The sequence below is a fragment of the Mustela putorius genome, unplaced genomic scaffold (assembly GCF_011764305.1).
Source record: "Mustela putorius furo isolate JIRA1106 unplaced genomic scaffold, ASM1176430v1.1 tig00000873_pilon_pilon_pilon, whole genome shotgun sequence".
NCBI classification, from domain to species: Eukaryota; Metazoa; Chordata; class Mammalia; order Carnivora; family Mustelidae; genus Mustela; species Mustela putorius.
In genome coordinates, this window is record NW_025421504.1 from 6,922,601 (window position 1) to 7,454,055 (window position 531,455).

The 531,455-nt window shown below is 54.3% G+C and overlaps 2 protein-coding genes across 5 annotated transcripts; both read left to right on the plus strand.

Moving 5' to 3' along the window:
- Positions 1–235,875: 235,875 nt before the first annotated feature.
- Positions 235,876–486,425, plus strand: SDK2 (sidekick cell adhesion molecule 2). Of its 2 annotated transcripts, XM_004749035.3 has the most exons (45): positions 235,876–236,817; positions 353,930–354,089; positions 382,124–382,230; positions 393,789–393,936; positions 399,318–399,451; positions 405,713–405,824; positions 407,541–407,731; positions 407,882–407,965; positions 409,698–409,892; positions 411,088–411,204; positions 412,936–413,103; positions 413,942–414,044; positions 420,429–420,605; positions 420,966–421,102; positions 421,695–421,842; positions 425,632–425,772; positions 427,305–427,486; positions 428,014–428,129; positions 435,464–435,659; positions 435,868–435,966; positions 436,354–436,545; positions 437,852–437,973; positions 438,667–438,776; positions 438,875–439,025; positions 441,459–441,696; positions 442,445–442,560; positions 443,198–443,387; positions 444,635–444,733; positions 445,186–445,380; positions 446,339–446,540; positions 447,436–447,539; positions 448,145–448,215; positions 449,777–449,912; positions 451,341–451,397; positions 452,679–452,780; positions 452,927–453,042; positions 457,537–457,723; positions 459,953–460,090; positions 462,145–462,306; positions 464,777–464,902; positions 468,487–468,651; positions 469,935–470,075; positions 470,341–470,479; positions 472,936–473,062; positions 482,330–486,425. In XM_004749035.3, the coding sequence occupies exons 1-45, from the start codon at positions 236,754–236,756 to the stop codon at positions 482,681–482,683; spliced, it is 6,519 nt and encodes a 2,172-aa protein (XP_004749092.1). In that variant the 5' UTR covers positions 235,876–236,753; the 3' UTR covers positions 482,684–486,425. The 2 variants fall into 2 exon arrangements, with proteins under 2 accessions (XP_004749092.1, XP_044941909.1); XM_045085974.1 differs by lacking the exons at positions 235,876–236,817; positions 353,930–354,089; positions 451,341–451,397 and having other exon boundaries at positions 382,127–382,230.
- Positions 486,426–502,685: 16,260 nt separating this feature from the next.
- Positions 502,686–522,771, plus strand: CDC42EP4 (CDC42 effector protein 4). Of its 3 annotated transcripts, none has more exons than XM_004749037.3 (2): positions 502,686–502,862; positions 520,576–522,771. In XM_004749037.3, exon 2 carries the CDS (start codon positions 520,682–520,684, stop codon positions 521,744–521,746), a length of 1,065 nt encoding a protein of 354 aa, XP_004749094.1. In that variant the 5' UTR covers positions 502,686–502,862; positions 520,576–520,681; the 3' UTR covers positions 521,747–522,771. The 3 variants fall into 3 exon arrangements, with proteins under 3 accessions (XP_004749094.1, XP_004749095.1, XP_004749098.1); XM_004749038.3 differs by lacking the exon at positions 502,686–502,862 and adding an exon at positions 503,640–503,876; XM_004749041.3 differs by lacking the exon at positions 502,686–502,862 and adding an exon at positions 518,584–519,313.
- Positions 522,772–531,455: the final 8,684 nt, after the last annotated feature.

The window sequence follows — 531,455 nt, forward strand, 5'->3', positions numbered from 1 at the left end:
GTGGGCTGAGAATCGCGTCCATTTCGTGGGCTTTGCTGGGGTGACAGGGGAGCCATGTAGGCCAAACATTTCAGGCAGCTCTTGTCGCACAGTGAGCTCAACCAGTTGTTAGCTCTTACCCCACCAGCCATCCCGTCTTACAGGAAATGGGGCGTCTGGTATCTGGCCTCCCCAGGACCTGTGCTCCGGGAAAATGTTCAGACTCGGAGGGAGGGGTCCAAGGCCGGCTGCCTGAGGCCAGGCCCAGCCCCCCCAGACAGGGCACTCTGACAGTCCCTTCTAGAAGGCATAGCAGGGAGAGCAGAATTGAGATTTGTCGCCCTCTCTGAGTCCCGAACCACTGTCCTGACTCGAGGCAGGCCAGTTGGGGCCCTTCCCCTCCAGGCTGGGTCCCTTTCTTACTCTCAGGGACAGGAACTGGCTGGGGGGTGGGGGGGGCACTGCATGGTTCTGGAGCCCTAATGGGGCCAGGGAAGGTTTAATGGTTGCTGTCCAGGCAGCGCCCTTGCCAGCTCTCCCCTCTCTGCCTCCTTCCCGCTTTCTCGGTGTGTGTTCCCACAGAGGAGGCCGAGCTGGGAGGTCTCATACTGCCTGGTTAATGGCTTATAGATCGTTGGCACATCGGGCCCGATGGAAGTGCCTGTTAAGCTTGGCATTGAGGGCCTGAGTCAAATGGCCCGAGACAGATTTATGGCCATTTTCCAGGCCACGCCGGGAAAGCGCTCCAGGACGGGACTGCAGACTCCCAGGCACTGGGAAAACCTGGAACAATGGAGGGAGCCTTCCAGGGCGGCCGCGGAGCCCCGTGGCCTCACCAGTGGTGTAGGAAGCCCTCAGAACTCAGCATGGAATCACCTGAGTGGGAACCAGGGTCTCTGCAGAGGACAGATGTCCGCATTTGCCTAGAAACAAGTCCGGGAAGACTGACTAATTAGCACTCATTTGGAAAGAAGCCAGACTGACCTAGTAACGAATAATACATTCTGAATTATGGTTTAAAACATAGTTTTACCACTCTGAAGTAGATAGGCTGCAACAGATCCCTGTGGAAAACACCCTGTGTGTGCGCGTGCGTGTGTGTGTGTGTGCACTCGCGTGCACATATGTACATAACAGAGAGAGACGAGCTAAGACATTATTCTTATCCTGAAGGAATTCACAATATGCCCTCAAATGGGTGATATACAATTGTATTACTTGGCATTTAGTAAAATTAAATTAACAAAATGGCGAGAGGAAGGTTCTTGGGGACCTACTAGAACGAACAGATGAATGATGGATAATTGCCCATTTTGTGTGTGTGTGTGTGCGCAGACTGGCACTTTTGCCGGGCCTGTGTGCCGCTCGCTCCTTTCTGTGGGTTAAGCACCACCCGTGTGCTCCGCTTCCTGCCTTCCTCTGCTGCTTTGCCATCCCGTCTCGTGACCTGAGCAGGTGAATTTCCAGCCCAGGAAGGCGGCTCGGCTTAGCTGCAGATCTGCTTGCTTATCAGGGAACAAAGTGCAGATGGACTCTTGACCAAATGTGTTTTTGGGGCCCTGGAGAGTAAACCTGCTCCTTGTCCTCCGAGGCCGGAGGAGAAACTTGCACAGGGCAGGGACAGGCTCACGGTCTTGTACGTTTTTAGAACTGGGGTCCTCCCTTCTCTTGGGTCCTTTAAAAACCTCCCAGCATTCACCTCCAAGGAAGAGCTTTGGCATTTCCATCTCCTTGGCTGGCAAATTGTAAATTTGGATATGAGCAGAAAATATAGTGACATCAAGGTTATGTGGTCCCGAGCTGACAAGATGGATAGCCCTTAGCAATCCAAAGTTTCCCGGTCTCCTCTCGGTTTCTCTTCTCCCCACCTCTCTTTCTTTTAACCTTTTTTTTTTTTTTTTAAAGAAAACATTTTTAGAGACTTTAATAACTGTGGAAGGATGCTGTAAGGCGGGCAGGGAAATCGATCATTTTTATTCGGTTGTGCGCGATAAAGTGTAAGTTTGGGCAATAAATCTTCTTACCTTGAGGGGAAAGAGCAGCACGCCGGGCCATAACCAAGACTCCCATTTTGGAGATTTTAATGAATGAATGAATGAATGAATGAAGCCACGGCCTGAGTAATTGATAACGATGGTCCCACCTCCCTGGTGGGGACTCTGGGTTCTGGCTGGGGACAGGACTTCCCTCTTTCCTCCAATTCAGCCAACTGCTGGTTCCCAGGTCTCTCTCTCTCCCTCTGCTGGCATTGACTATCCAAGGATTTCTGGTCAAAGACTATAAAATACATATAAAGCACCCACTGCGTGCAAAGACACCATGCTTAGCACTAAGTAAGGTGCAAATAAATATGTCAGAGTCCTGGGCAAGTTGTCCCTAAGAAGGGCTCCTCACCAAGATCTGGGTGGTGCCTGGGTGGGGGGAGGGGTGGTGAGGGGTGGCAGATGCTGGGGGAGGGGCATTTGGCCCTGTGACTCCGAGAAGATTGCTGGGAAGGAAGGGAATTAGAATTCTTGTGTTTTCTCAGGGGTTTGGGGTTGTTTCTTGGGGTATTATGGTTTGGAGCTAAAACCTGGCCCTTAGTAATAGGAACTTGTTGGGGGCAGGTAGACTTTCTCAGAGCCCAAGTCATCCTCTGCTCCCAGCCTTTCCATGGGAAAGCATTCCTGGCGGGCTCTCTCCCCCACCAATGCCTCCCCACCGTGCTGGCCACAGTGCCTTGGGAGCTTGGTAGTACATGAGGCAAGGGTCTTGGTATTGGCTATGGGATGCGATTTGGGGGGCCAGATTTGTTAAGAGCACATCCTTGGTCTTTGCTCCCAGTACCCTAAAAGGAAAGGGAGGGATGCTGCCTCAGTTAGCTCCAGCTGCCTTAACCAGGTACCAGGGGCGTAACCACAGACATTTATGTCTCACATTCTGGAGGCTGGAAGTCCAAGATCAAGACGGCAACCAGTAGAGCTGGTTCCTGGTGAAGGGCTCTTCCTCCTGGCTTTCAGACACCTGCATTCTTGCTGTGTCCTTGCATGGTGGAGAGAGAAAGGGTTCTGATCTCTCCTCCTCTTCTCATAAAGACATCTGTCATGAAGATCCCACCCTCAGGACTATTTAAACCTAATTACCGCCCCAAGGCTCAGCTCCAAACATCATCACAGTGGGGATTCAGGGCTTCAACATCTGAATTTGGTGGTGGTGGTGGGTACACACACATTCAGCCACACAGATGTGTGGCGTCAGGCTCTAGTTTCTGCTTTGTTGTGGGTAGGTCAGTGGGTGGAGGTCTAGAAAGTGTGAGGTGTGGTTTGCGAATAGGACAGGGAGATACCCCTGCTGCAGGGCAGGGAATGTCTGCCCCCTGCTACTACCACACCAAACCCATGGCCAGAGCTCAGGGCGGTTTAGGCATTGCTAATCCCGCACCCATAACCTAAGGTGCCTTCCTCAATTCCTCGGCTCTGTATCAGCTACCCGTCTCTCCAGACCCCTCCTAGCAAGGGGACCTCCAGCCCTGTCTCTCTCCCTGTGGCTCACCAGTACTCTGGACCTGGCCAGCAACAAGTGCCTTCAACATCCTTGGTGCACACATGGATCTGTAAGCAAAGAGAGGGCATTACTCTGGAAACAACTTGTTTCTGTCTGTAGATCAGACTTGTGTTATTTGCCCAGGGCATCACTACTGATGGATGTGAACTTTCCCCTCTAGGCCCCTACATGATTCATGATGTGTGAGTGGGGAAGGCTTCCTTCACCCAGAACCTGCGTGCCTAATCCTTAACCCTCTAAGTGGTTGAAACCATGATTCCTGTTCTAAAGGTCAGTTAACTGGGGCTGGGAGAGGTGAGTATTTACCATGTCTCCCAACACAATTGGTGGACCCAGAATAGAACCAGGTCTTCTGTCCTGAGAGCCTGAGTCCTTCCTGATATATTAGGGTGACCCTTGTGTGGGGACCCAACTCCAGCTAGACCCCCCTAACCCAGAATTGCACTCCTACAGCAAATGTGAGAGAATAGAAAAGGCTGATCATGATCACATTTGGATGGAAGAGAAGGCAGCGTCCACTAATGCCTGAAGTTGGATGGGTGGGTCCATCCAACATCTTGAAAGAGATGGCAGCGGATGAAACTCTTCAAATTAACACACGCTTTTTTTTTTTTTTTTAAGATTTTATCTATTTATTTGACAGAGAGAGACACGATGAGAGAGGGAGAAGCAGGCTTCCCGTTGAGCAAGGAGCCCGCTGTGGGACTCGATCCCAGGACTCTGGGATCATGAGCTGAGCTGAAGGCAGCTGCTTAAGGACTGAGCCACCCAGATGTCCCCTAACACGTGCTTTTAAAGGTTGTGCCTCATACATGAGTCAGGGGCATCAGGGCTGAAGTGTAACACGTGAATATTTGGGTGACCAGGAAATTGCCCTGTGGAAACTAGGTGAATATCCCTTGCTAGAGATTCGGGGAATAAATTATAGTACACGTTCACACTATTGCAAACAATTAATCGGAGCTACACCTGAGGATTTAGAAATTCCCCGAGGCACGACTGAGTAAGAAAAGTGAGACACAGGAAACCGAATATCATCTAATTCAATAAAACAGACCCCTACAAAAGGCTTCCTGTACCTGTATGATAAGTATATTCATGTGAGTGTGCATAAAAAATTATGTACATATATGCATGTATGTGTAGGTTAGTGTACATGATTATAAAGAAAGATATGGAACAACCCCCCCACCTCTCCCAGGGATATTAGCATGGATCGCCAGTGGTTATGTAGATAAAGCAGAGAGAGAGAGACCGAAAGGAAACTCAGACTAACAAGGCAAAGAAAAGAGGACACACACACACTCACACACACACACACACACACACTTGCATATGACAATATTTGTATATATTTTACATAACGGAATAGGCACTCATGTAAATAAGTGTAGGGAAACTTTGCAACATTTTTTTCCTAGTGCAACTGGGCTGTTACCCTACAGATCTGGGCCAAGAAACAAGAGAGGAGGGGCCCAGGGGGACTTAGGATGCTGTGCAATGGCTGTGGGACAGAGAGGGCCATGTCACAGGCTCTCCCCGACCTCCTGCAATGTAACAGGAAGGGCTTGATTGTCTCTGCTTGGCTTTAAAGCAAGCAGAAGGAACTGTGTGATTTGGGGTCTCCCCAAGCTGTTGCATTGGAGGCCCCACCTGGCTCAGGGCTGAGCTGAACAGTAGGAGGGGGAAATAAATGCTTTTTTATTTCTGCTACCACTAGGAAAACCATAACACTCATCATTTAAACAGGCACCCTTTTGAGAGGGAAAGGAGTTATTAATAATTATATCAACAGGTGCAAATCAGGCCTATCCCTGGCAAACCTTGAGGCAGGGCCACTCTAACCACAGCCCCTAAGTGGAGAAGTTCGGGGGGCAGAGAAGGGAGGGCGGTCTAAATACTAAATTCTATTAGCATCTCCATGCAAGACGTTCGCATATCTAGAACTCGTATATGTTACTGGAATCTAGCAAGACTGAAACTATTCTTAATTACGGTACTACTCTGCGGAATGGGGGCTTTTTGCCCCAAGGTCAGAGACACATAGGGAAGCCAAGGGGGACTTATGGCTGTCACAAGCCCTGCTTGACCCCAAAGGGCAAAGCCTTGGGCTGAGCAGGTCTCGGGTATCTGTCTGAAGCCTCTGTGTGGTTGGGCCTGGTCTTCAGGAGGTGGGACTCTGACCAAGTTATGCTGCTAGGGCACTTTGTAGCTGATGTGGCCAGTGTCATCAGCTTAGAATATAAAATAAGTCTAATATCTGTGTTAAGTTCCTAACCCTCAATCCAGCTGTCTCAACAAGGCCTCTTCTTTTCCCAGGGTCCTTCTTTACAGCATCCTGGGTACATTATTTAATTCAGGGTACCTACAAAGAAACTGGTGACTTGACCAGAGGAGGGAGAAAGGGAAGTGAGAAATTATATTTTTCCTAACCATCTACTAATCTGAAATGCTATGATTGAGGGCTACATGCTGTACTTTCCCTGGCAACAGGAGGAAGGCTATTTGGAAAGGCACAGAGAATCAGACTAACACAGAAGGGAGCAGAGCACAGAGGGAGAGCTGAGGGAAAGATTGGGATGATTCTGTTCAAGCCCCTAGATCGAGCCATGTCTGAAATCCACTCCTTGATATTGCAGAGGGAATAGTCACTCCCCAAATCGCTATGTCCTCATCCTTAGAAACTGGGACTATGTTTATCTTACATGGCAAAAGAGACATGAAAGATATGATTAGGTTGAAAATCTTGATACGGGAATATCATCCTGGCTTCCCTGGGTGGGCTCAGTCAAATCACAAGGGGTCTTTACAAAAGGGAGGCAGGAAGATCGGAGTCAGAGAAGGAGATGTGATGAGAGATGCAGAGGTTGAATTTATAACGTTGCAGGAAAGGGGCCATGAGCCGAGGAATGTGGACATTCTCTAGAAGCTAAAAAAGGCAAGGAATGAATTCTTTCCCAAAGCTTCCAGAAGGAGGAAAGTCTTGCTGACATCTTGATTTTAGGCATGTAAAGTCATTTTTCAGATTTCTGAGCTACCTCCAGAATGGTAATGCAATGGTTTTGTATTGTTTTAAGCCAGTAAATTTGGGATCACTTGTTCCAGCATGAGTAGAAAACGAATATACTCAGCTTCCCAGTTGCTTGGGCCAAATTCACTTGTGTTAGAGTTGGTTTTCTAACATTTGGAACTGAACGATCCTGCCTAGTGTACCAGCTGCCAGAGGACTGGCACCTCTTTTTAGTGTGGCCCCATCATAAACTTGCTTTTGTGTCCAGCCCCTAAAACCCAAGGCGTGGAATGAACATCGGGCAATCTGCCCCACTTTCTCCTTCTGCTGGTGAAGAATCCCAGAGAGGCCTGGACGGACGGAAAGGCTCCCTTGGGGCCATAGATGAGTTTTCTACCCCTCACGGGCTCTGGATGTAGAGTCTGTGGACAGGCCACAGTGGGCTGGGAAGCCCGTGAAAATTCCAGACGAGAACATGGGAGCGCCTGGCACATGCGTGCGTGCCTTTCTCCCTCTGACTTTCTCCCCGGGTGGTCCAGAGCCTTGTCTCCCTGGAGCCGCCTTGGCCGAGGAAGCCAGAGGGCCGGCGAGTCCTGGGTCTGGGTCCCCGGGCTCCATGCCCGGCATCCCACACCCTTCCAGCGCGCCCCTTCCCTGCCTCACGCGTATCCGAGTGACGGTGCCTGGGGCTGCTGGTGAGAGCCATCTCTCGGGATGGCGCCGCACAGACACCATCCAGCCTCCCAGATCTGATTGTTTTGACAGCTTTGCCAAATTACAAAGCAAAGTCCCCATTTGGTGATGAGAAAAGCAATATTGTGGCAGGGACGTCTCATTTCTTTGAAAATCAGCGATAAGTGAATTTGCATCCACTTAGTAGTAAATATGTCTGGCTGGCCCCCTCTCCAGCTCTTGCAAGGGATTTAGAGGCAGGCGGGCCTGCCTTATTATTTTATGATGGAGAGAAGGGGGAGTGGGAGGGGGCCAGGAGAGCAAGGGGGAGAGGAGAAGATGAAGAGCAGTTTCTTGGGAAGGAAAAATTGAGGCCGGGAAGTTTCCCCATGTTTTGCAAGATTTCTTAGCTCGTGGCTGGGGCGCCAGGAATCAAGGTGGGCAAATCATTTCGGGAAAAGAAATAGGCCTCTTTGGTCCTGTGTGTTATGATTTAGAAGACTCCGAAGAACCCTTGTCATGACATGCCCTCTAAAACCCTGTTTAACATTCAGCTGGGAAGGACCAGGGAAAAGATATACAGGCCTTTGTAGAGAGCAAGGAGGGGTCTGAGTCCTTTGCCAGGACGCTGCGCAGAAGAGGGCTCCATGCAAATCTGTTTAAATCCCAGGTTGGTAGCTGCTGGGAAGAAGAACGCTTTATCCTTTTTAAGAATAAAGTGGACACTATCTCTTTCTGATTGGAGAGAAGCCAGTAACTGAATGTTTTATGATCTCTGCATAGGAACGCCCTGGGTGACTCTTCTCTTTTTACTTCTGCTGCCAGGATAGAGCCTGCGGGAGAAGAAAGTTGAGCAAGATCACCTCCACAGCAGGGCACAGAAGAGGGCTACCCACGCATGATTGCCTATACCGGAACCAGTGACCCTATCAGAAACGGAGCGGCCAGGGAGAATCAAGACCAAACTTTTCAGCTCGGCCTTCAAGGCCTCTTTGATTTGCCTCCCAGCTTCCCGCTCACGAGAAAGCTCAGAAAATGTCTTAAAACAGGACGACGCAGAGGCACCCCCCAAAACTCTTTCTTCCCTTCATCTCTCTTTCTTCATCAGTGGACGTTCTTAACTGCTTCTCCCCGCTCGGTTTGCTGTCTGACTCAAGCGGATTCTGTACAACGCCGGAACAGTCTGCTCCACGGACAACTGTTCCAGGGACGTTTTCAAGGATAAAAGTCACTAACATTCGCGTATCACGCTGTGACACAGAGAAGAAAGTGGCGTGCTTGTCAGAGACAGGACTGGGAGAGGCAAGGGACGTGCCTTTCTAAATTTTATACCTGAGTTACCTGATGTGGCCTTCATCCCAGTCCTGTCACCCAAGGTCACCCAAGGTCATACAAGCAGGAAAGGACTGTCACGGGAATCAAAATCTGGTGGGGTTTTCAGGAGGTCTGGCTCTTCCCCACTGTGATATGCTGCCTCTCTAATAATCATAGATAATAAACGACTTATTAAATAATAACCACAGTATGCCTACAAGGCTCCGGAATGTGTCAATTTATTTGGCACCTGCCAACTCCGGCTGCCCTCGCTGCGGCTGGGTAAGGCAGGTGTTCTGCAGAAACGAGGCACAGAAAGGCTGAGTGACTTACCCATAGTCACACAGGCAACAAGTAGAAGAAAAAGCCTTTCACTCTATGCTCACTCAACTCTAGACTTGCCTGGGAAGGGGATTAGGACATGCTACCCTAAATATGCCACTTTGACATATTGACATATTGATTATTATCATTATTTTTAAAAGTTTGTCCAAGGTTTATTTATTTATTTTAGAGAGAGAGAGAGCGTGAGAGCGTGTGGGACGGGTGGGAGGTGGGCGAGGAGGGGGACGGAGGGAGAGGAACAGAGAGAGGGAGAATTGCAAGCAGACTCCCAACTGAGCGCCAGGCCCAACATGCGGTTCAATCCCACAACCCTGAGATTATAACCTGAGCCGAAATCAAGAGTCTGACGCCCAAGCGACTGAACCACCCAGGTTCTGGCATTTTGATTATTTTGAGCCGAAGGCACTTAAGAAATGGTAGATTGAGAAACTCTCCAATGTCCCTCCTACCACCTGAAAGCAGGTCCTAATATTTCCTATGAGAAAGGAGCCCTCCCTGCGCCAGGAAAAGGACACTCTTACCAAGACACCAAAGTCAATGTTGATTATAGACCTGGACACACGAACCTACCAAAAGAACCCGATCTTCCTCTCTTTTCCCCCATGTAGTTCTTAGGTACAATTTACTACCTGTAGCCCAGACCCCTTTGTCTTTGTTTGAAAAGATATAAGCTTTTGGTCTAGTGGCTTCTTCAGGCCATCATTTTCCTTCTGGAGACTCCCATGTTCACTCAAAAATATTAAATGCATTTCTAAGCTTGTCTCCTGCTAATCTCTCTCTTATGTTGATGTAATTCTTAGGCCAGCTGCAAAACCGAAGCATGTAGAAGGGAGTTTTCCTCCCTTGCACATTCTTTCTATACAACACTGGAGCAGTCTGCTACACAGACAACTGTCCCAGGGACATTTTCAGTGAAGAAAGGCACATACTTAGCTGCTAGACAGCTAGACCAAAACATTCCAGTTTCCTCGGCTTCGAGTTCACTGAGTTCGACTCTGCATTAAACACGGTCCTGGGCACTCAGGATCCCGGTCCCTGTCGTCAGATAATTCAGAGTCCAGCGGGACGGTAGACATGGAAACAGACAGTTACAAATGAATTCTCTCAGCTCTGAGTGCACTGGTGTCCCTGTCTTGTCGGGACGCAGCACAGTTGTTGCTCTGAAAGGAGATGGCTGCCCAGCTCAGTTACTTTGAAGGCATCAGGGCTGGGGGAGGCGGCAGCCACGGGCAGGAGGCAGGAGGCAAAGGCACAACTGTCTCAGCAGCCAGCCAGCTGCACGGAGGGGCCCCCACGGCGCTCACCTGGTGGCTGCTCCTGGCTTGTTTACTGTCGCGTTTATTGAATCCGACTAGTCTGGAAATAATTGCACTAATATTATTGACATTAATAGTACACCAGGATGTATTTATATCTTGCTTCTCTCCCTGAGCTAAAATTCAGCTCCTCATCACTCTTGAGCAAGTGGTCAGAGGCAGCCAGGGCTGCTGTGCAGATGGGGAGATCCAGGCGTGGGCCTGGGAGGAGGTGTGCAGAGACCACACGTGTCTAGGACCCACATAGCTGGCCGGTGGGGCGCTTCATTGAAAGGGAGAGGGAAGGGCTGATGAGATCTTCAAAAATGGAAGGTGGGCTTCCCCAAAGACCTTCCCAAAGTGACCTCCCTACCCCCCACAGCCCCGTACATGGGGCTCCGGCCCTATCAATTCATTGATGGCTCTGCAGCACCGGGCCGTTTCCTCTCTGGGCTTATCTCTCAGGTTCTGTCCCCGTATCCAATTGTCTATAGCTGAGAATCTAAGCCCGAAAGCGGGAGAACGTGCCCGAGGTTCTCCTGTTGGTGTCTAATATCCTATGACTTGCAAATCGAGGTGTGTGTGTGTGTGTGTGTGTGTGTGTGTGTGTGTGTGTTTTGTTTCAGAAGTACAAGTAAACCTTGATTCTCAAAATCTAGACTTTTTATAATTCACTAGGTTTATTTTACTAGCCACTTGGGATTTTCACACAAAAAGGCTTCCCGATATTTTTTTTTTAATTCAAAAGAGTACATAAAATGTATATATGCAGTTTAAGGAATAATAATAAAATAAAAACACCCATATATTCAGCACTCTGCTTGAGAAAGGAGCATTGCCAGACACCAAGAAGGCCCCTGCGGATCGATGCCCGCACCCCTACCACCCCCCCCCCGAACCCCAGCCCCATGTGACTCTCCCTCTCTGCCAGAGGGAACTGCTATCCTCAGCTTCATGCTAATCATTTCTTTACTGGCTATTTTTTTTTTAACAAAGTTTTACCAGGCATGTATGCACTCCTGAACAATATATTATTTAGCTCTGCCTGAGTTTTGAACTTTATACAATGGGATCACGCTGCATATTTTCTTCTGTGCCTCGCTGCTTCTGCTCATCGATCCTAGGCGCTGGATACTCCCACGTTGAATGCGAGCAGTGATTTATTTATTTTCACTTCTAAATAGTATTCTGGTGTATGAAATACACGGCAATATGCAACAATTCGTTGGCTGGGTCTACAGCCGCTGGAAGTTTGGGATTTGGGCCATCGGGAATGTTGCTGTAAATATCCATTTACGTGAAACCCATGTGCAGCTCCGAGGGCCGTCCTCAGCCCACAGCAACGACGTCTTTCCAGAAACTTGTCGCAAAAGCAGGATTTCAGGGTCCTCTCCCAGACCCGCGGAATCAGTCTGTATTGGAACAAAATCGCTGTCTGGGAAGCCCTGCTCTGGATATGTAGGTTGATGCCTAGAAGCAGTGTTGGTGAGTGCTGGGGAAGGACATCCTCCACTTCATGACGAACTGGCAAGCCATTCTCCAAAATGATTGCGCTGTTCGCTTCCTGTCTTCTGCTGTGAAGCAGGACAGGCATTCTGTTTTCTTTTTTTTTTTTTTTTTCTTAAGATTTTATTTTTTTATTTGATAGAGAGAGAGAGAGAGATCACAAGCAGACAGAGGCAGGCAGAGAGCGAGGGGGAAAGAGGCTTCCCGCTGACCAGTGAGCCTGATATGAGGCTAGATCCCAGAACCCTAAGATCATGACCTGGGCCAAGACAGAGATGCTTAACCATCTGAGCCACCCAGGCACCCCAGGCGTTCTGTTTTCTGCAGTCACCGCTCTTCACATGACTTCTCATCTTTGCCGATCAGGTAGGTGTGAGATGGTGTCTCCGTGTGTTTCTCCTTTTCCTTTTCCTGATGCCCAACATCTCCTGGATGATGCCGGGTCCTCAACCCAAAGACCACACTTCGAGGAGCAGCCAGGACTCTTGTCTTTTTGCATGTTTCTGGGCCACTGGGCTTTGTCTTCTAGCAAATGCCTGATGTCTTTGGCCCATTTTTCTGTTGGGTTGGTTGTCTCTCTCTAATCGACTCACAGGAGATATTCTGTTTAGGACTTTTACACCATGAGTCACATGTCCCAGCCATGCCATGTGTTTAGCACACTGCTTTCCCTTCCGGGCAGAAGGGAGGGCGAATTTCCCAGCCTCCTCTGTGGTTAGACTAGGACAGTGGGATTGAGTGGGAAGGATAGTCATAGTAGTTTGCCAGGTCTGCTCTAACAAAGCACCATAGAATGGAGCTTCTAAACAACAGAAATCAATTTCTCACACTTCCGGAGGCTCAAAGTCCAAACTCATGTTGCAGACAGGCTTAATTTCTTCTGAGGCCTCTGTCCTTGGCTTGTGATGCCTTCTTTCTAGCTGTGTCTTCACAGGGTCCTTCCTTGGTCTGTACGTGTCTGTGTCCTAATCTCCTCTTCTGAGAAGGATGGCAAGGATATTGGATAAAGACCCACCATAAGACCTCATTTCACCATAATTACCTCTCTAAAAGCTATGTCTCCAAAAATGGTCACCATATGAGGGACTGGGGTTAGGAGTTTAACATACGAATTTGGTGGGGTTGAGGAGGGGCACAACCCCAGAAGATGGCTACCTGTAACAGTAGTCTAAGCCTTAAAATCACCCCATAGCTCTTTCTCCCCTTTTTGTGGCAACTTTGGAAGCCACGTGTTCCCAGGACAGAAGAAACAGCCTAGATCCCTGTATGACTGCTTGGAGCAGATCTGGCAATCCCTAAGACATGATCGTGAGCCCAACCTTCACTGTGTAAGATCACTGCAATTGGGGGATTCTGTCACTGTAAACCCGAGCATTCTCTCCTGACAAACACAGGTTTTAGGAAGAGTAGACTGTGAGTTTCCTTTGCCAACACGGTCCTCGTCTAGTTTTGGAATTGAGACAATGCTAGCCTTTTAAAACAATCTGGGCATGTTTCCTCTTTCTCTATTATCTGGAAGAGTGGTTCCTAAAACATTTGGTAGAAATCGCTGATAAATCATTTGGATCTGCTTTTTTTTTTCTTTCTTTCTGGGAAGAATTTTAATTAATGATTCAATTTCTTTAAAGGTCATTAGACTCTCCATGTTTCCCGGGGCTTCTTTGGTAAGGTGTATTTCCTTTTAAAGTGTGTTTCCCTTTTGTCTCAGTTTTAAAATGTAAAGTTTTCCATAATAAATTCTTCTTGTTTGTGAAATCATTATAGCCCTTGCAATTATGATCCCTTTTACATTCTTAATATTGTTTATTTCTTTTCATTCTCCCTCCCCACCACCTTCTTATTTTCTGCTGATCAATATGAAAGGGAATCAGCTTTTTAGAAAGCTCCCCACCATCCAAGGAACCAACTTTTGGCTTTGATTATTCTTTTCCTTTTCACTTTGTGGTATTTATTCCTTTCATTTTGCTCTTTAGTATTGTATCCCTCTGCTTTCAGTGGATGTATTCTGCTCTTCTTCTGAATTTTTAGAGTGGATGCTTAAGGCATTAATTTTAAGTCATGTTAATTCTCATATAAACAATATAAGGTAGGGGTGCCTGGCTGGCTCAGTCGGTATAGTGTGTAACTCTTGATCTCAGAATTGTGAGTTTGAGCCCCATGTTGAGTGTGGAGCCTATTTAAAATTTTTAAACAAAAGAAGGTATAATTTTCTTCTAAATATTATTTTAGTTGTACCATTACAATTTTTATAGAAAAAAATTTTTATCACATATTTATTCAGATTTCTGTTTTTTTATTTCCATTGAAATTCCTTTTTTGACTCATCACTGTTTAGATTTTTAAAAATTCCAGATCTCTGGATTTTTTAAAAAAGATTATTTATTTATTTATTTGACCGCAAGAGATCACAAGTAGGCAGAAAGGCAGGCAAAGAGAGAGGAAGGGAAGTAGGCTCCCTGCTGAGGAGAGAGCCCGACATGATGCTCGATCCCAGGACCCTGAGATCATGACCCAAGGTGAAGGCAGCAGCTTAACCCACTGAGCCACCCAGGTGCCCCGATCTCTGGATTTTTAATGGGTGTGTTTTATTGTTAAATTTCTTACTTGAGTGCTTTAGATTCAGAGAATATGGAATTCTTAGAATTTGTGGAGGATAGCTTTATGGTCTAGAACCTATTTTTGTAACCATTCCACAGATGCTGTGAAAGGAACATGTATCCTCCTATGTTGGTGGCAACATTCTGTGTACAGAGAAAGAGATTACAAGTAAGCAGAAAGGCAAGCAGAGAGAGAGGCAGAAGCAGGCTCCCTGCTGAGCAGAGAGCCTGATGTGGGGCTCCATCCCAGGACCCTGAGACCATGACTGGAGCCAAAGGCAGACGCTTAACCCACTGAGCCACCCAGGTGCCCCATATTTAGGTAGATTTTTAAAATTTAGTCTCATAATCTTGATCTTTTAACTAGAGAATCTAATTCATTCTCATTTATTATGAATGGCATGCTTGGATTGATTTCTACTATTTCTTGCATGCTTTTTATTTCACTGGATTTCTGTTTCTCTTTTTTCCCCTGCTTTCTTTTAGAATGACTTCATTATTTCTATTATTATTGTTATTATTATTATTAATTATTCAATTTTCCCCATCTACTTACTTGAGAATTATGTGCCCTATGCCTATTTTATTTTTTGGTTGTTCTACCTATTTCACATGCATACTTGGCTTAATAAGGTTTAAAGTTAATCGATACCTTTCTATTCCCCTTGACTATCACAGCTCCTTTGTTTTTCCATATGAATTTTAAGATAAGCTTCCCAGTTTTTATAAAGAAGTCTCCTGGGCCGGGGGTGGGGGGGGGATACCTGGGTGGCTCAGTCATTAAGCATCTGCCTTTGACTCAGGGCTTGATCCCAGGGTCCTGGAATCAAGCTCTGCATCGGGCTCCCTGCTCGGCAGGAGGCCTTCTTCTCCCTCTCTCACTCCCCCTGCTTGTGTTCCCTCCCTGTCTCTCTCTGTCAAATAAATAAATAAAGTCTTAAAAAAAAAAAAAAAAAAGAAGATGTCTGCTGGGATTTTGGTTATGGTTGTGGTAAATCTGTAGATCACTTTGGGGAAAACTGACATCTTGATAATATGACCACAACAAACCTCTCCATTTATTTAAGTCTTCTTTCATTTCTCTCATCTGTGCTTTGTAGTTTTCAGTATATAAGCCTTGCACATCTATTTTATTGTTTCCAGCAATATTATAAATGGTACTTAAAAAAAATTCAATTCCCATTTGTTCATCACTAGTACATAAACATATGATTGGCTTTTATCTAATGGCTTGTATCCTGTTTCCTTTCTGAACTAACTTATTAGAGTTGGTTGTAATTTTTATAGATTCCTGGGGATTTTATATGTAGTCAACCACGTCATCTGTGAATACAGACAATTTTATTTATTTTCCCATTGGTATGTCTTTTATTTATTTTCTTGTTTTATTTTACCTGTAAGGACTTCTGACAGAGGAGCAGAGAAAGTGATCTCACCTGATGTTAAGTGGAAATTATTCAGCCTTTTATTTATTTTTTTAAAAGATTTTATTTACTTGACAGAGAGAGAGAGAGAGAGATCATAAGTAGGCAGGGAGGCAGGCAGAGAGAGGGGGAAACAGGCTCCCCGCTGATCAGGGCTCGATCCCAGGACTCTGAGATCATGACCTGAGTCAAAGGCAGAGGCTTAACCACTGAGCCACCCAGGTGCCCCTATTCAGCCTTTTAAACTTAAGTATCATGTTAGCTGCAGGTTTTTCACAAAGAAATTGTTTCACGTTGAAGAAGGTCCTTTTTCCTCCTTGTCTGTTTAGAGCTTGTTTTTTTTCCTTTTTTCTTATTAGGACCATATATTAAATTTAGCCATATTATTTTTCTGCATCTTTTGAGATGATCATATGATTTTTCTACTTTAATCTTTAGGTATAGTGAAGTACACTGATTCATGAATGTTGAACTAACCTGGAATTCCTGGGATACACCCCAACATCATTATATTATCATTTAAAATTTTCCCTATATTTATTTTGCTAATATTTTTTAAAGATTTCTTTTTTGCATCTTTGTTCATAAGGGCCACTAGCCTATATCTTTAGTTTAGATTTTTTTCCCTTTCCCTTGTAATGTGTTTGATTTTAATATAGCCTAATATTGGTCTCATCTAATGAGTTGGAGGTGTCCACTTCTATTCTATTTTCAGGAAATGTTTGTGTAGAATTAGTATTATTCCTTCATTAAATATTTGAAGTGTTTGCCTTGGGGTGCATGCAGTCATCCAGGCATGCAGTTTTCCTTTGGGAAGGTTTTTAACTGTAGTTTTAACTATGAATTTAATTTCTTTAATGGACAATTGAGATTATCTATTAACTTTTGAATGACCTTTGATAATTTGTGTCTTTCAATAAATGTATCCATTTAACATAGGTTACTGAATATATTGTCATAAAGTTGTTCATCATATTTCTTTAGTATCTTTTCAGTGTCTGTAGGATCTGTAGTGATGTCTCTTATTTAGCTTTTTTTGTTGGTGATTTGTGCCTCCTTTTTTCTTTTATCAGTCTGACTAGAGGTTTATCAATTTTATTGACTTTCACAGAGAACCAACTTTTTATTTCACTAATTTTTAATCTTGTGGTTTTCTTTTTCCATCTTATTGATTTCTGCTCTTTATTGTTTCTTCCCTTTTGATTTCTTTGGATTTAATTTTTAATAGCTTCTTTAAGTCAAAATTTAGATAATTGATTTGAGACATTTCTTTTTTCTGGTACTGGTATATAGTGTTATAAATTTCCCATGAAGCACTGTTCTAGCTGTATTCCACAAACTGTAGTATGTTGTGTTTTTATTTTTATTTAGCTAAAAAGTATTTTCTAACTTCTTTCACAACTTTTTCTTTGATCCATTGAAAGTGTGTTGTTTGTTTTAATATTTGTTGATCATCCAAATATCTTTATACTAATTTCTACTTTAAATCAGTTATAGTTCGAGAATATACTTCGTATAATTTCAATTCTTTCTAACATGTTTTGTGTCCCAAAATATAATTTAGTCTATGGAATGTTCCACATGTGCTTGAAAAAAATGTTGTTGGTTGGAGTTGTTGCTCTAAATATCAATTAGAACAAGGTGGCTGATAATGTTGTTCAGGTCTTTTATAACCTTATTGACTTTCTGTTTACTAGTTCTATCAATTATTAAGAGAAGAGTGTTAAAGTTTCAGTTATATTTGGGGATGTATTTACTTCTTTTCAGCTATAACAGTTACTGCATATATTTTTATCTTGGCTGTTAGGTATTTACACTTTTAAGATTATTTTGTCTTCTTGATGAATTGATCCTTAATCATGGTGTAACATCTCTCTTTTTTTTAAAGGGTATAAATGACACCACATTTTATTTTTTGTTTTTGTTTTCATTTTAATGCAACATCTTTTTATCTTTGATTATATTCCCTGCTCTGAACTCTACTTTTACTACTTTTAATAGAGCCACTCTTATTTTCTTTGATTAATGTTTGCATGGTTCCATGAATATATATTTCTCTATCATTTTACTTTATTTTTTAAAGATTTTACTTATTAATTTGAGAGAGAGAGAGAGATCAGAGCAAGAGAGAGAGCATGAGTGGGGTTGGGGCAGAGGGAGAGAGAGTAGTAGACTCCCACACTGAGAAGGGAGCCTAATGTGGGGCTCTATTCCAGGACCCTGAGATCATGACCTGAGCTGCAAGCAGATGCTCAACTGATTGAGCCACTCAGGTACCCCTCCATCATTTTACTTTAAATCAAATCATAGCAACAATTAAATATAAATAATTGAAATGTAAATAAATGAAATACATTTTTTTAAAAGAGATAGATTAAATTTTGAAAAAGCAAGACTCAAGTCTTGCTAATGTTGTCTACAAAGCATACTTTAAATATAAAGACATAAATAGGATAATTTATGGAACATCTATGTACCAGATGCTTGCCTGGACCTTGGGGATACAGTGAGGATTCAACACAAATAAGATCTACACTGGACCTAATGGGAGCTTACCTTCCTGTGACCTCTGCAATAGGTAATCATCTTTGTAAATATACTAAAATTTATCCTGTGCTTGATATGTGCTATATTACCCTATGGGGACTAGACTAGTTCGTGCTTGTTTGATAGATGGGGTTAATGAAGCCTAACAGAGTTTAGAGAATTTCCTAGGGTCATACAATAATTGGAGAAGCCAAGATGCAGGAAGTGTGTTTTCAGTCATTCTCAGACATGTTGGTGGGAAGCATTCTATGGAGTAATCTAATTTTGTCTTACAAGCAGTATATCATTGGCCTAGTCTAGTTTCTTATGGGGCGGATGGATTTGCTGCCAGCCTTCTCAGAGGTTCTGGTTATCATTTGACAATCTGGTGACTCCAACATTGATGAGTAAAGATTGTATGTGGAACCCAAAATAAATAGCCACTTGGTTTGATTTCAGAAAAGTGTGAATATAGTAGAAAATTCTGATCATTTGCCAAGACCTAAACATTTTTTCCCATAAGTATCCTATTTCATAAATTTTAGTTTTACAGAATTATTGCAATGACAGAACAGAGAGTTGTCTTGAAGGCCATTCTCAATTTCCCCATGACTATCATGACTATGGGTGTTTGTCATAATTAATAAGTGAATATTAATACATTATTGCTAATTATAGTCCATATGTTACTCAGATTTCTGGATTTTTCCCCCTAATGTCTTTTCTTTTTCTTTCTTTCTTTTTTCCTTTTTTTCCATGTTCTGTTCCAGGATACCACATTACATTTGACAGTCATGTCTCCTTTAGCTCCTTTTGGTTGTAACTCCAACTTGGTTTTGGTGCCTTTGATAGTCTTGAGGATAGTTTGGTCACTTATTTTGTAGAATGTCCTTCATGGGACTTTGATGTTTTTCTCATGATTAGATGTTTTGGGGAGGAAGACCACAGATGTAAAGTGCCTTTCTTATCATATACGAAGAGTATATACAGGTAATATTGACCTTATCTACTATAAAGTTACTTTTTTCTTTCTCCTTTCCCATTCTGTCCTGTCCTCTTTGGAAGAAAATCACTGTGTGCATCCCATTTCAGGAGTGGGGAGTTATTCTCTTCTCCTTTGGGGTGGAGTAACTACACAAATTACTTGGAATTATTTAGTGTGGGAAATCTGTCCTTTCTCTCTACTTAGTTAGACTTTGCAGGCAGATCAGCAGCAGAACAAATTATCCCCTCTTTCCATGCCCTCGCCCACCTCCTGGTGACTCTTGGTTCCACCATTCCTTGTTTCTCGAGGATGCAGCTGGACCCAGAAAAGCATTGGCTGAGGAAGCCTCCCTGTTGCTGTCATTCCCACAGGGTTCCTCTGTGATAGCAATGGTGATGTACTCTTCATGAGTTTGGGAAGTCAGGTTCCTGGTCATCAAATCACTGATGCACAATGAGGGTGCTGATGAGCTGAGGAGATGGGCTGGGGAACAAGCTGACACCTCATGTTGAAGTGGCATAACAGTTAAAATGGTGGGCAAGTTATGATTATTGTTCCACCTACCTTCCCAGCATGGGGAGTCTGATGGACTGGAGGAAATTTTGTTTGGCTGAGCACCAAAAAAATGGGTGGAGGTAAGCAAATAGGGGAGTGGAAGTTGGAGCAGAGATGAATCACTCTATCTGTAAGAAGTGAGAAAATGGAAATTTTGGGAGGGGGGAAGCTGGGATGCCTTGAGAGTAGAGACAGTGGGGCTAGGTGCTGGACATGGAGAAGGGCCTAAGAGAAATGTCCAACATGAATTTTTTTAGTTGTTGTGGGGTTGTCAGTATAACCCTTCATGTTCCCTCCCCAGGGAAGTCTGGATTAATCATTGAAATTGGGTGCATGTTGTGGGGGTGGATTTTGAAGACTTGCCAAGTTCTGTGTTGGTGGAGATGCAGAAACAAGTGGGCAGGGAAGTTGGTACAGATATGGAAACTGGGTGTGGTGAACCTGCTGCCTGTCCAAGGTCACTGTTGGCCAAGCCACAGGGTGACCCTGACATCCTGATGCCACCCCCTCCACTCAATGTCCCTTTCTTCTCTACACCACATCTTCCCACCTTTCTTAGCCCCTCGGAAAGAGCCCGTTGTTTATTGCACAAGAAACAGCAACATCAAAGTTGGAAAATTCCTTTCGAGTCCAGGGCTCTAAAAAACATGCCCCACAAACCAATCCACTTAAAATGCAAATTCCACTGACACTAATAAGCAATATATATACACATGCATTTACACATGCAAATGAGCAGAATGGGGCACAAGACTTTCCTCCACAGCATCCGCACATGATTATGTTCAAGACACTCCATCAAAGTGAAGCTGAGAGGCCATCTCCCATGTGTCCCCCCAGGCTCCAAACTTCCGAGATGCCTGGGAGCTGCAGGTGGCACGTGTAGTCCTCCACAAGCCAGAACATTGTCCAAGTTCGAGGTCTCTATTAAGCTGTGTGACAAGGCTTAAGTCACAACACGTCTCTGAACCTCAGTCACTGCTGGGCTGAGCTCAATCCTGGGGGTCTTCCTCAAACTTCAGGTCTATGGGGTCTTCTGGAAAGCCCTTGGGCATCACTGCTACCCGCACCAACCTCACCAGGATCTGAACTCAGGGCTCATGTCCCCATTCAGTCATCCTGAACTCATTTTTAGCACCAGACCCATAGTTGCCAGAATGGACCCTCCCAGAAATATCTCTATGTTCCTGTTGCATTCTGCCTTACCCTTCAAAGTGTTGGGATTCCCACCAGGTGCATGATATTTGGGGGTTTTCCCAAAGGTGTTTTCAGTCAAGGAGGGAATTAAAAAAAAAATAGTTTCTCATACAAGGTGAGAGACCCTGAAGAGACCCAGGTACATGGGCATTTATCCAGCAGGCACAGGAGATGAGCTTTTCCGCATACTTAAGCTTTCAATGGCAATGTCCCCATTCTCTAAATGTCAAAACATTTTTTGGCCATTTTGAGTGGAAATAATTCTTTTCTGAATTATTTTACACATTCGGCTGCCTCTCTAAATGATGCTGGGATCTAAGGGTCCAGGCGATAAGCATCATTTATTAGAGGTCTGTGGGACAATGTAGATCCTTGAAGGTCTTCAAGGTGGCCCCTTGAAGGCAGGGGCCACCGGCCACAGGGGATCACAGTTCCCTCAACCCTTACTCTCAATGACCTTACTGAGTGCTTTTGTCACCCAAACTTCCCTGGAGCTTTTGGGGACTGGGGATGAGGCCAAGCAACAAAATTGCATATTATTATTTCATTCTGGGGCGGGGGAAAGTATGCGTATAAACATGGCTAGAACTACATACACCAACATATTGGAAATGATCTCTTGATGATAATTCATGGGCTTTAGGTTATATCAATAAATACGGTTCTACCACCTGCATTTTAATGTTTGCATAGTATTTTGTTACATGGATGGTCCAAAGGGTGTTGCACTATTCTCCTGCTAGCTGCTTTCTAGTCATTTCTCTGCTATAAATAATGCTCTGATAAATCTCTTTGCACACACATCTCTGTGCACACTTACTCACATGGGGGAATTTTTGGAAATCGAACTCCTGGATGGAGGGCATGCTCGGGTAAGTTTTTGATACCTGGCTTCCAATGGCCCTCTAGCACCACTGCCCCCAGCCTCCCTTCCCTCAGGGGCGTGTGAGGCTCCTGCTTCTACCAGCGGAAGCAGCCCCTCTCTTGCCCTTGCTTCCAGGCTAGTGGGAGTGGCGGTGTCCCCCAGCCTCTACGGCACTGTTTCTCCACACTCCTTCGGTTACCTGCTGTTGTACACACGCAGCCAACTCTCAATAAATACTTGTGGCTTATTGAATGAGAGCTGCATCTCCCCAGCCCCAGCCCACCCCCTGGCAGTGCTGGTGCGCGCGCCTGTCCTCCTCCTCCAGCAGAGCCAGGTAATAGATGGCCAGGAGCCCGCCCCAGTCTCGGTCTCGGGAGGGTGATGAGGGGCAGGACAAATGCGAAGTGAGTGGCAATATTTCCTGAGAGCAGAAACGGGGGAATCTATCACCCCGCACCGGAGTCCTCGAAGACTGGGAAAGGAGTGTCTGTGGGAGAGTGTGGATCAGGGATCAGGGTGGGGAGCCAGGGACCAGGGCACGGGGCAGGGGAGGGGGTGGGACACCAGACAAATTCCTGGTCCTTCTCTCTGAGCAGGAAGTAGTCTTGCAGGCCCTGGAGTGAAATAAAAAAAGGGAAGTTTCTGCACAGTTAATTCCTGGCGGCTCAAGACCCTCACTAGGCAGGGGTGGGGGGATGTGGGAGACAGAAAGAGGAGAGGCAGGGGGACGCCAGACAGAGGCTTTGATGAATGCCTAGGACACTCCAGATTCACCGCCAGACACTCAAGCCTTTCGGGGCTATTCCAGGTATTTTAATGCCTCCCTCCTTTCTAGTGTCTCCCCAAACCTTTCATCCCCAGGCTCTGTCCTAGGGCCCTGGGTGACGTAGGAAGGCTGGCCCATCACCAATGGCTAATCTCCAACTAATCACAGCTGGAGAGGCATCAGCTGCTGCCGCTCTATTTTGTGGTTGCTGCTCCTGCAACAGAGACTGGACTTCTTTATCCCCAGGCTGAGCTTCTTGCAGACAAGGCTGCCATCTCCAGCAACCTACTCAGAGCTTGGACCCCCCCCCCTGTAGCCAGGTTCCAAGGTCAAGCAGAGCAGGTGCCTCCAATCATCTCTGACTGCTGAAGGTCCTGAGCTGGTCTCTATGGAAGATTGATTGTGTTAATGGCTCTCGGAGTCGCCTCCATGAATCCAGGCCCCTTTGGTACCGACCTCCCACACCCGTCAAGAGTCTCAACCCAGACATGTGACTCGCTTGGGCAACGAGATAAAAGCAACCTTGACTCAAGCAGAACTTGTAGAAGAGCTTGTGTGTTGCCACCTAGCGCCTGTGCCTCTACCACGAGAACACACCTGGGCTAGTCTTCCAGAAGGATGTGAGAGGTACACCAAGGAGAGCCCCTCTGTCATGCCCAGGTCATTCTGGACCAACCAGCCCCCGACCAGCCCAGGTCACAGCTGCCTGAAAAAGCCTAGCCAAGATCAGCTGAGCCCAGCCCTGTTGCCCCACATACTCATGACAAATAACAAATGGTTGTTGTCTAAGTCGCCAAGATTCAGGATGCTTGGTCTGCCGCAGTCGCTGACTGACGCACCTCCTTCACCTCTACATAAAAGCCATTCCAGAGATCAGCCTGAAAGAAGCCAGGCTGGGCCCCGGAAGATGGGAAATCTTGGGAGGCTCATGCTTTATATCCGATGCCCGAGTTCACAGGGGAGGCTGGAGTTGCTTTGCAATGAGCCAATCAAACTCGGGCCATGAGAGGAGCTAGGATCCTCTCAAACTCTATTTATTTCAATTTGGTTTTTATCAAATCACAAAAATAACACATGCTCATTAGAAAGATCACAAAATAAGAATACATAGACTTAAATATCCCACTTTATTATACCCCCTGCCTCTACCTCTTCCCCTGCTTGTCCCTACTCTGATTTCATCCCCAAAGGGAGTCAGTATTAACAATTTGTGTGTATCCTTCCAGATATTTTTCAGGACACATGTGTGCACGTGCACGCGTGCACGCACACACATGCACGCATGCATAGATAGAGTTTTTTTACAAAAATGGAATAACAGCAAAACCTTGTTCTGAGACCTACTTCTTTTACGTTACGTAAGGGACCATTGGCAAGTCTCCTTCATTCTTTTTAACAGCTGCGTAGTATTTCAGGGCCCAGGCATACTGTAATTGACCACGTCCTTCTAGACATTTAGATTGGTTTAAATTCCCTTATGGTAACTGAAACATATATAATATCTTCATGTACTTACGGTGCTATTTTTTAAGACACCCCAAAGTGGAGCTGCTGGGTCAATTTTTAATTTATACGGCCAAACTGACTTTCAAAAACAGTGGGTGGTCTAAGGATTTCTGTCCTTCCACAACCTCATGCATGTTAGATAGTATCGCCCTCGTAAGCTTTTTGCCAATCTGATGGGGAAAAAAATAACACCTCGTTTAAAAAATTATTTTTATTATGGGTGACATGGAAATAGTTTTAAATATTTATTCGCACTTTGCATGTCATTTTTGGTGAACTCCTGTTTGTATAATTTGACTACATTCTCCATCAGCTCATGATTGTTTTCTTATTGGTTATGGCAGGCCTTTATATATGATGGCTCTCAACTTCTTATTGTATACATCCCCAATTTTTCTAAATGCATCATGTCGCTGCCTCTCAGAAAATTCCATTAAATAATCCAGAATTATGAGACTTAGTTCATTCCCCAAGCATTTGTTTTCTGATAAATATTGTGGTAGAAATATCTAGAGAAGCAACGTGTGAGAACCTGCTCTTGCAACTTATCTGCACCTCTGACAGCAGCACTAGTAGACTTGAATCCCTCTCTGGGATTGGCATTCGTGATGGTAGGGATTACTTACAGCAAATGTTTTTCCTATCTCATCCCATAACTTCTCAGTCCACCTTGAAGTTTGCCTGCAGATGCTGTGGACAGTTTCTATTTATGCTGTTGGCCTCCTACCTCAAATGCCACGGCAGCTCTCCACATTTCTGTCCAAGATCTTTCCCCAGTTGGCCTCAGGATCTTGTGGAATCTATACTGCTTAGGCAGAGCTCAGCCTGGAAGTGTCTGGGGGCGGGGGGGATCGGATGTCCCAGGGATAAACTTCTGTGAATGGGGGACAAGAGTCAGGACAAATCTTCAGCTTCCCCATCACTTGGAGGGGAGGGGGGTCCCAATCATGGGTCTCCAGTAGGACTGAGAGTAGCTCGTTGTACTAGAGTTCTCCAGAGAAACAGAACCAATGGAACGAGAGAGAGATTTATTATAAGGAATTGGCTCACATGATAATGGAAACAGGCAGGTTCCAAGATCCGCAGTTGGCAAGCTGGAGACCCAAGGGAGCCAATGGTGTGGTTCCAGTCCGAGAGCCAGCAGCTTGAGACTCAGCAAGAGCCAATGTTTCCGACGGAGGCAGGAAAAGACCAATGTCCTGGCTCAAGGCTGTCAGGCAGGAGGGGGTCCTCTGACTCAGCTTTCTTGTTCCATTCAGACCCCCAGTGGATTGGATGAGGCCCACCTACATCAGGGAGGACCATCTGCTTGGCCCAGGTTACATTTCAGTTGCTAATCTCATCCAAGGAACCCTCACAGACATGCCCAGAATGGGGCCCGACCCCACGTCTGGGGCCCCCTGTCGTGAAATTAACCGCCACACTTGTCTCTTGTGGTGTCTCTTGATTGATTTGTCTCTCCTCCTTGTTTGTCTTCTCCAACCGCCGACTTACACGCTTCTCGGTACACCCTCCGAAGAAGCTACCTGCTCCCAAGTCCTTGTCTTGGGGTCTTCTTTCCAGGAGACCCGCCCTAAGACAGAAGAGGAAAGCAAAGCCATGAGTGGCTTTCAGGTGACTTGGTTGCACTTTTGCAAACCTCCACCAAAGGGATGACTTTTCTCAAGGCTGGAGCAAGCCTTTTCCTCCTAGAGGAGTCGAACCTTAGCTGGGGGCACAAGCCCATGGATCGGAGACCAAAGTCAAGCATGCTGTGACCTCACTTTCTGTTCTCTTGCAGCCCAGGGTGAAGGAGAACAGAGGTCCCTCACCACGGCTCAGGGCTGTGATTTCTCAAACTTCCGACAAGCCTCAGGCCTGCTGCCATCAGGGCTGGGGGGTAGGGAGGGCGCCCCAGGTAGTGGAAGAAAACTCCCGTGGCCCTCTCAGCCTCCGCGGTTGTGTTCAAGAATGAAACTGTCATAAGACAGATCAATAGAAGAAAAGCATGAAGGTTTTATTTGGTATTTCTACATGCACACAGGAGTCTTTGTGAGGAAAATCAGACTCAAAGAAGCAATCAGGCCCCAAAGCTTCTGTCTTTTTAAACAAAGATTGATAAAGTATGGGGCTGGGACAATACCGAGGGGCCTGGGCCAGGTGCAAAACATTGAGGGACAGCGTCTAAGAACTACATGAGGGAAACAGAGGGAAGATTGGGGTTCTTTTGGTAGGTCTGTGCATGTGGGTCCGTAATCAGCCTTGACTCCAATCTCTGGTAATGCCTATTCTTCTCCTCCTGGCGCAGGGGGGCTCCTTTCTCATGGGAAATAATAGGACCTGCTTTCAGGGAGAAGGAGGGAGGTCGGAGAAAATCTGCTGATACTCAAGCACCTTTGGCTGAAAATAATCAATGTGCCCAAGTGGGCCTATTTTGGGGTTGGCATGTCCCGATCCCTTTCCCAGCCAGAGGGCTGACAGAAGAGGCCCCAGAAAGCTAGATCCTTTCTTGGCTGGCCAGAGGAGAAGCAATACTTAGGTCAGCAGGCCCCTGACAGGTGCCCTAGAGAGAGAGGGGCCCTTCCTGAAAGGACTGGCTGGATGAGCCCCGGCCCTCCGTGAGGAGTCAGAATAGCAGAAGCTAGCATGTCCACTACATCCCCCGGCCTGGGGTTCTCGAGGCAGAAATTACTCACCAGTCCATCCAAGGAGACGCTACAGGCTTCCCCGCGTGAGTGTGCAAGCAGAGCGCTGGTGAGTGAGGTCAGACGGCTGCATTGAGCGTCATGACACATCAGGCCCCAGGTCGCCAGCCCTATAGGCCTGATACCACCTCCTGTTTGATCTGGGGACAAGAATGTTTCCTTCCCAATTGGCATCTGCTCTGGAAGCCCTGGACCCAGCGAAGACTTCCTGCCTGAACTTTGCTCTAAGACCTGAGCCGAGGCTGGGTTACAGTTCTACAGGCTGTCTAAGCCCTGGCCAGCATCTCCCAGGACTCCCAGGAGTGGTGGGACATCTGTGGTGTAAGGTGCTTCCTCCTGGGCTGTGGTGTCCCGGGCTTCCAGGTCCCCAGGCCGTAACCAGTCCTGCCCTTCCCCCTCCTTTCCCCTCCCCCCAGCGGATGGTTCCCTCTCCAGGCCCACAACCTCCTTCCCAGGCTAGTAGGGAACCCCAACTTCCTTTGACTTTTAGATGCAGAACAAGTCCGAGTTTCTTTGTTGATAGGTCTGGATGGACCCAGGGGTCAGCAGGCCCATTAAGCTGTTCGCCCAGAACAATAGAGCGAGTAACATCTTCCATCACCTTGAGTAAAAGATTCCGAATGTACTCAGCTTCTAGTCAGTTGACTAGCTACACCTGCCAGGCATTAGCTGCCTGGCCAGCCGGGGACTCATAGGAGTCATCAGTGAGGTGAGCAGGATGGGCAGGGGCGGGGTGGTGCATTAATGGCCAAATGGAGGCGTGGGGTGGCGGCAGGCAAGACTTGGACACCACCCTGGAGTGGGCACAGCCCAAGTATGTGCAGGCATGGGGAGCACGGAGTCCGACAGACACAGGGCCCCAGTGAGGTCGGCAGCCGTGGTAGGTGGATTCCGGGAGTCCGGCTCCTTTTTTGTTTTTCTTGGGGGAATCCAACCAGCTTGAGAGAATTCCCCTCTCAGCCTAGCCAGGGAAGGGACTTCTCCAAAGTCAAAGGCAGACCTTGGGGATAGATGCTCACCCAACGGAACAAAGCAGGCAGCCGCTTTGGCCTAAGGAGTAAGAGGAAGGGCCCCGGTGAGTCATCTCCCCGCTGCTGTCCTCCCAGCTGGACTGGAGCTCCTCCCACTCCCGCAGGGGAACCAGACTCTGGGCAGTTAGAAGAGGATGCAGGGCCTGAAACACCTGGAGAGAAGCTTCTCCCCGCCCCTGCTGGATGGCGGAGTGGGGCAGAGGTGCAGCGCGCTCATGGGAAGCATCTGCGCCTAACTACAGGCAGAAGGGAAGGGCAGGCAGGGAAGGGGGCACACACAGGGGCCCAGGAATTGGCCTCCTCTTTAATGAGGAAGTTATCCAGTGAGCCCGGATTTCCCTGTCAACAGCGTTTATTAAATGCAGGAGCCGCAGCGCTGTTAGGGGTGTGGAGCGAAGCTCAGGAGCCAGCAGGGAGGGCAGGGCCGACGAGCAAGGAGCTCAGCAAGGTGTTAAGCAGATGAAGGGGGGCGGGGGCGGGGGTCCGGGAGCAGGAGAGCATGAGAAAAATAAAGAAAGGAGAAAAAGGCAGAGAAGGAAATCAAGCACAAAGAGGTCCAGTTGTGGCGGAGGCAGGGGCCCCCCCGCATTCCTCCCGGCGTCTCTATTGTGTCCCCCACGGCCTAATCAGGAGCTAATACAATCTGGCCCCTTGTGAAAGGCCGTCAGTCAGGTCTAGTCAGGTCTTCCCCAGCCCTACAGCTCGAGGCTGCCGAATGGAGAAGCACAATAGCGTCCCCGAAATAAATACTAACACAACAGGGGCACCACGGAACTGCAGGCTCCCAGGCGAGAGGCGGGAGGGATGTGCTGGGCTGAGGTGCCCACTGAGGCTGCCAGGGAGGGGCCCAGGGGCAGCTGATCTGGGCTGAGGTGCAGGGTGCTGTATCAAAACAAAACAAAACAACATTACTGTGCAGTTTTAAGTACTTTTGCCTATATCAACTCTCAGTGACCCTATTAAGGTATTATTGTCCCTATTTTGTATGTGAGGAAACTGAGTCTCAGAAAGGTTAATTAAGGGGTTGATAAGACATGGCTTATGGGCCAAATCTGGCCCATTCCTGTTTGTGTAAATAAAGTTTTATTAGAACACAGACACACATTCATTTGCCTGTTGTCCGTGGCTGCCTTCAAGCTGCATGGGCAAGCAGAGTAGCCGTGACAGAGACTGTGGGGCCCGCAAGGGATAAATGTTTACTCTCCAGCCCCTTCCAGAAAATGTTAATGACCCCGAGGTTAAATGGCCTGTTCAAAGTTACAGAACCGGAAAGAGACAGAGCTGGCATTTCAGCCTAGCTTTCCTCCTGACGTTCTACAGGAAGGGGTGGGGAGGTCTTAAAGGCCCCAGATGGGAATGGGTGGTGTGGCCTGGGGAGCCAGTGTGGTGGGGGAGGGAGGAAGGTAAAGTCAACCTGTCTGTTCCAGCTTCATGCGGAGTGGTGGAGCGGACAGGGACAGAGGACCCTGACAACTGGAGGTCTTCGGGGAAGCGTGGTTCCCTAAAACCCCTTCAGCAATGTCCCTGCCTGCCAGGATCAGCCTTTCTTGGCCAGAGAAAGACCAATCACCCCTGGAGGCTGGAGTGGGTCCAGCGGGCCTTGGTCCTGCCCGGCAAGATGGGGCTGACCCAGGCCTGCAGGTTTCCCTTTGTCCTTGTCTACCTCACTTTGTGACCAGTCGGCATCTTCTGGACCGGAGTTTGCCTGATTTTGTAAGTAACACTCAGCTGGATAGACCACCTCAGCTGTGGGTGTGACCAAGGACAGACAGACGAAGGCCCAGCTCCCAGCCTTGGACGACAGGCAGGGCTCTCGGTCTTAGTCAGTGCCCCTGCTAATGCTGATCATGTCACAGGAGCTCGAAACCCAAGAAAGGCAAGGAGTCCGTCTGGAAAACTGCCGGCTGAGACACCCCGCAGGTGGAGAATGCCATCCCTCCTAAAACATTCAGTCTACCTGAAGGGACGAGCATGGTAAGTCCCCCAATTATGGGTCCGTGATTAAAGGAGCGAGACTGATACAAAGCGAAGGTCAAGCAAAGCTTTATTTCGCACCAAGCATCAAGAATCAGACCGAATGTTCGGGGCCGCACCTCTTACAAGAGAGGGTGACCTTTCTCTGTTTCACAGACTAGTTTTTAAGGGTAAAGGCCATGTGGTTGGGCCTGGCCATGCACAGGTGGCCAATGAGATTGTAACACAGAGGAAACTCCACGGTCATGTTAGGTCACACGTAAGTGACCAATTGAATTACAATTTACCCCATAGTAGCCCTTTGACCTAGCCTATCACCTTGATTAGAATTGGCACCCAAAAGGCTCCCAAAGGGTGGGGCCCATACTCCTGGGTAGCTAGGGAGACAGTATGCGTCCCCAAACTGATCGGATGTCTCCATCTGGCCTGACCCACCCTTGTATCTGGGCTTTGTTACCTGGGGCTGGTTTCTGGGACTTGTTTTTAAGTAAGTCCCCTGGGGGAAGGGGAGCAGGGACAGTTTAAGGGTTAAACAACAAAGTTATTGTTTAACCTTGATGGAAGCCTCTGGCTAAATAGGTCCTTACAGGGGATATGGGTGATGAACCCAGAAAACATCTCTAATGTGTTGGGATAGCCTGCTTGGTCCGTTCTACACATGACAGTGGGGTATAGTATGAATAATTGTAAACTATAAAGGTAGACACCATGTCCCTCATTCAGGAAGCACTTATTGAGCACCGGCCGTATGCCAGACTCTGTTCTAGGCTCATAGGAATCACTCGTGAGCAAACAAGTCCTCTGAAACTTACCTTTCAGAGAAGGAGACCAAAAATAATCCTCAGTCCTATTAATAAATGCATGATATAATTTCAAGATGCAGAAATATTATGAAGAACCAGGCAACGAAGGGGCTTAGAGCTGAGACCTGAGTGAGGCAAGGCCACGAGTTTGCAGAAACATAGGGAAAAGTGTCCCAGGCAAAGGGGATAGTCACTGTGAAGGCCTGAGGCAGGGAAGAACCTGGTGTGACTGGGGAATGGCGGGAGGTCTCTATGCTGGGAACAGTGGGGGACAGATACAGAGGTCAGCAGGGACAGGCACAGGGGCACAGAGGCTGTGGGGAGGACTTTGGCTGTCACTAAGTAGGGAGAGAGCCCTGGAGGAGGAACAAAACGGGAGCTGTAGAGAGGAGGCTGGTCTGGGAGAGTTTTTCTCTAAGAGGGAACAGAGAGATACAGTACTAGCCAGAGTGAGCAGAGGCCTGGGAATGCTTCTCTTTGTAGAGATTAGCTTACTGTGTGTGTGTGTGTGTGTGTGTGCACACGCGTGCGCATGCTGCTGGATGTGACCCAGGAGAGATGATGGTCGTTGGGGTCTTAGAATATAAGTTAAGCTCAGTGGGTTGGAGTCTGGAGCTGAACATCAAGAAAGAACTCTCGAGACGTCTTTGGTGCAAAATGGGGGTTTATTAAAGCATGGGAACAGGACCGGTGGGCAGAAAGAGCTGCCGAGTTCTTCTGGTAGTGAGAGGTGGCTGATTATATACTAGGGGTGTGGAGGAGGTAAGGAAAAGGGAGGTTTCAAAAGGATTTTCATATGTAAAAGAAGACTCACAGGATCCTGAGGCCTTGCCATTGTCAATGTTAAGGTTGTTTTTCCTTCTAGCAAGGCATTAACATGAAGATAGTTGGGAGCTTCTTCTCTTCAACTGTTATCTACATTTCCTTCTGGAAGCTAGGCCATTGATAGAAAGGCTTTGTTCTTGTAAGTTGCTAAGACATTTGTAAACTGAGGGAGACTCCAGTCTTGCAGGATTGTCATCTCTATAAGTTAACTCTTTGTTTTTCCTTTCCTTAGCTTTAGGGCAGCCAGGAGTGCATGAGGAATGAGGAATGTCCCATATATCCCATGGGGGTAAGGTGTTGTGGGGTGTCAGCTTCTGCTTTGTCCTCAGGGCGTGCCTTCTGTTTCCTCATCAGTAGTGATGTGTGTGTGTGTGGGGGGGGGGGGTTATGAGACCAGTCCTGCATGGCAAAAAGAGCAGGGAACACAAGGGGTGGGGGGCGGAGTTCATGCTCCTATAGCTCTACCACATTTCCTGTCTGCATCCCCACTGGGAAGGAGACCACACACTGGGTTTCCTGGGAATGATTCCTAGTTAAGACCATTTCCTAGTATAATTAAAAAGACTCTCCTAACTGTCCCACTTGGAACAATCACTTAAGTGGTTATTCTACCTATGAAGGAGGTACTATTTGTATCCTCGTTTTACAGATGAGGACACTGAGGCAGAGGGAGGTGAAGTAACAAGCCAAAGGCTGAACTGCCAGTGCATAAAACAAGAACTGTGACTCTAAGCCTTTGAGCCCTGAACCCCTGCCGGTGAATGTTTGGTCCTGGCCACAAGAGCTGCTACATGTTTGGAGCTCTTCTAGGGTTGCTGAGTTTCCAGCTTGAAGCTCCTTGTCTGATGCCTCCAGCTAGTTCATCTTACATTACTGTGACCATGAGTCTGACCATGTTTCAAAATTGTGTGTGAACCAGGAGTGGTTCAAGGTTATAAACCCATAAGTGCTGCTAGGACCCTCCTCCTGCACCTGGAGGATACATAACTCATTTATCACGGCCTTCTTCACAGTTTCGCTGGGAATGTGCTTCAGAACCCTTCTTAACACAAAGCTCCTGTCACTCGTCCTTTATCAGTCAAATTTGATCTCCAGAAGAAACCTGTTGGCCATATCTTAGGCAAAGCTCTCCTTCTAGGTAGATGGAGATCATCTTTCAATGATGTCTAAAGATGCTGTCCTTTGGGAATTTTTTTGTGCTTATCCATATGCATTCATACCTTCCATTCTGGAGCCGCCCCCCCCCCCATGCTCTGCAGGGAGAGCAGGGGAAAAAGCAGAGGGAACAAGGCTCTGGTTAAACAGGTTTTTCTCTCCCCTTAGGAAGATGCATATTTGCTGTGAGCTCCAGCTGTCATGGCAACTTTCGTTTTGACTCTAGACCAGCCAGTTTTCTTCTTCCTGACCTGCTCTAAGTAGACTGCTACCTCTTTTCTCTCTCCCATCCCCTCTCTATTTCTAGAAGGATAGACCACAGATCAACAAAACAGATGGATTCCAGCAAGCAGGTGATGGAACTTCTGTGATGATATCAACAGTTGACCTCAATTATATTTACTTGTAAAAATCCGTGGAAATGGGGATTCTTTTTCACTGGATATTTTAATAGTTGTGGGTGCTATTTATTGACCACCTAATTAATGTCAGGTGCATGGTCTTCAACATCTGCAACTCTTATTTCTTGATCCCTACTGTGGGTGCTCCTGGAGGCAGGTCATCAGCTCTCCTGGACTGTAGCATTGCCTTCATCCTCACTCCTGAGATATGTCCAGGTACCAGGATCTCTCTGCATCTGTGCCTTCATGCAATCTGCACAAGACTTCTTACCAAGCAGGGATGGTCGTCTTCATTGTACAGATACTTTATGTCCAAGTCACACGCCTAAGGAGGTAAGGGTTATGTTCCAATTCTCTCTTCTCCCCCACTCTCTGGAACTCCTGAGCTATAAGGGAGTCCTGCAGACCCCAGGAGGTAGGGATTAATACTTAGCTGACCAGCCATGGGTGGGGAGTGGGGATGAAGGCAATGCTTCAGTCCAGGAGAGCTGATGTCCTCGCCTCTGGGAGCACCCAGAGTAGGGGCCCAGGAATAAGAGTTGCAGATGTTGAACACCATGAAGTGTCAGAGCTGTGGATCAAAGGGTGGTCTGGGCCACTGGGAGATGGTGGTGGTCCCACCAGTGCAAGGTGAAATAGGAACCCAGACTCCATCTGGAGTGGTGACCTGGAAGCTAACCCACAAGCCCTGGATGATGGGTCACGTTGTCTGAAGGACTAGCACTTTCATTGACTGTTTCTAGGTCCTTCCCCAAACTCTGATTAGTCTGAGAGCAAAGCCTCTGTATTCTCATTTTACTGAGGATGACCCTGAAGCCAGGAGAGGGGACTTGGTCAAGGTCTTACAGTTGGTAAGTGACAGAATTGGACCCAGGTGAACGTTACTACTTGTGCTCGGGGAGGGGAGGGTCATGTCTGTGGACTGTCCATGGAAGGCTTTATGCTTTCATCTCTAACCACCTTCCAGCTTGGCTCTATTTCCTCATAACTACCTCTGGCCTCTGAACACCAATGGCAGAGTGACCTAGTGGGCTATGATTTTTATTACGAGATGATTCATACATTCCAAAAGAATGGTCAATGTGTACATAATTTATAAAAATAAAATGAGGGGTGTCTGGGTGACTCAGTTGGTTAAGAGTCTGCCTTTGGCTCAGTTCATGATCCAGGGGACCTGGAATCAAGCCCCATGTCAGGCTCCCTGCTCAGCAGAATCTGCTTCTACCTCTCCCTTTGCCCCTACCCTGCTCACGCTCTCTCTCTCTCACACAAATAAATAAATAAAACCTTTTTAAAAATTAATAAAATGTTGGGCTGCCAGGGTGGCTCAGTTGGTTAAGTAACTGCTCTCTGCTCAGGTCATGATCCTGGAGTCCCGGGATCAAGTCCCTCACTGGGCTCCCTGCTCAGCAGGGAGTCTTCTCCCTCTGACCTTCCCCCTCTCATGTTCTCTCATTCTCATTCTCTCTCTCTGTGTCTCTCTCAAATAAATTGATTAATTAAATATTTTTAAAAAATAAAAAAATGATAAAACAATAAAATTATTAAAATGAATTTCCATGAACCCAGCTTTCGAGACAGAATGACAATAGCTTGGAGGTCTCTGGTATCTGTCCTCTTTGGGGTTTTCCCTCGGGGGACAAGCCCCATACTGAATTCTGAGTACCCCGTACCTCTTACTTCTGCAAAGCTCTACTGCACACATTTGCATTCCTTACAATGCATTGCTTCATTTCCATATTTCTGAACTTAACATAAATACCATCATAGCTAGCCCTTATGCAGGCTTACTATGTGTTCATTTAAGCCACCCATGTCCCCTGTGAGGTGAGCATTCTAATTATGCCCATTTTTCAGATGAAGGCATTGAGACACAGGAAATATAATGAAGATGACCAAGGTTCCAGGGAGAGTATGTGGCAGATCCAGGATTTGAATCTGAGCACTCAGGCTCCACGTGTGCCCTTGTTACCATGATAAGGTGTGCTGTCACGCTGGAGATGGTGCTATTTCTGTCCGTGCCTGTGACTGCCCTCCATTCACCTCCATACTACACAGCGCAAGACTGGGGGTTGGGACATGGGGTGAAGTGCACACCGATGGCTTTCTGAGGCAGGGGCTGTTGGATGCTGGTCTGGCGACTGTTGACTCTCTCTCCCCCACACCTCCTGCTCACCCCATTCTTTCTAGCAGAGACTTCTTTTGTACAAGTAGGTTCAGGGACAGTGACCCCCTGCCCACTCGCCCAAAGCCCTCCCCACCATCCTGGGTATGAATTGTGGTGGATTAAGGTCTATTTGATTCCCTTTGCTAGTGCATAGAGTGTGCACAGGGGAACGGGGGAAATGGGCTAGGAGGGTCTGGAGAAGGCTTTCCTCAGAATGGTTTCCACAGAGAAATGTGGCAAACACCACCTTGTCTAGTGATCTCGGTTCACATAAGTCATGAGAAATTGGGTGCCCCTGATATGATGTGATGAGAAGCCTGCTTCCCCTCTGTGGTCTTTTCCCCCACCCTGAAACCCGTAACTCTAGTCAAATCATAAGAAAAACACCAGACGTGAAACTGTGGTACGTTCCCCAAAATAACTGACCAGCGCTTCTCACAACCATCAAGGTGTCAAAATCAAGGAGACACAGGGAAGCTGTCACACTCCTGAGAAGACGGAAGACACTTGATGACGTGACAGTACAGTCTCCCACCTAGGACCCCCATCAGAAAAATTAGAGAGACCTGAATAAAATCCACAGTTTGCCTAAAACAAAGCAAAACTGAGCAGGGATCATAGGAACACTATGTGCTATCTCGCCACTTTTTAGCAAATCTAAATTTATGCTAAATTGAAAATTTTATTTAAAAAAATGATAATGGGGTGCCTGGGTGGCTCAGTTGGTTAAGCCTCTGCCTTTGGCTCAGGTCATAATCTCAGGGTCCTGGGATTAATTCCCTCATCAGGCTCTCTGCTCAGCGGGGAGCCTGCTTCCCTCTCTCTCTCTCTCTGCCTGCCTCTCTGCCTACTTGTGATCTCTCTCTGTCAAATAAATAAATAAAATCTTTTTTAAAAATTTAAAAAAAGATAATGGTGAAAAATAAATCATGTCTAGAAGGAAGGATCCTCCTCTTTGCAAGACCTTATCTTGTGTGATAGGACCACAGGACACCTTGACATCATGAAGTATGACATCAGCACCCACTAAGGGCAGCGTGGCTGGGAGAGAAGAAATAGTCCGAGTGTCTGACAGTGTCATCAAGCCTCTGAATGATCCAGTTTTGCAAGCCCACCTCCCCCTTCCCCATCTTTTCTTCCTATGCAGTAATAAACTCTTGCTATTAAAGCACTTCAGAGATAGAGTTGATGGTTTCTGTTTTTTTCCCTGTTACTTGCAGCCAAAAGCATCCTACCTGGTCCATTTCAAAGCCCAGACTTATCCCCCTGGACCAACCTGTTACCTGTCACCTGCCTATGCTGCCCTCCCTTGGTCACAGGTGCCCTTGTGCCCATTAGTCCTGCATGGGGCTCCAGATTAATTAATCTTGTGTCAAGCACGGGTGCCTGTGGGATCCCGGCGGGGCCTAGGAAATGATTGTGTTGAAGGGAAACAAAAGGGAGCCACTCGCCTGTGACAGCTGATATTAAAATGACGACAGCTCACATCATATCCAGAGTCAGTGCATTATATTCCTAATAAATAATGGGTTACTGCAGGTTAAGTGTCTGTTGCCGCATTCCAATTGTTGATATTTAATTAGCTCTAAAATTAAAGTGTTCTTTTATTGCCATACTGCTAGGACTACTTTATCCCTAATTGATTGAGATTAAAGTGTCTCCCAAAGATCCCGCGTCCCTTTGTCAGCCCAAGTGTGAGAGGATTTTAATGAAAACGTTTGACATTTCAAAGTGTGACATAAATATCTTTAAATTAAGCAAAACGTGGTGGTGTTGTTATATTTTGCAATCAGGGTGCTGATGGGCGAGGAAACATTTAACAAGGATGGAGTTTTATGACTGGGATGATAGTTAAGGGTGATTAAGGTTAGCTGTGACAAGGTGCTGGAAGGGGTCAGACTTCTTTTATTGGGGACACATTGGCTTGGGGTTGTTTTCCAGGTTTGGGACCTACAGAAGGGAAGCAGCAGGAGTAGAGCTTCCTCAATGCCCTGCTGTTTGCCTGGAGGATGGGGTTGGGGAAGGATGACGTAGAAAGAGCACCACCTTCCGGATCCAATGTGGTTTCAAACCCAGCCTGTCATTTACAAGTTGAATGACCTCAATGAGTTATTTGGCCCTCTGAATTTTAATTTCCTAATGCTTAAATAAAGATAATGTCACCTACATCTCAGTGCCATCACAAGAATATGTCGATATCATGTTGACAAGCCCAGGCTATAGCAGCAGCATCCCCAAATGGCAGCTATTAGCAGACCCTTACATAAATTTCACATTTGAAGATGACTTAACTGACTATCTATGAGAACGGCAGAGTGAGGCTCTTACTAGTTCAGCTTATTACTCACCCAACTCCAGACCTCTCCATCTTGGTAACATCTTTGGAAGGCATAAGGGACCTTCAGCCTGGCTCAGCAGATGGCCTAAGCCTCTTTGCTGCTTTCTATGTAAGCATCTTTGAGCCAGTTGCTCCCAGCTCTCCTCTCTGACTTTGATCCAGTCCAAGTTTCAAACATAAATGTATGTGCGACCTCTCCTCCAGTTGATTGCCTTGGATTAATTACCTATTGCTGGGTAACAAATTACCACAAAATTCAGTGGTCTAAACAACACACACTGATTAGCTCCCAGTCTCTATTTGAAAGGAATTTGGGCTGGCTTAGCTGTGTCCTCCTTTTCAAGGTCTCTGTAAGTGGAAATTAAGGTGTTGGCCAGGGCTGGGGTCTCATCTGAAGGCTCGACTGGGGAAAGATCCACATCCAAGCTTATGCAACCACAAACTGGGAACACAAACTTAACATCAAACTCAGTTGCACCGTGGTATAAACAAGAGCTAACTAAGGAACAACTAAGTCCATAACATATTACACTCTGCCTACCTTCAGCCTCTGACCTCAATGCTGTCTCCTGATTTCAGCTCTTCCTTCAGACTATGTAGTCCTGCAAGAATCAGAATGACCATCCACCTGATGAACATTATTTAAAACCAGGTGAGCGGTGAAGACTGATCTCATTCATTGGGAAGGGCTCTTAAAGACTGAATTCCACTCCCAACTATGACTGAAGTCACTTCCACAAGAGGTCCCACCTTCCCTGGTAGTCCATTCCCCCAAAAGAAGTCCCTGGAAGTTTGAAAGTTTCTTCCTTAGTTGACCGAACCCATCTCCCTGTTGTTCTACTCACCCACTGAGTCTCTTTGGGCCACTTTAACTACCTTCATGATAGGCTAAGTGCCATTTGTCCAACATTCTGCCCCTGGCCAACTCCACACACAGTAGAGTTGGACTAACTGGTCCTCTGTAATCAATGGAGCCCTGTGACCCCTTCTGACCCATGAGTTGAGTCACTTCCGAGTTGAGCATTTAATTGCTAATGTGAGACTCACCATAGCTCTCTTTTCCCTCTGCCATGTTGCTCAGCAAATGGTGGGGGCTGCTCCATCAGCCTGGATTCCAGAGCAAGCATAATGACAATGCAAGCACAAATCCCCTGGGGAAATATAACAGGAATTAGAAATAGACTTCTAATATTTGCATGACTACGATTTTGGAGTTGTTTGCCAAGGGAGACTCACCTCGTCTATCCTCAGTAGCGCATCCCCGCTTCTCAACACCACCCTTCAGTTTTCTATCCCAGCCATTGAGGGAAGGGCAAGTGGGATAAACTCTGGGGACATTGGGCTGTTTCCTTGCAAGTCTACAGATGTTTGTTTCATTGGCAGCTCCTCAGCTGAAGATGCACAGCGTGAAGGCTGTAGGAAGCCAGAGGTAACAAGCTGCAAACCTGTATAATCCCATACCCCACTGAATGTGGCACGAAACCAACCGAGATCCTCACCACAAAGAACATAACCTCCTGGAGACTGTGTGCACACTACAGATCTGATCTGGGCCCCACACAGGTGTCAAGTCTGCCTCGCTGCTGCACATAGGCTCTCCTTCAGCATACCTGGATTTTAGGGAAAGAAATCCTGTACCTGGGTGCATCATGCTGTTCTCAGCTCGCACTGGGCTCAGCACATTTGTTGAGTGGAAAACAATCCATGGCTCTGAAACAAGGGGGCCGGCTGATACGTTCGTGCATCACACTGGGTAGTCTTCCTTTCCATAACTTTGCCATTTCATTGAGAGAGGATGCTGGGCCAGATAGAATACAAAAGGAATTATTTTCTGGGGTTTTGACTATCTGCTACAATAAATCACTTGGCTCATGGAGTTCAAACACACTTACGAAAAATAGGAGATGCCTATTAAATTTGACAATTAGTTTTGGGAATAGAAAGCTAATCAGAAGCATAGCTCTGACAGCAATGATCTGATCCTCTCTTCCTGAGGATATCGACTCATGCACATATATACTCATGCACACACTTGTGCATGCACACTCATGGACACACACATACCAGGTCTCACATAGCAATGGCTACTCACAGTCATTCATTTCTTTACAGCTCTGTACCACTGCCTTAGGGGATAAGAGAAAAAAGACACAGAGGTTCATATCCCAGAAGAGGCCTAGGCAGGGAACATTGGAGATACCAATCCTCAGAGGCGTCTGCAGGCCCACAGGCAATTTAAAAAAGTAAATGGGAGTCAAACTCTATCAGGGGAAGCCAGTGACATAATCTCCACAGCCCAGGATATGAATTATGCTTGGACTCTTGCTTCTGGAATGCTTTCTTCCCTCTTATCCTACCATGCAGGGTTTCCATCATCTCTTTCAACCCAAACTCCAGCATCCACGCCTGGTATGTAGACAACTTTGTCAGTTGCATTCACTTTGCAGGTGGCTTGGTTCCAGGGTAGAACAAACTTCCCAGTGCAAACTGGGAAAATCCCCAAGATACAGAAGCTAACGTAGAAATCCTCAGGCCCTCGCAGAAGAGGGACAGAACGTTGTCTGGTTATGCCTACCCCAGCCTCCCCTCCCCTCCCCGAACAATTCATCACTATCCACAAAGGCATCTGTGCTCTAAGAACTATTTACTTCTGAGATTCGCCAAGCTTCACCTAGGACTGTGGTGATCACAACAGGGCGGACCATTCTCACTCCAGAGCAAACTTGTGCAACTGAGACTGCCCTAAACCAGCACAGAGATCAGCCATAAAAGATTCTCTTCCTGGCCTTGGGTGGTTGTGCTTTGGAGAGCACATGGGGAGCCTTCCAGATCGGAGGGACTACTCAGTCATGAGCTCGGATGGCAGCCAGAGGGAAGGCCTTCAATGCATTGGTGTATTCCCGCAAAGGCCTGTTTTATGTTCTGACTGTCCATAATGGGATTTAACTGTAATGATTCGGTATTGAATTCCCCTTAACAATCAGGGGGAATGGATCCTTACTGTTCGTAAATGTGTTCACAAATAGTGGAATGATTCAACCATGTGCACTGTTCTGCTCCCGGTATGCTGAAAGCGGAAATGGTTGGGATGTTGGGGCAAGGGGAAGAGGTGGGCTTTGAGGGGGTGGGACCAGACCTTGGCCTTCTGGGCTGTGATGGGTGGCTTTGGAAGGCTGCTTTCTGCTCTGAGGCCTTCCCTCTATGGACTTGTGGTAAGACTGGGCTGCATGGGTGGCATGTGATCCATCATATGGGCTCATGTAGGTTCCAACTTAGGCCATGATGGCTTAGAATAACAAGTATCATCAGTATTTATGTGATCTATTGAATAGTGACAAATGTCATAAATATTACCATTGCTCTAAGCATTTTGTATATATGATCTAATCTTCATAATCATCCTGTGAGGTAGGGAAAACTGTTATGCCCCAGTGAGAGAGCTAATGTGAAGTCGCTTTGCGGAGGTTACACAGGCACAAAGTAGAAAGGCTGGGATTTGACTTTAGGCCCTCTGGCTCCAGATTTCATGGCTTAACTACTGTGTTGTACTGCTAAGTATAAAGTTTGGTCTGACCTGGTCTTGATCAGAGGTCAGTGATCTCTTACTGTGTTACAAATCACCCCAAAATACAGCAGCTTAAGAAAATACATACTTAATGATCTCAGAGTTTCTGGGGTCAGGAATCTGTGTGTGGCGTAGCTGGATTCTCCCCTTTAGGGGTCTCTCGTTCAAGGTCGCAGCTATAGATGAGGTCCCACCATGGATAAGGTCCCATGGATGGGATGAGTCCTGACTAGGGAAGGACTCACTTCCAACTTTGCTTCTGTGATTGTTGGCAGGATTCCAATCCTTGGTGGTTGTTGGACTGAGAGCTCCAGTTCTTAGCTGGTTATTGGCTGGAAGTTGCCCTCAAGTTCTTGTCATGCAAAGAAATCCAGCAAGGGAGAAGGCCCATTAGCGAGGCAGAAGTCATCTCATTTAAAACTAATCTACATCACATGGGCTCATGTAGGGAAGTGGCATCCCATCATCTTTGCCATATTCCGTTAGTCAGAATAAGTTGCCAGGCCAGCTCACACTCAGGCAGAGTAGACATCGGGAAAGTAGGAGTCATCTTACAACACTTTACGGTCAGCCTGCCATACAGGTGTGGAGGGCCATCAGCTCCACTGGCCACAACTCAGGTCTAGGATTAGGTAAACATTCTGCAAAGATTAGGTCTATGGCTTTCCTGTGAAGGTGTAGAGCAGATCACTTCTATTCCCAAAGCATTTCCTGAAGAGCATAACCTCCTGGTGGGTTTTGGTTTTTTTTTCCTCTGCCCTTTTCTGTAGGAGTAAACATGAGTAGACAGAATCCTATTTCTGGAAAGGGTGCTGAGCACTGCGATGCAGCCATCCATCAGTTTAAAACAATTTCCTACTATCTTGTCCCTAACTTTCCATCCACCTGTCATTGTTGAGAGGTCGATCCATTTGTGAATGCAGACATTCACTGAGCATTTACTATGTGATCGGCCCCGTGCATAGTAGGAAAGACCTAGAGATGAAACACAGTTCCTAGCTGCAAAAGAGCTCAAGGGCTAACATCCGGGCAGAAGATCTTCTTCGGATGCAATGGAGCTCAAGGAAGAGAAGGCTAAACAGAAGCCTTTTCAATTACAACCAGATGACACGAGTTACAAAGAGGTTAGTGTAGGATGCCATGGGAATCCAGAGGAGAGTGAGCTCATCCAGGCTTGGAGGGGGCTGGGCTTATGGAATTTTTTCCAGGGGAGGTGCTGCTTGAGCTGGATATGGAAGGGTGATGAGAAATGGAGGAGGTGATGGAGGAAAAGGAAGAAATCCCCAGACACAAAAACACAGCCTGTACAAAGGTCTGGAGGCTTGAGAGAACTGGCGTTTTCTGAGAATTAGGAGTCGGCTGGTAGGGTGTGAGTCAGAGTTTCAGGCTGAGGGAATAGCAGGTGGCTGAGAACAGGTCCCAATGGCTGCTGTAAACAATACTGCAGAGATTGGGGGCCTCAAGACTTCCCTCGGTTTCAGTGATTTGCTAGAAGGACTTGCAGAACTCAACAAAACAGTTTTACCCATGGTAGGGTGTATTACAGCAAAAGGACACAGATTAAAATCAGCAACAGGCAGAGGTTCATGCGGCAGGCCCCCGGAGAGGCCAGGTGTGGGGCTTCCAGTGTCCTCTCCCAGTGGAGCTGTACAAACAGCATTCACTTCTCCCAGTCCTGATATGCGCTAACACTCATGGAGTATTCCCAACCAAGGACATTCACCAGTGCTTCAGTGTCCACAGAGTTTGCTGGGGTTCAGTCAGTCATCAGATCTGGTTGACTGACTGCATGGTTTGCCTGACTTTCCAGTCTCTCAGAAGTCAAGCTGAGCCCATGTGGCTCAAGACCTCCCCAACCACCCACCCCCATAAATCACACTGAAGTGTAAACTATCTGGCTGTTCCAAGGTCAGCACGTAAACAGACACTCTTATCAGTCAGGACATTTCAAGAGCTTAGAAGTGACATCACAGGAGATGAGGGCAAAGCCCAGTCAGAGGGCAAGGTGAATCTTCGTGTGTGTGTGTTCAGTTAGCCAGCATATAGCAAGGATATCATTAGTTTTTGATGTAGTAATCAACGGTTGATCAGTTGCATACAAGGTGAATCTTATACTACACAAATACAGACTAGGTTCCTGACCTCAAGGAGTACTCATCTAAGTGGGGAAGACAGATCAACACACACATATACTCACACACACAACCACTACCACCAAGAGTAATCCGCCAACAATATAACCACAGGTGGTCATAAGTGCTTGGAGGGAAAGGGTCTGAGATGTCTCAGAGAGTTGAGATGATGAGCAGAGATTTCATGGATAGGATGGAGAAGGAAGATGTCTCTGAAGAGGTGATTTTTGAGTTAGGACCCAAAGAATGAGAACGAACAATCATGTATGGTAGAAGCTAGAGCCAAGGCATCCAAGGAGATAGAAGAAGGTATAGAGGGCTTGGTGTCATCGAAGGACAGACAGGAAACTGATATGGCTAGAAGTATTCAGCCAGAGGGAGAGGGGCATACGACAGAGCTAGAAGGGATCATTATGCATGAGCTTTGCAGGTCACAGTAAAGGGCTGGAAATTTATTCTAAGAGCAATGAACACGAAGCACATGAATCCAGCCAGTTGATTGCATTTGATTTCCAACTCCAAGGGAAGGGTGATGAGCATGAAGCACACGGAGCATCTAAAAACAAACCCATACAAGCCCAGTTATCATGCAGGAGTGCACCCTGGGGAAAGGGTCTCTTAGAGAACCAGCTCCAAAGACGCTCTGGGGAGAAAGAAAAGTGATAGATGAGAAGCAGAGAGACTCCTGTAGGCAAGAGGAAGAGTCTAAGACCCTCATCTCTTTGCAGAGCTGGAAAGCTCTCTAGGTGTCTGGTGGTGCTCTGTAGCCTGTGATGGCAGACGGAGGGGCAGAATCTGGGTGACATCCCAGGGACCTTTTCTGGTCTTCAAGACAAGAACCCTGGTATGGAAGTCAGTGTGTGTGTGCGTGTGTGTGTGTGTGTGCATGTATAGATGCGGGGGGATCTAATTTCTTAACCTATTTCCGAGATCAAGTGAAATTTAGTGACCTTGTGACTCAGCGTTTATAGACAAGTCTGTGCAAATGTCATGGCCAGATCTTCGGATGTGACCTCCCCGGGGGGCAGAGAAGCGGGTGGAGAACTGCTTCCGGGAGGAGCTGTACTACCTGCAACTCTGCACGAACGCACCTAAGGAAGAAGGGTCGGCCGTGGCCTGAGCTCTGGTCATTCCTTTCAGGGGATCCCCATCCTTTCCAGGGAAGTAGCAAGGGCTGTTTAGGGCGTGGTGATGACCTCATGCCTCCCAGAAGCTCCTGCTGGCTTAGGGCATGTCTGTGTCTTACTGCCAAGGTGCCCTGCAAAGCCTAAACCCTCCTATCTGTCCCATCTTCACTGTAAGCTGGTCTTAGGGGAAGGTCATTCTGGTTCCTTCTTCCTTCAGGGGCACAGGATGGATCTGTGGCTGGTCATGATGGGGGAGAAAACTAAAGCAGAGTGAGCAAGGTAAGACCCAGGGAAGGTCATTGGGAGGTGGGGACCGAACATTATAGCCGTCTGCCTCAATGATGAGAAGACTTCATCAGTCTTCTCCAAATCCCCCTCTACAATATGGCAGCAGCCCCAGGTGCCCCTTCCCCATTCAGGCCTCCAGGTCCATGCTCTAGACCTTCCACCCTGCTCTGGGTCGCGGGAGGCTGACCAAGGACACCTCATCAACCAGGCCCTCCTGCCCCCGTCTTCCTGTTGGGCTTGGCCAATGAGAGTGTCTGGCAGGCAGCAGGTCTCTCTTTAGTGCATGGCAGGTCCCGTTGCCGTTACAGCTCGGACTCGCTCCAGGTTTTGGAACCTGCTCTTTCCTTGTTCCTTCAGGTCTGGGAGCTGGGCCAGCCGGCTTCCCACTCCAGCTGGTCCGGGGTGACCGACCCTCCCTGATTGCTTCCTCTTGACCCTGCCTACGTCTTCTTCCCTGTATGAAATCTTCCCAGTTATGCCTGTTGAGGACCCATCTGCTTCCTGCCTTGTCCCTGACTCATGCCCCCTCCTCCCCGGGATCTAACCCCCACCCTGCTTTATTCTGCTCTGAAGCACGAATCCTTGCCTGACACTGCGTTATATATATTTATTGGTCTGTTTCTACTGTCTTTCTCCCTCACTCCGATGCAGGCTATGGGAGGCAGGAGCTCTGCTGTGATCCTTGGACATGCCCGGGACAGAGCATGTGCGCCCTAAATGTCTGTCCCGTGACTCTCACCTCGGCTTGTCACCCCTCTGTCCCACAGGGCTTTGGGGCGCTTCCCAGGAGAGCTGGGGTTGGCAGATGGGTGAGGCTCTCGGCAAGCCAGGCCCCGGGGGGATCTGGGAAGACTCTGGAGACAGGAAGCCTGGGAGTTTCTGGGGTGCTCTCTCGAGGGGCACACTCACACTGGGAAATAGAACGCTTTCACCTTTATTAGCACTGATAAAAGTAATAGTCCATTCTCCAGGCTTTTAAATCTTACTCCATCATCATTTTTCCAAGCGAAGCTGCTGAGCGTAGCGGGAAAGACAGGCTTGATGAGGTTAAATCATCCTCGCTGTCTGGAACTTCTGCCAATGCCAGACCCTAGGGGGAGTGGAAGTCTTCCCTGTTCACCTTGGAGACGCCCTGGAGGAAGGGGAAGATTCTTGAGGGCAAGGGCTGGGCCAGTGCTCTGCGGACATTGCATCTCTGTTCCGGGCCTGACCCAGACTCCCCACCCCTCAAATCATAATAATGATTCTAGGGCTGAAGCCTGGAACTTTGAACTGCGTGGGTTCAAATCCTGCCTCTGCCCTCATTAGCTGTGCAGCTTGGGGCAAGTTATTCGACCTCTCTGGCCCTCTCTTTCCTCATTTCTAAGATGGAGAAGGTAATAATGTTCAGTAATCATGAGACTATTGTGGGGATTAAATGAGTTAATATAGATAAAGTACTTAGCCCTGCGTCAGGCGCGTGTAAGTGCCCGCTCATTTGTTGGCTGTTATTATTATGAATTAGAAGCTTCCTCTGTGTCAAGTGTAGCCCAGGCAGGGTCTCATCATCCCTGATGAGCAGATGAAGACACTGAAGCTTGGTGGGTTTAATCACCCGTATCCAAGGTCGTAGACACCTTGTTGAGGGTAGAACCATGATTTAAGGCAGGGTTTTCCTGCTGGCTGTCCCTGTTGACTTTCCCATGCTGCTCCCCAAGATGGGTCAGAGGCTATGAACTCGGGCTGGGGCTCAGTCTAACTGTCAGAATTCAGCGGAAGCCCTGGGGAGCCACAGGGCAGGGGACCCTGCTTCAGGGAACCATGCATCCCTATGTCCCCTACACCCCTAGGGACCACAACCACCTCCCTCAGATTCAGGTCCCCTTGGGAATGTCTTGTCTCTTCTAGAATGACAAATGGGGTGAGTCGGGGAATGACAGCAGATGCCAATAAGATGGGGAGGTTCTGGGGGTGGGGTGTGGCGTGAGGGAGGCAGCAGGGGGCACGCTTCCCCGTGTGCAGATGGCCAGGGACACACACGCTCTACCGCAGACAGCACTATTCATATCGATCTCCCTTATTTTCAGAAGCAAATTGATCTTGGCTTTTAACAACTTATGTAGGACAGAGAAGTCTCCGGAAATCTCTTCACGTGGCAGACAGCCTGGGGCACCCATGTGTGTGTGTGTCTGTGTGTGAATGTAACTGTGAGGCCTCCATCGTCCCCCAAGTGCCAAGGTCAGTGGCAAAGCCTCCCAGCCTCAGCGGGACACAGCAGCAGCAGGACACAGCAGGACGACAGGCTCTGCTCTTGCTTTTGGCAAACGGGTTTTCCCCAGACCACATGGCTGGGGAGGGAATGGAAGTCACCCAGGACAGGCAAGACTTGAAGATTTGGAGGCGGGCTAGGAAAGCAAAGACCCCTCCCGGCGAGGAGGAGACGGAGAGCACTGGGAAGGACAAGTGCCCAAGGGGTAGGTTTCGACCAGACAGTTCTACAAAACAGCCTGGCCTCCTCTCTCTCAGAAGAACGGCCCCGGAGGAACCCTCTGCCCCTTTGAGAAGAGTCAGTTGCTAAAAATGTCAAGACTATTTACTCACAGAGCAGGTGACAAGAGCGCCTCTCTCCAGTAATTAAACAGGAGGGCACCCGATGTAAAGCGAGGGTCCCCGTGTCCCCGGGCAGCATGACCTGAGTGCTGGGGGCAGGGCTTCCCCGTGGGGTCCTTCCTGCCGTGTCGGGTGGGCTTGAGGCCCCCAGAGAGGAGGAGCTGTGTGAGCTCTGGGACCCCGAGCGGGGCTTGTGTGCGCTACGCAGGGAGGCGAGTGCGGTGCCTCGTAATAAAGGAAGGGAGGTGAGACTTATTACCCGTCACATGAACCCAAGATGGAATTTAGCAGCCCGAGGTGTGCATTCACCACTGATAAAAAATCTGTCTCCCTGCCAGCTTCAAGTGCTGCTTAAAAAGCTAGTGTATAATTTAAACGTGCAGTTCGGGAATGGGCTTCCAGGGGTGGCCGCCGAGACTCCGCAGTGGGTAAGAATCCCCGGAGGACCGGTCTGAAGTGGGGAGGGAAGGCACGGGCGCCTTTGAGAGAAGGGGATCGAGGTGTTGGAGGGGCTCAGCTGCTTTCAGCCCGACGGAGCTGGAGGGTTGAGGGCAGAGCTTCCCCGGGAAACCCCAAGTCTTTGAGGAGCAGTGGGGTGAAGTGATTTCCCTCTCTTCAAGCAGATCTTGCCAGGGGACAGCACACCAAGGGTGACCCCTGGAGGGAGTGCTTTCCTGGGGGGGGGGGGAAGCTGTGGGTTCGCAGGAGGGGAGACTTGTGGGAAGAACTTCGAACAGAGTCAGCCTCTCATTGCTACTATTATGGGCTGAACAGTGCGCTCCCCCCAAATTCATGTCCTCCTTGAGGCTCAGAAAGGGTCCTTAATTCGGAAATAGGGTCTCTGCAGATTAATTAGGTCATACTGGATTGGGGGGGGATCCCTAAATCCAATGGCTGTTTCCTTTTTTAAAAAAAAAGATATTTATTTAAGAGTGCACAAGCAAGGGTTGGGGGTGGGGCAGAGGGAGAAGCAGGCTCCCTGCTGAGCAGAGAGCTGGATGCCGGGCTCAATCCCAGGACCCCAGGATCATGTCTTGAGCTGAAGGCAGACGCTTAGCCGACTGAGCCACCCAGGTGCCCCTGACTAGTGTCCTTATAAGAAGAGGAGAGGACACAGAGTGACACAGGAGGTCACGTGAAAACTGAGGCAAAGGTTGGGTTGAGAGTCTCCAAGCCAAAGAAAGCCCAGGACCACCAGCAGCTCCCAGACACTATAGAAGCATGGAACAGTTCCTCCCTCAGGGCCTCCAGTAGGAACCAACCATGCTGCTACGTTGAGTTCAGGCTTCCGGCTTCCAGAAGCATGAAGGAATCCATCTCTATTGTTTTACGCCCCCAAGTCTGTGATAATCAGTTGCAACGGCCCTGCGAAACTGATATAGAGCGCCCCTTCCACCCAACCCTCCCACCACCCCCGCCCTATGAGTTCAAGTCCTGAAGGGCTGACCTGCTGACCATCAGCTTTTATCCAAACTGTCCTAGAGGTGTTCTGGGCACAAGGGCCCAGCCCTGGACATCCGTATGGCTTTTTGCCACTTGTAGTCTGCTTCTCCGTCCTCCCATAGCTGTATGGAACGGGCAGGACCAGTATCCCAAATTGCACTTGGCAGGTGAGGAAATAAAGTCCCAGCTCCGGCATTCTGTGCCACACTTGGTGACAAGCAGAACGTGGAGCAGGCTGGGGGCACAGTGATTCCGAGTCCCTTGGGCTCAGCATGTTCCTTGCTCTACCTGGATCACGCTGGCCAGCTCCAGGAGAGGCAGAGGGCATTCATGTCCCAGGGCTCTCCCTTTGTCCTCATCAGCACCAGGCTGATGTCCCCGTCTCTCCTGTACAATGGGGACTGAGCTCCCCTTCCTCCTCCATTAGCGTCACCCTCAGCTGCCCAGATGGGAAGACTTACTCGCCTTGGTCTCACGGATGGACGGCAGCTCACGGACCCAGCCCCAGCGCAGGGATGAGAAGCTGCTGGCAGCCTGTGGGCGGGCTCCCTGGGGGCCACTAAGGGGCCCCTGGCTTGTCCTGGTGGTGCAGGCAGCAGGGGCACCCCGTAAGCACATCAATAATCATAAAAGGAGGTAAAGTTTATTGTCTGGGCCGTTCCGGGTACTGGAGGCAAAAAACAATGTATGAATTGCACCGATGAGAGATTTACAGCATCCATCAGCTCAGATGGAGGGGCTGGCTGGAATTATTGCAGCCGGGAAGAATTGTGTTTGAAGATCTGCCCCAGGTATTAATTTGTGGCGGGCTTATCCTGTCAGGAACATACAATGCTCATGGTGTCGAGAAGTAATACTTTACAGGGCCCGAGTGCCAGTTGGTAGGGAGTGGGGAGTTGGAGCCCCGGGGGCAGCTGATCCCCTTAGCAAGGTTTTCCAATAAGTTCCAGATGAAAAGCGTGAGGCTGCTGAGTAATATCATCTTTGGAGACTCTCAAACCAGATTTGTCCCCATCTATTGGGCCCGCTCGTGCGTCACACTCCTCCCCGATGCCCAGAGCGATGCCTTCTCTGCTGCTCGCTGGGGCTGCAGGCCCCACGGCTCTCCGCAGAGGGCCCTGATGCCCGAGTCCCCTGTCCGCAGGGTCCCTCGAGACTCCCAGCCCGGCAGCCCCCTTCCACGGAGTTCGAAGACCTTCTCTGAACCCCCATCCTGGGCACTTCTTTCCTCGCAGCCTGGAGATAAAGCCAGTCCTGCTGAAGAGCCAGTTCCCCTTTCAGCCTTCTCCTGGATCTTGGGGTGTCCTGTCCCATCTGAATTTGGCCGACTGCCACATCCCCCCAGGGCCATATCCCCAAATGCCGTATTTCCGGTTTTACATACCCAAACCGGAAATAGTACCTAAGAGCATAAAGCCAGCCCCCTCTCCATTCAAGTCTGCATCTTCCTGTATTCTGAAGGCCTTCACACCTTGTGAAATGCTTCCTGTCACTCACCCCCTTCCCTTGGTCCAGGCCCTCCTGGAGCCGGGGTATTTGAGGAGATTGGGGTTGAGTGGGAAGGAGGGAGAGGTCAGGGGGGCTCCTGGGCCTCTGCAGGGGCCGCCAGCTCCCACCTCTCTCCTATGAGCCACAGCAGCAAGTGCGAGCCAGCTAAAGTGGGCACGAGCAGACCCAGGAAGGACCTCTCTAAGGAGGGAAGGGGTTCACACCACACTGGCTCCCAAGGGCCTTTCTGGCTTTGTAAAGCGTGGTGGAGGGGCTGGCTCAGCTGACATCCGAGGTCTCAGAAACCATCAGAAGATCCAGGCGATACCAGGCTATCGGCACTCCAGGCTGATGAGGAAGATGCCCTCAGAGAAGCTCCATGGTATGTTGCAGACTCAGAACTGAGATCTCCCGGGCTGGGGGGCAGCTCCAATTAGGGACAGCGGATTTGCTCCTGTGGATCAGGTGTATCTCTGGAGGTCAGGCTCTCCCTCTTCCCTTTGCCTCCAGGGAGCTTCTCTCCTCCATCAGGGCAGAAGGCCAGGCGAGCCCCGCTAAGCACATGGCATTCAAAGGAATGGAGAAGTAAGTCTTCCCCCTGAAGCACTAGCCTGGGGCACACTAGCTCCCGGCCTGGGCCTAGCACTGTGGGGGCTTCCTCCCTACAGTATTGCCTAAATTGGGAGCCACTGAGCCATGGAAAAGGGTAATGACCACCCACCCCTTCCCATCAGTTTTGGGTAAGACCCTGGTGGGGAAGCCTCCACACCCTACAACTCTAGGTAACTTGCCAGAGAAGAGTCAGTTCTGCTCCAGGGCTTGGGGTGGGAGAGAGTGGGTCTGAGAGGCTCAGGTGACAGAGGGAAGGGAGGAGACGAAGGAGGTGGCCCTCAAGTGCAAGGCCAGGGGCACTGAGGACTTTGGAAGCGAGTTAGGTGTTAGCACAGGTGCAGAGAGGACCCGAGAGCCATCGCGCAGGACTTAGGAAAGGTGTGACTTGTTTAAGCCGCCAGTGACACAGAAGGGCTTCTACTCTCTGCAGGGACCCCGTTTCCTCCTTGGAAGCACCCCAAAACCCCAAAAAGAGATCCTGTCCCAGTGGCATTCTCCAGGCTCCCTTACTGCTGAGTCCAAGCTGCTGAGAATGACCTTTGGCTCTTGTCAACCTCTTGGCTCCGCCCTGGAGGTAAGGCCCTGGTGCAGGCCCTCCTTGAATCCCCTGGAGCTGAAGGTCTGGGGGAGTCATTCAGCGCTTTCCACAGAGTAGGACCTGCAGTGATCTTTGAATGAATGGATGAATGTATGAGCGGATGACGTCCAGCTGTCTGCCTACCTGACTCCCACTCTCCAGTCTGACTGGAGTCAGAAGCCTCTGACTTCTCTCCATTTACACCTCAAGTTCCCGCAGAAGCAGGTGTTCTACTGCCTCGACCCCGGGTCTCTCCGGTTTGGTTTCTGCTGGAAACAGTTGTCTCAATAGCCAGCCTCCCATTAACCACCCTCCTGGCCTCTGTCCACCCTAGGAATGCTGATGGCTTCATATTTACTTTCTCTTGCCCTTCCTCCTAGCCTTTCCCCTCGTCAGATCTGCTCTGGAACAAATTATCCAGCTTCCCCCTGACCTCCTTTTCCTGTCTGAAATCACCATTTCCTAAACAGCTCCTCCTGGACCTTGACAACCCTCCCTCCCGCCTCCTGCCTAGCCCATCAGTGGCCGCCTCGCCCCCTCTGCTGCACGGGCCCTTCCCTTTCAGGGCTCACAGCACATATTTGTTTCATTAAAACCATCCCTACCTCTCTGGGAAGTCCCCAGCATCCTCCGTCCCCAGAATTAACTTTTCCAAAGGCTCCCTATTTACACATAAACTCGAGTGCTGGCCCTGCCTGGGGAGATCCCTGAATCTATAATTATTTTGGTGGGGTGGGGGGAGGCACGTTTGTCACAGTAGGATCTAGAGAGGAGTTCAGGGTGAGGAACAAGACAGCAGAACTTCCTAAGGGGTAACAGCTCTCTGTATATGACATGACTGGGAGTGAGCTGCCCGTGGCTGGCTGTATTCAAGGAGTGACTGGTCTCTGAGAGACCCTTGAGAGTTAACAGGGGTGTATAAACCTAAAGAGCAATTTCAGAGCAGAAGTCTTTGGGGAGGAGGGGAGGAGCCAGTCCAGGTGCCCCTGTGAGGCTTCAGCCCACCACAGAAGGGGTTGGAGGGCTGGCGGCCAGGAGGAGCCTTGGTAAAGCTTCTGACGGAAGAGCAGGGATGCCTGGCTCTGCTGGGATGTGGAAGGCAGGGGTGAGTGCTGGTGTTTCGGTTGTACTCAGCAAGAGGGGCAGCGGGCCCTGGGACCCCGCTCCGTGGGAGGCTGCGGATGCAGAATTCTTTTCCTCCTATGGGGGAAGATGGACGGGACTGTCTACAGAGAGGGGCACCTGCTTCTTAGTGGAGGGAGAAGACCAGAGGCCAGGGACCACACCCCATCCAGCTTCTGTCCGATCCCCCTGCAGCCCCACTGTAGCTTCCGGGCACTTTTCTTCAAACTCCCCACAAGAAGACATAGGAGAGCCTCTTGCACAGTGTCTGGCACACAACAGGGTCTCAGTGAGTCTGGTTTTTTTAATAAATGATTTTTTTTCTTTCGGATTTATTTATTTGCCGGGGGGGAGAGGGAGAGAGCACAAGCAGGGGGAGAGGCAGGCAGAGGGAGCAGCGGGCTTCCTGCTGAGCAGGGAGGCTGATTTAGATGGGTCTTGATCCCAGACCCTGAGATCATGACCTGAGCCAAAAGCAGATGCTTAACTGACTGAGCCACCCAGGCATCCCTAATACATGAATCTGATTAGATTGCTTAAGTACTGTTTATGCACCCGATAGCCTTTTGCAAAGATGGCCCCGGAAATAGGATCTCTTCCCTCAATCTGACCTTGAGACTCCCCGCCCAGAACCTAGGAGGACCTCTATGGCTGCCTTGACCCGGAGAGTATATGGAAGTGACATTAAGAGACGGGATGATAAAAATGCCAAGCACTTCCCCTTTGATCTCCCACAGACACTTGCCATCGGAACAGCTGCTATGCTGTTCGGAAGCCCAAACTGGCCCCACAGAGAGACCCCGAGGAGGTGTGTTGGCTGTTGGCCCCGCTGAAGTCCCAGCCGCCCGCCGGCAAAAAGCCCCAGACTTGAGTGAAGACGCCTCCAGACGATTCCGGCCTCACACTCTTGATTTGCCCTCCACCGGCTCATCTTCCCAGCTAGAACCCCAGGCATCAGAGAACAGAGACAAGTTCCCACTGTGGCCCGTCCTGATGCTCAGGAATCGTGAGAGATAATGAAGTGGTGGTTTTACTAATTCACGAAGTCTGGGGGTGACTTGTTACCCAGTAACAGATCATTGAAACCATCCCCATCCAATATAGAGCCCTCTGCTGGCCTCCCTTCGGTCTGGCTTACCCATCACTGCCTTCGGAGAGAGTACAGCCTGCCCCCACAGTGAGTGGTTGCCCTGGTAACCGGGTCCCCAGCACGGGAGGTGTGGGAGTAGACTTTTCAAGGAAGTGCCTGTAGCTGCTTTTCTTAGAAGAGAACACTTGTGTTTTCAAGTCTTGACCAGTGGGGGGTGTGTGGGGGGGAGAATCTAAAGCTCTTCCTTCTGGTTCTTATTCTAGCACCAATTCTTACTATTTTAGACACATCTGCTATATAGACCGAACGCTTGTATCTCCCCACCCCCCAACACCCAAAATTCCTATGCTGAAACTCAACCCCCAAAGGGATGGTTTTTGGAGGTGGGACCTTTGAGGGGGTGACCAGAGCATGAGGGTGGAACCTCCATGAATGAAGCCAGCGTCCTTGTAAAAGGGAACCCAGAGAACCCCTCCTGCTTCTGCCAAGTGAGGACACAGCGAGACTGAGTCTGCCAGGGCCTTGATCTCGGACTTCCAGCCTCCAGAACTGTGCGAAATAACGATGATTGTTTGGTCTTGTATTTTGTTACAGCAGCCGGAGCCCACCAAGGCGGCATCCTTCCCTGTCACCAGCTCTCGGTGTGCCCAGTCTGCATACGAAACAGGTTAGAACAAGGTGAACCCTTAGGTCTCTTTCAGGCTCTTCTCTGAGTCGATTTTTTGACTCTGGTTTTCGAGGAGGCTCTGAAGCGGACTGCGAGGGTTTCCGTGTTCGGTACAGGGACAGGGAGCGGCCGGTGATGCCGTGGAGGAAGGAAATCTCTCCTTCCTTCATTCAATTATTGAACATTAACGGGCCAGGTCCTGGACGCAAGTAATTAATAACACTCTGAGCACATCGGCCTTCTTTATTATTTCCTTGTCTCTGCTGAGGGTCATTTGCAGATGATTAATCTAAATCATTATTTAGATTCTGTCTAATCATGTTTTCAGACCAGCATTGATAACCCAGCTGTCTAATCTGTCTGAGAGCGCCACAGAAGGGGCTGCCCCGTTGATGTTCACCCTAAGAGGAAGGGTCCTTCCCAGAGTTAGGAGGCTTGAGATGACTGTGGCCTCAGTTTCCCCACCTATACGTTTTCCCACCAGGGTCCCCCAAAGTTGAAGAAGGTCCCCAGGTTGTTTGAAGAAATTATCCTCATATTTGCGTCCTAGTCATGTGACTTGGGAAACTTCTGCTCTCTCTGAGCTTCCGGTGCCTTGGAAAATACTGTCCCTTCCACCAGGAGGGATGCAGTCCCAGCCTGGCCGGCTGCTATTCACCACCCCCAGGCCTCAGCTTCCAAAGCACTGCCTCCAGGAAGCCTGCCCTGAATCCCTCCCCATCTGCTGCTGCCCAATCTGGTGAAGCAGCCCATTTGTGGTCTCGAGTGCAGAAGGTACTAGGCCTGTCAGAGCTGTAAAACACCTGTCTCCCCCCCCACACCCCCGTTCCTGCCAGGGCGTAGAGACGCTCCCGAGCGCAGAGACCAAGCAAGGAAGTTGTGCTTCTTGGTCTGTTCCCCGCCCCCAGCACAGCTCCCGGCCCAGAGTGCTCAATAAATATTTGTTGAACAAATGAGCAGAGATAATGCCAAGGCCACTGTCTGCGGCTCGTGACCCGGCAGGATGACAGCTGAGGAGACTCTCCCCGCAGCACGGGATACCAAGTGAGGGGTTATGATTGCCATTGGTGACGGTGGGCTGCCAGATGCTCGGAGGAGAAGCCAGCATCTAAAGGCAGTTCCGATGTCACCCAGGTCTGCAAACTCGGAGCAACTTGGATGGAAACGTCATTCCCAGCAGGTGCAGCTGGGGTTCCAGGCTCCTAAATACAGTGGAAAATCTTCGCTGGTAAGACCAAAGACAGAGTTCTCTGTTCCTGCCTCTCCAGCTCTACCTTTCTGCTTCCTCAAGGACAAAGGGGCCCAGGACTCCCTGGGGGCTGGGGCTGGGGGGAGGGAGGGAGCTGCCTTCTACAGGGGACACCACACTGGGTCTGGGGACAGGTAGGGGGTTATGTCTCCCACCTGGGGCTGCGGGCCAGACGATGGTAGTAAGTCGCTTTTTAGACATAAAGGAGGAAGAAGTGGTCTGTTGGTGGGGAGGTAGGGCTATGGAGAGAGGTGAACTGCCCCGAGCACTGTCAACCTTCGGCTGATTTCCGTGGCTTCGAGGGCACCAGGGGAGGCTGGGTAAAGCCCTGGGTGTCATCTTATGGAGACCCTGGCCGTCTTTTTGTGCAAGAAGCAAGCTTCCCTGCCCCCACCCTGTAGCAGGCTGCAAGTCCATAAACTCTCTCCGAGTAAAACCCCAGGGCATAATCGGGTGTGGAAGACAGAATCAAGTGTGGGTATGATGCTGTGAAAACCCCTAACTGCCTGGCCCAGCAAATGAATTAGCTTGTTAAACAAAATACATACATCTGCATATATTTGAATACATGAATAAGATCAGCTCAGACCCTGCCCAGGCCCAACTTCTCCTAGACAGAGGAGGAGGAGGAGGATCCGGGAAAGAGAGGCTTGGCCAGCTCCCAAGGCTGCCCCTTAAAGAGCCCATGCCTTTGCATGCTTTATTTATAGATTAAATACAAAAAGCGTCTCCCTGCTGCCTTAAAAACTACCCATCAAGGCTGCGGACTCGAAGGAGCAGTAAAATCAATCTCGCTGCATAAAGACAACAGCAAGCAATTGGCATGACATTTTAAGTAAATGCTACAGCCATTTGTAAATGTTCATTTTCCGGGAGCCCCCATCTATTATATGACAGCTCTTTTCTTAACGTCCCGGTGTGAATTCCGTCGGTTTACAGATAAGCCCGTTGAGGAGAATGGATATCAAGATGTAAAGTGCTATAATACGGACAATTTGTTACTGCTGCTCCAAGTCGCTCCGTCATTATGTATCTGCCTCGCACAGGGTTGGCAAGCGCCTGGCTATTTTGGGGGGTTCGACAGAGAGGGGGTCTGAATTTGGGAAAGAAGAAGCCGGTGAAAACAGAGGAGGCAGAACAGCCCTGAGGTGAGGAGATTTGATACAGTCCTCGAGGTCCAGACTTACCCTTTCCAGATGTTTCTCCCCCAGAGAGGCCCGGGTGGGAGATGCTGTTCCCATCCTAAGCCTGGTTATCTGTAAGGTCCCAGTTCTTAGAGGAGAGGGTCCGCCAAAGGCCAGAAACATGAACCATGGGGCTGCACGGAGCCAAGATGGGGCCCTTGGACTGGGCCCCAGAAAAGGCCCCCTTTCCTTGGGGTTTCAGCAGTGGCTCCCTGTCCCTCCTGGCAGAGGTGGCCCATCGGGGCTGGGGAAAAGCCTAGCAGCTTGTGTGACGTCCTGCTCTGGGACTGCCCAGGTTGAAATATGGCCTGAGAGAAACTGAGGTTCCCCCGGCCTCATAACTCACTGCTTCCTCCGACAACCCAGACACTTCTAGGGAGGAAATAAATGACCCCCTCGGTGAGCCTGGAGTTGCGCTGACGGTGAGCTGAGCGGGGCAGATGACAGATCACGCTGGGTGCCCCAGTGGGGTTGGTGGGAGCCCCCCCACCTCCAGCCCTCAGGTAGTCAGGAAACCAAATAAATGCCTGGGAAGCCAACTCCAGTTTCAGAAAGGCCGAGGGCAGGGGGTAGGGGAGACAAGTGCAGAGAGATGGACCACAGGCTGGTCATTCAGGGCACAAAGCTCCGGGGACCTAGTTTCCAGGCAAGTCTCCTCCTTATCTGTCCGTTCATTCAACAAACACTTGGGGGCCTATGGCCCCTCCTGGGCCTCCTCGGGCTTTACTTTCAGCAGGGGGCAGGCCATCCAACCTGTTAACCCTTCTAGGGTACAAAGCAAACACCCATGCTTATTGGTGTCTGGCACATAGTAGGACACATAGTGGGGCACATAGCGGGGCACATAGTGGGGCACATAGCAGGGCATATAGTGGGGCACATAGCGGGGCACATAGTAGGGCACATAGTGGGGCACATAGTAGGCTGTTGAACGAATGAATGAACAGGTAAGTGAGCGCATGCAGGCACCCATCGGCTCCTAGGGACTGCTTCGAGGGGGTGGATGGTGGGGGCTGGTGCCTCAGCAGAGCTGGGGTGGGGGTACGTGGGATGAGGGGGCAGGGCAGGAGGATCCTGCTTCTCCCTGTGGTTGGTTCTGAGGGGCTCTTCAACAGACTGGTCTCAAGTTTTAATTGGGGGTTAGCAGGAGCCCCAGCCAGCCACTTCTCGCCTTTGTTTTGGAAATGAGGCCACGTGATCTCTAAAAGCCCTTCTAGCAATTAGCTCCTCCCTTACTTCTGCAGAGAAGAGGCCAAGCAGAAACTGGAGGAAGGTTTGCCTCTTTCAGGTTAAGTGGGAGGCTCCACCTGAAGGGTGCTCCATGGCTGGCCCGAGCTCCGTCCTCAGTGACAGTGACTCGTGGTTTCATCCCTCAGGGTCCGGACGAGGAAACAGCTCCCGCTGACACGGAGTTTGTGACTCTCTCCTGAAATGCTCTTCAGGACTCTGGTCCACCTTCTGGATGCGGCTGGCTCAGAGCTGCCCTTTCCCAGCCCTCTTGTACACCAGTTCCCAGCGACCTCGAAGGTCAACCCCAACTTGTCCCAGGAAACTCCTCGAGGGGTCTCACGTCTTGAAGGTGGGGGACCCCCGTCCTCTGAGCTACCTTGGCGGTGACGCTCTGAGCCCAGCCCCGTGGCTTCTGGGGCGCTCACGCTGCATGGAGAGCTTCTGTCGAAAAGGGAGAGAAAAGAGCATCAGACGCAGGTAACAGGGAACTGTCCTGGTCCCCGGCGGAGGGAGTGAGCCGTGCCAAGTTAGGCGGCGGTTCCCAGTTAGGCGGCGGTTCCCAAGGTAATGAAAGTTTGTGTCCAGGCTGGTCTGAGTTTGGAGTTTATGAACAAGGGTCTAAGTGCAAAACTCGGTTCTTCTTCTAAGATAAATAAATGAACAATTGCCGGCTGAGGTGGCAGGAAGAGTACTTAGCTTAATCAAGCAGCGTCATCCCCGAGGTAATCTCCAGGCTCCATTCATCACGGCTCTTTCATCCTCTCTGTGTCACCGCTGCTAATAGTTGGTGCTCAGGCAGAGAGATGACAAACTTTGAGTCACATCCTCACATCTACCCAACGAGCACTTGTATTTGAGGGTAGAGACAGGGGTGACTTTCCTAGGAGTATGACAACCAGGGACACCCAGGGACTGATGACTCAGAAAGGCCACTGGCCACTGCCACACCAGTTGGCCCCAGCCAAACATCGGACGGAGCAGAGGAGGGGTAGGAAGGAGGCTCTTTCTTCCCTCTAGCTGGAAGTCCTTAAAAACTCTGAATTCTTGGGCGCCTGGGTGGCTCAGTGGGTTAAGCCTTTGCCTTTGGCTCAGGTTATGATTCCAGGGTCCTGGGATCAAGCCCCATGTCAGGCTCTTTGCTCAGCAGGGAACCTGCTTCCCCTCTCTCTCTGCCTGCCTCTCTGCCTACTTGTGATCTCTGTCTGTCAAATAAATAAATAAAATCTTTAAAAAAAAAAAAAAAGAACAACTCTGAATTCTTTTTTTTTTTTTAAAGATTTTATTTATTTCTTTGACAGAGAGAGATCACAAGTAGGCAGAGAGGCAGGCAGAGAGAGAGGAGGAAGCAGGCTCCCTGCTGAGCAGAGAGCCTGATGCGGGACTCGATCCCAGGACCCTGAGATCATGACCTGAGCCAAAGGCAGCAGCTTAACCCACTGAGCCACCCAGGCGCCCTGAATTCTTGTTCTTACAACAAACCTGGGTGAGGGGGTAACTAAAGGGGCATCCTTCTCACCATTTCAGACCTGGGCAAACTGAGAAGGGAAGGAATAATGGTCATCCAACCTATGTTATGGACAACGACAGGTTGAAAAAACTCTAGCACGTAGGACCTGCCAATCCTTCCGTCCCTCTGTGCTCACTTCCATAAAGCGGGGCTGATGGGGAAGAGCAAGGTAGGGGAAGAGCAAGGTAGAATCCGTGCGGCGGGGACAGAGCAGACACTTAAAGGTGGGAGCCAGTGATGTCAGCAAGATGGCAGCGTAGGAAGCCCCAACCCCTTCTTCCCATGCACCCAGCAACAGTTCACGAGTTCCCACTGTATAGAAGCGGGAGTCAGCCACAGAGAAGTGGGGCGACTGGCTTCAAGCACCGGGTAGGTCGGAGTTGGGAATGAGGTCCGAAACCCCAGTCTCGGCGCTCGTGGTTTCCATAGCAACGGATCCCAACCTGGCGACGAGCAGGCTTGATTTTGTGACATCCCAGAGTATGTAAAATTATCTGAAGGCCATCACAAAATAATCAAATCGTACGCTCTCCTGTGCTCTCTCTCGGTGGGGATGTCATAAAGATTTGACAATGATGACAAGATGTCAGTTTGGTTCCTAAGGAGTCAGACATCCTGGTTGAGCCTGTTGTGATGATTCTTGCCTTAACTCTGACATGCAAAAAGTTCGAGTCAGATTCAATTGTTCGTGCCTTTCTCATTAACCCCCAGATGCCTAACTCCCGGCTGCCCCAGACCCATTCTCTAAAAGCCACTGGTGTCCCCAGGCCACCCCCAGTGCCAGTCCATGGCTTTCATTCTCAAGAGCTCTCCTGCCCCTCCCTGTCCACCAGACCCGGCAGAGTGACAAAAGTACTAGGGCAGAGCTTCTTAAACTTTGATGGCTGGAAGAATTGGTCTGGATTCATCAGGTCTGGTGGAAGCTTGCGATTCTACTTTTTTTTTTTTTTAAAGATTTTATTTATTTATTTGACAGAGAAAGAGACAGCAAGAGAGGGAACACAAGCAGAGGGGATGGGAGAGGGAGAAGCAGGCTTCCTGCTGAGCAGGGAGCCCAGTGCAGGGCTCAATCCCAGGACCCTGGGATCATGACCTGAGCCAAAGGCAGACGCTAGGTGCACAGACTGAGGCACCCAGGCGGCCTGCGATTCTGCATTTCTGACGGGCTCCCAGATGTTGCTGCTGGGTGGCTCTTTGAGTCCCATGTATGGAATAGTGATCCTGGGAATCACCCGGACCCCACCCCCAGAGTTTGTGGTTCAGCTGGCCTGGGGTGGAGTCTGAGAATTTGCAGACCTAAATGGATTCCCAGGTGACATTGTTGAGGCCGGTGCAGGGTCGCACCCCGGAGAAGAGCTATTGGTGCACAAAGCCTCCCCATCCCAGCTCCCTGACTGACCTGTGACCTGTGCACTGACAGGTGTCTCCACTGGGCTTCCCATGGCCTTCCCACTTCTCTCCCCAGAGGAGCCTTTCTCTGGGACACCACCTTCCGCTGCAGGGTGGGGCCATCCCTTGGTCCCTTTCTTGAGTACACACACACAGCCAGAAGGAGAGAGACTAATTCTGCAAAATCTGCACAAAAATTGGCTGAATTTATGTTTCCCCTGCAAGAGAAATGCTGCCGAGTGGAAATAAAATGCAGGATTCCTGGGCACTTCTATTACCTCTTCATGTCACCGGCAGTGACTGATGGCGAAAAGTAAGATTGCAAACGGAATCGCTTTCGCTTTGCCCAGAACAAACTCCACCCGGCGACGGAGCCCTCCTGCAAATCTGTGGTTCTCCCAAGTGTCACCGACAGCCGACAGCCGCTGTGAAAGGCGCCGGGAGAGCAGCCAACTTGGAGGAAAGAAGCTTCACCCAGCTCAGGCCCCAGGGGCCCGTCCTTCACCTAAAAGCAGGGGCCCCTGCAGGCGAAAGGGAATCTGGTTTGATTTAATGCGGTTCATTTTTCTTCCTTGTTTTAATCACAGAGTAATAATAATAATAAACTCACCTTTATATAGTGTCTTTCTTTTGCCAGTGTATCACGAGTACTTTACAGATTTAATAATAGAGTTTCAGAAATAAATAATGGGGAATAATAATAGGAAGGATAAATAACATATTTATGGAATTGTATTGCGGTTTATGGCGGTAAACAATTCCTCAGACAGCCAGCAGCCGGAAATTAAGAGGTTTGGAAAGGAGAAGGGGGAAGAAAGGAGAGATGCTTTCAGGTAAGATAGGGGCCAGGCTCAGGGGGTTGGGGGCGGGGGGTGCAGAGAGAAGAGAGGGGAGGGGGCTCTCCTGCCACGGGGCAGGGCTGAGAGAGCGGTGCCGTGAAGTGTGTGTGTGTGTAGGAGGTTGGAATCTCCAGACGTCAACTTGGAAGGAAGGGTGAGGTGTCTGATGTTGACTGGGGCTTCCCCGGGAGGGGGAGGCAAGAGGATGAGACAGAGGGAGATGCTGGTCAAAGTTGGGGGGGGGCATGTGACCCCACCCAGCGCCCGTCACTGATGCAGGGCTGCCCCGAAGGCTGTGGCCTCAGGCTAGGCAGCACCTCACTGCCTGTGCCCAGCCTTCCTGGGAGGACACACCTGCTCCATTTTCGGGCCACCACACCTGCAGCCTGGAAGAGAGCCCATGAAAAGAAGAGAACATTGCGTGGAAATGTCCCTTACTGCCTTGGCTGTTCCTCCCCGGGCATCTGGCCGGTGCCCGGCTGGTGGGATCAGCCGGTCGGCGGTACAAGGGGCGGGGACAGGAAGAAGGGACAGGCACCCAGCCCAGCTGTGAGGACCAGGAGAAATGATCAGGATCTCCCTCTTGCGTTGCCCCCTTCCCCCTCCTTGCTGATGGTTTTGTGATTAGAGACTTAATCTGTGAAAATATCAGCACCCAGTTTTCCTGCCCGATTGTGTTTGGCATTGGCAACATTCCAGGAGCTTTACACTCATTGTCTTTTCTGGGGAGGAGCAAATTGCCCCATCGTAGTCCCACTGAAATCCTTCTGGACCCCCAAGTTTCCAGCAGAAGCAAGAATGAAGCCTAGGGGAAGTGCTCAGGGTCTGTAAGGGGGGCTTTGACCTCCCTAGACCTCTTTCCTAAGGCTGCAGACCTCCGTGAGAGGCCAGCCCCAATCCGGGGATGAAGTGACAGGCTTAGCAGCCGATCCCTTGGGGCACCGGGACCTGGAGGCAGAAGCTGCTGGGGGCAGTTGGTCCCTGGGGCCTGGCATGGCTCTCGGGTGCTGCGATCCAGCCAGAGGACCCCGTACAGGGAGGCTGCTCCAGCCACGTGCCCTGCTTTGGCACCAAACCCTGCCCACCAGGTGGCCGCCTGGAGTTGTCCTGGCCCCTTGGAAGCTCCCACTTGGATGGCTTATGTTTCGCTCAGAAAATTCTGGTCTCACACAGGCTTGTAAACAAGTAGTGCTCACCTGTCTGGCGCCTTACATGGGCTTTAGATATATTAGTCCTTTTTATTGTCCTGTAGGAGGCCGATCGCCTACTCACAGAGTGCCTGCCTGCCTGTCTCCCCAGAGTGTCTCCAGGGTCAGCGTGCTGAGCAGGTATAGCTCTGGACCGGTATCAGGGGCAGGAGGACAGGAGCTGGGCGCTGGTGCTCGCCCTTCCCTGGCCCCGGCCCCCTCCCATTCATTCCATGCATATTTCCCGAGTGCCCACTGTTGGGCCAGACGTTGGACAGCTCCTTCTGGATGTAGCCACCAATGAGCCGGGCAGCACCGCCCTCTTGGGTCATCCGAGGACTGACTATGTATTTACAATCCTGCCAAGAGGGTTAGGACTCTGGGTAGACATCTGCATGGTGGACGTTTCTGGAAGCTCAGTGTGCACATCTGTAAAATGGCAGGGATCCCCGCATTGGGTGGTTCGGCATCTTTCCACCCTGCCCAGGAACACAGCACACTGTGCAGTCCTGTCCCCACTCTTGCGTTCTAACACTGTGCTCTGACAGTTGTCATGGAGGTATTTGTCACCGTGTCCTCCTGTCAGCGCTGACAGGTTGTGCCCGGATCTCCTGCTGGGAGTACTGGAGTCAGACACTGATTTGCATGTTACTCTTTCCAGCAGGAGGCCTCCCTCATCACCTCCATCCCTGCGTGAGGGGCTCCCTGCCCAGCACCAAGGCCAATGACCTCGGGACTCTGGGATTGTCTACTCCCAGTGTGTGGGGAGCTGGAAGCAGACAGCACCTCCATATTGGTTTCCCTCATGGGTCAGCCAGGCCCCCTGCAGGGCAGGGCACGGGTATAAAGGAGTTTTTTTTTGTTTTTGTTGTTTTTAAAGATTTTTTTTATTTATTTGTCAGAGAGAGAGAGAGTGTGTGTGTGTGCACAAGCAGGGGGAGCAGAGGGAGAGGGAGAAGCAGCCTCCCAATGAACATGGAGCCCAGTGTGGGGCTTCATCTCAGGACCCTGGGATCATGACCTGAGCTGAAGACAGAACCTCACCGACCGAGCCCCCCAGGCATCCCAAACCCAGGAGTCTGTCACATGCAAGAGCCTAAGTGCAAATAGAAGGGAAGGAGGGGTGCACAGAGCAGCAGATAGTAAGTTTGTGCCCAGTCGCTTCCCCACGCAGAGCCCAGCGTCACAGAGCCTGAGGGAGCCTTTGAAGGAAAGAGGTCCCCCGGCACACAGCCCAGGCTGTGACCAGCACGGTAGCGGAGGGGATGCCCACCCTGAGCTGCAGCCCCCTCCGGGTCGGCTGGGTCTCCTTGTTGAGCTCACCTTCAGTTCAAGCCCAGATGGTTATATTAACGTGCGCTCCAAAGTCCCAGCAATGTGGCTCCAACACAATCACCACTAGTGTGAATTTAGGGCGAGGTCCTCATCCATAAAATGAGGACCATCAAAGCAATGGTGATTTTGGAAGATTTACACTGTTAAGGAGTAACCGTCAAGGCTCACGTCAAACACTGGGAGCCCTGATCTTTTACCCGTCCTCCGCTCTGAGTTCCTAGACCCATACGGGGGCCAGAGTGACAGGCTCACTGGTGGAGGCCAATGACTAGAGCAGATCAGCAAATCCCAGCCCATGGGCTAAATCCAGACTGGCTGCTGCCCATTTTTGTAAATAAAACTTTATTGAAACACAACCATGCTCATTCATTTACATATCATCTCTGGTTACTTTGCTCAGAGTTAGGTTGTTGCAACAGAGATTCTTGGCGGGCACAGAGTCCCAAGTATTTACTCTCTGGATCTCAGCAGGAAATGTTTGCAGACTTCTGCTCTAAAGCCCAGGGCTCCCGAAAGGCCTGGGTTGAAGTAGGTTCCAAGGATCAAAGTTAGGGCTTCCTACCCAAAGCCCGGAACTTCAACTGTCCAGGGGAGACCTTGGCTGGCCAAACACCCCCGACCGGGCAGACTCCACTGTGGGTGGAACCCCTGGGTGGCTCCAGGAGGTAGAGAGTGGTGACCTCCAGGGGGGCCTAGGGAAGCCAGTCCCCGGCCCTATCCCACGAGTACTGACTGGGCTCTGACGTGAAGCCAAGTGAGGGTCTGCCTTGCCCATCAGGCTCTTGGTGGGCAGTGCCAGGGAGGAGAAGGACCCTGTGCTCTGATGGGGACACAGCCCAGCCGATGTCAGGTTCCTTCCAATCAGATCTAGCTTCTGAAGACTGTTTCTTCAACAGGTCCCACTCAGGAGGCCCTAGAAGAGTCTCATCTTTAGAACAAGGTAGAAACTACACAGCTGGAGTAGCAGGGCCCATATGCCATACGCCTGAGACACTGTAAATGCTCAGACTGCCAGCTCTTACTGACTATAATCATTACGAATCCAAAAGTCTCCCTGCTGCTTCTCCTTAGGGGTCCAAATACAACCTTCTGACGATTCAGAATAAATCTAATCCCTTTTCAATAGGACAACTGTTAAAAACCTTTGAAGACCCTTTCCTCGAGTCCCCAAGAGATAGAGTGGCAACTCAGTCCGGCTAAGTTCTAGCAGTTTCCATCGTAGGAAGTTACCTCCCCATAAATATGTTTCATTGTCTCTGAGTTGAGCAAAAACGCTGTTGAAATCGATACATGAATCTAAAAGTATGCATAGTCACCCTGTGAGCCACAATTTTTCATTAGAGGCACCTGGTCACAGAACTTTCTGGATATACTGAAACTTCCCACCCCCAACAGAGAGTGAGTTCTCAGCAGCTCCTCCCCCAAAAGGCGAGGTAAGAGGCAAGCCAAAGTAGGCATCTGAGGTTTAATTTGGTTGCTGCCTCTTGCCGGCCGCGATAATACACTTACTCACGGAACTTAAAGGAGCCACTTACCTCCGTGTGAAATAGAAAAATGATACCGCTGATCTGTGGGATTGCAGGCCAACCTCGTGGCCGGGCCCCCTGGGCACGTGTGGTGCACACAGGCAGAGCACAGGCTAGAGGAGCCCCAGTCTGGCCGCCCAGACCCACACCTCCCTGCAGTGCAGTGCTTGTATTTGCTCCGCACACCTTTGATAAATGGCTCTACTTTTATATTCTAATTGGTAACAGAAAAAACACCTCAGATGCCCAGGAGAAGCCCCAAGTCCCAGCTCAAGCGGGAGATGAAAGGGTTTCCAATGAGAGGCAAAGACTGCTACAGGGAAAGAAAATGCGGGATGCAAGTTCTGGGGGAGGTCCTGTTGTCCAGCCAGGGGAAAGCTTGTTCTTGAAGGTGTGGGAGTGAACGTCCCAGACCTAGAAAGCAGACACAATCAGCCGTGTCCGTGGGCAGGGACAATTCTCATATGGGAAGTTAGCACTCTTGACTATCCAATGAGAGGGATGGGAGGTGGCCAGACAGGGTGACAGCCACCCAGCAGGTAGGCAAGTAAGACATCCCATGGGCCAGACCAAACTGGCCCGGACATGCTCTGCACCTGCCAATTCTACGGGTTCCTCAGCACCTCTGTTCCTTAGTACATCCTCATCTCCTGTCTCCGCCCCCCAGCCTCCACCCCTCCCGGGAAAGCAGAGCTTGTGACTATTCATCGCTGTCCTGCAGATCAGCACTGGATCGAGCAGTCCCCCGGTCTCTAACTGAGTGCACTTATCCAAGTCCGAATTCGGGGCTGGGCGAGGCGGGGTGGGGCTGGGACTACCTGTCTATGAGCTTCTAGGGAATGCCCTCTGTGGTTATGAGGGCCGCTTCGAGAGCAAGGGACCCCGGGGAGCAGAACTATTAGGAGAATGGTCTTTAGAGTCAGTCAAGGGTTCAAGTCCCAGGCGTGCTTACTTCCTGGCTCCAGGACCTTGAGAAAGTTACTTGACCTCTCTGAGATATAGTTTCTTCATCTGTCAAATGGGGATAATACTGCATCAGAAGCTGGCTGGGATGATCTGGTGACGTACGTTAAGCATGTTTGGAAAATACTGAACACCCAATAAATACGGGGAATTAAGTTATTACTAAGAATATATCGATATCAAAGTCTTATTAGGAAGATCGGGGGAAGAGGGGAAGAGCATGGTCTAGAGGCTACTGCCACAGGAGGCCACCCCAAGCTCTGGGAGGTGGCCCCAAAGACAAGGTGCCTGCTTCCCTGTAGCCGAGATCTCAGGGAGAGATGGAGACCGTCAGCAGGCCAGAGAGAGATGCTAGCCACAGGCCGGTCACAGAAGATGTCTGGTCCAGAGCAAAGCCAGAGGGTGAGGTGGGGAGGGGATCAGAGGGAACCCCCCCCCCCGCACTTATAAAGTAGATTTCCTGGAACTAAATAAGAGATGAGGCCCACAAGGAGGAGAGGACATTTTCTCCTGTGTTATCTCCCGGCCACCCCCCTACTATTTCAACCACAGAGCCACACGTGCAGCTCCAGAGGTGAATCCCGAGACCCCCAGAGCTCAGCATCCCAGAGTCGATCCCCAGCTCTGTGGTGACCCACTTCGTGCCCCGTCATTTAGAGTGCACAAGCATGCGTGGACCAGGGTAGACACCGAATGTGCTAATCTGAGGACCGACTGGAGATGGGGAAGAAGCTGGAGGAACCCCCCGGAAGCAGGTCAGCCTGGTTTGAGGAAAGCCCCTGCTGGCGTCTGGCTCTCTAGAGCGGGATTTCTGCCTGGGGTGGGGGGGAACCCTCCTGTGTCCTGGGGGCCACCCTGTGCCTTTAGGATGCTTAGCAGCCTCCCCGAGCCTCTACCCACTAGACACCCAGAGCCTCCTCCCTAAGTCGTAACCATCAAACACTGCTATATGTCACCCCAGCTGTCACCCCGTTTGAGAACCGCTGCTTGAGACAACCTCTCCTTGGACCGAGTTACCTCGAGGAAACACAGGAGGGCTGGGCGCGAGGGGCTGGGAACTCGGCAGTGGGCCAGCCTCTAGTAGGCAGATAAGCTCCATTTCCTCCCTGTAAACCAGCAGGCGCTGGCCGTGGACGGCATCTCTGAAGCCTTCTGCGCTGAGAACTTGGGGCTTGGCCTGGCAGCTCTCGGGCTTCCCGGCCTCCTCTGTCTCTGCTGGGAGAGGCTCCGTGTTGGGGAGGCTAAGGAACGGCAGAGCCTGGGAGCTTGGGCCCAGCAGACAGCGGCCTCCACCCAGCTCCCGCCGTGCGTGGCTCCAGGGGCCCCGGGGATCCTGGGGAAAGCAGCTTTTGCAAGGGCAAGGCTGGAGTGGGCGCTGGGAGCTCTGCCGGCGAAGCCAGGGGACGCGGAGGCTGAGTGGAAGAGAATGTTATCACAGAAACCTGATTTTTCTACACACTCTATCAGCTCCCCATCTGTTCCTTGATTAAATGTATTACTGTGCTCCCTCCCCACATGCCCGCTGCCAGGATGTCTCCAGAGCCCTGATTACATCTGTGGAGAGAGCCTCAAACCTCACAGATGAGCGGGCCTATCGATCAGCCTGGCAGCTGACGTTTGTTTTAAAATCTCGGGGAGGGCGAGGAGCAGGAGCAGAGCTGGCCGCCCGGTGGGGGAGGGGGTGGGAGCGGGGCAGCCTCTCACCCTCCATCGCCCTCCATGCCCTTCCCCACCTCCACAAGCGGGCCGTGGCCATCAGAGGTTGATTCCTAGCTCTGGGACCTTGGGCGAGCCTCTGTCCCTTCGCAGACTGTTTCCTTCTCTTTATCCTGGGGTACGCTGGAGCAGGTGGTTTTAGGGTCGCTTCTGGAAACAACTTCCAAGCCTGGCGTGTGGGCCAGCAGCCCCGCATCCTTGGGATGCTTATAAGGAATGCAGGCTCTCAGGCGCAGCCCAGGCCCACTGACTCAGAATCTGCCTTTTAACGAGACCTCCTGGGGCCTCCTGAGCACATTGAAGTGTGGGAAGCAAGCGTCCACGTTGCATTCATTTGACTGCTTCCGAGAGGAGCACGTAGGAGAAATCCCTCCAAGGGAGCTATTCGATATCTCCTCTGGCCTCAGAAAAATTTTACAGGGATTTTCTTCCTGCAACAAAACCTTAACCCCGACCAGGAACCAGCTCTGAAATCCTAGCCACGGGCTGAGCCCCTGGACGACAACAGTCAATGGGCTGAGCCCCTGGACGACAACAGTCAATGGACCAAGCCCTGAACAAAAGCGTGGGGATGAAAAGAGAAGCAGGTCTCACTTCCTGCCCTTGGGGGACCCCCTGGCTGGGACGGAAAGATGCCAGAGAGAAAGGCCCATCCTGTGGGCTCCTTACCAAGCACCTGTTCCCTCACCGGGGAGTCAGCAAATCCCCAAGAGCCGTGCCAGCCCACGACCGGGCGTTCATTCTCTGGAGCTGCTGTGCAGACTCACCCTGGTTCTCTTGAGTTCTCGAAGCTGGGGTCTGAAATCTAGGGTTGCGCTTCTTTGGGAAGTTCCCGCCTCACCTCGTCCAGCCCCTGCCGACCCTTGGCCGGTAGCTGCATGTCCCCAGGTGCTGCCTGGTCTTCACACCACCTTCTCTCATGGAGATTAAAGCTCCCCTGCCTGTCTCTAAGGATGGTTGCAGTGGCACTTCGTTCTGGCCCAGAGCTTCTAGTCTCGAGCTCCTTAATTTGTTTTCATCTGCAAGGATGCTTTTTCCAAATAAGCTCACGTTCTCAGGTCTGAGTGGGACATGGTGTCTTTCGGGGGGGTTGCGAGGCAGGCTACCACGTGCCCCAGTCAAGACGTGGGCTCACTGTGGGGGATCCTGGATGAGTCCCTCCACACAGCTGGGCCTGTGTCCTCCCCACAAGTTGGGAGCATGATCCCCGCTCCGGGGTGGTTGCCTGCTCGAGTGGCACTGGGGTTCCCTGTTTGTGGGGGGTGTCCATTCAACATAGCCAGGCCACCCTGTCCCTCTAGAGTCTGCCAGCAGGTCTGGGGAGAGACTTAAGAATTTGCATTGGCGACAAGTTCCCAGGTGGGACGGAAAACCTCGGGGTTCAATGAAGTGATGTGCCTGAGGGACCTAACAAAGTCGCACCCAAAACACGTGCAGAAGAGATGAGCATCGCTTTTTGGTGAACAAGCAGCCACGACACCCCCCGGGGCCGCTTGGAAGACAGTGCGGCGGCGGAAGAGCCCGTCTCCTGGAGCAGCTGAGCCCCATGGGGGCTGGGCTGTGTCTCTCCCTCTTGCCCACGGCTCGCAGCCTGTGATTTAGCACAGCCCTGCCTTCCCAGGCCGTGAGCCAGGCTCTGTGCGGGGTGGCCTGGCCTCGGTCAGCCCTCGCTGCTCAGCTGCCTGGCTCCCCGTGTGGTACGTACGTGCACATGAACAGTGAGCAAGCGTGCATGGACCAGATGCATAGGAAGGTAAGGAAGCCTACGGAGAAGCGAGTGACGAGCCCTTCTGAAGGATCTCCCGAGGAAGGGGCGGTGTCCTGCGGGGCTGGGGGCAGGAAGCAAATTCAGCAGCAGCTCCGGAGTGATGGGCATTGTGGGCAGAGGGCATGGGTGCCGTACGAAACATCAGCGTGGCTAAGTCACCGTGTCTGGGAGCTGGGGGCTATGGGGGAGAGGGGCTGAGCACTGACTGTGGCGGGGCCAGGAGAAGAGCTGTTCCTGCCTCACTCGGGAGCGAGGACCTATACCCTACAGGCAACATGGGGACATTCCAGGTCTTTCTTTGAGAGGGTGACTTGGTTATCTTCATGTGGAGGAAGATTGCCCTGTGGCAGTGTCAGGGGTAGAGGGACGTGGGGGAGACTGGACACAGGAAGATCATTTAGGCAGCTGGCAAAACAATTCAGGCCAGGATGAGAAAAAGCCAGACTGGGGCACGCGCCAGGGGTTGTCTGGCTGCTGGCTGGAGGCGCGAGCGAGCAGAGAGCAAATTCCCAATGAGGCCGCTTTCACCCCGGCTGGGAAGTGGGGGGACTCAGAGGCCACTGCCAGCGATGCCCTGATGCCCTTGGGCAGGTCACGCCGGGAGCCTTGGCTCTGCCTTCTCTGGGGAGCGTGTCCAAACTTTCCAGCTGCCCCCACCCCCGCCCCATCTCCTCCTGGAGGGAAGGTGCCTCCTCTGTAATTAGAACAGCAATCTCTGCCGAGTCTCCCCCAAATGTTAAACTAGTTAATTTCTGTGGGGATTTTTCTTTAAGCCGGCATGACACAGGCTTTAAATCAATTTGAAATCCGTTGTCTACAGACCCACACAGAGAGGGTCCATGGAGGATGGGCTCCAGTTATTCTCATCGGTCAGGGGGGACAGGACAGCTGTGCTGGGTTTGGGGTGGGGTGGGGAGAGACAGGCTTCCAAGGTGGGGATGGAGGTCTGTGCACGGGGCCACACCAGGAAGGCGCAGAGCAGAGCGCATGTGGATGCCACCGCCAAGCTGGGTGGAGTGAAAGACGGAAAGCCGACTGAAAGGGTTGGGTAAGGTTTGGGGATGCTGAGGTCCCCACCACGTTCCGTGGTAGCAAGTTCTCGGGTCCCTTTCCCTAGGATTCCCTCCATTAAATACATAACACTGGTCACATAGGAAAGAAGGGACAGGACCCGGACTGGGCAGTGGTCGTGGTGATGGTGGTGGTGGTGATGGTGGACAGAGGGAAGGTCAAAGGGACTCCTTCCCAGCCACTTGCCGCCTGCTTGGGAGCTCAAGATCGCGGAGAGCATTTATGAATACAATCCATCTTGCCCCGCTACAAGGAGACAAGCCAGATTCACTGGCTCCATCTTCCTGCCCAAATGGCTCTCTCCTCCCTCAGAATGTTGCCCATCCTCTCGCTGCCCTCCCCCACCCCAGGGAGGCCTCCATGTGTCCGCCCTAAAGCGAAGGACTTGGGGAAGGTGCTTTACGACACTGACCGTGACCGGATCACAGGGGAATTGGGGAGGAGCATCAAGACCGGGCAGCAGACTCGGCTGCTCTGCGGTAGCCGCACGTTGTGGACAGCGTTGCAAGCTACAGCCCGGCCCCTCCCGCTCCTCTGCCCGAGGGAGGGACCTTCCTCTCCTTCCCCCCTGATCCCCAGGGCCAATCAGGGGATCAGGCTTGGTCAGTCCTGCCAGCCAGGGCCAGCCAAGTGACCCAGCTCGGCCAGGCACACACCCCAGCTTCAACTTTGCAGTGCCTGGTGAAAACAGGCAAGCACGGTTAGAAGCTGTTCGCAGGGGTCTCTTGGAGCAGCGGCTGTGTCCAGAGACTATGGTGGCAGACATGACAGAGGCGGACAGATCCCGCTGCCCAGCCTCCAGGACCCCCTTGCTCCCTACTTCCCAAGTCTTTTTGCATTCTCCCATTGACTCTGTGCACCTCAACATCCTTCTAGAACATTCTCCCTCAGCACGGTGTTCCGTTTCCCACAATGAGAACCCTGATGGAGTCAGAAGGATGTTCTTCCAAGTCTGTGACAGAGGAAAAAAAAAAAAGTTTCTGTGGAGGGTGGAAAGCAGTGTCCCTTGCCTGCCCAGAGGTTGGCATGGGAGGCTGAGCACCCCCGCCTGCCCTAGCAGAGGGTGAATGGTAGCAACCTGACTTTGATCCTCCTTTTTCTCCTTAAAGAACACGAAGTTCTTTTATGCCCTGCTCTTGCTTGTGTCATGACGCCAGCAAGCTCCAGGAAGGGCAAGCTCAGGGCCCAGCCTGGGCCCCACAGCCAGACGGAGGTGGCAGTGGCAGATCAGGGGCAAAACAGCCCCTCCCAGGGCCAAGAGCAGCAGCCTGGCCTTGCGGGGGGAGGGGGTCGGTCTCAAAGAGGTGGGCGGGGAGGAATCGTACACCTGCCGCCTGCCTGCGAGCCCTCTGTATGCGAGTGTTATTCCAAGCGCTTGACATAAATGAATCCATTGAATCCTCTCCACAGGGCCACGCAGCAGGTTGGTGTCACTGTCCCCACTTTAGAGTTGAGGAAAGAAAGGCATAATTCTGCACAACGTAACCTGGGTGTGCGTGCTGGGATTTGGACCTGCGCACGTCTGCTCCGGGCTCCCGGAGCCTGCTGAGCCGGAAGGAGAGGAAGGAGGCCTCCAGAACCACCGGGGAGTAGCAGGTCCCGGAGCGGGGCGTCAGGGTGAGGAGCATCTTCCCGGCCTTTCTATCTCTCCTTCTCAGACTGGCATGGGTGACACCAGGTCCCCAGGGCAGCTCCCCCACAACTGCCTCACTGACCAGGGTCCCGCTCTCCCCAAGTGATCCAACAAGTGTAACTAAGGGCTTATCCTTTCCAAATTTGGCCGTGGCTATGGGGTGGGTACTGCAATCCCCTGTCAGCAGGGGCAGGAATGGCCCTTTCCCGGGAGGCCCTGTGTTGTCCGCTCTGCAAATTGCACACGGCTCAGGGTATGGGGAGCAGGGAGGGGGCCCCGGGGTAGGAGCCATAGGCAACTGGTCTTCCCCACCTAGGGGTGCTGGCTTAGCCCCGCTGCCCTCCTTGGCCTGCTTTAGGGTCACACACACTTTCTCCCCAGAAGAGCATTTAGGTCTGTGCCTGGGACTGTTTGCACTGAATTTCTGGGAGGAAGAGGAAAATGAGCAAACATCTGGGAGCCTGCTGGGGGCGGTCAGACCAGGCAATCAGAGCAGGCAAACAAGCAGGTGTCCAGTGGAGGCTCCCTGTCCCCAGAAATCTGGAGAAAGTAGCCCATGCTCCTTGCACACCCAAGGGGGCGGGGGTAACAGCCACATTCCTGTGGTCCTGCCCCCCAGCCCTGGAATCCCAGTTCCGCGGATTTGACTTCTGGACTGAGTGCCCACCCACCGTCCCATATATGCTGCGTCTGTCCCAGGTGAAACTTCTGATCCCCACCACAGCAAACAAAACCACCCCACAGCCCCGTCCTTCAACTTTCTGAAGCCCTCGGGTTTCAGAGAGGGGAGGGGCTCTGCAAACAGTCTGCACCTTTCTAGTCTGGCCAACGCAACAGCATCCATCGGGCACTTTGTCCTTGTCTCCTTGAACCTTGTTACAGCTCCACGAGGCGGCCACCGCTCACCACACCCGCCACGAAGTCCATGCCCGGAGAGTCTAAGTGACCCACCTAGGGCTTGCCCCTGCAAAGTCGCAGGTGCCAGGTGTGCATTGAGTCTGGGGTCCATAGATCTTTCTGCAGGAGACAGAGGAGGGGGCCAGGCAGCCTTGAGTCCTGCTCAGGAGGCACTGCGTGGCCCCTGAGTCCTGGGAGCAGACCTCTGGGGGGAGGAGGCACCTGCTGGAACGACCATCGAACTACTGGCCAGTGGCCATGAGGACAGTTGGAGGTCAAAAGAGAGGGGCCGAGTGCAGCAGAGGAGTGAGCACTGAGCACAGAGGCATGGTGGCGGAGGAGCAGGCAGGAAGGAGAGCTGCTGTGGGGAGGCAGAGCCAGCCCCCACCCCCTCCCCAGGGCTGGGCTGCAGGAGGCCGGTGCCTGGAATAGCGAAGTGCTTCTGGATGTACCAATCTCGATACTTTCGGTTTGGCTCCGGCCATGTGGGGCGGGCACAGCCGTCAGCCTCCCCACTCCTGCGCCTCCCTGGGGCTCCAGTGACCTGTAAAACTCACCAACCAGTGAGTTGCCTCCTTCATGCCCACGCTGCCTCCCTCCACCGCAGCTCTCCCCGCATCCGCATCGCCTGCACTTCCGCCGACTCACTCCCCGGCCCCTCCTGGGCCTTCCAGATCCATCTTGCACACTCCTGGCTCTGGCCGCTCCCTGCAAAGTGCCTGGCAAATGAAAAACCCACGGATCAATGCCAGAAAAATGACGGTCTCCTCTAACCCTCGCCAGGGAAGGGGCTTTCAGCTCAGCCACCTGGGGTGCCAGAAGGGGGGTGCAGTGCTTTAATCTCTTTTTTGTTTTGTTTTGCTTTTGTTATTTGTTTTTTGGGTTTTTTTTTTTTTTTCTTGCTTTAATCTCTTAAACTCTGTTTTCTCTCGGGGTGCACATCCTAGGGCTGGGGCCGGCTCATGAATCTATCTATCTGTCACCAGCCATGGAGGCGACCACGGAATATGGATGTAGTTCTTGGGATGGGAGGGCGTCGAGTGAAACGTGGCCATGGGTTTGGGGCGCGCTCCCAGCGCCGTGGCCCTTACGCCCCTCTGCACTGAAGTCGGAGCATCAGATGCCGCGTGGCACGCCTGCGTTAGGATTAATGGCTGAGCGTCGTGCGGCTTTTCAGCCCCAGCTCGTGAATATATATGACGGGAGCGTTGTCGCCGCGGCCGGAGTTAAGGAGCTGCCGACACCTCATTGAAGGCTTGGAGGAAAGCATCCAGCTCGGAAAATGTTTGGCTCCTGGGCCCCGCTCTGCACAGGGGCTTTCCCTCCCCCTCTCCCTTGCTGTTGGCAGGATTAAGGCAGCGGAGAAAGAATCCAGGGAAAGAAGGGCCTGGAGATCACGGCAGCTAGGAATGTGGGTTTCTAGCCACTGAGCCTTGGGTTGGCATACTAGCTCCCCCGAAAAGCTCTGTGACCTCAGCAGAATTACTCAGCCTCTCGGAGCCTCAGTTTTGGAACTGTGAAGCTCCCAGCCTCTGAGAGCTACAGAAGGTCCCCGGGGTAGCATGTTGGGGGCCGGGCCCACGTGGATTCACTCAGGCTGTGGTCTAGGCTCCAGCCAGAGAGGCTGGTGTTGCCTGGTTTCAGCAGCAAAGAAATCTGGGGAAAGGCTGCTGGGGAGGCTAAGCAGGCAGGACCACAGCCCAAGTCACAGCCCAGGACTGGTCTGCGGAAGCCCTGCCGCACCTTCCCAGGGCACCAGGGGCCTGGGAATCGGGGTGCCACAGAAGCCGCCGCACAGTGGGGATGGTGACTACTGCCTGCCCCTGTCCCCCTTCACCAGCGCACACTCTGCCCTCATTCTGTTTGTCTGCGTGGCCAGCTCCAGCGTGAGGTCCCAAAGGGGTGCCTCTGATATCCAAGTCTGGTTGTGGGCACATGGAGGCCAGGAAGAGCCTGTGTTTTGGTTGAGTCTCAAGGCAGGAGTGGCTTAAGTCCCAGCTCAGACGGGCAGGCGGGAGCAGCCCCCTCTGATTTAGCCTTTTTGTTCTATTCAGATTTTCAACTGGCATGGATGAGTCCCCGGGGACCAGCTGCTTGGGTCTTCTCATTCACATGTGAATGTCACCCAGAAAAGCTTCAGAGACACATACCCAGAATGTTTGTTCGAATGTCTCTGGGCACCCCTGGCCCAGTCAAGTCTACCCAGAACGAACCATCACCCCGACCCAGGGAAAAATAACCCAGATCTAAGCAGAGAGGAGCAAGGGGAGGGGAAGAAGACGCCAGTTTCCAAGACGGGGTTCCTGAGTTCAGCGATCAGTTTCACGGATGTGCAGACGAGTGGTGACAAGCACACCCCTAGATCCCCCAAACCGGAGTTCCGACCCTGTCTCTGCCATGAAGTGAGTGGGTTTCGGGTGTCTCCACCTCCTCCTCTCTGAAGCAGGAATAAGAAACAGCACCTTCCTCCTGGGGGTGTGTGGAGGACTGAGTGATTCATGGGGGTAAGCGGGTCAGAACGCTGCAGGGCAAACAGTAGGCACTCAGTAAATGTCCGTTTTTGGTATTCTGCCCAGGACGGGGGATGTTGGCATGTAGTGTCAAGGGAGCTTGGTGAGGTAGGAACAATGTAGTGAGGAGATCACACAGAAATGTCCCAGGAGGGGCGCCTGGGTGGCTCTTTCGTTTGAGTTTCCAACTCTTGATCTCGGCTCAAGTCTTGATCTCAGGGTTATGAGTTCAAGCCCTGTGCTGGGCTCTGTGCTGGTGGAGCTTATTTAAAAAAAAAAAAAATGTCTCGGGAGCTGAGACTGGGCAGCCCACTTCTGATTGCCACCCCCAGGCCCCGCTGCAATCCTGTTAGAGGCACCAGGCTGGGAAGGTCTAAGGGTGCAGAGAATTCTGCCCTGAGGCTCAGGCACAGCCCTGAGGCTCAGGCACAACCCTGGCTGCTTCAGGAAACAAATTTCTGCTCAGGTCCTGCCCATCTTCCCCAGGGTGTCTCCATGAGCCCCTGAGTCTGGAACTAATTCTAGGGCCAACCCTGGCACTTGGGATTTGCCGACGACGCTTCCTAGAGCTGGCTTGGATCTGCTGGCCCCAGCACGCTTTCTTGTCCCCCTGAACTAACTGGTCCTTGGCTGTGAACTCCCAGTCTCCTGCAGTCCCTCAACAGCAGGAGAGATCCGGTTCCTTGCCAGTGTCTGCCCAGATCCGGTCCTCTGCCTCCACTTCTTAGAGTACGGTCCTGACAGCCACTGAAAGATAAAACCCACCTTCTGATTCCCGAGCCCCTTGGACTGGGGGACAGCAAGACTGTGCTAGTCAGGGGCCCTGATCCCAGGCCCACTCGTGCTGACAGCCTAGGGGAAGTGAAGGCCGTCACACGGCATCTCCCCTCCTAGTCAGTATCACAGACGACCCTCGCACATGGACCCACAGGCAGGAGAGAGGGAGACGGACTCCCAGGGCTTCCTGAATTCAGGTCCCAGAACCCCTTTCCTTACTTTGGGGAGAAGGGCCACTGCCTCTCTAGAACATTGCAGCTAATGGAACAGGAGCCCCAGGGATCACCCGAACCATCTCTTTTCAGTTCAGTGATCACCCACTTCCAAACAGAAGTCAGGGCCCACGCAACCCTCTGGCCAGCCTATGGGGAGCAGGGGCCTTCCGTGTGGGTTTCCCCAAAACAGACTCTGAAATGAGGAGTTGGGGGGCAGGTGGTTTATTGGGGGGCTGACCCAAGAAGTAGGTGAGGGGCAAGGGTTGTGAAAGGGGAGAAAGCAGAGCCCATGAGGGGTGAGTTTGCGCGTGGGTTAGCGCCCGGGCTCAGTTCCACCTGGAGGATGAGGAGTGAGGTCCTGGGGCTTGCAGCCGGCTCCACACCAGACACCCCTTTGGGCTGAGGGAGGACCTGCCCACTGATGGCCTCCGCAGCAGACCCAAGGACTATGGGTGGGCCCACGCCGCAGGGGAAGGGAAGGGCCCTCTCCCAAGCCCAGGGATCCCCTTTTACAGGCAAATAGGTGGCCGGAGTCATTCCGGACTTAGAACCTTCCTGCCCCAGGAGGGCCCAACCAGTCAGTCCTGAATCTAGGCCCCTTCCTCCTGGTGTCTCTGCTGTCCCCTCCCCGGGGTGGCCTTCGGCACAGCCAGCCGGGGACATTCCGCCTCCGAGGAGAGGCGGGAAGCCGACCAGTGCCAGGAATCCGGCTTCCACGGACAGAGAGGAAGGAGAGAATGGGAAAGAAAGAGCCCTTAAAATACCCCTCAGCTGTTTAAGGATTGGAGATCTGCACTAAATCTCGAGAAAAAGGAGTAATTACGCTGTCAGCAAAGGTGATAGAGTTTTTAAGACTCAGTTCCACAGCCGTAATTTTTCCTCATCCTCCCAGTGTCTCCCGGGGGATTTAGGGGCCAATTACCTGTCAGTTTGCTGAGAGGTGCTGTTCCCAGACAGGAAGGCATCACCTGCCGAGGCTTCCGTAAACCCTGCTTGACAGCGTGGGTGGCTGGGTGGGGGAGCTGACAGCCGTGCAGGGCGCGCTGTGTTCAGCAGGAAGGGAATGTCCTGGGATCTGCAGGGAGGGGCCCAGGAGCCCAGAGCACGGCTCCCCTCTGACCTGCCCTGAGTCAGGGCATGGCCTCTGGATTCTCCTGGGGAGGCCACCCTGGGAGAGGGAGCCGGGAGAGGGAGCAGCAAGGAGCCCCGGTGTCCCTGGGCGGTAAGGGGTCTTCTAACGGAACCCAAGCATCTCAGTACCCCCGAGACCCTTTGAGCCCAGTATGGGGTTGCCATACAGTGGGAGGGGTGAGGACGGCTCTGCAGACAGGGTCAGCCCGCAGGGAGCTGGGGCCCTGTGTGTTCTAGAACAGTTACCTAACCTCTCTGTGCCTTCAGGAAAATGGGCTAAGGATGGGACCCGCCTCTCAGGTTGTCAGTTATCATGATATCTTCCCACAACTCTCTTCTGCTTGATTCCTGCCGGTGGGGTGGTGGGGGCGGGGCGGGAAGGGGTGTGTCACCAGACACTCTTGAATACCTCGGTGGACGTGGAGCTCAGTAATGGGAAAGGCAGCCCTTTCCATGTTGGCTTTCTTGGCTGATCCTGACTGGGTCAGGGTCTTCTGTGGTTTTTGCTCCTAGTGCTGCCTTAACCCTCAAAGGTCACTTGTGTGCCCCTTCCCAAGTTCTACAGCTTAATGCCCCCATCAAGGCACCCATGCTGTCTATGGGCAGCTGTCAAAGCCAGCACCCCCTGCCGCACCCCAGCCAGGGCGGGTCACACTTGACCTCTCCTTCGGTCCTCATGCTTGAGAACTGTTTCTGCTTTTCCAGGAACATCCTGCACCCCTGGCCTCGGTGACCTGACTCCAGGATGCCCTCCTTGACTGTCAGTCCTGAACTTAAGAAATGTCTTTGAGGACCCGTGGAGTGAGCTCATCTTTATCCCTTTTCACATGTTCTCCTTGTTCTCGAAGCCATGAGTTCCTTGGAGCTTCTCTCTAAAAGAACGTTGTTCTGGAGGGCCAATGAACGGGAGCTTCCTTTTGGCGTGGGCTTCTTTCCGGGGCATGTTCCCATTCCAGCCAGCAGAGGACGCTCTGCTCCACGTCTTCATGGGGACCCCCAGGAGGGGCAGGGGATTCAGGGATGGTCCCACCAGCAGGAGCTCACGTCTCCTGCTGGGTCCCCTTGTTGTCCTAAAGAACATCCCATGGGAGGGGAGGAGGCTCCTGTGGTAGGTGGGGACACTGGCTGACCTTCAGCACCGGGTGAAACCAGTATTTTGCCACTAAAGCCCCTTCCGCTGTCCTTCCCCCAGGTGGGGTTCAGCTTCAGCACCAAGACACAAGATAACCTAGTGGTTAAGATCAGGGGAACCCGGAGCCAGACCAGTTTGTTCAAATCCTGCTTTCCCTGCTCCCAGACTACAGGACCACTGCCCCATGCCTCAGTTTCCCCTCCTGCGCAACAGGGGATGATACTTGGGTTGGTGTGAAAGTTACACCAGCTAGTACTTGGCAGGGGGTGGGGCATGCCTCTCAGGGACCAGCCCCAGTCAAGACTGTTTTCATGATTTGTCTCTGACCCCAGACTTACGAGTTCCTCAGGGATGTGATAGTCCTACAAGTAAACACACCACCCTCCTGAGAGCGTGGTCTCTTATTGTTACTCAATGGTGTCCCCCACCACGGCCGCCCCAACCCAAGCTGCTCATCGAGGCTTCCTACCCCCCACCCTCCCTGCGACTTCTCCGCTGCTGACATTCCAGTGACTTCGAGTGAGCCTCGCAGATTGGCATTTGGAAACTCACCCTGTTTGGCTGACCTGCTCCTTCACCTGGCCCTGACTTGGAGACTTCACCGCCTTCGGGAAGACTTCCCGGGTTGGGATGAGAGATACAGGCTTCCTCCACAAAATCCGTGAGCCCCCGTGCCGCATCCTGGTGGCACTGCCTCAGACGTGGTAAGCTCTCCGGTTTTGGGTCCTTACAACTTACTTACCTGGGACTTGAACATGACAAAGATTTGTGTGAACAGCCAGCACCCCCGTTCCTCGGTCCCGCAAACCCCTGCCCCTCGCGCCCTTCCTACCTCCACATCACGCACGGGTTCGTGTCAGTCATGAACCTCCGACCGCTGGTGGAGTATGAGTCGCGGTCTGGGATAACCAGAAGGTTCTTTCCAGGAACAGTGTGGGGGCAGAGCTGGAAGACTCGTCTTCTTTTCTACGAGGGAGGGATGGATCGGCTGGTGGGGGGGGGGGCACTGACCAGGTAGCTACAGGACGATGGAGAATGTCAGCACCCGGCATGGGAAGGGGTTTTCCATCCCCCAAGGCAGCCTGTGCTGGTCAGACGTCCCCGGAGCTGGTGGGTGAGATTTCCCTCGGCGGGTGGGTCTTGGGGAGTTTAGATGTCGAGGATCCTGGCACTCCCCAACCTGAGACCCTTCCTTCCCCGGTGCCAGCCTGTCCACCAACCACAGAGCTGTGGCTGGGCAGGCAGCAGAAGTGAAAGGTATACGCTTGGAGTCCGCCCAGCCCGGACAGTCACCCAGCCTGGCCACTTGCGACTTCTCTGACCCGTAGGACAAGCATGGTACCCTCGGGTTCTATGGCGGTGAACAATATCCACTCCACGTGGTTTAGGACAGATTCCACGCGACAAGTCGCACCAAACACCTGGCCCTCAGAGATGCTCTGTAAATGTGTTGTTTCTATTTTGACTGGAAAGCGGAAGGAAGGGAGAGCTCTGTCATTTCCCCACGGGGACATTTGACCTTCGCTCTGCTGGGACACCCAGGTTTCTGGGTGGGGGGCAAAGCAGGGACAGGTCCTCAGGACCCGCGAGCCCACAGTGTTCCCGAGAATGATGGGAACTGGGTGTGTTAACGCCATGCACGATCCAGGCAGTTGGGAAAATAATTAAGTGCTAACTTGTCATTTTTTTAATGAAGTTCTGGAGTTAGAGATTTATAATTGCTAATGAACCAGGCTAATAATTAGTTGCTTTATAATAAGGGCGATGATCACTCAGACAGAGGCAGAGAGAGCCAGGCTCTGGCCTAATTTTTCTCCTATAATTATGTGACATGCCCAACTGCCTGGAAGTCCTCTCACCCTTCCGTCCTCCTGCTCCAGCGCCGTGCCAAGCTTCCCTGGCGCTGTCCCCACTTCCACCCTCCAGCTCCTGGACCCCGAGTGGCCAGCGCTTCCTGCCAGGCAACCATCCTCCACTGCTGGTCTCCCGCGCTTGTCCTCGACGCCCATGTCCGCCCACCCTTCTTTAGGAGCATGGGGTGGGGTGGGGGTGCCGGGGGGAGGGCGGTGGAGGGGCTGGTTCAACAAGGCTGGGCGGGGCTGGCAGCCAAGCAAAGAGGGTGTGGCTTGAGAAGGCTCTCGTCTGGGGGCTCCTCCCACCCCTGCACCCTCCGCCTTGGGGAGAGGGTGGACGTTCCTGTCCTCCCCTAGGGTGGCTTAGAGCCAGGGGAAGGCTGGCAGTACGGGGGAGCCTGCCTGTAGCAGGCTGCAGGGGGTCTTGAAAATGCTGTGCATCTTACTACTCCAAGCGACAGAGCAGAGCAGCGAGCAGCGAGCCGGGAGAGGAAGTCGGCTCGGACAAGGCGGAGTGGAAAGGGCCCTGGGTGGGATGCTGAGAAGCAGGGTGCAGAGCCTGAGCCCACGGGGACCTGTATGAGCTGAGCAAGCCTCCCAACATCCCAGGGTTCAGGTTGCCTGGGTGCAGAGTGACAGAGCTGGCCTGAGAAGGCTGAGATCTCCTCCAGTGGAACTTCTAGAGTCTGAGGGCTCTGTGTCCTGGGCATGGGTTTTAAGAAGATCACAGAGGACACAAGCCTACGGCCCCTCTGGCAGCCTGTGGGGCGGGGTGGGGCTCGCAGGAAGAGAGGGTCCTAGGGGAGCCAATGCCAGTGTGCGAGCCAGTGTGGATAGAGACAGACCCAGAGGGAGGCCCCTCTCCCGCTGTTTGCTTGGGCCCCTGGATTTATGAGAAGAGACATTTACACTGCTGGGGAGAGACCAGAGCTCTGAGCAGGTGGTGCCTTTCTCCTCGGGTGCTTGGCAGCTATTTTGAATGGAGCAGGAGATTTCATTCATTCTTTCCGGAAGGGAATGGTTATCACTCCAGCCCTACCCACACGTCCTAGGGTCTCCCACGACTAAGAGGGCTCTCCCTCTGATGAACCTGGGAGTTGGCACAACAGACGCTATGCGCTGATCCCAAAAGGTCCACTCACCTGAGATGGGCTTGTCTCCTGGGGCCCTCGATAGAATTCAGGGGGTCCGCGAAGGTGAGTGGGGAAAAAAACACACCCTTATTTCCAACAGCCTTACGTAAAATGTGTCGTTTCCTTTCAGTATGAATAGAGGTGACAAACCACAGAACATGAGGAACACTTGAAGACTTCTGCGCCAGCGGAACACACAGATATTTTCATCTCGTGTTACAGTTTGGCAGATATCTCAAAATATTGTTTATGCTCATCACTACTTGGAAATTATGGTAGTCATTAGCCCTGTAGCTAGATCTTGTTTTTTAATGTGTTAATAAAAGAGCACAGGAATTACCATGTATTCAGCTTTTAAACTACAAATTGCTACAGATTTTTTTAATACTTTGATAGCCGCGTTTCAGTATAATTGCTTTCCTCTAGGAATCTCTGTATTTTGTTGTCCCTATGCCCTCTCCCCATCCCGCATTCAAGATTGACCCTTTCTTTTCCCCCATCCATTCCCAACACCAGGCAGGCTGGAGATCTGCTACAGAGAGAGACCCAGAGGAGGTTAGAACTTCGGGAGGGAGCAAAGGGGTTAGTGTGAGCCAGGGATTAGGAAGGAGAAGTAGCTGGGGAGAAGGCTCTGGCTAAGACTTCCGTCCCTGAGGGCTCCTGCTGGCGGAGGTCTGAGCAGGGCACTTTGGGTGGGTGATATGCCAAACCAGAGCCCACATATCCTGGTTCTCACTACCTTCTGGATTCTGTAACACATGGCATTCCATGGCTGGAACCAGAAGGAGACAGATGGAGTTCTGAGGATGCCTGTGGCCCCACACCCCAATCCACAGCTCTGGGATGCCTACAGAACGGCGGTCAGAGTGGTAGAGAGGGCTACTCCTGGGTTCAGCTGGACAGTGAGATTTCTCGGCGCTGACTGTCCCGACCTCTTCCTTCCAAGAGAAAGAGCATGTTCCAAGGATACACTTGGGTTCATTCATTTGGCAAATATATTGAGAATCTACTAAGTGTGAGACACTTCATAGCCTTTACCACTGTGAGCTCAGCCTAGAGCTGGGGAGACACCCATTAGGCAAATAGTGTGTGCATAATTAATGACAGCTAATTAATAAATAATAATAGCCAATAATTGATGTTCGGGGCAGTGAGTGACTCGAATAGCGAACAGCATGTCTTATGGCAAGCCCAGCTCTCAGTGGGCACCTGGACGCTGTCCCTGCTCTGTGTTACTTTTGATTTTTCTGTTTTTCAGCAAATGCAAAATTCAGGATTAGATTCCCTGGACCTATAATGGTTTGCCATAAACCATGGAAGTTTTAGCGCGGCTCTGAGTTTGAGAATTCTTTTCCTTTGTGCCTATCTACGCCTGAAATGCCAGTAATCCAGCCATGGGGTCACACATCCCAGATTGCTGTCTTTGACATACTTGCACAAACAACCCCCCAGGCTTCGGGTCCTGGCGTGGGGTTTGGAAAGTGTGCGGCTGGGGCCGTTAGACGGTGCCCCTGCCCTTGCTTCCTGCTCCACCTCCCGGTTCAGCCCTCCCGTCCACCTCAGACCGTGCCATGACAGGAAAGGAAAAGCCATTTCGGAATTAGAACAAAAGCAAGACAGAATGCAGAGGTAAAACTGCAGTAGAAAGGGGTCACAGGAAAGAGAGTTTCTTCCCTGCTATTTGTACAGATAATTGAGCATTTTCTGTCCCCTTACCCAGTACAGTCCGTCTTCAAAGAGTCTTTGTGTGCATTGGAGGGACTAAGTTGTGAGCAGATGGAGTAATTGGGCAAATTACATGTGGATGTGAAACTCTTTCCACTTGGAAGCTGTGGGCTCGGCAGGGGAGGCAGCCAGCGACTTCACTGGGGTGGGCTTGGGAAGGGCCATCACTGCTCTTGTGCTTCAAGTCAGAGCAAAGCCCTCTGCACCAGCGCAGGTGTAGAATAGACTTGCAGTCCTCCAGGAAAACACCTCCCGCACGGGCATCGTTCCTAACGCCGATGGGCAACAGCTTCATTGACTGAACTGAACGCATGTGCCCGGCCCCTAGGAACGTGTTCCCGGGTGGATGCCTCACCTCCCCCTTACAGCCTCGTGAAGCCCATGCTGTGTGTTTTATGCAAATCCGAGCAAATTAAGGGGGCTCAGTATCTCATCAACATCACACAGCAGGTGAGTCAGAGAGTGAGGACCCAAATCCAGAAGCCTGATCCTGGCCTCACTCTGCACCGCCGGAGGATGCTGTTAAGGGCAGAGGCACCTCCAAACTCAGTAACATCTAGGCAGAGGGAAGGGACAAAATCGCAGGCAGACTTTTAGAAGGAAGACAACGGAGCCTGGCAAAGGCTGATAGGGAAGAGAAGGGAAACTGACCCCTGCTGGCGTCTCACATGTGGCTGGTATCGTGCTGGAGTTTACCTACACTTTCATTCGATTCTGAAAACAATCATATGCGGTGGGTAAAATGATCCCTTTTCTTATGGATGAGAAAAACCAAGGCTCCGCTATCACCCGAGACTCGAGTTCGTCTAGGAGGAGCCGGCCTCCTGACACTAATGCTTGTCTTCTATTCATTCCTTCATTTGGCAAGCCAGAAGGGTGGGGGGCTGGTAGGAAATAAGCATCAAAAGATCAGTCTAAGAACTGGCTCTAGAAGGCCTCCTCCAGGAAGCCCACAAAGATTGGTATCCGTCCCCTTTGGTTTAATATCATCTGCCAGCCTTGAGCCCAGCTGATCCTTTAAAAAAAAAAAAAAAAAAAAAAAAAAAAACACTTGTTGAAACTAGTGAAAGAGGGATCGAAAGAATGCAACCGATTTTACCATCACCTTAAAAAGAGCAGGCGCTCTCCCTTGATGGAGGTCACTCTGCCCATCTCTTTGGCTCTGGTTTTTTCCTGTCTCTCTCGCTTTCCTGCCTGCTCTCATAGAAAGAGCTGGAAGGGAAATACGTTCATTCGATTCTCCAGCTGCCTCGGCGCCGCTGTCGAGCGTCAGAGCACAGCATTTAAATCCTGTTAAATAACCTGTTTTCATGGGCAACCGCAGCCAGGTTAGTAAATTCCCCACACGCGCACTCTTTAGACAAAACCGACGTCCCAGGTCCGCAGAAAATTGGCCATTGTCCTTTAATGGTGGAACTGAACGCTGCAAATGGCTGCACTTTAAAAGAAAGTTGTTCCCATTCAGACAAAAAGTTCAGCCTACTGCTCTGGAAATTTCCAGTTCATGGCCCATTTCTCTCCAGGTATAAAGGAGAAAATAAGTACCCTTGCAGACAAATGATTAATTTCTGTCAGCATGTTTGAGGCACCTGCGGATGGCTGGCTCTTGGGCTCTTAATCAGTGACTCTGGCCAGGTGCGGGGGGGTGGTCCTGGCTCTGGGATTTCACACGGGTGACTTCTTGGCTTCCATGCAACTTTGAATTATGGAAGGGGAATTCCTCTTCTCACACTCCTGAAGATGGGGTGGCAGTCAGTGAATCAGGGAGGCTAGGGGACTGTTGCTCATTTTTTTCCTGAATCTTGGCGGATTTGATCCTGGCTTTGACCCTGGCTTCCATCAGGACCACCACCACCACGACCACCTCCTTGGCTTTATGAAGTACCACCGCGTGTGTGTCCCCACAAGAACGGTGCTAGGAGCGACAGGCGTTTGCATGTGCTGGGGAATGAGGTAGAATCAGTTGTTGTTTCTGAGGTGGCTCAGCAGATGTCCAGACTGCCCAATCGCTAGAGGAGGGCTCGGGTGTCAGATCCGTACTTTTGGTACACCCCAGTATCCCTGAGAATTGACACCACCTCCCCCCATCTGCCACAAGTCAATCACTGTGTAACACAATCACAAGTCATCCATCACTGTGTAACAATCCCAGACTTGGTGGCTTCTAACAACAACCATTTATTTATTCAGTCTTGATCTACAGGTTTCTAATTTGGGTTGAAATCAGGTGATCTGGGTCTTCTATCCTGTGGACCAGACTTCTCTGGGCTCAGTGGCCAGTGGGGCCGTCAGCTGACTGGTCTGGGATGGCTTGGCTGGAATGACTGGGTCCCCTCTCTGGGTCGGGTCTCATCTTTGTGGGCTAGTCATGACTGCCCACAGCTGGTCTCAGGTTCAGAGAGCAAGAGCAGAAGTGTCATGGCCTTCGAACTGAATGCGGTCGCTTCTACCACATTGCCTTTCTTGGCGAAAGCAGGACACAAGACTCTCTCTCCAGAGTCAAAGCGTGGTGTAATAGGTTAAACAGTGTCCTTCCCAAATTCATGTCCGCGTGGAACTTCAGAACATGACCTCATGAAGAACTGGGGTCTTTGCAGGGGTAATGAAGTTAATTAAGTTTCTCCAAATAAGATCACCCAGGATCTAGCATGAGTCTTAAATTCAGTGGCTGGTTTCCTATCATAGGAGGAGGTGACCCAGAGACAAAAAGCCAAGGGAGGTCAGGGGGCAGAGACCGGAGAGCCCAGGACGGGTGGCGGCCATGGGAAGCCAGGAGAGAGGCAGGGAATGGTTTCTTGCCCTGCCGACACCTTGACTTTGGACTTCAGGCCTCCCGAAATGTGAGAGAACACACTCTGTCTGTCGAAGCCATCCAGGTTGGGATCATTTGTCACAGCAGCCCTGGGAGAGCGATACGGGTGGGATGTGGCTCCCATCTCTTGCTGTGAAGTCACACCACAGCGGCAGAGGGGAGAGGGAGCGGGAGAAACGGAGCCACGTCGGCAGTCTTGCACCTTGTTCCTGGCAGGTCCTCTTAAACCCAAGAGCCGCCGCAGGACGCCAGGCGCCAGACAGCACTTAGCCAAGCGGGTGCTACTCAGCCCCAGCCTCCCTGAGGCTGCCGATTCCCGCCTCATGTGGCATCGCCTACGTCTCCGAAGGGGCAGAGGAAGACAGAAAGCCAGGAGACGGAGGCCGTCACTGAGCTGGCTGCAGCACCATGCCTCGGGGCACCGGCATCAACGCCGCGAGTCCTAGTGGCCTGGGATGACTGGACTGGACCCCGCCCCAGACCCCCGGTCTGTGCCCCACGTGCAGGAAGGATGCCCTTGGATGGCCTCAGACCTCCTGCTGGCAAGGGCGTTGGGCGGAGGCTCGTTCTCTTTCCACCAGCACCGCAGAGAGAAGCCGGCTCTCTTGGGGGTTTGGGCTGTAGCTGCCGTGTAGTTATCCACATGTGTTCCCAACACCCATCTGGCGTCTGTGTGCAGCGTGGGGCAGCGGGCCCTGGACGCCCGCAGCCTGCCCTTGAGAGCTGGCATTGGCGCCAAGACAGTGAGGATGGACCAGGATAGAGCCACCATCCAGCACGCCAGGGGCCACCCATGCATCTGCAGGCAGGCTGCTCGTGGCCCCTGTGTGGACCTGTCCGAGCTCCCTACTCCTTCCCCCTTCCTGAAAAGCTGCACTGAGTCAGGCAGTGGATTTCAGGGTTAGAGTGACAAAAGGGGTAGACAAGGAGTCTGCTACCCGGGGCTTTCCCACCAGGAGGGGACATGAGTAAGTAACCAAAAACTAACCCTCATTGTAGCAGGTGGAGGGGCCAGAAAGAGTCAGAAAGGTATGGTGGGGAAGGACTCCTGGGCAGGGGGGAGTGGGGAGGGGGTTGTATTTGAGCTGAGACATGAGGAACAGGGCTGTCCTAGGTTAAAAATGGCCCCCCCCCCGATTTCCATTTCCCAGAACCTCAGCATATGAACTTCTCTGAAGATAGGGTCATTGCAGATGTGATCAGTTAAGAGGAGGTCACCAGGGAGTAGCATGGACCCTTCATCCAATGCGACCTGTGTCCTTGTCAGAAGAGACGAACCACGCACAGAAGGACGATGGCGACCAGCCAGGGCAGTGGTGCGGCCGCAAGCCAAGGGCTGCCACGAGTTTCCAGCAAGTCCCAGAAGCCAGGAGGGGCACAGAAGGAGCCTTCAGAGAGAGGGTGACCCTGTCCATACTTTGGTTTCCACCTTCTGACCACAGGGAACTCATAGGAGTCAGGGGCCCTCAAGACAGAGTCGAGATGGCAGGGCACCTTCCGAAGGAAGATGCCAGGTTTCTCGAGCTGCAGGAAGGAAGCCCGGAGTGGGAGCCAGTGAGCGTCACGGCCCCCGGGGGTGCGGGCCATGGTAAATCATTTGTATTTAATCTTAAGCACAGTGGGGAGTCATCAGAGGATTTTCAAAGAAGGAGGAAACATGATTTGAAGTTTATTTTTAAAGATCACACCAGCTGCTCTGAGAAGAGTGGATTTGAAAGAGACAAGAGTGGAGGCAGGCCAGCCACTTTGGACAACAATCTGGAGCTCCCCGAGCCGTCGGGCACAGAGCTCCCATGTGGCCCGCCGCGCCTCCCCCAGCCACGCGCCCCAGGACCGCGGAAACGCGTGTCCACGCAAACACGTGGACACGAATGATCACGGAAGTGTCATTCACAATCGCCAAAAGGTGGGAACAATGCCAATGGCCATCAACGGATGAACGGATGGAAAAAACATGATCTGTTCATGTGACAGATGATCATTGGCCACAGAAAGGGGCAAAACAATGGCACCCCACGTGAACCCGAAGAAGGGAGGAAGCCGGTCACGGAAGATCCCACGCTGCGTGATTCCATTTATAGGAAACATCCAGAACAGGCAAATCCCTAGAGACCGACGCTGCATGGGGGGGGGGGGTTGTTTAGGACTGGGAGCTGGCCTTGGCGGAGGGGAGTGACCGTTAAAGAGATGGACGTGGTGGGGGTGGGGACAGGAAGATCACAGCTTGAATTCGGACATACTAAAATTTAAGCGACCCACGTGGAAAGGTCAAAGAGTAGAACATATAGGAACACACAACCCGTGGACTGAAGAAATGAGATTGCGTGCAGAAGTATTTAGGGCCACGAGATCACACAAAACCTGGGAAATAATTCAGTAAGGTGGTAAGAGGATCAGGGGGCGGGGGGACGACTCAGGAGTCCAACCTTGGGAAGCTGGGGTGGGGGGAGGTAGGTGAGGAGAGAGCAGAGATTTCGAGCATGTATCCACAGAAGCAAGAGAAATGAGCATTTCAAGGGGAAAGAAATATCAGGGGTTCACACTGCGTCCCCTGATGGGGTAACAGGCACCCTGTCAGCGGCCATGAGTAGAGTCCCTTGTGGTGGGAATGAAGACGGACTAACGTGGGTTAAACAGAGAGAAAGGGACCCGGGTGCCTCACACCTGTTCACAGCAGCCTCCATCACCGTGACCTCCATCACCATGGCCTCCATCACCGTGGTCGTCCACGGATGATGGGCTCTAGCCACGTGACAGAATACTAGGAACTGGGGCGCCTGGGTGGCTCAGTGGGTTAAGCCTCTGCCTTCAGCTCAGGTCATGATCCCAGGGTCCTGGGGTCTAGCCCCGCATCAGGCTCTCTGCTCAGCAGGGAGCCTGCTTCCTCCTCTCTCTCAACCTGCCTCTCTGCCTACTTGTGATCTCTGTCTGTCAAATAAATTAATAAATTAAAAAAAAAAAAAGAATACTAGGAACGACTAGCCAGAAAAAGGAGAGACGTTCGAATCCACCAGAAAAAGAAGTTCAAATACGCCCAACAACGAGACCCGATCTTGAGAACATGATGTTCAGTGGGAGAGGCCAGACCCAGAGGCCACACGCGGCACGCGTCCACTAACGTGAAGTTTCTCGAATAGGCAAATTCACAGACACAGCGAGTAAAGCAGAGACGACCAGGGGCTGGAGGAGGGGGGCTGAGGCCTTTCGACCCTCAGCATTGCAGAATTTGGGGGACGAAGACGTCCCTGGAATGATGGTGCGTATTCAAATATACTCAACGCCACTGAGTTGTGCACCTAAAAACGCTTAAATGGTCACAGTGACGGAACCCATATTTTACCACAATAGAAATCATTGTTTAGGAAGTGGATGAGGAGGGCCGAGGTGGAGACGGGAGGGCGGCCAGCCTTTGAGACGTTACACTAGGAGAGGAAGCAGAGATGCCGAGCAGAGACTTTGAGGGGGTTGGAACTTACTTGGAAATAGCATGTGCACAGCCGCGGGGAGATGAGTCATTCCAGGAGGAGGGGAGAAAGGGAAGGAGCCAGGACCTTAGAGTCCGTGCTCCGGCACCTGGGAGCCCCGCTTGCCCTGGGCCCAGCCTCCCCTCCTGCTGGGAGCCTCCCCGGGCTTCTCCCTGCCCCAGGTCACCGGGGCCTCTCTCCAGCCAGCTGGGACCAACCATTTGGGGTCTTGTTTTTGCGGATGGGTCCCTCATTCCTTTTCCAACCTGGAAACTCCCCAGCACAAGGATTTGGTTTTTCTGTCCTCTAGGCGGGCGGGTGGAGACGTGGGACTTCTTGGGCCTCTGGGCCACAGATCATTAGGAAGGGACTTGCAGCCCCTTAACTTGCAGGCTAACAGCTTTCCTTTAATGTTTTCTCCACCCCCGCCCCGGGGCCACATCACCCGTCCCCTGTTTCCACCCCCCCCAGCAGCCCCCTCCTGTGCTTTGGATTCTTTGGACTTTCCCAAAGGGCTCCTTCTGTTGTGTGAGGCTCAGAATCTTCCTTCAGGAGCCCTGCCCACCCCCAACCACATGCCTGGGCTACCCTCCCCCGCCCCCCAGCACACCCCTCTCCCCGCCTCCCGCTATAGCCCGCTCTGCTCTCAACCAGAGATCTCAGCCTGGGCCCTACAGACATTTGGGGCCAGGTCATTTTTGATTTTGGAGGGACCTTTGCAGGCCAGTGGCATCCCACCCCCGTCGTGCCCACCAAACACGTCTCCAGGCCACTGGCCTCTGGCCTCCAGGAACTACTGTCCAGACTGAAGGCCTTGACCGCCACCTTCTGCCTGCCCCCGCCTCAGCCGGAGGTGATCCCTCTGTGCTGAGCTCCACAGCCCGGCCTCGGCCTCAGTTCCCCTGGCTCCCTGACTCTTTCAGACTCTTCTCTAATTGCCTCATTTGCATAAACCTGCTCTCCTCCTGGGCTGCCGAGTAATTCCCCAGCCAGGCCTGATGCGGCATTTCATTCCGACATGCCCCGATGCCGCCGCGGAGGTACGCTGTGTAGACAAACCCCCCCCCCCCACCGCCTCCCTCCTCCTGGCCTTTAACGCAAGGGGCTGACTGGATCCTGAGGCCTCTGCACCCCGATGGGCCCCCGCTGACACCGGTTCTTTCCTCCTCTTTTCCTGGACAAGGTCCAGCCAGTGGTTCTCAAACTCTGAGGCACGGCTCGCCACCCCGAAGCACATTCTCGTCACGTTTAAGAGAATGTTGTTGCCTGATGCCCCACCTGGGTGTGCGGGTGAGGCCCAGGCACGGGTGTTGTCTACACTCCACACAGCCCTATAGTGGGCAAAAAATACCCTGGACTCTTCTACAATCAGGTTCCTTCCCCCCAGAGATTCTGCTCCTGGAAGTGGACGGTAGGGCCCAGGAGTCCGTGACGGACAGCTCGTGAGCAGGTCCTGAGGTCCTGTGTTCGGGGCATGAAACCCTTCAGTTCATGAGGGTCCCCAGAGCCTCTCTCCGCGCTTCCCAGGCCGCAGTCTGACTCAGGGACTCTGCGTGCCTCTTGGGGTTGGGGGTGGGGGGAGTCCCGCGAACACCTCATGAGGAAGGAAGAGGCGCCAGCCGCTGGGGGCCCCACCAGGGGCTGCTCCAGGCTACGCCCTTCCCTCTCTTGCCCCAAGGACCAGCCATCAGGGGCCCCTCAGTGCCACGGCCCTGAATTTGCTCTGAGGAGGAGGAGGACAGGCTGAGCTGAGCCAGAAGGCCAGGGAGGTGGGGACTGTCTCCCCACCCCTTGCCCTCATGACCACCCTGCCCCAGGGCCCACAGAGAGGGTGTAGAAGATCTGGGGAGGACTGGGGGCTTGGGCCCCCTGTCACCTTGAGGTGTCCAGACTGTGGAGTCAGAGAGAAGCAGATAGAACCCACCACTGGACAAGAACTGGTGGGCACCACAGCAAGGACTGTGTCCCCTTGAGATCCTGGTACCCAGGCCCTGGCTGTGTGATTCAGTCCTGGGCGGATGGCACACACAGGGAGCTGGTTCTAGAAGCTGCCGTCCGTCCACCTGCTCTGGGACAGCTGTTCTCCTTCACTGGCTCTTTCCTTGACCCAGAGGCAAGAACTGGGACAAGGACAAAGATCAGAAACTGGGTCCCTCTGGCCTCTTAGAGCCGGCGAAACAGGAAGAGCCGTCCATACAATCCGTGGAAACACCTTGCTTCCAGGTCAGGAAACAGTCCGGTTAGCTGGAGGGCAAGCCTGAGCCCAGAACCCAGACTCTGACTCCAACACGGGTGTGCTGCCTGCGTGCTTAAACTCGGGACCCCATCCTCACCCCGCCTGGGCTTTGGGCCAGCCTGCTTGGATTTGAATCCATGCTCAGCTGTAGACCGGCTGTGTGACTCTGGGCACGTGTCTCAGCCCGTCTGTGCTTCAAGTGTCCTCATGGAGAAATGTGGACAATAATAGTATCTACCTCTTAGGGTTGCTATGGGGATTAAATCTGGCCATTAAATTGTCATATGCTCCTATTAGGGGCTTGCCACATGCCAGACATTATTCTCAGCACTTTATAGAAGTTAAGGTATTTATAGTGACCCCAATGAGGTAGGTCCCACATTTTATACCTAATAAGGAAACTGAGTCATAGACAGTCATACAGCTAACACGTAGTAGAGGTAAAAACCAAGAGTCCACATTCCTTACTTACTTGCCACATGGACTCCTGATAACGGATCTCAGGAAACACTAGACACCTGTTTGCGATATCCGTGTTCCTCATCAGTGGGCCTGACCTGCAGGCGCTGGAGCTGGTGGTGGCTCGGAGCCGTGGTCATGAGCTGCGGGCCTTCCTCCAGCTCTTTCTTCCCCGCTCGTGAGAAAGAAGATATGGCTCAGGGCTCCGGGGCTGCTGGCGAGGGTGGCAGGGGCTCCCGTCCCTTTCCAGAAGTGATACGATGTCTCTTGTTCATTTCACCTGGCCCCGTGCCGAGATGCAGGCCAGGCGCTGCTCTTGTCCCCCCGGGCCTCTCGCTTCCCTGCAGCAGGCCCTCACCTCCTTCCCCAAAAGGCAGGGGAGGCACTTTGCAAAGACACCCTCAGCCCAGCAGAACAGATAGCAAAATTGTAAAATTCTAAAGAAGAAGGAAGCAAAACAACGGCAGCATCCTTAAAATAAATGGCAGGAGGCTGCTTTTTGCGTGGCGCGGGGGGAGAGCTGGCCCAGGCAGACCCCTCCGCCCTACCCCTTCACTGCTGGGCAGGCAGGAGTCACGTCCTTCTCCTGGAAGGGAAAGGGGACCCTGCCACTTTGGATTCTCAGCCGGTACCGCCCTCTCTGCGTTCAGGGCCTGAGCTGCCTCAGACGGGCCAGCACATCAGAGCGAAAGTCAGACTGAGTTCTCGGAACGCGACTCAGGTGGAGACTCCGAGCTCTCTCCTGGCTTCCTGAGTGGGTCACCTTCGTGCTAGCCCCCATCCCCTCTCTTCCCCACACCTAGACAGGCCCCTGCTGGGTCTGCATCACCTCCCCTCCTCACACACAAGTGACATCGCCAGGCCTGCAGGCCTACGGCACTAAAATTAAGGGGTTCGTCCTCTTTCCCCATAGATTGGCCTCCTTTATGCTAGGGTTTCTCGACTCCGGCACCGTGGGCATTTGGGGCACCCCTGGCCTCCACCCGCTCCATGCTAGTCGCCCCTCCTCGGGTGAAGGGCGTCCCTGGGCATCCCCAGACATCCCCAGACATCCCCAGACATTTGCAGATGTCCCCTGGAGGGAGGCAGACTCGCCCCAGTTTTGCAGGTGCTAGGATTCAGACCCCTGTCCTGGGAGAGCAGCAGAGAGCTGAGTGCTTCTTCCAGAGGAACACAGAAAACCCCTTCGTGGGCCTTGCTGTCTGCTCACTCTGACATCACTATAATAAGGCAATAAGTGAGGAATGACCCTACCTTCCAGACTAAGAGAAGACCCTACCAAATTTCTGGAGACCCCAAGGAATGTTCTAGAAGGTTGGAGAAGAAGTGGGCATGCAGTTCCCAGAGACCTGGAGTCCTTGTTGGAGGTGAGTCCAGCTCCAGCCCTCCTCCTCCTAGGCTTCTGAGCATGCCTGCCTCCTCAGGCTCCCACCCGCCAGCTGTGTGACCTTGAGCTAGTTTCAAGGCCTCTCTGGGTCTGTTTTCTCATCTACAAAATAAAGCTAACAGGACCTGGGGAGTTCCAAGATCAAAGAAAACGTGTGTGAAGCCCTTGGTGCAGTGCTCCACGTCAGGCAGCTAATGTTTCTTTCCTATCCGACTATGAGCAAAGCCCTCCTTCACCTTCTGGAATCTTCCTTTACCCCCCACCGGGCAACAGGAAAAATGGCTGACCCCCAAGGAGGCAGAGAGCCCCGAGAGAAGACTGTGAGCAAAGAACCAGGAGCTTCAGCAGGCACCGTCCTGAGAGGAAGACCGAGAAGAAGACTTTTTCATGCTCTTGTGAGTAATTAAAACCGGTGTTTGGTCTCTGCGGTACCGCAGTGAAGGAGCTGTCACAAAATTAGCTTCAAAGGTGGCGGCATTCCCCAGATGTTTGCTCCCGACTCTCGCTTTGTAGCATCTGACTCCCCATGAAGGAGCTCCTGTGGCTGCGGGCAAGGCCGGGCCCACGCTCTCCTTGAAAAGGATCAAATCCCTCTCTCGGAAATTTGATTTTAATTGTGATTGTTCTTGTTCATCTTGAAATTCATTTGAGGCTGTAAATCCACTCATCGTGCCTCACTCTCTTAATTCCACGAGGACTAAAGCGGTAGAAGAATCATACTTCCTAATGCAGGTAAAGGAGCTGGGGTTTTGAGTATGGACAGATGTCAGCTCTTGCAGAGGACAGTCCTGGAAATGGTCTGCTAAGGGCTCCAGTGCCGCTTTGAAGGGGCCCCACGGAGATGGGCTCAGCACTTCCAGATGCTGCTAGGAACCTAAAAGGAGCACAGTTCTGTCCTCGAGGAGCATATAATCTAAAGCTTTTAGGGAATGGATGCAGAGCCGTTTTCCCAACTCCCAACAAAGATGGAGAGAATTTTCCAGAGAGACAAGTTGGTGGAAGAAGCTTTGTTCCTACAAACTTTGAAGCCAACAGAGCCCTGCTTGAAGTGTGCTTCCCCACACCCACCCACTCCTTTATTTGCAAGAACAGCTCTACTTTATTCTTCAAAACCCCAGGAAGTGCCACCTCCCCCTGGGAAGCCTTCCAGGAATATCCCCAAAGCATGAGTTAACCTCCCCCTCTGTACCGCACTTACTCATCGGGGCTATGTGTGTCTGTCTCCTGTTTCATTTAGGAGTTCCTTCAAGACAGAGATCCTTTTTCTCTTGCTTGTATCTTTGACGTTTATCTGGCAACTGAATTTGGCTAGAGAGCTGCTCAGAGATGGGGACCTGGCCCAGTGGCTTCCAGAGGTCCCTGTGTCCTCTCGGAGTTCCAAAACTGCTCTTTCTCCACAAGTGAATCCTTTGGCCATTTAGTGAGGAAAGTGAACAGATCATTTCCTGACCTTAATATGCAAACTGAGATTTTTCTCAGTGGTTAATGATCAAAGGGCTGCCCGGCCTCCCTAGGCACAGGACTGGGAGGGCTCCGTCGCTCCCAGGCTGCATAAATGGCTTTAAACGTTGAGATAGCCCAGGCCTTCATAATTAAATTTTACACATTAATCTGAGCGGGATCTCTCTGAAGCACTTCCTCTGAGCCCTGCAGGGCTAATTCTGTGAAGCCTTGGTCAGGACACAGGCTCTTGGCAAAATGGAAATTAAATGGCCGCCCACCCGCCACTTACAGGTGGGGCTTCGAAAATGGCCGTATGCTAATGAGGTTGCACCATTAGCCTGGAGGGGCATTGTGGGAACACCCTGTGTCCTGTCAGTGGGGTTGCCACCCTTCATGGGCTTTGCTGGACCAGTCCCCACATTGCCAGGACCCTGTGCAGCTTTGCCGGTAGACCGTCTGAACTGACCGCCATGATGGTTCCGGCTGACTTGACGACTCACCACTCCCTGGTATGAGGAGTGGGAGAAACTCCTGTGTGAGTTCTGTCACTCTTCCCGGGTCAGCGAGTTTTGTCTACATTGAATCTACTGAGTGGGGGCAGTCCAGGTTACTCACCATGATTAAATCAACTCTACCTCTTGTTGCTGAAACTCATAATTCTAGGACTTTCCTTTTGGCTCTACCTTCATCTGACAACTCCTTTTTGGAAACTTAGACGAGTGAAAGCTTCAGCCCTAGGATGGGGGATGTTGAAATTGCTTTTGGATCGGTCTTTAAGGAGGCTTAGTTGGATTATGCCTTCCCTAAGAAGCTCCTATTTGGTGAGCCCTGTCAGGGAAAGGGTAAAACAGAACTATCATCCATTGTGCACCAAGCGAGGCTCTCTCTGACTTTCACAGGTGGCCAAAAATGAGCCACATGGTAACCTGTTGGATGCAGACCCTGAATCAGTAGGTCTGGGGCAGGGCAAGGTCCTCCATTTCTGGTGAGTTCCCTGGTCCTGTACCATATTTAAGAAGCAAAGGTTTCTGAACACCATCTCATCCCACCCTGGCTTCAGCCTTACATAGAGGACATGGCTTTCTAAGCTCCTGCTATGTGCCAAGCAGGGAGATCACCTGTGCTAGGGGGACCATTTAGAATTTTCAGTGGGCAAGCTGGGACCAACTGGTCATTCCCAGAACAAAATTGGGTGTTTTTGCCTTTTAGCAAATGGACAAACAAGGCTACAGAGTTTGAAGGGACAGAAGCCCAAGGGAGGGGAGGCTTGTGGCTTCAGAAAGGGACAACAGACTCTGAGTAGTTCTGGATTAGGAGGATGGGTCCTTTTGTGTTATTTTTCCCACTTTTTGGAAATGAAGTCTTCTGGTGACCTCTGCTCCTAGACACAATGTGATGGAGTCTACAGGCTTTGAGGCTTGTGATGGTGGGGTACACTCTTGTCCTGGTGGGGAACTTGGGGCCTCATCCTTCAACCTGAACTTGAGTGCACATAAGAATAGCTTCAGGGAGCTGGTTCACATCCAGAGGCCCAGAGTCTGGATGCCAAGCAAATCAGCTCTATTGTGATACTCCGGTGACCCCGATGGAGACAACACACTCAAATCTCTTTTGGGGAAAGCTTGCCCTACACGTTCAGATGAAGAGAGATGGATAGCTCATATAGTCATGTGGACCAGAAGTGACCTTAGAAGCCCTGATCATCTGAAAGGAGAGGCCTTACTGCATCTTTAATTATAAATGACATCACGCGACTGAGATATGCTCTCTGTCCTCCAAAACACTTGGACATCAACTCACGTTCTGGGACACAATAGCACGAAACAATTACAACCATTTGGGTAAAGAGGAAGTAAGTTTTCTTAAGCATCATACCATGGGGCAGACAAGATGCCTGTCTGTGAAATCTCATTTATTTTTCCATCAACCCAAATAGCTAGACATTATTATTATGTCCATTTAGAGCTGAGAAAATGCACTCAGCAAGGTTAATGAATCTGTTCAAAGTTGCATGTGTATATTGTAGCAAGGACTGAAATCCTTGCAGCCCACGTTCTTTGCCTATAAAATACCACTCACTGTAAACACTCTGACCCGTTTGTCTGGACTGGTTAAACATAGCCCCAGCAGGAGTGCCCAGGGTAGGCAGTGAGAGGCCACAGCGTTCTTGTGCCTACTCATTGGCTCATCCACTTCCCCAAAGATGGCTACCATGTAGGGCACTGGCGCAAAGACGACATGCCCAAGCACTCCCCGGGGACTCCTTCAGGTCTCCTGCTGCCTGTACCTGGTGTGAATGCCACATGACACCAAGAATTTCCCCATACTTCAGAGGCTTGACCGAACTTGAGCCTGCCTTCCACCGGGGATAGGCTATGTTCCTGAAGAGGACCCCATCCCGTGTTGACTTTCTAGTCAAGAAAATGCAATGCAGCTGAACTTTGTTCCTCCTTTCTCACGTCCCTGTACCGCCTTTGTTCCCTCTCTGTTCTCCCTGTCAAGCTCTTAGGCATCTTTGTCCTGGTTGGAAGAGGGCACGTTTACACCAACCAAGTCATCGGAATGAAATCTGTCCTGTCTCCTTCCACGAGAGGCTGTTGCTATTTTCAGGTTGGCTTCCTTTAGAACACAGGGATGAGGTCAGAGAAGGCTCTGGAAAGCGGATGTGGGTCTTGGACTCCAGGCTAAGTAGTTTGGACCTCATCCTGTGGGCAGTTAGGGAATAATTTTGCTTGTGAAGCCAGGTGGAACAAGTTAACATTCTCTTACTTGAGAGTTCTGAATATTAACAAGAGCCGGCAGGTCCCCTGAGTCTCCTCCGAGAGCATTTCACACCCCAGTTTCCAACGATTCTTTAGACGACACCGTTCTGAGCCCGTCCCCCTCCTGGCTGTTCTCTCTAGATGCCCTCAGATTGGCGAAAACCTCGTCTTCTTAAAATATTCTTCTTGTGTGGTGATGAATGTTAAAGCTCTGATAAGCTTGACCTTTAGAAGGAAGGCGGTCTGCATCAGAAAACACACATATTGATTCAAGTGTGAAAAGCAAGTCAACTCAAGTGGTTGAAGGGTTAACCAATCTGTAGGGGCTCTGGGGCATGTCTGCCCAGCATCCTTTCCCTGCACACTGGTCACAAACCCAGCTCCCCTGGCTGCGGGACTTAAGCCATCTAGTGTCGGATCCTTATCCAGGAGGCCAGGCTAAGCCATGAGAAGCCATTCCCAGGATTTTCTGTACTGAGGTTGACGAGAGACGCCCTCTTTCCTCTTGGGTCCCTGTGAAAATGAGGTAATCTTAAAGCTGCCTGTGGCCATATTCACCAGCAAGTAAGTAAACTCATTTGTAATAGAAGAGAAAGAAGACCAATAGGCAACCAGGATCCAAAATTGAGAGACAGGGAAGATTTTAGACTTCCAACAAGAGCTGCTTTTAACCCAAGCTACATCTGGCAGTTCTGATTCCCGGTGATTTGGGGCTGAGGGGGGTGGCGAAAGCATGTTAAGAGAGTGGATTATGTAACCCTCTCCTTTGGGTAAGGTAAAGACGGGCACTTGGAATTCTGTGCTGGTCAGGAGGCCAATGGAGGCTCTGTGTTACTGGTTAAGAGCCTCTGTTGTCCCGGGTTGGGTTGGACTTGCCTCCCTTGAGATGATGGATCAGTTTAGCAGAAAGTGCTTGTCAAAGGCAAGGGAAGTAACTAAAAAAATCTCGAGGTGGTAGAGATAAGAACCTGCCCTCCCAAGGGAGCTAAGAGGTTTGCATGAATTAAGACACATTCTACATAACCATGAGTTACATCTGCGTCCCTCAACCCCGACTGTACATTAGTCATCTAGGAAGCTTGAAAAGAAAAGGAAAGAAAAGGGGGGGGAGCCCCCCTTTCCTCACCAGACAGGTTTAATTGGTTTGGGGGTGGGACTCGAGCGCTGAGTATTTTAAAAGCTCCCCAGGTGATTCTCAAATAGAGTTGAGGTCAAGATTAGGCCAACCATTCTCAGACTTCGGCAAATATCAAATTCACCTGGAGGGCTTGTTAAAACAAACTTTGGGGCTCCACCCCTGCGTGTCAGATTCACCAGTCAAGGAAGGGCCCAAGAATTTGCCTCCCTTTCAAAAAATCTTCCTCCTCTTCTTCTTCTTCTTTTATAAGTATGTTCCATACCCACCGTGGAGCCCAGTGTGGGACCTGAAATCACGAGACGTGAGCTGAGATCAAGAGTCAGGCTGCTTGGGGTGCCTGGGTGGCTCAGTGGGTTAAAGCCTCTGCCTTCGACTCAAGTCATGATCCCAGGATCCTGGGATCGAGCCCCGCATCGGGAGTCTGTTTCTCTCTCTCTCTATGCCTGCCTCTCTGCCTGCTTGTGATCTCTGTCTGTCAAATAAATAATTAAAATCTTTAAAAAAAAAAAATGTCGGGCTGCTCAACTGAGCCACCCAGGTGCCCCAAGAATTTGTCTTTCTAGTAAGTTCCAGGGTGATGCTGCTCTTCTGAGACCTACTGGTTTTAATTCTGATTGATAAATTAAGCCTTAGCTAAGAAAATACACAAGGGTCTTTATTTCTTTAAATATTTAGTTAACTATCACAGATCACGTTGACATATCATCATTCACAATTCTAGATGAACTCTTTTCGTGATTATTTTAACAAAATGCTGTAGTTATTACTTTTGAAGGAAGGCTAACTAGGAGGTACAGAGGACTGATTTGCATGTTAGCCCTTCTTATGGGGAGCCCGACTCCATGGCCCACTGAGCCTAAACGATTTGGGATGGAGGGGGAAATCTGCTTTTCAGGGGGTAGCTCAGCTGTACCAGACAAAATACCAAACAGAAAACACTTCTGAGCATTGGGCTTCCTAATCAATCCCTAGAGTTTAAAACATTAAAAACGAGCATTCCTAAAAACAAATGTTGTGAACATTGGCCATTTTCCAGCTGTGCAGAGCATCCGTACTCCCTTCTAAGTGACAAGAATTCCCCATGTGTGTCCTGGTGGATGGCATTCTCCACCCTGCAAGTAGGATGAGCACACACAGCTGGGGTCAAGGACACCCAGGTTCCCAGCCCAAACTTGGGTATTGAAGGAGAGAAGTGGGGGTCCTGGGGAGAGGTGAGCAGTCCTTGCAGCACAAAGGCTGGGAGAGAGTCGTGGGGCTGGGGCAGTAAGTGGTGGTTGTGGTGGCAGTGCCATTTTGTCCTGACTGCTCTCCTTTCATTTCTACTTGTTTTGTCAGCCCAGGTCTCTCTCCACCCTTCCCCTCACCTCTATGAGCCTCCTGCTTTCTTTACAGAGCAATCTCTTCCTGCAGAAGTGGGGGTTGTCTGTCTTCTGCGGCTTGTTGCTGAGAACCCATCCAGTGGACAAAAAGTTTCCTAGGGGGTGAAAGCCATGATCTTGGCATCAGAATTGTTAGATAGCCCTTGGTGGGGTGAACAGAGGCGCTGGTAGAGGACAGTTGTGCTCTGCTGGTGCAGAGGGAAGTCTGCATGTGGGGAAGCTTTAGTGGCTGATGGAGGTGATTTGGACAAGAGCAAGGGACCAGTGTTGGCCATACAGGGAGCAGGTGGCACACTGGAAAGTAGACCAAAAGTGGTACCCAAGGAGCTTCTGGGTGGCTGTGCCTTCCCCAAAGTGACAGTTGCACCAAACAGAACTTTCTATTGTTGGACTAGTGGCAGCGATGGTTTAATTAAATCATTCCTGCCTTTTCTCTTTCTCCCTAGGCTGGTAAGAGGATTAGCTTTTCTCCCTGTTTTTAATGTTGGTTAAATATCGACAGGGCCTCGCAGGAAAGCTATGAGCAAAACGCTATCACCATATTTCATACAATCTCAGACACCACCGATTATAAGGTACATCATTAATTTATGCACTGAGAAAGGAAAAAAAAACCCACTGGCAAATAAATTGTTGTGTCAGTTGTAAAATGTGTCCAATTCTGGGAATATTAAAATATGAAAAGACTGTGTCTTAGCATCAATAAAATATGGTAATAATAATAAAATACTCATCCTGGCACTTATTTATCAAGCCCAATGCCAAGCTCTTGGCTCTCTTTCCTGCACTGACCCCTCAGGAGTGCTACTTAGCAGGTGCTGTCATGATCCAGAAAACGCGAAGCTTAGACATTTGAGTGAATTTGTCCCCCAGCTAGTGAGTAACGGGTGTGGAATCTTGGACTCTATGGCTACTTTGAGGTGACCTGAAGGAAGAATCAGAGCCCAGAAAGGAAGAATTGTGTCTCATTTTATGTAGCTAGAAATAGGTGCTCAATAAATAATTGAAGGGACTCTCTGGTCTGAACAGGTAGAAGACATTCAGTTGATATTTGATGGTGAAACAAACCTTGCTCACCTCTAGCGTTCACCCTTTCTGGAAATCTAAGCACACGGTAATATGTGAGCACTCTTCTCTTCTGAAAAGTGAAAGCACTGAGGTGAAGGCTAACGTCCCTTTACCTTACCTTAATTACAATCCTATCCCCTATTTCTGCGCAGAGGTCAACAATATATCCATTTTGGTTGTATCCTTCTGGATGTTTCTATGCCCTTATATACTTATGTAGAAACGTGTATATTTGTACATATAGGGAAAGCACATGGTATCATCACAAAGTGGTTGCCGCCTTCACTTTTTAAAAATTAACTTTATTGAGATACAAGTTACATAGGTAAAATGTACTCAGTTTAATCAGGATTTTTAAAGATTTATTTATTTATTTATTTGAGAGAGAGAGAGAGAAAGAGAGGAGAAGGACAGAGGGAGAGGGAAAGAGAATTTCAAGCAGACTCTGCACAGAGCATGGAGCCTGATCTGGGGCTCAATCTCATGACCTTGAGATCATGACCTGAGCCAAAAAGTAGAGTTGGACGCTTAACTGACCGCATCATCCAGGTTCCCCTAGACTTTTTTTTTTTTTTTTTTTTTTTTTTGAGAGAGAGAGAGCAGGAGTGCAAGCTAAGGTGGGAAGAGCAGCAGAGAGAAGTGGGAGCCTGACTGGGGCCCCAGCATGGAGCCCGATGCAGGACTTGGTCCCATGACCTTAAAATCATGATCTGAGTCAAAACCAAGAGTAAGACACTTAACCGACTGAGCCACCCAGGCGTGCCCCTCAGTTAGATCAGTTTTGACAAATATGTGTAGCAATAAAGACACAGAAGCACCAAAGTGTCTTCACAACTATTTACAGCCAGTCCCCACGCTTCCCACTTGTCCCAGGCAACCTATGCCCTGCTTTCTCTCACCATGGGTAGTTCTGCCTTTTCTATGATTTCATACAAATGCAGTCATATGGTGCACACTGTGTGGTGTGCTGAGTCTCGCTCAGCATAATGTTTTGAGGGATTTGTTGCACATACAAGCTATCCTCTTTTGTTGCTGAGTGGAGTTCGGTTGCATAAATTTGCCACAGTTGATTTACTCATCCTGCTGGTGGACATTGGATTGCTTCTGGCTTAGGGTTTTTGTAAATAAAGCTCTTATGACCATCAGCATACAAGTCTTTGTATGGACACATATTTGTCTCTTCTCTCGGGTAAATAGGCGTGTAGAAGTGGAATTGCTGGGTCATATGTGAAATGTATGTTTAGCTCTCTAAGAAACTGCTACATTGTTTCCCAAAGTGGTTGGACCATTTTACACTCCTGCCAGCAATGCAGGAGACTTCCAGGTGCTCCACACCCTCACCAACAGTTGGCAAGGTCAGTCTTCTTCATTTTAGCTGTTCTGATAGATGTATACAGTACTATCTCATTGTGGCTTTAATGTGCTCTTCTCTGATTACTAATAGTGTTCACATCTTTTCATGTGATTCTCTTGGGAGAGGGATGTCTATTTAAATCTTTCCTCTTTTTTTCTACTGAGCTGTCTTATTATTAGTTGTAAAAATTCTTTGTGTGTTCTGATTACAAGTCTTTCATCAGATCTATGTGTTGTAAATATTTTCTTGCAGTCTGTTGCTTACCTTTTCATTGCCTTGATGTTGTTTTTAAAGAACAGAATTTTTAAACCTTTGTGAAGCCACAACTTATCAAAAAATGTTATGCCTTTTGTGTCCTAAGAAATCTTGCCCTACCCTACAACTGCCAAAGTTTCTTCTATGTTTTATTCTAGAAGTTTTACAGTTTTTGATTTTGCATGTAGGTCTGCAATACATTTTGAGTTACACTGGAGATAAAAAGATGACAAGATTCTGTCTCTGTATTCAAGGATTTCATGCCTTAATGTAGGAGACCCATGAGCCAACCAGCAGTGATACTATGGTGTGGAGAATGCTAGAGAGAGGTGTACATGCACACACCACCTCCTTTAATCACATTCATAGACATGATTGCACATAAAAAGCTAATACTACAAGGCGTGATCTCAGCTTGGTGCCAATTAAGTGCTGTTTGGTGTGAGGTAAGGGTCCAGGTTCATTTATTTGTTATGGGGCTACCACCATTTACTTTACAACGACTCCTACATGATTTCTAAGCTTGCCATCAGGCAGGGATCCCAGCACCTGCCATCTTGGCAAATTGATTGACTAGTTTTTAGTCCTCCCCAGTTAGTCTCTCTGCTGTATCCCACCCTATGTACCACCCTCCTGGACACCTCTTTCTTTACTTCCAGGGCACCACATTCCTCTGCCTTTCATCCCACCTCCCTCATTGGCGAGCACCTATGCCCCACCAGAGTGCAACTCTGAGCCTACCTCTTCTCTCTCCTTCTCTCTCTCCCCTCCATTCCCTCCCACCCTCCCTCCTTCCTTAGGTATCTCATCCAGTTTCATGGGGAGAACACTTGCATTATTCCTCTGCCAACCCATGCATTGTTCCTGAACTCCCAACACTGTCTACCCAAATCTACCCATCTCCATGCGGTTGGTTACCTAGCAAGCACCTCAAATTTAACATGTCCAAAGAAGAATCCCTGATTCCACCCCTTCTCATACTTGCTGCTCCCTGACTTCCTGTACCTGAGTTAAATGGGACGTATCTCCTGGTTAATCAGGCTTCTTTGGGCGGACCACCCTGGATGGGGAACCCACAAGTTAACTCTGGGCATGGGAAAATCCAAGGAAAGAGGTGGGCTCTCCATGACTTTGCGTCCTCCCATTCTTCACCCAGGTGCAACAATTATGATACCCTGTGTGGGAAGAAGAAAGAGGCTTCCAGACCTCAGTCCTCGTTGTTGTTCAGAAATATCTTGAATCCCCCTGGATATGGGTCAGCGCATTCTTCATGCTGGTCTGCCTTCCCCATGACACAGCCAGCCTGGATGCTCTCGGATGGGGATAAGAGGAGTCAGTGTTCCAAGTATAGGCTCTTCTAATTCAATGCAGAAAGGAAACCCACCTGTTCTCTCCCCTTTTTTTGCCCCTAGCCCCTTCACTGCCTTTTGAATTCCTACCCACCCCTCAGAGCCTGCCTTTGTAGTGAACCCACCATTGGCCACTGTGTGTAAGGCTGAGCTTGCCTGCCTCAAAACACTTCTAGCCTTTGCCATCTGTGCTGCTCAGTTGGCACTGGGCAGATCGTACCTTGTAGAATTAGCTTTTTATGTGCAATCACTTAAATTTATGTGATTAAATTAGAGAGGTGATGTATGTGTGCACACCTCTACCTAGCACTTTCCACACAGTATCTTAATTGTTAGCCAGCCTGTGTGTCTTCCTGTGCTAAGTGGTGAGCTCCTTGCATACAGATGTCCTCTACCAACCTCGCATTTCCAGTTCCCAGCACCCAGTATGTGCTTGACCACATCTGAATGCATGGATGTCTAAAAGCATTTTGTAGACTGGAAGTCCCCAAACACCTTTAGAGCGTGGCGATGATGAGTCAGGGGTGCTGTGAACAGGTTCTCTCCCCTGCGAGGACTGCGTTTTTGCCCTCCATGAGCTCATCACTAGACACAGCCTGGCCCCCATGTGCCTGGTGGGCAATGCCTCCTGTTCCTGCCTGTGAGTTTTAAGGAGGCTCTTGTAGCTGGTGAATCTCTCTGAGTGTGCAGCCAGAGCTCTAAGCTGGATTCGGAACAGAGGTGTCTTGCCCAGCTCCGCCACTTACCAGCCGGGTGACCTGGGCAGGTCCCCAGCACGCCGGAAGCCTGCTTTCTCATTTGCAACCCGAAAGGCTGGACAGCTTGATCCCAAGGTGCCCTGGACCACTTCTCTTGTCCACGCGGGGGCTATGTCACCAGTGGGGGCCCGGGGAGCCCTCGGGTGTCAGATAGATATTCACAAATGCCACGGCTCCATCCGCAAGAAGCCTGGGAAGAGGGAGGGCAGGGCTGGGGGATCGGCAATCAGCAGGAACATGGCTGTGACAAGGGAGGAAGCTCGGAGCAGAACCAATCTGCCTTTAAAATTCCAGGCCAGCGGTGTGTGCCTTGGATAAAGTTCAGGTAATTGTGCCTTCAGCTTGCCTCCTCCCCCTCGCCCGCCTCCCCCCTGCTCGCTCTGACAGAGTTATAATAATTGGGTGCCGCTGCTTAAACTCATCAGCTCCAGCTTCCTGAAAGGAACGTTGCAATTAGCAGTCCTCACCCTGTAATAAAGCCTTTAATATCCACTTTCATGGTTCATATTACAGTCATTCAGGCCTGTCCCCTTGCACACAGCCTGTCAGGCGGCAGGGCTGGGTGCCCACGAGGGAGCTGCCCCGCTGGATGGCTCGGCAAACAATCGCTCCAAAAGCCCAGCAATCCGGGCCAGGCAGCTGGGGAATGGCGCCGGGAGATGAGAAGGGATATTTCTGCCCTCCAGGGTTCTGGAAGGCCGGAGAGGGGGGTGGGGAGTGGGCAGGATGGAGAGGGAAAAGCAGCCTTCCACCCGCTCTCTGAGCTTCTCGGGGAGGAACTTCTCCCACAGCCATGTTGCTTATCACTGCTGGAAATGTTAAAAGAGAAGCAAAAGGGTGAAGGTGGTAGGGGGCTGGATGGAAGGTTCTGGATCCCGGGTCTGAACCTGTGTGCACCTGCCGGGGCAAGTCATGGAAGCAGGTGGGGGAGGCTGTGCCGTGGTAGCATGTATGGGGACAGGAAAGAGCCTCAGCTGCTCTCCGCTAGCGGTGGCCCCCCCAGCAGGCACCCAGTCCTGCTCTGGGAAGGGCATCCCTTCTATAGGGTGGCAGGCTCGCGATCAGTCTCTCACTGACCCAAGGGCTAATTTACAAATATTTAATGAACGCGATGTGCCGGCCACAAAGATAATAAAAGATAGACCATATTTTTAAGAAACCAGCCCCCCAAAACAGAATAAAACAAACAAACAAACCCCTAACTCTTGTGCTATGTATGGCACAGGGGTAGCCTGGGGGACCCAAGGACTTCCTGGAGGAAGACTGTGTTTTCCCAAAGGGGCCAGGACAGCATTGCCATCCCACAGGCTCTCTCAGAACTTAGCCACTGCCTCATTAAGAGGAGGAGTCTGGGGGCACTTGAGTGGCTCAGTCGGTTAAGTGCCCGACTCTTGATTTCGGCTCAGGTCATGATCTCAGGGTCCTGGGATGGAGCCCTGTGTTGAGCTCTGTGCCCAGTGGGGTGTCTGCTTGAGATTCTCTCTCTTGCTCTCCCTCTGCTCCCTTCCTCCTCTCTCTAAAATAAATTAAAAAAAAAAAAAAAAAGACCCAGAGGAGTCTGTGCCCCCCCCCCTCCCTGGAAACCGGACTAGCCCTTGTGATGACCTCAGCAAGTAGAACCTCATGAAATGGATGCCGCATGTCTTCCAATGCCAGCTTATGAAAGGCTAGTGAGGTTTCTGCCGACTTCTCTCTTGGGAGGCTTTCTCATCGGCACGGCCGCCACACTGGGAAGAAGCCCAGGCCACGTGGAAAGGCTGACAGCCCTCCAGCTAAGGTCCCAGCTGACAGCCAGCACCCACCCTCAGAGAGCCCGCAAGGTGACCCCAGCCCCAACCATCATCCGCTGGCAGCCCCAAGAGGGCCCGTGAATGAGGACCAGTCATCTAAGTCTGGAAAATCCAGAGCCATGAGATGTAGGAGGAAGATGATGGCTGTTGTTTTAGGTTACTGCGTTCAGGGTTATTCATGACATAACCAAAATAACAGGAATACCACTTCTTAAGGTTCAACAGACGCAGACCAGATGGTGGATGAATGGTGGTTTGGGCAAAAGGAGGAGACATGCTTACGATCGGAGACCCACAGGAGCTGGTGCCTGCTGGGGAGGGGGTCGGAGGGAGGGAGATGCCCGCAAGATGGGACCGCATGGGGTTAGGACGTTACCCCATATATCATAGGGAGTTATGAGGGCTGTGAGCAGGAGAAAGATATCATCATCTCTGGTTTGGGGGAAGGGAACCGGTAGCATTGTGCACAGTGGCATGGAGACCAACGAGGCTTATTCATCCAGCAAATAGCTCTTTCCATCCACCCACGTGCCACCTCCGGGACAGCCCCACGGGGAGGATGAGCAGGTAAGAGGTTACGCCACAAATCTGTTCAAGAAAGGGAGACAGCAGCACTGAAAGTAGAAAAGAGAGCCCTGGGGATATTTAAAAGAGACGATCCGCTTTATGGCCAAACATGAGGGATGGAGGGGAAGAGGGATTCTGGAAAGCCCCTTGGGTTTCTGAATTGTGGGAGCAGGGAGGTGCCAGTTCCCGACACACAATGTAGGCGTAGGAGGTTTAGGGAGGAAGGTAAAGGCTTGCATTTGAGACACCGTGGTTTTTAAGTAGATAAAGATATGCCCCAGGCATCTGGATTTACAAAATCTGGAATTCGGGGGGGTGGGGGAGGCCTGGGCTTCCAATACAGAGATGAGATCTGTCTGTACCATCAAGCCACGGGAGGGCCACACCATGGGAAGAGAGGAGGACCACGGGCAGAATCCTGGGGAGAGCCTCCCAAATGTGTGCGGGCGGGGAGAGGAAGAGGAGGAGCAGTGGGAGACGGGGGGAGTGGGGAGGAGCAGTGGGGGGAAGCAGTGGGGGGGGCGGGGGGAACAGCTGGGAGGGCGGCCAGAAGCCAAGGACGGAGAGCATGCCGGAGGGAGGGTCAGGGAAGCCACACCATGCGTACGGCGACAAGGCGGCTTCCGGACTCTGGACTCCGCTCTGTGTGTGTGAGTGTATGATGACGAGAAGGGAAGGGAGCCCGGGGGAGGGGAGGAGACAGGCATCCCCCTCCCGGGAAGGAGCCGTTGGGCTCTCCATCTGCTGGGGCAGGCATTCTTGACCAGTGGGTGCGATGTGAGGCAGCCGGGAGGTCCGCTAACCCAGACGCCCAGCACCGGCCCCATTTTACAGATGAGGATGTTGAGATCCACAGACGCAAAGGGACCTCTGGTCTTTGGTCCAAAAGAGCCTTGGGTCCCAGACTCCCCAGCCGATGTTCTCATCCTGCTTCCCTACAAAAAAAATCCCAAGAGCACCAGCAAGGTTGAAATTTCTCCCCACCTGGCTACTCTTGGTCCTGGGGTGATGGCTCTAGCTTGCGTACCTCTCCCCCCATTCATCCATCCTTCTTCTGCAGCACAGGATGGCTTCCCCTGCTCCAGCCTCTGCGCTAGCCGCCTCCTCCCTCCCTTGTTACACCACCGGGAGCTCCGTGTCTACAGTCCTCGTCCCTCCGGCTCACAGAGGAACCAGAAGGGGCGGTGGTGGGCTCAGGAAGGCAGGCAAGGTAACAGACGAAGGAGCCTGGAGGCGGTGGGCTTGGTTTGGGGGGCAGGCGAGAAAGAGGATCAGGTAGGTAAAGCGACAGCCATCTCCCAGGACACCCCCTGCACCCGCCCACCACCACCCTGCCGGTCTGCCTCCCACCTTCCTTCCCCAGCACCATGGAACCAAACTGCATTAAGGAAAGGCAGGCAGGTGCTTAGCGTCTCTAATGTGTTCCATTACAAATGCTCCACAATAAGGTAATTATGTTAGAAAATAATAAACGTGTCAGTCTTTCTGGAAATATTTTTACTTCTAGCGAGGGGGAAATAGCACTATTGTTTTTCAAGTGCATCTCTGCTTCTGTACATATTAATTAACTGTGTTCGGCTCCCCCACCTCATGGCATTTGTATTATTCATAAACGTCTCGGGGCTGCAGTAACTTATGTACTCCCCTCCTCGGCTTGGAATCATTTTTTAATTTCAAGCTCTTTTTTGACTAATTGCGCTTGCGGTGTGTGCCTCCTGTACCCAGAGCACCGTTCCCTGCCTCTTTCCCTGTACTCTCTTCTTTTTCTTCTCCCTCTGCGTCTTCGAGGGTCCCGGGCTTACGAGACCTTTGCCGGGTCCCCAGAAGAGGCCCATTTGGGCTTTGGGCAGGGGGGAGTGTCTGGGGGAACTCTGGGAAACCGCATTTGCTCCCCCCACCCCACCGGCAATGGTCTCAAGCCTTCCTCCTCCTTTCCATGCTTCCTTCCCCTGTCCTTATACCTCACCTCACCCCTTTCAAGGAAACTTCCCAGAATTATTCCGCACCTCTCATTAATTCTCTACCTTGCACCCCAAGGAAAAAAAATGAATAGACTCTATTAGTTCAGCTGTTTTAGATTTACAGAAAAATTGTGGGGAAAGCAGAGATTTCCCCTGCATAGCCTCACCCCACCCCTCTTTCCCCTACTACAAACACCTTGCATTAGGACGCCATGTTTATAGCAATTGAGGAGCAAAATGCGTAATTATGTTTTCAAGTCCCTGGTTTTCATTGAGGCTCAGTCGTTTTTTTTTTTTTTTTTTAAAGATTTATTTATTTATTCTTTTAAGAGCTGTAGAGCAGGCAGAGGGAGAGAGAGAATCCCAAGAAGACTCCCCACTGAGCTCAGAGCCCGACACTGGGCTCCATCTCACGAAGCCAAGAACATGACCTGAGCCAAAAATCAACAGTCGGGTGCTCAACCAACTGAGCCACCCAGGAGCCCCCAGGCTCACTCTTTGTTCCACACATCCTATGGTTTTTGACACATGCATAATGTCATGCACCTGCCACCGCAGTATCATACAGAAGAGTCGTGCAGCCGGAAGAGTCCCCTGGGCTCCGCCTCTTCACCCCCCCCACCCCCACCCCTGCCATGCCCCACCCCGCTCCTGAACTCCTGGCAGCCACTGATCCTTTTTTGCTGTCTCTATAGTTCTGCCTTTTCCAGAATGTCATATGGTGAGGATCCAACTGTCTGTAGGATTTCCAGATTCCCCTCCTCACCCTTTTTGATTCGGGTCTTCCTGAGTTGGTGATGTAAAGAGTCTGCCCCCTTCCCAGGCTGTGGATTCCTAAGGAGAAGAACCACGTCGGCTTCATGGAATCTTCCTGGCTCTCCCCAGAAATCTGTCCCACACACTGGGTTGTTGCAGACAGATGTGCCTCCACCCTGCATTGGACGGTCAGGCCAGATGTCTTTCGAGCTCAGAGGTTCTAACGATAAGCCAGGTGTCTGGAAATGGTTGTGCTCTAGACCCATCAAGTCTACCTTGGAACAGGAAGGACAGGGTCCAAGACAATGGTCCCAGCTCAGATGACTCCTGAATGTTCTTCTGATTTTAATTAGTCCGAGGGGGAAACAGTGATGTTAAATCTTCAGAGAGGAATCGGTTGTGACGTAGTTCATTTGCAGGGGTTGGTGATGGTAGCAGAGTTTTCTTGATCCAATAAGGGCACGAGGTTCTCTGGCTCTACGTGAATACACCCGTACTGCCCCTTCTCCCCACTCCTTTCCCCTGAATGTCATTCATTGACAATATCTCTGGAAGGGGCAGTATTTCTGATCAAGCCAGATATATCTCCTCCCTGACCTCAGCAGGCAAGGAGATAACTGTTCTAGAAGCAGCCATTCCTCCACATTTTGTTTATTTTAGCTAAGATTCTAGAGAACCTACAGGCCAAGGAGGAAGCATGGATATCTAGCTGGTTCCAGTCTTTCCCCGGGAGGGTGACAAATCCTTCTGAGTTTGAACATCTCTGGAGACCAGGCGCGATCCTATCCTTACTCGTCCTGTTCAGGACCTCCCGGTTGAGAAAGTCTTCCTGATTGAAATCTGCATCCATCAGACAAAAACAAAAAAGTATACCATTTGTGGCTCTGCTCTCTTTGGAGTCGGAACAACGGCTGAGTGGTGGTTGACGAGGCCCTGAGAGGGCTGTCATGTAGGAATCCAAATACTTGGGTGGATCTGAGATGCTCAGATTGAGCAAATGCAGGGAAATCAGCTGAGACTAGTCTCTTTGCAGCAGATCCTGAGAGTCCTACGTCCAGGTTGGAACAGTTCTGGAGAGCCGTGCTGGCGAACCCTGGCCCCAGACACACATGGCTCTCTCTCCCTCTCCCTGATCAACCCTCAGTCCCTCCTGAGTCAACAGTGTTGGTGCAAAGGTGTGGATTTGAAGCCTGGAAGGGGATGTTGCCCCAGTTGACTGGAGACAGTGACTCAGAATAGAGTTTTCTGGGCTTTGAAAGCCTTTGCATTCTGGGCAACTTCTCCAAGCCTTCCGCGGCTCTCCCACTGAGCTTTTGTTTTCACACAAGGAATTAAGTTCTGGACGATGGCTGAGACTGGGGATCAAATGTATCTTGGCCAGTGGCCTCAGAGTCTCCGTATGAGGGTAAATAAGATCCTTCTGCCTGTGGCCGCACCCTGGCCCTCCCCTTCTCTTTGGGTCACAGTGTCTGGATGAGGCTCCCTCCCGCCCATGGAGACTGGATTACAAGTGGCCAGAATCCATCAGGAACAACTTCTGGCCCAGCAGCCCCTGCAGCTGGGAGGGAAGAGGGCCTCCCCCAGTCCTGATGTGGAGAGCTCCAGCTGCCTTCCTGCATCGGGGCCCCAGCTGGTGCCCGCCCCTCCGGGCCCCCGGCCAGTCCCAGCCTGACACCCTCCAGCTCTGCCTGGCTGGCTGCGTGGCAGGGAGGAGGTGTGGGTGAAGGGGGAGGAGGAGGGCTGGGAGCCTCAGTAGCCATCCCAGGAGCCCCCACAGCACTCCACTCACTCACCGGGTGAGGGGCAAGGTGCCCTTGCCCCATGGGTTCCCACTTACGACCTGGGTCCTCTGTCCTCACTCGGTCTGGCTCCCAAGCTTAGAGCACCATTTGCAACTGCTTCTCTTTCACCCCTGCACAGCTGCCTACCGAACCGGCCACGTGGGATGCGACCCTCTGTGAGCAGAAACCCCTGCCGGGGCACGTGGACAGGGACCCGAGTGGAGTGAGGAGACGCCCTGTGGGAGGCAGGGCCACCTGTGGATCCGAGAGTTTGCCACAGTGCTGCAGAGGAGAGCCCCTCAGCCGCCGAGCCACCGATCCCAGGACTCAGGTCGGGCTCAACTACTTACGGGTCTTGTTGATTTCAGGCGATGTAGATTTCCCGAGCCTCTTAGCATCTCATCCCAAAAGCCTTATATGAATGTTGGAAAGATAAAATGAGACACTGTTGGTAGAGGGTCTAGCTGGATCTAGTAGCTGCTCAAATAGTGTCTATTCCTTTCCACGGCCCTCTCTGGAGGCTGAAAGAACGCCTTTGGTCTTCTTATTAATTTGTTCTGTCCTTCCCTTCTTCCCGCCTTTCCCTTTCCTTCTCTCTCCTCGCTCCGAGTCACCGTCTGATCATAAAGACTTTGTATTTCTCATGCATTTCCCTGAGCAGCAGCTGCTTTGCAGCTCTGTTTGTTTTCTTACCCAGGAAATGTTTATCAGATGGTCACTCAACAGCAGGCCCCATACTGGGCACTGGGGTGTCACCCATGAGAAAGCCAAGCATGCTTCCTGCCCACATAAAAATTGACAGTCTGCTAAGGAAGGCTGATATTAACACGAGCCATTTTAATAAAGAACAAGAAGTAGCATCCCTCAGCATGAAGCCCTAAGTCTGGTCCAAGCAATCAGAACAGGCTTCCCTGAGGAGGCGGCACAGAGGTCTGAAGTCTCGGGTACTCCCTCTAACCTGTGCGCGTTGTCCTCCAGCGGCAAGCCCTGGTTTCATTATCGTCATCAGACTCACCACCTCTGCTTGTTTATGTATTCACACTCGCTTTACCTTCCAAAGGATTCCTGGCACTTGCACGTAACTCCATGAGGTAAAAAAATACAATAAGACATTGAAACCAAGGAAAAAGTAAAACGCAGCTTCCAGGACCACGAGGAACTATATGTAATGTAAATTTAATTCCGCACATCTGAGCAGCCGATGCAACAGGACCAATCAGTTACAAAGTTCCCATTGTCCTTCACACTTCATTTTTCCAGAAAATAAAGCTCTTATGGGCTGGATCCTCATACGGTGGAGCCAGAGACACCACCATCTCTATCACTTCTAGAGCGAACTCAGTAACAGAAGTTGCATGAATGGTTCTCGAATAGTCTCTAAATGGAGACTCAGGGGCCGCTCAGAGGCCAGACAATTCTAAGACCTGGAAATAATCTGATTTAATGGAGACCCAAAGGGTTCTCTATCCGCTGACTCGAGAATCAGCTGTTGGGCAAATGCTGGGACCTCTTCCTTGGGGACTCTGGATGGCAGGTGCACGCGGGATTTCAGTATCTGTAGGCTTCAGAAGCTCTCCAGCAATTTCTGATTCACAGCCAATATTGAGAAACACGGATCGCTACCAAGGACTCTCAAACTGTTCCTTGAAGCTCCAGGACCCTACAAGAAGCTCTGGGGCCTATTCAGTGACCTCTGGATTCCCTATCCTGCCTATTAGAAGAGCTGGCACTTGGGGCCAGGACAAACCTCAGCGGCCTGGACCCTCCCTTTAACCGTGGCCCAATTGAGAACTCCCCAGGGAAGGAGATGCACCGGGAAGGTGAGGTGGACACAAAGTGATGATGGCTTTCATTAATGTCCTTTCGTCCCAGGGCAGAAGGAATAGACCAGCTGAGCCAGGCAGAACCTCTCATTTTCATAAGCTGACTCCTTATACCACGGGTCTGTCCAGGCTGAGCCGACTCTGTCTTTTTCTTTCTCCAGGGCTGGAATGTCAGATCTCCCCACTGTGGAGGGAGGAGATGTGCATTCTCCACACACACTCAGCAGCTTCAGGGACCAGAGGGCAGGCAGCAAGAGGGAGGGTGTGAACCTGGCACCCATGCTGTGGGGTGTTCTGGGGGAGGAGGAGGCAAAGAGGTAGGGAAGCCCTAGCACTCCTGGTTGGATGCCAGGAGAAGGGATGCCCAAGCCGGGTGAGTGCCTCCTCCAGGAGGCACATTCTTCAAACACAGTGACTTGACCAAGAGAGGAATAGGAACAGAGAGAGACACTAAATTCCTTAGCATGGGGACAACAGCACTGTCCAGCTGGGCAGCTCTGCCTTCACTGGTCTTATCCTATCTGGGGTTGCTCCAGAGTTCCTGAAGATCTCATTTGTAAAAGGGGGTTTCCTCAGCTAACGTGAGAACTAAAACACAAAACAAGAGCAAAACCCCGCAAATGCTGGAGCCAGTGATTGAGACAATGCACCACACACAGTTCGAATGAGGCTTTTTCCCAGCCCAACTTTTCATCAAAGTTGATCAGCAGACGGTTTGAGCATCTGTACTCTAACAGGGCAGGGCTCTGGGGTACAGATATTGTCTGTCGCTAAATAAGCGTGATTCAGATGTTTTGTATAGTCAACCAGGAAACAAAACAGAACAAAACCATGTACTGTTTTAAGAAAATCAATCAACTAGATGTGAGCCTTGGTATTTATGATGGGTTGAAGTGTGTCTCCAAAATGGATATAATATGTTCAAGACCTAAGCCTAGTACCTTGGGAACAGGACCTTATTGGAAATAGGGTCTTTGCTGATGTAATTGAAAATCAGGTCACCCTGGCATATAATCCAATGGCCATCAGAGGCCAGTGCTCCATAGGCCAGGTCTGAATTTCTCCTAAGAGACCCTCATTGCTATAGTCATTGGGGCTAAATATCAATATTTTGCCTCTTTCTCCTTCTAGGAACTCGGTACATTGTTTGTCCCACCTATGCGGTCTCGTCACTTGACTTGCTTTGAACAGCAAATTGTGAGCAGAAGTGATGTCTGTCATTTTAGAGTATCTGCCTGGTCATGTTCTCTTTCCCTGCTGCTCAGAGGGTGTTCTGGAAGCCTGGCTTCTTGATTGGGACAGTGACCACGTGGGGGCTGAGGCTCAGCTTGGCTACCGGTGTCCTTAAACTGAGGGAGACACAAACCCTCATGTTTTTTAAGTGACTGAGGTTTCTAGGGTTGTTTGTCACAGCAGCATGACTTATCCCATCCTGGCTAAATAATCCGGATTGACCCTGGCAGGTGAACGTCCAAGGTCCCCAGACTTTATATGGTGGTTTGAGCATGGAGTTATCAGACACTCACTATAGTCCTAGATTAATCTTCAGTGAAAATTATGGTACCTCTGATTTGTTGTTGTTGTTGTTGTTGGTATGAAAGGATGTTTAATAAGAAATTTTGAACATGGTTATTATAATGGATTATTAAAATCTATAGATTATACATAATTTATTTTTAATTTTTAATTTTTTTAATTTCTTTTCAGTGTACCTCAATTCATTGTTTATGCACCACACCCAGTGCTCCATGCAATCCGTGCCCTCCATGATACCCACCACCAGGCTCACCCAACTTCCCACCTCCCACCCCTTCAGAGCCCTCAGATTGTTTTTCAGAGTCCACAGTCTCTCATGGTTCATCTCCGCCTCCAATTTCCCTCAACTCCCTTCTCCTCTCCATCTCCCCATGTCCTCCATGTTATTTCTTATGCTCCACAAATAAGTGAAACCATGTGTTAATTGACTCTCTGCCTGACTTATTTCACTTAGCATAATCTCTGATTTTAAGGGTAGAGCTACTGGTAAATTCTATAGGCAGTTGTAGCACACATGCTATATAACAAAAGAAATTAACCTGTAATATAGAATATTATAAACTATAAACCCATTATGTTGGGCAGATGGTAGGCACATCAACCCAAAAGAAGCTGCTATGTTTTAGAGTAGTTATTCCTAAGCCAGCCGGGCTGACAAGAATTAAATAAGAAGCTACAGTTGGTTGGCTCCACTCCTGCCCTGTGACAATGAAGGGATACCATAACAAAAAAGAAGCTCCTGATCTTTTTTCTATTTTCTGTAACAAAAGGACATGCCTCCAGCTAACCCAAAAGGAGTTTCAAAGCATTAAGATATATATTCAAAAGGAGGAGGTCAGAGCCCAATCTTGTTTCATGTTGCTTAGAATTATCACCAGATCTGCTGGGTGTCTGAGTGTTACTAAGTCACCTCCATTAAAAAGCTCATAACCGTTGGCTGATAACCAACTCCTTCCATGAAGTCAGAAGTCATGGCAGGTCAATCAAGCTGCAAACAATCTGAGGTTTTTCTCATCAGATTTCTCCTCAAGATGAAAAAGGGTGTCAAAATGATGCAGAGTAGAATAACCTGTTGATTTTCCTCTTGCCTCCGTGGGACAATTATTGGTTGGAGAAACCTAGATTTATAGTGTATCTAGCAACCTATTAAATCTGCAGTTTTAGGGAGAGCAGTAAATAGACACTCGTTTAATGGTGGAGACAGAATTCCTATATTCACTCATACGCTAGCAATAATGAAGATAAACAGGTTGGCCCAAAGTCCCTTACCAAATTCGATCTAAGATAAGGAAGTTCCCTAATCTGCCCTGGTATTTCTTAATTACAGTTCCAACTAAAAACGCTTTTAAATTAGATTAATTTGGGGGTTTACTTACAAAGGGACTGTTTTCCAAGGTGAAGGCCAAGTGAATGGGATCCAGTAACTAGCCAGGGCTAGAAGTGGTAGAGGTATCACCCCCCAAAGCTGAGAGGACAAGGGGAAGGAATGGTCCATAACTCAGAAGAGAAATCCTGTGAAAGAGGCTATTGCAAGAAGAGCAATGTCCTTTTGTGGTGGGACCCAGCCACGCTTGAGGTGACCCTATAGGGTTACAGTCAGAGGAATGAAGACCTGACCTCACTCTCCTCCCTCCCTTTGATCTGTGGGCCAGGGCTCCCTTGGCTGAACCCAGCTGGAAGCCTCATATCATGGGAGCCCATAAGTGTGGTCCATTCAGGTCAACCCCCCAGGGCCAGAACAGGGTGCAGAAGGTGGGGAGGGGGGTGGATTTGGAGCACAAATAGATGATCTCATATGCCCTCCCCATTACTTGCCCATTACAGTGTTTTCTTTCTCATGGCCCCTTTCCATTGTTCAGGGTGCTGTGTGTGTGCACACATATGCACGTGCATGTGGCTTTGTTTTGGTAAAAATTGATTCTGAAATGTCAAGATCCACACAGGCCCAAATGTGGAATTAATAGCAATGTACTTACTTAGTCACTGACCCACTGATAGCAAGTGAGAGCAGAGGCCATGCTTAGAGGCACCCAAAACAGTATTTTGAATAATCCCTGAGCATCAGAATTTCACTCTGAAAGTCAAAAAGCCCTTACTTTTTTCAGGGCTTCTCAAGGTCCTAATCAATCAGGTCTATTGATTGGTATTGCTCTCTAGAGATATTTTCTGTTCAGACTTGGCTGTACAGTACAGGATGGAGAGGGGCCATGGACTAGCTCAGCTAGGAAAAATTTGGAGGGCTATTCCTCTATTCCTCTATTCCAGGTTGGTCCCAGAAGATGTAATAACCTCCCCCAAATCAGAACTAAGCCTCCGGAAACCTAGGCCATGTTGGTATTTAGCTGCTGCTTCTCTTGGAAGTCCTCTGCTACAGCCTAAAGAACCACCCCGCCCCAAGGGCAGATCCTTCTCTGGAGCTGCCAAGGTTTGGGCAAGGGGAACTGGAGTCTCTAAGCCCCTCCCTGGCTGGACTCATCATTCAGGATTTGTCCCAGGGCTACAGCCATGGTTTACAAGTGCTCCTCGCTGACGGCCAACCTGGAAGTCAATAGTGTGGCTCAGTCAGGGGTTTTTCACCAACATATATCTGGGAAAAAAAGAGGAAATAAGGTGGAGGGGGCAGGCTGATGGCTGGGAGGGAGAGAGGGAGACAGAATGCAAGCACGTGTGGGTGAGAAAGAGGGAGAAATCTCACAGATTTTAAATATAGGAGTATAAATATTTGAAAATCTGGGGTGCTGTACATGTGCGGAAAATGCAGATTGGGTTTCCGAAGTCAGATACCAGGAAGCAAAAATGTTCATTCTTTTGAAAAGTTGTGAAGGGAAGACTGTCTGTTAAAGACTCACATACATGCACGCACACACACACACCTGGTTATAAAAGCATCAAAACAGTGACACACAGACACAGAAACATGCATGTCAATACCCAGGCATGTACACAGAGAAATGCATGAAAATAGGTACAAGTATTGGCCTTTTACTCAGAGTCACACATCCATTCATTCATTCACAAATATTTATCGAATGCCTCCTGTGTGTCAGGGACATTGATGGGTGAAGACATGGTGGTGAACACGGTTGACAGGACCATGTGTCCTCTCCTAATGGAGCCCATAGCTGACGGACACAGCCGAGGCAGACCCCCCCCACCCCCACCCCCCGTGCATGGAGCTGGGGGAAGGGGTCTGCCATGGAGCCCTGCCAGGGCTTCCAGGCTGCACAACACCCATATGTACCCTCTAAGAAGGGGAAGGCCTTGACGATTTGTCACTGTGTCTCAACACCGTGCTACCCTCATATCCATGAAGATAATGAATGAATGCGCTAAAGAAGGAGCAAATGAATAATTAGGTGGATGAATGGAGAGCCTACCAACTCGCAGCAAGATAGACACGGCCGCGGGTTGCCCAGAACTCCAATTCCATTACGTTTCTGGAGAACGGGCTCCCCCAAGGCGCCCAGCTTTGAAAGATCAACTGAGGAAGGTAATGAGTGTTTCTGTTCAGCCAAGGTCCCTGTTCGCTCCTGGACCTCCAAGGGCTGCGATAGAGGTGGAGAAGGGGGCCAGTTGGGCTGCAGCTTGAAAACCAGACTCTCTGCTGAGCTTTGCAAACCTCAGGCCCCTCCATCTATGCCCAAAGGGATGGAGCTTCTTTCTTTTTCTGGCCTGGAGGGGACCCCCCATCCCCCAATTGATCTTGTCTGGGGTTCCAAACTCTTTGCAAGGCCTCTTGGGAGTTTTCTAGCTTCAGAGGTAAAGATAGAGGTCTTTACCAGTTGGTTCCTGGTAAAATTCATGGAATAAATTCCTTGCTTTATCCTCGTGTAATAAATTCCATTAGTATGGAAAGGGGAGCCCTGATAATTGTCAGCAGGAGTGGAACCCAGGGATGGAGGAATGTGATCTAGGAGACCATGTTCCCATCGTGCTCACTCTGTGTGTGTGTGTGTGTATCTGTGCGCGCGCACGCACGCGCGGACTTGCTCACGCAGGGGTTAAAATGGGGGAAAGCTGTAGCAGATCCCATACAAGTCCACCCATATTCTCAGACCCAACCACTTCAAGTGCTCTGCACAACCTCCAATTGCCATTATCTGCATTTCCTTGCCTGAGGGCTTTTTCCAAAACAGTGGAAGGCTGTTCTGCCTCCAGGAGCATAGTGTACCCAAAAAACTGAGGATTTAAGATCTTCTGGGACCAGCCCTTCACCAAGGACTTTAGGGAGCTGGTATTTAAACACCCTGTGACCTTGCTCCCCTAGGTGGGATGACTCTGGGGTGTGTATTTTTCAGTGGTTCCTAATGTTTACCTGTGAGAGTAAGAGCCAGACTTCCGTGGGGTAGACCAGATTGCTCTAGTGGTCACCTTCCCTTCCTTATGCTCCTTCCCCACACCCTCCCCTCCCTATTCCCACCCCCCTACCAACCCCCTCACTGCCTGGTGCCCGTACTTCCCAACTAAACTCCAAGCACTTGAATTCTTCAGAGGGAACCCAGATTAATACATATGCACATGAAACTCCTTGCAAAGTCTGACTGACTCGAGGTCAATGCTGGCAAACCTTCCTTGGTCAGATTCAACTTTCATAAGGAGCTAGACCTCCCTGGAAAGACTAACCAGGGACTTCTCAAAGGAGATAAAGTGTATCTAAAAGGAGATAAGGAGGGCTGTGCTCTGCTCAGAAGATATTAAGTCCAGACTGCAAGTAGTTTTCTGGGGCCCCCATCCCTTTCACTGTCAACCCAGACCCAACACCTACCACCTGGGATCAGGTACTAAATGGAGTAATCAAGCCTCCTGGGGCTCCTTGTGGTTCCCCAGGATTCTTCTTAGTGGTGTCTGGGCAGAGGGAGGAAAGAATTTCCAACCCCAGGGAATACCTGAGACAAGGCATGGGTTTTGATGGGGGGCAGGAGGGAATCGAGGAGGTAACTCTTAGCCTCGGTAACTAAGGAGGTACTCTTGGTATCAAAGAGGTAACTCTTAACCTCGTGTGTCAACATTCACAAATTATGAATATAAACATACTCCAATATTTAATACAGAAGGAAGAAAGGGCGTGGCTTCTTTAGGGACAAACTTTGCCAGAAGGCAGTTGGGTAGGGTTGGGGGGAGGGGCGGGGGGATACCAAAAGTACATGGGGTGGGTGTCTTTTGGAGGTGGTGAAAGTGTTCCAAAATTGACTGTGGTGATGGCAGCACATACCTGAGGATATGCTAGAACCATACATTGTCCACTTCACACCGTGAACTGTGTGCTCTGTGAATTTTATCTCAATGAAACTGTTTAAAAAAAAAAAAAAACCCAAAACAGAAGTTGGGTCCAGAAGGAAGAGTTTTGCTTAGGGTTGGACAGACATGGCTCTGGAATTTTTTAGCTCTGCGATCTACTAGCTCCACGTACAGGATATTTAAACTCCTTGAAACATCAGCTTCTCCGTGTGAAAATGCTTCACTTTAGGGCTTTTTGAGCAGATTTAAGACACTTTATAAAGCACTTAAAATGTTCCTGGCACATAAATAATAGTTAGTTTTTTATGATTTTAATAATAATAATTAACAGTTGAAAATTATACAGAACCTGCCACTAGAAATCATCATTGCATATTAAATTCTCATTCTTTAGAAGAGAAAGTAATTAGTAATAAGAGGAAGCCATCCTTTCCAAATTAAGCTTGGCTAAGACCTCAGCTGCTTTAAGTAAAGACTCAGGTAAGAAAAAGGCCAAGAAAGAGATACAGTGTGATTATAATCTGTCTTTTAAAAATTCGGACCCCTAAAGAGAAAGGAAGGGGTATGCTGATCCTTAGTGTTAACACCAGAAGAATCACTTCTCCCCAGTTTGGAAAATAAGCAGATAAGGGTCTTCTGGTAACAGTAGGATGAGTGGGTTTGGGGTGCTAGCACAACCCACATTTGCTTATCCAAGCCTGGAGGCTGCTTTGGTAGAATTGAGTGATATGTTCTCGAGAGGAAAGAGGATATAGCTTAGTAGAGCTTGAAATCAAGTAGAATTTGGAACCAACAGGATATAGCATTGTGTCCAAGTTTTGTATTTAACTCGATGCAGATTGAATTGGTTTATTCATCTTACAGAAAAGGGAACGGAACTGATTTGTGTTATTATTTCATATCTACAGGAAAAGCAATCATACATCTGGAATATGTGTGTTGTTTTGCTTTAATATCACCTCTTGCATTTCTAACCCCTAAGTGCATCTAAGCCCATCAGAGGGACAGGCTTAGAGGAGGGTGCCAAGTCCACCACAAGTTACCAAGCTAGCCTTGCCTGTCTTGATGCTAGCAGAAGAAATGAGGGTCAGGGGTCGGAGACAAAAAAGACAGTTTATCACAGTGATAGTGGTAGTCAGAGGACTGCGGTTTTCCGACAGCTCCCTCAGCCACGGCCCCATAACGCGATGCGAAGAGGGCCAGGTCATACCTGTGCACCCAGGGAGGGTGTGTTACAAGACAGGAACCCTGAGCTTAGGGACCTGAACCTTTTATAATAGGCAGTATGCATGCTGACCCTTTGTGCCCGAGCTTGACATTGTATCTTCCAAAGCTGTTCACCGTGCAAACATTTTTATAAAGATCAGAACAAAGGCAATCAGCACCTTTGCTTACAAGAGATACAGAAATGTGAGAGACCTGTGGAAAATCCTCTCCCGACATGCAACCACACAACAGCCGTGTCATCTTGTGCCTCAATTTCTTCATCTGCCAAATGGGGATGATATCCACCTGGCACATGGTGGGAGAGGAAAAATTGAAATATTCCTCCTGCAGAACAGACACTCAGGAAACGTTAATTACTTCCTCTCACACTGCCTTCCCCTTCAGCAGAAGGACAGTTTAATGAAGACTTTATTCCACCATATTGTACCAATCCTCATTAGAATCCATTAGGACAATATCCATGCCATCATTATTTTGCTTTAAGGTGGCAGCCTACCAAGCAAATAGACACTGTGTCTTGATGCCATTAGCAAAGTAGCCAACATAATCAATTTCAACCCAAAGAGTCACCATTAAACAATTCAAAACTCCTAAATCCTCAGTGGTTCTCTCATGCTTTGTCGCATGTGTAAGTCACCTGGGGAGCTTTAAACAATGCCACTGCCTCTATTACCAATGAAATCAGACTCTCTAGGGATAGGTAGGACTCCAGCACCAGGAGTTTCCAAAATTCTCCAGGTGTATCCAATACACAAGCTGCGATAGATCGATAGATTGGGGGGGGGTGGTGCTGTGACTCAAAGTCAGACAAGCAGAAGAGTTTGCACGTGCTACTTTGCAATTCTTAATCTGTTTCACCGAGTGTAATTGGTCTAACTCTGAAAAGGTCACCGGCATTTGCAGGTACTTCACCGAGCACAGCAGGGAGAAGTGACCTGGACGGGGGGAGTGGGCACCCAAAAGAAACAGCAAGGGGGAGGAATTCCATTCTCTAATAGAAGATAGGAGACACCCCCTCTAGCCCCCTGCCGCGAACTTTGGAATTTTCCTGTGTGCTGAGAACAGAGCTCTATACACAGCGGGTACTCAGTAAATGCTTGCAAATGGGCTCGGTCTTCTTGGCTCGACCCAGCGAGCATCAAACATTCTGCATGCACACTTCAGCTTGAAAATAGCTCTGGTCCTTGCCTTGCTCCCTGGCAAACTCGATTATAGGATTAACTCTTCACCTCCCAGCTGGGCTATGGGGAGTTCTATCTCCTCTCTTTCTTTAGGTATAAACAATCAATCATAAAGATTTTCTCACTCTCTTTTCCCACCATTTTTGGAGTTGTGTTTAGGTGGTTACTTTTGAATTTTTTGGTAGATCCTAAAGGGGAAACTAAGGCAAGGCCCAGCATCCGGGATGAGCCAGGGCTCCTCGCTGACCTGCTCTGTGGTTACGGAGGCTCCACTCTGTCGGGTGATAAGCAAAGGTGCAGGTGGGGTCTTCCGAGCCCCCCAAGTCAGAATTTTGAATTTGCCCCAAGTTAGCATTCAATCCCCCTAACTCATAAACATGCAAATTACTCAGGTAATTGAGACACCCAAAGTCCAAGCGAGCCTAACTTGTCAATGTAATTCAGGCTGTGTGGTGAGTTACATGAAACTCAGGTGACCCGTGGGCTTTTTGGACCCAGCCCCAGGGGAGCTTGCTGGTTCGAGCCTTTGTTTCCAGACTGGGGCTGCGTTCTCCTCTTGGTGTCTGGCAGAATCAAAGGGCCCCAAGCATTAGGGAAGCTGGGGATGCTGCTTTCCCCAGGTACTGAGACAGGAGCCATGGTCCCCGCTGAGGCAGGCTTTGAAAGCCACTTGGCTCTGGAACTTCCCAGCAGGGAACCCTGGGACCTGAGTAGGAGTTTGGAGAAGGGGATCGGCGGAGGCTTGTCTTTCTCTTGTTGAGCTCAACGGATGTCAAAACAGGCCGGGTGAGGAATGGCTGCAGCGTTCCGTCTGCCCCCATCCGTGTCCATTCTTCCCTTCCTGATTTGTTATGTAGAGACGAAGGCACAGAAATGAGAGCTTTGTTCTTTCCCTCGTCCTGGCCACTTGCTGCTCCCACCTTCCCACCTGAAGGCTCACAGACCTCCACGGGGGACATCACAGGCCGGTCACCTCGGAAATGGGCAGTGAGCTCAGACAGCAGGAGTCTGATGGCTTCGTGCAGGGACAGAAGCTAGTGGAGACCAACAGGGTCAGGGGTTTCTGGAGTGAAGCTCCGGAGGGATTCGAACGGATGTAGGGAGGCAGGGAGGTTGGGAATGCAGCCACAAGCCTCCCCAAACAGGGCCAGCTTTGGTAAGGCATGGATGCCCCCGAAAACCTTGATTGTCCCTCCCTGCAGGAGCTCTCCCCTACCTATCGCCACACTCCAGAGCCTGATTGCTTATTGGGGAGCTGTTTCTACTTGTAATTTGTTGGCTCAAAGGTCAGAATGGACTTCTTAGGGAAGACAGATTTCCTCATCACTGTTCCTTGGGGACTGAACTCTCAAAACCAATTGGCCCAAATTTCAGCCCAATTTGAGCCTTATGTTCCCACTGCGGTGGGCGTGGCTCAAAGGGAACAGCCAGAGGCAAGTGAGGGGCTGCTGGGCTGTGTGTCCAGAGGGTCAGAGACCCACCTGTGTGGGAGAAAGGAGGGACAGGGAGGCTGATGGAGTCCCAGGAGGCAAGGAGAGAGGATACTGTATAAATCACCAGCTCCCTTTTGAAAATGGAGTTTAACCTCCCTCAGCTTTGCTTTTGAATTTATTAGCAGCTTCATTTCCCTGGATAATAATTCATTATCTCATTCCCAGCCCCAGAAGCAGTACTGGCCCAGAACTGACACTACCTTCCATACCTTTAAGTAATACTCTGTTAGCTGTGTCATCTTCAGATCCCTCTGAGCCTTGATCCCACAGCCCCTGCAACCACCCCCCCCACCTGCCCCAGGAGGTGGCGGCACCCAGGGGCAGGTGCCGGAGGGCCCCAGCGTGCCTGTTTTACTGATGCTCTTTGCACCATGGCTCTCTCAGGACCCGAGCCTCTCTGCACTGGGAAACGAGACAGCTGCAGGCGGGTGGTGAGACAGAGCCGTGCTGTTGGAGTCAGAACCGAGATAACTGCTCGGGGGTGTGGGGGGGGGTGGCGAGGGGAGGCTTGGAGGGGGCCACACGTGTCAGCTTCACTGGAGGATCTGAAAAAGCTATTTCAATCCCGTCTCCAAGTGGGAAACTGGCAGATGCCCTTCTGTGGAATGAAAGTTTTCTCTTCCTCCCCATCTCCTCTGCCAAGGAAGAAAGCTTGATTAACAAGGGACGTGATGATGCTTTTTCACTAGGAAAAAGCCCTTTTCCCAAATCCCCTCTCTCCACACATCACAGAATAGACCCCCTCCTCACACCCCAGCTGTCAGGCTGGCAACGGGGAGGGGGCTGCCTGTCAGAACCACCAGCTGCCCAAGGCCAGACCACGTAAATCAGGAACTGTGGGAGCGGGGCCAGACCTCAGGACTGTCAAAGTGCTCAGGTGATTCCCACCTGGGCCACATCTGAGCATGGCTGCCCTACAGCCTTGCTGGATAAGTGCAGTCTGGGACTTCAGCATCCCCTGGGGACTTGTCAAAATGCTGGACCCAAGCCCCACACCTGGCCGGATGAAGCAGACTCTGCCTTTTAACCAAATCCCCGGGTAACAGATGAGAATCTTGCCCCGTGGGTATTGAATTCCCCTGCAGGAGCCTCTCTTAGACTCGTAGCGGCACAGACCACCTCCCCCTCCTCTAACAACCCAGCTGAGCTGGGGGCGAGGGTGGGAGGGGGGGTGGAGGGTCACAAGTCCCCAGGGTAGGAAAGAAGGCAACTCTTTTCCCCCAAATCAGCTATCACGCTGCTCCCGCTCAACTGGCAGAGAAAGGGGCTGGAGAAAAGGACGGCAGGGGTGAGGGGAGGGGGGAACGCAAGACCCTACCTGCAGAACACACACAAATCAGCATCCTGGACCCCTTGTGGGATGAGCGCTGGGGAGGGTCTTGAGGACACCCCCACCCCAGGGAGGGTTGAGAAATGGTGGTAAGGTTGGGGTCTGCCAGTGTTCCAAGGTTCCCCTCCAGGCCAACAGCTCCCGCTGGCCCAGGCTGGGCTCCCAAAGCATCTGAGGGCTAAGAGGCTGGCAGAGTGACACCTGGTGGGGCCCCAGGTGCAGGGATTTGCATTCCACCTGTCAAAATTGCAGCACAACGTCAAGGCCCTAATGGCCGAACGTTTCCTTCACATTAGTGCACTCTCCTGTTAACGGGCAATGCCTGTTTTCTGGACTGCTGGGAGCAAGGGCAGGCAGGGAGGAGAGGCTGCCAGCCTCATTCGGCCCCACTGGGGGCTCAGGCCAGGGGGGCCGCTCCTGAGCTCCAGGGAGCTGCCAAGGCCTGAGATCTGGGTCCCTCCTGGGGCCCTAGCCAGCTGCCAGGGAAGATCTGTGGCTGAAGGTCCATCCTGACTCTGCTGTCCACTGGTGGAGCCCCCCAGGACCTCCTTTGGGGGAGTTTCTGCCACCTCCACAATAAACATCACATATCCAAGACCTCTTATCTGCCTGTGAGATGCCTCTTCCCTGATGACTTCTTCCTCTTCGGGTTATCCCGGCCCTGTTTCTACCCCGAAATGGAGAAAGCACAGCACTGAAACTGATACCCAGAGGCCAGAGTTCAAGAACCCGTTCTGTCACTTACAAGACACCTGACCTTGGGCAGGGGGCGTACCTTGTCTGAGCGTTGGTGACTTTATCCTCAAAAAATGGGAGGAATGAGGCTTGCCTCACTTATCCATGTGCACAAAGCCCAAATCATTAGTGCAGACCGGTGGTCCTCAGAGTGCGTCCCCTGGCCATTGGTCTGGCCAGGACCTGCCCGGGACCCACAGACCCAGAAATGCCAGGTGGAACACATGATCAGCGTTCGACAAGTGTCATAGGTGATTCTGCCACATGCTCAAGCATCAGGGCCCCTCATGTGACCAGCAAATGCTGCATCTAAGAAGCCACAAGTCACCGTTGAATTGGAGGGGAAGAATATGCATTAGAATTCTCCAGAGAAACAGAAGCAGTAGGGGAGAGAGGTGGGTAAGGAGAGAGATGATAGAAACGAATAGATTTATTGTAAGGAACTGGCCCACATGATTGCGGAGGCTGATGCTGGCACTCCCTGTGATCTGCCATCCACAAGCTGGGGTCTGGGAAGGCCGGGGGTGTGGTTGCAAGGTTGAGAGCCAGGGAGTGGATGGTGTAGAGTCCAGTGCAAGAGGAAGCCCCGCAGACCAGGAACACTGTGGGGCGGGAGAAGACAGATGTCCCAGCTCCACAGTCAGGTAGAGGGGAGCGAATTCAACCCACCTCTCCCTTTCTGGTCAGTCGGGCCCTCAACAGATTAGGGGAGGCCCACCCAACCAGGGAAGGCCACCTGCCTCACTCGGTCCACTAGCTCAAACATGAATCTCCTCCCAAACACCCTCGCAGACACACCCAGAACTAAGGTTTAGCCAGGTGTCTGGTCTGGACATCCCTGGGCCCATTCAAGCCGACACAGAAAGTTAACCATCCCACAAAACCAACACTGAGAAGAGTAGCTTGCGCGCCACGGCTCATGCCTTGCGTGGGGCTTGTTGGGCATTGACACTATGCTCACTGGATAGAGCAGAACTGAGCCTCAGGGGACGAGCACATGGGATCTGAACCCAGGGGCTCTGGCTGCAGAGACTGTGACCCAGGCTTCCTGGTGGGGAAGCCGAGGGATGGGTGGCCAGATGTGGGGGCAGAGCTGGAGTGAGAACTAGGGTCTTCCGGTGCCCAGCCGAGAGCTCCTCTCCCTGCACTGACCGCAGTCTTACTGTGACGCACCCAGAGGTGGAAGCCACGTGTGGGCAGATGTAGAAGCCACGTGTGGGCAGATGTGCATGCAGGGATGGCTTCACAGTGCCAGGGGCTTCCAGCCATCAGGGCAGGCAGGGCCCTTGGGATCAGAGGGGTCAAAAGTCAGAGTGGAGGAGGAGGGTGTGCGCACACAGACCAAGGAAAGGACAGACAAGGCGCCCTAGGGAAACCTGTTTTGGGGAATTACTTAAGTGTGCAAATTCTGTATTATGTTCTCATGGCTTGGGGTAGTTTCTTCACGGCGTTTCTCACAAGTACAAATGCCAGCTGTATCGTGTTCTTACTCGCTCGTACTCTGTAATACCTGTAGACCATAAGGTCCACAAGGGCAAGGGCCAGATCTGTCCTGACCCGTGGAATCCTTAACACAGCACTGGGCCCGGGGCCCAGAGGACCGCAGGGGCCGGGTGAGTGAGCGGACGGACCTCAGCATGCTTGCCCCTTCCGCGGGAATTATTGATCTCCACGTCTGTCGTCCTTCTAGTCCGACACCCCTCTGGCCACACGGTATTTTCCAGCTCTGTGCATACAGCTCCCAGAACAATGTGCCCGGTGCCCAGGTCAATGGCTGGCTTCCTGTGTACTTCTGGAGTGGAACTCAATCAGATTCTAGAGTCCGGTGGGCCCTACTACTAATAGTATCACCATCCCTGCACGGGGAAGGAGGGAATGCTGAATCCGGAGTCTCTAAAACACTGGACTGGATTTTTCTCAAGGTTCCTTTGTCATGATACACTCACAGATGATCACTCCCCGAGGGTAGGAGTCAGGCCTCCCGGGTCCCAAGACTGAGCTGGCGCAGGGTCAGGCCCCCTCAGCAGCTTAACCCAAGGAGTGGAGGGGCCGAGGCTTCCAGGTAAGTAACTGCTGTAAAAGGCCTCCACTTAACCCTCTTTTTTGCAAATCTGAGATTGTGAGTCGACCTTCAATTAACCTCTTTTCCCAGATTCCACTCTCTGCAAAAGGTTTTATTCCAAAGGTGGAAAAGCTATTTTAAGATTATGTTTATTATTGTATTGCTAGCAAGCTAGAATAGGTCAGCTCTCTTCCTGCTCCCCCTGCCCCGCCGCCCCCTGCCCCGAGAAATACATAGTCCCAGTGGCCAATTGGATGTAAAGCAGGGGAAGGCCGTTCCGGGGCGTGTTCCTGCCCCACCCCCCGCAGCCCCCTCCCTCCCTTGTCCACCAGAGCCCTTGCAGGAAAGGATCAGTATTTTGCTTGGAAATTCTATTACAATGAGGAGCAACCCCCTTCTCTTCCACTGCTGATCCAAGCCACAAACTGTCTTTAGTAGGCAAAACGGTGCTTTTGCATACAAAGGGATAGTCAGCGAGGCCTAGGGAAGTCTATTTCTGGAAAATTATTAAGCTCATATACCAACCTTATTTTTATCCCAAACTTATTTTTTTTCCAGAGCTAATAGGTCATTTGGCTGTGTTCGGGGCACCTGCCAGGAAAAGGAAGTGGGGGGGGGGCAGTGCATAGAGACCCAAGTGAGATGAGGGGGATGGCTCAGGGCAGGTCACAGTGATAAGGGCCTCTGTGCTCCTCCAAGGAGGACACGTCATGGAGATATTGATTTGCTTGGTCTGTGCCCTCTTTATATTAATGAAGTAGCAACTCTGATATTCTCCGAAATGTTCCAGAGACGAATTCATTGACTGGGGACTGAGAGAGACGCCATTTCTCATCCACGTAGTGAAGGTATTAATGGACAATGAGGAGGCCAAGGAGGGGACTTGATGGAGGGGGTGTCGGATAAATGAATGATGACATGTCCGTGGAGGAATATTAGGCAGCCATTAAAAATACATACGTGCCGAGAATAGTCAATGACTGGCAGTCAATGACTGGCAATAGTCAATGCTGGCAACACGATAATAAGCAAGAAAACTAGGATGTAGACTCGCCCATCTAGTCTAAGCCACATAATACGTGTGCGCATCTCTCATGATCTATATCATAGTATAAGATATGTTGTAATATGACATATAATATCTGTTGACACATCTTTAGAAAGAAATATACCTAATGTTTCCTCCTACACACGTCTGGATTTTTCACATTCCTGGCAGTGGGCCTCTACCCCATCTCGTTTTAAATGTTTCTTTATTTCAAAACCTTTCCAAAGCACGAAAGAAGACATTCCCCATGCAGAAATAAATTCTAATTATACAAAAAAAGAAATTCAAATTATAGAGAAGTGGAAGTTGTTCTCTGTGGTAACCACACTTAACCTCTTAATAGGCTCCAGAGCTTTCTATGTGAGGTACCCGTATGTTGTCTACACGCCTGTGCGGACACGCACACATGTATGTGTACAAACACACATATATGTACGGATATGCACATATCATATTTAAAGCCCATAGAGATAGGTGTGTGCGTGCATAGAAACTTTAGTGCTGAAAGGAAAGTCACGAGATAAAATTAAAAATATACATGTTATTATTCAGATTTTTTAGGAGACACATCAGGCTGCTTTTCATATGGAAAATGATTTTTTTATTTTTTCCTGAGCACTCAAGCAAGTCACGTTCAGGGTAGAGCATCGAACCTGGCCTTGTTTCCTTGGCTCTCAGCTCTGTGTGTGCGGGGCTCATGGGCACGCCTGAACCACACAGCCCAGGACTTTCCTCTGGTTGAGGGAGCAAGGTAGATAGAGGTCAGAAGTGTCAGGGAGTGAGGGACCCTCGAAGCCTCCAACCAAACCCACCCTCTGAGGGGACAGCTGGGGCGTGTTCCACCCCATTGTTTCTCCAGCTTTGGGCTGAGGCAGAACCTAGAGACCCAGGCTTACACAAGGAACCCAAAGCCTGGGTCTTTGTATTTTTACCCAGTTCCCCAGGTGAGTCCCTGTTACGGAGAGAACTGTGTCTTCCTCCCTCCCCCAATGCATATATTGAAGCCCAAATCCCCACTGTGATTGCATTTGGAGCTAGGGCCTCCGAGCAGATAATTAAGGGTTAAATGAGATCCTATTTTCTGCACTCACCTACCCAATAAATGACTTCTACTCGAATCTGTGTGTGATAGGCAGAAAGATGGCTCTCCAAAGACCTCTGTGTCCTAAGCCCTGAGACCTGTGAATATTTTATCTGCATGGTAACAGGGACTCTGCAGATGTGATTAAATTTAGGACCTGGAGTTGGGGAGTGTACCCTGGGTTCTGCAGGGGGGTGCGATGTAATCCCAAGCATCCTTAACAAGAGAGAGGCAGGAGGGGCGGAGGCAGAGAAGACTCCGGATAAAGGAAGTAGAGGGCAGAGCCTGGAAGGAGCCACGAGCAAAGACTGCCAGCAGCCCCTAGAAGTGGAGGAAGCAAGGAGTTGATTCTTCTCTGGAGCTTCCAGAAACGCCCACCGCTCTCTCGACACCTTGATGGAGCCCCCAAAGCCCATTCTGGATGTCTGATCTCCGGAGCCATGAAAGGTCTTCATTGCATGAAACCACTAAGTTCGTGGTAACGGTTATGACAACCCAAGGAGATTCATACACCTTATCACCTTATCTCAGGGCCAGCGTTCAGAGGAACCCGCCCCCAAGACCCAGAATTTCACTCATTATGGTGTCTCCACCATGCCTGGCTTCCCACGGGGGGAGCTGTTCTACACATTTTACTCATGTCATCAGAAAAATGTTCTTTTTCCTAGAAAAGTGAGCAACATGGTTGGACTGTGGGGTGAAGGACACCAGCTGAATGGTACTGGGGGCCTGGCGTCCATCACTGAGCAAAGCAAAGATTTCTACCCTCTCAGAGCTCCTGTTCTAGCCTTTCTGGTTAAGGAAGCAGTAAGGAAAACACCGAAGAAATCAGTAGGTCACGTAGCACATCGGAGGCGAGATGCGCAAAGGGATTAAAGTAAAAGTACAACAGAGGAGGGAGATGGGGAGGGCCGGGTTCGGGCTAAGACACTGCTCGCGTGTGTAAGTACCGTGTTCAGTGTCCGTTTCATCTAATTTAATCATCGTTTCTTTCTCACTTACTCCGTGTCAGGGTCTAAGGACTTTACACATATTAAGTCATTTCATCCTCCTTGTAACCCTGTGAGCAAATGCCAATAGTAACCCCATTTTACAGATGACAGAACTGAGGTTCTGCAGCTAGCAAGCAGCAGAAAAGGGACTTGAGCCCAGGCCGTGTGGCTCCCATCTGTGCTCTCAGCCCTGCACAGTGCTGCTGTTCGAGGACAGACTTTAAGGCAGTAAAGGAGTCTCTGTAAGAAAAGCATCCCAGGCAACAGAAGCAGCCCTGTACAAAGGCCCTGAGGCAGGACGGGGCCTGGGACTTTGGGCCATGCTGGCAAGGCAGCCAGTGTGGCCAGAAGGGATGAACAGGCGGTGATGGTCCCTCGGGCCACATACACGGGGCCTTGGAGCAGGGAGACCAGCCAGGGACAATGCTGGCTCGGCCAGGGGTGGACCACAGAAGCCACGGAGAGGAATGGTGGTGGGACTCTGGCAAAGGTGAAGTAGAGCCAAGAGAATTTTCTGACACAGGAGATGTGGGACGTAGGAGAGAGAGGAGGGTCCGTGACGCCCCAGAAGAAAGGCCCCCCTCTCTGCCACAAAGCAGGGAGTGTTGGCTTCTTTTCCAACAAGTATGCAGATAAAATTCCACGGAACAAGTTGGAATCACAGTAAGTCTGCTACCAAGGTGTTATGTCCAAGGGGGAAGGGTTCTTAGAAGAGCCTTTCTGGACCCCCTCATCAGCGGGCCTCTGTGCCAGGGGTGGGGAGTGTCAGAGCCCCGGGAGGGCTCAGGGTCAACACCCAAACTGGCGCCCTCCAAGTCAGCCTCAGAAATGGGAAGCAATCGCTTCCTAACTGCTCCCCACCCCCACCCCCGGTTGGGAGGTGAGCACGTGGTACCATAGGACCCCAACCTCAACCCAGCCGCCACTGCTGGGCCCCATCTGGCTTCTGCCCGTGAACCGTCCACATGACGGAATGTGAATGGCTCTAGCTGTCAAGCCTCTCGTTGCCATTGCCAGGAAACGGGACGGGAGTTGTCAGTGCGCTCTAATGGGTTACCCAGGAACCGTCAGGCGTCCTAGTTCTTCGCAAGGGGGCGGGAATGGAGAGCCATCTTCTGAACAGAGCTCCAACAGAAGAGACTCCTCGTGCCAGAGACGCTTAAAACTCTCCTATCACCACCGAGCTCCAAGGATTCTGACTGTGGCAGAGAAAACATAGCCAGGCAAGCCGGTCCAGAATACGACAAAAATAGAAGGCTCAGGGTAGAGAGACAGAGAGCTGTAGGGTCTCACTGTCACGGCCAACGTTCGCAGAACATACGGCGGGAAGCCAAGCCTGTCAAGGAAATGAATCCCTGAAGGAAAGCGAGACGCGCTGATCAGACACTCCCTGGGCGCACCAAGGGGACAGGCACTTGGGAACAACGGCCTCCGGGCAGCAGCTGGCACTGGAACCCAGCTCAGACTGTGCAGTCCAATAACCCGTGGACTTAGGGGACACCCACCCCCGGCCAGCCCAGCACAGCGCCCCCGCCCCTGGCTGTGGCTGTAGCTCTGAGTGTACAGGGGAAACGGGTCACAGACTATCAAGTGTATGATTGCTATAGTCTCAATGTGTCCCCCCCAATTCCTATGTGAAACCTAACCACCGAGGTATTAGGAGGTGGGGCCTCGGGGAGGAGATTACGTCATCTGGGAGGAGCCTCAGGAATGCCCTTAGAGCCCTTATAAAAGCCTCCAGAAAGCTTCCAGCCCCCTTCTGCCATGTGGCGCACACTAGAAGCAGTCTGGAATCAGAAGAGGGGGCTCCCTAGACCATGCTGGCCCCCCTGGGCTCACACTTCCGGCCCCCAGAACCGTGAGCACAACACGTCTGTCATCTATGAGGCCCCCAGTCTGTGATCCTTTGTTCCAGCCACCTGGAGGAAATAAGACAGTGTCCCCCAGCCATTGCTTTTGTCAATCCTTGAAACCCCGGCTCAAAGGGTCCCCCCTAACCATTGAGAGCCCATCCTTCGGGTGGTCATTTCATGAATATTGGTTAAATACTTTCCCAAATATTTCAACCAAATACGTCCCAGGCACAGCGCTCGAAGGTCACGGAGCTGAGATGTTGGGCGCGGCACGGACTCTGATGGTGCTCACCCGTCAAGCCGCCCCAGGGGACCATTTTCGGCAAAACGTGAGCCCAGGTGCCCACCCGGGTGGGCAAGCCCGGGGTAAGCAACCGGCTCCGGCAGACGTATCCCAGTGGGGCATGGGGCGCGCGGTCCTGGGCCGTCCCCGCCCACCTTCTCCCAGCCGGAGTCCTTCCATTCCTTCCCCACAGTCAGGGCTGGAGGAGCCCTTTTGTCACCTTGATCTCTTCCCTGTGTCCGCTGCTGAGGATCGTGTGTGTTTGAGCGAGGGAGGGCATCCTGAAAGCTTTTTGTTTACCGGTCCATCCGCGAACAAATACCTATATATGGTTTCCTTTGTGCCAGGCCTGTGCTAAGCGCTGGCCTATAATAGGCTCTCAATAAATATTTGTGGGCCTTCGGGGATCTCAACCTTATGAGCCTACCTGGGCAGAAAGCCAGCTCCCATCTCAGCATTCCCAGACATCTTCCCCTGGAGCGGGCACGCTGGGAGAGAACACAGTGGCCAGGACAGAGGGGGATGGGACCCAGGAGATGGCACCCGGAGGTGGGACCCATCTCTGCCTGGTGCCCCCACACACCGGCCGTCTGCCAGGCCCGCTGTGACAAAGCTGTCCTATCCCGTCAGCTTCCCATTCCTCCAGGAAAAGCACTCTAGACCAAGGGCTTTGGTAAATACAACCCCCTATCGCCGGGCTTCACCCCTGGACCTGATTCCTGCTCTCCAACGCTCGGACCTGTCTGCTGAGGTGAACTTGATCTGCATTTGTGACGGGCCTGTCACATGGGCTCCAAGCCTCCTATGTCAGAGCTGATGCATCGCGTCTTCCCAGACAGGTGCCCACATCTGGGCAGACCTGTGTACATGCAGTCACGCTCGGTTATAAATATCTATAGAGTCCAATACCAAATAATTGTGGCCCATATTTCACCCTGCCTGTTGAACACATTGCAAGGAAGGAATTGATCCCTGCTGTTTCATTTATTAGATGGTGTAATACCACAAAAATCGTTTCCACAATATCCCAAACTAAATCATTTATTCTTGACAAAAATCCAATAAAGAGCTCAATCCTTCTCCATAGGCAGATAAAGCACAGATTAATGGGGCTGCATGGATCAAAAAATGCTGGGAAAATGAAAGTAAGATAGAGAGAGAAGGCCCCTTCCTCCTCCTCACTTCCCCAAGGCTGCCTGGGCTCAGGGTTTTATTACAAAAAGCCGCCTAAGTATTACAGGCTAATCCGTAAATCCCAGCCTAGTAAAATATGTGACGGATTTGTAAATTGTGCCCTTTACAAATCTGATTGAACTTTTTTTTTCTTTTTTCTTTCTTTTCTTTTTTTTTTTTCTTTTGCTGGGAGTTAGGCCTTTTTCCTCCTTCTCTTCTCCTCACCTTTCTCTTCTCCGGGTCTCCGTGCACTCAGTTCCCTCCACCACCCCTGTCTGACCCGACTTAGGGAAGGTGGAGGTTGTTGGGGTCCAAGAGTCCGAGAAAACCATCAGCGTCTTTTGGGCCACTGTCTACAGGGAAATCAGATTCAGGTGGGGTCAAGGTCAGCGCCAGGCATGGAGGTTATCACGGGCTTGGGGAGCAGCAGGGGTAGGGATAGGCATCATTTCCAGGGAAGAAAGAGGGGGATCAAGCTGGTGATCCTTGGAGCCACAGACGAGCTGGCTGGAGGGACTCCTGCCAGGGGATCTTCCTGTGTCCGTGAACTTGGAAAACCCCATGGCAGATGGGTCTCCAAGGCCCATCGAGGGGACCCGTCCCACGCACTCCTCTCTATGCACCACATCTAGGGGGCGCCACCTATCAGCTAACTAAGGGGACTCTCAGACACAGGTCTTTCAGTGCAAAATCCAAACCAGCCCCTGGCCAACTGGGTAGAGCTACTTGTCCAGCTTCCTCTGCCCATAAGTTCTGATCCATCTGCACCGTGAGAAGCGCTAAACAGCTCAGGCCAGCTCCTCACTCCTTTTACAGGATCCCTGTGTGAAATCACAGAGACAACGCAAGAGACGCTCACACGTCTGGCACGGAGGAAGCCCTCAGCTCTGTCACCGTCAGTGTGGCCGTCAGTGTGAGCACGTCTCCGTGAGAAGAGTAAGAGAGTGAAGAAAGACAGTCCAGGAAGCCGGAGAAGCGACACCCTTCCCTCCCCCACTCACAGCAAACGCAGCCCCTGGGCCTGTGCAGTCTGAGCCCCGGCTGAGCCCAGATGTGTCTTGAAAGGAGCCGCTAACGCAAGCAGCTGGGAAGCAGATAATGGGCTGGGGACCAGGTCTCTGCCTGGCACGGTGCCTTGCCTAGTTTTGATCCTGTGAGACCACACCCCAGCACCCCAGGAAAATGACTGTTTCCTCTCCCTAAAGATTTCCAAAGGTAGAGGAAAGAGGGGGTTGGGATGGTTGTCCTGGCGCCTCCCGCCAACACTCCCCCCACTCAGGTCTGCTCTGCCTGGAAACAGGGCTGGACAGGAACCTGGAGAGGGGGAGGTTGGGGGAGGGGCGCGGCAGGCTGGGATGGCTTTGTGCAGGTTCGGGAAGGACAGGAGGAGACAGAAACGAAACCAAAGCCCTGCTGCCGCCCCCCACCCCCCCCACCCCCGCCCTTCCATCTCTGCACATTTCCATCACTGTCCCTGGATGCAGTTGTCCCTACAGGGGCAGACGGATGACCAAGAGGAAGTTCTTTCTGCTGCTCCAAGGCCATCCTTTCAAAGAAGGATGCCCTTGGAGCCAGGGGTGGAAGGCAGCTCCCAGCTCCTGGCCTCTGCTCTTCGGTGCCTTTACTAGGTGGCAGGAGCGTAAAGACATCAATGCCACCGTATCTTGTTTGGGTCCCAGGATGGACCTCCTGCCGTTCTCAGGGTGCGTGTGAGAACACAGAGCCTGGGGCGGGGGGTGGGGGGATGAGGTTCGGCTCAGAGGAGGTGACGGCCTCTTGGTGGGTCCCATGAGAAGCAAGGAAAATCCAAGCTCTTTGAGGAACCGAAAAGAAGAACCGGGCCTTCAAGGAGGCGGGCCATTCCGGCAGCTGGAGGACAACTTTTGGATAAGACCCCCGCTTTCCAAGAACATTTTAGAAAAAACAGGGGTCCCCTCTGCTGGGCTTCCAAAAGCAGGAGGGTGGACCACGTGACCTCGGCCGTTTCCCACAGAGCCCAGAGGCCACCCTTTGTCCCTGGGAACAGCCAGCCTCTGCCTCCCCACTTCCCTCATTAACCTTTATTCCTCCTGCTCCTGCTGAGGTCTAATCCTATCTCCTGCATTCCAGGCATTCAGCCTGGCAACCCCGGAGAGCCACTCAGCTGTCCCCTTCCCAGGCCCCAGCTCAGCAGGCATCGCTCAGAGAATGGTGACCCGCCAGCAGCCGCTTGGGGAAGGGGGGGGTCCCAGGGAGCGGGGGAGCAGTGCTCCTGACCTTTTGGTTCTTGGCATCAGGATGCAAAGATTCAGGTTATCCTGTTGATGTGTGGTAGCACGGTGGGGAGGAATGGGAATGATGGGGCAGGAGGGGCAGGGTGGCTCCCTAGAGTGTGTGAGTGCGGGTGTAGCGGGGGCAGGGCCCGCTGTCCTTGGAAAGCTGGAGGCGGACCCGTCAGTGGAGACATTCTCTATTGTGGGCTCCAGTTTGGGCGTATTTGAACACGACTATGTGGAGATGCTTTCTTTTCTGCACTGAGGAGGGGGAATTGCCTGAAAAAAGAGGTACAGAGGTACCCTGGAAAATGGGGCCCCCCTTCAGTTGGATATGACATGACGTCTACCCTTCCATCCAGCCCTCAAAAGGCCCAAATTGTCCAGGATAGAACTGGGTGGGAAGATCTCAGTACACAGCCCAGCCCAGGGTCTGGGTGTGGGAACCCCGTCTATCTCTCCCTGGTTCCCACTTTCAACCCCCTGCTGCCCCGTCATGGCCCACAGAATGACCACCAGATTTCCACCAGGGTGACATGGGTCTGGTTACCTTGTAGAAGGTCTCAAAGGGAAGGAGGACTGTTAGCAGGCCCAAGAGGCACGGGAAGCCCGGCCCCCATGCCGCCAGCACAGCGTGCGGTGTGGCCACTCTGGGCTCCAGAAGCCCCTGTCGGCCTCCCACGAGGCCTAAAGTCAAAAGCGCAGAGAGGCAGGCCCTTGGGCCTGGGGCAGCACCCGGCGTGGTGGGTGGAGGGACCCGCAGGAGCAAACCCAGCGGCGTGAGGGTGAGCATCACAGTAACCCTTTATTTATTGGGCTTCTCCGGCCCCGCCATCGCCGGCTCTGTTCAATATTTTATTCCTGTTGCACCTGCTCGGCGGCGGAGCTTCGGGCATATTTGATAAATGGATTGAAAGGTTTGTCTAGTCCTGCTGAAGCTTCTCTAAGTGCCTCTGTATCTTCCACTGAAATTCTATTTCCCACTTCCTACCGTGATTTCTCTCCCCTCGTGACTCCCCTCTCCCTGTAGGCTCGCTGCGAGCCCGCCTGCTTTCGCCCGTGGGCCCCCGTTCTGGGGCACGTGCGCACGGATGCACACGGACACAAAGCTGCACACACAGCCCGGCCCTCGCGCATTTATCTGCTCCCAGGAGCGCTCAGCACCGCACCCAAGGCTCTGGGAGGGGAATCCATCCTGGGGTCCGGCGGCCCGACGGCAGCCAGGCCCTCGGGCCCACACTCCCGTGTGCACAGAGGCAGATAGAGCGAAACCCCCGGGGGGTGCTTTCTGGGCCCCTCTGCTCCCTGAGTTCTGGACGCATGCGAGGGCTGAGAGAGGGCTGCAGAGACCCCGGCTCTCCTCCAGAGCCAGGGTGGAGACGCAGGGGCAGAGCCCGCGGAGGAGGAGCGTGGTGCCCCACGATCTCTGCCTCAGCCTTTCCACCTCCTTCCTTTCTCCTCGGCCCGCCCGGCACTGGCGGCTCCACCAGGGCAGCTGGAGACTTCGTCCCAACCACATCTGAAACAGCTCAGGAGCTGCCCCGGCTGGCCGCCAGCCTGTTCCATAAATAACTCTCTGGGCCTGGCTCCTCGCCCTCCTGGTGATGTCATTGGCCCTTGGCCCAACCGGTGAGGTCACAGGCTTCCCTTCCCTTGGCGCGCGCTCTCGGGTGGAGCACGAGACCCTCATCGCCGAGCCTGTCTGCGCCCCATCCTGCTGCCGCCCAAGCCAGGCAGCTGATGCCGGTTCTCCGCCATCTGGGGACGGCTCCGCGTTGGTGCCAGACGGCAGCCTCCCTCCCTTGTCGCCCGTTACCAAACAGGATCTCAGTTCTCTGTCTCCCCACCGTTTTCTCCCCTGGTGGTGATGTAGTTTCCGGGTGACAACAAACTCCTTATTTAGGAGGGCCGAGGGCTGTGGGGAGCCCCTCCCAAAGCAGAGGGCCCTACCCACTAGCTGTGTGACTTTAGGCAAGCTGCTTAACCTCTCTGGGCCTCTGATGTCTCATCTTTACAATGGAGCTAACAGGAGGACCTGTCCCAAGGGTTGTTCGTAGGCACACAGGGCTCATGTGTATAAAACACAGTGCGAGAAGAACCAGTCGACTCTATGACCCCATTCCCATGTGTGGGGAAGAGAGGGCATGCCTGTGTGTGTTGGGGGAGAGTGGGCTGCAGCTTTGTGTAATCTTCCAAACTTGATGGGCAGAAGCACAAGTGTTGTCCTCCCCAGGCTGGCACTGCCTGCACTCACAGGAGCTGCCACTGGCCTAGCCCTCCCTGTCTCCTAACTCTGGGACAGTGGCACCCTCGGCTCGTCCCAGAACCACCACCTTGCTACTGGGGGCGAGAAGACCACAGATGCTGGAGGCACTTCCAATAGCTTCCGGAGGGAGTGCTCCGGGGCCGACCCCTCCCCTGCCTACAGTCACTTCCAACAGCAGCAAGCTGCCTCCCCCCATCCCCAGCACTAAAGCAATCCATGCAAACCAACCCCTAAAGACACAGCTTGACCCACCAAGAAGCCCTTGGCCACTGTTTCCAAGTGTTGCCCCTCTTCTCCACTCATGTGGGTCTTCTTCATCCTTTAAAAATCTAGGTCAAAAGTCGCCTCCTCCAAGAAGCCTTCCCAGACCACTTCAATAAATGAATCACTCTGGACCAACCTAGTGCTTTTCCCAAAACTCGATTAAACTATTTCTCAGAACATACCCTCATAGAAATCACTAGGTGCCAGGCTGTGTCTATTAATATAAAGCCTCAGGACAATCTTAGGAAATATTACTCTGATTACCTGTATTTTCTATATGAAGAAACTGAGGCATGGAGAGATTAGCATGCTGCCCAGGGTGACAGAGTTTGTAGCAGAGGGAGTGGGGTCCAGTTCCCTGACCATCCATGCCCCTTCTGCCAGGCCGACAGCCTCAGTTACAGCTGACGTAGCTCCAAGGACCACCACCCCCCCAAAGAAAAAGAGAGTCTTGAGGCCAGGACCCCAGTTTCTCCATCGCTGTCATCGCCGTGACATCCGGCAGGGTTCTGACACACAGTAGGTGCCCAATAAATGTGACCTAAACAAGATCAGTCTTGAGTGATTTGCCTTTAAAGCCCTCTTCCGCATGAGCTTTGAAATGGGTCTCTAACGCCCACACCTTCACTGCTCTGGGGCCTTCCTTCCCTCCCTCCCCCTGCCCCCCCCCCGCCCCCCGGGGCCTTCACACCCAGTGGCTCTCCCCTGCCTCCCCAGGCTTCTCGCTGTGCCTGCTTAAAACTCTGCTCCTGTCGTGCGACCTCTGTCAGCCAGGAATTAATTCCCCAGGTTCCCACTGCATAAAAACTAAACTCTCTTTTTATGGTCTCTACATGCTTTGGCCTTTCCTTTTATTCAGGTCCCTCTGCACTTCTGGAGAATAAATAAATACCGTGTAACTTTTAGCAGCCTTGATCGGCCATAGCCCTCAGGGCTGGCTGGAAACAATCTCCCCTGCGGCCTCCTCCCCTGCCGGCCTCTGCTGGGTGCCTTCGGGAGGCAGAGGCATCTGGAGGCTGGGTCTCTTCGTCCGAGGCTCCCTGGGCCTTCACCAACCAGGCAGGGTTCCCTCCATGGTCCTCAGCTGCCCCTCCTGCTACAGGCTCCCTTGAGAAGCAGCTGCGGTCCTGTCCTACAGCCCCCTCCTCAAACTTGCTGGCCACCGCTGGAAGGGACCCGAGGATATTTCAGGTGTGGGTTAGGCCTCAGTCATCAGAGGCCAGGCCAGTGGGCACAGGGTGTGAGGCCACCCTAGGGAAATGTGTCCACCGCCCCCCAGAGCTCCTGGGGGACCTGGCCATGATGCTTATGCCTGCTGGCCTGGAGGCAGGGCCTGGAGGTCCAAGGGACATCTCCATCTGGGAAACAGAGGCGGCTCTGTTTTCCCAGTTCTCAGGGAAAGACGTGTGAAGGTCCAGTCAAAGACTCCACCGGAAGGAGGGGCATCAACAGTGCCCTCAACCCCAGATGACAAAAAAAAAAAGTCACGGCTTAATTAGGGGAAAATTACCTAAATTTCAGCCACACCAGCCCCAGCCCCCCGGGGCCGTCCCACAAAAGCCTCAGAAACCCAGGTCCTCAGAGAGGAGGCGGAGAGCCCCTCGACACCCACTCCTGCTCCTGCAAGGACACCACCCACGCGATCTGGAGCCTGTTGCACGCACACTGGCACACACACACACGCACACCGAGGCACACATCCCTCCTGACACCTTCTCGGCGGGGCTGTGCTGGCTGCTGGCAGGCTCGTGGTTTAACCGGGGGCCAGGATCCAGCAGGCTCTTCTGTCCAGGGCCAGAGAGCAAATACAGCAGGCGCAGCTGAGTTCCCGTATGACGCCATAAAAGCAGGTGGCAGGGCGGGCTGGGCCGGTGGGCTGGTTTGCTGACCCCCGTGGAAGGCTCATGCCCGGGCCCCGGCTGGTGCAGCTGGCTTCGGTGGTTCTTGCTGCCCTGGGGTAAGGAACGCCAAGAGCAGCCCACAGCCACCCAGGCGCGGGGAGCTCCGAGTATGACTATGTGCAGCTGCTAGATTGGTGTCATTGCCAAGGTGGGCTTTGGGGGGGTGGGGGGGTAGTGGTAGATGGTCCCGGTCTCAAGTCCCTGCTCTGTGATCTTGGGTCAGGCACTGAACTCCCCGAGCTCCATTTGCTCATCTCCAAATTGATAATATTAATCATTCCTTCCTCCCAAGGTCGTGGTGACAGTGAGTGGGGTGGTGCGTGTAAAGCCCTGTTCGGCCTGCGGTCAGTGCTTAGCAAGTGTCAGCCCCTAGGAGGGGTAGTAGAGTAGGTTTTGGTCTTAGTGTTTTGGCCTTTGGGGGAGTCCCTGCAGGAAGGTTTTAGGGTTTCTGTCTCCTCTTCCCCTAGACTTGTCATTATCTACCCTTCTGAGCCTGCTTCTGGGGGGTCCGTGGAGCTCTTCTGTTGGTCGAAGAGAAGCAAGCAGAGAGCCACAGGATGGGCTCCACAGGTCAGCTGCATCTCTGGCCTCCCAGCCACCCTGGAGAGAGGCCCTCCTGCCACCTCCTAAAAGCTTCGCTGGCATCACTGTCCCTTACCTGCAGTGGGTGCTGTCCTGACAAGGGAACAGCCGCCCCCCAGGCTGTCCCCAGGGGGAGCCGGAGAGCAAGCACCTGGGCCCCGGCTTCTCACCACACCCACATCCTCCTGCCCTCCCGTTTCTTCTCTCCCCTCTTCCTAAGCTGCTTCCTGCCCTCCAAGTCTCCTCTAGACAGGGACACCCAGCCAGAGCCATTCCCCGTTGCCTCTGGGACCCCAACAGCCTTCTATGTAGTCATCGTGTGCTGGAGAGAAAGCTCAGTCCGAAAGGAGCCGTCAGTGAAATGTCAATGGGCTTTAGAGCCCTGATGTCCCCGCTAATGCGGGTACCGGGAGAGACAGCGCGTGCCCGTGCGAGGGCTGCCTGGCGCAGAGGGGACAATCTAGGGCACAGGGAGAGGAGGCAAACCCTAATGGTGACAACGAGCAAGAGGGTCCTGGGGTCAGTTTGAAAGCAAGAGCAATTCGGGACCTGGGATCCTGGGGGATAGAGAGGGGGTGGGGACAAGCGCTCAGGAATAAGGGGTTCAGGGGACAGAGATCTTGCAGGTGACCCCGGAGAAGCCACAGCGCAGCACCAGGGATGTTTCTGGGAGAATGGTGTCAGCTAGGAATACCAGGGTGGGGGTCAAGACAGGTGGGGGGGTCTCTGGCACAGAGTGGCGCTCCTGCATCTTACTGGCTGGAGGACAGATACACGGACACCTGTCTGCTAGTGAGCACCCCCCACTCCCGCTGTGAGCTGAAGGACGTGTCTTTAAACTGTACGTGGGTGTAGAACCCAGATCCCAGCTTCCCTTCAATCGCAATAAAATATCTTGTGCACCTTGAATAAACCGCTGAGTGGGTCAGCCTGGCAAGAGTATAGGAGGGAGCAGGACTCAGCTCCAGGGATGTGGCCTTGGCCATAGCGGGAGCAAGTACCATTGAACTGGTGAAGATGTCTTTCAGGTTCCCTTAGCTGATAACTCCTGGTCACATCTGCCTGGGGTCTGTTCGCTCACCGACCGCCCCCAGCAGTCCCTTTGCCTGCTCCTGGGCTCCTCCAAAGCAAATGAAAGCCTGCGGCTCTGCCCTGACCAGATTCTCCACCCTTCCCAGAAAACTCCTCCCTCCTGCCCGCGGACAGGTCGGTGCTGTGCCTTTGGGGGTCTGGGGACTGGGTCTGAGTAGGGCCATGTTACCATGGCTCCGGTCATGGATCAAGGCTGTCCATATTGATGCTCGGAGGCCCAGGCTTCCAATCAGAGGCCAGCGACAGGGCACTGTATGAGGGCTGGCGGGCTCCTCCCCGCCCATGGTGACTCTGATTTCCTCCACCTGTGCTATTTCGAGGCCCAAGCTGCTGGACTCACTGCCCTTGCGGACTCCTGACCTTCAAATCCAGGCCCATCTGCGGCTGCAGCTGCCTCCCATACCTGAAGCCTCACTAAAGGCAGGGAAACCCCAATATCTGGCTTCTGGCCTCGTTCCTGGAAACCTAAGCCTTGCTTCCTCCGCCATCCCCGGTCTCTGGCCCTGAACTTCCTTTTGCCTCTGTCCGTCACCTGTTGCTTCGGCAAATCCAAAATCCTCTCCCAGTTCTGCCGTCCGCTCCCCACAGCTGCGCCCTGCACGTCCTCCCCACCACGTGGTCTGCCTGCCCACCCGAGGGGTCTCTCAAGCCCATCCCCTCATCACCTTTGGTTTTATTGCCCTTGCCTCCCAGCTGGTCTCCTTTCTCTAACGAAGCAGTTCTCAAAGCGTGGTCCCCAGACCAACATCCTCAGCAGCACCCGGAGGGATGAGGGTCATTAGGCCTGCAAATTCTCCAAACCTGCTGAATGACAGACTCCAGGAGTTGCAACAACCCCCCAGGGGATTCTGAGGCACTCAGGATTGGGAACCGCTGTGCCCAGCATATCCTCCCTGTAGCTTCCAGAACAGTCTTTCTAAAACCCAGGCCAAGACCTCACATTCTCCTGCTCAGAAACAGCAGATGACTCTCTCGTGCCTTCAGAATTAATTTTCAATTATCTTCTTAAGCACGGTGTTTGAGGCCCTTCGCCATCTGGCTCAAACCCCCCTTCCCAGCCTCCCCGTGCCCCGCCCCCGCCCCCGCCACCCATCGGAGCCCAGTCCTTATAGCATCAGGCACCCGTTTGACAACTGACGGTCCAGTTCCAATGCTACCCCAGGAAGCACTGCTCCCCGCCAATCCTCCTGGGACCTTCGGCCCCGCCCTCAATCCCCACCTAGTACATGGCTCTCTCCTGACCACTGCCCTAACGTACCATACATCCCCGGGGGGAGCATTAATCTTCCCCAACCACAGCAAGCTTCTGGAAGCAGGGATAATGGTCTTTCTCTGCCAAGCACTTGTCTCTGTGCTTCCTCTGCCATGCACAACGGTCACCAACACATACCTTTGGATGACAGGAACGAATCTAACTTTGCTAGTGTCTTCCAGACCCCCTCACCACCAGTCCTCCTCCGATCCCACCAACCTGACCACCTTGATCCAGTGCCCACCTGCCTGGACAGTTAGGGCCTCCTGGGGTCTCTCTGATCCCTCCTGTACTCCTGTGGGTCCATCTGTGCCAGGCCACTTCTGGCCCCGTCACCCGGCAGCCTAACTGGATGTAGGGAACGAAGGAGAGACCCTTCCCAGGTCAGCAGTGGGCTGGTGCAAGTCTTTCCCTGTGGCAGGGGTGGGGTGTGGCAGTGATCAGTCAGTCCCAACCGCAGGAAAGTCATGACTACCCCAACCAGCAGCCCAGCCTTCTGAGGATGGGAGGGTAGGGTCTGGGGTGGTGCTTATTTTCTTAATTTTGCCTGTGTGTGGGGGGGGGTAGGGGGGGTGGGGGGTGGGGGGGTTCCCCACTAGATTTAACTTTCTAAATACGTCTGCTTACAGAAATATTAAAGTATATTGGTATTCCCTATGTGCAAGGCAACTGACACAATGACCAGGCAGGCCAGCGGTGGGGCGGGCCAGAGGCTGGCTGGGGGGCTGAAACACCCCAAAATTAAGCCTCTGCCTCAACCGGCGAAATGAGCAATCCCCAGGTAGGTAATCAGGAGGTGTGGTCATTTTTCAGTGGGGCCTGAGCGATCTAATTACCTGCTGGGGGATATTGTCGACCTGCCAACAAACTCCCTTCAGGTGTGTTTAGCGAACAGATGCAGCCAAGTCGCACGGTGGGGCTTGTGGGGGTGGTTCAGGCCGCATTGAGGAGCCCCCATACTTCCCATGGCTGGGAAATCACAGGGGTACCTCGTTCTCCTGGCTGCTCTTCAGGACCTGGCCCAGACACCCCCTCCGAACCTCCAGCCCTGAAGCCCTTCCCGAGAGAGCCACGGTCTGGCCCTCCCACCCACCAGGGCCTCCTGGTCCTTCACATTCCAACTTCGCAGGCCCCCCGGGGAAGGAAATGTGCTGTCCTCTGTCCGGGACCTCCCGCAGTCCCTTCTGCCCGTTAGACTCCAGTCCTGATGACTCTTCTGCGATGAGGTGGAAGAGGCCAGCCCAGTCCTCCCTCCCTGAACCTGGCACTCAGGTCGCCTAGCAACCTTGACAGGTGGCCAGCCCAGCCAATCACCTGTGGCTGCGGACACCCACCTGCTTCCCGGGGCTGGAGGCAGCTTGGAAACCAGCTCCCCGCCTCCCCTGCCCCACCCCTGCCCCCATGACAGGACACGCCCCCCCCACCCCCTCCCACCAAGGCTCCCAAGGAAGCAGGCACTGTGACCGGTGTTCCTCACCTCACCCTCTGCTCCCTACCCAAGGCCCATTCTGCGGTTTAATCTGTGACATTTAACATAAATAGTTTTCTATTCCCAGCTGACCTTTAATGGCTTTTCTCATCAGCTGCGGTTCCTGGCAGCCGAGCCCGAGCAGCTGTCCGCTGCCTCAGTCTACTGCTGAGCGATGCCCAACGAGGCCCAGCGGTTCTCACCCTGTGAAGCCAGGGCGGCCCCTGGGGATGTCTGCCCAGACCTGAGCCTGCCACTCTCCGCCCGGAAATACCATTACGTGTTTCAATTAGAATTAGTGGGGAAGTCAGTTATTAAGTGGTCTGCTGTCATGGAAATGGAGACGTTCCACGTTTGCTGGGGCCAGACCGTTCTGGCCTCCCTCGGAGGTCCCCATCCCTCCCTGATATTCAGTCGCACGTGGAGCAGGACAAAAATGAGAGGCAGGAGCCCAGACGCTGTTCCTGGGAGGTGCCCTTAGCCAACCCTCCAGCCGAAACCACAGGTCTTCTCCCCGTGCCATTGCTAAGTTGCCAAGGCCGGTCACCAAGCCCCTCCTGACACCTTTCCTCCCACTCGCAAAGTGCTACCATCACAGAAAGGACTTTACAGGTGACCTCCTATAGAGGTCCGTGTGCGGGCAAAGGTCCCGCAGCTTCTGAGGGTGTGGAGAGATGCCAAAAGACCCCCAGGCTGAAATACGGTGGAGCCCAGCTCTGGTCCCATCCTCACAGTGAACTTGGGCGTGCTGCTGGACCTCTGAGTGACCCCGCCCTCCCCAAGGGAGGGAAGTTAGGGTCGGGAGTTTCTGACATGGCCCTGCTGAAGTGTGTCTGCAGGGCAAGGCATGCCCTGATTGGGGTGATGGTCTGCTGTGAAATGAATTATGTCCCTCCAGATTCATGCTGAAGCCCTACTGTCCCCGCCCCCCAATGTGAAGGTATTTGGAGATGGGGTCTTAGAAGGTAACTTGGTTAGATGAGGTCATGAGGGTTCCCCATGATGGGATCAGGGCCTTTCTGAGAAAAGCTACCAGAACTCTCTCTGCATCCCTCCCCTATGGCTGCACAAAGAGGTCACGTGAGCACGCGGCAAGACGGTGGCAGCCTACAGACCCAAAAGAGGCCTCAGAATAAAACCCACCTGCCAGCACCTAGTTCTGGGACTGCCAGTTTCCAGACCAGGCGAAGTCGATGTGTGTCGGCTGAGGCCCTGGTGCGGTATCTTTGCCTGAGCTAAGGCGGGGCCCCTCGGCAGAAATTCTCCACATCAGGCAGGCATGTGTATGGGTCTGCAGGGGGCCCTGGTCAGTCTTCTCTTTGCTGGGGGAGCGGGGAGCACTCTCAGAGATGTCTCATGTCCCTGCCTCCCAGCCAGCTCCTCCTGCCCCTTCCCCCAGGCCATTACAGCCTCCTGGCAGCCCACGGTCTGAGCTCAGAGTCCTGGTGGCAGCCTGTACCGGCCTGTGGCGCAAGATAAGCCCTGGGGGCACGGAACCTCAGCATCCTTGTCTGGTAGCATCTGCCCAGGGTTAATGAGCTAATGCAGGAGAAGTACTCCACTCCGGGCGTGCAAGGCGTGCGTGCTCACCGACCGGCCGTCCTCTCCCTGTGCTTGAAGATCACGGGGGAGGCGGAGAGAGAAAAAGCCTTCAGTGGCTCTCTTTTTCTTGGGATCTGCTGGGTAATTAGGAGGAAGGAAAACAGGAGACCTGAGGTGACAGAACGAAGTGAACAAGGTAGGACGAAAAACTGGAACGGAAGCAAATGATTGGAGGAGCGGGGAGACAGAGAGACAGAGAGACAGGAAGACAGGGAGACAGAGAGACACAGACCGAGAGACAGAGGAAGAGTCAGGGAGACAGAGACAGAGAGAGAGACAGAGAGACAGAGACGGGGCAGGGAGACAGAGAGACAGAGAGATAGAGACAGACAGGGACACAGGGAGACAGGAAGACAGAAAGACACAGACAGGCAGACAGGGAGACGAGAGGCGGGAGGGCAGAGAGACAGGGGCAGGGAGACAGAGACAGGCGGCAGAGAACGTCTCCTGACCAGGGGGGACTGTGCATGGAGGGGTGGGAGGTGGGTGGGAAGCATGTGCAGGGAGAGGGGCTGGGTTTTCGTCGGCTCAGCTGCGCCAGCAGAAAGCACATGAGCGGGGAGTGGGGGTGGCGGGGCCCCGGGACTGGGCCGGAGACGCAGGCTGACTGGCCGCCGGGCACAGGCAGCGGCAGGCGCGTGGCCCGCACAATATGGGCTTCCTAACCACTAGCTTGTACCACAATCGTCCTCACGCAGGGGCTCTGGTTCTTGGGGGAGGGGCCACCTGGTTTGATTCCTTTAATCTCTGGACGCGGCCTGTCGCCTAGGAGTGTGTAATTAGGACGTACTGTTCCTTCCCAGCAGCCAAGCTGCTCGCGCCGAGCAAGACGAGAGCTGGGGCTGCCCGGGCACAGGCAGGGCTGGGCTCTTCATTGGTTTAGTTGCTTCTCTTAGTCTGTCCTCATTTCTAGGGGTGGAAGTATTGCCCGGTCCTATGGGGACTGCCTCTCTCAGCAGGCAATAGGACCTGTCCTTGGGAGCCTGCAGGGGACTGGGAACCCTGGTAGGGTGGCAGGTGACAGCTTCAGCGGCCTGAGTTACAGCTGGAGAACCATCCACCTGCCCATGGCTTCCGGGCAGGCTGTTCCTCCTCAGAGACCTTTTGAACAGGTCATCCCTGGGCACAACGACCCGGCCACTCCCAAGTCTGAACCCCCCTCCCAAGCCCCTGACCGCCGGCTGCGAAGGGGCAGCTCCAGGGACCTACCCCCGCCCCAGAGCAGTAGCTGTGATGCTCTACTTCTGGGTAGGAGAGGCATAGGTCAGCCTCCCGTGTTCCATGCTGGGCCAGACAAAGGGACAAGAGATTTGTCTGGAAAGGGACAAGACATCTGAGAACAGGCTTGGAGGTGAATGTCTCCAGAGAGGAACCGGTTGTTCTTTTTAACCATAAATTACGTGGAAATCAGTGATCATCACTTGCTGCGTGGCCCGCACGCCGGGTGCACATATTACAGCAGCCCAGGTACCCAGAATCAGCTGCTCCCCTTTTTCTCCCTGGGGCCCCAACTGCCCTTCCCTGGGCGGGAATCTTCCCCCCAGCCCAGCGGCAACTGGAAGGTCCTTGGATGACGGTGGTGCGTTTGCCCCTCCTCCCCGGCCAGCGCCACACAGCCCCCGCTGAGATAAAGGCTGGAGAGGGGTCTAACCACCCCACCCCTGGAGTAGTAGGGCTCCCCGTGGTGAAAGTGCGGAGTCCGTCAGAGCAGGGAGAGGGGACAGTTGAGGGAGAAGGCCCCATCCAGGGAGCCCTTGAGCATACCTGGATTCCCACATTCCTCTGTAGGCTCAGGCAGCGAGGGCATGGCCAGGAGGACATGACACCATGTCCCGGGTCTGCAGGATCCAGAGGGGCTGCCTGGTCTCGTGATAATCAGTGTGAGCTCCAGAGTCTGCAACCTGGTTCGAGCCCCAGCCACGCGAGCTGGGACACACCTCTTACTCTTCCGTACCTGACTTTCTCCTCTGAGTGACGGGCAATAAGAGAACACTGGAATCATCCAGAGGGTCTCAAGGAAAACGGGAAAAGAGCGTTAATGCACGAGCTTGGCACATGGGGTGATCTCCGCAGCGTGAACTGTAGGGCTCCTTCAGCATCTTCCCATCAAATCCTTGAGCCCCAGGCAGGACGAGAGCCCAGGCAGGTTTAAGATCCTAAGTCATTTGATTAAAAAGTGCCTTCCAGGTCTTAAGGCCCGACCTGTTCCAGAACCTCCACGTCAGTCTCCCCCCCCACTCTCCCACCCCCCCATCCCATTTTGCATTGTTCAACAGCATCCCTGGAAAGACTTGGCCACCTAAGTCTGAGCAAGACCAGGAAACCCCCGTCTTCTCCCACCTCCAGGTAGCAGCTCTGGGCATTCTGGAAACTGGCCATGATCCTTTCTGGATCCCCTTACTCAAGGTGTGGTCTGCGGACCTGCGACATCCGTTTCACCTAGGAGCTTGTTAGGGACATGAGGTGTCGAGCCCCACCAGACCTGCTGAGTCACAACCTGTGTTCGGGTCAGAGGCCGGGTATCCGTGAACATGGAATTTGAGAAGCATTGCCCTACTTCATCTGGGAGACCCCATGGCTCTCGCCACTGTGTCAGGTATCAGCGACATGTCACGAGGAAAGGGGGAGCTACCTGCAGGGGAAATGATTAAAAATAATGGTCACCATATCAACATCTGAAAAAAAAAATCCATTTAAAAAAAAAAGAAATTAAAGCTGATTCAGGGTTATCTTTATTCTGATGTCACCGCTAGGTACTTGCACTCTGGTTTGCTTTCCTGGGTGAGAGAGTTAGAGTGGTGACCTGCACATCCCCCTGAGATGCCCACAGAAATGTGTCCTGTGCGGGAACCCGTTCATGAGGTGTCCTTCAGGGAGAAGGGAAGGCAAAACCATGGATTTAAGCCAGCCTCCCTGTGCAAAGCAGGATTCCTACTCCCCCAGATTCCCAACTGGTGGTGGGTCAGATGGTGAGCCCAAGGCAGGCTTGTCATCACCGGACGGCCCTCATTCTTGGAAAGTTCTTGTTCACTTTCCTCTGAAACACGGCCCCCCATAAATCCTACACATGGACCCTCATTCGGCCCCCGACACCACACAAAATTAGCCAAAGTCCTCACTTATACGATGTCTGTATTTGCTTCTTGTGGCTGCCCTCCAACGAACTGCCACCTGCAGAAATGTGTCCTCTCATCCTTGTGGAGGTCACAAGTCCACAAGTCAAGGTGTCAGCTGGGCTGCACTCTCTTGCTCTCTCGGGGAGAGCCATCTGGGGTTACTATGGTAGAACACCGCACCCTGGAGGGAAATACGACACCGCTGATTTCCCCACCGTCCTGGAGGCTGGGGGTCTAAGATCTGGGTGTGGAGAGACCTGGCATCTGGTGAGGGCCCGCTCCGGGATTTCAGAAGACTGTCCTGGGGCTGTGGCCTCGAACATCTGAGAGAGGGTAGCCAAGAAGCAAGTGCTGGTGCCTCTTATTAGAGCGTGAATCCCATTCATGGAGAGTCCACTCTTATGACCCAGTCACATCCCCCAGGGCCACCTCCTCCTACCATCACACTGGGGGTTAGGATCTCAACATATGAATGGGGGAGGGGCACAAACTTTCAGTCTCTGACTCCTTCCTGCCTCTTCCAGCTTCTGGACCTTCCAGTCCTTGCTCCGTCTTCACGGGGCCTCCTCTGTGGGTCTGAGTCTCAGATCTCTCTCTTCATCTCTCTCTCTATAAGATTTATTTTAGAGAGAGACAGAGCTGGTGCGAGGAGGGGGAGGGGCAGAGGGAAAGAGAGAAAGAGAGAGAGAGAGAGAAGCAGGCTCCCCACTGAGCGTGGAGCCCAACACGGGGCTTAAACCCACAACCCTGAGACGACGACCTGAGCCAAAATCGTCGGATGCTCAGCCAACTACACCACCCAGGTGTCCCTCTGCCTTTCTCTTAGGACACCTGTCATTGGATTTAAATCCAGGACAGTCTCGTTTTGAAATGCTTAGTCACATTTTGAAAGACCTTTGTCCAAATCAGGTCACATTCACAGATTCTGGCTGCGAGGAACAGACGCACCTTCTGCGGGCCACTGTTCCACCCGGTAAACGTCCATTCAGATGTATAAAGGGGAGTCCTCTTTGTGTCTCTTCTCCCCCAGGCGAGACCGAACCACACCATCCATTCACAGGCCTTCAACGTGGCCTCCCCGAAGCCTGGCTGAGCCCACGGGACGTGAGCGGAGACCCGTCTTCTCTTCTGCTGGTGGAAGAGTTGAACGGTGGTACCTGTTAGGGTAAGGGGACACGCAGCAGGCTGTGGGTGTCGTGGGGGCAGAGTACTTGCAAAAGGAATTTCCCAGAGCAGGGCCTGAACGAGGGGGAGGCAAGGTTCCAAGGTTGTGGGAGGTATTCCCCGGCAGAACCCACGAGACCCTGGATCCTCTCCAGGCACCTCCAGTCACAAGCCAAGGAGGCCGAGGGGGAGTCTCACGCTTCACTCAAGGGGAGGCTTCGCACAAGAAGTCTCCTGCTGCCACGCCTGGTGGCGGGTCCCTGGCAGTTTCCTACCCTCCTCCCGCCCGATCACCCTGCTGGCCTCTACGGTCAGTTTTCACGGGGACAGCTTTTTGCAGCTTGCAAAGCACTTTTCCTTCACCTTAATTGGACCTTCACAATGACTTTGACATTTATTCCTTAGCCCCATTTACCAAGGATGAACCTGCAGCTTGGGGGATGAGGAAGTGGCCCCGGGCTCCCCGGCCCAGACCTGGGGGTGGGGGGCTGGTGTCAGGCCTGGAATCCCAGTCTGTACCTCCAGACCTCTGCTGCCCTCCCCCCCTTTGCTGGGCACTTCAGACTAAACGTCCAGCAGGAGCGCCACCCCACCCTCCCGGCCCAGGGGCAGCGGCCCAGGCATTTTGTCCAGCCCCTGTAGAGTCACTCCTTCTGACCAAGAGGATGAACAGGTGAAAAACGGGTCCCCCGCTTTCCAGGAAGGGGATTTGTCCAGTTCACAGAAATTGCCAAGAAGCCCAAGGGGATGAACAGCAGGTGTCTGGGTCAGGACGAGCCCAGCCAAAGCCCATCTGCTAGGATCCTTCACCTTCTCTGGCTGCAGAGCAGCATTTTCCTGGTTTACCCCACAGTCACCCCCTTCCCGGAGGATGTCTCTCAGAGGGCTGCCTCTGTTTCTCAACCACCTCTGAGATGGCACTGGGGGAGGTGAGGGCGGCATGGCTCGTGTCCCTGGTCTGGTCCACAAGCTGGCTGAAAATTCTCCAGCTTGTTCTCTCTGCTTGGCTTCCGGCTCTAAGGGGCAGGTGCCCGGAGCACCCAGCAGGACCAGCTCATCGGAAACCACTCAGGAAGCTCCAGGAAGTGACTCTCCATCCGAGCGGGCAGAGTGCCCGCAGGCCCCAGGGCACACGAGTGCAGACCCGGCCACAGCAGGACCATCGCCACCCCTGCATGCTCGGGTTTTAGCCCCACGGGGCCCTCTGAATGGTCCTGAGCTGGCTCTTTGCACCGTATTTATGTGAAGGGACAGGGGGTCTATCGACACTGGTCCCTGGGTCTGGTGCTTTCAGCCAAAGTCAGTGCTTTGACGCCACTGTTTCCCAGTTGACCCCCCCCCCCCCAGAAAAAGTGACTCAACCTCTCCGCGTGTAGGTGTCCTCTTCTGGAAAGTAGGCATAATAATAGAGCCTCCTGCCTCACCGTTGTCATGAGGACCACATTAATTAACTGACGGACAGAGAAGTACTTTGCACCTGTCAATTTCCTGATGAGTGTGGTTAATGTTGATGCCATGACTGCATCAGGGGCCGGAGGCGGGCAGTGGCAGCAGGACTCACACCAGTGACCAAGCCTCCAATCCCAATGCCAAGTTTCACTGCTATCTTTGGGCACCAAACCGTGTCTCCCCAAATTCTTATGTGGAATTTCTCACCCCCAGGACCTCAGAATGCAACTATATTTGGAGCTAGGATCTTTAAAGAGGTGATTAAGCTAAAACGAGGCTGTTAGATGGGCCCTAACCCAACACGACGGCGTCCTTTGAAGAAGAGGGCATTGGGACACAGACGCGGAGAGACAGGAGAAGGTGGCCATCGCACGCCAAGGAGGTAGGTCCGAGAGGAAACCGACCCTGCTGCTGCCTCCTGGACCTCTGATACTGGAACTTCCTGAACTCAGAGCGAATAAATTCCTGTCTCTTAAGCTGCCCGGCCCGTAGTGCCTTGTTAGCGAGCGCCTGTGGGCAAGTACAGCAATCACCATCCTGGGTTCTGGAAAACACTGACTCACAGTATGTCAATGGGGTTATATAAAAGTAGGGTTCTGGGGGCGCCTGGGTGGCTCAGTGGGCTAAGCCTCTGCCTTTGGCTCAGGTCATGATCTCAGGGTCCTGGGATAGAGCCCCGCATCGGGATCTCTGCTCAGCGGGGAGCTTGCTTCCCCCTTTCTCTCTGCCTGCCTCTCTGCCTACTTGTGATCTCTCTCTCTCTCTCTGTCAAATAAATTTTTAAAAAAGGGGGGGTTCTGTAGTCAAACGAGTTTGGGAACCACTGGATAGAACAACTCTATGTGGATTTTTTTTTTTTTTTTAATTGCAAGCCTCCTTCCAACTATGACTGTGCTAGCAGGTGCTATGACTATCTAGGAGGTGGGTAGACTGTGTGGTATTTCCTAGACTTACTTGAATTTGGAACCTGGAAACCTTTTATTGCAAAGCAGCCAGGAGGTTTGTGTTCTGGAGGGCACACATCCCCAAAACGTCTGGCTCCAAGGATCATTCTGCATTCTCCCCCTGCCTCTCCCCACCCACTGAGCTCTGGGGCCAGTGGTGGGGGTTTTGGGTCGGGTGGGTGACTCTGGCCTTGAGCTCTCTGTCTGCTGCTGGAGAGTCGGCAGGTCTCCCTTATCAGACAAGCAACCGGCCAGCCAGAGCTCTGTATTTTATGGCCCTATCATGTGTGAGATCTTGCCCATTAGGGAGAAGCTGTCAACGCAAAACATAGATTTCAAGACACACTTTCTCCTCCAGGATTATGAATAACCCCTCCAATCATTAGAACTGGAGTATTTTTTAAAAATCCAATTTGTTTCCCACCTCGAAACCCATTTACTTTGCTTCCTGCCCTCCATTCAGAAGAGGCGGTGGGGGGGGGGGTTGCGGAGGCTGCCGCCTTCCAGGATCATGGCTCCAGGAACCCTGCCCCACCCCCCAAAATAGGGCAGCCCCTTTTCTGAAACCTGAATTTTCCTTGGAATTATCTGTCATCCACTTCCCGCAGCACAGCTGTGTCTTTCTACGGGAAGGTGTCCCCTTTCTGGTCAGACAGAGCTGGAGAGAGCCCTGTGGGGCGGGTCACTGACCCCAAGGACAGACAGACCTGACCCAGAGGGGCCTGAGGGATTTGGAAGCTGCTGATTTTGATCTGCCAAGACCTAAAGCAAGGCGTAAGTCTAAGATGAAAAGAAAACAAAAACACTAAATAGGCAAAAGGGCATGAAAAATCTCTTTTTCTGTCTGTCTCCTCGCCAGCGACGGAGGCTGGCGGTCCCCAGCCCCCACTCTGCAGCCTCGTCACTGCAGTAAAAACTGACACCAGAGATTCATCGGGACCTGTGCCCTCCCTCCAGTCCCGGCGGCCCTCCGCAGGAACTGGAGCTTTTCATCTACTTTCGGGTTGTTTGCAGCTTCCAAAATACTGTGGGGGGCGGGGGGCACCTGGCCTTGGCTCCATGATTTGATGAGGTCAGGGCCCGTTCCCAAAGGCCAAGGCCAGAGTGGACGGTGACCTCCCAGCCAGCCGGACAAGTGTCCTGGAGGCTGGGGCTGCAGAGGCTCGGGCTGGACTGCTCATCACTCACCAAGCCCTCATTCCCGCCCCGCTGGCCCTGCCGCGCCCTGAGCCTGACACCCTCCCTGTCCCCAAGAAGGTCAGTGCCCTGTAAGGAGAGGGAAGGACGCAGAAGTTGAGTACAGTGCCGCCCCCCAACCACCACCACGGGCGCTGTAGTGGGGGAGTCCAGGAATGACCAGGAGCCCGGAGGAGCGGGTGGCTGACCGCTGGATGCATTGGCAAGTGTCTGAAGACAGGGCCGCTGAGCTGGACCCACAAAGACGGTGAGGAATCCCTCGGGCAGGTGGGGTGGTTCACTTTCCCTGTCCACTTGCCGCTTTCCAAAATGGCTTTATTTGTGTATGGTGATGCATTATTTTCTCTCGATCCTCCTAAGACGCCTAGAATCTCCATCCTCTGCCTAAAACAAACCCCGGGAAACACAGGCCTTTTCGCTCCTCTGTGTGTCTCGGTGCTTCACACTGTCTGGCACACAGTAGGACCTCAAGACTGTGTGTCAAATGGCTGGGAACTAAAGCAGAGGGAAATTCAGACCCATGGCAGGGCCAGGGTGGAAATGACCTTTACGGAGAGTGGCAAGTCCCAGCCCTGCCCCGGGGTCTTACAGGAAACCTCCAGACCTCCCCACTGGATAGGCACGGACCCACTGGCCTTACCGAGGGGTCAGCAGCCCTGAAGCAGCCTCCTTCACAGCTCCCAGATGCTCCTGCCGTGGGGACGTCCCCAGGCGGGGTCCCAGCCAGCAGGAACGGGATGACAGGTGGCCGCCCCCTGCCTCGCGCCCTCCCTCCTCAGGCACCTCCGTGGCCTGGCCCAGCATCTCCAGAGTCTCGCTGCTCTCACTTCTGCCTCTACTGAGCCTCTGTCCCTTTTAGCTCTCATTTGTACGTGGGCCTTAGCCCAAGCAAAAGATTCAGCGGGAATCCGGCCGGGCTCCCAGACGCTTAATTGGAGCTGGGCTCTTCATTACCTACACACCTGTTCCCCAACACCATATGGTCAGAGGTAAATAGACTGTAATTGTTTATCCAGACTCCAGCCTGCCGTGCATGCAAGAGGGAGCGAGTGCGGGGCCGTGGCCCTGGCTCCCCCACCGTCCGTCCGGCCCGGTCCCTCTCCCAGCCGCCGAAGGACAGAGCCCTGCATGAGGTGACCGAGTACGCGACTGCACAGCCCCCCTCCCCGCCCCGCCCATGTCCACATCCAGAGCTCACCCCGGAGCTGCTTCTAAGCCGGCTCCAAGGAAAGGTTCCTGCCGGGCAATGCTGACTGTCAGGGACTTGGCAGCCACGCCCCGTGCTCCTGCCAACGTGGCTGAGCGGGCGGGCACCTCTCAAGGCCTGGGCTCGTTTATCTCTTTCCTGGGGAGGCTGAAGGATGTCTGAGCAAGGCTGGGCTTCCAGGCTGGCAGGCCCGGGCCCGCATCTCAGCCTGCTGCCCACTAACTCCGTGGCCTTGGGCAAGTTTCTTAATGGCTCAGGAGCTTGGCGGCTTCTATCTCCTGGAAAAAGAGACACCGTCTCCTGCACTGCGGGGCCGTGGATAACAGAAGGGCCTGATGTCCACGGAGTGCATGCTGATGGGTCTGACACGCTGCCAGGAGCTTTAAATCTAGGGTCTCGTTCAGTCCTTGTGGCAGCGTTCGGAGGTGGGGACTCAGATGATTCACACTTTGCAGATGAACACACTGAGGCTCAGGGGGCTTATGCCACTTGCCTGGTGACATCCAGCTGGAAACCAGGGGTGCTGGACTCCCAGCCCAGCTCTGCACTCGGGAGCCCGCGCTCAGGGCCAGCGCAGAGTGTTTACGTTATGAGATGGCGCGTGAAAGGGGTCTGGCTGGGGGCCAGGAGCACAGAAGGAAACCAGTAAATGCCCATCCCCTTCTCTCTGCCCTTCCTTTAGGAGCTGACCCCTCCCCTAGCCCTCTCGGGCTACTGTGCAGCATCTAGACCTTTGCCCCCCAAAGGAAAGTATAAATAGGGCCATACCCCCTTCTCCCCGGGTGATCCGTCTTTGCCTCCTGGCCAGCCAGCTAGGGAGAGAGGGGGTCCTTCCCCAAGGTCCCATCTCCTTGATTGCCTCCGAGGGCGGCAAAGCAGGAAGGGCAGACAAAAGAGGAAGTTGCTAGCAGTGCCCTTGACAGGGGCAGGCTCGTGGCCTCGGAAGAAGTCAGATGAGTTGATCCCAAGAAAGGACGAGGGCTCCTGAGCATTTTCTTTTTTTTAATGACCCCACGCAGGAGGTGGAGTGCTCAGCCCCTGGGAGGGCACCAGAGGCCCCGAAGAGCCCGACCCTATAATCAGTTGGGGCCTCATTTCCCGGCACAGGGAAAGGACTCCTCACCATGTTGCTACCTGGGTCCTTTCCCTTCTCTGGCCACACCTGCTCCACTTGTCCACAGAGGCTCTAGGAGGATGGATGGTTTGCCCAAGCCCGAGAGAAGGGATGACATGTCTTCTTAATCCACCCAGAACTGGTGTTTAATATGATAAAGGGCTTCCAGACCTTTCATCCCTGATGCTTCTCTGTTGTTACAGAGACTGACTCCTGTCTCGAGCCTGCTGGGTCAGGCAGGGCAGCCTCGTGGTGGACTCCGACTCAGCTTAGGTCCTGGCCGATCAGCAGCAGCTGCCCCCAGGCCCAGGCCTTGGAGCCAGATGCAGAGGAGGCTCAGAGAAAGGATGGGGCTCGATTCCCATCCTCTGAGATGCTGTCATCCTTCCGGAGAGATGGATGTCAGGTTCCCCATGACACACGTGCTTATCAGACCTTAAAGATGAGCTCCCCAAGTCAAGAGTATGGCCGCCAGAAAGCCCACAAGCCCAAGGAGCAGAAGAGTAGGCAGCGAAAGGATGCTGGAGGCAATGGGAGTAATTAGGGAAGTCTTCCTGTAAGAGGCACCCCCGGGGGATGGAGATCTCTGTTTCCCATAGGCTCCCTGATTGCTTTGTGGAAGTGAGGGGCCGAGGCAGGAGCAAGAATTCTGCGAAAAAGAAAAAAAAATATGTAAGAAAAAGAGAAAAGAGCTTTTCCTAGCAAGTTTTTCATCTACCCAGGGGGGATGCCCTTTGAAGAAAAGCCTGGAGCCCCGAGCAGCAGCCGCTGACTCCCACATCTCCGGGAAGGGGAAGGAGTTTTAAAAGATATTTAAGCTTCTGTATAAATTGGCTCCTCGGGGGATGCTGCACAGCTCTGCCTTGGCCGGGTGAGCTCAGGGCTATTTTCAACCCCAAGCATGGGGCAGGAGGTTGCTGGAGCAGCCGGAGGTGGGGGTTGGGGTGTGGGGGTGGGGGGTTTGGGGGGGACATCTTCTGACCTCTGCATGGAAAGTGTGCAGAGTGTCCCAGAAGCAGAGACTCCCTTGGCCCTGGAAACCTCAGAGGAAATCCTATTAACTCAAAAGATTCCAAATAAGAAGAGGGGCATGGCGGGTGGGGGTGTGGGGGTCTGGAGGAAATGAAGGGTTGGAGAGATCAAGTCTCTTGCCCAAGGTTACACGAACAGAGAGAGGTGCCAGAGCTGACACTTGAACCTGAATCACATTCTGCACTTTTCCCAAATGTTCCACTTGGGCCGGGTCAGGGGAGGGGGAGTGGCTGGACAGAGTCCTTGGTCCTCCGCACACTGGCTGGCAGGGTACTGGCCCCATACATCTGAGAAGACGCCTGGACAGTCAGGGCTGGCATGGGAAGAGGGGAGGAGAAGGACTCCACTGATCACAGCATGAGTTTCCAGACCCCATGGCCCACCCATCAGCCACGGCCAGTGCCCTGCCCCGTCCCGGGCACACATTGGACCAGCATCTGTGACTCTCAGGCTGGGGCTTCTCTCAGCCCCCACAGCACTCAAGCTCAAAGGGTTAGGGAGCTGATGCCCTTGGGAGATGCCCAGCGCATATCAGCTGGCGTCGGAGGAATAAAGCTCTAGTAGCTTCCTTGACCCTTAGATGGAATAAGTCTGGGGTGCTCACTACCTCCCAAGTTCCCCGGAGGAATGGAACGCAGGTTGTCCATGGCAGTAACCCGCTCCTAGTGCAGCATCCCTTATGGACCCTCTGCTTCCCCTGCTCTCCCATCCCCCCCACCAGCACTGGGGCTTCCCGGCATCACTTCCCAAATACTCCCCGTGCTGTGTCTCCGGTTGGCTCCTGGGGGAAGCCTGGCTCAGACCTCGCCATGCACGTTCTCTTCCAGCCGGTGCCTTCTCAGAGCCTCCTGTCCACCCCGCTCCCACTCATCAGGAGAAAGGCGTCGGAGGCTTTCTCCTTGTGGAGACTTAACTAATAACCAGATCACCAGGGACTGAAGACACAGGCATCAAATATTACACAGCCGGAGCGAGATCCGTATCTCTCCATCTGTAGCACCACGGTTCGTCCTCACGGCCGCGGCCGCCTGGCCTTCTCATTGATGAAGTGCGTTGTAAGTGCTAAGTAGTAATAATACCGTAAAATGCCTCGGTGCTCAAGCACGGGCTTTGGGCTCCAGATAAAATGCCAGACAGATAGATTAGCAGGCGGAGGAAATGCTCTGGGAGCCGTCTCCCCACAGCTCCCTGGGCCTAATAGATAGGTCCAATCAGACCACTTCAATTACTACTCCGGGACTAATAGCGAGAACCTGATTAAATCCCCCGCTCCCGCGCTGGTGTGACAATGTGTGCGCCCTGCAGGGCTGGTGGCTGCCGGGTCTAGGGGGGGCACTGACAATGGGGAGAAACGGAGATGTGCTCCTTGGCGGGGCGAGTAACGAAGGACGTGACACCAGCGTTCTGGTCTCATCTGGGGAAAATCTCCCTGCAGCTCCCCATCCGGTCGTTGCTAGGGTATGCCCAAAGCCAGAGCGGGGCCGGGTCCTTGGCAGCCCTCTTTGGATCCCCCCACTTTCCTTGAGGCTCAGGGAAGAAAGGCAGGAAAACTTTCAGGTTAGGTAGAAACTTTGTACCAGGGGAAAGTTTTCTGTCTGATTTTCTGTCCCCTCTAATGACCAAAAAATAAAGGGACCCAAATGGAGTCAGAGAAAAGCGGAAAGAGGGAATCTGCTTGCCCAGGAGGGACAGTGTGGATGAAGAAGGTGGCTTTGCCTCGGGGGAGAACCATTAGAGCCAACCCAAGGGAGAGGGGCGTTCCAGATAGACAGGTCCTAGCTCTCCTAGCTCGGAGCTGTGACGGTTGACAGGCAAGGTCAGAGCAAGGCCTGCGTGGGGGGTGGGCTCCAGAGGCCAGGCCAAGGGCAGGGTCCCTAAGAAATGGACATGGGGGAGAGGTTCTGACTCTCAGGGAAGCTGCCATCCACGGGGGGAGGGAGGGACCCCGGGGAGCACCCCAGGGACCTCGGTGGAGCAGGCGCACGCACACCTCAGTCCCACGTCCTCCAACCATGGGTTTCCTCCGTCCCGTCTGGTCTCCAGCAGGAAATGGCAGCATTGCGGCTGCCGCGCATGCTTGAAAAGTAAGTGGGAACGTACCCCTGTCCCCAGTGCAAAAGTGTCCCATGACTTCGGTCGAACTGGAGAATCTTTTCCCGTATAGGCCCATTGACTCCCTGAAAAATATTTGACCCAAGGTTCATACCAAACAAGGAAATGAGAAGGAGAAGAAGGGGGGAGGGGGGAGGGGGGCGAGGAGGAGGTCAGAAGGGGTTAGAAGGGGAGGGGTGAGGAGGAAAGAAGGAGGGACTGGAGGAGGGGGACCAGAAGCGGAAGCGGAGGAGGCAGCCCAAACAGCTTACACCAGAGCTTACATCTGATGGAGAAAGTAAGACAACGTTGGATTCTTTCGTAGTCCTTGAGAGAACAGAACCCTGTGAATGTGGCCGAACATGTGTTTTTTGTTTCTGTTTTGATGAAAAGCAGAAAAAGTAAAATCGCAGCTGCTTCCGCACAGCCACTAGGGCTTAACCGCTCGCCACAGGGTTTGTGGCTCCTGCGGGGCGGCCCTGTGGGCAGGAGGCAGGAAGGTGCGCCCCCGAGACACTGCCCGGGAGCCGCTGGGCCCAGAGGCGGTGGAGCCCCAGGAAGGGACCCGGGCACAGAAGCATCCCCACGTGTGGAAACGGAGCCCCTGTGGTCGAGGCACTTGTGGGCCAGGGATGAACGTGGGACGGGGAGGGGAGGGGCCCCAAGTTCAGAACGGGTGGGCGACGGCCATGGGCGTGGGAGAGCAGGGGCCGGGACTGCCGTCAAGACAGGAGATCACCAGTGACGGACAGACAGACAACTGGGGACCCGTAAGAACATGAGTGTCCTCCTTATTCTGGGGGGTAGGAGGGCAGAGGGTGGGGCGCCCGTGGGTGGGCAGGGGGCACCGCTGGCGCCAGGTCAGGGCGAGGCACCACACGACGGTTTCCCAGCCCACGGCATCCCGCGGAAGTCCACCTTCCTCACTGACCCTGCTCCTTCGTAATGGGAGCTGTGGGACCTCCGGCCTCTCCTCACGGCTCTGCTCGCTGTTTCCCGCTCCATCCAATCGGCGGCCGGCGGATCGGGGATGCTGGCGTGGACACAGGGATCTGTCTGCTCCAGCTGCCGCAACCAAGCTCCCCAGGCCGGGCAGCTTCAACAACTGAAATTAATTTTCCGATGGTTCTGGGGTCCAGACCCCCAAGGTCCAGGGGTGGGAGGGGCTGGTTTCTCCTGGGTCCTCTCTCCTTGGCTCGAAGACCACGGCTGCCTGCCTGCTTTCTCCCTGTGTCCTCCTGCCGTCATCCCTCTGTGTCTATGTCTGTGTCCCGATCTCCTGTTCTGATAAGGACACTGGTCATATTGGATTCATGCCCACCCTGATGAAATCATTTACATAATCACCTCTTTAACGACCCTTTTCCAAACACAGTCACACTTTGAGTCCTGGGGTTCGGACTTCAAGCCACCATTCCCCACCACCCCTCCCCCTTCATTTACAGAGATGAGGAGGACATGGGGATAGTCCTGGGTTCTCTCTCCTCAAGGGATTAGCCAGGGCCAAAGCAGGGAGCCAAGAGCAAGGTCACGACACAAATTCAGGTGCCTCAGCCCTGACCCCTGCTCTGCCATTGCCCTTGGGAGACATGCACAGTTGGGGTAACCAGGAGCAAAGTTCTTAAAAGGAAGTGGGGCGGGACAGGGGCCGGTGAGGGTCACTCCCCTCCTCTGGGAGGATCCCGGGGCACTAATGGCTAAGTGAGGGCTCTCAAGGACCCAGCTTCATCCAGGGTAACCACCATCACGAGAAGAAGACAGGAGGCAGGTGGTCTGGGTTTACTGTGTGATCTTGGCCAGGGGACTTAGCCGTGACTTAGTTTTCTCATCTGTAAAATGGGACAAGCACAGCATCCACCTCCCTGAGGGGAATGAATGGATCAGGAGAGGGAAAACCCTTCTGAAAGTGTCTGGCCCGCAGCAGCAGCACGTGTGAGTTATTCGCGCATGCAGCGGGACGGGGACGTTGTTACTCCCTCAGCAGCGAGGATACAATTCCTCTTACAAAGAGATTTCCCTTGCTTTTGAAGATTCCTTGGTAAGGCCACTTGAGATAGAGGCTGGAACCTGGGAGCCTGGCGGGGCAAGAACCACCTTGCAGAAGACAGAGAGATGTTGATCGATTGCATGGAAAGGGGAGAAAGGGCAGAGCCAGGACCAGGGCGATGGGGAGCACGGAGCCTGGAAGGTCCCCACGCCCCATGCATCCTTCAAGTCCTGCTAAACTCACAAATTTCCTGAAGCCAGTGAACTTCGTTCTACATCCACATCTGCTCGGATAATGTTGCCTGGGGTGGCCTCAGGCAAAATACTGAGGGTTTGAGCCAAGTTTTCCTAAATTTCTAAGGGCAGGGAGCTCTGTGCTCCTCACTGGGCGTCTGCGAGCACCAATGCATCAGCTAGAGGTCAACAAGTGAGACAGGCAACTGAGCTGGCTTCCCATAGACACGTCCCCCGGAGGGGAACCTAACATCTCAATAAAACCAGATAGACTCCAGCACCGAGGTCCCGGCCTTCTTGGGCGGCAGCACGACCCACGTAATTTCCTCCAGATCGCAAATGGAAAAGACAATTGGATGTCAGAGATGGTTTGAGTCTCCGCTCGGACCGGAGAATTTTATGGAAAGCTGGTGTCAGAGCCTCCGGGGTCGGGGAAAATTTCCCCAGCGGCAGTGCTCGGCTCTCCCCGTGCCTCTCGCCTCCCCGGCCAGCGGAGCTATTGAAGCCAACGTGATTGTCTTCTGGGCCCATAATGGAATTTTATCAGGGATCCCTGTAACTGGAGAGCTTATTTGCAGCCTTTCGCCAGCGGCTCCAGATAGAGAATGCAGAGTACGTGCTGTGGTGTCAGAAACCCGGCCCGGTCACCATCCATCATTCTGTCAAGACATCACTCCCGACAGCCCCGTTTCCTGCAGAATCAGGTTGGGGATTTTCCTCCCAAGAATAACAAACAGTAGCAAAGGCAGGTTGGGGAGCCTCTGCCCCTCCCACCCCCGTTCCTTCATTACAGGTGAATAGATTTGGGGTTTCTCCATGCTGTCCCGCCAGCCCCCCTTCCATTTCCTTAAGCCTAAAATGGCAAGAGTCACCAACCTTCCTCTGGTTCTAGAAGCTTCTAAATATCACCACGGGTTTATTATATCTTAGCCGGTAGCATATAAAGACCTAGATAATAGAAATTCTCTGCATGTAGAGAACGTTCATAAAATTCATCCATATACCTTATCCCATTGATCTTTATGGCCACCCTATTAGGGAGGGATTGTTAAGTCGGATTGACAGATGAGCCCAACGGGGCTCAGAGGAGTTTTGGGACTTCTCCAAGGTCACATAGACAGTCAGAGATACTGGGGCTTGAAGTGCCTGGGACTTCCATGTCATTGGGCGCACTTTCTATTCTGCCCTTCTGTTGTCATCTGTCCTGCCAAGCCTCATCCCCAGGCATGGGATGGGGGGTTGGCCATCTCAGCGTGGCCCTTGTTATCTGTAGGAGGACAACGGTCTGCACCTGTCCGCCCTAGTCCTCTCTACATTGTACCCTCCTGGGGGAAAAGGCAGGAACCGGGGGTACAGGGATCCAGTTACTCTCTTCTGTATGATAGACCCAGGAGCTGAGGTGGGCATAGTCCCCTCCTTTGCAAATGTGCAGGGAGACAAAGGGGCTGCATGCTGGCCCCCTTCTCCCTCCCCAGCGTGGGGCAGCATCATCTCCAACCAAGAGACTTAGCCCCCAAGGGAACTGCAAGGGGTCCCGTTGAAAACCACACCAGCTCCCCCGATGGGAGTCCTTCTGATGGAGTGATGGGGTGCGCGGAGCTTTCACTCTTGCTTACTCAGTACTCAGCACTCCTGGAGCCCCGTTTCCAAGCCCAAGTGGTCTTACAGACCCCAGAAGGAGGGAGAAGAGGAGGGAAAGAGGAGCAGATCTGTACACATCGTCGCTGAGCATAGCAGGGTATAGGAGAGAGACGGTACCAGCCACATGCCTCTGCCCACGGGCCTTTCATTGAGAAGCACCAGGCAGGGAATGGGGCAGTGACAGCTGGAGGAAGCAAGGAACAGGCTTTTCCATGGAACCTTCAGAGGGCATAGGGTCCTGTCCACACCTTGACTTTGGCTCGTTGAAATTGATTTTGGACTTCTGTCCTCCAAAACCGTGAGAAAGTATATTTCTATTGTTGCAAGCCACTCAGTGTGTTGTGGTTTGTTACGGTGGCCAAAGGAAACCAACAGCAGAGACCGGAACAGAGTTGCTGGTAACCACTGGTGCGAGCAGATCTGTCCACGGGCAGTAGACCCGGGTCTGCAGAAGCAAGGGCCCCCGAAGGACAAAGGTCTGTACGTCTGGAAGGGGAGGTAGCAGCCGAGAGATGACGGGTGGTCCATTTCCACCTACACTGAGTATGAGTCTCCCTACGTCTCCTACTCACCCCCTCCACCGCCCCCCCCCGTTTCTCTGACATTCATCTGTGAGGCTCCCAACTATCACCCTGTCCCCAGTGGGTCAATATCATCGGTGTCTACGGTCTGTCACAGGGGACCTCATCCAGGAATGGGGGTCCCAACTGTGCATCTCCCGGGATGACCTGGGTGACAGGTGTCCACCTCACAGCCATACCCATCCCCGCTTCGTGGGGAGGAGACCACGACCCCCCATCTGCTCTGCACAGGAGTTCCCACTCGGACTCGGGACCCGCCCCAGGGGTCCCCTCCCTCTCCCTCACACACTCAGAAGTTAAGAGGCGCTTCTCCACGGCCTTGAGCCCACCAGCAGGGGCGGTGCACAGAGGGGGCTGGAGCGGGGGTGGGGGGAGGAGGCGGTGGCCGAGCTGTGCATCTGAGCAGGTGCGCAGGTGGGGTGGGGGAGGGGAGAACAAGCGGGTGATGACAGGAAAGCATCATGGGGAGGTTTCCTGGGATTCAGCTGGAACATGGGAAGCTAGGGGAAAAAGGGGGGTGTGGGTGCCAGAGGCCACTGGGGGAGAGCTCAAACAGACAGAGAGGCCAACCAGGACTCAAGATAGGGAGCCTGCGCCGTGACACCTCCCGGAAAGAGAAAGGGGGCTCTGTGGAGAGGAGCAGGTGGATAGGTAGGAGCTAGACAGGCTTTGGAGGTGCCTGGCATCAGGTGACTGTGCTGGAGTCCAAGGGAGGGGGCTGGGCTACAGAACCGCAGCGCAGAGAAGCCTTCATTCAACGCTCATTCATTCATCCACCCAGCGAAATACTCAGCGAGTTCTGACTCTGTGAGAGGCATCATTCAGGCTGCGCTGTGAAAACAGAGACGGGGAAGAAATAGTCCTCGGCCAAGACCGTCGAGCCTGGCAGCGGCCAGCATGGCAAACTAGTAAATATATGGCCGTAAGGTGCCATGCGGGGAGGCTGACCAATTCCAGCAGGTGTGAGGGCAGGCGTCCAGTCTCCTGGCTGGGGGGGTCAAGGAGAAGGGATCGTCATCGTGGGGACCCTCAACCTGAGTCTCCAAATATAAGTAGATGTTACTATGCAAGCAAGGGGAGGGGGCGCTGTCTGAGCAGAGATTCAAGACACAGATTTGACATCATCCCAACCAGGCCAAAATTAGTTCTTGGATGAGGGGTGGGGCAAAAAAAAACATATTCTTATGTCTATAGCCACATAGATTTATATAGTACATAAGTAGATGTGGAGGATACTGATGGTATGAGCATTTCACGGGGGGTGGGGAGGTGAGGAGGAAAAGAAGATTGAGAAAGGCTGGCCCGCACTGCCAGGGTCTGGGCAAGGACAGCAAGTTAGCAGGAGGCCATACATGGCACGGAGTGGAGGCAGCAGGAGGTGGTCAGCAGCTGGTGTAGACAAGGAAAACCCATGAGAAGAGAATTTGCACGACCTCTAGGCTTCTTGAGTCTGCGTCTCTGGAAGGGTCGGGATGTAATTTACCAAAATGGGCATTATTGAGACGAGAGTTAATGGGTGTACTAGGTTGAGTAGTGTCCCCCCAGACTCATGTCCTCCAGGAAGCTCAGCGTGTGTCTGTATTTGGAAATAAGATCTTCGCAGCGCAGTTAGTTAGGATCCGATGACCGGTGTCCCTCTAAGGAGAAGAGTGGACACTCGGACACAAGGAGGGGAGGAGGCCCTTTGGAGATGGAGGCAGACACTGGGGGTTGAGAAAGGTATACGCCTGGGAACATGCAGGATTCCCGAAGCCACGGGGATTGAGAAGAAGCAAGGAAGGATTCTTCCCTGGAGCCCTCCGAGGGGGCGTGGCCCTGTGATCTTGGTGTTGAACTTCTCGTCTCCGTAGCTCTATGAGAATAAGTCTCTGGTGTTTTTAGCTACTCAAGATGTGGTGCCTTGTGATGGCAGCCCCAGCCAATGAATGCAGTGGGCTCAGTTTGGGCCACGTGAGGTGGGAGGTGCCTGTGGGAAGGGCAGCTTACAAGGTTGGATAGGGAGCTGGCTGGAGGGACCCAAAGTTTAGGGAAGCAGTGAGGGGTGAACATCGTGATGCCACCAGCCACCGGGTGGGATTATCCCAGTGAGAGAGGACAACGGGAAAAACAGAGGGCTCCGGATAGAACCCCCAGGATTAATGCCATTTAGGGACGAGCATAAAAAGATTCCTTCCCAAAGGAGATGCCAATGAATAAAGGAAGGGTTGAAGAAGGGCACCTCCCAGAACCTATGGAAGGAGAGACTAAGACCCGCCCAAACCACCCCGCTCCCCCAGAGGGGCTGCGCTCAGCACTGGACTCTGTGGGGAAGGCCAGTGAGCGGCATCGCTGGGGCACCTGCTCCAAGGAGATCACAAGAGGACACAAAGCCAAGATAAAAGAAGCAAAATTTAATCAACCTCCAAAGAGTTAACTACCAGTGCAAGGCTACCAGAGAAGGGAAAAAAAAAAAAAAAAAAAAACCAATGTCTCAAGGCAGCACAGTGCATGATTAATTAACAAATGAATTGCAGAGGCTAAAATTGTATAAAAGTTCAGAGGACATGGAAAGTGCTTAGGGCTTCAATTGTCAGAGATGGATTTGTTGAGAGGTAAGATATGACCTGGGTTTTGAAGAAGGAGGGGTCGAGTCTGCCCGGGAAGAGATGTAGGGAATGCTGGACAAGACGTGCCAGGCGAGCAGAGGGATGGAGAGGACTCCAGGCGTACCTGGGGGTGGCAAGCGGGGCAGGCCAGCCGGAGTGGGTCCTCGGGGCGGCCCCTGGAAGCCACGTCAGGAAGGAGGAGCATGAGAGCTGTGGGTCAAGCCGGCACTTCTGAACTTAGGCTGCCAATGGATTGGAATGAATAGAAGGTTCTTCGACAGGAAGGCGTTATATCCCAAACAGTGCTCCCGAAGTCGGTCTACTGGCAGGAAGGCGGAGAGGGGGATAGAGGGAAGGAGGGGGCAGGGCTTATCAGAAACCCCGTGGCCGTAATCACGGGGTGGGGAGGTGATGAGCCGCACACAAGTGAGGTGCTGGCCGCAGGAAAGCAGAAGAAGGGAAGGAAGTTTCCGGGGAAGAAAGGAAGGAGCGCAAGACCAGAGTGCGAGCACTGGAGGGGGAGCTGCGGTTGCAGTGTCAGCGGGGCTTCTGCTCCCGTGGACCCAAGACCCAGGGCTGAGAGCCCCAGACACCCACACCCCCGCCACCCAGGGCCACTTGCTTTGCTTTCCTTTTACTTTATTTTGTTTTCCCTTCTTCAACATTTCTGCCCCGGGATGGAGAGTGGCGCGGCGATCTCAGGGCTCTGTTCAGCAGCAGGCATCGAGGATGATGGGGGGTGGACAAGGGATCTGAGCCTCAGCCCCTCCCCCCCACCCCAGGGAAGAACACCGGGCTCTAGGACAGGGTGGCCCTGGGCTCCACCCTCTCCGGGTGACCCCCTCCCCCACAGCCCACCAGGTACTCCCCTCCCGCTGCTTATCGCCCGCAGCACCTTCTGCCATGAACTTACCAACGCAGGAGCAGGAAGAAGAAATTCATTCCGGTTTCTTCTCCCCGGCTGCGAGCTCTATCTTGCCCACAGCCCTGTTTCTCAGGCTCTCCTCGGGCATGTTTTCATATTTCCGGCTGCGTGCACAGAAAGTGGAGCGAGAGAGCTGGTTGGCCTCGGGAGCAGAGACTGAGGGTCATCGGCCACCGGAGGACCCACGTATTTACAGGGCCACCTCACCTGAGAGCGTCCCCAGGGCTCCCCTGGCCATCCCTCGTCTGCACCCCACGCCTCGCCTCTGCACCGCTGTTCTCACTGGCTTCCCGCACCTCTGCCATCTCAGCCCCAATCACCCGACCGGCGGCTTGGCTGCGGGACCTGTTTCTCCTCCTGCTTTAACACCTTCTTTCTGGTGGACATGTTAGCTATCTACTGTTGCGTTTAAAAATACCCCAAACCTAATGACCTTACTGTACCCAAACCCTAAGTTCCTGTGGGTCAGGAATCTGAGCGCAGCTTCTCCAGATCCTGTGCCGCAGGGTCTCACCAGGGGGCCATCAAGGTCCCGGCTGGCACTGGGTTCCATCTGGAGGGTCCCCTTCCAACTCACTCTGTGGTTGCCAGCAGGATTCCGTCCCCAGTGGGTTGTTGGGCCGTGGGCTTTCTCGGTTGGGCTGTGGGGCACAGAGACCTTCCTGTGTCGTCTGCATCTGCTTTGGCTGCTGGGGAGGAAGGAGAGCCTGTTGGGGTCCAAGCCTGGAAGTGGGAGTCTCCCTCTGCCCAGATTCCATAGACCAGAACCCAGTCACGTGGGCTCACCTGTCTGGGGGTGGGTTTGTGGGGATGCCCAGGAGCCTGGGCCCTGGAGAAAGAGGACAGGAACGTTGGTTCAATTCTCCAGCCTTTGCTCCAGGCAATGGTTAATCTTATGTGTCAGATTGATAGGGCCCGGGGATGTCCAGACCAGAAAGCTGGCTAAGCCTTATTTCTGGGTGTATCTGTGAGGGTGTTTGGAGGAGATGCATGTTTGAGCTGGTGGACCGAGTGAGGTGGGGGGCCTGGTTGGGTGGGCCTCCCCTAATCCGTTGAGGGCCCGACCCACCAGAAAGGCAGAGGAGGGTTGAATTCGCTCCCCTCTACCTGACTGTGGAGCTGGAACATCCATCTTCTCCCACCCCACAGTGTTCCTGGTCTGCAGGGCTTCCTCTCACACTGGACTCTACACCATCCGCTCCCTGGCTCTCAGCCTTCCAACCACACCCGTGACCTCCCCGGACCCCAGCTTGTGGACGGCAGATCGCGGGGAGTCCGAGCATCAGCCTCCGCAATCATGCGAGCCAGTTCCTTATAATAAATCTCAGTAGGTACAATGAGATTCCTACCCTATACAATATAGATTGAATAGCTTATGTAATACACGTCATAGAGTCCAGATCGTGTGTGTACATATAAAGGGGGGCCCCTGTCCCATGTCACACTTCTGAGTCCCCACACATCTGCCATTTGCCCATTTGCCGCAGACAAGGACACCATCCTTCGGCGAGAGCCGGCTCTGTCTGTCACACACATGACTGCACAATTAACCATGAGACTCACACTGCCCACTAGAACATTCTGTGGGGATGGACTTGTTCTCTAATCTGTACTGCCCCATCCGGGAGCCACTAGCCACAGGTGGCTCCTGGGCGCTGAAATGCACCAGGTGTGACTGAGGAACAAAAGGGTTCCCCTTCTTCTTCCCCATTGGTTTACATCTAACTTTAACAGCCACCTTCGGCTGGGGGTCGCTGCTGGACAGCACAGCTGGAGGAGGCAGGGCTGGAGCTCAGGCCTCCCACCTGCAACTGAGGTTCTTTCTCTTAGTGTCTGGAACCTCAGTAGAGGCTCAACATGGCTGGGTGGGGGGTGCTGAATTCTCCCCAGGCTGACGACAAGGAAAGCATCCCTCCTCAAACATCAGCCGGGAGGCCCCGCAGGGTCTCTGACTTGCCCACACTCTTGGCTGCAGGAAGGAGGTGCTCCCAGAAGCTCTCCAAGGAGCACCTGAAGAGCTCAGTCAGTGACGCTGACTCATGATTTCAGCTCAGGTCATGAAGGGTTGTGAGATCCAGCCAGGCATCAGGCTCCACACTTGGCGCAGAGTCTGCTCGTGATTCTTTCTCTCCTTCGCCTTTTGCCCCTCCCTGTGCCCATGCACACTCCCTCTCTAAAATATATAAATAAATACAATCCTTTAAAAAATGATGAGCTCCAGAGACTTTCATAGGAAGCTTTACTCCAGAGACGCGCCCCGTGTAGCTATGGGATCAGGAAACCGTTGGCCCTGCTGCGTGTGGGATTGAGTCTAGAGGTCTAAGATGCAAGTCTCAGATCTCCCTCCCCGCCACGCACCAAGCAGCATCCCGGGTACAGTACATGCACCAACCTCCCTCACTTCACTCCGTGTGGCAGATGCTGTTCTCAGCACCTCTTACCAGTGTGGAAGCCCAGGCACAGAGAAGTTGAGCGTCTGGTGTGACAGCACCCAGCAGAGCCCATATTTCAACCCAAGCAGGCTGGCCCTAGAGGATCGTCAGTCATCTACCTACTACGCACTGCCTCACCTATTAAGTGAAGATCTTGAGAGTAACAGACTTACCCCCTGCCCAGGACATTGGGGAAAATCCAAGGAGACATGGTAGGCGAGCCTTGTGGTTTCCAAACACTGAGGAAACATCAGCTATTGCTGGTGGGGCTTGCTAGGTGCAAACCTTCAGTGAACCCCGTCCCCCCACACACACCCATTAACCCCCACCTGGCACCCTTCATAGGGCAGGGCCGGTCAGGCTTATTTCCGGCAACACCCCACCCTCTCTCTGGTGTGTACCTTCCCACACGCATGCACATCTCCACCCTCCACCCCTCCCGGGGCACAGGCTTTCCCCAGACACACTTCCAGCCAAGACCTGCCAGCTCTCAGACCCAACCGGGTTAACACAGGCCCTCTCAGTGGGCTGTGATGTCTCCTTGGGCCACCAGCCTCCATTCCCATGCCCAGACCTTGGGCACGTCACACTTCTCCCATCCTGTTCAGCATGGCGCTGGCAATCAGTGAGCACAGAACTGGTTCAAGAAATCATCATGAGATCCACATCAGGCCAACTCGGCCAACTTGGCTTCCATCAGTTACGGGAAGAAAGCTCTCTCTCTTCCCCAAGGCAGGGAGCCGGGGGCCACCATCTTGCCTCTGTTGGCTGACTGTGGAGCCAACACAAAAGGAGGCAGAACTGAGAAATCAAGACATTAAACCTTGATCAAGACGTTAAACCTGCTCCTGAATGCAGACAGACGTGGGTATTTCAGTAGGAGGAATCATCCCTTCCCTACGGCTTTTCTTAAGGCATTTTGAGGTGGGCTTCTGTCATTCCCTAGCCTCTTTCTCTCTCCCTGCTCTTCAGCCGGCCTCCCTCCCATCCACACACAGGGTCCCCATCCCCTTGCCTGATAACTTGGGCTCTGTGGAGGGAGGCCAGGCCTGCTCTGCTCTGCCCCAACTGCCCAGGTTTGCCACAGTTCAGTGGGCACTGGAAAGGGCAGGGCCCAGGAAGGGGCCTGCTGCCCTCCCCCTGTGCACTTGGCAGTGGCCAGTCTCGGCCACCCACTGCCAGAGAGTGGATCTGGCACTTCTCCACAGAGAAAAAGCAAGGCCCATGTCCCTCTGCGTGGGTGCACACCACCCCCATGTCCAGCTCTGTCCACACTCAGTGCCCTGGCCCTGGGAAGAGAGCAGTGACCGCAGGGGCCTGTGGCACCCAGCAGGTTGGTTCACACCTCTGGCTGGGACCTTGATGAAGACAGAGCTGCCATATTGATCCGGCACTGGGACATCTACCAAAAACCTTTGGCCTGCAACTCAGCAGCCTGCTGCTTCCTCTGCCCATGTTGTCACGAGCCCAGATAAATGTGTAGAACTGTCCGCAGCCCAAGGCTAACCTGTCCTCCGGGGCGAGGAAAAGGAATACGGACCCTGGGGGATGACAGGCACATGGGCCCCACCCTCATAACAATTTTCTTTGTGACTTCGGGGCTGAAAACCTGTTACTCTGGAAGCCTGTCCAACTTAGCCTTACGTTGTCTCGAGGTGACAGATTCAGGGGCCCCCAAAGGCGGGCAACGGCCCTTCTAGTCCTAGTCCTTCCAGCTTGTGGACCTGATTAATTAACCTCTCCAGTCCTCAGTGTTCTCATCTGTGGGATGGGGCCATAAGAGCACCTACCCATTAGGGTTGAGCACAAGACAGGCCAAGGTGATGGGCGAGAGGGTCAGACCACTGTAGCACGAAGAAGATGAAGGTGTTTTCGTGCAATTGTTGGCAATCACTGTGCTCATCGTCCGTGATACCCACCCCCCCCCATCTCGCAGCATGCACGGGCCTTTGCCACACACACACACACACACACACACACACACACACACAGTGCACACACACATAAACGTCAAGTTCATATTTTCACCCACTCCCAGTTCTCCCAAAGCAGAGTCACCTGAAACCTGAGACTCCTAGCTGGCCAGCACAGGGGCCTCTGCTCTCTCTCTATCATCAGCAAACCAGCAGGCAGAACACAGCACCCACGTCGGCGAAGCCAAGCAGTTTTAGGAAGGGAAATCTTGTTGAAAATTGGAATCCCAATGCATTTCAGATAGGAGTGAATTTTGCGTTATTGGCTGTTGGCGTGGAACTGCGTGGTCGCCTCCTCCGCGGCGCGGCGGAGGGTGAGCGGGATAATGGGCACAATCAGCGCTCAAGGTCACTGAGCTCAAGGTCGGGTGCTGCTTTTGAGTCGGTCGCTCGGTCGGGTCCAGACGGCAGGTCACTGTGTTTCCGGCAGCTCCTGCAGGGGCTGCCTGGGGACTGCCCGATTCTTCTGGCACCCGAGCCCCCTTGTAAGGTTTTCTGTGCAATTGGTTTCATATTGTTGACTTCTAGGTTCTGGGTTCTCTTGGTTCTGAGAGCCTCCTGCCTGGTTCTTCCAACAGGGCTGGTCAGAACAGGGCCCCGAGGTCAGCCGGTCCTGGCTGCGTCTGGCCCTTCATCCCAGGCCTCGTGTGGCCTGGGTCGCATCTGGGTCTGCTCCAACCATGACATCTGGCAGGCCCGCAATTGGCCCCACCTGCCCCCTCACAGGGGAGCCAAGCTCCCAGGAAGCCCGAGGCCCCAGGAAACCCCTTCCCCTCTAGACACTTCAGCTGGGCTCGAAGATCTCAGAATTCCCTCCCACGGGTGACCGTTGGAGTCTGACCCACACCCCTGCAGCTGCACAGGATCCCAAGCAGACATGTCGGGGAGAAGCAGCGGGGGGTGAGCCTTCCCTGGGCCGGCCCAGCACTGGGGAGCTTTGCCTGTGGACAGCCGGCCCCAACAGCTCTCCACATTCCCTCTCTCAGGACTTCTGAGCCGCATCTGGGTTTGAGAGAAGGAAGGGAGCGTCTCATTCAAGTGGCAATTAAACGGCTCTTACAGAGGTGCTGGGCTTGTGCCGAGAGCCAGGCAGAGGCTTAATGAATGGCTCCAGCCCCTGGGAGCCATCGATCTGCACTCTCACACCTGTGAGAGAAGTGGCAGGGGAAGCCAGAGGGACCCAAGGTTGTGCAAGGGACTGACCTCAGGCTGGAGGAGGACGAGCTCCCTTTGACTATCCCCTAGCATGCCCGCCCGCCCATCACACATCCGCAATCCTGCACCCACAAATACACATCCCCAGACAAAAAATGTAGGGCCTGGGGGCATGGGACTCACATCCTCATTTGCATGGGACGCGTCCCATTTATACCCAGTGTTCTGGTGTCATTATGAATCGTGGTCCCTCCTAGATTACATGATAACTTAAATGATCACTGCCTAAGGGACGCTTGGGTGACAGAGAGGCAGGAGCAGAACGGGGAGATACTACAGAGGACAGAGACCTCGGTCCTACCTGCTTTGTTCTCCATCCAGAGCGTGCATCCTGGACAGCGATCCCTGGGGCTCTTAGGGAGAGGCTAGCAAAGATCACCATATCCTCCCAGCTCAAACTAGGATGGCCCAGTGTCAAGTCCAGGGACACAAATCAGGCAATACTCTGATTGAAAGCCTCACAGTATGGCAAAAGCCCTTCACTTGTAAGGAAGGGGAATGATCACCTCTGCTGTAACAGTCATGAAACATTTTTTATCCAAGTATCTGCATACGCATTATACGTTTATCTGTGTCCGTGAATCGGTTTTAAACTGTAAGATCCCAGGACAAAGGTAGAAAATAAGTTTCATCTTGAGCGTCGGGTCTGGATCTTGGTGTGAATCTCGCGCTGGGTGACGGTGTTAAGAAGGATTCTGAGGCTCTCTCCCTGTTGAACATCAGAATGTCCTGAGCTGTGTCTGCTTGGGGCAGAGGAGTTGGAGAGGGTTCATCCTGCCTGCTCTTTGCCACTTTTGTCCCAGAAGGTATCACGAATCTCAGCCTCCCTTTCTGCACAGATCCTTGGCCCAGTGCTCTGCTCCAGTGGGCCCCCGTGAATGACCCTGGGGAGCCTCTGTGATGCCCTCAGAGCGGTATCCCCTCCTTGCTCTCCCTCCCATAGCAGTAGAGTGTACTGGAAAGAGGGCTCAGGGTCAACTGTCTCTCCTTGGGAAGAAAACCATTCAAGTCTGGGTTCCAGAGATGGCTTGGTTGGTCAAGACGCCTTCTCAGATCTACATCAGCTCATGGAGCAATGTTCTGCCGGAGCCCAGGGCCCAGTATGGCTGTGACACACCCAGCGTTGATGTGTTGACATGCTGCCCATCCCAAGCCCACCTTCTGCCCCCATACCTCAGCCTGTGTCCTCTTGGGCAAAACAGCAGGGAAGCCGGCATGGGGCTCTCCCTCTTGCTCTCCAACCTGCTTATTGAAAGAACTGCAAGGGCACTTGGGGGACTTAGTCACTGAGGGTCCATCTCCTGATTTCAGCTCATGTCCTGATCTCATGGGTCACAGGATCAAGCCCCGCGTCGTCATCCGGCTCCGTGCTCAGCAGGGAGCCTGCTTGTCCTCTCCCTCTCCTTCTGTTCCTCCCTCTGGGCATGCTCACTCTCTCTTTCAAAAACCTAAATAAAATCTTAAAAAAAAAAAAAAAGAATTGCATGCTTCAACGAAGGGGTAGTGGCAGAGATGGGGTCTTAGCTCTACAAAGCCAGGACAAAGGCCACTACTTCTGTGGTAGGTGTTCCTTTGATGTCTGCTCAGTCTCTTGGGTCACAACCACACACCGAGGACAGGATGCTGTGTGTTAGTGGGTATGTAAGGAAGTATTTGTAAGCAGGCTCATCTGATCTGAAGAGAACCAGGCTCCCCTCTGTGCCTGGCGAGGTTGCAAAGCCGAAGGTATTGGGAGCTCGGCCTGAATGGTTTATTGTTTGTCCTTCCGACCCACTGCAAATGGGAGCTCAGCGCGTTTGCTCTACTGTCCACCCCCTTTCGAATCATGCTGCCCTTTCAGGAGATCGCAAATGAGAGTTTCCTCCATGTCTTCTCTTCCCAATGCACTCCATAAATCGTGCGTGAAATGGGCCACCGTGATGGAAAGAAATTAGGAACATTTGCAAAGCTTGTTTGTAAAGGAACATGAAAACAGGGTGAACTTTGGGGTTGTGGGTGAGGGTCCCGCAGCAGTGAAGTCACTGGGGCTTGGGTTCCCCTCTTTGTAAAATGAGAAGGCTGACCCACATGGCTGGACCGGGGAGCTTACCAGGAAACAATCACAAGGGCTGTTCTTCGAGGCGGGGAACTCGGGGCCCCAGCCATTCTGCTCCCCACCGGGTCCGTGCATCTGGCTACTGTAAAGCCTACACTTCTTTCTCTGTGATACTCCGTGTCGAAATGTGCTACCCTCACCCAACCCAAGTCTCTGACTCGGAGGCGAAATGGCTTCGAATTCCAACAAGGAAGCACAGTCTGCTTTTGGGGAGATGGAGAAGCCAGGCGAGCTCCTGGCCTCTGAGGCTGTGAGGTTCCACCTTGGGCTGGTTGAGGAAGCTTTCCAGGTCTTCTGTCACATTCCGAACTGGTCCTTGAACAAGAGGATTCTTGTTGCCTTCAATGGGTCATCTCTGTCCCACGGTGTCTCTCCTCTGTTCTGAGGCCCCAGAACATCCACAGGCTCTTGGTTTCTGTTTGAACTGCCGTGAAAACGACCCACGCGCTCCCCGCCGCTGACAGCCGCTGACGTCCGCCATCACCGGGCTCCGTGCGGGTTCTTCCCAAAGCAGGTGCTGACCCCGGGGCACCTCGGGGGATGCCGGACTTGCAGCGGGGAAGGAGGAGGGGAGGCAGCGGAGGGAGGGCAGTGGGGGGAGCAGGTTCCTGGGCAGCCGGAGCTGCACCCTGTGGGCATGCCAGGACCCTGGGGGTGGGGGACACTGCCGCAGCCGAGGAACAATGTCATCGGGGCATTTACACACCCAGTCCTCTCATTCATGGCTGAAGGCTGAGCCAGAAGACCAGGTTAAGTCCCCCTTCCGGCAAAGCGAACGTTTAGGGCTTCAGAAAGAGCCCTGGGGCCAAGAGATGTTGCTGAGGGCAGGTAGGAAGTGACGGGAGACCCTCATCGCCTTGAGGCCAAGGGGTCCAGTGGGTCCCTGCCGCCTCACCCCGCCTTCCTTCCTTGTGTGCCTGTCCCATTCTTTTTTTTTTTTTTTTAAGATTTTTATTTATTTATTTGGCAGACAGAGATCACGAGTAGGCAGAGAGAGAGAGGAGAAAGCAGGCTCCCTGCTGAGCAGTGAGCCCAATGCGGGGCTCGATCCCAGGACCCTGAGATCATGACCTGAGCCGAAGGCAGAGGCTTAACCCACTGAGGCCCCCAGGTGCCCCTGCCTGTCCCATTCTAAGCGTTACTGGGAACAGAAGATTTGCATCAGCCTCTGGGCTCAGCGCCTGTGGTCTCTCTGCCCTGTGCTCTGCCCTTCTTCCTGCTGCCTCCCAGGCCATGGGAGACAATAATACGCTTTTAGAAACATATTGGAAGCCCTCAAATCTACGACCCAAGCGCAAGTGCCTCCAGGGCTGGAGACAATTAGAAGCCATTACAAAAGGGCCGCTGTGTCCTTTTCTTTCTGGCGGCAGATGTTCCTGTCATGTGGTCTGAAGACGTCCAGATGTGTTTGCGAAGGATACAGAGCCAGGGCCTCCCAGGAACCGGGATGAAAGAGCAGACACCCGGCAGCTGGTCTGCACAGGAGGCTGGTGCAAGCCGCACCTGGGCCAGAGGCCTTCCACACGCTGGGAGGGCCGGGCTGTTTGTATGGAGAAGGAGCCTGAACTGCAGAGCCCATCATCTGGGCCCTGCGGTGGTGCTGGACCACCTGGCATCTGAGCCCGGGTCCAGGGAGGGCGTCCCTGGCTCTGAGCCAAGGCACATTGCACTGGGGTTCGCGCTGGGCCGGGTTAGGGGGGCGGTGGTCAGGCATTTTCTTGTTCAAGTCTGCATGTACAACCCAGAGCACGGTGCAAATGTACATCAGAGAAGGCAGACAGGTGCACGTGTTGACAAGACAGGGTGACACATCCTAGCACTGAGGAAGGGACCGTGATGTAGGGCTGGTACGTGGGGAGCCCGGTGACAGAGGTGTGGGTTCGAAGTGACATTTCCCTCAGTGTCCGCCTCCCGCTATCTCCACTCTGCAACCTGCGAGTCCCCACCCATGCCTCCCTCCTGCACCCCCTTTTTGGGGAACATTCCACTTTCAGAAAGCATCAGAGTCCGGTCCCTTCCTCTGTTGCCACCCAGCTGTCATTCCCTCTGCCTGTATATAAAACACATGCCGCACCCCATCCCCGATCACCTCCTTCTCAGCTTGAAGTTACCCCTGGAGCTTCTCTGCACAGGACACGTACATAGGCCCGTGCTTCTCTGGCTACGGTCTCTGTCTCTCTTCCCAGCAGACTACGAGCTCGCTGCGTCCTCAGACTGGATCTCATTGGGCCCCTTAGGCTTCCCAGTGACTTGAACAGGGCCCAGACCTACAACCTGAATTAGTCCCAGCCAAAGACTCAAGACCGCATGAGTGTCACTGCTATGGGGACATCTCATCCCCTTGCTTGAGGGTCCCGAAGCAAATCCTAATCTTCTCTCCGTCGCTGGAGGGAGAAGAAGCAATCTTAGCTTATAAAGCTGGAATATGGTAGGAAACATGCAGATAGAGACGCCACCGTTCCACTTTTGTAATCTACCCCCATGAGATCTAGGGTGGTGAAAGTGCTGGGGACTCATCAGTGGGGCCGAGTGGCCAGCCTCGCTCCCTCACAGCCCAGGCTGGCTTCTCGATCCTCTGAGTTCGCTCAGCACTGGAACTCCTCTCAGTGAATGCCCATGATGTGGTCTCAGAGTGGGGCTGCTAGGGCAGTCGTGGGACTTCAGTCTCTGTATCCCTACATCTGCCTGTTCTCTCTGGGTCCACACGTCTGACACATGGCCACTGCTCAGTATTGCCCATAACAGATGAATGAATGAATGGATGGATGGATGGATGGGTGAATGAAGGAATGAATGGATGAGTGCAGGAGAGAAAAAGTAGGACGTAGACACCAGACCAAAGTTGGCCAAAGTCTCCTAGAACCATCTGGACCCACTTTACCACCCAAAGGCGGGAAGGACTGAGCGCTCCAGGGTTGGGGGAGGGGCACGGGCAGATGGATCCCCCCAGGCGACCGGAGAGACAGGGGCACCTGGGTTCTGGCAACAGCCTCACCAGAGCGCAAACGTAACCACGGGCAGCTGCTCAGAGCCACAGGCAGCGGGGGGCTCCAGGGGCGGGGCCGGCACGCAGGAGCCACCACGAAGGCTTCCCGAGCCCTGGCAGGCCCGACTCCGGCAGAGCCCTCACTCCACTCAATTGCAATCTGTGTTTATGGGCCCATAATCAAATGGAAACTGAAAGTTTCTCATGAGAATCATCTGTCAGAATTGTGCGGTGTCCGGGCCCAGCCTGGGAGACCGGGTTATAAATACCAAGCTCTGCTCCAGCTCCGGTCTCTCTCTGGGGACTCATGGGTCATTTGTCAACCCAGCACTAATCCGAGGAACGCGATCTTTCATCAAACACTGTGTCTAACAGGCTGGGTATTTGAGACCTGGATCGTCCCCAGTGGATCAAGGAGGCAGGAGTGATCACAGGACATGAATCCAGGAGCCGGGCGCCCCTCTCCTGCGGCCCACAGCCCCCACCGCCACCTGAGCCCTGACCGGAGCAGACAGGTGTCGTGCGCCCTTGCCTACCTCCTGGCACCCCCCGAAGGATCTGTCTGACAACCCTCTCTTTTGAAAAATGCTTTTGCTTATTACAAAGGGTGCTCGATGCAGTAAACACGGAGAACCAGAAAGCACGAGGGAAAGAAAACTGCCCTTAAATCCATCACCTAGAGAAAAACTCATAACATTTTGGGTACATAGATTTTCTAGACTTCTCTCCTCCCCCATATTTTTTCCTTATTCGAGTATCTAACATCGTGCGTAGTGTTTTCCAGCTTGCTTCCCTGCCAGCCCGCTAATGGTAATATTGCCACCGTCGGGCCCCGTCTCTGTCTATTCCGCAGCAGGATTTTTAACAGCCACATTAATTTTCCTGGTCCGTTTCCTTTATTGGACATTGGTTTGCTTCCAGTTCTCTAGGAGTATAAAGATGCCGTGAGGAATATACTGTAGGTAGACCTCCATGCAAATCGGATTATTTTCTTAAGATAAATGTGTAGAAGTGAAATTATGCTGGATCAAAGAGTATGGACATTGTAAAAAGTCTTCTGGCACTTCCTTCATGGCGTTCCACGTCTTCAGGAATAGCCAGGTGTTTTTGGAATAACTTTAACCAATGATCGCTCTCGAGGAATAATAGCAGAGCAAGGAAAGTGACTTATGGTCCGTCCCAGGCAGGATGAGCGATGCGTCTCTCTGCTTATGCGGAGACTCATGGTTTAACCAGACTCATGGTTTATCTCCTTTGGCTACGTACGGCAGATCTGAAGATGCAGTTCTGGTTGGGAGGAGTGATTCCTCTTAGAAAATGTACTCTGAGCCTCCAAACTCCTTCTAACCTCGTTGGATCTTTAGAATTTACTTAAAAGGTAATGTCAGACCCGCTCTTTGCTAAGACTCGGGCTATGCTTAATTGTGCAGTCTGGGGAGGGAGCTGATCTGATGGAGTGTGGCAGGGAGAGGAATTGGCTTTGCTGGGGAAGACCCAGAGAGGGTTAAGAAGAGCAATTAGATGGGAAAGGATCTGGAATTCTCTGGGACCAAAGAGAACACAGAAGTCTCTTTCCTGTTGCTGAAAACTATGCAAGCTTGTATGCACAGGCTGGTGATTGAAAGCTTTGGGTCTGTGTGGGTTTAAATGCACCTACCGAGTCAGGGCTGGAAGGAAACAAAGCAACTTCCCCCCTGCCCTTTGCAATTTACTATCTGTCCATCCATTCCTTGTTGGAGAAGTTTCCCTTGAGAGTTACATGTCAGGGCGCCCAGGGGCAGGAACAACCTTCTGGAAATTTGTAAACAGGGACAAAAGAGGGGCGAAATTATCTCTGAGGTCCTCCAACCTTCCTGACGGTGCCTTCCCCACCCCCTTCCCCACGTCCCTCTAGCCTCCGACCAAACCACCTGCTGCTACCTTTACAGGCAAGAACACAGACTTTCAGGCTGGAGACCTTCCAGCTGTTGCTTCACTGTGCAACCTCAGAGAAGTTACTAAACCCCTCTGATCTCCAGTTTCCTCCTCTGTACGACAAGAAAACAACACTTGCCTGCTCCCTGTTGCTGTCGTGGGGTTAAATAAGATGCCTGACCAATGCGGAAGGGTCCAGCACACTGCCTGGCATGGCACAGAAGTTCAGTGAACGTTAGGTACCATCTTTTCCCCCCAATCTCCTAATCCAGAGCTGCCACTCCCAGGAGGGCTCTGAGCCCTGCCCAGTATGGCCTTGGCTCAAGCCCGCCTACTCGAGTCGCTTTGGAAAACGATTCGATCAGCTACAGGAGGCTAAATGTTGATGATCCCCCCAGGAATTCATCTTAAGTCAATGATCCCAGGTTTGCTACAAGATTGTTCTTGACAACATTATTTATAATGCCTGAGAACCAGATGCGATCGAACGATCAAAACATCCACAAAACGCATGCAGCATGAACCTCAGTTTTCAAAGTAAAAAGATGGTGACCCCATTTTCACTGTCCTCCGCATCCGACATCCATGTGCATTTCCCTAATTAGTCAGTGGATCGCTGACCATCTTCTTCTTCATTGGTTTATTGTGTTTCTTTCCGTGCCCTATCTTCTTATCCATGTCCTTTTAGGTCTTCAGTTTTGGTTATTCATTTTTTTTTGTTTGTTTATGGCTGTCTGAGCTCTGTGTACATGAATAAATGGGCTTCTGGTCTTTGGATTGGTCTTTGGCTTCTGTCTTGACCTCGGTTTGTCCCTGGTCTTTATTTTCCCCACATTAAAGTTACGAGTTTTTCTGTACTAGCTCAATCAATCTTCTCCTTGATGGTTCTTGGATGTTGGGTCCCACTTTGAAATGGGTTTCTGCCGCCAAGGTTACAAATGTATTTACTCAAATTTTATCCATTAACTTTCATTACACCATATTTTCTCTTTAACACGGAAATCCTTGGTCCAGCTGGGATGTATTTTGGTAGAAGCAGTTAGGTAGAGATCGAGCTTTATTTATTTATTTTTTCTCCAAAAGGTAGCCAATTATCCCAGTAGCATTTATTGGATAATCCCCCTTTTAGATAAATTCTTTAAATAAATCCTTTTTCAAGGGGGTCACAGAATCCTTTGAGAATCCCATGAAAGCTACAGACCCTCTCCCCAGGGAAAGAAAATGTACCTATAATACAACACTAAATTGCACAACCCATGTCAGCAGAGCCCAGGAACCTTCCAGAGCACATTCACGGACTCCTGGGGAGTCTGTAATCTTGGGCTAAAACCCCTTACTTGAGGTGGAAGGAACAGTGGCTCCGGGGTGGGAATCCAGGCCCCAAAGCAGGTCAGTGAGACAGCATTCTGCAGTGGAGAACGTCTGGGGAGGAGTCTCGGGACCTCCTCCGAGCAGAAGTCTCCTTGGCCTGTGGGTCCACAGGTCCGTGGGGTAATGCCAAGATACCACCATCCCTTGCCCTCAGACCTCAAACATTTCGCTGTCTAGTCTTCTGGCTCAGAGTGTCCAACAGATTCCACCAACTTCGACCGCTGGGCAGCCTTGTTTTCCTGGAAGGCAAGGGGCTCTGGTCAAACAGCTTTCTCCTGAACCCACGGGCAGGTACAGGTGTGTTGCTTCACGTGACTCAGTTTCCCTTGCTTTGACTTTAAACTCAGCCCATCTGAGACTCCTTTTGACCCCAATCTGCCTCCTCGTCCCAAGGCCTTGTCTTCGTGGTCACATGCTCGCCCTCAATTCTCCCCTGTGCCGAAGGCCAGCACTTTTCCTTGGCTATCTGGTCTCCGGAGGAAGAAAGATTGGGGCTGAGCTGCCCTTGGTATGCCCCCTCAAGCTCTGACTGCGCGGCCCCTCTGACCAGGCCACAGAGCTTGTCTGAATGGCCTTTCCCCTCTGTGATCCCTCCCAGGCTGCTGCTCTATCCCCAGCCAGAGGAGTCTCCCAAATCACCTGTGGGAGCCTGTCAGGAATGCAGGTTCTCCGGCCCCACCCAGAGCCTCTGAGGCAGAAGTTCGGGGCCAGGGGCTCAGCAATGTGGATTTTGACAAGCCCCTAAGGAAGGACCAGCCCCACCACTTGCAGGGCCCGGCCCAGAATGAGAACACAGGGGTCCCGTGTTCCAAAATCATGGAGAATCTCATAATGGCCCCAGTAGGCATGAACCTCTTCTGAGAGAGGGGTCTTTCGGGGTTCCTCATTTGACTGCTCCAGTCACGGGCCCACAGAGCCAGCTCTGTCCTCATGTGACACTAATGCACACGCCAGGTTGGGGACCACAGTCCTGGCCAACACTGAAGCTCGCTGCTATGTGCATTTCTCATCTGGCTCCAGGGACAGTGCCAGCCCTAAACGGGGTCTGTCCTCTCATCGGAACCCCATTGTGGGGATCGCAGCTCGCTTTGGAAGCCTATCTCCAGTCTTCCCTCCTATGGCCGGCCTGTCTCACTCATGTCAACATTGTAATTAACATCACTATTATAAGCTATGAGGTTCTTATTCCCACCTCCGCTGGACTAAAGAAAATTCCAGATCCAACTTACCTACTGGGAAAGAGATAGGGCTTCCTTCCACACACACACGTATACACACACATTCAAGGTGGATCCAGCCTGATCAGTATGACAGCCAAGTCGTCCGCCGTCTGGCGTGTCAGCTCCTCGGCTAGTCCTGACAGCAACCGGCAGGCTGAGGGGCCCAGGCACCTATGCTGTGGTCTGAACTCGCCCTGACCGTCCACTCTCTGGAAGCTTTCTGCTGTAGGTGCCCAAACATGCCACCTGTTCCCAGCCCAGAGGCCACTGCTGCCCCTGACAGCCCCCGTCCAGGCCTGAGCCCAGGCCCCTGCCTGTCCCCACTTCTGTCCCTTCATCCTCTTCCTGTCTGGTGAACCTCAGGACGGTGACCCAAGCCTCTTGATAGCATCCGATGGAGGGGAGAAGGAGAGAGGCAGTGTCCCGGGGAGGGAGCTCTGACCAGGTGACTTTCTAACTCAGAGATCCATCTCTTTTCAACAAACCTTAATTTAGCATCTACTTAGCTCCAGTGCAGGACCCTTAGTCTCGGGGTAGGGCGCAGCGGAGGACAGTGTTAGTGAAAGCCAGCCCTGACTCTCTAGCAGCCTGCTGCCTGGTTCTAGCAGATGGAGACTGAGCTCGGGGTCCCACCACCAGAACAGCCTCATACCGACTTCCACCAGCTCCTACCAGCTCACACTGCCCCAAACCAGCTTGCCAGAAGTAACCACCTAATTTCCAGGAATAATGCGAGACCACTGTTCAAGTGTTGATACTGTGATATTGCCATTATTGGAATATTTATTATTACTAGAATGTTTACACCATGAAACGTGATAAATGCCACTAATCAGCCTTTCTTTTTTCTTTTCTTCTTCTTCTATTTTTTTTTTTTTTCTTTTTGGAGAGCCAGTGCAGCCGTAGGATGGGGATGGAGGGAAGTTCATCGATCCTTTCTGAGCCCCATCATCACCAGGCTGTTGTGAGGATACCGTGAGATCAACCACAGGGCATGCTGACAATTTACAGCCGACACCGACGCCGGGCGCTCAGCCACATAACGTGGTGTTGTGGGCACACAGACAAGGAGGGGTACCACTGCTTGGGGAAGCCCTGCAGGACAACGTGGCCAGGAAGAACAGGTAGACTGGGAAAGGAGAGGCTTCCCACGGAAGGGAAGGCACGCACAGAAGCGAGGAGGCGTGGAAGGGCTTGCAGGGGCGTGGCAGGTGACAGGATGCCTCAGGCCCCATTCCGTCAGCCTCCAGGATGACTCACTCCCTCCAGAGGCAGCAGGGACGGTCCCCAGGGGATCACTGGCAGATGGAGCATCAGAAACATCCCCGCTGAGCTGCTGCACCGAGTCTTAAAAGTAGAAGGAGCCTCAACCACTCTCCAAGGTTCTCAAAGGCATCTCCTACTATTCTGAGGCTTCCGATGCCGGCCACCACCCCCTCCGCCCTCAGGCCCTTCTGAGATGGTCACTGTCTCGCTCATACCTGCCCAACACACCACGCCCATCAAATCTACGTCCTTCCCTCTAAGAGCTGGGACATGTTGATCCAGCCACTGCGGGAGTGACTCAGGAGATGAGTCATGACAGAGACACTCTCACCTGTCTACCCTCCCCCCACAATGACCCTCTGCCTCCAGCTGGACATCCTCCAAGAGCAAGCCCATGCCATTCCAATGGGCCAAAAGGGGCCCCCTACTTCCAGGTTCCCCTAAACCAACTGGGTAACGGGGCTTCTCTCCTGTCCAACTCCTTCCTTCATCTTCCAGCAGAGCAGTGGAGAGCCCATCCTGCTGGGGTGTCACCTTCAGAGAGACCTCTCCTCTGAATTTCAGCAAGCAAAGATGGCTGAGGGGGGCTCCGTGCCAACTATGTTCTCATCCTATAAGCCAAATAATTGCCCTTTGCTAAGTGGTGGTCAAGGTCTGCAGACGGAGTTCGGCCATTGTCAGGGCTATTAAAAAACACATTTAAATAATATTATGTGATCATCTTTAATGCCATCATGATTACCACTTAACACAGGAAGGGAACATGGGGCCAATTTCGTCCATCTCCTACACCTTCAACATCCTAAGGAGTGCCCAAACCCAGATGGGTTGAAACCGGCTTCTGTTCTTCCGCCAACAGGAAAGATCTGGAGGAGGATGTGTAAGCAGGTATAAATAAATGCCGAGCACGTCAACAATCTCCACTCCTGTGCCTGTGGCAGGCATAACTAATGGATCTCTGATATGGTTCCCTGAGTCCAGACACAGCCTCATGTCCTTTTCAACACAGCAGCTCCTTGAGCAACAACTGGCTTCTTCATGCCAGAATCTGAAATGAGTTCATTATCCTAGGTCAAGGTTAACCTTTTAAAAAAATTTTTTTTAATATTTTATTTATTTATTTGACAGACGGAGATCACAAGTAGGCAGAGAGGCAGGCAAGAGAGAGAGAGAGGAAGGAAAGCAGGCTCCCTGCCTAATGGAGAGCCCAAATACGGGGCTCGATCCCAGGGCCCCGGGATCATGACCCGAGCTGAAGGCAGAGGCTTTAACCCACTGAGCTACCCAGGCGCCCCAAGGTTAACCTTTTAGACTCTGAACACAATTGTGGAAAAATGGTTTTCAGTCTGGGCATAAAGCCCAAGGAAGTATATGATAACCCATGAGGAACCCTGTGAACGAGTGGATTTAACTGTGACATCATGCTGAATCCAGCCCATCTTAGATGAGATTCAGTATTGATAGGGTGTCAGGAGACTTGGAAAATTCAGAGAAAAACCAAACAATTGAAGAAATTATAGATACTAACATATTCTAATGCAAACTGAGAAAGGATCCTCTTTGTCCTACTTCACCAGGAGGACAACATTCCAGAGTTTAGAACCTGACTACCCAGAGCAGAGACCAGGGATGGCAACACTGAGGGAAAAGTACAGGATTTGAAGTCAGGGGTAGGATTCTGGCCCAAGCTGTGCTACAAACGCTGTGTGACCTTGGCCAAGACACTTGACATCTCTGGGCCTCAGTTCCCTCATCTGTAAAAGGGAGACCATAATGTCTGCTTTGCTTGGCTACTGTGGATTTTGAGAGCAACAATGTACATGGAAAGTGCTGTCTGAGCCCTGATTTGCCATTTGTGGGACCTGGCTGGGGTGGGGGAGTGACCCGAGCTGAAGCAGAGAAGACAGGTCGCCTCCTAGTGCAGGATAAATCCCAGTGGGCACCAGCAGGCTGATTGGAGCCCCTGCCTTCGGTGAAGTGGTGGAGCAAAGCTCTGCATGCTTCCCCAGGGACAGGCTGGGTCTGCTCAGAAAGGGTCCCATCCATTTGCTTAACAACACCGTCTTTGCAAACCCTCTTCTTCTCCTTCCTGTGCCTCTTTAGTTTCCTCTTCCCACTTCTAAGGGCAGCAGAATCTCAGGCAGGATCAGATCAGTGTATCTGCGTCAAAGGTACCTAGGAAAGTGGTGGAAGGCCTGGTCTATGGATCTCCATCAGCCAGGGCTGGCAGAGACAGACGCGTGCTCAGAGAGGGCTCTCAGGAAGCGTTTGAGAAAGGGCACACCTATGGAAGACCCAAAAGGATGGTGTGGTACCCCAGCACGCCATGTCTGGTCGGCGAGGGGAGGAAGCAGGTACCGGCATCTTGGCGGGAGCAGCTGCAGCAGAGGGCAGCCCAGAAGGAGCTGTGGCCTTCGTTGAGGGCCATGGACAACCCCAGCAGCTGCATGGAGGGAGCTGGGGAAACAGACACCCCTCTTGGTTCTCCACTTACCTCTGATCTCCAGTGTGCCACCCACCGGCAGTCCCACCTGGAGACAGCAAGGTTGCACTTTAACGTTCTCTGGTACAGCCAGCCCCCGGAGCACAGAACAAGGTGGAAAAGGTGTGAGGAAATCTAGAACAGTCAGCAGAGAATATCCAGGATAGCCAGGAACTACAGAAATGCCAAAGCAGAACAAGCAGACCTGGGGGCTTTCTCCTGGAAAATGGAGAGATAACACTATTTCAGGGGAGCAAAGGGAGGCTGGGAACTACCATTCATGCTGCATGAGGCTCACATTCCAGCTTCCCTTACCTCTAGCTTGAGTGCATATACCACCTGTGGCCAGTGGGACCTGAGGGGAAATCTTTCCAGGCTTCTGGAAAAGCTCCCCCTCCCAATACAATGAGATGTGGGAATACAAACTAAAGCCCAAGATGTTCGGAGCTATGGCAGCCTTTTTGCAACCATGAGGGGCCAAGTGTCACACTGAGAGGTGAAGCATGAATATAGAAAGAACCTGGGTCTGTGATAACATCAGCTGAATCATTACACAACTCTGGAACCACTCTGCCTCTAGGCTTTCTGTTAGGTGAAGAAAGAAATACCCCCTGGCTTTTCGAAGATCGGCAGCTGGGTCTTTTTCGATGCAGTTACAGGTATCTGAGCTGACACGTTAAAGAGGTGGGACTATCTTGGGCAAACGGACTGTGTTTGCGGTTGTTCACTGCTGTGTCCTGAGGACCCAGCAGAATGCCCGACATGTAGTATGTGTTGGTTGAATGTTTGTTGAGTGAATTGGCACCGATGGGACAGATCCCTGACATGGGAGCGTCACCAGGTGTCACCTCCCCCTTTTCTCTCTGCCTCTCCCAACAGCTCAGACAAATTGCCGCTCTCCGTCGGAGGAGAAGGTCGGGACCGCCTGAGCGTCTTCAGGGGCGGGTGCAGGAAGGCCATGCTGCTAGACACATACAGATGACTCATAAAGATGTATTTTTACCCCCTTCAAACGGCGATGTTCCTGTAATAAAGAATTTAATAACCCGCTGTGCCTGTGCGCAGAGAAAACTCATTTGTTTAATAGGCAGCAGTTTGGCTTTGTCATGTTCATTTAGTTTTTAATGACACACAGTTGTGCCAATATTGATTTTAGCTTATAGGGACTCCAAAAATTTACTGTCTAGATGGATCCAAGACGTAACCATTTCATCTCGCCTGCTCTGAAGACACCTCGCCCCTCCCCCGCCCCCGCAGTCCCCAGGCCTGGGAGGGTCTGCGTGGACGCGGGGCAGGCAGAGACCTTTGAGGATTGATCGCTTCTTCATGGCCAACGCCCTCCCTCTCTGCGCTCTGCCGGCCTCACCTCTTGCCCTCATCAGACGGGAGTGAGGCTGCGGCCGTGGGAGGTGATGTGTTTTTCATCTTGGAAAGCAGAGCAGCACTGTGTCAAGGAAACGGGAGTTAATTTTCCAGGCACACGCTCGGCGGCGAGTTACGGGTGCGGGCGCGCGCGTGCACCCACGCCCGCGGCAGCCCGAAGCGCGCATCCCAAGCAGGGACCGAGCCCTGCTGGTTATTCAGACTGCAAATGTCGTCGGGACCCACCGGGCCCGGTCACCTCGCCTGAACATTACTTACAGTGTTGTTTCTGTTTTTATTTTTAACTGGGGAGGGTATAAAAATAGCAAAAGGGATTAGGGAGAGAGCTGAACCTACTTTGTGTTTTTTCTGAACAGTCAATTGAAGCATAAATGCATACAGTAGACCCTTGGTAGTTGTGGGTTTGACATTTGTGATTTCAGCGGCGGGTAGGCTCAGCTGTCCGAGAGCAGCACTGAAGAACGGGGTAGAATCACCACACTCAGCCTGTCCCCCAGGCCAGGCATATAACATATTGCAATTTACAGGAATTATCTCATTTAATCCAGGTTGCCCATCCAGGGCAAGTGGGTTGGTAGGGTTGTTTTGTTTTTTTGTGTTTTGTTTTTACTCCATTTTAGAGGAGATTGCTGCCTGCCGAAGTAAGGCGACAGGGAAGAAGTCACAGAGAATAAAGGACATGAAATCTGGGTACGCTGCTGTTCTGTGCACTTTTTTTTTTTTTTTAAGATTTATGTATTTATTTGAGGCAGGGGGAAGGGAAGAGGGAGAGGAGAGAGAATCTCGAGGAGACGCCGCTGAGCAGACGCCTGATGCAGGGTTCGCTCCCACGACCCTGAGATCATGACCAGAGTCGCAGTCAAGCATCAGATGCTTAACTGGCTGAGCCACCAGGTGCCCCCTTGCTCTTCAATGGCACCGAGTTCAAGTCTTCACTGAGGGCTGTAAACTGATGTCCATAGCGTGTCCCTTGCCCGGCGAGTGAACCTAGCTGACCGGAGACTATCTGCACCTGGGGACAAGGGAGTGGGTGGTCCTGGCCACCGCGCCGCATCCAGGCCACGGCCACACACGTAACATTTGTTTTTCTGCTGCAGCTTGAAGTGGCTGGACTTACCCTGGGGAACCCCAGGATATTTGCTCAGTGGCTGCTTTTCCTAACCCTTGTGTTGCCATAAAATTAAGGCAGGCATTAAGGAGAAAAGAGATAGCTCTGTATATAGCACATTATGATAATGAATCATATTAAATATAATTTCATGTCGTTGGCCTATTTAATCTATTTATGTAAGTTTTAGCGAGTGCTTTATTCATGATGGGAGAGTTGTTGAGAATGGATTCTTAGATTCAGAGAATCTGAAAGGACCTATAAATCATCTATACAAGTTCTGTCCCCAGAGAGGTAAAGTGACCTCCCCAAGGTCATGCAATTAAATTCGAAGTTGTGGCCTTTCCCAGAAAGGTGGGCATCAGACCCTCTCAGCAGGAACCCAACCCCACAAGCACCTCGGTCCTATCCAGTAACTGGTTTTTGTGTGCGTCATTTCAACTCAGAGCACCATTTCTGGGAGCGTGCTCACCATGTTCATTAACCACCCACCCGCCACCCACAGCTGCTGCTTCCATGCCTTGCCACGGCTGGCTTCCATCACTCTCCTTCTAAATGTCTAGGTCCTTAGCACCGCATGCAAGGTGGCCCTTCTAGGGTCTGGACCCTGTGCTCCTCTCTGGCCTCCCCTTGCTCCCCACCCTACAGCTTTCCTGGCCTTCTTTCAGGGCCTCCTTCCTGCCACAGGACCTTTGCTCATGCCAGGACACACCTCCTCTCACTCCCTATGAAATTCCTCACTGCCTGCAGATCTCAGTCAATCACCCCTCCTCGGGGCAGCTTCCCTGACCCCTCTGGGCCAATGCACTCACACAGTTTTTCAATGTAGCCCTGACCTCAAGCATCATTTTATGTTAATTTGGAAGAGACTTTAATATCCATCTCTCCTACCAGCCGGTAAATTCCATGAAACATGTTCTAGTTATCTACTGCTATATAATAAATGACCCTCAAATTGGTTTAAAACCTCCATTGCATTTTGCTCATGCTTTTGTGGGTAAGGAATTTGGAGAAGCCTCGGCCAAGCAGCTCTCACTTAGATCAGATGTCAGCCGGCGCCGTGGTCCTCTGAAGGCTCACCTGGGCTGGTCAACTGAGATGGGGCACTCACGTGCCCTGCAGGTGACTGCTGCCATCTGGAAGCTCAACCCAGCTGTCAACAGCAGCCTCCACGGCCCAGCACAGTAATCCTGGGGTATGTGAACTCCGGTAGCCGCCAGCGTGGGCTGCATGGCTTTTCCTGATCCAGCCTCAGAAGTCACTCGTGCCCCTTGTCCTCACCTGCATGCTACGACTTACAAGCGAAGCACCACAGCCACTCCGAGCCAAACCGAGGGCTGTGGGACCCCACCTCATTGTGGGGCAGGGGTCAGACCCCACAGCAGCAGAGCACGTGGGACAGAAGGGGCTTCTTGCCGTCATCCTTGATAAACACAACGTGCCACCAAGCACGAGGCCATTCTCCCTCCTGCCTTTGAATCCCTGGTGCCCGGCACAAATCTTCACAAATTATTTAATAAATAAGTAGATATAGATGCAAAGATGAACATGTATATATGGTACCACGGTCTGAATGTCCGTGTCTCTCCAAAATTAACATTTTGGAACCTAATGTATAAGGTGATGGTGCGGGGGAAGAGGGGAGACATTGGGAGGTGGTCAGGCCACGAGGACAGAACCCTCATGAATGGGGCTTCGGGGAGCTCCTTCTCCTCTTCCACCGCGTGTAATGAGAAGTCTGCAACCCGGACCAGGGTCCTGGGCTGACCCTGACGGTCCCTGATGAGGAACTTCCAGCCTCCAGAACTGTGAGAAGTTGAAGATCCCATTGTCTGTAACCCCTCCGTCTTCGGCATTTTGTGCTAGCAACCCCGGACAGACTAATGCACACAGAAGATAAGGCAGGCAGGCAGCAAGCTCGGGAAGCGTGGCTGGGGAGGAAGGTGTAACCCAGCACGAGAGCAGTGGAAACAGCCGTGGCCTGCAGGAAAGCCTCGGCCTCTACAGCAAGCGACTTCCCGTGTTCCTGCTCAGGACATGACTCTCCTCCAGCCCCCATCCGACACACTCGGGACAACGGCTTCTCGATATTTGGGTGTAAACACAGGAAGGTGAACTCATTTCACTATCATCCAGAGAAAGATAAAATCAGAGAAACAATCTGCTGTAAAAAAAAAAAAAAAAAAAAAAGCAAAAACCCACACACAACAAGAAACCGAAGAGCCTCCTGACGCATTTCGAGGCCCAGCAGAAATATAATTTAATTATCTAAGCATCCTGATTTGGCACCTGTCGCAGCTGAGGGGTGACCGTGTCCGACGCCACGTCACACAGCCAGGGGCACTTGGAGCAGAGACAACAACTACCTTCCTAAGGCCGAGAGTTCAACCACGGGGACTTCTTGGATGTACTCCCTGTGGCGGGTCGCATGTTTATAAAACCTCGGTCAACTCCGTAAATGGCCCACCCCGGTGCTCGCCGCAGAGCGGAGCGCGTGCAGAAATCTCACACTGCAGTCTGGTGCAGTTTAGCTCGGCCTCTCCTGGACAGAGTCTCCCGGCGCCTGCATCATCGTCCCCGGGGCCCGCAGGCTCCTGGGGGCTGCTGGTCATGTGGGCAGCTGGGGACAGGCTCTGCAGCCTGCTCAGGCTGCGCCCGGGACGACAGGAGCCCGCGGAGCCCGCCCGCTCGCAGGTCAGGAGCCCCATCGCTTGCCCCCAGGCTGGTCACACACACACGCGCGCGCGCGCGCGCGGCTCACACGGCCGCTGTCAGCAGCCCCCACAGGCCCTGGGTCAATTATCTCAGCCCTGGTACAAAGTGCCAGTTGACAGAAAATAATATTGACAGACCCTTATGGGATATAATTACCGACCAGGAGCCGTCCGGAGCCCACCAGCCAGAGCGGGACTCAGCGCTGATTCCACGGGACTCACAAACGTGCTGGGTCAGGAATCATGTAGTCCTGCTTGCAAAGGCTCCCAGCCTGGAAAACCTAAGAGCACGTTCTTAGTACTGCTGGTGTATGTCTCATGTACTTTAATAAATAGGAATCAACAAATAGCTCTTCTCTGCTTATGATTAGTACATCCTTAAACTTGTATTTCATTTCAAGCACCTCGTGGTGCCTGGTACCATCTTTGGCCTCCTAACAAGGCAGTCAGGTTCAGAGATGCAACGCTATGGCCCTGCTGGTGAGGCCCTGCTGGGAAGGAGACCGAGGCCCCCTTCCTACCCCCCCCCACCCCCCGGGCCTGGGGTTTGGTAGCTGAACCTCCTCCCTGTTTGCAAGCCGCTTCCTGCTGAGGGAGCGCTCACCCTCTTCCTGGGGACTGGGGGGCCCTCCTGGGTCCCACGGTGCAGATGCTCACCGAGCACTTCCCCAGTGTGGACGGACCCAGGCCACAATCCATTGGGGATTTTCTCTCTTTCAGAAGAGGTCCTTGACCTTCGCAGAGGCTCACTCTGGGATGGGAAGGGCTTCCAGCCTGAGCGTTCAGAAACTGCTGGTATCAGCTAACAACGGGGGAACTGGGGCTGCCCGGTGCTTGGACAGTTGTCCCAGGCCCTTTCTGAGTGTCCCCGCAGCTGGGAGGTAGGTGTTGTCTGTGTTGCATTTTACAGATGAGCAAACCAAGGCACAAGGAAGGCAGGAAACTTGCCCGGGGACCACATGGTGTCCGCTGCAAGGATTAGCACTGATATCTGCAGTGATGTGTTCGCGCCCACAGCGAGGCTCGCACCAGCGAGGCACAGCAAAGACAAAGCCCCGCCCCTCGGGGCTGACGGTCCAGCCCGACAAGCAGCTGAGACACAGGTGGATTCTCCTCCATGTGAAGACCGACTCCATGTGGGAAGAGAGGGGAACCCGGCCCGCTCCTCGGGCTCAGGCTCGGAAATGCCACCCCTCACTTGGTCCTCCGCCTTGCTTCCCCGACTCCCCAGCCCTCTCTCCGCAGCATCTCCGCGTGGGGGGGTCCTCACCTCGAGGACAGGGCTGAACAGGAGGCTCCTCTACCAAGAACAGAACGAGAGCGAATTCAGCTACAGGGCGAGGGGAGTCGGGCAGGGCCAAAGGGGGACATCCAGTGGGCTTGGAACCACACAGAAAAGACGGCAAATCCCACCAACCGTGGCTCACCAGCCCGGCAAGGAAGGCATCTAAATCTTCCTACACCTCCCCCGACCACATGGAATGGGGGTAAATATGAAGCAGTCAGTAGGCCTGGAAATAGGGGAATATTCAATATTCAGATGGATTATTGACAATCATTGCAATGATTGCTGAATCCAGGTTTCCAGACACGAAGGCCACCCTGTGCCACCCATGTCCCAGGCTCGTCGGAAAGGTGACACCAGGAAGCAGCTCATGGCAAATGCTCCCTGAGCATCAGACCCCGTGCGGTGGGCTTTACTCTCCGTAGCTCACTCAGTTCTCAAAAGAAGACTAGGGGCCCGGGAATATTTTGTCCCAAAGGATAGATGAGGCCATCAAAGCAGAGAGATGCTGAGTAGTTCAACCAAGGGGACACAGCTGGGAAGTGACGGGACGAGAGAGTGAGCGGCAGCCAGGAGTCCCAGGGCCCACCCTCTTCTTGACCATCATGCTGGGGATCAGTTCGGCCATCTCTGAAAAGGACCTAACGGACACCCCACACGTTGTGACCGGCTGGGTGGGGGTGGTCGTCATGGACCCCAGAACAAATGGGTTTGCGATTTGGAGTTCAAGGGACCTCTCCCGGCACTCGGGTGCCCCACCTTAGATCACCGGGTACACGACCTTGTACAGCTGCTGTACGAGCGTGTACTTTGCTAGCACAGCGGTGCCTCTGAGCCCACGCTCAGTCCCGTGTGCATGTACGTGTGAGCATGCACGCGCATGTGCACGAAGAGTTTGGGACCTAGTGTTTTTCCCACGATGGAGAGTCAGATAACACTTGAAGCAACCGGAGTGTGCACGATCGTTCCCCCGCTGATGCTTCCCAACTGTTTCTGCGATGCCACGGGGCCCCAGCCAAGGCAAGGAGACAGACACGTTGTCACAGGACCGAGAGCCGCGCTGTACTCACGGCCCCCCGTATCCCCTGGTTTCACAAAGTACAAAAATAGGAGGCAAGCTCCAGACAGCTCAGATGCTGGGCTCAGACAATCGCAGCCAAGACAGAGAAGGGGCGGGAGGAGAGGAGGAACACAAGGAGAGGGAGAAAGGAAGGAAAATCGGCCACTTAAGGTCAAAGCAGTGAGAATAACATGAAAACGCTGCCAACGGAGCGGAAGCAAGACGCCTTCGAGGTTGGAAATGTGACAACAGATCTGTTGTTGCCTCTGGGCCGGTGTCACCGCCGCAGTCTCTCCGAGGATGTGAGGCTGGACAGAGGGGGCTGGGTGGGGGAGGCCGGCCGGGCTGGGGCGCTCAGACAGGGGTGCCGGGGGCCTCCCAAGGAAGGGTAGGATGATGCCACGTGGGCCTCCTCCATTCTGGAAGGCTGATGGCGTAGAGCTTTGACGGATGGCATTGATGGGATGCATGCAAATATATGTAAACGAGGCCTCGGAGAACCGGGGGTGCTTTTCTTTATTTGTTTATTTAGTTGAGACAGAAGAAATATATGCTCATTGTAAACGAATCGGAAGAAACAGATCCGCGCAAAGAAAGAAATTAAAATCCCTCGTGAGCCCACCACCCAGAAAAAACAAAGAGCATTGCTAACATTTGGGTGTTTGTTCTTCCAGATAATTTCCTGCCCATACATATATAGTTGAGGGTTTTTTTTCCCCCCTAACCAAAATAGGTTCTTACTTTACATACTGTTTTTCAACCTGCTTTTTTTGCATTGAAAATACATCATAAATGCGCTCCTGGCACTATAATTTATTTAACAAACTCCCTATTGTTAGAAATACAGATCGTGTTCAGCTTTCTTAGCCAAGGTTAAAAGACCCCGTGATTCAGTGGCAGGAGGCGGCCTGAGCATTACAAGACTTGGGGAACCCTGGCCTTCAGAAAATTGTGTGTGTGGTACGGACCGGGGTGCCCAGAAGCAGCTCAGGCCACATGATTACAGAAATTGAATTATTTTTAGTCTCAGGGGCACAGGGAAGAAAAGTGCTGCCCCGAACTCAGGCCTGAAGACCAGAAGGAAGTCACCCAGAGCCCTTCCTGTGAAGAGGTCTCTCGGAGGCTTACCCCGCTGGAGGCGTGGTTAGGCAGGTTCCCAGGGACAAGGGGAAAGGAGACACATCCCGTAATTCACCCACCTCCTCTAAACATCAAGAATTTGGCAGACCCGGTGCCAGAGCCCTATCGCAGCTCTCGTAAGGAAGGACAAGTAGAAGGACAAACACGCCCAGTCTGATGGGAAGACACACGAGGAAGAAGGAACATACCACCGAAATGTGAGAATATAACGTTCTACGCAGACTGTGCGTCCCAGTGGAAAAGGAGCAGGTTAAGAGGTTGGCTGACTTAGCTTTGGTTGAACACCTACTACACGTCTGACTCTGTTCTAGAACCCTCGGCTCTAGGCCCCTCAGCATGCAGTCTCTCATTTAATCCTAGGAACGTGGCTATGGGGAAGCCGACTTTCTGCGGACGGGGATACGGAGGACCAGAGAGAGGGGCACACGGGTCCCTCGAGGGCAGACTTCGAGTGTGGAACCACCTCCTCCGAGAACCCAGAGCGGCCCCACGTGTGGTCTGCAAAAGGAGGGATGCGGGACGACAGGTGGGTGGGGAGGAAGTGACTCTGGAGAGCTGCTCTGCCCGAAGGAAGTGGGGAGAGAGAAAGGGACAGACAGGTGTTGGGGGGGGGGGTAGCAAGCTGCAAAGGGGACAGGCGAACCCGGTGGGAGGGAAGCCAGCCTAGAGGGCTCTGCGGATGGGGTGAGGACAGCAGTCCTGAGCTTGGCATAAGCAGGGGTGAGGCTATCCTGGAAGCCCCGGAGGGCAAGTCAGAGCAGGATCGGAGTGGTAAGAAAGGGGTAGCTGCGGCGCCTGCCCTCCGCTGGGGGCCTCGGGAATCAGCACTCAGAGCCAAGGCAAAGAGTGTGTGGGCTTCCAGAGCCTGGCTCCTGGCTGCTGCCCCCTCCCCCTAATTACAGCTCAGGGCCCCAAGTGAAAGCCGCTTTGGGCAAGATTTATTAGGCTTCTCTTTTGCACTTGAGCTCCATTTGTTTTGCTCCATATTTGCTGGTGGCTCTGACCCAGCATTAATGGCCTATTTGGAGTCCATGATCCTCTCGTGTCCTCTCTGAGGCTGGAGGGGGCGTCCGGGCTTTTTCTTAGCTGGCTTTTTAATGACGCCGAGTGGGCAGAGAAGGGGCTCTGGGCAGAGCAGAGGGCTGCGGCAAATATTTATCATTATTGTTAGTATTTTCACTAATAATTCTGGCAAATGAGAAACCATAATCCAGGATCGGGGTTGTTAATTGAAAAATAACGCTGAGTCCAAAATACGATATGGATAGAGCTGCGGGAGGAAACAGAGACACAAGCTCACCCCTTCCCCAGGGCGGGGAGGGGGCGTGCCACTGCTCTTCCTGCCCGGCACAGAGGCTGATCCATGCCTGGGGAATCCAAGAGCCCATCACGGACTTTGTCTTCCTAAATTCTGGAAAATGGGCAATGGGTTTGGGGGTACTTAGGAGCAGCGGTGACCCCTTACGGAGGGGGAAGGGTGGGGAGGCAGAGTTGGGCAGAGCTCGGAGGAGGCATATAGAGACTGCCTTTGCCATCACTTCCGTGATGACCCACCTGCAATCTCCAGACCGGAGAAGGCCAGAGAAAAGATGACACACAACGTCAGTGAGGATAAGGGGCAATGACTCTCCATCCCATTCACAGCAGCGGGAGAAAAAAAACTGGTTGATCTTTTCGGGAAGCCACTGGAGAACCAGAATCAAAATCTCTTGTAAGGGTGCATTCTTTTGACGGAGCAATCCTCAACGGGCCTCCTAGTGAGACAAGAGATAAGGGCAGAGGTAGATTTATCAACCAGACTTGGGGACAAAAGCCTCTCAGCCCTCCCCATGTAAGGAGAAGGATCCGGAGCTGCGCTGTCCGGTAGGTTAGCCACTAGCCACAGGCGGCTATTTAAATTTAAATTCATTAGCCACACTCAGTCCCTCAGTGTGCTGGCCACATTTTAGGCACTCCACAGTCCCATGGGATGGATGGCCGCCATATTGGACAACGTAGGCAGAGATGGTGCCAACACCCCAGAAAGTTTATTGGACAGCACTAGTCAGGAAGTCTACCTCCAGTCCTGGTCTCCACTCAACAATGCAGAAGGCTATTTGTTACAATGTAAATATTGAGAATTCCCCCAGTGCTTCCACATTGCCCTGAGAATGGGAACCGAAATCTTCTGATGGGGTCCTCTCTGACCTCACATGGGAACCAATCTCTTCCTCGTCAGGGTTCAGCCCCACTGACCTCCCACAGGCCCAGAACATGCTTTTACAACCCCAGGGTCTTGGCACCAGCCATTCCCTAAACCCACACCCCTCTCTCACTTCTCAGTGCTGGTAGGGAGAGGTGGTAGGGAGAGGTGGGTGCAAATCTGGAAAACACGCCCAGAAGCAAATCTAGTTAACCTGATCCTGGCAAGCAGGAATCTGGTAAGTCTACCCACCACTCCTTCTATAGGTCCCTGCAAGAAATTGGGGCCCTCTGGGGTATCATCTTGGCCTTTATGCACCAAGGAAAAGATTCAGGCTCAGAAGCAATTTTTGCTGGTTTGAGGACAGTGAGTGTGATAAGATAGAAGAGTCCAGAACTGTGCCTCCCCCTCCCCACCCCCCTGCCCCAGTACATGTTTCTCCACCTTCTCTGCTTGGGGGCGAATACACAAGTTGATAAGCTTGGATTTCAGTCATTATATCCAGGTTTTCACAGTCATCATCCTGGGCAGCACCAATGAGTATAGCTATGGTTTTTATCTGCCTATCTGGGCTCCAGGTCCCCTGGTGCTAGAACAAACTGTCCTACCCTCCTCAGAGTCCCCAGCTCTTGGCCCTTACCCTGAACCATCACTAACCACCCCCAGGACCGTCTCCCTGATCAAAGGCAAGCCCCTCGAGGACAGGGCCCTGTCATATTCCTCTGCACGACCCCAGGCCAGGCTGAGGGTATGGCATCCAGCAGGCGCTCAATAAATATTAGTTTTTTTGTTTTTTAATTAGAGAATAAATCATATGCAAGGCTCCACACCCAGCGTGTGAACCCCAGGTGGGATTGGATCTCACAACCCTGAGGTCATGACCTGAGCCGAAATCAAGAGTCAGACGCTCAACCGACAGAGCCCCCCAGGCATCGCAAGAAATGCTTACTTTAAACTGCAGGCCTTCAAATTCAACTTTATAAATCAGGCTGTTAAATCCAGCCCTACCAGTCTGAATAAGAAGGTCCTGTGAAAAGCTAGAAGTTTACAGCTGGGATACTAAATCGAGTGGAGGTGTTTCTAATGATCTTAATGGGTATTGTTATTTTAAATTAACTAATTAATCTGATTTTAATGTGCTCCAACAACGTAGGCCGATCATCACCATTATCATGATTTTACAGCTCTGACGAATCGAGCCTTCCGTGATAAAAGCATCCGCTCTCTGTTCACCTGGCGTCCTACCCTCTAGGCTGTCTGTATACTAACTTCCAAGCTGCATTACAGACACTAATGTATGTTAATAGCCATTGAACTACCCCGTAACAAATGCTATCACTCAAATCCCCATGTCTGGAAGATCATTAAAAAGTCACTTCCGGAAGGATAAGAGGAAGACCAGCCTGGGGGATGGTGGGATGTTGGTAGACAGGGGAGCAAGCAGCCTGGGAGGTCCCTCTCCTGCCTGATTTCTTCTTCACTCTCCCTGCACCGGATTAGGGCCAGTCCCCTGCCCGCCAGCTCTAGGGCTGATGGCATCCTGGCTAGTTGACCTCCGTGCCCCCAGATAACACTGTCCCCGGTCCCAGCTCCAATCTAGCCCAGTCCTCTCTTCAGACTACCTCCCCTTCCAGCCAGACTCCTCGGTGGTAGCCCTGGGCTGGGCACTGACATAATGCTCGCCATGCCCGGAGGGCACGCACAGTGTCTCAGAGCAGACAGGCGTATTAATAGAGATAGAACACAGTGCGACAAGTGCCAGCTGTTGTGGACACAAGGAGCCGTGGCATCCAGAGGAAGGGGACTTGCAAGTCTTGGCGGAGGGAGGGAAGTCAGGGAGGGCTTCTCAGAGGAGGTGATGTTTGTGCTAAGTCTTGAGGGTGAGCTGTCGTCATCCAAGTCAAGTGTCTACACCCACCTCTGAGTCTTCAGATGTCACCATTCTCTGTGTGCAGTCACCCCTCCTCCTCTCCACATACATGTCTGTCAGCTACTACACACAGGTAGCTCAGTCCCACCACCCCACAGGTGACTCTGCAGGGGACAGTGGACTCCCAGTCATGGTCATCTCCCCCCCACCCCCCATGTCTCAGTCACAAGCCACCTGTGACACTTACAGTTTATCCTGTTTAGCGATTTGATCTTTCCAGAAAGCTGCAAAGCCCCTTGCTAAGTTCCCCGTGTCTGGGCTGTTCTTCCCCAGACGCTTCACCCCTTCACCTCCTTCTGGTCTCCACTGCGGGCTCCCCTACACCGGGGCCTTTCCTGACTACCTTATTAAATGACCCACGCCATGCACTCTCTATCTCCCTTCCTTACTCAAATGTATAAATAAATCTTCCCTGACCCACTTTGCTCCCTAGCTCTTATTGTCCTATAGAGTACTATGCATTTCACCTTCTTATTGTTGGTCTCCCTTGACCAGTTCCAAAGCCTGTGCACTCGGCAACTGGTTGATTGACTGACTATGTAAGTGACCCTAGTGTCTGTATTAAATCAGTCTTCAGAAATGTTAATGTGCTTAAGAACCACCTGGAGATCTTGTTAAAATACAGATTCTGGTCAGTAGGTCTGGAGCGAGCCTGAGGTCCTGCATTTCTAACAAGCTCCCAGGAGATGCTCCTGATGCGGGTCCAGGGACAAACCCCCCCAGCCCCCCATCCCCCATTGAACAGCCGGAGATAGTGCAGGGTGCCGATCTCCAAACAGAGGTCCCTGGGGATCCCCAGAATTGCACCAGGAGTGGGAAGCAAGGCAGCAGACTATGAATCCATGAAGGGTGCCAAATATTGCCTGAAATCAGAATCAATTACATGCCTTTCAGTATCAGTATTCCTCGTGCTGTGGAGGATGAATAAAATACACTCATTTAAAAGCATTGCTGAATCCATCGTAACTTTTCATTGTTGTGCATTTTCTCAACTGATAGATGCTACACAGATGGAAGGGAGATCTAAGGGATCTTCTAACATTAACAAAAAGGGGGGAGCTTTAAGCCTCTCTGGAAGATTCGGTAGCCTGGTGTCCTGCTCTCTTTAGAGCCTTGTTGGCAGAAAGGTATATAAAGGCAATCCCCCTGAAGGTCCTGGTGGGAGACACACACACACACACACACACACGCACAGGCACAGGCACAGAGGCAGGGCATGGAGAAACTGAAGGAGCAGCTTCTCCTGGAGCAGGGCAAAGGATGCTGTCACCTCCGAATGCTCTCTGGTTGGCATGGCAACAGTTGTCATTCACATAAGTAGCTGACCCATATTTAATCAACAACAAGAAAACAAGGAGAGTGGACGGAGAGGGAGAGGACAGGCCGGTTGGCTCCGTGCCTAGCCTGGAGAGCTGGAGCCCGCTCTCCCGCAGTGGTTCAGGGCTTCCTTCAGATGAGTGTGGGCGGCAAGGCTCTGGGGTGGGGGAGTGCCCCGGGCAGGGGAGGGGCTCGGGCAACAATTCTCTGCAGCAACAAAAGCAGCCACAGTGGCAATGGCATTGGAGGTGATTAATGTGACCAGCGCCAGGCACTCTCACACTCTTCCCACCTATCATTTTAATTGAGCCCAGACAGGGATGCTGAGGTCAGCGCGAGTGGGATCCCCGTTTTAAGGATGAGAAAATGGAGCATGGAACATGTAATGACTTGCCCAAAGTCACAGGGCTAGTGAGTGGCTGTGGTCATCTGGCATCAGTGAGCTTTGTGCAATGACTTGAATCCAGGTTGGCCTTGGGACATATTTTAACCAATGCAGTAGAGTCAAACAGCATCGATACAACATGGCAGCACCCAGCCTACGCTTAAGGAAGCCTACAGCACCTGCTCTGTGCTCTCGGGAGATCTGAGTGGACATGGAAAGGGTCCAACTATCCTGCTGGACAAACCACCCAGGGAAGGGGAGGCTTTGGTGGCATGTGAAGAGGAGAAGAGTCCATCCAATTGGTGTCCCAGCTGAGCCTGGAGACCAGATGACCTACCACTAGAGACCATTGACAAAGCCAGAAGAAGACTCGCCCAGCAGAGCCCAATCCAGGTGGCAAAACCATGAGCTGACAGAATGGCTAATCATTTAAGTCACTGAATTCGGGAGTTAACTGCTTCATAGCAGTAGATAACTAACCCAAGTAGGTTTCTCTGCGCGATCCCTAGGACCCACCCTATCCCTCTGGCCAGGCTCACCGCCAACCACATTCCTTATCCCTCTTTCTAGCAAGGGTGCACAGATGGACGACCACCTCCAACCACCAATGGTCTCTCATTCCTCCATCTTATTGCAATACACATTTCACTAAACATAATTCTACCTCCTCAAGGTGAATCAGATACTCTTGACCCTCCACAGCTCATCCCAGCCCAGCCCCCACCATTTCTCACCTGGATGACTGCAGAACCCTCCAGCATGTCTCACCACATCCCCTCTTGCCCTCTCCAGTCCGTTCTCCATGTCCTTCTGATTCTGTCACCTTTTTTGTTTCTTCTTACCTGACCTATGAGACCCAGTCCCACTCTGCCCCATCTGCTGCCCCCTCTCCTTGCCCCCCAGACACACTGGGCTCCTCTCTCTTTCCCATCTCAATCCTGTACTTAGCAAGTTTCCTTCTGCCTGGAATGCTGCTCTCCTCCTCCTCTCCAAGGCTAATTTCTGCTCATTCTTCAGAACTTAGGTTCTTTTTCTGGCAGGGGGAGGGGGGGCAGGCAAGGTGTATTTTACACACAGTAAAATACACAGAACTTAAGTGTATAGCTTGATGAATTTTGACAAAAGATGCACCCATGTAAGCACCACCCAAATTGAGATGTGTAGAGCATTTCCATCAACCATCAGGCAAATTAAGCTATACAGAACATTTCCCCAACAGCAGAAATTTCCCTCATGCCCCTTCCTGGTTGTTTCTCCTTTCTGGTCACTAATACAAGAGCATTTGTGTACCAAGTCTTTTTGTGGACACATAAATTCTTCCAAATGGAATTAATAAGTTGATGAGTAGGTACATACTTAACTCTGTTAGAAACCAACAGTTTTCTAAAGTGATTGGACCATGTCACATCCCCATAGGTGCTATGAGTTCTGTTCCCCACCTCCCCCCGCCCCAATCTGTGCTAGCACTGGGTAGTGTCAGTCCTTTTAGTTTCTATCCAGTGGTGTTGCAATTCCTTCACCCAGCCCCTGCCCCCCACCACACACACACACTCAGAGTTAGGTCCCTCGGTTTATAGGCTCCTATGGACCTCATGCTGACCTTGAGGCCTTGGTTATGCTTTGCATAAGTGCCATATCCTATTACATGGTTCTATCTTAGGCTCCTTGCAGACCTAGCTTCACAAGGGTCTGGACCACACCTGCCCCAGTTACTGCTGAATCTCCAGTTCTGATCATAGTTCTAGGTACAAAGGAAGACCTCAATAATTGTTTTTCACCCAACCAGGTTTTACTGAGTGTCTACTCTGTGCCAAGCAACACTGCTTTGGAGTAGCATAGTGAACGAGACAGGTGAACTCACAGGGCTGCCATTCTGGGATGGGGACAGGGGCCAGAGAAGGCCAGTAAACAACTACACCTATAGATTTAGGGGTGCCAAGTGATAGTAAGTGTTTTGTACTAAATAATAAACATTAGGAGACTAGAGAGTGACATTGCATATGCCGGTTGAGGGAAATCTCCCTGATAAGGTATAATTTGAGCAGATACTTGATGAGGATGGGAGATGAGGAAGGGAGCCATGGGGGTGCCTGGGGCATAAGGGATGCACAGCAAGGAGGGGAGTGCGGGGTGGGGAGTAAGGCAGAGAGATATAAGGTGGAGGGGATGTCACCTAGGGCTCTGTGTTTTAAATGTTTTTCATCACAATCTGCTGGAAAAAATAAAATGTGCACATGCACATACACGCACATAAGCACGCACTCAAATAGAAGGTTCCAGAAATCAATTCTTATCTTTACTAGACATAGCATGCTCTCTGGTATTTTTTCTTCTTTTCTCTTCTGTTCCATTTTGTGCTATTTCATATCATCAAAATGCTGATCATGACCCACTACATCGATTTCATGACCTATTAATAGATTTCTATGTACATGGAGAAGATTCTCGATGAAAAGCTGCTGGAAGATTTTTAACAGAAACGTGAGGTGACCTAACTTGCAGTTAATTTTTTTTCATTTAAGTTTTGTATTTTAACGTTTTTACAGACAAGTGTAAACAGACACAAGGGTATAGCGCATCTGGAATAACGTGTCCCGCATGTACTCTCACTCAGCTTCTGCGATTACCAACATTTTCCTGTCTCACCTTCCATAATCTCTAACCACTCTTTTGCTGCAGCAAAAATCTCATAGTATAATTTGCTCTTAGATACACCCATATGTATTTCTACCAAAGAACAATCCAATTTTCATACCCAGCAATAATTTAATACTTTACCCAGCTCATGATCAATTTTTCTTGATGGTCTCAAAAACGGGTTTTTACACTTGGTTGGCTTGAATCAGGTTCCAAACAAGGTCTATATATTGCATTTCGTTGGGATTTTTCCTAAGTTCCTCTTCTCCTTCCTTTCCGCCCACTCTCTGATATTGAGGCTTATGCTACATTAAGTGAGATGAACAATTTGGTAGGGTTTGACAATTGCACACACTCATACAACCACTACCCGAATCAAAATATGAGAAATTTTGTCACCTCAGAAATTTCCTTGTTGTTCCTTCCCAGTTAACCCACGCATAACCTCACCCAAAGGCAAAAGCAAAAAAGATTTGCTTTGCCTGCTCTTGAAGGTCGTATGAATGGAATCACACAGTGTGCTGCCTGGTCTCATTTACTCACATGCCTGTAAGATTGATCCCTGTTGTGGTATGTATTGGTATGGAGCTCATTTCTTCCTTTTACGGAGTGGTATCCTATTGCAAGGATATACTATACCCATTGCATGGATGTCCTATGATTTGATTATCTACTTTCCTATTGATAGACATTTGGATTGATTTTAGTTGTTGGCTACTAAAAATAAGCTGCTCTGAACACTCTTGTTTACATTTTTATGTTTCTGGAGTAAAATTTTGTTGTTTTTAAGACTGTCTTGGCTCTTCTGAATCCTATTTTCATGTAAACTTTAGAAACAGCTAGTCAATTTCTATTAAGAAGCCTGTTGGGAGTTTGATGGGAATTGTATTGAACATCGAACATATAGATCAGTGTGGGGAAAATGGCTGTCTTGAAAATGTTGATTCTAGTGGGGCCTGGGTGGCTTCAGTTGGTTAAGCATTCAACTCTTGATTTCAGCTCAGTGTTGTGGGATGGAGCCCTGCATAGAGTTCCACTTCAGCCTCTGCACTCTGCTTGTCCTTCTCCCGCTGCTCTTTCTCCCATTCATGTTCTCTCTCTCTCTCCCAAATAAATAAATAGAATCTTTTTTTTTTTAAACGTTGATTCTTCTAATCCAAAAGCAGAGCATAGCTCTCCACTTAGTTCTTTTTAAATTTTTCTAAGAAGTGGTTTGAGTTTTCAATATGGAGTTCTTATATATCCTTTGTTAAATTTATTCCTAGGTATTTGAATTTTTCCCCCTATGCTATTTTAAATCTTGTGGGTTTACTTTTTTTATTTTATTTTATTCTCTGACTGTTCATTGATGGTATATAGAATACAACTGAATTTTGTATATCAATCTCATATTCTGCAGTCTTGCTAAATTCATCTGCTAACTCTAAGAATTTTCTATGTTTGCGATATCATCTGTAAATAGCAACAATTTTCTGTTTTCTTTCCAATTTTTATAGCTTGCATTTATTTTCTTACCTTATTACACTGGCCAGGTTTCTAGTACACAGCTTAATAGAAATGGCAAGAACAGACATTTTTGCTTTCTTTCTAATCTTAGGGGGAAAGGATTAACTATGATTTCAGGGTATAGATAGATATCACTATATAACCTATATAGATAGGCTGTAAATCATAGATGCCCATCATTAAGTTGGAAAAGTGTGTTGTATTTTATTTTTTAGTATAGTGAGATTTTTTTTTAAAGATTTTACATATTTATGAGGCACCTGGGTGGCTCATTGGGTTAAAGCCTCTGCCTTCAGCTCAGGTCATGGTCTCGGAGTCCTGGGATCGAACCCCACATCAGGCTCTCTGCTCTGTGGGGAGCCTGCTTCCCCCTCTCTCTCTGTCTGCTTCTCTGCCTACTTGTGATTTCTGTCAAATAAATAAATAAAATCTTTTTTTAAAAATATTTTACTTATTTATTTGAAAAAGAGAGAGCATCGGGGGGTGGTCAGAGGGAGAAGCAGACCCCCTGCTGAGAGGACTCCAGGATCATGACCTGAACTGAAGGTAGTTGCTCAAGCAATTGAGCCACCCAGGTGCCCCTAGTATAGTAAGATATTTTTTCTGTGTACCTGGGTGGCTCAGTGGGTTAAAGTCTCTGCCTTCGGCTCAGGTCATGATCCCAGGGTCCTGGGATCAAGGCCCATATCGGGCTCTGTGCTCAGCAGGGAGCCTGCTTCCCCCTCTCGCTCTGCCTGCCTACTTGTGATCTCTGTCTGTCAAATAAATAAAATCTTTTTTTTAAAAAGATACTTTTCTCATGTATAAGGGTTATATTTTGTCAGATGCTTTTCCTGCATCTACTAATATGACCAAATAAGTTTTTTTCTTCTTTTTCATTTGCTATATGATCAATTACATTAACTGATGTTTAAATGAGAAATCAGTCTTGCATTCTTAGAATAAACCTATTTGGTCACAATGCATTATTCTTTTTAAGTATTGTTGAACTGAGTTTGATAATGCTTTCTAGGGATTTCTGCTCCTAAATTCATGAAGGGTATTGATCTTTAATTTTTTTTTCTTGAAAAAGCCTTTCCAGAATTCAGTATTTGGGGTACACTAAGCTTATGAAGTAAGTAAGGAAGTATTCTCTTCTCCTTAAGTAAAAGTGGTATTAGTTCTGCCTTAAAAGTTTAAGAGAATTCACCCCTAAAACTCTCTGCAACTTTTCTTTGTGAGAAGAGTATATTTTTCAGATTCAATTTCTACAGTTGATATAAAGCTATGCAGATTTTCTATGTCTTCTTGTAACAGATTGTGTTTTTCAAGGCATTTTCCCATTTCACTGGAGTTGTCAAATATATTGGCATACAATTTTTATATCATTATCTTTTTAATGTCCACAGGATCTGTAGTGATGATGCCTTTTTAATTCCCCATACTGGCAATTTGTCTCATTTATCTTTTCTTTCTTTTCATTTTTTTTTTAACAGTCTCACGGATGTTTCTCAGTTTTATTAATCCTTTAAAGAACCAACTTCTTATTTGTTGGCCATCCTTATAGGTTGTACCTACTGCTGTTCCATTTTTTTTTCTTTTTTTTTAATATAATTTTTTATTTTTTATAAACATATATTTTTATCCCCAGGGGTACAGGTCTGTGAATCACCAGGTTTTCTGCTTTTTAATATTTGCATCTTTGTGGTTTGGGGTTTAATTTGCTTTTGTTCCCTAGCTTCTTGAAGTGGATTTTATTTTATTTATTTTATTTATTTTATTTTGTATTTTAAATAGGTTCCAGACCCAGCATGGAGCCCAGTTCAGGGCTTGACCTCACAACCCTGAAATCAAGACCCGAGCTGAGATCAAGAATCAGACACTTAACCCACTGAACCAGCCAAGTGCCTTTTAAAGTGCGTTTTAAATCTTTCTTCTTTTCTACTATAAGCATTCAAAGCTATATATTTCCCTTGAAATACTGCATTAGCTTCACTCACAACTTTTGAACTACTGTGTTTTACATTTGATTTTAAATATTTCCTAATTTTTGTGTGATTCTTCTCCTTGGCCAGTCGATTATTTAGAAGTACATTGTTAAAATTCCAAGTATTTGCAGATTTCTAGAATCCTGCTGTTACTGATTTGTACTCCAGTTATGTATGCTTACAGAACATACATGGTGCGGTTTCTTTCTTTTTTTTTTTTTCAGTCTTTGAGACTTTTTTTAAAAAAAATCCAGCACATGGCCAGTCTTAGTGAATATTCATATACATTTGAAAAGTATGTGTACTCTACAACTGTTAAGTGTACCTGGGATGTATGAACACCAACCAAACATTGTTGATTGTAAGTCCTGTTCAGCTCTAAGCTGTTTGGTAGTATTGCTCAAACCCCATATGGCTATTATTCATGGTTTGCCTATTTGTTGCGTCAATTAATCAAGGACTATTAACATCCTCAGCTATGACTATGTATTTGCCTATTTCCTTCTTAGTTCTGTTTATTTTTTGCTCCATATGTTTTTAATTTCTGTTACTGGGTATATACAAGTGTAAAGCTATTGGTCTTCTTGACAAATTCATCCTTTTATCAATATGAAAAGTAATGGGATAAAATACGAGTAATACTCCTCATTTTGAAGTCTAATTCATCTGATAATCTCAGTGGTCTCATGCTTGGTGTTTGCATTTGGGATGGCTTCTACTCTTCTCAACTTGCCCAGGACTTTAAATTGTTTTCTTACAAACATCGTATCATCATACCTTGCTTTTACCCATCTTGACAATCTGTCTTTAAATTTGAGAGTTAGGTCCTTTAGTAGTTTTGAAAAAATTACTTATATGGTTGAGTTGAAGTCTACTTTCAATATTTGCTACTTGACCTGTTTCTTCTAGACTTCTATTCTTCTTGTTATTTTCTGTTCTTCGATTCTACATTCCTTGCTTTCTTTTTAGAGTATTTTTTAACATTCCACTTTATGTCTTCTACTGATTTTTTAAGGTAATCCCTCTTTGTGTTAGTTTTCAGTGGTTATTCTGGGTTATGGACAATATGCACCTTCAATGTACCGTAATCTCCTTTGAACTCATTTTGTACTGCTTTACAAACAATGTAAAAATCTTGCTACCTGCATAATGCATTCTTGCTGTTGCATCTTTTACTTCCATGTAAAGTATAAAACCATAATACATTGTTATATGTTTTACTTTAGTCAGTAGTCTTTTACAGAAATCTTAAAAATATTTTTTCATAAAATATGAAAATAATTTGTAATTTTCCTTGGATTTACACATTTTGGTGCTCTTTGTTCCTTCTCAGATAGAGGCTTTCATGTAGAATTATTTCCCTCAGTCTGAAAACTTCTTTTAGCATTTCTTGTGGTACAGTTCTGCTGGAGAAAATCTGCTCAGCTTTGTCATCTGAAAATGTTTCTGTTTAATTTTCATTTTTGAAGAGTACTTTCACTGGGCATAAAATTCTAGATTGACAGTTTGATGTTTTTAACACTTTAAACGTATCATTCCATTATTTGCTGTCTTCCATTTCTTTTTTTTTTTTTAAGATTTCATTTATTTATTTGAGAGAGATCACAAGTAGGCAGAGAAGCAGGCAGAGGGAGAGGTGGAAGCAGGCCCCCTGCTGAGCAGAGACTCCCCATGCAGGGCTCAATCCTAGGACCCTGAGATCATGACCTGAGCTGAAGGCAGAGGCTTAACCCACTAAACCACACAAGTACCCCTTTTCCACTTCTTTTATAAGCAGTCATTCATTATTCTAATTCTTATTATCTTTAGTGTGTTTTGTAATTTTTAGGTAGTGGCTTTAAAAAGTTGCCCTATATCTTTGGTTTTTAATTGTTTGACTGTTATATGACTAGGCATGGGTGTTTTTTGTTTTGTTTTGGTTTCTTATATTTATACTGATCAGCGAGCACCTGGCTGGCTCAGTCAGTTGAGCATCCAGCTCTCAATTTTGGCTCAGGTCATGATCTCAAGAGTTGTGAGGCCAAGCACTGTGTTGGGCTCCACACTCAGCAGGGAGTCTGCTTGAGATTCTCTCTTTATCCCTCTCCCTCTGCCCCTCCCCTACTTGTACACTCTTTCTAAATGAATAAATAAAATCTTTTAAGAAAACATTTATGTTGATTGGAAATTGTTAAAACTTCCTGGACATGTAGCTATCCTTGATCAATTTTGGAATACTCTTGACTATGCCTATCCAAATATTTCTTCTGCTGCATTTTACTCTTTTTCTGGAATTCTAATTACACATACATTAGATCATATTGATACTGTCCCACAGGCTCAGATGATCTGTTAAATTTGTTGTTTTCTCTTTCTGCTTAATCAGATGGTTTCTACTGACCTGTCTTCAAGTTCACTGATTATTTCTTTCATAACGTCCAGTCTGATACTAAGTTCATTTAGTAAATTCTTTATTTCTGACTCAGTAATTTTCAGTTTTAGAAAACCATTTGTTTCTTTTTTATAGTTTGATGCTGAAATTCACCATCTGTTCACATATGTCATTTGCCTCTTGCACTGGATCCATTAAAATATTTTAAATTATTATTTTAAAGTTCTTGTTTGTTCATTGCAACATCTGGAATATTGTTAGTTCTGCTTCAATGACTTTTTCCCCCTTTTGATTATAGATCACAGTTTTCTGCTTCATCAAGTGTTTTGTAATTTTTAATTATATTTCACACATTGTTTATAAAAGAATGGTAGAGACTAAAATATATAATATTTACTCACTAAAATGGGAGGCTGAGTCAACTTAATTTGTGGTTGAGTTGAGTTGAGTCTGGGTTTCATTGCACCTTGCATTACCTACTGGTCCACCGCTGACTTTAAATGTTCAGAGGGTTGGACAGGTCTTTTCTCTGCAGCTTGGGATCTGAACACCAGCAAGCCTTCTGAACCACAGGCAATTTCTGTGCTTCAGAGCCCTAATGTTTTAGGTCTACTTTGGAGTCCTCTGCTGTCCAGCTCCACTCCTGGATTTCTTCCTTGAATGATTTCTCTCCACCTTGCTTCCCTGCTCATATATTTTGGCTGGATGTTTTCTTGGCAAAGGCCTGATACACACTGGTGGGATCTCTCAGCTCTCCTGACCTGCCTTCAGCCACCTCTATACTCTTGGGAAAGAATTAGAAGGTATGATGGGGCTCAATGGGATACAGATCTGTCATGTCCCTCTCCACACCCATTAAAAGTTATTAAAGTTAGGTCTGATTCTTTTTCCTGCTGTGTGTGGTGGGTTTAGTCTTTCTTCCTGACATGCCCACAGTCATGGGTCTCTTCTATCCTAGGAACAACTTGTAAATTTCTAGAATTTGTGTCCTCAGCTCTCTGATGGATTTTCTAAACTGTGATTATGTATTTTATCCAGATTGTTCTCATTTTTAGGATAAAAAAGTAGTGAGGGGGTCTCTTAAAACTATCTACATTCTGATAGAATAACACCTTTCTAACCAGAAGCAGATGTCTTAATAAATAATTATTAAATGAATGAATGTCCCTTAAGCCTGGGCAGCTCTAATAATTTAATAATTATTAAATGAATGAATGTCCCTTAAGCCTGGGCAGCTCTATACCCCCTTGTCAGGAACATGTTCCTCTGGCCTTTGCCTCTTCCTCCTTGAAGTTCTTGCCAAGATCACCAGTAGCCTTGGGCACTTCTTATTCTAGTCTCCTCTGTTCTTTGATCCTGCCTATATTAATGCTATTTTTCTTACTATGTCATAATTGTTTGCATGTCTGTCTTCTCTACTGAACTTTGAGTTCCTTCAGGGCCAGAACCCTGTGGTTAATAAATTACACACATACACACGTGTGCGCATGCGCACACACACACACACACACAGAGATACAGTAATTACTAAACCAATATATGCTTATTGTAACAACTAACACATGGATTTTTATCTTTCATGTCCAGGTCCAGGTCCTAGTGTCCTGCCTTACACACAGTAAGCATAAAATATGTATTTGTGGATTAACAAATAAACAAATAAATGAAAAAAATCCCTGATTTCTGTTCCGAAGCTGCATCAGTGTGAGATATGGCTACCCCCTGCTCACATGTGATCTTTTACTTTCTGCTTGGCTGGGGAAAGGAGTGTGTGTGTGTGGGCAAGTATTGATGGGCATGTGCAAATCTGAAATTCAGCCTGAGTATTCTGGGTTTGTGGTGCTTGCTTTAAAGATTAAATTTTTGGCAGGATGAACCAGTGTCATGAGATGGCAATAGACGAAGGATTTTGGAAATGTTCCCAAAGCAGCCCGTGGACAGTGAAATCTACTCTGGAAGGGAAACAGGGCTTTGAAGGTGAGATGCTGTGCCAGAATGGTCTTCAGCAAAGCAGGTGTTCCCTATCTATTCTTAGAATTTCAGATCTAGGGAAGGATAAGAGCACCAAGGACATCTATTCTAACCCTTTAACCAAATCCTCCTACCTCTCCTCTGCCCCCAGAATTCTTCCTTCTGACACAGCAGCTCAGTTTTGCATGGGATTTGGAGTCTAACAGACCTGAATTCCAATCTCAACTCCTGAACTCTCTGAGCTTCTGTTTCTTCATCTGTAAATTGGGAATGTCGATGCCTACCACTTTGGAGTACCCAGGGAATGCCTGTTTGTAAATGCCTGCATTGAGTTTCTTCTCTCTCCCAGCATCTTCTGCCCACCTCAGTCTAAGCAAGTCTCTGTTGTCACGAGAACAAGTCCTGCCAGGGTTAAGTTACCATGCTGTCTCAAAGGTCACCTTCACACCTTCCCTTCTCCATCATGACCAGTGCTACCTCATAGTCCAAGGCCATTCTGGGCAGGGCATGACCTGGGGAGAAAGATGTTGGGAAACTCCCATCATCAGGCTGGTGGGAACTTTCAAGTGCCCAGGAGAAAGAAAATAAGAGAAAGAAAGTAGATAGGGATGATGAGCTCCAACATGTACACTAGAAGGAGTCGAGTCAGGGCTGCCCCATGGAGGGCACAGACAATGCTTGCCCCTGCCTGGGGTCCAGAGACCCCTGCCCAGGTTCAGCCCTGCTCCCCATGGAGCCTCCAAGCTAGATGAAGCACACTAAGGTGGACAAAGAAGTGGGTCAATAGCTAAATGCCTGGCCAATAAGAACAGATAGACACACGATTTGATGGTAAGACAGTCGTTACCCTCCAGCCACACGTTCATTTTCTTTGGTCTTTCTGGGATTGAGAATAGAGTGGAGAGGGCCTGGAAAGGAAAGCTAGGCATTCAGGTGGGGAGTCCTGACCTCTCCTGAGCCAGCCTCACAAGAATGAGCACAACAAAACAAGAGGAGATGGGATTTATGGAACTCTTGTTAAATAGGAGCCAGGCAGGCATGGACAGCATCTCTGATCTTTACAAAAAGGCAGGAAGTATCCCCATTGTACAGATGAAAAAACTGTGACCTGTCAGTAATTAAACCTAGATTTACTTCGAGGAGTGTCAGATGCCAAAGCCTGAGCTGTTTCCCCTATACCAGCCTGCAGTGGATGAATTGGGTTTGTACATGAGAGAAGGGATGAGCTCCCAACAGCTACCTTAGTCACCAAGCATCACTTTCCAAAGTGGTTTAGATCTTACAGCACGCAGTGTGACACTGTGTGTGTGTGTGTGTGTGTGTGTCTGTGTGTGTGTGAGAGAGAGAGAAAGAGAGAGAGAGAGGATAGAACACACATGGGTGTTTCTCTTCTTTCATAATAATGGATAGTAATTCTGAGAAAGTCCCCTTCGTAGGATTCAGGCGATGTTGGGGAGTTTGTTTTCCCAACCCCCTGCAGAAAAGTTCATCAATTTTAGAGCCAGCCCCTTCTGTGCCAAAATGACAACTGGGAGAAAAGGGATTGGTTTTTTAGCTGCTGGGTTTGCTGGGTAGCCCCCCCACTACTTCCATGGGGCCACTTATTGACATTGAAATATCTCAACAATAAGCAGCTATTGATGGCCCCCAAGGTCAATACCAAGATTCATTGACCCAGGCTGCAAATATGGAAGGCGGCAAGTCCAAGGTCACTATTTACCTGAAGGGATGAAAAATAAATCTTGATAAGAACCAAAAATAGAAATCAATATGCGTACTGTGGTGTGCATTGCATTACTTCTTTCCAGCACGAGGCTATTTTCAGAGGTTTCAGGGGCCCCTCTGCCATCAGAAACTGAATTCAAGACTGAAGAGGAAGTAGGAAGAGAAAATGATCCATTCTTCGGTTGCCCTGGTCAAGGAGAATGGGCAACTTACACCACTGGGGACCAGCCCAGTCTCCACAGAATCCCAGCTTCTGTAACTCCAATGACTCTAGCCATGTCCTCAAGAACAGAGTAGAATTTCCAAACCACGTGAGCTGTGATGGGTATTGCAAGGTGGTCATCTCCCCAAAGCATGCTTCATTGGTCAGTGCCAAGAGAAGCACCTATCAGAGAGATTAGCATGACCTTCACCTTTCAGGAAAACCTCTGCTTCTACCCTGGTGGGGAAGGAGAGACCAAGGTCTAATTAGTTGCTAGATGCAGAGTAAAGTGGGATGGATGTGGTCAGTTGCAGAAAATGCATCTCCCTTTTTAAGCATGCTGAAGCTTTAAGTTGTTATGCTCTGGCATTTCCTCTCCTTTCAAGGCTATTTTTATTATAATTATTTGTTTAGGCTTAATTAACTTTTTTTCCCCAATTACAAAAGAAATTCACGTTCTTGGTAGAAAATGTCAAGCCTATTTATGATGATCCTTTAATCTCACCCAGAATGCACAGGCTCTCCAATGCAATGAGGAAAGTATGGGTTTTGAATTCAGATAGATCTGAGTTCGAGCATCAGTTCTACAACTTAATAGGTGTGTGTGCCGGGGGGAGTCTAGGGCACGGAAAGCAATGATTTTCTGCTGCCCTCTCCTGATACAGAAACCTCTTCTGTGACGTTGATATGAAGATTAAATCAGGATATATGTAACACACCCAGCAAAATACTAAAAATATGGTAGACACACATCTGACAAGCTTGATCACAAAATAAACACACATGCAAGAAACAACTTAGAAACATAAATGGGAACATAACTACTGCAGTGGAATGATCTTTAAAAATTGCAAGAGAAGAGTACACCTGTACACCTTTATTGCAACAAATTTGAAAACTGACACGAAGTCGATGACTCCTTTAAAAAAGGTAGATGACCAAAACTGATTAAAGAAGCGCTATCAAATCAGCATCCATATGAGTCAGGTTAGAACACAGAAATCATGTCAGGTCTTTCACACTAAGGGAATTTAATACAAGGAATTGGTTGCAGAGCTGATGGAAGAGCTGAGAAACCTCACGGAGTTGCTAGCAACAGTAGGAAGCTGGCAGGACAAAGAGACAAGGTATCTCCAGCAGGAGCCAGTCTGGTGGGAGCTGGACCCCGTAAGGGAGACCCTGAGAACAGGCTTGATGCCACTGAGGGGAAAGAGTGCTGCTGCTGTCAGAGATGCTACCTAATACCTAATACCCAGATGCTGTCAGAGATGCAAGGTTGGGGAGGTAACACCCTTGCTCCCCCCCAACTTTCCAGTGCCTCCTATTGGCCCACCTGCTTGGAAGCCAGAGAGCAACTGAGCCTGGAAATGTAGCTCCTTGAGGTATAGAGCATAGCAGGGAAAGGGTGGGCAATGGAGCTGATGGCAAAAGACATGACTGGCTCAAGGTCATGGTTCCAAGGAGCTGATGGGAGAGAGATTTATCAGACCTTCAGGGGAAAAACAACAAAAACAAAAACAAAAAACCTCCGGGAACAGTTGACTCTTATGATACATAAATTATTTGGGAACATTAAAATCCAAATGTTGCTCAATAATTCTATGAAATAGCAGAACCCAGAAACCAAACCCAGAGTGGCACAAAAAGCAAGCAAATGCTTAAAAGCTAATTTTGTTATTAAAAATTAGAAGCAAAAAAAAAAAAGAATAGATCTGATTTGCCCGTGTATTAATATATTATACTCAAGTTTAATTTGCTTTAGGAATGAAAGGATGGTTTGATATTAAGAAATACATTAACATCACTTTTTACATTAAAAAATGTTTAAAATGTACTGATTATTTCAGTGGATGTTAGAGAGAGATTTGATAAAATCCAACAACTTTTCTAGCTAAAAATGAAAAGTATTGGCAGTAATGACAAGGTTTAATTTTGCAGAATTCAAAGGTGTGGTGGCGAGACATTCCCCCAACCCATTCTCAAGAGGAGAAGTCACTCAACCTTGTATCTAGCCTCGTCTGATGCTCACATGGCCCCTGGGAGGGAAGGTTTGGGTTTATCTGCAGATTTACCAGGCAAACCTCTCCTATTACCATCGAGTCTTTTACCGACATTAAACTACCTCGATAATAAAAGATATATGGAAGAGGAGGAACTTTTCTCAACCTGGTAAAGTTTCCTCCACAGTAGAGCAAAGCAACCACAAGTATCAGACTTAATACTTACACAGGAAAACCATTCCCACTAAAAATGGTTTCATTAAACATTTAAACACTATTACTCCTACCACTTCACCCTGTAGTGGATGTAGGAAATAAAACAAAATCATGTTTGCATCTTGGTCCAGGAGAGACCCAACTGTCACCATTTGCACACAATGTGATTTCAGCCTTAGAGAATGCTGGAGAATCCCCTGAAAAGCTCTTTGAACAAATAAAATTAAGTTGAATTTAAAGTCAACATACAAAATCCAATAGCAAAAACTAACGGACATAACACAGAAGTCATGGTCAATCACAACGGAAACTGTAAAACACCCAGATGAACCTAATAAGGAAATTATGAAGAAAATGGCAAAATTTCACGGAAGGACACAAAAGAAGATGTAAACAATGTTCTTTGGAAGACCCAAACTTGAAAACACACTACTTCTCTGGATCTTAATAATAATAAATGTAATGCTATCTCAATGAAATCTAGACAAGAGATCTTTTAACTTGACCAACTGATACTAAAATACATACAGAGAAAGCACTGCCCAAAAAGGGCTGAGAAATTTTTAGAAGAGAAGCACATGAATAGCGTCCTGCCCTATTAGGTAGAAAAACAGACCATATAGACATTTGTTAAGATAACTTAGTAATATTGCAAGAATAGACAAGCAGACCAAATGAGCAAAATAGAGACCATACACTCATACAAAAACAGATATATTATGCAAGCTTATTTCCTTTGAGAGTTTGGTGACATTGGAGCTGGAAAAGGTCAGTATAGGCAGTCAACAGCCATTACCTTTCACAGTCACCTGGGTGGCTCAGTTGGTGAAGCATCTGCCTTCGGCTCAGGTCATAATCCCCAGGTTCTGGGACAGAGCCCCACATCGGGCTCCCTGCTCAGTGGGGAGCCTGCTTCTCCCTCTGCCCCCTCCCCCTACTCATACTCTCTCCCTCTTAATTAAAAATTAAGAAACCAGACCATTCTCTTGGTAGAAAAAAAAAAAAAAGAACCTAGTAGTCATAAAGAAAAAAAATGTAATACAACAAATGTTTTTTAAAAAAAAAAAAAAACAAGCAAACAAACCCAGAACTAAAGTGCCAGTCTGGGAGAAAATATTTACAACAGAGTTAAGCAAAAAAGGAAGAATTCATACAACAGATAAAAAGCCCCTACAAGTCAACACAAGGAGCCAAAACACTCAATTTAAAAAATGGGAGAAAAGATGCAAGTAATTCACAATCTTAAAGAACAAGAAAATAGCTAATAAGTATTTTTCAAACTGCTTGCTATTAACCGGGAATCGGAAAAATGCAAATGAGGATGGGAAGCTTTTTTTTTTTTTTTTTTAATTTGCCAGCTTCATTAAACGGAAACTGTAGAGTGCTGAGTACGCCCACTCACCTTCTGCACGTCCTAGGTTAGGGCAACTCTGCGTCCTTCTTCCCTTTGGTTTCCGGGCTGAGGCGGGTCTGCGGTTTCCCACAGTGGTCACAGATAGGGTGGTCTCCGCCCTGGCACAGATTTAATACCTATGTTCTCTCACTGTCCCTTCTGCTCTTTCTAACCCCTCAAACCCTCTATAATTAATTCCCTCCGTTAAATTCCTTCAACTTGAAATCTTTAATGTCGCTCTGTTTTCCCACAGAGGAGTAATTCAATAACCGATGGTATATTCGTGTTAGCAAGGCTGTGATGGCCATTAAAAAGGGGGGGGGCAGACGTAGAGGTCTCATCATGGAGATTCCTAAGACATACCATCAAGCACACGTCACAGAAAAAAAATGTATAGAACAATCCAATTTACTTTAAAGCGTATACACACACATGCACACACACACGGGGAGTGACAAAATTGATAACACCATTGTCCCGCTGTCAGCGATAGCCCCTAGAAAGGGCAGACGGACTGCAAATAAGTGATCAGAGAGATTCATTTTTTTTCTGTCTACTCTCCTGCTAGTTGAAAGTTGAGAAATGTTTTCTAAGAGACAAAGACGAGGGTTGTCTGTTGTGTTTCCCAGAAGCAGAGCCCCGGTCTCGGAGTCTGGGGCACATGGTTTTCTGATTGCGCGCTCCTGGAGGGAGACACCATGGGGGATTTGGGGACACGGAATAAGGAAGGGGAAGGACTTCCAGCAAGAACGTGGGTTTGGCTGAGCCCCAACCTCAGACCAATGCCACCAGGTCCTCCGGAGCATGAATGATGCCATTGGCCCTTTCTAAGGCGAGGGTGCCCCCATATTAGAGTCGTTGGCGGCAGGCTTCCTCTGAGTGCCGAGTATATATGACTCACTCCAGCCCTACCCCACCCAGTATCTCCAAACAATGTATTTCCTGCTGGCCAAAGTCTCAAGGTCCATCCCAAGGTCAGTTTTCTGGACTAGGACATAGCCATGACCTGTAGCCATCAATAATCAACCGGGAATCGGCTTGCCTTCCTGGTAAAAGGATTCAGGGCAGGACACCGGCAGCCTCTTGCTTCTCACATTAAAGTTCACTCTATCTAGGTCAGCTTCTCCAGAATTCTGTTTGGTCACAATTTCTGGGGAAACTTAAAAGAGGAAGGTTAGTAGGACACAAACTTTCCTTGCTGCTTCAATTAGTCCTGAAGCCGTAACTCGTGCCCACCATCTAGGCTGGCACCCACCCACCATCTAGGTTGGCATCTGGCACCTAGTCTAGGTTACTCACTGCTGCCTACCCATTTGCGTGGCTTGCCTGGGGACTCGGCGCCCTTGGATGCCACGCTTATTAGGCCAAGCTTGTATCTGCCCACTTTCAATGAAAAATATTCACGAGAGGGCCAAGAGTTGCCTGGGTTGGTCACCTAAGTGTCAATACAGTCCTCCCTGCTCCCGTTCTAGAACAGCTCTCCTCATGATGATCAGAAGGAGAACTCCTTACTTTCCTTGCTGAACTAGTGGGAGAAAGAGCCAAGGGAAGGAGCAGCCTCCATAGCTTTAAATCTGGAGACTTTCCCATGTCCTCCGCTGGAATCATCCTCCCTCTGGGAGCTGTAGTCTCGATTTACAGACTGAGAGAGGCACAGGATGGGAAACGTATCACCCAGGTGAGTACCTGGGAGTGACAGTGACTACAACAGCTCCTACTTCCACCCCACTGTTTCTGAGCCCATGTATTCCGTCTGCCGGAGTGGCGGCTCTACCCCGCGATCGATGGATAGTTGTGTGTTCCCGGTCCTGCAAGATGGTACCCCATCCTCCCTGGCTGTCAAATCTGCACCCAGACCTCAGCTGCCCTCTTCAGATGCCATCCCACTGCTCTGTCAGATTTCAGCTCTGGGGTCCTGCTGTGTGCGGAAAGAGGTCCCTAGAGCAGCATTATTTTCTCTTTAATTTGGAGGAAATTTCCCAGTGTGTTCCAGATCTCTAGACTCCCCAAAACGTCCCTGATGTCACAGACTGCTAAATTTTTACTGGGTTATTTCCCACCCTCTGGAGGACATATGTTCTACCCAGGTGTCCAGAAGACTTGCCTTTCCTGCTTATGCGGTCCAATGAGCATGTTCCCTTCCACCCACATAGTGACCGGTGTACTGTCTGAACACCCTACATCCTATATCCTACATCCTACATCCTGTAAGTCTCTCAGGCACTGCTCTCTGCCTTCTCAGCCTGCAATATAGTTTTTGATTTGTGGCTTTGGTCGGGTGGGGCTGGGAGGACCAGTTTCAAGGACTTCCACTTGGCCTTTTCCACCAGACTAGCTGTTTCCTACCACAACACCATGCATTCCCCAGGCCAAGGACTAAGGGGAGGACCGTGCCAGCTTCTAAGTATGTTCATTTCTGATTATGTGTCCATGAACCAGGACAAGGACCGTCGGTAGGGTCCATGAACCTGGTGGAGTCACTGTGAGATGCTCGTGGGCCAGAATTCCATTTACTGCTTTTTCTCCCATATGCCACTAACGGGAGCTATGGCAATACTTTGGGTGTCTGGATGTCACTCTCAACTTGTTTCCAACCCCTGGAAGACCTGGATACTCTTTTCCTGGTGTATAGTTGCCTGAGCTAATGGACTATCTTCTAACAAGTGGGACTGGGCCACTTCTGCAAGTGCCTGAGGGTTTGGGGGGACTTCTCCTGGATTCCTAATTACAGCTACATGGGTGTCGCATTCCTAGATCTTCAGACCTTACCCTATTCTGTTCAGGGCCCTGACTCCGGCATAGGAGACTAGCTGAGGCTGAGAATTCAAATTGTTCTGAAGTTCTGCACCTCTTAATAGTAGACACGGAGGCTAGATTTCAGCAGGGCTGGTCCTTCAGCTGCAGGAGATAAGGACCTCACTGACAAAGAAGTCCTACGACTTTCATACATTGCTCTGAATTGGTGAATAATTGACTGGATTAATTATTTTCTTTCTTTGATGCAACGATGGCTCTCAGAAGCAGCCTCTCATTGCACGATCCTTATAATTACTCTCTCTGCGGTACTGCTCAAATATCAGAAATATTGCAAAAGCTGGTGCATCCCCTTCCAACTGTAAGCTGTCACAGACATTGTACCACATGCTAGCAGCTATTAATCCCCAGCCCCCACCAAGATGCCTGGCTGACTCAGTTGGTTAAGCCTCTGCCTCTGGCTCAGGTCACAAACACAGCATCCTGGGATCCGGTCCCACATGGGGCTCCTTGTTCAGCGGGGAGCCTGCTTCTCCCTCTGCCTGCCACTCCCCTTTCTTGCAGCCTCTCTCTCTGGCAAATAAAAGAATAAAGTCTTAAAAAGAATAATAATCCCGCCTGCCCTCACCGCCAGTGTTAGGGTCCTCATTACCCATAGGTCATCCAACTCCAGATCCCATCCTTAGAGTCCGCTGCTGGCACCGACTGTTTTAGGTCGCTTAGATGGCTGGTTCTCAAAGTGCGATCCCTGGACCAGCTGCATCAGCATCACCTGGAAACCATCAGAAATGCAAATTCCTGGGCACCTGGGTGGCTCAATTGGTTAAGCAACTGCCTTCAGCTCAGGGTCAGGATCCCGCAGTGCTGGGATGGAGTCCCGCATCCTGCTCCCAGCTCCATGGGGAGTCTGCCTCTCCCTCTGACCTTCTCCTCGCTCATGCTCCCTCTCTCACTTTCTCTCTCTCTCTCAAATAAATAAATAAAATTTTAAAAAGAAAAAAAAGGGAATGCAAATTCTTGGGGCCCCAGCCCAGATCCGCTGAAACAGACACTCTGGGGGTGGGGCCCAGCAGCCTGCGCTTTAAGGCTGAGAAACGGTGGCCCTGGAAGCAGAGCCTGAGATAGGATTCTTGTGCAAATGATTTCTCGAAAGAAGGCTTTTAGGAGGAAGGAAGTGAGAAAAGCAAAATGAGGCGCAGAAGCCAGGCCCAGATAGGAATTCTGGGGAAGTTCTATCTCAACCCCATCCCACAAGAAGCTCTGAGCCTAAGAAGTACCCGGAGTTGCCCCCCACCCCGCCAAAGCTCCCCACCCCGGGCAATGAGGCCCAGCTTGGTACACCTGTATTGCTAGCCATTGGCCAAGGAACCCCCAACCCCCACCCGGGAGAGATGGAGAAAATTTCCAGGCATCTCCAAGTTAAGGCTGCTCCAGATGGCTGTGGGCAATTCTCTGAAGAAGGGACAGCTGTGAACCGTTAGCAGCCAACGCTGACAGCTCCTGAGGCCTGAACACAAGGCTTGGCGAAGGGCATCTGGGTGCGGCCCCAACAGCATCCACTACCCAGAGCTTGTTAATTTTCTTCGTAGCACAAAAACAGGGAGACAGAGTGGGGCCACAGACACCCCCCTAGGCAAAACTGGGCAAGCAAGTGACACAGGTGGGATTTGATCCTTGCCCCAAACTACAGCGGCGTGTCCTCGCGCTTGACCTCGGTGCTCTCCTCGATAACACGGGGATGAATACTGATTTCCCACGGTGGCGAATGTCCTGTCAGTTAAAATACGCAAAAATGCGTCGCAAACGTTAAGCTGTAAAGGAATATGGTATATGTTATGCATTCTGCTGAGTAGAAAAGATATCCACAGTTTACCTTCGGTGGTAAGGATATACTGGTGAGGCGGAACAGTAGGGCCACGGGGTTGAGCGTTCCCATCCTAAGAGGATACTACCAAACTGCTCTGACACCACAATATTAGTTCCCACTCCCCCCAGCAGCAGCACATGAGAATTCCCATTTCCTTCCAACCTGCCCGGTTCTCTCTCATTTATTTTAGCCAGTCTAATGGGGATGTGCATAGGGAGACACGAGTTCAAGTACATCCTTTCCGGCATTTTGGTCAGAGATAAAACTGGAGATAGGCCAGATGGGCCTCATTAAGGGAGTGAATAAATCAATTGTGATGTATTCATACGGTGCGTTGCTATAGAACAGTTAAAATGGATGAACTGATGTATAATATGTAGGCAGACGCACATGTGTATGACAATGGTGAATGGAAAACATAAGTTGTACGACATTATGTAGCGTATTATGCCATTTACATACATTTTTAAAAACACATAAAACAATACTATGTGTTGTTTACGGATGCACGCATTTGTAATAAAAATATTAAAAATATGCCTTGGATACAAACCAAACTCACGGTGGTAGTTACTCAAGGGGAAGGAGAAGGATGGGCCTGGGGAGGGAAACACCGGAGACTTTTTCTCTTTCCTCTACATTTGCATCCCTTGGTAAAGGAGGTGGGATCCTTACAAATAATATGAAAAAAACCCTCACGTGTGTGGATCTGGTGTCGCAGATACGTGGTTCTTGTATCCTCGGCACTTCATTTTTCATTATTGTTTGCATTGCCGTGGGCACATTTCTCCAGAAAGGGACCAAGGGTGTGGTGGCCACCTCCCTTCGTTTTGCAACAGTGTGCTGGGCGTTGGTGTCCACGCTAGTGGACAAAGCAGCCATGAACTTGGCCCTCATGGAACGTATGGCCTCAAGGGGAAGACAGACCCAAATTGTGGTGAGGGCAAAGATGCGAAATTGCAGGGTGCAGTGGTAGAGTAAATGAGGGAGGTTAAATTTAAACTGGAGCCCTGGAAAGGGCATTTCTGGAACACTGGTTTTCAACGGAGGCCTGAGGGTTAGCAGGGAGTGGCCACGGGCACTAGGGGGAGCGCCCTGACTTCCGGCTTCAGAACAACTCGGGAGAAGCCCTCCGGCAAGTCAGAGCAATGGGTGGGGTTGGGGGGTTGCATGGGGGAGCCTCCAGGTGAGGGAGCCTCAAGGTGAGGGAAGTGGATGGCAGGACACGAGGCCAGAAGCAAGCATTGGCAAGGCAGGTTCAGGCTGGAACTTGCAAGCGGAGGGGAGGATGTTTTGTTTTATTTTTATTTTATGAGTAATGGAGTATCTCTACAATTTTATTTTGTAATCTGTTGAGTAATAACGTATCCCTGCGACTTGTTGGTTTTTTTTTTCTTTTTCATCATAAAATGTTTTAAAGGCATCATACAGAGGCAGAGTCGTACACAAAACCCCCGCGTACCCAGCTTTGCCGTGACCGAGTTCACTCTCCTGGCCCCCCTGGTACTGTTCGGGCAGGAATCCAACACATCCCATCACTTCACATAGAAAGAATGCAGGATGTACCTCTGAAAAAGAAGCACTCTGGTTTGGGGGGGGGAGGGATAACCAAAATACAATATCACACCTAAAATGAGAATAGTAATTTCTGAGTAGCATCAAGTACTTGAAGCATTTTAAGCAGGAGAATCACTACGCGGTTTACTTTTAATGAAGCATCCTGGCTTCCCCGTGCAGGGTGTCCCGGGCACTGGCAGTGGGGGTGGGGGAATGAGGGGGCTGGCTGTGTTAGAAGTCCGGGGAGGACTTGGAGGCTGGACCAGGACAGTGGCAGAGGAAGGAAGGGAGAAAAATGCAGATGGCAGGTCTATTGGGGAGATGGATGCACAGCCTTGGTGATGGATGGAATGTGGAGAATGAGACAGGGACGTGCCAAAGATTGCCCTTAGGCTCCGTCTGGAGCCTGAGAGAGAGGAGAAGTGCCAGTGGCTGAGATAAGGACCCTGGGTAACTAGTGGGTGGAGCCTGCCACCCCCACCCCCGCCCCCCCTTCTCCTTTACAAACATGCAGGCCCACAGCACATCCTGGGGAGAGGCGGCCTGATATAAATGCTGTGCGGGCTGAGGCTTTAGAACAGGGGAGCAAACAAACCATACAGCTTTCCAGAAGGGCTATGAACTGTCTGTGGGCAGCCAGGGGCTTCCTTCTCGTTGGATGAGCGAGTTTTGTCCTCTCGGGCCCGCTGGATGTCTTCACACCCTGGCCCTGAGCAGTCATCTCTGAAATATTTTCATGTCCTGAGTATGAAAGGAGAATGGTGAGTTTTTCAGACAGTAAGGCAATTGCACTAAGATGCCCTGAAACTGGCTTGAATACTACAGAGAACATAGGAGAGGGATAAGACTGTGCCAGGCTCCTGCAAGCCCATATGCAATGCCTTTGAGTGAATTAGAAGAAAGCATCTCCTCTGGCAGAAGAAGCCCCCAGGCACATGACATTGAGGGTGGACAGTATCCTTGTGAAAATGAAGAAAGGGTGTTCCTTTCTGGGGTGCTACAGCCCCTTGTCCAGCTGCCCTTGGGCAGTGGAGACAACCAACACAATCATTCATGGCACACTAGACTTTGTCTTTGCCTATAGTAGCTTTTAATCTGGCTGGTGAGATGAGGAACACATTGTAAAAGTTCTATTGTCATAAACTTTGTCTTGAATTTCTGTATGTGCACCGAAGGGTGGGTCTTGGTCAGGAACTGGATGGATTCAGTAGATCAGCACAGCACAGAACAGGCAGGAAGGACTCACAGAAATGACCGAATTTTGAACTGAAAATTTAGGGGCAATTGAGAGAAGGAGATACCCCAGGTGAGGGTATCCCAACCCCTTCTTCCGTGGGAAAAGGCAACACCACGGTGTCATGAAAGTCAAGGGTATAGCACAATCCAGAAAGGCCACAGTGACCAGCCATAGCCAGTGCCACTGAAAGGCCCAGAGAAGACATTTCATAAAGGTTTTTAAGAGCAGCAAGTCAAAAGCCAGATTTCAAGGGGTTAAGGAAAGGGGGTATATAAAGAAACAGAAGTAGAACCTGTTTTTCATGAATTCGAGAATTTTGGCAGGAAAAGCCAGTGGAGAAATGAGATGGTAGCTGGAAGAGGCAAAAGGGTCAAGTGAAGCTTTTTCAAGTTGGGAATACCTGCTTCTATTTAAAGGTGTTATGAAAAATGTTAGTGCAAAGCAAAAGACTGAAACACACCTGAGAGGCACGAGTGCACAAAGGAGGAGAATCCCTTAGGACTTAGAAAGTTTCTCATCTCAGACTGGAGGGACACTTGACTTCTAAGCCTGGAAAGATGAGAGGATGATCCTGGGGACTAATGTGATAAGTGACGGTTCTTCAGAAGTCTGTCCCTAATCATTTAAATCAAATATGAAGCAAGAGTGTATTAAAGCAACATATCTCCAAATGTAATGTGCATCCATGTTGCCCAGGGATCTCGTCAAAATACAAATTCTGATTCAGCAGGTCTTGGGGGGAAGTCTGGGAATCTACATTTCTGGCAATTTCCAAGCTGATGTCCATGCTGCCCATCTTCAGGTACAATATCCAACCACTAAACATCTTAGGAAGTGGGAACAGAGAATGTGGAGAAAAATAAATGATCAAAAACCCTAATCAAAGGGAAGTTCCTTGAGCAGAATGAACATCTCCACAAAGAATGGGCTCACCAAGCACGAGGAATGAAAAAAGACCAACACAGTGATACATCCCGGTAAAATTTCAAAACCAGGACAGAAAGAAGTTCTTGCTGGAGATAACTAATAAGTTTTCTGCAGAGCCTTGAGAATAAAACTGGTATCCTACCTTTTGTTAGACGTGCAGAGGCTCAAATATCTCCAGTGTTCTCGGGAAAGGCTACTTTGAACCTAGATTTTTATATACCCAGCCAAACTATCACTTCAGTGAGCAGCTACTCTGATGGGTAGCACAACTTACCCAGCAAGAACATTATGGATTCTGTTTCTCATTCCATCTTTCCAACAGTCTACTGGCAGACTGGCAGTCTGAAATTCAGTAAAAGTAATGAAGTCCAGGGATACAGATCTGATTTTCTGACTTTATGTAGAGGAAGTCAAGAGTTGAACGAAAAAGGGAAAAATGAGGGAAGAAGCAGCCGATGGCAGAGACTGGGAATGTTGAACCAGAAGTCAAGGCAGGATGGTGGGTGCTCGGTATTGATGAGGCCTGCCTCCTCCGGCCCAGAGAAGCAGGAAGGAGAAGGAGAGATGAGCCTGGTTTTTGGAATCATCTTTGTGGGAAATTCAGAGTTCCACAGGGAGTCAAACCCAAGTGGCCAAGAAAGTGCATGCCCATAAGGGAATGGAGTTCCACAGAACCAGTAAAAAGCCAGGTTGTAGAGAGATCAATTTGCAGGTGATGAGGTAGGAACAGGACAGCAAGAACAGCATAGCCTTGGAGAAGGCAGTTAAGGTCAATCAGGGTAAGGGAAACAGGGGGTTCCAGGGAACCCTTAAACTTTTTAAGTTTATCAGAATCATGGAGATTTAGCCCTGAATAGCACACACGACAAAAGCAAAAGGAAAGGGAAAGGGATCCAACCTCAGTGTTCCCAACAGAATTTCCTGGTTGTGTTGATGGGACCAGTCCCCAAGAGGGCTTCACTGGCCACAGGAAGACCCAATCAGGGATGACTTCTGCCAAGACCTTTTATACATTGGGGTCTAGCAGGGGAGGGAAGATACCTGGTGAGGCCATGAACCCAAGCCAGCAAAGAAAGGCATGGGGGCGGGTGTGTGAATGAAAGCAGAGGAAAGAGCAAAGCCAGAGAGGTCTGTTAGGGCAGACAACGTGGACCTGGAGTCTGCAGGGCCCTAGGGCAAAGAAAGAGGTATTTTTGTTCCGTGGCCCACTTCTCACATTGAATGTATTCCTGCTGAGCATGATCGCTAGCCAGATAAAAGTCAGGTGTTGGGAAGCTAGGATCATCTCTCAGCCTTGAACTGCTGCCCACAGATGGCACCAGGCAAGTAGGGACAGGCAGGCTGGTACTTGTACCTGTAAGATAATGGTATGAGCAGATTCTAATGGGGTGTACCCTATCAGAATCCAAAAGTGTAAGACATGAACGGAACCCCTTGCCTTCATTTTCTTCGAGAGAAAGAGTTGGCACATTTTCCTGGAAAGAGCCAGATAGCTAATATTTAAAATCTCTCTGATGCTACACCTCAGCACTCATCCAAGCTCACATTTTCCCTTCTTTAAAAAAAAAAAAAATGCATCCTCCATCTTATCCCAAGCATGCGTAGACTTTGGTCTTAGAGTGTAAATTGAATCATATTTTATTTTATTTTTTAAAGATGTATTTATTTATTTTAGGGAGAGTGTGAGTGGGGGGAGGGCAGAGGGAGAGGGACAAGAGCATGGAGCCCGATGTGGGGCTCGATCCCACAACCCTGAGATGATGATCTGAGCTGAAATCAAGAGTTGGAGCTTAACCAACCAAGCCATCCAGGAGTCCCTTGACTCACGTTTTATCTACGGTGGCTTTTAGGAGGTCTGTAGTGTGAACTTTTTGTGATAAAGCAAAGAATCCCTTTCAGAAACCAAGGAAGCAGGCTTAACTCTATCACAACACACCTTGGAACATGAATTGCATGGTTCGTGAGAAGTACCTGCGTGCCTAAAACTCACGCTACCTTTCATCTTAGTTCTGTCAAACCTTACTTCTTAAAAGTTAAATGAATGCATGCACTTGTATATGTTACAGGCATTAGTTGGGGACCGGGTTAATCTTCAGGAAGTAGTGAATGTTGGCTGTAAATATAAGTATCAGAAAATACACATTTGAGGTGTAAATAGCTTCATTTACAAGGTCTTGGGAAGTAAAGACACAATGAGGGTATCAAAAGGCTTCATAGACATTTTCTTCACTTCCTAGACATTTTCCCGTTGTTTTGATTTCATGAACAATAGATCATCGTTTGATCTGATTTTGATTATTTTATACACACAGAGGAAAAGAGGCAAACATCCTGGCCTTCAGCGTGCTTACATTCGAGGGGGGCAAGATGGGTAATAAATCAACTAGCCAGTAAAATCAGTAGTCTATCCGATGGGGTTGAGAATGCTCAAGAGAAAGGAAGGGAGAGGGAGAGAGAGCACGTGTGCGTGCGTGCACGGGTATACATGTGGCCGGTGAATCCGAGAGTGACATGTGGCAGGACATACCGGTGGAGTGACCTGGGCAGCAGCCGCTCTGATGGGCCAGACCTGCTGAGGCTTTACCTGCATTGACCGTTTAGAACGTCACCCTCTGAGTGGGAATGTTTCTCCAAAACAATGCACAGAGAGGATGATTGGCCAGCTAGTATTTAAACAGAGCCTCTGTGCAGGTGGACAAGTGAGCCACATGGATGTTTGCCTGAAGGGCATTTCAGGCCCAGGGATCAGCAAGTGTCCAATCCTGAGGTAGGCCTGTCCTGTGTGGGGCATGGCTTCGGAAGAACCAGGAGAGTGTGGCTGACTCAGACGGTGCCCAATCAAAGCCACATGCCCCTTCTGTTGTGAGATCCTGCCTTTGATGGCTCTGAAAGACTGGTCCAATTTCCGCCTGTACTAAGCAGATGAAGTAAACCGTACTCAAGCTGGAGTTCATTGCTCTGTGATTTTGAATGGCCCTAAATGACTCTAAATCTTTGTCCAGCTTAAAGATCAATGTCCCAGCCACCCAGACGCAGGCTTCTCCGGGGTGCTTTTATTGTAGACACATTAAAGACACGCATGAGTAAAATGCATGCTGGTTTCATTTCTGAAACTACCACAAAGGACACTTTCTGCCCTGACCAGCTTCCTCCTTCCTGGTCCTTCCAGGCCATGTGAGTTTACAGCGCCCCCTCCTGGCAGGCATTAGCACTCGCGCTGCTGGACGAGATGGGGCTGCACCCCTCCCAGGCCCACTCAGGGGCACAGGGTGGCTGAAACTGGCCCAGATATAGAAGACGTCTATGTTTCCTCTTGCGTTTGCTTTCTTCCCCAGCCTAGCCTACATTTAGCAGCTTTATTGTTTAAAAATTCTGTCTCCTGTGGTCTGTTAACCTCTATTCTCTCCAGCTTGCATCTGGCTGCCGACCAGCAAGCCGCTGCACATTTCTGCCACCGTATTGGTGGCTTTCTGCTCCATCTCTTCATGTCTCCTTTCCTCGTTCCCTGGAGGATTGGTGGGCACAAGCAGAAAGGAACATGGCCGTTGGAGCCCCAGATCCCAGGGCTTGGAGGTCAGGGGCTGGGGGGATGGCGGCTTTGACTTTAGTACAGAGGAGGTGAAGATGCCGGCTGCCCCCCAGGACGTTCCCTGTCCTCTTGGGCTCTTCCTCCCACGGGAGCAAAAATAAATTAGAACAGGGACTTGAGGATGGAGGTAGAGCTTGGGTTAGGGCTGCTGTGGGCTAGATGGTGTCCACAATCACATGTTGAAGCCCTCCCCAATGTGATAATATTTGCAGATCAGGTCACTGGGAGGTAATTAGGTTTAGGTGAGGTCATGAGGGTGGGGCCTTTAGGATGGGACTAGGGTCCTCCTAAGAAGAGAGAGAGGGGCCCCTGGGGGGCTCAGTCTGTTGAGTGTCTTTCAGCGCAAGTCATGGTTCCAGGGTCCTGGGATCAAACCCCTCGTTGGGCTCCCTGCTCAGTGGGGAGCCTGCTTCTCCCTCCTCCCCCCATTCATGCTCTCTCAAATAAATAAAACCTTTCAAAAACAAAAAAAGAAGAAAAGAAAAAAGGGGAGAGAGAGTTCTGGTCTCTCTCTCTCTGCCACGTGCGGACACAGCAAGAAGGCGGCCATCTACCAGCCAGAAAGAGAGCCTTTCGTAAGAACTAAATCGGCCAGCACCTTGATCTTGGACTTCCCAGCCTCCAAAACTGTGAGAAATAAATTTCTCTTGTGTGGGCCCCCAGTGTGTGGTGTTCTGTTAGGGCCGCCCGAGGTGACTCAGACGGGGACCCGGGGCCTCTCTTTTTTCTGATGGAGATTAATAAACTGCTTCTAACTATTCGACGCCTTCCCTTTCTCCATCTTCAAAATAGAACAAAACGTAAAAAAGAATGCCATTAATTATTTACTGCGAGACGTGTTTCAAGGCAATTAGTTGTCTGAGTTCCCTTCAGGTTGAGCAGGGATAGCTCACTTGAGGCCCTGCTGGGGGTGGGGGGGTGGATCTTACCTAGCCCTTGTCCTTGGCAGTCCTAAGAATGGCTTGGAACGGGATTCTGGAGAGGGCGGGGTTAGGAGGGAAGCCTGGGTGTGGGACACACTTGTGCCCTGAAACCCATCATTTAAAGACCACGTCTACCCTGACTTTCTCTGGCCACTCAGTCATTTTCCTTTTAGGCTGAGTTGGGTCCAATGCTCCCCCGCTCTTCTTGGTGCTCATTCTTCCTGCAAAATAACCACGAGGTGCTAGGCAGTGGGGTGGGGGGTGCTTCTCGGCTGAAGGTGGCACCCCATGCAACTTGGGAAGTAGGGACCAGGGGGTGAGGGAGTAGGGAGGAGGTATGTGTGGGGAGCAGACACAGCATCTCTCCCTGTCCCTGTCCCGTGTCACTGCAGCCTGCCTGCTCCCTGCCAGCAAAGGAGGCGGCTGACCCTGAAATTGAACACTTTGTTCTCCTTTCTGTTACATTTGAGATGGAAAATAGAAAAAAAAATAGACAATAATCACACCAAGAAGTTGACTCTGCCCCGCCTACCCTTTGGGTTGGTGTGTGAGAGATGGGGCAGAGGACGGATTCGACGCCGACGGATGCTGGGATGAGGTGGATCTTGACCTTCTGTGCTGTCGAACAGCTGCTCTGACCGTCCTGGGCTCTGTTTCTGCCCTTGGCTGGTGTCTGGTGGGCTGCGCCTCCCCCAGAGCCCCCTGGCAAAGTTCTGCAGGAATGCTCTCTCCTTGACTACATGCAAAACGAGAGGCTAAGAAAATGGTCCCACTTGGGGTCTAGTGAAGGTTATCTTAAGAGGAAGGTAACATTTTAAACACCTGTCATCCACACCTAAAGGGAACATGAAAAGTGGGAAGCAGAGCAATGCAGGTCTTTTCCTCTGTTTTGAAGCAAATTGGGTTACTCTCTGCCACTGGGCACCCCCCTCCAATTTACAGAGTGAAATGTAGTGGGGGAGAGAGCCTTCTGGAGATAAAGCGCCTTCCAGTGCCGGCTCCAGGGATAGAGAGAGATGGGATATAATTGAGGGAGAAGCCCCAGGTCCTGTCCCGAGTTCTCCAGGAAAGCTGAACACACAGAATCCAATTGGAGGCGGCAGGACTGCAAGGGGGAAGCAGAGTGGAGCCTGGGAAAGCCACGCAGCCCCTGCGGATGGGGCACCCACCATAACTGCACAGTCTGCAACCTCTCATTACGCTGTGGGTGGTGAGAATGAGGTCATGGTGTCTGCAAGTGACTCTCCCAGTAGCGAACCCCTCTCAAAGGGCCATGCTCCCTGCTCAGACTCCTCTGGGCCAGTGAAACTTGGGCAAGAAGCAAAATCAAATGCTTCCCTTCCTGGGGTATGTGTACAGGCTGAGGCCAGACAGGACCCTCTTCTCCATCCCAGATGGCTGGAGACAGAGCTTGCTAGAAGAGCTGCCCATAGGGTACCATGCTCTCTGTGGGGCAGACAAGCCTGGAGACTTCCAACCCCAGAAGAAAGCTCCCTGACCTCTACTCCCCGGTTGATGCCCTGCCCCTGGCCTTTGGGGATTCAACTTCCTGAAGAAGTTACACAGGGCTGGTTGTGCAGCCCTGTGCCTCTTCTCACAGAGAGAGCAAACGCTATCCAGAGCCCCCGGAGCTCCCGAAGAAGTCTGGGTCTGGGGACCAAGAGGGTGGAAACCACCAAGGTTTCAGATCATTGTGGCGATGTGAGCTCCCACCTCTGAGAACCGAGATACAGCTTTCCTGCGGTCTCCCGGCTGGTTGAGGAGGAGTTCTCAGCAAATCCAGCTCTCAGGCCCCCTCTGTGAGTGAGGAGTGTAACAGCACCCGGCTCACCAGTCCTGCTCACCAGCTGTGCTCCATGGTTTACAAGGGCCTGAGCTCCAGGTTGGGAGCTAAGGACACGCAGGTGCTGTGTGACGCCACACAGCTGGGCATCCCCAGGAAGCCGGTAGTGGCCTGGCCACCAAGGGAAAGCAGGGCTAGCCATCCTCAGGCCACCCATCCCGGGAGCCCTCCCATTTACCAGCCAGGCAGCCAGAAGGGCTTGGGCCTGGGATGCAGCACAAGTCGCCAGGAGAATAAGTGCAAAATGTTTGAATCAGGCGCTTGGAAGGGCTGTAAGGAAGCCAGGCTAGCTTCTCAGCCCTTTTCAGAGAACGCCCACAGTTCTTTTTCCAAGGCAGGTGAAAGGAGAATATAAAAACGATGAAATGTTGGCAGGGGCTGTGTCCACACCTCAGCAGTCCACACCAGCCTAGCCTCTGGAGTGGTGCAGGCCCTAAGGAAGGGGAGGCATCGTGAGGCACCTGGATAGGTGAGACACTAGGGAGAGAGGAGAAAAGGGGCCTGGGAGAAGATGGACGGTCTCAAGGGCTCTTTGCTCCCCAGCAGAAACCCCAAGCAGGCAGGACAAGGTTGTCCCTGTGGCTCAGCAGGGTCCAGGCCAAGGTACATTATCTTTTCTTTCGGTACCCATGAAAATGTCATTTCTTTTAAAATCAGAATACATAAATGACATTTTAGGTTAAAAAAATGTTTTAATATGTAACATTAATATGTTTGTCTTTGTGCCAACAGTCTTAAAGTATTATTTTTACATATATATATATAATTTTTTTTTTTTTTTAAATGGAGAAAGGAGTCCACCCAGGCAAAGCTGTGTACTGCCCAGGAAACCTTAACTGGGTCCTACAAACACTCACCGGCTTCTTCCATGGTGGGTGCTGGTCCCTGTCCCTGCTCACACTTCTGGGCCACAAGGGTGGAAACCTCCCACCCCTCCTCTCTGGGGATCCCGCACCAATTTTCCATTCTTCTACCCTTCGCAAACAGAGCTCAAAAGAAGAAAAAAAAAGAAGAAGAAGAAGAAGACGGAACAAAGAATACAAACGCCTTGGCACCAACTTCACTTTCTCAGCCATCTGTAAGTCCCAGGCCTCTCTTTTGTCTTGCTCTCGGCCCTGAGCGTTTCCAGACTCTCGAAAGCCTGACCTGGGAGGGGAAACTGGAATCAAGCAGTTGACCGACCCCCTCTCCCCAACACACCCGCCACCCGTATCCCGGGAAGGGGAGTGGGGGGTCCGGGCTGTGGGAGACACTGGGACTCAGATGAGGCCTGCGGGAGAGGAGGGGTGCGGGGCTCGGGCTGGAAGGCAAGGCTGGCCCAGAGCGCGGAGGGGCCCGGTGCGCATCTCTCCCCCCGCGCGGCCCGGGGTTGGCACTGCCGCCCTCCCGCGGGTCGGGTGGCCGCGCTGACCGACCCTGCCTCTGCGGGGCTCGCTCCCGGGCCTGGCTCGGGGCCGCCGCCGCTGCTGCCGCCGCCGCCCCCCGCCCCCCGCCCCCCCGCGCGCAGGCTGTCTCCAGTCGCGGCCACGGGGTAGCGCTCGGCCCCCCTCTCCGCGTCTCCGCCTCCGCCTCCGCCGCGCTCGTCCCCGGCTCACGCGGCCCCCGCAGCTCCGGCTCGGCGCAGGCAGGAGCGGCTCTCCGGACGCCGAGCCCGGGAAGCGGAGGGCGGCGGGCTCGGCGAGCGGCGGCAGCGGCGGCTGCGGAGGCGGGCGGCGGCGGCGGCGCGGCCCAGGCGGCGGGGCTCGTGCGGCGGCCGCTGCTCCTCGGGTCCGGGCGGCCGGCGAGCGCCGGGCGTCCGAGGAGGCGCCGCGCACCCGGAGCCGGGGCTGCCCGCCGGGCTCTCCGCGCATCTCGCCGAAGAGCTCCGGCCGGGGCGCGGCGGAGGGCAGCGCCGCCGGGCTCCATCGTCGGCCGGCAGGAGGCTCCGTGCCCGGGCGCCGGCGACAGCCCGGGCCGCCCAGCCCAGCAGCCGTCCCCGCCGCCCCGCAACCGGCACGGACATGGGCGCGCGGGGGTGCGCGCCGGGCCGCGGGACCCGCAAAGTTTGCTAGCCCGCTGGGCGCGGAGCCGAGGGCGCGCCCGGGCCCGGCGCCGCCGGGAGGGACCTAGCGTTCCCGGATCGGGCGCCGGGGCGGTGGAGCCGAGAGGGGCGGCTCGGCCCCGCCAGATGCCGCCTGCAAAGTTAGAGAGAAGAAAACTTCAGCTCCGAGGAGATTCGGACCGCTATGCTAGCCGCGCCCCCCGAAGCCCGCGCCCCTGAAAGAAGCCCCGCGTCCGCGTCGGCCGCCGCGCTCGCTTCCCACCCGGCCCCGGGCCCCCGACGCCGGGATCGGCGGTGACTGCGTCCGCGCGGAACCCAACCAGGGGGCGGGGAGGGGGCGGGGGGCGGGCAACGTGGCCACGGGAGGAAGTTTCCTGAAGTTGCCGGTTTATTCCGGAGCGCGGCCCGCGACCCGGCCGGTTCGTGGAGGCCGCCCCGCCTCGGAGAAGTCGGAGTTGGGGTGCTCCGGGAGGGAAGAGCCCCGAATCCGAGAGCGGGCTTTTCCTCTTTCTCTTCGCTCGCCCCTCGCCTTCCGGGATCGGACTTGGACCGCTGACGAGAAGGAAGGGTTGGGGTCGCTGGCGTCGCCCCTCCCGGGCATATACGGGCTCCGGCCCGAGCCGCGTGGACAGTCTCCCGGGACGAAGCCGCGGGGTTCCAGGACCACCCCCCGGATTATAAAACAGTGCGAAGCACCACCCCCCAAAGCTGGTTACCATGTGGGGGCTGCTGATATGGACGCTGCTGGCCCTGCACCAGATCCGTGCGACCGGAGCCCAAGGTACGGACGGCCACCCCCATGGGGGGCTGGGGAGGGGGCTGCGGCGGGGGCACTCTGGCCACACGGTGCCCTCCTGGACACGGGGCTTAGCCTGGGCAGAGCTCTCTCCAGGGAGTTTTAAGACACCCCCTTTCAGTTTGGGGGCTCTCTTTCGGGGGGTGGGGCCGTCTTTCTGAGACTTGTGGCTTCCTGAAGAGGGAAGGCGGGGGTCCGTGGAGGGCGGCGTGGTCCGGGGTGAGGTGAGGGGTGGCGACCCCCTCCCGCCGTGGGTGCCCTCGGGCCGGCGTGGGAGGGCGCGCCGTTCGGTGCCGGGCTCAGCGCCCGCCTCCCCGAGCTCCTCAGCCCGGGCTCCCAGTCCCCGCCTGGGGTCCGCGGGAAGAGCCAGGCCCTGCCGGGCAGGCGCGGGCCGCCCGGGGCCGAGGGAGTGGGGCGGGAGGACGGCGGCAGGAGCCCCAGTCGGGCGCCGGGAGCCGGGCTGGTCGCCCCGGGAGGGCAGTTGCAGGGCCTGGCCGCCTGGCCGCCGCCGGGGCTGGGGGTGCTCGGGGGAGAGGGGCCTCGATCCCGTGTCGCGCGTGCAACCGCGGACCCAGCGCAGGGTGGTGCGCGGGGAGGGTTTGAGGCGTCTCCCCTCCCGCCCCCAGATACGCGCAGCATCCTGCCTTTGCCTCCCCTCCACCGGCCGCTCCTGTCTCTGACCTGTAGCTGCCTGGAGCAGCCTCGCGGTGGAGAAGGGCTGCTTTGGGGGGGGGGGGGGGGGGGTGGAGGGAGCATTAGGAGGGAAGGGGAGGCGTGAGCTGCGCTGCGCCCCTCCAGAGGGCGGATGCCCAGACATCCCCCCCACCCCAGTCCTCCGGCAGGTCCCAGCGGGGGAGGGCGGCTGCACCGGCGCTTCCTTGCCTTTGGGGTTCGCAGATCCAGACAGTGGTGCCAGCGGTGTCCGAGCGGCGCCTGCTGGGGGCGGAGGGAGACGAAACCTGGACCAGGCTTCAGGACTGGAGGGGCTTGGCCTCCCCCTTCCAGGCTCAGGAGCATGCCTGGACCCACCGGGGGCGCGGGAATGTGGAGGCTCTGTCTCGAACCCGCCCCACCCCAGCTCAGGGGTCTCCGATCCGCGGCGGGGGTGAAGGGACCCCACTGCGTCCAGCGTCAGGCAGTCCAGAGAGCCAAGATCAAAGAGATGAGAATATCAGCACTCACTCACGGGGTTGAGGGGAGGATTTTACAACGTAATTTACCGTTAAAGCACTTAGAAATTTTGAAAGGGACCCTGTAAATGTAAGGTAATAAAAGTTATTAGTTTTATGATCATCATAAAATCTTCCAGCAGACGTGGACCTTAGAGGTTGGCCTACTCTAGAAACCATTTAACAGATAGGTAAACTGAGGTCCAGAGGCATTAAATGACTTACCCAAGGCTGCTGGCTGATCTGGGGACAGAGTCAGGGACCAGGTGAGTTCTGGGCCCTTGTCTCTCTTGGAACCGGGACTATCGACAGCTGCAGTGGGTTTGCTAGGGGCCTGGCCCTTCTTCTAAGGGTCCTGAGAGGACCTCGAGGCCACAGAATAGGATGGGGGTGTAGCCTTCCCTGCGGCATCTCACAGATTTGCTCAGAGATGCCCCGGGGGCTACTAGCTGGAAGCCTGGGCACAGGGAAGGCTCTGGGGATGTCGGCCTGTCTGGAAGCATCTGGCTTAATTACTCTACGGACTCTGGCAGGGGCATTGTTTCCCCGGGGCAGGTGGCTCACTAGTTCTTGCCTGTGCAGGCCCAGGCCCATAAAGAGTCCCGGGGGTACGGGAAGGTCCTTCCTGGGTCATCAAGCCTCTATCATGTCCCAGCCAATACTGTCCCATCCACTTGAGGCCAAGACTGAGCAGTCCAGTGGAATTTAAGGTCCGGCCACCTCCTGTCTCTGCTTCCTGCTGGAGGGGCTCACCCTGTCATCATCGATGAAGGTCTCTGATTGAGTTCGTCCCTCTCTGCTTCTCTTGTTTGCTGCCTTTCTGAATGAGGCTGCCCCCATCCCCTGCTGCTCCGTTTGTGTTCTCTGGCTCCGAGAGAGTGTTTTCCAGCGGCCGTGGGTACCCTGGGTTTGTCTCCTGGTGGAAGACCGTGCAGGGGATTGTGGGAACTTGGTCTCACCCGGACTCGAGGGCAGTGCTGATTGCACGGGGGTGGGAGGTGTGGGGGGAGGGGGCAGGGACAGGCCACAGAGGTTCGGGGGTCCTTTCCTGTCTGCTTTGGGGTTAGAGGATGGGGTTTCTCCTTGGCGTCTGAGTTGGCAGCCTTACCCTTGGTCCTCTGGGATAGTTGAAGCCACTGGCACTCTTTGTCTCTTCTGAGCCTGTGAGCCACATTCTCCAGTCATGACATAGGGTGAGGGACGAGGTGGCCTTCCTGCCCACAACAGACCTCACCTTGGCTGCTGCTGGATTTGGGCTAGACTTTGGCCAGTGTTTTCAGCTGCTGGACCCAGGCAACGCCACCTGCTATAAGGCAAGCCACCGTTTAACCACATCCCTGGAAATTCACACGCACTTCCGGAGCTAAGCGCAGCAATGCTGTAGGAAAGGGGATTGCCGGGTCTTTGGCGGAGACATAGCAAGTGCCTGGCACTTAGAAGGTGCTTCATAAAGTGTAATTGTTTTTACCATGATGATGATGATTGTTCTTACACTATAAGCCGAAGGACCATGAGGACCAGCTCTGGCCACCCACCAGAAAGGACTTGCATGCCTTTTCCTCACCCAGGATGCTTCTTTTACCTCCTCCTTCTTCCGAGGCTGTGTCACTCTGTCTTCCGTGGCCCTCTCGTGGTGTCGGGGTTCCCTCCCAGGTGCTCCGCCTGGAAACGTCTGGGTGAGCCTGGATGGCTGCATTTTGGCCTACTTCTCAAAAGACTCTTCGGGTGCCACAAAAATTAATTGCTGGTGGACATCCCGAGGAGGCCCAGGGGCTGGAAGGAGGGCAGTAGCAGCCCAGCCATCTGGTCCAGAAGGTTCTTTCGAGAGAACGGTGCCTGCGGGTGGGGAGGGACAGAAGGGAGTGTGAGTGGAGTGGAACAGGCAGTGTGGAAAAGCCCAGCCTCGGAGGCTCCTGAAGGCTCCAAAGGGAGAAAGTTTAGTGCTGGGAGCTAATCACAATAAAAGCCAAACAGCACGCGAGGGAGCGGGATGAAAGTTTAATTACATGGTGTGGCTAAGCTGTAATTATTAATTACTGACAGCAAAAAATAACTTATTGATCAGGGCCTCTTGCTAATTACCACAAGGCCCAGTGTCGTTCTTGCCTGGGGCACAGCTGGTACGCGTCAAAGCCCCACGCCAGAGGGGGCTGGGGGCGTCGCTGCTCCCTTCTGGGGCTCTCTGCCCTGCACCCCTCTCTTCCTCACCCCGTGCGCCCCTTAGCTTCAGCTGGGGGGCCTGGAACGTTCCGGCTGTGGCCAGATGGGTGACATAGTTTGGTGTTTCTCCTGGCTGCAGGATACGGCCCCTGCGTGGGAAGAGAAAGCTCAGGACCCCTCCCCAGAGGCCGAATCACGCTGGCAGCCGGACACCTGCCTCAGAAACCCTCCCTCTCATGCATTTGTTCGGCAAATGGTTATCGACCGCTCTCCCTTATGTCCTCTACTGGAAGGCCAAAGTAGGGGCCAGGAACCTTGTTTCATCAGGGAAGGGCGGCTGGGAAAGAGGCCAAATCCTTTACAGCAGTTCTCTGTTTAAACAGTGCCTGAACGGCCGACTTTAAAATGATGTGTTAAACTGCATATTGGTATGCATTTGACTTTGTACCACAGGACGCAGTTGGGCTGTAAGTTAAACAGTAAGGGGAGGAACTTGTTCTTTGTCCTGAGGACTTGAATGAATCCATGCATCGGACTTGAAATAAACACAAGAAGCCAGCTGGTGTTGTCCTCTGCCCATGAACCTGGGACAAGTGGCCGTCTAGTGTCTGCTTGTATACCCCTGGTGATGGAGGACTCACTACCTTACAAAAGAACGTGGTTTTTCGTGTCCCTGTGGCCGATTATCCTGGGATTTGGCTGTGGTTGAGGAAGTCCTCTGACTGGCTGGGACACCTCCTCCCCAGTCCCTCTGGACTCCCTGCCCCTCGGGGAGTTGGGAGCCTGAGCTGGAGTTGATGTTGGGTGTTACGGGGCTGCCTGGGGGATTTCCGCCCCGGCTCCCCTTGGAGCACACTGTCACAGAGGGCCCTCATGCTGCCTAAAACGGTGGGAATTAGTCATCATAATTCGGGGCCTAGGGATGCCAATAGCAACAAATGGGCCAGGAGCGACTGTCGGCAGCAGCCCCACTGCCTGTAATGGAAAAGAAAACAAGCCGGTTGCTGAGGCATCCAGGTTCCTCCTCGTGGCCGCCCCCCTCTGCTGTCCATACACTGGGCAGAAGGCAGGGCCAGTGTCCAGCAAGGGGCCATCTGGGGCTGTTCAGGGTCCTGGGGTGGGGGGAGAGGACGAGGAGGGCCTGCACAGCTGGTCTCGTCAGACTCCCCAGCCAGGTGTCTGGTCCAGAAAGCCCCGCTCTGAGCCCTACGGGGAGGCCCCCTTTCCGGCAGGCCAGCAGGTATGCACAGGGACCTGGTGGGGAGTTCCCAGGCCCTGCTTCCACCACTGAGTGACCTGGCGCCGAGACTCTTCTCGTCTGTGGAATGTGGAGGTGGTTAAAAATCACTCTCTCTACTGTGTAGGGTGGTTTAGTTTTTGGATGTTAAATGAGATCATCCTAATCGCTTTCGACTGTTCTCGGTAACTGCTAAGTGCTGACGATGCGCCGGCCACAAGGCTGCGAGGATGTCCTGACCCCCGCCTCCCAGCGCCCTGCTCTCCAACATCTCACCCGCTCTGCCCACTGCGCTGACCACTTCCCTGTTCCCAGAACTGCCCGGTCGCTCTCTGGCCTCCCGCCTGGCTCCGGAAGGTCCTGCCATCCCTGCGGCCACGCCGGGTCCTCCCCAGTATCTGCAAGGCCCTGTCCTTGCTTCCTGGAGGACTTTCCCCTCCTGTCCCTAATCTGTCCCTAAGCCCGTGAAAACATGGTGTCTCCGAGCGTGAACTCCTCCCCGCTTTACCTTCTCCGCGGCACTCAGCCTCACCGGACGCACGTATTGACTTGTTTATCTGTCTACCGTTGCTCCCTCTCATGGGGGCACGGCCTTTATTTTATTCACTGCTGTACCCCCCGTTGCTAGGGCAGCGCCTAATATGGAGAAGGAGCTCAAGGAATGGGAAAGAGGGAATGAAGAATTCGTGAATGAACACGTAGTGAAGGGATCAAGCCCTTTGTCTTTCGGCCTCTCCCTGCCCCTCCAGCTTCTTCTCGGACCAGTTACCCACTCCATTGGGCTCCCCTGTATGTCCCATAAGCCCCGTGTCATGGAGCCCACCTTGTGCTGAGTCAAGCACCCCGAGGACGGGAGCCCTGTCCCACAGCAACTACAGCCCAGACTTGCTTAGGGTGGGTCGCCTTGTCCTTGAGCCCGGAGCTCACCTGCCCAGGCTCACCTTCACTCCCCTGCCTCGGGCCCCTACAGGCGAAGCTGCTTCTGGCACCTGCTTTGGGCTAACGTGACCCTTGGGTCGTGACTGATTCCCTAGTAGCTGCACTGAACCTTTCTGAGATCAGGAGGACAGGTAGGGGTTTGGGGAGCAAGGCCACCCGCGTGTGGAGGCCTCACTTGAGACACACAAGAGAGGGAGGAAGACTTCCACCGGTATCAGAAGCCGTGGCCTCCGTCACTTCCCCTTGCAGCCCACTGGCCAGAACTGGTCACACGGCCCCGCCCCATGGCAAGGGGCCTGGCAAGTGCAGGCTTCTGTGTGCTGGAAAAAGGGACCGGTGTCTGGTGGGGGGGCATTGGTGATGTCCAGCATGTCTTCCTAACCACGGAGATGATCCGCGGTCACTCCAGAAGTGCGTTTCACACACAGTTACTTTCCTCCAGACAGGGCCGTGCCTAAAGCATCCCCAAGTGAGCCGCGGCTCTAGGCTCGCTCTTCCCTGCTTTCCAGGTTTTTTCCTTGAGCTGCTGAGTGGCATCCAGTGTCTCGATCAGTGCCTTGAAATTGGGGTGGCCCAGGGGCAAGCTCTGTCACTTTGTGCTGCCCTGGGCCACTTTGGGTTCAGTCACTAACATTCCCAGGAATTCCCCAATTCCTCATCCGTCCTGCCGGGGGGAGGAGCCAGGCAGGCGATGCAGGGGATAAGCCCAGAGCCTGGCTTGTCCCAGGCACTCAGCAAGCCAGTGTGACTAACTGTGCCTCTGTGTTGACCCCTCCAAAGGGTCTCAAGATAGGATCTCCGGTTGCATGGAGTTTCCAGATGCCCCACCCCAGCCGCCAAGCCCTGGGGATCTTTGTCATCCACCCGCATCTTCTTTTTCCACTTCTTGTTTCTTCCTCAGTTTTGAACGATCTGGTCTTCTCTCCACATCCTAGGGTCACCAGAGAGGAGGCATCCTCGCATTTGGTGTGCAATTCTGTGTGTCAGACGGTGTCAGGTGCAGTGTAACTGTTCCCTGCTTCTGCCCTCCGTCCACTCCAACATGCGGGTAAACTGAGGCTCACAGAGCTAGGAAGTCAGGATTAGAACATACAGCTCTGTGACCCCCAGTGCCTGTCATCTTCCACTCGCTCCGCCCTCGCCTCCGTGGCTCCCTTCCCTGATACCTTCCTTGAAAGAAGTGACCATTTGCTGATGAGACGCCCATTCTGTTGGGCTGTCCAAAGACCAGGCCGGCCCAGGGGCATGGTAGAGCTTGAAAATAACCCTCAGAACTCCTCCTCCTCTTCCTCCTCCTGATCCCCGCGGCCGTGTCCTCACTGAGCCTCAAGTTGACAGAATACGAGCAGTCAGGATGGGAACCCGGTCTTTCTCTGGGCTTCTCTTCCTTCCCCTGCCGCCCCCCCCCGGCCCCTCTCCGGGGGAACCTTGAGATGTTTGGTGAGTCTCCTTAAGGTCACTTGGGGCATTCAAGAAGAGATGCCAGTGATGAAGCCACAGAAGAGTCTTTTAAACTTGAATGGGGTGGGGAAGAGGCAATTAAAGTTTGATGCCATGCAGGAAGCTATTAGTGACCCAGAGCAGTGATGAAATTTTGATGATATGATAATCCTAAGGGGAGGAAATATTACTTGCCATCGTGTGGCCCATTGAGGGAATTCAGCTTCTGGGGCAGGCACGAGTGATATTCAAGGGCCTGTTGGAGCTGGGACCCAGGACCCTGGAACCAGCCCCCCGACCCAGCCCAGCTCTCAGGACACCTGGTCCTGTAAAGATGCCGGTGGGGGAGGTACTTGTGTGGCCCAGAATCTGAGCAATGGTCAGAGATCTGGCCGGACCCCTGGACGTTGGAGTTGCCACCCCGAGCATGGAAGTCAGTCCTGGATCTGCTACAGTTGTTCCACTACAGACTGCCCACTTTGGGCCACGAGAGCCAATCCAGAATGGGTCATCAGAGGGCCCTAGCCGGACAGCCCCGAGGAGCCTGAAACGTGGGTGACTCCCTGGGTGTAAATCCTGCTGGTCATTTACAGTCCGGTGACGTTGGATGAGTTAGTTCCATAGCCTGTCTGTGCCTTGTTTGCTTCATCTGCAGAGTGGAGAGACCAGGAGGCCTTACCTCATGGGGTCGTGATGGGGTTTCATAAGATCTGCTGAGCGCTCAGCATTCAGTGTATAGTGAATGCTGAGGAAATGCTTGTCATTGTCATTATTCTCACCGTCTTGGCTTTGGGGATGCAGAATCTGCTTTGGGTCTGCGATTTGTCACGTGCCCTGACCCCAGAGGCCTCTGCCATCTTTAACTCTCACAGACCTGCTGGTGGCATCTGAACGGATGCTCTTGGGGTTTTGGTTTATTCGGTTAAGACGTTTCCTGGCTCCAACTTAAAATGCAAGTACACCACGGAGAGCCCACATATGAAGCTCTTCTTAGCTGTTCAGACCTTAGGGTGAATGTTCTTATTGGATCTTTTCATAAAACCTCAAATTTCTGTGTGTAGCTTTACCGGACAACCGAGTTGCGTCTTCATCTCCATCTTCGGAGGGGTTTGGTCAGAAAGCATTCACGTTATTAATGTTGTTCGGACTCAAGTTCGGAAACATTCACTTTTCCAGGGTCACTCGATAATGTCAGAAAATGGCAGTGAGTACGGGTCAGGTCAGCTTCTTCCTGGGCTGCTGCCTTGGATCTGGTCAGGACTGGCTCACTGTATTACTTGATGGGACCACAAGCCGGGCCCCAGCTTTAGGGGACACAAGGGGTAGAAGGCACAGGGCGCAGCCTGCAGCAGCCTCTCCTCTCTGTGAGAGAAGCAGACCCCTCCTGGCTACCCCGTTTTCTCCCCAACAGGGTCTTAGTGGTAGGGTCTAAATGCTGAGACTGGTCAGGCCAGCCCTTCCAGATAGGCCCTTGCCCCCGTGGCTTTGTCACTGCTGTGGTGTCAGTGCCGAGCCCCCACCCCCCCGCCGCCATAGTCTGGCCCCATACGCGGTCCCAATCTCCCGTCCCCAACACCCTCCCTCATTGTGTTCAGCTGCCCTCACCACCCCGAACCCCTCAGCACCCTGCCCCTCTCTCCCCTGCTGTGCACCTCTCGCTCTTCCCCGAAGTCTTGACGCCAAAACACGTCCTCCCAGATGCCTCTGGGCTCCCAGGATGCCGCCGGTCCCGAGGTCTCATTTGCTACTTTGGCCTTGTTGGTTCTGAATTCTCTTTTCATGTGTGTGTGACTGATTTCTTTAATTATAAACTCCTTGAATTTAGATAATAACCTTCATCAGCAAGGGTAGAGGCATTAGACATAAATTATGGTTCCCAATTAATGAACTTAACCCTTCGAAGAAGGGCACGGGAGGTGATCCTAGCGTCAGGGGGAAGGTGATGGGGGTGAGGCTGTGCGGGACTCGGAAGCCGAGACGGATTCCCACTGGGTCCCTTTGAGCCTCCGTGTCCTCACTCAGGAAACTCGGGCCCATAAACACAGGGTTTCCCAGCTGTGGAGTGAGGGACTTTGCTAGTGGAGGAGCATGGACACGGGCCCCGGGGGAGCTGGCCGTGAGCCTGACGCTGCTTGTGCCCTTTTCCCCCTTTATATTCTGTTTTAAATATATGAAAATTTGCATCCCACTGCATAGTCTGTCTGAATTCTATTTTAACACACAAAGGGTATTTTAAAGCCCATTGATGCTGCTGGGAGAGATGGTATATCTGCCCCATGGCTTCCTGGACCCCCGGGGATCTAGGTCAAAACTTGGTTTTGAAAAATCGGAAGGAGATGTTCTCGTGGGTCACATCATCTGTTAGATCCCGAGGTACTTTCCATATTTCAACCATTTGTGTTTAAACTTTTCTAGAACATTTTAGACATATGTACTTCCTAAATCAGTTATGCCCAAAACATAATTGAACCTGGGCCCCCATAACCACTGGCCGGGAGAGCTCCGTGGCCATGCCTTCCAGGGTGTGGGCGGGAATATAAAGCGGTCGGCCCCTCCCTCGGCGACCCTGTTGCCTGAGTGGTTGGAGTTTTCTGGAGGCCTGTCCCCTGGCCTCTCCCTGGACTGTCCCCCTTCTCATCGCCAACCACCCAGCCCATCGGCAGCATTGTAGGGGCTGGGCACCGGCTAAATGTTCCCCATCCGTTTTGGTCACTCCCTTGAAATCTCTCTCGAGGCTCCTGGGCTTCTGGAAGCTGAAGGCATCCGTGCCGTCCCAGGCCCCATTGGGCAGCCCTGCCGGCCCCATCACCGTTCACATGCCCCGCGGCCCTGGCTCAGGCACTCGACACAGAGTACCGGGGAAACGCTGCCGCTCAGAGACCGCGCCCGACACTCAGGCCTTCTTGCTCCACCTCGAAGTCTCTTCCCCACGGGCCGTACGCTTTTGGCTTCACACGGCTCGGGCTGGCTCAGCCCAGTGGCCCTTGACCTTCCCACTCGGAGCCCCTTCTCCCTGGCCCCCGCGGAGCAAATGGAGGCAGGGGGCGGGTTGGGGGGCAGGTCGTCGTGAGGCCTGGAGCTGCCAAGGAGGGCCGAGGGGAGTTCCTCATTAGCTCTGCCCCAACCTCATTACAGAGCTGTGCATCACTGGGTGAGAAATGGTTGTCGTCGGGGCCGTAATAAATACGCTGCTGTCAGTGTTGACGTGATTGCACTAATGAACAGAAACCAGCCAGGGCGAGACGAGGGGAGAGGCTTCGGGCTGCGGCTCCGGGTGGCTGGAGAGCTCTGTCTGCCGCTTGCTGTCCCTCGCCCCAGGAAAACAGAAGCCTGGGCATGAGTGGGAAGAAGAGAAGTGTTGGCATTTAACCCCTTTCTCCGCAGGCTTTGGCAGATGAGGAACCTAGAAGGTGCTGGAAACTTCCAGGCCAAAGGACCATTGCTCGGCCCCAGGGAGTGAGGTGGGTGTGATAGGGACCCCAGGCCTCAGCCTGGGCCTGGGGCAGAGGCAAGCAGGGCCAGCCGGGGGGACCTCTGTGCTTTTGATGGCTCAGCCTCCCGTGGAGCCCGGGTGGAGGGCGCCCGCAGGAAGGCGTGGGGAGAAACACAGGGTCCATTGTCAGCACGCCTCGCCTGGAATGTCAGGACTTCTTGTCTGTCCAGGAACTTGGAATGTCCAGCCTCAGGGGGCAGGGAGCAGGCCCCCAACTCCAGCTACTCCGCTGGGGAAGAGCTCGGGGAGCCCCAGCTCCTGTGAAGCCGGGCTCAGGCTCAGTGTCAGAGCTGAAGCAAAGACTGCCTCTGAGATGCGGACAGATAGGGGAAGGCGGTGGCCCAGCTTAGGACCGGGCCTTGGGGCACCTGAGGGTTGAGGGAAGGCCAAATGCATGAGGGGTGCCCTTGCAACTGGGGCCCGAGGAGCACCTTCTTGGGACTCGGAGTAGTCTGCCTTGCGATGGAGGTGAAAGTGTGGTCCAGAGCTGTGGGGCTCACCCTGGAGCCTGCGTTCAGTCCTCTGGGAGAGCTTGCCAGAATGCAGATTCCGGGGCTACACCCACACGCCCCCGGAGCTTCTGATGGGGTGGGTCTGGGGTAGCGCCGGGAGCCCAGGGGCCATGCTTTGAGGAGGTCTAGCCTAGAGGCTGGAGGAGAAGTCGGGGTGCTGTGATGGTGGGCTTCTGCTCTGCACTGTGGTCAGCGGTCAGCCTCCTGCATTGCGCTCCTTCCTTTCTCCTGAAGACAGCAACAGAAGGCCAGCCCAGGGGCTTCCTTCCTGGGAGAGGAAGGGCGGGCCGTGAAGTTACCAGTGGCTGAAGCAGCTTTCGCTGGACGCTCCAACGTAGCTGTGTGTCTATGGGTAACAGAAGCCTTGACCCTCAGATTGTTCGTCAAGCATTTTCTAAGGACCTACTGTGTGCCGCGCACAGTGCCTGGGATCCATCAAAGGCCAGGGCAGGTCCCTGCTCTCATACTGTTCACGGTCAAGGCAGGCATCAAGCCTGTGGCCGCTAACATCGGGCAGTGTGGAAAGTGCTAAGAGCAGGTGCATCTAGGTCAGGGGCCCAGTGGGGCGACCTGAGACTGTTGCCCCAGAGGAGGTGACCTTGAAGCCTAGGTCTTGCAGGGTGGGAGGAGCCCCCATCTTCCTTGGGGGACCCCGTGAGCTTTGTGTTTTGACATCAGAAACCGCACATGCATAAAAAATACATAACTGGATCTTTTTGACACATGTATGATTTGTAAAATCACCACCAAAATCAAGGTAATGGACAGATGTGTCATTACCCAAAGTTTCCTTGTGCTGTTGGCAATCTTTCTGAGGCCGGTGGAGATCTTTCCCCCAACTAAATGTGTATCTAATTGTTCGAGTGTCATTTTTTGAGAACTTCCCATTCAGCACCGAGTTATCTCTGCACCTTTGTTGAAAATCAGTGGCCTGTCGACCTGCAGATCTATCTCTGGGCACCATATTGTGGTTTGTTTCTCTGTTTATCTCTATACCGCTAGCACACTATCGTGTTTCCTGTTGCTTTAGGAGAAGTCTCAAAACCTGGTAGTGTCCGTTCAGAACCGTTTTGGTTATTCTAGATCCCTGTGAATTTTTGAACCAGCTTATCTGTCTTTAGAATCCGTTTATGCATTTTTTAAAAGATTTTATTTATTTTGACAGAAATCACAGGGAGGCAGAGAGGCAGAGAGAGAGGAAAGGAAGCAGGCTCCCTGCTGAGCAGAGAGCCCGATGCGGGGCTCGATCCCCGAACCCCGGGATCATGACCTGAGCCGAAGGCAGAGGCTTTAACCCACTGAGCCACCCAGGTGCCCCAGTTTATGCATTTTAGAATCAGATTTTTTTCCCTCAAAAAGCCTGCTGGGATTTCTGATCGAGATCGCATTGATGAAACAGACAACGTGAAGAGCGTTGGCTCCCTTGACCTTGTCGGGTCCTCTGGCCTGTGAGCATGGGATTTTTCACTCTGTTCTGTAGCTCTTTGCTGTCTCTCAGCAGTGTTTTGTGGATTTCAGAGTACAGGTTCTGTACATTGTTTGTCAGATTTATCCTTAAGTATTTCCTGTTTTCGATGCAATTATAAATGCTCTTTTTTATTTCAGCTCGCCGTTGTTTGTTTGCAGGCTGGGGAAAGGCAGTTGATTCGGCCGTGTTGATCTTACACTCTGTGACTTGGTCCGACTAAAGGATTAGTTCTAGCGACATTTTTTGTAGACGCCATTGGATTTTCTGCATAGATGACTGGGTTTTCTCTGAATGCAGACAGTGTAATTCTTTTTCCAACCTGGATCTCTTTCTTTTTTGGGGGGGGCGGGGTTCTTCTTGACCTGGTGCACTGACTGGAACCTCCATTTTCATCCTTTTCTGTTGCTAAGCCAGCTCCCAGGCAGCAGGTGCACACCTTAGTGGTGGCTGACCCCCGAGGTCAGACTGTGCTCAGCCACATTCTCTAGTGACCTCCTCACATGTGGCTCTAGTCCCGAGGGTGCTTCTACTTAGGGGTACACGCACTCTTTGGCATCATCCATCTCTTAGAAGCTGTGCAAGGTCCAGCAGGGGAATAGCGGACAGAAGCACGGTGATTCTCCTGTCCGTCCACATCGGGAATGAGTTCATGCACTTGGCGTGTGTGGTCTTCCCTCCATACACCCCTCAGCTCTGGGTTGGTGAGCTCCAACCATAAGGGAACTCTGTGAACCACTATGGTCAGATTATAAAGGGCTCCTCATTTTCTGTGGAAGGGGATATGGGGCTAAGAGAGCCAAGTGAGGTGTCCCAAACCATAGAACTTGGGAGCTCGGGATTTCAGTCCCCTTCACAGGCTCCATCCTGCTGGAATTGGTGGTTTTCACTTGAGCAGAGTGGTGGGCCAAAAGTCGGCCCCTGGGCTATGGATTTGGAAGAGGGGCCACATGCTCCCCTTGCCTCCCCAGTGTGGATGTTTGAATAGCCCTTTGCAGGGCCGGGCCTCAGGGAGGCAACACAGAGGGCCGCTACTGTACCCCTCCCTCTCCTTTCCTTGTAGGGCCCTCCTGTCACTGGCTCACCAAGCTCCTAGGCCCAGCCCCAAGACGCTCAACCTGGGCTGCTCCCTGCTCCCCCAGCTTCTAGCCCCAGACACTGGGGGTCATCAGTGCAGTGGGGACTGGGGGTGGGGGGGGGCAGCTAACTCTGGACAATTAGCTTTTGTGTAATAAGAGCTCCCAGAGACCAACCCTTTTTCTGGAGCCAGATGTCCTTCTAAATGCTTTACGTGGATTATCTGGTCCTCTCAACAGCCCTGTGAGGAGGTAGACATACCCCTTCGTGTGGATTAGGAAACACGCCCAGAGAGTTCCAGCAGCTTGCCTGGAGTTGCATAGCTTATAAGCAGTGGACTCGGGAACAGGCCTAGACTCAGAGCCTTCGTTCTCAACCGCCGCACCATGCTAGGAGGCTGAGGTCCTGCCCGAGAGCCTTCTCTCTTTCTCCTACTTTTCCTCTAACTGCGGGTGAACAGAACAGCCTGGCCTCTTTTCCACGGCGGGCCCCTAGTTTGGCCTAGCTCAGGCCCCCTCATTTCTAGGCTAAATAAATTTGGCTAAATTATGTAACTTTCCTGAGCCTAGTTTCCCTCTTCTGTTAAGTGTGGCCTTAATACAAACAAAACTCCCTCACACTCACGGGGCTGTTGGGAGGCTCTCCTGAGATAGTACGTGGGAGCAGACCTCACACAGAGCCGGGCGGCTGCGGGATTACTGTGGGAGTCACGGGGGGCCCCACACGATCCCTGTCTCCTCCACCCGGGCCACCACTGCGCTCCTGGCCCAGGCGCCAAAGACTGTGCCCGCCTGTCACAGCTCTGCCCATGACTGTGTTCACCACCCACCCCCCACCCACAGCAGCCTCCCTGGGCACCCCAGGGGTTTGCCCCATGGAACAAGGCACTCAAGAGCACCCCAGATCACCACTCGCGGGGAGGGAGGTGTGGCTGGAAGAGATGCTGTCCGTCCCGTGGGTGCACTCCTCGTCACCGTTGTCCCGTGTTTGATTGACCCGCAGACATCAATTACGAGACACATCATTATTTTATGTGCTATTACGATGGAAAAAAATACTGCCATTTAATCTGTAATAAGATGCGTCCTGACCCCAGAGATGTAAAAATGCACTCGGAGCCCAGAGAATGGCCCATCGCGCCGTTTTCAGAGCGCTCAGCCCTCGCCAGGCTCTGTGCCGAGGGAACTGTGTTCGTGAACACATTAGTTTAACCCCCACGAGTTTGACTTCGACCATCCCGTTGGCCACAGAACAGGCTGGGGGAGGGGATACAGACTGTGTCCGGTGCCACGGACGTTCCCTGGAAGTCCCCGGCCTCTGGCCAGCGCTGACTCTCTTCAGTTGGGCTCAGGGAGGGCAAGACAGAGAAAGGCTAAGGGGTTCAGGGGCCACCCTGAATGCTGCCCTTCTGTCCCCAGTCCCGGGACCATCACAGAGCAGCCCCTGGGGCCCAGGCTCAGACCCCTGGGTGTTCCCCTGGCGTCCCCCAACCCTTTGCCGGCCCCCATCCCTGTCTTCCTGGAATGTGCTGGGCCCAAGGAAACCTCCCTGCCTGTCTTGTTCCAGCCTCCGCATTCCTTCCTCGGTGCTGCCTGAAGCCAGCACCTGTCTCCTGGGGGACAGTGGCCCTGGAGGCGTGAATGTCTGGCCTTGGTTCCTCACTAGGCCTCCCCCTCTGAGCCGGGACTTCCGGGCCAGGCCAGAGCTTCTGAATCAACCCTGCTTGGCTCTTCTCTTCGTTGGCTGACCCTGAAAGCTGAGCTGAGGGTTTGCGTCTAATTACACGGAGACCCCGGGACAGGCTGGCACAGACGAGCTCCCCGCATCCGCCCAGCCCTCAGGCTTTGGGCACTGTTGGCGGTGGTTTCCTTGGAGAGGCCAAGGCCCTAAGGACAGCTGGCCTGTCTCCTCCCGTCCCCAGCCGCGGCCAACCCGTTCGTCTGTCACCGCAGACAGAGGCGACACGGAAGCTATGCTCGGCCCCCCTCAGGCACCATTCTGGGCTGTTACTCTCTTGGCCCTCACAAGTCCTGCCTCTCCGGAAACTTCTGTGCGTGCCCTAGGCCCTTGGGCTCTGGCCTGCCCTGCCACACTCAGCTCTGTCACGCTGCCCCATTACCACACCAGAGAGCAGCTCGGAAACAGAGCGCAGCCCGGGCACAGTCTCTAGCCCACTGGTGGGACGGGTGACGTAATTTGTGGGGCCCGGTGCAAAATGAAAATGGGGGTCACTTGTTAACACGCTAAAAATTCCAAGATGGTGACAGCAGAGCGTCTCATCAGGGGCTAGGGGCAGGGTGGTGGTGGAGGTATGACCCTCTAAGCATGGGTCACTCACCCAGGAGGCTGGCCCTGCCCATTGGCCAGACCCTTGAAGGATTCCCCTCCTTCACCGGGCCTCAGTTTCCTGGTCCGTAACAGCACAGTCCGGCCACCTGGGATCCTGTTTCCCTCCTGCTGTCTTCCCTGGGCCCTCACTCCCTCTCCTTAGGCCAAAGAAGCCAGGGTTCCCTTGTCTCGGGCCCCGGGGGTAAGACAGGGCGAGGCGGAATGGTGAGCAGGCACAGAAGCTCCTCTGTGAAGTCGGCCGGCTCTCTCTGGGAGATTGTCTCCATCATCGCGGGCAGGCAGGGCAGGCAGGAGAACCGAGGGCAGGGCTCTGGAACTCAGCCCCTCCGCGGTGTCGGAGGCCTGCTTGTCTGGTCCTGCCTGGTACGCACTGTTCTTGCTTCTTCTGCCTCCTGATCCCAGAGAAGCCGTGTACAAAAGGCCACAGTTTTCAAAGCCGGAGCACACGTTGGCCAGAATCCTGGCCTCGCTGCCCTTCAAAAGCCCTCCCAGCCTCAGTTCCCCATCTGTAAAATGGGGACAGCCATAGGCATCGCCCAGAAGATGTCAGTCCCCCGGGTCCACATTTCTCCTTTGCTGTCAACTGTTTGAGGGAGATCAGGAAGGTCCCTCTGCGACACTGGATGTCTGCTCCATTCTCGGTTGGCGGGAGCCCGGGTCACCCGGCACGCAGTAGGTGCTCAGTAAACACCGGTGACTGTTAACCATTAACATTAGTGCCACTACCGCTGTTGGGATCGTGCCTTCCCCCCAAGGTAAAGCCACGTTCATTCTGGGCTTTGGGATGCACCCCGGCTTCGAGGGGACCTTCTACCACTTGGAGTTGGTTAGGAATGCAGAATCTCAGGCCCTGCCCCAGAGCTGATGAATCAGGATCCCCTGGGAACGTGTCCGCGCATTGACGATTGGGACGCACTGGCGCACGTTTGCTGCCAGTGGTCGACTTCAGAGGACACAGGCCCTCCCCAAACACAGGCTGTGGGTCGCATCGCTTGCGTGACACCTGTGCGGAGGCATCGCATTGCCTGTAGCCAGTCTCCGTTGTCCACACTCAGGGCTCATGCCCTCCCAGCCCCCCAGTGGCAGACGGGCCGGGGAAGGATCTGGGGCCTGGGCTCCCCACCCAGCCCTCCTTCTGGAGGAGCAGCCCAGAGGCCCTACTTTGTTAATGGTCCGTCTGTATGGGAAGGAGAACATGGACTCACCCCCTTAAATAAAGGAAACTGAGAGCTCTCCAGAACAAGCTCCCCTTGGGGAGCTCATCACTTACTTGAGGGCTCTCCCCACGTCTCATGGATTCGTGGAACTTCATGGAAGAGCACAGAGCGCCTGGCCCACGGGCGAGTGGGAGCTGAGAACGTCAGAGTCTGGGAGGAGGTGGGGTGCCGTGGAGTTGACCTTGCAAAGCCAGAGCAGGGAGGGAACTGAACTGGGGGAGGCTGTGCTCTTACTTCCTCCATCCCTCCTCCCACTGCAGCTCGCTGGCTCTCCAGGGGGGCGGCGGGGCCTCCTCCCTCCTTCCTGCCTGGTCCTGGACAAGCACAGTGGGCTGGGGTTCCCTGTTCCTGCACTCAGTGAATTAGTGGGGCCTCCGGCGGTTTAGCCGAGAGACAACCGTGGAGAACTCAGGTTGCAGACAAGAGGTAGGCCTCCTTGGCTATAAGCGAGCCACCTAGCCTCTCTGAGCCTCAGTTTCCCTCTCTGTTGATAGGGGCTGCCAGTACTTGCTTCTCGACGTTATTGGGAAGATTACACAGATGATTTTTTGTCAGGCTCTTGGAAGAGCTGCTGGTATATAGTTGCCAGCACGTGTTAAGTAAATCAAAATGAAATAGGAAGCAATAATCAAGTGGGGAAGAGAGGCCTTCCCCCTGAGGGAGGCAGGAAGGATTTAGCGGAAGATGGAGCGTTTGAACTGGGAGCGTAAAGATGCCTGCTAATTGGGAAGTGGAGCGGCAGGCTGGGAAGGAGAGTTCTAGGCCCAGGGCACTGCCAGGGCAAAGGCCTAGAGGTGGGAACATTGGGCGAGCACAGCAGGGTAGGGGAGGTGGAGGGTCGGGTCCCTGCTCCCTCTCCCGGGAATGACAGGGGAGAAGCACATCCGTGATCAAGGCCCTTGAATTTCAAGTTTAGGACTTCAGAGTTCAGGGTCGCAAACACTGAAGGCCAGAGCCAGCACCCTCCCTGCCAGAGGGGTGCCTGTGCTCTTGGGCCATTCTAGATCTAAGAGACCCCATGAAGAAGCTGGTCCTTCTGGGACCCTTGTCCCATGGGAAGAGAGAGTGAGGCACAGGAAGAAAGGATCACCTCTCCCTGCTTTGTCCAGGGGTCCTTTACAAGTCACCTCCCCCACCAGCAGGTGTAATGGCAGGATTTCAGCCTCGGCACCTGTCACAGGGCTGTCTGCCTCCCTCCACTCCAGGGAAGGAGAGGAGAAAGAGCGAGAACTATTACTTTCCTCCCTGAGCTAAGAGGACCTGTCCTAGCCATAGACACAGCCCCAGTTTCTATAATCCAAAGGGTCGAGCTGCACGTCAAGAGGGAACCACGGAAGGAGCAGAGACCCCTGCATCTGGCTGGGGGAGTCAGCCTCAATATGCACATGGAGACAGTGGGGGCATGAGGGAGGGTCCTGGGGCCCCTTCCCAGGGCATTGCTGACTTCTAGGTATCCCCGTGATGAAAGGCTTTTTTTCCCCTCCTCTACTTGACCTCTCTGTTCAGCAGAGAGAAAAGCGTTCACTGGCCGTGGCTGAGCAGAAATGAAACTGGGAAAAGCTTTCTGAAGTTCGGAAATTTGGAGCACAGCATCGCCGGCACACTATAGGATGAGGGCAGCGGGAGGCTGACTGCAGAGGCCAGGTGGCTCGATCCTGCAGGGCTGTGCTGAGCCCCTCTCCTTGTTCTGTTTCTGGGACACGCAAACAGGCATCGCTGAGAAGGGGACATGAAATCCTATGTCCCCTTTATCTTTAGCTCTGATTTTTAGAAGTTTGACGATGCTGTGTCTAAGCATGGTTTCATTTGCTTTGTATTCATCCCGCTTGGGGTTCGCTGACCCCCCAGTACATTTATGTCTTTCACCAAAACTGGGGAAACGTCCGCCACTCTTTCTTCAACTATTTTCATTCAGCCCCATTTTCCCTTTTCTCTCCTTCGGGGACGTGAGTAACACCTATGCGAGATGTGTTGACTTTGCCCCACCTTGAGGCTCTGTTCACTTTTTTCCATTATTTTCTCTTTCTGTTCTTCAGATTGAATAATTTTTCTAGGTCTGTTTTCAAGCCCTTTGTCTTCTGTTGTCTCCATTCCACTTGCAAGCCCATCCATTTAAAATTTTCACATATATGTACGTACGTACGTGTGTGTGTGTATATATATATATATATAAAGATTTTATTTATTTGAGAGGCACCTGGGTGGCTCAGTGGGTTAATAAGCCTCTGTCTTCGGCTCAGGTCATGATCCCAGGGTCCTGGGATCAAACCCCACATCGGGCTCTCTGCTCAGCAGGGAGCCTGCTTCCCCCTCTCCCTCTGCCTGCCTCTCTGCTTGATCTCTTTCTCTCTGTGTCAAATAAATAAAATCTTTTTTTTTTTTAAGATTTTATTTATTTGAGAGAGAAAGCACTAGCAGGGAGGAAGGGCAGATGGAGAGGGAGAGGCAGACTCCCTACTGAGCAGGGAGCCCATTGTGGGGCTTGACCCCAAGACCCTGGGATCATGACCTGAGCCAGAGGGAATCACGTAACCAGCTGAACCACCCAGGCGCCCATCATATGTTTTATTTTTTGGTTTCAAGATTTTCTGTATGAATTTATATATTCTAAAAAATACTGTATTATTTTCTAGCTCTCTAAAGATTTACAGTCTTCTTACCCGCTAAGAGCGTATTGTTGTGGGTCTCAGTGAGATTTGTTCTAGTAGCTACTTTACAACCAATGCTGGCTAATTGCAACATCCAGTCATTTCAGGGTCCAGTCTCTATTGATTATCTTGAGCATAGGTCATATTTTCCTGGCTCTTTGTACGGTAATTTTGGAATGTATCCTGGGCATTGTGATTTTTAAGTTATGGAGTACCTGGATTCTGTTATATTTCTTCAAAGAGTATTGATTTTATTTTTGCTTTGTTGGGAATGAAACAGCAAACTGACTCCGTCTTCTCCTCAACACCCCAACCAGGGCAGTAGCTCAAATAACCATTCAGTTCTTCTGTCCTCAGCTGGTTTACTTGCATTCTGCCCTGGGCGTGCATGGTTAATGGGTCAGAGATTCGAGCAGAGCCTCTATATGGAATTTGGGGTTCTTCCTTCGGCTCTCTCCTTTCCAGGATTCACCCCTCACTTTCCACTGGCTGTGGCTGCCCTTAGTGTCTATTCTTCAGACCAGAAAGACTCTGAGTTTTCTGTTAGAGTTCACGTGATATAAAATTAACCATTTTAAAGAGAATAATTTAGGGGCATTTCTGGTACCTTCATTGTGTAGTGCGACTCCCACCTCTGAGTTTCAAAAGATTGTCATCATCACAAAAAGAAAGCCCGTACCCACTGAGTAGTTCTTCCCAGATGCTCTTCCCTCCAGCCCCTGGCAACCATCAGCAATCTGTATCTAGAGGTCTCCCTATTCTGGGCTTTTCATATAAATGGAGTCATAATGCTATGGATCTTTTGTGTGTGGCTTCTTTCACTGGGCATAATGTTTTTCTAGGTTCATTCATATTGTAGTATGTACTTGTATTCCGTTCCTTTCTATGTCAGAATAATGTTCTACTGTATGTATACACATCTGTTTATCCACTCGTTAATGGACATGTGGGCTGTTTTCACCTTTTAGCGCTTGTGAACAGTGCTGCTATGCGCCTGTGTGTACATGTGTTTGTTTGCATATCTGTTCTCAGTTCTTTCAGTGGAGTAGAATTGCCAGGTCCTACCGTAATTCTACGTTTCACTTTTTTTTTTAAGATTTTATATATTTGACAGACAGAGATCACAAGTAGGCAAAGAGGCAGGCAGAGAGAAAGGGGGAAGCAGGCTCCCCGTGGAGCAGAGAGCCTGATGCAGGGCTCCATCCCACGACCCTGGGATCATGACCTGAGCCAAGGGAAAGGCTTTAACTCACTGAACCACCCAGGCACCCCTCTACGTTTAGCTTTTTAAGAAACTGATAAACTGTTTTCCATTTTCCATTCTCACCACAAGGTACAGGGGGTCCAATTTCTTCACATCCTTACTGACAATTATATTCTGTTTGATTATTTGTTTCGTTTGTTTAGTTAATTTAATTACAGCTCTCTTAACGAAGTGGTACCTCACTGTAGTTTTAACTTGCATTTCGCGGACGAGTAGCAATGTTGACCATCCTTTTTCATGCTTGTTGGTCATTTGTGTATCTTTTCCAGAGAAATTTCTGTTCAAGTTCTGTGTGCATTTTTTTTAAATATTTTATTGATTTTTAGGGAGAGAGAACATACATGAGTGGTGGGAGGGGCAGAGGGAGAGAAAGAGAATCTTAAGCAGGCTTCTCACTGAGTACCCCCTGCATGGGGCTCGATCTCACAACCCTGAGACCATGACCTGAGCCAAAAACGAGAGTCAGACGCATAATTGACTGAGCTCCCGAGGCAACCTTCCTGTACATTTTTAAATCCTATTGTGGAGTTATAAGTGTTCTTTAAATATTCTGCATACTGGACCCTTGTCAGATAAATGATTTGCAGATATTTTCTCCCATTCTATTAGATTGCCTTTTGATGCACAAACAGTTTTGATTTTGATGAAGTTCAACCTATTTTTCCTTCCGGTATCACATCTAAGAATCTACTGCGAAATCCGAGATTATGAAGATTTAACTCTGTGCTTTTTCTAAGAGTTTATGGTTTGGCTCTTATATTTAGGTCTTATATTTTAGGCTCTTATATTTAAATTTTATGTCAGTTTTGGTATACGGTGTGGTGTAGGAGTTCAACTTCATTCTTTTGCTTGTGAATATCTAGTTGCCTTGACACCATTTGTCGAAGAGACGTTTTTCCCCATTGAGTGTTCTTGGCAGTCTTGTCACTGGGCCGTAGACGTACAGATTTAATTCTTACCACTCGAGTTCCGTCGGTCTCCGCATCTGTCCTTACTGTTTTGATGACTATAGCTTTATTCTGTGGGGGGCTTGAGCTCTCTGTGAGGTGCCGACTTCAGCCTGCCCTCAAGTTAAAAGCCATAAAAAACCCAGGAAACTCAGTGAGCCGTGCGCTGCTTCCGTGCCTCACGTCCTCTCCAGAATCTGCCCACTCTGATTCACTCTCCAAGGCCTTCAGGTAGCTGGGTTTTATGGACGCATTCCAGACATTGTCATTGTCAGCTGTGGAATGGATGCTCTGGCCACAGTCTGCTTGGCTGATGCCAGAAGCAGGATCTACTCTCACCTGTCCCTTTTCCTTACCATTGCTTTCCTCGGCTTTTAGTGACAATGGCAGAAGTGATGAAGAATGCAGGGTACCTGCCCAGGAGATTTTTTGCTTGGCCCGTGTCCCCTGGAACATGAGTGTAGAGGCAAGAGGGGAAGGCTGCTTTCCTAACACACTCACACACCTGCTGCCCCGTTCCTGGGCATGAAGTGGGTTGTAGGTTTTAGGGCGAAGTGCCGTGTGTGTTCAGAGGACAGCGGTGAAGCCTCCTCCTGTTCCTTTCCTTCCTCAGCTCTGTGCTGTGCACAGTGGATTTCAGGAGCCCCTCGCTGTCCCATTAAGTGTCTGTGACTCTAGCAAGGGCAAAGGAGCGATGCTTCCATGATTCCTGCTAGCTCTGCCGCGCCCCCGGGTTGGCCTACTGCTGCCCCCCAGGAGGATCTTATTTTGGCAACCGTAATTGAACCAACAGACACATCGACCTCTGTCTTTTCCACAGGGAGAGGGAAGCTGGCATGAATATCCATTTCTGGCCCCAGCCAGAAACAAACCTTTAAATGTGGCCAGGCAGAGGTAGGGGGCTAATTAAGAGGGGGCATACCTAGGTATCTGAACTGCGTCATTTGCAGACTAATGAATAGGTCTCCCTTGCAAATTACCATTTTCGCTACTGCAGGTGAGGAAACCTGCTTATTGGACCAAGGACTCCCCGGTTTGCCTTGGATTAAACTAACCACCGCTCTGTCCCTTAGGAAGCTTTGTTCCCTGACCCACCGCATTCCACGGGGCTCTGTGGCTTCTTGGCGTGCCGGGCTCCGTCTAGCGGATAGACTCACCAGAGAGCAGCCTGCCCCGGTTAGGACTTGTTCTGTTTTGTCCCGGCCATTTTGGTCTTGGTGGTTTCTCCAAACAGGGTTGTTCGTTAGCTTTTCTTTCTTTCTTTCCTACCGTCCTGCGCAGACGCAGGGGGATGGAGGAGATGACTTCCAGAGGTCTTTTCAGTCTCCCTCTCCTTTTCTCCTGGAGACGCATCAAGAATTCTTTAGTTAATGGGCACAAAGTGCTTTGAAAACACAAACTGTTAAGTGGCATAGAGGATGGGCTCACTAATTATTTATGATTTCAGAAGAGCTGGTTAATCCACCAGGAGGAGGAGTTCCGTTGCCAGGGACGGTAAATTGTTCGGAAGGACAGCGCAAATAGCAGAGACAGCCCCCCCGCCCCAAGCTCCAGGGTCCCCTGGAGACCAGCCTAGCTGGATGGGGGGGGGCCTCTGCAGCTGGGTGGACAAGGTCTCCAGGTGGCATTACCTGGGACCTTCCTCCCCGTTTGGCCTGGACTTTGAAACCAGAGCCAGGAGCCCGAAGGGACCCCAGGGTTTCAACCACTTGCCTTAGAGCAAGACTGAGTTCAAATGATCCTGGGCCCCTGGAAACTCCCCAGAGAAAAGCCCCTCCAGCAGCTCCCAGGGCGAGTATCAGTAAGGCAACCAGGTCGCTCGTGGTCCTTGAGCTTCCCTCCTGAGCCCTCTCCGTGCCCTCTGCAGCCCTCCGGGGCCGCCGCCTCTGGGCGCAAGGCCAGCTGTCTTGCCCACCCCCGCCCGCGAGGCTGCTCAGGCTCCAGGCATCCGTGCCGCCTTCCGTCACTGTGCAAACCCCCTTTCTCTCCACTCTGCCTGCCCTGCCCGCCCCCTCCTTTCTCAGCTGTCCCCACTTGAAAAGCTCCCCCCCCCCCCCCGCCGCTGTCCTGAGCGTTGGAATCTGAGCCCTTCCCGGGGCATCCCATCCTGTCCCCTCGGAGACCTGGAAGGACACTGCCTTGCCCGTGGCCCTGGCTGAGCACCTTTTTAAAGAACTGGGTTGAGGAAGAAAAGGGGCTGCGTATCCTTGTGACTCCTGTTTTTCTGCCCAAGGGAGCTGTCCTTCTAGGCTAGTTAGTGTCTTCTCTTCCTTCTTTTATACCGTCTTGGAAGGTTAATTTTTCCCAGCACCAGACACCCACGACTGAGACTCCTTTACTCTCAGAAAAAGGATCTCCTGCCACGTGGTAACTCAGCCTGGGGAACCAAACCAGGCTGAGTGCGTGCTCAGGGCTGAAAATTACAGGCCAAGGCCCCAGGAGGCGGCTGGTCAGTGAAATGAAGTCATGCTGGCCAGCATCTTTCCGGCTGATTCTCCTTCCAGAGCTGGTGTGGGCGCGCACCCCGCTGAGCCGGCCTGAGGGAGCTGGGTGCCAGGGTCCCGGGAGGCTGCCCGGCCCAGGAGGGAAGGGGCCGCATGAGGCAGGGAAGCAGGCGCCGGGAAGCCTCGGGCGGCAGAGCACAGGCTTTATGGTGTCCTGGGTGTGCTTTGCAAGGGCACATCCGAGTGGCTTGCCTTTCTGGTCCCTTTGTAGCATTCCGGGAGAGAGGCAAGGCCATTTCCACGGACTGGATGGCGTGCCCGCTCCATGCGGTCCGGCCGGCTGGGACGCAGAGGGAAGAAGTGTGTGTGTCTGTGTGTGTCCGTGTGTAGGTGCTTGGGGGCCGTGGGTGTGCACGACTGTGTGCGTGTTTGTAGTGTGCACGTGTGTGTGCGTGTTGCTGATTTCACATGACGGTGGCTTAGAAACGGGGCTTCTGAAGGGCAGCCTGGCCACCTTGCCCACTACCCTGTCTTCTCCCGTCCTGGTGTCACTGAGCTGCTGTGCTGGGAGCTTTATCCCAGACCCACCCCCACAGCCAGTGATGAGGCCCTGGGGTCACGAGTGGTAGACAGAGGGGCGTGGAGAAGGAAACAGAGGCTGGGGAGGGCGTGTGTTTTCCCTCTTCTCTCAGTGAGGGCACAGACGCAGGGGATCTGCCTCGTCCCCTAACATGCTCTGAGTGTTCTGTGGAGGGCTGAGTTCTGCAAAGACACCTGGAAAGATTTTGCCCCGCAGGAGCATCTGGTCTGCATGGACTCTGGCTTATGGTGAGGAGGGCATCCAGGCAGCGGGCACTGGTGGGACGTGAGGCTTTGGGCCTTAGCTCTGCTCTGCCAGAGACCAACTCGGGCCTTGGCCAAGTGACTTTCCTTCTGCAGCCCCACATCAACAGACTGTGTGACATCAGTGATTTTTAAGGCTTTCTTCTTGCTTTATCTTCCTAAGATTTTGAATAGAATCCCACGCCACTAGGTCAATAGTTTAGTGTGTATCAAGTATGTTCTCAGCGTGTGCCCGGCACGGTTCCAGGAACTGGAGAAATCATTATGAGACCAAGAATCGTAGTGATGAGAGAGGTAGCCAGTACCTAATCAAGCGCTCATCCCGTGTCAGGCAAGATCTGAACATCCGACATCCAGTTTCTGTGAACCCTGTTTCCAAGATGCTACAGTAGGTCTTGTGGGCCCTGAGCTCGTCTGACCTCAATTCGTAGTCTAGTCTGGGGGGACCAGGTACGCCCAGTTAAATCCCATAGGATGTTTAATTCAGAGAGATGCATCAGAGCGGCCTTCAGGACTCTGTGGCCCATCGTCGGCTCGGAAAGCTCTCCAGAGGCATGACACCTGTGCTGGGTTATGAGGTAGGGTGGGAACCAGACCAGAGGGGGAAGGCGGCCGGGTCTGCTGGACTGAGCAAAGGCCTAGAGGCTGGGGTGGCCATGGCTCCTGGGCCTGGGAAACCACAAGCAGTTGAATTTCTCAAGCGCAGGGTGGAGGAGAGGGAGGGAATAGTGGGGAAGGGCAGAGGCCGGCCTGGAGGCCTTTCTGGGAACTCTGGCCTTTCTCTTCTGCCTCTTCTGTGCCAAGGGGCTGGGGTCAGTGGTTTATCTTCGGTTTGGTTTTAATAGCTGGGTCTCCGGGCTGCACTCGGGTGCGTGAATGACCTTAAGTACACATCTCTTTGCTTTTAAGAGATCCCTCCACTCTGCCCTCACTTTCAGAAGGAGCCTGCAACTTAGGTAATTCCTTCCCTGGGGATTCGGAGATTTCCCCCACCCCCACCTCCAGGGCCCCCCTCTTCCTTCTCCTCCTCCGCCTCCTCTCAGCGGGGCTTGGTTGATGTATCCCATCCCTGTCCTGCTGTGGTCCCCAAAATAGAAGGAAAGGTGGGGCAGCTGGCAGGGCGCCGAGGCCCCGAGATGCCATTGGATGGGGGTTGGCTGGCCAACAAAAGGGTCCAGGACAGCGTGATGGATGGAGGAGCACATGCCAGTGGGGGAGGGGCCGACGGGTGGGGGTGGGGCCCCCACAATGGCTCCGATTTCACAAACCTGCCTCCCAAATGCTTGCAAACAGCTGACAGCCGTGGAAAGCGGATGAAATAGGATTAGAACATCCTTTCCAAAGAGAGCACAGACTGCAGAGCGTGACAATACGGTCCCTGTCCTGCTGGCTTCGCGGCTAATTCCTCCAGCCTCGAACCTTCTCTCTCCAGAGCCGTGGGGCCAGGGGCAGGGGGAGGTGAGCAGGAGACTCACTGGCGTCTCCAGGGAGACAGGCTGGGAGGGTGGGTTCCTCCAAAAGTCAGCCTGTGCCTCTCCCTGCCTCCTGCCCAGCCACGGGATTATGGAGATCTTCTGGGGGGGGGGAAACTAGTCTTGGAAAGGCCCCTCTGTGCCTCAGTGTTTTCGTCTATAAAATGGTTTTTGCCTAGAAAAATATTTCCTACCCCCTAGGGTTAGTGGGAGATCAGAGAACACCGAGTGGAGGCTGATCCGTAGTAAGCGTCCCATGTGCACTGCTTCTGTTAGTTCGTGACATCTCTGCACCCCCGGCTCTGGAGTCAGGCTGGAGAGCGGGCCTTGACCCCCCCGTACTGGGGGTGTGGGGGCGGGGGTCCCGCCGGGCCAGCTCCCCGCCGCGTGCCGCTGCTGGTGGATACTTGGTTTATCCTCCCTGCTTGGAGAGCCTGCAGCCGGGGTGAAAGACATGGATGTTTATTTTGATAACGACTCTTCAATGCGTTTGCAAACTAATAAAATCAACTCATTAGGCTACATGTTTAATTCACAGCTGTACTGTGGGGAGACGTCCGTGGTGGCTGCTGGGTAACACTGGATCCCTCCTGAGAAGGGGAAAGTTGTGCGGTATTTAAACTCTCCATGACCGGCCGCCTGTGTCAGGGGTCCTGCTCCCCGCTTCCCCTGAGAGGGGCGGCGGAAGACCGGGTCCTGCGGACCCCAGTCCTGCCTGGGGATGTCTTCATCACCTTCACCCAGGGCTCTGGGGCTGCTCCTTCTGCGTGGCCATAGCTGGTGGGAGCAGGGGAGAGGCTGGCGGGACTGCCCCAGAGCAAGCAGGGACTTGGTCCCAGGGAAAGGGGTATAGAGTGCTGGGTCCCATGGAGCTGGAGTAGGGACAGGAGACCGCTTCCTGAGCTCTGACTATGTGTTGAAGGTTGCTGGAGTGTTTCCTATCCTGTACCTCAGGGGAAGCAGCAAACAGCCCAGTGAGGGGTCGTATGGGGACTGTCACTTTATAGGTGGGGAAACTGAGGCTTGGAGAGCTTTGACAGTTCACACGAGCTCTCACAACTGCTTAGCACACAGCAGGGCCAGATCTCAGGCTCAGGCCTCAGTAACCCCATGCTTGTTCCACTGACCACGTGAGCAGTGACCGTGGAGGGACTGGCGTTGGGCCCCTTGAGGGCACCTGTCCCAGGGAGTCTGGTGCTCAGCAGGGCGGAGTACAGGGGCTGGCCCCAGCTCTTTCTGTCCTGGCTGTGCAGAGCTTTGTCTGGACGGCTCTGGGGAGTGCCCGTGGTGGTCAGAGCAGGCCCTGACCAGGCCAGAGAGAGAACGCTGCCTTCATCGTGGTCTGTCTTGAGAGTATCAGGTGCCAACGTGGGCTAGACCTTCTGAAGGTGGTGGTTCTGCCCAGAGGGAGGTTTGGGGGCAGCTGAGGTCATAGCCTTGGTGCCAGGAAAGGGAGGGACAGAGCCCAGAAGCCTGAACCCGGGTGATGGGGTCTTTGCCCTTCCGTGGTGTCAGGGGGCAGAGAGAAAGAGAGACGATCTGTATCCGCCTTCTCGGGCACTGAGCCCGGACGGAAGGGGCTGGGAGTGAGCCTGAATTTTAACCCCATTCCTGCTCTCCTGCCTCCAACCCATGACCTTGGGCCACAGGACCTTGGGCGAGCTTCTCAAAGCCAGCAGGACCCCCATGTGCATAAATGTAAGTTCTCTCTGTGCAGAAAACACAGAATTGCGACCCATCGATTCTGACAGATCCTCCGCTCCTCGGAGAAGTGGGGGGCCTGCACCTCCTTCCATGCCCTGTCCATCTCCCCGCTCCAGCCCTGCGCAACCCCCACCCCCCCAACCTCAAACACACACACACCCTCCTAGTCCTTCCTGGACACGCATCACACACACAGACACATGCTGTTGACACAGATGGCATCACACACAGAAACACATCACACACACTTGTCAACACACACCAGTTGCACGCGTGCACACACACATTTGTGCAAAAACACGTACATACATATGCACGCTGCTTTCCTCCCAGCTGCTCTGGGGAAAATTAGCAATGCCATTCGCTCTCCTGGCTGTCGGCATCCTAATTGCACCAAAGCAGCCCCGAGAGTCGTAGAGACCCGGAGAGTGACCCAGATACTGAGAATCACACTGTCCCTGGGATTTGCAGCCGCTTAGGATGGGTGATAGGACAAAATTCGGGCTGGCAGTGGAAGACCCGGTGATGACTTTTCCCCATTCTACAGTGGCTAGAATGGAGCAAGCAGCTTCTGGGCCTGGAGCGGGGGGATGGGGTGCATTTTGGGGTGCCCCGGGTTCCCTGGCTGGGCCTCGCTTTCTCCCCAGAGGACATGGACAACTTTGAAGAGCTGCTGAAGCCTGTGATTTGGGGGCAGGGGCGGTTCAAGCCCCTGTCTGGAGATCTCTGGGTGCCAGTGGGTCCAAAGCATGCCAGGCTTGCTGTTACCCACCGGAGACCCCATGCCCTTGCCAGGACTTGGATGAGGGAGATGGGGTATCTTACTGCATCTCAGGGCAGGGGCGGGGGGGGTCTGGGGATATATAGGCACCTCCTTCTGCTTGTGCCCGTGACAGTTGTTTCTAGTGCAGCTGCCTCGCTGAGCTGTGTCCCTCTTGTCACACTGGCCCCAACCCTGTCCCCAGCCTTCGAAGCTGCTTGGAGCTCCTGACAGCTGCCTATTGATGGCTGGAATGGGGGCCATTATTACACAGCCAGCAGGGGCTGTGTCTGCTGTGTGTGCCCTCCGAGGCTCTTGGATTTCCAGAGGGATGTCCATGGCTTTGGCCCCATTGGGATCTGGAGAGCCTCTAGCACATAAAGATGTGAGGGCCCCTCACCTCTAAGGTCATCCCCATTAGCAGAGAAACAGAATTTTTCCCACCTTAAAAAACAAACCCCTTACACCCATATCTAATCCAATAGAATAATCTAATTATTAGACTATATCTTATTCATGGATGTAGAACCCAGCTGCTTCTCACCACACTCTCTGCTACTGCACTGGTCCGGGCCCCTGTCCTCTGTGCCCTGGGCTCAGCACCATTCCCAAACAATAGCCACAGTGATCCTTGTAAAATGAAAATGATCCCTCTTAGAAGTTTTAAAAGTAACTTTACAGTGGAGAAAGCTGGTACCTGCACCCCCCCCGCACTGCCCCGCCTCAGTGAGGTGATCAAGGTCAAAGTCATCAGGGATAAGTCATATTGATAACGCGTCTTCTTGATGTGATGTGTTGATAATGGCACTTTACCTCTGTGGTCTTCCTCCCCCAACCCCATAACCACAGCCTAACAGTGAGAAAAACATCAGACCAACCCATGTTTGGCAAACACTCCACAAAGTCACCTGACCAGTGCTCCTCGACTCTGTCAAAGTCATCGGGAAGAAGGAATGTCTGACACTGTCAGGGCTAGATTGGCCTGAGGAGACATGGCAGCTGAATCCTGGATGGGATCCTGGAACAGGAAAGGGATGTGGGGTGAAATGAGTGAAATCTGTACACACAGGAGTGATGTTAACGGTAACGTACCAGGCTGGTTTCTTAGCTGTCACAAACGTGCCATAGCGTGTAAGATGCCAGGAATAGGAGACGCTGGGTGATTGGGCACATGGGGACACTCTGTTCTAACAATGTGACCGCTCCGTAGTCTAAAACTGTCCCAAAGTCAGATGGCACTAAAAAAAAGAACCCAAGAACAAAACACGACAGAACCCAGAGCCTCTGTCTTCTGCTCCAAAGCCAGCAGGGTAAGTGAAAGGCCAGAGGAGGGGCTCCTGGGTGTCTCCGTGGGTTAAGCCTCTGCCTTTGGCTGAAGTCGTCGTCTCATGGTCCTGGGATCGAGCCCCACGTCAGGCTCCCTGCTCAGCGGGAAGCCTGCTTCTCCCTCTCCCTCTTCCTGCTGCTCCCCCTGCTCGTGCTCTCTCTCGCTGAGATCTGGGGTGCTGTTGTTTCTCGAGCCGCCCAGTGTGCACCAGTGGCCTCCCTCCTGTTGTGTGTGCCCCACGCACTGTGCAGCCTTCTCGGGAGCACCTTTGGGCCAGCTGGTCTGGCTTCCCTGAACACTCCCCCCACCCCCAAAGCTGTTTGGTTCTAGCCTACATGCTCACTCAAATGTCACCTTCCCGGCAGGCTCTGGCCTCGCTCTCATCTGTCCCCAGACCCTCCCGTCACACCCCCAGACCCCTCACTGGCTGCTTGATTCCTGTCTCGTTTCACATCAGTATCCCCTTGCAACATGTTCGATCACTCGCAAGTGTAGTGGGTGCGTATTGTTTACTCTGGTCCCTTCTTCAGGATGCCAGCCCCTGGAGGGCAGGAGTCTTTTCTCAGGGTCTCTGAGTGAATCCCAAACCTCCAGAACAGCGCCTGGTCACCTGGTCCATGGTAGACGCGGGACAAATGTGTACCTGTTGAACAAATAAAGGAATGAGTGTGACCCTTTCCTGCTTTCAGGCCAGGGAGTGGTTAAGATAGTTAACAGTTGGTTAGTAAGGTAGTTAACCGCCACTCAGTGGGCGCCTGTGACACTGGAATTGATTGATTTATTTATAAAAGATTTTATTTATTAATTTCACAGAGAGAGAGAAAGAGCACAAGCCAGGGGAGCAGCCGGCAGAGGGAGAGGGAGAAGCAGTCTCCCCGTCAAGCAGGCAGCCCGATGCGGGGCTCGATCCCAGGACCCCAGGATCACGACCTGAGCCCAAGGCAGTTGCTTAAGTGACTGAGCCACCCAGGCTTCCCAGACACGGGGATTTATAATAAGAAATATATATTTGGTCTTCATCTCTGTTTCTGGCACAGGGCTCCTAGAAGCTTCGGAATTTCTGAGGTGATGAGAGTATCACAGGTGTCTTCTGCTCTGTTGATGAAGGACACAGCGTTGGGAACCACACCTAAGGAAGGGTCTGGTGCCAGGGGAGTGGGCCTTGTGATTGGAAAGTTGGAATTTTCGGTCCCGCCCTTGACCTCCAGGGAAGAGGAGAGGGGTCAGAGGCTGAATCTGCCCCCAAGAGCCCCATGATTTAGTCAGCCATCCTATGTCATGAGCCCCTCCATAAAAGCCCAGAAGGACAAAGGACGAGGTTCTGAGACCTTCCGGGTTGGTGAACACGTGGATATTTGGGGAGAGTGGCCGCTTGCAGAGGACCCTGCCTCCTAGTCATCTCATAACTAAAATGTTTCTCTGGGTTCTGTAAGGTGCTCCGGCAAAGGAATGTAACCCGAGCCGGGGGTTGTTAGAACCGCCAGTCACACCACAGGGGACAGCCTGGACTCGGGATTGACATCTGAGAGAGGGGACAGGGGTCATTCTCATAGGACTGAGCCCTTACCCTGTGGGCTCTGGTGCCGTCTCCAGGGAGATAGTGTCGGGATTGAGCTGAACCGCGGGATATCCGGCTGGTGTCCGAGAAAAACCCTGCAGTGACACGGGGCAGAGGAGTCCTCACCGCCTCCGCTGGGCTCGCCCGCAGCCCTGCCCTTCCCACTTGGGTCTGTTCATGCCAGGACTGTCCTGGTGGGGAGGGCAGCTCTGTCCTCCCTTCCTGGAGATCTGGAGGATTTTCTGAAGCTCTCTTCACCACTCCTTGTCCTCATCCCTTATTTGGCACTTGGATTAGTCGTGGCTCTTTGAGCTGTATCTTCTCTCCCATAGAAAGTGGGACGAGAGGCTACTCAAGGTAGAGCGTTGAATGAGGAAGGGAGTCAGGGACCGTCCTTCGGCTCCAGCTCGGAGCCCTGAACACTAGAGACTCTCAAAAACATTGGCACTTGAGCCTGCCCAGTGCTTCCCATCACAGCGTCCTTAGCGCCGTCTTTGTCCTGGTGCTGCTCCGTTGAACTTGACCTTGAGAACCTTCCCCTTAACTTGGTCGTCACCGGCTCCTTGGACCCTCAGCCTGGATGCTTTCATAACGCGCGACGAGTACTCGTGTTCTTTACTGACAGACTCTGTGGTTTATTTCTTTGCTATCCCCTCTCTCTCCCTGTTCTCTGGACCTAAAATCTGGATTCTCCATGGGGAGTAGCTAGTGGCTTTCCAAAAGGAAATGGGCTCTGGAGTGAGCCAAGCCAGGGCTAGAAACCTAATTTGACCGTTTGCTAGCCACATCACGTGAGTCAATGGACGGTACCGCATGGAGCCTCGTTTGCAAAACGGAAACAGCCACCCCCGCCTCCGCAGTCAGTGTAAGAGCTGGACGGGGCCTTGCAGCAGGTGGAAACCTTGACATTCACCTTCAGGCCCCCTCCCCCCACCCAGAGCCTCTTTCCGCTCCCTGCTCAGAAGAGGGGCTCAGCGGGCCACCCCTTGTCCCCTGCCATGTCCCCTGCCACGTCTCACTTGCCCAGGGGGCTGCCTACGCTGGCTTCCTGGGCTCCCGCTGCTGCCTCTGAGAGCCACAGTCTTTCATCACGAGTGCGTCTGTGGTAGTCGAGGCGTGAAGCAAAGTAATAATAAGAAACAAGCATGACGTGCCCCCCCCTTCCAGCGCCCCACAAATAAATAGGATGTTTGCAAAGGAAAACCAACACAGCCCCGTCTCTGCTAATTAGACCTCATCAGTGTTTCGCCAGGGCCGCCTTGTTTTGTTTGTTTGGTGTGAGTGGGGTTTTTTTTTCCTCCCCTTGTTTTCCTTAAAACACAGGAACTAAAAAAAGCAGACTCCACAATTTTCTATGGTCTTGCTGGGTTGGCAAGGAAAGGGGGTGTCAGCTCTCTCAGACTTGGTGAATCCTGGGAGTCTTGAATCTCTAGGAGGGGAGAAGAGGCCGTGGTCTGCAGGTCACTCAACAAGCATTCTGAGCACCAATCACGGGCCACGACAGGCTGGTGACATGACCGTGACCTGTTAGCATGTGCCGTGTGTTAGCGAGGCGCCCAGACACCCAAACAGAACTGGGTTCTGAGGCCTGTGGGTGGGGCATTTCTGGAACTTAGGGGAGTCACAGGAAACCCACCCAGACTGGATAGCCGGGAAGCCTTCCTGGGGGAGGTGATGTAGGGCTGATGCAGGAAGGGAGAGACGGGGAATCTGGAACAGGGTCAGGAGTCAGTCTTACTTCCTCTGCACCTCCTCCGCCTCTTAGCTCAGCCCCATCTGCCTTTTCCAAGAAAAGAGAATCTGTTTGACTCTCAGCAGACCTCTTCCCCACTCCCCTTTCCTGGGGTCCCACCCAGGCCCTGCCCCGGAGGCTGGACCCCAGCCCCTTTCCCTGTGCAGGCGCCCCCTGTCTTTAGCTTCATCTTTCCCTCTCTCAGCTGGGTCCCTCCCAGCAGGGCACACCTGCTAATGAGTCTCTCTCATCTTAGCAATTTCTCCTGCATGCTTTGGCCCGTCTGTCTTCCCCTCACGCCAAGCCCTCTCCACCTGCCAGCCTCCCTCACTGCCCGCCCACCTTCACCCCTGCCCCACCCCCTAGGAACTTCTAGGCAAGGTTGCCTGGGCTTCCCATGTCGTTCAGTCCAGTGGACCCTTTGACAGACTTGCCGTCTTGCCTGTAGTTGACCAAAGGGGACCTCTCCCTTCTTGGTTTCTAGAACATCATGGACCTCTGGGGTTGGGGGGGGGTTGCTCCTTCTGCCGCTCGAACTTCCCTTCCCAGGCCCATTGGTGGGCCTCCTCCTGTGGTGGGCCCCTAAATGTGGGTGTTTCCCAGCGTTCTACCCCTCACCCTCACACCTGTGGCTTCGGTGGCCATTGCTGGACCCACAGCTCCTGGCAAAGTGTCTGTGATGAGCCCCAGACCACCGGAACATCTCTTTGTGAATGTCTCGTTGGCCTTTTGCTTAAACTTTTTCTGTAGAGAGCTCGGCTCTCTACACCCGTGTGCCTGCTGTCTCACCTGTCACCCACTGGCCTGGGCCAGTCCCCTGGGCTTTCTCTTGGCACCGTTCATCTCGTCCTGCCTGTTCTGCCGGACGTCCGCACCAGGCAGCTAGCCGCCCTGGCCTCCAGGCTCCGACTCAGCAGAGCTAGAAGAACGAGATGTCAGGAGGAATCCCAAAGCCTCCCCTCGCTCCTGCAAGCCCAGTGCCCGCTGGGCCCTTGGGATGCTGTGTTATCGTGACAGCATGTGACTCCCCCCCCCCCCCCGGAGCCAGCCAGGTCCCTTTCTGGCGCTCTGGGTTTGCCTTGTCCTCCTGGGGAGGCGGGGAGGGATGTGGGAAAGGTGGAGGGGCTGGCTCCGACAGGAGCAGGCGTGCGTCTCGGAACTGACTTTTCCACCCTTCCCGGCATGCGGGCCGTCAGCCGCGCAGGCGGGTTCACTGGACACGCTGAATGGGGCTCTGTTCCTGAGGAACAGCCGAGGGCAGCTTGAGAAGGAGTGTGTGTGAGCACACTCTTTCCACGGACCCCCACCTGGAAACCGCTCCCTGCCTCGCCCTGGAAATAAACACTGCCACGGCCAAGGAGGCTGACGTGTCGGTGCCCGTGGCCAGGAGCCGGCCAGGGCGGGCACTCCCTACGTGTGGCAGTCTCCGGGGGGACCCGCTGCCCATTTGGCCCTGGACTCTGAGACAGCCATTCTGAGCCTCCCTCCTGGTCCCCATCCTCCTCTCTTTGACGTCTCTTTCCCAGGGCACCTGTTGAAACGAGGCGTGTTGTGACCATGCCAGGAGGTGGCCCAGGTGGGGGACGTCGTCCGAGGGTCTTGGGTGTGCTGGGGCCTGTGTGACAGAAGCCAGACAGAGCCTGGGAATCCTGGCTCTGCCACTGACAGGCTGTGGAGCCTCTGGCAATGTTCTTTCCTTCTCTGAGTCTGGATTTCCTCTTCTTCAAAGCGTGCTAATAATAACTTCTCTAATAGGGCCATTCGAGGGAGTGAAGATAATGAGATAGTGTTTGGAAAGTAGGTAGCACAGGGCCATGCAGCCAAATGGTTCTTATGTTCAGAGCCTGCGGGGCGGGAAGGATACCAGGGGTCCCAGCTCCTGGATACTCTGGGAAGGCCGTTCTGCCTGGTGTGACATCACAGATGGCCCTACACGCTGACCTGGCCATCTTGGGGCCCAGCAGGGGCCGCATTTCAGAGGAAAAAGGAGTCCTTCCACAGTCTCATCAGCAGGGTAGCTGCTTAGAACATTTTAGCATCTTCAGGGGGAAGAGTGAACCCCCGCCTCTTCCAGAGCAGGAATTCTCTCTCCAGCAGGAGGTGGCCCAGCCTCCGCCTGGACAGGCCCTTGGACAGGAAGTTTCTCCTTTACAAGGCAAGTCCCTAGATCACTGGGCAGCAAGGGTCTCCCCTCTTTCAGGATGCGCGTCCGCTGTTCCGCCAACCCCTCCCTCTGCACAGATGGGAAGGCCTCCGAGTCTGCACCCACTGGGACCAACACAAAGTGGTCTCATCAGAGGGTGCTTCCCCACCCTCCCACCCACAGGGACACAGGACAATGTCCCCCAACATTTTTGGTCATCCTAGGTTGGCATTTAGGGTAGAGGTCAGGACGCTGCTAACTGCTCTACAGGGCACAGGGCAGCCCCCCACTGTAAAGAGTGATCTGGTGCCAGCTGGCGGGGAGATGTCACATCAACATCCCTGGTCAAGGGCTCTGCCCAGACCCAAACACAAAACAACTTGTGTGGGTCCCTGGGATTTTGGAGACGAGAATGGGAGGAAAATCATCCAGCTTCATTTCCAGTTGGTATCCAAAAGGAGAAGTCTGCAAAGGAATGCCATTAAGAAGGTCTTAGCCCTTCAAGCATCCTGTGCCGTGCTACGGAATCCACGAGCCTCACTCAGAGTCTGGAAACTTTGGTGGAGGCCCTCTTCCAGAAGCTGGACTCGAGGCTGGGGATACAGTGGGGGGAAATGGCCTCCACTCTTCCGCGCTCGGCCTGCCAGCCCTGGCAGCCTTCCTAACAGCGTGGCTGGAATGTGGGGCCTGTGTTCCTTGTTCCTTCTCCATCTCCAGGACACGTAGAAGGATTCTTGGAGGAGTGGGGGCGGGGGGGGTGCTTTAAGCTCCAGGCTTTGTGCTGTTGCCGCCTTGTTCTGGTGACCTCAGGATGGACACTCCCAACTTCGGGGCCTCAGTTTTTCAAACCCACCTGTATTAGTCAGGATTCTCCAGGGAGACAGAACCAGTGCACTATACAGAGACATCTGTTTATGGAGAGGAATTGGCTCACGTGATGATGGAGGCTGAGGAGTCCCACAGTCTGTTGTCTGCAAACTCCAGATGCGGGAAAGCCAGCGATGTGCTTCTCGTCCAAACCTGAAGGCCTGAGAACCAGGGGAGCCAACTAGGACTTCCTAGTCCAAGTCCGAAGGCCTGAGAACCAAGAGCGCTGATGTCCAAGAATGCGAGAAGATGGATCTCCCAGTTCAACAGAGCAAATTCACCCTTCCCCCGCCCTTTTGTGCCACTGGGGCCCTCCCTAGCTGGGTTGGTACCTACCCAATCAGTAAGGGCCATCTGCTTTGCTCAGTTCACCAACTCAAATCCTGAGATCTTCCAGGAAGGCCCTCATGGACACACCCAAAGATCATACCTCACCAGTTGTCTGGGCATCCCTTAGTGCGGTCAAATTGACACAAAACTAACCACCAGCCACTGCCGGACCCCACGACCTACCTACACGGGTTTCCTCTAGCAGCCACAACAGAGCACCGCAGACTGGGTGGCCGGAAGTCCACAGTGACCGTGTAGACAGGCGTGGTTCCTTCTGGAGGCCCTGAGGGAGAATCCGTCCCCTGCCAGCTCTCCGCATTCTTGGCTTGGAGATGCCTGCCTTCCCGTCTCTGCCTCCATGGCCACATGGCTTCCTTCCCTGCATCTCTGTGTCTCCGTGCCCAGATTTCCATCTTCTTTGAAGGACACCTTCCAAAGCCCCATCTCATCCAGTAGGATTTCATGTCAACTTGATTATAAATGCCACAACCCCATTTCCAAATAAGGTCCCGTTCAGAGCTTCTGGGCGAACATGAATTCTGGGGACCCTTGTCTAGTACACCACCTCCAGGGGTCGATGTGGTTAAACTCAGGTCGTTACTAAAGGGACAGGGTCTGAAGGCCTGGAGGCCTCTCTCTGGAGGGTCACCACGCGCAAGACCCTGCCTCTTATCTTGTCCCCTGGTGGCGCCGGCCTGGCTTGGACAGAGATTGGAATGCATAGGCGTGAGTGGTCCTGGATGCGTGACTCTGAGCTGCTCCAAGGACAGGTGAAGGATACCCTGGGGAGGCGGGGGGAGAGGAGGCCCAGGTGCCAGGGGGAGGGGGCCTGTTTGTTTTCACGACAATAAATACCTCTTGGTGGACTGTGGTTTGCGCAGGGACTCTGTGCCAGATCAAGTTGTCCGCATTGATTGGGCGGTCACAAAGCCCTGTCACAGAGCAAGAGAGGAGCTGGCAGGGGCCACCTTATGGCCTGTCCCCACATTGTCCCCAGGCATCCTTGGAGTCACTTGGGGAGTCAGGGGCCGAGTGGTCGGAGCAGGTGGGGCTCTCTGCCCTGGAGAGGCCCTTAGTGGGACCCCAGGACAGAGGCCACTCTGCCTCTTCTCCTCCCTCCCCGAGGGCAGGCAGCAGCCTGTTGGGAAGGCAGCCCGGTTTTAATGAACAAATTACTGTCCTTGTTAACAGCGTGAACAGGGCTTTGGGGGATCAAGGGAGCCAGAGCTTGGGAAACAGCCACTAATTTAATGAAGAGGATGGATTCCAGATGTGGCCTCTGGCCCAGCCCACAGCTGCCATCCTTGGATTCCTGGATGGGACGGACGATGAGGTGGGGGCACGGACGGCAAAGGGGGGGTCAAGCCATGTGCGACCCGTGGCTCTCCTTTGCCGGCACGGAGACCCCCTTCCAGAGAAAGGCCCAGAACACTGCTTGCCAGTGGCTGTTCGTTTAGCAGCCACTCTTTGAGGAAACACACGACAGGGCTGCTAGGAATTCCGTATCACTTGTAAATGGGTTTTTACCTAATTAATCACAACAGCAGCCACGTACTTTTGACGAATGGCTGGAGGTGTGTGAGGTGCATCGATTGTGCCAGCAGACAGGGTCTGGGGTGCACGTGCGCTGGAAACCTCCCCCCTAGGGGCTTGGGGGCCCAGGGCCCCCCTACTGGGGACCCCTGGCTTAGCTTGCCGCATCCTGGAGCTGGCTGGGATCCTCGGGGAAGTGGAGGGGCTGCCCGTTTTATCCGGGGTCCCATGAGGTGGAAGAGGGCTCAGGGAGAGGGAAGGGTTTTGAGCTGTGTTTGAAACTCGAGGAAAAGAAAGATTCATGTGTGTTCCCTTCCCCGTCCTCCGGCCCTCTCTCCCCACCTCCACACACACACACACACACACACACACTCACTCACACACACACACACACACACACACACACTCACACACATTAAGCCCAGCTAGGGACACACCACTGAGCCAAGCTCATTGCGCAGGACACCACAAAGCCAAAGGCCCACTTGTACCCTTCCAGAAGCTCCTAGGCTTCAGTCAGAAAGTCAGGAAAAGGGTAATTGATCCAAAAGGAAGAGTCTGCCATTCCTACTCGCTCCGTATCCAGAAAAGTCTGTTCTTAACTGTCTCGTCTATGGGGGATCTTGGAAAATGTCATCTAAAGCAGGAGGCCACCCCTTCAAAAAATCAAAGGCACAGAAGCCACGGGTGCTGGGTCCCCTTCCTTAACTCTGTAGAATGGAGCTGGACGGCCACCTGGGTCGTACAGTTCCGAGTCCGAGGCAGGTCCCGGCCAGGACCCGGCTCCGCTCACCACCTCACGTGGGTCCCTCCCGGCCTTCTGGCGGGGGGGACACCCCAGTAGGCTGTGGGGCTGTCCTTGGAGGGGTCGGCTGCTCGCCGGAGGGCCGTTTGAGTCCCTGATCAAAGCAGAGGTCAGGGATATGTGTGACGTACCCAGAGCTTCACCCCTTACTTGTGGCTTCTTCTCCAGGAGGGTCATTTACTGACAGTGACGGCTTCAAAGCCGGTCCGGTTTAGCGGTGGTTTCTATAAAGAGCAGAGCCGTGTCCCCAGGGAGTGTGAGCCGGGAGGGGGGCTGCGGGCAGGGAGAGCAGGCACGATCTGTGTTATGGATTTTATTGAGTCGTAAACAAGGCCGGGAACAAACAATTAAAACTGGCTGATGCATGGGGCTGCCTCGCCAGCTGGCGGTCAGGGAGGGCCCCCCCAGCCCCGGCCCCGCGCAGCTGCCCCTGAGCCGCTGCCCCGGGAGGGCCAGGGGTTCAATTCTGAGGCTCCCCACCTCCTCGCACCCAGCTGAAACCAGACCCTTGCCCTCTGCTGGGGTTTGGGTGGCTCCCCAACAGTGACAGGACTGGGGCAAGGGCCCCGCTGGTGCCCTCCCCTCGGGGAATGTGCTGCTCTCGGCAGCCACCTGGCTACATGATCTCAGAGGAGTGAGGGGCTTCTGTGTTCTTGTAGGTGAGGCCCGGTGGAGAATACTGAGCTTTGTAGGGATATGAGAAAAACTAAGTGAGATAATAAGCACAAAGCGCAGGTGAACAGTTCTAGGAAAACAGATCTCTGAGGATTGTGTCCTAGGGAGGCCGCAAGGGTGTGGACGCTGGAGGGGAGGCATGGCCGGGGGGTCCGAGGCTCCAGGAATCTGTGCCTTCTGTGTGCTGTGTGTCGGCCAGCTCCCTCCGTGGTCCCAGAAAGTCCTGTAAGCCAAGCCTCATGGTCCCCTGTTGGACAAAACCAAGATGACGGAAGTTAAATACTCTGCCCACAGCTCAACAGTTGCGGATGGCAGGGCTGAGACTCGAACACGGGTGTCCTGTGTCCCGGGTCCAGAAGTCTTACTGCATCAGGCTTTCACCCTCCATGGTCCCTGGGACCCCCACTGCCCACCAGGGGCCCAGGAAGAAAGTGATCAGGGCCCTGCCCATGCTCTCCTGGGCAAGGAGTGGAGAGAGGCAAGCGGCCAGCCTCGGATGATGAAGTCAGCCCGTGTCTCTGCCTCCTTTGATCAGGGGCCACGAGGTGTGATTCAACTTTGTCTTCATAGCCTCTGGAGGGAGGCTTAGGGTTGAAGAGGTCCCAGATCTGAGGGGCGACAGGATGGTCTGCGGAGGCTGTCCCCAGCCTGGCCCTGTTCCTAATCTCCCTGTGGGGGTGGGGACCACAGGGGCAGCTGTGGCCTCACTGACTGCTGGGGGATGCCAGGAAGGGAGTTGACCCCGGGCTCCCAGACATGGCACTGAGAGAACAGGTTCATCGTTGGTCGGAGCCCTCCCCTTGGCGGCCAGGATGCAGGACAGGGAGGGGCGCTCGTACAGAACTGCGTACACATGTAAACAGAGGTAGTGCCTCAGGGTAGGAGCCTGCCTACACGTGACCTCGCTCTGTGTTGCTACCCACCCATTTCACAGATAAGGAAACTGAGGCTCAAGGGTTCAATGAAGTGACCTGCCCAAGGTCTCCAGATCAGGTGTGGATGTCCCCTGGGCTTTCATGCCATGCCAGTTCTCCAGGTCACCCAGCTTGCTGGAGTCAGAGGGGATAAAACCAGATGTGCTAAACCCATGCGAGGATACCTTCCCGCGTGGAGACCCCCTCTTGGCCTGTACACCCACACCGTGGGCCCTGGCTCTGTCCCTCCTGGTGCTCCATGTTGTCCGTGGTTCCACAGACAACAGACCTGTCTGGCAAACCTCTTACTGCCTCTGACCAGGCCACCTGGCGTGGGCTTCTGTGCCCAGAACAGGCCAGGTGCATTGGGACAGGCAGGGGCTGGTGGGGGGCCTGCCTGGAACATGAAGCTGGGAGGGCCTCTAACTCGGTGGACTCCCTCTATCCCCCTCAAGGCCGGGGCCTGTGTATTTCTTCAATACCATGTGCCCAGGGCTTCCTGCACCTGGGCTGTGCCGTGTCCCTCACGTTCCCGGGCTGCTTGGTGGCTGTCCTGAGCTACACGGAGCCGGACGGAATGGAACCTGTCCGCAGCTCCCCCAACTCCTCGCTCACAGCTGCATCTGTGCATTGTGGGGCAGAAGAGCCCTCGCAGGGCCTTTGGGGGAGCCGGGGGGGTGTCAGACCCTCACTGATGCTGCACCCCAGCTTCCTGCCAGGCCCCCAGGGCTGTGGTGAACAGCTGGAGCCATCTAGGGCCTTGTCCCTTGACTCCACACCTCACTAAGAAATGGCTTGTGACTCTGACCATTTCGCTGACATCCCTCATAGGCTACCTTGGCAATGTCCTTATAGCCAGCAGCAGCCAGAGACCCAGTCACACGCAGAGCTGAGAGCTACATGTGCGGCTGCTGACGCGACTGCTGGTACCCATGGGCTGTTTGGCAACAGCAGGGGCCACGTCAGTGCCGGGAGGGTCCCTCCTCCTAGCCTGTCCTACAGCCTATGCTCCTGGGAGCTCATGATGACCCCAAGACTGTCCCGATGTCCAGAGGGCCCACCCTCAGTCAGGAGCCGAGGGCAAGAGAATCATGCAGCCGACAGCGCTAAGCCACTGCCCCAGGCCCTTGACACCTACTACTCTCACCAGCATGGCTGCATTCTCATTCATTCCACAAATGCTAATTGAACATCTGCTAGATTCCAGGCACTGTTCTAGGAGTTGAGGATGCGGTTGTAGGAAAAAGTGAAATGGGCAAATCGCCGTGTTCTCGTGGCCGCTAATGCTGGCCGGGGACATTACTGACAGAAGAGCTAGGCGCGGTTTATCTGTGTAATATGCTGGAGAGTGCTGTGGGGCAGGAATAAAGTGGGAAGGAGGAGTGGGCCTGTTGGGTGTATGCCGGCGTGTGTGTGTGTGTGCACGTGTGTGCATGTATATGTCTGCATGGGTGTGCGTGGGTGTGTGTGCGGGGGTGGGTGCATGGTTGCCGTGAGGTAGCTGGCCTAGGACAGGCAAAGGGCACATGACCCAGGCCTCAGGTGCCCCACAGGGAAGGCAGCACCCCAGCCTGCTGTGTATGGGGATCAGCTGGGTTTAAGGAAGGGGGTGTCCCCAAGTGTCTTTACTAAAGCCCACAGATCTGCACCAACACTGCCTCTCCCACCCAACATTTAGCCTCAGAGGCTGGCAATTGGGGACAGTCCACAGCAGGACCCGGAAGTTGGGGGAATTGGCCAAGACCAGGTTTTGGGGGGACAGTTTCTGAGATGGAAATAATATCAGACAGACCTGGATTGGAATCCCAAACTTACTTCTTAACCATGAGTCACAGGGCAATTCTCTTAACTTCTATGTCTCCATTTTTCCTTCTGATCAGTGGAGATGCTGAAATTGGCCTTGTCAGTTTTCTATGAGGTTAACGGTTAAAATGCAAGGTGTCTAACACAGAGCTGGCCACGTGGTCTGTGCTCCAAGAAAGAAAGACACTGAGGTAGGGATGGGGACAAGTTAAGAAGAGGCTGAGGACCCAGGGCCTACAAGCCCCCCACCCCCCACCTGAGCACCCCGTCACCCTGTTCCGCTCGAGGAGGGCAGAGCTGGGAAGCTACCCTCATGGCAAGCCCAGGCCCCCGTGCTGGCTTATTGACTAGCCACTCATAGCCAGCGTCCATCTCTTGGAAGCCGTCTGCTTAATCCAGTTAACGCCTCCCATGATCCGATTATTTCATGTAAAAAACCCCAAATCTGGTCAGAAGGTGCCATGTGAGTGGCAGGAGTGTGTGTTGGGGTGGGGGATGACACTGCAGAGAAGGGTTCAAGTTTGGGTGCCATCGGCTCCTCCCCTGAGGCTTCCAACCCCTCCACACTGGGTGTCCACCTCTGGCAGGCTGGGTAGGTCCCCCGGAAAGCACCTGCTGCCCCGGTTACCCCCACTCCCCCAACACATGCCCGCGGCCTCGAGGGGCAGCTTCCCCTTGACCCATCTGGCGGAAGGAGTAGGATGGGTCCTGAGGCTCCTTCTCCCTGCCTTCCCTAGAGTTCTGGGCATAAGACTTGCCCAGAAATGTGAAGAACAGAGGTGTTTAGGCCCTTGCCCTGCATGGACCCTTGGAAACAGCTCTGAATCCAGGGCTGGTGGAAGGATCCACAGAGCCCCGCCTTTGCCTGGGGAGCCAGGGGTGTGGGCCCAGCAGGAGGACAAGGATGGAGGCCGCTGGCACATTTAGGGATGATCTGGGGGAGAGATGTGGCTAGGGCTGATGGCTCTGGTGCGTGCGGTTCCAGGGTCCCAGCTGCCAGAGGTCGAATGAGCAGATCCGAGCCACTGAGCCGTGAGCCCTCTTCACGCCGCCCCGTGTGGCCCCATGAATCCACAGTTCTGTGGCTGGCCCCGTGTGCAGCAAGTGTGGCGCTCCTGGGCGAGCTAAGGACCTCAAGGCCCCCCTCCCCCCCCAGCATGCCTGGGGAGAAGGCATGGGGACGAGGCATGAATCCGTGCCCCTTTGGTTCCGTGCCTCCCCCAGAGCTCGTGGCGTCAGGCAGCACTTGAAGGAAACCCTCCGTGCACACCCTTCCCACCCGTGCGTCCTCGGCCAGCTCCTGGGCGCGGGGCCCCCCTGCCCTTCCACCCAGAGCAGGGCTCCTCCTGAAGGCTCCCAGTGTGCCTGGTTAGACTCTAGACAGCCACATTTCTGGAATCAAGCTAACCAGGCAGGGAGCTGGCAGGGACAGATGGCTAGAGGCACTGGCAGTGGGGGTGGGGGGGACGCCTAGGGAGGAGGTCGGCCCATCCTCCACGCCAGGCGGCTTCAAAAATCAAAAAGCCTCAAACCCTTTCCCTCCAGTGCTCCCTCTCTGGCTGGGTTCCAACTCCATTTTGATCATTTTTATTTTTATTATCCCGATAAAATCTGCTCTTACACATTCTAATCATACAGGTTATAATCCTGACGTTAAGGGCCGGGTATCAGCATGTCACCAGCCTCTAATTCCCGTGTGATGGGAGCAGAGGGGCCTTGGTCGTTCCAAGGGGAAGATGGTGCCAAGCTCGTTGAGGCTTGGCCGCGGGCTGCCAGACATGGTCCTTTTCTCTGGCTGTGGAGTTACCCTTCTCTTTCTGCAGTGAGGGGACTGTTGGTAAGACAAGTCACGACTCTGCAAGCACGTTCTCTGTGATGGGTGAAGGCAGGTGCCCAGAACCATTGTCGGGATTTTAAGTTGAAACGGGTGAACACCCTCCTCTCCCTGTAAGGAACCATGTCGGTAGTGCCCACCCTGTGTCCTTAGGACGGCGGGGATGCTGTTGGCGGTCTTCGGTACCCAATTGAATGTCAGCTGTGTTGCTTCTGCCCTCTTGTCCCCAGATATTATCCCCATTTCGCAGATGAGCTGTCGCAGCCCTGCAGAGAGCCCGAGGAGGCCTCAGGTGTCAGGACACTTCATCCCGGGCTGGGCTTTTGTTCTTGTGCACCTGGTGTGTCCAGGTGGATAGGGCCCCAGGTTGGATACAGGATGCCCAGGTAGATCGACGTCTCGGATAAACATGGACTTGTTCTCGGGTGTCGCGTGCCTGTGCTGCATTTCCTGCAGGTGTGGCTTCCGGGCCCCAGCTCTGCCAGTCTAGGGGCCAAAAGGAAGTTCACGTTCAGTGGGGCATCTGGCATTTTGCCAAATCTGGCAACCCCAGCACGAGGCACAGGAAGAGTGGTGAGCAGGGAAGCCGAAACAGCGCTGCGGGACCACAGCCCCAGCTGTGCCTCTCCAGGCAGCGGCACCAAGCATCCCCAGTCACCTGTGGACTCCCCCTAACCTCAGTGGACCCCTTTTCTGCTCTCCGGATATGACCCCACATCAGGAGCCATTAGAACCCGTTGCCACCGGGCAGGGACTCAGGGAGCGTGGTGGTCGTGCCCAGGAAGGGCAGAGCTGGTCATGCCCTCCAGCCCCTGAGATTTGGAACATTTGGTCCGTATTTTCCCCCACGTTTGGACTGGCGAAAACCTCAAGTCGTAGACTGAGATCAGAGGGGGCAGAGCGCTCATGCTCTCCCGTGGGTGGTCTGGGTTTCGGCCCACGTTCTCTGTGATGGGCGGTGCTGGTTTGGATTCCTTGACGGGGGAGCGAATGCCTGGGAGGGAGGACTCGGCTGCCAGGCCCGTTGGTTCTCCCGAGATCCTGGTGCCCAGCCCCAGGAGCTCACGCGTGGAGGACAGTCATAGCGCCCTGACTTAGCACTCAGATCCAGCCTCTCGTCACCCCCGTCCCGCGGACAGCTGTCTCATCCGTCTTGCTAAATGTCCTCTTGCATCAAACACCTTCCCCTTCTCAGTGGGTCCCACTGGCTCCCTGCTTTCTCTTGAGCCGAGTCGACTGTTGCCTCCGCTTCTGAGCTGCCCCTTCCTGTCCACTCAGCTTCCCCCGGCCCTCAGGCCATTTGAGAGAGGCCGCCTTCTGGAGAAAGGTGAACTCCTCCCCTGATGTTCCTGCCAGTGGCTGCAGGCTTTCTCTTTAAGGCCGTAGTCCCCTTGGCAGTCCCTTTCCAGAGCACCTGATTAAGGCAAGGACAAGGGCGTAATTAGGTGCTGATGGCACTTAGCACCTTGTGACACGTGCTCACCTAGAAGGAATAGTGGCTCTGCCCTGCAGGCCGGGGCTGGGGCCCTGTTATTGCCCAGACACATGTTCTCTTGTTCACCTGGCCTGGGTCTCACAGGCTGAGCAGCAGGGTGAGCAGGGGGGAGCGTCGGGTACTTTCCTGTGACTTCCTGTGTCATTCCCTGCCAGGGCTGTGTGGCAGGTGGCCGAGTCCTTGTGTTGCCGATTAGGAAACCGAGGCTTGGGGCGAGTAAGTGACTTGCCCAAGATTCGCACAGCTGGAGTGTGAGTTCTTCGTGTGGAGCTGCACCACTATACCGTGGAGTGGCTGGCTTAGAAGCATACAGTAGGCACTTAATAATAGCTCCTAGGTGGACTCAGTGAGCAAGAGGTTGCAATGCCTGCATTTTCCCTTTTTGCTTAGCTAGATGGTGTAGGAGCCTCCCAGCATCTCTAGTCAAAGGGCTTGTGCACAGCATCGTGGTGAAGACGCAGCTCCGGGTCCCTGCCTTGCCACTCACAACTGAGACCTGTGCTGTAGGCTTCCCGTCTGGAAAATGGGTCCCCGGGGTGGGGGGGGGGGAGACCAGCCCCACTCCAAGGGCTGCTCACTGCACACATTCTCCCTGTGATCCTCCAGAGCTCTTGGGTTTGGGAGTCTGGCCTCTACCGCTCGATACCCCCATGTGACAACCAAAAACGTCTCTGGAAATGGCCCTGTGTCTCCTGGCAGGCACTCCTGGTTGGGAACCGCTCACCTAGCACCTCGGCTTTTGCCCCTTGAGTGTGGGTCCAAATCCCCTGGAGGGCTCACAACACACACACCGCTCAGCCCCATCTGCAGAGTTACTGGCACCTTGGGTGGGTCTGAGGCAGGGCCTGGAACCTGCGTTCCTGCCAAGTTCCCGGGGGGCTGCAGCGTCAGCTATTCCGGGGCACCCCACTTTGAGAACCACTGAGTGAATGAACATCCTCTACCCGGGCAGGCTTTGGAGACGGTGTGGTCAGCAGCTGATGGTACTGAGAAGAGATAGGACGGGAGAGGCGTTTCTCAGATGCCTCCCTGCAGGCGTGGAGGATTATGAGCAAACCTGAAGATGCATAGAAAAAAAAATAAAAATAAAAACAGTCTCAAGAGCAGTGAGAAGGCCTTGAAGGGAGCGCGGCTGCACGCTTCACAAAGGAGAAGCTCACGGCGCAGGAGTTCTGTGAGCGAGATCCAGAGAGGTCCGACGGAGGGTTCCATGGGTGGGAGGAGGGCTGTTGGTCTGGGAGCCCGGGCCGGGGAAGCCAGGACCCAGACAGAAAGGCTCATTCCCCCAAAGGGCCAGCGGAGCCTGGGGGGACGGTGATGCTCAGCCCTGAGTGAGAAAAGCAGCTCTAGGAGCAGCGCCGGAGTCCTGTCTCATCTACAAACGAGCCCACGTCAGGATGGCACGCGCTGTCGCAAGGCTCCTTGCTGGAGACTCTTAGCTACTTAAGCAGAGTGGTGAGGAGTGCCAGCAGGGTGCCCTGGGACGGTGCCGCTCAGAGTAGGCTGGCCCGCCCTCTGGGCATGGGCACTGGCTCCACCTCTGTCCTGGGACTTGTGGACACACACTGGGGCGGGCCAGGAGCAGGGAGCAGGTCGAACGGAGCCTGTTCAAAGGACCCTGTCTGGTGATCCCAGACACTGGAGACTCAGGATGGAATTCTGTGTCCAAGCTCCCCTGTTTGTACTTGGAAGAATGGTCTTGGGTGGCATCCTTGAGTAGAAGAGCTCTGCCCCGTGTGGTAGCTACATCCAGGCGCTGGCCTGGGCCCTTTGCAGGTGACCCTGTATCCCATCTCACATGAAAGCTGCAGGAGGCATTATCTTCCCTCTTTGGACAGATGAAGATACTGAAGGTCAGAGTGGCAGCTGGAAAGTGGCAGGGCAAGAATCCCATGCAGATCTGGCTGTTGGACGTAGTTTTTCCATCTTTGGACGCAGTTTTTCCACCGACAAGGTCCATCCCCTCATAGAGCTGTCAAGAATCAGGTGGCGTAGAACATATCAAAGGCGTTCTAGTGACAGAGATAATAATCATGACGATTAAACTTCTGAACCTTCCGGTTTCAAGAGTAAGGCGTCCTCTGCCTCCAAACATGGGGGGAGGGAGCTCAGTAAACCCAGTTCGTTGACCAGGGGTCTGAGGCTGGGACTCAAGGTGGGCAGCCCCCCAGAAAGGTACCTACCAAGTCTGCTAAAGCATCAGAAATTAAATTTCACGGCTGGGTGTGCAGACATACAGAGTCGAGCTCCATGTGTTTATGGCTTGAGGAGGAGATAAGATTTGATTAAGAAGACCGCTATTAATTTATGGCAAGTACACTCGAGCTAAGGGAGAGGCTGCTTTTAATTAATAGCCAGAAGGAATTTACGCTCTTGGTCTCAGCGAGGGGGAGAAGGGGTGGGAAGAGGGAGGGCCGTTGAGCAAAGTGAGTGATATAGATGAATTGGCCCAGCCACGCACACACCTTCCCTTTGAAGACATATAAATAAATAAAGGGCAATGGGAAGACAAGTGGCATTCTGGTTCGGAGACTGGCAGGTGGGCTGAGAGAGCAAGCCAGCTGGAGAGGGAGAAGAGAGAGAAGCACCACCGACAATTTTTCGAGTGCTTACTGTATGCCAGGCATTATGCGAAAACCCTTTGTGTGGATCACCTTACAACAGCCCTAGAAGCAGGTAGAAAATCTCTTTTAGAAGAAGAACAATGAGCGTGTGATAAGAAATACAAACATTCCCAAAGAGTAGCCAGTGACTGATAAATCCTGTGCCCCACCCCGACTCTCACCACCCCCACCCGCGCCACCACTGAGCTTAACTTGCCTCTAAAAATCCAAATGCCCATTTCTTCTACATGCCCAGTGACGTTTTGCGTATGACGGAGCCTAAATGGATGCATGGGGGTGTATGTTTTGTGAATGTGGGTGGTAGTTTTACTCTGCCTTTTATTTTAGAGACAAGGAGCTAGGGATTCAGAGGGGTCTAATAAGTTTCCCAGGGTCACACATCTCCTAAGGGGAGGAGTCCCATTTCCAAGCCACATTGTCTGGCTCGGAAATCCTTTCTTGTTACCATTGCCCTGCTTGCCTTTGACAAGCTCCTGATTCCCAGTCCCATGCCCTTTTCCTGGAAGCACCCTAGACCCTCGCTGCAGACCCTGGTACCCAGGGCAGGAAGAGCGTGGCATGGAGGGAAAGAGTATGTGTTCTACATCAGACAGATCTATGTTCAGATCCTGGCTCTGCCACTAGCTGTGTGGCTTTGGACACGTTGCTTAACCTCTCTGGGCTTCACTTCTTCACCTCTCCCGTGGGAATAGCACCACCTTCCTTGCTGGGTGGCTGGGCAGACTCAGTGGACTGGTGCCAGTCAGCGTGCTGGACAGCGAAAACCCCTGTGGAGTCCCTGCTCCCTGACTTTTCTGTGCCTAAGAGCTGGACCAGACCCCAGAGCAGAGGGTGGGGGTGCTGGCCATGCTGCTGGCTCTTGGGTCATGCTGTCTCTTTCTCTACCCCTTCCACCGCCACCCCTTTGTCTTCCCTTGGAGACTGGTTTCTAATCAGCGGTGAGCGCAGACGAGAAGCCGCCAGCATCCATCACCTGTAACAAACCAACAGGCTCTGCGCCCTTTGAACCCTCCTTTTACAAATCACCCTGTCCTCCTCTCTGAAGACCCAAAGGCCAGACAGGGTGGCAGGAGAGGCTGCAAAGTCCCTCAGGCAGGAGGGGGCCAGAGAGGTCAAAACACCCCTAGGAGGTCAGACCTGGGGGGTCCCGTTGGCATATGGAGTGTGAGCCTCAGACTTTACGTTGAGGACACTAAGACTCAGGGAGGAACACGTTGTGTCCCCAGGCACTCTGCAAGCCGATGGCTGAGCAAGGGTAAAGCCCCGGGCCCCAGAGTCTGGGTCTGGAGCTCGGGGTCCTCAGCACCTGGAAGGCACACAGAGGGTGCCCCGGGAGCACCTGCTGGTACTTTCTAAAGCCATGCACGCCGGAGAGCAGGACAACACGGGGTGGCACGCTGCTCCTGAGCATTGGCTGTTGCCATCCTTTGGAGAGAATCAGGTCTTAAAGCTGGGCATTCGGGTCTATAAAGTGGTGCCCTTTTTCTCCTGTAGACACCAACTTGTTTGGGAAAGCTGACCCTGAGTATGGCTACCGAGGAGGTGTCCTCCCTCCTAGGCCCGGTCAGCCCTGCCTGACTCCTCCGCCCACCCACACCCAGGCACCCCCACGGCCCTGTCCTGGAGCTGGGGGAAGTCTGACGCTGGGTCCCCACGCCCAGCTGCCGGCTCTCCAGGTTGGCCCATGTGCGGGACACAGCTGGGGAATAAGGTCTTGCATGCTGGGGGGTCAGCCAGGGGTCCCCCCCTCCTGTACCAGCCCAGAGTTGGGGGTTCCACTGCACTGAACGGGCAGCTCTCTCTGAGTGGCATCCGCACAAGCCCGGGAGCTCACTTGTTTGTGGGCAGGTTCCAGGGTTGGGGACTATTCCCACAGCCAGGACACCACCGCAGAGAGTGGCCCATCTACCTTTTTCTCCCAGCCCTTGAGGTCTGGGGTGGGGGGCAGCAACGTGCTGGGTGGGGCTGGTTGTTCAGATCCCTCTCTCCTGCTCTTTGGGGGGGATGAGGATGTCTTACAGTGGGGATGGGGTGTCTTACCGAGATGCAGGGACTACTCCAGAAGAAGGGGTCACTCCATCCCCTCGTCAGAGCCCCCGTGCACCAGCAGCCCAAGTGCCCGCTTGAGTAGGAGGAGATGGGTCACAGGTGCTGCACTTGGTGAAGTCTGCATGCGTTCGTGCTGCTCCTGGGCCACCCGCTCGTTCCTCCCAGGAATATTTATTAAGTGACTATTGTCACTGATCCCTAAAAGATGTGTAGGTGTTAGTAGACAGAGAGGTGCGGGGGGAGTGTCGTGGAAAAGGAGATGGCATGTGTCAAAGTCCTGGGGCAGGTGGGAGGGAGCTTGCTATGTTTGAGGGAAAGAAAAGAAGCTAATGTAGAAGAGAAAGTCTCAGGCCCAAGGAGCTCAGAAAGCGAGTAGGCTCATGGTGTACAAGCTTCACCCGAACCCCCCCCCCCACTTCTATACATAAAGATGAGAATGCAGTGCTGTGGAGGGAATGGAACCTTCTAGAAGCTTCCTGGGTGGATGTCTCTAAAGCCTGTATCTGAAGGATAGAAGCACCGAGGAGGAGAAGGAACTCTGGCCTGGAGGGGCCACCCGAGTTAGAGGAGCAGGGAAGGCCAGTCCAGGGGTTGTGCAGGTGAGTGGACAGGTGGGCAGGGCCCAGGCCCAGGCAGGGCCAGGGAAGATCTTCTCCGGCCCCTCAGTTGTCATGCTCTCTGCTTCCAAATAGGAGGCTGGCGGGGTTTCTGCATTATTAATAGTGACACATAGTAAACATTTTGATAATTGTCACAGCCACAGGCTCTGAGATACAGCACCAGCTGTTGCCAGCATGAGAAAAGAAGGCGAAACACCCGCGCCGGCATGGCGTGCACCTCCAGACGTGCCAGCGTGCCCCGCTCCCCACCTTGTGTGTTCTCCCCCCTGCCCCCACCCCAGAGATCAGACACTGCTGGGCTTTGGTCTGATGTGGGGTGCTGAAGAGGGGCTCGACCCAATGGAGCCCCGAGTTAGGGTTCCTGCATGGAGTCGTCCCCCCAGTGTGGGCCATACGTCCCCCCGATTAACCCGACCTGCTCAGCCCAGGCCCCCCCCCGCAGTCCCACTGCCCTCAAGGGGGGACTGGCCTGCCTGTAAGATCCTGAGTCAGACCAGGGCCGGGCTGGAAAGGTGGTTTCCCTGTGGGAGATAATGAGGGACACATTCCTTGAGGCCCCCAGCCAGGCTGGCATTCTGAAGGTGGGGCAGGTGGCTGCTTCTCCGGGGTGGGGGAGCCGTTGATGACCAGAGGTGCGTCTGGAGGGAGCGAGGTCCACCGTGGTGGCAGGGACCACCGTCCTTGGCTCTGCCATTTCCGTGAGCCATTGGAGGAGCATGTGGGAGGCGTCTTGTCCAAGCTGGGATTTGGGGGCGAGGGGGCTTTGGATCAGAAAAATAGGTTTGTCCACAGCCCAGGCTTGTGGTATGGGGGTGCAGGAATGGAGGTGAAGTGCCCCCCACCCCCAGGAGGCTCCAGAAACCAGTAAGGAAGACACCTACCATACCAGCAGTGCTGGGGGGAAATGACTTGGTGCCTGGCTATGTAATTTACAAGTCCCAGTGCAAAATGAAAACAGGGGCCCTTGTTTGGCAAGCAGGCAAAAAGGTGCCATTCAGGTTACTAAAATACCAAGCTTTTCCTTCTGCATACCTCTTGTGCTCCGTGCATGGGGCCATTGTTCCAACGCTCTTCCCTTACAAGGTACAAGTTTGAACATGACGTTACCGAGCATTGCAGGACAGTGACAGCAGAGGCTTAAACTGCCTGTGGCCCTTCAGTGCGGGGGCCCTGTGTGACTCCGGGTCTCAGTCCTGTGGAGCTGGCCCTGGTTCCGCATGAGCTGCTGTGTTGCGGGGAAGTGAGTACAGCTGTGATCAAGAAGACGGTGGTCGCTGCGAGGGAGGGGACGGCCTGCGACACCCTGCTTGGGACTGGGTGTGACAGATTTCGGCACCAAGGACAAACCCTGTCCTGGGAGGGGCAGTGGAAGAAAATGGGGCTTTGCAGTGTGGCCAGGAGGTCCACGTGAGGACGGAAGAGGGAGAAGGACGGGGTGAGGCTGGAGGGGGATAGGAAGAGCCCAGCCGCGGCCAGTGGTCAGGGAGGGGAGGGCTGCTGTCCCCATGCCATGGGCGGAGTGGCCTAGCCACACATGTGGATTGTCCCACTGTTTGCAAGGCGGGAAGTCTGAGGCCAAGGGGTCAGCAGAGTCAGCTTCTTCCGAGACCCCCGTCCTTGGCCTGTAGGTGCCATCTGCCTTCTCTGTGTGTCGTCAAGTGGTCTCCCGTGTGCGTCTCTGTCCTAATCTCTTCTTACGAGGACGCCAGTCATGTTGGGTTAGAGCCCACCCAGATGATCTCATTTTACCTTAATTATCTCTGCCAAGACCCTCTCTCCAAATGCAGCCACGTTCTGAGGTCCTAGGGGGTTAGGACTTCAACATCCGAATTCTGGGGGACGGCGGGGGGCAGGGGGACACACAATTCGACCCAGCATGGTTTCCCAGAGGCAGTGCTATTTGAGCTCACATCCAAATGATGGCTAAAAGGGATTCAGTCTCCAGAGGGAAGTGGGAGACTTTCTAGACTGGGGGCGTCATCTGGGAAGCCCCGGTGAGAGCATGCTGGGCACTGCCCCAGGCGGTGGAGAAGATTCCAGCAGTGATGCCTGGTGAGGTTGCACAGAGTGGCAGGGGCCCGACCCTACAGGCCCCGTAAGAACCAGTGGGATTTGATCTTGGAAAGCCCATTGCAATGTTTGCCTATGTTGAGAACAATGGTCCCTGTTTTAGTGGATTCTCCAGGAGGTCAGAGCCAGCAGATCCCTATCTGTGTGTACACATGCAAAAGGACAAAGTCCAAGGTCCCTGCTCCAACAGGCAGGTGGGAAGAATTGGGGGGCGGAGTGGGGCACATTCCTTGGTGCTCTGCCTTTTGTTCCACTCAGGCCCCCGGCAGGTGGGAGAACACCTGCCTGCACGGGGATTCAAACGCGAATCTGATCTGGAAACACCCTCCCAGACACACAAAGCGATGGTCTTTCATCTGTGCGGCTGTGGTGCAGTCAGGGGACGCACAGAATTAACCTTTACCCACTGCAAAGGTTGCAGGAAAATGTGGGGCCAAGAAAGAGATCCTGGAGGGGACCAGGCAAGAGGTGGTGGTGGTGGTGTGGGTCGTGCCGTGGCAGCTGGAGTGCCAGACGGGAGCTCAGAGGTGTCTGGGGGGGCTCTTGAGATGGCCCATCTGGGGGGCCGCCCCCGAGGGAGCCCAACTGAAGAGGAAGCCTGAGTGGGGGGACATGGCCCGGAGGGACGGGGACAAAAGGAGGAGCTTTGTTTGGGACATGGTAAGGCGGGGGCGGCTTACAGACCTCGAGAGGAGATAATTAATGAAGATACAGCCCAGGCAGGCAGTGATCACCCCAGGGTACAGCTCAGTATGGAACGGCGGGAGGAGGGAGCTGGCTTGCCTGTGCCTTGAGACAGGCCTGCATTAATGGCTGGTGACGGAGGCTGAGCCCACCCTTACCTGTCCCCCTCGCTTTAGCTCCACTCACTGCTGGCCCACCCCCAACCCTTTGACCCTCCGGTCTGGTGTCCTGCTGTCCCCAGGGCTCCTGGACCTTGTGCCATCTCTAGTGTGAACCCCCACCCGGTGGGACCCTGCCTCCCGGTTCCCCAGGGAATAGTGCCCAAGCCCGGATCCACAACCACCCTGGAAGATGGGCCCTGCGGCCGCGCACCTTGCTGTGGTTGTTGCGGCAAATTCCCACAAGTGTGGTGGCTTCACACAGCACGGGGAAGTCAGAAGTCCAAAACCATCTCACTGGGCTAAATTCAGGAAGGCGGTGGGGCTCGGTGCTGAGGGGAAAATGCATTCCCTCGCCTTTTCCGGAGGCCGCCTGCATCCCCCTTCTAGGGGTCTTGCACGGTTACGGACCCCCGTAATTACACTGGGCCCACCTGACAAGGCAGGGTCATCGCCCTCTTTCAGAGTCAGCTGATGAGCAAACTTCATTCCGTCTGTGCGGTGAACAGGATGTACTCACGGGCTCTGGGGATTAGGACGTGACGTCTTCAGGTGTGTTCATCAGCAGATCACCTGTGAGCCCCGTCCCTCCTTTACAAGTGAGGCAGTCAGGGGAGGCAGAAGATGATCAAGGAGCTACTTGATGTCACCCGATGAGTAGGAGAGGGGCCAAGATTTGAAGCCCAGGCTGGTTGGCTGCCCAGTGGTGCGCGGGCCACCACCCCTCCCCAGTCCCTGCCTCTCCCAGGGAGGCCCGGATGCAGAGCGAGGGGTCACTGGCCTCTTGAGAAGCAGCACTGCAGAGTGGGGACCACCTCCCTCAGCCTGCCCACCCGCTGCAGGGCCCTCTCCCTGCCCGCCCCCGCCTGACTAAATGCCGGCATCTTAGGGGCAGGGGCTGTGTTCCTTTGTGCCTGTGTATCCCCAGCAGACTGCCCAGCGCCTGGGATGTGGCAGGTTTTGGTATAGGTTTGTCAGGTAAGTGAACACTTGAAAAACCAGGCCGAGCTCCGGGACTTTGGTGCCGACAGATGGCATTTAAGAGTCTTTTGGATAAACTCAGCTGAAGACTTTATAGGTCTCTGGAAAGCCCTAAACCACATGTGGACGTAATTCCTTTGTGCCTCTCCATGCATCTCCAGACCTGGATTCCAGCCCCCAGGAGCCGCTCTTGGGCGGGTCAATCCAAGGCTCCGCAGCCAGGCTGTCCTGTCCCCTAAGCTGGCTACTGCCGGAGGACGCGCACTCCCCAGAGCGAGGGCACAGAGGGACGGCGTTCTCGCCTCCTCGGCGCGTCCTCCCCCGCGTGCTCTGCCGTGGGAAAGGCGGTGGGAGCGCAGACGGGACTCGAGGGAAATGGGGCCAGGCCCCCGCTGCTCTCGGAAGCCCAGAATTGCATAGAAGGCCAGGACGCCAGTGGGGTGGTGTTAGTGGTCCTCCCGGGGCGCCCAGTGAGGTAGTTAGGGCTGCAAGAACTGTCGGAGAGGGTGGGGGTGGGGAGGACCCGCAGGTGCTGGTGGCCCTGTGAGGCGGAAAGGAGAGGGGAGGAGGGGTACCTGTCCCAGGGAGCTCATAGCCCCGTGCCGGCTGGTACCTCTGTGCCCTGCGAGAGCCAGGGCGGGGTGGGGGGTGGAGGCTTTGGGGATAACGTCCATTCTCTTCCTTTAACCCAGAGGAATTGAGACCCCGAATGGGGTAGCCAGTGGCTCAGAGTCCCATACAAGGCAGCCAGGAGCGTCGACTGGGACCTAGGTCTCTTCTGACTCCTGCTAGCAGGGAAGGAGCTCAAACATCAGGGAATGTCATCTTGCCTCACATCTACCCAGAGAACAGGAGAGGCCAGCAGCCTTGTGCGCTCTGATGTCACGTTTTTCACAACCTTTTTCCCACCCATCCCAGGAGGCCCCTTCGCTGGGCGATTTGGCTGCTGTTGGATTCCAAGAGCCTAGCCCTGCTCTGGTCCTTGGTGCAAACTTTCTCATGGCTCCAGGCCCCCGGTTCAGTGCCTGGCACACAATGGGCACACACTGTGGGGACTGACCAGTTCTTCACCGTGTGTCCCCTCTCTGGGCATCCGAGAGGCCCCCTAGAGCAGAGCCCACCTCCTCGTGAGCCCCATGGCACCAGGCTGGCCCGCATGTGTCTCCCGTCCCGGCGTCGCAGCAACTGGCAGAGCGTGCGCTCTGAGCCCCCCGTTGGGCTGAGCTCCTTGAGCCCTGAGATTGTCTATCCATCCTTAATTCCTTAATTACAAAGGCAACACTCATCTAGTGCTCACCGAGTGCCAGACACAATCCGAAATGCTTTACACACATTAACTCGTCTAATCCTTAGCACAACCCTGCAAGATGGATGCGGCGGCGGCCTGGCTCTGCAGACACAGTCGCGTGGCACAGATGCCTTATGTGCTCCCCCGGGGCTGCGAGACTAGCGGGAGGCAGAGCTTCCCCCCACATGGGTGCGCGCCGGCATCCAGGCTCACGCCCGTGTCACCACACCTCCTTCTGTGCTCTTGCGTGGGACCTGGCCCTCAGCAGGGATCTAGGAGACGATGGATGGATGGACGGATGGATGGATAGATGGACAGATGGATAGATGGATGATGGATGGATGGATGGACAGATGGACAGGATGGATGGATGGATGGACAGATGGATGGGCAGACAGATGGACGGATGATAGATGGATGGATGGACAGATGGACAGGATGGTTGGATGGACGGACGGATGGGGTGCTTGGTTTGGAGCGGCTTCTTTTGAGCACCTGGGGAGGGCAAGGGTCATGCAAAGGAGAGGAGCCCCATCGATGGCCGCAGTCACCCGTTTGGCCCAGGACAGGTCAAGAACTCAGCCGCTGCTCTGGTCTTTGCAGCCAGCATGAGGAAGAGGGACCACGAACCCCTTCTGCTTGGCAGAGCCTGCAGCCCAGAGGGCATCAGTGGTCTGCCCGGGCCATCTGGGGAAAGTGGCCTAGCCACCAGCTTCCCAGCCCGGCGCAGTCCAGCCCCCCAATCCAGGAGCTCCAGAAAGGCTGAGTATCAGAGACCATGGGAGCGGTTGATCAGCTAACCCCCCACGGAAACCTTGAGCAGAGAGGACCGGCTGCTTCTCAAGCCATGTCTTGGCCTGCGCCTCTCCTCGGGTAATGCTTCCGCCCATCCAGATGCTTCTCAGGGTATGGTATTGGGTTCACGCTGGGGAGCTGTACTCCTCCAGAGTCGGGACTTGCCCTCCTGCTTAAGTGTTCCTCGGGTTGTTACTGGAAGCGTCTGATCTTCTGGCACATGCTCATGGAGTGTCCGGACACGGGTGGAGAGTCTGGGGGAGGCGTACGCAGCACACAAGTTCACGGCCAGGGCAAGGCACTTAGCACATCTCTTGGGTCTGAAGGGGAGGTAGGAACACTGTTTTTCCTGGGGACATTGACATCCTGGCTGAGAGCTGGGCCTAGCCGGGAGGGGCTGGCCTGGAGGAACAGCTGCCCACCACCCGCCCCCAATACACAGGTGATTGCCCAGAGCTGGTGCTTCTGGGTAAAGAGTGAGAAAGGAAAACCGAGGTTCGTAACCGTGATGGCTCAGGTTATCCCTTCCTCAGGGGTCAGAGGAAGAAATGGAAGAGGAGAACGAAAGGCAGGGGAATGACCGGCAGGGAGACGTATGTGATCTCAGGTGTGATATGGCCAGGACCGGATGTGGCCCTCCAGACAAATTTGGCCAAGGGGGACTGATTGATTAATCAGTTAATTGACCCCCAAAATAATTCATGCATGTAATAAATACTTATTGAGCAACTTCTGTGTACGGGGCAAGATTGCTGTAGTCCCTCCGGATATAGAAGTGAAGCAGTACAGACCAAATCCCTTGTCTCAGTGGAGGTTATTACAGCCCGGGGAAGGGCAGGACTACAAAGTACAGAGATGGGGAGCTGGTGTCCTGAAGGGAGGCGACTCAGCCCGTGGGGTGGGGGCGGTGTTAGGAGGCCATGCGGTTGGGGCAGGCCTGGGACGGCCTCTGGCCTCTGGACAGTGACCCCAATGAAGGGAGGAAGAATGTGGAGGGGTTGAGAAGGCCTGGGCGTGGCATGTGCTGGGACACTGTGTGAGTGGGACGCGGGAGGTGCTGTCCAGTCGCTGTGGAGGCTGGGGGTCACGGTATGGACTTTGGATTTTATTCTGCATGGGAGCAGGAGCCCCGGGAGTCTTTAAGCAGGACGGAAGGGTGATCTGGTTTATGCTTTAAGTTGATCCCTATGGGAGCCACGTGGGCCGGACTGCAGGGATCAGGCACACCAGTGAGGAGGCTGTGGTCCAGGTCAGGGGTCGTGGTGCTCTGGGCCAGGGTGGCGAGTTATGGTCAGATCCTAGGTTCACGTTGGAGGCAGAGCTGGAGGGATGCTGAGCTGATGGCTTGGCTATGAGGGAAAGATCGGAGTCGAAGACAGCTCTGTGGTTTAGGATCCTAGCATCTGGGGGAGGAGACGACCAAAGCGACCTCTGGGGCACTGGGGAAGGCTGGGAACTTGCTGTCCGCTGGCCCTGGGGTTGCTGCCACCCAGTACCAGTGCCCCCTCCTGGTGAAGGAGGGATGTGAGGTTGTGGTGGTTGGGTCTCCAGCCCACAATGCCTCAGGGGCCTCTCTGTCTTCTTCCTTAGCTGCATCTCTGTCTTGACATGAAGAGAGACCCTGGCCACCTGCCGTACCCACTTCCCATCATCCAGCGCATCCCTCCTGGCCCAGAGCATGTTCTCTGGAGAGTTCTGCTTAGGCTCTGGGAAGGTGTCTAGTGGGTGGCTGATTGGGAGGAAGCGGGAGGGTGGAGAGGAACCATCTCCTGGCCAGGTCATCAGCCCGGAGCAGGTGGTGCTGCCTCCTAGCGGCAGGGCCGGAGATAGAGTCCACTCATTCATCCAGCACACCTGTACTGGACACCTGGGCACGTGCGGTTGCTAAAGAGACCACCCCTCTCCCAAAGGGTTTGTGAGCCTGGGAGAAGGACACTAGGGGGCCGTCACATGGGAGCCTGTTGGACATTTGAGGGGGCTGGGCAGCTTCCTGGGGGAAAATGTCTCCACTGAAAGGTGAGGGACAGACAGGAGCTAATCAGTTGGGGCGGGGCAGGTGGAAGGAACGTTGGCCATGAGGACTGGAGAATGGGGGAGGTCATTGACAGTAAGATGTAGATACCCCTTCACAAGGCTTTAAAGCAAGCTGGACATCATCTGCTGGGACCATTCGTTCATCAGATCTCTACAGCACCTGCTGTGGGCACGCGTCACGCTGAAGATAAGGTGACAGAATGGACATGGTGCCTCTCCCTGGGCAGCTCAGAGAAAAGCCGGGCAGCAGATAGTAGGCAAACAGAACTCTGATTGGAGAACGTGGTGTGCAAAGAAGCAGAAGAGCCGGGCGATGAGAGAGAGGAAGTGGTGGGGGGTGCTCCTGCGGGGGTGCCCCCGGGGTCCGGAGGTGGGTGGGAGTTGGCCACAAAGAGTGGGCTTGGGTGCCCCTGGCAGAGAAAACAGCATGTGGGGTAAGTCAGTGGTTATTAAACAGGATTCTGAGGAACCCCCGGAACAGAGGTGGCTCCACCCTCCTGGCAGGTGGGGGGGTGCAGGGGAGGGAAGGAGGGGGTGGCAAAACAGGTAGGCCTCTGACCCCCACCCTCCTGCCTGCTGGGATGAAGTATGTGCCCTCTGCTCTGTTTTAGCTACAGGGACCCTATAGAGGGTTTTATTAGGATCAAGTCGAAGGCCGTCTGAAAGCTCTGATTTGGAAGAGGCACCACCCAGGCTCTCACCTCCTCAAGTTTAGGCCCCAGAAACGTACCTCTTCCCCAACGGTGGTCAGAATGTCCTTCCCCCACCCCAAAGAAGGAAGGGAGGCTCTCCAGGGACAGCCAGTATTTCCAGGGTGTCAGGTGCCCCCCGGGGAGTCTGTTCAGCTGGCTAGCCTCCCCGTGGGATGTCCGGCTGGCCCGGAGTGAGGAAGTCCTGGCTCAGATTGTCACAGGGGCAGCTGGGGCCTGCCCCAGGGTGGAGAGAACCACTTGCAGTGGGGGACCCTGGTCGGAGGAGCAGGGCAGCTGGCCAGGTCCCAGCCAGCTCCCCTTTCCTGGAAGGCAGGCCAGCAGGAAGCCGCGCTTCCAGTAAGAAGGCACAGTCCGCACTCGCTCAGCGCACACACCCCTTCACTCCAAGAGGAGTGTGCTCTGAGCTCCTCGGCGGCCCTAATGAGTGCTGCGGAGGGCTGTTTACAGCTAAGTGAGCCGTAATGGCTTTCTGCGGTCATTAGACACAGGCTGTTGGGAGCGCTGGAGGGACCCCGCGGGCTGCGCTCCTGCACGCTCCCCCCGGACCCGGATCGATAAGCATGGAATGGGCCTGGGTAGGCCACCCGAGCATGCGCAGCCAGTGTGGATGACGCCGGGGCTCACAGCACCCGCCCTTGATGCCCTAGGCCATGAGCTGGCATAGAGTGGGGAGCTGCTGGGAGGGGGAATCCCAGAAGGGGCACCGAGCACATGGGCTCCCCTGCACTGGTACGGGGGTGGGGGGCACTTAGGATTGAATTTGATTCAGTCCAGTGGGGGTTTTGAGAAACATGAGAATTAGGGCTACTCCTGAGAGCTCTGCCATTAGAGACAGACCTGGCTTTGGTCTGAGTCGCGCCATGAGAAAACGGTATTACCTCTATGATAGGTAACAGAGCAAGGAGCTCACAGTTGATAGTTTGCATGGATTCAGGGCTGAATGCTGAATGCACGGGGCAGTAGGAGCAGTGCCCTGAGCTGGGTGGGTTTCGGAGGCAAGTTGTGAGCGGTATCTGGGAAGACAGGTGGATGGGGCAAGGCTGCACCTAGGGGGCACTTGCCCCACATCTGCATTGCCCAGTGCAGATGGGACCATTGGACTGTCCTGAGGAGCTTGGAGAGAGTAATGTGGGCTGTCTGACTCTCTGTCTTCCCTCAGCAAAGCCTGGAGGAATTAGGGTTCTGAGGTCTTATGGCTCATTCTTCACCCAGAGTGTCCTGGGTCTGCTGCTGCAGCTTTCTGTAACTCAGGCCATGCTGTAGAGAGTCTCCCTGGACATTTCCCCTGCCCCCCAACCCTGTATCTTCTGGAGCTGAGAGCTGGAGACAGCTGTGCACCTCCTAGAAATCTGGGGGAAAGGCCAGGAGTGGAGGGTTACAGACTTACAGGTCTGGGTTAGAGCTTTGTCCCAAGGGTCTTTCCCAAGACTTGTAACTGCCCACCCAGCAGCGCGAGCAGGTCTGACCCAATTCTCTTTCTCTGTCTGCTTATCTTCCTGGTTGCACCCTAGTGTACATGAGGGTTCCCAACCCATGCTGTACCCCCAGTCATCTGGAGGGGCTTTAAAATTTTCAGTACCCGGACCCAACCCCCATTTGATTCTGATTGAATTCTCGAGTGGGAATGATTTTCAAACCCCCCTCCCCTGCTCCCATGAATCCAGTGTACAGGCAGTAATATAAAGGAGAGAAAATGGGCTTTGGAGTTAGGCTTCCAGCCCTGGTTCTACCACTTGCTGTGTGACCTTAGGTGACTTGCTCAACATCTCTGAACCTTATTGCTCAACTCTGTTTCTTTAAGTAATTAAGAAATGAATAAGCAAAACAACATGGGGACGAGAGGTAGCTGTGAATGTCAAGTACCTACTTGGTGCCTTTGTAGCCTCAGCCCCCTCTCTGTGCACTTTTTAGACGGGATATTGTCATATCCTCTATCGCAGAGTGTGCATGTGGTCTGCAGAGAGGAAGGCCCTGCCGTGCCTGCTGGTTTTTGAGGTGAAGCGGGAGCAAAGTCACGCCTGTGGTTGGGGTCATGGCTGTAAGGCTTTGTATTTGCTGTACTAGGCATTCATTCGGCATTTTCAACTTGTAGCTTGTCTTCACCCAAATTTGGAGGATTTTCAGCCCTTATTTCATCAGATACTTTTTCTGTCCCTATTGTGTCTCCTCTCTTTCTCGGACTCCATTTATATGTATGTTAGACCTTTGGTCCCTAAAGCTCTAGGTGTTTTTTTGTTTTGTTTTGTCCTGTTCATCATTTTTCCGTCTGTTCTTCGGGTTGGATATTTTCCATTGGTCTGTCTTCACATTCGCTGACTCTTCTGTTCTCTTCAAGGCCTGTCCGGTAAATTTTTAGTATCAGATACTATGTTTTTCAATTCGAGAATTCTTACTTGGTTCTTTTTCCATAGTTTTTATTTCTCTATGAGATTTCTGGTTTGTTTATTCATTGCAAGTATATTTTCCTTTATGTCTTTCAGGACCGCTGTGATAGTTGTTTTAAAATGGTCTGTATTGATTTCTTTTCTCTTGTGCAGAGGTCACATTTCCCTCTTTCTTCAGGTGCCTAGAAGATTGGGGCTTTGTCCTAGACATTGTGGGTGATCTGTCTAGAGACTCTGGATTTTGTTAGGGTACCCTAATGTGCATTGATACCAAATAAACAAACGAAACAGTGAACGTGGCCAGACTCAAACCAACCTTTGTCTCCCAGGGCGTGGCCAGTAGCAGACCTCTCTTTGTAGCTCCTTCAGCCTGTGTTGGGGGGCTTAAAGCAGCCCTAGCATGCATAGTTCAAAGGTCAGCCCAAGCTTTGGGAAAAGTTTATATGCAGATCTTGAACCTTTACCCTCTGGTTCTTGGTTTGCTGATAATCCCACCCTGACTCTCCAATTGCCTTGGTCACTCCAAATGCTGGACTGTGGTTCTGGAAGCCAGTGAGAGTGTGGGTTTTCTTTCCAGAGTTTAGCGGCCCCACTTAGCAGAGGCTGGAGCCTGCCCTCAAACAAAACCCCATAAACCTGGGAAACTCACCTGAGTGCTATTTCTGTCTCTGAGTGTCCAGTGTTGGCTGCTTCTGGTTTTTCTCCGATGCCTCAGACAGTTGTTTATGGTTGTTATCTGTGGCAGTGGGAGTTGGGCTGAAAGCAGCTGCTCCATCCTTACTGGAAGCCCAAGCCCAGATGTTCGGCTTCTGGAGGCCATGGGCAGGGAGGACACTTGACATCCGTCTGGGCCACACCTGCATCCAGTGTGATAAGGTAAAGCATTTGTTCCCAATGACGATATAGCCCAGAGGCTCAGGCCGGGAGAGAACACATGTGCCTCACTTTAAGTGGAAACTGAGGTTTCCATTCAGGTGGATCTCGCAGTTGAAGCCTGCATGGTCCAGTAGAACTTCTTGGGCCACAGATGTCCTCTCTCTTCTGTGGGGCCCAGCACAGGTAGCCACTAACCACGTGTGACGGGTACAGCGGAGAAACTGAATTTTTAATTTTATTTCATTTTTATTATGTTAAGTTCCAATTTAAACAGCTACTTGGGGCTAGAGGCTGCTGTTTTGCACAATGCAGATCAAAGCAAATCTAAGAATTCAAAGTCTGGATTTACGGGAAAGTAGGAAACAGGGTAGCTGCAAAAAGTTTAGAAAAAGATCTACTGTGAGAATGTAGGAGGAAAAAGAAAATTTACCAAGGGCATTTAGGAAATAGGATTTTATTTATTCTCCTCCTCCTCCTCCTCCCCCACATCCCCCCAAAATGAATACCTACAATAGACCCTTTCAGGACTGGGTTGTAATGCAAAGCGCCTCATGGTATTTGAAACTGAGAGGTATATATTATGGAGTAATTACAAAGGAACACAAAAGAAATATTTTAAGTTGCAAATTCCCCTAAGATATTTGAGATATGGTGTGATTTATAAAAATTAGATTTGTCTCTTACTTCCGGGGAACACTGGCTTTTTCTCAGCCCAGCCTGACTGAAAGCCTCCAGGCTCCTGGGTGGAGGGCTCCTGCCCAAGCCCCCCGGGGAGCTCAGCACCAGGGTAGGGGCGTGACCTCCCTTCCCACCGTCCACACCCCCTCCGCTCCCCTCTCCCCTCTCCCCTCCCTTCTGGGGTGGTAAGAGCTAAAAGCAGTCAGGTCCAGGTCAGACCGCCTGGGCTGGTATTCTGCTTCCACAGGGCTTCTTAGAAGGCCTTTGGTCCTTCTGTGTGCCTCGATTTTCACATCCGTAAAATGGGGAATGTAAGTGGACCCACCTCCTTGGGCTGTTTGAGGATGAAATGGGTGAGCATGTGTTAATGTGTACAGAACGTGGTCACACCGTTTACAACCTTGGTACGGGGTAACCTGCTCAGTAGGTCTTCTTGGTGGTGTATTTCCTTCCTTCTCACTCTGTCCTCTGTGCTCAGGTTCTGTCCCCCTCTCCCTACTCTCTCTGACGACCCCAGTCCCCAAGGCTCACTCCTTGTCTCCCCAGCCCTTGTCCAGGACCCTGGACAGACCCTGGGATCTGCCCCCCGCCCTCCCCCGTGCCTGCTACTTCGCCTCCTCTGGTTCTGTTTCTCCTTTTTGGACACTTCTGGCTTCCGATTCCTCATATCTGTTGTTCTCCCATGTTTTCGCCCGCCCTGATTTTTGGAGGGGTGTGGGCGGACCAAGTGAGCTAATTGGGTGTGAAAACAGAGCAGGGCAAGAGCAGAGGGAGGGGCAGGAATAGGACGGGGCAAGTAAGGCACTAGTCTCAAGTGCAAAATGGAACGGGTGCCCGGATGTTTGGTAATCAATATAAATAAAGTTTCAGGGCAATATTTTTAAAAACCCAAGCTAAAGCCACAATTTCACAACGAACAAGACATCAAAATGTTCAATTGAAGAGGAGATCTGACCTTGCACTTGTACGGTTGACTGTCCTCGCCTCCCCCAGTCCTGGCCCTGCCGGAGCCCAACTTTATGTAACATTTTGAGTATTTTGTTCATTGTGGAATTTCTCATGTTCATTTGTGGTTTGTGAAATGTCACATTAAAATATTATTTATCTCAACTACGATTTTCGGCAGCCCTCCTTAAACGTCACACCCTTTCCTTGCTTTCCTCACCCTGATCCTGGCCCTAGAAGAAAGAGTCCTAATGAGCAGAGGCTCAGTCCGGAAGCAGCCAGCCCAGGGGTCTCGACAGTTCCAGGCTGCCCCCTGGCTCCCCCCCTCAGACCAGTTGCTGCGAGTCCAGTCTTGTGGCCATGGGAGGCAGGCCCCGAGCCCTACACACAGGAAGAAGGTCCCCATGGCACAGTGATCCCGAGTGCCCCCAAATGACCCCTTGTGACATGCCCCTCTAGGATCCGTGACAACAACCACATAGTACGACCTGAAGCAGGAATCTGACTTCTTCTAGTTGGCAGCCCAGAGAACCATGTTTCCCCGGCTGTTTCTCTGCAGCTGCCTCACCATCTGGGGACCTCCCAGGTCCTGGCTTCACCTCTCCTCTGCCTATCACAGCCCCTGTTTCTGTCTCTCTTCTCCACCTCCCGCTTCCCTCTTGGCTTCATCATTTATGTGGAGGCCAGACTGGGGACTGACCACAAGCAGGGTGGCTCTTGTGGGTGGAAGGAGCCAGAAGGAGGGGGGCGTGCCCTGCCAATCCCATTCTTGCCTCCCTTGCATGCCTACCACAGCCCTCTTTCCAGACCCAAAATAGTTCCCCAGCCCCTCCCTTGGCCCCATCACAGGGGTGGCTAGAAATGCCCCGGCCGGAGTCTGGGGCGGAGCACTCGCCAGATGCCCTCAAACCTGGGCAGAGGGAGCAGGAGTAAAGTGGACCTAGGGGACAGTACAGGGAGGCAGGGGTGCCTGGCATGCTGCTGTGCCCTGCCTGGCCCGAAGTCACCGTCCTGCACCCGCTTCCTGACCCCCAGCGGTGTCCTAGCTCCTGCAACATGTCCTGGCCGGCACGTGGGAGCTTTGGCTCAGATGCTGGCCCTGGTCTGCGTGGCTCCGGAGCCCATGCTTGTTCTCCGTGTTCTGTTGTCTTTCAAGGCAGGGCTGAGGCAGGACTCGGGGGCATAGATCTCTACCGCATGACAACCTCCAGGACATCCCTCCCAATCCTCCACGCTGACAAAAGGCCAAGAGGAGATGCCCACGAAAGGGTAGTGGCAGTTAGCGGTGCCCAGCCTTTGGGGGAATCAGGCGCACCACTAAAGGGTTTGAGCTGTCTCGTCCTCTCTTGCGTTTCCTTTAAGCAAATTCTTTGTGGCATCATGACTCGAGCACAGATTTAGGGGCTCCTGCCTCTAGTAGGGCAGGGAGGTGTGCCCAGAAAGAAGGGCCGAGAGGCCGACCTTACCTGACCATCCCCCTGGGTCCATTCACCTGGTTGTGGGGAGGCCCTTGACAGGTGGGAAAGCCGCCAGGCTAACGAGTAACTTATAGACTAGGAGAAAAGGGGAGGGGGGGCCTGAGCAGGTGCTGCAGGTGCCGCAGGTGCCGCCAGAGAGCGGGGAGCCTGCCCCCCCCTTCCTGCCATCCCGCTTAGGGCACAGGCCTTGGACTCAGCTGCGGGTCCTCCCACCCGCCCCTTCCCCTCCGCCTGTGTCAGCAGAAAGTTCTCAAGCTCAAGAGCCCACGCGAAGAATTATAACGCACATTATAACGTAATATATTATATGATGTTGCATTATATTATATTATATCATATTAAATTATATTATTTTCCATTTATCACCTCCTTGCTCTGTGCCAGACACTGTGCCAACTGCTTTGCATACGTTGCCCTATTCGGTCCTCAGAGACAGTCTGATGGATGTAGTGTTGTCCTCTGTCCTTCAGCAGTGGGAAAACTCAAGGCTCAGAGAGGTCAAAGCATTTCCCCAGGGTCCTGAGCATGTGCGCCTCTGCGGCAGGCCATTGTCCTGCTGGGGTCCCTCTGCCCACCCCCCCACCGCCCGTCAGCCTTGGCCTCTGCCCCCACCCTCCGCCTCTCTCTGCACCTTGACAGCATCGCTACCATGGGTCAGAGGCTCACAGATCAAACAACCAGCCACGTCCCTCAAGTCCCCTTTGGACTGGGACCCGTACGTCCTGGGCCTGGCCTCTGCGTGTGGAGCCCGGGGAAGGGGGAGGGGCCGGTGGGAGATTGCTGTGAAGCTGTGGACCAAAGCACCATTTGACTTCTCTCTCTCCCCACAGAGAAGAGGGCAGCGGCTCGCACTTACCTTCTCACGGGTGTTTTCCTATCTCACATTTCTTTCCGTCCTTTGAAATGAGACCCCGTGCCGGGAGCCAGGCCGCCGGGTACCAGAGGCAGGAGGCAGGCGGGCCTGATCTCATCTCTTAGGACCCACGGCTCCTGGAGTCAGAGTCAGGAACCCCCACCACGGGGAGGGTCAAGACCCCAACCAGTAGCCTTCCCTCCGGGGTCTTGGTAGAAATGACACATGGTTCGACGTCACCCAAGTCCTGTGAGCTTGGCCCCTAATACCACAGGTGGCCATGGGAGGGGCGCCTTGCCTTTTTGGGCTTTGGTTTCTTCCTCTTGTCTGATGGGCTGATAGTTCCCAAACTGTGAACTTCAAGGAGATAGAGTTGATATCAAAGTGCTTGGACATTTTAAAGCATGATACGCGTAGAAGAAATGGGCTTGGTTATTGTCCTGGTTTTTCCTTCCATTTTTTCCTCTCCCTCCTACTGAAGTTCATTTCAGAATAAGGCATCCTAGTCCCTTTCTGTCTCTGTCTGGACAGGGCCATTGTCATTAATGGAAGGTTCCAGAAGAAACGTGGGGGAACCATATGCTGAGCTAATGGTGTGCACGCATTCTCAGGTCACAGGCTCCTCCAGCGTCTGCCCGGTGAGGCCCCGGGGCTGCAAGTCTTTCCTTCTCAGTTCATAGGCGGGACTCTGGGTTTTCACCCTTCACAGCTGGCCTGCAGCGTCCCTGCCTTGAAGGAAGGAAGGAAGAAACAAGGAAGAAGGAAGGGAGGAAGGGGGAAAAGAGGGAAGGAAAGAAAGGGAGAGAACGAAGAGGGGAAAGACCATTCTTTCTGGGTGTTGGCTCGGAGTCTGGCGTTGGCTCTGAGTCTGGGGTTGGCTCTGAGTCTGGGTCTGGGCACACTTGGGCCTCCTTCAACCCAGCCAACTGGTGCCCATTGACTGTGCACTGGGTGCTGAGTTATTGCATGGGCTTCAGTCACGTGCCACATACGAGCAGGCATTGCCGTTATTCCCATTTTACAGATAAGGAAACTGAGCCTAGCAACCCCCCCCCCCCAAAGGCTCCGAGGCAGTGTGTGGCAGAGCTTTGGTGGGAACCCAGGAGTCTGGCTCCAGTGCCGGTCCAGGCAGCCTCCCTGCTCTGCCCAGTGCCAGCGTGCCGAGTTATCACCCCTCACGAAATCCCTTTCAAAACCGAGAACAGGTTCCCAAAGGGGACAAAAATGGAACAACCACACAAAAATAACAACTGTGCAAGAAGTAGCAAATATTTTTCAGAACATGCACGTTTGAAAGCAAAGCCCTGTGTACGGCAAACGTGAATGCCCGTCCGAGAAATGAGTCACGGGGCGTAAATCCCAGCCACAAGCGCTGGCCCAGCCAGCACCCTGAGACGGTGTCGTCTGTTCTGGGCCATGCCCGGCCGCTCCTGGCTCTTCAGAGGAGTGTAGGCAAGAGAGCTCCTCTGCTTTCCTGTCCGGATAAGGTGAGCTCTGTCTCATCCAGGAACATCGTCTTCCCTTTATTTAAAAAAAAAAAAGCTCCTATAGTGAAAGCTCACTGGCCTCTTGGAATTATTCGTACTGTTTAACTAAAGCTCTGTGCTGTTTTGCTCTGGTGATCTGTTTGTTTGGAAAGAATCTGCCGCTTCTCTTGTGGTTGAGCCACCTCGGTGACTCTGCCTCCGTCCCTAGGGTCTGGCTTCAGTAAGAGGGAGAGGAATGGGGCCCTGCCGGGTGGCTCGGTCATTAAGCTCTGACTCTGGATCTCAGCTCAGGTCTTGATCTCGGGGTTGTGAGTTCAAACCCACGCCCAGCATGGAGCCTACTTTAAAAATTACAAAGAGGGAGAGGAACGGTCCCTGAATGTGTCACTTCCTAGAGGGGATTTCTGCTGAGTGCCATCGCGCTCTGCCAAATTGGCCTGCCCCATTGCCAGGCCCCACGGGCAGTGGCCTGGTGTCTTAGAGCCCTAGACGTTTCTCTGGAGCCTCTGACCCTCGGGGTCCTCAGCAGCTCCGCAAGCCTCTCTCCCTGCAGGGACTGCCTGCTGCTTTTGGCCGGCCAGAGGGCTGACTCCCCCTTCTCCCTCTTGCCCTATGCCTTGTTCCCTGGAACCCCCTCCCAAGGTGTGAGGTGCAAAGCTCCAGCCCTCCCCAGGTGTTTGGAGTCTGCAGCATTTCAGTGTTTGCTTTTTATGAACGGGAAGCAGTTCCGTCTGCAGAATATTAAGTGGCTCGGGCAGCTTTGGAAAGCAGAACCACTAATCCGCCGACATCTGCTGCTTATGTGATCTTGGCGCCTCGGCAGCCCCTCTCTCCTGCACTTGCACCCCTCCTCGCCCCGCCCAGTTGAGCCCCAGGGCTTTGAGGCAGAAGGAGACAGGGAGATCGGGGTGAGCCCAGCCATGCCCACCTGATGGTGGGGGCTGGAACAGTGACCTCCAAGTGCCCTCTGAGGTCCAGGGCACTGACCTGGCCAAGCCCAGCGACCTTGGGCGAGCTCCTTCCTCCGCGGGGCTTTAGCATCCTTAGGAGACAGGAGGGGACCGACCGCATGGAGCCCAAGGTCTGACGTACCACTCCCAGTGTGCTCCTTCCCCATCCCTGTGGCACATCTCCACACCAGCTGCTGTCCCCCCCCCCCCCCCCCCCGCCACTCTCAACCAGTTCAGGTCCCACCCCCTTCAAGGCCAGGTTAACAGTGGAGTCCTCCATGTGACCCTCCCTGGCTCATGTGTGCAGACCCTGCTGCTGCTCCAGGATTCTACTCTCTCTGTCCCCACAGAGAGCAGTCACCTGCTGCATACAGAGCTTCGGGGGGGGGGGGGGGGGGCAAGGCCTAGGTCAGGGCTGGCACGCGGGCACCTAATAATGTTCTTGCATTAACTCGGGTGGGAAGGGCATTGGCACCATCAGAGGGACAAACCAGGAAAAGCTCCCCGTTCCTTTTTCCTCCCAGCCTGGATCCCCGGCCAGTCTAGAGACCGAGCCCCTACATGGGTTCAAAGCACACAGAGGGGATCCTGGAGATGGAAGAGATGTAGGCCTGGCAGCAGAAAGTGACGGCTCCAATCCTGGACTAAAACCCACACCCGGCCGACTTCGTAACACATACAAAACAACCCAGGAGGAAGTGTAAATCCATCCCCCACAAACAGGACGCCGAGAGCCCCACAGAGTTGCAGGGGAACGAGTGGCTGTAATCCGGGCGGACTTCTAGGGAAAGGAGGGCTACAAGTCAGGACTGGACATGTAGAGCTCACATCTGCCGAGAAGGAAGAAGATAGATTCCAAGGAAGGGAAGAGATAGGTACAGAAGTATGCATAATTGTTTGCTGGAGATGCTGTAACATCAGCAGAAATTTATTTTCTCCCGGTTTCGGAGGCTCAGAGTTCAACATCAAAGTATCAGCGCGGCTGGATCCTTCCGGGAGCCAGTAGGGAAGGATCTATCCCAGGCTTCTCTCTGTGGTGTGTAGATGGCCGTCTTCTCCCCGTGTCTCCACATACCTTCCCTCCATGCATGTCTGTGACCCCGTCTTCTTCTAGGACATTGACCATATTGGATTAGGGTCCATGTCAATGACCCCATTTAACCGTAATTACTGCTGTAAAGGCCCTGCCTCCAAACACAGTTGTAATCAGAGATGAGGGTGCCTAGAGCTTAGACATATGACTGTGCCCTGCTGTCATGTCAATTACTGATAAACCGCTCCTACGTGCCTAGCATCTTGCAAAAAATGGGGCTTCCAAGGGCAAGGATAACTTGGTCCTGTCCAAGGCCATGGGGAGAGCCCCCTGGAGGAAGCAGAAGACCTGAGAGCAAGACCAGCCTGATGAGGGCCATAGGCTGGCATGTGAGTCCTCAGGGCATTTTTTTTTTAAGATTTTATTTTTATTTATTCAAGAGAGAGAGAGCACACAGGAGCAGGGAGGGGTAGAGGGGGAGGGAGAGAGATCCCAAGCAGACTCCCCACTGAGTACAGAGCCCAGGAGCATGGCGGGGGGAGGGGGCTTAATCCCAGGACCCTGAGATCATGACCTGAGCCAAAACCAAGAGTGACCACACTAAGCCCCCAAGCTCCCTGCCCAGGACATTTTTGAAGTCCCCTGACCCCAAGGCCCCCGGGAGACCCCCACAGCAGGAGGCCTGGAGTCAGGCTATTGGGAGGCAAGGAGCAGTGTGGCTGCTCCTGAGGGAGGCACAGAGGTCCCGGCCCCACGTGAAGGACATTAAACCTCTCGCCACTTGAGTTCAGGGCCCCAGCACTCCTAGCAGCCCATCATCTGTCCTGCTGTCCCTCCCCCACTGGAGGACATGCCCCCACTGAGAAGGAGCCGGGGTTCCGGGAGGACATGTGGAGACCACCAAATGTTCCCCCCCGAAAGAGGGCCTCTGGAGATTAGCCCGCACTTGGGGTAGGAGCCGGGAGCCATCCTGAGAAGCCACCGCTCCTGTGTCCCATCTTCTCCCTGTATTGGGAACTTCCCAAAGGACTCGAGGAAAACGGAGGCTTCAGGCCAGAGCAGGACGTGCCCCTGCACCCGTACCCCTCAGGAAGGGGGTGATGGGTGCCCCTGGGTCAAGGCCTGTGCTGGAAGGAGGCAGAGGGCTGGGGCCGCACCTGCAAGGGAGTGGCAAGCAGGGACCACAGGCCCAAGGAAGGAGGGCCTGGGTATGCTGGGTGGTGTGGCCAGTGCCCTGGCTCTGGGGTGGGCCTGACACCCTCCTCTCCGTCTTCCTGCCATCCTGTCTTTTGGGGACGCAGCTCCCTGGGGGAGAAACCCACAGTATGGAGGGTGTGCACCCAGCAGAGGCTTGGGGCTGGTCCCTGCGAGACTGCTCACTAGCTCAGGGACCTTGGACAAGGCTCATTTGACCTTTTGAGGCCTCAATTTCCTCATCTTTGTCAGGAAAATAGTAACATCCACTTTCCAGGGTAGCCATGAGGATTAAAGAGATAATGTGTGCATAAAGCCCTTGACGCGGAAAAGTGTTCACCATTATCAGTGCCCTACTGCAAGCAGCCTCGGGTTCCCACGCTGGCCCCCAGTGGCCAGTGTCTCCCCTCTTGACTCTTACAGAGTTCAGGATCAACAGACGCTACAGAGTGGGCTCTCTGCTCAGTATCACCTCTGTCCCCGGAGCTGGCTACCCTCTGGCCCTTCACCCCTGGCCTCTGCATCTGTCCATCCACTTGAGCAGCAAAGTGCCAGGTCACCCTCTGTGGTCTGGAAGCTGGCACCAGGCCCCACGGGCTGGATTTGGGACACTGCAAGAACCCAGGATGCAGACAGCCCTGAGTCTGTCCCTGTCCAGACAGGCTGGCTCTGTGTGCCAGCCGGAGGCACAGGGTTAGGCTCTTGAGTTAAGAGCTTGCCAAGGGGAGAATCTGGAAAACAACGTAAACAAAGCCAGAGTGAGAAGTGCACATGCGTTGACTCCCTGAGAAGCAGCAGACCCCGAGGCCAGCCAGGGCACACTGGTTGCTGCTGGTGGCTGTGTCCTCTGACGCTCTGGGGTCAAGACAGCCTGGCTGGGTGCAAATCGTGTTCCCCGGGTCCTGTTGGTGAGATCTGGGACAAGTTGCTTAATCTATTTGAGCCACAGCCTTTCCTGTCCAGGGTGCGTGGAACCACACTACCTGCTCCATTGGGTGCGGGGCTCATCCAGGGGACAGGGGACAGGCACCAGGAAGTGCTGGTCATCAGAATTGTTTGTCTGGCTGGCTGGTGGGTGGGCAGGGACAGAGGTCCAGGGGTCTGTAAGTGAAGCCTGCTCTCAGCTCTGTAGCAACAGGCTATCCTCAGCGTGCGGTTTCTGTCCACCTTTAATCTCTCCTCCGGGTGGCCCTGGGCTTTGGCTGTGTTAGAGTGTAGCAGGATGATGTTGTTGGAGGACCTAAGCTTCTGCCTCCCTCCATGGGTACAGAAGGAGCTGCATCTCTAGCTTCCCCTTTCCCGTGGCCATGGGGAACTCAGCCGGGTGGACGCTGGATGCTGGCAGGAGGGGTTGGATGAGTCTGGCAAAGTGAACAGGTGCACTTCTGGAAGGTTCTCCAGGGGGCACGAGTTGGTGCCCTGACGGAGAGCTCTCGGTCATCGCCGGGCCATTTGGATGGCCACCTCCTCGCGTCCCTTGCCCCCTCCGATTTCACTCGTGACACAGATGTCCTGAGTCCTCTCCAAGCTGCCTTAACATGAGGGAATTCTATCTCAAATATGTTGCACAAATGAATAATAAAAACAAAAGAAAATTACCCTCTTTATTGAAACTCATTTTATGAATAAAACAATTATTCTGGTAATTGAAAAAATGTGTCGTTAAATTAAATGCAGTGGTTCCTATTAAAATTTTAGTGCGTTTTTGCTGCTGCCGGCTAGAGGCTGGTAATTATAGTCGAGAGTTTAGCTTTCTCTTTATTGTTTTTTAATCTCTCTGTGCTGCGGCTCTCCGACGATATTTTATGTCAGAGAGATTTAGAGCTGGGCTCGCGACGGGGGGGGGGGGGCGGGGGGGGGCTGGCCGAGGGGCGGGGGCGGCCAGGAGGGGGGACTGCTGTGGCATCTGCCTCTGACACCAGGCTGGCAAGCACCCGGGCTGCCTAGTGGACTCAATTGGTCTCCTCGGTTATCTGTCAGCCTGGTGGCAGCCAATCACAGTCCTCCAAATCTAGGGCCCGCCCACCCGCTCTCCTCTCCAATCTCCTCCTCCCTTGGAAGGGGTTGGGGGAGATGGAAGCCTGGACGTGCGTCTGGGGGATGCCGGGGCCTCGGAAAGCCGAGTTTGGAAAGCAGCGGGGTGGGCAGACCTCCTGAAGTTCTTCCCGCCCTCGCGGGGCAGCCGAGGAAGGCTGTGGGGGCTGTGCGTGCAAGCACCATGAGGGCAGGGACCCTGGCCGGCTTGCCCCCTGTGGCATCCGCAGCTTCCAGCATAATCGGTGCAGTGGAGCCTTTCAGTGGAGCCTTTAGCTTGTTGAGGAAGGGTGGGAGGGAGAAAGTTAAGGCTCTGATAGAGTTAGGTATGGGAGTAACAGGACCGGGGAGGGCAGAACAGGCTGGAAAAGCTGTGAGTTTCCTTTCCAGGCGCCCGCCCCATGCCAGGGGTGGTGGGAAGAGAGAGCAAACCAAAGACAGCTCCATCTCCGATCCTGGCGGGAGCTGCGAGGCTCCTCGGCTGACTCAGACAGTTGGTACCTGCCCTTGATGTGTTATATGTCTCCCTGGCTCTGGCTGCATTTCTGTTCTTTGTCTGGGAGATTAAGCTCCTGGTGGGCAAGGTCTCTGGCTGCAACGCCTGCCACTGGGAGCCTGATGAATCGGGCTGGGGGTGGGAGCTTCAGGGCATTCATCACCAAGGCTCCAGGAGCTGGGAAGGAGCCAAATGCCATTGTCCAGCATTGTCAGACGAGCCCTCGGCACTGGGCAGGAAGGAAAGCAGGGAGCATCCCTGGTTTGTATGCTCTGTGGCTTACAGCGACCATCTTGACTGTGCCATTCCTATGCCATTCCCAGGCTGTTGCCCCCAGAATCCTTTTCAGTGTTTCCTCTGTTCTGTCCTGTATCCCAGGGGGCTGTCTTGCTGGTTTCCCAGGCTCCCAGGTGAGCTGGCCCAGGCTGGGCTTGGCCCGTGGGAGGCTCGGGCAAGAGATCACAGGTGGAGGAAGAGAAGCCAGGATGCACACCCTTCTTTCTGCCTCTACTGGCATCCCTCAAAGCAGCTCTGTTTCATTTCTGACTCCAGCTCCTGCTAGACAGAGTGCCCTGTCCTAGCTGCCCATGGTGATCTCCTGTGTGCTCAGACAACCCCCCCCTTTCCTCCCGGACCCTTCAGCCCAGGATGGTAGAGTTTTCTGAGGCTGCTACTCTCTGGGTCCCTCCCTGGTCCCCATTTGGCTTCTCTGCTGTCCTGTCCCCTGTAACCAGCTTCCTGTAGCAAATACCTTCTGGGCTAATAGAGCAAGTCATTTCTGCTTTCCTGGTTGGACTCTGGCTATCCGCCTGCCCTGCAAACATCCCAGGAAGAGAGACAGGTGGATAGGCACCATGGGGAAGAGGGTGGGGGAGATGACTGTCCAGGAGAGGTTGCTGTGTCCAGCCACTCTCTGCACTGTGCCTCTCCGTCTCTCCAAACAGGTGGCAATTCATGCCCAGCCCACTGTGCTGATCATTTTATGCTGGTCTGTCCACATGGGACAGTACCTAATTTTGTAGTAATTGAGCTATTTCCCAGCTGGGCAAAGGGTAGAAGGTAGGGACCCGTCCTTGGAATGCAGCATCTAGCAGAATAAATCACAGAACCATTAACCCTAGAGCAGAGTAGCTGGGAGGCCAGGGACAGCCATGGCCCCCAGCCCCTTCAGCCATCCACCCCCCTCCCCTGGCCCCTACTGTGTCCGTTTCAGCTTGAGTCGCATCTCCACCAGTCATATTTTTAAGACAGGCTGGCTCACCTTGATAGAGAAATAACCAGGGCACTAGACCAGAAAAGAGCTCGACAGGTCATGGAAGAAAGGAGCCGTGGCGAGAGGGACTAGATGGTGCAGCAAAAGGTCTGTTGACCTGGCACCGCAGAAGCAGAGGGCGCAGTCCCCCAGTGATGCGGTGCAGAACAGCAGGAGGGTGGGTGTTAGCTGAGCACCTACTATGTGCTAGGACTTTCACCTTATCCTGTGTATTTCTCTCTACCCTGCAAAGTAGGAATCATCATCCATGTTTGATAGGTGGACAAAACTGAGGCTCAGAGACGTTCCGTAGCTTGCCCAAGGTCACACAGTGAGGACCCTCGTCCTTCCTTTCTTTGCTCAGTCCTCTTCCTGAGCATCTTCCAGGAGACTCACCGAGTAGCCTGTGCTGGCCCCTCCCTCTGGCGAGTCCAGGGATTCTGGGTGCATAGAGTCTAAGACAGCAGCCCACCCATAGAGGGGCACAGGTGCACACATGTACTCATTCATTCCCTTGCTCATTCATTCATTCACTTGTTCCTTCATTTGCCAAACATTCAGAGTCGCTCCTATTTGCCCAGCACTCTCAGGGCGCTGGGGGGAAGGCCATGAGTTAGACACTTGCTTTCATCCTCAGATAACTTACAGTCGAGCAAGGAAAACTCACCCAGGAACTGGGCACGGAGTCTGCTTAGGATTCTCCCCCTCCCGGGGTGCCTGGGTGGCTCAGTCATTAAGCATCTGCCTTCGTCCCAGGGCCCTGGGATCCAGCCCTGCATCGGGCTCCCTACTCAGCAGGAAGCCTGCTTCTCCGTCTCCTACTCTCCCTGCTCGTGTTCCTTTTCCCCCATCTCTGTCAAATAAATTAATAAAATCTTAAAAAAAAAAAAAAGATTCTCCCCTGCCCTTCTGTCCCTCTCCCCCTCCCTGTCATTTTTCTCCCTCCCTAAAATAATAATAGTAATAATAATAATAATAGTAATAATAAGCCCTATCTCACCCATCTGACCCTCCTGAGCACAGAGCCGTTGTCCACCTTCGCGCTGCCTTCCTGCCACTTGAAGTAGAGCGGAGGGACCGTGCCGCGCTGTGCTGCTGAACGTCGTCAGCCGGCCCCGGGCTCATTGGTGCATCTGCCAGTCTCTGTGGCGTACATGGCCCACCGTGGCCGACGTCAGGCCACCACCCTGACGTTACTGAGCATAGAGCTGGGAAGAGGGGTGCAGGGTGAGCTTTTGGGAACTGTGCAAGCCAGCTGCAGCGTGCCAGACAAGAGCACGTGGACTCCCTCCCCGGGCGGGCCCCATCTCTGGGGTTCCCAGGTTCAGGGTGTCGAGCCAGAAGCCCTCCTCCGTCTCCGGCCTCTTCCAGCTAGTCACCAGACACCTTCCGTTCTACCTTCTTCACCTCCCAGGGGTCGTGAATTCACGTGCGCGTCTCTGTCCTGTCCGCACACGTCTCCATGTGGCCACCGCCACCTCCCTCTCTGCTCGTTCTCAGAGTGGCCCGGCTGGCCTTCCTTTCCAGTCTCCAGGTCGCCACCAGAATGGTCTTCCCAGTGCAGGAATCTGGTCTGTCACCTGCTAAAACCGTTATTGCTTTCCCAATAACTCAGCTACCTCCTGAGCCCCCTTCCCCAAACTGTCCCCTGACCCCTGCCTGCCACCCTGCCCACCGCACACCCTAGCAACTGGGACCTGCCATGTTCCCTCAGGCCTCCGGTGGTGTGTGCCTCCCCTCCCTCTAAAGCATGCCCCCATCTCTGCTTGGCTGATTCCTTCCTGTCCTTCAGGGCTTGGATACCCTTTCTTCCAGGAAGCCTTCCCTGATGCCTCCAGACTGATTGACCCTGCTGGCCCCCCAATAGCACTACAGGGTGCCTTATCCAGATCCTGTGTGTGTTCACCCTCTTCCCCTGGTCCGTGAACAAATTGAGGGCAGGGGCTAAGCCTTCGCTCACAGTGCCCTGCACTTGCTAGGCTCCCAGAGAATGGTTTTTGGGTGAACGAATGAAGGATCGAAATACTTAAGTATAAATTACTTAATCAAGTACAAGCTAAAGGACAAAGAGCACCCACAGAGTCCCATGTGATGGTGCCGTGGGAAGCTTTCTCCAGCAATAACTGGCCTCCGGTGGCTGGCGCCCTGCTCTGTAGTAATCAAAGAAGGCTGCCTGGTGGAGAGGGCCACCTCCTCTCTTCCCATCGTCTCTCCTTTTCTCCCTTCCTGCTCCCCTGCTCCGCTCCTCCTGTCCGCTTCAGAGCTTCATCACCAAGGAAGACTGCCACTTGCTGGTTTTCCCCTTTGGCAGGGAAATCGTTCCTTTATCAGCCGGCAGCCAGGCTGGGCTGGGGCTCCTGGCGCCCAGTGTCTCTGTGAACAATGAGAAGGCCGAGGGCATCACGGAGACGGGAGTCCTTGATGTGTCTCTTCAGGAGGGAACAGGGGTCATCACTGAAAGCCGGGGTGCTGAGAAGGGGAAAGCTGGCAGCAGCTGCTGGTGTGTGTGCCACATCTCGGGGCATCTGGGCCCGTCCCTGAGGCCAGGAGGCGGCTGCCCAAAACTAGCTGAGCTCGGGACGGCAGCAGAGCCAAGTGTATGGGCAGAGGCTTCAGTCACACGAAAGCTAGATATTTGCTTGGTGAAAGGGAAGCCTGATCCCCCTCCAGGGTCCCTGGGACAGGGACAGGCCCCAGGCCATGTCCACCCCAGACACATCCTCCCCAGGGAACAGGCACGTTGCCCTCGGAGCACAGCGAGGCAGCCGCCAGGAGCCCCAGCAAGCCTGGGCTGCGGAGAGCTGATAGGAGAATGGCAGGCAGACAAAACCCGACGCTCCCGGTTCCCGTGCCCCGTGGACCCTGGGCATTGTTTCGGTATTCCAGAATATTCCAAAATAAGATGGCGATTATGTGCCTGCCCTAGGGGCTGTGATCGCCCCGTGCCGAGGAAGCTGCTGGGACACCGGGCGTGATGCCGCGCTGGCAGGAGGGCCACTCGGGGAGGCACGGAAAACCAAGGCCAAACAGCGGGGCCCTCTGCCCCCCCGATGGGGGCATCACCGGAATCCTGCAAACTCTGGGGCTGGAGGGAGGGCACAGGCCCCAGGCCTGAATATCACCATGGCCACTTCCTCGCTCCGTGACACCCAGGACACGACTTAGCTGCTCTGAGCCTCCATTTCCTCACTCTATAGAATGGGCCAGTAACCCCTCAACCTACCTGGTCAGTTGCGATTAAAATAATGGAAACAGCAAACAGCACAGTCTCCGGCATGCTGGACAGCTCAAAATACGTGTGTCCTTTCTTCCTCTCCCTTCTGACCAAGAGCCTGGAGGAGACCAGTGAGCCTTTTGGAACGACTTCATGGCCTCTGCCCTCCCATGGTGGTACAGGCGCGCCCGGCCTGGAGGGGAACAGGGTGCAGAGACCAGCTGAGCTCCACCCCCCATCGGCACTCTTTGGGGGCTCCCGTCACTGCAGACCTGCCCTGTCTGAGCCCGTGTCATACAAGCAGAATAGACAGGATTGTGCTTCCTGCCCCCCCCCCCGCCCCGCTTAATGATCACTATAGCTTCGGAGCCTTTTACCCAACTAAGCCCAGATTCCGCCTCCTGTCCAGGCCTCTGGAGGGTGGATATGAAGGACTGGCTACTTCATTCAGCAGCTGTGTCCAAAAGAAACCAGACTCGGTCCCCTAAGGTAGGCAGGAGACCAGCACGGCTGGACAGACTGTCCGGGAAGTGTATGCCAAGGGGGTGGGGAGGTGAGCATCTGGGCCCCAGGAGACAGCCCAGGCAGGTGGCTGTGGTGGGATTGGGGGGACTGGGTTTGTGTCCCTGCTGTGCCCTGTTAAGCTGTGTGACCGGAGGTAGTGCCTGCCCCTCTCTGAGCAGTCCTGTTCTCTGGTGCGAGACCCCCTTGAGTGGTTGAGCATTTGAAAACAGTCCAGGCGCTCCTGGGGGGAATCAGTCGGTTAAGCATTCGATTCTTGATTTCAGCTCGGGTTGTGATCTCAGGGCCGTGGAATCGAGCCCCGTGTCGGGCTCTGCGCTAGGTGTGGATCTGCTTGCTCCCTCTTCCCCCACTCTCTCCCATGCACTGTCTCCATCTCTCTCTCTCTCATAAAATCTCTTAAAAAAGAAAAAAACGATAGATTCTGACATGTGAATTTCACTCAAAATCACAGATCCTGGAGTATGAGAACTGGAAGGCAAGGGGCCTCCACAGACCCACAAGGCCCCCAGGGTTCAGAGGCTGGAAGCGGGTCTCCCCACCAACACTGATGTGCCCCGCTCTGGTTACCCGGAGACAGACAGCGTAAATGTGGCCTGAGTCTTCACCCGGGAGGTGGCCCAGCCACGAACTCCTGCCCTTGTCTTCCCACTCTGCCTCTGCCCCTCTGCCTTGGGGAGCCAGCCCCACCGTGCCTCCCTCCGGCTTTAAGCATGTCTTGTGCCATGGAAGAAGCTGCTGGCCCAGGTGTCATGTCAGAGCAAAAGTGCCCATTAAACCACCACTGGCTGCCAGGCCCATCTAGTCCCAGGAGTGATGTTCGCAGACATGCCAGCCCTAATCAGTTAATTGATTCTTTCCTCTCTGCCTGCCACGAGAGAGAGGGAAGGACTGAGCGCAGCCCCTCAGCCTGCCGCCACCCGAGTCTGGGGAGGGGAGGGTGAGGACCCAGGCTTCCCCTGTCCCTCCCTCTTCCTTCCCTTAGGACTCCGCCCAACCCTTGCCTGAAACATTTTCTTGGCCACTTTCCCCAACCTCTCTCCAGTTGGCATCTTTTTTAAATGAAGACTTTATTTTAGAGGTTCCATGTGCCCTGTGCCCCTACACGTCCACTGTCTCCCCGCTATATCGACATCCTGAGTCAGGACGCACACTGGTTATAATCCGTGAACCTCCGTGGACGTGCCATTATCATCCAGAAGTCCTGGTTCAGGTTCACAGTTGGTCCTGTCCATCGTCCATCGTCTGGACAGATGTCTCATGGCCTTCATCTGCCGTGTCAGCAACACACAGAATAGTTTGCCCTCCAGATCCTCTGTGCCCCACTGTTCGTCCCTCCCTCTCCCTTCCCCCTGCAACCTTTGGTCTTTTTATTGTCTCCATGGTTTTGCCTTTTCCAGAATGTCATAGAGATACAATCATATACACTCTGTAGCCTTGTGATGGGCTTCTTTCATGTAGTGATACGCATTTAAGGTTCCTCCATATCTTTTCATAGCTAAATAGCTCATTTCTTTTTAGCCCTGAATAATATCCCATCGTCTCGATGGACCACAGTGGGCTCTTCCATTCGCCTACTGAAGGGCATCTTGGTTGCTTCCAAATTTCAATGATTATGATTAAAGCTGCTCTATCTTTCATGTGCAGGGTTCGGTTGGACCTAAGTTTTCAACACATTTACCTAAATACCAGTGTTCTTCACGATAATGATTCTGCCGGATCAAATGCCAGGAGTCCACTGAGTTTAGTGAGAAACTACCCAGCTGGCTTCCAAGGCAGCTGCACCATTTTGCTTTTCCACCAGCCACGAACGCGGCTCGCTGTGGCTCCCCGTCCTCCCCGGCGTGTGGTGGGACCAGCGTTGTGGATTTCCCCCGTTCTGGTGGGCGTGTACCCGGATCGCGCAGCTGTTCTCATTCACGTTTCCCTGAGGACAGAGGATGTGGGGCATCTTTTCACGCACTTACCCGCCGTCTGTCTGTCTTCCTGTGGGCAGGGGGGAGGGGGTGTCTGTGAAGGTCTTTAGCCCATTTTTTAATTGGGTTGTTAGTTTTCCTGTTGCTGAGTTTTAAGAGTTGTTTGTGTAATTTGGATCACGATCCTTCGGCAGATGCGTCCTTGGAGACTCTTCCTCCCAGTCTGTGGCCTGTCTGCTCCCTTGACAGCTGTCCTCTTTTGAAGCGGGTCCGGGTCCCTGGCAGGGGTCTGACTCCTCCAAGTCCAGAGTCACACGAGCACCCCGCACGGCAGTCTGTCTCCTCCAGAACGCTTGTCTGGCCCAGCCCAGTCCGTACAGGCAGAAGAGTGCGACCCCAGGCCCCTCTCAGAGACCCCCTCCTTGCCCTGAGGCTGTTCCCAAAGCCCACTCAGACTCACCAGGTGAGAATCCCTTTGGGGCCTCTCCCTGATGGGTTATAAGAAAGCCCCAGCTTTCGGGAAGGGACGCGGGCGGCCTTCCCCTCCGGAAAGGGGAGTGAGGCCCGGGAAGAACAAGGACTGAACCAGTCCAAACAGCCGGGCTGGTGTCCCTGGGGCAGCCCTGCAGAGCTGAGGGACACCCTGCTCCCCAGCAGCTGGTGGTCACATTATCCTGCTCAGCGGGGCTTGCTGTTAATTGACACTAATCAGGTTGGGGGAGCAGGGGGAAGTGGCAGTGCTGTCCCCTGACCACCTCCCAGTGGGACATTGCGTCAGCCTCTGGGGCTGGGGACTGGGGTGATGGCATGTGGTGGAGGGGGATTCTCTGCTTCTGGGGGTTTTGCCCGCTTGAAGCAAGAGCCTCTTTGGCTCAGTGTTCTAGTGCCTTCGGTCCCTTCCCTGGTCCGTGTTCCTCCCTGCGCCCCCCCATATTCCCAGTATCCCCCACCAGCTCTAGTGCACATACATTAATGAATTAAAGAGAAAGTCTCACGGAGAGGATGGCAGGATCAGCTCTCCAGAGCCCCCCCACCCTGGGGGCTGGCACACAGCGGGTGGGTGGGCAGCTGGGGAAAAAGGGCAGAAAGTTTGGGGGTCCCAGTAGGGGCGCACTCTCTGCATCTCCCTCCCCAAAGTCGGAGGTATCTTGGGGAGGGGAACCCCAACAAGACCTAGAGGGTGTGACATCTGGCCTTGAGAAGAGGATGTGGGGTTCAGAGACCTTTCTCTGCAGGAGGACAAGGAGGGAGAACGGGTGAGCTGGATCAGTGGCTGTGACCTCGACTCACTCCCACCTGCTAGAGACCTACTGCCCCAGGGTCCTGGGCAACTGAGAGGCCCTGGCATGGGGACCTGGGCTCTGACTCTGGCTGTTCCCCTGATGTGCTCCAGGGCTCACGTGAGCCATCTCCCCTCTGGTGAGTCTCTGTTGTCTACCTGTGAGATGAGGATTAGATGGTATCTGAGATGGTTCTTGGCGTGATTCTTGGCATGGTGTGACATGGTAATTCTGGGGCTGTAGGCGTCTCCATCTATCTGTGCATCCACCATCTATCTGTCCATCCATCCATCCACATACCCACTCATCAGACCGTCCACATATCCGTCCCTCTGCCCGTCAGTTGATCCAAGCATGCATACATCGTCCATATACCTCTCTATCTGTCCGTCCATCCGTCCATCCGTTATCCACCATGTATCCATCCACCCATCTATTTGTCCATTTGTCCATCTGTCTGTCCACCCATCTCCCCACGTGCTTGTCCATCCGTCCGCCCATCCCTCTGTCCGTCCTTCTCTCCATCCTCCCTCCAGTAGAGAAGCACCTGCTCCGTTCCAGATCCCATTGCAGACTCTGGCGATGACACGGGGACGGGTGAAGAGAGGAAGCTAAGTGAACACACAGGACAGGCCCCAGCCCACCCGCTGGGGAGGGGCAGGAGAGGCTTTGAAGGAGGTCAGCGAAGCTTCAGCCTGAAGGATGAGGGTGCCAGGCAGCCTCCAAGTTTAGGGAGTTCAGGGAGAGCAAAGAAAGTGGAGCGCCTCTCTATTAAGAGCAGGTGACCATCATCACGGGACAGACCTTTTGCATCTCCCAGTCTCCAGAAGCCCTGACCTCCAGCTGCATTGAAGGACCTGGACCTCCCATTCTCCAAAGACATCTCATGCGTATCTTACCTTTGCTCCTTTCCGTTCCTCTTGAAGATGGTGCTAAAGTGTGATTTCCTCCATGGAGCTTTCCTTGGGTCCCCTGGAGGGTTCTCTCCACCTGCAGCTTCAAAGCACTGCTGTGGCCTGGGCCATGGCAGGCAGGTGGCCCATGGTGGTCCCGTGGGTCCCAGGAGTGGCCTCACCCAGGAGGCGCCCAGTCCGTGCTTGCTGAAGGCCAGTGCCCAGGGTCCAGGGGATGCCTCCTTCCCCTCGTGCCCTGGGGCTCCTGGAGGATGGGCCTGCATCCTGGACCCTCACTTTCTGCTGGAAGCTGGCGGGAAGGTGGCGGGAGGCCAGCTAACCCTGTCTTTAGCCTCTGCTCATGCAGAAGGCAGGGGAGCAGACCGAGTATGGCCCTTCCCACCAGCCTGAACCAGTGGCTCTTTCTGGGGTCAGGTGTGCGGCCACTTCAGCATACAGATGTGCCTCCCGGCCCTTATCCTCTTCCGTAATAGTAGCTCCTGCATGGATGGGGGGGAAAGGTTTGGGGAACCTGCTCCTTACCTCTGCAGGGCGGTTCCCTGTGTCGTGGGGGCAGAGAGGGAGAATCTGGCGGACTGCTGCTGACTCCGGGCTCTGGTTTTACACTCCAGGGCCAGGGGGTAGGGTGGGGAATGGACTGTGCGGGAAATCTGTTCTGGGAAGGGGAATCCTTCCTTTCCCAACTGGTGGGTGTCTGCTGACCCCTACGCCCCGCCAGCATCCTCCTCTAGGAAGAACACAGGAAGGACACGTCCCCCAGTACCGTACCCAAGAGGGAAGGTGAGCGCCGGCTCAGCCAGGCAACATCACTGCCCTTGACCCCAAGCTTGCTTCCCACTGCATCCCCTCCCTTCACATCCCTTGGAGTCCCGAGTCCTGAACAGGAGGACAGGAAAAAGAAGGCAGGGGCTCCTTCCTCGCCAGTGCCTTCAGTGAACTGCTTAAACTTACTCATAAAATCACAGAAGCAATGAACACTTCTAGGAAGGATCGTCAGGTCCCTCCTCATTTGCAGACAAGGAGGCTAAGCCCTAGAAAGGGGATGTGCCTGTCCCATCCTGAGACATGTGGCCTGCCTGCCTGGAGCCCACGCCAGCCCCACCGCACTTGTAGGCCGTGGACCCTGGGGCTGTGCCCTCCGGGGAGCTCAGAGCAAGTGTGGAGTCTAATGAGGGGCATGACTTCTGGGCACGTGTGGGAGTACAGTCGTCCCCGGGTGCCTCCTGTGGTCATGGCCAATTTCCTACCAAGCTAATGAGGCTTCAGAGTCCCTCACCTGCACGCGCCACCCCCAACCCCCCACGCTGAGGCTTTTTTTTTTTTTTAAAGATTTTATTAATTTATTTGACAGAGAGAAAGATCACAAGTAGGCGGAGAGTCAGGCAGAGAAATTGGAGGAAGCAGACTCCCGTTGAGCAAAGAGCCCGATGTGGGGCTCGATCCCAGGACACTGAGATCATGACCTGAGCCGAAGGCAGCGGCTTAATCCACTGAGCCACCCAGGCGCCCCACGCTGAGGCTTTTATATGTAATTTTATTTGATATTTTATATCCTAAAGAGAATCACCAAATCATGATTCTGCAAGCCTCAGGCCCCTTGCAGGCTTGGGGATGGAGACCCAGAGTCCAGAGGCCCAGGGCCCCGACCCCTCCACCATCAAGGGGGCTTAGTCTCCCGGGTGCTGAGAATCCAGACATACACCCTCCCAACTGTCTAGCACTTGGCGGTTTGCAAGGAGCTTCACCGTCTCACGACGCCCCCTAAAAGAGATGCACTTGTCATAATTTAGTCACAGACGCTCAGAGAGGCTGGGGGCTGTCCTAAGGATACCCTGGTAAACACAGACCAGGACTTAACACCCTAGATCTCAGACTCCAAGCCCCACTCGATCACCACCAAATCACGAGCCCGGTTGACTAGGATCTTACTCTTGTGTCTAAACACATCCCAAGTGTTCCGTGGGTGGATTCGTTAGTGACAGGCTGCTTTGAATGCGACATCCGCGTCTTCCTGTCACTCAGCACGGGGCCACCGTGCACCCCCTTCCCTCTGCCGCTAGGCATTCTGGGAAAGCTCATTTTCCTATCAAATCAAACAAAAGCAGACTAAATCAGGAAGGTAGGTCTTCCAGGAGAAACGCACAGCCAGCAGGGAGACAGGGAGGGCGGGCCAAGGGACAGGGTGGGCCTCGGTGCCCCCGGTGTGTCCAATACAGGGGGAGATGGCGAAGGCGGTGAGCATGAACCAGCCAGCAGCATGCCACACCTGCTAAGTTCGTGGTCAGGGTTCGCTCAGGTCCTTCCTGTGCCATCCACAAAGTGGAGACTGCCCACACCTCTGTGTCCACTCTGCCAGCAGGACAGCTGGTGTCTCTGGGAGGGTCACAGAGCCCTGGGCAATGGCCTCTGCACATGTTGCAGCCCAGCCCTCCAGATCCCCTTCCCCGGCACTCCCGGGCCCCCAGCCCTCCGGCCAGTCCCCGGCCAGTGCTGCCCTACCAGTAGCCCTGAGGTGCCCACACCACCTGGGCTGGAGCAGAGGGTTCCCACAGTGAGGGCTGGGCAGCAGCTGGCAGGAGCCCTCTCACAGGGCACCTGGCGGGTATCCATTGACCGCACACTCAGCCGGCACTGCACAGCACTGCTGTGTACCGGTGTTGGGCGGTAGGGAGCTGGGGCATGAACTGGCAGCCAGAGCTTGGCTCCTCCAGCGGGGGCTGGGGCAGCAGTTCGGAGGGATGACCCTGTCCCCTACACTGGCCTTACTTGCTCGTCCCCTACCTCCCAGACCGGGCTTGACTTGAGGGTTAGGTGAAGTCCCACAGAGCAGAGGGGTGCAGGGAAGGAGCCCGGCCTGGGGCCGGAGTCTGGGACTCTGCTACCAGGGATGAGTGTCTTCAAGCAGAACCTTGGCAGCTCGTGGCCCCGTTCTCGTCTATAGCGTGGGCGCTATACTAAATGTCATACCTAGGGTCAGATTCCGTGAGGGACATCAGAGACATTATCTAAGGTAGAGCGCTACGAACCCTACAGCCGTCTCTTCCCTGCGCTGGGAGGGATGGGGGCTAGACACAAAGAAGCGGGTTCATTTGGTTTGTGGTGTGCGTGACTCTGTGTGTGTGTACGCACACGTGTGTGTCAAATGTTCCTTCCCACTGGTCATTAAAGAGTTCCCCAAACCAGACCACCCTTGCTGAGGGACCTTTTGTAGATCCCTGAGGTCGTGGAAACCATCTGCTCATCCTAAATGGGGACGTCTGAGAAATTGTCACAGTCTGTAGGAGCCTAAGGAGATGTGACCACCAACGTAGTGTGGCATCCTGGACAGGATCCTGGAACAGGAAGAGGATGTGCAGGAAACCCTGGAAAAGAACTTTAGTAGTTTATGTAGATGACATTGTGGAGTGTTGGTCCCTTAGTTTCGATAGTTGTACCCTCGTGATGTAAGGTGTGATCCCTGGGGGTGGCTGGGTGTGGCCTCAGTGGGAACTCTTTTTTGTGAATCTGGACCTATCCCAAAATAAGAGGTTCCTTCAGCACCACTGCCCCCTAATGCTCACTTCTACTGGGACCGAGCGAGAGGTCTCTCCATTTCTGGTCTCAGATTTGTATCTAACTTGAACCTGTGCGTGCCCCAGACACAGTGATGTTCCCCTGGACCTTGCCGCTGTATCTGGCTGATTCCTGGCTGTGTAGTGAGGCTGCTGGGAATGCGGGAGGCAGGACAGCCTGGTGGCTGGGAGCGGGGACCCTGGCTGCACCCCATCTCGGCAGCTGCTCACCAGGGGTTTTGCTGACCGAGCCACCCAACCTCAGTGAGCCCCAGGCTCAACTGAGCCTCAGCTTTGTGTGGAAAACTGTGAAGCCCCGGAAGGGGTCCAGCCTGTCATAGGTGTGTGTTGGATGGAGATTATGGGTCTCCCTTTATACACATGTCCACTTGTGTGCCCAGGGCCATGTCTGTGTCATTCCCCCAAGGCCTGCCCACCAGAGGGGTTCCTGAAGGGCTTGGTCAGAGATCAACAGCAGCTACAGGCAGCCCAGCCCCGTGCTGGAGAAGTGGCCTTGAAACACCTTGCTGTAATTCAACAAGCTGAGGTGCTGCAGGCCACTTGCCTCCTGCCCTGGCCCCTCCTTCCGCCCTTCCGTCCTTCAGTGGGATGATTCACCCATCTGTCCACCCATTCATCCATCTGTCAGTCCATCCATCTCCATCTGCCTGTCCATCCATCCATCCATCGTCCATCCATTCTTCCATCTATCCATCCATCTGTCCATCCATCCATCCATCTATGGTTTTATCCATCCATCCATGTATCCATCCATCTGTCCTTTTTGTTCATCCATTTATCCATCCATCTATCTGTCCATTCAGCCATCCATCCATCTATCTGTCCATCCATCCAGCCATCCATCTATCTGTCCATCCAGCCATCCATCCATCTATCTGTCCATCCAGCCAGCCAGCCATCTATCTGTCCATCCATCCAGCCAGCCATCTATCTGTCCATCCATCCAGCTAGCCATCTATCTGCCCATCCATCCAGCCATCCATCTATCTGTCCATCCATCCAGCCATCCATCTATCTGTCCATTCAGCCATCCATCCATCTATCTGTCCATCCATCCAGCCATCCATCTATCTGTCCATCCAGCCAGCCATCCATCTATCTGTCCATCCAGCCAGCCAGCCATCTATCTGTCCATCCATCCAGCCAGCCATCTATCTGTCCATCCATCCAGCTAGCCATCTATCTGCCCATCCATCCAGCCATCCATCTATCTGTCCATCCATCCAGCCATCCATCTATCTGTCCATCCATCCAGCCATCCATCTATCTGTCCATCCATCCAGCCATCCATCTATCTGTCCATCCATCCAGCCATCCATCTATCTGTCCATCCATCCAGCCATCCATCTATCTGTCCATCCATCCATCCAGCCATCTATCTGTCCATCCATCCAGCCAGCCATCTATCTGTCCATCCAGCCAGCCAGCCATCTATCTGTCCATCCATCCAGCCAGCCATCTATCTGTCCATCCATCCAGCCATCCATCTATCTGTCCATCCATCCAGCCATCCATCCTTCTATCCTTCCATCTGTCCATCCATCACTTATTTGTTCACTGGGCACCTTCTGTGTGCCAGACCACAAAAAGAGGTTCTGGTTTTACTCCAAGGGCAGCGGGGAGCCGTGGGAAGGCGGGGTTTTTGAAAAAAAAAATTATTGTGGAGTAAAAATACACATAACATAAAATTTACTACTTTTATCCTTTTTTCCCCCCAAATGGAGTAGAATCACCTTACCTTATTATATTAGTTCTGGGTATACAGCACAGTGATTGCACAGTGGCACCCCATACAGAAGCTTGCCACGGGAAGGGTAGTCTCCATTTCAACCACTTGTTACGTGGCCACGTCAGAGGCATTGAGCCCACTCATGCTGACCTAGCACTGTTCCCCCCCATCACCCCCAGAGCCTTTCTCATCTTCCCCAGCCGAAACTCCGTCCGCATCAACCCTAGCTCCCCGTTCCCTCCCCCAGAGGCCGGGCGTCCACCTCTGTCCTCTCCGTCTACACAATGTGACAGCTGTAGCCACCTCGTGTGAGCGGACCCACGCGGCTCTTGTGCTTCTGGGAAGGGCTTATTTCATGGAACGTGACATCCTCAAGCTAGCAGGTGTCCATTCGTTCCTTCTGGGGGCTGAATGATATCCCGTCATACGGACTGATGACATTTTCTTTATCCACTCACCCATGGATGAGCATTTTGGATCGCTGGCAGCTCCCGGCTGCTGGGATCGTGGGTGCACTCACACCTCCGAGCTCCTGCCTTCGGCTCTGGAGCACGTGCCCGGACGTGGAGCTGCGGGGTAGTGGGAGGATTGAGATGGTGGGAAACAGGGGAGTGGACTGGGCTCAGAGTTCACTGGAGGAATCAGATCGAGGACAGACTGTGCTCCCGGGACTCCTAGGAGTTTCCTGGGGCTTCCAGATCAAAGTACCACGAGCTGTGTGACCCAAAACAACAGAACTTTCTAGTGTCACGGTTCCAAAAACCAGAAGTCTGAATTCACGGTGTCAGCAGGGCCGTGGTCCCCCGAGACCTGCATAGAATCCTGTCTCACCTCCTCCCTGCTGGGCAGCCCTTGGAGGTCCTTGGCTCACGGCTGCCCACCGCCACCCCTCAACCCCCCAGACTCTTCCTCTGAAGTCACGTGGCCTCCAACCCATGTGTGTGAGTCCACATTCCCCTCTTCTTGTAAGGGCACCTGGGTGAGGACCTGCCTCAATGATCTCATTTTAATTTGTTTATGTCTGTAGAGGCCCCGGTTCCAAATAAGATCACAGTCGTAGGTCCTGGGGTGGGCCTTGAGGCTCTCTGTCTCCTGGGGACACAGTTCCACCCCTAACAGGACTCTAACTCCCACCCAGGCAAAAGGCTTTGTAACCCTAGGGCGTGACCTGAGGGCCCAGCTGTGCCATTTCTGCCCCCTGCAGCTCACGCCCCCCAGGTCCCCGGCTTCTGCCACCTCCCCTCCCCGGACGGCATCCCCAGCACCCCCTCCCCGAGTGGGCCTTGCTCAGTTGATCTAAGACAGGCGGGCAGGCCAAGTGTTTAATCTCCCTTCCTTCCCACTGACCCTGCCCAGCTCTCAGGGGCTGCTTTCCTTACACTTCACTTCCTTTGATGGCAAACGAGTGATTTCTCATTCTCCCATTTACGGTTGTTTTTCCTCCGTAAGAGGCCTGCTCAGCCTGTCCAGTGAGTGATGGCCAGACAAATTTCAAGCGACAAGGAAATGTCCCCGAGGCTTCTCCTTAGTTCTTGGGGGAGGTTTGGAGGGGAAGGGGCAGAAGCGGCCTCCTCTCTCCTCTTTGGGGCTGAGGAGGAAGTGAGGCAGGGAAGCGTGGATGGTGTTCAGGATGGTGGGGGTCGCCCCACCTGTCCTCTCTCTGGCCTTTTTCTGAGGTCACCAGCCCCTTTCTTCTTGGGGGGATCACTTTGCTCCAGAGAGCACACCCGGGGTGTGCAACGAGACCAGAGGTTAAAGCACCAAGGGGGAGGCCTCCGGAGCATGGCAGGGCTGGAGGTGAGGGGAAGGGGGTGGCCCGAGGCCCAGTGTCTAACCACTGTGCTTCTGCTGGTTGGTTCCCCTGTCCGGGAAATGGGGACACCATGACCAAAGTCCCCCCCCCCCGACAACCCCAATCATTTATATTTGAGAAAAGGTGGCCCCAATGGGGGGCTTGGCTGTTCCTGAGCTTGACCTTGTTTGACTTTATTCATTAGGAGGCCAGCAGGTGGTTCCCTGGGCTACGGTCTTCTCACGTGTCACCAGTGCACGTTGACTTACGTATTTACTGAGAAAGCTATCCTTGCACATTTTAGAACCGGAATCCTGGTTTGAGGCCTCAAGGCCCCAGCATCACAGGACTAGTTTCTGGCAGAAGGCCCTCAGTGATCCCTTTCAAAGGGGGCAGAGAGACAAAGGGAGAAAGTGTGGGGGGAGGTGTCAGCGAAGGAGAAACGCAGGGAGCCTGGTACCCAGGCTGCCCACTCGGGAGCCGGACGGCCGGTGATTAGCATGACTTCGGGAAGCGGCTTCCCCGGTCTGTGCCTCAGTTTCTCCAAGTATAAAAGGCACAGTCATGGCACCCACTTGGGACATGTGAGCTGCACCCCCAGTGCTCACTGACCCCTTCCTGCCAGGCCCAGCAACCCGGATGTCACAAAGCTCATCACCCAGGTATCAGCTGGTTGTCCTCAGGCCACCGTATCTGCCTCGGCATCCCTCACCGCTGGGGTGGGAAGAAGCCACACGCCTGCAGGGTTCAGTGGGGCTGAGCTCACGCGGCAGCAGGTATCCTCTGCCGGGCAGCGGGGAGCAGCCCAGGCCTACTTCTTCATTCCCTTCTCTGCAGCCCGGGGCATGTTCATAACTGGGGATGCTGGGTTTTTCTCCTCCACGGTCATTTGTACTTGTAAGAATGGGTTTAGGTGCTTCCTGGCAAATAGTAGAGAGGGGCGGAGGGAATTTAAGGAGGGAAACTGAGTCAGTGCCCCAGGGAAAGATGCCATAGGGTTGGCACATTGAGAAGGGCTCTACCCGGGTTAAGAGACCTTTTGCCCTCCCTTGGTGGGTTTTCTCTGTCTTCTTTCGCCCCCCGTGGGCACATGCCCCCTGCCTAGGCCTCGGTCCACTAGAGGAGAAGACCCTTCTCCCCCGAGAGACAAACCTCCCTTTCTCGGCCAGCCCCCACCCTCCAGGCCCCATGGCCACCCTCTCTGCCCCTTCTACCACCCTGCACCCCCCACCCCCTCCACCCCCACCCCCTGCTCTCCATGATCAGATCTGGAGCGGATAAAAAGGAGCCCTTCCGAGTGGGGTCAATAGATCCAAGTTGGGCAGATAAAAGCATGGGGGCCGGGGAACAAAGTGGAGAAAGAATGGGAGGCACAGGAGGCAGTGGTTGGGGCAGGAGGAGGGGCGCCGCGGAGTTCTGAAGGCCCCGGAGCGAAATCATGGACAGATTGAAAATCTGCTTTGATGGCCTCTGCGTTTATCTCCCTCGTTAACAGGCGGGGCCATTTGGCAGGGGTGAGGGGAGCGGGGCGGGAGGCTGGCCGCGTTTCAGTTGGATTTCTCGGGGCTTACGATCCGTCCGTCGTCTCTTTGCATAAAAAGGGATTAATATCTGGAGCTGAGCATTAACTGAACCTCCAGACACGCGCGTGCGAGTGTGCATGCGTGTGCAGACACGCATGCACAGGCCTTGCTCTCCCAGTCGGCCAGCTCAGGCAAGCGCCCATCCAAGGTCCAGCCCCTATCTGCAAAGTCTCAGGGTAGGCTGGTGCTCCTGCACCCCCAGAGTGCCCTCCTGCCCCCACCCCCAGCTGCCCTCTAAGGTCTCTGGAGGCCTCCATTATGTAAATAAAGTCCGGGCAGGCCTGATCCCTTTGGGAGGGATTAGAGTATCAGGAAGGGGGAGGCAGGGACCAGGGAGAGCAGGGGGCTGGGCACAGTCACCTGTAGGCTATTCATCATCTTCCAACACCAAAGAGGCCCCAGCAGCCCCTGGCCACCTGCCCCCTCGAGGGCAGGGGTAGGAGCGGGGAACCAGCATTGTACCCCTGAGTTTGCTCCTGGGGGGACACCCCTATAGGCCTCGGGTGGGAGGAAGCAGAGAAGAGGTGGTGAGTGACTCCATGACCCCTCATTAGTTTGGAGGGGGGTGTCTGTCTCTCTGGGGCCTCCCTAGGCCATTCTCCCCTTGTCTGAACAGACATCAGCACATCTGGCCCTGTTTCAGAGGGCGGGGGTGCCCAGGTGGCACACAACACCCAGGGGAGGCTTGGAGGGCATGGAGGGGAAGGCGGGAGGTGGGACCTCTACTCCCAAGGCCTGTGATTGTCTCTTAATTAGACTGGGGTGTGGAAGGCAAACACAAAATCAATTAGTCCTAGCCTTTCCTGGGCTTAGAGAAGGGTCTCTGAGTCCTCCCGGGCCTGTGCTTCTGAAAGCACGGTCCCTGGACCAGTGGGAACTTGTCAGAAATGCAGATTCTCTTCGCTGAATCAGGCACTCTGGAGATGGGGCCCCACATATCATTTTCTTTCTTTCTTTCTTTCTTTTTTAAGATTTTATTTATTTATTTGAGAGAGGGAGAGAGAATGAGAGCGAGCGAGCATGAAGCGGGAAGGTCAGAGGGAGAAGCAGACCCCTTGCTGAGCACGGAGCTCCATGCGGGAGGGACTCCAGGATCACATCGGAGTCCAAGGCAGATGCTCAAGCAGCCTTGTGTGTCCGGGACTCATTAGCCCAGCCCAGGTTCCAGAAGAGCCCCCGCCAGACAAACCCACCGGCAGATTTCTGCTCCGGGGTCCTGCTTCAGTCGCGTGCAGGTGGCGGCGGGCCAGCGCTCGGCCTCATCGCCGCCTCTCTCCCCAGTCGCCGCTCAGGGTGTCCCATCACGAGCTTGGAATTGGCTGTGCTGGGAGTGTTTAGAGCGGGGAAATTTGGCAAACCCAACAGGTCGGGGCCTTTCTCTTTTTCCTGGTGCTCAAGGGACGGCGGGGGAAGAAGCAAACAGGAGGAAACGGTCTGCTCTCTCCCGGAGGCAGCCAGGCCAGAGAAGGCCCCCCGCTGCCCCTCACTCCGGTTGTCTCTGCGACCAGGCACCATGCTAAAAAGAGGAAACCGTTGTCTTTGTCCTCATAGCCACCCCCATGTGCGAGGCGTCGACAGCCCCATTTTACAGATGGATAGAGAAGCTCAGAGAAGTCGTGCTGCGTACCTTAACCCACACAGTAAGAAAGTGGCAGAGGGTCTCCCAGAACCCTCTCTCCAGGGAGGCACATGGACAGCTCGCACACCAGTGAGAGCAAGCCTAGGTGTCTGTCACCCACTGGTGATGGTTTTGAGTTGAGGTGACCCATGGTTCCCTGGTCAGGGCTACAAGGGTTGGCAGCATCTTTGGGGATGTCACGAGGAGACCGGTAGAGATGAGGTCCCACCCTCCCCCCACCCCAGCCCCCAGGCTGTCCTGTACCCCAGCTCCTCACACCAGGGCCTGGAAACCCTGCCTCTTGGAGGCTCGCGGGTCCCGGGCCCGCAGCCAGCTGATGGCACGCGGCAGCCGTCCCCAGGGAGGCCCAGAGGATGCAAAGGGGTTGGGCAGCTGGCCCTGCGGCCCCACAGCCCCCGAGCCCGGGAGAACGGAACTTTGGGGAATCGCAGCTTCTCTCTCTCAGATGAGAAAAAGGGAGGTCAGGGCCCAGGCTCTCGGCTGCGGGCTGTCATGCAAATGGATGGTTTCAATTGAGCCTGCCCACGGGCCACGGAGATTTCTCTCGGATGCAATCACACCTCTTCACCCCGAACCGGGGAGCCAGCGTTAAGTCTCCCTCCCTCCACCCCCCTGCCTCCCCCTGCCCTGCCTTCTCCCTCTCCCTGGGCTTCTCTTTCTGCCCCTGGCTTTGTGACTTCATCTTGCCTGCCTGTTCTCCCCACACCGTGCTCTGCCCCCGCACCCCTGACCCAGGACCCCAAAGGTCTTGCTGGGATCCCGTCTCAGGAAACCCCGGACCCCGGCCCACCCAGTGCCATCCCTACTGAGCGGCGGGCAGCTTCCGGTCCCGCCCTCCTTCCAACCCCAACCACACGCCTGGTCCCACCAACACTTTGGTCCTCATTCAGGCACCTGCTCGGTGACAATTCACGGAGTCTTGACCCTGAGCTGTGCACCCCGCCATGCTGGGACACCGAATCAAAGGGCAGGTATCCCCAGGCCCTCTGGGGCTTTGGGGAAGATGGGGAGGGAGGAGGAAGAGGAGGAGGTGGCAGAGGAGGAGGGGAGGGGTGGGGCAGGAGCCTGAGCAGGAGGAGCAGAATGGCACCTTGGCTCCTGGCTCCGAGCGGAGGTGCAGATGTTACCAGATCGCTGTGCTCCTCCGGCTGCCGTGTTGTGTTTGGAAAGTGATGAATTTCAGCACCAGCTAATTAGTCTCTAATTAGCAAGTGGAGTGTAAACAATCACAACAGATGGGGGAGAAAAGGCATTAGCAATAATGACCCTTCTTCTGGGGTGCAGTCTCGGAGAGGCCCTTCCTGGAAGGTGCTGGAGGGCAGGCTGGAGGCGGGGCTGGGCCGTTCCTGCCAGTGACAGGTGCCCAGGGATCCGAGGGCCCCGTGGAGGAGGTGCTGGTTGGTGTCCGTGGTGGAGGGCAGGCCTGTGGGCCTGATGCATCTGGAGCTGGGGAAGCCCATGGAGCAGCACAGAGCACCCTGGGATGTGAGCTTATGAGCGGACGGAGCTCCTGTGGTTATGACGATGGTCGAGAATGCTGATTCCGAGCCGGGTGTGGCCCCTAGAGGCTTGTGTCCAGGGCCTTGGGGTTTCCTAGACCTTTTGCACTCTTGCCAGGGACACAGACCTGTGTTGCTGGCCACTGCCCAGGGATCAGACAGGCTGCTGGGAGATGTGCTCACCTGCTCTGGGGATGTCATCCTTCCGGGCTCGGCAGCCTTCCTCTGGAGCCAGGCCAAGCCACCGTGCCAATGTGCCCAAGTCGGCCGTGGGGGCCCAGAGCATGCCCTGGCTCCACGCCCACCTGGGTCCCGGGGACACCGGGCCAGGGAGGCTGAGGAACCGGGCCGGGATGTGGTGGCTGGCACAGCCCCGTCAGCACTGCCAATAGAAGGGGACACTGCAGGAGTCACTGATCTGTGCCTTGCTCGGTGGAGTGCCACTCTGCCCGCATCCGGTGTGGGCATCAGGGTCACCCCAAGGGCTGGGGGGCGTGGCTCAGGCTCAGAGAGGGGACAGCAAAACGGGACATTCCCGGGGGATGGCAAGAAGGAGCAGCACGGAATCTGAAAGGGGAGAGAGCGCCCTTTGATGTTTACTCTCCTCTTCATGAAATGCCTTCATCAAGGGCCTGTGTGGGCAAAGTCTGGTGCTGAAGGCATAGGAGAGCTAACTGGTCTACCCCTTACCCTTGGGGAGCCAGGGGCTAATGACAGAGCGTCTGACCCCCACCTGCCCCACCCCCACCCCGGGCTGTGACGGTCTTCTTCCTCCATTTCTGAGAAGTGACAGAGCCCAGCCTCAGACCCATCTCTGATGGCACAGGGGAGAGCCCCCAGCCCTCTCTTTCCTTGGGAGACTTGTCCTTTATGCAGCTGCCAGTAGGGGCCTGATTAACAGCCGTGTGTCTCACCAGCCTGGCCGTCGGTGCTGGTGAGAAGGCCAATTTCATTGTCTGGCCACATTATCACAGTCCTGGCAACTCGTTAGCTGAATTGGTCACGTCTGCCCTGGCTCCTAGAGGAAGCCGCTTCTCTGCAAAGGGCTGCCTCTGCCCTGCTGCCCAATTCTCGGGGCCGAGAGACAGTGGCATCTTTTCTTTGTGGCCTGGGCCTCATGCTTGGAGAGGTCAGTAGGTGCCCCTCAGGCCGGGGCACGGTGAAGTGATAATCCTTCAGCCAACATGTGTTGAGGACTTAGAGCGTGGCAGGCACAGGGCAGGCCCTGGAGTATGGACGCAGGCAGACGTGGACCCCATGCATGTCTAGACCGGCCATTCTCAACCTCGGGATTGCTGCCATTTGAACCAGATCCTTCTTTGTCGTGGAGGCCTTCTTGTGTGGTGTAGAATGTAGGCAACATCCCTGACCTTGGCCCTCGGGGTACCAAGAGGATACCCCAGCCAGTGTGATAACCAGAAGTATCTGTAGACATTGCCAAGCATCCCCTGCAGGTGGGACCCCTGGTTGAGAACCGCTGGTGTAGAGAGACAGATGCATGACAAGATCATCCTGAGGTCACACAGTGGAGGTAATAACCTTGAGCTGGAGACGGGCACCCCCTGGGGGGCTGGGGCAGCAATGCCAGTGGAGGTGGACGGGGGGAGTCAGATGGTGGGTTAATAGGAGCAAAGACCCAGGGTAAGGCTGTGCGGTTTGGTAAGAAACTACTGCTGAGTTCTTCCATTTAATCGGTATTTCCAGGACACCCACCATGTGTCTGGCACGACAAAAAGGGCCTTGTATTCCATGTAAAGGAGTATTTTATCCTATATGCAGTGGGTCCCACTGAAGGAATTGAAGCAGGAAGCGCATGGTTAGAAGTCCCTTTAATTAAGTGGATCACGCTAATAACCGATGGCCAGGAGGCCAGTCAGGGCTCGGCGGACGAAATCGAGATCAGCGATGAAAGGAGATGCGATGGGGCGGCTTGAGGTCAAAGGAGTCTCTGGGGGACAGGGAGGCAAGAAACTCGAGGGTGGCCACCCCTGCCTCCGGCTTGGACCGCCCAAACACTCGACTCACTGCCGAAGCTAGAGCGTTGGAGACCTGAGTTCAGCTTTGGATATTTGAAACGTTTGAACCGGAAGGTCATCAGAACCCAGTGGTTCATTCGGGTAAGGTCTGAGCCACACGAGCGTCTAAGCAGAAGCTGCTGCCAGAAGAAAAAAGTAGGTGTTTTCACCAAAAGAGGAAAGGAGAGAGATGGGAGATGGCAGGTCTCAGAACAGAGACCCGGGATCGCCAGCATTTCAGCGCCCGAGTAAGAAAAAGAGCCAAGTAAGGAGGCAGGGAAGTCAGACCCAGAAGAAGGTCATGGAAACCCCCGTGGGCAGAGTTTCGGGGAGGGAGCGGCCGGCATGGCCAGATGTTGTAGGCACGACCCGTGAGACTTCGGGGATGCTGAGGAGGAAGGATCTCAGGCCCCCGTCAGAGAAGACAGACACAGCTGCCTTTTCCCATGGGTCATTGTTAGCCAAAAGCTTTACTGGGCGTCCCAGGCCACTAACGCTTGACAAACACAGTTCTGCGTCATACCATTTGGTAAGACTCTGATGGGGAAGGGGCCCAAGGCAGTTACATGAGAACAGGCCTGTGACACAGAGCGAAAGGCGCACCCGTGGTGGTGCCATTTTTACACCATTCTTCCCATCCAGCCTACAGTGTAGGCCCCGCCCCTGGCCCGCCCTGCAGCCTGGCCCCCAGTTTCCGGGTTATGTGTATTCCCCGGATGCTAGAGACAAGAGTATGGACACCGGAGAGGACACGAGAAGCTGAGCAAAGCATAAAGAAGCTCCCTCCTACCTCTCTTCAAGTGTTGGTCCGAGCTAGAATGGGACACCGGGGAAGGATGGTTCTGCCCCCGCCCCGTCCCCCTCTGCACACCAGAGAGGCAGGAATGGGTCCCGTGCTTGTGGCTGCCGTAACAAATTCGCCTCCATTTGTTGGCTTAAAACAACAGAAATGGGGCACCCGGGGTGGCTCAGTTGGTTAAGCAACTGCCTTCAGCTCGGGTCATGATCCCGGAGTCCCAGGATCGAGTCCCACATCAGGCTCCCAGCTCCGCAGGGAGTCTGCTTCACCCTCTGAACTTCTCCCCTCTCATGCTCTCTCTCGCTGTCTCTCTCTCGGATTAAAATAAAATCTTTTTAAAAATAACAAAAACAACAGCAGGAATGGATTGTCTCACAGTTCTGGAGCCAGATGTCCAAAAGCAAGGACAGTTCCTTCTGGAGTTTCTGAGAGATGACCTGTCCTGTGCGTCTCCTCAGTTCTGGTCATCGCCAGCCATCTGTGATGTTCTTTAGCTTGGAGGCATGTGACTCCGACCTCTGCCTCCATCTTCATGGGAAGTTCCTCCTTGTGCGCCTGTGTGTCCTCACGTGGTCTTAGAAAGACCCCCGTCATTAGACTTAACCGCCCACCCTGATGCAGCATGAGCTCAACTTATGTCTGTGGAGACCCTGTATTTAAGGTCACATTCTGAGGTTCCAGGGGGGACATGAATTTGGGAGAAAAGCCTTATCTAAGGCTTAGCCTTAGCCTTACCCCCCATTTCAGACAAGCAGCTGTCTGATATTCCACAGTCCCCCCAGCTCGGGGAGGTGGAGGCAGGCCCAAGCGAAATCTGTCCGCGTTCCAGCCCAGTCTCTCCTCTGGCACTGCTCCGCAGCCTCCCTCCTCCCTAGTCCATGCAGGGCACCCTACAGCTGAACCGCTTCCTCTCTCCAGAATCATCTCTCTAGACAGGGGGACGTTTTCTCTCTATGACTGAAAGGAAAGCTAAGCCCCCCTACCAAAGGAGAGATTTCCGGAAGGCTCAGTGGACGAAATGGTACAGGAGTTCTCCAGAAAGAGTGACGAGGGAAATAGCAAGGCCCAGCAGAGCTGCCCAAGGGAGCTGCAGAAATTGGGGAGCATTCGGGGGGGCCCCCAGGAAGGCACAGGTGCATGGAGCAGGGCTTCTCCATCAGCTCCCTCCACCTGTGCCCGGGAGCAAAGGGGAACGGAGGCCCTGATGGGTCCATGAGTGTTCTGGAACAGGACATGGCCAGAGGGGCTCCCCTCTCACCCAGAAACAAAAGCTTTGGCCTTGAGGGGGATGGATGGATGTGGTATGCGTGGGGGAGCCGCGGAGAGATTGATCCCCACTGCTGTCGTACATGATGACTCTGTGGCATTGGAGAGTTGGCAGCGGGTGGGAGAGGGCTACAGGATTGAAGGACCCGGCCACAGAGGGAGAAGGAGCAGAAAGGCAGGGCCGGGGGTGGTGGTGAGTCCCCTGCTGTCCCCACTGGGGCTCTTCCTCCGGCTGCCCCTGTGGATTTTCCCCAGAAGCCGTGGCATGCTGCCATGCGCCCACAGCCGGGTTGCTGCTCAGAATGTGGTCGGCATGGCCGTGCCCTCTGGGGAGCTGCTGCGGGGTGGGGGGGGGCGCCCTCCTGGTTCTTGAACTGTCCTGGCAGAACATGGTTCAGGCAGCCGTCCCTGTTCCCTTGGGACTCAAGGTGGCGGTCAGTCTCCTCGGGGTGAGAGCCCGGGCCGTGGACTTGGCCAAGGGTGTGGGTGTAGATCCCTCCTTCACCGCTCTGGCCCGCGTGATCTTGGGCAGATCCCAGCCTCACTGCACTGCTGCTTCCCCATCTGTTAGAGGGGCAGTAATGACCTTGAAGGGTGAGTGCGTCGATTCGGTGGGATGTGCGCCTGGAGCTCCTGGAGCAACCTGGCAGGACGCAAGTGGGTCCCCGTGTGGGCGCGTGCACAGTCTTTCTTCCGCTGGGCTGTCCTCTGCCTGCTTGTGAAGTGGCCGCGTGGGTGCTGGAGAGGCCAGAGCTCCATTCGGCAGAGGCCACACGGCTCCCTCCCCGCTGCTCCCCCTGCCTCTCGGAGGCCTGCCAGCCCCAATTGCACTCCCCCTTCTCCAGCCCTGAGGTCCAGCCCTGGACGCCCACCTGGACATCCAGTATGCCACAACACACCCGAAGCGTGAGTTAGGGTCTTTCCATCCAGCTGGCTTCTCCGGTGTGTGTGTCGGGAAGTGGCCCCATCACCTCTCTCCTTCTCTTCCAGACAAAGCCCTTCTCCCTCCCAGATAGCTCCCAGATCTCCGTACTTCCCTGAACTTTTACCAAGCTAAACCTTTACCCTCTTCTCTCCTCTACGTCCTCTCTCTCTGGGCAGGAAGTGTTTTCCCCAGGCCTGAAAGAAAGCTGAATCCCCCAAAGGAGGCATTTCTCCGCAGAGATTATCTCTCCCTGCACACATAACCAGCACCCCGCCAGCCGGACTCTGGCACCTGCTCTCACCTCCTTCCTCCCACACCCCCCCCCGGGCTGCCAGAGAAACAGGCAGAATGGGCACAGGTGGCCATGTCCCTTGCATGGCTTCCGCTGCCCTGCAGAGAAAGGCTGGACCCTGGGCATGGCTCCCTCGCGAGGCTAGCACCGTGCCCGCACATGCCCTTCTCTGCATCTCTTTTTCCTCTTCTGCTCGCCTCCGGGGCTCTGGCCACAAGGGCCCCCTTCCCACAAACTCTGGCATACCTGCTCTCACTCTTGCCAGCTTCAGTCTTGGCTGGCACATCCCCTTTGGGGACATCTCTCCTTGGTGTCCTGTGTGCCCACCACCCCCTATACCTTGCTTTCATAAACCTTCACTCTTGTAGTCCCTGGTTTAACACCTGTATTTCTTAGTAGAATCTAAGCTTCGAGGGGCACCTGGGTGGCTCAGTGGGTTAAAGCCTCTGCCTTTGGCTCAAGTCATGATCTCAGGGTCCTGGGATTGAGCCCCACATCGGGCTCTATGCCTAGCGGGGAGCCTGCTTCCCTTCCTCTCTCTCTCTCTCTGCCTATTTGTGATCTCTGTCAAATGAATAAATAAAATCTTTAAAAGAGAATCTAAGCTTCGTGAGCTCAGAGACGGCCTGGCCTTGCTCCCCACGGTGTCTCAGCGCGTCACGAGGTGGCCGGCACAGAGCTGACAGTCCAGTGCCTGTTTTCCTCAACAAGCGAGTGACTCACATGATGCCTCCTTCCTCCATGGAGCTCCCTGACCGCCCACCCAAGCCTGCCCCTCCCCCACTGCCCCCTCTGTGTCCCACTTGCCCGTTGCACCTGGTGGTCGCATGCACAGGTGCTGTGCTCCTTGGTGCCTCACGCCGTGAGTCATCGCCGCCCCTCTGAATCCTATCTCCCCGGCCAGCCTGCTCTGTCTCTCCTGGCCTGCCCACAGTCAGTGTTCACTGAGCGGGAGAGGGCAGCCTGATGAGTCATGACCTTGAGGTGTGCTGAGAAGGTGAGGGCCCTTCCTCCATCCCCATCAAGGGTCATTCGGCACCACCTGCAGCTTCTCTGTCTTCTCCAGCTGGGTCTGACTCTCGTCTGGAAAACTGGGAACAAAATATACTAAAATTGGGAGAGCAGTGGGGGCCCCATGGGCACCCAAGCGAGCCCCCAGTGCCAACACACGCACAGACACGGGCACACGCGCACCGAGTCTCCCGTGCCCCTCCCCCATTCCCAGGTGACACCCAGATTCCTTAGCGTGATGTATAAGCCCCTCGTTCTTTGGGACCCCAGCCCTCACCATTCACTCAGAACCCCACCATCGTGCCGGGAGCCAGCTCTGCATTCTCTCCTCCTTCCCTCACCACGGCTCTGTGAGGCAGGGGCTGTTACCCGCAACGAGGAAACCAGCCTGAAGGGGCTAAGTGGTTTGCCCAAGGTCCTGCGGCCACCCCCTGCCTGGGGCATGTCTTGCCTTCTGGGGGCACCTGCCTCAGTGGTCCTCTGTGACCTGGGGGCCGCAGCTGCACGGGGAAGCTTGATGTGTCCCAGGCTTCACTCCCGTGCGCCTCTGGGCAGCTGGACGGGAGAGGTTTTCTTCTTGTTCACCGTGACGTCTCCGAGCACGTAGCAGGTGTCCAGACGGCATCTGCGGAAGGAGTGAATGAGCCTGAATGAGCGCGGGAGTGAAAGAGCAAAATGCACACTCTACGTTGTGACCGAGGCCAAGTGCATTTGGGCAAGTTGAGGCCCAAGGACAGCAAGAATCTGGAGAGGAGGGAGGGATGGAGCCCGGGGAAGCAGGTAGGCAGTGAGTGCTAGGGTGCAGGGGAAGGGGTGCGGGCGGTGAGGGGATGGCAGGAGGGTCAGGAGCCCCCTTCTGCTACACCACCCTGCAGGCTCCCTCTTCCCACCTCCTCCACCCCCCTCCCAGCTCTGCAAGAACCTTTCCCGCTCTTTCCCCCTCCATTGAGAATGCCTCCTCATTCATCCTTCATCCTTGTGACCGTCTTGCGTGGGGCTTTTTTGGACCACATGTTTTATCCCTTGTCACCAGCCAAACAGCCCTATTATATTAATTTATTGTCCTTTCCGGTAACTTGAAGGCTTCCTGGAAACCCCTCCTTTCCCATGCTGAGTTTGCCCATTGCCAAACCACAGCCCCCAGCTCCCCCTCCTGCTCCCCGCGCTGGGCACAGCTGGACCGCGGGCAGAGGTCTCCTGCAACCCTCCTGGCCTCAGCCCTTTGGCGGTGGCTTCTGGGGCCCACCCTCTCCTTGTATCAGCTCCCCCTGGGAGCCTCCCTTGGGTCTCACCCTGCTGGTAATGAGACCCTCACTCCTTCTGGTTTCCTGCCTGAACTGCCATCTCTCATTCACTCCCAAGCTCCCTGGGGAGGATTGGGCAAAGATGAACCGGATCATGACGCGCCAGGAAACTGAGGCCTGGAGGACTAGCCTGGCCTGTGCAGGGTCACATAGGTCCTGGGGGAAGTGAGTCTCTTGACAGCCCCAACCATGTGCTGTGTGTCATGGTTTGACCTCTGCAAGAGACCTGGCCCTGCCCTTCCTCCTCTGACCCCGGGCCAGCCTACACCCATGGGAACTTTGTGCTTATTACAGAAGATGGAGCTTTTTCCCCTGAGATTTGTCCCTGACAATGGGGCACCCAGAGATGGCTCCGTCACCTTTCCAACCCACTTTTCCTGTTACAGCAGAAGGTGCATGGACTTGGGCAGTGGAGAGCCCTGCATGCACATCCCAGTGCCCACCCCGGCCTTCGCTGTGGCCAAGGCTGAAACACTTCATGTCTCGGAGCATCTGTTTTTCTATCTGTACAGTAGGACAGTTGCACCTGCCCGGGCTCAGGGACCACACACAGAGTACACAGAAGACACTGGCCCTCAGCACCATGGACAGAGACTGGACCCCGGGGGTGCAGGACCCTGACTGAGGGTCCCCTCTCTAACCAAGCCAGGAAGGAGAGGACAATAAATGCATGACTCCCAGGTCACCCTCTCTGGATGGGGGTGTCCCTACTGGAAAAGGGGGACACAGGGAACATCTCTTCGACTCTCTGAGCCCATGAAAGCTAAACATCCCACCCACCGCCTTGCCCCAGTCATCAGGAGAAGGAGGGGAGACCATGCAGCAAGTGGGGAGGCTGCTCACACGGGCGGGGGGCCGTGCGGGGTGGGGGGGTCGTGCTGCTCTCCTTCCCAGAATGGCTTGGCTTCCGGGGAGTGAGTTGGAAATGGCCACGCAGGGCCATCCGTCATGACGGGGCCTCCTGCCAACCTGCCAATCCTGGCGCACGGGGCGTCGTCAGTCATCATTAGCGGAGCTCGGCCCCGTGACAGAGCGGCCAGCGCGACGCTGCTGTGAGGCCACGGAGGGCACGTGGCAGCCTGTGCGGAAGGGGAGAGAGAAGGGGACGTGACAGGTTGGGGGCAGGGCGGGCTAGGGATCAGAACAGAGTGCCTGGAAGCAAGAAAGCTCCCCTTCATTCATTCATACCGTCCTTCGTTCCGTGCCGCGTGCCCCGTCTGTGCACAAAACCAGGTTAGGGAGCGAAGGAGCCGTCGTGGCCATCGTGAGATGCGTCCTGTAACTGCTTCGAGTCCCCCTGGGGATTTCTGACGTGTAGACGTGCCACCGCGGTTACCGGCATGACAATGGTCACGTGTGGGCTCAAGTGAGCACAGAGGGGGCTCACTTCTTTCGGGGAAGGGGCATCTGTGAAACCTTCAGAGAGGACGGGCTGTGAGCCATGCTGGCTTCTTTTGGGGTGGGGGCGGGGGGAGCCGGGGGGAGTTGCCCAGGGCTGTCCTACACAGTTCCGCAGCCAGCTGGTTCAACAACAGGAACATCTCGTCTCTTGCTCTTGGCGGCCAAGTCCAAAGTCAGGTTGCCGGCGGATCTGTGAGGGAGAGAGGGAGAACGCTTCCTTCCCTCTGCCGCTTCCTGGTGTTGCCCACAATCCTCCGCCCCTTGGCAGGAGCCGCATCCCACCCTTCGTGCTCACGGGGCGTCCCTTCTCCGCGACTCCGTGTCGGTCACACCCGGGCCCACCCGCACGTGCTGACCTCATCTTCACTTGTTCACGTCGGCAAAGACCTCACTTTACAACAGGACACGGGCCAACACGCAGCAGGGGGTATAGCAGGAGACCATGAGAAACATTCCAAAGCACCTCGACCTCGCTCCATCGAGAGGGGCACCTGGGGCTCCCTCGGGGAAGAGGCTCTCCTAGCATCAGCCGGTCCAATCCCCAGGAAAGCCCGGGTGTGACAGCTAGATATGGAAGAGAACAGAGGACATCTGTCAAGCCCTCAGTCCATTTTACAGAAGGGGAGAATGAGGCCAAGAGCTTATCAAGTGACGCGGGGTAACCTGGTATCCGAAGAGCTGGGTTCAAACCTTCCCTTAAACTCCTCTACCTCAGTTTCCTCATTGGCCAACCAGAGGGGCTGGCCTAGGTGCTTTCTACAAATGCTTCTTGCTTGAAATACTTGGAGCCTACAGGAGGCCATGGCAACTAGGGTCTTGCCTGGGGTCAGGACCCCACACGCAGGAGGAAGGGTGGGGTCTGGGGTCGGGACAGACCCCAGGTCCGTGTGAGCTGGGGTGCCATGGCCATGCTTTTGGTTAAACCTGGCCTGTCATTGATATGCATCCTGTCTCTGTCTCTGGCATATGCCCTGCGGTATCTGCTGGGAGCCCTCTTAGTTCTCAGGAACACGGAGTCGAGTTAGGGAAGCCAGGGGTGCTACTGGCCAGAGAGGAAACCACCTGTGCTCCCAGGTGGACAGCTAGCCAGGGGTCAGCAGCAGGGTGCTGATACCGTCACCTCCCCCCGAAGCCCTGGGTTCGGCCACCGTAGCACACAAAAGATGAGTTTTCGAAGCAGCCAAGTGAAGAGGCAGGGCGGGGAGCCTGACAGGTTCGGGTGCAGGGGTAAGTTACGGGGGGACCTATGCCTGTCCTGTGCCCCTTCCCTCCACCTCCCCTGCTTTCTGCAGGCTCCCTCGGCTCCCCAAAGCAGGACCATTGGTTGCTGCGCGGAAAAGCCACCTGCCACCAGGCCATGTGAGCCCAGCAGCCAGGCCAGGGCGAGGCGGGCAGGGGGTTCGGGCGGCCTGTAGTTGACCTCTGCCCCTGGAGCTGTGCCCACCCACTGTCTTTCATGGCTTCAGAGTTCACACTCTGGCTGGCCTCGGATGCCATTGCGTTCTGGGGGAGGAGCAAGGGAAGGAGGTCCTACCGTCCACCCAGGCCACTCGGGGCCACCGACCGCAACAGTGAGTCGGCTCCCCCAGCCTCCAGGGCATGGCTAGGAGTCTGAGCTTTGGCACAGATAAGAGGATGCACGACATCAGTGCAGAGGCCCCACGTGTGGTGAGCGCTTGGCGGACCTTGTGTTCCCAGTGTCTAGCTTCTGTCACAGCGGGTCCTAAAGAAGGGGGTGCTGCAGGACCCCTCTCCTCATGCAAGGGAGGAAGGGACAGCTCAGGAGAGCCAGGGGCTGCCTCGGTGCCCAGCAGCCTGTGAGCGCGGAGGTGGGGCTCACACCCCGTCATCCACCTGCGAAGCCAGCGCTTCCTGTCCTCACGGCAGGTGGCCTGTGGGCTTGGGCTGTCCCGGGAGGGGGCTTCCAGCCCTGTGCCCGTGACACTGCTTGCAACCCCCCCCCACCCTCCACATCCGCAGCGGACAAGGGAGATGCCCCTAAGTGTCCCGGCACGTGAGAGAAGGTGGAAGGGAGGGGAGGAAACCAGGTGACTTCTGGGGACGAGAAGGAGCACGTACAACCGCTCGACCTTCTGGCCTCCCTCCGAAGGACCGGCTGGGGCTGGGGAGACAGAAGGCGCAGTGGGAGCCCTCGAGGGGCGTAAGCAGAGCCATAGGGGCCAGGGAGAGACCTTTTGTACCAGATTGCCTTGTTTGTTTGTAATTGAGATCAGACTCGCAGAATATAAAATCCGCCACTTTAAAGCGAACAATTCAGTTGCCTTTAGTACCTTCACGGGGTTTGCAAGCACCATCCCTGTGTAATTCTGGAACACTTTCATCGCCCCAAAGGGAGACCCTCGTGCTCATGAAGCGGTCACTCCCCACTCCCCTCTCCCGACCAGCTGGCAGCCACCGGTCTCTGTCCGCTCTGTGGATTCACCCATTTGGGGTATTTCGCCTACAGGGAATCCTACGCCTACGTCTGCCCTGGCCCCTCGGTGGGAGCTCCCCTAAGCAGCTCCCAATGTGGAGTCCCCAGGCGAGTGACTGCCCCCCACATAAGGGGCCTCAGTCACTGCCGTACCCCCACAGACCCCGTGAAGTTTGGAGGAGAGAAACAGGGCTGCTCTTGGAGACAGAGGCACACTGTGGATCCGAGGACATCCAGAACCCTTTCGGAAACAGGAGGAGGGACTGACTGTGGCACTCACCCTGGGGGCAGCAAGGACTTGGTCTCTGCCAGCCCCCGGGGCTTTCTGCCAGTGAGTGCCAGTGAAGGGGACAAGGAGGACTTCGGGGCAGGAGCTGAGCCCAGCATCCAGGGGTGGACGAGGACCTGTCTCCCTCCAGATCGGACATGGCCCCCGGGGCGGGGGGTGGCAGGGAAGGCGGGTGGCACCGGTGCCCACGGGCGGGGCCGGGGAGGGGCAGGCACATGCAGGCGGCCGCGTGTAACGCCGCTTGTAAATTGCTCCGGGCCGCGTCTGCTGGAAGGGCCGGAGAGCCACGTGGCGTTATTATTTATGGTGAGGTACAGAGGTACCTGCCAGGGAGGGGAACGGGCCGGGTGCTGCGCAGTGTGGATGGCAAATTGAACTCCAATTTTCTGCTCCACAGTCTTTGCTACACGCCACAAAGCACGGGTACACCGGGGTCACCAGCCTGATGGATGTGTGTGCTTCTTCCGCGGCGGGTTCCAGCTCGCGGCTGCGGAGGCGGGCCCGTGGCTCTGGTTCCCCCACCCCCACCCCGTCCCGGGCCCAGCCTCGGCCTTCCTTCCAGCGGTCCAGACACCGCGCTGACCTCAGCGGAGATCTGAGGCCTCGCAGGGAAGCAGGCGGCCGCGGGTTCGAAATCCCGGTGACCTCACGCCACTCTGCTCTGAGCATCAGGGAGAGAAGTACAGGTGGTAGTGATGCTGTCCCCCAGGTGGTTGGGGACTAAACGAGGAAACACAGGGAGGTCGGCCTGGGTGAGGTCTTCAGCAAACCCCTTTCTTTTTCTCTTCTCCCCCGGCTGAGCTTTCTGCCTTGGTGCCAAGGGAAGGGAAAGCAAGGAGAAGCCACTAGAGTTGGGTGGTAAGCACCCATCTGGGGATGATGAAGCCGAGGGGGAGCCCCCAGCGTGCCCGCCCAGCGCCTCAGCTCTGGTGGGTATCAGAGAGTCAATGACCAGTGCTCAGTCAGACCCCCCACTTCTGTCTTCCCTCCTTTCGGGTCCTTCCTTCCAGTGGACCATCTCCTTTAGGTGACGACCATTCACAAGGGCAAGAAACAGGAGGAAAGGGGGTTACCCTTGGAAAGCATGCTAGCTGGAGCTCAGGGCCACTTGTCCCCTGTGCCTGGCACAGACCTCGCTGCCCTGTAGCTGGTGGTGCCATCACTGGGCAAACTAGGCACCAGAGACCTCCAGGCCGTGAGCTCCTGGAAGCATCTGTATCTCGGCTTCTCAAGGCCCATGAAAGGTGGACCTTTCCCCATCACGAGAGCTTAGGAGACGGGCCAGCTGACGGTGGTACCCTTGTGACAGAGAGAGCTCACCGCAGGAATCTTCAAGACCCGAGCCCTGTGGGAGTGCCAGGTGCCAGTGGGACAAGTCTCCACAGGCCACCCAGGCCTTGCAAGGCAGCTGAGCTGTGGCAAGTCCCTTCATGGCCAGGGGTCTCAGGTTCCAGCCGTAGAACCGGAGAATTGCTCCAAGCATGTGCCCTGCCCTGGGGTCCCCAGGAGAAGATGAGCGTCGTCCACACAGCATAATGGGGCTTCTTGGGACGAATTCCAGGAGTTCGTGAAATTTTTACTATTGCTGTATTTGTAGCTCAAGTGACTCTGAACACAGTGAAATGACAATAGTGCCGTTCGGCAAAAATATTCTCATCAGTGGTGTAAGTCTAAGCTCTGAACCCTCCTGATGAAATTTAAGAAGTAGCTCCCTTCTCTGTTGCTTGCAAGATAAACCCGGCAGAAATGAGAACCCTCTTTTTTCCGCATGAGGCTGGGGATGCTTTGGCGTTACGTAGCAGCGCGGTCCCGCTGGAGGCCCTGGCTGTGACATGGCTCGGAGAGGTCTCACCGATTAAAGATGAGGGTGGGCCACTGGTGCCCAGCACCAGTCTAGCTCAGCCTTCTCGCCAGGCCTCGGAGGCAGCCGCTGCCCATACCCCGATTATCAGGTTGGGAAACTGAGACGCAGAGGGGTTTTGGACCTGCCCAGGGTCCGAACACAGCTAGTGAGTGGCTGAGCTGAATTTGAATCCAGATAATCCCTCCTGCTCCAGGGCCCAGCAAGGTCACAACTACGCAAATCTTGCAACATTCAAGCCAGCAGTAACAGCCAACAAGAGAGAGGTGACCTGGCCATGTTCAACGGCAAGTTTGTTTGTCCACTTTTTTACTCATGGATCTGGGCCCTTCTGCCTGCCAGGTGCACTGCTGGGCTCTGGGACCAGGGAGGTGAGGAGGCCACTGTCCCCATTTTCCAGTGGAGACTAGCCTGGGTGCCACCACACCTGGGGCTATGATGAGCATCTTCCAAGCTGTAAGGGAGGTAACCTCCCAAGTCTGAGGGATGTGGAGGAAAAGTGACAGAGGACAGGACATTTGAGCTTAGAAGGGACTAAGGACAGAAACTAACATGGATTTAATACCTACATCCCAGCAAAGAAGGAAAGAAGGGGCTCTCCGGGAAAGGAAATGGCATAAGCAAAGGCCCTGGGGCATGGTAAACATGTTATGTCTGAAGAAGGTCGTGGTCCAGACCAGCAGGACTCCGGGCTCCAGATTCCCTTGCTAGTGCTCTTTGTTCTCCAATAGGCTGCCTTAGGCGGAGCGACAGACACAGGTCTCTGTAAGGCATTGTATTCGCTTCCTAGGGCTGTCATAACAAAATACCATAAACCGAGTGACTCAAACAGTTGTGGAGGCCAGCAGTCTGAAAACCAGGGTGTTGGCAAGGCCACACTCTCTCTGAAGGCCAGAGGGAAGAGTCCTCCCTTGCCTCTTCCTGCTTGTGGCGGCTCCCAGCAATCCTTGGCATTCCTGGGCTTGTAGGTGCAGCGCCCCAGCCTCTGCCCCCTCCACCCCCTGGCTATCTTCTCCCCGTGTTTCTGTTCCCATGTGTCTCCTCTTACAAAGACACCAGTCATTAGGGCACACCCGACTCCCTTGGACCTGAACTGAACTAATGACAGCTGCAATATCCTGTTTCTAAATAGGGTCTCATTCCGGGGTTCCAGGTTGGACATGAATTCTGGGAGGGGGAGGGACACCACCATTCAGCCCGGTTCAGGCATCAACACGTCTTACCCTGGACGTTGATGAGATCGGCTCCCATGGCTACCTTGGCTACCATGTTAGGTCTCATCATCATTCATTCACCGCTCATGACTTCATTCATTCATTTCCTGAGCATCTCCTTTGCCTTGGACTCTGCCTAGTGCTGGGGCCCAGAAGAACAGGAGGCACCTGCCCAGCCCCAGTGGCCTCTCCGTGGTTTATATTCTTTTCCCTCTGACTTTTGGCTGAATGTACCACGGGCCAAGCTGGTGGGGTGGTGGGCTTGGGGCATACACCCTTCCTTCCTCATCCTGGGTGCCTCCTCCAGACTCACGGTTCCCCGGGGCCATGTCAGGGCTCAGTGGCCCTGGCCACCGCGGTGACTAGGCCCCCCTAATCAGATTAGATGTGTATTCAAACAAATTGACGATCTGTTCCATTAGATGCTTTTTGAACACGCTTTTCTGAGCGAGAAATCCATTGGGCGGCAGCTGTGGAGGCCGAGGCGTAATTGATTGTCCCACCCTCCCCGGCCCCAGCATCAGAAGGTGCCTGGCTCCTGAAGGTCACTGGCGGGGATTAGATTAAGGAGGGCGAGAGCCTTCTTTCCTGGCTAATGAAGCACTTGGCATGCAGGCGGCACTGGGGCTGAGCTGGGCCAGGCATCTGCCAGGAGACAGTGGAGGGGCATAAATTAGCATCTCATTTGTGGGAGGCAGAAGGGAAGCCAGAAGGGAGGGCCTACGGGGCTGGGGTCCTGCTGCCCTGGCTGGGTAGGGTAGGAGCAGGCTTGGCCCTGCCAAGCCTAAGGATGGGAGGGGAGGAGGGAACATCCGTGGGGCCTGTGGTCTTTCTCAGGCATTCAGAGAGTGCCTGCTGGCACCTGCCACTGTGTGTGGTCCCCAGACGTCTCCAGAGGACAAGGGCTCCAACAGGAGCATGCATGGCAGCCTGTCCTTGTGCCCACAGCACTGTATTCCTGAACTTTCTCCGGCCCGGGCAGTGCCAGGCTTAGCACCCCTACCCCCACCTGGATTTAGGTGGAAGAGGGACACACGGGAATTTCTGATGTTATGCAGAACCCTGCAGTGCCCGTGTTTCTACCTCGTCCTGACCCTTTGCTCAAGACCTTACAAGCCATCCCTAGGCAAGACTCCGTTCTTGAGCCAGCTTACCGTGGCCGTGAGGCAGCTGAATTTGGACGGCTCCGATCTGAGACATCTCTAAGATGCAGGAAATGATCATAGCACCCCCTCCCCATTTCCCCACCTCCTCCCTGTGGGGCCACCTCCAAAGGTCTGTTCTGCAGAGGGAGCAGCCCGGAGGTGCCAAGCATGGAGCTCCAAATGTGGGGTGCGTTAGCTCACTTGGCCTTCCCAGCAGCCTCTGGGGCAGGCATTGGAAGGTCTTTTACTGACAAAAGGAGTAAGGCTCCAGAGTTAGTCTGCTCGAGGTCAAACTTGAGTTAGCATAGGAACTGGGATTGAAACCCAGATTCTCTTCTCCCACTGGGACCTACAAGCCAGATCCCTGGGGAAGGTTGGCACCCGGAGGCTTGAGCGGTGAGCAGAGCTGTTGGGGGTGGGGCGCCCCCTGAGCTCTAACCCCTGCTCTACTTACTTAACCCTCACACCCACACCTGTTCATCCTCTGCATCCCTTATTCCCAGGCTTCCTTCCCTGCATCCCGCAAGCTCATAGCCCCCTCCTGTACCCCCACCCCAAGGTGGCCAGGCTCCCCGTGTGTTCTGCTCCCGATGCGTTCCCAGCCAGCATGCTTCTCATCCCTGGATCTGATTCTGGGGCTGTGACATTCGAAGCCGGAGTGGGAATACCCCTGCCACACAACCAGCATGACCCCTGCTTGTGGCTTCAAAACCAGTGCCCAGAGATGGGCACCGTCCCTCACTTGCCACAGGTCGGGGTATGAAGAGCTGGACAGCCAGGCATCAGATATGGAAAGATCTGGAGGTTCTGGAATCCACCAGATGTGACATCACATCCGGGAGGCAGTCAAACGACTGAACCTTCTCGAGGGTCCGTCTTCTCATCTGTAAAAGGGTAATGACAGCACCTTCCTTGGACGTTCTCATGATTCTTAACTGAAATGATGGAAGTAAAATGCTCCCCGTATGGAAAGTTCCAGCAAAAGCATGAAATAAAGGCAGAGGGAATAGAAGTGGGGGTGGGGGGGAAGTGGCGAGGGGGACTGCCGTGAGTCCCTGCTTCCTATGACCTAGGACCTGGGCAGCTCCGAGGAGCACAGGCTTTCCAGCCGGGACCAGCTGGGAGACCTTGGAGGTCAGTGCAAGACAAAGATGGTGGTGTAGAGACCAGGGCATGGTGGGGAGAGGTTTGCAAGAATCCCAAGGTCCCCCCGGTTCCCACACATTCCAGAGATGCCCCACAACCGAGCGGTCCTGTCTGTGTGCCGGGAGAGCTGAGAGAGGATTTGCCCCTGGAAGCGCGCTCTGCAGCTTCCGACCCAGGGGTGGCGGGTGGAGGTCTTCACCCTGGGCTGGCGAGACTCTAGCTCCAGGGCATGTGGGGTTTCCTGGGCTGGGAACCAAGCCCGGGCTGGCTTCGGAAATCAACTCCCAGGAGCAATGGGGGACAGGAGGGAGGGGAGAGGTTGGAGTTGAGATAAGTTTCTCCGTGGGGCCGCGGAGCCTGGAGCCTGGAGCGGAAGGTCAGTGGAGGGATTTACTGGGAATAGGAAGGGCAAGGTAGTCGGGGCCACCGAGATGTTACAGAAGACAAGAAGGAAGCCCAAGACTGAGACCTCTTGTCTGCCTCCGAAGGCAGCTCTTCCTTCGAGGGTCTCAGACTCTTGGTGGTCAAGGACCTCCGGCCATGCTACGTCCCATGTCTCATGCACGCACAGGGCCTGCCTTTCCTCTCTCCCCGGTAGGACTGGCCCGTGGCGGCTCACCTTACAGCCTCACCAGCGTGGACGCAGACACGGGCATGGATCCAATTATAAGTAATTGACCCATCCCCATGTGACACAACAGAACTTACCAGAAGGTACAGAGTGAAAAGTGAGGCCCCTCCCACCCCGGTTCTTCTTCCCAAAGCCTCGCTGAGCCCAGTCTCTTATGTAACCCCCTAGAAAAAGCCTCTGCCTAGACAAGCAAATATATTTTTATGCTTCAGGAAAAAAGAACACACGGGGTGGCAGATGACACGTCCGTTCCGCACCTTGCTTGTTTTCAGTAACGGTAGTTCTCAAAAATCCATTCCAGAGCCCGATGCTGCCGAGAATTCTTGAGTTTGGAAGTGCTAACATCACTTTAACCACTACCGGCTTGCCGGACATAAGGGTCATTTTTTTGAGCATTCTCTGATGCAAAGCGTAACAGTGCTCTGAGGGGCTGTCCCTTTGCCCACACATGGGTGTGTCTGCGAAGGAGAAGTCTCCGGAAGAGCTGGTGGATGGGGAGGGGGAATGCTTGGTGGTTTTGATGGCCCCACCAAGACCGCTCTCTGCAGAGCTGCGGTCCCACAGAGCCTTGACCGCACACCTGGGTCCCCGCGGGCTGCCCAGCACCGGGCGCTATCTTGCTTTCAGATCGTGGCCCAAGTGATAGGGAAAAACACTATCTTACTGAGTCCGTTTGCCTTTCTCTTATCATGAGGTTCAGCATCTTTGTCTGTATTTCATAGTTATTTGTAATTCTTTTCTGTGAACGGTTCATATCCTTTGCCCATTTTTCTGTTGGTTTGTTCATCTTTTTCTTGCTGATTTATGGGAATATTTTTTCTATCGGGAAAATGAGCTCTTTGTCCATGATAGAAGTTGCCAACATTTTCCCCGAGTTTGTCATTTGTTGCTTCCTTGTTTATGGGTATTTTTTTTTCCATGTAGAATTTTTATAGAGCTGAAGGTATCAATCTGTTTTATGACTTCTTGGAGTTTGTGTAGTACTTGGAAAGTACTTGGCAAATACTTCACCTCCTCGAGATTATATATTTTTAAACCTCTGTGTCTTTCTTCTACTTTTAGAATTTCATTTTTCATGCTTCAAACATTGATCCAGCTAGCATTTATTTAAAGGAAAAGTGTGAGGAAGAGATTTGACTCCCCCCCCCTTCCCCAAATGGCTCCCTGGCTGTTCCAAAGCCGTTTGGTGAATAATTGATCTTTTTCCCACTGACTTGAAATTCTGCTTTCACCATATATTAAATAATCCCATATGTATTGGGGTCTGTTTCTAGATTCTAAGTCTGTCATTTCATCAGACTACATGTATAAGAACACACCGTTTTAATTATTGCAGCTTTATAATATAGTTATCTGGGCTAATCTTCTCTACCTACCATAGTTTCTCAGATTTTCCTGGTTATTCTTTTGTTATGTTTTTAAACATGAACTTTAGAGTCACGTTGTCTAATTTTTAAAAATCTGTCTTTCGTGTGTGTGTGTGTGTGTGTGTGTGTGTGTTTTCAAATGTTTAAGGGAATGATACCCATGTAATATTGATCCTTCTATCCACAGTTCTCTTCCATTCTCAGTTAGCTCCTTCCCACTAAGAAGGTGGCTAACAGGGTTGTTGTGTACAGTTGCGCAAGTTGTATACTGCATAAAGGAACAGCTGGTGCCTGCCCACAGGGCACAAGCTCTTCTCTCCCTAGTCTGCCCATCTGCATGTACGGTCAATAGTAACAGTAGCCACACCTCCTATGGCATGTTCCAGGTGCTGCTCTAACCTCTTTATGTTTTTAAATTTATTTAATCTACCCCACAAACGTATCCTCCAATTTACAACTGGGAAATTGATGTGCAAAAAGATTATAAGTTGCCCAAGGCTAATGATTTGTGTCACCCGCTGTGCATTCATGGCACAGAAATCCCCCTGCATGTAAACAGAACACACTTGAACACACAGACACATAGATACACACATATGGAAACACACCTACACGCATATGCAGAGACACGTAGACAGTTGAGGACATGTACACAACACACCCATGAGTGCGCACACACAAGCATGCTCGCACGCACACACACACACACACACACAGCTGTCCCCTAGCCCCAGTATCCTTTCCTTATCAGTGTCTTGACCTCTAGAGCCCCCACAGTGCTAGTCGCCCTGCCATCCCCTGCTTTTGGAAAACGGCAGGCCCATCCAGGAAAACCGGTTGGCAGAACTCCTGCCATTGCTCCGGGCTGGGGAGGGCCCCCCTCCCAAATCCCTGTATGAGATGGCGTGGGGGTGGGGCACCACACAGCAGGCCCTGGGGGAGGGGAGCCCAGGAGCCTGCCAGGCCTCCTTGTGAGGATGAGGTGAGCTGAGGGATGCAGGGATGCTCGGGGCTGGGTGGTACCCAGCAGGCTGTCTCCGGAAAGGGCATCCCCGCCCTCCTCTTCCCAGCATCATTTTCGGCAAACCCTGGAATCAGCCCATCCCTGTGCCCGTCGCTGGCCTCCCTCCAGGCTGGTGCCCAGGGAGCCTGGGGAACGAGCTGGCACATGCGGCCCCAGGACCAGATGGCCTAGTGAGCCGCTCTACAGAGGCAAGGGGCTCTGGGTGCAGAGCGCGTGTGCCTGTGTGTGTTTGTGCGTGTGTGTGTGTGTGTGTGTGTGTGTGTGTGCAAGCTCCCAGTCCGCCCGCCCGCCCAACTGACGTTCCGGCTCTGAGTCAGCCCCGCATCCCAGGGCCTGAATCACTGGGGGCTGGGAGTGTTATTGTTTTAAAACAAACGGGTGATGACAGGAACTAACAGAGGGTTTTTAAAAACTCGATTCAAAGGGCTCTTGAACGCTGCTGGGGAATAGGAATGTGCCTTTGAAGTGTGAATGTGCCCATTTGTCAACCAGGGAGCAGAGCCAGCTCCCTGCTCCCGCAGATGGGTGCCTGCTGGCCTCTGCCCGCTGCTGCTGCTGCTGCTGCAGCCCAAGGTGGGCGAGGGACGGGGTGAGGGTGGGGACTGCCCCCACGCCCCCTCCCGCCCCCACACTCCCCAGAGAGTGCCTTCTGAAGGACTTTGTAAGGTGGTGGTGAGCTCCAGGAGGGTTGACAGGCGCTGGGATGGGGTGGGTTCAAGGAAGACCCTCCCCAGGAGTCACAAGTCATCCACTCGTCAGATGGAGACCAGGGCTGTGGGGGTGGGACGCAGTCAGGCCAGTTGACAGTTGACTGGTCCTCAACGCACATCACTGGTGCAGACTGCTTGGGGCCAGGGTGAGGCCTTGACACAGCTGGGAACCCCACCTACAGACCACAGACACCCACTTCTGGCCAAATCTGGGTATAAGAGGAGAAGGATCAAGCAGCCTGGCCGTGGAGGGGGCCCATTGGATGGACTCTACCCTTGATGCCTTTGAGGGGCTCCCCCAGCCTCAGGGGCAGGACCCAGCACACCTCTGTCACCTGTCACTTGTGTCAACCCACCTCCCTGTTTTCCTTGTGACATTTATATTCCCTTTGACCAAAGCGCCCCAAGGGCGTCCGTCCCTTCCTTCTCTCCTGGAGGGAGAAATCCAAGGGCACAAGGTATCCAGTGGGTGGGGATCTAGAAGGGAGGGAGACAGAATGGACTGGAAAGAGGGACGGGGTGGCAGCCGGAGAGGCATGGTCTAGCAGGAGGGAGGCGGGGAACTGGTTGGTAGGCATGGAGGACTCACTCTGAAGATCAAGCTCTGAAGTCAGACCGTCCCAAGCTCAAGTCCTCCCCGGCCACGTGACCTTGAGCCTGTGACCTGGCTGCACCTGCTCTGTCAGCCCCCCGGGGTGTTAGGGCACAACATGAACAACCAGGGGAAGCTGAGCAAGAGATAACTGGTGGCTTTGGGTCTCTTTCCCACAGATGACGTGGCCCCCTATTTCAAGACAGAGCCCGTGCGGACGCAGGTGCACCTGGAGGGGAACCGCCTGGTGCTCACGTGCATGGCTGAGGGCAGCTGGCCGCTGGAGTTCAAGTGGCTCCACAACAACCGAGAGCTGACCAAGTTCTCCCTGGAGTACAGGCAAGCCTCCCCTTCTCTCCCCTCCCCTCCTTTCTTCCTTCCTGGCTGCCAGGGAAACCAGGATGGCGGCCCGTCTGGCAGGTTGGGGGTGAGAGTTCCCATGCCAGTGCTACTGAGAGCGTGGGGTGGCGGAAGTCGGGGGACACAGACAGCTCTGCCCCAGGAGTAAGAGGCCCTGCTCTGCTGAGCCCAACAGAGGATGTGTAGGGTGTGGGCCAGGGGTGCTACCCAGACGGGGTAGCCCATGCAGCAGGGAACGGAGCAGAGACAATGGTTGGGGTAAGGGAGCCCACCAGCAGCTGCTGGGCTGTGGTTGCACCTGCCACCAGAGCCCCCCACCCATCCCCAACTGCTGAGAACTCTGCTATCTCCCGGGGGCACTGAAGGGGCCTTGGTCCTGACACTTGGCCAGGGGGGAGGGGCATGTGGCAGCGTGGGTTCAGTGAGAGAATACCTTGTATTTGGGGGCAGTGCGGGTGTGACACGGAGGTGGCCTGCCCTGGGCCCTGGGGCTTGTCCCCACTCCGTGTTCGTGCCCATGCCCAGCGCTCTGGACTGGCTCTTCCCTCCCCAGGACACTGCCAAGTTAGGGAGAAAGGAGAGCAGGGACAGGCACAGGGTCGCAGTTCAGGGGGTTTCTGCCGGCAGCCTGCGCTGCCCCCCCCCCCCCCAGCCGGCCCTGGCCTCCGGCACTTTCCTCCTGGCAGCGCCGCCCTCCTGCTCCGATCTTCCCATCCCATCTCTGCCTGTTTTTACTGGCTCCCAACCCTGTGGCTGGTGATTAATCCCCAGGCCTGATGTGCATAATCGGTTTTGTTGGGGAAACAAGATTGTCTTGCCCTGGGGATGTTGATACAGATCTCCCACCGGGGGACCAGAATGCAAATGAGAGGAGGGTATTTAATTGCTTCAGGGTCTGTTGCTTCCTGAGAACCGTCAAGTCACGCTGAGGCCAGAGTTTGGGATGCACCACCTTGGCAGCCCCAGCTTCCTTCTGCCCCAACCCTGGAGTGGATTGGCTGGGGGGTGCGGCCACTTTGTCAGAGGAGGGAGCAGGAGGACCCGGGATGGGAGAACCACCGTCCCCTCTGTAGCGTGAGAGCCCAGGGCCCTCCGGAGTCAGCCATTCTGGGCGGCGGGTCTCCAGGAAGCTCAGGAGGGAGAATGGGGGGCGCCCCCATAAGCAGCCCCTGGGGCGGTTTTCAGCTGGGGGGGGGGGGCCCCGGAGCTCTCCTGGCTGCCACCTGGCATTCCTGGGGCAGTTAGGGCAGTCTCTGTGAAGAGCCCCTGCCTCCTTCGGGTGGGGGACATGCCTGCATGGGAGCACCACGAGCACGTGGAGGGCACACCGCAGGTGTAAGCCTGCCCCTGGCTTCTGCTGGCCGGGAGCTGGGCCAGGATCCAGGAGGAGGAGGAGGCTCAGTTCCTCATCATTTTGTCCGGCCAACAATCCTAGGAGTCAGTTCAGTTATTTCTCCAGTTTGATGGGCAGGCTGGGGCTCAGAGACATGAAACACTTCACCCAAGTTCAGATTGTTGAGCTGGGTTCAAATATAAGTCGCCTGGCTGCAGGGCTGGAGGTCCTTTCCGTCCCAGTGTCTCATGGAGGAAAAGCCAATTCCTTAATATGCATCCCACGCAACCGCTGCTCACCGTGCTCCGCCGTTTCTAGAAAACAGAGCGGGGGCGGGGAATGCAAGCACCGTTGACCCTTGAACAACATGGGTTGAGCTGCGCGGGTCCGCTCACACGCGGATGTATTCGGTTCAGTACAGCACAGCGCGGTAAATGTGTTTTCTCTTCCTTATGGTTTTCTTAATAACATTTTCTTTACTCTAACCTACTTTCCTGGAAGAATGCAGTACGTAATGCATATAACGTACGAAATCCGTGAGGATTGCCTGGGTCTGGTCCTGCTCAGGTTTCCCGTCAACAGTGAGCTGTTAGTAGTTGCGTTTAGGGAGTCCAAAGTCCTGCGTGGATTTTCGACGGCGCGGGGGTCAGCGCCTGGCTCTCAGGGTGACTCAGAGTCATCTGGACTTTGTTTCCGACCTTGGTTGGGTGGCATTTTCAGGGGGACACAAATAAGCTTCCACTGAGGAAGCCCTTTTCCCTGAGTGGCCTTCAGAGGTCGTTAGGGTTGCTCTTGGAGACACGCACCTTACCCACTGTTACTCCCACCTGACGTAACACACCCACGAAGCAGGACCTTCCCATCCCAGGACCTGTGGCAGCCTCTTGCTCCCGCTCGTGCCCTCTGTGCTGCCTCTGTTCAAACCGTCCTGTCCCCTCTACTTGGAGTATTGCACCTTCTAGAACCTTCTTTCTCTCTCCTGCAGGGCCTCTTCAGAAAGCCTTTCTTGATAGTTCACACATGTGTTCTCAATCAATATCTCTCTGCCTCAGTCTCACAACACACGTACACTCAGGTCTGCCTCTCTCTGCCCTTTGTGATCATCCACAATACACCCCATTACACCTCCTGCCTTCTCTTCATTTATACGCGACGCTGTGAGTTAGCCACAGACCTGAGGTCAGGGCTTTGGGAACCTTGGCATTTCCGGGGTCCTCCGGGCTCGGAACGGAGAACTTGATCCTGCCCGGCGGGTGCTCTCCTCCAGGCTGCTCAGCAGCGGCACCTCTGGGTGCAGACTTCATTCTCATGTGGTGTGTGACACTGAGAAGTTCATGGTCACAGGCTCATACCCCCATGATTTTAGGGCAGATGGAGCATCCCTGGAAGTTCCACGTCGTAAGTCCCGGGGAAGGAGTCTGCTTGGTCCAGCTTGGATCGTCCCACTTATTTTTGTAAAGTTGTTTAAGAATTTGGAGACATCACGTCCCTTCACCCCTAAGGAGAATTTCCCAAGAATAAGACGTTCTCCTATAGAACCACAGGACAACGTTCCCACTGGGGAAATGTCACATGGATAGGGTGCCACGATCTCACATGTGGCCCAAACTCACATTTCTCTGTCCCGGTGATGTCCTTGTGGCCATTTTTACTATTGTTTGATACCAGATCTAATCAAGGACAGACCACACACTAAATCTGGTTGTCAGGACCCTTAGACTCTGTCAATCTAGAATCATCCCTCATTGTTCCTCCTGTCTTTCATGGCATTACCATCTCTGAGAGCCCAGACAGTTTTGCAGAATGTCCCCCAGTATAGACTTGTCCAGTTCTAGCCTCCGGATTAAACTCATGTTAATCCTTTTGGGCAAGAATATTACCCAGGTGTGTGCCTGTCTCCGGGCTTCATATGCGAAGGCCCTCAGCATCCACTTGCCCCATTATTGGTGATGTTGGGTTTCCTCAGTTGTTCCAGGTGAGGTGTACCAGATTTCTCCATTGTCAAGGTATGGAAATAGCCTCTCACCTTTGGGGGGTGACTGGAAACCGTGGATACTCTCCTTCCCAGGAATCCCTTGCCCCGTGGTTGAACACCCATCGATGAGTCTACCCTGAATCCGTCATTAACACTGTGGTGGTGAAAAGCAGATTTTCTACTCATATTTTTTTTCTTATATTGTATGTCATCCTTTTATAAAAGATCCTTTCCCTTTCTCATCTCCTTCCAAATAAGACAGCACCAATATGAACTGATGGATAATTTTCCCTGTTCAATGCGTCTTCATCTATCCCTGTCATTCTTCATGTCGATGCTCAGTCGTAATCCGTAATTGGCCAGCGGAGCTTCTTCGAGCTACATCCTGGGTCTTTTGGCCATGTCCCCGCAGGATTTCTAGCATTCTCTTGCTTTTTGGCTCAGTAAAATATTCCAGATTCGCCTTTGAAATACATGCAGACCAAAAATTGCATCCCAGAGGAGGGTGGCTGGCTTCTCATCCCGTGGTTCTCTGGGCACTGCTTGCTACTTCCTGTCTCTTGCAAACCTCGGGTTTTGAGTTGGGTGAACATATCCGGTTCTCAGGCAGAACGATGGCTGAATTTACTCAGCAAGTCAAGAGAAAATAAGATTCCAAGTGCCGCCGTAAATCTCACTGGTTCCTACCGTCTCCAAAGGAAGAAGTTTGCATTCACATCCAGTCTCCACCAGCCATTATTTTCGGTGCGATCTGGAACCGAAGGGGCGTGGCGTGCACGTGTGTCTTGTGTGTATGCACACGTGCGTGTGACATTTACCCGAAGGGAACCCCGGGCGTCCTTCTGAGCGCGAGTGTCTGGGATGAGTTAGTGGGGCCGCATCCATCCCTGGGGGACCGAGTGCAGAGAGCATGGGCTTTGGATCTAGGGCCTCCTGAATATATTCATACCCCTACCACCGCCCAACTCTGTGACCATGGCCAGAATTAGCCACTGTGCACTTGTTTTCTCATCTTGGAATCGGGCACATGCCTACTTTGGAAGGTTATAGTTAGAATCAAATGAGGCTATAGGACCAGCCCCGTTGCTGGTGTCATGGACCAGATGGCTGGCACCTTCTAGGATGATGTGAGGTGTTTGTCTCGACAGAATCACAGGACAGGTCTGCTCACAAACCTACCTGATCTCACGTGCAAGCGAATGCATCCCTGAGGTGGTCCTGGAGGCTCTGAACACTATCCCAAGGGCACCGTCATGGTTCTGGTCTGGGACCCTTCTTGGAAATCTCTTTTTTTTGGGTCAAGTGCTGTGAGAGCCCCCTGTTGGTGGTCTGTCTGACCTGTTCTGAATCCAGCCTTGAACTCCCAATTTGAGAAGTCAAGTGTCTCTAACCGTTGGCGGTACCACTTGGGTATACAAAGCAGTATCAGACTCTAAGGAAATGACACCCCTTTGCCCATATGGGCGGGACTCTGCAGGGGAAGACCCTCCCAGAGGTCTGGGCGCCGTCCCCGCTGCCTTCCTCTGTCAGCAGAACAGGTGCACGGCTTCCCGCAGTGACTCTCCGTGTGTGTCTTCGGGGTGGGTGGGAGGAAGTTGTAACGCAATCCTCAGTAGAGGGTATAAGGTCTCGTGTGTTTGTTGGTCTCTGTGCATGTGCGCACGTCGGGGTAGGTAAATGAGGAGGTGACAGTCCTTCATACTCTTGGACGCGCGTGTAACCATTGTCAGTCTGTGTGCAAAACGTGTTGGCGTGTTGGTCTAACTCCCTAACCGGGTGGATGGTGACACACGAGAGGTCAGGGCCGCTGTGTTCCCCGGAGCTTCTGCCATCAGATCCTGTCCCCCTACTCCTTCCCCTCAGCCCCCCTCCTCTGCCCTCCCCTCCCTTCTCCCCAGGCTGCTTCCATTCTGCCCCCATGTGCTTCCACGGAACCATCCAGGGCTGCACAGCTGGGGACGACCCACCCGCTCAAGGAATGGCAGGTCAGGCTGGAGCAATGGGGGAGGTGAGAGGCGGGGCGGACCCGAACCGCCTGTCCTTGTGACCGCATCCTGGCAAAGCCATCCACCGGGTTCTGCGGCCCTGCCCTGCTCATGCTTTCTCCCCTAATTTTCCTCACCGTTAACATCGGATCAGTAGAACGAACCAGCTGGGTGGATCTCACACACACACACACGTGCACACACACACACGCACACACACACACACTCCCATGCATGGTTAACAAAACCTACTCTGTCTCACAGCAGCATTAGGTGAGTGCTGGAGCCTGCAGCTCAGAGGGGTTCTGGAACTTGCCTGTGGTCGTGAAGGGAGCAAGGGGCAGATCCAGGAAGTCTGTCTGGCCGAAACGTGTTACTGTCCCACCTAAAGAGACACACACGGGGTCCCGATCGGGCTCCTCCTCCGTGCTCCTGCCACTGTATGTCATTCTTCTGCCCTGGGAGGCAGGAAGCCAGGGGCCCCCTCCAAACCCCTGATGTGCATGCTGGAGGGAATGAGGCCAGCAGAGGCGGAGTCCTGGCCCTAAGGCCCCAGCTGGCCCCTGACTGGCCTGGAGAAGAGCAGGTGTGTGGAGGGGAAGGAAGCTGGAATGAGCCAGGCAGGGCGTGTGGCCGGCCTCAAGCTGGGTCCCCAGCCCCACTGCCGGGCTGGTGTGCCTAGTGGGGGAGCCGTGGTGTTGGGGCACTGCATGTGGGCTCAGCCCCAGAGAGTAGAGCCCCATGGCCGAGGCAGAGCCGCAGGTATGCCACAGCCCTTGCTAGGGGCACAAAGCAGAGGACACATGTGGAGAGGCTGCAGCCTTTGAAATTCTTCAGAGGAGATGAAGAGAAGCTCTCTGAGCCGGCTCCTTTGTCTCTAGCTTATCCTCTGGCCTGCCCTTAGAAGTGAGAGCCGGCAGCAGAGGCGGGGAACGCAGAGGCCAGTGGGCTTCCCAGAGGCCACTGGAGCGCCTGCCACGTGGGTGCCTGGCACTGAGCCGAGCTCTTACCAGCAGCGGTTCTGGGAGGTTAGAGCCGCATAGCGAGGAGTCACAGCTTGGAGAGATGCAGCAACATGCCAGGGTCGCACAGCCAGACCTGGGAGTCAGGCTTTACCCAGGATCTTTTGGACACCAAGCCTGCATCCCTCCCCCTGTCCCCACCCTACTCCGAGCTGTCTGGCCGCGTTCGTGCCCCCCGCTCCACCCCACAGAGCCGTGGCACTGGCAGGCCCCTGCTTTCTGGGGTTGGCCCCAGCCAGTCTTCTAAACCAGCACTGGAGAACCCGTCTTGGGGACTTACGGGGCCCAGCCGTGTTTGAAGGATTTAGCGTACGTTAACTCTTGAAAACGAGCCGTCAGAATGATCACCCACCTCGTGCCGGGCCCCTCGCCGGCCCCTTTCCTTTAGGCTCCGTTCTCCATCCCTAAACTTCAGCAACTCCTGCAGGAGAGGCATCTTGGTAGTGAGGCACACGCGGCTTCGTGGCTTAGTTCCCTGAAGTCGTAGAAGATCTTCTCCCTACTGGCCTGGTGGACGGGCGTCAGGAGAGGCCCACCTTTGCCGGGTCACGAAGGGCAGATCTGGGACCTCCTGCTCACCGGACACGGAGCTGGGCCAGGGATAATAAGGAAGGTCACTGCTGGCCCCGCCCTTCCCTGCCCTGTGCAAATGTTTGTTCTAGCCGAGGAGTCTACGGTGCCCTTGTGGCCCATAAGGGCCTGGACTAGGGAGGGACAGCGGGTGCAAAGACCAAGAGAGGGTCCCGGAGAAGTTTGGGGCCACCCATGAGAGATGTTGAACTTGAACTGGGAGGAGAAGAGGCATTGGTGTGGACGCATTGTGAATGGCCCCAGGGGTGGGGAGGGGGAAGGGGAGGCCTGTGTGCAGACACCGGGTGCTGAGTAAGCCGGGAGAACCTTCCCCCCCTCCCGTGGAGCTCGCAGTCCGAACGGAAGCAGAATGCTGTCATTCTGCACGTATTAAGGGACCCCAGTTTCGACACATGCTGTCGAGGGAAAGCACAAGTCGGACGTGTCACCGGGGACACTGAGACCTAAAGAGAGTTAGAAGGGGCAGAAGGGGGCTTGCAGATGGAGCTGAGCGCCCGGACCCTGAGGCCCGGGGAGCTGGAAGACGGCCAGCGTGGACAGAGGGCAGGACCCCGGAGGAACAGATGGCGTCAGTTAGGACAGGGCCTGCTGGCTGTCTTAGGGAGCTCTTATCTCAAGCCAGCAGCGATGTGGGGCCCCTGACGCGTTTGTCACAGGGAACGGACACGATCGGGTGTCCATTTTCAAACCACTTAACCTGGCAGCTGGGTGGGGAGTGGGCTCGTGGGGAGCAGGTGGGAGCCGGGCTGGGCCGTCATGGCGGGAGAGGACTGGCCGGGCCCCCATAGAGACAGCGGGGATGGAGGGAACGGAGGGGTCTGACATAGAGACCTGTCTGGGAGGCAGGATTGATAGGGCTGGATGTGTGGGCGAGGGAGGGAGGGAGGCAGGGGGTGGAGAAGATGCTGGAAGGGACACTGGGAAGTCTTCAGGCTCCCTTAGGGTGCCCGGTGAGACTTCCGGCGGCAGGGCCCGGCAGGCAGGAAGGAATGGAGGACAACAGCCCAGGCTGAAGGTCTCGATTTCAGTGTCACTATCGTCACCCTGACGGCTGACACCTCAGGAACGAGCGGGATGAGAGAGTGGATACAGCACGGGGGAAAGGGCTTCAGAGCCCGGGAGGCAGGTGAACAAGAGGTGAAAACCTGCCCAGCAGCACAGAGCCAGCTGGCCACGACGGAGACTGGGGTGTCACAGAGGGGGGCGTTGAGAAGGACCAAGTGGCCAGCTGCGTCAGCAACTGTGGGACACTAACAACTGTCAGCTAGATTGAGGGACAGAGGTGACCTCAGGGGAAGAGAAGAGAGCTGGATGAGGGGCCCGTGAAAGGGACAGTGTGGGGGCAGGGGTGAGCCTGAAAACCTTCTGGGCTGCGTCCGGTAAGTGGTGGGTGGTCTCTGGAGGATTTGAGTCAAGGGAGCCCCAGGACCCTCGGTGTCCTGGTCCTGCACTTCTGTCCCGTCTCCTCTCTCACCGACACCCTTGGCTCAAGGGCGGAAGGAGCCCTCTCCCAGTGGTCTCTGCTGTTCGGTACCCTTTGCTTTTGCCTGTCCCCAACCTGGCCCGTCTGTACACACCTGTGATGCCCACTCTCTCTTGACAAGGCACCAGCATCCCCCCTCCCCAGTATGAATCCCAGTCTGGACCCTCAAGGTGACCCCTGCCTCAGTCGCCCCGTCTGTCAAATGGGAATAATGACACCAGTCGCCACCTCCCAGAGGGTCGTGAATGTCACGTGAGGTGAAGCACGCAGAAGCGTGTCTGGTCATCAGGGGCTGTGTGATGGGAAACGGTGGCCCGGAAGCCAGCCCAGAGACACCCACCCATGTCCACCCCGCAGGGCAGGCTGTCCCCACTCCTTCGGCCTGGTCAGGGTCTCACTCTGCCACTCCTAGGAGGTCCAGGTTCCTCTTCCACAACAAAGCCGGACCCACGCAGCCCTTGCCAGCCTCTTCGGAGGGGGACTCTGATTTGGCCGTGAGCTTGGACATCTTGTCTGAAAATTGAAGGCTGCCGGTGAGAAAGCCGGAATGTAGGAATTAGTTATGATGGGCATAAATCGAATTTTAATAGAGATGTACGTGGCACAGAGCCAGTGTACTCAGGCAGAGGGAAGGTAGTAATTAAAAGTTAACGAGTTTAGAGATGTCGTAATCCTTGGGGAGGGATGGGGGAGGTGGGCTGGGAGGAGGGAGCGGCCCCCAGCCAAGCGTGCTGTCCTTCCCCTGACCCAGAGGCCCTCCCCCCGCTCCTGAGCGGCCTGGGCGGGAAGGAGCACTGCAAGGAGCCCGGCAGACCCCGCGTGTGCACACACAGGGCAGGCTTCCAATGACGGCGGGGTGGGGGGGGTCGTAGCAGAGTTAAAGGGACCCCCCCCCCCAGACAACACTCATGCTGCCCACAAGGAGGACCACAGGAGCAGGGTTTCTCAACCTGGGCACTGTTAGCATTTGGGGTTGGAGCATTTCTTGTTGGGGGGGGGTGCTGCCCTGTACCCTACACCGTGTTTCCCAGCATCCCCAGCCTCTACCTGCCACGTGCCAGCAACCCCCTCCCCCCTCAAATGGGACAACCCAAAATGTCTGCAGAACTGCCCGGTGTGCCCTGGGGGGCCACATCCACCCCATTGAGAACCAGTGGTTGAGAGCGAGGCCCCCGTGCCCACCAGACCCTCCCAGCTGGAGCCAGGGCTGCCCCCGTGCACCCAGGCTTCCTGCCACGCTCGAGTCAGTGGCTGGCTTGGTGTGAGCCCAGCTGGCCCGGCTTCGGAGGACCCGAGGGCAGGACTGGCTGGCCACGCTCATGGGGGACTCTCCTGGCCACGCTTCTTTGTTTTTTTCCCGATAATCCAAGTAGCAACGAGCTGAGTATCTTGGAAGCTTTATTTGTTTCAGGGAGGGATGGCGCATAGGACAAATCTGGGGGACAGCTGAGAAGACCGAGGCCGGGAGAGACCCAGGGCCTGGCCCAAGTCCATTCACCCAACGGGCAGAAGGGTTTGCTCCTCGGCTCCGGCAGTCCTGCTGGGAGAGGACACGGCCTCTCAGTTCCGGGGAGCATCCCCGACCCCATTCCCACAGGTGCCCAGGAGCACGGGGGCGCAGGCCTCCCCCTGCTTTAGGACAGGTTCTTCCTGGACCTCAGAGGGCCAGCTGTGGCCTCGGGGTTTGCTGGTGAGTGACAGAAGCCGGGAGAAAGGCGACAGGGAGAGCCCCGGAGAGTCAGGGCAGGTGGTGGGCGGCAAGGGGCACAGCTGGCTCCCTGTGCCTCTGGCTGACGTTGCAATAATTATGTCAATTAAGATGAATAAGTTCAAAATGTAAGGGGAAAAAGGGAAACAAGAAGCAAAAGTCTCTGAAGCATTGGCTGTCTCGGTTTCCATAGCAACCCGGCTCTCACATTCTCATTGCTGGGTCCTGACTGGGGGAGGAAGTGGGGCCCCCCCACTCCCGCGGAGGCGGGAGATGAATGGTGGGTGTCACCTCGCTGGACCCCGAGCTGAGGGTGCGGGGTCTGGGGGCACACGCTCGGGGCCTGGGTAGACTCCCACGGTCCCGGCCTGCGTCTGGGCTGAGCCTCGGTCCTACAGCCGGGACACCCTGAGAGGACACCCAGAGAGGACAGTGGCTTTCCTCCGAGACCAGAGACTGGGTGTGAGGGTCAGAACGGCCACTCCAGCCCAGACCCCCTGCGCTCCCATGCAGTGCTGCTCGGGTCTGACCGGGTGCCCGGGTCGTGCGGTGCTCTGGGCTGATCGAAGGCAGAGACTCCACTGGAGGTCCCGGCTGATTCAGTGACATGTCCTCTGCCGGCAGGCTGAACCCCTCAGGAGGCAGGAGGTGCTGGCCTCACCTCTCTGTCGCCTTGGATGTCTGCTGCGTTCTCCTAGTGTCCCCATGGGTTCAGGTGGGTTGCGAACATCACTCCAAGGTGCCGTGGCCTGAGAGCCCTCGCAGGCGGGGGAGGGAGGTCCTCCCCGTGCCCCGTGGGCCCCCTGAAGCCTGAGCAGGCAGGGAGTATGCTGTGTTTCCTCTGATGACATCTGCAGTAGACACAGCTCCGGGTGTCCATCCAGGGCCCGTGTGTGGGCTCCCTGCAGGACCCGTCACACGGGCGCACACGCTGTGAACTCACGGGGTTCACGCCTACAGGTGGACCCAGTAATCCACGAAGCACTTACTAGGTTCCTGTTTCACAGATGCAGAAACTAACAACCAAGGGATAAAATGACATGCCCTGGGTTACACAACAAATTAGGGATGGGGCAAGGGATGTGCACTAGCTAGCTGCCAGCTTCACTGCTGGAACATTCTAGAACACACAGGTGGGCACACACAAGCCTCGCTCTCTCTTCTGCCCATTCCCCTCCTCCCGTTGTGCAGGGACCGGCAGACTCTCCAGAGCCAATCCCAACAGCCCTGGGATGGGGAGCGGAGGTCCCCAGATCCCCCAGAGTGCAGAATAGAACGTGCGGGCGAAGCGCTTGTCTCCACTTTAATGAAAGGCTCCCAAAGAAAGCTCTGATGAACAGAGGCTATTTATTTCTACCGCAAGGAAACTTAACATGCAAATGAGGAAGGGCTTGATCATTCATCACCTGAAATTGACAGATTTAAATCTGGCCCTCATTCCTGGGAACCAGTGCACAGAGAGGGGCACGGGGCGGGCAGGCGTGGCCCGAGGTCCTTGGGGAGGCGGGGAGCGGTGGTCTCCATCAGAGGCACATATGGTTTTTATCTGGGATAGTCCAATATATGGAAATGAGATGTTCATTCTTTCTCCCCATACAGCTGGACTGGAGACCCCAGCGTGCCCTGAGAACTCCCCCGCCCCAGATCTTCCTGTGGGCCTCCCCCACTTCTGGCTTTCAGCCACGACACAGAAACTAATTAGATCTTGACTCAGTTATGTGCTCAGGCAGGCAAGTGGTCTAGACAGATGCCTGGGGAGTTGGTAATGACCCCTTCTTCCTGGGGGCTACACGGGCCCTGGATGGACACCCGGAGCTGTGTCTACTGCCTGACTCCTCTCTCCCTATCCATACCCCTCAGAGCCACTTTCTGGCCCTTGCCTGGGGTGTCACTATGTGGGGAGGTTCATGCTCTCTGCCCTGTGTCTTTGTCCTCCCAAGAGGAGGACTTTCCTGCTCTCTGACCAGTGGGGTGCCGAGGTGTTTGTGACTTTGAATTTCCCACCCTGGCCAAGGAAGTGACCTGCTCCCAGCCAGCCGCCCTAGTCTGCATATGCAGAGCCTCCTGGGAGTGGGAGGAGGGGTGGGGTTGGGAGCAGGGGTCACAGCTCCATGTGGCAACCTCTGGGGGCTCAGTGTCAGCAGGGAGCAGGTGGGGCTCACAGAGGACTTAGGGAGGGGAGAGGCCATTCTTCCTGCAGAATGGGGAATAGTAAACAAGTAAGACAATCCCCCGGGCACAGACTCTAGGGGTCAACCCACAGCATGTCCAGAAACTCCAACCATTGTACCTTCTCCTTTACCTTTGACCCCTTGGGAGTATACGGAGATGGGGGACCCCGCCCACAGGAGCGTGCTCGGCCTGACCTTGGCCACAACCTCTGGTCAGATACTTACTGCTGTCCAGGAGAACATTCCAGAACTTCATGACTGAACAACCGTGATTTCTCACTTCTCTGCTGGTCTGTGCTGGGCACACATGAAGGTACATTCTGCTGGCCATCTGCTGGGCTGGGCTCGGCCGGGCTGGGCCGGACTGGACAGCTGTGCTGCTGGTCTGTCTTCCCATGGCGTACCATCCTTCATGGCCTAGTGGTTTCAGGGCCTGGCGCTCTGAGAGGTGAATGCAGAAGCTGCACAGCTCTTCAGGCCTGGGCTTCAGAAAGTTCCACCAGATTCTATTGGTGAAAGCAAGTCACAGGAGGAATAGACCCCACATTTGAGTGAACTGTTGAGAAATATTAGAGCCATGCTCTTCGGGCTCCCAGTGTCTGATCTGGTCGGTGCCTGACCATGCACACGGATTACCTTTTCCAGATGGCAGCTCCCAGGCGGGTCCTCAGGGACTCATTAACGCCGTTCTGGCCCGGTTCCCCCCAGTACGTTCCCCTGAAGTCCCTTTTGAGGGTGACTTTAGAAAACCCAAAGAGAATGGGCAGAGGTGGCAGTGAGGCACGCTGGACAGAGGCCAGAAAAGTCAGGGCCGGTGGGATTGTGTTCAGAGCCCGCTGCCTGGGGTCTGAGCAGGTGTTCAGAGCAGGGTGGGGAGGGGAGGCTGCTCTGGTTGCCCCAGCCTTGGCTCTGCTCTCCGGGCAAGGACTTGTCCTGGATGAGTGGGCTTTGGGTCCTTGGTTACGGGGGCTCTCAGGGCTGAGGGCAGTGCTCCCTCCTTGCAGGTTGGATGACTAAGTGAAAAGTAATAACTTTAATAACCCAGGGGCAGCTCACTCTTAGCAGGTGCTTACGTCACTCCTCACACTGGCCCCATCTTAAGCCCATCATAGGTGCCCTGTCCTAATACCCTCGTGACCAGCCTTCAGGGAGGGACTAGAGCCTGGTGGTTAAGAGCCCAGAATCTAGAGGCAGCCCCCTGGGGCTCTGCTACTTACTGGCTGTGTGATCTCTGGCAAGTTACTTAACCTCTCTGTGCCTTGACGTCCTCAACTTTTTCATCTGCCAAATTCGGATAAAATTAATTCTTACCTCACAGAGTAGCCAGTGAGGAATAAATGCATTTTCATAATACAAGGGACTGATACCTGGTTTAGGTTATTATTAATTGTTATTATTACCTCTATCTTATAGATGAGGACATGGAGGCAGAGAGAGATCAGGCAACTTGCCCAAGGTCACACAACAAGTAAAACACACTTGACGATCAGAAACCCTCCTTCTCCACCAGTGCCCACCGCCCCGCGAGCATTTGCCCCCACAACACCCTGCACAGCCCCCGGTGCTGCTGGTCGTTGGGGCATGTTTCTGACCTCGTTGGAAGGGCCGCCAGGACTCTCATGAGGGGAGAGACCGCGGAGTCAGGAGCGCGCTGCCTGGGTGCCTGAGCCTCAGGACTTAGGGAGGAGAAATGCACTGATATCTGAAGCCTGGCGCCAGGTAGTAGAGAGGAAAATCGTCAATCCTGACCTTGAACCAGGTCTCCTGGAGGACTGAGGAATGGAATGGGCATCTCATCCCCCGCCCTGCCGGAGCTGCCAACAGCAGGCACTCAAGGTGGCTGGGGTCGTCTCTTCCCAGCGTGCCTCCCCCTGACCTGCTTGGGCCAGCTGGGGACCTCCCCAGGGTGCCTGGGCTGTATCCTCCTGCCTCATCAACATTCATTAATGCCACAAACATCTGGCCTGGTGAAGGCCAGGGAGCAGGACGTGGCTGGGCAGAGCCTGGCAGAGTTCATGCAATCACCCGCCCTCCGAGCCCACCCAGGGCTCCCCCTCCGAGACACCCATGTGCCCCACCTCCTTGGTGTGAATTCGCCATTATCCTGTGTGGTGTGGTGATAAAAAGGGCAGTAAGAAAGTCCTTCCCGCTCAGAGCTGAACGAATCCCCGCTCCCTCCTGTGCTCTGGGACGCGGAGATGCCCAGGGGCCTAGGTTCGGTTCCGAGGCAGCTCGGTGTCTTGCGGATAGCAACAGGAACCGATAGGAGCGGAATGGCCCGGAAGTGGAGCTGGGGAGCAGTGTGTTTCTAAGCAGGGGACAGTGGTGGCAGTCACATCGCTGTCTCAGCACAAGGCGGCATGGCACCCTGGACGCACGGTCTCACTGTTCTGTCTTGTTGCTGCCAATCTCAGAGCCTAACTCAGTGCCTGGCCTGTCGTGCACCCACCCCCACCCCCGGTCCGGGCCGAATGATTAATAAAACAGCACACACGAGGACACATTTCTCGAGTGCTTCCCAAGCGTCGGACACCGACCTAAGCGCTTTGCAGTCATTTCTGCTGGAAGGCAAAAACCATCACACTATGCAAAAACATGCAATAAAAACCATAGGGCTAATGGGGGAGATGGGTGGGGTGCAGGAACACCACTCAAAACCTTCATTGGGGACCCATAAAAAAAAGAGAGCAGCCCACTAAAGCCAATCACATAGGCTCCCGTGTGTTCGGTGGGTGAGAAGTGCAGAAATCCTACAGTTACTCTGGCCCTCCGCCTCGGAAAGGGGCCTGCCGTGGGGTTGGTCAGCTTCAGGAAGTAGGAGGCTGAAGGCTGCAGCTCCCCAGTTTCTGTGAGCTGGGAGAGGGAGCGGTATCTAGGCTGGAAAGGAAAATTGTAGGAGCAGACCCCGGGGCGGGGCGGGGTGGGGGCTGAGGATGCTTGGGGGGTGCGTGGGGAGTCTGGGTCTGCGGCCAGAGTCCGCTGTGTGCGTTTCGTGCGTTTACCTGGGGTTTTTCGGGGGGACGAATCGCACGTAGGCAAATTCAGAACTCGGGCTGTGCTCGGGCTGTTCCCCAGCCTCCATGTGTCCCTGCAGCGTGGAGAGAGAAGGCTCCCGGTGGCCCCTTTCCAGCCCTCCCTCCCGCCGGCGGGTCTAATTAGGAGGCCGCATCTCTGCCAGGGGCACAGAGAGGCCGTAAAGGCAGCGCCTCCCCCTGCATGTGGGAGGCTGAGAGGCTGAGAGAGAGAGAGAGAGAGAGCGCGCAAAGCAGGCCGGTTAGTGAGGTCCGCCAGGTCCTCCCTGATTTGGTCACAAAGCACACGCAGTTTGGCTCCTGGAGGCCCCAGATTTCCGAGCAAGCCTCTTACAATGTGTCAAAAGAAAAAGGCCCCTGGGGAATTTCAGCCAGGTGCCAGCAGCCCAGGACAAAGGAGCCTCCTTGTCTGCTCCAGAGGCAGAGGCAGCAGAGAGTCCTGGGAGAAATTCCTGAACATCCCTGTAGACAGAAGACGGGCCCCACTTCTTGGCTCTCTGTTCTTCCTTTCTCTTCTCTTTCCTTTCTAATAAATCAATAAATAAATAACCGCAGTGGCCCCCAGGATCCCCTCCGACCTCAGGATTCCTTCCATCCCCGTCATGTGTTGAAAATCCATCTGCGGGCCTGAACTCCTTGACCCCAGACAGGTCTTGGCGTCTCTCCGCTGCCGGCGAGAAAACCCGGCGTCCTGTCCCACCGTGCGCTTTGCAAAATGATCCCAGATCCTGTGACTCTCGGCTCGTCTCGTCGGTGATTCTCTCTGTGGGGCTCCTGGGTCAGGACCAGGCTGGCAGCTCCCGGGAGGCATTGCCCTCTGGGCTGTGCCCGCTGATCGGCAGGGGACACCAGGTCAGGGGCAGGTGTGGGGCGGGACGGGTTTGGGTTCAGATGGGCCTGACATTGAAAGTCGCTTTTGCTGCGCACCCTCTGTCTGGGTGACCTAAGGTGACTTGGTCCGTCGCTGGGGGCCCAGGGCCCTGGCTATAAAATGAGGCGGGGGTCCCTTCCCCCTGCAGTGGGTGTGGAGGTGAGCAGATGATGCATTCTCCGTGTTCACTCGGAACCGGATCCTCTTATCGCTGTTCGAGAGGGTGGGGGCCGTCCCCGCTGACTCTCCCCACAGTGACAGTCCCACCTGTGCCTGCAGAGTGGCCACGCTGGGCCTCCCTCCGCTCCTACCTATCTTCTTGCTCCAAGTCTGTGGGGACCACCACGCTCATAGCAGCCCTTAATGAAGTTCTTCGCCCTGTTCATTAAGGGCAGTTAACTGGCCCGGAAGGTCGCAGGGCGGACAGACACCCTCCCTGGCCAGCTGTAGCCTGGGCTGTCATGGTGCCGGCAGCCTCTGGCTCGATAATGCCACCAGCCCTCTCATTGACCACAGGCCCCAGGACCAATCTGAGTGTCGCGGCGTCTCCCGGTGGGAGCCGGGAGGCTCAGGGCCACGCACAGGGCTCCCCGGGAAGCAGGGAGGCCGGAACAGGGAGGGAACGCCTGGCGCAGAGGGTCCTGTGCTGCCCAAATGAACCGTCCATCAGGAATGGTGATCCAGGCCCACAGGTTGTGTCTTGTCCGAGCAGCTGCCTCGGGCCATTCTGCAACAACCAGCCCAGCTCAGCCCTCCGGCTGCCTGCTTCGTAAGGGTCTGCAGAGAATGGACAGCGTCCGGCATCATCCCCGACTCTCCGCCCCCTCCCACAATGTCTCAGAGACGTTCCCAGTCCCGGCTCCAGCCCCGGCCTGTGGGGGATCCGGCTGCATGAGCTTCCCACCGCAGCTGGGATTAATACAAATAAATTTGTATTATTTGTATGATTAATACAAATAAGTTTGTATTTATAACAAATAAACACACTTAGTAACTTAGAATAAAGCCCACGCATTCTCCTACAGTTCCAGGGGTCAGAAACCCTAAAATCCAGGTGACAACAGGGCAGCCTTCCTGCCCGAGGCAAGAGGGGAGAAAACCCCTCCCGTCCTCCCCTTCCCCCGCTTCTAGAGGTGACTGTACCCCTCGGCTCCGGCTCCGCACCCCTCCAGCCTCTGCTGTCCTCACATCGCGCTTGCAGCAGGACGCTTGGGACCACGCAGGCCCCTCGAGTCCTCCAGGATCATGCCCCCATCTCGAGTTCGTAGCTAATTCACAGCGGAGGAGTCCCTGTTGCCATCTGTGAGTCACTAGAGCTGCCATCAGAAAGTGCCAGAAACCGGGGGTGGGGGAGCTTAAAGCAATAGGCCTGGATTCTGTCTCATTCTGGAGGCCGGAGGTCCACAGGGCCCCTCTGTCTGCGGCTCCCAAGCCCCCGTGCCCAGTCCCCATCATGTGGCCCTCCTCTAGCTTCTGGTGTGGTCGGCGCTCCTGGGCCCGTGGCCCTGTCACTCTAGTCTCTGCCTGCAGTGGCCCGTGACCTTCTCCCTGTGTGTCTCTGTCTGTGTCTCTTACAAGGTCACCAGTCATCTTGGATTAGGGCCCATCCTCGTGTCCTCATCTGAACCCATTGCCTCTGCTAAGATGCTGTTTCCAAATAAGGGCACAGTTGCACGTAGTGGGGTTAGGATGTCAACCTAGCTCTTTAGGGAACCATGTTCCACCATCACTTCTATAAGCTGACACACTCATAGGCTTTGGGAATTCGGATGTGAACACCTCTGGGCGGCAGTGTGCGACCGTCTACATGGCCCTCTCCTCTACTCGTCCAGAGAATGTTCATTGAGCATTTTTTCAGGCGTGGCGCACAGGGGACACGGGACTGTGCACAAGGCATGACCTCAGGGGGACACATACAGGCACATAGAACATTATATTCACTTGTGACAAGTGTGCCAGCTCTGGCAGGAGAGAATTCTGGGACAACCCAGGGGGCATTCAGGAAGGCTTCCTGGAGGAGACATCCTGTTACTGAAACCCCAGTTTGGCTGCCCATTGCTCAAAAAGCCACTATTTGAGAGACTAATTTTGATTGGAAAGGAATATCAGCTTTATTCAGAAGACCAGCCACCTGGGGAGAAGGCGGACTCTTGTCCCAAGCTGGCTCCGAAGTTTCTGCATGGCCCAGAGATGTTTAACAGGGTTTGATCAGTTAAGGGAGTAGAGCATTCTCTGATGTTTCTTGATGATGTACCGACTTGATGATGCCACATACAGAGTTGTCTTGGTGCTTGGGGGATTGTGCAAGAAGTTCTAGTTCCTTGATACCCGGCGGGGAGGGGAGTGTGTGTGTAAGAGAGCCTGGTGCTGTGCACAAGTGCTCTTGTCTTTCTGCAAAGGAGGGCACGATCTCCAGATGCGCCAAAGGAAGTCATTGAGGTCATGGTGTGACTTTAAAAAAGACAGACATTTTGCTAAAAGATCACTAGGCTAATCAGAGAGCCCAGGCGGCTTCAACAGATTTGCTGGCCTCTGTGGCCTAAGAACGTTCCGGTCCTCCATTCTCCAAGGCCAGCCGTCTGCGGATCTCAAAAGAAAGCAAATGAGCTCTGTGACAGGTCAAGGGGGCTTTAGGTCTGTAGGCAAAGAATGTGTTCATGGGCCCGACGGCGCTGACAGCCCTGCCAGACGGCAGAAAGGGACCCTGTGGGCTGAGGGGCCTCTGGCGGAGAGGTGAGGGGCAGAAGTGCCAGAAGTCTGGTAGAGCTGGAGAGTGGGGCCAGCGGTGAGTTTTCCACTTCCTGGAGGCCGGTGTCTTCCCAAGCACCTGTGCCCAGCCCGGTCCCTGCAGGCTACAGGTGCCACAGATGCCTGCGGTGTTAACAAGTCCCAGCTGCTCCCACATCTCTCTCCCTCACCCGCACCTGGGGGCACCCCGGCGCTCCCGAGGTTCCAGCCACCCCCCTGTGGCCACAGGGGTGACGCTGAGGCAGGAGAAGGGGTGTGAGTGCGTAGACCCGGCACCTGACCCGGCATCCCTCTCCCCATATTCTGCAGTCAGAGTCGGGGTCCTCTCCTTCTGTCTGTTGTGACACCCTCCACCCTGCAGTCCTCCAGGTGGTGGGGGCACCCACTGTCCCCAAGTCTCCACTCTCCGAATGTCTTCAGTCTGTCAGGGGTGAGCCCATGACCGTCTCACACCTTCCGAGGATCCTGGGGACAGTGATGCTCACCTGGCCTGGGCCTCAGTGCCGCCCGTCCTATGCCTGCTCCTGCTCCTGCTCCTGCTCCAGAGGACCCTCGGGCCTCCCTCAGCACCCCACCACCACCACCAGGCTGCCACCTCCCTTCTAAGGGTGACCCCTCCCCCGGTCCTTCCCCACGACGCCATTAGCACAAGCCACTTGGGTGCGTAACACTCTTCCCGAAGGTGTGGGAGGGGAATTGCAGCACAGGCTAGAAACGGCTGAAAATAGAAGAACAGAAATCACGGCGCCTGAATTGCCCCGCCAGCCCTCACCACGGCGGGGATCTTCCTGACATCATCCTCCCAGGACCAGCCGCCCCCAAGATCCGTCTACTTCCTGTGCGGGGGCAGCTTATGCCTCTGTGTGTCTGTCTGTCTGTCTGTCTCTCCCTGTCCCTCACTCACTGCCTCTCCCTGCGTCTGTGTCTCTCTCTGGCTCTCTGGTTCTCTCTCTCTCTCTGTGGCCCTGCATGTGTGTCTCTCGGTGTCTCTCCCCACCCCACCATCTCTCTGTCTCTCTCTCCTCCTCTCTCGTCCCTCCGTCAGCAGTCTGTCTGTCTGTAAGGGGAAAGAATGTAGGTAGTCTGCACTTCCTTCTTCCAGGCAAACCCCAGAAAGGAGAGAAAGGAGAGACCCCAAACTATTGGGTTCACGTCCCCTGAAGTACCTCCCGTCTGTGGACTAGACTGCCTCTGTGTGCGAGGTCCTCATTCGCTGTGTGACCTGGACTGGTTACTTAATTCCTCTGGGCCGTTTTCTCCTCTATGAACTGAGCTTCCTGTTAGCATAAGCCCCCTCCGGGATCGTGAGCTTTAGCGGAGCTGATATATGTTAGATACATGACGCTTTTTATTTTAGTGCTAATTATGTTAATGATATAATGGTACATTACTATTATCTATTTTCTGGTACATGTACTTTCCCCTTTAAATCACTGTGGACAGAGTTTTGCTTTCTTTCCTGAGGAATCTTTGCAAAAGCAAACCCATGAGGTGGGGCCCATTTCCAGCCTGACGCCGCCCCGTGGCCAGTGCTTAGAGCACGTGCTGTCTGCCTGCTGCAGGAAGAAGGGGGACGGGGTGTGTGTCCCCAGGTCTGGGAGGACACCTGTGCACACTGGGACTTGCTGTGTCTCCTGTCGCCCAAAAGCCCATGGAAAGAGGGAAGGAAGCCTGGGTCCCCAGAGCTCAGCCACCCACCACTGTCCCCACAGCCTGTGTCAGTCTTGGCCGTCTGTGGTGACACCTGCAGGTCCAGAGCCCCCGCGGACCCCCTAATGGATGGAGAGGCTCAACTGCTTCCCCCACCGACCCCCACCCCCCACTCCGTCTGAGCACAGCTCACTTGAGGCAAAAAGGCCTTGTGGCTGAGTCACAGAGAGCCCACATCTTAGTGAGCCCGGAGAAGGGGCACGGGGTGGGGAGGATCTCTTTGCCCCAAACCTCAGTCCCTCCTTGTGCAGCTTCCCTCCTCCCCACACACAATCCTTCTGGAGAGAAAAGCCCTAGCATCAAGGGGTCAGTCCCCAGGGGCTCCCTTGCCCCTAGATGATGTGGTTTGGTGGGAGAGAATGTGTGTGTATGCGTGACCAGACATCCGGGTGTCCTGAGTGCATCTGAGTGCGGCAGCCCAGCGTGCTGGGGCCTCCCAAACAGGGTGGATCGGGGTGCCTGGGGTGACCTCAGATAGGACTGGCTAGATATGGGGTCACCCAGGAGTGTTACCTGTGTACATGCGTGTGTACCCATGAGTGTGTGTCTGGGCTGTGAGTATGCACGTGTACACGTATATATACACTGAGCACCGTGCATGAGTGTGCACAGATGTGCATGACCATATGCACAGTGTGTGCAGGTATGCATGTGTGCAAATGTGGGTGTGTGCGCAAGCACTCGTGCTGGGTGTGTGTGCCCATGTGTGTGTGTTGCATGAATATACTTGTGCGTGCCCAACTTCGTACACGCGTGCGTGAATGTGCATGCCTGTGGGTGTAAGCGTGTGCACGTGGGTGCAAACACGCGAACATGCCTGGGTGGGCCTGCGGTGTTGCATGCGTGTGTACACACGTGTGCACGCGCACCCACCCCCCCTTCTTCTGTGTGAGCATCCGTGCGTGCCTCCCCGGGCGTCTGATTTATTAACGAGGACAATACAAGGAGAGTGTGCCTATTACTTGTGGTGTCCGCATCAGCTCCTGACAGCTTCGTGGAATTGAAATATCTTATTTAATGCGAGTAAGAATCATTTTAAATATCAACTGTGACACTCAAGGACTCGAACCGAAAAGGGCACTGTGTGTTTCCTCCGGTGCCAGAGAAGACGCCACATTTGTTAGGTCCTCGTTTTCTCCCTGCCGGGCTCGTGTTGCCGAGAGTCCGTCATCTGTCCGGACTCCTCCCCGCCTCACCGTGAGCCCCGCACCGGCAGCTCATCTCTCCATCTCGGAGGAGGGCACTGAGCCGCAGGGTCCTGCGGGCCAAGTCAGGACACTGTGAGGGGGCAGGAGAACTGTGCGGGGCGTTTCCTCCCACCCTGGCCAAGCCCTGCCCCAAGGCTCTCCCCCCAGCCCCACTCTCCCCCGCTGCACTTGACCCACTGATGGGGACACAGCAAGGCTTGCTCAGCACTGGCCACTCTGCCACTGTTAGGAAGCCTGAGGAAGCCCAGTTACGTGCACACATGTGCAGTTATGGAAAGATCTCCTTGCCACGCAAAGCAAGGAGAACAGCTAAGGGAGGCCCCGAGTCTCCTGCTGTAAAGGGGAGGGATCGTGAACTTGCATTTGCTTGTGTTTGCATAGAGAGGTTCTGAAAAGCTACTCAGGAAGCGAGTCGCTGTAGCTGTGTGTGCGCGCGCGTGGACCCGGGAGTGACCGGGCAGCTGGGGCACGGGAATGGGAGAGAAGTTTCCTCTGTGCCTTTTCTCTGAGTCTTTGCGTCCTGTGAATATGTTTCCTAGAATCCATCAATAAGTGGTCCTTTGAGAGAGTCTCGAGGTGGGTCTTTCCAGGTGTTCCCCAGTCCCTCAAGCCGTGACTTGTAACTCTTTGTCGTCGGAGGGAGAATAAAGTTTCAGGTCAGACAGGAAGAGGTGCCCCTTCCCCGCCGTCCCCTGTGTCCCCAGAGCTCTGGGTCTGCACGCAGAGGACACAAACCAAGGTGACCAGGAGGTTGGGAGGTCAGGCTGGCAGCAGGAAGTCCACTGGGGTCAGGAAGCTGAGAGGAGTTGCCTTTGGAAGCGGATCTGTCATTTTCACTGTCGTCAGTGTCCCTGAGGCAGCAGAAGAGCAGGGCACCTCCTCTGCTGGCCGCTGAGGGGCTGAGATCAGGCTCTTCTACCTGTAAAGGGGCCATGGCAGGTCCTTCACTGGTGACTGGGGTCAGTTGGGGTTCACACGCCCATGGGGAAGCCAGAGAATTTGCGAGGCAAGGGAATCTGACGCTTGGTGTGAGCCCCTCCTGGATCCCCTGCTCTGAACCTGCGCATCTCACCCCATACCTCCCACTCCCCACCAGTGACTCATACACCTGCTCCCTCATCTGTCAAGCATTTGTGCCACACGTGCCGTATGCCTGGCGATTATGTCTGGGGCCTCTTCTGGTGAGCCCATCAAAGATGGCATCATTGTCCTCATTTTACAGACAGCAAAACTGAGGCTTGTGAGGTTCTATAATGGGCCCAGCCCACATTCCTAAGAAAGAGTAAAAGGGAGGAGCACCTGTCTTAGTCAGTCAAGCGTCTGCCTTCTGCTCAGGTCATGATCCCAGGGTCCAGGCTCCCCTCCCTGCTTGGTGGGGAATCTGTTTCTTCCTCTGTCCCTCCCCCACTGCTCATGCGCTCGCTCTCTCTCCCTCTCTCTCTCTCTCTTGATCTCTGAAATAAATAAATAAAATCTTTTAAAAAGAGAGAGAGAAAGAAAGAGTAGAGGGGAAAGTCAAGCCTAAATTTTTCTGAGTCAGAGGCTCCAGTGCTATCTCTAATGCCATGCTCTCCCTTGGGTAGATCAGGTATCGGGCAGTTCTCCCATCCCCGTGCCCCTGGAGGGGACCCAGCCAGGGCCAGGCTCCTCCACTTCCCTGCCAGGTCAGCGGCTACAGGTGGGTGGGGCAGACAGCTCTGCGGGTGGCGTGTGTCCAGAGGAGCCAGAAGGGAGCACTTCACAGATAACGAGTGTGGCTACTGTCATGACCAAGGCTGCGTACAACACACTAGATTTGCAAGCTGAGATGCTGGCCAGCTGCCCCGTCCACCCGCCTGGGAGGCAGGGAGACCGAAGCTGCCATTGGGGTGGAGTGAGCGGGCTTCCCTGGTAGGAAAGGCAGTGGGCGGAACTGTTACTTTAAATAATGTTGCCAGCCACCCAGAAATAGGTCTCCCAGGCGGGGAGGAGAGGGAGGCTAGGGGATGGAGAGGAGACTGCACCCGGCTCTGCCAGGCCACGGAGCGTCTGGCCTCAATTACAGGGGGACCGAAGGGAGGCCCAGGACCAGTGGCCCTCTTCTGGCCTTGGGGGAGGGGCCAGCCTGCAGCCAGTTGACCTTCCCTGGGGCCCCAGGGGTTCCTGGCTGAAACAAATAGAAATAGAGCTCTCTGCAGAAATCTACTTTTATTAAAGTTTAAATTTCACCACGCATCACTGACATCAGCAAACAGACCCGCATCCAATGAGTCCCTGGTGTCTGTTTTATAATGTATACTTAAATTATATGCTCAAAGTGCATTTTTACATTTTATTTTTAAAATAAAGGCAATATATGCATACAATAAAAGAAATTCTGATGGCACAGAAAGACATAAAAATAGAAGTTTCCCTCCCTCCCCACCCAGCACTTCTCCCAAAAGGGAGGTAACAGGTATCCATCGAGTAGCTCCGTCTGGAAAACGTTTTCTGTGCCTACATGATATATATGCAAATATATACATTTTAGGTACTTGTATCGTATGCAAATATATACATTTTCCGTAAGTGTGATCGTGCGTATGCAAATATGTACAAATGTGTATACTGTTTCATTTACCCACATGGTATCATACCATTTACGCTCTTCTTTTTTTTTTTTTTTTCCTGGTCCACAAACTGAAATTATTTTTACTGGGTCATTTTGCATGATCGTAAACATCAAACGAAGGGTGTGGTAGCCCGTGTCCGCACACGGCAGCTTATCGAGAGCCATAACCATCCGGCATCACTCCGGTCGCTGACGCTCCGCCGGGGCACTGCTCAGCTTCCTCCCTCCGTGCGTTGCTGTTTCCATGAGCATCTCGCCCTCTCCAGCTTCCACTTCCTTTCCGTGCTTCGTGCGTCTCGGAGACCATTCCGTTTCGGACAGACTCAGGCTGCTCGTTCGTCCTGCAGCTACGGCATCGCTGAACGGATCTGGTTGCATTCTCGACGGACGTCTGGGTTGTTTCTGGTTGTGTGTTTCTCTCTGCCTTTGGAAGCAAGGCCACCTTGAGCATCCTCACACCTGTGTGTTTGGCTTGGTTTGGTTTGCTACATTATTGCCGCATACCTAAGAGGCCAGCTCACAGGAGTGCAGCCTCTGGGTCAAAAGGCTTGCCTGTTCTCATTTTGATAGATTTTGCCCCAAAGGCTGGACCACTCTGCACTTCTGCCTGCAGATCTGGGGGCACACCTCCCCTCCCCCTCACTCTGGCCAGCGCTGTGCCTGATCAGACATGAAAGTCTTTGGCAGTCTGATGTGTAAACATTGTCTTGTTGTGATTGGTCTTTCATTGTGATGGAGGTTGAACATCTTTTTGTTAGTTTCAGGGGCCATTTCTGTTCCTATTCCGCTCCCTACAGCTTTTTAATAATTTTCTGACTGTTTTCAAAGCTAGAGAGCCGTTCTAGCCAATCTTACCTGCCATCTCTCCTCTCCGGTCACCCCATCGTTTTTGAGACCCAGACCGTTTCCCCAAAGCTCTCTCCTCTCCCTGCGGCCGAGGCAAGTGAGGCTGGTAATGGGCTTGAGGGTGGGGTGGAAAGAGAAGGGGAAATGTGCCAGAGCCTGGGTGCCTGCTATCTCCCTCTATCACACCTTGCACTAGTGAGGGACAGATAAGAGCTGCAGCCGGTGGCAGAGATAAGAGGCTTGGACAGCCAGAAGGTTCTGAATCGTGCTGCAGAGACAGCCAGAGCCAGAGCATTCGGGAGTCCCAGGATGGAAGCGTGGGGGCCTTTGGAAATTGATGTGTGCATTGAACTGGTTAACAGCTGAGCTTGGGGTCAGGCAGGCTCTATGGGACCCTGGCCTCGCCTCTTAGCACCTACCTATGAGACTGCCTGGCAGTGAGGCAACATCTCTGAACCTCAGTCTCCCCCCTGCCAAAATGGGGGCACTGGAAAATACACCCCTCCAGGAATTAAGTGAAGGACTCTCATATTAGCCCCACAGCTGTTTGCCCTTGCTCACATACAACGAGGAGAGTGAAGCTAGGATTAGTGGGTTTGCATAAAATTTAAGTTTACAATTTGTTAAAATTGCTTTTATGCAATTTGTTAAAATTACATTTCTTCTCTATGACCTCAAAATGTCCTTTTTAGATAAAATGCTGACCATTTCTGTTTATTTTTCTCTCCCTGCCTGGCACTTTTTAATATTATCTTTTTTTTTTTTTTAAGTTTTTGGTTGCTAAACTGTTTGTTTGCTTTTTGGTTGGTTGGTTTTAATGATCTTACTTGGCAAAGTAAAAAGTTGACAGTCTTATGTCAAGCCCATTTTTTTTAAGTGTTACTGGTCCATGATATCCAATAGTCTGGGAACTGCTGTGTGAAATGAAAAAACGTAGGAAAAGTATTTAAGACCACGCCAGAGGCATAGCTGGCACTCAGAAAGTAACTGTTGTTGTTTCACGATTGTGAAGTGATGATGATGGTGGTGTTGGTGATGATGAAGGTGATGGTGGTGGTGGTGGTGTTGGTGATGGTGATGGTTGTGTTGGTGATGGTAGTGATGTTGGTGTGATGGTGGTGTTGGTGATGATGAAGATGATGGTGGTGGTGGTGGTGGTGGTGGTGATTGTGGTGGTGGTGGTGGTAATGGTGTTGGTGATGATGGTGGCAGTGGTGGTGGTGTTGGTGATGATGGTGTTTGGTGATGGTGGTGTTGGTGGTATTGGTGATGGTGATCGTTGTGTTGGTGATGGTAGTGATGTTGGTGGTGTTGGTGGTGTTGGTGATGGTAGTGTTGGTGGTGATGATGGTGGTGGTGGTGATGGTGGTGATTGTGGTGGTGGTGGTGGTAATGGTGTTGGTGATGATGGTGGCAGTGGTGGTGGTGTTGGTGATGGTGGTGTTGGTGGTGTTGGTGATGGTGATCGTTGTGTTGGTGATGGTAGTGATGTTGGTGGTGTTGGTGGTGTTGGTGATGGTAGTGTTGGTGGTGATGATGGTGGTGGTGGTGGTGGTGGTGGTGGTGATGGTGATGGTGGTGTTGGTGTTGGTGATGGTGGTGTTGGTGTTGGTGATGGTGGTGCTATGGTAGTAGTGGAGATGGTGATGCTGATGGTGGTGGTGGGTTCCTGCTGAAACTTCTGTGAAAGAAAACTTAGCAACTCTTGAGAATAAGGTTGCTCTGCCCCAGCGTTGCCATAGCCTAGGGACAGGCAGCAGTGAGCTTGTCCACCAAGTCACCTGGACAAACGCTAGGATATCCAAGGGTGGAGGAGATGCCGAGGCACAAGCCCCTTAATCCTTTGAGGTCCCTACTGGGCCATCTACTGGCCAGAGACAGGAAAGGTGATCCCAGAGGGGATATCAGGGGAACCAGCCCCCTCCACACCAGAGAGCACCATGTGCCCGTGTCTTACCTGCCAGAAGCCCCTCTCACCGACTTGGCCTGGCCTCTTCCCTGCCCCTAAGCCATGTCAGTGCACCACACACCTGCTCTCTGGCTGCCTTTCCCCCAGCAGCAGACTCTGCTGCCCTTTGGGCCAGTCACGTACTCCCCGAGCAGGCGCCCGAGGGTCCTTCTTGGGCCCCTCCCCTCCCAAGGGTTGATCCTGGTGCCAGGGCCCACGCATACAGAAAGCCGTCCTATCCTGCTCGGAAGGCTCCGCCTCTGCCCTCCACAAAGCGGCTGGGAGCTGTCTGGAACGTTAAGAGTGAGATGATGCAAAGCATTTGGGGAAACATGTGAACGTTCCTGCCTCTGCCGACCCCATCCATTTCAATGAATATTTACAGTACGGTCCTGAACCTGGCCAAAATAGAATGCCCCCACGCCCACTTTCCCAGTCCTGTGAGTCACAGGCAATAAAGGACAGCAGCCTCCAGCAGAGGACCCGTAGAGGACCTCCAGTCCTGAGGCCAGGTCACAGCCAGGGTCAAGGGCTCAGGCACAGCACCTTCCATCCATGGGGGAAAAAATGCAGGCTGCTCCCTAGGCACTGGAGCAAAAGGCTGGTTGCCCTTGGGAGGGACGTTTCTATGGATAGGGACCTTTCTGTGACTCCAAGACGTGGCCAGAAAATCCAGAACTCCCTGGTGCTCTCCATTGGAGAAGAGGGTGACCTCCACCAACTGATCCCAGTGTGACATGTGCATCCGTGCACCTGCCGGCCTTGCTCACTGGCTGTCTCATCTGCCCCCAGGTACATGATCACCAGCCTGGACCGCACCCACGCGGGCTCCTACCGCTGCATCGTGCGGAACCGGATGGGCGCCCTGCTGCAGCGGCAAACTGAGGTCCAGGTGGCCTGTGAGTAGTGTGATGGGCGACTTGGGGGCCGGGAGGGGTGTGAAGCAGGAGGCGGTCTGCAGGGTTCCTGCCCACCCCCAGGCTCGGGGCAGAGCCAAATCCCGGCCGTAGCTTTCCATGCTCGTTGGGCCCTGATGGTGGCCCTTCCCGCCTATCACGGGAGTGCCCTCGTTTTGTGGTTGCCGGGTGCTCTCAAGGCTGCCCCACTGATAAGTGACGCACGCATCTGCCAGCTCAGGGTTTAGCACTCTGTGCGTGGGACCAGCTGCTGCCTCTTTCAAAGTGCCTCACACTTGGGGGCTTGGGGGTTTGACGATGGCCCGTCTGAACCTCTCCAGCTCTGACACTCCTCTCCGCAGACTTGCTGTGCCCACCCCCGGACCCTAACCTTTCCCTCCTCCGACTTGCTCACCCAGGAGCCGTAACGGCGAGCGGGTCCCACGGTCCGCGGGGTCATTGGGAGATGCCTTATGGTGGCACCATGACCCTCAGAGGAGGGGCGGGGAGGACGAGTCTAGGTGTTTGGAGGAGCCAGGTGAGCTGATAGTGAAGTACAGGGACACCGGTAGTCCCTGCACCCGTCCCCAGAAGGACGTTCTCAAACGGAAGAAGGGAAGGCAGCTTCACAAGGAGGCCTCTCAGGGACCCAGAGCACCAACCAACACCCTCCTCCTGGGACTCAGCCTCCCCGCCCCCGCCCTGCCCCCCTTCCTGAAATAGCTGCTGTGTGCTAGAATCAGCCTCATTCTGGGCTCTTCCAGGAGCAGAGGTCTGAGGTAGCACAGTGGGACATGAGACCGCGGAAAGCCTTAGTGAGCCTTGAAATTAAAAAAAAATAATAATAATAAAGGACACCTCCTCATCCAAAGCCTACAGGGGATCGCCTCTGAATTAGCCCAGGAGAGCGCTTGCTCCTCGAACAGAAGTAGGGGAGAGAAATCTAAAAGGAAACCTCAAGCGAGGCGAGGAGTGTTGATAATAATTATGGAAAACAACCGTAATCAAAAGTGGAGGACGGATTGTCTCCATAAATCAGCACTAAAGGCAACTCAGCTCACTCAGAGGAGTGGAAAAGCCCAGAATTAAAATGATGGATCAGGACACTGTCGGCGGCTGGAGAGCTCCCGGGGAGCTTCATTTAGCCGGTGCCTGGGGTCCCGCGGGGCAGGGGCAGAGCCGCAGACCAGCCTCCAGAGGGACCACGCGTGCAGGCAGGTGCTTGTGTGCAAGTGTGCGTGCGTGAGTGTGGCTTCACGCACGTGTGTGCAGACGCATGTGCGTGTGCATGGGTCTGCTGCTTCGTGCCCCGCGAGCGGGAGACAACCCATGTGCACATGCAGGTGTATCCATGTACGTGTGTGCCAGCCTGTGTGGAAGGGCACACGACGGGGTTGGTCTGCCTCTTGGCTCACCTCGGTGTTGGTGATACCGTGTGTGTTCAAGTCCGTGTGCGTGCAGTTGAAACACCATCCAGGACACGGTCTCCCTGACCATCTAGGCTCATCCAGAGAATTCCTTGAGCTGCTGTGCCCAGTGCACCTGGCCCGCACCTGCCCGTAATACTCCTCCAGTCAGTGAGCGTTACTGCTGGAATTAATATTCTGTAGCAGCATACCGAAGAAAAAAGAAACAGACCACAGAACGGAAGGGCTCCTGGCGCACACTCTTCTGACCAAATGCAGAGCAGTGGGCTGATGCAGCTGGCCCTTGAAGCCAGCTCAGCGTCTGCCCCTCACAGGAGTGTCCCTGTCCCCCCTCAAAGCCACGTGGCAGCCTGGGCTTTGGGAGCCTCTGCACACGGTCACGGCCAGCATTGCTCCCGGGCTCCATGGGGCCGCTGCTTAGCTGTGCCCGTGTGGCAGCAGGTGGTTCCTGGCAGAGAGCAAGAGGTACCTGGAAGGGCCCGGAGGACCGAACGCAGTGGGGACACCCAGGTCCACCCCATTCCTGACGGCGAGCTGCAGCTCCCAGGCCAGCCCCAAGAAGTGCTCCTCAAATGTCACAGCCGCCTGGCTCCGCGGTGTCATAAAGAAGCAGCTACTGCTTGCAGCCCTTCGGACTTAAAACCAGAGGCTTGAGGGGAAGCCCTGGGAACTCCAGGGGGCAGTTGAGAAAAAACACTCACCCTAATACGTTAATGACGGTTTCACTGCGCCCCCTCTCCTCCCAAGGTGGCCACGGTGGGACAGAGAAGGGAAACTCACCTCCCCGTCCTGTCCCTTGCTGGACACACTCGTCTCATCTGGGCTCTGGGGGGGGGGGGCGGGTTGTTTCTCTCTCCCTAGTTGTGGAAGTTGAAGAATCTTTGCCCAACCTGTCCCCCAAGCCCTCAAACACTTTCCAGGATCCCGGGGGCGGAGAGCGGGGAGACCTCGCAAAACCTTCCCACCGACAGCATCACTCTTTCCCCCCTGTTGAAGGGCAGTGCACACCCTTCTCTCCCGACCTTACCCCGCAAGGCTGGTGGGGAGGAGGCTGCCTAAGTCACACGGTGAGGGAGTGCCAGAGCAGGACTTGAACCCACAGCCGCCCGATTCCAAAATAGCCCCCTCACCACCCTGCCATCTAAGATCGGGAAGAGAGAGACCAAACTGGGGTGGGGGGAGGCGCTCTTCTTGGCTCTCGGCAGAGGCGAGCAGATGGAAAGATTTACAGGTACTTCCTGGATGGTTTCGTGCCTAAAATAGGATCATGCCATGGATTTGGGGGCGGGGAGGGGTCAGGAAGTGTGGTTTCCAGCCCCAGCCTCGGCACTGGGTAGCTTAGGACTCTAGACCCCTGGTGTATATTTGCAGCGGGCGGGGAGGGGGGGCGGACAGACAAGGAGGAAGCATGGCCTCATCCCCCTGGAAAGGGGGGCACGTGCCCCAAGACCCCTTGGAACAGACACGGATTCAAGCCCATGTCCCTCGGGAGATGCCAAAGGAGATAGAGCAGAGGCTCTGGAAGGCTCCCTCTGCCAATGTAATTATGTGCCTGTCTTTCTTCCATGGGTTCCCAGGACAAGTCTGAGAGATAGGAAGGCATCTCGAGATGGGGAAACTGAGGCTCAGGGAAGGTAGTGGACAGCCCAGGTTCTCACAGCCAACATTTCTGCCTTCCACCTTCTCCTGTCTCGCTGTCAGGACACTGTAGGGTCCGGCCATGAACCACCCCCCCACGCCCTCCCATTCAAATCCAGGCTCGGTTCTCCCTCGCCGTGTGACTTGGGGAAAGTTACTTAACTTCTCTGTGCTTTTGCTTCCTCTTCCCTTTGTGTCCTGGAATAAGCATTTCAGCTTTCTCACTCTGGCAGCCTTCGCAGCTTACTCCCGGCCACATGTCTGCTCTCCAGAGCTGAGGCTGGGGTAAGGCAAGCGAGACAAGGAGGCGCTCTCCCTCCGCTACTCACTGTGCACAAACAGGACGCTAAGAGCGGTGCCTCCTTAATCCTCACCCAGTCCCAGTCCAGGGGCTCTCCCGGCTGTGCCCTGCAGCCCTCCTGCATCTGTCTGTCTTTCCACCAGTCTCTCTTACACAGTGACACCGATGCCCACCGTCTAAGGATGGGTGGGCAGCAGCTGCTTCTCCAGACCCCTCCGTCTCTCCTGGTGGGTTTCTGCATCCCAGGGGCGGAAGCCTTTGCCCTGGGGCTCCATGCAGCCTGTTCCTGGTGATGCTGCCCTCCCAGGCTCCTGCCGGGACTGGGCCAGGCAGGACCCACCTCTGGCTCCCACCCCCCCTTCCCAAAGAGGGACTGTGCATTGGGTTCTAACGAGAAATTAATAAGGCAGCTGTGCTAACAACTAATGATAATGGCAAAGTCGTTACAAAAAGATTCTTTACATGTTTTTAATTACAGCAATTAAGAGGAAGTCAATAAAACATCCACCCCCTCCCCAGCTCCCTCTCAGCCTGCAGTCCCCGCCCCTGGCCCCAGTCTCTTCTTTGTTTCTTTAAAGTTGCCATAAATTTCTGGCTTGGAGCAAGCTGGCTGACAGGCTGAGAGTGTTCGGAGAAGCTTCCTGGGTCAAGGAGCCTTCCAGGCTCTCTCCACATCCACATCCTGGGGGCAGCAAGCCCACCCACAGGTCACAGGGCAGAGGGCCCCTGTCCCATCTGGAAGCCACCTGTACAAAGAGGGACATGAGGGTATCGAGTCTGTTGTTGGGGCTGATGCCCAAAACGCCACCAATGGGCCAGCCCATTTTTCTTAATTTTTTTTTAAAGATTTTGTTTATTTATTTGACACAGAGAGAGAGAGAGAGATCACAAGTAGGCAGAGAGAGTGGCGGGGGGGTAAGGGGAGGCAGGCTCCCAGCTGAGCAGAGAGCCCAATGCAGGGCTTGATCCCAGGACCCGGAGATCATGACCTGAGCTGAAGGCAGAGGCTTAAACCACTGAGCCACCCAGGCGCCCCTTTCTTAATTCTTAACCTGAGTGTGAGCATTGAGTGTGGACTATTCACCGGCCATGCTGTAGTTCTAGAGAACATGATCTGGTCTAGCTGGAGCATTTTGCCTGAATGTTTCACTCACTTGTGCAACTACTACTATACTCCCACTGCGTGCTGAACTGCGTTCTAGGCAGTGAGGACACAGGCAACAAAACCGGGACACCTGTTCCTGCCCTCAGGAAAGTAGTAGGGTGCCATAAAAGCTAAAAGGTAAATATATGATAGACTACAGAGCAGAGAAGCCCGTGGAGAGAAAATAAAGTACAATAAGGAAAAATGAAGCCAGGTTACAAGAGAAAGAGGCTGGGGCAGCCCCGTCTCAGATATCCTATTTGATATAGTGGCTACAAAAGGCCATCTGGGGAGGTGACATTGAACAGTCTCAAAGGAAGCAAGAGAGTAAGGCACACAAAGAGATAAGGTCTTTCCAGCTAGGGAACAGCAAGTGCAAATGTCCTGTGGTAGGTTTGGGTGTCTGAGGGGTCACTGAAGCAGAGAGAGGGAAGGAGAGAGTAAAAGGAGGTGTAGCTGAGGAACGGGAGCACTAGAGACACATGGCAGCATTCAAGAAGAGGTTGACGCTTTTGCTGTTACAGTGCAGTGGAAATAAGTATGCATGGTGGAGAAGAGGCATGATGCGATCTGATTGGAGGGAGAAAGCACTGTTTCCCGAATAAACAAAACCACAATGAAACACTGTCTCGTGTCCCACCAGATTGGCAAAAACCAACAAGTCTGGCAAGACCAAGAGAGCATCTCCCATCCGTGCTGGCGAGAGCACGAAGGGGTAAATGGGCGCAGATTTGGAAACAGTTTGGTGTTACCTGGTAAAATTAATGTGTGCATGCCCTGCCGCCCAACAGTTCCGTCCTTGGGCTCATGCTCGAGGGACTTTCTTAGCCGCATGCGCCAGAAGATCCCCAGGAGACTGTTCTTAGCAGGACAGCAAAACCCAGAAAACGGACCCAACCTGCAGGTACACTGTGCCCTCTTGCCACGTGGACACCCATGCAGCTGCGACAATGACTGGACTGAGTGTAAGCCCAATGCTGGAGCTCACACACACATACACACACACACACACACACACACACACACACCAGCAAATCATAGTAGATGACATAAAAAATAATTCCAGCTGTAAAGGGCTTGGAACCAGACTACATTAACCCTAAATTGTTTAAGGAGGCATTTCTGTGCGGCAACACTTGGGGGGAATTGCCACAGCATTCGGGACGACAGTTACCTCTGGAGAGGGAGGGGACGCACCTGGGGGTGCGGGGGACAGCGTGGCGAGAGCAGGGAGTTTTGTTAGTGTTCCGTTCCCTAAGCTGGGTGGCGGGTATGTGAGCGTTCGTTCTCGTCCTCTGCAAAGTATCCGTGTCATGACATTCACTCTTCTGTATGCGTGACATACTTCATGATACAAAAAAAAAAAGCTTTAGAAATAAATAAAGCAATGAACGTATTCTGAAGTGGGATGCCTACTTCACAAGATCTTTTAAGATGTAACAAAGACATCAGGAATTTGGAGGCCCTTGCAGCTGTGCTCCAGGCTCACACTTATTTGCTCTTTGGGGAGTTCGTTGGGAAAGGCGGCTCAGCGCCGTGGGCATCACGCGGTGTGTTAACAAGCGTGGACCTCGGGGAGCAAGTGTGAAACCCCTTATCTGTTTCCGCCCTAATGTGCGTGCATTTTCCCAGGGGTTCCTGGGTCCCCAGGCTCTGCCAGCGTGTGACCTCCCTCCCTCCAGCCTGCCTTCTGCCCCGGCCCGCTGAGTGGACGCCTTCTTGGCCCCTTGCTGCCGCTGTGCCTTGGGGCCCGTGAGCGGAGTGAAGGGCTCCGTGAGCGGGTCCCGGAAGCCCACTTGACTCAGTGCAGTGCAGAGAATGGGAGGGCGCTGGGGGCCTGAGAGCCATGGTGAGGCAAGGAGATTATGGGATGGAAACGTGGAGGAGGCATCAGTGGCCGAACTTAGACCAAGAGCAGCTGTGCCCTTCCTGCCGTCCCTCCCACCGTCCACATGTACATCCGTGCGCCCGTGTACAGTCATCCGTCGTCCCACCGTCCACATGTACATCCGTGCGCCCGTGTACAGTCATCCGTCGTCCCACCGTCCACATGTACATCCGTGCGCCCGTGTACAGTCATCCGTCGTCCCACCGTCCACATGTACATCCGTGCGCCCGTGTACAGTCATCCGTCGTCCCACCGTCCACATGTACATCCGTGCGCCCGTGTACAGTCATCCGTCGTCCCACCGTCCACATGTACATCCGTGCGCCCGTGTACAGTCATCCGTCGTCCTGCCCGCCCTTCCTGCACCCACCCCCTCCTCCCTCCGTCCATCCCTCCGTCTAACTCCTCCCTCCGATGAGGGCGGTGGGGGGGGTGGGGGGGAGGCAGGCCCCCCGCTGAGCAGAGAGCCCAATGCGGGGCTCGATCCCAGGACCTGGAGATCATGACCTGAGCTGAAGGCAGAGGCTTGACCCACTGAGCCACCCAGGTGCCCCTTTCTTAATTCTTAACCCGAGTGTGAGCATTGCGTGTGGACCATCCATCCATCCATCCATTTATCCACTGAACAGACCCACTTCCCAATGTCCCTTGATGTTCTTTCTTTTCCTCTGCTTAGCCCTGCTCTCCTGTTTCCTGGCCCTCACGCACTCTTCTTCCTCTGGACCGTCACACCGTCCCCCCACCACACGCACACACACACACTTAACTAACACCTACTCTTATTTATGTTTCCGCTTAGAAGAAGCCTCCGCAGCTCTGCCCCCAGTCTAAAGTAGGTCTCCCGCACCTACCTCTCACAGAAGAACCCCGTTCCTCCCTCCTCACGGTTGTCACAGTATGTCACTGAACATCTGACTCTTAAGTCCCACAAGGGTGGGGACCGGGTCCTTCTTCACTACCTGCCAGGACCGGCTGTGCTCTTCCTTTCGTCCCTCTCACCAAACCTACATAAGCGGGTCCAGGCATCCGTCCTTCTGCCTGCCTTTCCCCCATCCATCCCCTCCTTGTCTTCCTGTCTTCCTTCCCTCCATGCATGCATCCCGCAGCAGGGGCTCAGTAGGAACCACCACATGATGGCATTGGGTGAGTTCAGAGGGAACCCACTGTGTGTGGAGTACGCCGCTAGCTGCCCGTCGGTTCTTGCTGATGAAGGCAGCTGCCTCTTGACGCTTACCGTGTAGCGGGGAGAGAGAAAGAATGTGCGCGAAGCTTGTTAAGGCAGGGGTGAGTTATGAAGGAAGCAGAGAGGAAATGTGGTGGCAGGGGGGCCAGGTTTGAATGCTGGCCCTGCCCAGCCCTGACTGCTTAAACGTTGGATAAGCCACTCTATCTCCATGAGCTTTAATTTCCTCACTGACGAAATGGAGCTAATAAAACTAGAGAGGGGAGAAAGAAACACTATTACCATGAAATTGCTTTAAATTGTTCAAATATATCTTCAGAGTTCTGTGAAAAGTTTTTTAAATAGATAAAATTATTGTGAGGACTGGAATCAATGTGATTTATTGATGCAATTTTTTTATAGACAGAGCCAAGTAATGGAAATTAATAAACAACTAAAAATGTGTATTTATTAGAGTCGTGCTAGCTGTGGTAGCATGAGGATTACGTGCACATGAAGTCCACCTAGAAAGAAAGCTGATGTAGGGTCAGCCACGGCAATCTCTGTTCTTTAATTCTGCCTGGTGGCATGGGATAATCTTTGCTGAAGAAGTCCATGTTTCAATGAAGCTGTGAAAAATGTACACGATTCTAATATTCTAATAATACAAACATTAGATATAATTTTTAGCACTTTAATATACTCTTCCAGTTTCTGTGTCTGCGTAACAAATTGCCGGAAAGCATAGTGGTGTACAACCATCATTTATTAGGCTCACCGAGTGGGTGAGCCTTGGATCTAGACAAGGCGCGGTAGGGATGGCTCATCCCCGCTCTGTACACTGTTAGAGGCTGGGGACTGAATTATGTGAGGGCTCACACGTTGATCTATATGTCCAGTGTGGGTGCTGGCTGTCTTCTGGGGACCTCAGTTCCTTTCTTCAGGCACCCTTCCCATGTCTATGTGGGCCAGCCCGAGCTTCCTTAAAACATGGCGACTGGATTCCAGGCAGATGTGTGTGGACAGAGAGATGGATCCAAGGGGAAGCTGCATCCTTTTGATGACCTAGCCTTGAACATGAGATACCATAAACTCCAGCACCTTTGTAAGAAGCACATGTTGGATGGGAGACAAATATTGATGCCGCCATCTTTGGAAAGACACACATCTTTGGAAAGATCCGGACACACACGTAGTATCTCATGTGATCCTAACTACAACCTATGAGGAAGGGACTCTTCATAATTGCGTTTTGCAGAAGAGGACGTTAAGGCTCAGCAAGGTCAAAATTTTGCCTAGGGTCGTGCCTGATAAGTGGCAGAAGTAGGTTTTTTTGGTTTTTTTTTGTTGTTGTTTTTTGTTTGTTTTTTGTTTTTAGATTTTACTTATTTATGTTTTTTGTTTTCAGATTTTATTTATTTATTTATTTGACAGAGAGAGAGATCACAAGTAGGCAAAGAGAGGCAGAGAGAGGAAGGGAAGTAGGCTCCCTGCCTAGCAGAGAGCCCAATATGGGGCTCGATCCCAGGACCCTGGGATCATGACCCGAACTGAAGGCAGAGGATTTAACCCACTGAGCCACCCAGGCGCCCCCAGAAGTAGGTTTTGAACTCAAGTCTCAGTGACTCCAAAGCCATTACCATTACATTTACTGCCTGCCGAGTGTAGAGTAAGGATGCCAACGGTGCGTTCTCTTTCTTGAGATCCTTAATTGGCTGGATCCCTCTGAGATGCCATTGACTCATGGCACCTTGGTGAATCGTGGCTTGTTCTGGTGACATTCTAGGCAGGGGCCCTGCAGGCTTCTCAAGCCTGCATGAGAAGTAGGGTATAAGTAATTCAGCATGGAGGGCACATGATGTGGTGTGGGCATTAAGATGGGAAAGGTTGACTGGGGTCAGATTAGGGAGGGACCTCGAATCAAGCAAGGGGATTTAGACTTTCCTGGGACAATGAGGAGATCCCAAAGTTTCTGAGCAAGTCAGCGATATGTCCAGAAAAAATTAATTAGGAAGAGTGTGAGAGATGATGGGTTGGGGGGGAGCCTATGGAGACCTTGTTGTGGGGGGTGGTCAGAGCAGCTGGAGTGACAGGGTTCGCTTGGTGGTGGGCCTGTGGGAACTAAGGTCAGAGGGCTTGGTGAATGAGAGGGGTAACCAAGAGGAGGAATCAGAGGACTTTGTCAGGACAGGGAAGGAAGCACAGCACCACAGAAGGCTCGAGGGCAGGAGCAGGAAGGAGCTATACACAGAAGATCACGAGAAGGAGGTATGAAAGGCCAACATTTTTGTTGGGAATCAAGTGTTGGGTTTTGGAGCTCAGAGAAGAGCCAGAACAGATAGGAGAGTCTTTGTAGAGGGGCTCTGGTCATCATCATCAGAGGAGGGGAGGCAGTGTGGCAGGAGGAGAACCGAACCCAGGACTTTGGAAAAGGAGAGGGTGGGTGCGTGGTTCTCAAACTTTGGCGTGCGGCAGCGTCCTGGAGAGAGTAAATCAAGCACTCGGAGATCCGGGTGCATCAAAGCAGGGCCTTTCCATGGGGAGGAGGGAAGGGTGGGGACAACTATGGGCTTACCAAGTTCCAGAGGATTCTGAGACCCACTGTTAAGAGCCACTAGCTTGAGCCCAGCTGGTCATTCTCAACCTTGGCTCATGTTGAAACTACCTGAGCTGCTTCAGAAATACCCACGCCTGCATCCCATCCGCCCCTTGGGGGACCTTAAAGGCCCCTCAGGGGGTTCGGAGGCTTAGCCAGCCTGGGGGATACCTGGTTGAAGGAGAGGGAGAAGAGGCAGCGGTGTTCAAGGGGTTGGGAAATAACAGTCAAAGCAGCAGGAGACCAGGTGGCTTGGAACGTGGCCCCCTGGGCGGGGGAGGGGACAGTGGGCCATGGGGACATGCAGCTCAGTGTTCGGTGGTCGGAATCTGATTGCACATGGAAATGCTGATGGTCAGCTCACACGCCGTACCAGGGGAAACAGAAATCTGATGGTGAGTTCTTGAACTTGGCATCAGCACTTTTTCTCATGGCCAAGCTGGGGACCATGATGCTTCTCACACTTGAACGTGGACCATGCCCTTCACCGGGGGTCTGGTGACGATGCCCGTTCTGATTCAGTAGGTCCGGGGTAGGCCTTGAGACTCTGCATCTCTAGCAGCTTCCCAGGGGCGCCCAGGCTGCCGGCCCACGGACCACACTTTGAGCAGCAAGGATGTGCATTCATGTTCAAAAGTCCTGACGTTCAGCAGAGACACCCCTTCCTGTATCCAGCGTAGCCCTCTGCTACTAGACTCAAACCCTGCCGCGGTTCCCGCAGCCAGGTGGGCGACCAGAAGTCACTCGATTCTGCTTCTCTGCGGCTCTCTTCCCCTTCTGGCTGACACACCAGAGCTGGGAGAAATGTTCCCTGCTTATCTGCCAGCGGGATAGGCATGTTTCTAAAAGAGCAATATGGTGCTTCCATTCACACATGCATGGGCCTCCCACCCAAGGCAGAGGAGGAAAATCCCCTCCTTTCTCCGTGAGCATCCAAGACCCCATCCTCTGCAGTGTACCCAGCCTTGCCTCCACCAAGAACCTAGCACACCAGCCCCATGAGCCCCGTGCTACGCCCTTCACGTCACGCTGAAACCCCAACCGCCCTTCCAGATGCAGATCTGAGTTCAAATCCTGGTTCTGCCCCTTCCTAGCCCCGTGCCCTTGGACAAGTCGAGGAACCTCTCGGAGCCCGTCTGGGCAGTTTTTCCCTTTGTAAAATGTGTGAAATAATGACCAGCCTCTTCATGGTTGCGGGATGAATTGATCAGTTCACGGATATGGCTATAGACCCAAAAAGCTCAAAGAGGGACATTTCCTAATGATGGGCTTCTAGGGTAGGGTGATGGGGTCAGGTGGGTGGTCTGAGCCCAGCAGCTTCCTTCCCTACAGTCCTCCTGCCACCGCCACGCCCAGCGCAGGAGCTGGGCAGTCTGACCCCCACATCTGCTCTTCCCTCCTGCAGACATGGGGAGCTTTGAGGAAGGCGAGAAGCACCAGAGTGTCTCCCACGGAGAAGCAGCTGTCATCCGCGCCCCACGCATCTCCAGCTTCCCACGGCCACAGGTGACCTGGTTCCGGGACGGCCGCAAGATCCCGCCCAGCAGTCGCATGTGAGGCCCTGCCCTGGAGGGGGGACCCAGGAGGCTCGCCCTGGTGGGGAGGGGATCTGGGACCTCCCCGATGGCAAGAGAAGGGTGGCTTACAAGGAGGGGCTTTCTGGGAACACCCATGTGAAGACTTGGAGACACAACAGCTCGGTGGCTTTCCTGGGGAACCCCAGGGCGTTGGCCCCCCCTCAGCAGCTTCCCAAAGCACTTAAACCCCCAACAGTCAGCCACAGAAGCCATGCCCATCTGCAGGAGGGCGCTGGCGTGTCCCCGGCAGGGTGGCCGCCCAGCTGCTTCCTGTGTGGGGTGCGGGTGTGGCTGTGTGTGTTTTGGCTGCCGGGAGGAGGGGAGGCCAGGGGAGGCCCCGGCAGGGAGAGAAACACATGGCCCTTTCAGCAGTAACAAGGACCCCTCTGTGTGGCCCAGGGCGTGGGTTGTGGCAGCCAGGCAGGGGGTGCAGTTGCTGTGGAGCCAACACCTTCACAGGGCGCCGGGGGCAAAGCGTTTCCTCTGGGGACACTCCCGGCTCTCCTGATTCCGCCTCGGGGTCCGGAGCCAGCCTAGGCCCTTTTGGACTCCAGCTCTTCCCTGCTCCCAGAAAACAAGAAAGACCACCTTTGTCCTGGTCCCCGCAGGCCACAGGTCAGCTGTGGGCGGAACCCATCCTCGGCTATGGGAAGTGGGAGCCACGATGGACAGTGCTTGCCCTTGGGCTGAGAGAGGCCTTAGAAGGATAGCATGATAGCATCCCAGCACAAACAGTGGCTGTCGCTCATTAAGTGGCCGCTGTGTCCTCGAACCTGGGCTGAGCACACTACACACGCCATCCTCTCCTAGATGGGCGTGTACCTCCCTGCGCAAGACACTGTGTCTCGTTCCCCTTTCAGTCCCCAGAGCGCACGCCCAGCTCGCACCCGCAGGAGGAATGACCGGCGCCGCAGTCCTGCGAGGGGGCTGGCTTTGGCTCCGCTTTCTGGACAGGAGAGTGCCCCGGAGCTGAGCTACGTTGCCGGGTCTCACACAGCTGGTTCCAGGCTTCCCGATTCCAGAGTCAGGGTCCTTGGTTCTGTCTTGCATGGAAATTATGTGACAACAGGGACCCAGACAAGAAGAGAAGAAGGATAAAGTGATTGTGCGTGCAGAGAATTGGTCCTGGTACAGTGATTCTCAACCTGGTTACCTGTTAAAATTGTTTTGGACGATTTAAGACGAGTTGATCTTTAGATCCTAGCCCTGCACATTCTGGTTTGTTGACATGGGGTGTACCCTGGCGCATAGCTCCCCAGAGATTCTGATGTGCAGCCACAATTGAGAACCACTGTCCTAGAATATGTCCGTTACCCACAGACACAGAAATGCTGCATAACAAAAGGTCCCAGGGGCTCAAGGCAGTGAACATTTCTGTGTCCTCTGAATGTGCAGACTGGGGGACCTTGGCTCGGTCTCCCTGACTTGCCTGGGGTCGGATTGGCAGGTCACATTAACCAGAGGCTCTGCTCCACGTGTCCCATCCTCCAGCCAGCTAGCGCCCGGCTTCTAGAAGTTGCAGAGGACTAGGGAGGGAGCAGAAACATGGATTTGCCAAGCTTCTGCTAACATCCCGGTGGTCGAAGTGAGTCACATGGTAGGACTCAGCCTCCAGAAGCAGGGGGATGCACCGTGCCTCTTGAGTGGGAAGACCTGCGAAGTCACATGGCAAAGGGTGTGGCTTCAGAGCTGGGGGAGCACCGGGGTCGTCTTTCCGCCGCCCAGGTTAACAGGAGGGTGGACAGACTCCTGCTGTAGGAGGCTCAGGCTTCCTCACACCTCCTTAAGGGTCAGTAAAGCCAGCAGAACGTGATTTACCCTTCACACAGACAGTGAGACTGAGCTGCACAAGGGGGGCGTGGTGCTCCCCCACACAGGTGTGGAGACACCTGTGAACACGCGTGTCCCCAGCCTTCCCCGGCCCCCTTCTCTGAGGTTCTCGCTCAGCTCCAGGTGTGCCTGTGATGGCAGCCCGCAGGCCGGTCAGCGGACCGAGGCCGCCTGGAAGGCTGTGTGGAGAAGGATGCTGAGGCCGCATCCAGACTCGGGGGCCAGAGCAGCGCTGTGACAGGTCACAGCGAGCGCCGTGGCCGCCGGAGGGCTCGTGGGCGCGTCTCCCCAGCGTCCGCTGTGGCGGATGAGAGCCTCTCTCCGCCCTCGCTCCCATCGCCCCGCGCCTCACACCGTGCCACCCCCTCTTCTCCCTCCTACCCTCCGTCCTCACCCCCTCTCCGTTCCCAACAGCCTCTGGCGCCGGGACAGAGAGATCTTGGCGCGCAGACACATGCCGCCTTCGTGGTCACACCCGCCGCCTTCCCGCCCGCTGCAGCGCTCCAGCCAAGCACACGAAGGAGGGCTGTAGAGATAGTATCTCAGCAGTTACAGCAGATTAATATTCCTGGCGGAGAGGAGAGGTCCCTGGAAGCAAATTCCCCGGCGTCTGTTTGCCGGAGATTCGTATCTGCTGCGCGCCGTCGGCCAGAGGGGCGTGCGGGGCGCCCGCGGCAGCTGCTGTCTCCGCGGGGCCCCCTCGCTGCCGGGGCAGGGACGCCGATTAGCCACACTTCGCCGGCGCCCTGGTGCTCCCTGTTGGAAAGGAGACAGGACGCCCTGCAAAGACCCATGCTGGGGGCTTCGGGCAGGTTCTACGACGATTTCTTTTATTCTTAATTAAATTACCAACGGGGCCCCCGTGGAGCCGAGGGGGAGGAAAGGTGTGGCTTAGTAGGAGGAGGGACGGAAGGCAGGGTGGGAGCTGGGCCAGTGATAGAAGTGGGAAAAATCGAGTCCGTTGGCGCCTGAAGAGTGTGGCTGGGGAACAGAAACCCGTCCCTGCCTGAGAGCCGAACCCTGACCTCCGTGCCTCGTGCAAATTCCAGCAGCTTCCTTCAGAGTTGAGTGAGTCTGGGGTGCAGGAGGCCAGAAGGCCCTCTGAGTGCCAGGAACAGCTCTGTGCCCTTGGCAAGTGAGGTACGGGGCCATTCCAGAACCATCTATCGAGGGGGTGGTCATGCTGCAGAAGGCGGGAAGTCCAGGGACCTTCCTCAGCCACCTGCTGAGGGCAGGGGGAGGGCGGGTCAAAGGCCGTGAGGGCTTCCAGTCCCTCTGCCACATTCGGAGCTCCAGCCCTGGCCCTGAGGGCCTCGATCCAGAGTGTTCTCCTTGCCCATAGTATGAGTCAAGGCAACGCCAGCTGCAGGGACAGACCCCCAAATCCCAGGGGCTTAGCTCGTTTGAAGTCCCAGCAGAGGCAAGGGAGGAGAGGGACGCTCCTCCACAGTCATTCGAGGGCCCAGCTGATAGGGGCTCAGCTGTCCTCAGCCCTGTTCCGACTGAGGGGAGCACCTAGGAGTCCCACAGGAGCCCTCAGGGTCCGAGCCTGAAGATGGCACATACAGCTTCTGCCGTATCCCCCCAGCCCAGCCCCACACCCCCACCCGGCTTCCCGGCTGCTGCGTGTCTCACTGGAAGGGGAGCCTGAAACAGGGATGACCTGGCCCCCGCTTTGCCCTCCCACCTGGAACCATCTCCACCACGGCCCAGGCCCCACTTGGGGCCTGAAGAACCGTTGTGTGGGTAGTACAGGGCGTTGTAGGACCCTTAGCAGCATCCCTGACCTGTACCCGCTAGTTCCTATCACAGCCCCACAGCTGTGATACCAGCACGTGTCTGGACATTGTCCAGTGTCCCCTACAGGGTGAAGCCACCCCCGGTTGAGAACCACTGACCTAGAAGAATCCTTCGTAATGTAGACAACATAGAGCAAAAGCAGAGATGAGGGGGTGAGGTGGGTCTTCCTGGTCAAGGAGAGAAAGCCCTGGACATGGGAGCCCTCCCTGGAAGCCAGAGGAGGCTCAGGATAGGCAGGTGCCCGGGGAGTGTGACCTGGCTGCGCCCAGCTTCCAGAAACTTCCTTCAGCCACTCCTCCAGTGCCACAGTGTCAGGAGAGGGAGGGAAGCTCCCTTCAAGTGGTCCAGGGGCACTGCCGCTCATCACGTTAGTCCCCTCCCCAACCCTGGCCTGGCCCACAGCTACACTAAAGGACCAGGACCTCGGCAGGAGACTTCCAGGGAGGGAATGGTCCCTGTTCCTGTCCCAGCTTGTCACTTTTAAAATATTTTAGCCTGGTGTTATCTGAACTTCCTATCAGCTCATTAACTGGAGGGTGGTTTTCCTCCAGGGGGGAAAAATGGGTACTGTTAGGGTCCCCAAGAATTGGGGCGGGAGGGCTTTCCCCTCCCTACTTCCCAGAGCTCTGCTGGCATTATGAGACTCAGCCCAGGAACCTTCCAGAACCAGGAGAGAGGGGACACCAGCATGGCCCAGCTAGAGAGGCATTAGTGGGGATGTTTATTTGAAAGCCTGTTTAAAACTCTGTAACATTCACCTAATGGGAAAATTTGCAAAGAATTCAACTGGGTCTGTCCTTGTTAAACTAACATTAAGGATGTTTAACAGCTGTCTCGGGTACATCACATTAAAATCCGAGCTAGACTTGACAAACTAATGGTTTTGTTTGTCATGGAGAGAACCGGGGGCAGCGGGGCTGGGGGGGCGCAGGCAGAGGGGACGTGGGCGGTGCTCCTGGTGCTGTCTCCCCCATGTCAGATGGGGCTCCCAGCTTCCCGCCTGGACCGGCGCCTTTCCCTGCCTGCAGACCAGGTGCTGCGGGGCTGCATGGTGGGACCCCAGCAGAAGGAACCTGCACCCCACTGCCTAGCTGTCCTCTTTCCTCTTCAGCCCGCAACAGTTTCATTCTTGTTGATCGGCTTTGGGAAGAGAGCACCTGACGGCCCGAGAGGGAGCTGGGGGGGCCAGAGGAACCCCCGTCATGGGTGTTACAGTCCACTTGTGGCTTTGGGATCAATCCCAACAAATGTAGGATTAGGTTAAGATATCGATTCTGGAATGATTCTGCTCATCTCTAAATTCATGATCATCCGTCCTCATTCCTCCTCATTCGTTCCTTGTTCCTGTCCACTGAATGGATTTCTTTGGTGCTGGACCCTCCTGGTGCAGAGAGGGTCACACTCAGCATCGAAGCTGTGATGAAGGAAAGAACGGAAGGCCATGGGGGCTCGGACGCCCAGGACCAGGCGTGGGGTGGGGGCCGGGAAGCCTCCCGGGGATGGTCTCGGACCTCTGTGCCCGTGCTGGGTTTGGGTCCGACCCCGGCACCCACGGCATGTTGGGATCCTCTGCAAAGAGTCCTGCTAGAGTTGAGGCCACGAGTGGTCCCGGGAGTGGGGCTGGAGGAGGGGCTCCAGGGGCCTCCGGCTTCTTATCCCCCACGCCCCATCCTCCAATGCTCAGAGCCCCCGGGCCCCCATGTGACAGATCCCTTTCCTCTGCACAGAGCCATCACCCTGGAGAACACCCTCGTCATCCTGTCGACGGTGGCTCCCGACGCAGGCCGCTACTACGTGCAGGCTGTTAATGACAAGAACGGAGATAACAAGACCAGCCAGCCCATCACTCTTGCCGTGGAGAGTAAGTAAGCGGCCAGGCCCGGGACGGATGGAGGAGCGCGTCATTAAATCTTGGGAACGGGGCTCCAGGGGGTCGTTGGAAAGATGGAATGGTGGCGGAGTGCGAAGGCTAGAGTAGGGCAGCGGAGGGGCCCCGAGGAATTGGAGGCGGAGCCCCAGCACTGGGAGCACGGGGAGGACATGAGATGCAGGGGAGAGTGTGCGTGTGTGGCTTACAGCTGCTTCTGGGGCTCAGGTGCTGATGGGGAGCCCGTGCAGGAGATGGGGAGCTCATTCGGAGAGAACCACTCTCACAGCTTCTGCTCCGCTGGTCCATACAAAGCACTCCCCCGAGCCAGGCCATCTCCACTCATGGGAACAGGCCCTCTGCCCAGACTCCTGCCTGAAAATGTCTCTCTGCCCATCTAGAAACCACCCAGCGCCCTGGAAGAGATTCAGCTCTCCCCAGTAGCAGAGGCAAAGGGGTGGTTCCTTGGGTCTCCTTTGGCAGACAGAGATTTGTCCAGCAGAGACTGAAGGCAGGGGTCTGGTCCCCAATGGAAATGCTGGGGCGCCCCCCCTGGCCTGATCCTCACCAACCAGCCTGGACCCCTCCTCCCTCTGCACTCCGTCCTTGGGAGAGAGAAGGCGGGTGGCGTGGCGTGGCTCCTGCAGCTAGGCCAGGCCTGGAAGCTCCGAGTACGTAGGACCAGAGCTTGCCGCAGCAGCCGAACAACCCCACAAGCTGGGGGATCCAGATGTTCACGTCCGTCCACATCTGTACCACTCCTGCTCCCAAAGCAAGTCTCATTTATCATCCATGGTCTCGTGGGGACAGAGCCACCGGCAGCAGGAGGTGGGTGTGGGTCTGCATGGGGCCTTCCTGTGTCCTGACCCTGATCCTGCCTCTGTCTGCCGGGTGTCTGGAAGGCCCAAAACATTCCAGAGCCCTACCGTGTCCATTCCTGAGTCTTCTGTGCACCAGCAGAACCCCTTCCCATATTCCTGGAATTCCCTCTTTCTCCAGCCTCAGCTTCGAGTCGGCCTAAAAGGACACCTGAATGCACAGAGCGGGGTTCCTCCCCCCATCGGGGTCACATGTATACCTTCTGATATTGATCTGGGCTAGGGTCTTGGTCTGGTCCCCGTAGCCTGGGGCCCAGCCATCATGTGATCAGAATACCTAGAGTAGTAGAATTCAGTCACTGGGGAAGAGGCAGTGTTCACAGTCTGAGTCAAGCCAGGTGTCTTCCTGAATGACTCAGTTTACCCTGGGACCAGAGGCTGGAGTCCCCCACTCTGTGCTTCTCCCCAACACCCAGCCTCCTCCTCTCAGGCCTTAAGCCCGTGGCCCTGCGGGCGGACTCGGGATGTCCTTCACTCCTTGCTCCATCGCCGCTCCCACCCCAGCCCTGCATCTGGCCCGAGGGACCCTTCCGGACCCCCGTATCCACCCAAGCCTCCCCCGGCTGTCTGTTTCCCCCACCGCATCACCCTCGCCTTCTGCTCTCACGTGGCGATTTGTACTGGATTAAGAGCAGCATCAGCTGATTTTCAGCTAATTTCTCCTCCCACGAGTGATTGCACTTCAAAACCCTGTTCATGTCACCGACACAAATCCCGCAGCCTGCCTGCCAGCCAATTTACCAGGAGCGACTGCCACTTCACCCACCACCAGCCGCCCTCGCTGATCTCGGGGAGCCCGGCCCCTCCCTCTGCTCCCCCTCCTCACCCCTTCAGCCCTCCTCTGCCCCGGGGACACTTTCTTAGAGGCCCTGGGGCGGGCAGGTGGAGGGATGCCCCTGCTCTTCAGAAATGGAGAAGTTAAGAACAAGGCCAGCGCCCCCCCACCCCGGGAGCTGGGAGCAGATCCCTGCCCAGAGGTCACCCTGGTGACCTCGCACAGACTGTCAACCCTGGACCGTGGCCCCACACGCAGGAATCAGAGCTGCGCTGTCCGATGGAAACACAATGGGAGCCACAGGAGTAATTTACAATTTGCCAGTCGTTTTTAAAAAGCAACGCCTCATTTTTAAAAAAGGAAAAAGCAACGGGAAATTAATTTTATTAATGTGTTTTATTTGCCCCAACATATCTAAAACATTACCATTTTCACATACAATCGACAGAAAATATTAACGAGGTCCTTGACGCTGGGCTTCTCTTTCCTACTGAGTCCCTGAAATCTCTGTGCGTTTCATGCTCTGAGCACATCTTTGGGCTGCTGAGTTCTCCTCTGAAATACGTGATCTGCATTGAAACGTCATCAGATTTACAGCTGGAAAGGTGGTGGTGGATACCCGAGTTGTTCTACACATACTTAAAAGTGTTCTAATAGCTGATTTGGGGATCTGTTTTTAATTAAATGTAAATTAGATCAAATTAAATCCCGTTCAATCAAAGGGGCGCCAGTCACATTTCAAGAGCTCCCAGCCACCTGTGGTTCGCGGCCCCCATGTCGATGTCTGCCTAGGAGAGTAGCTTAGCTCCCTGCCCACACCCCCCGCGCGCACACACACGCACTTGACCTGTGGCCCAGGTGAGTCACGTGGTCCTTGAACTTCTGTTTCCTGGTATCTCTGGCAAAGTGTACTTGGGACGATTCGAGGAGGTGACCTGGGAAGAATGCAGCACAGTGGTGTCCCTCCTGGTGCCCATTATCAGAATCGTCCTGGGGCAGCAGGATCCAACTTTGCCTGTGTGGAGAGCCCTGGTGCATCCGAAGAGCTAGCAGGCAAGGAGCTGCTAGCTGTGCGGGGGGTGTGTTCAGCAAGGTGTGTTCTGCTTGAGGCCAAGTCCGTGCCGCCCAGGGCCGTCTTGACATCCCCGGTCCACCTCGAGCTGTCCATCTCTGCCTTCACACCACTCCAGATTGGGGAGCTGATGAGGCCAGGGGGAGCCAGGGAACCGGGTGTAGGGGTGGGAGCGACAAGGGCCGTTGGCTTCTTTACTTCTGGGGACCAGAGAAAGGGAGCGCCGCGTGAAGCACAGTGCAGGTGGGGGGTCCTGGAGGCTCGGGGAGGGAGGTCCACAGAGCTACATGTCCAGAGCGGTCGAAGAGAATCAGGGTGGAGAAAAGGGGACTTCAACTAGGAGGTGACGGGTGACAGGGGAAGGAGAATGCATGCGTGGAGCTGGGGGAGAGGGACCAGGGACGCCGGTGGCAGCCAAGAACTACGCCGGTGGCAGCCAGGAGCTGGGGGTAAAGGCCGAGTAGGTGCTCAGAGGTATGTTCAGACAACTTCCAGCAGAGCGGACGGAGGCCAAAAGGGAGATTTGTTTCCCTCTGCGCCCGAGCAAGGACTGAGCCAGAGAGATGATTTGGGGAGTGGTTAATGGTACGCGTTTGCAGCCCCAGAGACCTGGTCGCATTCCTGATTTTGTCCCTCATTAGTGACTATCACTGGGAAGTAAACTACTTAATGTCTCCAGCTTTCTCCGCTTTCTCGTCTGTAAATTCTGGATGATGATAATGACCGGTGGCCGGTGGCCGTCATGGTGAGGGAGTAGGCGGGTTCAGCAGAGTGCGGGGAACGGGCCGGATGGATGGGACCTCTTACCCCCAGTCGGAAGGTCCTGGAGGGTCTGCACCTTTCGCCTGGTAGCCTCTGGGTCCATTACGCGGTTTGGGCAGGTGCGGGGAGGGAGACAAGGAAGCTGTCCCCCAGCATAGGCCGGTCCACCCCAGGAGGAGTACCGACTCCGCGCCCAGTACTGCGCATTCCCCCCGGGCAGCTTGGCCGCCCCCACCGGGGCCCTTCTTCCCAGAAGCCATCCTGCCAGCTCTGATCCGATAAATGTCTAAGCACTGATCTGAGATCCAGACCATGCGTTCCATGAGGACAGACCCCTGCCCATCTCCCTTAGTGGGGGATCCCTGGTGCCCAGCACAGTGTGGCACGAACAGAGCCCTCCCCCAGCAAAGATCTGTTGAGCGAGGGGCTGAACTCACAGAACCCTGCGATACAGTCATTTTTATTCCCATATTGCCTTGGAGAAAAATCAAGACCCCTCTGAGGCTCCCCGCACCCCCCTCCCTGGCCCCCACCCCTGATGGCTGGGGTGGAACAAAGTTTTGAACCAGGTCCTCCTGACCCTCCCAGCTCTCCTCTGCTGGGTCCAGGGGTCTCCAGCTGTGGCTGGTCCCTCCCCTGCCAAGACTGAGGCATGAACCCCAGGGTCCCCGGTGGATGTCTGTCTCCCCTCCACCTGGCGAGCCACCCTGAGGCCCTGGGCTGCCCCTCTTACCTTTAAACTCCGAGGGCTCTGCTTACCTGGCTCCGCAGTGGGACGCGTCACTTGGGCTCTAACTGTCTGTCTCCTCCTCCTGCCCCATTAATCTGGGCCGCGGTACCTGCGAGCCCCAGCATGTAATAAACAACTTAGAGCACACTTTTATGGATTTAGCTATATCAGCAGCTTTCAATCCGATCACTCTTTATGGCACCTACATGAGGCTTTTATATTGTTGCAATTATTTTGCTTTATATGCTTCCTTTCTTCCCTCTTCATTTTACCTTATTTTTTACATTTTATTCCCTTTTCTAGCAAAGTCTGGAGTCCAGGCAGGAAAACCTGCCCGAGGCAGACCGGGGTGGCCCAGGGTGGCAGTGGGGCCGTGATACACTCTCCCCATAAAGGACGCCCTGGCACTGTCCCCGATCCCCGCCCACCCAGGGCTGTGAGGGTCATTACAGTCGGCTGCCTCTGGAACCTCCCGGGAAGGAGGCAACTGGGTGGGTTTTCGGGAGAGAAAAAGCCCTGCGTGGTGGTTCTTCCAGGAGCCCTGGAGCAGGTTCATGGAGGGAGTTTCTGCCCATATTGGGCCTGTGCTGACCCATCAAGAGCCGGGCCACTTCTTAAAGAACTCAAGGCAAAAAGCAAAGCTATTCCCTCTGGTAGAAGAGTTCAGGGTACGGCCTTGTGGCGTGTTTAGAAAGCCCACTCGCGGTACATTCTCTTGCATTTCAATCACCGACCCCGAGGTGGCGCAGGGATAGCTCTGGGTCCATTCCCGTCTTCGTTGAACAAATATGCGTGCGCCCCTACTGTGTGCCGGGCATGTCTCTGCTGCTGGAGGAGGCCTGAGCAAGGCTGTCTTCGCTCATCACAGGTTACCCAGCCGGGGCTTCAGACCAGGAAGTGACCTCTCGCAGTTTGGGAAATCCAAGGTCAAGGGACCAGCATGGTTGGGTTGCGCTGAGGCTCCCCCTCCTGGCTTGCAGACAGCCGCCTTCTCGCTGTGTCCTCGAGTGGCAGAGACAGAGCTCTGGGGTCTCTTTCTCTTCTGATCAGGGCAGCCCCCCTGTTGGATTAAGGCCCCACCCTTATGACCTCCTTCAAGCCAATGACTGATGAAAGACCCCATCTCCAAATACAGTCACATGGGGGGGGCGTGGTTAGGGCTTCAACATACGAATTTGGAGGAGATCTAATTCTGCCCAAAAGCAAGGCTCTGTGAGGTTCCTGCCCCAGAGAACATATTAGCTTCCTTGGGCTGCTGTCACAAAGTCCTACACACTGCGGGGCTTATAACAACAGAAATGGTCTTTCGGACAGTTTTAGAGGCCGGACGTCTGACGTTGAGATATCGGCGGGCCTGCGCGCTCCCTGAAGGCTTTGGGGGAGAGTCTGTTTTCGCCTCCCAGCTTCTAGCAGTGGCTGCCAGTCCTTTCATTCCTTGCCTTGGGGATGCTTCACTCCAGGTCTCTGCCTCTGTGTGCACCCGGCCTTCTCCCTGGGTATCCATGTGTCTGGGTCTCCATTCCACTCCTCTCGTGAGGACACGTGCTATCGGCCTCAGGGCCCACCCAGATCCAGAAGGACCTCCTCTTGGCTTGATCACACCTGCAAGACTCTGTTTCCCGAGGTCGCATCCACAGCTGCCGTGGGCGTGAATTTGGGGGGTTACTGTTCAACCCAGTATAAAGAGTGTGCATTCAGGTGGAAAAGGGGGCCGGAGAAGAAGTAATGTCACAAGAGAAATATGGATGGAGGGAAGGATTTTGAAGGCACAGACAGGAGAAGGGGCTCAGGGGGAGGGTATGCTGTGTGACAGGAAGGTGGGGAGGGCCCCGGAGGTCTCCAGTGGGCATTCGCTGGATACCATGGGAGCCCATGACCAGAGGGAGGAGGAGAGGTGACAGGGACCCTGGGGTCCTGCTGCTTGGGTGGCTCCCCTTGGTCTCGTGGTCACCTGCCCCACTCCACGAGGACCAAGATCTCCCGAGCAGAGATGGGTTTTCCGCCCTCTGTCTCCAGCTAACTCCTGATCTCTCCCCAGATGTCGGGGGGCCTGCGGACCCCATTGCCCCAACCATCATCATTCCCCCCAAGAACACTAGCGTGGTGGCTGGGACCTCGGAGGTGACCCTGGAGTGTGTGGCCAACGCCAGGTGGGTAGTATGTCCCCCTCTTCCTGCTCCCCTGCACCCTGAACTCCAGCCAACGCTCCTGACCTGGGGGCTCCAGAGGGACCAGCCTGAGTTCAGGGAGGTCTGCACGTGTCACGCGGGGACCCAGGAAAGGAGATGGGACATTGACCCTGGAGGATGAGGTGACGCGTAGACCGGCTGGCTTGTTCTCTGTGGCCCTCAAGGAGAGACTGGGCCCCGGTGGACGTTACAGGCCAGCAGACCTCAGTGCAGCCCCGAGGGCGAGCTGGGAGGTCAGGTGTAGTCCTGGCGCACAAGCAGCTAGGACAGGGACGCAGGGCTGGGCGATGACGCGTGTGGGGGCCTTGGCAGGAGGGCAGACCTGGGGTCGGCTGCAAATGGAGCTCCTTCCTGGCCACATATGACCCTCATGGCCCTCACGTGGGAAACTGAAGTGTCGTCACATGTGGGTGCCGCGCTGTGCTTCCCACACGACTTCTGTCCCTCCCACAGCTACCCTGAAGGCCAGAGAGGGCAAGCAACCTGCCCGAGGTCACCCAGCGGGCCAGCAGCGATAGAAAAGCCAGGCGATAGAAAAGGCCACCGCCCAAGGCCCAGGCCCATTGTCGTGCTCTGGGCCTCAGTCTCCTCGGCTGTAAAGTGGGAATGATTTGAGCACCCACCTCCCCGGCAAGGCGTGTAGGTGGAGTGCTGAGCCCGCCTCGTAAGCACTCAGGAGAGGTGGTCGGATCAGATGGGACAGGCAGGGAGTCAGACCAAGGCCCCCAGGGTCACCTCCTATTGAAGATTCGCAGACCGCGGTCCTGTAGCAGCGTTCCCCGCGAGGGTGGGAGAGGCCTTTGCGTGGAGCTTGCTAAGGGTGCAGAGAAGACCCACAGCCCAGAACCTGCCTAACGCCCCCCCAAGCCAGGAAGGCCCACACTTACTCCACCTCAAGACCCTTTTCCATGGGACCCCTCTGCACCCCCTGTGGAGCTAGCACAGACCCCTTGAGGGTCCGCCAGGTGCCAAACAAGAGCAGGCCACGGGGCGCCCAGGTGGCTCAGTCAGTTAAGCATCCCGTTAAACATCCAGCTCTTGGTTTCGGCTCAGGTCGTGATCTCAGGGTCGTGAGGTCAAGGCCGGCCTAGGGCTCCACACTCGCTGCAGAGTCTGCTGGAGAGTCTCTCTCTGCCCGGCCCCCCTTCCGTCCCCCCCTCGAGCTCACGCATGTGCTCTCACTCTTAATCCATCTTTTAAAAATATAAAAATAAAATAAATGGGAACAGGACAAACCCAATCTCGGGGGGTCTTGAGAGGTCGGGGTTGGGGGTGTCCAACTCGCCCTCTGTCTAGGCAGGGGCAGGTATGTCCTGCTGCCTGCCTTTCCCTCTTCAAACCTTGGGTGTTTCTCTCACGCCCCACCTCTAACGCTGTGCTGCCCACTGGCCTCTGCTCCGACAGGGCTCTGCGCCAGGGGGCAGAAGAGCAAGAGGCACAGCCCAAGCGGCTCCTGTCCTCTGGTGCCCCGTGCACCAAGTTAGTGCCGGGCTGGGCTTCAGCTGCCTCCCTGCGTTGGAACACCCGGCCTCGGCACAGGGGTGCAGCTGTCCCATTCTGTAGACAAGGAAACCGAGGTCCAGAGGGCTGCCCCTTGAAGAGGCGGGCTGGGGCCCTGGCCTGGCCTCCCACCCACCCCCGCCCTGGCTGGGAACCTGCTTTCCTCTCGCCCTCCAGGCCCCTGATCAAGCTGCACATCATCTGGAAGAAAGACGGGGTTCCGCTGTCGAGCGGCATCAGCGACTACAACCGCCGGCTGACCATCCCCAGCCCCACGGGCAGCGACACCGGCTACTATGAGTGCGAGGTGGTCCTGCGCAGCAGCAGCGTGCCCGCCGTCGTCCGCGGGGCCTACTTGTCTGTGCTGGGTGAGATGGGGCGGGGCTGCTGGGGACCCCCCACCCACCCAGGGGTAGGGGCCATAGGGCTGTGTGGGGCCTTCTTAGGGGTGACCCGAGCAGTGGCTGTATCAAAAGGAGCATGCCTCTGAGCCCCTCCCCTGGTCCTTCCTCTGGCAGAACCACCTCAGTTTGTCAAGGAGCCGGAGAGACACATCACGGCAGAGATGGAGAAGGTGGTGGACATTCCCTGCCGGGCCAAAGGTAACACAGTGGCGGGGTCCTAGGGAAACAAGGACCCCCAACCCCCAACCCCAGACCTCCAGCCCTTCCTGTTTCCGTCACAAACTTTTCTAAATTCCACTTCCTTCTCTGGGCAGCGTCACTGAGCAGGGAGTCAGTCTGGTCGTGAACAGACACCCCAGGAAACAAACAGGCTAAATTACCACACTCTCAGGACTGGAAATCAACCCACGTTACCATAACTTGAGGGCTACAAATGAATCCAAATTACCATAATTTCAGGATAGGTGACAGACTGAAATTGCCCATAATTCGGGAGTTGTAGACAAAGCCAAATTACCGTAATGTCAGAACCGCTAGAACTTGGGGACATCTTGCCTGAGATGGGTCTCATGAGCTCCGCCTGGTTTCTGGGCCGTTTTGCTCCATTTCCTCCCCTACTCTCTCCTACTTTCAACACCCTTCATCCGAGGTCCTGAAGAATTTCCCCTTTCCCCACCCCCCGCCCCCAGCTTCCGTCTTACTGGCCCAACTGAGCTACAGGACAGCCTGAAACCGGGGTGAAGTCTGGGGTGGTCAGATGGGAGGTGGAGAGCATGCACCACGGCCCGTGGTCTGGTGGTGAGCACAGAGACAGGACGTGGCTTAGGCAGGATGAGAGTCTCCGTGGAAGGCGTGGGTGAGGACTCCCCATCTGAGACCGCACCAGGGGAAGGCAAAGCTCCATTCATTCACCCGACACACAGATTTTGGAGGCTTTACCCATGTGCTGGTACTGCTCTCGGGCTGAGGAGATGCAGACAGGATCAAATAGCCAAATCCTTGCTGTTATGAAACTTACACTCTTAAGAGGAAGGCAGACGAACTGACAAGTAAAGATAACTTACTTCATTTCACTGAAAATGCCATGGGTGGTGAGGTGCCCCATGATTTTATGTGCCACTAAGAAAGAAAAAAGACTGTCAATGAAATTATGACATGCTTTCGATAGTAAGACACATCCCGATCGCAGAGATGTTGCAACGTGGAAGAGTGTGCCCCCTGAAACAATGACATACAGCATCCTGAGATGTCAGCTTAGAGAGGGAATGGGGAGGAGAAGGGAGAAGCAACCAGGCTTAGGGGGCTTGGAGCGCTGGGGTGCTCTTTTGAATGGAGTGCGGGAGCTGCTCTGGGGAAGTCGCCTTTGAGCAGAGACCTGGGGAGAGAGAGCGGGGAGGTTGGGGGTACCTGCGGGACAACCATGCCAGGCCAAGGGTGTGTGACTTGGGCAAAGCTGAGACATGGCAGCCCCTGTTCACTCCTCTGCAGACCAGGTAGGAGGGGGCTCTGTGGGCCACGCGGGATCCCTAGCCCCCTCCACATGCTCCTTGACATGGGGGATTCTGCGGTCACTGGGTCTGGGAAACCAAGCCCTGGTTGGAGGTTTCTGGGACACACCACAAACTCTGCTAAATTAAATGGCCGTTAAAAAAAATTAATTTGTCTAATCTAGCATTTCCAAGCTAAACTAATCCAGCTAAATGTTCTTGGAACCTCTGCCATTAAAAAGAACTTGAGAAATGCCATGCCAAGAGCATTTTCCACCTCTTCCAAGACCATGAAGTAGCACCTCTGAGAAGATTCTAGAAACCAAGACACCCAGGGATTTCCCGCCCCCTTCCCCTCACCCTGGCCACCAATTTCGAGGCTCAGAGGCAGGCGGGAGGGAGCCAGGAGGGGGGCTGACCGTGCGCCCATGTCTCTCCCCCAGGCACACCACCGCCCTCCATCACTTGGTACAAGGACGCGGCCGTGGTGGAGGCGGAGAGGCTGAGCCGCTTCCGGCAGCGCAGCGACGGGGGACTGCAGATCAGCGGGCTGGTGCCCGACGACACGGGCATGTTCCAGTGCTTTGCCCGCAACGCAGCCGGCGAGGTGCAGACCTCCACCTACCTTGCCGTCACCAGTAAGTTGGTCCTGCCCCTGCCCCTGCCCCTGCATCCCTCCCACCCAGGACCCCGCTTTCCTCCAAGCCAGCAGCCTCTTGAAAAGAGACGCTGCATCAAGCAGGGAGAGGGTGCCCCGAAGACCGTCCCCCAGCAGCCTTTGAGAGAAGCAGCTGTGAAACCACAGTCCCCACTCTGGCATCTGGGCTGCCCCTGGCTTCCCGGCTCTGGCATCTCAGTGGTTCGCTGGCTTCCCAGGCAGGGCTGAAGCCGCCCCGTCCCAATGGAGAAGACTTGCTTACTTCTCCAGGGGGGGCCCAAGCTTGAATTCCAGCCCCCACTTCAGACCTTCTGCCCTCAGAGTCTGGCTCTCTCTGGGTGGTTACGAGAGCTCTCCTGCTCTCTTCGTGGGGTTTGGGTGAGTGTGATCTGCTCTGTGATCGGTCACACCGTAGACGGCCGAGCTCAGTGTGCATGCAGAGTGGCGCTGGGCTCTTTGTCTCAGCAGCCAAAGGACATGTGATCATGAGCCTCCCTGAGTCCGTCCTGGCTCATCACCCAGACCCACAGAGGTCCCCAAACAGGGCAGCCGCGGGGCAGAGAGCGAGAGGGCAGAAGGGCTGCTGTCTTGCTTCTTGCCTCTGATGGGAGCCAGTGAAGCTGGTGCTGGTCCCTCCCTGAGCTCTGCCCCATGCACATCTGACTGGACGGTTCCCTGAGGGCCAGGCTACGGAAGGCAGGCCCAATGCCAGAAGATTGCACTTAGCATTGAAGAACCATGGCTCAGCCAGGCCGCGGACTCTCCAGGGCCAAGCCTTGTGAAAAGTGGGTCATGTTCTTCTGTTGGCCATAACCACTTTTTCTTTTAAGAAACCGGAGCCTCCATGTCCAATTCGATGAAGGACGCATCCTGTTTTTCTTGGAATGAGGGTGGGAGCTGCCCTTGGGGGTCCTCAGTTCCCCCAAATGGAGGCCTAAGAATCCGGGCTGGGGCAGTAGTGTAGCCTGGGGCCGTCCACAGGGCAGGTGCTACAGGGAGCCCTCACGGGCCTTCTGGGCTTTTTCCCAGTGCCAGGGCCCCATCAGGACATCCACATCCTTGTCTGTGGGGGGACCCACAGCAGCCAGAGTGACAGGGGCAGGATGAGGACCTGTTCCTCTGGCTGTGGGGCCTCCTCCAGGGTGTAGCTAAGAGGCTTCTGTCTCCTTCTGCAGGCATCGCCCCCAACATCACCAGGGGCCCCTTGGACAGCACAGTGATCGATGGCATGTCAGTGGTGCTGGCTTGTGAGACTTCGGGGGCACCCCGGCCAGCCATCACTTGGCAGAAAGGTAGATGGGACTGATTTCCTTTGGACATTGTAGCCCTGTGACCCTCTAAGGCAGTCTTCAGAGCTCCATTCTGGAGCCAGCCAGGTTGGGTTCCCTTTGTCCAGTTGTGAAGGTCGTGCACTGCACAACCAGGAGGGCATCCATCTCTCACACCACAGGATGCACCCCGTGCCACGCTGCTGGGCTCAAGGGTCAGCTCTGCATCTTCTGACACTGGTGACCTGGGATGAATTATTGTCTCACTCCAAGGCTTAGGGCCCCCATCTGTAAACTGAGGACCATAGTAGACATACCCCGGGCTGGCATGAGGGTGGAGCAAGGACAGCGGTGAAGCCCAGTGAACTACAGTGGCTTGATGATCCTATTGTGATGGTGGCCGTGAGTGCCGGTGGGCACTGTCCCTCCTGCAGGTGGCACAGAGGGCTCCGGACCCCTGCACCAGCCCAGCTGAAATGGCCCTGCTCCATGTGCCTCCTCCACCCCTGTTTCAAAAACTCACCTTCCAGGCTCTCCCCGTGTACACACACGCATGCACACACGCAGTCACTCCCTCCCACCTCCAAGTCTGCTACAACGGAAGCTTCTCCCCAGGACTCACCTGCCCCCAACCCCCGAGTCCCCCCCCATGACCCTCCCCCACCACCACTCTATTTTTGCACCTCCTGATATACAAGATAAACTGCCTATCCCAGCCACTTAGTGCCTGGCGCCCCGCAGAGTCAGGGCTCTCAGCTTTGTCTGCTGCCGTCTCCCCAGGGCCTGGGACAGGGTTGGGCACAGGGTCATTGCTCGGTAAGTGCTTGTGGAATGAGCGTGAGCACGGCCAGGCACTCGTATGGACACGAGCACCCTCTTCCCCCACACTTACTGGTTTGCAACTCTTGGCCGCGTGTGCAGATAGACAGACCCATAGCCTTGCCTGTGGAGCTGTCCCTCTGCACAGACGGGGGGGCCTCAGTTGGTTAAGCATCTACTTTCAGCTCAGGTCATAATCTCAGGGTCCTGGGATCGAATCCCATGTCCGGCTCTCTGCTCGGGGGGGGGGGGCCTGCTTCTCCCTCTGTGCTCTTTCCTCTGCCACCTTTCTCAACTAAATAAACAAAATATATTTTTTTTTACAAAATAGAATACAATAGATACAGTCACCCAAACTTGTACTCCCGGGCTCCTGCACGGGGCAGACCCCATACCCCTCCCCCAGGCACCAGGCCTCCCCAGGCCCCGCCGCGGAGGGAGGGCTGCCCCCGTCCCCATCCCCGTCCGCATCCACCTTGCCTCCGCTCCTGGCTGCTCCCACCCGTCACGTTCTTCCGCTCTCCTGAAGGTGACCCTCGAGAAGCATCCTGCGGCGGGATGCCCGTCACCACCTTGTCAGAGCTGTCTGCCCCCTCCCCCCAGCCCGATGCCAGCTGTCTCCGAGAGCTGTGCCTGGCTGCATCAGGAGACAGTCCCTGGCCTTCTCTGGTGAAGGGCAGACAGCCTGGTGGGTGGAGAGACACCAGGAGACCCGGGCTCTGTGACCGAGTGCCCTTGGGCCCGTCACCATGTCAGAGACCCACCTGGACCTCAGCCCCCATCCCGGCCTGACCCTCCCAGCATTTCTAAAGCCGGGGTCGGCCTGAGAGCACCTGCCCAGAGCCCCCAGGGAGCAGGAGCTGGGGGGTCTCGGAGAGCCAGGGGCTGTGTGTCACAGTCTGAGCGCGCTCTGAGCCCACCCCGTGTCGCCTTCAGGGGAGCGTATCCTGGCCAGCGGCTCGGTCCAGCTGCCACGTTTCACGCTGCTGGAGTCGGGCAGTCTGCTCGTCAGCCCCACGCACATCTCTGATGCTGGGACCTATACCTGCTTGGCCACCAACTCTCGGGGGGTCGACGAAGCCTCGGCTGACCTGGTTGTGTGGGGTGAGTGTGCAGACCGGAACACCTGACACATCCGCACGTGGGTGTGTGGGTGCCCAGCACGGGCTCTCACCACCAGTGCCCCTCATCCCCACAGCTGCCTCCCCAGGCCCCTATCTGAGAAGGTCAGGGACAGATGAATCCAGAGGAGAGGGACCAGGAAGGCCAGGACTCTAGACGGTGCCACACGAAGGACCAGAGAGTCCCTCTTTTTGACTTTGTGGGCTAGACAGCCTCGGTCCCAGCCCCTCGGCTGACTTGTCTCTTTCATCAAAAGCCGCCGCCGCCGGCCATGGCCGTGTTCCATTGCAAGAATATTTACCCAGACAGGATACCAGCCAGACTTGACCGTGGACGCTCGGGTGCTGAGCCCAACTTTTGGGAAGCTTCTCACGCCCCTTGCACTGTTAGGTTGTACTGCCTGGGATCCCCACCCAAGATCCACACCATGGGCCCCCCAGGGAGGCCGAGCCCCGGTGGGCTGGCTCACGAGGCCGAAGACCGGGAATCAGACGATCCTGTTGTTACCCAGGCCGGACCACTCATGTGCTGATTGTCTCTGATTTCCATTCCTTCATCCTTCCCAAGGGTTTCTGGGGGAAGATTCAGTGAGATCCCACTCGGAATGTGGCTTCCAAGAATGCCATGGAGCCATGGAGCCGCGTTGTCCTCATTAGCATTCTGGGTGACCCACCATGGTAGAGCCGTCCACATGCTGGGTCTGCCTTCACCTGCCCGTGGCCTTCAGCCACACGGGCCCGGGTCCCCTGAAGATGCCTTCCCCACACACCTGCCTCTCACCTGTTCCTCTGCGTCTGCTCCCCTTCTCACCACCCTGCAGCCCGGACCCGCATCAGCAAGCCTCCCCAGGACCAGAGTGTCATCAAGGGAACCCAGGCCTCCATGGTGTGCGGAGTGACCCACGACCCCCGAGTGACCGTCAGGTACTCCCTCTGCTGTGGCCCCACGGAGGCGTTTAGAGGGGAGGGCGGCTTCAGGGATAGATGTCGACACCAAGGAGGTTAAGTGTGACTGTGGGGCCGTGCTGTGCCGTGGGGGGACCACCTGCAGAGCTAGGGCAGGGCTGAGCTAGCTTGAACTGAACTGGGCCGTGTTTGGGGGGGCGGGGGTGGGGATACCGAAGAATGGAGGAGAGGGGGTGCAGGAGGGAGGGGCGCGAAGGAAGAGCCATTGTGGTTGGTGACACGTGGACACTCTGAGGTGTTCTTGCCGTGGCACGGGACCTCACTCTACCGCAATCTTTGACCCAGATCTTAGATCCTCTGCCCGCCCCCCCGAATGGACACCAGCCGGGTCTGGGTAAACAGGCGTGGGAGCAGAGATAGGCCAGGGCAGGACACACATGTGAGAGGAAGGCGCCCCAAAATGCGGCCACCCTGGGAGCCGGGACCTTGGTGAGCTACTTGGCTTGAAGGGAACAGGTCCCCCCAGGGAAGCCACTGGAGATAGAACAGCAGCAGCCAAGACGGGTTTAAAAGCCAGAATCCCTCCTGAGCTTGGGCTGCAGACACCTGGGCCAAGCCCAGGAAGGTCTTCGGGAACTAAGACCGGGAGAAAGTGGTCCCTTCTGGCCTCTCCCTTGAACTCCGGGATGCTGAGTAAAAAAAATTAACTGCTTTCTTAGGAACAAATATCCCCTCCATGTTGCTTCTGTGTCTTATGGTCTTATGGCCAATATCACTGCCAAAGCAACTGGCTGGAAGGGGCCGGCGGGTGCCACCTGGGAGGCTTGGCCCCCACCGCCCTGGAGGCAGCTGCATCCTGGGGCGCCATCTGGTGGCCATTGGGCATATAACAGTCTATACGACCACACTGAATGGACCCCCCCCCTCCCGCCCCGGAAGCCAAGGTTGGCATAAAGAACACTAGACTTTTATGCTAAACGAAGTAAGTCAATCAGAGAAAGACAATTATCATATGATCGCTCTCATATGAGGAACTTGAGAGGCAGGGCAGGGTGTTGGGGGAACTAGGGAGGGAAAAATGAAACAAGATGGGATTGGGAGGGAGACAAACCAAAGGAGACTGTTAATCTCAGGAAACAAACTGAGGGTTGCGGAAGGGGGGGCGTGGGGAGGGTTGGGGTGTCTGGGTGATGGACACTGGGGAGAGTATGTGCTATGGCGAATGCTGTGAACTGTATAAGATTGTACCCCCACAGACTTGTACCCCTGAAGCAAATAAAACATTCTATGTTAATTTAAAAAAAAAAGAATATTAGACTTAGACCCGCACCCATTCTTTGAGAATCCATTGTGTGCTCCCAGTTTGCAAGCCGGGGCCCTAACATAGATGTCATGAAAATACTGTCGATGCAAGAAACAAAATATGCTTGTAACTGGGATTAGTAAATTTTGAAAAAAAAAAAATATATATATATATACATATATGTATCTTAACTATGAAAATGTTCTCCAGGAGAACTCTGCACATCTCCCTACCACCAGAGAATATTGCTGTGTGTCTCGGGCCCCCACCTAAGTGGTAGCTGTAATTTTAGCCCCTATTAATTGAAAACCTTATAATAATAAAGGTTTTATTAATTTTTATATTTATTTATATAGTTTATAGTTATTTACATATTTTATATATAATTATATATAAATTCAACAACGCTTTAAATTGGTGTTTTATTTATTAAAATAGCATCCAGCTGGCATTTGGAAAATAGTTGCATATTTTAGTCATTCTCTAGACAGTTCCTAATGAGCAAAGGGATTCGGGGACCCCTTGAAGTACAGCTACAGTCCACCTCTCAAGGACCCTTAGGGACCCACAGATGGGAAAACCATATTCCAGTTCACTGGGGACTCCTGGCCTTAGAATGGAACTCCCAATCTAGGGCAATCGTTCCTCGATGGGGAGAGAACACAGAATTGGTCCTGCAGGCCCCAAAATTGTCAGTCTGTGGCCAAACCCACCCCCCTATCTCCCACCCCTTCCTTGGACTTGAAAACCCTCTTGGAGATTTAGGGAACACACGGGAGTTCCCTGACCAGACAAGCTAGAAAGGACCCAACAAGCAACCCAGTCAAATTACAGTGATGGCCACTTAATTCTGTGTTCTGTGCCCTCCTCAAGATCAAGCCAGAGTCAAGGGGTCACAGCCCAAGCAGGTGCAGGTTGCCTGCCCAGACAGCTTCCAGAACAACCTTAGGAGAAACTCTTCTGTTAGGTATCTGAGCCGAGATTGAAACCCAGTCTGAGCAATCCACTTGTGGCCACTGATAATACTAATCAATATTTCCATTGGCTTTTTTTTTATTATACAGCTAATAGATACCCTTTATAGGAGGGAAATATAAAAAATACAGATAGACCACCAAAAATGGGGAGGGAGGGAAAAAGAAAAGAAGTAGGTTTATCTGTTTCTCTCAATAATTTTAATAATATTAATATAGTAATATAATAATAATATAATGGTAATAGTATTAGAGTGTCATTTATACAAAACCTAGAGATACACTTTGTCTGCTTTTTCCCCTAAGAACCCATTGTGAATCTCTTCCCTTGTCCATAAATATTCTTGTATAGACTTCATTATATGATTATCCACTCGTCCTTTGTGTGGATGTAACATAATTTTTGTTACCAGTTCCCCAATGCTGAATATTTGGCTGGTTTCTCAGTTTTTTGCTAATATTAAGAAACATCACAGGGCTTGGCTCTGTTGGGCATCTGACTCAATCTCAACTCAGGTCTTGATCTCAGAGTCATGGGTTCGAGCCCCATGTTGGGCTCCATGCTGGGTGTGGAGCCTACTTTAAAAGAAAGAAAGAAACATTATGATGAATGTCCTTGTAACTAAATATTTTTTCCCTTCTTTGATTTCCTGAGGACTATCTAATATTATTTAAAGCTGAAAGTCCTGAAATTGCTCATCAAAATTGTTTAATAGCCAGCTATATAATTACAGATGATTTTGGAAATTTTCTACCCTGAATTAAATGGACTCATGAGTTGTTGTTTTGTTTTGTTTTTTTAACTTTCTACTGTGGAAAATTTCAAATATAGCCCAGAGTAGAGACACCCAGATCATCAGACCTTACGTGTCCCGCTTCTTTTTTTTTATTTATTTAAACTCAATTAATTAACATAGAGATGTTAATTAATTAACATCACATGCCCTCCTTAATGTCCATCACCCAGTTACCCCATTCCTCCCACACCCCTTCCCTCCAGCAACCCCCAGTTTGGTTCCTATGATTAAGAGTCTCTTATGGTTTGTCTCCCTCTGATGTTGTCTTGTTCTATTTTTCCTTCCCTTCCCCTATGATTCTGTGTTTGGTTTCTTAAGTTCTATATATGAGTGAAATCATATGATAATTTTATTTCTTTGACCGACTTACTTAGCTTAGCATAATACTCTCTAGTTCCATGCACATTGTTCGTTGCAAATGGCAAGATTTCATTTTTGATGGCTGCATAGTATTCTGCTGTATATTTGGATCTTCCTTATCTATTCATCTGTCTATGGACATCTGGGTTCTTTCTACAGTTTGGCAGTTGTGGACATTGCTGCTACAAATACTGGGGTGCAGGTGTCCCTACATTTGTATTCTTTGGTTACATACCCATCTCTCAGCCTAGTGATTATCGGCACTTGGCTCACCTGTCTCCTCCTATCCAGCCACTTTTTTTTACTGCAGTATTTTAAAAGCAAATCTCAAGCGTGTCATTTCACCTTTAAATATGTCAATGTGCATCTCTTACTTAAAAGGAATGTTCTTGAAACATAACAACCATGTCCCTTTCACACAGAACACAATGAACCATCCCTTGATATCTGTAATACCATATTACAACGTCCCTGATTATCTGAGAGGTGTCTCTGGTTTTTTTAAGAGCATTTTTTTAAGATTTTATTTAGTCAGAGAGAGACAGAGTGCAAGCACAAGCAGGCAAAGGGCAGGGAGAGGCAGAGAGAGAAGCGGGCTCCCTGCTGAGCAAGGATTCCTAATGCAGGACTCCATCCTAGAACCCTGGGATCATGACCTGAGCTGAAGGCGGTGGCTTAACCGACTGAGCCACCCAGGCATCCCTGAGAGGTGTCCTTTTAAAAGTTAGTTGGTTTAACTCGGGGCTGAAACAAGGTCCACACGTGGCATTTCGTTGGTGTGTCTCCTTCATTCTATACAGTCCCCTCCCCTTCCTCTTAATGTTTGAGTTCATGACTGCTTTGTCTACCCACAGTTAATTAGTTGCAGAAACCAGGTTCTACAGGACAGTGGCCCAGCTAACTTTTTTTTATAAAGAGACAGAGAGTAAATATTTAGGCTTTGAGGACTAAATAGCTTTTGTCACAGCTCTCCAAGTCTTGTTTGTACAAACAAGGTGCAAACAAATGAACATGTCTCTGTTTCAATAAAACTTTATTTACACAAACAGGCAGGGGGCCTTAGTTTGCTGACCCCTGCTTTGGCCAGCTGTTCGTTTGTGATGCAGTGCACCTGTTCTTCTATCCCTTGTATTTCTAATTAGACTCGAGTAAATGGCTGATTAGATTCGGGCTTAGTTGTTTGGGCGCAAACACTCCACAGGTGGTGATACTCCCTTCCTAAGACACCATGTCCTGCGGCCAAGAACGTCTGTTTGCCATAGTCTGTTTCTTAAGCAGATATTACTCTCCGCCCCCTAGATTTCCTTTTAAGTAAAATTCTACACGTGCCATCAGCGCTGTCAAGGATGATTCTTTTCTAGCTATGGAGATGAATTGAAGGTGATTACGTCTGACAATTTGTAAATGTATATAAAAAGCCTTAAAATTTAACTCCGCAATTTCACTGCTGAGAACTGATCCCGGAGGAAATGATTTAGAATGTATGGAAATCTGCGGCAAGGATGTTCCTCACAGCATTAACTATAATGTGAGAGAAGGAGGAGCCCTTCCCAGAAGGGCGGGAACAGTTGCAGAGCAGCTACGTGGGTCCTACCGAGCAGCCACGTGGGTCCTACCGAGCAGCCAGTACAAACCAGGGTCTGCAGGGGGTCACACTGGGAAGAGTCTGTGATACTTTGTTGCTACCCATTATTTACCAGCATGTGCTCTGAGAGTCAAAATCCATGACTAACTTCTATGGCTCCCTTACCACCGGAAGCCTTTTCTATGAACTTACATTATCCTTATAGGAACCCTAGAAGGTGGGTGGTATTATTTTTCCTCGTAGGACATATGAGGACACAAAGGCACAGGGAGGCTATAGACACACCCAGGATCACGAAGCTGGTAAGTGGCCAAGGCAGCATTTGACCAGGGAATCTGAATTCGGAACCCAACAGCACTGTGGTGCCAGGCCCCCTTGGGGCAGGAGAGAAGAATCTGAAACGGCGATGTTCCGCTGTTACTCATGGTTCCCCGTGATGGGAAAGCTTTTCAGTTTTCTTGCCCTGAATTTTTTTTTTTTTTTTGTAATTGCAATGTGTAATTTGTCAATTATTTTTTTATTTGCAATTGCAATTTTCTGATTTTTTTTAACTTAAAAATATTATAGGCTCATTCTCCCCAGCAGTTTTAGATTCTCTGATACTGATAGCTGCCACACCTCGTGGCTCAAGCCACATAGTCCCCGGCTGAGCGAGTGACGGGTCGTGCGCAAAACCGCCCAGCCCCCCTCCTGGCTCCCTGCCCTGGCTCCCGGCGCCCTGGCCAACCTTGCCCGGGGAGGGCATCAGCGTGACGTGCTCCCCAGAACTGGCACCCCACGTTACACGGATGACAGTAATAGTTGTATTTCCTCCAGGATCATTCCAGGGGAGATATTTCTTATTGTCAGGCGCGGGCATGTGTGTAATTTCTCAAGTCCCCCTTTGTACTGACTGACCGAAGCTAAAGTGATTTTTTGGACACTAAAGTCAATTTGTCACGGTGATGCATTGATCTAATGATTCCCCTCATAAAACTAATTCCAAAATGTAGTCTGGGCGGAAACTTTCATTCTTCTTCAAGCTGTACTCTTTTAACCTCTTCGGAAGATTACCTTTTGCCGGCTCTTTCCTGCTGGCTGCTTGGCGGTGGCTTCTGGCCAAAAGCAACACGGCTCTGACCTAGACCTGAACAGGAGGTATAATGGCTTCGTGGGCTAAGCCTCCTGGACAGAGCACCCTGTGACAGGGACGGAGGGCTGCAGGCTGTGCGGGGGGCCCCCCGCACCATGCTCCCACCTGGGACCAGCCCCGGGGGGGCCTGTGTCTCCTGGGGAGTGCCCTGCTGCCTTTGGGGCTCTGCTCCAGACCAGCCCCAGGCTGAGCCCCAGCAGGGACCCCTACTTCCCGACCCCTCTTTTCTGACCACTGCTCCTTCCCCTCAGGTACGTCTGGGAGAAGGACGGGGCCGCCCTGGGCACGGAGAGCAGCCCCCGCATCCGTCTCGACAAAAACGGCTCCCTGCACATCTCGCAGACGTGGTCGGGGGACATCGGCACGTACACCTGCCGGGTGCTGTCCGCAGGAGGCAATGACTCTCGCAGTGCCCACCTGCGTGTCCGGTAAGGGCGCCCTGGCCCCAGTGTAGGGGGTACAGGCCACAACAGGAGGCTTATGTTGGTGGACGCCTGGGCCATGTGGGACCTGGGTCCGCTGCCCTCTGGGGACATACCCAGGCCTCCTCCAAGGCCTTTCCCCAGCTCAGTTCAGCCCTCTGTCAAGAGCTGGGGACTCTGGATACAGCTTTGGACCCGGTGGGAGGCGGGGGGGAGGGGGATGGGGGGCGGTCCCCAGAGCCTCCAGTCCGAAGGCCAGGCCGATGGCTGAGCACAGGCAGTTGTGATGTTCAGTCTGAAGCCCAGGCACCTGTGTGTCCTCTGACTCCGGGCTTCACAGGTGACCCCACCATATCTCTCCTCCAGGCAGCTTCCTCACGCCCCCGAGCACCCCGTGGCGACCCTCAGCACCACAGAAAGACGGGCCATCAACCTGACGTGGGCCAAGCCCTTCGACGGCAACAGCCCTCTGCTCCGCTACATCCTGGAGATGTCGGAGAACAGTAAGCCTCCCCCGCCCCAGCCAGCGGGGAGTCAGCCAGGGGACCGGCTCCAGCTCCCCTGCTTCCCAGTTCTGTGCCTTTGAGCAGGCCTTCTGGAAACTGCAGCTTCCCTGAGAAATGTGCATTGGCCCGTGCCCCCCCCCCACATTGTGATAGTGGCATAAGGATCCCTGTGGGGGGAGGGGACACGCAGGGCCTGCCACTCCAGAGCCCCCCAGGCAATGGCGATTTTTTGCTTTTTATTCTCCAAGACCCCAAGCTGTGAACTCTGAAATTAGCAGGCCTCATTTGAATGATGTTTTAAATACAGTTTGCCTTGGAGCTCATCAGTAGGCTGCCGCGGTGGGGGCGGGTACGGGGTGGGGTGCGGGGGGGGCAGCTAGAAAAGGCAGGTGCATCTCCGGTCCTGTGAGCCCTTGCTTCCTCCCCAGGGCATTCCAGCCTCCCGGGACAGGTGGGCTAAGGGGACCCACATAAATGACGTGACCAGCCTCCAGTGGACCAAGTCCAGGAGGCTGTCCTCTGCTAGAATGGGGTAGGGAGTGGGGCCTCCAGGGTTGTCCCCCTCCGCCTGCACCCTCTGTCCTCGTAGATGCCCCCTGGACGGTGCTCCTGGCCAGTGTGGACCCCGAGGCTACCTCGGTGATGGTCAAGGGCCTGGTGCCGGCACGCTCCTACCAGTTCCGCCTTTGTGCAGTCAACGACGTGGGGAACGGACAGTTCAGCAAGGACACAGAGAGGTGAGGGGGCCAGTGTTCTTCCAGAGGGGCTCTGGGTGACTCCATCGAAGGGAGGGTCTGAGGGGACCTAAAGCCGAGTCCCATGTGGCATCGTGGGGCCTAGCTGAGCGCAGACCCAGGCCACCGCCTCCCCGGCCCTGTGGACTTCGGCGTCTGCCTCTGTAGAATGGGGCAGCATGACTCATGCCTGCCTCACAGGGACACCACAAGGAGGACAGGAGGTGACTCTGTAAGCGGTGCCTGGTGTGGGATGAGCCCCCACCGGAATTAGTGGTCCCCTCACTGGGAGCTGGCCAAGTTCAAAGACTTATCTGATTTCCGCTGTAGCTCCTCACAGACACCTCCACTGTCACGTGGCCATGAGGTATACGGGGCCGTGGACCCACACGGGTCTCTGTGTCCAGTGACTTGCACAATGCCAGGTCCTAGTAAGCTTTCAGCGAAGATTCTGCAAAGTGATGAAAATTAAGTAAAAACAGAGGGTCATCCATTTTCAAGCATCATCTGGGAAGACCCACTTATGTAGGAGGCCGTTCTGACCGCCTCAGCCCCAAAGGATGGAAGGTCAGAGTGACAGTGACACAAATCCCATGCCCCCAAGCTGTGGGAGAAGAGAAACCCTCTTCCGGGTTTCTTTTTAATTCTTCCAGATTTATTGAGGTACCGTCAACACAGAACATGGTGGAGTGTAAGGTGGACAGGTGCTGATTTACACAGTGCAACAGAATCACCGCGTGGTGTTGGCTAACCCCTCTGTCCTGTCGCAAAATCACCATTTCTTTGCGGTGGTGAGAACATTTAAGATCTATTTTCTGAGCAACGTTTAAGTATATGATACAGTCTTTTTAGCTACAATCACCGTGCTCCCCTTCAGATCCCCAGAACTTACTAATCTTATCACGAAGTTTGTGCCCTCAACCAGTGTCTCCCGGTCTCCCCCACCGACCCGCCCTTGGTAACTACCACTCTCCACTCTGGCTAAGTTCAGCTTGTTTAGATTCCACATAAGTGAGATCATACAGTAGTTGTCTTTCTCTGTCTGACTCTATCTCACTTAGCATCGTGCCCTCAGGGTCCATCCATGTTGTGAGAAATGTAGGATTTCCTCCTCCTCCTGGCTAAATGCTCTGCCGCTGTATACATATACCAGATCTTCCTGGTCCACTCCTCTGTGGACAGAGGCTTGGGGTGCTTCCGTGTCTTGGCTGCTGTGGCTAATACTCAGTGAACATGGCGGTGCGGGTGTCCCTTCCAGATCCTATTTTCATTTCCTTTGGATGTGGGACAGCTGGAAGTAGGACAGCTGGATCATTCGGTAGTTCTGCCTTTCATTTTTTGTGGGACCACCATCCTGTTTTCCATGGTGGCAACACCAGTTTGCATCTCCACCCCCAGTGCCCGAGGATTCCTTTTCTCCACGTCCTCACCAACACCTGTTATCTCTTGTCTTTTCGATGATGGCCGTTGGGAAAGGTGGGAGGTGGTATCTCATTGTAGTTTTCATGTGCGTTTCCCTGATATTGAGGGACACCGAGCATCTTTTCACGTACCTGTTGGTCATCTGTGGGTCTTTGTGGGAAAAATGCCGATGCAGATCTTCTGCCCATTTTGAATTGGGTTGTTTTCCTTTTTTTTTTTTTTTGCTCTTGGGTTGTATGTGTTCTTTATGTGTTTTGCATATTAACCCCTTATCAGACTTGGGGCTTGCAGATGTTCTCCCCCATTCAGCGTGTGAGCTTTCCATTTTGTGGAGTGTTTCTTTTGTTGGGCAGGGGTTTTTCAGTTTGCTAAGGTCCCACTTAACTTACTTTTGCTTTTCTTGCTTGTGCTTTTGGTGTCATATCCAGAAATCACTGCCCGGACCAATGTCAAAGAGCCTTTCCCCATGTTTTCTTCTAGGAGTTTTATGGTTTAGGGTCCTACAATTAAATCTAATCCATTTGGAGTTTATTTTTGTGAGTGGTGTAAGATGGGGGTCCAGTTTCATTCTTCTGCACGTGGCTGTCCAGTTTTCCCCACACCATGAATTGAAGAGACTACCCTTTCCCCACTGAGAAGAATTACTATTGTTAAAATGTCAGTGTTACCCAACGCCATGTGTAAATCCAATGCAATCGCCATCAAAATTCCAGTGGCATCTTTCCTGAATTAGAAAAAAAAAAATCCTAAAATGTGTACAGAGCCACAAAAGACCTTGAGTAGCCAAGGCAATCCCGAGAACAGAGCTGGAGGCATCCCATTTCCTGATTTCACACTATCCTCGAAAGCCGTAGTAATCAAAACAGCATGATCCTGGCATAAAAATAGACACTTAGACCAATGGAACAGAATAGAGAGCCCAGAAATAAACACTCACATATATCGTCAACTGATATTTTTACAAAGGAACCAAGAATGTACTTGGCTCTTGAAAAGACTCTCTTAGGTGTGTATGTACGCAGACATCTGGCTTAAATCGATCACTTGGTTCTGCCACAGTTCCAGTGAGCTGGAGTCTTTGTGACTCTCACGAGGGGGATGCCACAAGGGTCGTGACACCCTATCAGGAAAGCGAGGGGGGCAGGTAACAGCCTGGCAGGGAGGATTTATTCCCTCACTGTTTGTTGAACACCTACTATGTACCCGGCTGTGTGTAGACCATGAGGGCTGCTGGGAGCAAAGTGGCCGCGGCCCCAGCCCTTTGGAACTACAAAATCCCGACGACACAAAGCCTCCAAGTGTCGGGGAAACCACCCTCCACTTTCTCTGCATCTTCAAGCTTCACTTCAAGCCCTGATTCATCTTCCTGATGAATCTTCACACTAATAGCCCCGAGTCACGAAGAAAAAGGTTAAATCACCCTCGCTCGCAGGCTGTACAAAGACATGGGAGTGTGCAGTACATTTTGGAAAGCTATCCGTCAGAAAGAAAAAACATAAAAATAAACTGAAAGGGAGAGACATCCATCAGAAATAATTAATTTCTGGTTTTAATGGGCGCGTGTCAGTTGGGCGAACGGCACACCCCAGTGGAACACTGCGTCCCCCAGCAGTGCCAGAGAAAGACACGCGGTGACGCTCGCTTCTGGAAATGGGGGATGGGCCCCCACCACCACCACGTGCCTCCCCAGCCCCACCTGGCCTGCCCTGCCCACAGCTTGGGGCTCAGCTGGGCAGAAAAGGAAGCCTCATCACACAGCACCACCAGCCTGCAAGTGTTTAACACTCCTGCTTCCGAAATACCGGAGGGCTCAGGACGTCATCAGCCCCCACAGCAGCTTCTCTGACATCTGGGAAACTGAGGCCCATGTCCCTGAGCTGCACAGACACAAACACATCTGGGGCTCTGTGGTATTTTTTGAAACAATTCCATACATGGTGTCCTTGAGCCTCAACTAGTCTTAGAAAGCAGGCAAGTGGAGGTTTATTATACTCCTTTAAAAGATAAAGGAGCAAGCTCAGAGAGTTAAGTGACTTGCCCAAAAGCACACAGCAACTGTGTAGAGTCATCCAGGAACCGAGCAGCCTCCCTGTATCCCGTTAAACTCCTGTATTTGCCCTCGAGACTAAAAGTGGAAAGACCCACCCACTCTTTTTTTTTTTTTAGATTTTATTTATTTATTTGACAGGCAGAGATTACAAGTAGGCAGAGAGAGAGAGGAGGAAGTAGGCTCCCCACTGAGCAGAGAGCCTGACGTGGGGTTCGATCCCAGGACCCTGGGATCATGATGTGAGCCGAAGGCAGAGGCTTTAACCCACTGAGCCACCCAGGCGCCTCAGACCCACCCACTCTTGACGTTTTCCTATCCAGGGTCTCCCTCCCCGAGGAGCCCCCCACAGCCCCCCCGCAGAATGTCATCGCCAGCGGCCGGACCAATCAGTCCATCATGATCCAGTGGCAGCCGCCTCCCGAGAGCCACCAGAATGGCCTTCTCAAAGGCTACATCATCAGGTAGGTGTCCCCTCTTCTCTGGGGAAAGGAGGGACAGCCCCCACCCAGGGGGAGGGTTTGGAGTGGATGGGAAAACAGCCAAGTCACGACAGGTCCTTCTCCATCTCACAAGGACCACCACGCAACAAGAAATGACTTTGCCCTTGTAGGTAGGAAGGACTCGGGTTAGATCTGTAGAGGAACTTCCAGAAGGCAGGGTCTTGGAAAACTAATGGGAATGCTTGAGAGAGGAGGTACAGTGTAATGTCCTCAAGGCTGTGTGGATAGGCAGGTCAGCCACACGTCATGGCTTCACAGGATAGGGCACAGGGAGACAGGTAACTCTCTGACAGGCCAACCACCCCAGAAACCAAGAATACTCCATCTGAAGCCACCATACTGAACCAAGGGATGGTCAAACGGTAGACCTCCTTTTGCTGGTCCTTATCGCAAAATGAAGCCCAGTTATGGAAACTTTTATGTCTACGCTTGACCAAGAGTATTTCACTGATCACCTCTAACTGAGTTATTAAGTGCTACTAATTGGGGGTCGTAAATTCAAATTAGCATAAAGTTGAAGTTCCTGAGCATCCATCAGTATGCTGAATTCTGGCAGGCTGCAAAATGTGCATTTCTTTCCTGTATGTGTGCGCTCTCCAGCTCCGGCATGCCCCAGATCTGGAGGGCGTTATGGTTGACTTGACCACTCCACAATCCGTTAATTTTATTGTGGGTTTTTGGTGAACCCTAATGGCGAGTGGTGCTCAAAGGGTGTTCCCTAGACCAACAGCGGCCTCAATTTGACTGCAAACTCTCAAGTCCTACACCTGATCATGGAAAACTTAGAAGTGGGCCCAGCAACCTGGATTTCTGCAAGCCCTCTGGGTATTTCTGATGCATGATAAGCCACTGAGAACCATTGTTACAGGGTCTTGTAACACATCAAAATAAGCTGGAGCCTCTAATTTTCCAATAACGTTTGGGTTGTGGTTCTCCGATGATCTAACCATCCCCCCAGACTTTGTCCATACAGACCTACTTCTGTATTATTATGTGTTCTTTTTCCAGTAGAAATTGGTAGAGTAGGTAGCTCAAGTTTGTTCTCTCCACCTAAATCAGTGACTGTCAAAAGAGGGAGGCACTCCTTTGGAGGGACAAAGAAAGTGAGCCCAGCCTTTGGACATGGCTCTCCATCGATGACCCCTCCTAGGTGAGACCAGTGTGGTCTGCCCAGAAACTCTTAGCTTCCATGGTTAGCTAATCTCTCCAGTGTCCAAACCCATCAAATAGAACAGACACGTCCTCTAGACCTGTGCTGTACAGGGAGATAGCCGTTGGTCTCCTGTGGTTATTTAATTTAAATACAACCCACGTTCCCAGCTACACCAACCACATTTCAAGGGCTCAGCAGCCACGCCCAAGAGTGGCTGCCATGTTGGACGGCCATATTGGACAGCATATGGAACATTCGCACCATCACACGTGGTTTCCTGGGCATGTGCCCAGCAGACTGTCTCCAGCCCACAACCCCCTGCCTTCCTCCCTCCCCTTAGATACTGCCTGGCCGGGCTGCCCGTCGGGTACCAGTTTAAGAACATCACAGACGCTGACGTCAACAATCTGCTGCTGGAGGACCTCATCATCTGGACCAACTACGAGATCGAGGTGGCCGCCTACAACAGCGCCGGTCTGGGCGTCTACAGCAGCAAAGTCGCCGAGTGGACACTGCAGGGAGGTGGGTGGGGATCGTGACTGTGGAGGAGCTGGTGCTTCTCTCTCTCCCTCCCTGGCCCGTGCCTGTCAGTCCTGGACCAGTCCAGTCCCGCCTCGGCCATGGCGCCTGTATCCCCCTGAGCTATTGCCCGCTGTGCCTGGCTACCCCGTAGGGCAGGAGGGTGCCGAGGGGCAGGGGAGTTGTCGGGGAGCATGAGGAAGGCAGAGGCTTCGGGGGTACGGGGACCTTCTTCAGGGTCCACGTCACCTGGATCATGAAACAGCTGGCTTCGAGGGTTGTGCAGAACGACCTTCCCCAAGCACGTTCCCATCCATCACTTCTGTTTGTCTGTACCCCATGAGTGGGTCAGGCGAGTGTACTGACACCCAGACTCATCAAGAGAAAGAGGGTGCCTCGAGTCCGTAATGCAAAGCGGGAGAGGGCGGGGCAGAGCAGACCCCTGCCTTTGTTATTTCTCTGCTTAATGCCCAAGACTGACTCCACCCCCTCTACCATCCCCCTCCCTGCCCCTCTGCTCCTCTCCTCAGTCCCCACCGTCCCTCCTGGCAATGTGCACGCAGAAGCCACCAACTCCACGACCATCCGCTTCACCTGGAATGCCCCCAGCCCCCAGTTCATCAATGGCATCAACCAGGGCTACAAGGTACGTGAGGCCTCCCCACGGCCCCCGGAGGAGGGCTGGGGATTCTCTGAGGGAGACCGCAGGCCGAGGAGCCGGGAGGAGGGGAGGGACCTCTGTGCTTCTGAAATCATTGGTTCAAGCCAAGCAGACGACACGTGATCAAGGTGAAGGGCACACGGGCTTGCCAGGATACTGCCCAGCCTGTGACCCCGTGCAGAGGAGCTTTCTCGGGAAGACTGGACTATAAGCAAACCACATTTGTCTCAGGCTTAGGAACACCTGGGCATAGCCGCGGCCCCAGAAAATCCAGAATCTGCTTCTTCCTGCCAAGCTGTGGCTCTCCTAGACCCACACATGTCCTTGGGCTGCACTTGACCCCGCAGAGAGTGTGGTTAAGGGCACGGGACTGGGACCGTGACAGATGCGGGCTAGAATCCAGGCTCTGGCTCTGCCTCTCACCAGCTCCCTAGACACGTCCTACAATCTGTCTGACCTGCTCCTTCCTGTTTGTCGAGCCTTCCTATAGGCTCCGTTCTAGATGCAGGAAAACCAGAATAACCTCCCCTCCCCTCATGTGTGCGTGAGGACGATACTCAGGCCTACTGCTTAGGGGCGCGTCAGGACTGAATGAGACGATATCTGTAACTCACTGGGCTCAGTGACACGCATGGAAGTGCCTTGCAGAGACATGTTTGCCCGAGCCGGGGGCCCTAACCAGGTGCCACCGTCCAGGCGACTCCAACAACAAAAATCTTTGTTCTCCCACTTGCGGAGGCTGGAAGTCTGAGATCCAGGTCTGGGCAGGGCTGATTCCCTCCGAGACCACCATCCTTGGTGCATAGGTGCCACCTTCTCCCGGTGTCCACGCGTGGTCCCTTCTCTGCGTGCATCCCAGCCTCTTCTTGAAAGGACGCCACTCCCACTGGACTGCGACCCCCTTACTGACCTCATGTTAACTTCACTGCCTCTTTAAAGACCCTCTGTCTGAATACAGTCCCCTCCTGAAGCCCTGGGGGTTAGGACTTCAACATGGGAGTTTGGGGAATTGGGGAGACACAGGTCCGCGTGTGACAATGAGCTTAGCAGTAATGGTAGCAGGTGTCATTCAATCCTGGTATTGGTAACGTGGGTGGGGGTCCTGGGGCAGCTGTGAATCTGCTGTCATTATAACCGCACAAGTCAGGACATCTCAGCCCTCCCCTCCGAGATCCCGGACCTTGCTCCCATGCCCAGGTCTCTGCTCCCACCCCGCAGGGAGCACCCTGCCAGCCCCCTGTAAAAGAACAGAAGACAGATCACCTAGCGCGCCGTGTGCAGCTTGGGGCAGGTGGGAGGAGGCGGTCGGCCCGCTCCAGAGGTGGGAGGGGTGTGCCACGGGAAGCAGGCCATGAAGGAGAAACCCCGTGGCCTCTGGCTTGGAGCCCAGGGATCCGGGGACTTGTGATGACCACCGACACTTCCAGAAGGCTCCTGCACCCACTCTGCTCCACAGCTGCACGTGCGGGACAGTCCAGATGATTTCTAGGACTTGCAGCCTTAGCCGTTATTCCCGAGAGAAAAGGGTGGCTTGGGCAGAAAGGGACGGAGAGCAAATCACCCCGAGAATTTTCTGCTGGTGTTGCAAATAAAGGAGGGACGGTCTAGAGCCGGGTACGGGCCTGCTATGGCCCTCTCGCTCCGGGGAAGACAGGGTGCCAGGGCCGAGCAGGGCTGTCCCAGGGCAGGGGGCTGCTGCTGAACACCAGCTGGCTGGCTGGCTGGCCCTAAAGCCTCCTAATTGGGACTCTGGGGGGAGGCAGGATAGGGAAGAGGAGGCTCGCACAGTGCTGAGAAGCAGAGGAGCTGAGCTGGGAACAATTAGCTTCTTGCTGCCAATTCTAAGTTTTCTTTCACAAACTGGGGGTGGGGAGGATGGGGCCAGGCTGCAGACTTCTAAGGCAGGTGGCTCCTGGCGGGCCACGTAGGCAGGACCATCAGGGCCATGACCCGGACAGAGCAGGAGGAGGCTGCGGGAGCCCGCATGATTTCCAGGTCTGCCTCGTGCCCAGCACCCATGGCTTGTCCTTAAAAACATCCATGGGCATGAACAGCCCAGGGATTTTGTGCGTAGGATGGCTTGGCCTGCCTTGCATTCTTCTCTCAGAAGAAGGAAGTCGTCTCCTCAATCCATTTCACAGAGGAGGAAACTGAGGCACGAGAGGCAAGTAACTTGTTCAAAGCCAGAGCAACTGCGAAGCTCAGATTCAAACTTCAGCGCCTACATCTCTTGCTTTAAAAAGAAAATGTGTCAGGACCCCTGGGGGGCTCCGTCAGGGAAGCATCTGACTCTTGATTTCGGCTCAGGTCGTGATCTCAGGGTCGTGGGTTCAGCAGAGAGCCTGCGTAAAGGATTCTCTCTCTTCCTCTCCCCTGTCCCTCCCCCTGCTCACTCACATGCTCTCTCTCTTTTTCTAAATAAATAGGCAGATAAAAATGTTTTTAAAGGTGTCCTACGATTTAACTATAAAATAATAACTATGCCTTAATTTTTTTTTTTCTAAATACAAATGGATTCAAGCAGGGATTTTGTTTCTTGCTGCCCCGGCCTTCAGCGTCACAGGGAGAAAACAGCAGTGCGTGGCCTTTTACATTCCTCCAGTGAGAACGGACTCCCCCGCAACCCCAAACCTTGGAATTGTTAAAAATGTTCAGACATCTCCCAAAGTAGAGGGAAAACAGTAATAACTTTAGAAGACCCTAACGCATCCCAGCGTTAACAATTCCCAGCTCGTGGCCAAACGTGTTCTGCCTGTTCCCCGACCCTCCGACTCTGCCCTGGAATATGGTTGAGCAAATCCCAGGCCCCGTATCATTTCTCCATAAACAGTTAGGCCAAGAAGTATCATAAAGCCTCTGTTTCAGACACAACCCCAGTACCCACACTGTCATCATCGGGCCTAAAAATGTCACCGGTCCCCTTGATGTCATCGGATATGCCATCAGCCCTGATTTCTTTGACTAGTGGCTGTATTTGCTTCAGGATCCCAATGAGGTCTTCACGACAGCAACTGGTTCGGTGTTCCTTTGGGTCTCAGCTGATCTAGAGAGCCTCTCTCTCTCCTTTCTCACTCTCTTTTTCTTGTAATTTATCTAGTCAAGAAACGTGATCATTTGCCCTATAGAATTTTCCACAGCCTGGATTTTGCCGATTGCCTCTCTGTGGGGTCATTTAACACGGACCTGTGAATGCTATGTTCGCAGCAAATTGGAACTTAAAACTAGAGGCTTGATCAAATTCAGGTTTAGTGATTTTGTGGTTTTTTTCCCCCCAAATTTTGTTTCCTAAATGGTGCTGTGCCCTTACATCGGAAGGCCTAAGGTCTGGCTATCTCTCTTACTATCGTGTGGTGACCACCGACCACCCTGTGTGACCTGTTATTTCAGTAGGGCTGCAAAAGGGAGACGGTCAGATATTATAATTTCTCCTTGATGTATTAGCAGAAATGTTTTCCAGTAAAAAGAAATTTCCCCTTACCAACTCTTTGCTTACCTGAAGGTTCCGTTCATCTAGGAATATCCTCGTCAAAACTCTGTCCTTTTCCATCGCCTACCAATTTTCAGAGTCATGAATGCCATTCCTTAGCATCTTCTAAAGTGACAGGTGAATTTGGATGGGGGAGAGGAGGACATTTTTTTTGTTTGTTTAATTGTTGGTAAATTATTATGTACTCAAGCATTGTTAACTCATCTGGTAGGTTTCAACCGTGGCTGTCATTATTCGTGTTGATGTCAGATGGGCCCAGCGTTGGCCTCTTTGGTTGCTGAATCCTTTTAACGGAGCCCCAGTAGGCTGATAGGATGGTTCAAGCTGTCTCCAGTTCCTGCCCCGTGTGTCCCTGGGATCAGCCGTGACTTCAGGCAATCTTGTTCTTTTCGGTGGGAAATGATAGATACCACAGCCTAGGCCCTGAAGGCTCTCCTTAACACCAGCTAACGCTGGAGCCATTTCTAGGCTCTGGTAATGGACAGCTCAGAAATGCTTCTCCTCCTCCTCCTCTTCAGATAAGACACATACAGATACTTCAATTCAATTTCAGGACTATAAGCTCTTTAATCATCTTATAGGTCTTTGTCTCTCTGTCCTCCATATGGAAAATCCAGTTCCTACAACACCAACGTAATTACCTGCCTACTTTATCCCCAAAACACCCACAACCGTCTCAGAACAGTCATCCCACCCCGCTGAGGAACAAAGATCGTGGCAGGTGATTTGCAGCGCTTTCTGTTCCTGGGGCGTATCCCGCTGGGGACGTCTTTCCCCTGCCTGGGCTACAAAGTCTCCAGAAATAGTTTCTCTCTGTGTAAGTTTGCTACAGCTCAATACAGCGCTGGGTCGATTTGTTTCATTTTGGTTTCGATTTTTAGGGATTGATTTTTTAATTTAATTTTGTTCTATAATTATGGAACATAGTTACGTGGTTCCAAAGTTAGATATACAAAGTACGTTCAGAAAATCAGCCTGAATGCTCCTTTCCCTCCCCCATAGGTTTGATTTCTTTTTGTTTGGTTGGTTTGGTTGTTCCTTTCATTTCTTGAACATAAGCAAATGCAAACATGTATAAATGTGTGTTCCCCCCCTTCTTCGATAAAGGACACTCTACATTTTCTCCATCTTGCTTCTTTATTTGCATTATATCCCGGGGATTGCGCCGTAGGAATATAGAGATTCTGGTTTCCTTGTCAACATCTGTGTTGGACTCCGTGGCATGGCTTTCCACGTTTGGTTTCCACGTTACATTTCCAGTTTGGTCAGGCAGCTCCCCAGCAGTGACATTTGGGTTGTTTCCAGACTTTTACTCTAATGAACATCTCTACAGTGGATATCTTTGTGCATCTATCTTTTCATATTCTTCACATTTCGCTTTGGAATAGATTCATAGAAAGGAGATTGCTGGATCAATGGATAAATGTATATATAATGTCCCTGCTACTGCCAAATCCTTCCATGATTTTTAAAAATTCTTTTAATTTAATTTTTTAAACAGGAAACGTATTTACATGATTCAAAAACCAACGAAAGTAAAAAGATAAATGTGTAGCAGGAATCCTCCATTGCACTCTAGTTCCTCATCTGCCTGTCCCACCCACCCAACCCCGAAACTCTCCTCTCTCCTGGTAACCACTGTTGTTAATTTCCTGCCTATCCTTCCAGAATGTTCCAGAACTCTCCCCAATCCTGGTAACCACTGTTGTTAATATCCTGCCTATCCTTCCAGAATGTTCCGGAACTCTCCTTACTCCTGGTAACCACTGTTGTTAATATCCTGTCTATCCTTCCAGAATGTCACATGCAAAGAGACAGAGATGGGGGAAAGACAAAAGGAGAAGGAAGGAGAGAATTTCCTCTACTTTTTCCTTTCCTCCAGCAGCTGGCAGGCTGCATATACCCCCCCCCACCTTCTCATCCCCATAACACATAGCCTCCGTCAGAAACAAAAGGCACATCACTTCATCTCTCCTCCCAGCAGTCAGCAAGGCAGCTCAAACCGTCCCTGATAATAGCCTGAGGCTCAGAGAGGCTGGGTGACTTTCCCAGGGTCACACAGTAAGGAACAGAGCTGGGTTCTGTTCTTCTTCCTCTCCTCTGCTTTCCAAAGCAGAGGGCCAGGATCCTCGATCTGGTGCTGTTCCCCAAGCCCATGGGCACCCACACCCCCCAGCCATGCTCACAACGCTCTAGTCTGCCTCGACTCCAAGACTAATGGCCCAATAGCGTAAATGAACACGGAGCCTGAGTGACAAGATCAGAGATGCAGACAGCAAAGAGGAACTCCGACGCTCACCTGGGAGCCGTGTGTACCTCGGGAGGCAGAGGCCTTCATCCGGGATCTGCAGGGCGGGAGGGAGGCCCACAGATCTGAAGCCAGCCTCTGACAGCACCGTGTGCACCAGCCAGGCCTCGGTCTCTGTGGTCCTCAGTTCCCTTCCCGCAACAGCACAGGGCAGTGACGTCCATCCAGTCCCCACTGTGAGGATGCGGTGGGGCTGGCGGGCGACAGACTTACCCCAGTGCCTGACACAGAGTATGAGCTCGTCCGGCGGTAGCCCTGGGCTGCCCTGAACCCATCTCCTTTCAGGGAACAGGAGGTGCAGAAGGCAAGTCTGTAGTCTTCCTGGCCTGGGGGAGAGACCTCTTAACACTGGGCCTCCTCCTCTGCAGACACAGCTAGAGAATGACAAGGGGCTGTCATCCCAGAGTAACTGTTTCAAGGCCGCCCTCTGCCATCTTGGGCTTCAGGCCTGGAGCCGTAAGACGAAGAAGTCGTCATTCAGGAAACCACACAACCCTGTGCATTTCTGGGGTCATTTTTGGAGCCAATTCCCAGTGATCGTATTTTAAGGCACCTGTAAAGATGTTCTTTGTCCTTTATTCCTGTAATAATGGTAGTGATTATAATTGGCCTAAACCCAATAAAATAATATTTACCCAGATTTTGCACTTGCTGGGGAACAGACCACACAATTAATTCTATTGGCGTAATTAATTCAAATTTACATTAATTAAATTAAATTAAAACATTAAACTTGTTTCTTAATCTACTCCAAAGAAGTTCGGCAATTTAATTGCTCTGAAACAAGATAACCAAAATAAGGAGATATTTAACATACTTATTAAATGCCACTTAGTATTTCTGATTAGTATTTTTAGGGTCTAATTAGTATCTAATTAACTTGCTATAGGCTATCTTTTCACAATACCAATTAAATTTCCAAACATCCTTTATAAACACGCAGCCACAAAAAGAGAGGCTGAAGCATTGTTATAGGGGCGAGTTAATCAGGAGACATCAGCCTGCTATTGTTTTATATCTATAAATACCCGTGATTATTAAAACTCATCAAGTGTTGCTTTTCACCATTAATTGCTAGTTAATCAACTTCAAATGAACGAGGAACTCTCTGAGACCAGCTGTCATTGTTGGAGACAGATGAAGGGCCCAGAAAGCAGGAGTGTGAGGGCACAGATCAAGAAGAGAAGGAAGGGGAGGCGGGAAGCGGGTGCGTCCCAGGTGGGGTGTGCAGCACGGAAGTCAGGCAGAAAACCGCGCTGTCCCCAGACCAGGCTTTCCTCGCCGACACCCCACCTCCAGGTCGGGTCTCAGACTGAAATTCCAGCTTGGAACACGTTGAAAGCACTGGTGGAAGTGGCAGCTCTGTGGGGAAGCTCCGAGGGAAACCCGGTCCAGCCCAGACAGAGAAAGCTTTAGGGAACCCGAGGAAGCTGGGCTCTGTCCATCGGCCCGGACTACGGGAGGACCCTCGGCCTCTTCTGGAACATTCTTGCTGCCCTGCCTGAGTTGCTGGTCTCTCCCCAGCTGATTGCTTGGGAGCCGGAGCAGGAAGAGGAGGTTACCATGGTGACTGCCCGGCCCAACTTCCAAGACAGCATCCACGTGGGTTTCGTGTCTGGCCTGAAGAAGTTCACCGAGTACTTCACCTCCGTTCTCTGCTTCACCACTCCCGGCGACGGGCCTCGGAGCACCCCCCAGCTGGTGCGCACCCATGAGGATGGTAGGCACCACCCCACCCCTGCCGTCCCTGCCCCCGTCCGCAGCCACCCCCCGCCCCGAGAACCAGGCTGAGCGCTCCAGGTCCGGGGGGATCCCGGCCTTGTCTTCAATCCTGGGGTGCCCCTGGAGCATGCGGGCTGTCCTGCAGACAGTGGTCTCTCGCTAGCTCTAATGTGCATTGGTGGGGGGGGGGTCCTTTTGGGGTACAGTGCCGGGTCCTGTGGGACACCTGAGCTTCAGTGAAATCCTGGACACGTCCCTGAAGGTCAGCTGGCAAGAGCCGGGAGAGAAGAATGGCATCCTCACAGGTAAGGGTTACAGGGGGGCGCTCCTGAGCCCCAGGGGTGAGAGGACAGGGTCGTCCAGTCCATCCTGTTGTCCTGCTGACCGGTGTTCATCCAGAACCTCCCAGAAGGCCACTCTTTCTTAGAAAGTACTCAGGGGAGGTTCTCCGCCCCTCTGCTCTGTAGCACGTCCCCGGGCCTCCACAACAGGCCTCAAGCAGCTGCCGTAAGTCTCACTCCGTCCTACGGTCCCCACCCAACAGGGTCATCCCACCCAAGTTAAACCTGGGGCCCCAGAGACGAGGTTCCCAGCTCCCGTGGCCCCACTGCTCCCAGCCCAAGCAGTGCAGAAAGGCCAAAGCCAGCATTTGGTCCCACCAAGCTCACGCCACCACTGGGGGCTCTCCCTAGGGTACCGGATATCCTGGGAGGAGTACAACCGAACCAACACCCGCGTGACCCACTACCTACCCAACGTGACCCTGGAGTACCGCGTCACGGGCCTCACCGCGCTCACCACCTACACCATCGAGGTGGCCGCCATGACCGCCAAGGGCCAGGGCCAGGTGTCTGCGTCAACCATCTCCTCTGGGGTGCCTCCAGGTGGGTACCCGCTCGCAGGGCAGGACTTCTGGCCTCTTGGGGTCCTCCTCCTGACTAAGAGGCTTCCTTTTTGCTCAGGAACTCTGGCTTTCCTCCCCCAGAGCTCTGCCCTGCCTTGGGTCCATGGTCTCTTGCGCTCCCCCCAGAGCAGGCTTACATCTCATGACCCCAGGTCTCTGGATGGAGGCTGGGTGGGGTTCCTGCTGCTTCCCCCTGTGGCTCTCAGAAAAGCAGAGTCCCCCAGAGGACACCTCCCCATCCCCATCTCATCCAGTCCTGTCCCACACCAGGTTCCACATGGAGCCATGCTCTCTCTGATGCAGGGGAAGAATTCTCACTGTCGCCCAGAAAGTCCAAGCGGGATCCCTGCCGGTGGAAGCGTTGGTTGGGAAAGGGGTAGCCTAAGGTGGGAATCATCTGAGAACCTGGTAGGAAGAACGAGCTGAGCTCTAGTCTCAGCCCTGCTTCTGCCGAGCTTTGCGATCTTGAGCAAGTCAGAGTCGCCCCTCTGTGCCTCAGTTTCCCCATCTGTATCTGTGGAAGGTGGACTAGGCTGGGTCTGTAAGTCTATGCCTATGGGACCCAGCCAGAATCCCTCAACCTGCCCCCCCACCCCGCTCCCGAGACAACTGAGATCCCAGAGCTGATTCGGGCGACCGCACCTGATTGCAAACACCAACACATGATTGTGCCTCGAGCCAAGTGCTGTATCTGCATCAGTTCAGTTAGTCCTCACAGCAGCCCTGAGGTGGGTGATAGTACCATCGCCGTTCGACCGAGGAGGACGCTGCGGCTCAGAAAGGTTAGGTGACGAGCCCAAAGACACACAGCGTGGAAGCAGTGAGGTTAGAGGCCAGCCCAAGACAGTCTGACTTCCAGAGCCTGTACTCTTTCTGTTCCTCCTGAATCCGAAGGTTCCCGGGCAGAAATTAGGGGCGGCCTCCTCCACCCGCCTCCTCCTGATCTTGCTCAGCCGTTATCGGGTTTGGGAGGGCTGAGAGGGGGCCGTGCGTGTGGATGGAGAGAAGATTCTGTCGGGAAGCCCTTGCATGCCTAGCCCCCGTTCCCCGGCCCAGTCAGCCTCCCTGTGGCTCTGGGGGCCCTCCCAGCCCCCACCCTGCCTCGGGCGCCTGGTCAGGACACACAGAGCCGTGGAAGGAAGGAGACTGTCAGAGGACGAAGCCTCGGCCCAGCTCCTCCCACCAGGCTTCTAGAAAAGGGTGACACACAGCCCCCGGTCCGGAGGCCTAGTCCATGTGGAAGGACCCTGTCCTCAGCGGATCTCCTTTCCCACCCTGTGTTGCAGAACTCCCCGGGGCCCCCACCAACCTGGGCATCTCCAACATCGGCCCCCGCTCCGTGACCTTGCAGTTCAAGCCGGGCTACGACGGGAAAACCTCCATCTCCCGCTGGCTGGTGGAGGCCCAGGTAAACCCTGATGCCAGGGGACCCGCAGCCCACGCAGCCTGCTCCCTTGGCCTTGGGCACACCCCTGCCCTTGAGAGCCAACCACATGTGTGGTGGGGTTTTAAATATGCAGCTGTCAGATGGCCAGATACACAGAAAATGCCCACCGTTCTCAGGTCTGCCTCTGCTTCACTGAGCCCTGTGCATGCACATATGTACATGCACACATGCGAGCACACACGTGCGCACACGTGAGCGTGCGTGCACACACACATTTACACACATGTGTGCACACGCACCCACACACCAGTCCTGTGGGTCAGGTACGGACTGGCCGGCCTGCAGAAATACATCGCTGCGGCCCACACCCCGTAAGTGGTGAGTCTCCGCATTGGCTCCACCTGGGAGCTCATTAAATACCCAGATTCCCGGGTACCAACCTCAGGGTTTCTGATGGGCTAGGTCTAGGGCAGGGCCCTGGGGTGGGTTTCTAGGAAGCATTCCAGCAGCTTGTGTTGCAAGGTGGCCTGGGCTCATGCTTTTAAGTCATGCTTCAGGGCCTGGAAAGGTGGTGACCCCATTTGGGGCCCGCCGGGTGAGCCCTGGGATGGAACCAAGACCTTCCGTGGGCAGAACTTCACCTGCGAGAACCTGGGGCCCAGAACATCTCAGCCCCACAAGCCGAGCAGGTCTAAGAGTGTCTCCCTTTTCCAGGTAGGCGTGGTCGGGGAGGGAGAGGAGTGGCTGCTGGTTCACCAGCTCACCAACGAGCCGGACGCTCGCTCCATGGAGGTGCCTGAGCTCAACCCCTTCACCTACTACAGGTAACAGGGCCGGATGCGGGGGCTGCCCAGACCCGGCCGGGCTTTGGCCCTGGGGTCCCGCCCTCATCAACTTTGCTCGCTCCCTTCCCCCACCCCAGCTTCCGAATGCGCCAGGTGAACATCGTGGGCACCAGCCCCCCCAGCCAGCCTTCTAGAAAGATCCAGACCCTCCAGGCACCCCCTGACATGGCCCCCGCCAACGTGACCCTGCGCACGGCAAGTGAGACCAGCCTGTGGCTCCGCTGGATGGTGAGGCCCCCACGAGGGCAGTGGGGCTGCGATGGCTCCTTGGTCCTCGTCACCCTACCACGGTCATTGTCCCCGGGGGACCACATCAAAGAGGGGGGCCACCAGAGCACCCGCAGCTCCCTTCGCTTCTCTTTACACCCAGCACCTTTAAGGTGTCTCATACTCAGTATCGGCCAAAAGAATAAAAGCCTTTTGTGAGAAGGAGCTAGAAGACACTGTTCAGTGAGCAAGGTGTTTTACGTATATCTTCCATTTATCCTCCCAGTCACCCTGCAAAGGGCACATCGAGACCCAGTTTACAGCTAAGGAAACTGAGGGTCAGAGGAGTCAGGAACTCGCCCATGGCCACACAGCTCCTAAGTGGTGGGCCTGGGGTTCAGGTGGGAGTGGTCCCCTACACCAAGTCCGAGAGCGAGGGATCACGTCTGAGGTGGCGACACAGGTGCAGGAGACCACCCCCACGGGTCAGGATTGCTGGTTGAGGGCCGTTACCCCAAGCGACCCTGCCCACCCTGAGGGCTTCCTCCTGGCAGGCGCAATGCTGAGCGCTGTATTCGAAGTCCGGCCTGGATCCCTCTCCACCGGCTTGTCACAGCAGAGTGATCCTGAGCTCCTGCTTCACAGATGGGGAAACTGAGGCAGAGAGCGGTCAGATCGCTGGCCCAAGTCCCACCCACCCCCACCAACGTCCTCCCCCACCCTCTACTTAATAGCAGGGCTCCGTTTCCCACCCTGGGGAGGTCTGGCCTCCCAGAATCCGCAGTCCTAACCCTTGAGCACACGGCCGCCCCATCTTCCCAGGATCAGGAGAGAACGTGTCCCCCCGACGCCGTCCCCCGCCGGACAGCGTCGTCCCGACTGCTGCCCCACGCAGCAGTCATCCAAGAGGTGTGAGGCGCACACAGGAACTCTGAGACAAGCGAACGTGGGGGACAGCACCCCGCAGCCTGGCTCCTGGCCTTCGTGCGAGGAAAAGCCTGCCTGACCCCCACTTCGCCGGCCGATCTGGCCACACACGATTTGGGTTCTGTGTCCGCATGAGCTCTCTTACCGCTTGCCCAAAACACAATTTGCAAAACACCAGGCTGTGGGATTGACTGGAAATCCCTTAGGTCCTTTCACTCAGGCGGACGCCTGGTAGAAGGAGCTCGTGGCCCCATCAGCCCGGGACGAAGGGTAGTTCCTAATGCTGAGCGCCCTCCCGGGGGGCTGGTGCCGGGCACAGCTCAGCGGCCTCACAGCCACTCTGGGCCGGCTCCCGCCTTCCTCTGGCAGCTCACTTGAAGGTTTCCAAACACTAAAAGACTAGATAGAGACTGACTGATGCCCCATGCTGGAGGGGGGTGCTGGGGGAGAAATAAAAAGGCAGTTGGTGCCCCGCGCAGGGCCCCAGGCACCTCCAGACCCGCCTAATGGTGCACGGCCTGTTACCTTTCCCTGGCAGGTAAGGAAGCGTGCGCTCCAGGCCCATCGATTTCTGTCTTAATGGTCTCTGGTCGGCTTCACTAAGTGTCTGCGGGAGCAGCGGCTGGCCGGAGGCAGCGAGTGAGCTGGGAGTGAGGCAGAGGCCGAGGAACCGGAGGAAGTGGGTCAGAATGCGGGGAGTCTGTGGGCCGTGGGCCCTTCAGAACCCGCAGGGAAGCAGTATGGCAGAGAGGTGAAAGCCAAGGGCCTTCGGAGGGAGTCTGAAGGCAGAGTGCTCCGCTCACACCTGCTCCCGATCACAGGTTCCCCCCACCCCCTCGCCACATGCACACACCCCCACCGCCTACCAACACTGCCCAGGTTCATCCAAATGACCTGGAGCCAGCAACCACAGCCCCAGTGGCCGAGGAAGGGAATCTGTCTGTCCTCTTGGCTGAAACTTCCTAGAAGGGGAGGCCGACCGTGGAGCAGGAGAGACTGGGGCCTGCTGCTGGAAGGGCTGTCGCCGGTGCCGGGTGTTCCCTCCGAGCCCGAGATGCTGTGCCCCACACTTGCTTCTCCACATGCGCGCGTGCGCCGGGAACAGGCATGTTAGAAGCAATTAAGTGAGTGTGTGTTGGCAGCCTACGCGAGGGAGTTAAGTGGTAGAGACAGCCAAGGCCACGGGTGCTGTGCTCCTCAGCCTGTTGGACAGACAGGCTTTGTGGGTCTCCTCCCCAGTCTGACGGCTCTGGCCAGGTCCTCAGTTTGCCCTGGACACAGTGAAGCGTAGATGCTGCCTCCCCTTGGAGCTTGGCACAGACAGGCAGGTAGACGGGAACCGCCAGATCACAGACTCACACAATCTAACCCCTCCTCGGGGAGAGCAACTCACATGGGCACGCACAGCTTGGACGGTGGGTGTGGTAATCCTGTAGGGCTCCCTGGAAGAGGGTGCACGAGCCAGATAGTTCCCCACACGGGGCGGGCCTGGCCTCACAGCCGCTGTACCATCCCGCCTTCCCGCAGCCTCTCCCGGAGATGGAATACAACGGGAACCCCGAGTCGGTGGGCTACAAGATCAAATACAGCCGGGCAGACGGCCACGGCAAGACGCTGAGCCACGTGGTCCAGGACCGCGTGGAGCGTGAGTACACCATCGAAGACCTGGAGGAGTGGACAGAGTATCGCGTCCAGGTCCAGGCCTTCAACGCCATCGGGAGCGGGCCCTGGAGCCAGACGGTGATGGGCAGGACCCGGGAGTCAGGTACTGCGGCCCTTGCCCTGGGTCCCGCTAGCCTGTGGTAGGGATCGCCCCACCTTTGTCTCTGCCCTCACGGCCTTCCAAGGGCACAAAGGCTGGAACTGTTGTACAGAATAAGCCCAGGCTCACTTACCCATTCGTGTCCATCATCCTGGTGGAGCACCTGACCTTTCTGCCAGATCCCCCAGTATCTTCCCACTGTCCCAAAGTTGGGGGACTGGGGGATTCCCACCCCTGCGGGTTAGCCAGAAGGTCTTTCCCTACAAACTGCCCATGTTTCTGGGCTTCCCCTTTAATTCTGACACCCAGCAGTGGCTGAAAGAACTGGAGGTGGGAAGGTCGGATCAGCTCTCAGAACATTCTAGAACCAGAACCAGCAGCTCATGGAACCCTGGCAAGGGTCACCCACAGAACATGAGCCCCCAGCCTTCAGGCAGCCCTCACGCACCCACATGTGGTTTGCCATTCTGAGGCTTTTTCCTGTCACCTTTTAAAGGACGTCCCTCCCCATCCCAGCCCCTCCCCCTCATCACTGCTGTGCAGACAGGAAGTGGGGGCTCATCCTCACATTGGTCCGGCAGAGGTTAACGGGGAGGCTTATCTGAAACCAGAAACAGCATCTGTGATGTTCCAGAATCACCAGGAATCACTGCAGGATAATTTGCTACTTGGGGACCAGGTGTCACACCTCCTTCCCCTGGAGGGCCCGCTGGGTCCTGAGCTCCCTCTGTCTGCTCTGTCTCTCCCTCAGTTCCGTCCTCTGGCCCCACTAACGTGTCTGCACTGGCCACCACCTCCAGCAGCATGCTCGTGCGCTGGAACGAGATCCCGGAGGCCGACCGCAATGGGCTCGTGCTGGGCTACAAGGTGAGTCCCGGCTCCGAGGTCACCTGCGTCGGCATCCAAGCTGCCCTTTCCCGTGACCCCTGGGGCCCGAGTCTCCACCATCTGGAGTGGATGCGCAGGGGATCCCAGCATCTGTGTTCAGGTGGCACAGCAACCAAGGAATCTCCTGTCAGGACTACAGGCCTCCAAGGAGGCCCAGGTCCTTCCTACCCATCCCCGCCACCCCCAGGAGGCCCTGCTGGCTGCCCCAGCCTCGCTCAGCCTGTGGGCCTGGTTCCTACCATCTTCTAGAACCGCTGTCAAAGCTGTGCCCAGCCGTAGGGTTCAGCCCTGGCCCACAGATTGGGAGACGAGGCTTGACGTCCCTGCTCTGCCAGTACTGGCTGTGTGACCTCGGGCCAGTCACGCCTCCTCTCTGAGCCTGTTTTTCCCAGCTAAATGGTCTCTAAGGAACTCTGTAGCTCCATGGCCCAGTGCATCTTTGTGTCCCTGCTCTCCCAGAGCCCAAGCTCCACCCTCCTGGGGCCAAGCCTCTCCTAGGAGCCTGGGGCCCACCAGCTGTTCCCGCCTGCCTTGATTGGGGTGCGAGACTTGGGGAGGGAGCTGGCAGGCAAGACCCAGACCGCAGGCCCTCACCCCCTGCACTGTGCTCTGGCAGGTGATGTATAAGGAGAAGGACTCAGATTCCCAGCCCCGGTTCTGGCTGGTGGAAGGGAACTCCTCCCGCAGCGCCCAGCTCACGGGCTTGGGCAAGTACGTGCTCTACGAGGTCCAGGTGCTGGCCTTTACACGCATCGGGGACGGCAGCCCCAGCCACCCCCCCATCCTGGAGCGGACGCTGGATGATGGTGAGTTTGAATCCCTGTGCACCTGGGGAGGCTGGGAGCTCCCCTTCCTCCTGCCTGCCTGGCCCTGCCCCTCTGGGTTCACACTTTGCCCCGAACAGAACCATGGTGTCAGGCTTCTCCTGTTGGGGGCAGGTCACCTAGGGCCACCAACCCACCAACACATTCCAGACTCTGCTTCCCTGAGGAAGAAATGGAAGAACGGTTTGACTTTGGATTCAGTCTCTTGCTCTCTGGGACAAGTGCACAGAATAGAGACTTGGCACCTGTTTTAATTTGGGTTTGCCTGGGGCAGGTTCACTTGGAGCAAAGCTCTGTGCAAGGGAAAGGCTTGCTTTTTCCTGGGCACGAGCTTCCTGGTCTCATTTACAAAAAAGAGCGATGCCAGTAGGGCTGCAGGCATTCATCCCCTCAGCAGAACCTTCTGTCAAAGCCTGGCTCCCTCCCCTTCCCCCACACACACACCCTGACCACCCCCTACAAACACTGCTGGGGTCCGGACAAAAGCGCAAAAGGAAGCGCAAACACCATATGTCCACATATTCTAAAGTTGTAAATCAAGCTAACGATCTGTTAAATTCGGTATGTTTGACTCTCCTGCCTTGACCTGGAAGGCCACGTTCAAGTTTAGAAATCTCAGACTTCGGGGGATTCTCTGGGATGAGGGTGCCCAGGGAGGATCGCCTGTGCCTTGTTCCTTTCCCCTCCTCTCCCCGGCACATGGTACTTGGTCTCCATCCACCTGCCCCAAACAGCTGCCCCTCCCCCAGTCATCCATCGGTCCGGAGGTGCAAGTTGGGGGAACGGGCCCAGGCAGACCCTCATAAAGGAGTGTTTCGGGCTCAGAGTGAGCCCCCCACCCATCCCACCCTATGGGTGGAAGGAAGTCAGACCGGCGCCTTCTGTATTAGAGACCAAGGGCAAAGCCCCCTTGCCCAGTCCTGAGGTCAACCCAGCATGTACATATAGGTGCACAGACATGGACCCTGAGCCGCAGGAAGCTGGAGCCTCTACCCTTCTGCTTCCTGCCAAATAATGCCTCTTTTTGAGGGTAGAAAGCTCACCGATAGCATCTCTGTGTCCCGTGTTGGACCGAGGTGTCAGGGACAGAGCAGCACTCCACAGAGGTCATGGAGCTGAGTGCGTCCTTCCCCCACGGCCCGCCCACCTGCTCTGCTGGAGCTGGACCCAGGGGGCGGGGGGAGGGGCTGAGCAGCAGCTGCCACCTGCTTCTCCTTTGTCCCTTCCAGTCCCGGGACCACCCATGGGCATCCTCTTCCCAGAGGTGAGGACCACATCCGTGCGACTGATCTGGCAGCCCCCCGCTGCCCCCAACGGCATCATCCTTGGTAAGCCTCTCCCCTCTCCAGTGCCCTGACTCTGGGTAGAAGGAGGAGGCATAACGTGTAAAGGAGGCCAGAGGCAGACTAGGCCCAGGAAGTGTCCACCTCTTCTCAAGAAGAATTTTGAGTCCTATTTCCCCCACTTGAGGTTCCTTAAGGATGATTCATTAGCTGTGTTTTCCTAAATATTCCCCAAAGCCCCTGACTGGCCATCTGGTAAACCTCGGCTGCAATTCCTAAGCGTGACCAGGTGAGGGCGCACTGGCCAACTCCGCAAAGCCAGTCCGACCCAAGGCACGGAGGGACGCTGTCGGTCAGAAGCATCCTTTCCTATTCAAGGGTCCTCCCCTAACACACACACAGACACGCACATGCACGCAGGCCCCCGGGGGAAGGCTCACGGGGTTGAGGGACTTCGACCTGCCCCCAAGCACAGCCCGTATCCTTCCTTCCCGCAGCCTACCAGGTCACCCACCGGCTCAACGCCACCACGGCCAACACGGCCACCGTGGAGGTGCTGGCCCCCAGCGCCCGCCAGTACACGGCCACCGGCCTCAAGCCAGAGTCCGTCTACCTGTTCCGCATCACAGCCCAGACCCGCAAGGGCTGGGGAGAGGCCGCCGAGGCCTTGGTGGTGACCACCGAGAAGAGAGGTGACCGCTTCCTGGGGCTGGGGAGGCCTGGGGGGCAGCCAGCGCAGAGCGGGGAGGAGGGAGTCCCAGCCAAGCCAGGTGCGCCTGCCCTGTGCTCGCGGGGACCTGGGGATCAGCCAGTTACGAGCCACATTGCCCTGCCCTGGAATGGCAGGAGGGTTGCAGTCTCTGAGGTCGGGGTCAGCAAGCACTTGGTGGACTCCAGAAGCCGGGCTGGGAGGCCCCGTCCCGAGGATCCCGCTCTGCCTCAGCTGCTGGGTTTCTGAAGGGTTGGTGAGACCAGCTTCGGTCCTCTCCCCTGCGCTCAAAGGCCAAAGGCCCGGCTCCCCTGAAGTGGGCTGAGACCCCAATTCCTATGAATGTGGTTCGTTACACCGTGTTCCCAGGAAAAACCAGTAAGACAGCAATTGTCAACTGGAAATTGTCACAGCTTAAGAGGGAGCTACGCCCGGCATCGGCAGGTGGGGGGGGCACCCAGAATGCTGCCAACACCCTACAGAGCGCAGGACGGCCCCGTAACACAGACCCAGCCTCCCCAAGTGCCCGAGTGCCGAGTCTGAGACCCTGCAGCAGGGCCGGGGCGGGCAGGGCATCCGGCGGAGCCCCACCGAGGGAAGCGTGGGCTCTGTCCCACCCTGTCGGGGACTGCACAGGCCCCGTCTTGGCGCTGGGCAGGTGGGGCCAAAGGAACTGGGTGTTTGGACCTCCTCACTGCCAGCACCAGCTTGGGCTGTCCTCAGGAGATCTGAATTCCCGGGCATCTGGGCCTCTAATGAGCTGAGGACAGGTCACGGACCAGGAGCCACGGAGCCATGGGTGCCGGCTGTCGGGACCGTGTGCACAGAAAGGGGCTAGGGCTGTGGGTATCAGACGCCTCCTTCTCTTCCTTGAGAAAGCTCACCCCCCACCCCCTTCCTGGCTGACCCCCCTGCTCCTGTCCCCCTCCACCACCTCACAGACCGGCCCCAGCCCCCCAGCAAGCCAGTGGTGCAGCAGGAGGACGTGAAGGCGCGCAGCGTGCTGCTGTCCTGGGAGCCGGGAAGCGACGGGCTGTCCCCCGTGCGCTACTACACGGTCCAGACCCGCGAGCTGCCCGGAGGCCGGTGGGCGCTGCACTCGGCCTCTGTGAGCCACAACGCCTCCGCTTTCGTGGTGGACAGGTGAGGCCCCGGGCCGCCGGCACTCCCCTCCACCCCTCCCAGTGCAGATAGCACCAGAGGGGTTCCCGGGGTGGAGGGGAGCACTGGAGGGGGGCGTCGGGGGGTCTCCAGCATGCTCCTGGAGCCTGCCCACGCCCAGATGTTTTCCCCAGCCCGCACCTGCCAGAACCCCGCCTCTGGCTCTGTCCTAACCTCCCCCACCCCGCCGCCCCTGCTCTCGGGAGCCCTGCGAGGGCTGCCTCTTCATTACCTATTTCTGGAGCCTGGAAGCCCCTCAGGGAGGGCCTCACCACCCCTCCTCAGGCATCCCTGCGGCCGACAGCGCCTCCCTCTCCGTCTGCAACAGGGGAGTGGAGCCGGCTCCGAAGTCTGGCTTCGATTTAATTCCTAGTGGCTCATATTTTTTTATATTCTGGCTGACGTGACCCAGAGTTTTGAGCAATTCTCTCCTCCTCACCCCCCACCCCCAGTAAATCAAAAAGGAAGACTTTGGCCCGGAGAGGAACAAGGCTTATAGAGATGAAGTGCTGGTGAACTCTCGAGAACCTTGACCCCTGCTAAGTTTACTAAATTCTAGAAAGGGATGGCGTTTCCCGGGGAGGACTTTGCTCACAGGGAGGGCTGTCGGAGCTCTCCCAGCGGCTTGCCCCTGTGAGGTAGCAGACATGGAGACAGGGCCACCTGGGGGCTGGAAGCGAGGCCACACGTGGGCTGGCATCAGGCCCCGGAGGCCCTGGGCCCTGGGTGCCCGACGGAACACTCCTAGCTTCTGAGCCTTGGCGTTCCCATCTGTGTAACAGATGAGCGCCCTCTGCCCCCACCTTTCCCCAAGCAGGGACAATGGGGTGAGGCATTAGGGGGTACCTCTGTTCCTTGAAACTTCTCAACCCCACAGGCTCAAGCCGTTCACATCCTACAAGTTCCGCGTGAAGGCGACCAATGACATTGGGGACAGCGAGTTCAGCGAGGAGTCGGAGCCACTGACCACTCTGCAGGCGGGTCAGTGACCCCTCCACTCGGATCTCTTTCTCTTGGCCCACTGGCACTTTCGGGGCACTGGGCATGCTCTCAGGTCCGGCCTCTGGACTCCGCGGGTCACCCACAGGGGCCCCAAAGCAGCAAACCCTGGTCTCCACTTTTGGGATCAGAGGGGCAGGCGTTTGTCCACTGCAGCCGCCTGACTGGAGACCCCTCTTCGGAGGGGCGGGGCCCCCAAAGGTGGGAGGGGCGGAGGGCCCAGTGGGCCCTGTGTCTGGCTCCCTGGGCAGAGTCCCAAGGAATTTGGGGCCAAGGGGGCCTTTGCCATGGTTCGGGCTCCCATGCCAAGCCCAGCATCCTAATGCGTTCTGTCTCTGCTGTCCCCAAGCTCGTGGCCAACCCAGAAAACCAGTGAAGGGGCATTGGGGGGCCTTAGCAGCGGCAGCGCAGAGACCTGTGGCTCCAGGGACAAAGAGGAGGGGGCTCTGGGCTCTTGGATGTAGACTGGGGTCAGGGCTCCAGGCCTCCTCCCTCCACACTTGCAGAGGAATCTCCTCCCTGTGGCCTCCCAGGGGGCCCAGGCCCCAGGCCCCGGAGCTCACGCGTCTGTCTGTCTCTCTCCCCAGCGCCTGACGAAGCACCCACCATTGTATCGGTGACGCCCCACACAACCACCTCCGTGCTGATCCGATGGCAGGTACGGCCCGGCAGCCAGCAGGCCGGCGGGGGCCCACAGCCCAGGAGGACTCAGGCACCCCCTGTGCGGGGACCAGCAAGGCTGGAGCATCACACACACACACACACACACACACACACACACACAGCACTGCCTCTCCGTTCTGCTCTCCAGAGAATCCTCTCGGGCAGGCCCTGTTCCAGTCCCCTCCTGCAGACCAGGACCCAGTCCTCAGGGAAGTGACACAAATGGGCCGGGTCGCACAGCTAGTAAGTGGCAGGGTCAGGCTTCATGCCCTCAGAGCTGCTAGTCGTGGGACAGAGAAGTGCGTGGGGCTTTCAGGGCCCCCAGGTCCCCATGAATCCTGCCCACCGTCCGGGCGCAGAGAGAAGCCCCTTTCTCCACTCCTCCCCCCGTTGCCTGTTCTTTGGTGGGCACTGTTTTGTTTTTTAAGATTTTATGTATTAGAGAGAGAGCATGAGCAGGGGGAGCAGCGGGCAGAGGGAGAAGCAGGCTCCCCGCTGAGCAGGGAGCCCAATGTGGGGCCCGATCCCCAGACCCTGGGATCATGACCAGAGCCCAAGGGAAACACTTCACCAACTGAGCCCCCCACGCGTCCCTGGACAGGCACGTTGTCCTGCTGCAGTCTGAGGAGGTCCACCAGATGCATGAGACCAGGCTGCCGGTCTCCACCTGAGACCCTCCTGTCTGCTCTCAGGTCCGGCCTCTGGACTCCGCGGGTCACCCACAGGGGCCCCAAAGCAGCAAACCCTGGCCTCCACTTTTGGGATCAGAGGGGCAGGCGTTTGTCCACTGCAGCCGCCCTGACTGGAGACCCCTTGAGAGGACACCAGAAGGGGCCCGCAGCCCCTCCCCAGCCCGAGGCCTCACGGCAACAGGACACTCCGTCCGGGGGAAATGACCTCATGCGGCCAGAAGCCAGGACAAGGCAGGCAGAGCCCCGGGCCATCCTGGCGAAGGGGCAGGGAGATGCCAGCAGCAGCCAGGGAGACAGTGAAGGAGCTAATACAAGACTGACCCCCTTCAGTGGGATTTTAAAAAGCGGTCTCTTAAAAAGTCGCTTCCACCTTCTCCTAAATCCTGTTCTCCTACTGGGCCATGGATGGGAGCAGAGAGTGAAGGAGACGCTGATAAAAGGCAGGGCAAGGCCAGTGCCTCCAGCGATCGGGGGCGGCCTCGTAGGAACCCCAGGGGACACTGGCCAGGTGGGAGGTGGCAGGGTGGGTCACCAAGCCCAGGGAGGCTGGTGCTGTGTGCCCTTGGGCAAATTCCTTACCCTCTCTGAGCCTCCCCTCCTGCTCCGGGAATGGGAATGGCCCGGAGGGAGATTCCAGTTCTCCCTGCCTTGCAGGGACTATTGCAGAGATGAAACCACCTCATTGGAAATGCTTCTTAAACTAAAAATGCTCAGCGTCCTTTTGATTTCTTTTCCCAGTGGCCACTCAGGCTCGGCCCTGTGGCCACAGGAGGCAGCATGGGGAGGGAGAGAGGGGGGCAGAGCGGAAGCGGGTGAACCTCAGAGTTTCCTGCCCCTCCCCATTCTCCGCTCCCTTCCCTGCAGCCCCCAGCGGAGGACAAGATCAACGGCATCCTCCTGGGCTTCCGGATCCGGTACCGGGAGCTGCTGTACGAGGGGCTGAGGGGCTTCACGCTGCGTGGCATCAACAACCCGGGGGCCAAGTGGGCCGAGCTTACCTGTGAGTGGCATCCGCAGGGGTCAGGGGACAGCGGGGCGGGTACACTCCCCTCCCAGCCCAAAAGCTTTCAGCTTCCTGGAGCCACCCTGACCTGAAATCCACCCCCCTTTCCTGAGTGTGCTGCTTCCCACCACCCCCGTCCTGTTCAGCCACTGGGTGTTCACTGAGCACCTTCTGCGTGCCGCCGGACACTGGAGGCACAGCAGTGAACAGGAGAGATGTCTGTCCTCTGCCCTCTCGGAACTTACGGGCTCAAGGAGGAGGGGTGCTCCAGAAGTAAACTCACAATAAATGTCCAAGACGGTTGGCATGACGGCCTTGGAGGCCTTTTCCAGGGGAGCCAGTGCCAGGGAAGGCCTCCCAGAAGATGGCCTTGGCGCTGACCCTGTTGGGTGATCCCAAGTCAACCCCCCCGAAGCTAAGGGGAAAGCCCAGCAAAGGGTCTGCCATGGAAAGGGCCAGGAGCTAACCCTGCCCATCCTGACGACCTGCTGGTGGTTCTGTCCCGCAATCCTTGGATCTGGCCTGTGAGTCCCAGGGGGAGTCACAGCCCCGGGAATGACGTGCTTGCCCTTTGGGGCAGGAGAGCGATGGCCAGCCGTGGAGGACCAGAGGCAGGGGTGCGGTCGCCGAGAGAAGCAGGTGGCTGGGGCCAAGGCGGCGGCTCGGAACGGACTGGAGGGCTGGGGTGGCAGATGCTATGTGCCATGGACACCGTGACCGGCTGGCGGCAGGGCGGCGAGTGGTCAGGAGAGAGGAACCCGGGGACGGGGGTCCCTGAGCGGGCAGGAGACGGAGAGCGTGCGGGGTGCTCTCGCGTAATTCCCCTAAAGCGTCCGTGTCTTGGCATCTAACGAGTATCGGCGGACCACGAAATGGATGGACGCGGGGCAGAGGAATGTTCCCAGAACTCCGTGTAGCTGATCCGACAGCTTGCACGATTTCTTTCCTGTTTTGGCAGACTGTGCCCGTGGTTGTGATTTCATAGGCCTGGGGATAATGTGGTCCTAGTTCCTGGTAGTAAAAGGGTTTCTGGTTCAGAGGAGAGAATGAACCCCCCCCACGGTGTGGGGATGGTTCTGTCAAAGTCCCGCCTCCAACGAGGGAGCGACTGGGGACCGGGGCTCCCCCCAGGGCCAGTGGGGACGAGGCATCCCCCAGAGCCGTCCTCAGGGTGCGGGGCACCAGGGGGCTCGTGGTGCCCTGTGTCATCCCCCGCCCCTGCCGTCGTGCACATGGTCTCTCGCTCTTGCCCGGGGCCCCCCACTGACCATCAGGCCCCCGGACACCCCTTCTGTCTGCTTGTGTGCTCCCAGCGCCCCCCCCCACCGCCTGCCCCTCTCCTCCGGGTCTCTGCGGAGCGGGGTGTGTGTACTAACCTCCTCTGTCTGCTGTCTCCCCTGGCCCCCTCGGCCTCCCGCCCCGTAGCCATGTACGCTGTGCGGAACCTGAGCCGGCCCAGCCTCACGCAGTACGAGCTGGACAGTAAGTGTCCCTGCATGGCGGCTCCCAAGTGGGGCTCAGGCCTTCCACGGGGATGGGGAGCATGGGGCTTCTGAGGACACCCGAGCCCAGGCTGAGGGCTGCGCCCTCCTCAGGCCCCTTGAAGAATGGGGTCGCCCTAAGTGCACGTGACTTTCTGGAAACATGCAGAAATGTAGAGAGTGACCAGGGACGCCTGCGTCCATCAGGTGCAGAACGGGGGAGGGAGCGGCTCCGGTCTTGTGCCCCATGGGGGGACTGCGGCGGGGGATGGCCGGAGGTCCGTGGGAGGAGCTTTGGGTCTGCTGCTGTGAAGGGCAGGCGTCCACGGCACGGCCGCCCACCTCTCCCGTCGAAGGCACTTTTCTGCACGGCTCTGTGTTCCACGCCGATTCCCACCTCCGGAGTGAGCGGAACCCCCACTGTCCCCCAGGGACCTGGGGATGTTCCCAGGGGGGTGTCTGGTCCAAGTCTCACTCTCCTTCTAAAGTCCGTGGTTCTCCCTGAGGCCCAGAGCTTGGGCAGAGGGACCCTGTTCTCTGTACGATGCAAAGTGTGACACCATGGTGTCCTTCCCCTTCCTTCATCCACCAAGTGGCCCACACGGGCAGTGTGGCCGGCTAAATTAGGGTGACTCCCCCACCCACATTCCAGCGGAGGGGCAGAACTCCCCCCGAGGAAGGGGAGAAGGGCGGGGTGCCCAGGGAGAGGGGTAGGAGAACCTTCTAGCCTCCCCCCAGCCAAGCAGGGATGGTAATTGCCATCCGAGGTTTCAGGGCCCATTTTCCTGCAACTGTCTTGTCTCCCAGCTTCCGTCCAGGCATCCCCACCCAGGACCCCAAACTTGGCAAACACTTAGCGTCCCGTAGCCCAGAATGCATGTCCAATCAGCCCCTTCCCTGAGGGGAGAGCTGCCCGATGGGGCTGGGGCAGCTGGGAGCTTCAGGCATCTGCCATGGTGGGGACAGGGTGACCTGTGACCCGTGTGCCCAGGAGAACAGCACTGGTTCGCACGAGCTGTCCCTGCGCAAATATTAGTAGCATCTCTTTGAGTCTCAGAAGCGCTAGTGTGCTCACCCTCGGCTGAGCCACCCACAGGCGTCGCGTGTCCCCATTCCTGGGGGGCCGGACCACCTCCCAGCCACCCCAGTCCCTACGTCGTCTTTCCTGAACCTTCTGGCAGGAGCTAGAGTCACAGATGCGTCCTCGCAGACTCCGTCCTCTGTGCTGGCTCTGTCCCCTGCAGGGCGGTGACCTCTCTGTGCTTCTGCCCCCCTCCCCCAGACCTGAACCAACACCGGCGGTATGAGATTCGGATGAGCGTGTACAATGCCGTGGGGGAGGGGCCCTCGAGCCCCCCCCAGGACGTCTTCGTCGGGGAAGCCGGTGAGCCCGCCTGCCCTCCCAGCCCCAGCCTCTCCCACCCCACAAGTCCAACTAGAGGACGTAGGGGATTCGGGGGCCCCAACCCAACTCCTCGTCCTCTCTAAAGCCCACGGTGCCCCTCACTCACGACCTCTCACGCCCTCCAGTGCCCACTGCGGCGCCCCGTAATGTGGCTGTCCACGGTACCACGGCCACACAGCTGGATGTGACGTGGGAGCCGCCACCGCTGGAGAGCCAAAATGGAGACATCCAAGGCTACAAGGTACGGGGCGCTCCAGCAGAGCAAGGGTCTGGGGGTGGAGGCGGGGGGCCCAAGCTGCCTGATGGGGCCGGGGCAGCTGGGAGCGTCAGGCATCTGCCGTGGTGGGGACGGGGTGACCTGTGACCCATGGGCCCAGGACAGGCCCGGAAAGGGTGACCTGTGACCCGTGTCACAAGGTGGGACAAAGGGCCAGCTTGGGAGTGGGGGTGAGCCCTGGGTGGTAGGAGGGGGAGGTGGGCAGGTCCGCACCGGGTCCCTTGGCTGTGGGCACCCAATCCCCGCGGACACTGTGCACTAACGCAGCACCACACCTGGCCTCTCCGGCAGCCTAGCCCGGCGCAGCTCAGAGGCAAGAAGCCTCTGGGTCTTGCTTCAGGCAACACCCCTGACCTCACTCCCCCAACTCCCAATGCCAGCAAAAGACCCCCCCACAGGTGGTCCTTGGGCCAACCCTAATTACAAATATTGATTTGACCAAGTGGCAGAGGCGCCCTCGCTGAGGATGTAGAAATCTCTGATTCAAATTATTTCCAGATGTTAGAGGATGTCACGCATCCTAACAGCATTCATTTCATCTGCAGCATTCTCCGAGCCCTTTAGAACTCCTTCACTGTCTGGAATGCCTGTGTAGTCGGCAGAGTATAAACATTTGTACCCATTGTACAGATGAGGAAACTGAGACCCAGTTGAGGGGGTGCGGCAGGAGCACAAAAGAAGCAGGTAGCCAAGAGTCAGACGCCAGGTCTGCCAGCCCTGACCTTGTGCAGGGCAGAGGCGGCACGGCACGCCACCACCCAGCAGAGGAGGTGGTGGGCAGAGTAATAATGCTGTGTCTCCTTGGTCAGAGCCGTTGGTGTGTCCGAGGCCTGCGTCCTGGGCCAGGGCCCAGCACCACTCTGATTCCTGCTGGGGGGTTGTTCCAGGGGGAACAAGAGGGGGAGTGTGAAATACACCCCCCCACACACGAGGCCTCATGGTTTGCTGGCTCAGCCCCCTCATTGCACAGGCAGAAACCGAGTTCCCGCAAAGGCCAGGGGCGTGCCCGGGTCACCTAGCTTGTACTGTAGGGGCCCAGTTGAAGACAGAAACCCACATAGGAGTCTCTTTTTCCACCTAGGAGGTGGGAGGGAGGAGGGAGGCATCTCACCTAGGACGGGTGATACACTGCCCAGGAGTGCTGGGGGGAAGGCTTAGTCCCAGACCCCCAGCACAGGCCTCCCTTGGGAAGGAGGAGGAGGAGCCGGGGCAGAGCCTGCCACCGTTTGTAGCAGTGGACGGTCGAGGTGTGGAAGTCTCCAGCGAACATGTAGCCCCAGGAAACATGCGGACGCACGGACCGCGTCTATCACACGGCAGGTGTCTGTGTGCTTGGAAAATACGGAGACAGTTGGCATTCTTAGCTGGGGGCCTGGGATGGCCGCATCCCAGATGTGCATTAACCTCCACGGTAATTAGCATGGACGTGAATGATGGGCGGACGTCGCCAGCCAGTGAGCTTGGTTTGGGTCCGACCGAGCTGTGACATGTGCCCAGGCGGTCACCCCACCCAGCTACCGTCTTTCAGAGACGGGTGAGTATTGAGCTGTTATTTTGTTACCAGCGGTGTTTCTCAGTCTGGGAGGAAAGCAGTGAACAGAGAGGCAAACATGAGCTTAAATTTTAAGGGAAGAGGACCAACAACATGCAAAACAAGCTCCTCCAGAGGGTGGCAAAAGTGGTCCGTGGAGGGTGTAGAGCAAATGAGCCGGGGGAGGTTTGGAACTTTAAATAGGGCTGTTAGGAAAGGATTTAATGGGAACTGGACACTTGGGCAAAAATGAAGAACAAGGTGAGAATCACATGTTCTTCTGGGAGAAGAACATTCCAGAAAGAGGAAAAGAAGAGCAAAGATCCTGGGGTCAGTGGGTGTTTGGCATTTACAAAGCTCAACTAAGAGCCCAGTGCGTCCCAGTGTGTGTGTGTGTGGAGGGCAGCATGATAGGAGATGGGTCAGGTAGTGACCTAGGGTACATCACCCAGGACCCTCAAGGGCTTTGGCTGTCACTCAAAATGAGAGGACAGCCGTGGAAGGTTTGGAGCAAAGGAGAGCCACAGGCGATTGGGTTTTGAAATGGGGAAAGCACAAAACCACAAAGAGGGGGCTGAGTCATCTAGGTGAGGCATGGTAGTGGCTGAGGCCAGCCAACAGCGTAGTGAGAGGTATTTGTTCTCCAGCTTGTTGGAATGATGGAGCTGGTAGAATTTGCTGAGTTGAATTGGAGAGCGAGAGAGGATTTACAAGCAATTTGATGATGGAGCTTCTAGGCACAGAGCCGGAAGAGACAAGGGGGCAGAAGGAGGAAGCTGGCAGGGGAGAGCTGGAGTCGGCTCGAGACATGGGTCAGACCCCAAGGGGAGACGTCACATGGAGCCGGTTTCCGTGTCTGGAGCTCGAGAGCTAGAGTCTAAGCTGGACATGTGAATTGTGGAGTCCACAGCATGTAGGTGAAAGCCCAGAGATTAGACCCAAATAGGAAACCCAAGAAGAATGAAAATTGAGACCTAGGACCAAAAAAAGGGACTGACGTCTCAAAACCTACATAAAGAACGTACTTCCCGGAGTAGGGAGGACTATGTTATACTGAATACTGCTGAGAGCTCAAGCAAGATGAAATCTAGGAAGCAACTATAGCCCAAGGACTCAATCTGGCCCTCCACTTGTTTGTGTAAATAAAGTTTTATTGGAACACAGCCACACTCACTTGTTTACAAATTGCCCGTGGCTGCTTTTGAATTACCACAGAGATACGTGGCTGCAAAACCTGAGATCTTTATTACCTGGCCCTTTCCAGAAAGCCTGCGGAGCCCAGGATTATTGCATTAGCCAGGTCAAGTTCATAGGTTACTCTGATGGGGGGGCAGCTTGGAGGGATTCAAGAGAGGAGGAGAGGAGGCAGCGAGGACACATACCCCTTTTAAGGAGTGTTGCTTTAAAGGGAAAATGAAACAGGAATTAGAAACCGTCAACAGAGGGGGTTTTAAGACTGAAGAAATGCCGGCTCGCGTCTGTGTGGATAATGATCCAGGAAGAGGGGAAATGTGGTGATTCTAGGAAGAGCAGAAGCTGGGGAAAATCTCATCTGATTGCTTCTGGGTTAAGGAGCCTCACGAGGTGAGGGGAGGGGCAGGGAGGAGCAGTGGATGAGATCCGGATGTAGGAGATGCGCCCAAGGCTGGTGGACCACGGTATGTAGCACGGTGAAGATTGAAAGCGTGAATTCCCTGCGGCGGCGTGTGGCTGTGGTCCGGATTCAACCAAGGCTCAAAGCTGGCCTCTTGGATCTGATGGAGCCCTAAGCGCAGGGGAGTGAAGTGGTAGATACAGGGGGGGATGACTTTCTACATTCACTGTCTGCATCTGCACTCAGCAGGTCCCATCTGTGTGCTGAGAACACCCAGATCTCAGGTGTTGACCTTGACCCTGCACCCCTAATTCAGCGGGAACTTGGTCCACTATATTGAGTGCCCGTCACTGGGAACGGTACACGAACAACCACATCAACTCTCTCTCTCATACCTACTCGCATCGGAAGAATCTGTTTTTAAAAGTGGGCGGGGCTAGATGAAAGCAAGGATTTCTGGGTGACAAGATGTCCGGAGTGCCAGGTGGGGGACCTTGGCACTAGGCTTCCTCCAGGCAAATTGAGAAATTGAGGTCCGTAGCTTGCAGCAATCTTCTCGGCCGGCAGGTGGCGCCAAATACTCGCTGATCGTCGCCGGGGCGGGAGGCTTGCGGCTTTCCCGCCCGGCTCTGGGTTCAGAGTTCTTGACGCTAGTGAGGAGTCCTGAGCTTCAGGGACAACACTGTGGCTCAGGGATCACCTGGCGAAGTCCCTGTGCTCATGAATGGGGCGCTGGAGGCTCAGCCCCAGGCCGGCCTGCAGACCTGCAGGTGAATTCACCAGCGGGGTCCTTGTCAACCAGCAGGTGCTTTGTAGCCGGTGAAGGGGGAAGAGGGGTGGGCCTGACTTTCCGCATCCCTAACCGGCTCCCAGCTGATGGTGGTGCCGAGAGGCTGGTCCTCGCACTCTCCTCTCCGTTGGGCCAGAGTCTGGGGGCCCAGCCCAGATGTCTCAGCTGGGCCCCCACCCGGCACTTCCCTCCCCAGCTCAGGGTCCTGAAGAGTGGAGCTGACTTCTTCCTCCTGTAACCGTGTCCCCTATCCCGAGGGCTGATGGTCCTGTGCGGTGCTAAACCCTCCCGTCTCCGGGCCGCACAGATGCGTGGGGTCTGTGCTCTCCTGGGACTTAGTGCAGCAGAGACTGAAGTATTCGCTGTGGTTCTGGAAGGGTTTCCAAAACCACTCTTAAATACTTCTGTACTGTTCCCTGAGGGACGCACGCAGCGCATGTGGATGGTACCATCGAGGGCGTCTCTGCGACCCTGGGGCTGGCAGGGGGGCAGGAGGAAAGCTGAGTGTGTCCACCTCACTCCCACGATTGGCTGTGCCCACAGATTTATTTCTGGGAAGCCCAGCGGCGCAACCTCACAGAGCGGGTGAAGACGCTCTTCCTGGCCGAGAACGGCGTGAAGCTGAAGAACCTGACCAGCTACACCACCTACATGGTCAGCGTGGCCGCCTTCAATGCCGCGGGGGATGGGCCTCGGAGTCCCCCCATCCGGGGCCAGACGCAGCAAGCAGGTGGGGGAGGGGGGCACCAGGCACCTGTGCTCCTGGGGTGGGGGGGGGGGCGTGGTAGAAGCAGCCGCCTTATCTGCTGAGACATCTGGGCTGGGCCCCCAGGCCCAGGAGATGGCCTCCAGAGCTGGAGAGCACAGCCCCAAAAGAGGGTGCCTCCGTGAGAGTGCTCAGAAGACAGAGGCTGTCCCCAAAGAGCCTTAGAGAGAGCCCCCAGATGTCCCCGGTTCTCCCCACATCTTGTAGCCCGCCAACCCCATTTCTGGCCGGGCCTTGTTCTGACGCAGCTTTCTGGGTCACGGGGTCACGGCCCCGGCTTTGTTCCTTCAACAAATATTTACTGAGCATCTTCTAGAAACCCGCCCTGTGCTAGATGCTGGGAGCACAGCAGCCCAGGTCCCCACCCTAGGGAGTGCGACAGATGGGAACCACCTGTCTAGATGACCCTGCCTCAGTGCCGTGAGTTTGACCAGTAGAAGGACGCGGGCAGGGGTGAGCATGTGGCCGTGGACAGGTCTGTCTGCTGCGGCCTCTGACGGCTGACAGCTGAGACCTGAGGGGAAAGAGCCCAGCGTGGGAATCCTGGAGGAGGGGTTCCGGGCAGAGGGAGCAGCAGGTGCAAAGGCGTCGAGACCCGGAGGGGATTAAAGGAGCTTTAATGGGTGACCTGAGGGGAAATGGCCCAAGAGGGTCCGGGAGCCCTGGAAGGAAGCGTGGGAGGGATTCTCAGTGCGCTGGGGGATCGCTGGTGGGTTTAAGCAGTTGGCCAACAGGATCCGGTGTATGTTTTTAAAATTCGCTCTGCCGGCCGTGCGGAAGACAAACTGACGGACGGGAGAGGAGGGAGGCGGGGTGGTCAGTTAGGAGACTGGATGGTGAGGGTCAGAACCCTAGAGCCCACGCGACCAGTGCTGGGTCTATGTATCGTGTCCAAAGACCTTCTCGGGCAGATACGCCGCCAGCTCCTTCCAGAAGCCCTGGGATGGGTAGGGCAGGTATTACCCATTTCAGTGAGCAGGGGAGGCCTGGGTAGGGATGCTTTGTGCCCAGGAGCCCCCACCCGGCCCGTGGGGAAGCAGAGGCCGGAGGCCAGGACAGGTGAGCTGGTCCGAGGCTGTCTTCACGGCTCGGCAGCCCCTTCCCCTGACATGGGGCTCCCTCCTTGTGGATCCTGCACCCCCTCGAGCATCCTTCCCAGCCTGCTGCTTCCCATCCTGTTAATTTGCTTAGAGGGCCAGACTGTGGGGTCAATTCTTAAGCATTGTCCTCTTTGGGGCCAAGCCACGACTCCAGGGAAACCTTTTTCCTCCCCTGGCTCCCGAGGGTCTGGCCTCTCTGTCTGCCTGCTCATCCAGACCGCGCTCTGTCAGTGTCCCAGGCCGGATGCGAGCCCCCGGGAGCCTGGACGCTTCCGGCAGCAGGACAAAGTGTTCTGACCCATGTCCCTCTTGCTTCGGGGAGGCAGGAAAGGCCCCCTGAGCTCGCCTCCTTCCTTCAAAGACTGCGGGCTGAGGCTGCGTCCCGGAGCTGGAGCGGAAGCGGGGTCCAGATTAGCCTCGGCTCGGTGGGGGCGGGGGGGGCGGCCCGGTCAGCTCGCCTGAAGCCAGCTCCGTGCTTCCTTCTCTTCCTCTCCGTCCTCCCCACCAGAGTCCCCCACCCCCACCCGCACGGCCCCCAGGCTTTCAGGGTTGTTCCAGGCTTCTCCGGCCAAGAAAGCATCTCTTCCACATGGTTTGACTGTCCCTATTTCGGGCTGCTTCTGAGAGCACGGTCTCTCCGTGACGAGCCCTGGGGCCCCAGGGACCGGAGAAGGGCCACACCGTGGCTGTTCTGGTATCTTCTTATTCACCAGCCGCCTCATACTCTGAGACCCCGGCGGGCGCTGCTTTTCCCACCAGGGAGGGTGGAAGACAGAGCCCTACAGAGCCAGGATCTCGCCTGACCCCACAGCGGCCCTGGAGATTTAGGACCACTTGGCAGGAAGAAAGGGAGGACTCGAACTTTAGGGGGAAAGACAGTTCTCTTCCCTCCCCGTTCGTGGACTCTGGAATTGGAAATAGAGTGCTAGCAGCATCAGTGGGGGAGGGGAGGGGCACAGATGACTTCGGAGGACCCCCTGCCCTCTCTCTTCCTGGGGCCCAGACCCAAGAGCTCCTGCCGGTTTCTGGAAGCCACGCAGGGCTTTGAACGTCCGTGGGAGAACAAGACGAACCCTCTCCTGTCCCCCTGCAGCTCCCAGTGCTCCCAGCTCGGTCAAGTTCAGTGAGCTGACCACAACCTCGGTGAACGTGTCCTGGGAGACCCCGCAGTTCCCCAACGGTGTCCTGGAGGGTTACCGGCTGGTGTATGAGCCCTGCACCCCAGTGGACGGTGAGTGGGGCCCTCCCAGCCCAACTCCCAAGGCCCTTCTCTTGTCGGGGTCGCTGCACAACCTTGGATGGGGTGAGCGCCTCCCCTGCTCGTAGAGGGAGATGCGGGGGCAGACGAGAGGAGCATTTCCCCAGCAGCAAGCAGGGGCGCAAAACCGAGCAGCACCCTCGTTCTCCCGAGTCCGGCCAGAGTGAGGAGGGGAGGAAGGGAGCCTACGGAGGCTGCGGCGTCCCACGGCGGCCAGGCTGCTGTCCCGCCTGGGAAGATTGGGGAGCCCCTGATGGCCCCTCCCGTACCTGTCCCCCAGAATTTAGGGGGTCGACCTTATTCCATCTGGGTCTTTGCCTCTCGTGGGGTCAGGAACTCGTTTGAGAACCTGTTAAGAGCCTTGGAGCCTCTCCCCGGAAAGTACAAGTCTGGGGAAGTCCCTGCCCCCCTTTCCCCGTGAACCTCCGTTCAAGAACCCCGATGTGCAAGCTGTCTTCCTCTCACCTGGAGCCCTGGTCGTCTGGCTGTCCCTAGAGCCCCCCGTGACCCCTGCCCTACCCCTTCCTCCAGGCCTTGGTGGGGACCCTTCCCTGCTGCCAGGCTCCCAGGCCAGGCCATGCTAACCCTGACCTTGGATGTCAGACCCTTGCCAGCTCTCTACCCCACGCCGATGTAAGTGAACCCAGAAAGCACGGACATCTACTTAGAGGGGCTCCTGGCTGGCCGGTCCGGTTCCAGAACCCAGAGAGGACTCGGTGGGGTGGCTGGCTCACAGGTGGTGACCTGATGGCCTGAGGTCCCCTGCTCACTCTCACCTTTCCCTGACTACAGAGCCTGGCCAGAAGGAGAGCCAGAGCCCTTAGAGAGCCAAGGGGGCCACAGTCCTGAGCCAGCCAAGGAAACAATGGCCCTCAGTCTTCCTCGTCATCTGCCTGCCAGCAGCTAGTTCATTCGGCAGAGCAGGACTGTGTTCTGGGACACTGGCAGGGGTGGGGAGGGCGGCCCAGGAGACATGGTCAGGTGCAGGTCCCAGGAGAGGGGCCGTCTCCCCCTCCAAGGGGAAGGAGAGGGCGGAGGTCACGGGGACAAGGTGCAGGCGACCAAACAGGCTGTCCTCACGGTGGCCTCCGCCTGGCCTACCCAGGGGGCTCCCGGCCCCTTTCCTGTTGGGAAGACCACAGCCCAGACCCCTGTGGGATTTGCTCAGAAATGTCAGGGAACGGGTACCCAGTGCCGCTGTTCCGGCCCCCCCCCCGGGTGATTTCCTTCAGAAGGGCCGCTCGAGCTGCCACCCCTCTGTCATCGGACGCCTGTTTATTCGTGAGATAGTCTGGCCATTTGCCAGGTCCTCTTTTATTTAACCTCCTAACGTGCTGTCCTCGATGGCTATCGATGCCCTCATTCAGCGGGACAACAAACCACAGCTAGGGCAGGGGACGGCCAGCGCTGGGCTGCGACCTGCGAAGCCCATCTCCCAGGGGTCACCACCTTGTTCAGAGGGGACACGGGGAGCAGCCCGGGTCCCGACCCCTGAGGAGGCTGCCAGGCGGGAGGATTTGGGCCCAGGAAGCACGGAGCACAAACCTCGACCCCCTAAAACTATCCTAGCCTCTTCTCTGGTTGTCGCGATTCTGGGTGCATTGATGGAGGGCCCGCGGGGAGGGCCCTTGCTGGTGGACCCGAGGCTGTCCTCGGCTGTAGGGCCTGGCTGCAGGTTCTCCCCTCCAACTCTGGACGCCGGTGATCTCTCTCCCAGAGCCCTTCCTGAAAGGGGACCCTCGGGATTCCAGTTCTGTGGAACTCGGGGGGTAGAGCACATGTGGGGGACAGTGGTTCAGTGAGACCGGTAGGGAGCTGTTTCCCACCAGATCCCGAGGGACACTGTGTTCTCCACGGACAGACAGTCCCAGCTCCTCCCAACTTCTCCGGCCGTGGACCCCTTTCTCCCAAGACCGGCCTGCAGGACTGCGTGTTGGGCGAGCACGGCCATGTGGCCTGGCTCCAAGGCCCCCCATGAACACCACCCGCCCTCGCGGTCCGCCACATATGCGGTACTTCCTTCCCAGGTGTCAGCAAGATCGTGACAGTGGATGTGAAGGCTAACAGCCCTCTGTGGCTGAAGGTGAAGGACCTGGCCGAGGGGATGACCTACAGGTTTCGCATCAGAGCCAAGACCTTCGCCTACGGGCCAGAGATCGAGGCCAACGTCACCACCGGCCCGGGAGAAGGTAAGGGAGCACAGGGCAGACGGGAGTCCTGCCCTCCGCACCCCGCGCCCAGCCCCCGAGCCAGAGGGGGTGCTCGGAGCTGTGCTAGATCCTGGAGGTGCGGAGATGCGGGGGGACGGGGTCTAGTGGGGACAGAGCCACAGCCCGAGAGAGGACAAGGGTGGGGCCTGGGGGGCGGGGGAGGAAGGGAGCGCATCCCGGCCACAGGCAGGGCGACCTGTCAGGCTGCGTCCTCCCTAGACAGGTGACAAAGGGAAGAAGGAGCAGGGCGCTTAGAGGCCAGGCTGTGCGCTTAGAGGCCAGGCTGTGCATTGGGCCTGAGTGGCGACAGGAGGGGGACACCAGGGACCAGGACCCCAGAGTGGTTCTGTCTGAGTTTGTGACCTTCTTGAGGCCAGCCTTGAGCTGGGGGAATTGTTTTGGCACCTGCTGTGGTCAACATTTGTCCTTGTCACCCAAGCAGGATGTTCCTTCCCGAACACAGAAGCCACCGCCCGCCTCTGCTCCCTCCTTCCCTGGGAAAGGACACAGCCCGTCTCAGACTTCCCTGAAACCCCTCCTCCTCTTCCTCCTCCTCCCCCTTTTCCCTCCTCCTGTCACTGCCCTGTGGGCCCGAGCAGCTTAGCTGCTAGCTGGAGGGGTGGGGGGGTGGGTAGTTGCGGCGTGGAGAGGCTACTGGTCCTGGCCTCTCTCACCTGTCAGGCAGGTGTGTTCCTCCACACGGGGCTGGGCCGGCCACCCTGCACTTTCTCCTCGTGGGCACTTTCTGTTCCCCACTCCGGGTTCTGCAGAGAACCTGCCAGCTCCTAGGCTCCGCTGGCTCCTACGGAAGGAAGCCTACAAGGCCCCCCCGGAGGAAGCTTCCAGAAGATTCCACACCCTCTGCCCTGCACCTGCCCCCTCCCTCCTGTGCTGCCTCTTCACCTGAGCCAACGTCCCTGAGAAACAAAAGCAGGAAGCCAGCGGGCAGGGACAAAGGGAGGCGGGGCAGTGGGGACAGGAGAGGGCTGGAGGACAGGCTGTTCTAACCTGGGGCTTCAAGTGTCCCAGGCCTGGCGTGGGAAGGGGGCGGGCAGGAAGTTTGGAGGAGGCAGCGGGGGTCCCTGTGAAACAGCTGAGCTGTGCCCAGCAAGTGTGGGCAGGTACCTGGGAGTGCTAGAAGCTTCCGGTCCAGGGGTTGATGACAGCTGTCAGCCTTGAGTTCTGTCCTGTGCAGAGTGAGAACTCGGGGTCCCGACAGCACCCCCCCACACCCTTCACACCCCACTTGAGCTGGGTCCCACACCCCTGACCCCTCAGCCGCCTTTGCCCTGAGCCGTAGGCGGGATGCGTGTTGGAGAAGGAAGGAAGGAAGATGAGGCGCTCCAAGGTCACGGGTCGGGACCGGACACAGGCAGGGCGGTGGGCAGCCCAGCTCTGGTTGGGAGTCCCCGGCCTGCTGTCCAGCTTGCCAGCTGCCCTGGACCTGGAGGATCTTCAGTCCGGAGCTGGACTGCAGGCTCCTTGCCTGGAGGCATTCACAGCCAACACTCGGTGCTCACTCGGGCCGGTAGTCAGCCTCGCACCCACTCACCGACTTGTTCCCCCCTCCCACAAGTGTGTAGGGAGCACCCACTCTGTGCCCAGCTCTGGGGGTGCAAGGCTCCGGGTCTAGTGACAGACAGACATGTAGACCACGGACAGGGTCAGGGCTTGGGGGCCAGTGAGAGCCCAGGGAACAGGCACCCCCAGAGAGGAGGGGCTTGGGACCCTCCATAGACGAAACTGGCTCACTCCTCTGACTTCGCAAGTGAGCTCTCCCCTGCTTCGGCTCCTGGGGCTGGTGTCCAGGTGGCCGGCATGACGGGCCGCCACCCTGGTGTACCGGCCAGGACAGCCAGCGGCAGAGCCCACGCTTCTCTGCGGTGCTCCCAGCCTCCTCCCTGGCGCAGCGGGGGTGGGTGCGTTTCACGCAGGAAGCAGCGCGGACGCTGCCATCCTAGGCTGGAAGACAAGATGTCGGGGAGCCCTTCGGCCCCTCAAAAGCCGACCCCCCACTTATCCTAGGCCCATTCCACCATCATCACACCCACCTCTACCATCGCCCCAGGACACATCTCTTCAAGCCTTACAGTCCAAAAGGGCCTCACAGATGGGGAAACTGAGGCACTGGCGGGCAATGTGACTTGATCAGAGTCACCCATCTAGTGAGTTCAGGTCTCCTGACTCCGTTCCAGGGGCCTTCCTGGCATTTCTCTGTATACCTCTTCTGGCTTTGAATTTGGAACAAGGGAGTGTGGGTGACCCAGAGAGCACAGCTGTATCAGCAGGCCAGGCCTGAGACCCAGGCCTCGGGCCTCGGTGCTCGCAGGCTTTCCAGAGACTCTGGCCAGGCTCGGAGGGTTTGGCTGTGCAGGTCCACCAGCCGGAGCACAAGGAGCCAGGATGGGGGAGGCTGTGCCGTCCCTTGCCCACCGTGTGCCGTTTGCAGGTGCCCCTGGACCACCTGGAGTGCCCATCATCGTGCGTTACAGCTCCGCCATTGCCATCCACTGGTCCAGCGGAGACCCGGGCAAGGGACCCATCACCCGCTACGTCATAGAGGCCAGGCCATCAGGTACGCACTGCCCCCGGCTGAGTGCCTCCCTCTCTAGCGGGTTCCGGGTCTCGTGTTCTCTTGCCGCTGGAGTCCCTCCACCCGGCGGCCTTGTGTTCTCCTGAGAAGGCTCTGGTCCCACTGCAGGTGAAGCTAGAGGTGGCCCTGGGGCAAGTGGGAAATGAAGGGTCACACCCTTAGGTGGGGACTCCCCGGGGTCCCCTGGAGAATGGCACTTCGCACCAGGTGAGGACCAACTCGAACGGAAGATCATTTAGGATACTGGAGGAGCAAAAAGTTGGCCCTTGCCCCTGCCCCTGGTTAAACACTGAGTCTTTCACGAGACCCCACTGACTAGTGTCCCATCAGGAGGCTGGCTGTCCCCGGGGGACGCTGGCTACCGCCTTGAGGCCCGCCTCCACCACTCTGATGATCTCAGCAGTTCCGGTAACTGCATCAGGGGTGGTGAAGCCTGAAATCGAATCACAAGTACTTCCAGAGCCATCAGGGACTGATGAGTCGCTCCAGGGCGCTGCTGTCAGCGCTCCTGTGTCACCATCGCCCGTCGCCCTGACACCTGCTTCTCCCAGCTTCCCTTCCCCGCAGGAGCCCTGGGCCAGCTCGCTCCGTTGCTAGGTTTCCCAGCTCGTCAGAGGGGCCAGGGCCGGGGGGAGAGCTAGAGGCTTGTTCTTGGTAATCCACGGCCCCGTGATCGGCCGGCAGAAGAGGAGAAGGGCCAACAGCATGGATAGCAAATGATAATCAGAATGGGAGGTAGTCAGGCATATCAGTAGCTAATACTTCTAACGAGGGCACCGAAGCATCCCGAAGGCAAGCTGAATACCGTGGGTCACTGAGCGCTAATATCTCAACAGCCAAGAGAGCACGCCTGCTGTTCCGGGAAGCAGCCATACACACACACCCCCCCATTGCCCTCATCTTGTGCTAGTAATGGCTGTGGCAATCGCTATTACGTTTAGCTACTCCAGTCCATGATCTGTTGTAGCTGGAAGGTATATGCAGGGCTGGCTGTCCCCCCAACCCGCAATGGTCCCTCCCCAGCCCGCGGTGCCGGCTGCTGAGTTGGCCAGGAGAGCACCACGTGCTTCTCCCCACTGGCGCCTGTGCCTCTGCTCTCCGTCCAAGTTGGCCGGCCGGGATGCCAGGCTGTGGAATGTTGGCTCCGGACACCGGGCCTGCTGATTTTCCAGCGTTCCCTGGGAGGCCCAGCATGGGACCTGGGGCTGTGCCTGGGTGCACACAGGTGGATTCAAGGAGGGACCCCCTGAAGGCTGGGAGGGCAGAGGACAAGGGGAAAGCTGCGCCTCTGCCTGCGGCTGCTGGAGACATCTCCCCACCTCCGTGCCCCCGGGCTATCCATCCTCCTCCTCTCCGGGACGAAACTGCTCTTGTCCTGTGCTCCCCGCCTCATGGTCGGTTAGGATCTCCAGACAGGCCCTCTTCCTACAAACTGGAAGCTGCCAGGCACTGCAGAGCCAGGAGCGAGGGGCTCACTCAAGGTTTCCAGCCAGGGGCCCTGCCGTGCATACCAGCTGACCGCGGGGGCTGGAGGCCGGAGCCCCAGCATGACATTCCAGCAGCTTCAGGCCTGGCCCCATTACCAGGGTCCTACCCTTTGTTTCTGCGGGGCAGAGCAAGGTTGGTCACACAGTAGGTCAGAGACCCCAGCTTCTGCCAGGCCGCAGGGTCCCGGACGAGCCCGCCCAGCCAACACTGAATCCGCCGCGGACCTCAAAAGGCACCATCCTGGACACCCAGTGGTTCCTCCTCCTCCCCGCCATCGCCGCGGGTGTGAGAGGTAAAGCCCTTCGAACCACAGCTCTCGGCAAGGAAGGAGTCACTGCTGTTGGGTCATCCATCGCTAGCATCGCCATCGCTGTGACTGTCACCGAAAGCGAATGAGAGCTTTCAGGGGGCGTGAGAGGAGAAGGGATTTGCATCCCAAAACTCGGATCTCGGGGTCTGCAGCCCTGAAATCGCAGCCCATGATGTTCAGAGAAGGTCGGGGTAGAAGGTTTGCATCCAGTCATCTCCCCAACACTGAGAGGTCGCCCGTGCTGGGCGCTGGGCTGCAGAAGCGAATGGGGCACGGTCCTGGCCCTGGAGGGACAGCACAGCACAGCCTAGCCGGGGACAGCCACAGGGTGCGTGAGGCAGCACCCAACACAGAGACCTGAGAGAGAAAACGAGGCCAAGCTCAGGGTCCCGAGCCTTTGTGAGGACAGGGGGACGCCCACGGGGAGGGGGGGCACGGCTGCCAGGGGGAGGGATCTGGATGGGCACGGCCAAAAGGCAGCTTTGGAAGATGCCGACACTCTCTTGGTCCCCAGTACAGAGGTGACAGGGCAGGGGATGGTGCTAAAGTTCCTGACATTGCGGGGGGGTGGGGGGCGGCTGCCAGTGTGGGGAAGGCGGAATCCGGAATCCGTCAGCCCCTGGGCGGGCCAGGCCGGAGCAGGTGCGTAGCCGGCGGACCCACGGCGGCTCCTCCCCGAGCGAGTTCAGGAACGGATGAGGAGAGACCGTGCCCACCGAGGCTGAGGCTGAGGCAGGAGCTCATCCAAGGCCCTGAGGCGACCTCCCTGGAGGACCTAGGAGTTCAGCCCACTGAGGTGCTTCTAAGCTCTCTGGACCCCCTGGACCGTGTGTAAAAGGTGGTTTAACCCTTTAATTGCCAAGTCAGCCCTTCCCCAGCACAGGGAGGGGGACTCACCATCCTTCCCAGAGTCACGCCAGCCCCACTGGCCCCGCATGGAGCCTCTGGCCAGGGCCCCCCGCCCGGCCTCCGCATCCCGGGGCCTGGCAGGAGCTCGCACTTCTCTTGTGCGGGGGCCCCATGCCCGCTGCTCCTTTTGAATGAAGCGGAAATGAATTAGGTCCCCAGGGGGGCGAGACCCAGAGAGCGGCAGGCAAGGGGGCAGCAGGACTGGAAGGGAAGTCAGGAGCGCAAAGCATGGGGTGGCTAGGGGCAGCGCACCTGGAGGACCGATGGGGGACCCCTCTAGGCTTGTCTGGGCCCCTTCTCCTCAGATCTCTGCCGCTCAGCGAGGAGGCCGCTGAGGGTGGGCGCCGTCCGCCCTCACCGTCCCCGGCGAACCTAGCCCTCCTGCGGCTACTTTCAAAAAGGATCTTCTTTTTACCTGATGCCGCTACTGTGTGTATTTTGAATAGGCAGGGGGATGAGAAGAAGAGGGGCCCAGTGAGGGAAAGGAGGGTGTGCCCGTGTGCCACGATCGTAGGCGGCCTGCTGGAGTCACGCTGACCCGCACTCTCTAAGGATGTGAGAACGGGCGATCTGACTTCCGCACAGTCACCAGACTGCTGAGCCGCCTGTGGCCGATGGCACGGGGTTGGTTGGGACCGTATTTTCTACACGCTCCGTGTTTTTATTAATATATATATTTTACAAGCATTTTAATAAAGGGAACAAAGAGTCAGAGACTGCAAAAAGGTATCTGTTGAAAAATACCTTCTAAGATTCAGCGTTGACGGGGCAGACCAGACAGGCCCTGCTCTCAGGGGCAACAGCTAGGATGGGAGCGGGCTCCCCGTCACGAGGTGTCTCCCTCTCCACCCTCTTGCAGACGAGGGGCTATGGGACATCCTCATCAAAGACATCCCCAAGGAGGTGACCTCCTACACGTTCAGCATGGACATCCTGAAGCCAGGCGTGAGCTACGACTTCCGGGTCATCGCTGTCAATGACTATGGCTTCGGGACCCCCAGCAGCCCCTCCCAGTCTGTGCCAGGTACTGCCGGTGGGGGGGACCGGCACCCCGTCAAAGAGCCTCGTGGCAGAGGCTGGTGGTGGGCAAAGAAGAGAGGCAGGTAGTAGAGCCCCAGATGTGTTGGGGTGGGGACCAAAATGTATTGTCTTCTCAATTCTGCCAACAGTGAACTCTGGGCCAGGGCCTGGGTCAGCTTTGAGCTCCAGAAGAAGCTGGGGGGTGGGCATCTTTGGGGTTCCTTTGCAAGGATCCCAGAAGCCCTGGGCAGGGGGCTTAGTGGGGCTTGTGGATGAGTCAGAAGACCTTCTCTGAGCTCATCACCCAAGAGATTCACCCTGGCCATAAACTACATGTTTCTATGGAAACCACCCCAAAAAACAGAGTCCGCGGTCTCTGAAGCAGTGTCCAGGGCTGGAGGGAATAGTACTGCCATCCCTCCCCGTTTCCCTCTCATCCTTCCCATCCGGCATGTCTTGGAGGACTCGCAGAGGACTCTAATGCCGAAATCCATCACCCCAAATCCAGCCACTAACCAACTTTTATTACCAACGCCCCTTCCCTCAAGGCAGAAACACAGCTCAAAATTGTAACCCACTGGGTGAGTGTCAGAAACCTGGCTGCCTCTGTCCTCACACACACATTCTCCCTTGTCCTGATGGATAAAACCAGATCATGGGAGACAGAAGAGCCAGCCCCTCGTCAGGCAGCCCCCTGGATTCGTGGTGGTTATGTGCAAAAAGCGTGGTTCTGAGGGCTTTGAAGGGAGGGGAGGTCTGGCTGGAGGAGGCATTCCGAAGACCTGCTCCCGTCCACCCCCCTGACTGCCCTCACTCTCAGCCACCAGAGAAAGAGGGAGTCCTGACCCTGGGGAGCAACTCTCCCAGGCCTACCAAGGCCAGATGGGTACTTTTCCAATACAAATCTGGGGCCTGCCTGTCCAGGTAGCCCCTAGGCCATGGGTGGAAAGAGGGGGAGATAAAAAAAACAAAACAAAACAAAACAAAAAAAATAGCACGCACACCAGGGCTTCTTATTCTGTGTCTTTGGCAGACATCACTAATCAATCCCCACACTTTTTCCTGGTAAGTCCAGAGGCAGCCTCAGAGCTCAGAGCAGCCCTCCAGGCATCCCCTTACTGGCACTTGAGATTCAGCTCTCCCTCCCAACCTTGTCTTGGGTTGTGCCTCACTGGGATGGCACAGACCTTGCCTGGGGTCTGTGGTAGGGTCCCCGCTGCAGCGGGAGGCGTGGAGGCGGGAGGCGGCCTAAGCACCCCGGACCTGACGTCCCCGTTCGTGTTCTAGCCCAGAAGGCCAACCCTTTCTACGAGGAGTGGTGGTTCTTGGTGGTCATTGCCCTCGTGGGCCTCATCTTCATCCTCCTCCTGGTCTTCGTGCTCATTATCCGAGGCCAGAGCAAGAAGTACTCCAAGAAGACAGACTCTGGTGAGCTGAGACCAAGCCCCGCCGGCCAGACGGGTCTGCCTTTGCTTTGGCAAGGTGGGGCCGGGGGTCCTCTCTCTCCTAGAAAGGCGTCTGCCCTGCGAGGAGGAGCAGCCTAGGGCCCCTGGGTACAGCCTCCATCTCCCGTTTGGTCTCACGTAGCGAGAGAGAGAATGAGCCACCTGGCCGGGTGGGGGAAGGGAGACCAGCGGTCTAAAGGGTGACATAGGTGACTGAATCCTGTCTCCCCCACCCCGCCCCCGCCCAGGGAACAATGCCAAGGCTGGTGCCCTCGGCCACGGGGAGATGATGAGCTTGGATGAAAGCAGTTTCCCTGCTCTGGAACTCAACAACCGGAGGCTGTCCGTCAAGAATTCCTTCTGCCGGAAGAACGGCCTGTATACCAGGTAGAGGGCTCTCTGCACGGGTGGGGGGCAGAGGCCAGAGGTTTGGGGGCCAGCAGGGCCAGGGTGTGGAAGACTCTGGGGAAGGCCACAGAGCAGGCTGTGCCCACTTGGTCTCACTGTGCCAGCGATGACATTTGGGCTCAGGGGCCGGGGACAGTCAACAGGGCCCAGGCAACACACCCAGGCTGTGGGGGCCCCAGGCTGGTGTGAGAACACAGTAGGGGACATCACAAGGAGGTGAGGACACAGGGCTTCTGACAAGGACAGCCAAGTGCAAAGAACTTGAACAATTTTGCGACCCAACCTACTGCCCTTTAGAGCCAGCTGCTTGGAGGAACAGGCCAAGGCCCGAGAGCCACCGGCCCCAGCAGTGAGGCGGGCCCCACACACGTAGGCTAGGCAGACACACTCGAGTGATGGGTGCCTGGAGTCCCCCATCATGGCCTATGCCTTACCTGCCTCCTCCCTGTTCTGGAAAGAAAGGGCACTCAGTATAGACACCCTCTCCCCTGGGCCCTTACGCACGCGTCTTACAGACCAGTGTTCTCCTGTTCACCCCACGAGCCCGTGCTCCTAGCATCATCCTCAAACGGCAGCACCTGGGAAGAGCCAGTCAGGAAAAGTCCCGGCTGGCGGTACCCTCGGTTCCGTTTCTTCCTGACTTCTCTCCAACCCGGGGTCCCCTCCCCTACCCCACTTCCCGGCACGGGCTGGGTGGCCCATTTCCAAGGGCCCGGGCAGCTGCTGAGGCCCACCTGACCCTCCCCTGATGTGACCTGGCAGTTTTATGCTCCAGGGATCGCAGGAGAGCTGCTGGGGGAGGCTGGTCTGCCGCCTGAGAGCGCCTGTCCTTTTGGCCTCAGCCCTATTAACATTCCCAGTTCATCGGAGGGGCACGCGGGCCAGGCACAGCTCACAAAGCTTCTCTCTGTCTCGTCCTGGAGGGAAGAGGCGATGTGTGTGTTCATCAGGAGGACAGAGGGAGGGGCGCACAGGCCAGCAGGCCCCGCTCTCATCCCCCGCCAAAGCCAGCTTTCCAAAGAAAGAGCCATTTGAGGCCGCGGTGGTGGGCCCAGCAGGTCCCCCGCAGCCCCGCCGCGCTGGCTCCGGGGCCCTGCCACATGGAACAAGGGGGCGTTTCATGGATGGCCCGGCCTGCCTGCCTCTCACGCCCCCAGAGTACACACACCAGGGCCCCCTCGTGTCCCCTACCCTGCTGTGTACACACAGAAATCCTCTTGGCGCCAAACCAGCCCCGGGCTCCTGGAGTCTGACCCAGCCCTGGTGACACCGTCAGCCCCTACTTGCCCTGCTCATGGTCAAGACGGCCTGAGCCCGACATTCCTTCTCTCCTGTCCCAGCGTCCCGTGTCTGCCCATCGTGCCTACACGAGGCTGCTGCCGCTATTGTTATGGTTTTATTTTTAAGTAGTTAAGGATGCGGCTTTGTTATTTGGAATCATATCAGTGCGGATAGAGTCCAAGAGGTTGGAGGTAGCAGGGGAGCTGCTTGTGACATACTCCCAGGCCATGGGATTGGTCCCAGGACAGCACTTCTGTAGGAAGGCACAGCTGGCCCCGGGTGGGGGCAGCCGGCGTTCAGGGCCATGGTTCCAGAGCCCTTCCTAGAGCAGGCTGGGCAGACCTCAGGATGCCAGGCCCTCAGCAGGGCCTCCCTTGAGCCCGGTCCCCAGGAAGCACGGATAGGGCAGGGTCATGAAAGACCCTAGCCATCTGCTGGGCACCCCAGGAGCCTGCCCAGCCCGCTGCCCTTGCCCTCAGCTCAAGGGTTCTGGAAAGCACAGCCCTGCCTCCAGCCTCCGGGCACCCGAGGCAGGTGGAGTGCTCAGGTGCCCTGTCCTGCATGTTGGTGCAGATGACACAGAGTCAGGGCTCTAACTCACTGGGAAATGCACTTTCTCAAAGGCTGATTTTCAGAAATAGGGCAGGACTCCGTGCCCGAATTTATTTCTGGTCTCTGAGCAGATCTGGAGGGAGGAGGCAGTGGTTTCGTTTCTTCTCTGAACCCTTTGCATTAACCGTCTAAAGCTCCCTTGGTGAGGTCAGGAATGACCTGGGGGAGGGTTTGCCTGTCGCGCCGTCACGCAGGCCTCACCTGGGATTCTGATCCGGGAGGTCTCGGGGTTCCAAAAGGCTTTGTAACATTCCTGCCAAGTGATCCCAGTGCCTGAGGCCTTAAAACCACGAGTGGAGAATCCAGTGGGAAGTGGGGTGCTACCCCTCCGTTTCCCTGAAGCTGATTCAGGAGGCTGGTCCAACGGAGCCTCTCTCACCCCTGGGGTTCCCCAGCCCAAGGCCCAAGCCTGTGGGGAATACGGGAGGAGTATACGACAGACACCCAGGGTGAGTGCCCTACCAGGCCCCGCTGTGGCCTTCCTGGCCAGGCCCGCCGCTGTGGGTAGGGCCACTTCTCAGCCTCACCCCCCCTCCCTCCAGGTCGCCTCCCCGGCCCAGCCCAGGCAGCCTCCACTACTCTGACGAGGACGTCACCAAGTACAATGACCTCATCCCGGCAGAGAGCAGCAGCCTGACCGAGAAACCCTCAGAAATCTCCGACTCTCAGGTGAGGGGCGGGAGCCGGGACCAGCCCCTTCCCAGACTGTGGGCCTGCGCGATGGCCCAGAACCTGGGCTTCTTTGCCTCCTGCCCTTTATGGAGCCCCAGAAAACTAGCCAGGAATTGTCTGTGGACCCGCCGTCCCCTCCAAAGCTCTGCTCAGAGTTTGCTCCAGGGCTAATGGAGGCCTGTAACCTTGACCAGAGAAGAGCCCCCAAGAGCCCAGTCCTCTAGAGCGTCTGGAGTGTCCCCACGCGCTCTGGCCTGCAGAGGAGCTCGTGAGGACAAGGAGAAGGAGGCCCGTATTGCCAGGGCTGAGCTTAGCTCGTCCGGGTCCGAGCGAGCTCCCGAAACCGCGAGCTGAAAGTTCTGGAGCCCCAAGGATGGAGGGGTGAGGCCTTCAGCTTTGGAGGCTCAAGCCTGAGTTTGAATCCCGGCTCTGCTGCCTGTGCACCAGGGCATCCGGGGTGAAGCACACGACCTCTTTGAGCCTGTTTCTCCGTCTGTGGAACAGGCAGGGACAATAAGAGGCTGTATCATGGGGCAGTGGGATTGCTGAGATGAATCTTAGCAAGCACACACAGCAGCTGTCTGATGAATGTCAGCTTCCATCTGAAGAAGGAGATGGTGCCTCGGGGAGACACACAGCTCTGGAGAGGCTGCCGTTAAGTGGGCCGCATGGGGACACTGTCCCAGACAATGGTGAGAGGGGGTGAGTGCATTCCAGTGAGGCAAGGTCATGGCCTCCCACTCGGCCATCTTGGCCTTGGCCAAGCCCGGTGGTTGCCCACCGCGTCCCACGCCCTAGACCTTTTCTGCGCAGTCCTGGGAGAGGACAGGAGCAAAGGGCTGCCAGCAGGGAGCGAGGCTGTCAGCGGGTAGGAGGTGCCCCATCCCCCGATCCAGTCGTGGGCCCGGTGGCCCCGGGGCCTCTGGCTCACTACTGTTTTGCTCAGCTCCAGGGCTTGGCAGAGCCCACAAGGCTGAAGCTAACAACAGCGCAGCTCAGACAGAGCTGGCAGGGACAGAGACACCAACTTAGCCTGGCTAATGCAGGAACTCACATGACTCAGGTTATGGCTTCTTATTTTAAGTGTTTAACACTTTGCGGCCATATCCGTCCTGGGACTTCCAAGGCCCCGTGCTCCACGGAAGCACGATTCTTCTTTCTTTCTCCCCAAGGAGGGCAGTGAGCATTTAGATTCCAGGCACTCAAGGGAAAGTTCAAGTAAAGGGACTCCCTCTGCCCATGAGGCTATGACAGAGGGCTCCTTAACGCCGGGCTCCTGTCTATGGAGAGAAAAGGCAGGAACCAGCAGAAGGGACACTCCGAGCTGCTCTGATTAGCCCCCTTTGACCTCCCACAGAGGGCCTCGGTCCTGCACACTCATTGGCTGGGCACTGACCTTTCCGGGAGGGAGGTCCTGCCCGGGTGTCTCCAGATGGCCCATGGCCATCTCCGCAAAAGTCAGGATGCAGAGCTGGTCCCTGAGGCCAGGCCAGGACCCCCAGCCTTGAGGGAGTCACTGAATGATTCAGATTCAGAGGAATCCTTATCTGAGGACCATCTCACTTCAGTCACCCCCAAGACCCAGCAGAGTCCCTGGAAATCTCCGCTTTGCCCCTAGTGTCTTTTGTTTGAAACAAGCCCATCACTTGAATGCAGTTTCCATAACAATCTGGAACCAGTCCCTAACGGGGAGGGAAGCAGGAGCACATGCCCTGGGGAGGGGAGGCCTCCTGGTTCCAGAAGCCAGCAGAACTCCCACATTCCCTTTTAGGGGGCGCAGTGGAGCCCAGCCCAGGCTTAGAGCCCCGCCTGGTTTGGGGTTTGATTTGGATTTATTTATCTCAAGTTAAGTTAATTTATTTCAAGCTAAGTTTCATGAAGACAGAGACTTGTGACAGTCCTGAGGTCGGTCACCTCCCCAGTGTCTGTCTTGGCACAGAGCACAGAGGGTGTGGTTAAAGCACAGAAGGGTCAATCATGAGAGAAGCTAGGCAAGCGAGTCAAGACCAAGCACGTTAGCAGGAGAGACAGACAAAGGTTCACGGTTGTCAAGCCATCCCTTTTGGACCAAGGTCAGAACACACACTTTCCGAGAGGTGTGGCCCTTCAGAGTAGTGCCGCTGGGCAGGGTCACCAGCCCTGGTTGCTGTGCTTACCATCCCACAGGCCTCACCACAATCACAGTGACCCTCCGAATGGCCTTTGTGTCCTGTCATTTGTACAGATGGGGACCTGAGGCTCAGAGAGCTTCACTGAGTTGGCTCAGGCCCCAGAGCCAAGAAGTGTGGAGGCGGACCCTGTCCACGGGCCCTTCTGATCCAGAGCCCAGCTTGGCTCCTTGGCTCTCCCCTGTCCCAAAGCCAGTGACGTCACCCTCACACCTTTCCGGAAAGGCCTTCAGAACCAGCCAATGAGACACTCTCGAGAACAAGTAACTGTGGGTTTTCTTGAAAGAAAAAAAACAAAGCTCAAGCTTATCTTCAAAGGATAAAGACACACACCCAGATCAAAGTACCAGAGGCATTAAGGTTGTCCCCAGGAAAGCTGCCCCAGGAGCTTTGCCCAGTGGCTCCCTCAGGGGACCATCCAGTCCCATCGGAGGGTGGCTCCGAGCAGGGAGAGGCTCCCGTGAAAAGTTGTGGCTGGTATTTGGGGCTGGGCTTGAATCCTGGCCCCTCCCGCTCCTTGACTCCGTGAGGGGGAGGGGTCCTTCATAGCTCACCCCCACTCAGCACTATGGCACCCTGTCCAAGCGACTGTTCTTGGGGCCATGACAGGGGATGGAGTCAGGTCCGTGCAGTGCCGGGCTCTTCACGGGGCTCTGGGGAGAGGCGGTCAGGATCCTTGGGGTCTCTTTGCTTTGGAACGGTTCTTGAAAACCAGGCCATTGGCTTTGGGCCACCGCAGGTGCCCTAGGCTCCGGGACTGGCATCCTCAGAGGTGCACGACTGAGGGGTCACTCAGCAATCGTTCCTTGAGCATGGACTCTAGGGACATGGAGATAACAGAGACAGGACCCTGCCTCCAAGGAGCTCCTGGTGGGCTGGAGGGGACAGACTCCGAGACAGAGCAGCCGGTGTCCCTCGGACGCCCTTGCTGCGGCGTAAATAAGCAGACCCTAGGATTGCTCGCTGGGCCCTGTGAGAGGCTGTACGGAGAGCATCCTCCACGGCGACCGCAGCTGGGACTCATGGTACGTGCTCCACGGGAGCGTACCCCCACCGGGGTCAGCAGCCATGCAGGCGGGGTCCCCAGTCTTTCAGCGGCTCTGGAGAATGATGGCCTGATGTTGTGAAGCGCCCCTCCCCCCAGGCCCTCTGAGAGCCAGTTCTGCACAGGCCGCCTGGTTTCCAGTCCAAGTCAGACCACCCAAAACAGACTCTCCAAAATGGGTAGAAACCCGCCCAGCCCTTTTCCTGTGATATGGTAATAAACAAAGGTCCACGTTGCTTATAAACAAACACACACGATCAGATGGATCAGATGCGAGCAAGGCCCTAACGGGTGCTCCGGGTAGACTCGGGGACGGAAAGGGGAGACGGGCTGTCTCCAGAGGGGTGTTGGTGACACACAAAGGCTGAGGTTTGAAGAGGCCGGGGCTTGCTTGATGCAACTTTTAAAAACCAAGTATGGCTGCATTCCAAGTTCATTTTCAAAATAAGAGCCCAAGTATGGGAGAAAAATTGCATGGCGCACCAGTAAATCTCAATGGAAAAGGACTTCCCAGCCAATGGCACGCCTCTCCTAATAAGTATGCAGTCTTTGTGATTTCCTGGGAAGCCCTGGGAAGTGCTTTGTAATGACATTAAGCCTGTGTAGAAAAGTAAGAAAATACACCAGAAAGATTAGGTTTTATAAGCGTGAACATTTAGGGAGCCCTTACGGGCGGCCAGGAATGACCCGAAGGATTATTCAAGGTTGGTACCGCTTTACCCTCAGAGCGCTCGGCGAAGCCTCGTGGGGTTACCTGTTGCATGGGTCAGGGAGCCTCTGACAACGAGGCCAGGCCTAAGCCCCTACACCCCTACCATGTGCCGTGTTCGGATCGGGCCCTGGGCAGCACCTGGCTGGTTTTGTCCTCCCTGGAACCTGTTCATTCCTTTCTCGGTGCGTTTATTCAACAACTGTTTTTTTCTGCGCCCACTAAACAGTACCAAGCACGATTTACACACGGCAGCTCCAATAGAGAGCAAGACAGGCTCTTAGGAGCATTGCATTATGGTGTGTTAGGACCCATTAGGGAAGACCACATGTTTCAAATAACCCCGTGTTTTCATTTCATTACTGTGGCACCATAATATCTAACTTCAGGAAGAAAATGGGGAGCAAAAGGCCTCCTGTTTCTTGTGGCGCAGGGACAGAAAGCCCTGTGAGGAATCTTGGGGGAAGATCACGGGAGGACTGCCTGGAGGAGGTGGCATTTCAGCTGGGCCTCCAAGTGTGAACAGGACTGGGTCATGCATCAACGGGAGCAGTAAGGGTCTATAGGTTTGCATTTGGCTAAGTGTTTCTGTCACCCCCTCCCTCTGAGTGTCTGAGTTTCTGGTTTTTCATCCATGGTTGCCTCTTGTCCATTGAGTTGGGCCATGAGTCTAAGAGATTCACTGAGGCCCGTCTCCCGCTTCTCCTCAGGCTGACCCATACAGGCTGAGGAAGCCCGAGCTTGTGCCAAGCTAGAAACACACTACGGGCAGGGCAGAGGGAGTCCAGGAGGAAGGAGGCCAAGCTACCTGTTGGGCCGGGCACGGTACATGCTCTCATTTAAAATCTAACCGTCCCCCCCATGCAAGCTGCAGGACCCCCGGTTAACAGCTGGGGGAGACTGAGGCTCAGAGAAGTCCAGCACCGTGCCCTTGATCACAGAGCTTAGAAGTGGGCATTCGAGTCTGGGTCCAGCCACTCTGAGGGCCTCGTCTGTGGCGGCCTGGCCTCATCCAGGCACAGAAGGGAGATGGAAGGAGAAAGAAGCCTTCACTGACCCCAACAACCCCCCATCCAACTGACCTTCCGCGAAGCCTCCAAACACAAGCGTGTCTGACAGCGGGGTCGTGGGGGAGGAACACATTGACTGTCGCTTCACCTGTAAGGAAGGGCATAGGGGGCCTTGCGTCTGAGCTGACACAAGATTTATTATTTGTCATTTAAAGATGTATTTATTTATTTGAGAGAGCGAGCAAGAGGGGAGAGGGAGAGGGGAGAGGGGAGCAGAGGGGGAGAGAGAAGCAGACTTCCCACTGAGCCCGACACGGGGCTCAATCCCAGGACCCTGGGACCATGACCTGAGCCAAAGGCAGACGCTGAACGGACCCTACCAGCCAGCTGTCCCTAAGCTGACACTTAAAAGGACGTTCCCGGGGGAAGGCTTCTAGCTGTCTGAGTACAAGAAGCCCCGATCCCTAACAAAATGGTGCATAAAGGGGGCTCCTAGAGAGGGAGACGCTTCGCCCCTCCTCACTCCCACCTCTGGTGCCCAGGAGAGGCCCGCCCACTGGCCCAAGGAGAAGGGTGTCCAAGGGGCTGATGCAGGACTAGCCTCATCCCACACAGAGAGCCCCTGGGCCACCAACCAGGGAGGGCCTCCAGCTTCCAGCCTCCCAAGGGGCCGGTACAGGGGACCTCCTGTCCTCTAGGGCGGCACATTCCTGCTAGATTTCTGGAGCCTCAGTGAGATGAGGGCCCCCTACGTGGGCTCCGTGTCCTGAGTCTGGGGAAGGACACCCCCTCCCCCCACCCCACCGCCATGCTGGCAGCAGCAGGAGAGCAAGAGGCTTTCCTTTGCCCCCCTCTCTTTTGTTGTGGGCTCTTGTCCGAGTCCCCACCTCCTGCCGGCCCCTCCCCGCCCCACCCCCTCCCCGCTCCCCTGCCCAGGCCCGGTAATTGCTGAGTGAGTGGCTTTGAGGAGCTGTGAAGAGGCCCAGAGCTGGAGCAGTCCCCTGATTGCCTGGCGGCCTGGCGGGGCTGCCCTTGAAAGGTCCCCTTTGTGCCGGGCCGGTTACTGGGAAGCTGCATTCAATTACGGAGGCCAGCGTGAGAGTTGAAAGCCGGCATGGGCGCCCGGGGTCCCCCCTCGCCTGCTTTCTTCCCTTCTCACCCCACCCCCATGCAGAAAAGAAACAGATGTTCGAGGAGGTGGAGGAAGAAGAGCAGTCGCTAAGGCAGACGCCCCCCTTCTGGCTTCAGAGAGCAGGGGGCAGGGCAGGCCCACCTCTACCCCCCCCCCCAGCTCCTCCTGCTGCAGCTCTGCCTCCGGGGCTCCCAGCTCTTGCTTCCGTGGCTTTTCCAGGCCCGTCCGGAAAGCCACCCCACCGTGTCCAGCACACAGTAGGTGCTCAGCAGTTGGTAACTGTCAGACGGTGATGATGTGCGTGAATGGGCTTTGGGGTCTGGACCCCCTGGGAGGGCCAGAGAGGCCCATCCCCACTCTCAGGATGCTTTACTTTGGGCGGCAGAGCTGACCTCCTTCCCCTTTCCCAGCCGCCTGAGCAGAGTCACCCTCCGTGACCCCAGCTCCTTCTGCAGCCCTCTGGGGTAGGGGGGCTTCCAGTAGTTTTCCACACCGTGAACTGCAGACATCTACCCATTTTATAGACAGGGATGCTGAGGCTGGGGGTGGCCAGGTGATGGGTCTGAACTTCACCTAGCTAGCCAGGGACGGAGTGGGGATTTGGCCGCACCACAGGAAGTGACCTAGATGCCTCATTCACTCTGGGATGGGGCCGCGGTGATGGACTCACCTGCAGGGCTAGCCGAAGTTCTAGAACCTTTAGCATCGATGCTAGCAACCCTTCAGACCGGTTGGTGGAGGCCCTTCTGGGAAGACCTGACCCTAGACAGAACTGTGGAGTGGCCCTTTCCCACACGTCGCACTTACAGATCCTCACTGCTCTGGGACCAGCCGCCCCCCACCCCCCACCCCGCCCCGGGCCCCCTGCCTCATGGCTCCCATCACAGCCTGCCCAGACTTCCTCTGCCTCCGCGCCGCCACCCCGCAGCCCCAGGCCTCAGGTGCCCAGCCCTCAGCCCCCTCCCCACTCTTGGCATATGGAGCCCCTGCCTGTAGGGCCCCTTTGTTCCCTCCTGGGCCGGCAGCGGGGCAGTATCAAAGAGAAGGGGCTCGCATTGTGCTGCTCTGCGTCAGGGGGAGAGCTAGGGACTTTCCATGGTCTCCAGCAGCCAGTTCTGCGGCCAAGAGGACTGAGGTCCTGGGAGGGTGTGCAGGGTGGTGGTAAGGAGAGCAGCCAGGACGGTGGAGGGGTGAGGCGGAGGAGGGGAGGGGCCAGACAGAAATTTGCAGATGGGGGAGGGAGGATGTAATCCTAGCTGGGAGAGTAGAAGGGCTCTTGTTCCCAACTCCCAGCAGGAGGGGGGATCGTGGGCTTTGGAAAATCCGGCAGATCCAACCCCCCCAGCTCTTCGTGTCCGGGGCGAGCCGTCACCCTCTCCGCGCTGGGGTTCCCAGCACTCAGAGCGGTAGCGTCCATAGCACCGAGGTGTGAAAGTTAACGACAGTCTCCCGACGCCTAGCAGAGTGCCTGTACCCCCGGCTGGAGCTCAGTACCTTGGGGCTCTTTCCTCAGAGAGGCTAGATGTTCTACGGGTCTCCGGGCTCCTGGGGGCAGGTGCACCTTGCACTCCCCGTAGCTCAGACACTTTGCAGCAAGGTCAACAACTCTCTGTTCGCCCTCCCTGCCGAACGGGACACACGTGTCTGCACTGGGCTCACGGGGTTTTCTTGCTGTGGTTTTTATCCCAAGTAGTTTGACCAAATGTACCGACTCTGTCGCTTCGGGTGGGGACACCGTAACCAAAGGGAGGCCTTCAGAGCTGCGTTGCACTGAGAGTGTACTGCTCACTCAAATCAGAGCATGTCTCTTCCAGAGCGTTCTAAGGGTGCTCCCATCTGTCCTCGTCTTGGTTCTCAAAACAGGGCTGGGAGCTGGGCGTGGGGGAGGGGCACACAATATTTTTAGCTCGACGACTCAGATCCAAACCAACAAGCGAATGCTGCTTTACTTCACAACCCAGCCTGACTCTTGTCTCCTGCGGATTCCCCCAGGGGCAGATGAAGCAATGATGGGACACTGGAGTAGCGACAATTTTAGGAATGATTTAATGTTATGCCTTTACGAGAAAAAGTCACAGGGCCACTGTCGTATGAAATTTGGACCTTCTGTTGATATTTTTCTCGTGCTCGTTTCATAACTGAGTGTCGCCTTTATTCTGGATCACACGTGGGTGGGCACCGGCCTCTCCTTTCGGTGCCAGGAGCCTCCGCAGGTCTGGCCCTGGCCTCGTCCCCAGTCACACCGTAAGTCAGAGATAGATCAAGGCTGGAACTCGGTATGTCAGGCAGGAACGTTCTGCTCTGAAATGTAGGTTTTGCTACGATCAGGGTATGGCCAGGCCAGTGGATCGGGGATGACAGCCCTTGAAAAATGGAATTACTCACAGTTCCCAAGAAGAAGGGGACGCATCGCACCATGCAGGGCGGTTTCAGGGAAGCACCAGGGTCCCCGGGAATGGTTCCCTGTGCCCAGGAGGGACACGTGGGGAGGAGCCTTCATTGTGGGAGCAAGCTGCGGTTTGTTTGAATAAATTCAGTGGGCCCTGGGGTAGAGGGGCTGCCCCTGGTTGTCTGGTACCCAGCCCCAGGGTGACGAGGGACAGGGGAGGTTAGGCAGCGTGATAGGAAAAAGCATCACTAGCTGCAAGGATTGACCTGCTCCGGGAGCCCGTCACCACTCGGTGTCAGCGAGGCCCCAGGGGTCCGAGCATCAGAACTACAACAGATGGAAAGGCAGGATGAAGTCAGCCTCGAAAACATGCTAAGTGAAGGAAGCCAGCGCCCCACACCCCCTACTCTGTGACCCTGCCTGTATGATAGGTCCACAGACAGAAAGCAGCTCGGTGGTCGCTCACAGAGGGGCGGGGGAGGGAACGGGGAATGGCCACGGGGGTGGGGGGAAGGACAGAAAAAAAAAAGATTAGAACTCAGGTCTTCCGAGTTCCAGTTCGCGCCAGATGCCCGCAGGCTGTGTGCCGGCCCCACGGTGGGTGCTCCGTCCCCACGATCTGCGCTCTGACGGCCAGGGAGGTGGGCATGACCGGGCGCCGGGCCCCCTTGGTGGTGACAGGGATGGCGGTGGCCCCCCCGTCCGGGGCTTGGGAGCCTCAGACAGGGTCACCGGCCGCCTTCCAGCCTCCAAGCACGAGGACCACCTGGCCCGCAGGGGCCCCTGACTCCCCGATTCTCCGTCCTCCCAGGGAAGCGACAGCGAGTACGAGGCCGACCAGACCCACCAGAAGGCCCACTCTTTTGTCAACCACTACATCAGCGACCCCACGTACTACAACTCGTGGCGGCGGCAGCAGAAAGGGATCTCACGGGCCCAGGCGTACAGCTACACGGAGAGCGACTCCGGCGAGCCGGACCACGGCCCTGGGGCCAACAGCAGCAGCGCCCCGCAGGGCAGCCTCTTCCGGCCCAAGGCCAGTCGGACCCCAACGCCCCAGAACGCCCCAAACCCCCCGAGTCAGCAGAGCACCCTCTACCGCCCCCCCAGCAGCCTCACCCCCGGCTCCCGGGCTCCTATAGCAGGATTTTCCTCGTTCGTTTGACGTCGGAAGGGGGCAAAGAAAGAGAAAAAACCGGCACCACACTCCCCGCCCGCCCCTCCCCGCACTGCCTGCCAGAAAACAAAAACACCAAGAAACCAAGTCAACTTTTCACCTCCTGAGTTTATTTTTCCAGAGATTCCAGGGCCAGCAAAACCGGTGTTGAGAAGGAAGAAAAGGAAGCCGTGAGGGGGGCCGTGCGGGGCCGGCGGTGGGTCGGCTCCAGACTGTGGGGTCCGCCGCTCCCTTTGCAGACTGTGTTCCGAGTCGGGGCTGCTGGGCCGGGCCTGAGAGAGGTGGGGGCTGCGAGAAAGCTGAGGCCCGGAGAGTTGTAGGGCAGCATGCCGAGGGGATGAGAAGCTTCTAGAAGTCCTGACAGCTGCCTCTTCTGCGTGTGCTGGGGCCACTGCTGGCTGCTGGTGTGCAAGGCTGCTGTGCAAGGCTGCTGTGCAAGGGTACGCATCCCTGGGGGGCAAAGCTCACCTTCTCTATCGGCACCCGCCCATCCCTACCCGTGCGTCACTGGCAGGCCTCGGACGGAAGGACCGATGGATGGACAGACAGCCTGGTCCCCTGGCTTGCTCATCACACTTTGCTATTCCCTGCCCGGCTCAACGTCTCCACCAGGCATTGGGTTTCTTTAGAAAAAGGAAACTAACGGAGGGCTGAGAGTCTGCCTGGCTGGCTCTTTGTTTCTTATACGTTCTTTTTATGGTGAATCCAAGGAAGGGGGGGCCCCTGGGGCCCCACAGCACCGCTGAACCCAGCCATGGCTTCAATTAAATTCACTTTCCCGGGCACAGACCAGGAGAGGTGAACCCGGGGGGGGTGGGGCAGAGGGACAGGGCACTAGCCAGACATCACTGGGGTGATGAAGGCAGGAAATCAGAACGTAAGAAAGAAGCTTGACTTCTCTCCTTCCCTCCTGATAGGAAGCTGCTTAGACAAGAAAGTTCAGGGGGCACAGGACTGGGGAGCTCAGCAGGGCGAGGAATGACGGTCGAGGCAGACACACCCCATCCCTGGATAGACCTCTTCCTCGTGAGACACACACACACAAGTCCCCCATGCACTTGTAAGGAAGGTTCAGCCAAGTGGGGGCCTCTCCCCTGCCCCAGGGGTCTAGAGAGCCTCTCCAAGACAAATCCCTTTGGGTCCTTGCCAGACGGGACACTCACTCCCAGGTGCGTGGTCCCTTCACTCTCAAGCCAGAGTGAGCCACATCTAAAACACATCCCTCCCACACACACACCCCCAACCTGGGCAAGCACAGGGGTACAGAAGCCCAGAGGGGTGAGCCAAGCCCCTAGACTCGAAGCCGGAGCTCCCAGAATCTGCCGGGTCAGCCCAGCCCCAGGTTTACAGAGAGTCAGAGACCCAACCCCCAGTCATGTGTTCGCTGGCCAGGGCTCGGAGCAAGGGGGGGGGGGCGTCCGAACTGGACCCGGCTCCGGGATGCGCGGCCAGGCTGGAGGCGCAGGTCAGATGGGAACAAGGCCCAGAATAGCTGATGGGAAGCAGTGTTACACACAATCTGCTCCAAGGAATGTGCTTTAAAGAAGCCACTTGTGGTAGCCTGAAGCTTCCCGTCATGAAGGGATTGAGGGTCGAATGCCCCGGGGTCGGGCCAGCCCCGTGGGTCTGGGTGGACCTTTTCAGTTCAGTGGAGCCCCTTCGTGAGACGGGGCTTTCTGGGGGTGCCACACACGGGCCCCATCTCCGGGGTGCAGGAATAGTTAGGGGATGCCTGAGAGAAAGATTTGGGGAGCAAGCCAAGGAAAGTGAAGGTCTGCACGGAGCCCCACGGGGGCCCCCCAGCATCCCCGGTGGGGGGTGGGAGCCAGGCCAGGGGTCTGCGGGAAGGACGCAGCCCCCAAGCCCTCAGCCCCTCGGGGATGCCGGCAGAGGTTTCCACAGCCAGACCCAGAATAGGCTTCTCCACGAGGGGCTCTGGGGGAGATGCGCACTGGCCCCGGCCGTGAGGACACGGGCCCCAGCCCTGCCCTGTACACGGCTGGCGTCTCCTTAGCAGCCCGTCTGCCGGAGGCCGCCTGTCGTCTCCCGCACCCTCCTCCCTTTCCATCTCTCTTTTTTTAACGCCCTCATCTCCTTGTCGGCAGTGTGTGGAGCCGTTTATGGAAGCTCCCAGCTTGCGTTAGGGAATGAGTGGAGCCCAGCGCAGGGAAGGCTCTGGGTGTGTGTGGGGGGAGGGGAGGATGCGGGACGTGTGAGGCCGTGTGTGCGTGTGCGCACGTGGGTGTACGGCACGTGAGGCCGGATGTCCTTTGCCTTTCGTGAACCGCCCGGGGCACTGCCCCTGCACGCCCCCGCGGACACACCCATGCACACTTGGCACGGTGCCCGTGCACGCCGGGGCTCACGCACACATGTGCACACGTATGCGCAGAACACGCATCCGGGTGTGTATTCGCAGAGAGGCTTCTGGCTCCTTCTGACGGCCAAAGCTGGCTGTCCCCTGTGAGGCCCGGGCAGCCGGGGTCCCTCCCACCGGAAGGCAGCTGGGATCTGTTGTCTCAGGGGGCAAGGACACTGCACCAGCCGGAAGGCGAGCGGGGCCCAAGGTGAAAGTCCAGCCCTCAGTCAGTATCCACCCACCCCCCACCCCTGCCCCAACCTCATCTGGAAGACCAGGCGTCCAGCCATGGAGCTCTAGATTTCTTAGAGGACACCCCTGCCCTCGTTTACATATCTGCTGGGGCAGTGGGGGCTCCTGGCCCCCCACACGGACTCCCGGCCGCATTAGAAGGATGTGCTGGGCACTGCCCGTGGGTAACCGGGAACCTCCCTGGGCCAGTGATGCCGGGGCCTGTCTGTGTGATCACCTGAAGCCGGTTCATAGCAGGACACCTCTGTGTCCTTTGGCTCTTGCTTCATGGTGCCCCCGGGAAATCTGGTGTCGCACCCAAAGGCCTCTGCTTGGCACCCCAGCACTGCCCAACCCCCCGCGGCCACGCCTTTGGCGTGCACAGCAGCTCAGCACCCAGACTGCCAAGACGAACCAAAAAGCGGCTCTGGTCCCAGGGCCCCAGGTAGCTTGCAAACCCAGGCTTCCCCTCCCATCCCCTCACCAGACACTGCCGTGACTCAGAAGAAACAAGGACACTTCTGGCTGCCCCTCCCAGAGCACCGCTGCCTCGAGGCCTTCTGTCTCTGCCCGCACCTCCCTGGGCAGAGCTTCTAAAGGTGCCAGAGCCTCCCAGAGCCCATTCTGGGCAGGGGCTCCCCTCACCTTCCCATGGTGCCCATGGCGTGAGGGGCCGGAGGGCAGGAAGGGGGAACCCTCCCCCCTTCCCCCCGAGCAGCAGCCGCCGCCCAATCCGAGTGCCTCTGTATGGTCCTGCCCAGTGGCAAACCTGGCCACCCACCCGGAGCACAGATGACCTCTCTTGGGACCACTCCCTTCTCTTTGTTTCCGTAAGAATAACCAAAAGCATCCAAACGTGTTACCTTTCTTTACACATAGAGACTCCAAAAACAAAAACCAACACAAATCTTTATTTTTTGATTTAAAAGATATAATGAAAAATTATGGGGAGAGTATTCATTGTGGCAGGTGTCTATCTATAAGAAAAAAAAATATATCTATATGTCCTATAGCTTGTTAGCAGGTTTATTTTTTAAATGAAAGGTAAGAAAGAAATTGATTTGAAATATATACCATGAGATGTCCCATGGCCTGTCAAACTTGTCAGTATTTTATAAATAAACTTTTTTTTTTTTTGGAGTTCTGAAACGACATTTTTTTCTTCTCCTCCCTGGAAGGTAAGCGGGGACCGTTACCCTCGCATTAGGCTGAAGCCATCTTCTCCTCCAACATCCCTTGTCAGCCAGGCTGTGTCCTTGCAGTGACAAAAGTCCCACTCACTTGCCTTCTTAATTCATAGGTGAGTGGACGTCCGTGCCTTCGAGGGAAGTGCGCTATTTTACTTACTTTATGCTTTTAGGGTAAGAGTCACTCAGAGGACACCACGTTAGAGGCAAAATGACCCTGATTCGTAACGATGGCTCACACGTGTGCTGTTTACACGGCCAGACGCTGTTCTCACCACTTTACGTTCATTGTTAACTCGGGGAGTCCTGCGAGAGCACCTTCAGGAGGGGAACCGAATCGGGGAGCGTTTAAGGGGCATGCCGTCCACAGCTGGAAAAGCCGGGGTTTGTGCCAAAGCGGTCTGGCTCCAGAGACGTGCGCGGCCTCTGCGATGTTTTGAGGCACGTTCCTCGCCCGTGTTCATCTTCATTCCTTCCAAGCCAGCCCCGCGGACCCTAGCGTGGGTCGGGTAAGAGGCGCCGTGGTGCTTGGTGGAACTACCCTCGTTCATCCTCCTGGGCTGAGAGGGAGGGCTGGGATGGCTGAGTTGATGAGTGCTGTGGTGTGGAGGATCCCCCATTTCTCCCACAGGCAGTCAGATTCAGACAGGAAAGGGGCGAAGGACAAATGACGTGGGCAGCCCACAGAAGGCCACGCGATGAGCACCTTTACAAGTCGGTGGTGTAATGTACATCAGACACTCCTACGGGGGCTACTCAGCTAATCCAAACGATGAAAGCAGGGGATTTAAAAAAAAAATCTTCATACATACACCCTTATATACTATTTTTTTCTTAAAACACACATGTAAATTCATTCGCCAATCTGTTCATGTTGGGCCATAGCTTTCTTCTTTTCTCAAGAAGGGGCTCCGTGGATACAGGCTTTGTTGCTTTTCTTACATAAATCACCTCTGTCATGGGTTGTCAGTGAGTTCTAGTCTATTTCTTTAAAATAAAGCAAAAATGTGTAGAAATCAGGGATCAAAGACTTGCAGTGTCCAGTTCTAGGAGCAGTGCACTTAGAAGTGCCCACTCTGTCTTCACCAGTGAAAAGTCCAGCAAACTAAAGAAGCAACAGCAATTCACAGATCCATGAGAGATGGGAAGTCACAGGGCACCTGAGTGGCTCCGTCGGTAAAGCGTCTGCATTGGGCTCAGGTTGGTATCCCGGGATCCCTGGGTCCTGGGATCCAGCCCCATGTCAGGCTCTTTGCTCAGTGGGGAGCCTGCTACCCGCTCTCCCTCTGTGGCTCCCCCTGCTTGTGTGCTCTTGCTCTCTTGCTCTCTCTGTCAAATAAATAAATAAAATCTTTATTTAAAAAAAAAGGGAGAGAGAGAGAGACAGGATCTCAAAGGGCAAACCGCTGTGCCCAAAACACATGGGCACCTATGGAGAATCTATGGTAGAAACTGGATTGCTGTAACAGCAGAATCCTGTATTTGTTTATTATTTCCCTAATTTTTCTACAGGGCTCGTCCACGACCAATACAACACGCTCTTTCATTTTTGCCACTCTTTGATCAAACCATTCAGTAGAATTTTCAAAAAAAAACTATTCTTTTGCACTCTTATCCATGACATCATATTGAATTAAATTATGTAATTACTATAAAGAGTACAACTGGCAAAAACAAGTTTGGGAACAGTGATAATTGAATCTTTATAAACATAACAACTTGATTCGGTAGAGCAGAAAGAATACGGGCCTCAGAAAGCAGCCCGTTACTAGCCTTCAGGATTCAGGAGACTATGGACAGCTTCACGGTTGCAGAGAAAATACAGAGAAGCTATAAAGCTGGCGGGCTGAGTGGAAGGCAGAGGAGAGGGCTTCCATGCACGTGACAGTACAAACCGTGCATCCTGAACTTGACTGATTTTCAAGGTGATGAGGGGGTTTTCAAGGGTAATTTGAACTATACCTAGTCTTTATCTTACACAGAATTTGGAGCCCTACCCCCACATTACATGCAACTCCACTCCAACTGATTGGAGAATGCTGGGGTGCCGGGTCCTAACCCAGAAGACACTCTAGAAACTGGATTCAGAAGAGTCTGCTCGGGTTCTAGAACAGGCACTTGCAAACTAAGTGCTTCTTAGCTTTCTCGGGGGGACGAGATCTACCAGCAATTTGATCAATGAAAAGATCAAAGAAAGTAATGGGACTTGAAAGGTTTTGAACACCGAAAGGCGTATCTTTCTGGTGGAACGTTTATTCTACACCCAGGAGACATCTCATTGTAATTTTTCCCCCCATTGTCATCTTTAATTCCAAAGTTCTTCCTCATTCCGTTCTAATCCCAGACTGGCTCCTCCCCTCACTGCAGCTGGCCAGCAAGGACTTGGGCGGCCTCCAGCTCCGTTACTCAAAACAGTGTCTGCCCCCCCAAAATGAGAAAAGTGAATCTGCTAAGAAAGAAGGGAGGACAGGAGGGGAAGACGCTCTCCAAAGCCGAGGAGGCGTGGTGGGAGGGCGTCCTCCGGTTTGGATTAGACACAACACTCTTTCCCAGGTAACCTCACCTGGAAAACACCAGGAAAAGCATCCAGTGACCCTCCTTTCCTTAAACTTCCCAGGGTGACTAACTGGGAAAAGCACTCTGGATCGGGGAGGTTCACCAAAGAGAGCACGAGTTCCGCAGACCTCGGTTCTCACAAATTTCCACTTACCCTGGAACTTGAGCTCAACCTTGACCAGCCTCTGCTACCCCATCTGTGGGATGGGTACAACTTCTGCCTCTTCCGACATCAGACTCCTGCAACGAAGTGTAGGGAAATAACCTCTTCGAGAGAGGGGACCTCCAGAGAAGCCCCCGCCCCCACCAACCTTCCACTCCCAACCAGCACCCCCAGCCCCGCTCCTCTGTCCCGAACTATCACAGGAACTTCTTCTTTTGATTTCCCCTTCTTGCCGGCAAAGCCCTTTGGCCATGAGGGTTGACTACAGTCAGCAGGTGGAGAAAGTGGCTACTCTTTTTCTTTCCAACATCCTAGTGTCTGGCAGAGAAGAGGTACTGAAGCCTGGAGGTTACAGGCTGGGAAGGGGGTTCTGTTAAGGCGCAGCGCAGGAAGGTAGGAGGGAAAAGAGACTTGGGTCAGCCTAAGCCTTCAGCTCCAGGTGGCTCAAGCCGACTGGCTCCATCCGACCCAAGATGGGCTGCCCCACGACCTAGCCCAAGCCTCCCACCACCTATCACAACCTCCTCTCTCCAGCGCTGGCCCTGACAGGTTCCAGGAAACCCGGGAGACCTTACCATTCTTCCCCCTTGGGGGCTGTGGGGCTCCAGCGAGCCAATTGCTCAGAAGGCAAGCAGGGACACAGGACAAACAATCATGTTTCCTCCCAACATTGACCATCCAAGTCAACCAGGCTCTTTGAGTTGGGGTTTATCACTACTCAGCTAGAGCTGCCACCAGGGCCAGAGTTACCCCAGATAACACAGGGCTCAAACCCAAAAGAACATGATTCCTTGCTTTAAGGGGATCCTCAGCATGACCCTTCTGGAATTTGCTATCCTGGATGCTGGTTGCATGGACATGGGCCCAGTATAGCACCAGCCTGACTCTGGATTGACCAGCAGGAGGCTTCTGCTCGTGGCCTTCATTTCACAGGCAGCTTGGGCCATGGGGCTACAAGGTTGTGGGGGGCTTCTGGCTGCACCTTCCCCTCGGCTCCAACTGCCCTCAGCAACATGGCCTTGAAAGGGTTGGGAGCAGCTCCTCTGGGGCCCAGATAAAGGGGCTGATACATAGGGTCACCCTAGGTCCTGTTTTACACATATTGTCCTGTTGTGATTATTAGTAATGTCCGCTTTCACTTTGTTTCTTAATCATCTGTCCTCCCCCGACCTCCCACTGATGAGTGATACTGGACAGCTGGGCAGGGTCTAGCCTCCAGACCCGCCAATAGTTGGGCCCTTGGACTGCCAAGTTGAAGGTCTGGGAGAACAGAAGGGATCATCTCCTGGACACGAGCTGGGTTTTGGGACAAGGGGAATGGCACTGAAAACCAGAGAGTCGGGTTTCCTGCGGGGCTGTATCTCCTGCTCTGCTCCACTGCACCCAGGATGGGACACTGTGACCCCAGATTCAGAGGGAATCTCATCCCTCTTGTTGTCTCAGACCCTATGTCCTGATTCTTGAAGGTCTGTACTGTCCTCTCTCTGGATCTCCCAACCATGGCTCTGGGACACAGGCATTGATGTCTGGGGGACACGGCTCTGCCTAGATTGTTCTGACGCAGCAGTCTTGCCAACAGTTGCCTACGAGACAAGAAACACATCCTCCTTGGATGGGGCCTTCCCCACCATCTCTACTCCCACTCCCCCAGCCTGACGGATGATTTGTGACATTGGGTAGGGCCACTGGATAGAGGGCAAACCCCCCCCTCCAGATTTGCGTGGCATGTGTTTATCCCATGCAACATTATTTGTTGTGACCTGAACTTCCAAGTTAACTGGGCGTCCTCTATTTTTATTTGCTAAGTCACCGCCCTGGCTCAAACCCTAACTCCATACCAGAGGCGGGTACTCACACAAAATTTTAGAACCTCAGTGTCCTTTTCCAGAAAGTGGAAGATGCCAGAAACGGCTCTGTCTTCCCCACTGGAAGGTGTGTGGGTATTAGAAGTAGGATTACATGGGAACCTAATGGGTAAGCTGTACAGCACTCAACACATGTAAGAGATCACTGCTATTGTTCACGGATAACATGACACTCGTGGGGAATCATCCAAGAGCTTCTGGCTTTGGGCACAATTCCGGCTCAATCTGTCCCAACTTCCAATCCCTTAACAAACCGTGTTCTACCCGCCTCTGGCCCCATCCTAGCTGGAAATCACATCCAGAGAAAACTCCTGAATTGTAGACATAGGGTAGAGGGGGGTGTCCCAGAGAGGAGAGTGAAGCCCGCCTTTCAGAGTGTTATCAGTCGTGCTGGAAACCAAGAGTACACTCAAATTAGGACCGTTTAAGGAAAATGTCACAAAGTTGCAGCAGAGAAGCTCAAGGAAACCCACGAGACCCAAAGTTAAAAACACCTGGTGCCATTACCCGCGCAGGCCTGCAGAGGACGGAAGAGGAAGTTACTGGAACCTGCAAACGGAGGAGGTTGAATGGAGAGAGAGACGCCACCCAGGGGCCAGTGGGGAGCTCAAGAAGCACCGTTTCCCAGTCTGGGCCTGGCCCCCCTTCTGTCCGTCCTCCAGTCTCCTGTCCAGGCTCCTTGTGATCCAAATTCAGCAGGTACTCAGAGGACACTGGGATGCGGTCCGTGCGGGCCGGCCTCCCCCCGGAAGGCCCAGAGCAAGATGGACAGGAAGGTCACACGGGGGCTGGCGGGCCCACAGCAGCGCTTCTGGGTGTCTCCCGACTGCTGATGTCCCCATGGAAAGTTCCACGCTTCCACCTGACTCTCTTACTCTTTTCTCAAAGTTGATGAAGAGTGGAATTAGACCCAGTTAAGCTTGCTGGGAGCTTCTGCCAGAGTAGGTGGGATTTTCTGGTGTATTCGGGAATTGAGAAGGTCTTTGACTTTCAGCTGGCGGCAGTCTCCTGCGCCAGCCCGGGCAGCAGGACAATGACAGCAGCTGACCTTTGCTGACCACACACCACACCCGGCACTGTGCTGAAGGTCCCTTTCTGCCCTTCGCTAATGCTCACAGCGGCCCCCTGACACAGGAATTCGCCTCTGCCCTTTTACCAGAGAAGGACACCCAGACAGGGAAAGCCAGGTAAGTGCGAGAGCCAGGACTGGACCCCAGGCCTGGCTGGCTTCACGGTGCACGACACCCCCCCCCAACACCACCACCACTGCCCCTTAACCACCAAGCTTCCTCCAGCCAGGGGTCAGACCCTGCTCGACCTGGACGGATCTTTCTGGATGGATTCAGGTCAGGCAGGAAACATTGTTTCAGGATAGTGACGTTCACAGGGGTGAACACTCACGTATTCCCTAAAGGGCCGAGCGGTCAATATTTCAGGCTTTTCCAGCCCCATAGTCCCTGTCCTAGCAAGGAAGCAGCCAAAGATGATATATACATGAATGGGTAGCTATATTCTGATCAAGTTTTATTTAGGGACATGGAAATTGGAATTTTCTATACTTCTGACGTGTACTGCCATATCATCCTGGTTTGTATTTTTTCTGAATCATTTAAAAATGTAAAAATTTTTAGCGCACGGGTCATATAAAAACAAGAGGAGTTTACTGACCCCAGTTCTAAAGTGGCTTCCGGTTAAGTCCATGTATGCTAGAACCTCTATGGCGTGACCCCCAGGCAAGGGAGTCAAAGGTGCTATAGTAGGTTGACTCCTGTTCCCCTGAAATCCATGTCTACCTGGAACCTCAGAATGTGAAGTAGGGTCTTTGCAAATATAATTATTTAAGGTGAGGTCATACCGGAGTAGGGTGGGCCTTAAATCCAATGACAGGTGTCCTTATAAGAGGAGCGGACACAGAGAGACACACAACGCAGGGAAGGTCATGTGAACACAGATGGGAATGGCGCTTCTGCAAGCCAAGAATGCCAAGGACTACAGGAGCCACCAGAAGCTGGAGGAGGCCAGGAAGGAGCCTCCTCTAGAACCTTCAGAGCGAGTGTGGTCCTGTGGACACCTTGATTTTGGACCTCCAGCCATCAGAACAGGAGAGAATAAAATTGTGTTGGTCTCAGCCACCTCCCCCATCGATAGTCCTTTGTTATCGTGGTCCCAGGGAACGTGCCATGGCTCTCCTTGGAGCTCCAATGTGTGTCTTTTATCTTGGAGGGTTTAAGTTCAACAGACTCTCGCACAGGCTGGCTGGCCTCCTTCCCAGGACCAGGCACTTCCCAGACCTCACGCCTCCCTCCTGCTCCCTCCCCCGGCTGTCTTAGCTTTCTGTACAAAAGCACCAGCCAGCCCTGAATGAAATTGGCAACTATGGGATGCTTGTTTTCCTGTTTCTCCCCAACCTCCCCCTTCTTAAATTGCTTCCACCTCTCAGTAAGAGCCAAATAACAGTCATTCCCTGAGGTCAGGAAAAACCCTCACCCACCACCAATCTGCAAAATATTAATCACAGATGCCCGTGACCATAACTCGGGCGGTGGGGGGAGGCCCTCTCTCCCTCTGTGGCCATTGCTGGGTAAGTGCAGAGGGAGTGGCTGGACCTACCTGGTTGTTTGGGTCTGGCACAGTGCCTGGTACCTGGGGACACCTCACAGCCTCACAAAGCAAGGCTCCACATTCCCAATCTTTTGCTAGAACACAACAGTGCATCAGTAGATGGAAGACACCCAGGTGCGGTCAAGGACATGGGTACACACGAGCAAGAGCTCACCCTTGGCTGAGTGCTTTCCTAGCCGCTTTGCATAAATTAACTCATTTTGTCTCACAAAGGCAGGAACTGAAACACAGAGAGGCCAAGGAACCTGCCTGAAGTTCAGGGCCTGGGTCCTCAGGGATACCCCCGATGCCTGGGGACTGCCCCAGCCAAAATACCCCGGGTTCCAGCTAGAAGAGAGCTCCTGGGGGTGAAGGGAGCTGCCCACACTCCTGCCTGAGACCCAGAGCTGGAGCCTCTCCTCTGACTCCCAGTGCTGGACTGCTTCCCATCCATGGTCTCTCCTGCTGAGAAAATTACTGCTCTAGTTCAAGGCTCCCAGGATGACATTGAACTACAGTTGGCGATCTTGGATTGTTTACTTTTGTGACATGAGTTGTAAAGGGGTTTGGCCAATAGCAGGGAACATCCGGACGGTTCTAGAAAACAGATGGGAATGGTGGGAAGTCAGAGAAGCTATCTCAGAAGTGGCCCCCACGTCATTTCTTGGAAGGAAATAGGCGGGGGCGGGGCCGACCTTGGGGGAGGGGCCGACCCTAGGGGCGGGGCTAGAGGGAATATGACCACATCTGTTTGCAGTTTTCCAGCTCACCTCCCCACTCCTCCTCACCCTGCCCTCTGTAATCAGCCAGCTGTCTGAGCTTGTCCAGCCTTGTCCTCCTGTCTAGACCCGCTCTGCATACACTGGGCCCTGAATCAGAAGCTGGTTCCTTTCCGTGGCCCTCTTGTCAGCTCTTGGAGTCGGGGTGCAGTGGTTTTTGTCGTGACACTGGCTGCTTCTCCTGAAGGGGGTAGTTCTTGGAGTCTTGCCCCGGGGAGCTTCCTCTGCACAACCTGGACCATTGAACGGGACACCCTCCACGGCCCCGGGAGTGGACCTCAAGGCCATATAGGAGAGAAGCAGGCTGAGTGTAAGGGACGCACAGTGATGCACAGTGACAAGATGACAGCTGACAATGGCCCTCAGAGAAGGGTGCTCAGGAAGTGGGTCAAGCTGAAGAACCTGCTGCCTCCTGAAAGGGGCAGCTCTCCCTGACTGCTGCCACTGGGAGGGGGGTGAGGCAGGGTGAGAGCCCCATGTTCTAGGTTTTTCTGATTCTTCAAGATCCAGAAACCCATATTTTATGTAAATTTCCTTAAGCCTAAATGTTAGCAATCACATATACATATGTACATATATATATATAGCAAGCTTTGTTGTGGCAGATCATATCTTCCCCAAATGATTGTAGTAGGTCTCCATCACATGTGCTCTTCTTATAAGGTACCTCTGATACCCTTCTACTCAAAGGTGGAGCCCTCCCCTTGAACCTGGGTGGGAAGGGCATAGGACTACAGTAGAAGTGAGGCTATTTGATCTTTTTAAAAGATTTTATTTATTTATTTGACTGAGAGAGAGAGAGAGCAAGTGAGTGCACAAGCAGGGGGAGCAGCAGGCAGAGGGAGAGGGAGAAGCAGACTCCCCCCTGAACTGAGAGCCTGATGTGGGACCAGGACCCTGAGAGCATGACCTGAGCCAAAGGCAGAAGCTTAACCAGCTGAGCCACCTAGGTGCCCTGCTATGTGACTTTGAAGATCATTGTCATGGGATGAGCTATGACACCCTAAAAGATGTCCAAGTCCTAACCCACAAGACCCGTGAATGTGACCTTCTTTAAAAATAGAGTCTTTATAGATCATCAGGTTAAGAGGAGGTAGGTTCTGATCCAAGATGATTGGCATCCTTATGAAAAGGGAAACTGGACACAGAGACAGATAGGCACCGAAGGAAGACAGTGTGGAGATGCAGGAAGTGGGCCAAGGGAAGACACAGGATTAGGATGACGGGTCTACAAGCCGAGGGATGCCCGAGTCCACCAGAAGCTGAGAGGGAGCATGGAGCAGCTTCTCCCTTGTAGCCTCAGAAGAAACCAACTGAGTTGATAGCTTGATTTTGAACTTGATTTTGATTTTGAATTCTCTATGAGAATTAATTTCTGTTAAGTCACCACACTGTATAGTTTGTTATAACAGCCCTAAAAGACCAATACAGTCATAAAAGATCATATAGTTTCTGTCCAGTTCTCTTAGGATGCTTGAGCTGGACACTTGGCCGCCATCTTGTGAGGAAGCCCAAACCACCCCATGTGGAAAAGCCATAGGGAAGAGTTCTGGCTGACAGCCAGGAGTAACCTCTGGAGTGAAGGTGAGCCAGTCTGATTCCAGCCCCCAACCAATAAGTCACACCACCCATACCCACCCACTTCTACCTGCCCATCCCCAACCCTGTCTTCAGTCTTCCCAGCAGAGACGGCTTACATCATGAAACAGAGACAAACCATTCTTTCTGTCCTTAGTCTCCATTCCTAGGACCCATAGAATCTAGAAGCATGATTAAATGACTGCTTGGAAGGAGTCTGTTTTGCAGACTCCTGTGCAGAACAGCTGTGCATGCAAATGGACTAGATCTTCAGGGTGCATCCAACCCACAGGCCACCAGTTTGCCTTTGGATCAGATCACACGGTTGCCGTGGGCTCTGCAAGCCTACAGAGTTGCCCGAGCTGGAGCCATGCCTTCTCCACACCTGTGGGGAGAGGGGGCCATGACATGACATGAGAATGGGAAGGAAGGACAGGGATGAGCTGGGTTGCTAGGACAGGATCACCCACGTGGGGACAGAGTGCATGTGTGCAAGAAATCACCTCAACTAGCAACGATCCCATGTCAAGATCCCAGGTTCCTGCTGCCTGGCTGCCTGCCAGGATGTGTAGATGACAGAGCTCCGCAAAGCACCTGCAGCCCCCATCAGGGTACGCGCTCACAGGGCTTTCTGGAGATCCAACGATCTAATACATGCAAAAGCCCCCAGAGAAGTGCCTGGAACCGTGTGGAAACAAAGCTGTCCTGAGGGCTTACTATTGTTAGGACTGGTGGTGTAAATTTCAGTGTCCCGATGTCTTGGGACCTCCCAGAAGACCTTCCAGAGCTAAAGCAGGTGGGGCTCTGGGAGGCTCACCCCACTGCAAATTCAGTAGGAGGGCCACCTTGATCTGTTTTAGATCACGTACAGTTTCACTTGAGGTATAGAGAGAAGGAGTCCCTACTTAAGAAAATAAAATCTTTGAAAACTACCGATGCAGCAGGACAAGTGCTGGCCCAGGGTTAGAAGAAATCATGTATCCCCCCAGGTTCCTAATAGAGAGCTATCCTATCCCCCCTATTAGAGGGCTGTGTGACCTTGGAAAATTCACTTCACCTCTCTGGACTTTATTTTCTGTTCTGTAAAGTGGGAGGCCTGGGTGACTGCTAGCGTTCTAATCATTAGCCCTAAGCAGCCAAACTATGTGCTGGGATAGAAGGGGGAAATATTCTCTCGTGCAAATTTCCATGCAATTAGTTTATTATAGATTTAATTACAAGGCTCGTATGCCTCCTCATCCTGCTCTCTTTCTGTGTCTTCGGGTGCCCCTCCATGAGCAAAGTTTGCTTTTCTAGAGGAATCCCTGCTTGCCACTCAGTCAAGATTGATCTGTTATCCAGAAACTCCACTGGTCTGGGTCTGGGCAATCAGCAGCTTGAAACTGAGTCCTCATTGCTGGCTTACCTGACATGTCCGCTGTCTTCAGCCACAGCTGGCTTGTGAAGGCAACAGAGGACTTGGGTAGAGGAGAAAGCTAGCATCCTGTGGCATCAAGCCATCAAGCCAGGAAGTGTAAATTAGCCCTGACATCAGGCTGAGTTATTGTTATGACTGAAAGGCTTTACAGGACCCGAGGAAGGACACACACATGCACACATGCACGTACAAACACACAGAGATATGCACACACACACACACACACACGCACACACGCAAGACAGTACTTACAGGAAACAGAAAACTCTAGAGAAAACCAACCCTGTAGACACAATGAGGGGCTTTGACAATTACACCCAGCCTAGAAACACGTTTCCTGGCACCTCTGCCTTATTCTTCCCACAAGAGTAAGGGACACCGAAACGCCAGACCCTTTCCCGTCCTTGTGGCTTCTTTGCAGTCACTGGCTGAAGACACAATCGCATCGGCTTGAATATGGGAGGAGACTGCAGAGGAGAGACAGATGTCCCTTAGAACCTGTTTGTTCTAGAGGAACCTCCCTCTGGGTGCCCAGGGGGGCTAGGAAAGCAGAGGGAAATCCTGGCGTCAGACGGAAGCACACAGGCCTCAGGTCAGCCCAAGGATCTGGGATCTGGGGCCTCAGTGCAAAGGGAGGGAAGGAGGTAGGAGTGACCCCAACCAAAGGCACAGGCACAAGGACCTCCTGATTTGAGGGGGTTGTTCCTTTAAGCCCTTGGAACATGTGGGTCCGTGTGTCACGTCACATTGGGACAGAGAGGATGGTGAGTGATGCCTTTGGCTTTAAGCATCCTCCTCTTCACTCCGTGGCCACGCGCTGAGCTCCAGGAAGGAATTTAACTGGAGTGTTTGGGGTGGATGCGGGCTGGTAGAGACGGAGTGATAGAAGGAACGAGGACAGGCAGAGGTCCCCTAAGAACCGCCTGGACTGACGTGCCCCCTTTAACGTCTAGAACCCTCCTGGACTTGATAAGGTTGTGTGTCTGCTCGATAGGATGGGTGTCCCGTCTGCCCTAGTGACTTTCCCTTGCCTACCGTGGCCGAGTATAGTAACAAGATCATTCATGCTTCAGCTGGAATCAGTTTCCTTTCCTGCCATCTTGTGGGTTTGTGGCTGGGACCGTGGGCTCCAAGTCTCGACGACTCTGGCTTTGTTTCAGTCCAGAAAGTGGACTTGCTAGCCGTGGAATCTTGGGCAGGGTACTTAGCCTTTTCTGTCTTTAATCTGATACCTGGGAGTAAAAGCAACTGGGTGGGACAGAGATGTAGAATTCTTAACTCAGAGTAAAATACTCTCAACAGCTGACAGCGGCCTTGCCTTCTCCAAGTGCCCCTTTTAGGCCAATATACCTCTGATTTGGGCTTTGGGGGAGGAAACAAGCCTTTCCGGGTGTGGACAAAAGCTCTTTCTTTCCCCCTGGTTGCTTTTCTTTCCATCTTTTCGGGGGCCCAGGAGGGTTTCTGGTTATCAAGGGCTGCCTCCAGCAGAGCTGGTGTCTACCCACCCCTCTCCAGCGACAATGGCAGAAGGCTCTGGGCGAGCCCCTCCAGGGCCACCTGGAGCCCAGCAGACTCCTTTATCAGTATCCGAAGTCCCAGACTGCCTCTTACAGATAATGGCATTCGTTCTTTTTCTGTTAGCTTGATTCGGGGTAACACTGATGAGAATGGGCCCCTCTCTGCCCCAGGAGGGGATGCTCAGGAACAAACGCGTTCCCAGAGGTCTAACGTGAGCCCTTCATTCAGAGACCAGCCGGCGACCACATCAGGAGCCCTCGTGGGGCCCCAGCCTGAGGCTGAAGGCTGGCCTGCGTTCTCTACCAGCCTCACCCCACCTCCATGAGGTAGGGACCCACATGCCCCCCATTTACGGATGAGCACACTGAGCCCCCCCGGAACCCGAGTGACTTCTTTCAGGTCATACAGTGACAGGTGGGATCTGAACCCAGATTGGCCTCAGGCGTCTGAGTTCTCAATGGAGAGCGGCAGGCCCTTGGAGCACCAAGAGGAGCCCAGAGCTGGGTTTTTTTTGCTTTTCCCTGGTGTATGTGTCGGGGGGAGGTCACTGGTGGTGGAAGCATGGGGCTTCAGAAATCTGGACACCACATGAAACCTTCCTTCCGGGATCCATGTTTCTGAGACTCACTATCTTTAGCTGAAGTCTATGCTAATTTTCTGAGGAACCCAGAACCCTGACTGTGTCTTTTTCTCCCATCCTTTCCTCCCTCCCAGATAAACAAGATACTTCATACCATCTCGCACCTCCCTGGAAATGTCCCAGCTCAGTGGTCAGGGGAAGCATGTTAATAACGGGACAACGCACAGTGACCCAGAACCTCTAGCTGGAGGGCGCGGGGAGCGGGGTGTCTGTCTTTTCCCCTGGCAGAATGGATAGAGGAGGGAACCCAGAGGCTAAAGTCTGACTTAACAATGATAACAGAAACCAGAAACCTTACTTTGGACTTGACAGTTCACAAAACAAGGTCCCATGCTTTATCTCCGTCCATCCTCCTGATAACCTCCTAAGGCTGTTTGTAACTGTCCCCTTTTACAGATATGACTCAAAGAGACTGACTCCTCCAAAGTCACACAGCCCAGATGTTCTGACCCCACATCTGGCCTCATTTCTAGTAAATTCCATGGCCTCTCTGTTCTGTCTGCCGGCCCTTGACCCACCTTATCACCTTCTTTGGGTCCAGCTCAAGCTGACTGCTTACCTCCTGCCTCCAGAGAGCCCCAGCCTGGTGCGCAGCCTGTCTCCCTTGCCAAGGAGGGCCAGGGGGCCTCTGAGACACAGCGCCTCCCTCAGCCCCTTGAGCTTTGGGACCTGCCATCCTGGGAGGATCCCTAACCCTGTATATGGCCCAGCAAGGTCACTGTCACCAGACAGAGCTCAGTTCGAGGCTGGAGCTGCAAATGGGAGAAGAGGGTGTACCGGGCTCTGGACTTTGCTCATTCATTCACCTGCTCGATGCACGTATGCCGGCCCACACTGGAGACTCCAGTGCCCATCAGACACTGTCCTGTCCCCAAGACCTATGGGGATGAACTGCTGTTTTGCTCTCTGGGTTCACTGGCTGTCCCAACGCCCTGATGTGGGTTAAATCCCTCAGAAGCAAAAGAGCCCCCACCCCAGAGGTGGACTTTCCCCCATGGTGGGGGGCCTTGCCCTTGGGATCTTCCCAGGGTGCCCAGCAGAGCTTCCCTCCGCCCTGTGAAAGGTGGTTCCCTAGAGCGGGGAGCCAACATGAAAGAGCACCCAGGGTGGGCAAGAATAGCCGGGGCGGTGGGGGGGTGGGGGGGTGGGCAGGGCCTCAGATCACCAAGGCTCCAAGCTGTGCAGACATCAGGCCCTGGTGAGGTGCTGAGGTTTCCATCCTGGACCACCTTGGCTAACCCCTGGGGTGGCGGGGGGAGGATGGTGAAGGGACTCCGAATAGATGGGAAGCCATAGGTCAGGTCCCTCCAGAAAGTAAAATGACCTGCCCAGAGTCCTACTTTATGGCAAACCTGATTCGAGCAACTTACTGGAGTGGGCTCTCTACACAGAGGCAGGATTAAGCCACCCATTGTCATGGACCATCTTCAAGCTGGGGCAAAACAATAGGAACTAAGATGCCCAGAACCCAATGTTAACAAAGGAGGAAGGTGTGTGTTTGGGATGGGTGGGGGCCTTGGGAGGCAGGGGGTGGGGCAGTTTAAGTATCAAATAAACCCAAACCCTCAGGGCAGGTCCCAGCAGCTCCGACAGGCAGAGACACACGCCCAGGCCTAAAAGCTTATAGGTCAAGTTACAGCAGAGGTGCCGTTAAGTCCTCAAATCCCTCTCCAAAGTCAGGGGCTTAGAGCTTGCCAGAAATTTCAAGGTAGCTCTTCGAGCTTCAAGTTCCTCATTTTGTTAACTTCCTCTGATCATCCGTAGACAGGTCTGAAAATTCGGAGCAAAACTTACCCTCAGTAGATACTTAGGAGGCAAAGGTCCCTAGAAATTCACAGGTCTGAGATTCCAAACATCAGGGACAAGTGACACTGTCTTTCAATGAAGCCGCCCCACCAGGGTCCTAGCAGTGCCATGGGGACCACTGTCTAGCATCACCTACTGAGCTCCCTGGGGAGCCAGCCACCCTGCACCTCCTGAAGGCAGGGTTGAGTTTTACACATCTTTGCCCCAAAGGCAAACCATAATGAAAGGCGGTGTTTGAGGAACGAGCCTCCCTCGCAGAGCCCTGAATTCGGATAAGGAGCAGCAGAATTACACAGGGGTGAAGACTTTGTCCTGGAGGTATGCTTAATTGCTGTGTAATCTAACTGGGAAGGCCAACCCCCAGACACCTGTAAAAAGGAGAACAAATTGCTGAACAGCTGGCCCTAAAAGACAAAATAATGTGTTAAAAATGGAGGCAAGGAGGGAGCGCAGGCAGCGCCCCAGCCAATCAGGTAAGTTTTCACGGGACCGTTAAGACTAAGCTGTGGTTTCAGGACCGCCAGTAATGGGGGCGAGGAGGGGGGGGGGAGCTTCCAGCTGGCAGCCAAGTGGGGTAAAGCACCAGCCCAAAAGGACCTCCTGTAGGGTCCCACAAAAAGCCACCTGCGTTGGAGCGGAGTCTGGAACCCACACACCATCTCAGGACTTTATTTTTATTTTTTTTTTTTTAAGGATTTTATTTATTTTGATTTTATTTATTTGTTTGACAGAGAGAGACACAGCCAGAGAGGGAACACAAGCAGGGGGATGGGGAGAGGGAAAGGCAGACCAGGCCTGCTCCTCTGGCGCTCGGGAGTTCATCGTCCCAGAGGTTCACTAGGAGCAGAACTTGAACGTAGTCTCCGCGGATACTTAGGAGGCACAGGACTCAGGCCTCCGGAAAGCTGGCCGATCAAAGCCAGGTCACCCCGCCCAAACCCCGCTCCTGCACCCGCTCAAGGCTGGCCTCGGCCGGCCCCTCCCCGCCCCTCTCGATTCCAGAAAGGGTCTGGGACGGAATCCACTGGTCTAGCAGCGCAGACCCCCGGGCTCCCGTCTCTCGTGGGTGCCGGGCCGGGAGGCAGGGGCCCGGGGATATTGGTTCCTGGCCACCGCCCGGGCTCCCCGGGACCCCAGGGCCCCGGCTCCCGGCCGGCCTCCCCACATGGAGCTCCGACGGTCTCACACCGGCAGATTTGAACCTAGGAGGCCAAGCGGCCGGGCGGGGGTTCGCAGCCGCCATTGGCTGCGGCGGCGCCGTGACTTCAGCGCGGAGGGCGCGGGCGGGAGGGCGCGGGAGGAGCCTGGAAGGGGAGTGTCCGGGAGGCTCGCCGCCCAGAAAGCCGGAGAGCCAGAGGGAAACCGACGCCGGCGCTGACATGGGCCTCCAGCCCCGGTGCCGCTCGGAGCCCACGGAGGGGACAGCGCAGGCACGCCGGCCCGGCGCTCGCGTCTCTGGGGACTCAGGTAGGCGACAGCCGCCTGCGCCCTGCGCCCTGGGTGGGCTCGAGGCCCCCAGAGGGGCGGAGAGGATGGAAAACGCCTGGAGAGGAGGCCGAGGGGCGGGGAGGAGGGCCCAGAGACCCCCACTCCTGCGCCCGCCCCCGGGTGGAAGGGCTGGGCCGGGGCGCGTGCGGGGCGGCCCGGGTGTTGGGACCCGGAGCCGCGCACCCCCTGTCCGAGCCGATCGGGCTTTGGGGAGGAGGGGCGGCCGAGAGCCGGGGAAGCCGCGCTCCGCCTCGATTTCCTTTCCCCAGACTGGGATTCGGCGTCCGACCCAGGGCGCTGCTGGGGCGGGGGGGACGGGGGTTCCCGGCTTTAAAGGTCCATCCGCGGGCGGGGGAGTGGGGCGTGCGCTGGAGCCGGCCGGGGCACCACAATCGCCGCGCGCAGCCCGCCGTCTCCGCGAGGGGGGCGTGTGTGCGCCCGGAGTTCTCCGTGGATAAGAGCCGAATTCTTCGCCTGTAGTGGCGGAGGCGTGCACACACGCGCTCGCTCTCGTACACACACTGCAGCACACGCCACCCAGTGTCCCCGGGCCGGGGAGGAAAGAGGGAAGGAGCTGCCTGGAAGGGACCGGCCGGGGAAACAAACACTGCCCTCCCCAACCCCCGCCGGGCTCCCGCCCCGCCCGCCGCCTCGGCAGACCTGGAGGCCGCGGCGCGGGGAGGCCCGGGCGGGAGAGGCCGCGGCGCCTCCGGGCGGGGTGGGGCGCAGCCGAGCCGGCAGCCCCGCGGAGGGGCTGCGCGCGGGCTTGGCGCGCCGGGTGCGCCCGGGGCCAAGCGCTGCTGGCCGGGCCGACGGCCGCCAGCCGCCAGCGCTCGGTTAATGATTTAATCACCCGCTTGGGGCGGTGGAGCCGCGGTCGCAGCAGTCGGTGGCTCCGCCCCCTCCCCGGAGCGCCCCCAACCGGGGGGTACAATACTGTCCCTGTCGCCGGTGCGTACCCCGCCAGCTGCCCTGCTGGCTGGGCCGCCGCGGGTGAGTTCGGGACTGGGGGAACCGGGCGGGAAGTGGGAGCCGGGGCTGGAGGGCTGTAGCTGGGCGGGTTCCTGGGAGAGGACTGAGCGGGAGCACTGTGAGCCTGTGTGTGTGTGTGTATGTGTGTGTACGCGCGCGCACGCGTGTGTGTGTGTGTGTGTGTGTGTACGCGCGCGCGCGCGCCTGTGTGGCTTGGGGGGGGGGAGGGGTGCTCTGCTAACTCAAACCAGATTCCTGGTGTTTCCCGTAGAGATACTGCAGCCCGGGCTTTGGAAGTTTTCTTTCTGTCCCTAGGAGAATGGAGGGGAAATACAATGCTTTCTCTTTTCTTGTCGCCCTTTGCAATCTGACTGGCTCCCACGCCCTCCGCTGCGTCCGCGGCGACTATTCTTGGCCCGTGTGTATCGGAGCGGTTGAATGGGGAAAAGGTCCCCGAGCCGCTGCAGCCTGCTGCTTCTCTCTAGAGGGTTTGTGGTGCTGGAGGGAGGCTCTCCCTCATCCTCCCCCCCGGCGGCCATCTGGACCAGGGGGAGCTTTCCCCCTGCAGCCAGCGTAAACAATGAGGGGCCCCGGCGCAGGAGGGCGTCCGGTAATGCAACTTCTTGGAACAGTCTGGGTTTCTAATAACTCCCCGCCGCCCCCGCCCCCTTTCCGAGGCTGGGGTGGAGGAGGGGACCACCAGCAGGACGGACTGAATTTTAAGAGAACAAAGAACAGGGCACAAAGGAAGGGGAAGCCGAGCAGTGGGTTTCCCCCAGAAATGGGGAGTTTGCTGGCCCAAGGCTGGACCCATCCAGGCCTCTAGGTGGCTCCCAGGCTCCCGGAGCTGTAATGGGGCATTCTCTGGAATCTTGGGAGGCTCCCTGCCTGTGAGGTAGCCAGGACCCACCAGTGTGGGGGTGCCATGTGGTCTCCGGTTTTCACCAGTTGGCCTGTGCGAGCTGCCCCTGTGACTGACTGATTAGGGTGTTTATCTCCTCCAAGTGTGGACTTCGCCCCTCTCCTCCTTAAATACAGCTGCTACTTCCCACAGTGGGGGCTTCCGTGAACCTAGGGGAGATAGCCAGTGGGTTCTGGTCTTCCCCCGGGGGTCCTGGCAACCCACACAGGGGCTGGGAGTGGGCTGGTGTGATCTGGTGTGTCTGTTCCCAAGAGGTGGCAGTTTGGGGTGACTCCCAGCCCTTCTGATGTCTCTCTCCCGAGCTCACAGACTCCCTGCTCGTAGTCGAGCCAGGATTCATGGAAAACCCTTCGCTCAGGCCTCCGCTTGGAACATTCTTTCCGTTATCTGGGGTTTCTGCCATTTTTTCTCTTGACCTCTCTTTTTCACTTTCATTGCTGTCTTACACATGCCCGCCCACCAGGGCTCATCCCAGTGGGGTGTGCGGACGCACATTGACTTCTGCTCTCCTGCCTCGTAGAGACTGACTGACCAGCCCTCCCAGGACTGGCGTCCACGGAGTCCTAAGCGAAGGAGAGTCTTAATTACAGAATGGACTGGCTCTCCCACCCCCACCCCCGGCAGATGTTGACCTGGGAGAGGAATCTTAGACCCTTCTTGATAAGTGAGGCGCTTTCCCAGAAGGGCCCCAGATTGGCTCTGGTTCAAGGATTCCAGCCCTCTCCACCTTTGGAGCGGCTGATTGATTTCTGTGGCTGGGACAGGCTGTGCCCAGGTGTGGCAGGCAAGGTGTTTGATATTGGCCAGGCTCCCCTGTCTGCTTTCTCTTTCTCCCTCTCACCCCTCCCCCACGCTCCCACCCTATCTTTCTTCCCTTATCTGGTTTGGGTCGGTGGGAGTGGAGAGCCAATGACTCTTGCTGTCAGCGTCTCCAGCTTGGTTCTGCTGGGCTAGATGTTCCACAGGCTTAGAGGAGCTTGGCTCTAGGTGGGGAGGGAGGAGTCTGTCCCTTGGAGGAACAGGATCTGGGTTGATGCCAGAGATAAGGCCTGGGGGTGGAGGGATGGGTCTTACGCAATCTTGCCCTGGGAGCTGAGAGAGGGCTGACCCAAGCTTAGCTCTTCTGACCTACGTCCTGGAGGCTTTTCCTCAACCTTGGGAAAAGGAACCAAACTCTGGAGCCAGCTGGCAGAGTCCTGAAGGCCTGGTCTGGAGAGGACTTCTGGGGTGCTCAGGGGAGGACAGACCCGTGCCAGCCTTCTCCAGATAGGGAGGTGGATGGTGGTGCCGGGAGGGACTGGTGTGCGGCTGGATGTGGCCCTTGTCGGTTCGTGGTGCGTGGCAAAGGAAGTTGAAGCTATTAGTTTTCCATATTCCCACTCCGCGTCCTCGAAGCTCGGGTTTAAAATACGCCGCTTGTGGAGCCTTGGGCTCCCTTCCAGAAACGTACATCAGAGTCTCCCCCAGGCACTGCCAGCTTGCAGCTTGGGGCTCTGTGCCAGGGTGGCAAGGCCTGGCATCCAGACCCCTCCACCTTCTCCAGGAATGGAGGCACGGGAAGTCTCCACTCATGCTCCCAGGCTGAGGAATGGGCTCCCTTTTGGGCTCGGCAAGGGCAGTGTGGGGCGCGGCCATGGAGGCGGGCTTAGGGAGCGGCAGGGAGGGGGATCGGGGGCACATCTGTATGACAGCAGTGTCAGGCAAGAAACTTCCCTTCGTGTGTACTCAGGAACAGCCTGTCTTGCTCACCCCTGTTGGCTCAGGCTACTGCCTTCTGCCCTGGCCATGGGGGTCGGGGGGGACCTGGGAGAGCCTCCGGGTTCTCCGTGCACCTGTGTCTGTGCCGTTCTTGCGGTGACTGAAGGTGAACTGCCCAACCCAGCTTCAGATCTTCCCGGGGTGGCCGCGCAGCCAGGCTCTGCGCTCCACCTTCTGCTCTTGCCCCTCCTTCGTGCCCTCAGAACTGCTCCCTGCAACCCTTCTTTATTCCTTACAGCGTTGCCCTTGACCCTGAAGCAGCAAAAGGGGACTAGTGCCTTTGGCCCTGGAGGGACACAAAAGGAGCCTTCTGTGGGCTCCGCTGTAGCCTCTGCATCTCTGTTGAGAGCTGGATTAGGTCCTACGGACCAACCAGTGTTTTATTGGGGGGAGGGGTGGAGAGTGTGGAGGGTTTGCGCCTTATCGGTTGCTGGTAGCCCCCAGAGCGCCCCCAGATTCCAGAGTGTTCCAACCCTCATCCTAGAGAGGAAGGGCAGGGAGCTATTTTATCCCACCTTTGTCTCATCCCTCCCGACCCCCAATCAAGCTGAAATCAGAAAGAGTATTAAGTCCTGTCTGAGAAGCCGGGCTCTTCCCTCCTGCATCACGAAAGATCAGGAAGGTGGAAGTCAGATGGGCAGGGAAACGGGTCTCAGGTTGCTGGACCTGCGGCTAGGGGGGGACTAGAGTCCCCTGCGCCGGCCTCAGAAGCTTGGAGTTTCCCTCTCCCTGCCGTGCCTCATCCCGGGGACCCTCCAAGGACTTGGAAAAGGGTCAGCCCTGGAGCCTTTGGATGGGGTATTGTCAGGTGACACTGAGATAGGTGTCCCAGGTTCATCACATGTCCTCCTGAACTTGGCCAGAGCGCCGGTCACTGGGGATGCTGGAATTTTCCTCCTGCCTCCCCAGATACAGACATGGGCTATGCACTGAGAGGGAGAGAGAACCTGTCACAGCACCTCCATGGCACACAGGTGAGCGCTCACCTCCTCGCCAGGTCACACTGGGAGGTCCGTGCTATCATCGATCAGATCACTTGGAAAGCTACAAGCTAGTGCGGAGCAGACGCCCCCGTGTGGCCAGGCCGGGAGGCACCTGGCTCCGGGGTCCATGCCTTTGCCTCAACCCTGCACGCACCCCGGCAAGGCTAAGACCCACTCACAGCCTGCTCCGGAGCGAGTATAGATGCTTTGTCCCCTCTGAGAGCCAAGAGCCGGGAGTGTCCTCTCCATTGTCCCCACTCCGCTGAGCACTGTACACTCAGGAGAGGGAAGTGAAACCCAACAGGGCTTGACATATCTGATTTCAAGCCCAGCCGCGTTCTTTCCGAGGCAGGAGCTCTGGGCAGGAGGGAGGAGCAAGGGGGCCCTCCCAGGTGAGGGAGACCTGCCCTGCGCTGGGGCTGCTGATCCCGGGGCCCCCCACCACCACCCCAGGCACCTCTTGCTCTCTCCCAGCTCCTCCCTCTGTGATGGCAACCTGGTGCTTGTATCCGTCAGTCTGTCCCGGGACAGGCTGAGGGAAGCACGTCTCCAGGAAGAGAGCCTCCACTAGCCAGAGTTTCCGAATACCCTTGAGTCACTGGCTCTTCATCTGGACTCCCTTGTAGCTTCCTGTCCCCCCACCCCCCAACCAGGGGGTCATGGGTCATGCCTTCTCTTTTTTTCCCAGAGCAGTTTTAACTCCCAGGTGGTGAGGAGGCTTTCTCCCTCCCGCACCCACTGCCTTCCCCACTCTCCTCCCCTGGCCCAGAGCACACAGTTCTGGGATTAGGAGGGAGGTGGATACAGGGATAAAGGTGAGGGAGCTGGAGGGCAGAGAGGCTTGTTCCCAGCCCTGCAGGAGCAGGGCAAGGCTTCTGGTGGCTGGCTGTGGTCTGTGTTTCCCAGGATTTATCTGCACTTCTCCCTGGAGTGGCAGGGAGTGGCGTGCCCAGACTAGAGCCATTTTAACCTGAAATGCTGTGTAGCACTATGTATCCTGGGACACCTGGGTGGCTCGGGTGGTTAAACGACTGTCTTTGGCTCAGGACATGATCTCTTGGTCCTGGGATCGAACCCCATGTTGGTCTCTTGGCTTAGTGGGGTCTCTGCTGCTCCCTCTCCCTCCGCGTCTCCCTCCTGCTCGTGATCTCTCTCTGTCAAATGAATAAATAAAATTTTTCTAAAAATGCGTATCCTACGGGTGTTCATGCATCCAGAACCTTTAGGGGCCCCAGCATGGCTTCTGACCTGCCCCGGTGCCCCCTCTGGTGGAGGGGGAAAAGCCCAGGGTTCAGAATCTGGCAGATCTCAAGACCCTTCTCTCTGCTCTGTCCCTAGCAAGTGTGTATAGCCTGGGGACTCAAGGCAATCTCTTAGCCTCAGTTTTCTTATCTGCGAAATGGGCTGGTGATAACTCAGTGGGATTGTGGGGAAGAAAACAGGATGGTATTATTACTTTTATTTATTATTATTATGATTTTTTAAAAGATTTTATTTATTTGACAGAGATCACAAGTAAGCAGAGAGGCAGGCAGAGAAAGAGGAGGAAGCAGGCTCCATGCTGAGCAGAGAGCCCGATGCGGGGCTTGATCCCAGGACCTTGGGATCCGGACCTGAGCCGAAGGCAGAGGCTTTAACCCACTGAGCCACCCAGGCGCTCCTATTTATTATTTTTTTTAAAGGCAAAGTGTAGTCAGGATAAAGCAGCTGCTTGGTGCAGAACAAAAGCTCAGGGAATGTGATTTCCCTTTCTCATATTTGTGGTGACCCATGGTCCAGGAAGGGCCTGTCCACCTGAGATCCACAGGTTGGGGCTAGGATATTCCTGCCCAGAGTGGCTTCCTAGGCACCGGCCTGAGAGCCGCCACAGCCCATTCTGGGAAATGTTATTCCACAGTTCCCTTGATTACAAGTCACTGTCTGAGCCAGGTAGGACAGCTGCTTCTGTTTTCCAGCCATTAAGGGGTAAATTAAGCTATAGTGCATTTTCCCTGCTACAACTGAGCCTGGCTGAGTTACTGGCTTCATTTGCTCATAAACTGTAAGAGCTGTAAGTTCTCTGAAATGAACAGGAATGTCTCTGAATCCAGTGGTTGAGCATCATGGTTCGCAGAGAACCTTCTAGAACAGCACTGCCTGTGGAGTACCATGCTAGCCACATAGGTAGCCTTCCCGTCCTCTGGTAGCCACATTTTAAAAACTAAAGACTGATGAGATTAATTTTAATGTTTTATTTAACATAGTACATACCCAAAAGATTGCCATTTCACCGCATAGTCATAAACAATGAGTGAGATGTTACATTATTTCATCGTAGAAAGTCTTCAGAAATCCCGTGTGTATTTCACTGCTATAGCACATCCTCACTTGGATGCTAAATTTCACAAATACTTAATCTGAATTTGAATCTCCTGAAGTTCGGGGCCGAAAAAGCAGATTCATTTATGCAAGTATGTTTTATAGGTAAGTTTTCCAAAAAACTGCATCTGGCGTCAATTTTTAAGTTTAAATATTTAAAATAAAGGATTGTGTGACCAGCAGTTACTCTATCGACTGCCAGAAGTTGAAAATATTACTGTGGAGTGCCAAGAACAGGTGCTTCGTGTCAGCAGTGTTATTCGATGTTACATTGGCAATTGTAGCAGATGTAATAAGATAAGAATAAAGAATGGAGGAGACAGAATTATTACTAGTTACAGATGATGGGCTTGTCTAGTTGCAGGGCCCAAAAGGTCCAACCCTAACATTGATTCCCGTGTGTGCTGGACAGTCCAAGTTTAGTAGGGTGGACATTAAATATGTATAAATCAAGATTGTAGCTTTCCCATTTACCAGCTCTGACGGTCAGAACCTATAGCTGTGGAAAAGCAGCAGGAGGCAGAACCCACTTTGAACAATAAGAGGGCATTAAATGACCCTGAATAAACATGACCAGGACTGTGTGCGACTTGTAGGAAGAAAACCTACCACATTTCATGGAGGGTATCCAGAAGACTTGAGTCAAGGCCTGAAGATTTGATGTGGCAATCAAGTCTATTCTTCTCCAAGTTTATTTCTTACTTCATTTCTGTTCAACATAATCCCGCCAGGATTTCTTTGGGGATTTACGTTTTTAAAGTCCATCTGGAAGAATAACAACATTAGAAAAAAAACAAGAGCATTTTCGAAAAAAAAAAGTTAAGTAGGGATGTTACCCTATTAGAGGCTTAAACACGTTTTATAGAGTGGCAGTGTAGACCAGGTTGAGAAATCAACAGATCTGTGAACACAAAGGGGAGCCTGGAAATACAGTTGTGAGTAGGAGGTATTTGTATTTAAAGAATTTTCCTATCCAATGAAGGTAACATTTAATGCTTCACCCACATCTTAACAACAGTCCTATATGGAATCAGTAACTAACATTACTATTATATTTTAATTTTTTTTCTATTTTAAATGACACACAGTTGTCTTCACTTTGTTGCATTTCCTCCTAGTATTTTTCTGTAGTTGTTCATTCTTACGTTACCTGGTGGCTTTAGAGGAAGGAAATATTTTCATACTCTTAGAAGCGGGGAAGGTCTTTGCTTCCTATAGTGAAAGCCGCAAACAACGAAACAGATTTGGCTATATAAAAATTAATAAGCAGTCTGGAAAAGAAAACAGTCATCTACTGTAAACAGGTATATGATAAATTTGCAGAAATACTTTCCAAATATGATGGTAAGAAATGGAATTGTATAATACTTAAAAAAAAAAAGTCCTACAGATCCATTGGAAAAGGTAAAGCCCTTCCCCAGAAAAATGGGCAAACAATTTCAACAAACCATTCCCAAGAGAAAGGATACAGAAGCCAATGATAACAGGTTTTAAATGCTCACCCTACTTAATAATGAAAGAAGTACAAATTACAAGTTTGCAAGTGTGCTGGTTACTGTTTGTTTTTTTTGTTTTTTATTTTATTTTATTTTATTATTTATTTGACAGATCACAGGTAGGCAGAGAGGCGGCAGAGAGAGAGGGGGAAGCAGGCTCCCTGCTGAGCAGAGAGCCCGATGTGGGGCTCGATCCCAGGACCCTGAGACCATGACCTGAGCTTAACCCACGGAGCCACCCAGGGGCCCCTTGTTTTTGTTTCTAACTAAAGAAGGTGTAACACCTAGTACTGGACACCATCGTCCTGTGGTGGTAGAACTGTAACTTTGGTAGAACCTTCCGGAAAACAAGTTAACAGTAAGAAACAAAAGTTACTTAACTCGCTCATATGTATCCTCTGGAATAAGGACTTGTGCCAGCTTAGCTAGGAAGGATTTTTGTTACAGAGTTCAGACAAAATGGAAATAACCTGGCATTCCTTAGTGGCCCACTGGGTATATAATTCAGGAATTTAGTACTTAATTTAAAATAACTTAGTTTAAAATTTGTTAACGTGTAAATATTTTCACCCAAATGTGAACAGTGGGTCTCTATTTATCTACCTGCCGTGGAAGGTTCTGCAAGTTTCATATATCATTTCCACTTTTAATTAAATTTTAAAAAATAAGAAGAGATAAGTGAGATTAACACATTAGCTCAATATATTCACAGTATTGGGTTTTTTTTAGGCGGTGGTGGGGGAATGGTGCACGGCAGGCAGAGACAGAGGGAGTGGGGAAAGGGAGAAAGAGAATCCCAAGCAGGCTCCACACCTAGCACGGAGCCCTGTATGGAGCTCGATCCCACAACCCTGAGATCATGACCTGAGCTTGAATAAAGACTCTGAACCAACTGAACCAGCCAGGTACCCCAAAATGTTACCATCTTAACATGTAATCAATAACAACATGTAATGAGCTGTTTTATATATATCTTTTCATTCCAAATCTTTAAAGTCTTGTTGCACGTTTCATCCCTTAGCACATGTCCGTTTGGACTCCCCACATTTCAGATGCTCTGGAGCCACATAAGGCTGGTGCTGTCCCATTGGACAGTGTAGCTATAAATTATTTAATAACCCCTAGAGAGGCAGCAGAAGGCAGAAGTCACTGAGAAGGCGTGGTACAGAGTATGTGGAGTGAGCCCTGCTCTGGCTAGAGCCTGGTATCCTGAGGAGCTCACCCTGCTTCCCACTCCCCCAGCAGGGATCAGAACCGGCTAGGTATTGAAGCAGGTATTAGAACCGGGCCTCGTTCACTTCCACTTTCTTCCAGGAAGCAGGGAGTATCCATCTCCAGGAAATGCGATCTGCCCAAGTGTGGCTGGGCGGTGGTGGCACCCTTGGGTCAGGGAGCCTGGTCGGGATGGACATGCAGGCAGGTGGCGGAGCGAGCACAGGGCACCCAGCCTGGTCAAGGCTCTGGTCTTCCTTCTTGGCAGCTGGAAGGCCCATGAAACACGTGATGGGGCCTAGAGTAGGGCAGGCCTGAGAAATGTTGGAGGCGGGGCCTCGTCCTGAGCCCACTCCTAAATGTGCCAGGGAGGTCCTGCTCCAGTGTGGTCCTCCCCACCCCCCACGTCTCCCCTCCCAGGAAATCCCACCATGGGGAGGTTGCTCCGAGCAGGAGGCTGAAATGAGATCCTCAGTAAGGAGGAGCCCATTTGAGCCATCCCCGAGAGCAGGTCTCTGTTGGGAAACCCATCCAAGAGAGTCCTGGTTCCAGGGGTCTTCCAAGAAGCAGCCTCCCCAGTGCCATTCCACCCCCATCTTCCATGGGGACATTCTTGGCTGGGGACGTCTGAATGGGCTAGGAGGCCTTACCATTCTGAAAACCGTGTGTCTGAGGTCAGCCGGAAGTGGGGTCAAGTCACCATTTAGTAGCTGTGAGAGTGATCTGTGTGGGGTGAGGTTGATGCCATCTGAGCCTCAGTTTCTCTTTCTGTAAAATGGGGCAATCTTGACACCCTCCTTGCAGAGAGAGGGGCATGAGTTTCCCCTTCCCTAGCACAACGCCTGGCATGGGGCAGACACCGGTAAATGATAGTGTTGCTCTGTCCGCACGAGACGTGATGGTTGGCTAGTTGTAGCACGGTGAGTGCTGGTGGTCCTGTGGGACCCCAGCCTTTTCTTCTGCTCCCTCGCAGCCTCCCGATGAGCTGAGCGAGGGCTGTAGAAGCAGCAGAGGCAGAACCTGCCCAGGGCATCTTGGCTAGGATCCCGCTGTGGGATCACCCGCGTGGGAGGCTGGCCTCCAACTTGGAGCTTTTAGTGGCACTGGAAATTGGCCAGTCTCCGGTGACGGTGTAGAGGGGATGATCGTTATCTTTCTTCTCCTGCTCAGTCAAAGAGGCTCAAGCATCAGGAAGCAGCTGTTGGGGAGCGAGTTCTTTCGGGGGAGTCCTAATCTCTGTGTCTCCCCTTGGTTCAGGTTGCTGTAGATTGCCCCCTTCCTCCTCCCACAGGACTTGGAATAAAATGCATCCTTCCAGCTTGGGGGCAGGGAGGGCGGGACAACAGACATCCATGGTGAGGTGGGGAGACATAGTGGCGCAGAGATTGAACCCAAGACCCAAGCTTGGGGCCTTGTACTGAGCCTGAGAACCAGCCCCTTCTGAGATGGTGTTGAAATGAACATCTTTCCCATAAGCCTTTGATGCTTCGGGATATTATTATTATTACTGGTGTTGTTATGAAAACAGCATGACCACATTAAAGGAAACAAACAAAATGCCTGTGTCCTCTCGAGCTTGACGTAACTCCTTTAAGCTTCTGTTGGTGTAGGTTTGGATCACTCTGTGTAGACCAGTGTAAGCCCTGCCTGTTTCTCCCCCCTCCCACGTGATGGCCCGTGGTCACCCGTGGCCCATGTGGCAGCCCGGTCCTTCGTGATCGTGCTCCTCCTCGTGGCTGCGTGTCAGTCCGTTAACAGTCAGTTCCTTATTCCGGGCTGTTAGGTGGTTTCCTGCCTTTCGAGATTATAAAGAAGGCTTCTGTGCATATCGGGGTAAGTGACTTTTCCCTCTGCTTTTTGAAATCGTTCCATAGGGTAGGGCTCCCATTGGAGAAGTGGCTGAATCATACTCCTTTTCAAGCCGTTATTTAGGGAAACCACGGTAGTGGCCAGAGTCCTGGTGTGGTGACAAAGGCTTGGCTCCCGCCCGTGACCTCAGCAGGTCCCTTAATGTGGCTTTGCTGTCTCTGAGAGACTGGTTGCTCCATTCCCAGGATCTTCAGGTGATACTTGACACAGAAACGTAGGTGGTTACCAGTGGGAGGTCACAAAAGACCGTGTTCCCATCCTGGGCTTTTTTTTTTTTTTTTAAGAGTGTTCAGGCTCGAAGACCGTGCTGCTTAATCTCCCGGTGCAGATAGCACGCTTTCAAATCCGAGGGCTTTTGCAGGGCATGTGAAGGAAGTAAAAATTCCAAATAGTATACCAAAGTCAGCTAAAAGGATACCACAGCCCCGGTGGAGGTTCCTCCCGCGCGCCCTTTGTAACAGTGTGGATCGAAGTGTCCACAGCTCGCTCCCATTCACGGCAGCCCTTGTCCCGTGGCTAGAGGGAAGCTCTCTCTGGCCTTCAGCTGGCGCGTCTTATCTTGTCAGGCTAAGGCTGCCAAGTGTTCCAGAAAGCACCGACTCTCTCTCTGGCCACACAGGCCAGAGCTCATAACCTCTTCTGGGGGCCAGCGGCCCACCTCTTCCCTGAGCTGCTCGCACGAGCCCCTCTCTGCGTGGCTCCAGAAGGCAGTCGCCCTGTAGCAGATGCCTCCTCGCCTGGTTCTGGCCAAATGAACCTCTCCCTGGTGGTGGCATGTCAGTTGCGTACCTGGCAGAAAGGTTCATAGCCCACTGGGTGGGACCTGGCACCGCAGAAGGCCTGTGGCGCTTGGCATAGGGCCTGGAAGGCCTGGAGTCCCGTTTGATTTTGCCTTTTCTCTCTTCCCCGCTTTCGGCCCTCAGCAGCTCCTGGCATCCCTACCTCCAGAATGCGCCCCCCGCCCCCCGTCCACCTCCTCACCATGTCCGTGTCCTGGCCCCATTCTCTTTGCCCCGAGCCACTGCTTGCCCTCCATGCCTGCAGAGCCGGCCGCCGTGGAAAGCTCCGGATGCACCGATCGGATGACTTCCCTGCTCAGGAACTACCTGTACGCCATCCGAGCTCCTGCCAGGCCGGTGGGCCCCGGCCCCTGGGTTTTCATTCTGTTCCTTGAATGCCACCAGCTTCTTCCCACTTCTGGGTGTTTGCAGAGGCTGTGCTGTCGCCCGGTGGCCCTTGACCTGCCTGATTCCTGCCCATCTTCCCGTTCTCAGCCCGCAGAGCCTCTTCCTAAGAGCCCCCCCCCCCCCCGTCCCGTAACACCCACATTGGCTCCTGTTTCCTTCCCTCTGGGCACCAAGGACTGCGAGAGACCATCTCAGTGGGGTCTGTAGGGCCCTGGTCCCCAGCCAGCCGCACTCACGGTACACACCTGCCCCAGGAAGGCCGGGGGCTCATTCAGCTTGTGATTCTCACTGCCCTTCTGCCTTCAGGGCCTAAAAGAGTATGGGCAATCGGTGTGTATGCAGGAAGCCCTTGAATGAATGAATGAATGAGTGAATGAATGAAGCCTGTAGCCATTCCCAGCCACGACAGGTCGTCCGTCACCACATACCCCCTTCTGTTCAGGCATGTTGCTTGGGGCTGGCCCCGGATGGACATTAGGACAGCTCAGCGGAGCCGATGGAGGGACAAGCCACCCAGGGGCGGTGCGGTGGGCGTTGAAGCGTGTGTCCTCTGAGGGAGGGTGACCCGCAGGACAGCTGCAGAAGTGAGGAGCTTTCCCCGCTGCCGCCGGAGAGCTTAGTTCGATCTCCTGCCTCGGTCGGGCTGCCAGCAGCTGGCCACTGCCTGGGTGTTTGGGAGCTGTGGATTCATCTAGCCTGTCCTTCTGTCTGTTTAGCTGCTGCTGGACTGGCTCATCTGGGAGGCTGGTGCTCTGTGTGTGACGGGCCAGGAAGGATGGGGGGGAGGGGTCCCGGTGAGAGCCGTCCTCTGGAGTCCCAGGAGCAGAACTGAGCCGTGGGTGTGGTCGGGGTAAACCCACCAGGGAGGGGCCTGGCCTTCCAGCAAGGGCTCCCTGCTCCTGCCTTAAAGGAATGTTCTGTGGTTGGTGGGGTCAAGGGTAGGGGAGTCTAGACCCATCAGAGGCCGGGGAAAGTGAGGGAGAGCCACGAGTTCCTGCTAGGGTTTTCCTTTGCTCTGCCAGGAAAGTGGGATGTGGCTTCCGGGCTGGAGTGAGGGGTGCCCCGCCCTGGGCAGGCTGTGGGGAGTGGCCGCCCTGTCATCGGGCAGCCTATTTTAGCCACTTCCCCAAAGCTGAGTCATATCACTTAGCAACGTCCCCTGCCGAAGACACAGCCAGCTCTCTCTGGCACGATCCCCTTCCTGGTGGGCTCTTAGGCATCCTGACCGGCCCCCTGACCTGCCCGGCCACCTGCTGGTCCTTAATCTCAGTATTCCTCACCCCCACATTGTTCTGTGTTCAGAGGTTAGGGTTCTCACCAGCCCTGAAGCCTGGCAGGTCGGGTCTGAGCTCTAGGATTCCGGAGACCCAGACCTGAGCCAGACTCCCGGATTCCTTGCTGGGCAGCAGGATGGGTAGGTGACTCGGACAGGCCCCAGCTCTCTCGAGAATTTTTCACGCTGGGTATTGGAGATGCTTTGGTTTTTATGAGCCAAAAACCCTCCTTCCCACCCGCGGAGAGTGAGACTACAAGCAGAAGATAGCATTGGCTAGACTTTCGCTTTTCTTTCTGGGGCGTAGGGCCGAGCCAGGTGCTGGGGCTCTGGGGGCCGACCTGCGGGTGTCCTGCTGCCCTCTCTCCCCTGTTCTCCTGTTTTTACCCACCAGGATAGTTGTGGGGGCTGATGGGACCCTCCTGTCCCGTAGTCACGATGGCCAGAGTACCAGGCCCCTGTGAGTGGCCACAGAGCTCTTCACCAGGTCTGCTGAGTCCCTGGCTGCTGGGTCCTGTGGTGTGTCTTTTTCTCTGTGAGGAGGAGCACTTCAGATGGGGAACTATGGGGCTGGCTGCTCACTGGGTCTGGGGATTCCTGCCATTGTCTTGAAACCCTTCGAAACCCTTCCTGCAATGCTGCAAGTTCATGACTGTGTTCCCACGATTCTAGCCCTTCATGCCGCCTGCCCTGCCTCTCTGCTTTCTGTGTGTGTGTACGTGGTAAATAGCAGAACCTTTAATTTCATAGCTGTGTTCGGAACCTGGGGCTGTTCTGCGCCCCCGCCCCCGGGGGACATTTGGAAGCCTGGAGATGCTGGAGACATTTGAGGAAGCAGCCAGACTCCTCCTCTCTCTGGGCTCCCCTGGCCCGGAAGCAGGCCGGGTGGGGGGCATTCTGTGGGTCATGGTAACTGATGGGGGCGCTACCCACCAAAGGCCAGAGAAAGGTCTGGAGCAGCGTAGAGAGAGCACTAGACCAGGAGACCTGCTTCTCACCCAGCTCTGCCCTCTGGGGCACAAACCTGGATAAGTCACTTGGCTTCAGTACGCCTATTTTCTGGGGCTACCCTGGGTGTCCCTTCCCTCCCAGCTCTCCGAAATCCCCGGACTCTGTGATTAGAGGCGGACAGGTTGAAGACATGAGCCCTCTTCATTCTTGCTTGGTGGGTGGCCATGGAAGCCTGAGGGGTTCCCTAGTGTCAGAGTGTCCCTGGAAACCTGGTTTGGTTTCCTTCCGTTCCTACCAAGTCCGAAGCCAACTGTGGACTCCCTTTCTCTTTTTTAGCCAAGGAGAATATTCCCCCAAAGGTTGTCCTGAGAGCCCATGGCTGGCCCGAGAGCCCATGGCTGGCCCAGAGGGTCACATAGGGTGACCCTCTTCTGAGCAGTGGCAAGAGGATGACCCTGAAGCTGTACTTTCCATGAGTTTAATAGTCCGCAGACTATGGCCCATGGGCCAGATCTGGCCCACAGCTTGTTTTTATATATAAAATTTTATGGGGACACAGCCATATGCTTTGTTTACATACGGTCTGTTGCTGCTTTCTTGCTATACAGACAGTATCTTCCGCGAAGCCAAAAATCTCGAATCTCTGACCCTTTATAAAAAAACATTGGCCAGTTGGTCTAGCTGACGCACGTCTAATTGTTTAGAGGTTAGATCCCAGGACGTGGGCCGGAGGGGCGGTTCAGGTTGGGGTGAGGGAAGCTAACTCGCCTGAGGGTTTGGTGGGAAGGAGGAAGAACAAGAGGAGGGAGAGCTGGCGGCCAGAGTGGGTCATCTCAAGGCCATCCAGGAAAGTCCTTCCTTGGCTCGGAGCCCAGCCCAGGTCACCTGTGTGGCAGGTCTGCGCCGGTGCCTGGCTCCCGCCGCACGTCCTACAGGACTTTGTTTGCCGGAGTGACAAGCATAGGATTGCCCAGGGCTGGCATGGGGTTGGGAGGAGTGGCACTTGCTTGGGGGAGGGAGCCGTCAGACTGGGCGTCAGCAGCTGGACCAGGAGCGAGGACACCAGGGGAGGGGGTGGTTGGAGGACAGAGAGGTCCGGCCGGGAACCCCAGAGCTGTCTGTAGGCTGGACGGAGGGGTTGCCTTCGGTGGCTCTGCTCGATCAGCGTCAGCGGTGAGCAGGTCCATCAGACCCGTTCTGGAAGCTCGTGTCCAGTGCGCAAGTTACAGCCCTGTGGGCGGGAAAAGAATGAGGGAGCGGTGCCTGCGGGAGCGGGGACGTCCAGAGCGCTGGGAGGCCAGAGGAGAGGTGGCCGAGAGGGCGTTTCCCGGGAGTGACGTGTCCTCTGAGCCCTGAAGGATGTTGGGTAAGGCAGGTGACAGGGTATTCTACCAGGGACCTGCGTTTGTCCAGTCCTGGAGTCCAGGAGGCAGGGGCCCCAGGGCACAGGTAGGGGACAGCAAGGAATGGCATTGAGGAGGGAGGGAGGAGGGCCGGTGGCAGATGCAGGGGTCTGCGCTGGGGAGTCCTGCAGGGGTTTTGTTTTAGATAAAAGATGACGAATGCTCTGGAGAGGGGCAGAAGGGGATAAATGGGCATCCGTCGGGCTCGTGTCCGGGGTCAGGTGGGATGTGGGGGGCAGCGTTGGGGATGAGGAGGAAACCAGTGGGGTACCTACAGGTGGTCCTTTGCGGTGGGAAGGGTAGGGCTGCCATGAAGGTAGAGTTGAGAACTGTTGGCAGGACTGGGGGGCAACACCCCATCTTCCACCCTTCTCGGCCCTCCGCTACCAGCTTGAGCATTTGGAGCCGGTCGCTCTGGAGGACAAGGGGACCATTTGGCTCCAACACAGGACCTCATTTTGGTGCTTGCCAGGAGCTATGTGGGTGGTTCCTCTAGCTTTCAGATAGCCCAGCCTCTGCTGGGGTCCCCCCTGCTGCTCTTCTTTTCAGACCCCCGCCTGGGTCTGTGGATCTCGGGGGCCAATCATCTGGACCCTGTCCGCCCCCTACCCCGATGGTTAAAGAAATCAGGCGCAAGAGGCACAGAGTGAGTCTTCAGCAAAGAGCTCGGCCCCACGGTGGAGAGGTCGCAGGCGGGTTCCTCATTTATGGGACACCCAGCAAGGACTGGGAGGCTGGGGAGCTGGTCCTGTGGGTCCCGGCAGCCCCACCCCAGTTCTGATTCAGAAAGTGAGCCTGGCCGCCCACACACGGGGAGGAGGTGTGTCCAGCACCGTCTCTCTGGGGCCCGTCCTTTCGGCCTCCTCCTCTGAGGACTGTGACTCAGGTTGAAGTGTCCCCTGACTGCAGGGATTGAGGTCAGACGTCAGGAAGGACTTACAGCATGTGTCTGGCCCTGGACTGCCACGTGGACTCGCCTGTGTACCTCCGTCTCCTCCGGTGTGGTCACGTTCACTCTGGTGGCATCCTGGCTCGGCGGGGGGGAGACGTCGTTCTCGTGGGTTCAGGGGGAGTATGTCTGACCTCCACTCGGCTTTGTGAAAAGCGCTCCCCTGACCCAAGTGCCTGGGCAGGGCTAGGGGAGGTAAGGCAGGATTGAGATGCCCATTGCGGATTGCCAGCTTATTTCACAGGAGTTGGTTTTGGTGGGAGGGCTGAGGTTTGAGTAGCAGCCCCTCGGGGCCACTGGGCTTTGGTGCTGTGTGGCCAGTGGAGGTTAACCCTTTGTCTGCTGTTCTCTCCTTGCAGCCCTATGATCTCCTCCTCATCACCCCCTCTACCCGCCGGACTTCAGATCTGACCCCCCAGCGGCCTGCCGTGCCCCCGGGAGCTCCCCCGTCATCCCCCGAGCAAGATGCCTATCCTCAAGCAGCTCGTGTCCAGCTCGGTGCACTCCAAGCGCCGCTCCCGCGTGGACCTCACGGCCGAGATGATCAGCGCCCCCCTGGGCGACTTCCGGCACACCATGCACGTGGGCCGGGCGGGGGACGCCTTTGGGGACACCTCTTTCCTCAACAGCAAGGCCGGCGAGCTGGACGGTGAGTCCCTGGACGAGCAGGCCTCCTCCTCGTCCTCCAAACGCAGCCTCCTGTCCCGGAAGTTCCGGGGCAGCAAGCGGTCGCAGTCGGTGACCAGGGGGGACCGGGAGCAGAGGGACATGCTGGGCTCCCTGCGGGACTCGGCTCTGTTCGTCAAGAACGCCATGTCCCTGCCCCAGCTGAACGAGAAGGAGGCAGCCGAGAAGGGCTCTGGCAAGCTGCCCAAGAGCCTGTCGTCCAGCCCCGTGAAGAAGGCGAGCTCCGGGGAGGGCGGCCAGGAGGAGGTGGGCGAGGGGGAGCTTGGGCCCCGGCGGAACGGGGCGGCCGCCCCCCACTCCCCGGACCCCCTCCTGGACGAGCAAGCCTTCGGGGACCTGACAGAGCTGCCCATCGTGCCCAAGGCTGGCTTGGGGCTCAAGCACGCTGAGTCCATCATGTCGTTCCACATTGACCTGGGACCCTCCATGCTGGGGGACGTCCTCAGCATCATGGACAAAGAGGAGTGGGAACAGGAGGAGGAGGATGGCGGTTACCATGACGACGGGGACGCAGCACCACACAGCACCCTGCAGGCTCCCCTGACTGTGGCGGGGGCGGCAGCGGCGGGGGGCCCTCCGAGGGCCAGGCAGGAGGGCGCTGCCGGCCGGGACCTACCCCAGGACGAGGGGTGGGCAGCGGCCCCCAGCCCCAGCTCAGCCCGCAGCGAAGGCAGCCACACCACGCGGGACAGCAGCTCCCTGTCCAGCTGCACCTCGGGCGTCCTGGACGAGCGCAGCCCAGTCCCCCGGGGCCCCGAGAGGGCTCGGGCCCCGCTGTCCCGGCAGCCCGACAAGGAGTTCTCCTTCATGGACGAGGAGGAGGATGAGGAGATCCGAGTGTGAGGGGCTCCCGGCCTCCCTGCCCCCAAGCCACCCCCCCCTTCCTTGCCCCGTCTCCTGTGCAGCGCAGCCAAGAGCCCGGCTTCGGTTGCAGACCCTGGACCTCCCGGATGAGAGGCGCTGGCGGGGGCCGTGGGGAGCACCCAGCCCTTCTGAGCACTGTGGGACAGGCGGGGGCTGACAGAAGGAACCGGCTGTCCCTTTCCTCTCCTGGTGTTCCTCCTGTGACCGGTGGCTTGTGGCAGAAGGAAGGGTGGTCCCAGGCCCCCAGCCCCCCCATCCCTCATCCCCGGTTCATGCATCACAAGCCTGGAGCCCCTCGGAGCAAAGCCGGACCGAATGTGTGCACTAAACGCAGCCCCTTCTAGGGGAAGAGAACAGGATGGGGAACGAAAGGAGGCCTCAGGCTTCTGGAATTTTCTAGAAGGGGCTCTTCCAGGAAGACACTAGAAATAGGTTGGGCACTGGCTTCAACATTGATTTGTTTGTTCTTGTCACGTTTAAATCCTTCCAGAGTGGTATCTGGAGCAGTGTTGTTAGTAGTTCTGCTGCCAGAAGGAAAATCAAATCCTTTTAGAAAACCTTTATACTAAGTGCTTCCAAACTTTATTTAGAACCTATGGGGCGGGTGTCTGTGCTCAGTCTGTCCCTCCTCCTGCCCCATGGCTCTTAACAGTTGAAGGCAGCCAGTATAGAAAGTTACTGGAAAATGACTTTTTAAAAAATAATATATCATTCCTATGGAGGGATAAAAGCTTTTTTGACTGGATTCCCCCACACCCCCCCCCACCCCCGTACACACTACTTCCCCTTCCTTCAGGCCTTTGTGCTGGCAGACACCCTCCCCCACTTTGGAGGGCCCTAAGGGTATATAGAGTTGCCAGATGTAGCCACAGAACAAAACTAGAATGCTGAGATAAATTAGAATATCAGGCATACAACGGAAAATTTTTTAGTATAAGTATGCCCCCTCTGTGTTTGATACATACTTAACGCGGGAAAGAAAAAGATGATTTGTTCTTTAGAAATTCAGATTTCTCTCTGGTCCTCATCACCCTGCCCCAGGGGATCCAGTGGGAGCTTGGGTGTACGGCCCAGGGTTAACGGGTGATTTTCGGGTCCTGGGAACAAGCTAACCTACCCTCTCCTGTCCTCTCCCAGCTGGTGTGGGGAGCGGGATGGACAGACGTACCACAGCACCCAGTCTGGGGCCAGCGGGCGTAGCTGCTCTAGTCTCCCGTGTTTTGTCAGATCCTGATGCAGACACTAACTTAAATTCCTGATTTCCGGGCCCCGTCGGTGCTGTTTCCAGTAGCGTGGCTCCCACTAGGGGAGGAATCAGAAGGGGCTGTGCGGCCCCCGCCAGCTACCCCTTGAAACCCATCCAGACTCAGCGGTCAGCTCCAGATTCTAAACTGTATATTTTTTTTCATGGTATTGTTAAAACAGTGAGGAAACATTAAAAAAAAAAAAAAAAAAAAAGCAAGCCCTTAGGCACACCAGGTGTCTGCCTCTGCTTCTGGGGAGAGCTGTTTCAGGATACGGTGGGGGGAGGGGTGGGGGTGCAGACCGGGGTCCTGGGGCTGCCTGTGCTCCCACAGCGCTCAGGGCCTGAGGGCGCTTCTCTCCCTGTTCCTTTGGGGTCCTTCCCTGCCCTGCTCCCCAGCCTCTGGAGACCTGCCTGGGTGGGCGGACTTGGGGGGGTCTGGATTGTAGTGCCCCGACCTGCCACTTCCCAGCTGGGGGCCCTTGGTCACTCAGTTACTTGGCTGCTGCCCTGTGACACAGGAATTCTGCTGCTCTTGCAGGGCTGGGCTGCACACAGGGTCACTGTCATGGTGTTGGCAAAGTTACTTCTAAGCTGCCCGCCTTCCCCGGTCCAAACTCCCAGGGGCCCAGATACGTGGGAGCGGTCACCACCGGGACACAGTGGCACCGTGTTGGGGAAAAGGGTTGCCATCCCTTCTGCCACCTGGCCTGGAGAACACCTTTCCAGGCAGCCCATTCTCTGTCCAGCCTCATGGCCTGCGAGGTGGGCTGGTGTCCCTGTTTTATGGAAGGAATGTGCTCGAGAGGCCACGGGGTTGTCTTCCCCGAGTCACGAAGTAGTAGAATCAGAACATCATGGACTTAGAACCCTGCACCTTGAAGGTGCTCAAAGCTTTGTTCTTTTGGGAAGCGAGGTTGGGGAGTGAGTCTGTCCTGGGTGGGGTGAGCCCTCCGGCCTGCTGGCCCAGCTCCCACCTCACCACCTTCCCTTGTCCCGCCCACGGTCCCCTTGGCATGGGCGTCTCAGAGTGTCAGCCCGGGCAGGGCCAGCAGCTCTGTGAGCCGAAGCCCCTCGCACACAGCCTCCTTCCCACCCGGGGGCTGGTGCAGCTGAGTTTCTGGAACCCTGCCCCTCGCCTCGAGCCACCCAAGAGATCTGGTCTGGTGCTCATCCTCCCTGGGAAGCCATTAGAAGCATAATTAAAATATCTCCCAGGTCCCTCTGCCCCTTCAGGGGCTCATTCCCAGCTAATGAGGGATGTGGCTAAGGGTGGGAGTTAGAAGCAGGGTGTGGTGGCCCCAAGCGGGGGAGGGAGACGAGGTTGTTGGGGGCGGGGACAGGGTCCGTGGGGGCTGCGGCAACACAAGCCCACCCAGCCCTGGCCACCACTGGGGTATCTCCCTTCCCTCCCCCCGCCCCCACCACTGCCGGCAGTGCTGGGCTCTCCTGCTTCTTCGGCACACACTGTTCTGTCCCATTACTTTGGTAAGGGCTGGGGGTCAGCCCTTGGGACCACCCTGAGCCTGGCACGGCTCTTTGTATTGGCCTTGTTGATCCTCATGACCACTCAGGGAGGCCCAGACTGTTCTGTTACCCCCATTCTACAGACGAGGACTCTAAGGCAACCGGTCCCGCCCCACTGAGCTGGGAAATGGAGGTGCTGGGCCCAGACCCAGCCACAGGCTCCCCACCCCTGTCCCAACCTGGTGATTGGCACTTCGGGACCCGGAATGACCAGCGGGGCCAGTGTTCTGGCTGAGCAGAGCAGCGCAGAGAGAGGCCGAGCTGGTCAGGGTGTGCCTGGCTCACCTGGGCTCTGTGCCCACGGGAAAGGGGGTGCTGCCTGCTGCCAGGTGAGGTGCTGGGGGCTGCTGATTCATGTCATCCAGAGGGCCTGCCAGGAAGTGCACAGGTCCTTCCTGGAGTCCCCCAGGGCTGGCCTCTGTCTCTGCTGAGCATGACCAGGCCTCACCAGCCTGCAGCCTTGGGCTTGTGTTCCTGCTGGCGTCCAAGCTCCCCTTTGACTCTGTTCTCCTGTGCACGCAAGCCATTCCCCACTACACCCGGTGGCACCGTGTTTCCAGAACAAAGTGGACTAAAGGAATAGAGTGTATGACCACAAGAGGGAGAGGTTCTTAGGATCTTTGAATTTAAGGACCTGGTTTATCTTCCCTGCCCACTCCCACTGCCCATTTTAGAGATGGGCAGACAGAGGCTGAGGGGAAGAAAGTGCTGGCTGTGTCCCGTGAGCAGAGCAGAGACTGAGGTGGACCGGACTGGCTCCAGCTCTGACATGTCAGAAGAAGGGCGAGCCAAGCCCGTGCGCCGTGTGGGGTGCAGGGCCTCCCAGAGCCCGGAGTGTGCTCGTGGTCAGGGTGACTGGCAGGGGTGGGGGGTTGAAGTTTTCAGGTGTAGGTGGCACCCCCACCCATCTGGCTCACCCCGTCCTCCAAACAGCCTCCCAAAGGGCCTCGCCTTTGCATACTGGGGCAGGTCCTCCCCACCCCCACTCCACCCCTGCATACACTCAGCGGCAGTGATAGCCACGGGCAGGGTATCCAGGACCCTAAAGACCCGGACGGAAGATGTGGGAAAGGCAAGTTAGGAAGAGTGACCCGAGAGCTTGTCTAGCTGTTTCCCCTTGGCAACAGCCAGATGGGAGATTGGAAAGAACATTTCGGGGAGGGGAAGGTATTTGTGGGCAGATGGGTATCAGCAGCTCTCCCTCTAAGACCTGTTGCTCTAACCCACCAAACTGCTGTTCTCCAAGAACGGAGACTCCCAGGAGGGGACCAGCGGGGCCAGGGATAGCCGCCTTCCCTGGCAGGACTCTAGCCTTGAAATGACCCCTTGGCATGTTATAAAATACCCGCCAAGGCCACAGGGCTCTGCTGAATTTTGTTTTGTTTTTCTGCCCCGCTTTGTTGCCAAAAGGATCAGAGGCAGCTTACAAAAATATGGAAAATACAATAGGATAAAAATAGATCAGCTCGAAAACAGGGCTGGAACAAACAGTACAGTGAACCAAGACGGTGGTATGCAGAAATGTGCTCCGGGTGGGCCTCCCCAGTTCTCAGAGATGGGCTGCAAATTGGACCCCGAGCTTCCCATCAGTCAAAGTGAAAAGGGAAATCCACCCGTTACAAAACACACCAGTCCGCAAGGATACAACGATCCCAGAAACAACTCCTGCTTTTTCTAGGGTCTGAGAGGGGTGCTTGTGAGGTCATTGAAGGAGCCGGGAACGGGATCTCAGGCAGTGTTCTCACCAACAGCCTCCCAACCCATGCGCTCACACCAGCCCCACCAGGCAACCTTTCTGTTCAGTGTCAGTCGAGTGCTTGAGGCTGAGGTGCAGATCTGTAAAATCAAGTCTATGGAGAGGGCCAGACCTGAGTGACCGGGTCACTCATCCAAGACATGTCATTGAGATTCTTCCAAAGCAGGGTTTCTCAGCCTCAGTACTGTTGACATCTGGGGCCTGATCGTTCTTTGTTATTAAGATCTGTCCTGTAGGAGGCTGAGTGGCACCCCTGGTCTCCACCGCCTAGATTCCAGCAGCATCCCCCCCAGCTATGTCAATCCAAAATGTCCCCAGACATTACCACGTGTCCCATTGGAGACCGAAAACCCCTGCTTCTATAAGAAGTGCTGAGACACCTTTTTTTTCCCCCAATAAGGGCCAATTTAAGACAAAAGTGTCTTCAGGTCACGTGTTTTTTATTCAACGTGGAAAAAGATTTATAGAGTCCCATGGGGAACAAAATGTATCTTCTTGCATCTTAAATTAGCCACTTTCCTGAGCGAGCTGGCAGGTCTCTAGCCAGCAGCACGGTACTCAGAAGGCACTGAGAAGTACCACACAGCTTTCTGATCTCCACCCCCACCCCTGTGGGGCCAGACTGAGCAATGCACTGAGAAGGTGGTACCTCCCAGCTTGACTTGGAAAATGCTCCTTCGGTGTCATTTCTTGCAATGGGGGCTCTGTCCCGGCCCCCAGAAAGTGACATCAGGGCTGCCTGCAAGTTTGGGGTAGTGTTCTCTGAAGACGGAAGTGGGCAGGGCGGATTCACCTGGTGATTATTGAGCACCTGCTGTGTGCCTCGCTCTGTGAGTCGCTTAGGGACGGTGAGAGTACGCAAGGCAGTGGACAAATCAGACACGGCTCCAGGGTGGTGCTGTGGCTTTCCTGGGCTTCTCCTCCATAGAGATGGTTTGAATTAGGTTTATGACCGTGCTGGGAAAAAGGTGCATGCATTAAGATTGTAGATTAGAACGACTTTCTTTGGCCTAAGAGCTTTTCACAGATTTTCTTCCAATTTTAAGGAAATTAAAACATGTTCATGGGCCTCTGGAAGTCCTGAGGGGCCCGGGCACTGCACCTGCTGGGTCTGATGGGGAAATCTCACAGTGGGAACGTGGGCTTGGGGTCAGGCAGGGGGAGAGGGGGAAAAAGAGCATCAGCAAGCAAGAAGATGAGCCCAACACTGCACTTGGCACCAAGGGCTTTGCAGGGTGAAACTGGTGGGTACTGAGACCGGCGTTGACCTGGACCTCACTTTAGAGAAGGCCGTTAGGGCAGGCTCCCTGAGAGAGGAGAGCTCGAATCAGACCCAGGGATGAGAGGAATCCATGATGCGAGGAGTGGGAGCTGCACGTTTAGGGAAGTGAGGACATACCTCGCTTTGGCCTGAGCGTCTGGTGATGGTGAGGTTCTTGAGAGGAGCTGGAGAGGGGCACCAATCTCTGGAAAGCTAGGGTTGGTCTCAGACACATGGAAGCCATTTCAAGTAGAAACGGTGAGAAGGCGGCTGTGGGGGCGGTGGGTGCCTCGGACAGAATGTTGGTGACCCCGTAAGTTCATGACATTGAAGTCCTACCCGCCCCCTCCCGGTGTGCTGGTCTGAGGAGGGGGTGACCAGGTTTAGATAAGGTCATGCACATGCGCCCCCCCACAATGGGACTAATGTCCTGATAGGAGGAGGAAGAGAGACCAGAGCACTCTCTCTCCACTGTGTGAGCACACAGCCACAGAGCGGGCTCTCGCCAGGAACCGAATCTGCCTGCGCTCTGATCTCGGACTTCCAGCCTCCAGAAACTGGGGAAAATGAAAGCCTCATGTTTCAGCCCAAGCTGACAGAGATGGAGGCGACCCCCCATGTGTCAGCAGCTGCTGGCCTAGGCGGAGTCGTGGCCCAGAGCCGCAATCCAAAGCCAAACCGAGAAGTGAGACCAAGGACAGAGGTGTGGGTTGGAAGAACTCCGGACCGGAGGCAAGGTCAGGACTGCTGAGTTTCTCTGCTCCAGCACCACCGAGTCTCCCAGCAGCCCCGGCGCCCAGGGGTGGGCTGGTTCGTCCAGGCTGGGAAGAGACAGGGCTGCCCTCTGTTTGGCCGCTTCTGTCACCCACACCCACTGGGCTTGGCTTGGACACCAAGTGAGCACCATGGACTCCCCATCAATTGTTGGGGCCTGGAGGGTTTTTCCATCCGTAATCTGTCTGTCTGCCTTGTGACCCTAGAATCATTTAGAAGTAACAGACTGGAGGGCAGTTGCTGGGATGGAAATGCAGTTTTGCTTCCAGACTCCATTGACCCAGAGGCAGATCAAACGCGTGACCTTGGCCCCCAATCCATCAAAGTAAGTGCCCCAGGCCGTGGCTGGGGGAATTAATGCATCATGGTGTCAACAGTCAGCTGGCAGTTCTGTGTCCTAGAGAGACCTTCCTCTCCCTCCTGCAAGTGGGGGGTAAGGAGGGGTTGGCGCATACACCCCAGGAGGTGCACAGAACCATAGATATGAGGGATAGATATGAGAACTTCAGTAATAATTATGGTTGATCCTGACCTTGGACGTTTTTCTCTCTTGCAAAGCATGGTCGGCTTTAGGGCTGTGGGGAAGAGGACCCCCTTTCCTGGGACTGCTGGATTCTGGCAGACGAGCTGCCTCAAGGCCTCTTCTGGCTGCCCTTGGAGAATGGCCTCAGAGCTTTGCAGCCAGAGGCTGTTCCTTAAATCAGACCAGGGGCGCCTGACTGGCTCAGGGGTTAAGCGTCTGCCTTCAGCTCAGGTCATATGATCCCAGGATCCTTGGAATCAAGTATCGGCAGGGAGTCTGCTTCTCCCTCTCCCTCTGCTGCTCCCCCAGCTTGTGCTCGCGCTCGCTCTCTCTCTCTGACAGATAAATAAATTTTAAAACTAACTAAATACATCTTTTAAAAAATCTATTAAAAAGAATTGTGATAAATGAAAGTGTGAATAAATACATAAAATGCAGGTCAGACCCAAGGCTGTAAGGCCGACTCCAGTGACCTCCCCGAGGCTGGGCTCTACACTGTCCCCTACTGCCTGACGGTGCCCTGCCTGTCCCCAGCTTGTGGCACGTCCTCCTCGAAGCCTTTCCTTGCCACCCACCCGAGAGCTAGGTGTTCTGTGGAAGCTTTGCAAATGCCTTGCTTCCCACCCGGTAGGATTCTGCTCCTTATTTAAGGGGGACTTCTCCCTGTCTTCCTGTCCTTATGGGTGTACCAAACTGCTACGAATTTAGTAGCTTAAACGGCCACACGTGGACTCTCTTACAATCCTGGAGGTCCGAAGGCAGAAGTGGCTTTCACTGGACTAAAACCAAGGGGTCTGCAAGTCTGCATTTCTCCCTAAGGGACGAGGAGAGAATCCATTTCCACACGTCTTCCCGCTTCTAGAGGCCACCGGCCCTCCTCGGCTCGTGCCTTCCTCTGTCCTCAAAGCCAGCAGAGTAATATCCTTCATCTTCAAACTTCTCTTTCTCCCCCACTCCGGCTCTCCTGCCTCCCACTTGGAGACTCCTGGTGATGACAGCGGGCCTGCCCAGACAAGCCAGGATCATCTCCCCGTTTCCGGATACTTAACCACCTCCCCAAGGTCCCCTTTGCCGCGTGAGTAACATGTCCACAGGGTTCAGAGATTAGGACGTGGGCATCTTTGGGGGCCGTTACTCTGCTCACTAGAACAATGAGAAAAGCTGTGTCTTGTTCATTCTGTATCCTTCGGCATGAAGCGAAGTTCAGAGATACTTTGGCGTGAGCGCGTGAGTGGATGAATGGCTGCCTAGAGGCCAGGTGGGGACAGAAGCCATTGAGTGAAGCTGGGAGGAGGTGGGAGAAACCAGAGTGTAGCCTCAGTTGGGCCCCTTCGGGCCTCTTCTGCTAACTCATTTTTGCTGGTGGTCTGGGCCTCTGCTCACCCTGGAGGGGCTCTGGGCACAGAAGCAGAGGGCCAGGTGGCCTGAAGACCAGGACACACGAAGGCGGCAACAGTGGAGGAGGAAAGCTTTCAGGAACCCCCTGGGCCCCACATGTCCTGTGTCCTTGACTCTCAAACCAAAGTGCGGCCCCCATGACCCCTCCGCCGCCCGAGCAGGCTCTCATCTTTCCAGCCCCGGGGGGTGGGTGCTTTCCCGCACAGCGGCTGGTGGGCTGGCTGTGGGCTCCTGCAGACAGGACCTGTGATCTTTGGGAAGCTCCTGTAAGTAAGCCTGGGAGCCTCAGTTTTCCTTTCTTTTAAGATTTTCTTTCTTTATTTGACAGAAAGAGAGAGAGAGAGCACAAGTAGACAGAGCAGCAGGCAGAGGGAGAGAGAGAAGCAGGCTCTCCACTGAGCAGGGAGCCCGATGTGGGGCTCGATCCCAGGACCCTGGGATCATGACCTGAGATAAGGCTTAACTGATTGAGCCACCCAGGCACCCCTGAGCCTCAGTTTTCTTAACTGTAGAAGATAATAATAATAATAATAATAATATAATAACGGCTCTCTTTCTGGGGTTTTGTGGGAATTGGAGAAAAGATGGTGTACACAGTGAACCACAACCAGTTCAGTCCTAGGAACTATTAGTGAAGGTCGGGAGTCCCGGCCCCCATTCCAATGTCTACCGGCTCAGTAGACTTAAGCCATCCTTCGCCCCTCTCAGCCTTGGTTTCTTAATCTGTTAAATGGGTAGAAGCATCTCAACCATTTACAGGGGTGGATGGGAGGAGGCCCTGAGTGTGGGTGGGTAGTTAGTTCCCCTACTCTACCCAGGCCCCTGCGGGAGAGAGAGGTCTTCCCCAGAGTAGTGTTCCCAGAACTGTCAGACTCGCAGAGACCCAGCTCTCGGACAAGGACGCCGCAGGACTGTCCTGGCTGCTGGACCTCTCTGCTCTGCACTCCAAGTGGCTATTGTGAGGCCAACAGCTGTCTCTGCCAAGTGGCATCTCTGGGGCACAAAGAGCAGTGGAGAGAGCAGGGCACACTGGCTCATTGTCCTTGGGGCTCAGCAGCCGCAGCTGGGGGTTCCCGGGGGTTCCTCTGACCTCCACACCATGGCTGTCCAGGCACCCGGCCCATCCCTGTGGACTTTGAGCAGCCCTCCAGCAGCACCTGAGCAGCACAGAGCCTCTGTCTCCTCAGCGCCTTTTACTGGGGGCCC

Excerpts from the sequence above, each read along its gene's own strand:
- SDK2 (XM_004749035.3), top strand. The coding sequence starts at position 236,754 with ATGTGGGGGCTGCTGATATGGACGCTGCTGGCCCTGCACCAGATCCGT. Across the intron at positions 443,388-444,634 it reads GGAGCGGACGCTGGATGATG|TCCCGGGACCACCCATGGGC; the intron begins GTGAGTTTGAAT and ends TGTCCCTTCCAG. Across the intron at positions 446,541-447,435 it reads TCCGCTTTCGTGGTGGACAG|GCTCAAGCCGTTCACATCCT; the intron begins GTGAGGCCCCGG and ends TCAACCCCACAG.
- CDC42EP4 (XM_004749037.3), top strand. The coding sequence starts at position 520,682 with ATGCCTATCCTCAAGCAGCTCGTGTCCAGCTCGGTGCACTCCAAGCGC.